Source organism: Furipterus horrens, unplaced genomic scaffold (assembly GCF_987537825.1).
Source record: "Furipterus horrens unplaced genomic scaffold, mFurHor1.1.pri manual_scaffold_1, whole genome shotgun sequence".
Classification (NCBI taxonomy): domain Eukaryota; kingdom Metazoa; phylum Chordata; class Mammalia; order Chiroptera; family Furipteridae; genus Furipterus; species Furipterus horrens.
Window position 1 is genome coordinate 154464483 of NW_028327171.1, and position 576716 is coordinate 155041198.

The 576716-nt window shown below is 38.8% G+C and overlaps 2 protein-coding genes, 2 non-coding genes and 2 pseudogenes across 9 annotated transcripts; 2 read left to right on the forward strand and 4 right to left on the reverse strand.

Annotated features, from left to right (window-relative positions):
- Window positions 1–21251: 21251 nt before the first annotated feature.
- LOC150022082 (U1 spliceosomal RNA) lies at window positions 21252–21415 on the reverse strand. Its single transcript, XR_016513587.1, has one exon. It is a non-coding gene; the product is annotated as a U1 spliceosomal RNA (small nuclear RNA).
- Window positions 21416–95412: 73997 nt separating this feature from the next.
- On the forward strand, window positions 95413–346753 carry PKP4 (plakophilin 4). 6 transcript variants are annotated; one of them, XM_090280118.1, is made up of 23 exons: window positions 95413–95522; window positions 161701–161876; window positions 180621–180757; window positions 234589–234701; window positions 269836–269870; window positions 289765–289896; window positions 290004–290194; window positions 292884–293436; window positions 299191–299379; window positions 300963–301183; window positions 307587–307715; window positions 308814–309027; window positions 323782–323965; window positions 326987–327104; window positions 328540–328731; window positions 328925–329098; window positions 331985–332135; window positions 335232–335427; window positions 339468–339549; window positions 339667–339784; window positions 342166–342294; window positions 343938–344011; window positions 345747–346753. In XM_090280118.1, exons 2-23 carry the CDS (start codon window positions 161834–161836, stop codon window positions 345993–345995), a joined length of 3624 nt encoding a protein of 1207 aa, XP_090136244.1. In that variant the 5' UTR covers window positions 95413–95522; window positions 161701–161833; the 3' UTR covers window positions 345996–346753. The 6 variants fall into 6 exon arrangements, with proteins under 6 accessions (XP_090136244.1, XP_090136248.1, XP_090136252.1 ...); XM_090280122.1 differs by having other exon boundaries at window positions 289765–289890; XM_090280126.1 differs by lacking the exon at window positions 342166–342294.
- On the reverse strand, window positions 132064–133504 carry LOC150022084 (POU domain, class 5, transcription factor 1 pseudogene; annotated as a pseudogene).
- On the reverse strand, window positions 194045–194151 carry LOC150022085 (U6 spliceosomal RNA). The gene has a single exon (XR_016513912.1). It is a non-coding gene; the product is annotated as a U6 spliceosomal RNA (small nuclear RNA).
- Window positions 346754–493372: 146619 nt separating the features above from the next.
- DAPL1 (death associated protein like 1) lies at window positions 493373–513837 on the forward strand. The gene is given in 5 exon segments (XM_090267612.1): window positions 493373–493433; window positions 504037–504124; window positions 506515–506575; window positions 510376–510405; window positions 513557–513837. Coding segments are annotated over 5 exon segments (354 nt in total). The 5' UTR covers window positions 493373–493375; the 3' UTR covers window positions 513674–513837.
- Window positions 513838–545654: 31817 nt separating this feature from the next.
- On the reverse strand, window positions 545655–546137 carry LOC150022087 (large ribosomal subunit protein eL21 pseudogene; annotated as a pseudogene).
- Between the last annotated feature and the right edge of the window lie 30579 nt (window positions 546138–576716).

The window sequence follows — 576716 nt, forward strand, 5'->3', positions numbered from 1 at the left end:
AAAAGTTTCTGCTCAGCAAAAGAAAACATCAGCAAGATGAAAAGGAAACCAACCAGATGGGAAAATATATTTGCCAATGATACCTCAGACAAGGGATTGATCTCCAAAATATATAAAAAACTCATATGACTCAACACCAAGAAGACAGACAACCCAATTAAAAAATGGGCAAAGGTCCTGAACAAAGACTTCTCTAAAGAGGACATACAGAGGATCCATAGACATATGAAAGAATGCTCAACATCACTAGCCATCAGTGAGATGCAAATAAAAATCACAATGAGATACCACCTCACACCAGTCAGAATGGCCATCATCAACAAATCAACAAACAACTTGTGCTGGAGAGGATGCGGAGAAAAGGGAACCCTAGTGCATTGCTGTGGGAATGCAGACTGGTGCAGCCACTATGGAAAACAGTTTGGAATTTCCTCAAAAAACTAAAAATGGAACTGCCTTTTGAACCAGCAATTCCATTGCTAGGATTATATCCAAAAAATCCTGAAACACCAATTCAAAAGAACCTATGCACCCCTATGTTCATAGCAGCACTATTTACAATAGCCAAGTGCTGGAAACAACCTAAGTGCCCATCTGTAGATGAGTGGATCAAAATACTGTGGTACATTTACACAATAAAGTACTATATAGCAGAAAGAAGGAACTTCTACCTTTTGCAACAACATGGATGGAACTAGAGAGAATTACGCTTAGCGAAATAAGCCAGGCAACGAAAGAAAAATACCTTATGCTGTCACCTATTACAGGAACCTAATGAACAACACAACCAAATGAGCAAAATTGAACCAGAGCTATGTAAACAAGGAGTAGACTAACAGTAACAAGGGGGGAGGTGGGAGGGAGAAAAGGGAGTAAGAAGGGGAAGGGTCTAGTCAAAGAACATGTATAAATGACCCACAGACATGGACAACTGAGTGGGGACTGAATGTGGGGGAAGGGAGGGACAGGGTGCAGGGAAGCAAGAGGGGGGGAAAGTGGGACAACTGTAATGGAAAAACAAACAAAAGAATTTTTAGTGGGGGAAAAATGAAAATAGGAAGAATGGAAATGCCAGCTCAGTGAATATTAGAAGGACAAGGATTTTCCTTCACACTGTATATTTTATTCCCTATCTGATCCCCCCCAGAGTTTGGCATTCTAAAGAAGTAAGTAATGACCTAAGTTTCTTTGCATAAAACTAATAAGACCAGTTGTTAATAGAGGTTTTTTTTGTCCAAGACGTTGACTGGAATGTCATGCCTAAAGGAAACATGCTTGTGCTCTGGTTGTTACCAAAAGCTCTGAGGAATTGGGAATGACTTTTGAAGGTAATAAAAGCCCACGAGATAAAAGGCCTGGTACCGTGGTTGATTGTGCAGTCCACAGCAATCTTTTCAGGGAAGGAATGAAGGTTGTTTTCCTGAAAGATGGCTAGAAGGGACCTTAAGGCACAATGGAAAACCAGAAAGACTTGGAAAAGACAGGTGTGTACAGGCAAGGCTGAATGCCAGGTATGTGGCTCAGCTTCTGTGCCCTGAAGGGCAGACTGAAGGTCACCCTAAATGTTCCTTGTGTAAGTTCCAACAAAGCAGAACTAAAGATCATAAGTGATCATTTTCTGCTCTTGTTGTGTTTATGCAAATGAGCAAGATAAATTAAAAATGGACTTAATGCAGTCCCTTTAACGACAAGGAGGGTAATCTTAGGGAGAAAAATTGTTTTTCAAGGAAAATCACAATGCTCAGTGGTAGACTATAAAGTAGTGCAGCTAACTGTCTTTAAAGTTTCTTTTCATTTAAAATACGTTTTCATTTGAAAGTTAAACTATGTCTGTGGTATCATCAAAGATGTTTAATTTACAGGCAAGAAGAATGTCAAATGCCTTGCAACTGGATGTCTTTCCTATAAGACAGTCTTACAGATGTAGAGACTTGTTTGTGGGTTATGTTACATAAATTAACATGTGTTTTCTGTTTTCAAAGGGCATAAGCCTATGATCTCATTATCTGAGTGATTGTATGTATAGGCCTCACTTAATCCTGTCTGCAGCACTGCCTCCTGAGACTCAATGGTTTGGCTGAACTAAGTGGCTGGGTTGGTGAAGTATGGGGTGGTCTGTGGGCTTCACTTTACAAAACCGGTTTCTCTTTTTTATCCTAATGGCTTAGACAGAAAGGGCCAAGAGGTCTTGGGGGGGGAGGGGATCTAAAATATTTCCCTCAGCCCAAACTAAGTATAATGGGCAAAAGGGTTTTGGACAGGTGAGATGTGCCTGGCACACCTTCCTCCAAAGAAGCCCCCTTTTTCCCTAATGTGGGACATTGAAAAATTAATCCCTGCCTTCTGTTATCTAGTGGTTATGGATTGAATGATGTCTTTTAACCCTGTTGCCAAATCTGCTGCCCCCAGAATACAAGGACGCCAGCCTGTTAAATCAAGCATGCCATTGTCCGGGGACAGCCAACTGACCTGGAGTCTGCATGATCCTTCCCCATGTGGGAAGGCCACCCTCCCCTCCACACCCCCACTCTTATTAGGGATTTCTGGACCTAAGGGTAGGTAGGACGACGACCATGTCCAGCTCGAAGCAGCTAGAGGAGCTCGAGACCTTCGCCCATTGTCCTTTACAAGATTATGAAGGGTTTTAAGTCTGAGAGAAAGGGATTGTTATTTTTTATTGTTAAAATTAATTAATAATTTATTTATTAAAAAAGAAGAAGAATATATGAAAGGGTGAAGTGGGAGAGTTTGTATGTACGACCCATGGGCTTGGACTTCGGGGGAATTGCTGGGGGAGGGGTGGTGCTGGGAGGAGGGGAGCAAAGGGGAAAAATTGGAACTATTATAACAATATAATCAATAAATATACTGAAATATATATATATATAAATAAATACTAAAATAAGGTTCCTACTTCGTGGATTTTCACCTATTGCAGGGGCGGGGGTCTAGAATGTAATACCCATAATAAGTGAGGGAATACTGTATAAAAAGGGGTACTACTGTAGATGACACTTCTCTCTGTATTTTTCAAGCATGTGGTTTTTGCCAGAAGTTCTTTAATATTACATTTGAAACTGTTAAATGAAGGACAGGTACATAATAGTGGAATAAAAGCAGAAGTTATTTCACAATAGATTTATTTAAACAAAAACATAGCATTTATAAACCACCTAGCTTAGTTCCCTTCTGTGTTCGGCATCCAGAAAGCCATAGTAGGAAATCCAAACCAACAGAAGGGGCTTTATCCATATAGGAGATCAACCTGCTACTTGCATGTATGATTCTAGTAAGCTCTAACCTGGTCTTGAAGATTAATAACCCTGGCCCATTTTTCTGCTTGTCCTGAGTGCCCAACAAAATCCAGAAGCATTTTTTATGCTCTCAAGAATTACAAGAACCTGGGACTAGCTTGTGAATGCAGACTAACATTTCCCAAGTTGTGGTTTATAAAACAGGCATGGCAAAGGATGCTAGGAAAAATGGAAAATGATGAGCTAACCAAAGACAGACAAGTTTCTGTGTGCAGGATTTCCCAGAAACCTGATTATGCTAATGTGCATCGAGCTTCTCCAAAAAGGTGATGAAATATGAAGTATTTTCCTAATATATAGGACCATGAAATTCATTATTCTCCAGAGTATCAAAAAGAATATTTCTGTTTTGTAGAATATGATTTAGGAAATAGAGATAAAAATTGTAACAGACACAAGAACATTAAAAACGGTAACTCTAGAGAAGACAGCCCTGCCCTGTCCATTACTGACGTGCCAGGCTAGGACCCAGGGGTTCACCAAGTTGCAACTCTGCAGTACGTGCAACTTCCTCCAATCTGAAGAGGGAATAAGTAAACGTTAGGTCACTGTTGTGTCCAAATCTGCCAATTTAAGTGCTTCCTAATGCTATCTGGCCTTTCCTCTGGTACCACTATGACAATACTACAAAAACATAGGGTGCAAGAGAGTGGTAGACTCAGAAGCCATTTAAGTAAACAATAAGCAAAAAGACATGGTCATGAAAGGCAGAGCAAGAGAGGATGCTAAAGATCTATAAATGAAACTAACAGCCAGGTGATCTGCAGGAAATTAGGGTGCCAGTGCAGGCTGAAGGCCAAAGCTTTAGCCCTCCAACAAGGAAGGAACTCAGCAATGTAGACAGCTTGGTGCCTTAGACTCAGCTGTTCGATCTGTTTCACACTCTTGAAGGTGTCCTAAGTGGGAGTACACATGAGGCCAGGTAAGGAAGTCTCACAACTATTGGCTAAGGAATGAGCTCAGGAGCTGGGCTCAGAGAGAGCTCTTTGGTACCCTGAGTCACATGGTATGAACAGCGATTGGTCTCAATGTCATCTTTAAAGAAAAACTGTGAGCAAGAAACTACATATATCTCTAACAGATATTTGGTTATAAAAACATCCTTTATAGAGCCCTGACCGGTGTGGCTTGGTTGGGCATCATCCCTCAAAGTGAAAGTTCACCAGTTCGATTCCCGGTCAGGGTACATGCCTGGGTTGTGGGTTAGGTCGCAGTCAGGGCGCATGTGAAAGGCAACTGGTTGAAGTTTCTCTCACATTGATGTTTCTCTCCCTCTCTAGCTCTTCCTCTTTCTCTAAAATCAACAAGCATGTCCTCAGGTAAAGATAAAGAATAAAGCATTGTATAGTAAATACATAAACCAGTAACACAGTTATTTATTTTTTAAAAATTCTAACTAAAATAAATAAAAATTGTAATTCTTTATCGCATGGCCAATATAAAATAACTTCCTCCTAAAAACCTCTAAACCAGTCCTTCAGAAACAAGGGAAAGTGTATCAATGTTTTCAAAAGGTGTAGTTTGAGAAAACATTAATTATTAAATATAATTTTATCAATTTAAATATAAAATATTTTTATGTTTAGAAGCTTTATGTGGCTAATTTTCTTAGTTCAGATTTCAAAGAATCAAAGTTTGGCAAAATCATTTTTTCTAGCAAGGCTAGACCAACTAGTGGGGTGTAAATAGAACCCTGTGGTGGAAAAAAGAGCTGCTCAACTCCCAAGTACATGGAACACAGGAGTTAAATGCAACTGTTGCAATACCACCTTCAAATAAACTAGCTGATTTGCCTTCAGCAAATAACATTAATCCTTTGGACCTCAAGACCTTCATCTATAAAATGAGGATAGCATTGATACCTACTCTGTAGGGTCATTATACAGAGTAAACAGGAAAGAAATTACTTAACATATTACCCAGCACACACGAAATCACCCCTTGAAAAGTTAGATGTCATTGTAGGCCCAAAAGGTAATTCTGCAGGCCTAAGATTCTCAAATGAAATACCTTATGATGTTGCATAAAAATATTTTACTTTTAATTTTTTTAAAAAGAGAACATAGTTTTTAAAGGTTGAGAAGCACTGATAGACCTTAAATTCTCGATTTTCTAGTGGTCCTTAAATTCTCCACAAATCTAGCCACACTCTAACTTTCCTCCTTTCACTATTTTTTTAAAATTTATTTTTAGAGAGAGGGGAAGGGAGGGAAAAGTGAGGGAGAGAAACATTGATAATGTATGAAAGAAACATGGATCAGTTGCCTCTTACACGCTCCCGACCGGGGACCTGGCCCACAACCCAGGCATGTGCCCTGACTGGGAATCAAGTTCAGTTCATAGGCCAGTGCTCAATCCACTGAGCCACACCAGCCAGGGCCCTTTCGCTATTATGTTTTAATTTCACTGAACACACATTAAAATTAGCTCACTTTCTAGAATAGCACAGAAAATTTTCTTGGATTTCCTTTTGTCCAGTTTTCAGCCCTTAGAAGTTTTAAGACATTAAGGTTATTATTACTTGAGCATTCCGTGCTTCCATCATCTGTGTCATTCAAGTAAACAAAAAGAATTATTTTCTACAATGACATGTATATGCCTCTTTTAGCTAGTTTAAGAACAACACATTAAGAAGAATATGAAATAGCCAGGATAAAAAGACTTTCACCAATATCTTCCTTTATATCTGAGCCTCTACTGGTGGGCACCATAATTAAAACCTCTAAGGGCTTTCCTTTTTGTCATGTTTCTAGTTATGCAAATTTTCAAAAAAAAAAAATTTCTAATAAGCCCAAATGTTCTCTCCACAAAAGGAGATATTTTTGAGGGATAAGTGTTATAAGATAGCAGCAGTATAGTGAAAAATTCTAAAATTATGCAATGATGTAAAATAATTTCCAGTTGTGAGCCTTTTACTTTACATGTAGGAATCTCTTGCCAAAATAAAAAAACTCCTATTAATAAGAAAAGTGTCAAAAGTAAAGTTAATTGCATTTAGAAATCTGACTTAGACTTAAGACTACAAAATTTATCTATTTTGATATAAAACATACACTTCTTTACAAATGCCACCGTCATTAAAACTAGTACATATGCCTCGAATGGAGGGGAAAACACATGTTGTCTTCTCTTTTTGCCTTATTCTTTGAGAAGAAATTTATTTTTTCCAAGATTACAATCAGATCAAGTATAGAATCATTATTTTGTTTTAAGTCATCTTGAAATAAATGCTGCAAATAATAACAAATGTCAAAAATCCATATTGAATAAGTTAGTCATGATGCAGCTATAATACTCCAGAAATCACTAAGTTGAGTTCCTTAGTTCAGTTGTTAATTTTTTATTGAAAGCATTTATATATCTACTGCTATGTATCCTACAATAAAAAAGAATATGATGGAATGCTTGCCCTGTTTACCACTTTACAGGGAAGACAAACAGGCAAACAAAATATTATAATTCAATGGGCTAGGTATAATGTAAGTAGTTATGAGTGGGAGTGTAAAAGAGTAAGCAATTAGCAGATAAAGATTATCATAATTTTCTCTAAGGAAAACAAAAGCCATATTAATATAGTCATAGAATTCCAAATTCAACTGAGAAAATAAAATGATTTTAACTTGACTCACATTCAAACTATAACTTTCAATTTTGATTATAATAGTTTAATTAACATGGAAAGTTATAGAACATTTAACTAAATAAGCACAAGGCTTAGAAATTCCTCTGTGCACTTACTGAGATTTCCTTCAGTCCTTACCTGATTTCGTTCAGTCTTTGGTGTTCCTGCCACCACACTTGCCTGTGCTGTTTTATTAGTGTTTGTTCCTTAGATAGCTTTGAAGTCTGCACTGCTTTTCTGATCTAGATTTAGCAAAATAAAAGATGAGTCATTTCAATTTTCTTAAAATATGTTTTCCACAATGGAAATGTTTAATTTGTATTCTCTACATTAAATACTTAATCTTTCTCAATCCTACTAGTACATCTTCTAAAACAAAATTCATCTTAAAATAAGCACAACATTAAACAAAAACTAGGGAGGTGAAAGAGAAAATGGTTTGGAATTACTAATAAATTTAAGAACTATTTTTAAATCATTAATTAAAAAAAGGTAAAGTGATTCTATTTTCCATACATAGAATAAATAATACCTTAATTCATAAAGTCCCAGAAAAAATTTCCATATATTTTTTTACTTTTTGACATATTTCCCTGCCAGGTACCATGAGCATCATTATTTTCATTTTATTTTATTTTTTATTTATATTTTTATTTTTTTACAATTGAAGAGACACTGATGTTCAGAGAAGTTAAAGATTTGGTCAAGACCATAAAGCTCATAAACATCAGAATCACAAAGAACCTTGATGTAAGAATTGGTTTTTATCTGATCCTTTAGCACAGGATGGAAAAAGTCATTGGATAAGTTGTTAGGAGGCCGGGCCATATGACCTTAAACATGCAATTTTAATCTTTCAACTTCATGACTTTGTAAATAATTTTTTGTAATTTAGGGAAATATTTATTTGAAGATAAAGAGATCATAAGAAATCTTGTACATTAAAACTCCAATTTTTAAAATTGAAATTCTCCCCAAAATGTATGACTTTCAAAAACACAGCATATAATTAGTGCTCTGGGGTTTCTGTTGACAAGCTCTGTGAGGTCTGGGCTGGTTTGCATGAAGATTGATTCTTGGCCATCTCCCTGACCTGCTCCACATCACAGAGCATCCTATGTGTCTCAAACACTTCTATCAGCTGGCTTCCCGTTGGATTCAGCCCAAGGGAGACACTGGCAGTGCGAGATTGAAAGGAAGGAAGAAAGGAGAAGGCAAAGGATTGCTCCTTGTGCATTCTCTACTCCAGAGGGGTCTCTAGAAGTATCTGCATCTTCTCCCTTTGCTCCAACTTTTCTTGACAGTTTTACTACATTTCCAACTATCTCTGGGTAACCTCATCTCATGAGATGGGGTACAACCTTGTTTTTCCTAAAGGTCCCTTTAACTTAGGCATGGCATGATTTCCTGCTTTGTTAATCCCTGTATTGCTTCACAGTCCTGTTTGGCTTCTCAACTCTATCACCTTTGTAACCATTTCCTGAATTAAAGACCCCTCTACTCATTAAAACCTCCTCAAGTGGTGTCTGTTTCCAGGTTAGACTCTGACCGATTCTCATGTGTATGCTGAATTCGTGTTCTCCATATTAACTTTTAAACATCTACAAAAGTGCTATTCAAATCAAAAACTTAGTGAAATATGCATATTTTACATTTTCTCTGTGACTAGAATGCTTAGTAGCCTGAAGCTTTAACAGATCAATACTGAAGATATAAAAACTTCAGAATCCAAGTCCTAAAAAGACTCTTTATAATGCATGCTATCTCTAGCTGTCATTCACTGATTACTCTAACCTTGAGTTTATCTTGCCACTATAATGGTTACTGATTCAAAATTAGACCTGTAAGAAAACAAAATAACCCAAACATTACTTAAAAAAACACAAAGTCAAATCTTTTCTTCAGAAGGTCATATAAGTGCTACAATCATGCAATTTAGAAGAAAAGCTCATTCAAATAAGGAGGGAACACCACTGGAATACATTCAGAATCTCTATTTTATCTACCAAAAAAATAAAAGTACAAAGTGTTTCTAAAAACTGACACCCTATATAGTTTTCTTTAAGAATACCTAAAACTCATTCAAACTATTTGTCATCTACAGCCCCTAAAGTTTATTACAGTGAACAAAACTTTAAAATTAGATTTCTTTGACATATTTGGTCCATGCTGTGCAAAAAAACACATTGGTGCAAGACGCAGACACATTTTTATAGCTTCAAAAAATCAATGCTGCTGCCTTTGGGTAAAGAAAGACCAATTAAGTAGACTATAACAGTCAAAATAAAGTTACTATTTTTCACTAGACACTTCCAATATTTTATAGAACATTCTAATTTTTTTTGTAAATTCACTCATTGACTTCACTTTTAGCTGCAGGCCAAAAATAAAGAAAAAGTCTTAAAAAACCAAAAAGTTGTAAAGTTGTATCTTTATCAATATAGAGATTTCTAAGTGATTCCAATTCATTTTGCTGGGCAATGAGCCATATGAAATCATTATTTAAGGTGGATGATGATTTATGCAGAATGCTGATGAGTTTAAAATAATAAAAATAATAAATTCATAAAAGAATCAGAAACCAGTGTTTCTTATGTGCTTTATCATGATGATCCAAGCTAATACAACTTAAACAGTCTCTTTGAAATGCCACGAAAGCCCTTAGGGCCAGATTGTACATTTTAGATAGAAACAACAATTACTAGTGGACTATTTAAGTGTTGGTTATATGTGTGTATCTATTTGTCAAAATTTATTGAGATGTGCATTTAAGATTTGTACATTTTATTATATATGAGTTATACCTCAATAAAGAACTGTTAAATAAACCAAAAGAGAAAATAAACTCAACTAAATACACTAAGTTGCAATTTGTCATCTATCAGATTGGCAAAAATATAAATGTTTAACAAAGCAGTCTCTGAGGCTATGGGAAACCATACTCTCTGTTAAGTTGCTAATGGAAATACAAAACGATGTAGCTCCCACCCCAGAAGAGAATTTGGAGATGTATAGCAAAATTTCATATGAGTTTACCTTTACTTACAGAAATCTCTCTGAAAACTATAAGAGCAAATGCATAAAAAGATAAATGAACAAAGCTATTTAATGCAGCACTATTTGAAATAGAAAAAACAAAACAAAACTGGAGTACAAAAATTCCATCAATTATAAGTATTCTTGCCAAAATAAATTGAACCTGAATCTGATCAAGTCTTTAGATATAACTATCAATTTACTGGAAATACAAGAGACAGAAAAACATGTTAAATGACACCACCAGGATGTAATCAGCAAAATCCAGACTGTAAGAAACTATAAAAGACAAACAATAAAATTTCTTCAAGAAATAAATTATAAGAACACAAGAGAAGGGAGTAGAAAAAATATAAGTAAATTGCAATATATGGATCTTATTTAGATATTGATTTAAATAAACTTTAAGAAAAATTGGAGAAAATCAGTGAAATGTAACATTGACTAGATATTTGAAATTATTAAGACATTTTAAAACATTTTCAGTGGTAATGCTATATAGGGTTTGGTATTTTTCCCCTAATTTTTTAGAGATACAGGCTAAAATAATTATGGTTAAATATTATCATGTCTGAGATTTGCCTCAAAATAACCTGTCACAAGGGGAAACTGTGGGTGGGAGTATAGAAGAAACAATGGCCAAGATAATGTTACATGAGATTAATGATACCATTCACTCTAATTGTACATATGCTTAAAATTTTCCATAATATAATGTTAAAAAAACATAAATAGTAGATAGATACTTGAGTTGGACAAAAATAAACATTCATTTTTACTAAGCAAAGAAATTCAAATAAAAATAATCGTGAAGATTTCTCTTCTACTTAAAATGAAAATGAACAGTTAACATATAATGTATGAAAAACTGGTCTCACCCAGGCCGGTGTGGCTGAGTTGGTTGGAGTGTCATCACATAAACCAAAAGATCATGGGTTCTTGGTCAGGGCACCTACCTAGGTAAGATTCAATCCCTGATCAGGACATGTATGAAAGGCAACCAATTGATGTTTCTCTCTCACATCGATGTTTCTCTCCCGTTCTCTCTCTCTCCCAACCATCTCAATAAAGTCAATAAGCGTGTTCTCAAGTGAGGATTAAAAAATTCTCTTGGTTTTCCAGCCCAAATCTCCTATTTGGCTTCAGGTTCAATCTCAGCCTTTGAAAGGCTAGATCACTCAATGTCCACATCAGTGTTTATCTGGCATCTTAGAACTTGTGCATGATTACTGACACAGTGATTATATAGGTGATCATCACATCTAATCAGTAAAAAAATACCAGTAATACAAATCAGGTAAGTCTTTTGAATTTATTGTTAATTAACAATAATTTTTGTTAATTTTTAAAAATATAGTTAAGTATTCTAGATATAACTTGAAGCAGAAATCTATTTGTGTGCTTAAATGTGAACATTTTATCATTCATATATAAGTATGTTTACATTTAATATTGCCAGAGTAAAGTGCTATAATAATTAATAATGATTTTAAAGTTGTTAATTTCATGTGCAGAAATATGAGCACATCTAATTAGTAAAATAAGGAAATAAACTGATAATTAATGCAACTATTAAGAAAGAATGTGTTTATTATACAATTTTTGGAAGAATAAAATATTCTTCTTGAGCCAACATATATTTTTTTAATTCAAATAATGATATAAGAAAGAATGACAGAGGTATTATATTCATAATTCTAGTTGGTATTGACTAGAATTCATAACATTAAAAAAATAAACTTTAAGAATTTTATTTAATTTCCAGTTCCCTAAATTTATTTAAACCCTGAGTCTTTCAAGAAAGTCATAATTGGGAATTGTTCACATCTTACAAGAGTAAATTAAAAGCAAAATGTCAACTTGCTATCTCTAAATTAAATGAGAAGGGAAGACTCCACAAAGTATATAGAGTAACATTTCCAATATACCTCCTTTAATCCAGATATAATAAAATAAAAACTGTATAAAGAAAAGAAGAAAATGTTCAAAAATGATGAAAGAAATAATTAGCAGCTGACAGCACTGAGAAATTATTGTTCCTGCACTTAAGGTCAAACTTTAAAAACCTCATTAATATTAAAATTTTTAAATATTTTTACTCTTTGATAGCGATTCTACTATGAAAGAGAAATTCACTTTGTTAAAATACTGATTTCAATACTTAACCATTCCACACTCAGCCAAAATGATAGTATTTTGGGTGCATGATGGATGATGGATGAACGGACAGATACAAAGAGGGACAAAAGGAATACATGGATAATAGGATAATATTAGGAATATGTACTTTTATGTGTATATAGATATGAATGTATATGCTCATATGTCAATACTGACAAGGGTATAGAGAAAAACGTGTGTAGCGGCATCTTTATTAGAACAATACTTTGGGAAAGAGATAAAAAGTGTTCAAACGTTTTTGCTCAAACATTCCAATCATAGGAATTTATCCTAAGGGAATAGATTCTAAAGCATGAAAGGTATCCATGCATAAAGACATTTACTGAAGTATAATTTCCAATATAAAATTGGATATAATCTAAATATCACAAAATTGAGATGTGATAAGGCAGCAGTCCCCAACCTTTCTGGCACCAGGGACCAGTTTCGTGGAGGACAATTTTTCCACGAACCAGGGTGTGGTGGATAGTTTAGGGGTGATTCAAGCACATTACATACAAGCTCACCTGCTGGGTGGCCTGGTTCCTAACAGGCCCAGAGGCTGGGGACCACTGTGATAAGGCATGCATCTTTTTCTATTGGGAGTACTCATCAATCCTATTTTTGCTCAATTCATTTTTGTTGGCCTTGGAATCCCAATTCCTATGTCATTTCCTCAGAAAAGCCTTCCTACCCAATTAGGATCAAGTCCTGTTATACACCACACGGTGTGTATTTATTGGAGCTTATACTTAAAGTAATTTTATTTTGGGGCTTATTTGAGAAATGCTGATTTCCCTCCTCCCCTTTCTGGCAAACAATACATTCCATGGGGGTAGGAGCTATATTGTATTCACCATTATATCTTTGAGGCACAGGATAATTAGTTATTTAATTGAGTAATTAAATATATAATAATTAAATATTTTCAAGATTATATGGCAAAAAATTAGGGGAAAACTATACAGGACTTCATGTCTAAGTTTACCATGGAAAAAAAATCAAATATGCATGTATGTTTATATATGTATGTATATATGTGTATACATATGTTGTATATATACAATGGGTCAGAACAGAAGTCAGAAATATGGAAATAATTTTATTAGGATGATAGTTTTATTAGGATAATAGCTATATGAGTAATTTTCCCATACAATTTATTTTAATGTCCAGATAGCATTAAACTACCTTAAAGTTATATCTGAACCAAATAAATAATGCCCTACATTTTAACTGGCCTAGTGAGTTAGCGGGACTATAACTCATGGATATATGGTAATTTACTAGAATAGGGTGTCAGCTGTACTTTGGATTTGTAACAGCTGCCTTTTAAAAAAGATCTTGAAAATAAAAAGTCATGCAAAACTAATGTAACACAAAAATATTAAATTCAAAAGATGACTTATAAGTTACTTAATATGTTGCTTTGCCAAATCAGATTTTTAATGCAACCAAGCAATTTATAATGTACTCTATTGTTCTACACGAGAGGGAAACATGTTGCATGGTAATCCTAAAAAACATGATTCTAAAACACTGTGCACAATCACTTGCACATAAACTCCTTTCAAATCTAGTTCAGATTCACCTTTTCCTAGATCATGGCAAAAAAAAGGGGGGGGGGGAGGATTCTAGAACAGAGACATTTGAGGGCATATTTGAATGGTGTTGCAGAAGGGACCTTAAATCAGATGATAACCCATGACTGGCATTTACTCACATTAAGTTAGAGATTGTTGAAAGCTAATTAAATAGCAGTCTTTCTAAAAATAAAGTTGAATCCAGATCTCATGGGCTGTTACAAACATTAAGTGAGTAATGAATGTAAATTACCTAACACTGAGAGCATTCAATAAATGTTAGCTGCTATTCACTATTATTAATAGTTAGAAGATTCTAAAATCTATTTAGAGCATCAGTTATTTTCACATTTACATTTAAATATTTTACTGCCTTGAAATTCAATTTTATAAATCTAGAAAACACAGATACACACAACTTCTAACCTTTAGCTCTGTAGAGGCAGCAGCTAATTTTTTTGCTTCAGTTAATGCATGCAATTGTTGATAGTCTACTGGTTTATACTTAATGCTTCTCATTCCATTTTCCAGATGGAATACCAGATTATCTGTTCTCCATCAAAAACAGAAAATGACAAAGAAATAATACCCTATTATTGGAAGTCAAAATACAGTTATAGCAACATGCTAACTACAGGTCTTATTTTTAAATATTTTAAAGTAAATATAAGAAATAATACATTACAACATTCATAGCATATTGAACCTATATCTATAGAAACTTTAAAATATTATCACTATATTACTTGTATAAAATTACTACTAAAAGAGCATGAAAGAAATACTTTCATTTAAGCTATTATATTGAGGATTTTTTAAATTATAATGTCAAGACACAAAGTGTGATCATTTCTGTAATTTAAAAAACATTAAGCAACTGTAAGTATTTAAATATCACATTATAACAAAACACATTATGTAAATAATTTTTTTAAAGTCATAGCTGCATTTCTCAGAAAAACTGAAAAAATTCAATTAAATTGGAAAAAAGCTTGAAACTGAAAGCTAAAAAATTTAATAGGCCAAATAAAAATGATATAAAGTTCTTGAGGAGGCATTCTCCATACAAATGTTTAGTTTGCTATATTAACTATTTTGGTAAAGTAAAACAGAAGTAGAGGGTACTTTAAGGTCAAGTAGCAAAAAGAATAACAACCTGATTAATTCGAACAAGAACTTTACTTTGCCTCAATTATATGAATAATGTGCCATGTAAACTAATTAATATTTATTAAGTATATTATAGATCACATAAGAAGGCCATAACTGATTTAGGACAAGCACAGTGAAAGAAAGCATGGTTTTCCTAACCCCTGCTGAAGATGAATACAACACCCATTGTAAGGGAACTGAAGAAACCTCAGTGTGACCCCCAAAATGAGCTTTTCATGATTAGAATTTTGAAAAAATCAACATTCCAATTTTATATCATGCATAATCCACCATAACTCATAAACAGACTTGAAAATAGAAAAAAATATACCTGAGCTATTATTTTTCTGAATTGTCATGAATGGTTGGTCTCTTTTATTCATGTTTTCGATATCTGTCAGGGAAACAAAAGACAGCTAAATTTTACACTGTGATTTTTAAACATTTTTAAAAAAATGTGTTAATGGTAATTTTTTTTAAATAAGGCCCTGGAGTGGGTGCTGTAACTCTTTGATTTTATTAAAATTTGCTCCTCCTTGGACTTCCTGCCAAGATGGAGGCCTAGACAGACACACTGCATCTCCCTCCACAACTAAGAAGGAATACAACTACCTCAAAACTATAGTCAACCAGAAGTTCCAGAAAATCAAGCTTCATGGAAATCCAGCAAACAAAGATATGAAGAAGAAATACTCATCCAGACAGGTAGGAGGGGCGGAGAGGATGCAGTATGGTGGTGGCAGCAGCGGCAGCAGTGGCAGCAGTGGCAGGTCGGTGGAAAGTGCAGTTACACATTTTAAAAAGCCGGGAGGGACACCTGGGGAGCATTCCCAGCACCAGACCAGACTACAGGTCACAATCCCAGCTCCAGGGAAAATAAAGCCTCATTGCTTTTGACTGTGCAAACCAGTGGGAGTAGGGGCAGAGGAAGAATCTGCTGGTCTCTCAGCAGAGTCCGCTTGTTTAAAGAGCCCCCATTGTCCTAGAACATCCACAGACCCGCCCACTATGGGAATGATAGTCAGGGCAACAGCTAGAGGGGCACCAGTCCCATATGGAAGTGGGAGAAGTACTTGGAAAAGGAGCGAGTGCTGAGCAAGTGGCATTGTTCCCTCTCAGACCACTCCCCCACATACAGCACCACAATGTGGTGAAACAGATCGCCCTGTACTGATGAATCCCTAAGGCTCTGTCCCTTACAAGATAACAGGAGCAACAGATCTACCTAAGACACAGAGGCAAACAAACACAGGAGCCTGTCAGAAGGAGACAGAGAAGTATGGCCCAAAATGGGGAATAGATCAAGGTTTCAGTGGGAGAACTAAGTGACGAGGAAATAGCCAACTTAACAAATTAGGAGATAGCCAACCTAACAGATGAAAAGTTTCAAACACTGGTGATAAAGATGCTCTCACAGGCTTGACAGATATGCTTAAGTATGGCAAATGCATAAGGGAAGAAGTGAAGGCTATGCTAAGTGAAACAAAGGAAAACCCACACAAAACCAATGGTGAAGGGAAGAAAACCAGAGTTCAAATCAATGACATGGAACATAAGGAAGAAAAACACAGCCAACCAGTACAAAATGAGGAAATAAGAATTGAAAAAAATGAGGAGAGGCTTAGGAACCTCTGGGACAACTTTAAATGTGCCAACTTCTGAACCATAGGGGTGCTAGAAGGAGAAGAGGAAGAGCAAGAAACTGAAAACTTATGTGAGAAAATAATGAAGGAAAACTACCCAAATTTGGTGAAGGAAATAGACATACAAGTCCAGGAAGCACAGAGAGTCCCAAACAAGCTAGTTCCAAAAAGACCATGCCAAGACACATCATAATTAAAATGCCAAAGGTTCAAGATAAAAAGAGAACCTTAAAAGCAGCAAGAAAAAAGCAGAGAGTTACCTATAAAGGGGTGCTATAAGACTATCAGCTGATTTCTCTAAAGAAACTTTGCAGGCAAGAGGGGACTGGCAAGAAGTATTCAAGGCGATGAAAAGCAAGGACTTCCAACCAAGATTAGTCTATCCAGCAAAGATATCATTTAGAATGGAAGGGCAGATAAAATGCTTTCTAGACAAGGTAAAGCTAACAGAGCTCACCATCACCAACCAATTATTATATGAAATGTCAAAGGGACTTACTTAAGAAAAAGAAGATCAAAACTATGAATACTAAAATGACAACAAACTAACAACTATCAACAAATGAATCTAAAAAATAAAAACAGACTTCCGGCCAAGATGGAGGCTTAGACGGACATGCTCGGCCTCCCTCTACAACTAGAGAGGAATACAACTACTTCAAAACAAAAGATAACTAGAAATTCCAGAAAATAAAACTACACGGAAGCCCAACCTATGAAGTTATAAACCAGCGGCGCTCTTTGGGCAGGTAGGAAGAGCGAAAGTGGGTGGTGCTGTTTGCGGTCGCACCAGGGACAGTGGCAGGGAGGACAATCCCGGCTGCAGTCAAACCCTGGCGGCCCGCGACCCCAACCCTGGGAGAGGCAGCCACCACATCGCCTCGAACAGTGTGGCCCAGGGGGCGGGAGGACAGATCCCGGTCTCCTAGCGGAATAACTGTGTGAATCCATCTTGGACCCCCGCCCCCACACAAACCGCCACAGCGCAGCGAGAAAGGTTGCGGATCGCCGCCGGTCGCTGGGTTGTGACGAGTACACAGGCACTGCCCCCTACAGCCGGCCCAAGAAAACAAAACGCATCTGTCAAAATGAGGCAGACAACTATAGAAATCCCGGTGGCGCAGCTCACCAGGCAACAGATGAAGAATCTGACAGATGAACAAATAAGAAACCTCTCAGAGGCTCAGTTCAGGGCCATTGTTATCAGGTGGCTTACAGAATTCACAAAAGACCTGGAAAAAGATGAGAAAGAATCGAAAAACACTCATACTGAAAGGAACAAAACCACATACGAGACAGATGGTGAGGAAATAAAATCCAGAGTTCAAATCAACAAACCAGAACACAGAGACGGAACAAACAGTCAACCAGTGCAGAGAGAAAAAACGGGAAGCAAGGAAAATGATGAGAGGATCAGAAACCTCTGGGACAGCTATAAAAGGCCCAACATAAGAACCATTGGTTTGCCAGAGGGCAAAGAAGATGAACTATAAATTGAGAAATTAAGTAAAAATATAATAAAGCAGAACTTCCCAAACTTGGGGAAGGAAATAGACTTACAGGTCCAGGAAGCACAGAGAATTCCAAAAAAACTCTACCCAGGGAGAACCACCCCAAGACACATTATAATCAAAATGTCAAAAGTTAAAGATAAAGAGAGAATCTTAAAAGCAGTAAGAGAGAAGAAAAGAATCATGTACAAAGGGGTCCCAATTAGACTATCAGCTGACTTCTCAAGGGAGACCCTGCAGGCAAGAAGGGACTGACAAGAAATATTCAAAGTAATGAAAAGCAAAAACCTACAACCACGAATACTCTATCCAGCGAAATTGTCATTCAGAATAGAAGGGCAGAGAAAGTGTTTCCAGGACAAAATAAAACTGAAAGAGTTCATTAGATCCAAACCACTGTTATATGAGATGTTAAAGGGACTGGTTTAGAAAACGGAGGATCAAAACTATGAACACTAAAATGAAAACTGCATCACAAGAAACAACAACAGAAGCTAGAGAATTGAAACAAAGGCAAACTAAACAGGCAATGAGAGTGGAAAAAGAACTATAGGTATGGGGAGCATATTGGGGGGAGGTCAGCAGGGAGGGGGAAGGGGGAGAGGGAGGGAGATGATATAGGAATTAAGGAGCATGGTAGGAGGGAATGGAATAGACAGAGAGAGGTTGAGAAGAACCATATGCACAACTAATGCACATGGTCTAAAAGGGGGGGACAACTGGAGGGAGGGGGGCCACCGGGTGGAGGGGAGAAGAGGGAAGGGAAATTGGGACAAATGTAACATTATAATCAATAAAACACATTTAAAAAATTTTTAAAAAAATCAAAAATAAAAACAAAATCCAACTAAGCAAACCAGAATAGGAACAGAATAATGGGTATGGGGATCATTTGGAGGGTTATGAGTTGGGAGTCAGGAGGGGGATCAATGGGGAAATGGTGCAGGGACTAAGAAGCATAATCAGTTGGTACAAAATAGACAGGGGGAAGTTAAGAATAATATAGGAAAGGGTGAATCCAAAGAACTTATATGCACAACTCATGAACATAAACTATGGGGGGTGGGATTGCTGGAGGAAAGAGGGGTACTGGGCAGAGGCGAACAAAGGGGGAAAAATTGGAACTACTGTAACAACATAATCAATAAACTATACTTAAAAAAAAATTTGCTCCTCCTTGCTTCTAGAAGCTTCCTCCATTAGTTTTTTCCCCTCTGTTCCTTTCCTGTTTTTGATCTCTCCTTCTAATCTCTAACCTCATAATTCCCCTCTCTTGTATTGTGATTGATAAATATTTTGTGACTATGACTTATGTAAGTTTCCCTTTGAGTTCCTGGGAGGAAAGAAACTACACAAAGAATAAAGCAGCTAGCCAAATTACTCACTACTTCTATTAAGCAGTACTGCATGCACATCTGGTGGACATGGTAATATGCCACCCACTTCTGAAAAAGCACTTGATGCCAGGCTGTCCTCTCCTTCAGGGCTGGACTCAGCTGCAGAGTCCAAAGGCACACCACTGCTGGGGCAGCCTAAACCCAATGACTGAGCAAGGCAGTGATGTAAAGAGCCAGCAGTTTAGACCCAATGTGGGCCACTCTGTTGAGCAATAAACTTTCCTGCAGGGTTGGCCCACACCTTGTTGAATCTGCATTGAAATAGACTTTTTCATCTGTCCGATCCTGCTTCCTCCTTCTTCCTTTCACAGGTATGGATCCCTGGATAAATATCTAGCACCCCAAATTCTGCCTCAGCATCTCCTTCCTGAGAACCTACTGAACTGAACTGAGCACCTCCAGGCATCAGACTAGTCAAGTGGCTCCTTAAGTAACACTACCCATTTTTCATAATTTTTTGTTCTATATCCACTAGGTTGAACTACCATGTCTAGTGCCCTTTGTAGTAACACGAACCTTCTTAAATGGAAGGAAAATAAGCACAGGTCCATGACTTTTGGAAACTCTACCAGGTTAACCAAGAATCATGATGATTGCTTACCAACTTTAGGATAGAGATAAACTCCAGTGTGTAATTTCTAAAGGGTCTCTCGTCAAGGGATTCTTTTTTCAATAATAACATTGACAATTCTCGCTATAGTCTTGTTTCTACTCATGCCCACATTCTATCCATGAAGATTCTTCTTTCTTTTGGAAGGTATCACACATCTGCTCTGTCCACTTACATTGCCTCATGCCACCATCGCCTTCAGCTGGGGCAACAGTTTGTACTCTTACAGTTTATTCTCCCCACAGCAGCCCAAGTAACCTCTTAAAATTCTAATCTGATAGTGCTTAAATCCCTTCAATGTTTTGCATTACCCTTTAATATAGTATTTAAACTTCTTTAAATAGCCCGTAAGGCCCTTCATGACTTGCTCTTAGTCATTTCTCCATCCTTATTTCATTCACATATTTCAACTAAATTGGTCTTTCTATTTCTCAAATATACTAAGCTCATTCTGCCTCAAGGCCTTCCCACTTGCTGTACCCTTTGCCTTAAAGACATTTTCTTCTTCTTTTTACATGGTTGGTTCCTACTCAGCCTTCAGTGTGACCAACATGTCATGGCCTCAGAGAGACCTAAAGAGACTTCTCCATCTAAATAAGGAAGAATCCCTATTTCTTTCTAATTCTATTCTTTCCTTTCCATAATAATTTTCATTAGTCTTCACATTTGTATGTTTATTGCTTTGATGTCTCCCTCCATAGACATGTGGCCCATGTTTGTCTTGCTCCTGATTATATCCCCAGTGCCTAGCACACGATAGTATATACTCAATAAATATCATTTGAGGAAAAGGTAGCTGGTGGTTGCTGGATGTCTTGTAGTCCCTCAGAAGAACTGCAATAACAATTCTTAAATTCATACTACCGCCTCCCTCTACCAACAACAATCTTTCAGTTTTTAAAAATCTGCTTTGATCACATCACCTACAGACAGGAATGGCAAATTTAAATGCCCTTGAGGAGCATCAGGTAAGTTAAAAGAGGGAAGTGACAAGGTACACAACCACAGGAAGTAGCAGAACACATGGAAAATGAAAGAGAATTTCATACCTAAAGATAACCAAATACATTTTTTTTTCTTTTTTAACATGGGTACTAGACAAATAAAGCAAGCCTCCAAAACAAATTTATGTTGCACTCAGCAGCCAGCTCTGTGAAGTCTGGCCTAATGCATCTCACCTCTAGTTTTCTTTTCTTTTCTTTCTTTCTTTTTTTTTTTTTTGTTAGAGGAGAACATGAACACAGTCCCACCCTACCACAAATTATGCAGTCAAGTTTCCTATATTTGGGGAAATCGTAAGGGTCAGCACATCTGGAGTGCAATGAATAAGCCTCGCCCTGAGAAAACCGCCTTCGTGATCATGGTCTCTCCCCTGCCAGGTAAGCATTACATCTCTAGTTTTCATTCCATTCTCCCACCCGTAACTTAACCATCCAAGTCTTCACCTCCATCCAGGAGAGACCTCTTCCGTTCTCTAACTGATTGGTTTTAGTCTTTCCTCAATGGGGAGCCTAGCCCCTTTACATTTAAGTCTCATTTTTCTCGGGACTTAGCAAGATTGAGGATCAAACAAAATGGGGTTTTGCAGACTCCCTTCTGGTTACTCTAGGTCTAACCCTGTTTAATTTCTTCCTCCGGGTTTTCAGAGAAAAATTAAGAAGCCCACGTAATGTTTCTCACCATATCTAGATAGTTCAAATTTTAATTATGACCATAGAACCTTATGAGATAGGGTATATGACAAAACAGCTGCAATCAATAAAAGCTACAGGAACTATCGAGAAGTAAGACCATCCCTCCATAAGATTTACGGCTTAAAACTGTCAAAGACTAGCTCCATCCAACACAGTGACTAATTTCACTTAACAGTAACCCCTAACCTCATTATATACTTGTTGTAATACATTAGCATGCTAAACAACACACCCCGTGCCACCATGATCAGAAACCAAAAGCCTGGATAAGGACATAAAATGACCCACCTAGCTCCTTTGAGAAAGCTCCATCCCTTTCCTGGGAAGATCCTGAGTATTCCTCCCACTTAGTGAATACCCTACCCACCCCCGCTGCCATTAAATGAAACAATAAAGAAAAAAATTTCTGCTAAAGGGGGACTGCTCTGTCTATGGAGTAGACCATTCTTTGTCTCACTGCTTCACTAATACACTCACTTTCACTTTAAACTCCATGCTGACTCAAGTTTGAATTATTTTCTGTACAAAGCCATGAACTCACAGTGGGTCATGGACCCTAGGGTCCCCGGACCGCCAGAATACCTGCATCAGTTATACTAGAACACATTCTGGAAATCAAAATTGCAAATAAAAATTAATCTGTCTCCATAAACTTAAAACCTAGTTTGTTTTCAACTATATAGAAGACCACCTGGAACTACTTCTTGGCCTACGTTTCTTAATATTTATATATAAATCAAAAGTAACTACTACTCACAATTCAAGAATTTTGAGGGCCGCTAAACTAATTATTAAACTGAGATATTATAAAATTGACTTAATTGAAGTGTTCATCAGGGAATTAAATAAACATTCAGATTTAGAATCTGAGATGTTCACATATGATCTACTAGTCCAACAAACTGCCAGTTATAAAAATAGTCATGGATGTAAAGTATGGTATAGGGAACAGAGTCAAATATATTGAAATAACTGTGTATGATGCCAAACAGGTACTAGACTTATTGGGATGACCACTTTGTAAGGTATATAAATATCCAATTGCTGTTGTACACCTAAAACAAGTGTAATATTGTGTGTCAACTGTAATTCACAAATAATTTTTTAAATATTCCTAATACAAAAAAGGAATAATTTATAATACATAGTCTAACTTCACATTTTAGCATTTGAGATGATTGAGGCCCCCCGAAAATGACCAAGATCACAAAGAATTTAAGCCCCAAATACCATATTCATAGGATAAAAATCTCTGAAAATGGAAGTTTATTTCACAATCAAAATGGTAGCCTAATCCAATCTGAACTAAAATCGATTGATGGCAAACTTGACCCAAACTGAAGTTTACCCTATTTAATGTGAACACTCATACATTTGTGTAGAAGTCATAACGTGTTTAATTATTGGGTGCGGGCCAGGCACCCCCAGTTTTTAAGTAATAAGCTCCACATCACATTTTTAAACATCTGAAAAATTCAAAATACATCTGACTGTACAGACTACAGATAAGGGATTTAACACTGCATTAAAACATTCTGATTCCCTAACAAGTAGATGTCATTTAGGTCATTTCAATTTTGTGCTTACTAGTGAGAAATTCAAAGTGGCTACTTCAGCCTGTAGTTAAAATGTTTTTGGCTGAGCAATGTCTATTTGAACAGAATTTTTCATGTTAAGTAATTTTTTTTTCTTTTTTTTTTTTTATTTTGGTTTTTCAATTACAGTTGTCCCCTTTTCCCCCAATTTCTCTCCCCCACCCAACCCACCCCCTCTCCCGCAATCATATCCCTCCCCGTTGTCCATGTCCATGAGTCTTTTATACAGGCTCTTTAATTAAACCCTTCCCTTACTTATCCCCCTTCTCTCCCTCTCCCCTCCCCCCTATTGACTGCTATTCTGCTCTTTGTTCTATTTAGTTCCTTTGTTTGTGTTGTTCTTTAGTTTCCTGTATTAGGTGATATCATATGGTATTTTTCTTTCTTTGCCTGGCTTATTTCACTAAGCATAATTCTCTCTAGTTCCATCCATGTTGTTGCAAATGGTAGGAGTTCCTTCTTTCTTTCTGCTACATAGTATTCCATTGTGTAAATGTACCACAGTTTTTTGATCCACTCATCTACAGATGGGCACTTAGGTTGTTTCCAGCACTTAGCTATTGTAAACAGTGTTGCAATGAACATAGGAGTGCATAAGTTCTTTTGAATTGGTGTTTCAAGATTCTTCGGGTATAATCCTAGTAGTGGAGTCGCTGGTTCAAAAGGCAATTCCATTTTTAGTTTTTTGAGGTAATTCCATACTGTTCTCCATAGTGGCTGCACCAGTCTGCATTCCCACCAACAGTGCAGTAGGGTTCCCGTTTCTCCACATCCTCGCCAGCACTTGTTGCTTGTTGATTTGTTGATGATGGCCATTCTGACTGGTGTAAGGTGGTATCTCATTGTGGTTTTTATTTGTATCTCCCTGATGGCTAATGATGTTGAGCATTTTTTCATGTGTCTATGGACCTTCTGTATGTCCTCTTCGGAGAAGTGTTTGTTCAGGTCCCTTGCCCATTTTTTAATTGGGTTGTTTGTTTTCTTGATGTTGAGTCGTATCAGCTCTTTATATATTTTGGAAATCAGTCCCCTGTCTGTGATGTCATTGGCAAATATGTTTTCCCATATGGTTGGTTTCCTTTTCATTTTGCTGATGTTTTCTTTTGCTGAGCAGAAACTCTTCAGTTTGCTGTAATCCCATTTATTTATTTTTTCCTTTATTTCTCTTGCTTTAGGAGATGTATCCGTGAAGAGATTGTTACGTGAGATATCTGATATTTTCTTGCCTATGTTTTCCTCTAGGACTTTTATGGTGTCACGGCTTACATTTAAGTCTTTGATCCATCTTGAGTTTATTCTCGTGTGTGGTGTAAGTTGGTGGTCTAGTTTCATTTTTTTGCAGGTCCCTATCCAGTTCTCCCAGCACCATTTGTTAAAGAGGCTCTTCTCACTCCATTTTATGTTCCTTCCTCCTTTATCAAAGATTAGTTGACCATAGAGGCCTGGGTTTATTTCTGGACTCTCTATTCTGTTCCACTGATCTATATGTCTGTTCTTATGCCAGTACCATACTGTTTTGATTACAGTGGCTTTGTAGTATTGTTTGATATCTGGTGTTGTGATTCCTCCTGCTGTGTTCTTCTGTCTCAAGATTGCTTTTGCTATTCGGGGTCTTTTTTGGTTCCATATGAATTTATGGAGTATTTGTTCTAGGTCTGTGAAATATGTCATTGGTATTTTAATAGGGATTGCATTGAATTTGTAAATTGCTTTGGGTAGTATGGCCATTTTGATGATGTTGATTCTTCCCATCCAAGAACATGGTATTTGCTTCCATTTATTTGTTTCTTCCTTAATTTCTTTCTTCAATGTTATGTAATTTTCAGAGTACAGGTCTTTTATCTCTTTGGTTAAGTTTACTCCTAGGTACTTTATTTTTCTTGTTGCTATAGTAAATGGTATTTTCTTTTTTGTCTCTGTCTCTGCTATTTTATTGTTGGTGTACAGGAATGCCTTAGATTTCTGTATATTTATTTTGTACCCTGCGATTTTGCCAAATTCACTTATTATATTGAGTAGTCTTTTAGTGGAGTTTATAGGATTTTCTAGGTATACTATCATATCATCTGCATATAATGAAAGTTTCACTTCCTCTTTCCCAATTTGGATGCCTTTTATTTCTTTTTCTTGTCTGATTGCTGTGGCTAGGACTTCCAACACTATGTTGAAAAGGAGTGGAGAGAGTGGACAACCTTGTCTCGTTCCTGAGTTCAGGGGGAATGCTTTCCGTTTTTGTCCATTGAGTATGATGTTGGCCTCAGGCTTCTCATATATAGCCTTAATTATGTTAAGATATGCTCCCTTTATTCCCATTTTGCTGAGTGTTTTCATCATAAATGGGTGTTGTACTTTATCAAATGCTTTTTCTGCATCTATTGATATGATCATGTGATTTTTGTCTTTCATTCTGTTTAGGTGATATATTATATTTATTGATTTGCGAATATTAAACCATCCTTGCATCCCTGGAATGAAGCCCACTTGATCATGATGTATGATCTTTTTGATGTATTGCTGGATCCTGTTTGCCAATATTTTATTGAGGATTTTAGCATCGATGTTCATCAGTGATATTGGCCTGTAGTTTTCTTTCTTTGTTGTGTCTTGACCTGGTTTGGGGATTAGGATAATACTGGCTTCATAGAAAGAGTTTGGGATTTTCCCTTCTTCTTGGATTTTTTGGAACAGTTTGAGGAGGATAGGAGTTAGTTCTTCCCTGAATGTTTTGTAGAATTCGCCTGTGAAGTCATCCGGTCCAGGGCTTTTGTGTGCCGGGAGATTTTGGATTACAGTTTCAATTTCCTTTTTTGTTATTGGTCTGTTGAGACTTTCCACTTCTTCTTGATTTAGTTTTGGAAGGTTGTATGTTTCTAGAAATTTGTCCATTTCTTCTAGATTGTCAAATTTCTTGTCATACAGTTGTCTGAAGTAATTTCTAACTATCATTTGTATTTCTGAGGTAACAGTCGTGATTTCTCCTCTTTCATTTCTGATTTTGTTTATTTGTGTCTTCTCTCTTTTTTTCTTGATTAGACTGGCTAGAGGCTTGTCGATTTTGTTGATTTTTTCGAAGAACCAGCTCCTAGTTTTGTTGATCTTTTGGATTGTTTGTTTAGTCTCTATGTCATTTAGTTCTGCTCTGATCTTGATGATTTCATTCCTTCTTCTTGCCCTAGGCTTTGTTTGTTGTTGTTGTTCTAGTTCTTGTAGCATTGTGGTTAGGTTTTTTATTTGAGATTCTTCTAGCCTTTTCAGATATGCCTGTATTGCTATAAACTTCCCTCTCAGGACTGCTTTTGCTGTGTCCCACAGGTTTTGGGTTGTTGTGTGTTCATTATCATTAGTTTCTAGAAATTTCTTGATTGCTTCTTTGATGTCATTGTTAACCCATTCATTATTTAATAGCATGTTATTCAATCTCCATGAGTTTGGGTGTCTTTGATTTTTTCCTCTGAGGTTGATTTCTAGTTTCAAGGCATTGTGATCTGAAAAGATGCTTGATATGATTTCAATTTTCTTGAATTTGTTGAGGCTTGTTTTGTGACCTATCACGTGGTCTATCTTTGAAAATGTCCCATGTGCACTTGAAAAGAATGTATATTTTGCTTCTTTGGGGTGAAAAGTTCTATATATATCAGTTAGATCCATGTGGTTTAGTGTGTTGTTCAATGCCTGTATATCCTTGGTGTTTCTTTGCTTTGATGATCTGTCTATTGTTGATAATGGAGTGTTGAAGTCCCCTACTATGAGTGTGTTGTTGTTGATATCCTTTTTGTGGTCTTCTAGTATTTGCTTTATGTATTTGGGTGCTCCTATGTTGGGTGCATATATGTTTATCAAAGTCATATCTTCTTGATGGATTGTTCCTTTAAGTATTATGAAATGTCCTTCTTTGTCTCTTTTTATTGTCCTTGCTTTGAAATCCATTTTGTCTGATATGAGAACTGCTACCCCGGCTTTTTTTTCCGGTCCGTTTGCTTGGAATATTTTTTTATATCCCTTTACTTTCAGTCTGTGTAAATCTTTTGTTTTGAGGTGTGTTTCTTGTAGACAGCAAATATGTGGGTCCTGTTTTCTTATCCATTCCGTTACCCTATGTCTTTTAATTGGAGCATTTAATCCATTTACATTTAAGGTTATTATTGACGTGTACTTATTCATTTCCCTTTGTACCTCTGTTCCTCTCCTCTCTTGTTTTTTCCTTCTTTTTTCTTAGAACAGTCCCTTTAGCATCTCTTGCAATGCTGGTTTGGTGGAGATGTATTCTTTCAGTCTTCCTTTGTCTGAGAAACTCCTTATTTCACCTTCTATTTTGAATGAGAGCCTTGCTGGGTAGAGTATTCTTGGTTGTAGGCCTTTGTTTTTCATTGCTTGAAATATTTTTGACCATTCCCTTCTGGCTTGTAATGTTTCTGTTGAGAAATCAGTTGATAGCCTTATCGGAGCTCCCTTGTATGTTATTTGCTGCTTTTCTCTTGCTGCTTTTAGGATTCTCTCTTTGTCTTGGAATGTTGCCATTTTAACTATGATGTGCCTTGGAGTGGGTTTTTGGGGGTTCCTCTTGATTGGAACTCTCAGTGCTTCTTGGACTTGCATAGCTTTTCCTCTCATCAGGTTCGGAAAATTTTCTGTCACTATTTCTCCTATCAGATTTTCAATTCCATGTTCCTTTTCTTCTTCCTCTCGTATTCCGATGATCCTTAAATTATTTTTCCTAATGCTATCCTGTAATTCCCTTACATCTTGTTCATATTTTTTCAATCGTTTTTCATTTTGCTGTATTGTCTGGGAGTTTTTCTCTACATTATCTTCTAACTCACTAATCCGATCCTCTGCTTCGTTTAGTCTGCTTTTGACTGATTCTACTGTGTTTTTCAGTTCAGAGATTGTATTCTTAAGTTCTTCCTGGTTCTTGTTAACAATTTCTATGTCTTTTTTTATGCTGGTGTAGTTCTCTGTAAGTTCCCTGTAATTTTCTTGGAGCTGCTGGTAACTTCCTTGAAGGTTGTCATAGTTGATTTTAAGGATGTCGAGTATATTGAGCTTCTTTACCACCATTGTTTTGAATTCCATGTCTGACATTTGGGCTATGTCTATTTCGTCTATCTCTCTTTCTGAGGATTCCTCTTTTCTTTTCATTGAGGGGTTATTTTTGCGTCTTACCATGTTGGATTCTTTTTGTTTTTATTTATTTATTTATTTATTTATTTACTTTTTGGGGGGGGTAGTCTGCTTTGACTTCCCTCCTTTGTGGTGTAATATTCTTTATCGAAGGTCTGGGAGTTTCAGTGGTGCAGTCTCTTTGATATCCTGAGCCTGATGGTCTTGAGTTACCCTTTATGTCGTTTGTTTATGCTGTTTGGTTATATTTCAGATGTTCTTTGATAGGATCTTCCTTCTGGCTACTTGGTTGAGAGTCACTCTATCTGCTTTGTCTTGAGTTCTTTTGTGGATATGCTGTTAAAGACATAAACACACAGCCCAGGCAGGAGACCCACACCCTCAGAAAGTATCCCCCACTCTATCCTGCTATCGTTAGCCAACTAGCCCGTATTAATATAAATGTAAAGAGATTTGAGCTTTTATACTATAAGAAGAATAGATACGAGTTGTTTTTGGGGAGGAAAAATATAATTTTTGATAGAGGGGTTGATAGATTAATAATAGTTGAGACTGTGCAAGCCAGTTAGTAATATTTACATTGTATGTTAAGAAAAATAGAAGAAAAGGATAGAAAAATACATAGTATAGTAAGAAAGTGGGATTGTATTGTATTTGGGTTTATATAGTAATTATATTGTATTATTTAAAGTGATAGGGGGGGCTAAGCTAGACACACAAACGAATAAACCACTATTAAAGAGAAAGGATGAGAAGGAGAGGTTATATGCAACACGTTAGAGATAAAGTTTGTTATTATTGGAAGAGGTGGAGGAAAAACACCCCCCCAAAAAATCCCCAAGAAAATAGAAGAAAGAAAAGAAGAAAGAGAGAAAGAGAAGAAAATAAAAAATTTACCACAACCCCCCCCAAAAAACCCCAAAAGGTAAGCAAGAAAGGAACAAAGAAAGATAGAAAAGAAAGAATACAGAAGAAAGAAAGAAAAAAGAGAGAAAAAAAAATTGAACCAAAAAAAAAATATATATATATATATATATACCCCCCAAAACCCCCCCAAAAAAACCCCAGGAAAAGAATAAAGAAAGAAGGAAAGAAAAGAAATTATTAAGAAGAAAGAAAGAACAAGGGAGAAAAAATTTGGGAGAAAAAATTTGGAAAAAAAAACAACAAAAAAAAAACGATGTTTTTACTCCGTTTTAGCCTTGGTGTGTTGCCTTCTTTTTCTGGGTCCGCAGCTGGTCTAGTGTGGCAGGTCAGAGGTTCTTGTTTTTTGTAGGACTGGTGTGCGCACCCGGTTGCCGCTATGGTGCGCGCCCGCGGTTGCCGGCACGGCGCGCTACCTTGCTGCCCGCTGTAGCCAGTTGAGGTGCCCTTGCGCGCAAGCCCCTGCGCGCTCGGGTGGCCCGAGAGTTTGCCCCGCGGTTGGAGCCCACTGCTGCCGGGCCGCGGTGGTTCCCCGTTCGCGCCGAGGTGTCCCTGCCCGCGTGGGCGGCCCGAGCGCTTTCCCCGGGATTGGCTCCTGCTTTCGCTGGGGCGCGGTGGTTCCCCGTTCGCGCCGAGGTGACCCTGCCCGCGCGGGCGGCCCGATCGCTTTTCCCGGGATTGGCTCCTGCTTTCGCTGGGCCGCGGCGGTTCCCCGTTCGCGCCGAGGTGACCCTGCCCGCGCAGGCGGCCCGAGAGCTCCCACTGACCCCGGGCTGAGGTGCTTTCGCGCTCGCGCGCTGCCCCATGCCCTCAGTCCCGCTGAGCTGAGCTCCGGGAGTTGGTCTCTCGCCTCTTAGGGGAGGGCCAGGGACACTTGTGCTCAGTGGAATCGAGCGTCCGTGGGTCGCCGCCTCCCGCTGTTCCCGTGCTGCAGCCGCCCGTTCCCTCACCCGTCTGGGTGGGCACAAACAGAGCCTGCGCTAGTGGTCTGCTTTCCGGCCTGGGGCCCTGCGCCCACGGGAGCTGTCTAGGGGTGTCTGTGCACAGTCCTCTGCGTGTTCAGTGGGCCCTCCCTGTGCCCGTTGGGGCACTGATCTTATGTCCATTGGGGAGTGTCCGAGGGACGCCTGGACTCACGGCCCCGCGCACCTGGGCCAGTGAATGAGAGCACTTCCCTATGTGCGCCCCCGCGACCCAATGGTAGGGTTGAGGAGTGGATTAGCGCGCCCCTGCGCCTGGGCTCCTCCAGAACGGCCTACCACACCCAAACTTTCCTCCCCTCTTCACCGTCCACTAGAGAAAAATATAAAGGAGAATTATGTTCTCACTTGCCCGGCAGCACGCTGTCTCCTGTCCTTCAGCGCCAATGCCACTTGGTCGAGTCCCCTCTCTGCCAGCGGGCAGAGATCCGCTCTCCGCCTGACTCCTCTCTGGGGTAGCCTGTGGTCACCAAAAATCCTTTGTGTGCTTCCCGCCACAGCTCGGGCAGCCGCCCCAGTCAGGAATCCCGTTTCGTCCCCTTTTTCTCCGCTATCCTCACTAAACAGGTTGTATCCAGATGGATTTTCTCTAATCCAGCAGTGCCTTGGCTCAACTCCTGCCAGTGTCCAGCTGCTCACTGAGATGTTCTGTCTGCAATTAGACCAAACTGCAGACGGGTCTCCGGAGCCTAAAACCGCAACCTCTCCTCACTCCTCTGCCATCTTACCTCTCATGTTAAGTAATTTAAGAGCACTTAGTTTCAGAAATTATTCCATGTTCACATTGTGTGACATTTTAGAAATGCTTGTTATCAAAATGTTAAGCCTTTATATCTACTCAATTACTGAAGTATTTTTAAATAATATATTTTTATGAGAAATTTCTTATAGTATAGGAAGAACATTTGATATATAATTTAATTTAACTTCACAGTAGCTAGAGGGTTGAAAAAAATTTTAATATAATGTTAATTTTTACAAATTTACTGGAAAATCTAAACTTAAAAAATAGCATGACTTCAACTAGTCTCCTCAGGGTAGATAAACAATCAGGACTTCATTAGGGATGAGAAAAAAATAGCAGAGATCATTTATATAACAAGGTAATCTTTTTACAGTGTTAAAATCTGCATTCCTTTTTTTCCTCAGAAAATCTTTTTTAATACACTGAGGGAGAAAACGTCAGTTGCATTTAGGCTTAAAACCGTGTAACATATGGATAGTTTGTTACTTCTAAACTGTTTAACTGTGTGGATATATAGATTAGTTAATCACCATCTGAGGATGTTTTCAAAGTTGATGGAGATTCTGCAAGGCCAAATACAATTTGAAGAAATAGTTTGGATGTAGCATCAAATTATAACTTCTTCCATATGAAAGATCTCTAGACATTTTAATTATTAGTTCAAATATTATAGCCAAAGTCTAACTTAAGCTGTATTTATCCATCATGCAGAATTCTCTTAGATTTTAAATAGAATGGCACACATTATTTCCATTATGAGATTTATGCATTATAGTTAGCACAAAGTAAAATAACTGCCCTGAAAAAACTAATGGAACCAAACTGTACAGAAAACTGTAGGTAAAAATTGAAATTTCCAGCCCTATTTAGTCCTAATACCCCAGTTGTATTGTAACTGCACAGATACGCCATTTTTTTAACAAGATCCTTTCACCTTTCTCCTTGTCCACTTACTTTCTTAATCATTAAGCCCTTAAGACATTAGATTCTAATCATCATCAAACTGTCTTGAGAAAAAAGCCTCAGGTCTGTTAACCACAGAAACAGAGTTTTGGTCCAGCTAAATGTCAGTTGTTTCAGCCTCAGGCTCATGAAAGCAAACAAACCCTATTGACCACACCCTCATGAAACCAAAGAGAAAAATACCATGGCTGACAACAGGCTCTGAAAAAATAATCAACTCCTCTCTGCCCTGACCCTAATCAATCAGTCAAGCAGAAACCCCAACTCCTTTAGCCACCACAATTAATGATTTTTCCCCATAGAACCCATCCCCTGAAAGCCATCCAGGAGCCAGGTCTTTGAGGACCAGTTTACCATGACTCTGGCCATTTCCTCAATAAATAAACCCATATATTCTTGGCTGAAAACTCTTGTTCGCATTTGATTGGGCTTTGATGTGCGCAGGCAAACTGACCCCTTCAGTCTGGTAACAGTATTTATTCCTGGTAGTCATTTTCAATGTTTTATTTTATTTTACCCTCTGTCAAAGATTTTCTATGTATACACAAGTACATGTGTCTATCTAAGTTTTATACAAAATGAAATATATATTTCTATGAGTTCTTTTCTTTTTTGTTCCAATAACTTTTAAAAATTGTATTTTACTGATTTTGCTTTTATAGTTGTCCCAGTTTTTCCCCCATTGCCCTGCTCTACCCAGCATCCCACACTCCCTCAGGCAATCCTCACACCATTGTGCATGTCCATGGATTATGTGTGTAAATTCTCTAGCTACTCCATTTTCTATACTGTATTTTACATTCCATGGCTATTCTGCAACTACCTATTTGTACTTCTTAATCCCCTCACTTCTTCACCCTTTCCCCCATAACTCCTCCATCTGGCATCCATTAAAATGCTCATTGTATCATGAATCTGTCTCTGTTTTTCTTGTTCACTTAGGTTGTTTCTCAGATTCAATTGTTGATAGATACATATTTATTGCCATTTTATTGCTCATAGTTTTGATTTTCTTCCATTTCTTAAATAAGTCCCTTTAACATTTCATATAATAATGGTTTGGTAATAATGAACTCTTTTAGTTTTATTCTTGTCTGGAAATCTCTTTATCAGCCCTTCCATTCTAAATGATAGCTCTGCTAGGTAGAGCAATCTTGGCTGTAGGTCCCTGCTTTTCATGACTTTGAATATTTTGTGCCCATCCCTTCTTGCCTGTAAAGTTTCTTCTGAGAAATATGCTGATAGTCTTATGGGAACTCCTTTGTAGGTAACTCTCCTCTTTTCTCTTGCTGCTTTTAAGATTCCCTCTTTATCTTTAATGTTTGGCATTTTAATTATGATGTGTTTTGGATGGGCCTCTCTGCATCCCCCTTGTTTGGGACTCCCTGTGCTTCCTGTACTTGTATGTCTATTTCCTACACCAAATTAGGGAAGTTTTCTTTTATTATTTTTTTCAAATAGATTTCCAATTTCTTGCTCTTTCTCTTTTCCTTTTGGCACCCTAATAATGCAAATGTTGGAATATTTGAAGTTGTCCCAGAGGCTGAGTATACTATCCTTGTGTTTTGGGTTTTTTTTTCCATCTTGTTCTGATTGCTTGTTTTTTGCTTCTTCGTGTTCCAAATCATTGATTTGATGCTCAGCTTTATTCACTCTACTACTGTTTCCCTATGAATTGTTCATTTCAATTAGTGTATCCTTTGTTTCTGATTAGATCTTTTTATGCAGTTGAGGACCTCACTATGATCCTTGAGCATCCTTATAACTAGTGTATTGAATTCTGTATCTGATAGGTTACTTATCTCCATTTTCTTTAGTTGTTTTTCTGGAGTTTTTACTTGTTCTTTTATTTGGGTCACAATGCATTCTCTCCTCATTTTGGCAGTCTCCCAGTGTTTGTTTCTATCTGTTAGTTGGAGCTGCTTTGATTTCATGTCTTGGTAGTGTGGCCTAATGTAGTAGGTGTCCTGTAGGGTCCAGTGGCATAACCTCCCCTATCACCCAAGCTGCGTACTCGATGTGCGTCCTTCATGTGGACTGAGTACACCCTCCTCTTGTAGTTGAGCCTTGGCTGCTGTTGGCAAATCAATGAGAGGGATTTACCCAGGTCAGTCAGCTGCAAGGATTGGCTGTGACCACTGACCACCAACCTGTGCGCTCCATGGAGGATCAGCTGTGCAGGGCAGGGTGATGGTACTCTGACATGGTCTATAGCTGTCCACCACTTGTGCAGGCTCTGCACTTTCCTGGGTGGTGGCAGGCCAAGGTCAACTCCAATTTTTGTTCTGCCCAGGGCCACCCTGCATGAGCTATATAAAGCAGTCTAAAATGGCTGCTACTTGTGCTGGACTTTGAGATTCCCAGGAGAAGCCAAGCTGTGAATCTAGGCTGGATATTGCTAGTGCTGGGCCTGGGGTCTCTTAGCAAGACTTATGGGGAATACGACTTACTGAGGCCAGCTGTTCTTGTTTGAGAGGATTAAGGAAGTTGTGAAGCATGAGCCAAGACTAGCCACTCATATGGAACTTGGGTGGGCCAGTAAGCTGGGTGAGACAGAGTCTCAGGGTATCTACAGGGCAGGGCAAACAACATTAGCCAGGTTGATGGAGTCTCAGATATGGCACCTGCTGGCTCTGTGGCTCTGTGGTGGAAGAGCTCAAAAAAGGGACAATGGCTTCTGCCCACTTTTTTTTTTTTTTTTTTTTTTTTTTTTTTTTAGCAAAAACTGTCTTCCAGCTCCTGCCTTGATGCCAAACACTGCAGTTCCTCCCTGTATGGCACTGGTGCCTTTCAAGCTGCTACTCCAGTGCTGGAGCTCAGAGAGAGTGAATCTGAGTAAGTCTGTGTGTATGTTCGTGAAGGGGAACTGCTTGGGACTCCAGAAGTTTCTTCTACTAATTCAATCCCCCTGGATTTTATAGTCAGAAGTTATGGGGACTCATCTTCCTGGCACTGAAACACTGGGTTGGGGGCCTGGTGAGTGGCTGGGATTCTTCACTCCTGAGATATCCCTCCAGAATTTTTGTTCACCACATGTGGATGTAGGATTAGCCATTCCATGTCTCTGCCCCTCCTAGTAGTCTGGATGGATGTGAATTCTTTAATTCTGTAGTTGTCAGACTTCCATTCAACTCAATTTCTGATGGTTCTGGTGATAGTTCTATATTTTAATTGTAATTTTAATATGGTTGTGCAAGGAGGAGAACCATGTTGACCTAAGAGTTGCTTTTCATTTAATGACTTGATTATCTATCCAGGCAGAGAACCTAGAAGTTTCTCAGGAACTTCAGAGTTCCACAGGATGGAGCCTCTTATCCTCTTACTCCCACTATGTTTTCAAAGTTATTTTAATCACATTAAAAGCCCAAGAGAAAAAGCATATATACCTAGTTTAAAAAGCTACATAGTGTAAAAAAAATTAAAAGGAAGGGGGTGATTTAAAGACAGTGGGGCGGTGAAATTTTGCAATATCCTTTTATTTGTTTTTCTGGCCCCAGCTACCATCCCACAAGTACCTGGTTTAATTATGCAACACAACACATTCACAGATTCTGAGGATTAGAATGGGGACATCTTTGGAGAGCTATTGCTCTGCATACCACAGACATTGTGTATTCTACAAATGGCCGGGGAATCTATACAAATGATTTGGAGGACATGAATTATATGATACACCTCAACTAATGAGGAAGCTAGGAGTAAAGGTGGCCACAAGGAAGCAGACAAGATTTTTACTTCAAGTCCACATATGTAGGATGAGTAAGTGGATTTCCAAATTGTCAGAAGAAGGTTGACAAAGTCTTCAGTTTAAGCCTGCCCAAAATGGCAAGCCAAGTAAAGACACACATTCACACAGTCTACATAGGAAAAAAGTCTAAGGATATACAAATAGACCAAACTAGAGAGGATAGTGCAACTGGAGGTTAGGTTCAAAGGTGACTTTAGATATACGTATAATGAAATCTTTGCATTTTTACAAAGAGGATATATATATAGGTGTATTTATATAATTAACAATAATAAATATTACTCTCAAGTGCCTCAAAACTCAAATATTTCTGATCTAACAAATGGTTTCACACTGATTTCTAAGGCAGGTTCAAAATCAGCACAGATGACAAGGATCTTTTAAATCTAGTTCTTGTCTATTTGGTCCCTTCCTTACCTATTCCCTCATATTCATGTTACACGCCAGCGTTTTAAAAACCATTTGCAGATTCCTAAATACACAATGCCTGCAGTAGGCAGAGCAATGCTCTCCAAAGATGTCTACATCTTAGTTCTCAGAACCTATGATTATATTACATTGCAAAAGAGAATTAAGATTGCATCTGACCAGTTGACTAACTATGAAGATTATCAGGGATTACCCAGATGGGACCAATGTAATCACCAGGATGCTTATAAGATGGAAGCAGGAGGTTCATAGTCAGAGGAGATAGGATGACAGAAGCAGAGGTCAGAAAAGGAATATTTGAAGATGGTACTCTACTGGCTTTGAAGTTGCAGGAACAGACCATGACAAAATAAATTCAGACAACCTTTATCAGCTGAAAAAGGCAAGGAAATAAATATTCCCTTAGCATCTCCAGAAAATGTAGCCCTGCTGAAACCTTGATTTTAACCCAATGAGACATATTTCTAATATCTGACCTCCAGAATTATGAGATAATAATATTTATGTTGCTTAAGCCACTGAATTTGTGGTCATTGGTTACTGAGTGACAGGAAACTAACAATGCTCTTTCACACCTCCCTGCCTTTGCACATGCTGCTACTATGATTGCAATATCTTTCCCTGTTCTTGCCTCTCTGGCCAATGCCTACTTATTTTTCATTCCCACCTTATGCATGCTACTGGAGCCTCTTTTAATCTAGGTAAAGATGATTTTTTTTTCCTCTCTTTTACTTTGTGTATACCCCTACTGATGCTGTTTGCCATTTATTCAAAGGTTGTTAAACATCTATCATATACTAGACAAAGGAATATAGATTTATTCAGGGTCTGCAGAGAGACCTTCCCTGGCCATCTCATCTGAAGTAGCCCCCCCCTCACCCTCAATCACTCTGTATCACTTCAGTCTAATTATTTTTCTTCATAGCACTTTTCACTAAGTGACATTACACTATGTATTGATTAGTTTGTTTAGTTGCTTATTGTTTCCTTCTACAACTAGGATGTATGTTCCATGAAGGCAAGGCCTTAAGTGATCATCTCTATTTCCCCAGAGTGCCTACAATTGTGCCTGACATATATTAACCACTTAATATATATTTTCTGAGAAAGCATCAACTGATTGCATTACAGATCACAATCATATCCCTAAGGTTTGGTAGTATTAGAGGCAAACACATAGCTTTCACCTCCTCTTTTCCAATTTTAAAAATCAAGGCTTGCTGTATGAGATTAAAACGATTATCAAGAACATATTCCAAATCAAAATAGGCAGTGAATTGATGTGTATGTGAAGAAGTGAGGAAGGAGAACCAATCCCACTTGATCTTGGTGAGTTTCAGTACTGACTGTAAATTCATATTAACGGAAGTTAAAGGTGCTCCTTGCCCAGTTAGCTACTAAGCTGCCAGTCACAGCACACAACCCACCACATGCAGAAACATGGGCAATGTCTGTATTTATTCAGAATCTAAGGATATCTTACTTCTCCAAGTGCTTAAGAGTAAAAAAGGCATTCTTTGCATAATATACACATTATCTGTTTTTTTCCTCCAACATAACACTGAGTGGAAGAAAAAAAAGGTGATGCATGATACATAACATATACCATTACATAAGCATTCACAGACATGAAACAATATATGTATATTACATAATCACTCACTCACTCACACTCTACAAAGGAAAAAATTCTGAAGAATATACAAATAGACCAAACTGGAGAGGTTACTGCAACCAGAGGGTAGTTTCATAGGGGATTTTAACTTTATGTGTAATAAAATCTTTGCATTTTTACAAAAGTTTATATATACATATATATGTATATATATATATATATAATTGAGAGTAATAAACAAAAAGGCCTTCTTTCTAAATCATTATATCATCTATTGTAGGATTAACACAATTCCATTTGAGATTTTAAATGATTAACCAGTGGGTGCTGCAAGCGAGAGACCCAGAGCCTGCTCTCCCAGTCACACCCATTTCTGAACCTGCCAAGCATGGGCTATTTGGAAGCACACTGACCCCACCAAGTAGCAACAACCTTGTAAAGCCCCATCTAAAATGTCCAGTTAACTTGACTTTTAATTTTGAATATAATTAATTTTTATACAAATTTGTTGTGCCTTGTATAAGAAATTTTTTCTGACATCTTTTGTTTACCTTTAAAAAATACATTTTATTGATTATTCTATTACAGTTGTCCCAATTTTTCCCCTTTTGCCCCCCTCTGCCCAGTATACCCCCCTTCTCTCCAGCAATCTCCCCCTTAGTTCATGTCCATGGGTCATGCATATAAGTTCTTTGGCTTCTCCATTTCTTATACTATTCTCAACATCCCCCTGTCAATTTTATACCTACCAATTATGCTTCTTAATCCCTGCACCTTTCCCCCCATTTCTCCCTTCCCCCTCCCAATTGATAACTCTCCAAATGATCTCTCTATCTATGATTCTGTTCCTGTTCTGGTTGTTTGCTTAGCTGGTATTTTTAGACTCAGTTGATAGTTGTGAATTTGTTGCTATTTTAATGTTCATAGTTTTGATCTCCTTTATCTTAAATAAATCCCTTTAACATTTCATGTAATAATGGCTTGGTGATAATGAGTTCCAATAGCTTCACCTTGTCTGGGAAGCACTTTATCTGCCCTTCCATTCTAAATGATAGGATTCCTGGATAAAGTAATTTAGGTTGTATGTCCTTGCTTTTCTTCACTTTGAATAGTTCTTGCCAGTCTTTTCTTGCCTGCAAAATTTCTTTTGAGAAATCAGCTGATAGTGTTATGAGAACTCCTTTGTAGGTAACTCTCTGCTTTTCTCTTGCTGCTTTTAAGATTCTCTCTTTATCTTTAAACTTTGGCCTTTTAATTATGATATGTCTTGGTGTGGTCCTCATTGGGTCCAACTTAATTGGGACTCTCCATGCTTCCTGGACTTGTATGTCTATTTCCTTTGCCAAATCATGGAAGTTCTCTTTCCTTATTTTTTCATTTAAGTTTTTAATTTCTTGCTCTTCCTCTTCTCATTCTGGCATCCCTATGACTTGGATTTTGGTACTCTTGGAGATGTCCCAGAGGGTCATTATTCTCTCCTCATTTAAAAAAAAAAATTTCTTCTTCGTGCTGTTCTGGTTGAATGCTTATTCCTTATGTTCCAAGTTGTTGATTTGAATTCCAGCTTCATTCCCTTCACTGTTGGTTCCCTGTGAATTTTTCTTTATTTCACTTAGTGTAACCTTCATTTCTTCATTGATGTACTCAATGAGTCCTTTGAGCATCCTGATCACCAATGTTTTGAACTCTTTATCTGATAGGTTGGTTATCACTGTTTTGTTTAGTTCTTTTTCTGGGGTTTTGTTCTGTTCTTTCATTTGGGCCATATATCCTTGCCTCCTCAATCTGAAAGCCTCATTGTGTTTGTTTCTGTGTTTTAGGTAGAGCTCTTTTGACTCCCTGTCTTAGTAGCATGGCCTATTGTAGAAAAGCACCTGTAAATTGTGTGGGTAATTGCCAGAGTGGGGCAATCCACCTCACTGCTTTGTGGCTCTATGTGGGAGGAGGGCTGAGGCATAGGACAATGATGCTGCCTGGCTTCTGGAGGTTTGTCTGGCACTTGCCCCATTTCCAGTCACTTCACCTACTTTCCATATGTGACTGGCAACCTTACAGCTATTGCCCTGGTGGAAAATCCCAGAGTGTGTCAGTTTGTATATGTTCTAAGTCTATGCAGGCCCTTTAAGCCTAGTTTCCTGAAAATCTGGCAGTTTCTTCCACTGTCTCAACCACCACTGATTTTTACAGCTAGAAGTTATGGGGACTTACCTTGTTGGCACTGGAACCCTGGGCTGTGCATTTTGGCCTGCAGCTGGCATTGCTTTCCCCCAAGGTACCCCTCCCAAATTTCATTCACCATACGTGAATATGGGATCTGTTCATTCTGCTGCTGATGTAGTCTCTCCACACCACACCATGTTTCTGCCCTCTTTGCCCATCTCCATGACTCTGTCCCTCCTACCCAAATAAATGAATGTGACTTTTTTAAATACTTGATTGTTGACTTTCATACAGCTCGATTTTCTGATGGTTCTGGTGTTATTTGTTTTGAGATCCAGTTGTAATTCTTTCTATAGTTATGCTAAAGGTGAAGCGTGTCTGCCTATGGTTACATCTTGGCCAGAAGTCTTCTTCTGACATCTTTAACAAAATGTTCAAAACAGAGTACTTTTGGCTCTGATTAATGGTCAGAAATGCATTTTATTTTAATTACAAGCATATTCATTAAAAGAAAACCATTAACCTCAAGGCCACAAGGCTATAGAGTTAAATAATTAAATGGAATTTTGATGTGCCTTTCACTATTCCCACTGAGGAAATTGTATCATCTAAAGTTTAAAACTCACAGACACAGCTAGCTGCTAATATCCATTCTCTCTTATTTTCTTCCTAACAAAATCCAATTTTGTTCAGTGTTAAAATATTGGTATTCCTTGATATGTCTGAGGCTCTAGGTGACATGTGACACAGTTCAGGCCAATGAGATATAAGCAGAGGTCTGCTGGGATTTGGGGACAATATTGCTTTTTCATATAGGCACTGCACCTTCTTCCCTGTCCTTCCTTCTTTCTTCCTGCCTAGAATGTGGATGTGAAACCAAGTATAAGTAGGCTGTCTATGACAATGTAGTGAGAATTAGAGTGAAAGATATACACTAACTACTGCAGAGAAGAAAGTCAAAGGGAGCCTAGGGCACTGATGGTATCAAGAATCTGCTATTCTAACTGTGGACTACTTCTCTCTGGATTTGTTATGAGAAAAATAAATCTCCAAGCTTCTGCAATCAGGTTCTGTAACTTTCAGTCAAACAAAACTCCCAACTGATAGAGACTGAAATTATCTGAAGCACCCAGGAGATCTTGATGCCTCTGCATATAGAGCAGTATAAAATATTTTCTAGAAAAGTAACCATCAATACAGGCACAGGATAAAATACTAGAAAATATTCCTGTCATTGTTTTCAATAGTAGCATGAGAAAATTATATCTAGCAAAATTGATTTTAAACTCTAATTGAGAGGGGTTTTTTTTTGTTTTGTTTTTTGTTTTTGTTTGTTTTTTGCAGTTTCAATATTGTTGAAAGAGAGTAGGTAAAGATGTGTAGGTGGTTCTGGAAGTGGAAACAAAATATCCTTAGAAACTTAACTTCACTATCAAAAGGTAACAGAGAAGAATGTGTTTGTGGGGTTTCAATAGTCTAGAATAGTTTTTCTATAAAGGATCAATTATGAGAGAAGGAATTTTCTTTTATAATGCTACATAAAAGCTTTTCTAAATTTTTAATAAAAATTGTAATCCATCACTCTTTAACAAAAGACAGTGTAAACCCCTGTTAAATGGCAGTGCTTGAAACATCATAATACTAGTACATTTTGAATAGGTGAAATAATTATAATAGGTAAGAAATATTAATTGGTTTTTGTGTTATTTCCAGTTAAGGAAAAGGTGTCTCAACTAAGACAAGAAACAAATGAAAAGATTAAAGGAGTTAAGTTTACAGAAAGGGAGAGAATGAGACATATGAGATATCCATGCAACATGAGGTTTTAAAAAGATATTCCTAGAGAAAACATTACATTACACCAACAAAATAAGTTCATTTAAAATGTAATTGAAATCAAAACAGCACATTCCCAAAGCTAAGGTATGCCTTAACTCTAGACTAGTGTTGGACCTTAGAATAAGGCTACCAGAGACTGACTTCCAACTCTATCACACATAAACTGAGACTTGGAAAATTATTTAATGGTGGATGAGACAAAAAATTGTAAAGATGTCAACTCCTCCAAAGTGATTTATGTGATCTTAATTTAACTCCTAGAAGCTTTGTGTGTGTGTGTGTGTGTGTGTGTGTGTGTGAAAATTGGCAAGCTAATTTCAAAATATGTACAGAAATGCAAAGGTTAAAAAATAGCCAAAGGAATCTTAGCAGAGAGTAGCGGTGGATTTACAGTACCATATACGAAAATCCATTATGAAAGTGTAGTAATTAAGACAGTGTGTTATTGGTGTAAGGATGGGCAAATAGGCCAATGAACAGTATAGGGAGTCAAGGAACAGACCCATACACATCTGGTCACCTGATTTATGACAGAGCTGAGATCCTGCTGGGCTGTGTACAATGAAAAGTCTTCAATAAATGGTTCTGAGTCAGTTGGATGTTCATAAGGAAAAAACGAATTTGACCCCCTACCTCCCAATATTCAAAAATATAAATTCAAGAGGTATTAAAAATAGAAATGTGGAAGATAAAAAAATAGGCTTTTAGAAGAAAATTAAGAGAACATATTCATGACCTTAGAGTTGACAAAAATTTCTTAAACAGTTCTCAAAAAATGCTAATGATAAATGGAAAATGTACTAAGTTGGGAAATACTAAAATTAAGAACTTTTGTTCATCCAAATACACCATTAAGAAAATATAGATAAATCTTTAAGGGAGTACAGAATATAGATCCTTTAAAATGCCTACAATTTGATGAAAATACAGACAACCCAACAGGAAATGAGGCAAAAGACACGAATAGACACTCCATAAAAAAGGATACCCAAATGGCCAATAAACGCATTAAAAGGGCTCATCTTTATTCATTAGGAAAATGCAACTTAAAAACAAAATGCAATACCTGGAAACTAGGGTGGCTAATATGAAAAAGAAAATACCAAATGTTGGTAAGAAGATGTACCAACCAGAACATTCATACACTGCTAGCAGGAACAGAAAATGATACAATTTCTTTAGGAAACTCATTGACAGTCCAGCTACTACAACATAAGTATGTTCATAGCAGCCTCAAATTAGAAGCTACCTAAATATTTATTAGTGGTTGAATAAATAAATGTTGGCATAGTCACAAAGTTACTCTTTGACTTTTGTTGTTGGGGATGAGGCTGTGTGAGGTGGAGAGGGTAGTGAAATATTCAGCAACACTAGTGCCTTATTAGATCAAGAAAATGATGTTGCTGGTTCTGTCCAAGGGGAAGTGTTTATAAGGGAAGGGTACATAAACATTAGGCATTGTTCTTCTCTAAAGTATGAATTAATTGTTCCAAGACATAATTGCTAGTTGAGGTTAATTTGACATGGTGATAAAGTTGACAAACTTGATGAGAGGCACTCACCTAATTTTAAAGACAAATCTGAACATTTCAAATGATAACACAATGTATTTTACATATAGAAAACTTACCATAAAGTTAATATTGAAGAATACTGTTTAATGACATGTAGATTATATAAAATTATAAAAATTGTAAAGGTAAAAAAGGAATAATTCTTAACTTTTAAGTGTGTATATAAAAAGTATACACATGAATATTTAATCAATGATTGTAAAGCTATATACTATAACACAATAGTCGTCGTCGGCAGCCGTCCGTCTCGAGAGACGATGGTGTAGCTTCTCAAGAGTCTATCTGCACCGCCGAGAATGGCTGTGCAGTCCGACTCGGGAGTGACATCGTATCTGTCTCCTTCCGTGTTGAATCGACATCTTGCGATGACGCTGAAGCTACAGAGCCTGGGCAGGGTGATATGGAGGGTCTGCTGTTGCCCATGCAGCAGACCCCCCCTCTCTTCGCAGCTGAAGGGTCCAAGGGAAAGACGGAGTCAATACAGCTTGGCTTCAGGTGCGCCGCAGGAGTTGCCGGTGTTGACTACAACGTCAAACCGCCTTAGGGACTCCGGCTCCGGATTTTCTGTCGGGGTTTACTCCCTTAGCCTTTCCCCTGAAGAGGTATGCCGCAAGGCAGCGGAGGTTTTTTGGAGTCAGAGTTTTCCTTCTCTGATGTACCCTGACTGGAAGATCGAACCAGCGACACTTAGCTCGCAGGCCGACGCTCAATCCACTGAGCTAAACCAGCCACAATAGTAGCAATGTGAATAGAATAATTTTTATTTTCTTTTTTTCTCTGAATTTTATAAATTTACAGAGGATTTGAAGAAAAAAGTTTTTAAAATTTTTAAAAATTTTTACTTATTGATTTTTAGAGAGAAAAAGGAAGGGAGAAAGAGAGAGACATCAATTTGTTGTTCCATTTACTTATCTGGTCATTGGTTGATTCTTGTAGATGCCCTTGCTGGAGCTCAAACCTGCAACTTGGATTATCAAAACAGACAGACTTGCATTGAAATTAGTTTTTCTAAAGGAAGGTTTCATTTCAGAGGAAGTAGCTAGCTTAATTCCTCATTATTGCTGAATCCTCGTGGGTGTTTTTCCTACAAACAAGAACATTCTCCTCATATACAAGATAACTATCAACAAGAGATTAACATTGATAACATTACTACCAACTAATCTTCAGATCCCATTCAAGTTTTGCCAATTATGCCAACGTGTTTTATAGCAAAAACTACAGTTCAGAATCAAGCATTACATTAAGTTGTCATGTTTCTTTAGTTTGCTTCAGTCTGAAATTGCTATGCAGTCTTTGACATTCATAATCTTGACACTTTTTGAAAATTATAAAGCAGTTATTTTGTGGAATGCCCTCAACTTAAGTTTATCTGATGTTTCTTTATGATTAGATTCAGGTTAGGCATCTTTGGCAGGAATATCACGGAAGTAATTTGTGTTTTCTCATTGTATCCTAATCTGATTTCTATTTGTCTATTTACTGATGATATTCACTTTAAACAATTAAGTCAGCATCTGCCAAGTTTCTCCACTACAGTTATTCTTTTTTCCACTTGTTATTAGTGAGTATTTTATGGACGGTTACTTTGAAACACTGAATATATCTCATTTCTTATTAAACATTTAAATTATGTGTTTGTCTATATTTGTATAGATTCATTTTATTCAATGGGTTGCACTTTGTTACTATAATTATTTATTTTGATGCTCAAATTATGCTCAGTTTAGCCAGTTTGGCCAGTGGAACTCTTCAAATTATTTTCTGGGTCTTACATTAAAAAATAAATTTAGAACACCCACTTATTAGAAATCTAGGTTAGAAGTCTAGGAAGGCATGACTGGGTCTTTTGCTCAGGTTATTGAGGCAGGAAAGTGAGAAGTTAGGAAAATTCCTTGGCAAGTGTGGAATAGGGAAACTGAGACAGATAGCTGATTCAAACTGGCCTTCTCCAGCACCCTGAACCACCTGCCTCCTTCTCCCTGGCATGATCACCCTCTTAAGCATTAAGCCCTCAGGACAACGAGGTTCTGATCAGCATCAAATCTTAGGAACAAAGCCTCGGGTCTGTTAACCATAAAGAGTTCTGGCAAAACTAGAGATAACATCTAGGCCTCACTTGTGTTTCAGCTCCAGGCCCATAAAAGCAGTAAAACCAGACAAAGTGATGCCATGGCTGTCATCAGGACAAGATGCAATGACCAATGACACCTACCCTAATGCCAACCAATCAGTGGAGACCATGAACCTGAGCATATACGCTCATTGTGATGAATCAGCATATTAAAGAACACAGCTGGAAAGCTGATGAATATTCTATTGAGATACTCTTAAGACCTCCCCTAAAATTCCTGCCTTTAGAAAACAGATAAAAACCCTAAGACAGCACTGGCTTGTGTGCCTCAGTGGACTCAGTGACAGCTGTGAATGCAAAGGTTGCCAGTTTGATTCCCAGTCAGGGCATATGCCTGGGTTCCAGGCCAGGTCCCCGGATGGGGACATGTGAGAGGCAACTGATCATGTACCTCTCACACACTGGTGTTTCTCTTCCTTTCTTCCTCCCTTCCCCTCTCTCTAAAAGTAAACAAATAAAATCATTTTTTTAAAAAACCCTTATGACAAAGGATCCACAGCACACTCTCTCAAGCACAATTGTGCCTTCTTTCTTCAGATGTGCATCTTTGCTTTCTTTTTCCTAAGCTCTAAAAGTTCCCACAAGATTTTCAACCAGGGGAGCAGCAGGCAGCAGCAGCTCATCCAGGCTAACCCCCTGAATCTGTGTACCTTGTTTCTTGAGTCTATGAAGTCCAGCTGGCTCACTTATTCTGCCTCTATGACTTTCTTTCTAAAAGGCTAAGGCAGCTCCCTTAGAAATATGAATGATAGCCTAGATTAAGATCTACTGCAGTACAAATCACTGCTTCCTTATACATGCATGAAAATTAGCCATATGCAATGTGATTACAATGCAGATTGATTTTTTTCTCCTAAGGTTTTTTCAGCTCCAGACTCCAAGACTCTAACTTTCAAATCAACAGATGCACTTTTAACTGGGGGATCCAGATAGTTGAAACTATTTTGCCCATTGCTCTTAACTGAAAGAGAAATACTCCAACTCTATAATCTTTGGAACTAGCATCTTTCCATAGTTCCAAAAACCCAGTCTAGTTTCTTCTATCTCTTGCTCTTCTCTGGCACAATTAACAAAAATCAATGCTTAGGCCTCTGAAGTCACCAACTGTCCATTTCTTCTTCAGGGACTTTCCCCATGTGCCCCATGCTTCCCAGACTCCTTCCCACAGTCACTTTCCCTCACTTTCTCAGAACATTCAACCTACTTTAACCTTCATTCACCTTTAATTTGCACCCATCTCTAACAATCTGTTCCACTCCTGTTCTAGTTTTTGCCAATCTATCTCTGGTAATCAATTTAAACTCATTGTTATATCCAAGCTATATACTCAGTGTCCTTGCAGGGAACAAAAATATATTTAAAAATACATATATGACTGAGGAGTGTGTCCTTTTGAAAATATTCTTTGAGCACTTCATTGACTTCTAGAATAACACTTTTCAAGTCTCCTTTTGTGCGTTGCTTGTCTTAGTCCCGAAATCAGCTATTTTTCCAAGGAGCTCTGGTTCCTTGGAGGATAGCATTTTGAAGTCTCTATCTAGACACTGGATGTTCTCATGGCTATTAGGATGCCACTACTCCTTCCCCTCCCTATGGGCAAAGCTAAGAAATACACAGACACACACACCCCTATATTTAGTTCTATCTTCATTTTTCTTTAAAAGATAAGTAGACAGATATGTAGATAGAGCACCATGCACACTGATATTTCCAACTGCCAATACAACAGTATAAAGCTCAATCTAGTTTTCTCCTTATGTATATTTATAACTCCTTGTTACAACAGTAAGAAACTCAGCCCACATTACCCTTGATTTCTTTTATTCGATCAACTCCTCATGTATAACCAATTTCCCATTTCTGATGCCACCTTCCTGTGTACAAATGTCTTCCTCACCCCACTTGAGTTCCAGCAACCCACAGCAGGTACCCCACCACCACCATCATATCAGCTCCAACATACCATGGCAAACTATACCCTTCCAGACAGACTCCTTCCTCACTCTGACTCCTGATTCTGCTGTCTGCCCTACTGCATGTATATGCCTTCTCCTCTAGCTAAGTTTCAAAATCTTATGTCAGCCTTCCCCTCCATATATATTCAAGCTCTTCTCACCCTGCTTGGACCCTGACACACTGCACTGGGTGTTCCCCACCCCATTTCACTTGAGTGTGACACCCACATTAGGCTGCCCCTCCACATGGATATAGTTCCTTATCCTGGTTGGTCTCTGATACCAGCATAGGTCAGCCCTCTCAAATGAATCCCCTCCCTATCACCCCCCTTGGGCTCCAATACCATGCTTTGGATTACAGTGGTTCCCCTCTCAGTCCCCACAATGTAGAAACCAGCCTTGTTCTACCTCAACTAAAGGATTTAGGACTGATTTTTAAGGAAGGAAAGAGAAAGAAGAGGAAACTGAGTAGAGGAAGCATAGTCTTCCTAAATAGCTAGTGTACCTCAACAGAAATTCTCTACTTTGCTTCTATTAGGATTTAAGTTTTCTACTGACAATTCTAAGTATATTTGATACATAAATTAATTTCCCTCTATGAGTAGTCATAATCTTAAAACAGGGGACCAGTCAACCTTTATGTTTGTACAGCCTTATTTACAAAAGTAAAAAAACTGGGAATAATCCAAATGTTCATAAACAGATGAATGGGTAAACTAATAGTGATACATTAAAAGAGAGTAAAAAAAGAAAGTTGAGCTACTTATACCATTGATGAACTCAAAATAATTATGTGATATAAAGGAAACCAGAACAAAAAGAGTAAACATTTAATTATTCTAATCATTTAAATTCTAGAAAATACAAAGGTATCTATATTAATGGAAAATAAATCAATGGTTATTTGGAAGTCTGTGAAGGGCAAAGAGACAGGGATTACAAAAGGACATGAGGCAAGTCTTTTTATTCCAAGAAATTGAAATCTATATTCTTTAAATTAATAAAAGTAATTAATTTTTAGTGACCATAAATATGTGTAACCAATGACAAATGAAAGGAACTGTATCCATTAAGCCTACCAAGAGGGAAAGTATACCAGTCAAGAGTATAAGTTCTGAAGGGGAAAAAAATTGGGACTACTGTCACAACATTAATCAATAAAATATACTTTTTTTTAAAAAGTGTAAATTCTGGATCTAGAATGTTAGATTCACTATCCAGCTCTGATGCCTTGGGCTAGTTTCTTAACTTTCTTGTGCCTCAATTTTCCCATATGTAAAATGAGGATAATAGTGGTACTTCCTAGAATCATGAGAATTCTGGCAGATAATATTTAAAAATGTTTTAGAAGAGCATCTGGTATCAAAATATTATTTAAAATATTTGTCATTAATGCAAGGTTATTCACAGATGCCTGAAAATGTGTCCATAAACTCTATGACTCCTAAACTATGATTTGAAAAACAATATATTAAAATGTAGACTCTGCCACTTAGGTGGTCACTTGGCACTGATGTCATTTTAAATCCACGTGCACAAAAATAGTCACCAAAATTGTATGAATGGATTTAAGACTATATATTTTTATACTTCCTTAAAGATTGTGTTTGAAATAGAAACATAAAATATTTTAATTCTCAGAGAGAACTTATGTATCTTCTACTACATGTTGGTGATCTCCAGTGAGAGAATAATGTATTACAACATTTTTTGTTTAGTCTCTCTACGACTTGAGGAAATATAAAACAAAGACTAACTAGTTCTTTAATGAATTTGATTTTAGTTTACATATGCGGGTCTTTTTTCAATTATTCTAAATAAGAATAACCTAGAACAAAAAAGAAAAAAAACGTTGATGTATGATAAAATTCATGTTAATCAATTTAGAACAAGAAATTATGATAAAGTTAATTGAGCTAATCCTAGATCAACTCCAATTTTCAACCCACATTCTCTTAAGGGCTAGATCATTACTCCTTCAAAAGCAGTTATCCATGATTTCATAAGCTAATTAAAGTATAGCTTCATTTTTCCTTATTTTAAAATATTTTTAGCATAAAGCTAAGTGAAGAATGCTCTGTAGGACCACTATCTTATTTATTTAAATCCATACTTCTCTTTAACTTATTAGTAATTATTTTCCCAATATTTAAAATGCATTTTCAGGACAAGTTGTTCACATTTTGTAAATTCAGCAAAAAAATTTAAGTGGAATAGTGAAGATTGAAATGTCCTGTTCTAAAAATGGGCTGGCACCTCCTTTGCTCACAGTCAAATATGTCATTGTCAAACCTCACTCAGGTTAGGCTCTGCTCTGGTTAGCAAAGAAGGACCCTTAATTGACTGTCCAGAAAGGGAAAGAAAAGACTGTATCAATAATTCTCAAACTTCAATATGTATGTACCTTTTTACTAATTAAGGTCATTTCTTAGCACTATTTCAGAGAAAATTCTAGTTTTCTGATGATTGAGGATGTCCCACACTTCAAAAGAAGTTATTTTAAGTTCTACCTTATTTACATGCTGCTTGAGACTACAACAGATATGAAATAACTGCCTTTTGTTCTTAAGTGAAAACCTTTTAAAAGCACCAGAAAATTTTAATACAGCTATGGTTTATGTAATCTTGAAACTTGCACATTATATGGCTCAATTCCTCCTAGACAGAAAGCTGGAAGGGGACTCCCTGGGTGGAGAGCCTTCACTCAAGACAAGAGGATGGAAAGAATAAAAAGGCATATCAAGCACAAGGAACAGAAAACCTAAGAGCCAAATAAGCCAGGAGGTGATTAGAAAGACCAGGGCTGGGAGATCCAAGATCAGAATGAGAGAAATGAGGCTGCAGAAAAGCAGATGGGGATACAGCCAGGAGGGTAAGAAAAGAGTAGTGGGATTGCAAATAAATTGCTTCAAGCAAGAACGTTTCAAACCCATTTCAATAGCCAGACTCTTTTGTAAACAAAATTCCTTCTCCAAGATTTTAAACTTAAGGCCAAAGAAAGCTTCAAGTCAGTCTTGCTCCAGTGACTAAAGTTCTAAGATATAAATAAAGCCTAACAGCTGTCATAAAACATGCTTCCCACTAAAAGAAAGCAGGTCTGCAGTGAGCATGTATGAAGCTGACATGCTGATGGAGAGAGGTGGTGGACTTTTCCAAGGCCTGCACTGAATCCTGCCCTTTCCTTGGCTTCATCTGTGCCACCTTCACTGGCATTCCTGAGCCAATAATTATTTTTTTCTTAAGCTACATTGCATTGTGACTAAGAATGCTGAAAAATATCCTCAGGCAATGTAAAGGTTTGGCAGAAAATATATTCATTTTTTGAGACCCCTCAGCATCTCTGCAGAGCACCAAGTTTCCCTAGATCAGAAATGAAAAGTCACTGCCTTAAGTAATAGCAGAGATATATGTGGCTGGTGTCAGTGAGGAATTCACACATACTTCCTTCATTCATTTGTCATATACTTATTAGATTTTAGTTATGGGCTAGGCACTGTAGTAGGCACAGGGATCACAACAGTGGATGAAAGAGACATTTCTCTGCCTTCATGGTGCTTACTGTCCAATGGCCTGATATACTCATTGGCAGTGAATTACAGAAGGCAAACTCTTCTTGTTATTGATGGTTGCTACTCTTTCGTAACAATGCAATAAAAATATTAGTGCTCAAAATGCATATTCCATGTTTATCATGAACATTTAATTAAAAGATCAATATCATTTGTGAAATGCCTACATTGTTAGTTCTAAGACATACTAGGTTAGTTTATGACTACCATGAAATCTTAGAGAACACTTAATTAAGATGATATAGATGAGCGACTTCTGGCCAGGATGAAGGTGTAGACAGACATGCTGTGTCTCCCTCCACAACTAAGAAGGAATACAACTCCTCAAGGCTGGAGACAACCAGAAGTTCCAGAGAATCAAACTACATGGAAGTCCAGCAGATGAAGATATAAAAAAGAAATTCTCATCCAGACAGGTAGGAGGGGTGGAGCCAGGATGGAGAGGATGCAGTGTGGTGACAGCAGCAGTGGTGGCAGTGGCAAGTCAGCAGAAAGCATAGTCACACGTTTTAAAAAGTCAAGACGGACACCTGGGAAGCGTTCCCAGCTCCTCACCGAATCTCGCAGCCCATGGTCCCAGCACCGGGGAAAATCAAGCCTCATTGCTTCTGACTGTGTAGGCCAGTGGGGGTTGGGGTGGAGGCAGAAACTGCCAATCTCAGGACAGTCCGCTTGTTTAAAGGGCCCCCACAGTCCTAGAATGTCCGCAGACCCACCCACTCTGGGAACAACAGGTCGCCCAGTACTGACGAATCCCTAAGGCTCCGCCCCTTACAGCGTAACACGAGTGACAGCTCTACCTGGGACATGGAGGCAAACAAACACAGGAGCCTGTCAGAATGAGGAGACAGGGAAGTATAGCCCAAAGGGGGAAATAGATCAAGATTTCAGTGGGAGAACTAAGCATCGAGAAGATAACCAACCTAACAGATGAGGAGATAGACAACCTAACAGACCCAGAATTCAAAACACTGGTGATAAAGATGCTCACAGGCTTGACAGATATGCTTGAGTACAGCAAATGCATAAGGGAAGAAGTGAAGGCTATGCTAAATGAAACGGAAGAAAAGCCACACAAAACCAATGGTGAAGGGAAGAAAACCAGGCTTCAAATCAATGATTTGGAACATAAGAAAGAAAAAAACAGTCAACCAATGCGGAATGAGGAAGCAAGAATTGAAAAAAATGAGAAAAACTTCCCAAATTTTGCAAAGGAGATAGACATACAGGCCCAGGAAGCATGAAGGGTCCTGGGTGAGCTGGAGCCAGAGGGGACCACACCAGGATGCATCATGACTGAGATGCCAAAAGTGAAAGATAAAGAGAGAGTCCTACAGGGGAGTGCCTATAGGACTATCAGCTGATTTCTCAGGGGACACTTTGCAGGCAGGAAGGGACTGGCAAGCAGTATTCAATGTGATGAAAAGCAATCTACAACCAAGATTACTCTATCCAGCAAAGCTATCATTTGGAATGGAAGGGCAGATGAAGTGCTTCCCAGACAAGGTAAAGCTAAAGGAGTTCATCATCACCAAGCCATTATTATATGAAATGTCAAAGGGACTTACTTAAGAAAAAGAAGATCAAAACTATGAACACTAAAATGACAACAAACTCACAACTATCAACAACTGAATATAAAAAATAAAAACAAAATCCAACTAAGCAAACCAGAATAGGAACAGAATCATGGGTATGGGGATCACTTGGAGGATAATCAGTTGGGAGTGGGGAGGGGGATAAATGGGGAAATGGTGCAGGGACTAAGAAGCATAATTGGTTGGTACAAAACAGACAGAGGGAAGTTAAGAATAATATAGGAAAGGGTGAAGCCAAAGAACTTACATGCACGACCCATGGACATGAACTAAGAGGGGTGGGATTGCTGGAGGGAAGGGGGTTACTGGGCAGAGGGGAGCAAAGGGGAAAAAATTGGAACTACTGTAACAACATAATCAATAAAATATACTTTAAAAAAGATGATATAGATGAATTAAACATATGCTAGGAAAATAATGAGGCTTTATTTTATTTTATTTTATTTTTAAATGTCCTTTTTTATTTATTTTTAAGTATATTTTATTGATTATATTTTTACAATAGTTCCAATTTTCCCCTTTCCTATCCTCCACCCAGCACCCCCCTTCCCCAATAATCCCCCCCCAATCCATGCCCATGGTTTGTACATACACGCTCTCCTGCTTCACCCTTTCATATATTCTTCTTCTTTTTTAAATAAATAAATGATTAATTAATTACTTTAATAATAAAAAATAACAATCCCTCCCTCTCAGATATTAAGACCCTTTATAATCTTATAAAGGACAATGGGCGAAGGACTCAAGCTCCTCTAGCTGCTTCAAGCTGGAGGAGGCTTTATTTTACACTACTTGTTACTCAAATTGTTTTCCTCCTTTAAAATATTGGGAGAATGGTATCTTCCTTTACTTTCGAAAACACAGGTTATTAGCTATTGTTTCCCTTGGCAGTTAATATTATTATTTATGAGTAGAAATGATTAAAGTATCCTTTTATTAGGGACCCAGAACTTCAAGCATAATCTTTAAATAGTAAAACAATTCAGTCCTAAGGTGAGATTTTTGGTGCAGTATCATGACATTAATTTGAAAGACTTCTGCTACCACATTGAAGGGTGATGCCTGGGCTTGCAGGGTTATGCAAGTAAAGTTGTAATCATTTATCAGAAAAATACCTTTGGGACTTTGATCACACTAGAGATAAATATAAATCATTCAGAAATTTAGGTGAGCATTTCAAGGTTCCACAAAGTTTCTACAGTAACAGAGACACACATGGAAGGTGTGAGAAGATAAGACCTGGATGAGAATCTGAGCAATGAGGTGCAGTTTTAGGGTGAAATCACAAGGAGAATGACCCTAAATTCTTCCATTTAACTGGCTGTGTCTCTCTCACCATGAGACAGGAAGTGATGACCTCACCTGAAATATTTGTGCTGTAAGGTCATAATTTCATTACATGTACTTAAACATACATCTACTTCCTGCATCTGAGTCACCTGATTTTTATCTTGGTTCCCCAACTATAGTATAAGGTTGCACCAGGTAGCAGTTTGAAATAGAAAAATGAGCATTCACCTTTCAGTATTGGTTCTTCTGTTGATTTATTCATTCACTCAATATTTCCTGAGCACATACTATGTTCCTGTGACTGCTAGTTGCTGGAACTACAAAGATGAAGACAGAGCTCTAAGCCTATGGTGTCTAAGCTCATGTTAGTGGTTTCTAAACTTTTTCACTGCATACTCCTAATCATTTTTAGTATGTTTTGTCAATAATGAATATTTACTATTTGTAAACTATTATAATTTTATAGATCATTGCTATTATTTATTTCTTTCATCTAACATGTCAGGGCAAAATAAGCTCTTAATCACTTTGAACCTGTAAAATGCAATCAGATTGCTATTGTGATTATTTCTTACCTATAACAGGTCTGATGACAGGTCCACTTCATATTATCGCCTACAACCATGTCATACCACTGCTGATCAAATCTTCCTAGGAATCAGCTCTGGCTTCTTCTTGTCATTTGTTGTGTGCCTACATTACAAGCATTATCTAGAATCCAGGGATCTTTGTAGAAATATATTTTACAAAGGTTAGTTTTGGTTTAATAAAAAGGTAACATAATTGTAAATCCTCTTAAAACCAGATAAAAGTAATAAAATTTTATAATACTCTGAATATGGGCAAAGGAGTGAGATGAAACTTGGTACAGTGAGGTACTAGGTGACGGCACCTGGATGGATACATGCATTAAAGATAAGAAAAGCTTACTTTATTTCCCTAGCTTTGAAATAAATATAAATAGAAGAGCTAGCACTACTTCCTGCATCTTCCATCACAGGACTGACCTGCGCTTCACCTGGAAGAACACTGGTATGTAAAGTGAAACAAAAAGTCTGGTATTTGAGATATTGGAGCACAAAAAACAGACAGCCTCACTTTGCTTGAGGCAGAAGGCTGAGCTGGAGAAAGGTAGGGACAGGTGATGCAAAAGGTGACTCTTAAAGAATAGTAGTGTGGTTTCATCATGTAGATGGAGAGAGGAGGCCTTTGGAGACACAGTTATTTAAGTCAGGGGGCATAAGAGCAGGACGTGTTTAGAGGAGTGTAAGCAAGCAATTCTGGATGGCTACATGTTAGGGCGCCAAGTGGGCAGCCTTAGCTATAGACAGAGAAATAATGGATGAAAAGGGGATTGACAGACATCTGCTGGTGCCAAGAACACTGATGGCTTCAATTTAGAAAAGGGCAGCCAAAATTAAATAGATGAGCTGACAAGAGAACATATCACAGAGGTGGATAGATTTTTAAAGAGAAATCATTGAGGAACATGTCATATTAAATGACACTGCAGTGTAGCAGATTTCTTAGGAACTAAATAAATAGTTTTTATCTCCAGTAATATCACAGAGACTAAAGCAGTTACCCATAAAAGCCTTTCCTAGTACCAGTTGTTTGTGGGTTAGACAAATGAAATAATTACATAACAAATTTGATTTTAAAGGACATGGTGACCATTTGGCCTTGAATGACGAAAGAGCTTTCTGAATGCCTAGCTCCTGACATTTCTCTTTGTAGCCTTCTTACTCTTCAATATCTCTAAGAAACCCTGGAGACTGATCAGTGAGAGGTGCTTAAGTACAAGAACCTGAGTCTGTAGCATTGAACCTTACCCCACTTACAATCACTGTCTACCAGTTTTAGTTTATTTACAAAAAATGTATACATTCATACTGCTCATATCAAATAATCACATTGTACACCTTACATATCATAATTTCATCTGTGAGTTATGCCTCAGAAAAGCTGAAACAATACTACTCTTCTACTCCTGGAAAATTCAAACTTTTGCAGAAAGACAATATTCTACATTTAAGGTAGAACAACAATTACTATTGACAAATAATTAGGGAATTGAGTTGCATCTGAATCACAACAAAAGAATAAAACTTTTTGATAACTCGTGTCCAAAATGAAAGAAAAGGGGAAGAAATTAGAACTATTCTGGAATTGCCAAAAAGTTGGGAGAGAGAGGATTTATGTTACACAGGAGCATGAGTAAATTCTACAAGGGTTGGCACATTAAACATTAAGGAGCTGTTTTGGGCAAAGCTGTCTAATAAATAACAGTGAGTACAAAGGCTTAGCAGATGTCAGGGAACTCAGCACTGAGTCACTCTTTGTTTCCTGAAGAAGGAAAAAAATCTGGGGGAACAGCACACTCCTTGGGGCTAACGAAAGAAAGACCAAGTAGGACTGGTATGTCGCTGCTCCCTTTCATGTACCTTACACCCTCAGTAGGACCCCTTTCCTTGAGATAATTCCAGATGTTAACACATAAGCAGTAAAACTTCCCTGCCTTGTTCTCACTATCCCTTGACAACTAAGAAGTTTTTCATCTACTCTGCTTCAGTAACAAAATTCTTGTTTGTTCTCCTTTTAAAATGAGTTATCATAAAATTTTTTTTAAATACTTAAAAAGTCCATCAGAATCCTATCCCTTAGAGACTGCCATTTTGTGATTTTTTTTTCAGCTTTCTTTTTTTAAACATTTTTAAAAAGATTTTATTTATTTATTTTTAGGGAGAGGGGAAGGGAGGAAGAGAGAGAGGGAGAGAAACATCGATCAGTTGCCTCTCGTAAGCACCCTGTCCAGGGACCAAATCTACAACCCAGGCCTTTCACTTTGTGGGATGACACCCAACCAACTGAGCTACACCAGTCAAAGTTCAGCTTTGTTTTCTCCTTCTTTCCTCATTTGGTCTGTTTCTTAATCTGACGATAAAAAATATTAATTTTTTAAAGAGTATTTATTTATTGTAGAAGTATAAAATATCTTCAAAATCTTTTCAAAGCAAAAATGCTGCATTCCTGTAGTGTAAATAAAACAGGACAAAAAGCACCAAGCACTAATATGGCTTCGTCTATGCAAAAAATAAAGTAGCTAACAAACTTGTGTGTTCACTCTGTTTTTGAGGCAGCCAGGAGCCTGCCCGTGACAAGAGGAGTCTATTCCAAGTTCCACCATCCAGTCACACCACCTGAATGGGGACCCATATTTCAGAATAGCCTGTTTCTCTTCCCTGCTGTTCAGAAAAATTCCCATGATGTCAGGTAGTTATTTGAAGGATGCAAACTGATTAACTTCATGTTCACATGTAAAAGAAGGAAATGTTGCTTAAGCAGGGACCTTCCCAGGGGCAGACGTGTTAACATAAAATTATCTCTAAAGACTAGAATTTCTAAAGGCTGGATGCTAAAGTGAAATGGAAGACTTTCCAGTAGTGTGCAGAGATAATTTTGATTCAAGGGACTATCCCCCAGAGAAATCTAAAATCACAACTGGAAAGTCTGTCTTGGCTTACTTGAGTTCTAGCATAATGCTATCTTCCAGCAATAGCACACTGTAAAGGCAGGAGAGCTAGGCAGCAAGACCAAGGGCTTTGGAATAATACACATGCAGATTCAAACCTATCTCGCCCTTTATTAGAGGGATGTCGTTAGTAATATGTTGCTATTCAACTTCTCAAACCTCTTTCCTTACTGTTAGCAGAGTTGCTATGGAATTAAAATGAATAAAATAGAACATTTGAAGGGCTTGGCACACAGTAGGTACTCAAGAATAGGACTTACTGTTACTTATGTTATTTCTTTGTCTTTGCACAATATTTAATAAACTGGAATTTTCCCAGTCTTCTGTTAAGCAATAGTAGATGGAGTGGCGAAGGATGATCCAATTAATTACTGGTCAATGGGAACAATACATCTCTTATTGTACACTGTATCATCTTGCAAATTTTTTGTCCTGAGAGAGGCCAAATTTGGTCCGCAAATATAATTACTTTAACTTTCCCAGTGTTTAGTTTAGTTTTGTTGAGTTCATTGTCAGCATTTAATAACCAGAAAATATGATATAAAATCCACATTTTCATCATCTTTTTAAAAACTCATGTTTCAATAGCTTATTCTCTTATGAAAACAACTGATGGAGTAAGTAGCAGCTAGCTTTTTTAGCTGGGTTTATGTTCTTCAGTTAAAAACAGTCCTCATCATGTCTTACTGCACCCCAACACCAAGGAAGAACACCAGTTGACATTTATCATCCAGCTTGCATGGTTGCCTTGCTAACTATGGGCTCTCTCTACTAGTTTTTATCTCTGGTTTAGCTCTTATGTGAATTTGAGTTAGTGATCTCTGCCACAGAGCTAATGAATAAATTCCACACTACTACAGAGCACTGCATTCAGGTTCTGAAATCATGTTATCTGGATTTAAATGCTAGTTCTCCAGATTACTAGTTTTGTGACTCCAGGCAAGTTACTTTACCTCTGAGTATCAGTTTCTTCAACATTTCAAGAGAAATAATAACTGACTCATCTCACAGGGTTGTTATGAGATTTAAATATTGCAATGCATAAAAAGAATTATTCATCATACCTGGATGTAAGAAGGGGCAATAAATGTTAACTACTACAATGACAAAGACAACAATGATGATGATGATGATCGCTGTTGCCGCTACTATTATATCACCATTACTTCTAGTAGTAGTACTACCATAATTACTACTACTGTTAGTTAAGAAGAATAAAAATACTTATGAGCTTTCTTCATTTTCATTTCTGCTTTCCCAACCTGGAAACTGAAACTCATTTTGAAAGCCCTAAGTAATCTGGAGCCTTTGTAAAGTGGGAAAGACCAACTTCTACCCACTATTGTGAATGAGCAAAATGAGAAAGCTTCCAATCTCAGACAGTACAACCACTAACAATTCAGCATCACACTCAAACCCTGGTGAAGAAGGCAAGAACCTCTCTCAACATTCCAGTAAGACATGTATTTTGGATAAGCCAACCCAGCAGAGAGAACCAGAGTAGGGAGGAGACAGAACCTCTAAAGACTTGAAGCTTGACAACTTTAGAGGCACAAGGGAAGTATCTAAAAATTGGTGCAGACCCAGGAAAAACAAGACTTTCTCTCTGGGAATGACATATTGGAACAGAGCAAGGGAGGAGAGGGCGAGAATGCTGGTAGAGTCACTGCAAAGAGGAAATGTAGTATGAACTGTGGCCACAGCAGACAAGCTCCAATATGAGCTTAGGGAGCCGCAGACAATACTACAAGAGAAGGAAGATCATGCTGATGGTGAGAACTCCCCAGTGTGTGATGGCACAGTCTGAAATCACTTCTCCTTAGGGCTCAGCCCCAGGGCAAGCCTTACAGCATGAACACAACAACTAACAACAACCTTTTACAAAGTACTTTCATGTTCATCACTTGATCCCAGACTAGCTATATAAGGTGGTGTTCTTTTTTACAGATGAATAGTGGAGGAAGTAGCTTAAAGGCACAAAACCAGTAAATGGTTAAGATTCTGAAACCAATTATTATACACTGCTTACTGCCCTGTCTTCATTAATTGCATTTTGTTCACCATGTGGTTTTCGGGTTTGTTTTTTCCTTCATGGTTGTCCTTATTTACTTAAGGAAGTTTTATTTATTGTATTTTGTTTCCATTACCATTTAGTCTTCTTATACCCTGCTCCTCCCAGCAACCACCACACTGTTATCCATGTCCATGGGTGCTTTTTCCTTTATTGTTTTTAATGCAGATATGCCTTGGTTGAATACAGAAGAAAAAGGAGAAAGAAAGAAAGAAAGAAAGAAAGAAAGAAAGAAAGAAAGAAAGAAAGAAAGAAAGAAAGAAAGAAAGAAGAGAAGGAAGGAAGGAAGGAAGGAAGGAAGGAAGGAAGGAAGGAAGGAAGGAAGGAAGGAAGGAAGGAAGGAAGGAAGGAAAGAAAGAAAGAAAGAAAGAAAGAAAGAAAGAAAGAAAGAAAGAAAGAAAGAAAGAAAGAAAGAAAAGAAAGAAAATATCAAAGGCTGGACCAGCATAACTAAAGAGATCGATTTCTCTGTGGTATCAGGCATTGAGTCACCAACAGTCCCAGCTACAGATTAGAGTAATCCAATTTCCCCACTACCATCTCAGCCCCCAGATCATTAGAGTTGGAGATTACATGTGGTAACATTTTGATAAAAGATACATAGTAACTTTATCTAAAAAAATCTTCATCCTCCCTCCCACCCCCCTGTCCCTCACTGGATAAATGAATCTTGTATTATTCCAGTAGGAATGAAGGATTATAGTCAGGAAAAGAATGAAAAGTTGTAGAAAAATGTAACTGAAAGGAATATTCTCTTCCAGAATATGGAACTTGCCTGTTTAGATGGTATAACTTTGCCAGGAACTTTTCAATTAATACATGCTTCCAACATTGATTAGGAAGCAAAATGTAAGTTCTCAAACTAGAGTAATACTTTTTTTTTAATAGGTCATATGATTTTGCTTTAAGAAAGTTTTCCAAAGCTGAGAATAGAACATGTCTCTATGGCTCCCAGTCCAGTGAACTAAACAATGTAGCTTCTTCATTTTTAAATGGTCTGTTTTAAAATGAACAAATCTTAACACTTCATCAAGCTAAAACGAAACAAATAGAAGAAATAGTCTCTTAGGTCAAGAAAAACCTGAGATAGGTCTGAAGTTACCTGTAAGGCTGCCAAGTTAAACTGAATCAATTGATTTCATTTTTTTTAATCAAACAAAACCCGCCTGAAATATTTTTTTCTGACCCAAAGTCTGCATTTTGAAGTCACACAGACAAAATGCCTACCACATCCAATGTTATACAATAGATTCACAGGAAATGTTGATATCTCATATGATAGAGATTTGAGGATCCAGTGTTTAAGTTTGTAAAACTGGGCTTTCAAATGAGATGTGCATGTGTACTAAGACACACACACACACACACATTCACAGACCACACATACATATACCTTCTGTGCAGAAGGCATAAAGGTACTCATTTCAGCCACTATGGGAAAGCACCTGTGACACAGAGAAAATACCTATTACATCACCAATTAAAGTTTAAGTTTTTAGCACTACTGACCTTTATGTGAACTAAAAAATAAAGCTGTTCACAAATGTGACAGGGAGAAGCTTTTCCAAAGTGAAACAGTGAACCACTGTCCCTAATGCACCCATCAAACTAAACGATTAAAATGGCAGGTAGTACAAAATTTAAAAAGCTATTCTAACATAACACTGTGAAGATTACTGGTCATGTCTCAAATAAAATAAATAAGATAAAGTTCATTTGCAGAGGCATTTATTTTAAAAAAGGACAAGAAAAAAACTAATTTATTTATTCAGCAAATGAATGTACTGAATAAAGTTAAAGCAATCAAAGGACGCTCAGTGGTCCTCAGAGCCTCAAACTGCTGCCAAACTAACTTGGACACTGGTGGTCACAGACTGGTTCTAATAACACAGTCTTAATAAGTTATTGTGTGTATCCAACAGGGCTGAATTCAAGTTTTAGTTCCTCTGTTACTAGTTGCATTACTAGTTAAGTAATTTTACTTAACCTTTTACTTATGTCTTTTGTGACATAAGTATTATAAATATCAGTTGCCTAATGGAAGTTATGCTATAGGCAGTTATAAATGCAATTATATATATGAAGAGTCTGGCACAGTGCCTGGTGTAGAGCAAATGCCTAATAGAGGTTAGCCATTGTTATTATTGAGAAATCTCAGAGTTAGAGTGACCACACAATTTCTCACCCAATCCAGGACACTTCTGAGATTAAAAGGAAGCTCCACTAACAATATGGTGGCAGGGATGGAAGGTCACCCTAATCATTGTCTGTGCAGCACTGTCTGATAACATGGAATGCTAGGGGTCAGAAGCAAGCTTTCAGTAATACACAACATGTAAATAAGGATGCCTAGTCACCTGTGAATAAAAATATTAGCAATGAGGAGAAGGAATGGCTCAAGTTAATTGGAAACTTTCACTTCTGTTATCAGTTGATAATATGATCACACCAGAAGCACTGTTAGTATCAAAAAACTTTCAGTATTTTAAATTTAAAAAGATCAAACTCTTTAACATTACTTTTCTAAACATTTTTAAATTTAGAGATTTTTACATTTGCATTTATCATAAAACATCTTTAACTATTTCTTAGATTTATACACACTTTCCCATGTGGCATCTTTAGCATAGTTTTTATGCTAGATATTAAACTAATTTTAAGATTATGAAAGAAACAGCATAGCAGTTATCCAAATAATCAAACCAGGAAAATACTATCCTGGGGAGTGCACCAGAATACTCCAATCTCTTGAGAAAAAACAGTCTTCCTCTCTGGCATCCTTAACTCAAGCATTGTACTTCCAGCAAATCAGCCAATCCATTATGAAACTTGTAAGTGTGAAATAAATAAATGTTTACTTAAAATTATCTTGCTGATTTTGATAACTATAGAGAGATCTTGTGAATGTATATGTAGATGATTTAATTAGGCCTCTTTGTGAAGAAGAGTTACTAAATGATAAATGAGTCAATCGCAAGATTAAGAGAGCATTATGGAAAGAATTTTAAATTTTGCCACTTTTTGAAAGAGTGAGAGAAAAATAAGAATTCATACTTGTGTTTTCTTGTATTTTCATTAAGAAACATAAAATATATTAACAAGAAACTACTAAAAATTGTTATATATGAGACTAGGAGGAACAAGGGGAATAAGGATGAAATGGTGTAAGAGGTCTCCTTACATACAATCTGAATCATTTTAATTTTTGAACAATATCAAGTATTAGATATTCAAAAAAATTTTAAAGAACTTTTAATATATCTATTTTAATAAAGGAAAAAGTCCTAAAGAAATTGTCCAGAACCTACAAACAGATTTAAACATAGAGGAAGATAAAGTACATCTATGGCTCTTAGAATTATAAACTTTATTGAGAGATCCAAGATGGCACCAGAGTAGGTGGAAGGTAGACTCACTTCCTCCCAGGATCAAACTGGAATTACAACTAAATTATAAAATAATCATCCTCAATAACCAACTAAAAATTAGCTGAAGAGGCGTCTTATAATCAGGACTTACAGAAGAAGACATATTGAGACTAGCAGGAAGGGTGGAGACTGGAAGTGGCTGAGGTTCTGTAGGAATATCTCAGCTGTGGGTGATCCTCCCTGAAAAGCTTGGGATCTCAACCCTATGCCGGGCTTCCCAGCTCAAAGCACCAGAGCCAGGAAGAGGCACTCACATAACATCTGGCTGTAAAAATCAGTGGAGATTCTGTTCATCAGGGAAAGACAAAAGTCCACTAGAGTCATAGGCACCCTCTTAAAGGACCAACATACAAAATTTTGTTTGCAGCCACTCATCATGGGCTCCAGCAGAGGGAGGATGGAGCAGACTAGAGTCATGTGAAGAAAGTTGGGGATTTTTGGTTCTGGGGAGAGAACTGAAGGGACAGCTGCCAGGATCCATGTGCTGAGTCCCTTGCCCTCACCTCAGAGGCCATCTTTCTTAGGTGGAATATTCTCCTACATCAACCAGGGGAAAACAATAGCCCTACCTTCTGGACTCCCTCCTGCTTACCCTATGGAGCTTATCCCTTGCTGAGGAATCAGCTCTCTTGTCAAGGTTTAGAGGTCTGGGCATACTCAGGGGATGTCAGTGACTGAGTTCTGTGGCTTTGGACCAGGGGCCATTCTCCAACTTTCCTGTCAACCTGACTGGCACTTCTCCCTAATGAGAGATCTGCTAGCTCCACCCTCCGAGATCCTGGTGGCCCCACCAACCCACCTCCTGGTGGCTCTGTCCTGCTGAGAGCTGAGCACAATTTGGAACAGACTTGAGTTGTGTGGTTCTAGAGTCACACGCCCACCTTCCCTCACATGGGAGATTCACTAGCCCCATAATCCCAACCCCCAAAAGCCCCACTCTGCTGAACTTGGGTTCCTCCTGGCACAATCTGGGACAGACTGAGTTGTGTGACTCTAGGACAGAGCCCATTTTTTCCTCACATGCCTGAGCAGTGCGGAGCCCTTCCTTCACACAGCCAAATCTGGATCTGTTTGGGCCTGATAAACTCTGCTGGCTTCACCTGATGACTCCCTGGGACCCCGAGAAACCACAAAATGTGTGCAAGTACCCAGAGGGTGGTAGATAGACCTGGCATACCTGGGGACATTTGCTGAGTGGCCTCAGACTCATCACTGGCACTGCGTTTAAACCAGTATCATTCTGGTGAACACCGCTTGCCCATACCTGGGGATTCACTGAGAACCTACCACCTACAACTCCATACCAAAGAGGCTCTTTCAGTGACTAAACCTAACAGGCAGCCAACAGGCAGAGACAGGAAAAGGCTAATCTTGAGTGCCTTAAGATTTTTACTGACCTGCCCCCAGACACAGTGCGGGTAAAAGACAGCCTTAGTTCATAGCTTAATCCTTCTCCCAACACACCCAGGCCCAGAAAAGGCAGCTAAAAACTGTGGATCGTTTGTAGCTCCAAAAAGGTTGCCCAGGTTCAGTCACAGGTATCATCTGACATTGATCTGCACCAGAGTCACTACCAGAGGCCGAGAACCAACATACTCAGTGGTCAGTATCCGACAACATCACAGCAGGATCTAATAAGATTCACAAGTGATATCCAAAGGGAGATTTCAGGCACCAAACCCTGCTGAGGCTAATAATGCATCATGTGGTAAGTATGTGCACAGCAGCTCGCATGCTCTGATCATGTTAGTTACTCACAGTCAGCCAGGCTGAGGGTCAATCACATGCACAAATGAACTAATAGCAAGCAAGACTCAATTATAACAGGAGGGCTCACCTAACTCATGCAAAAGGCATTCCTGGAGTACCCTGATCAGTTGATCAAGGAGAATGTGCCACTGGATCCCATGGGACACATATCAATACTACATATGGCCATGCCACCAAAACTGGGAGTCATAGCATATCTACCATATACAGGAAACAAACACTAAAGGGCAGCCAAAATTAGAAGACAAAGAAACAGGGTTCAGATGAAAAACCAGAGCAAAACTCTAGAAAAAGAACTAAACAAAATGGAGATAAGCAACCTATCAGGTGCAGAGTTCAATACATTGGTTATTAGGATGCTCAAGGAACATAGTGAGGACCTCAACAGCATAAAAATATGCAGTCAGAAATAAGGGATACACTAATTGAAATAAAGAACAACTTATAGAAAAGAAAACTGTAGTGTATGAAGCCAAGATTCGAGTCAACGATTTGGAGCATAAGGAAGAAAAAAATAAGCAATCAGAACAGGAAGAAAAAATAATAAAAAAAATTAAGGATGCCCCTGGTGGTGTAGCTCAGTGGATTGAGCGTCGGCCTGCGAACCAAGTGTTGCTGGTTTGATTCCCAGTCAGGGCACATAGCTAGGTTGCACATCAGGTCCCCAGTTGGGGGCGCAAGAGAGAGGCAACCACACAGTGATGTTTCTCTCCCTCTCTTTCTCCTTTCCCCTCTCTCTATAAATAAATAAATAAATAAATAAATAAATAAATAAATAAATAAATAAAGGATAGTGTAAGCAACCTATGGGACATCTTCAAGCATTCCAACATTGGCATCATAGGGGTGCCAAAAGAGAAGAGAAAGAGCAAGAAATTGGAAATCTATTTGAAAAAATAACAAAAGAAGACTTTCTTAATTTGGTGAAGGAAATAGACATGTAACTGCAGGAAGCACAGAGAGTCCCAAACAAGAGGGATGCAAAGAGGCCCATGCCAATACACATCATAATTAAAATGCCCAAAAGAGGGAATCTTAAAAGCAGCAAGAGAAAAGCAGTAAGTTACCTACAAAGGAGTTCCCATAGGGTTGTCAGCTAATTCCTTAAAAGAAACTGCAGACTAGAAGGAACTAGCAAGAAGTATTCAAAGTAATGAAAAGCAAGGACCTACAACCTAGATTACTCTACCCAGCAAAGCTATCATTTAGAATGGAACGGCTGATAAAGAGCTTCCCAATAAGAAACAACTAAATGAGTTCATCATCAACAAACCATTCTTATATGAAATGTTAAAGGGACTTATTTAAGAAAAAGTAGGTCAAACTATGAACAATAACATGGCAATAAATACATATCTATCAACAATTAAATCTAAAAAACAAACTAAGAAAATGAGAAAAACAGCGACAGAATCATGGATACAGAGAGCATTTTGATGGTTGTCAGGTGGGAGGTGGGTGTAGCAGAATGCATGAAGAGGTGAGGGGATTAAGAAGTACGAACAGGGAGTTACAGAGTAGCCATGGGGATGTAAAATACAGTATAGGAAATGGAGTAGCCAAAGAACCTATGCATGATCCATGGACATGAACAATGGTGTGGGGATTGCCTGAGGGAGTGAGGGATGCTAGGGGGAGGGGAACAAAAGGGAAAAAATTGAGACAACTATAATAGCATTAACAATAAAATATAATTTTTAAAAAGGACAATATATACTGATACAAATAGAGGCACAGATGCAGCTCATATTTGATCAGCAAGATCTTATTACCCAGATTTTCACAGAAGTTGCAAAAGGAGATAAAAACAGATAACAAAGCTGAAGAAAATATTAGAAATCTGTGCAAATATTTTCAATTAGTTAGTTACATGAACAAAATGTGTTAGATGTTTAGTTAACTATCATTAAACATTAAAGAACAGTTCAGTAAGAAAGAATCATGATTTTCACATTCCTCAGACAAGAACAGCTAGGGTTCACAAATATATGTACATTTGAAATGTGTATGAATGTTGTGTGTGTGTGAATAAGGTGAGTTCTGAAACTATTTCAATGATTATTTGTGAAAACATAAAAAATAACTAATTTTTACATGTGAAAGCAGTCTGGCTGAAACATCTGCCTCTACTGATCGCCAGAGTGGTTCTATGGTGGTGGCACTGGCTGCACCAGCACCTCCTTCCTTCTTGAGCTCTGTGTTTGCATCTCCCACACACCAGCCTGCTCTGTGACCTTGTTACTCCAATTCACATTTACTTGGGTAGTGTGAATGCTAGAATCAAATTAAAATATTGTAGAAGCTCTGGCTTATAAGAGACCTGAAATATATTTACAGAGATCCAAAGGCTCTCATCCTCCCTACTGCCTGAAGCCTATCAGAAATCCCATTTTTTGTAACATAACAGGGTTGACACATAGCATTGGGCAGGGAGTTCACTGCACAAACTCATCTGACAATAGAGAGAAATAGAGGCTGAAATCTCAAATGTGCTCTGGTTTCTAAGCCATGTGCCCTAGTTCAGGGCTGCATCTGGCTGTTTTTAATTCTTACAAAAGTATCCTTTGGGCTAGTGTGAGCTCTGGGTCATAATTTGACGTACAGGTGACAGACTGACCATTTTGTATTCTCTGATACTCTTCCCTTCACAGTGAGGTATGAAATGCTGAAATATACATTTCCAGGAAGTCACTTTAAAGTACCTAATAAGGCACATTACATTTCCAGTATAATCAATGAGGCCTGTTTTGTCTACATTAATACAAGTATGGCTTCTATTTTGAACTTCTCGCTTTCTTTATTTTTCTCTGTCTCTCTCTCTCTCTCCGTTCTACTTCTCTCTCTTCCCCACTCAATATTTCTATCTCACTCTCCCACCCTGACCTCATCCCTAAGACCTTGAAGAAAACAAAATTCTTTCTGGCTGAGTTTTTGGTATAATGCTCAAATTTGGGTTGAAACAGTTCTTTCTGAAGCCATCTGCCACCCAAGCTGTTTGCATCCCTCGCTGAATTCCCATGTCTAAAACTAGGGAGAAATAAAGGCCCTATGCTGCCAGTTTTCTCTGAATTCACCCTTTTGACTCCAGTTTGCCTTTGGCTTTTCATTGCTGGCTTCTAGTCACCTTGACTCCTTCCCTAGGTATCTCCTTTGTTCTATCACATTTCTATCAGGAGTCACCTGGTTTCAAGGTATCTGTCCCTCTATTTATTCCACCAACAAACTGTCAACTTCTTGCTCTTTCCATAAATAACATCCCCAAACCACATGAGTACATGAGTTTTCTTTTGTTTTGTTTTTTTAAGTAAAAGGGCATAGTAAGCAAAAGAAGTAAAATGACAATATATGTCCTATTTACCTGGCAATAGAGATACATACAGTCAGGAAAATGACATAGTTTTAATTAAATTTTTGGCTGTAGGGCATCCAAAAGAAAAAAAAAATAAGGTTAAAGACACTTATAGAGCAAAATTAAAATCTAAAGTAGAGCCCAACTGAAGAATAGATCTTAAACTGGTCCACGGTTGGGTTCCATTATTATATATCAGGGTTCGTAAAAACCTTGTAATTATATGCAAAATTTTTTTGTGTTAATTTTCCTGAGGAGAGATTACACATATTTCATCAACTTCTCAGAGGGAATCTGTGACCCAAATAAGCTTAAAATATTAAAGAAGAGTCAGTGATGGAAATTTCAGGAAAAAAAAACCTCACTCTAAATAATTAATAAAATTATCTAATATTTAGCCTATTTTAAATATAAATATTAAATTCTTTGTGTAAATATTAAAATGGTCTCATCATTGATGGGGGTATCTGATAGGCCCAGATAAGTTTTTCAAGCCCCACTCAAATCACTTCATACATGATTGAAAAAATGTGAAGGTATTCTTTAAAGTAGTATTTCCTAAGCTTCTCTGATGATATGAATCACTTGTAGTGCTTTATACTTAAAAAATAATCAGTCCTGGGCCTTAACCCACAAATACTGAATCAAAACTTAAAGAGGAGAGGACAAGGAATTTTTCATTGCTTTTTTTTAAGATTTAATTTTTTAGAGCAGTTTTATGTTTAGAGTAAAATTAAGAGGGAGGTAGAAAGACTTCCCATATAACCCTGGTCCCGACACATGCAAACGAACAAGCCTCCCCCTATTATCAACATTCCCCAGCAGAGTGATACATTCTTTACAACTGATGAACCTCTATTGATATATCATTATCACTCAAAGTCTATAGTTTACATTGCAGTTTTTCTTGGTGTTGTACATTTTATGGATTTGGACAAATATATAATGATATGTACCCACCATTATAGTATTGAAGAGAGTAGATCACTGACCCCTTAAATCTTCTGTGCTGCTTCTATCCATCTTTTCACCCTGGAATATTTTTTTTTAAGTGTTTCAAGTGATTCTTATCAACAGAAAGCATTTTATGGAAATCTTACAAAGTTATTTATTGATGCCCTTGTTTATCCCATAAAAACAAATGGACTAACAGAAAGAAAATCAGAAACTCTTGGCCTAATTTTTTTAAAGTATCATCTATTTAAAGTTAGATTCCTTTTTTGTAAAATTTTGACCACAAATGACTAATAAGTAATAAAATTTTAAGACATTTTGACCTTTGTAGCAATATAACAAGAAACAGTGAATTTCATAATTCATATATAACCAGATATAACCTAATTTCTCCAAACCAGGTAATAGAATACACTTACTGAAAATATTTGAAGAGCATCAAGCATGTGAGTGTAGGAATTTGATGAACTATTATGCTGAAAGTATTAAAAATTATTAAAGGAATTTCAGCATTAAAAAAAAATTAAAAGAAACAGCAGGGGGTCAAGTATTCTCTCTCAAATATATTATTCCATTAAACTAATAGTTTTTGTTGTTGTTGTTGTTTTACAAAAAATGATCTTCTAATTTATTAAAACCACTCCAGGGAGATTATTTATAATGGCCACTCTAATGTGCTAGCCCAGCTAGTTGATTCTCCAGGGCCAACTTAAATACTGGGAGGAAATTTCATTCTAATTTTAAGTATTTAATTTTTAAAATTAATGTAATCAATTCAATCTGACAAACATTTGTTTAGTATCTACTGCAAGCCTGGCTCTAGGCTAGCTACTAGGGATAAAGCAATGAGTAAGGTACAATTCCTACCCTCAAGAAGCTACTGTAGTTAAGAGGTTATGTGCCAGTGCCAAACAGAAATGTGTTTGAATCTCAGCTTTACCATTCACTGACTATGTGTTTTCGGTCAAGGCACTTATTTTCTCCCAAACGTGGCTTAGTTACCTATGAAGTTAAAATAAAGGTACCTTCCACCTGGGAGAGAGAGGAGAGAAGCTATCCTGTTGCAGATATTTAAATTTTTTTTCTCTTGCTTTTAAAAATTTTAGGTAAGCAAAATAAGAGGTTGGCAAATTTACTCTGTAAGAGGTCAGACAGTAAATATTTTAGGTGTGGACCATCTAGTTTCTTTGTATTTATTCAATTCGATTGTGTAGTATTAAAGTATCTATAGATAATATGTAATCTAAAAAGCATGGTTCCAATAAAACTTTATTGACTCAGACAAGATGCTGGCCAGATTTGACCATTGGGCTGCAGTTTGACAACCATTGGACTGAATAATTTATAAACTTAACCTTTCAAATGCTTATTTAACGTTTTATTTTATTTGCCTTACTAAAAATGTTTAGACCAGTAATAGTGAAAAGAGGATATACCAAGGAGATAGAGAATTAAGGGATTATTTTTTAAAAATAGGCTGTGAGAAATCAAGGAAATGCAATGTCACCCAAACTTAGTGTTTCATTGACAAAGATCAGGCTCTATAGAACAATACTGAAAACTTTTTAAACATTTGTGTGATAATGGCAGGAATAATACTATTATATGTAGAATAATACATTTCTAAGCAAAATCCATTTTGTAGCTCTAACTTGCTTTAAAAAGCAGAAGTATTAAAGAATTGGGCATAAAATAAAAAATGCATGCATAACCACTTCTTAACTAAAAATACAAATAAGCACAAAGAAAAAAATTTCCTCAAATACCACCAACCCAGAGACACTTTTTCACTGAATAATTTTCAAATGTGTTAGAAGAGCTCACTCATCAAAGGATCCTTCTGGAGCTTGTAGGGTCTGCTCTTCATGCAGTCATTCACTCCCTGAGTTCACATTTTAGATTGCCGAATCTGCTCAAGTGGGGCGGGCTGCAGTGCTCACGGCCCAAGAGTCTGTCACCACAGGAGTGTGCGTCAGGCATGTCAGGCATGGGTGAAGAGCTTCCTGGAGATCACCTCACTGACTTCCCCACAAAGAGGCAAGCACTGTTATTATGTCCATGTTAGAAATGAGGAGTCTGAGGCACAATAAGGTGAAGAAATTTACCCACATCAAGTAGTTAATCAGTGGCAGAATCGTGGCATGAACACAGAATTCTGTCCTTGTCATCCATACTCTAAAATCTTCAGTGGTTTTCCTAAGGAAAAAATAAGTACACATACATCCTATCACTAACCCTTCAGTCAGTCTTCTGACACTACTTGCTTTCATTGTGATAAATGAAAATATAAAAAGTATGAATGTCTCTGCCTTATGAAGAAATAATAGAAACAATGCTGTAATTTTAAATGGTTTGGTGAGTAACTCCGGTTTATTGATTTTCGGTAATAAATTTGAGTCCATACTTTGGTTTCTGGGGGCCACAATTTAACCATTTGGGTGTCAGAACAGTTGGTGGTTCCGAACTTTTTGGAAGATCCAAACACATTGCTAATATGACAAAAGCCACGTATACTTTCCCTAGAGAAATGCACATGAGCACAGTGTGGTGGCCCTGGAAGTGCATGACTCAGGTCTCCTTCCAGAGAACTGTTGCCTGGAGCAGAGTTGATGGACACTCCCAGCTGCTGCTCTTTTGTATCCATGACAGTGTTCACAGCAAAACCACACTTTCCCTGGGGCTACTGGGAGCCAATAACAAAGCATGGTAGGGGTACTGGTGCCAGTACCTTAATGCCCAACACAAGATGCCTCCAGGAGCAACTGTTGCTTGGAGACCTGCACTCCACCCCCACCCCCACCATCAGCTTGACTGAGACTTTCTCTGAACTATACTGTATTTTGAGACTTTCTACCCAGTGCTTCCTTTCCTTTCTCCCTTCACAGATGTCAAATCTACATTGTGATCTCATTTCTAACTATTCCTGCTCCCTCTCCTTTATCCTCCTCAGACATTCCCCATAAATTGAGCTTGTCTAATCCTGTCTTGATGTCTGTTTCTTGGAGACCTGAAATAATATTCACGAGTATATAAAATGTTGTGCACCTTTTCATAGGGTTAGTAGAACCTCAAAGCCCATTTGTGAATCCCTTGGAGTGTAAAAACACCAGGCTAAAAACCTCTGCAGGTAGTACAATAAAAATATCTGCGTTATTCTGCTCTTATGGTTTTAAGAATTTAGACAATGATTTAAAAAAAAAAATATATATATATATATAATCCAAATGTAATATAATTAACTATACTTAAGTACTGGTTAAATTACAAAAAAATATTTTTAAAAATTTTAATGGAAAACAGGAGAGTCAAAAAAACAACATGAATAAAACATTTTTTGACTGTTTAAAACTGATCTTCTAGAAAGAGCACTGGAACCTGCAGTACTGAAGGTGAGGTCAAAGCCTGGCGTTGTCTGGGCTTGCTAAGTTATCCCCTGCAAGCCACTAAACCTTTCTGGGCTAAAACTGCCCTACCTCTGAAATGAAGGGGTTGAACTAGGTAACTTCTAAGAAAACTTTCAATGCTTAAAATTTTACAATAATATATGTTTCTCTGTGTGGTGTAATGAATAAACAGTGCCAGGAAGATAAAGCTAATTCTAAGGAAAATATGAAAATATCAATAATGTTATTTCAGAAAAAGCCATTGGTAACTTTAATTTTATTTGAAATCCTCAAGATCTGACCTCTGACTCATTTTAAAGCCTTATAAACTATGTTTTAGCAGCACCTTCTTTCTGTTCCTTGTCCCTCCAAAGGTCATTCCTGCCTCTGGGGCTGTTGCGTCTCTTTGGAAAGTAGTTCTGGCAGTTTTTCAAATGGCTTGCTCTTCCTCATAGTTCTTGTCTTGGTTCAAATGTCACCTCCAACAAAAAATCTTATATGACCATCCTGTCTAAAATAACCCTACCCCTTCCACAACCTTCTTTATCAGAATACCTTTTTCCTATCAGCAGTTATCACAATTTCAATGTTTGGTTGTCCATTTTTCCCCACTAGAATAGCATTTCTAGGTGGAAACATTTTGTCTGTTTGTTGATAATTAACATTCCTTAGATTAGAATGATGCTTGGAATGTAGGATGTACTCAGTAAATGTTTGAATGTCTGTTACATGAACAAACGCATGAACAAATACATATATGCATGTTAAAGGAGTGAAAGGAGTTATAAAAATCATCTCCTGTTCAATTTTATTCAGGGTCATACAGCAGCAGAATATAAACTTGGGTCTGTGTGTTGTTTTTCACAATTAGAGAAGATAATAATTCAAATGTGAGCTACAAATAGTATTGGTATTACCTTTTGGCTGGGTTTTTCTATGGGAGGTCAATAGAATTGTATGCTGATCACTAGCAAGATCATGTTCTAACTGAGCTAAAAGGCTTAAATTACTTAGCTTTTATTTGGAAACAAGCAAGTATCGAAATAATTATATTGATTTCCAAAGAACTGAAAATCACAATGCCTAATAATAAAATCATGAAATAGCTTTATGAAAATTTAATTACTATAAAAAGGTTATATAAGAAGGAGTCATAGTAGTTTAAAGAAACAATTTTTTTTTACAAGATAGTCTTTCCACTGAATTTGATGCCATAAGGAACAAAAAAGTTGAAAACAACTCTCAATTTCCCATGATAGAGTCAACTTTTGGCTCACAAAGTAGCAGAAAGAGTAAAGGTTTCAGAGCTTCATAAACTCTGTCTCTGCTAGTTTCTAACTATGGCTTTGAGCAATTCACTTAATTTTTTTAGGCTTCCATTTACAATTTGTAAATAGGATTAGTAATGCATGTTTTGTACGATTAGTAATAGTAGTTTTGGAATATCATGATACTACTCTAAAGCACAGAACATGGGACTAGACACACACAAAATAATAATGGCAGCTAAGCTGGACAAGGAAAATGCATTGACAGGGTAAGTCTGCTGTGTTCAGCTGTATGTGCCTCCTTTGTGAAAATAAATAATCTGTACAACTGAAAACTGACTGAAATATTTTGAAAGTAGGCCCTTTTCCCCCCTAGAAGGACAAGTGGCAGACAGCAACTAGTAAGTGAATCTTTTAACCATATTTTTTTAAAATAGAAATTTGCCTTCATAATTAAAGTTTCTAGAAATTAAATTCTTGTATGCTATTATCTTCAATGCTATTATTTTCATTTTTAAAAAGCTATAAACTCTGATTTAGAATATATGAAGTGATGCACTTAGACAATAATTCGTAAAGTGGGGAACAAATTTCATTTAGAATTTATCATGTTCATGATTCTATAAAAATAAAAAGGCGATCATTGACTCATATTTTTGTTCATTCATTCATTCAATAAATATTTATGTAATGCCCAGTGCTAAAGACATGAAGCTTATTTTCACTGGCAGTGATATCACTAGTTTTATAAAATATACACAAAATGTATGTTTAAAGGGATAGGAAGACTTTCTTGAAGAGATGACATGAGCTGAAATCTATAGATAAATGAGGTTAAGTAAGCTGGAGAAGGGTGTGATTTGAAGGTACAAAAGGAAATCCCAAACAAAGGTAACTGCATATGCTGAGATCCTATGGTAAAAAGGAAGAAGGTGACATCTTCCAAGAACTAAAAGGAAGCCAGTGCTACTGGTGAACAGAGTGAGGAGTAATGTGGTAAGAGAAGAAAGAGAGTTAGGCAAGTGCGAAAACATTAGAGCTTTTTAGGCCTTTTTTAAGATTAGGGTCTTTATCTTTAAATTAGTGAGACTCCATTAAGGAAGGGTTTAAGGTGACATGGTTAGATCTCCATCTTGGAAGATCATGTTAGACTTAGGTATTGAGAACAGATTTGGATGGATAATTAGAGGGGATATATAGAGGCCAGCTAAGAGACTATTACTAGATCAGACAACAGATGATATTTATCTTGAGCTAATTCAGCGGCAATGGTGAGAAAGGAATGGAGTAAAAAAAGAAAAAGGTAACATTGACAGGACTCGCTGATGGAGAGAATAAACAAAGAGGCACATTTAGGGTTGGAAAAGGAAACAGTTCAACATCTCTCCCTTGATTCTGACCAGCACAACTGGATAAGGTGGAGGTATAATTCACTAAAGTATAAAACACTGGAAAAGGGCCAAATACGGAGGAGCAGTGATTAGAGCATGTCAGAAGACCTCAATTTCATTAACTTGGTTTTGAATTGCCTTAGAGACATCCAAGCAGGAAGAGGATCCAGAGTATGTGAGAGAGTTCTAGGCTGGGGCTAAAAGGTTGAGGGTCCTTGGTAACCTTTAATGTTGTTATAGATAAGATGTCTCAGTGACAGAATAAGAGAATTTTTTAAAGACAGGTAGGGGCTAATCTATAATGAAGCCTGAAAAATTCCAAGATATTATGCCCAGGAAGAGGATGATGAGCCCGAAAAGAATTCTTAAAAGAAATGGCAAGAGAGGAAGGAGAAAAATCAGATTATTGTGTATTCCAAAAACCAGTATGAGCCAATCTTTTAAGAAAGAAGAAGGGCAACTAACCGTCTTAAAAGTTTCTTCTCATTTAAAATATGGTTTCACTTGAAAATGAAACTATGTCTGTGATATCATCAAAGATATTCAAGTTGCAGGCAAATAGAATTTCAAGTACCTTGCAACTGGATGTCTTCCCAATAAGACAGTCTTACAGATTTAGAGACTTGTTTGTGGGTTATGTTACATAAATTAACACGTGTTTTCTGTTTTCAAAGGACATAAGCCTATGATCGCATTACCTGAGTGATTGTCTGTACGCATAAGCCTCACTTAAACCTCTCTGTAGCGCTGCCCCCTGAGACTCAACGGTTTGGCTGAACTAAATGGCTGGGTTGGTGAAGAATGGGGTGGTCTGTGGGCTTCACTTTAAAACTGGTTTCTCTTTTCTATCCTAATGGCTTGGACAGAAAAGGCCCAGAGGTCTGAGAGGGGGAAAACCTAAACTATTTCCCTCAGCCCAAACTAAGTATAATGGGCAAAAGGGTTTTGGACAGGTGAGATGTGCCTAGCACACCTTCCTACAAAGAAGCCCTTTTTTTTTTTCTTTTTTTTTTTTCCTTTCTCCTAATATGGAACATTGAAAAATTAATCCCTGCCTTTTGTCATCTAGTAGTTGTGGATTGAATGATGTCTTTTAACCCTTTTCACCAAATCTGTTGCCCCCAGAACACAACAAGGATGCCAGCCTATTAAACCAAGCACGCCGTTGACCAGAGACAGCCAACTGACCTGGAGTCTGCACGATCCTTCCCCATGTGGGAAGGCCACCCTCCCCTCCACACCCCCACTCTTATTAGGGTTTTCTGGACCCAAGGGTAGATAGGACGACAACCATGTCCAGCTTGAAGCAGCTAGAGGAGCTTGAGACCTTCGCCCATTGTCCTTTACAAGATTACAAAAGGTCCTAATATTTGAGAGGGGGGGGGATAGTTATTTTTTACGAACCAGGGGTATGGACTTGGGGGGGGTACTGCTGGGGGAGGGAGATACTGGGTGGAGGGGAGGAAAGGGGAGAAAATTGGTACTGTTGTAACAATATAATCAATAAAAAACATTAAAAAAAAAAGAAGGCAATAATATCTAATACATAAGTACACACACACACACCAAAAAAAAAAAGCAAACTGCTGAAAGCTTTTTCTAAGGGATTAAGACAGTAATAATAAGAATAACAAAACAAACTTCTACTTCTGATCATGATGGAATATCAAGGACCAAGCTTACCCTTCCACTGTAAGCAACTAGTAAATTGGACAAAATATATGAAATCCATATTTTCACACATTAGAGAACAAGAAGACCATGTTCATGATCACTGAGAAAAGAGAAACACACTGAGTGGCACCCATGATTTCCCTGGCTGTCTTTCATGAGTTATATTCTGGACCATGCAACAAGGATAGGGTTTCTCAAGCATTAGTAGGCTTGAGGAGTCAGAGGCTTGCAGTCAGAGAAGCTAAGACATTTATACATTGTGAAGCAGAGTTCCCAAAAAGAGGGAGCTATGAAAAAATTCAGCTCCATAAGTCTATATAGGCTTCTCCTTGAGTTTCTGCAGAATACTAACAGATGGGTACACAGAGGAAAACAGTCCAAGTCCAAGCAAACATTAAATGGGAAGATGTAAGACGAGCAGCTACTAGAGTTCACACAGCAATGGGAGATGCTCCTTCTACTTTTGACCTGCCAGAGTGAAAAGCCCTTATTAATCACCCTGGGCATTCAGTAGAAACTCCAGGAGGTTATGCCTTAGTAGAAAGGCTAAATTTTTGTTTAAAGTCTACTCAGCATTCATTCTACTAAAGCTTAAAACAAGCCTTGACCTGATCCACAAATCTTCATTCCTTGCCAAAGAATACCTAACACAAATTTCAAGTAAGACAGCAAAATCAAGACACTTAACAATATAACATTCACAATGTCTAGTATTCACTCAAAAAACACTAGAAACACCAAGAAGCAGAAAAAAGTTGACCGATAAACAGGAAAAAAACAGTAAATAGAAACAGATAAAAAATGACAACTATGATAGGATTAGTGTTAAAGGAATTGAAGAAAACCTCTAATAAATGCTATGGATGTGCTCAAGTAAAAGAAAACAAAGAGAGATAAAGAGTCAAATGGAATTTTTTAGAGATTATCAAATACAATATGTGAAATGAGAATTTTACTAAATTCCATTAACAACAGATCAAACACTGTAGAAGAAAAAAATCAGTAAACTTTTAGATATACAAGTAGAAATTATCCAAAACAAAGCAGAGAGAAAAAAAAAATCAACAGGGCCACAATGGTCTGTGGGATTCCAAGAAGACTAATATACATGTAAGGGGGGGTGTCATAGGAGAAAGTGAGATACAGAAAGAAATCTTTTGAGAACTGAGGGTCAAAATGTTTCCATATTTAAAGAAAATAATAAAACAAATGCAAGAATTCCAACAAAACCCAAGGCTACTATGACAAATTTTAATAAAAGCACACAAGGCACAATAATTAAATTGCTGAAAACCAGTCATAAAAACAAAATCTTAGAAGCAGCTAACAGGAGTGGGGTGGGGAGCACATAGTATACAGAGGAGCACAGATAAGAATGATCACAGACTTGTCAGAAACTATTCAAGTTAGAAGACAATGACACAAGTTCTATAAAGTGCTAGATGAAAAAAAGAAAAAAACTGTCAACCTAGAATTTTACATACTCAGTGAAAATATCTTTCAAGAATGAAGGCAAATCAAAAATATTTTTAGACAAACAAAAGCTGAAGGAATTTATTGCCAGGAGACATGCAGCACAAGAAATGTTAAAGTTTTCCAGGTGGGAAAAAAATGATACCAGATGGAAAATATACATATAGTGATGTTTATATTATATGTGAATAAAAAAGGAATTAGAACAATGACAAATGATAATAGAAGGGAAATAAAAATATGGTAGAATAAGAGTCATATATAATGCATAAACTGAAAAAAATGTAGTAGAAATAAAAATAGAATAATAAAGTGCTGTCATTGTGGGCTCCCTGAAGATGACTGGGTGTGAGAGTCCATACATCAGGATAAGGAAACGGTACACAGAGATTCTTGAGGTTCTTGAGAAAATTCCTAAAAATGCAGCATACAGAAAGTATACAGGACAGATTATAAATGAGAAGCTTGATAGTTTTAAAGCGGAACTGGATGTTTAAAAATTAGAAGATCAACTTCAGGGTAGCCAAAAAGAGGAGGTGATTTGGGGGCTGAAAATGAACTAAGTTTAGTGAGAATATTGATACAATGGAAACCATGGAGTTTAGTGGAAGAGTCTCCTGCCAACTAATAGAAATGGCCAATATAATTTTGATCAAATGATTTGTATATTGATGGAAAACTGATATTATTAAATGTTCTGTTATATCAAAAACAAACAAACAAAAAACCAGAATACTAAAAGCTATGCAATTAATCCAAAGGAGCAGAAAAACACAAAGAAAATAAGCAAAGCATAGACGGTACACATAACAAAAAAAAATGGTAAACTTCAAGACAGCCATATTGATAAGTATATTAAGAGTGTTCTAAACACTGGAATTAAAAGGCAGAAATTGCCAAATTGTTTATTTTTTAATACCCAGTATGTGCTATCCAAAAAATATACTTTAAATATGAAGACAACTATGGTTTAAAAGTATAAGGGTGGCAAAAGACATACCATGTAAACTTAAGAAGTATTGAGTGGCTATCTTAATATCAAATAAGACACTGGAATAAGATATATTACCAGAGATTAAGAGAACTTTTCATAATAATAACAGATAATAACTCTCAAAATATTTGTACCCAGTAACAGAGTTTTATAAAACATGAAACAAAAGCAGGAATAATTGATAGAATAAATAAATAAATTCACAATTATAGCTGGAGAGTTCAACACTCTGTTCTAAGTAATTGATAAAAAAGTAGACAGAAGATCAATAAGCATATATAAGATTTGAACACTATCAACCACCTTGACCTAAATGACATTCTTAGAACACTCCAACTAACAATAGCAGAACATATAATTACTGCAAGGGCATATGAAATATTAACCAAGGTAGACCATATTCTGGGGCTTAAAACATGTCTTAGAAAATAAATAGGGTTTTAAATCATATAGAATATGTTCTCTGACCAGAATAAAATTCTAAGCAGAATTAAATTAGAAATTAGTAACAGATAAAGAACTGGAGAATCCCCCCCATAGTTCAAAATTAACATATTTTTAAAAACAGCTTTATTGAGGTATAATGGATATTCAGTGCACTCCACATAATAAACTATACAACTTAATTAGTTTTGACATATGTAAATATCCATGAAGACATCACCACACACAATTAAGACATTGACCATATGCATGACCCCAAAAACTTTTCTCATGCCCTTTGTCATTATTCCCTTCTGCCCTCTCTGTACCTCTAACCCTAACACACTATTGATCAGTATTCTGTCACTATGGATTAGTTTGCATTTTTCTAAAGATTTATATAAGTATAATCACACAGTGTGTAATTCTTGTGGGTAGCTCTTTAATTCAGGATAAATTATATTGATTTTTATCAATGTTGTGTACCAACAAGTTCTTCCTTGTTTTATTAAGTAGCATTCTATTACATGTGTATACCACAATTTATTTATATATTTATCTGTTGATGAATATTGGGTTGTTAACATAAACAAGACACATAACTCATGGGTCAAAGTTGAAATCACAATAAAAACTTTAAAATATTTTGAATTGAATAAAAATGAAAATATTATGTATTGGAATTTGTGGAATACAGTTAAAGCAGTACTCAGAGGACAGTAATAGCCCATTTTTAATTTGATTTTTTGTTACTGTTTATCGATTTCTTACATTATCGTATAATATGTGACTTTTTCTTATGTTAGTATTTGAAATAAAATGGGTTAAAGGTGTTTTATTAAAAGATAAATTCTTTGCTATGACATTATATGGCTTGGGAATTTTAATCCCTACTTTTGTTGATATACTAGTATTTCTCTTGAACTTCAAACACAACATTTGTGATGTGAAAAAAGTGTACGTACTAAATAACTTTTAGTCAATATTGTTTAGTATGCAGAAATGTGAAATACTCATTGACTTATCTAGATTCAATATTGTCCATGTTCATCAGGTTTGTGCAATACTAAAATTTACTTAATACTACAGAATTTTAGCTTTTTATACATAAAAATATTTTCCTGTGCTTTTACTTTTTATGTGACATGTTTGTTATGCTCTCTCTACAGCACTGCTTAATCAAAATAGATAAGCACTCCCTCATTCAAAAACTAATATATTATAGTTAAATGTTGAAGTAGAAAGTATGCTTTGTACCCAAAGTTTAATCTTGCGTATTAGATTTGGTTGCCTTTTATTACAAGAGCTGTCATGTTGTAAAATCCTGCTTTGATAATTTTAAAAGAGCTCCATCATCAAAAACAAAAATTTGTTAAAATAAATAATTGGCCTTTGTTTATGAATGGCAAATTCTATTTTATAGTTTGAAAGTGCTAGTAACAGATTACTTCCCTTAGATTGTTAGCAAAGAAATGTTTTCATCAATTAACATTCTTTCCTAAGAACAGTTTTTGTCCAGTGTTATTTCTCAAAGGGAGTATTAATTATATAAGTAGGCCTGCCAAAGGACACTTCCTGAGACTTTTTCTTTAATGTCTTAAAGTATAATAATTATGACATGCCAATTCAGAATTATGACAGAAAACAAAACAAAACAAAACAAAAAAATCACATTTCAAATAGACAATCTACTTGGAGAAAATGTTGCCATATACAGTTATTCCTGCAAATTAAATGAAAGGCACTTTACCCACAAATCATGCCAGTCTCCCTCTTCATCATGATTTTGCTCAATATTAACATCCCCCCAAAATGGAAGGGAAATGACCGGGGGTAAGGAATAGAGTTGTTGTCTCAAAAGGCCCCCTAAATCATAAGGCACAACATTCTACTCACTCAGAGCTAACCTTGTGCCTCAGCTTTACTCTTTCCTCTTCTACTCTGTGTTGCAGTGATTACCATTTTATGAGGGTCTATATAGAGGGGTGCAATAATTGCTAACATCTATTGAGCAATTACTATGAGCAAGGCACTATCATAGAGCTTTATCTATTTCCATTCAGTTAATCCACAATAATGTTTGGATAACACTACAATTCCTATTTTACCAAATATTAGGAAACTGGGGTCCAAGATCACACAGCTACTAAGTGATCAGGTGCATACCCAGGCAGACTGGCTCTGCAGCCCATGCAACTAATTTCTCTATTCTACTCCCTCTTAGTGAAGGGTGACAACTCACAGGGGGTGCTCCTCAACATGCTTAGAAGTAGATGGACCTCTGTCATGGTCTTTTTTTTTTTTTTTAGTAAACAGCTGCTCCTTTAAGAAAAAGGTAATGTATGTCCTAAAGGAAGGGAAAGGAAGGCAAGATACAAGTGGGAATTAAGGGGACAGGCAGATCTTGAACAAAGAAAAGGGAAAAATTATTTTCAAAGAGTTTATGGAAAAATGAAATCAAAGAAAGTGATGGAAATAGACTTAAGAGCTATAGCAAAGTGGTAAACATTTTCAGTGAAATTTTCAAAAGGAAACAAAGCCAAGATTTAGCATGAGCCCATGCAGTATTTCATTTTATAAATGAATTAATCTAAGCACAGGAAAGAGTTTAGTCTGACTGCTGCAGTTTACAGATTCAGAGAGATTAAGTGCTTTATCGAAGACTTGAAGAAGCAGGTAGCATGAGTAAGGTTAGAAACTAACCATGTCTCCTGACTCTGAGCTCAGTGCTCTTCTACCAACTATACCACCTTTTAAAACACAGAAGTAGTAGTCAACAGATTTTGACTCAATTCCAAGAACATAAAAGATAACTACAGTGATTACATATTGAAAACTAAATACAAAATACCTAAATTTATCATCTTCTCAATAGCCAATGTTGTAGAAGAGCAGTGTAGATACAATAGTCATTTATACATGCAAGGAAGAGAATTCTTGCTATAAACTGCAATTTTTTTTCCTCTTTTGTTTTACCCTTCTAAAAATTTTTTAAATGATATTATTGAGTTTTGGAAAATTTAGTCACACACATATATTTGGCAAACAGTGAAATTTCTAAGTAATTTTTTTGTTATTAGAGAAATTGATATGGTTGAATGCATAGAATATTAGGCAGGTAGTATTAATACTGGTTTGTAATCTCTAAGGTTTTTACCAGCTCTATAATTCTTTGATTTTAGAAAACTCATCATGGAAATAAACATTGGATTAAAATACTAAATTTATGTATATATCACCTAACATTAGCTTGTGAGAAAACCACTATATGGTTTCAAAAAAGGGAGATTTACAAGAATAAAATGCTGATGATGTTATCTATGCTAGTTCAGACTATGTTAGTTAATAAAGAAATTTTTACCTGATGTTAACAAATAGAAGAAAACAAAAGAAAAGTTGATGTGAAGTAGAAATGAGTTCTTTCCTGAGATAAGTTCTTATATCCCCCAAACCCCTTTGTTTATGGTCAGATATAGGTAAAGTAAGCAGACTCGTACTACAAGTTCAGCAGTTTAGATCTTTTACATTTTTAAGTTTAAAAGTTAATAATTAGTGTTTGTGAGACTGGAAAAGTATATTAAGCATAATTTGCATAGATGTGGGGCCGGCAGTGGAAAAATAAGTGACTTTTCCAAGGCCAAATAGTAAATTATTGAAAGCCTAGGATTTTGAAGTCAACTTTTCTACTGACCGTCAAATACACATTAATTCTGTGTGGGTAGATTTTTCTTTTCTCAAATCTCTACATTTATAGCTATTTGCTTGGCCTTCTTTGACTTGTATATTCGTTATTTATGTCTCACTATCACATCATTTGCATGTGTCTTGTCAACACCACTCAATATTTCACTGACTTCTCTCAGGTTGGATCACAATAATGATCAGTTTCTGCGATGATGCTAGAGATGCAAATGTGATTTATTGGAGGTAAATGATCTAAGAGATCTTCAAGACAAAGAAAAGAGCAAAAGGAAAAAGTCTAGAATGCAGTCTTTCAAAGACTTAATTTTACTACCTGGGGTAGACAGAGGAGAAAAATTAAAAAAACAACAAAAACAAACCAAAGCAAGAGGGAAAGAATGTACATTTAATTAAAATACACTGTAAAACCAAGGTCTCCGAGCATTCTCAACAACATACCTCTATTACTAAACATCTTTGAGCACACACTTCTAAAATTATTTAATATTAATTCTTGAAGTGTAAAATTGTCTTAACATTATGTAAATTATAAAACACAAATACATAAAAATCCACTAGTAGAAAAAAGATATATATTATTGACATATATAGCATTGATAATTTAAATATATTTTAGTTTGATTAAGTGATGGAAAATATTGCATTGACTTGAAAATCTTGGTTTTAATACCTGATCATAGAAGAACTCAAAGCCTAAGTTCAGAGTACAGTATTCCCTCACTTATCGCGGGCATTACGTTCTAGACCCCCCCCCCCCCCCGCGATAGGTGAAAATCCGAGAAATAGAAACCTTATATTTCATTATTTATCACGGATTTTTCACTATATCGCGGGATTTTGTGGTACTGTATACATATGTTGTTAAAGTTATGTAGGTTTAAGAGTGTAGAATATGTTTAAGAACATAAGTAGTGTTTATAAAAGTGTGGAAAAGGTTAATAAGGGAGTGGGAAAGGTTAATAAGGGACTGGGAATGGTTTATAAGTGTGTGGGAAGGGTTTATAAAGACTTAAAATATACATAAATACTAAAATAAATGTAATATTTTTAAAAATCCCGTGATACCGTGAGGCCGTGATAAGTGAACCGCGATATAGAGAGGGACTACTGTATTCCCATACTTGATTATAAGGGCTATCATAGCTAATATAGATACTGCAAAAAAGATATGGAAGTAGTGCAAAACTGATTTCATGTACTCGATCATGATATTCAAATTGCAATTCCATTCACTAATTATCAAAAGGTTGTAATTTAGTTTTTTTCTCTAGTAAATTTCTGACTTCCCTGATAAGTTTTCCTGGCAGGTTTTTTGTTTTTTTTTTTTTCCCCTTTAATGTTTAACTAAATCCACTGAAATGCCATTTGGAAGCTTTTCAATCACGTTAGAAAATTGTTTTCATATTTTAAAAAAACCCTACTACGTTAGTGTTCATATATGAGTTTTAATGTACTTCTGTTATTTTTTATTTGTAATAACTTTATTGAGATCTAATTTACATTCTATAAAAGGTCTATTGTTAAGATTACAATGCAATTATTTTTAATAAGTGTATAAATTTATGAAAAATTTTTAAATGAATTGTGCAACCATCACCACCGTTTTTTCCATCACCTGAAAATTTTGTCAAGACTATTTGCAGTGAATATTTCCATACCACCCCAAGGTAATCACTGGACTGCTTTCTGTCTTTATATATTTTTTCCCTTTTGGAAGTGTCATATAAATGGTATCATGCAAACTGGCCTTTTTTGTGGCTGGCTTTTTTTCTCTTAGCATGTAAGAATAGTTCATTATTTTTATTGTTGAATATTATTCCATTGTGCCATATTTTATCTAATCATTAGTTGGTGGACATTTGAATTATTTCTAGCTTTTTCCTATTATGAAATAACAGTTATTATTCATATAAAAGTATTCATGTAGACATAGGTTTTTGTTAGTAAGGTTCCTAAAGGCAGAATTCCTGGGCCAAATGACAAGTTTAAATTTATATGTTTAAGAAACTGTCCAATAGTTTTCCAAAGTGGAAATACCAATCAGCAACTTATGAGACTTCAGTTTTCCCACATCCTTGTCAGTACTTGGTATTATCTCTTTTGCTTATACCCATTCTAGTGGTTGTGTAGTGGCATTGTGGTTTTTTATTTATTTTTATTTTTTTAAGTATATTTTTTTGATTATATTGTTACAATAGTTCCAATTTTTTCCCCTTTACTCCCCTCCACCAAGCACCCCTCCCCCGCCCCCAGCAATTGGTATTGTGGTTTTAATATGCATTTCCCTAATGATAAATCAGTTGAGCATCTTTTCATGTGTTTATTAATCATTTGCATAAGTATTTGGTGAAATGTCTATTCAGATATTTTGTAACTTTTAATTGAGTTGCTTTTCTTCTTACTTTGATGTTTAGAACTATATATCCTTTATTATGATTAGCAACTATTCTTTCCTAGTCTTCAGCTTGTCATTTTCTTACTGTGTTTTGAAGAACAAAACTTAGATTTTTTTTTTTATTAAGTCATAGTTATCAGTTTCACGATGTGGTATCATATCTGAAAAATCGTTGCTTAAAGAAAAGTCACAGAGATTTTGTACTATGTTTTCTTCCATAAGTCTTATAACTAGTTCTTAGGTCTATGATGAATATTGAGTTAATTTTTCCATGTGGTGTAAGAGTATAAGTTCATTATTTTGCATATGGTTGTCTAATTATCCCAGCAACATTTCTTGAATAGACATCCCTTTCCCCATTGAAGTACCTTGGCATCTTTGGTTAGAATCAATCAACAAAAATGTAAGGACTTATTTCTATACCTTCTACTCTATTTCATTGATCTAAAGGACTGTCATTATGCCAATACTATATTCTATTATTGTAACTTTATAGTAACTTTTGAAATTGGGTATTGTAATTCCTCCTATTTTGTTGTTTTCAGGGATATTTTTGTTCTTATGTATGTCCATTTTAAGACTGGATGGTCAATTTTTATTGTACAAAATGTGCTGGGATTTTGATAGGGATCACATTGACTATACAGATCAGAGGTCTTATGCTTCTTTTTAAAAATTTATTCCTAAGTAGCATATTCTTTTTCATGTTATAATAAATGGAATTATTTTCTAAAGTTCAGTTTCAAATTGCTAGTTCCTAGCATATAAAAATATAATTGATTTTTTTTATAGTGGTCTTGTAACTTTGTGACCTTGCTAAATTCATGTCTTATTCCTAGTATTTTTTAATAATTCTTTAGGATTTTCTATGTATAGGATCATGTCATCTGTAAATAAAGATAGCTTTAATTTTTTCCACCAATTATACGCCTTTATTTTTTCCCGTATTACTTGGCTAAAATCTCCAATACAATTTTAAATAAAAAAGATGAGAGTGGACATTTCATTTTTAATCTTAGAGAGAAAGCATTCACCACAAATGTGGTGTTAGATGAAGGCTTTTCATAGATGTACTTTATCACATTGAAGAAATTCCCTTCTATTACTAACTTGTTGAGAATTTTTGTCATGAATATCTATTTGTATCAATTGCTTTTTTTTTTTTGCATTTTTAAAAAAATAATTTTTCTATTAAACTAAGGAAAAAACAGCAGTTCTTGACTTATGGCTCCTGACCAAGTGATGTACTAGCAGGTGCTGTTGACTTGCTCCCCCAGTCTAATGCTGGAGATGCACAGAAGCTGTAACCAGCCATGTGGAAGCTCCATGGTGACAGCTGACTTGGTGTATAAAGGAAACAGGGTCCAATGAATGGAAAGGGTCATGTACCATCATTGGGGGAAGGATGAAGAGAAGGCCCTTGCATGTGATTTATTTTCTCTCTGCTACCACTCTAGTCAGCTTATTGCCACCTTTATGAAACAGACCGAGAGCTTTGGAGTTATTAAAATAATGAGGCAATATTTTTCAAGAATTTATTTTGGGATAACTTCAAATCTAGTATTTTATTTTTTAAGTATATTTTATTGATTATGCTATTACAGTCGATCCAATTTTTCCCCCTTTGCCTATCTCTGCCCAGTACCTCTTTCCCTCCAGCAATCTTCCTCTTAGCTCACATCCATGGGTCATGAATATAAGTTCTTTGCCTTCTCCATTTATTATTCTTAACATCCCCCTGTCTATTTTGTTCCTACCAATTATGTTTCTTAATCCCTGAACCATTTCCCCTATTCTCTCTCTTCTCCCTCCCAGCTGATAACCCTTCAAATGATCTCCATATATATGATTCTGTTCTTGTTCTGGTTGTTTGCTTAGTTGGGTTTTTTTGTTTTTTAAATTCAGTTGTTGATAGTTGTGAATTTTTTGCCTTTTTAATGTTCATGGTTTTGATCTTCTTTTTCTTAAATAAATTCCTTTAACATTTCCTGTAATAAAGGCTTAGTGGTGATAAACTCATTTAGCTGTACCTTGTCTGAGAAGCACTTTGTCTGCCCATCCATTCTAAATGATAGTTTTGCTGGATAGAGTAATCTAGGTTGTAGGTCCTTGCTTTTCATCACTTTGAATACTTCTTGCCAGTCCCTTCTAGACTGCAAAGTTTCTTTTGAGAAATCAGTTGATAGTCTTATGGGAACTTCTTTGTAGGTGTTGTCCTGCTTTTCTCTTACTGCTTTTCAGATCCCCTCTTTATCTTTAACCTTTGTCATTTTAATTATGATGTGTCTTGGTGTGGTCCTCTTTGGGTCCAACTTGTTTGGGACTCTCTGTGCTTCCTGGACTTGCACATCTATTTCCTTCGCCAAATTAGGGAAGTTTCTTTCATTATTTTTTCAAGTAAGTTTTCAATCTCTTGCTCGTCCTCTTCTCCTGGCACCCCTATGATTAGGATGTTGGCATATTTGGAGCTGTCCCAGAAGTTCCTGAGTCTATTTTCATTTTTTTGATTTCTTGTTTCTTCTTTTGTTCTTGTTGAATGTTTATCTGTTCCCTATGTTCCAAACCATTAGTTTGAGTCCCGGCTTCCTTCCCTTCTCTGGTTCCCTGTGGATTTTTTTAAAATTTCACTTAGTGTAACCTTCATTTCTTCCTTTACGTTGTTGCCATTCTCAATGAGTTCTTTGAGCATCCTGATAACCAGTGTTTTGAACTCTGAATCTGATAGGCTGGCTATTTCCATTTTGCTTAGATCTTTTTCTGGAGTTTTGTTCTGTTCTTTCGTTTGGGCCATATTTATTTGCCTCCTCAATTTGGCAGCCTCCCTGTGTTTGTTTCTGTGTATTAAGTAGAGGTGTTTTTACTCCCTGTCTTAGTAGCATATCCTATGTAAGAAAGGCACCTGTAAATTGTTTGGGCGGAGCCTTAGTTAATAGCTGGGGTGGTGCAACCCGCTTCATGGCTTTGTGGCTGTGTGGCAGGGCTCTGAGAGACAACAATGCCACCACTTGGTTTTGGGCAGTTCACCCAGCACTTGCCCCATTTCCAGTCACTTCACCTGTTTCCCATGTGTGACTGGTGCCCTTTTAGTTGCTGCCCCAGTGAAGAATCATGGAGTGGGTAGGTCTGCCTATATTCTAAGACCATGCTGGCCCTTTAAGCAGCGAATATCTAGCAGTTTCTTCTGCCGCTCCAACTTCCACTGGTTTTTACAGATGGAGATAATGGGGATCTCTCTTCCCTGTACTAGAACACTGGGTTGTGCAGTCTGACCTAGGGCTAGGATCGCTTGCTCCCAAGGTATCCCTCCTGTCTGTTGTGCTGCTGCCACTGCCTTTGCACATCTCTCTGCCCATGTCCGCAACTCCGTCCCTCCTACTTGTCTGGATGAATGTGTCTTCTTTAAATCCTTGGTAGTCTGACTTCCACACAGCTCAATTTTCTGTTGGCTCTGGGTATTATTAATTTTGAGATATGGTTGTAATTCTTTCTATGGTTGTGGGAGGAGGTGAAATGTGTCTGCCTGTGCCTCCATCTTGACCAGAAGTCACATCTAGTATTTTAAATAGCATATAGTGTGGTGATCATTTGATGGTTTGGAATTGAGTCAAAAGCTGCTTCATAAATGGAGATTATTGACTTACCAGATTCCCCACATATGTCTGACAGCCTTGTTTTGCTTTGGGCTTCACTCCAAGCTGGGTCCTGTACAGTAATTAGCACACTTTCAATAGAGATCCATTTATAAGGACAGTCACCCTCATTTTTGAAAGTTTTGCTAGATACAGAATTCTTGATTATGTGTTTTTGTTTTTTGTTTTTTTTTTAGCACTGTGAATATGTCCTTCACTGTCTTTTAGTTTCTTTTGTTTCTGAAAAGTCAACTGTTAATTTTATCATGGTTTCCTTGTACATGATGAGTTGTTATTCTCTTGTTGCTTCAAAATTTTTTCATTTTTAGTCTTTCAGCAGTCTACAGTGTACCTGGTTGTGGCTCTTATATTTATTCTATTTAGTATTACTGAGTTTCATGGATCTCTAGATTAAAATTTTTATAAATTTGGGAAGTTTTAGGCATTGCTTCTTCAAATATTTTTACATATACTTCCAACCCTCCTTTCCTTATTGTTCTCTAAGCTATACTACAAGTTCCAGAGAATCTGTTCATTTTTCTTCAATCTTTTTTTCCTTTCTGTTCTTCAGGTTGGATATTTTCTGTTGGTATAGTATTTCCATTTGGTACTTATCCATAGCTTCTGTTTCTCTATTGAAAGTCCCCATTAGTTAGGTCATTTTCCCTTCAATGTATTTAAAGTAGCTGTTTTGAATTAGTTGTCAACTAAATCCAACTAAATCCATTCAGCATGTTTATTCGCTTCATATTTTCCTGAATTGGGGTTACATTTTCCTGTATTTTTTGCATGTCTCATAACTTTTTGTTGAAAACTGAATATTTTAGATATAATATTATTATAGCAATTTTGGAAAAGTCTGGTTTTCCTCTTGAAAGACTTTATTTAAGTTGCTGAAACTTAAACTTCATAATCAGTTACCCCGGAGTTGTAGGGCCACTAATCACTGATATCTCTGATAAATTCTCCTAATTTATTTTTATATTTTAGCCTGGTTTCTAAAAAAATTAGTACAAATGTACAAAACAAATTTAAATTATAATATATTCTTCCTATAGCAATGGTGTGGCAAAAATGATTCCACCCTGTATAAGCACTCATATTGTTCATCTTCTCAAATTTCTTCTCTTGTTCCTAACTTCAAAGGAGAACTGAGATTTGAAGAATATAAGGCTTTGGAGTTGTGAAGTAGGGCTAAAGAAAGCTCTTTTACCCAACTTAGGTTGGCATTATTTGGAACTAGACATATCATTCACTTTCCAGTCTTTGCTTATTAGGAATTTTCAAACTATTGCTCTTCATAGTCCAATGAGATAGCTATAACATATGTTTTGTTTTTTTTGTAAAATATTTCCATAATACTTTAGAAGAACCTTTTGATTGTAGGGAACAGAGACTCACTAAAGGCAAACCAGGAAAAAAAAAAAAGTAGCTTAGGGATGATTATAAGAAGCAAATCTTATGGAATAATAAAAAATGAAGTATATTCTGGCTTCCTGGATAGAATAGCAACTTAGAAAATATCAGGACCAAGGCTTTTGCTCTCTCTGGCTCACTTGTTCTCTCAATTTCAAATTCCCAGGAGAGAAATCATATTGGCACTGTTACAGGTTATGGGTCAATGGCCAGCCAATGAACTGGCTACATTTGAATCATCTCCTCACCAGGGTTGATCCCATGGCTAGATGTAAGATCATGAAGCATGCAGGGCTGCCTACTTTGTGCTATAGACATAGGTATTTGGAAACATGTCTGTTATACTTACCAGATGTTTGAAGCCTTCCTGATGTTATGGAGTTGTTAAATTCTCATGATTCTACTGTTTTAAAATATAGAGCAACCTGAATGTTTCAAATGGAAAAGATGTAGGTAACCTTTATATAACTTGCTTGATAAAACTGAATTTCTATTGCTTTCCCCCATACACAGAATCCTACAACCTTAGATATAACTTCCTGCCAAAGTACATGCCACCAGTCCTTATGACACAGGTCTCCTCCCTCATACAGGGACCCAGATAAGTCCTGGTAGAGATAAGATCTGAGGCCTTTTCTCTCAGTAGGAGGCTACATGGCAAAAACTTCTCTACTCTGCCACACATTACCTCACTTTTTCCACATTGAACCTCTAGTCCCATCTTTTTCTAATTATCTCTCAATATGACTGATTCCAATTTTTCATTGTTGGGAAGTCAAATTCTTCCAAGAACTAAAAAAGGGATTAATGAATATTAGCTTTCCTTAGTGCGGGAAGCACTTCAGTAGTCTAAAGCACTGTGAAGAATATAGTCATGACCATGATATGCATCCTATACTCTAGGGAGAAGGCTCAAACACAAATAAGTATTCTGTGGGTTAGAGAGTGTTAAGTGCCACAATAATATACTAAAGCAGAAATCATCCTCTTAGAGTGGAGTAAGATCAGGAAATTTTCAGAAAAGTCTTTATTATTTGATAAAGTAACTATTGGGCTGGGCCTCTAAGGACAGGGGAGGATTTACATATTCAGAGAATGGCCTGGAGGTGGGACACATTCGATTCTGCAATCCTGAGCATAACAATTATTAAGCTCTAGCATCCTTTCTCAGGACCAGTTTATTCACTGCTTACTTTCCTTCATTTGCAACCTGCCTATGTTTTAACAGTCTTTTGTAAAAACAAAATGCTCTGTCAATGATTAGTGTACTTTCTGGAGTTATTATTTTCACTGCCCCCACCTCCTTCATATATATCATAGAATGAAAGGAGACTGTTTCTGCTGCCCCCTTTTCCTTGCTGCCTCTGCTAATATGAAAATGAGCATAGGAAAGTAACAAACTTAAGTTCAGGTTGACTTCTTTTGGGATGGTAACTGAAAAGTTCACTCAGATTTGTGCTGTTTATATTTGTTCTTGAGGGTGGAGCTCATCAAATTTCTTCCTTCTTTCCAACATTTCTAACTTCCTCTAGGCCCCAGTCAGTCTGAGCAGACTCCTCTCCCTTCTTTCTAACCTTTCTAACTTGCTCTAGGGCCCTCTTCCCTCTCCTACTTCCCAGGAGTAGTTAGACCCACCCAGGTGGTGTAGCCCGGAGGCAAAAGCTTCCTCCATCAAGTAGTCATTTGCATTTCTATGGACCCTTGAGGTGGGAGAAAATGGTCTCTACCCTTCTCTGGAAATCTGGAATTTCAGCATTGCAATTTGCAAGAGAAGGGCAATTTTGTAGGACAGAACTTTATTGGCAAAATGAGTTAGAATTTTTTTTTTTTTTTGAGTTAGGATTTTGAGGAGAAAAAGCACCATCTTTATAGTCATTTTGGTTGTATTAAAACGTCAGAACATTGGAGGTGAAAAAATAGAAGCCTCGAGAAATTCCCTTCAGATTCCTTTTAGGTGAAAGAAAATGCCAAGAGGTGGAGATGGAGGTAGGATAGAAGGGAGGCATTTTTACAAAAGGTCAGCTATTTAAAGCATAGGGTAGAAAATTAAGAGAAAAGAGGTAATATGTGACTCAGGAGAAATTATAATCAGCAGAGCAAAATTGTGGAAGGGTAAAGAGGGGTAAGGATGACCATGTTTAGAAGCACAAGTAGAATATGAGCCTTGAAGAGGAGGGTGGATACCCTACTGATGAGAAAAGGAATTTAGAGAATCAATGAAGACCCAGTGAAGGCTAGATAGCATACATTTTTAGTGAACAAAATTTCTTAACCTTACCTAGCAATGCTTGGTAGTACGGGAGCTAGTCCAAAATAAATCTTTCAAATGAGTTTAACAATTAAGAAAAAAGAATCTTGAATGAAAACATTTTAGGGGACATTACTCATGGTGGATTTTAGTAACATTTTAAATTATAAACATGAAATACAAAATATCAAACACTGTTCAAACATATGACTTGAGAAAAACACAAAAAGAAAAGATTATTGGAGTAAAAAAATCAATTAGTTCTTGTTACCTTCTTTCTATGCTAGCTTAAGGCAAGAAAACATCTTTTATTTTCTTTCCATTAGACACATCTTCCTTTCATCCAGTATTATTACATTTTTTAAAAAACCAAATCATTGGCATCTTTTTAGTACATTAAAAATGAATGTTATAAAAATTTGCATTTTACTTTCTCTGTTCTCCTATAAATAAACATCAAAAAAGCCAGAAATCAAAGCATGATGATCTAATTTCCATGAAGGCAAAGCGGAAGACAGCACTCTATGGCTCCTGGTGAGTCCTTCCCAATTTGGAAAATATTTAGGGGGAACATCCACATATTCAGTTGTTTTCTTCTTCAATCCAACCCTGCATAGAATTGTTAAGTAAGTTCAAATTTTACTACAGATTGTGAGAAATATTTTTCCAATCAAGGTTCCACATTAATAAATCTTATCTGTTTATAATCTTCAAAAACAGTAAGATGAAAAATGAAAAAGAGCATATTATCCAACTTAAACTTGGGACAGTGGTTAGACATATGTAGCTTGCACATACATTAATTTGTTTCTCTCAACAAAATATTTATAATTTCCACAATCCTATTAACTTTTTCTGATAATATGGTCCCTTCAACTTGAGGGGTAGTAACATAAACATGGTCTTCTTACTAAAGAGATAAGTATAAAAATGGCAAAATCACCCCCAAAAAGAACCTAAGAATATCATTGACTATATGATAGAGCAACATAATGCTTGGAAAGCCTAATATATTCATGAAGTTCCACTTTAATAGCAAGTATCTAAATATGAAAGTTACTTACAAAAAAAATTGGTATTGACAAACACACAAAATAGCTTTAAATAAAAGCTTATTAAAGCACAAAATTTTTGTGTATACTGTTTCCATGGCTCAGTACTCTTTATCAAATTTAGAGATAAACTGGAAAATAACCAGAAAACAAAACCGACCAACTGTAATTTATTTCCTTTACTCTCTTGTGAAATCAGTAGAAGCATGGGTTGCCTCTGTCATCAGTCTTTCCCCACCCTATAACCTCTTAAGCGAAAGAGCAAACACCTGTCAAGTTCACAGTCCAGAATGCACACACAGATGAGTGTTTAATAAATATCTTTCAACAGAGAGATTAGAGGTTTGCTTTGGGAAACGGGGAAAACATTATTTTAAGTGTTGAGCTGACGACATCCATTATACAGTACATCGGCTTGTTCCCTTACCAAAATATCATCCAAAGGAAATCCTTTAGGTGGGGCTATAAGTTTGAAGACACAGAAATTTTGGCAAGATCTGCCCCAGGGAAGGGGGAGTGGTTGGGGTGAACAAGTACATTCAGGAGTTTCGGTGACGTCAAGAAGCAGCGATTTAAGGGATAAGGTGGAAACTCACCCATTAGAAGCAGAAGCTGCAAACCTGTCAAAGGTCAAAGGACATAGCCTCAGGGGCTCCCAGGACGCAGGAAAAGTGAAACTCCCATTGCTAGGCTCTCACCTTCAAGTATTCGCCTAGGGGCTCAAGTTGTTCCTGCCTTTGACGCCAGGGGACTAACCCTACCTTTCATAGCAGGAGATGACAGGAAGGCGAAGCAAAAGCTGCGCCAGATTACAGACCCCGCTTCCGGGAATCCCCTAGTATTTTTCCCCACTGCCTCCGGCGCCCGAAGCCGGAGACACCTTCACCCTCACTCCCCACCTTCTCCAGGCCCTCTCACTCCTAACAGCATCAGTCTCTATAGCGACCTGAAACCGCAGTTACCATTGGCTCGTTTAATATGCGGACCGGGCCAATGGGGAGGGCCAGCCTTTTTTTCCCGACCAATGGGGTTAGCAGGGAGCAGGTCCGGAGACGGCGGCGTGCTGACGTTCCCGGGAGTCCGGGGCTGACTGGGCAGGCGGGCTGGCGGCTGGGCGGGTGGCGGCGGCGGCGGCCTCTGGGCAGTAGAGGGGGCTCCGGGGCTGAGTCTTGTGTCTGCCGGCTGCGGAGGCAGTACCATGGGCACGGGGTAGAGGGGCAAGTTGGCCACCGCCGCCGCCGGGGGTGGTGGGAGAGCCGCTACGGGGGAGGGGGCGGGTGGGGGAGGGAGGGGCGGGCAGCTGCTCGGCCCTGGCACTTTTTTAATTTCATCGGGTGCCGCAGCGGCGACCCTTCGGCGCTGATGTCCCTCATCCCTGGAGCGACGACGGCCACTGCCTAACCTAGAAAGTAAGTGCTCGGGCTCGCGGGAGGGCGCGGGGAGTCCTGCCGCGAGAACCCAGGCTCTCGCACCCCATCCCGGACCCCCCTGCGAAGGGTGCGGGCGCCTCCCTCCCGTTACTCCGGCCCCACAGCCTCGCGGCCGCCTCGGCGTTCCTGCCCCGCCTCGTGTTCCTGCCCGCACTCGTCTGCCTACTCCCCTCCCCCCGGCAGGCGCACAAGTTTCACCTTCCATTTGCTTTTCCCCATGATTCCTCTCCCCGGGTTGCCCCGACACGCCGCTCACGACCCCTACCCGTGTTGGCCTTTTCGGATCCAGAGCCCCCAGCTCCGAACTTGAGCGCCACGCCGAGCCCTCCTGGACGTCTGCCCGGAGGCTTCCCCGCTCCTGCCCGCCTGGCACGCCGCTTCTAGCCCCTAACACCCTGAGGCGCCCGCCTTCCCCGGCTTTTGAAGACGTCTGTCCGTCCCTCTCGCCCCAGATCTTGCATCCTGGCCCCCTCCCCTTCACCCCACGTTTCTGCTGCCTGCGCCGTCTCTCATTTGCCCCCCGAGTCCCGCGCTCCTGCCAGTCCTGCCCAGCCTGCTCTGTCCAGTGCGCCCCTCTCTCCTCTCTCCTCTCTTCTCGCGGCGTGAGTTCATGCTCCACCCCTCCTGGTTCCCCAGCCCAGAGCTTCCCTGGCTGTCCTCCTGCGCCGCCGCTTCCTCCTCTCCCTGCGGGGAGTTGAAGCGGAGTTGCGGAACCCGCCCCCCCCCGGCGGCTCGGGTGTCCCTTCCCGTCACAGGGGCTGCCCGGCCGACCCTCTCTTTTTTCCGCGATCGGGGAAGCAAGGGGGTGAGCGGCGGGGCCGGGATTTGGCTGCGTGTTCGCTGAGTGCGACACATAGCAAGCGCCGGCAGTGGATGCGCCGCGGCGGCCGTGGCCGCTCGGGGCGCAGCAATAGGCAGGTGTCTGTGTGCGGGCGGGGGGCAGGGACGCACGCCACGAGCTCTTCGGCTGGCGACAGATTGTGCAGGAATGCGAGGAATGCACCAGGGGCATAGTCCACAGGGCCCGCCGCGGCTGCTCTAGAGCCTTCCTGGCCCAGCACCCGCCGTGCAGCCGGAGGTCACCGGAGCATCTTTGGAGCTGGTGAGGCTCGCTCGACTGCTCTCCTCTTGCCTCTCTCCATGCGGCAGAGAGGGCGGCGGAGGGAAAGCGCGGCAGTTATGTTTGGCTTCAGCTAGTCTTTCGTCTGCGTTTTTGCTGCATTGGTCTCCAGGACCGTGAATTTGGGGGCTGTGGCAGTGTAGCCAAGGTTATTGATCATTGCCGAAGGTTCTTAGAGTAATGAGCTTGCAGCTCTTTCAGAAAATGTCCGTTAATGCTCATGGACAGGGATGTATAGCAAAAGATATCTTTAATGCATCACTTTGCTATCATAAGAATCGTAATTTTTTTCCTCGTCATACTGGGCTATGTTTAGCCCTCTTATAATACATAATGAATAGAAACAGAGAAGCAGTGTTTGGTCAGTGATGGGACAGATAGAACTGTCTGGTACAGTTAAATTCGGGGCGTGTCAGTTACCATTGAAAGTAACAGGGAGACAACACAATCATATATATTTAAAGATATGATTTATTAGTTTTTGTTACTGAATTTGAAAAATAGTAAATAGACCCCTACAACTTTTAAAGACTAGTAATTATGTGTAAAATAAACAATTATTAGTATACATTTTGGTTCTTTTATTTTTCATAATGCAGAAAAACAAATTTTTGACAGTAGATTCTTTTAAAAGGGAAAGTGAGGACCGCTTCTCTTTTTGAATGCAGTATATTGCTGTAGAAATATCTTCATTTCTGGTACCTGTGAAACAGTTATGGAAAATGGCAACATGAAAATGAGAACCACTGGTGTTCAAAATAAGTGTTTCTGTATGTTGAAAAGCATACTATGCATGTGATATAGTTTGCTTTGGAGATTGAGTTTACTATAAACCTCTCCACACTTGGTTATTTTGTATCAGATTCAGACATGTAATAAGTTGATTGACCAGCTGCCTTCCAACATGTACTTTGGCTTGGATCAAGGGCATTGAAAAGTATGACATGAGCACCTTTTAGTTAAGGACCCAGTGGAAAGGAGAAATAGGGGGAAAAGATAGAGGAAAAAGAAAACCTTTGCACTGAAAAAGATTATGTCTTTTGGCTGCTACATTGTTTTGTTTTTCAGGTATGTTCTTAATAAGTGTACCTTCTAATTTAGAGGTTTAAACTCTAAATCTCCGATTTTCAACTGATGTGTGGCAGCACACTGGTGTGCTGCAAGAATTTTTAACACATTCAATACGGGATTATTCAGTGAGGGGTACTGACCTCTTTTCTCTTTAGATTGTCAAATAAAGAAATGACAACAGCCAACACAACAATAGCTGTTTGGTGTAAATGAATCAAAATTTTCCTTTTTTTTGGTGTGCCACAGAATTTTAGTAATTATGTGTGCTATGAGATGAAGAAGGTTGAAAATCGCTGCTCTGAATTATAGTTAGCAACACTGTGCACAATATTGGGAGGTGTTTGTAGATGCCAACAGGAAACTTATTATGTAACGATATATTACAACAGAGTTTAACACTTGGCTTATTTGATTTGATGTAAAGATTAGAAAGTAAAAGCACTGTTTAGTTTCTCTGCTACATTGGAAATTGAAATAACCCTTTCGAGTATATACATGATGTATATACAGGATTGACTGTCCAATATTATACCCATTCACGTCAAGGAAGGCTTTCAGTTAGAAGTATAATATATTCTGTTGGTTATAGATGATGATTGTTCATAGTCAAAAACAACATAAATTGTATTTGGCAAGTACATTACTTCCCCATCTCCCACTATTATGTAAGGAAAAGGTGTGGCATTTCATATTTTATATGTTATTCTGAAGATTCTAAGTGGGGGAACTGAGTGCCCAGTTATCTTACTTCTTATCTATACTTTTTCTGGAGAGAGATAGGGGAGCAGAGTTGTGATGGAAAGCATAAGAGAAGGTAAGTAGCAAGTGGGAGTTGCTAGTTAGTATTCATCTAGAGGGGAAAAATACATTATTACAGTATTTACAAGCTGAATAAACCAAATCTAATTCACTGACTAGTTCTAACATCATAATTTGAACTTAAAGAATCTACTACGAAACTCAGTTTAATAAAAGCTTTAGCAATTATGAGATTTTGAGTATTTGGATGAAGTCTAAATTAAGTCAGAAATGCAATTTTCTTTATTTTGTTACTGATTTCAGAAAAAGATTTAGTTGTTCCCCTTATTTATGCATCCATTGATTGATTCTAGTATGTGTCCTGACCAGGGTTTGAACCCACAATTCACACAACTGAGCTACCTCGCTAGGGCCAGTAATACAATTTTCTTTTCTTTCTTTCTTTCTTTTTTTTTTTTTTTTTTTTACTGAGCTACACAAATTGGAAAAATAAATTTAATTAAAAACTTTAAATTCATATACTTTTAAAAAATTGAGTTATTGCCCATTTTAAAACAATGATTTCCTTGTTGTTGACCAGGGATTGATTTAAAATTTTTATTTATTTAATTTTAAACTAAGGAAGGGAGGGAGAAAGAGAGGGAGAGAAGCATTGTTGTGTGAGCTACATCATTGATAGGCTACCTCTTTCATGCCCCCAACTGGGGGCCTGGCCTGCAACCCAGGCCTGAGCCCTGACTGGGAATCGAACTGGCGGCCTCTTGGTTCACCGGCTGGCACTCAATCCACTCAGCCACACCAGTTAGGGTGGGTTTAATTTAAATAGAAAATTTTCATGCCCTAGATAAAGCCAATCATTTGATAAGTCCAGTCTCTCACCTTAATGCTTTGAAATATTAAGATATTTTGAGAATGCTCTATGTGTTCTGTTTTTTTTTTTTTTATTTCAATCAAAAGGTAAATCCCTAAATTACGTAATTCTATAATGGACAACATACCTTCATACTTCACTGAAAGATAAAGAGAGGTTATTCTAGGGCATAAACATCCATGGAATTGTATGTTACTTTGGGAGTTGCCTTCACACCTTCAGTGTATTGGGAGATAATTATGTCTTCGACGTGTTAAAATAGTTTTGTAGTGCTTTTTCTGCACTCAACAGGGAAGAAGAACCTGAAACACAACACCAGTGGACTGGATATGTTTGGAAAGTAAAGTAACTGTTTTATCATCCAAACTGTGACTACAAATATTAATAGAGAGAGAGGGAGGAACCATAAGCATACATGAATGTAAGATTTCATATACTGCCAGTAAGTGATGATAGCAGTCAGAAGGTCAGTTCAATGCCCAGCAGTAAGAAATAGCAGGCTTCTTTTAGAATAAGGAGATCACGCCTTAAGTCACAAAGAGCAATAATTCACATGCTTGCTGGTTTCAGTTGAGATTTTATACAGCAAATGTTGCTTACATCACCACTTTAATAATTCAGTGAAATTATGTGAATCTTTTGGGTACTCTATTACCATAACTGAATTGGGGATTTTGCATGATGGTGCACTTCTATTAAACTTAGAATGCTGCAGACCTTTCATTTGTCATTGGTCTAAGTTTTTTTCCTTTTTATAATTTAAATTTACTTTTATTTGATACAGCAATAATGTTGGCTACATTGTTGATCATTTTATTTTTCATAGTTTTGATAATATAGTTTGTTATGGCTAATAATGATTTATGCAGATGATAAAATGGTATTCGGATTTAAATTTTTAATACTATGAAATATATAAATTGAAAAGTGTCTGAATTGTTTTAAAACATGTCATTATTGTGAGGCATTTTTCCTGTTGATTGGGTAGATGCTAATCCTTGTAGGCATGTATTACATAGCCCTCACAAAGTTCAGAACTCAAATAATGGGTGGTCAGGGTAGGGGTACAGGGGTACCAGTAACCCTTTTTTCAATAGCCAAGGTATGTTTGACTTCTGTAGTTATTAAATATAAATTTAATGATTTGCAAATATTTAAGGTGTTTTCCTAATCTTCCCTAATCTGGCTCCCTTCCCTGTCTGGTCCCCCTCCCACTCCCAACACACACACACACCACCACCACCGCCACCACCGCCACCACCATTACCACCGCATCTGTTTGCTTGGAGACACAGAGAAAGCCCCTTTTCAGGTGCCATTTTCATAGAATATAGAAGTTGGTGCCTAATGTTCCTGGTTGAATTTAGAGTGGATCTGGGTTTTTTATCCTAAAATTATATATGAAAATTAGGTAAAATGTGTAGTTGAAATGGAGTATTAGGGTACTGTGCAGGTTTGAGGGTCCTGACCTGGAACTTGGAATGCAGGTTTTCATAGACACCCACAAGCTGTTTACAAATAGACTTTTAAGACATTGGATAGGTGTGCCTAAAATTCTGTCCACTATAAGCTCTCTTAAATTGCACACAAGAGAGGGAGTTGAAAAGCATCCTAAGTCAGAAATTAGGAGACCTGCTGCTAAACCTTATGACCTTGGCGAACCATTTAACATTGAGTTATAGCTTCCTCCTTTTAAAAATGCAGGGTTTAGATTGCATTGATCTAAGATATATTTCAACTCAATGTTCCTGAAGTCCTCAGTGTCTTTTTTTTAGTTTTTTAAGAAAAAGTTTCCTAAACATTCATGTATATTATCAGTCTTTTTCCCCCTCCTAACCCAAATCATAGCAAAAAAAAAAGGAGTTGGGGTTCTCCTTTGAGACTTTTGAATCTCTTTCATGTTCATCTTAAGTAGATTTTTTTTTGACTGTCATTTTAGAAAGTGAGGGAAAGGGCTTAAATAAAGCACATAATGTTTTCCAGGTCTTTCTGTCTACCCCCATCCCAGTCCCAGGTTAACTGAGGTAGTTTAGGCAGGGGAAGCCCTTGGGGTTTAACAATCACATTGAGTGAAACCCATAAGTATCAATTAAGATAGTGAGGTGTCGTGGTTGGCAGCTAGACTGTCATAGTTCAATCTTGGCACTTATTTTCGCTAAGTGTGTAACTTGATAAGTTATATAATCTTTTGAGATCTTATTTTACTTGTAAAACAATGATAAAAGTATCTATCTCGTGGTTGTTGTGAAGACTAAATGAGCTAATACATATATATCATTATTTTTATTCTTACACTGTGGTACTTAATGACGCTTTCTGTAGCATCTGCTATATTCCAGGCAAATTACTGGCTTGCTTTCTGTGGTCTTAGTCAATGTGATTCTGAATCTAAGCAGGATAGTTCAGAGAAGAAATAAAGTATTAAAGAAAAATTATGAGCTTCATAGTTTGCAAAAGAGTGCCTATAAGGAAGAGAATCCAGCAAAATACCATAAATCGAATAAAGTCCTTTATTTGCTTTCCTTTATTATTGAATTTATTGGGGTAACATTGGTTACTAAAATTATATAAGTTTCAGGTGTGCAATTCTGTAATACAACATCTGTATATTGTATTGTTTGTTCACCACCCCAAGTAATAAGGGCCTTTTTAAAATAGGGAAGTTATAGCTTCTTTGTGTTGGCAATACGTAGAGGCATGTAAACAAAATGAACCTTCAGGTGTAGGAGATTTGGGTAAACACACCTTAATAAATTATGTTTAAAAAGTGAGACTGATAGTATATTATAGGAGCTAGAAGTGGAAACACTTGCAAAATGTAAAACATACCTTTTAAACATGTATACAACCATTACATATGTAATTCTAAGTAGCAGTCATTTTATATCTTCTCTTTGCAAGTCAGTCCAAGAAGGTGTTAGAAAGTGTTAATCATTTATGGACTAAAATGCAGCTTGTAAATTAACTCTTTCAGCTGCCTTTTTTGCTCAAAATTAATCACACCTGGAATTGGCAGGAAACCTACCAAAGCAAGAAAAATTAGAAGTTTGAAAGATAATTGATGTAAACTAATAGACAGTGGTTTAATAGGTATCAAGAGGCTCTAGTTCTAGTCCTGGCTGTGCATCCCTTGAGCAAGTTATCTAACTCCTCTGAACTCTAGTTTTCTCATTTATAAAATGGAGGAGTTAGACTAGATGCTCTCTCGAGTCCATGGGGTACTCACATTTCACTACTCTTAGAGTATCAAACATTCTCATTTGGCTACATTTTTTTTCCTGAGCAAGAAGGTACTGTATTCTCTTCAAGAATAGATTGCAATTTACCCTCTGGGATAAGGGGGAAAATTGAAGTTGTATACCTGAAATGCTCAGCTCCTAAAAGTATGTGTTGGAGCTAGACAAACTGACTCCATACTGGCTGAGTCAGTGGCTGTCCTCTTGGATTCATTTGGTAACAATCAGTCTGCTTTGCACATTTGAGGTTTAACCCCTGATTGAAGCTAAATTTTCCACAAGTTGGATAAAAATAGAAGTGGAATATTGGTGGTAGTTAGAGTAGACTAGTCTTGTTAAAATGAAAAAGACACCCTTACCACTTGCTTTGGTTTGATTGGCCCTCAAAGAAATTAAATAACTGAGACAGCTGTTCCTCTGAAAACATGTTACTTTTCCATGAGCACTTTATGTCCATAGAAATTCCCTGGTCCATAAAGGATATAGGTACTTTTCATTTAACTCTTACTAATTTTTTGTGTATAGACAACCTACCAATATTCAGAAAACTTGATGGATTTCAACAGGATGCTATTTTACTAGCATTAGTGTTCTTGGAGTTGTGTGTGTGTGACAGTTTTTATAAAGTTTCTGCTAGATTCTGCTTTCCCCTACAATGGTGGGGGAAGGAACTAATTCCTATAGAATTTACATATGTATACATTCATGAAGAGTAGTTTTAAAACATTGAGATTGGCTGTTTCCCTTTGCTAATGCAATAAAAAGGAGAATCAATTATACTACTAATGTATGCAGTATTAAATGAATTTTTAGTGTCATGATCAAAGTAAACACTTGAACAGGCTCTTCAGTTTCCATACCTTCATTAGTATTGTAAACACTTGTAAAATGGAAACCCAAAATAACCACTTTGTAGTGAAGTGCATCATGTTTTCTGAAACTTGTGCCCTGGATTGAACTGGGGAAAGGATGATCTAGTTAGAAGTGATCTTCTTCCTGAGTACCACCAGGCATTGAAGCTAGGGAGTTAACACAATTAGTGCTTCATATATTTGCTGGAGTCCTACTTTGTGTGAAGTATTATATGTTTTAAATAACTCTTATTTCATTCATTTAAGTCCAGCCAACATTCATTAGTCCCTTGCTCTGTATCAGATTGTGTTAGACTTCATGGACAAAAAAATGATTTTCCCCAGGGAATTTTGCAGTCTGTGTTGGGTACAGTATTGATAGTCTCTACCTTTGAGAAATCTGATTAATTTTTCAATTTAGTTGGGAGAGTTAGGACACATGAACTGGGAAAAAATTTCCCTAGAAAACTTTGGTGTATAAATAAAGATGTAAAGTTGTTCTGTAAGTGTTAAGGATGAGTAGTAAAGAGATTAACAAGATTTTAGCTAGACCTACTTTTTAGGTGTGTGTTACTTGATGCATTACCGAATCTAGACAGACAGCTGCATTAACCATCAGGGGCTTTCTTTGGAAAAACCCTGCATTTGAAAAAGTGCTCCTTACCAACGATAAGATAGTGATTTCAGAAAAGGCTTTTTAATCATGAACTTGATTATTTTGGTTATTTTTCTTGGAATACTTTACCACATAGCTTATGTACAATAATTGATCACAATGAAATTGCGTTGTTTATGAAGAACCTTAATTTATGCCTCAAGATTTTCCATTCAAATAAGTTCTTATTTTCATTTTCATATAGCAGTACTTTGGTTTATTGTGTTGTGTGCTTTTCTTTATGCAATTTATGTGCCTTTTTAAGTCCAAACTCATTATCTATTATTGCAAACATTCTCTTCCCTTGTTATGAACAAAGAGAAGAGTGTTTTGAAAATCTCTTGTGACATCTGCTAGAATAAATGATCTCTTTGAATCTTACCTTGAATCTCAGACTAATGCACTGATGGGAATTTTCCACTTACTGTCAATTTGTCAATGACTAAATAAGCAACAAAGTCAGTTTTTAAAAAGCTCTGAAAAGGAATCAGGAAACCCAATTTGACTTTCTCAAGAACTGCTATTATTTTGAGACCTGTGATAAACAACTCAATTCAGCTGTTAAAAGTCTAACTCAAACTCTCTGCAGATGAAAAATATGTTAGTCTGAAATTTTTGGACATTATATTGGCAAGTGTTCATCTTCCAAAATATTTTTTGAGAGTCACTTGTTTGGAACTCTGAATACCATTTCTATAGAAGCAACATAATCAATAAATCCACCATCCTAAAACGTAAATGGAGTCTATTGGTTCCGTGTTCCCATAGCCACCTTCCCTGGCCTAACTTGATAGCAAGGACTTCGTCTTTTAACTTATCGAGGCCTCTATTTTTTCTAAATACCTAAATGAGTGAATGAGTATTGAAGTGTAATCTTGACATACTTTTACCTACTACTCTTGGATAAATTCTTCTCAGTCTAATATGGGCCCTCTTTCCTTTTGTAAACTGCTTTTGTAAATAGTTTGGCCTTAGAGCCTCAAAAATATTTATCATGCATGTTTCAATGGAAAGAAAAAAACTGCATTGTCAAAAAAAATATTACCTTTGTAGTACAGCTTGCTAGATACATAATTCATTATATCAAATTTCTTACTAAAACATTATTATCAGATTTTAAACAGATTGAGTCATTCATTTTAACCATGATTGCTTGGATTATAACTATGGTGAGGTAAATTTACATAGCATACTTTCTCAAACTATTCTATGCAGCCATCAAGGGCCACGACCAACTTGCTTGTCCAGGCTTTGGCAGTGTGGCATTGAGCAAACTTTCCATGTCTTTGCCTTTTGTGAACTAGTCAATACCCTAGCTGATGAGTTGAGGTCAAATGTAGATGTAATTTCAAGCACATGAAGTTTTTCAAAGGAGAAATGTTACTAAAATGATATGAGTATACTTAGTACTATAAAATTACATAAACATTAAAAATAATAAAATAGGAAACTTCATAGTTTGTTCTGACCTAATAGGTGTAGCAAATCTTTGATTTTAACAGTGTAGTTGGAAATACTCTTAAATATTTTTGTGGTCCCTACCTCAAATAATCACTATAATAAAATTTGAATAAATTATAAAATTTAATAACTAAACTTTTAATTGTGAGATGATTATAAATTAACATGCAGTTATAAGGTATAATACAGAGATCCTGTGTACCCTTTCCCCAGTTTCCCTAGTGGTGACATCTTGCAGCTGGCGGACAACAAAGGCTGGTGAGGATGTTGAGAGAGGGTACACTCGTGCACTGTTGGTGGGAGTGCAGCCACTGTGGAAAACAAGATAGAGGTTCCTCAAAAAACTTAAAATGGAACTAACTTTTGACCCAGCGATTCCACTTCTGGGAATATATCCGAAGAATCTCGAAACACCAGTTCAAAAGATTATATGCACCCCTCTGTTCATAGTAGCACTATTTATAATAGCAAACATCTGGAAACAGCCTGAGTGCCCATCAGTAAATGAATAGATTTTTTTTTTTTTAAAGTGTGGTACATTTACACAGTGGAATACTACATGGTCATAAAAAGAAGGAAATGTTACCTTTTGCAACAGCGTGGATGAACTTGGAGATTATTATGCTAAGTGAAATAAATCAGTTAGGAAAAGACAAATACCATATGATCTCACTTATATGTGGAAGCTAATGAACAAAATAAAATAGAAGCTGAAGCATGTACACATGGAACAGACTGACAGGTGGCAGAAGGGAGGGAACAGGGAGGTCCTGGATGAAAGAATATGAAGGGATTAGTCAAAGAATGTAAATGCATAACTCATAGACACAGACAACAATGTGGTGATGACCAGAGGAAAGGGAGGATGGGGGATGGGTAGAGGCAGGCAAAGAGGGGAAAATGGGGACATCTGTAATACTGTCATCAATTTAAAAAATAAAAAAAGAACTGTAGTACAGTATCACAACCAGGGTATTGACATTGATACTGTCAAGGTACAAAACATTTCAATCACTACAGGGGTACAAGGGTCATGTTGCTCTTTTATTGCTACACCCCCATTTTTCTTACATCGTCACCTCCTTAATCCCTGACAACCACTAATTGTCCTTTATTTCTATACTTTTGTTATTTTAAGATTGTTAAGACTATAACTTTGGAGGTTTATCTTTTTCACTGAACAGAATTCTTACAGATTCATCCAGGTGGTTACATGTAACAATATTCCTACCTGTTTTATTGCTGAGTAGTAATTCATAATAGGAATGTACCACAGTTTGTTTGACTGGTCACCTGTTGAAGGACAGCTACCTGGTTTATTTTCAACTTATAATAATTTTCAGCTTACAAATAGAGCTGCTATAAATATCTGTGTACAGTTTTTTGAGTTATCATAAGTTTATGTTTCTTTGGAGGAAATGCCCCAGAATGCAATTGCTGGCTTAAATTACAATTTTTTCTTAATGCTTTCATTCTATAATTATATACTGAATTACATGAGGCCTTGGTAATATAAAAGTTAAATTTATAGTTTCAGTAAATTAGAAAATTTGTCTATAAAACTAAGTCTTTTATCTTTTGTTACTGAGTGCTTTACAAATACTCCCTCCTGAGTTTACCTTATTTTTAGCAAAATTCCATCATTGATTTTAAGTGGAATTCATGATGTTGCTTTGCAGTTTGACTTTAGGATTTTTTTGTTCTTTTCTGTTATATTTTGTTTTGTTTTAGATATCAGGTTTATTTAATTTTCAATAACAGTACTTTATTTTAAAATGTAATTCGTTAATGTTGTGTCTTTCAGGATTTTACCTGTATATGATGTAAAAAATTATAGGTAATATTCTTACCAAAAAAAGTTTATTGTGTACCATGCTAACAAGCAAAGTGGGGATGTAACATGAAGACAGTATCCTTGTACGTGATTGGAATCTATCCAGTTGTCAGGTGAAAGCCAACAAGTACATCTGATACTTTTAAAGGCAAGGGCTCTTCTTTCTTTCCTAGAATAGAAGGCATTTTCAATAAAGCACAGTTCTTTCATTTTCCCCCAATTTTCTTCCTGCTTTTTGCATGATTATCAATTCTGCCAGAGGAAGATGTTAAAGTGATGTCTGGCCTAAATAAAGTCTTTACGATTGATAATCTGATTTGATTTTTATCTCTTTGTTTGCTTGTTTTTACCTTGAATGTCAAATATGTTTCTTTTTATAGTTTAAAATAACACAAGATCATCTAATTGGTTTTATTTTATGTCTTGTTCTGTATTGTTTATGTTTAATTTTATCAATGCTTTTAGAATTCATAGTCTTCTGCAATCATAGCTGAGAGGGCAATTGATGGCTATGATTGATATTAAAATAGAGCTATACAATAGTATTCTTCTTTAATACTGCTTTTAAGGATTTGGATCTTTCTCTATATTTGAGTGATATGATCGTAGAGCACTTTAATTTTGTAGAATCTTAATCTTCCCAACAAGTTGTATATTTCCTGAAGGCTTCTGTAGGTAACTAATATGCCCTTCTCTGCTGGTGGGCCAGTGTTTTTCTTCTTACTCAATTAACTCTTCTTAGTGAAACCTTCCTTCGCCCTCTGTCCAGATTTAAATCTTCCCATTTGTGCTTCTTAGCTCAGCTATGAACACGTCACAGTGTGTTCGTGTGACAGTCATCATTGTAATTCTCCCACCTAGCAATGTGTCTGACATATATTAAGCACTGGATCCCTGCTTTGGGTAAATGAATAATTCATTACTTTGTTTATAATTTTAGTTTGTCCCTCTCTTCGCTCAGTGACTCCCCGTTGTTTACCTGCAGGATCACTTCAAACTCCTTAGCCTGCCTACCATTTAAGGCCCTGCACAATCAAACCCTAATGACTTTTCCTTCCTCAACATTCCACATCAACAGAAGTAGTTTTTACTCACTGTTCTCTGGCTCCCTGCATTCTACGTTTAAATCTTTGCAGCCCCACTAGATCTCATTCAAATCCTTCCTAGTATGTGTGTCCTTCCCAGACTGCTGGTTGAGTGATTGTCATCTCTCTCTAAATGTCTTTACTTGTTCTCTGGCTTATAATGATAAACTCTCCATGATTGGTTTTTCTGTTATTGGATTGGTCTGTTAAATTCTACTGGTTAACTTTTGTCTCTTTCCTCCCACTAGATTTTAGTTTCTTAAGGAAGGATCTTGTCTTGAACACTTACTATGTAAAATAATTGATTACACTGAAACATTTCAAGTAAAAGTGACTCAGGAAGTAGAGGTTGTGTCTTTTGGGGATGTTGGAGGGCAAGGTCAGCCTCTTGGGCACATTGAGATGTGCACAATAAGACAGTCTCTCATTTGTTCTCCTTTCATTAATAGTTATTTCCTAAGCACCTAGTATGTTCCTGTCTGTGGTATATGTCATTTAGATTTTTTGGAGACCTCATTTGCCAAATAAACTACATTGAAATGAAGTTTTGATGGTTTGTTTGTAAAGATCCCACTTGCTAAACAAGCTATATTAAGTGGGGTTTTGCTGCTTTAAGTTATCCTTTATTTTTATGTAGTACTGTCCCACATTCAAAAGTGGAACCTGGTTGAGAAAATAAAATTTCATCTTTTGAAATTTTTAACAATTGAAAATTGTATGTTTCTAAATATAAAGACTTGTGATGTTCATTATGGTAGCCACTTACCTCATGAGCTATTTAAATTTTTAAATTATCTACACTAGCCACATATTAAGTGCTAAATTACCATATATGGCAAGTGGCTCTAGTAAAGGCAGATACAGAACATTTCTGTTGCAGACAATTATATTGGAACCAGTATAGAGAAGGGCAGGGACCAGTTATAAATAATAAAATGGTAATAAAATGCTTTTAGAGTAACAAAGCTAAATAACATTGCTTTCCAGTTTCCGAAGCATTATATTAATATTCATTTAGTCCTTCTAATAACTATATAAAATAGGTGAGATATTACTTTCATTTCCCAAACAAGGAAATTGTAAGTAAAAGAGTCAGTGATTTTTAAAGGGTATTAAAATATATTTGTGGTTCAGTTCTATATACTGAAACAAAATAGTTATTATTTAGTAGTTAGTAAAGATTTGGTTAATGAAATATGGAAATTATTTGATGTACAAGAATCTGTGATACTATTTTGGACTTTGCTTAAAATCTCATCAAGTTTTTGTTTTTAAACTATCTTGGTTTTATGTTTTGAAATTTTTAATGAAATTCAGTGAATTCTAATCAATGATCATTTATTTGTGAGGCCCAGTACTAGATGAGGGGAAAGTAATGGAAATGAACATGGCATAATCCCTTTGTTTACATTTTATACTAAGGACATTAACTTTTAGAAGTGATATTATTGTAGCTACTGTGCCTTAGAGATTCTAGAAATATCATTACTGACTAAAGAAAGGCTTGAATGTCTTCATCTGTGTAGTAACTTGAAGTCTGTTGGAGCTTTCTGTTCTTCTCCACTAATTCTATATGCTAAGACTTATAGGGGCAGCAAGGTATTGTCCTCAAGAAGCTTGTATTAAAAATTTTTCATGATTCTGGGGGTAAAGAAGGAAAAAATTGTGCTGAACGTCTTTGATTTGTACTTTTGCTTCAGAAATGAAAATGAAAAACTTCCTAGAACACACAGAAATTTGGCTACACAGAGTAAGTTAACCCACATGTGAAATACAATTTGTATAGTATATAGAGTTTCACCTTGCTTACTAACTACAGGAGAATCAAAGCAGAGTTTTTCCCTTCCCTTATTTTTTTCTTTTAATGCTGACTTATAGAATACAAATTATATTTGATTTTTTTGATTTTTAAATTTTCATAAGCTAGCTTCACAGCAAAAATAAAACAAATGCTGAGATATATAATTTGAGTTGCTTTAAAGGCATGTATCTTAATATTTCATGATTTTATCATTTAACATAACAAATTATGCAATAGCTTATAGTCTTATTTTCCACTGCTTTTAAGAATTTAGGTGATTGACCCTCCTCAAAGGGAAAATATAGGCTGTATCTGGTGTGCAGGTTGGACTCAATCTGATTGTATGACATTAGAACTGGTAGAGTCAGTCTGAGGATAGCTTTTTGTTCACCTTTTTTGGATTCATTTTTAATTTTTTATTTTGTATTGAGCTTCTTAAAGTTTTTTGGAGTAGAGAAAGAAGTGAGGAAGAATACATTTTCACTATTCTTTTAGAAGTCATTTGATAAGATATATTTAAGTTTTGGCTATCTGCAAAATGAGACTGAATAATTTAAGCATGTTTAATTTTTCAGTAATCAGAAGTGTTTAAATGCCTTTGTTAAGTTTAATACAGTATGTTAAATAGAATTACTTTTTGATGACTAGTGCTTCTTTTCTTTGAAATAATGCTTAGTTCAATAAATGTCAGTTAATAGAAGAAGGAAATTATTCTGATTTCATAACTATGAATAAGACTGAAGAAATATTAAAACAAGCATTCATTGATATTTAGGTTGGATGCTACTGCTTCTGTCAAATCAACTAAGAGAAGAGATGAATCTTACTTCCAGCCTGTCTTCTCTCATATGTGTGATGAGCTTCTGTTACTGTAGTGATGTGCACAATTTGAAATGAAGCACAGTTCTTCATGTCAGCACTTAAAGATTTTTTTTTGACAGTGAGCAAAATGTTAGACATTTCAGTGTGAATAGCGTTCACGATCCAGAAAATACAAACAGACAATTTAATTGTTCTTGCTGTAAAAATTAAATCTGATACTAAATTTAACCCAGGAATCTATTCATGTAAGATCTGACCCCTTAAACTTGCATGTCTAAGCAACTACACTGATGTAACATTCAGAAGAAAATTCATGCTAAGTGATTTATAACTTGTCCTCCTAACTTCCTGATTATTATCAACCCTATCCTTTGACTTTCTTGCTACATCCATAACCACGCTCAATTCTTCATCTTTATCTTTTTTTCTTTTTCCTACTAAAGCCCCCTTGTTGGCTATGATTTTTCTCTCCTTCATCTCCCAGACTGAAAGATTCATCTACAGTGGGTGGCTCCATAGTGTTTGGGTGAGAAGGGGCTTAAGCCAGTGGCCTGACTGAAGATTGGGACTGGGGTCTTCATGTTTTTTCTAACAGGAATGCTGTTTTTAAGTTAGGCTGTTCATAAAATAGTGTGACATAGTTATACTGACAGAAATTCCCAGCTCCAATGGGTTTTCACCAGTGTTCTAAGGAAGACTTGGTGGTTTTGTTTGTATCCTTCCCTCAGCAGTTTAAGGCGTGTCTTCCATAGCAGAGATGAGAGAAGGATCCAGGGGGGATTTTGATGTCTCTTACAGTGGCTGCTCTTCCCCCAGGCCTACACCTAGTGGAAGACTGCCTCAGGACTCTGCCAGTCATTTATGTTAGCAGCTGGGGAGGTCCATGGAGAAAAACCTGAGTGTAAAGCCACCTGCCTGTGGCTTTCGGGGGTACTATGTTCTCTTGCTTGCCTAAATTTACCCTTTACTGATATGGTAAAAATTCTAGCTCATTTTTTTAAAACAGCATTTAGCAACATCTGACCCACATAAGCAAGTTTATCCTTGCAGGTCCCTCTCTTTCCTTTATTTCAGGTTAGTTGGTTATAATGAGTTTTCAACTCCAACGGGTTGAAAATATTGTTATTTGGCAGATTGTATAGTCTTTTTGTTACTGTCATCAGGGTGAGATCTCTGCTCTCGCTTCTTTACTCTTAGAAGTATTATGTACTATTTATTATAGCTGCTTTGAAGAGGGTAATCCTTCCACTTGAAATACCAAAACCCCTGGCCCCACTTTTAAATCCTTCTGTTAGAGGATTTTTGATAACCTGTCTTATGTGCTATCTCCCCATCAAATGTGGACTAAAAGTTATGAAACTGACTTTATTCCTTTTCTAAATCATTAGTGCCCGACAGAACTCCCGGCACAGAATGGGTGCTCATTAAGTATTTGTAGTTTGCACTTTAATATAAGGAGGTAGGGCATTTCATTTTTCTTATTGTACTTAATGATGGCAGCATATTTTGTCTGTGTCCTACCCACATCCCATGGCACTTACCACAAATTTATTGTCTTCTGACCCAATAGCTTCCTAATTGCAAGCCCCTGGGACTTGGAGCCTGAAGGCTTTCCCTGCCAAGGGTGATGGGTCAGGTCAAAAGTGCCAAGAAGTTATTATCCCCGGGAGCAACCCTCAACCATTAGCTAGAGGGAACTGGACTGGTACTCCAACTTCTTCAAGCGTTAGTTGTGACATCTCTGAGGTCTGCCTTATGTGTGCTCCCAGAAGTCCTCAGAGGGCATGACACCCATTGCTCACACAGTAAGTTACTCATTAATGCAACCTGTATTGACCTCTTTCTCTAGCCTGTCTCACTTGTTCACCTTCCAAGTCAAGTACTTGCACTGAAGTCCTGTCTTGGGTTCTGATTCCGGTGAATTACAACTCAATAGAGACAATTATAATTCACAGATATTCACCACATTCGAAATAGGTCTATGTATTAGGAACAGTTTACAAAATCAAGGAGACTTGAGTGTATGCAGTCTTATTTTTTTTTTAAGGAATTACAGCTTTCAGTAGATTTTTAAATGGTTGTTTGCTTTTCCCTTCCCCTAAAAAAGTTAGCATAAATTGCAATGAAGGAAAAAAAAAGTTTTTTTCTTTTTCTTGAGTATATCTTATTGATTATGCTATTACATTTGTCCCAATTTTTCCCCCTTTGCTCCCCTCCACCAATCCCCCCACTTCGTTCATGTCTGTGGGTTGTGAGGATTCTCCATTTCATGTATTATCCTTAACATCCCCCTGTCTATTTTGTACCTACCAATTATGCTTTTTAATCCCTGCATTTTTTTCCCCATTCTCCTCCTTCCCGCAGCTGATAACCCTCCAAATTATGTCCATGTCTATGATTCTGTTCCCATTCTGGTTGTTTGTTTAGTTTGATTTTTTAGATTCAGTTGTTGATAATTGTGAATTATCGCCATTTTAATGTTCATAGTTTTGTTCTTTTTCTTAAATACCAGTAAGTCCCTTTAACATTTCATGTAATAATAGTTTGGTGATGGTGATGATGAACTTCTTTAGCTTTACCTTGTCTGGGAAGCACTTCATCTGCCCTTCCATTCTAAAGGATAGCTTTGCTGAATAGAGTAATCTAGGTTGTAGGTCCTTGCTTTTCATCACATTGAATACTGCTTGCCAGTCCCTTCTAGCCTGCAAAGTTTCTTTTGAGAAATCAACCAACAATCTTAATGGGAACTCCTTTGTAGGTAACTCTTCACTTTTCTCTTGCTGCTTTTAAGATTCTCTCTTTATCTTTAACCTTTGGCCTTTTAATTATGATGTGTCTTGGTGTGGTCCTCTTTGGGCCCAACTTGTTTGGGACTCTGTGCTTCCTGGACTTGTATGTCTATTTCCTTTGCCAAATTAGGGAAGTTTTCTTTCATCATTTTTTCAAATAAGTTTTCAATTTCTTGCTCTTCCTCTTCTGGCATCCCTATGATTCGGATGTTGATACCTTTGGAGATGTCCCACATTCTTCTTATACTATCGTTGTCTTTTTGAATTCTTTTTTCTTCTTACTGTTCTGATTGAATGCTTATTTCTTTCTTATGTTCTAAATTGTTGATTTGAATTCCCGCTTCCTCCCCTTTACTGTTGGTTCCCTGTAGATTTATCTTTATTTCATTTAGTGTAACCTTCATTTCTTTCTTTATATTGTTGCCATTCTCAATGAGTTTTTAAGCATCCTCATCACCACTGTTTTGAACTCTGCATCTGATAAGTTGGCTATCCCCGTTTCGTTTAGTTCTTTTTCTGGGGTTTTGTTCTGTTCTTTCATTTGGGCCATATTTCTTTGCCTCCTCAATTTGGCAGCCTCCCTGCGTTTGTTTCTGTGTATTAGGTAGAGCTTCTTTGACTCCTTGTCTTAGTAATGTGGCCTGTTGTAGAGAAGACACCTGTAAATTGTGTGGGCAGAAACTTGTGTATGGGGATGGCTCAGAGAGGGGACAGTGCCGCTGCCTGTCTTCTGGAGGTTTTCCTGACACTCGCCCTGTTTCCTATCACTTTACTCACTTCCCATATGTGACTGGCACCCTTCCAGCCGTTGCCCTGGTACAGAATCCCAGACTGGGTGGGTTTGTGTATGTTTTAAGACTGTGTAGGTCCTTTAAGTGGTCTCCTGAAAATTGGCACTTTCTTCCCCTGCCCTAACCCCTACTGATTTTTACCTCTAGAAGTTATAGGTATTTATCTTCCCAGCACTGGAACCCTAGGCTATGTGGTCTGGCCTGGGGCTTTGATGGCTTGCTCCCAAGGTATCCCTTTTAATTTTTATTCAACACACGTGAATGTGGGACCACTGTGCCTATTCTGTTGCCACCTCTCTGTGCTATACCGCTTCTCTGCTTCTCCTACCCATCTGGATGCATGTGGCTTCTTTGAATCCTTGGTTGTCGGACTTCCATACAGTTCAATTTTCTGACCTTTCTGGGTATTGTTTTGAGGTTTAGTTGTAATTCTCTCTGTGGATGGAAAAGGAGGTGAAGGTGTCTTACCTATGCCTCCATCTTGATGGATAGTCTTTTTTTTTTCTTTTTAACTTAAGACATTAAAGCAATTATTTTCCTTTCAGAGGACTGGAAATCATTGATGAGATCAGGAAATCATTGGGGCATGTTGATAGTCATGTGATAATATCTCAATAAATATTTTTAAAGATATCATTTATGTACTGGTTATCATCATCTACTTGCATGGCAAAAATGTGCTTCATGTCACATTTTACCATTTCTGTACTTTTGAATTGAGACATCCTCTAAAATTTAATTGAAATAAAATAATGTTATTCTTGGATTCAAGAACTGCTATCTTAAATACAGAAAAACACTTTTAAATTGTTTTTTTTATTATAAATATGTTTCATACATTTGTAGAAAAATGTTCAAATGCAGAGAAGCACAAAAGAAGAAAGTAAAACTTACCTATATTTACCGGCATCCAAAGAAGCACTGTTAGTTAGCATTTTGTTGTAAATAATCAAATTCCTTTTTAAATTTTTGGCTACGTAAAGTTAAGCCACAGATATAATGATCACACTTATTTGAGGATAACTGTGAGGATACTGCTGATGAGGTTAATGCTTAGAGAATCAAAAACTTTTGGACCAAGGAAGGATGTTAGCAATCACCATCTGTTGTCCCTTCCATTTACAGGTGAAGAACCTGAGGTCTGGAGAGGTGCTCATTTAGATTCATACACATGCCTGAATCAGAAGGCTAGGTGCCTTCCTTGGTGGTTGTGTCTACAGCCTGGTCACCCTTTGTCAGAAAAATCTTTGCAGGCTGAGTCCTTCACTTGGTGGGTGCAAGATTTTTTCCTGTAGGCCACATCTCTGCTTTACTTATTAAGATAATCAGCATGCTGTTCCAGTCATCACCTTGCTTTAGATTACTGTGGGAGGAGTTATTAGGGACACCGACTTCAAGTTGCGTGGCAGGAAACAATGACAGGTGTGAAGCATCTTTGGAATCCATGTTATTAATATCACTTTTGTCACCCAGTCTCCAAGGCAGATCTAAGTCTCAAAGCTGAGAAGCAGATCTAAGACTTGACCAGAAGCCTAAATCAGATACTGTGTTAATGTCCTAAAGTTATCAGCCAGATCATAAAAGATAAATTGATCTTATTGACAGTTAATATCTCTTTCTGTCATTTCATGGATTAATTTTGTTTGATTTTAGGTTGAGTATTTTTTAAACGTTATATAGTAATTGCTACTTTATGCTTTTATATTTTAGGAAGTATTAAACACACACACACACACTCTCATAGACACATGTTAATGGAATACAGATATAGCACCAGATTTGACCTTAAAATGTCTTCAAAAAAATAGAATCAACCTGTTTTGCATATTCAAAATGTACCTTTTTCTAGAAAATAAATGCATACAATATAATAATTTTTCTTAATGGCTCAAATGTTCAATGTAAAATCAATCAAGTAATTAATCCCTAAATCATTTATTCTTACTGTGTCACCAAAACTCTTCCAGTGGCCCTCTATTCTTGGATTTATTATCTTGATGAAAAGGCCCAACCCACTTCTGCTTCATGGTTATTAGCTGGCCTTAGTACTTTAAGCTTTGGTCTAGTGCATTGTGATGTTGACAAGTAAATGAGAAGCTACTATTTAACAAAATATTAGACTCTAGAAGTTGTCTAAACAAAAATGGTGAGGTGGCAGTGAGTGATGTGCTAAAGAAATTTGCATCAGGATTTGTCTTCTATTGGTGTAATTCAATTAGCTTGCTGTTTCACATATCACATCTTGTGGTTGTTCTATTTAAATCTATGAAGTAAATTGGTGGGGGGATGTATTCATGCTATCTAGCTAACCAATTTAAAAACAATCTCAGGTGACACAGTTGAACCCTGACATGATAGTATTAGTTGGATACAAAAAAAAAATAAAAACAGTCCTGTGAAATGTGGAGTTGGATCATTCCAAGTTTAATGAAGTCACTAAACTAAGCCTGCCTATAAAATTAGCCAGTCACATATTCCAGGAGTTTGGGTGCCAGTTTGGTTATATATACATTTTTTTAAAGTATATTTTATTGATTATGTTGTTACAGTTGTTCCAATATTCTTTCCCCTTTGCTCCCCTCTGCCCAGTACCCACCTTCCCTCCAGCAATCGCACCCACCTTAGTTAATGTCCATGGGTGGTGCATATAAGTTCTTTGGCTTCAGCCTTTCCTATACTATTTCCAACTTCTCCCGGTCTATTTTGTACCAACCGATTATGCTTCTTAATCCCTGCACCATATCTCCATTTCTCACCCTCCCCCCTCCCAGCTGATAACCCTCCAAATGATCCCCATACCTATGATTCTGTTTATTCTGGTTTACTTAGTTGGACTCTGTTTTTATTTTTTAGATTCAGTTGTTGATAGTTGTGAGTTTGTTGTCATTTTAGTGTTCATAGTTTTGATCTTTTTCTTAAGTCCCTTTGACATTTCATATAATAATGGCTTGGTGATGATGAGCTCCTTCAGCTTCACCTTGTCTGGGAAGCACTTCATCTGCCCTTCCATTCCAAATGATAGCTTTGCTGGATAGAGTAATCCTGGTTGCAGGTTGCCTTTCATCACATTGAATACTGCTTTGCCAATCCCTTCCTGCCTGCAAAGTGTCCTCTGAGAAATCAGCTGATAGTCCTATAGGCACCCCCGTGTAGGCGACTCTCCACCTCTCTCTTGCTGCCCCCAGGACTCTCTCTTTATCTTTCACCTTTGGCATCTCAATCATGATACGTCCTGCTGTGGTCCTCTCTGAGTCCAGCTCGCCCGGGACCCTCTGTGCTTCCCGGACCTGTATGTCCATCTCCTTCGCAAAATTTAGGGAGTTTTTCCTCATTTTTTTCAATTCTTGCTTCCTCATTCTGCACTGGTTGACTTTTTTTCTTCCTTGTGTCCTTCCCTTCACCATTGGTTTTGTGTGGATTTTCCTCGTTTCACTTAGCATAGTCTTCACTTCTTCCCTTCTGCATTTGCTGTACTCAAGCATATCTGTCAAGCCTGTGAGCATCTTTATCACCAGTGTTTTGAATTCTGCATCTGTTAGGTTGTCTATCTCATCTGTTAGGTTGGCTATCTCCTCATTGCTTAGTTCTCCCACTGGAACCTTGATTCGTTCCCTGTTTTGAGCCATACTTCTCTGTCTCCTCATTCTGACATGCTCCTGTGTTTGTTTGCCTCCACATCCCAGGTAGACCTGTTGCTCCTGTTATGTCATAAGGGGTAGAGCCTTAGGTATTCATCAGTACAGGGTGACCTGTTTCACCACGTTGTGGCACTGTATGTGGGGGAGGGGTCCAAGAGGGAACAATGCTGCCTGCCCAGCACTCGCCCCTTTTCCAGGCATCTCTGCCACTTCCGCACCAGACTGGCGCCCCTCTAGCTGCTGCCCTGGCCATCGTTCCCAGAGTGGGTAGGTTTGTGGACGTTCTCGGACAAGCAGACTCTGCAGAGAGACCGGCAGTTTCTGCCTCCACCCCAACCCCCACTGGTCTGCACAGTCAGAAGCAATGAGGCTTGATTTTCCCCGGTGCTGGGACGGTGAGCTGCAAGGTCCGGTGAGGAGCTGGGAATGCTCCCCAGGTGTCCCTCCTGATTTTTTAAAACGTGTGACTGCGCTCTCTGCTGGCCTGCCACTACTGCCGCCACCGCCTCTGCTGCCACCATGCCGCATCCTACCACCCCGGCTCCGCCCTTCCTACCTGTCTGGATGAATATTTTTTTATATCTTTGTTTACTGGACTTCCATGCAGTTTGATTTTCTGGAACTTCTGGTTGTTTTTAGTTTTGAGGTTGTATTCCTTCTTAGTTGTGGAGGGAGACGCAGCATGTCTGTCTACGCCTCCATTTTGGCCGGAAGTCTCTATATATACATTTTTTATTTATGAATTCACATTATCCAAATTTGTGTAGTTGTGAGGAACTGTATAACAAGATTATGCTGTATTTTTTTTTTGTTGTTCCATAAAACCTTTTCTTCATATGGTATGAGACTTGTTCATATCCTGAGTTTCTTGGTGACCAGAAACAAATTCAGGATATGAATCAGCTGGTATCTATTAGTTATCAAAGGCGAGCAATAAAATTATCATCAATAATTACAAAAATCTTCAAGTGCTTGTTAGGTATCTCTGATTTAGGAGTACTGACAATGGCCAAATCTTCAGGTCTAGAGTCTGAACCTGACCTTTTGGTTTGGCTTGAACCTCTTTCAAACTCCTAGATGTCTATATGCATAGTGTTGTGCCTGATAGGAAAGACACACATGGGAGCTCAATGCATTTCATAAGCTTTTAATTACTATCTGCCACATTATGTACACCAAAAAGAGGTAGAAAACTTCTTGACAGCAGTAGATGGTGGGCCCAGCTGTTGCAAGGCCACAGGAAAGTTTCTCAAAACTGCTGGTCCAATAGCATCTTGAGCAAGGTACCATGCTTCTTATTAGCTCATTTAGATAAGACTCCCTCCTCACCTTCCCCTCCAAAAAATTTAAAAACAGAAAACGATCTAGGTCAACTCACCTGGATATGTGCTTTTTACAAATATGGAATTGGAAGAAAACCATGCCAGAGTAAATGAACTACTTCACTGCAGCAGAAGTATCACCTTCCGTGCCATTGAAATATTAATTATGTCCCGATTTCTCTGGAAGCCAAGCAGCAAGGGACAGACCATATAAAGAAAAGTGAAGTACCAGTTTTACATCCAGGTTCCCTGAAAATCTGTTGTTATATTGATCAACTAGGGTTAAGATGAGGTTCAATTTCCTGGTAATAATTTCCAATTTAAAAAGAAAAGGTTGAATCTCCATGCCTGCTAAGCTCTAAGGACCAGCTTCTGAGGTATGCAAATAAATAGGTTGATAACCATAATAATGCTTCATATATGTTACCAATAAGCCAGGGACAAAGTTTATTCTCTCAGCTCTTGTGTTCTAAAGAGGAATTTCTGGTTCAAGCAAAAACATTTTCAGTGTTCTAAAATAGACTGGCAAAGGTTGGAGATCTTAAATTTGCAGTTTTGTGTTTGAAAGGGTGTGGTTTGAAGTTTAATCCTGTTAGCTAGAAGATGTGAGGCTGTTGGAAAAAGAAGGCTTTTAGCTTTATTCCAGAATCACTACTTAGGTTACTTTGAGTTTGTTTTTAATTAGGGAATGAGTCAAAAGAATTACTTCTGTACCTTAAAAGTAATCACATTATGTTGTATGTTTTGTTTCTCCCACTCATTGAGTTTCAATATGGTAAGATGAAATGCTCACAAGCAGACAACATACTATAATTTTGACTTTCAAAATGTACTAAACATTTAGAACATTGCCGACAATATATGTGGTCATTAAATTCCTTGTTCTAAAAGGCAGTCACATGTTTTAGAGTTGCTGTACTAATCAAGATAAATGCAATCATTAGTATGTGTCATCTGCCTACTACTGTCCACCGTTTTACTTTGGCAGTACTGTATTTTATCTTTTTCTATTAAGTAGCTTTGTAAATATTTTGATTGAATTATCTAAGCTATTAGCAATGGCTTAAACCTTAATCAACATGATGAAGCACAAACAATGTATGAATTACCTACATTATATTTTGGTAGTTGTCAAAAACATAATTTGAACTTTTGGACTAAATGCAACTGGTGATCACTAATGGTCATAAGACTTTTTGTTTAGGGTTTTAGGTAATATTTCAAATATAGAAAAGTATACAGAGTAACGTAATGAACACTGGTGAAACTATCCTTCAAATTTAAGAACTCCTGTTTTACCGGATTTGCTTAGGGGTTCTAAAGTTGGTGTTTATTCTTTTCATTACATTTTTATTTTTACTACATTTATGTATTTTTATAAATATGGACTTTTAAATGCTGAAAATTTTGTTATGATTGATTTCCTGTGTCTGCTTCCCCCCTCTTCGCATTAGAGTTAGTAAGTTCCACCCACAGAGTGCTTTGTCAGGGACTTGTTTCCATTACTTTTCTAGGCTGGGTTCCCAAGCCAGCATTCTCCAGGAGTTTTTTATTATTTTTCTTTTTCCATTAATAGGAGTTACTTAAGCAGCATTATTTTTTTCAACCCTCTATGCTCTCTATCAATGTAGATGCTCATTAGCTAATTTTTAAATGCAGCATAATTCTTAAATTTTATTTTTCATTGACATATTTATTTTTAAGCTTCCATAGGCACTTTGACATTTTTGTACTTAAAAGAAGACTTGAGATATTTATTAATTTGGAAAATAAATTCAGTGAAAAGCATCCATTTTAAGAGAAAAAACTTTATTAACTTCCAACAGGTAGTAATTTTGTTCTGTCATTGCTGACAGCAGAATAAGAGTTTACGAATATTAATTACTCTTTTATCTATTATTTAGTCTTTGACTTTGTGACCGAAACAAGTGGTCCTTTATTTTCCCGAGCCATGAAATAGAAGTGTATTTCTAAAGACTTTATGATTTCTCTTTCGGGTTTATGCAAATTTTGTACTTCCCTGTTCTTTTCCTTTGTATCTTTAAGGAGAGAAATTGCAGTCCATTTCTCATGTTTACTTGATTTAATGTCGAAACCCAAAACTCAGGGCTTACCCATAACTTGGCTCCACAGTTTTGACTCAGTTCTAGTGTCAACCAGGGTTGCTTTGTGGCTTAAATCTTCCTTTCTCGGATTTGTCCCTTGTCATCTGAGGAGGAAGTCAGAAAGAAAGGGACTCAATCTTTCTTCTCAAACTCTAGCTCAGAACTGCTACTGCTTCACGGAGAGAGACAATTACAGACTCATCCTGTATCTCTAGGTCAGGAAGGTGTAACTGTCCTATTCGACTCAGAAGTCAGTGCCAGCTCAGAGGTTTTACTGATTTCTGTGGAATGTTTTCTTCTTTTTTTAATTTTTTTATAATTTGTTTATTCTTTATTTTTAGAGAGAGGGGAAAGGAGAAAGAGAGGGAGAGAAACATCACTGTGTTCTTGCTTCTCACGCCCCCAACTGGGGACCTGACATGCAACCTAGTAATGTGCCCTGACTGGGAATCGAACCAGCGACACTTGGCTCGCAGGTGTTTTCTTCTTAATTTTAAGTAACTAGCAATCTTTAAAATTTGCATCCTATAGTAGCAGTGATTTTCAACTAGTGTGCATGCAGCAAGAGGCACACTGAAAAAATTTTAATACATGCAGTATCTGACTATTTAGGGGTACTGACCTCTTTTCCCTTAGATTGTCAAATAAAAAAATGACAACCGCCTACACAGCAATAAACATCCAATGTGAATGAATCAATATTATACCTATTTTTTTGTTAGATCAGCAAAATATATACTTCATGGTGTGCCACAAAATTTTTGTAATTAGTTTATGTGTGCCACGAGATGAAAAAGGTTGAAAATCACTGCTATGTAGAATCTTTGTTTACAAATAATATCTTTTTACACAAAATTATTTCTTAAAATGCCAGTATTTCTTTAGAGTAAACACATCCCAAACATATTTAAAGAAAAATTATGTAAATAGAAAATTAATGAACTTTTAAAGGCAAAAATATAAGTGCTTTATAAAATTGAGATATGATTCACAAACCATAAAATTAATTCTTTTTTGGGGAGGGGCGTTAGGCAGTGGGTTTATTGAGGGAAAAGCGGGGGAGGGGAGAGGCAGCTCCTGGACAACTCAAGGGCCCGTAGGAGCAAGGGGAATGGGGAACGGGGACTCCCGGTCCTCCTCGTGGGCCCATAGGAGTCCCCAAATTCATTCTTTAATGTGTACAATTCACTAGTTTTTAGAACATTTACAAAGTTGTGCAGTCATCACTATCTGATTGCAAGACATTTTCCTCACCCCCCAAATAAACACTGTATCTGTTGGCAGTCATTACCTATACCCCCCACCCCACCCCCCAGTCACTGGGAACTACTAATTTAGTGTCTCTATAGATATGCCTATTCTGGACATTTCATATAAATAGAATTGTACAATATGTGTACTTTTGTGTTAGGCCCCTTGTGCTTCACATAATGTTTTCAAGATTCATTCATGTTTTGGCATGAATTGGTAATTCCTTTTTATGACTGAATAATCTATTATGGATATATTACATTTTGCTTATCTAGTCATCAGCTGATTAACATTTGGGTTGTTTATGTGTTTGGGTATTAAGAAAATGCTACTATGAACATTTTTGTGTATTTTTTCTGTAGACATGTTTTCAGTTCTTCAAGGTACACACACCCAGAGTGAACTGCTGGGTAATATGATAATTTTATGTTTAATTTTTTTAAAAAACTGCCAAACTGTTTCCAAAGCAGCTGCACTGTTACTTTCCCACCAACAACATTTGAAGGTTCCAGTTCTTTCTCTGTATTCTCACCCCAACTTGGTATTGTCGGTCTTTAATTACAGCTTTTCTAGTGGGTGTAAAATGATAACTCATTATAATTCCGATTTACATTTTCCTAATTTAGTCAGTTGAGCATATTTTCATATGCTTATTGTTTATTTTTATATGTTTTTTGAAAAATGTCTATTCAAATGTTTTGCTCATTTTTAATTGCTTTATTTCAATTGTTTTTATTAAAAATACTATAATTACTTCTGCACAAAGAAAAATTTCTAGGAGGTAATGATAATGTATGAGTAAAATACGTGACTGCCTGATAGCACATAAAAATAACAAAACTAATTATACAAATGAACATTATCCACCATCTGTATTACTGAAATGGTGCCAAATTGGTTTATAGCCTTAGTGTCAGATATTAAAACATTATTGTTAATGTTGGCGATAGTTTTATTCTACTTAGAGTAATATCAGTAAAGTTTATAGATATGTTAACTGTGGTCTGTTATGCCTTAATTATCTATCTGTGCTAATATATATCCACTAGCCACATTTTGCTATGTGAGTTTAAATATAAGTTAATCAAAATTTTAAAAGCTCAGTTACTCAGTCATCACAGTAGCCACATTTCAAGCGCTCAATAACCACACATGGCTAGTGCCTACCTACCATACAGGACAGTACAAATATACATTTTCATCTTCACAGAACATTCAGTTGGGTAGTGTTGGTTTAGATTTATTTTATTGAAGTTTCTTACTCTACGGAAAATATCAGTGGGATTAAAAAAACTTTTTTTTAACCCAAGTTACCTCTGTTGAAATAGCAACTTTAGAATATTGGATGGCAGTATACCCATTCATATTATGATATTTCTGTTAACATTGTCCTTTATGTGTACTTGATATTTATTTGTAGCAATTTTCTTAACACCTCACCTCTAAAGTTATATGCAGTATAAAGCTTTTTGGAATTCTTAAGGTTTAGCCTGTACACAGACCAATTAATTTTTAAAGTAGCTTTTCCCCATCCAGTATGAAAATAGTAAATATTAGCAAATAGTTCCTAAAGTTAAGACTACAAAAGTAGCCATTTGACCCATCTCAAAGTCACCAGTGAAGATCTGTCTGTTCATTAGTGTGTCTTTAGAAATAGCTATAACTTGAGTTGGGAAAGTTGGTATCTTTTGAAAAGTTGAGATAAAGTTTAAGGATCTATGATTGATTTTCTTTTCTTTCTTTTTTTAATTTTTTTATTATTTTTGGTTTGTCCATTTCTCATGGTGGAGCTAGGTTTTTTGCCCTCAGTTAACTTGTTCTCTTTTTTTGTTAATTTTTCTCAATGCTCCATAATTTCTGGTGCCATTCTGAGACTTCTTGATCCTTTTTCTACTTTTTACTTTCTGTGAAACCAGTAGATTGCTCTTGAGGTCATGTATTTTTGTTTTTGTTTTTATCATTTGTCCTTTCATACTGTTCTTATACTGTTGAGGTTTGTATCCTCAGTTTGTAGTACATGATATCTGATCATTCATAATAAATTTCATGAGGCAGTAGAGTCACCTGGACATTAATTAGCTGTAGGTGGGTATTAGTGACAAAATACAGGGTGGGGCAAAAGTAGGTTTACATTTGTGAGTACGTGAAACAGACTTTATTGTTGTATTATTCTTTATTAATTATTGTATTATTTTCCATATGAACAACTGTAAGCCCGCTTTCTCCCCATCCTGTATGTAACATAATATTTTAGAGACTGTCAATGTGGCAGGTTCGAAATTAACATTTTGTGCATGGAGGTAGTGTTTGAGGAACCTGCTATCTGGAAGAGTGTCTTTTGTTTGTTTTTTGTTGGTAGTATTTTGAAACTTTTATGAAGTCCTATTTAAAAAAAATACTATGGGTAAAGTTGATATTGTTTTTAACTATTGAATTTATTAACATTTATTACAACCAGATGAATTTGTGGAATTATGATCTACTTTAAGAATTTATATGGGTAAAATTAGGAGATAGAGAAATTAACAGATAATCTGAAAGATACTAGTTTTCATCAGAGTTCTGCCAAATATTTTAAAACTGCCAGTAAAATTTATTACTAGCTCTCTGAATTTTATTTTCTAATCTGTTAGACAGCCTGACTGATGAATCTGTAGTATATGTGTGAAAATTAAAAAGTAAGCATAATAAGAACATTAGTCGTTGCACAGTTTTCAAAGCATTTTGATACCAGCCTAATTGTGTATCAATTTATTTGCCTTTGAAAACTGAAGCATTGAGGTTCTTCTGTCTCCATTGCTGTCTTGGTTTGGCAGATATGTTAGAGATGTTTTATAGTTCAAGGGCTAGCATTTCTTCTTAATATATATATTGTCTATTCTTAAGATTTTTCTTTCTTTTGTTTGTGCACACTGACCTTTTAATGACTAAACTGACTGGTCCATATTGGATATGCATGTATATTCCTTTTTCAAAGAGGACCTAACCTAATAAGGCCTCTGGTGTATGATAAAGGTGGTGACAATTGACTTTATATCAACTGACATTTTAGAAGGTTGTAATAAATGGACTTTCCTCCTTTATAAGTAGGTTGTTAGCTATGGAGCTATTATTTGAAACGTAGTTGTAGGTATGTGCAGTAAACAGAAGATTGCCTAGTTCTATAAACACTTAAAAACCTCTAATAAGTGGGATGCCAGCACAGCTCCACATGGGCTTGTTAGAAGGGAGTGCTTACAGTAGGAAAGTTCTGCAATTGCCAATCAGAATAAAAGATACTAAGATATTGTTACTGTAAACCATCTGGCCTAACATACTTATATCTCCTCTCAGTGTACCTCACTCAGTTGTCCCCAAGTGCTAGCTCTTTAAAAAGGGGAAAAAAAATTCCATTTGATAATATCACTTCCGTATTTACATGGCTTAGCATTGCTCTGCGATCAAGACTGAAAGCCTGACCATGACCTACAAGGCCTTGTGTAACCTGCTGCCTTCTACAATAGAGCTGCCAAACTGGCAGCCTGGCCTGTATACAAATCCTGATTTCCAGCTTCTCTTAAAATAATAGTTGTTGTTTATTGAGTGCTTATTTGTGGCCAGGAACTACTCAAAACATTATAAAATGTTTGCAACCCCACAAGCCAGGTATTATTAGCCCTTTTTTTACAGAAGAGGATGTATAGAAATACATAGCAGTGAAGCATATCATCTAGAGATACACAGCTAGAAAGTAACAGCACCGGAATTTCAGTTTAGGCCATTTAATCCTAGACCTCATGCTCTTAACCACTCACTCTGCTCCCTGAGATAGGCTGTCAATATAACCAGTAACACCACTGTTCATAATTTTACGTTTAGTTTTAGAATTATTTGTTGAAGTCTCTCCTCCCCTACAAGATTTAAGTTCCGGGAAGGAGGAACTGTGTCTTTTCTCCTTTCATCATTGTGTTTTTGGAGTTCATTACAATCTGACATGTAATAAGGTGGTTAATGTATATTTTTTGAGTGAGTAAGTGAAAGTCATTTAATGTGACCCATCACTGCGCTTTAACATGAAACCAGGCCCTTTTATAAGTAAAAATATTCAAGCCTCTGTTATCATCTGTAAAATGAAGGACTGATATTGAAATTTCTATAAAGCATGTTGGAATCTAATTAAAAAAATATGTAAGTTTGTAATGGCCAAAGATTTGCTTTTGTACTTTTGTTTTGATTACGAGTATGAAAATAGGTATTAATTAGCTTCTGTTTAGTAACATCCATCCATAATGTCAGTAATTAAAATACATTGGCATATGTAATCTAATTAAAGTTTACAGTAATTTAATTTATTTAAAACTTTTAAACAACATTTATACTTTGTTACAGAAAGAAAATGTGTATTCTGAGTTTGGCTACATTGAATTTTTTTATTTTAATTAAACATGTAATCATTAATAGTGGAGTTCAAACTAAAAGAATTACAAAAATAGAATTTGATAAGGAGAATTGGGTTTTATAAATAAAGCATGATAAATAAATCTTTGCTACATGCCAAACTGATTTTGGGAAGCAGTCTAGAAAGACACTTGAAAGATGTACCTTTGTGTATTATCTGCAACAAACAGGCTGTTGCCACGTAATACAGAATAACAGTGACTGATGGTTTCTTTTGAGCATGAACAGTTTGAAGCTGGATCATAGGCAGTAAAACATGTGAGTCCAATGGCATTCTTTGTAGGTTGAATTAAGACTGTTTGACCAACAATCATTTTAATCATAGCTCTGCATGCAAAGAATCATTATGGTCAGAAGTATCTTCCTTGTGGCTTCTATATAACTTCATAGTCATGTACCTATTTCTAGCCCTGTGATATTTCTTATGAAATGTTACACCAACATCCATATATAAAATTTAAGGATATAATTGTAAATAAGGGGTGGGGGCGTAGCTGCCAGGACATGGAGTTTTATCAAACAATGATTCAACCTGTAGTATGATGTCAGCTTTGTGTGATAGTTAAAAATAATTACAAATGACATACTGAAACCTTAAGGTCTTAAATAGAATGTTTACAACTGGCATAAACCTTGTTTAAAGCGCATTTGTAAAAACCATTCAGTGGTTCTCTATATTTTATCATTTGCTAGTTGTCTTTACCACAGTCTTTGGAGATATATAATATAATCAATATACAGTTTATAAACCAGGAAACAGACCAGGAGAAGTCTGTGACTTGCCTAAGATCTCACAACTGGTACGTAATAGAAACAGAATCCAAACCTTAGTTTTTCAATATAAAAAGGAAAGGCCTCTGTTTGACCATACTCTTGCTCTGAGTTATTGTGAGAGATGTCATATATAAAAAACACCTATGAATTTAGAATTTTGGTTTATTTGGGTATAATGTTTATATAATTGTTCAGTTTAAATTTAGATAGACTTGTGCTGAAAGATTTTGAATGTTAGAATAGTTTATGCAAATAGAATTACACACTTTAAAAATAATGTTTTATTTATTTATTTTTAGAGGGGAAGGGAGGGAAAAAGAAGGGGAGAGAAACATCAAAGTGTGGTTGCCTCTCGCATGCCCCCAGCTGGGGACCTGGCCTGCAACCCAAGCATGTGCCCTGACCCTGAATCGAACTGGTGACCTTTTGGTTCTCAGGCCAGCACTCAATCCGCTGAGCCACACAAGCCAGGACTACACACTTTTTTCTTTATACCATTTTTCATCACTGAATAAGGACATTGTATATCCACTGCTGGACACAATCCTGGCTCATAGGGACTCAGTGGTGTTGAATGAATGGAATGGAATGGGAAGGGAAAGAAAGGAAAGAAAAAATTAATTTTGTAAGTGTTTTTGTCTTATTTTTTTTTAATGTGTTTTATTGATTATAATGTTACATTTGTCCCAATTTCCCTTCCCTCTTCTCCCCTCCACCCGGTGGCCCCCCTCCCTCCCGTCGTCCCCCCCTTTTAGACCATGTCCATTAGTTGTGCATATAGTTCTTCTCAACCTCTGTCTATTCCATTCCCTCCTACCATGCTCCTTAATTCCTATATCATCTCCCTCCCTCTCCCCCTTCCCCCTCCCTGCTGACCTCCCACCAATATGCTCCCCATACCTATAGTTCTTTTTCCACTCTCATTGCCTGTTTAGTTTGCCTTTGTTTCAGTTTCCTAGCTTCTGTTGTTGTTTCTTGTGATGCAGTTTTCATTTTAGTGTTCATAGTTTTGATCCTCCTTTTTCTAAACCAGTCCCTTTAACATCTCATATAACAGTGGTTTGGATCTAATGAACTCTTTCAGTTTTATTTTGTCCTGGAAACATTTTCTCTGCCCTTCTATTCTGAATGACAATTTCGCTGGATAGAGTATTCTTGGCTGTAGGTTTTGGATTTTCATTACTTTGAATATTTCTTGCCAGTCCCTTCTTGCCTGCAGGGTCTCCCTTGAGAAGTCAGCTGATAGTCTAATTGGGACCCCTTTGTACATGATTCTTTTCTTCTCTCTTGCTGCTTTTAAGATTCTCTCTTTATCTTTAACTTTTGACATTTTGATTATAATGTGTCTTGGGGTGGTTCTCCCTGGGTCCAGTTTTTTTGGAACTCTCTGTGCTTCCTGGACCTGTAAATCTATTTCCTTCCCCAAGTTTGGGAAGTTCTGCTTTATTACATTTTTACTTAATTTTTCAATTTCTAGTTCATCTTCTTCGCCTTCTGGCAAACCAATGATTCTTATGTTGGGCCTTTTATAGCTGTCCCAGAGGTTTCTGATCCTCTCATCATTTTCCTTGCTTCCCGTTTTTTCTCTCTGCACTGGTTGACTGTTTGTTCCTTCTCTGTGTTCTGGTTTGTTGATTTGAACTCTGGATTTTATTTCCTCACCATCTGTCTTGTATGTGGTTTTGTTCCTTTCAGTATGAGTGTTTTTCGATTCTTTCTCATCTTTTTCCAGGTCTTTTGTGAATTCTATAAGCCACCTGATAACAATGGCCCTGAACTAAGCTTCTGAGAGGTTTCTTATTTGTTCATCTGTCAGATTCTTCATCTGTTGCCTGGTGAGCTGCACCACCGGGGTTTCTATAGTTGTCTGCCTCATTTTGACAGATGCGTTTTGTTTTCTTGGGCCGGCTATAGGGGGCAGTGCCTGTGTACTCGTCACGACCCAGCGACCGGCAGCGATCCGCAACCTTTTTTGCCACGCTGTGGTGCTTTGTCGTCACAATCCAGTGACCGTTGCCTGTCCGCAACCTATTTCGCAGCCCTGTGGCGCTTTGTGTGGGGGCGGGGGTCCAAGATGGATTCACACAGTTATTCCGCTAGGAGACCGGGATCCGTCCTCCCTCCCTCTGGGCCTCACTGTTCGAGGCGATGTGGTGGCTGCCTCTCCCAGCGTTGGGGTCGCGAGCCGCCGGGGTTTGACTGCAGCCAGGATTGTCCTCCCTGCCACTGGGATTGTTCTCCCTGCCGCTGTCCCTGGTGCTGCCGCAAACAGCACCACCCACTTTCGCTCTTCCTACCTGCCCAAAGGGCGCCGCTGGTTTATAACTTCATACGTTTGGCTTCCGTGTAGTTTTATTTTCTGGAATTTCTAGTTATCTTTTGTTTTGAAGTAGTTGTATTCCTCTCTAGTTGTAGAGGGAGACCGAGTGTGTCCGTCTAAGCCTCCATCTTGGTCGGATGTCCGTTTTTGTCTTATAATACAAGCTTTCTTGAGAATAAATATAGTGATGAAATATATCATAAAATAAGTAGAAGACTCCTCAGATGTGCCTAAATCATAAATGAAATGTTGATTTGTTTGTTCAGTTATGGAATCATTCACTTCAGAATTCATTCCATAGAATCAGACCATAGTCTAGGTAGGTAGACCCTTCTTTTTTTTTCTTATTTCTTCCCTCTAAACCCACAGATTTTATCACTGCCACTTACTAACTTAGAACCATTGGTCTGTGTGATCTTACAGTAGATTTTTATACCTTCCTATGAAACCAAATTATAAAAGTATTTTTTAGTGAGAGCTGTAAGATACAGGTATTGTATAAACTTAATTGTATGAAAGCTTAATTTAACAAGAATTTGCTGAGCCTACTATGTACTAGGGGCATCTTCTCCTTTTAGCACTCACTAACTAGCACACCTTATCCCTGCTAGAATTCCTTCAACTTCTCAACACTTTGTTTCCTTTAAAAGTGACTGTTAATTTGGTCTTACGACTACTGAGGCTTTTTCAGAGATGGTACCATTCTGCATTCTCATATATACAATGTGCTCTTTTCCTTATTTTTCCCAATATTGATCTCCCACTTCTAAAGAATATGAAGAAGCATTCACAAAGAAGGGATCTTCCCCAGCTGTCTCGACTGTTTGACACTCAATGTCTTATTTATATCTAGGTATTCAGTGTATGGTAGTACATGATGGACAGCTTTTAACATAGCCCCCAGTGATCCTCACCCTTCTGGAATTCATGCCTTTGTAGAATTCCTCTCATTGAGCCTGGTGTAAATTGATTAACTTCCAATGAAGAGAATATTTCTTAGGATTATGTAATGTCACTTCCAAGAATAGCACTGTTATCAATATTGTGATTCTTGATAGCATTGGTGAAAGAATTTAAAATCTGCTCCTGAGCCAGGGAAATTATAAAGCCTGTGACTATTTAAAAAGAGCTGTTCAAAGAATATCTGGAAACAGGAACAGGTGAGCAAGACACTGTGCCTTCAAGAGAAGGCTTTTCTTCGTTTCTATTGACTGTCTTAGTGGCCTTGGAGAACACATTGCATCTCTCTGAGCCATTATTTTCTCATCTCTCCAGTGGATGGGGTTGAATTTGAGGATTTTGATAAATCTCTCTCTTTTTTATTTTTTATTCTACCTACTGTGTCCCAGGCTTCTTTAAATCAAAGTGATAAGTGATGTGGAGATTAAAATCAAGAGCATCACTGAATTTCATCTTCCCTCCAACCAGTTCTCCAAACTCCATGTCTCCCACCGATTGTGTTCCCAGTTCCGTAGTGAAGTAAGAACTTAATCCCAAAGCCCTGGAATAACTCTCAGGGTCTTTTCCCTAGCTCTCCCCTTTCCTGGGAATGGCAGGCACCTCAGTTTGAATGCATGGGCGAGGAGAGCCCAGCATAGTGACAGACACAGAGAGAAAGGTTTCATTTTCAAGGAAAGGGACTGAGAACTATAGCCTAGTGATGTGAGAGCTCCCATAGCCTGGGGTACCCAAATGGGTCCCTGGTGCCAGAGGAAAGGAAACTGTTCTCTCTGAGAATAGAGGCCTGGAAGCCTCAAAATCTTCTGGTTGAGAACAGTGACTGCTTGATTGTTTGCCCTCTGAAGACAGTTGCAGAACCATACTCAGAACCAGGTCCTTCTCCAGCCCAAGCTTCTAGGCACTGTGGCTGATCTCCTGCTGGGTGGGCTTTGGGCACTGAGCGAATATGTTCTCTGGGTTGCTTCTGAATCACTTCTTGATACTCATTTGCTTTCTCTTTCAGGCCTGCGCACGGGCCTCTGTTTTGCATATCTACTGTAGATTCTGGTTGTGGTCAGCTTCCTCCACCCCCTTCCATAGCAGGTGCCGCAGTTTACACATGTTCTTCAAACTGAGCTGCAGAGCTTCGGAGCAGCAAATGGTCGTTCAGCTCAATACCTTCCCAAAGAGAAAACCTCCAAGGCGAGCCCCACATTGGTCAGGGTATATACCAGGGTGATCGTCTTCTGCTTCAGGAGCTTGGCATATTGCTCCAGGACTTTCTGCAGAGTTCTCATGTCCTCCTTGGGATTTGGCTCCAGCCTCTCCTTGTCCAGCTTCAAAGCCGCCCCAGGCAGGGCAGCCCAGGGCTTGGGGGAGGCCCCCTCGGAGTTGCTCTTCATCCTGGCTCCCGCCTCTCCCTCAGGCTGGGGGGTCTCCAGACCACCTTGAGGTACCAGCCCCATTCCAGCCTGAGGTCCACAGTAGGCCATCCCCCTGCAGAACTTGTATGGGGACACAAAAGAATCCCCAACACCTTGGCCCTGGGGCGAAGCCTCAGACCAATTCCCTACCCACTGGGAGGGCCTTGAAAGCTCAGCCAGGTCCCAGGGTCAACGCAGCCTGGCTTTGGCCCTCCTGGCCCATCGCCTCTACCGCCATTGGGGGCGAGAAGGCAAAATCAGAAGCCAATGTCCCACCATGAGAAGGATGGTACCCCAGGCTGGAGCCTGGTGAAAGGAGGGGTCTCCAGGGCACTGATCTTAATAAATCTCTTCAGTTTACTTCCTCTACACCCAGAAACCTAAGATTTTGCTTTTTAATTAAGTAATTTAAAACAAAAACAAAAGTTTCATCCAGATACAGTAAAGCTATTTTTTCCTTCAGAAACCATGTATTTTAGCTATGAAATTTATGTACCATCTCAAATATTCCAATATTATATATCACTGGATATTCACATATACAAACTTCTCCTTTTGAATTACTGTTTACAGTAACTTCTTAGAGTTACATTTCTTACAGCCATGAAGGCAGTTTTAATGTAATTGAACTATCCTAATCTTTTTGAGTTTGTGTCTGACAAATCAGTTTTCTGAAGCTAAAAATTCCTTGTTAGGTGAAAATGATATGTGTCCCTTTCTCTACACCAAAGGTTTTTTTATCTCCAGCAACAACTCCCCCCCGCTCCTTCCCCGCTGCCCGCCACCCCTGGCCATCTTGAGTTCCTCTGGTGTGCCTGCTGGAACCAGCTTCTATACTCTAAAATGTTTCTGGTATCGGGCTCAAAATGTTGGTTCCCCTGACCCTTGGCCTCCTGCCTTAACTCTTAGCTGGATACTGGATGTAGGTAGATGGATTTTTGCCAAGAGTCCCTTCCCTCTCAGGTTCAAAGTTTATTAACTTTTTTTTTTTAATATCAGTATCAGAAACTAAATTCTACTCATCACATTTAAGCCCTATGTTATTCATGTGGCTTACAAAATTTTCTTGCCATTTGGAATCGAGAAATAATTTTTAAAGTTGTTTATCAAGTAAAACAAAAGTGTATGATAAAAACATAATTATGTCTAGCAAAACATTAACAAGATATAGTAGGAAGAAATTAAGGTTAGGGGAGTCTGGATTCCTCAGGTCTCACTCTAGTGCTGATGGCTCTAAATCCTTGGCCACAACCTTTTCTACCCCACCCCATTCCTACCCTTCTTTGGAAAAATAACTAACAATGTAAACCATTCTTCTTTAGCTGCTGGTCATTATTAAGGAAACAAGAGAAATCTGGTCTTCCAGTTTCATTTTTAAATAGGCACATTAGAGATGCTAGATTAAACAGTTGGATATACATGAACTGTTTTTAGTCAATTTAAGAGTGTGGAAATCATTAATACCAGATGGCATCTACCTAGGATTTTGGAAGGGTTAAGTTGGTGTATCTGTAGCTAAAATGTGTGAATTTAGCTTATGAACAGTTACTGTGCCCACAGATTGGTTGGTGCCACTGTGAACGTGTTGACGCAAAGGAATTTAGAGCATTTGTTGTCTGGCTTTCTTTCCTGCTAGGTTTCTGGCACCTCGGTGACAACAGACATGGTTACCAAATCAAATTTTAAAAACTTCAGAGGGAAAGCAAAAGTGATATCTCCAATGACGAACATATTTACTGGAATTTTTTGAGGGGGTTAAAAGCTACATATGTAAATTAGACGTATTTTTCATAGACTTTCAAAAAACCTATAACAGATATTCACTTTTAATGGCTGTTTATAAAAATACTGTTGGGCTGTAAATGGTGAGAACGTTTTACCTGTCGTAGGTGGTTGAAGTGTGGAAATGGGAAATGCCAGGTCGCAGTAAGACATCTCCTCTTCCTCAGTCCCTGTTTTCTGCTCAGCTCCCCACACCCCTGCTGTTTTTCTCCCACTGCTCTGCTCAGGCTTTGCTGGTGAAGAAACATTTCCTAATGAAGGGTCTTCACACATCATCTTGCCCAAGCAGCACTTAACCCAGTTGACTACCCCTTTCTTGGTGAATTTCCTTTTCTTCCATGCTGTTAGGATGTGTCTGTGTGTGTGTGTGTGTGTGTCTCCTTTTATCTTTGTCTCCTTTTATCTCTCTGACTCCTATTTCTTAAGTCCTATTTATAGCTGACTACTTTCCTCCTGCTTATTTTTTTTTAATTACGTTTTCTCCCCTAATAAAAGTGTTATTTATATTTACAGTAGAAAATATGGAATAAGAAAAAGGGTAGACTCTCCAAAATTTCACCACTTAGAAACAGTGTTTTGGCCTTCATTCTCTGTTGCTGTGGGATCATGCTGCATAAATAGTCTTTATACATAGCATTCTAGTTTCTCCCTACCTAATAATATGAATTCACTAACAATTTTTAATGTTGACACTGTTTCAAATTTTAAAAATTGTTTTAAATTAATATGCAAGTAGTTAAAGTCAAATAGTACCAAAAGACAGATAATAAATAGTCCTTTGATTCCCCTTCCCCTTGCCTCATTCTTTTTCCCAGAGGAGGCATACACTTTAACTGTTATAGCTGGGTTTCTTTCCTGATATTCACCTAGTTATTTTTCAATAACATGGTTATACTATTTATTAATCATAAATATTAGACATGTAATTATTATGTAAGTGTAAATGTCTGCCCCTTTCTTCTTTCACTTTTCTAATATTTATGTATCACAATTTTAAAAATTAAATCACTATTCATTGTTTGCATTATTTTGACTATTAAATATTATTTATCAATGGACCAAGTAGTCTCTTGTCTTTTTTATACAAGTTTTTTGTTTTCTTCCAGTGTAAATATTTGCTTCACTTTTCCATTTTCTTAATTTTGTTTTGATCTATGGGCGACTCTTTTCATGCCTTCCTCCAGCCTCTTAGAACCATTTGCTGTGTGATGGTCAGTCTGGCAGCTAATGAGTTCCATTGTCCTTTTTTGACCCACCCTCTTGGGGCCAGCCCTCTGTTCCTCTGCTCCAGACTCTGCTGGTTGCTCTCTTGCGTGCTTCACAATGTCATTGTACCTGAGTAACCCTCATCAAGGGAGTGGAAGGATTCCTGACATCCCTCCCTGCATATCAGGAGATAAATTTGATGATACAGTGATGTTACAAATTTCTGGATTTGAGAATGTCTCAGGAGGTCTCTAGTCCCTGATGCTAGCTAGCAATGAGTATGGTTCATCCCAGCCTTCTGATTTGTGTGTGCCTGCTCATTTGTCAGCACACTTTTCCTTGATTATTCAGAAATCTTAGTCTAGGTTTGACCATTGGTTTTCTCTCCTTTCTGCTTTCACACTCCCTGCCTCCTGTATAGCCCTTCCCTCAATCTCTTTTCATTGTCCTATGTGATTATTGATGGCATGCTGACATCCTTTGGTCTTTTGGGCAAAGAAGAATGGAATCCAGGGTGCAGAATTCATTTAAAATGAGGCTGACATTTTCAGACTTCAGAAAGTAGACAGACTTGCCATTATAAAACATGGATCATTTTCTTCTTAAAATATAGGAACTTTAAATCAGGGGTCCTCAACCCCTGGACCATGGACTGGTACCCGTCCGTAGCCTATTAGGAACCAGGCCTCCCAGCGGGAGGTGAGCAAAGCCTCGTCTGTATTTACAGCCACTCCCCGTCGCTCACATTACTGCTTGAGTTCCGCCTCCTATCAGATCAGCAGTGGCATTAGATTCTCATAGGAGCATGAACCCTACTGGGAACTGCACGCGAGGGATCTAGGTTACAGTTTCCTTATGAGAATCTAATGCTTGATGATCTGAGGTGGAGCTGAGGCAGTGATGCTAGTGCTGGCGAGCAGCTGCAAATACAGATTAACATTAGCAAAGAGTTTTGACTGCACAGAGACCATAATCAATTGCTTGCAGACTCATATCAAAACCCAATCAGTGAGTGGTAAGTGACAAGCTGCATCTGGTGGCAGGCTTTATTCAGAATCTGACACTTATATTAGCCCGTACGTGGCCCGCCCATTATTTTATTTACCAATTCTCTTTCCTGCACTCTTTCCCGCACTGTGCACTTGTCTTCGTCACAGTTTTGGTGAGCCCATATGCTAACCCTAGCCAAAATGAGTAAAAAACAAACATCACTGGAGGGCTTCTCTGAAAAGGGGAAAAGACCCAATGATGAGACAGCAGAAGTCTCTAAGACTCAACAAAAAGAAAGCTGCATTTGAAAGACAAGACCAAGAGTCCTACTTAAAGTATGGGTTCATTGCAACAGGTAATTCACATTCTCCAAGCCCATTTTGTATAATATGTGGCAATTGGCTATCCAACAAAGCTATGAAGAAGCCTTCAAAACTGCTTCACCACGTAGAGACCAAAAACCTGCATTAAAAGACAAGCCTTTGGAGTTTTTCAAAAGAAACAAAAAAAAAACGTGAACATGAGGAACAGAAGCAATTATTGAAGGCCAACACTTCACCAAATGTGTCTGCACTGAGAGCATCATTCTTAGTGGCTAACCTCATTGCTAAAGGTGGGAAGCCCTTTACTATTGGTGAAGGGTTGATCCTGCCGGCTGCTAAGGACATTTGTTGTGAACTTTGAGGAGAGGCTGCAGTTCAAAATGTGGCATGTGTTCCTCTTTTGACTAGCACCATAACTAGATGAATTGATGAAATAGCAGAGTATATGGAGGTACAGTTGTTAGAGAGGATTAATGAATCACTGTAGTACGCAATCCAGATTGATGAGCCTATGGTGTTGACAAGGCAACAATGCTTGTTTTTGTGTGATACATTTTTCAGGAGGATGTGCACGAGGATATGTGCACTTTTGTTGCCAACCAACACCACAGCTGCAGAACTATTCAAGTCTTTGACTGATTACATATCAGGAAAACTGAATTGGTCATTTTGTGTCAGTATATGCACGAATGGAGCGGCTGCCATGCCTGGATGGCTTCCTGGTTTCATTGCTCGGGTCAAAGAAGTGGCTTCTGAATGTGAGTCTACGCACTGTGTCATCCACAGACAAATGCTGGCTAGCCAAAAAAATGTCACCTGAACTTAACGTTTTGCAGGATGTGATTAAAATCATCAGCCACATTAAAGTACGTGCCCTTAACTCACGTCTGTTTTCGTGCAGCTCTGTGAGGAGATGGACACAGCACACACATCTTCTCTTATACACTGAAGTGAGATGGCTTTCTAAAGGTAGATCACTGGCCAAAGTTTTTGAGTTATGAGAGTCACTCAAGAGATTTCTGTTAGAAAAACAGTCACCACTGGCAGCACATTTCAATGACACAGAATGTGTGGCAAAACTTGCTTACTTGTGTGACGTATTCAGCCTGCTCAGTGAACTCACTCTGTTGCTTCAGGGGAAAATGACAGTTGTGTTCAAGTCAGCAGATAAAGTGGCTGCATTCAAAGCCAAACTGGAATTATGTGGGCGATGAGTGAACACTGGGGTTTCTGACATGTTTCAAACATTAGCAGAGACTTTGAAAGGGACTGAGCCAGGGCCTTCTTTCTCCCAGCTGGCACATGACCACCTAGCTCAGCTTTCAAAGGAGTTCGAGCATTACTTCCCAACCGCAGAAGGCCCCTGAACTGGGAAGAAATGGGTCTGCGACCCATTCGTGAATAAGCCAGGTGAATCTACTTTGTGCTAGAAGAGGATCAGCTGCTTGAGATCAATTGCAAATGACAGTGGCCTTAAAGTATGTTTGAGACAACTTCAAATCTCCATACATTCTGGATTCAAGTCAAGGCGGGATATCCTGAGTTTGCCACAAAAGCTCTGAAAAGCCTGCTTCCATTTCCCACATCCTATCTTTGTGAAGCAGGGTTTTCTGCAGTGACCGCAACCAAAACGAGATTACGGAGTAGACTGGACATAGACAACACACTTCAGTGTCACTGTCTCCCATCACCCCCAGGTGGGACTGTCTGGTTGCAGGAAAACAAGCTCAGCATTCCCACCGATTGTGCATTATGGTGAGTTGTATAATTATTTCATTATATATTACAATGTAATAATAATAGAAATAACGTGCACAATAAATGTAATGGGCTTGAATCATCCCAAGACCATTCACACCCTACTCCCACCCCCACCTGTGGAAATTTATCTTCCACGAAAGTGGTTCCTAGCACCAAAAAGGGTGGGGACCACTGCTTTAAGTGATTCACTGATGAAGAGGAGAAAGCTGTTTACACTTAGCACATTTCTTATTATACCTCAACTCCAGATGCTCATATATTACACTACTTTACGAATGTGACTCTGTTTTCAGCACTTTAGGACAATAGGTTATATATATTTTCATTATGTGCTTCTTAAAGTTATTTCATCTTTGTATTAAACTTGTCTTTTTTAAAACTTTAAAGGGGAAAATAGTTCAATTTAAACCAAAAATACTTCTTAGTAGTAAAAAATAGTGACCTTTTATAGTCTTACCTGAAATTCAGTAGAAATACTAACTGTGCCAAAAATATACTGTGAACTAGAAAGTTATTTGCAGTAGAATGAATAAGTAATTTTAAAACATACTTTAGTTATTTGAAAGTAGATGAGCAAATTATGAACCTGATATGTCTGAAGTGATGATTAATAACAGGATGATTTGTTTTGAAATAAAATATTTGAACTAGGAAATCAAGGATAGAAAAAAATAACATATGATAGTAGGTTACTTTCATTTTTCAGTTATTTTTTTATTTAGAAATTTTAATATGAAATTTCCTAAACCAGTTGCCCTGGCTGGTGTGGCTCAGTTGGTAGGAGCATTGTCCCATAACCAAAAGGTTGTAGGTTCGATTTCCAGTCAGGGCACATACCTAGGTTGTAGGTTCAATCCCAGTTGGTCACGTGGGATCCCTGGTCCTTGCATTTCTCATCTCCAGTCCGGGTGCTATGTGGAAGGCAACCAATCAGTGCCTCTCTCTCCCATCAATGTTTCTCTCTCATCCTTCCTCTCTAAAAAGCAATGAAAAAAGTCCTCAGATGAGGATTTTTAAAAAAGAAGAAAATTTTTTAAACCAATTGAAAAGACTTTTTCGAGGTACTAAATATTATAATAAAGTGCATTTCACATTTCTTTTAATTTGTAAGTAAAGGGTTATTAAAAACCAACTAGATATTATAGTGTTACTATTGGCTTCTGTAAATTTGGAAATATTTTAACTTCTGAATTTATTTCTTTACCAACGAAGTACGGATAATTACTAACTCTAAGGTTTTGGGGGGATTTTCTTTTTAGCTCAACAAGGTTAAATAAATGACCATTCTTCTATTTTTTCAAACTTCTGCATGTTTTGGTAATAAAAGAAAACTATTAAAACACTTGTATCTTTTCTTTTTTTCTGACTGAGAAAGACTGAAAAGAATAATAGAACACCCTCCACCAATACTGATGAGGGTCAGATAGTCAAACTCACTTGCCACAACTCTACTGTTGAGGAAGTTGGCAGTAGGAATGAACAGCCTTAAAAAAATCAGAAAAGTACATTTTCCCTGGCTGATATGGCTCAGTAGATTGAGTGCTGGTCTGTGAACCAAAGGGTCACCGGTTTGATTCCCAGTCAGGGCACATGCCTGGGTTGTGGGCCAGGTCCCTAGTTAGGGGCATGCAAGAGGCAATCACACATTGATGTTTTCCTCTTTTTCTCCCTCCTTTCCCCTGTCTCTAAAAATAAATAAATAGATAGATAGATAGATAGATAGATAAATAAATAAATATTTTAAAAAGTACATTTGTTCTTCGACTTCTAAAGTGCTGTAAAGCAGTAATCACATGAACAGATTATTTTCAGCTGAGTTGTTTAGAGTATTAAAAACTATAAATCTAAATATTATGTTACTACATCATGCAACAGACTTCTATGTAGTCATTAAAGATAGTCATGTTAAAAATAAAAGAACAGGTGTATGTATGAATTTTTAACCTTTCAATATGGTAAATTGATATCACTTTAAACATTTTTATAATGACTACAGTGATAGGATAACTTCTGCTACTCTTTAAGTTGGGCTACATTTTTTAGTACCCTTTCTTTCCCTTGGTTCTTTGCCTAGTTTATAGCTCCCAGTTCCCTTCCCTCTTGTCTGCTTTTCCTACTCCTTTTTAGTTCTTTGGTTTTGCTTGCCCAGTGCTAGATATAAACCACATGGAGAAAATAAATACTCACTAAGTAGAAGTTACTTCCTCCTTTAAAAAAAGTCTTCCAATCCTTTAAAATGTGGCTTTAGAAAATGGTTTCCCACTTTTTCTGGAAGCTTACAGTGTGGTGATTAAAAGTTTAAAAGTCAGGTAGGCTTGGGCTTGAATACAGACCGTGTCACTTGTTAGGTGTGTGACCTTTAGGCAGGTTATTTTACTTCTGTTCTCAACAGCAAAGCAGGGATAATGTTTGCCTTGAAGATTAAATGATAGAATATTTGTAAAGTGCTCAGCACTATCTGACTCATGGGAAATATTTAATGGATGGTTGCTGAGGTTGCTATTTTAGCATTAACTTTTCACAGATGAGATGCAGGCCAGACATCATATTTCAAATACTGTTTCAGTTTTTTGAAACTTAGTAAGCATTGCTTCCTCAGTGTATGGTCAACTCTCCCCTCCCAAACAGATCAAGAAACATTAAGTGTGTGGTAGAACTCAAAGATTCATCTAACGTTTTATGAGTATTATAAACTTAAACATCGAGTCTAGCAGAAAGAATGAGGAAAAGAAAAAGCCATCGTATTATGAATGGATGATTGCCTTGAGGCAATGTGAAAATGGGCAAAATGGGGGGATTCTGAATGGTATAGCGTACCATACATTTTTGAGTGAATGTGGGTATAACGTTAGAAGTTGCAAGTTGATTTGAAAAATGAGCAAAAAAAAATCTATCCAGATGTAAAAAGCATTTTTACAGCTTCACTACATTCTCATGATGAACTCTCTATTTTGGTCATTTGTTTCAGAATTTTTCTTGTAAAATACTTTAAAAGTGTTAACATTTTTTACATAGTGTTCCAAAAATGTTAACTGTGTTGTGAAAAGTAATTTTGTTTCTTGGGCCTCATTTTTCCTTTCAGCGTTCCTCTGTGGTTGGAATCATTGGGGATCCAATTTATTGTGCTGATGTTGGCTAAATAATCGTTTTCTTCAGGATGCTTCTACTGTCTGGGGATCCTACAGTATTAAACTATAGAGATAAGTTGGTAGGGTACTCTTAAGCTGTTCTAGAACTTACTGTGCTCTGCTGTGACTTATATACACTTCTGCTCCTCTTGTTCAGATAATTCTGTTGCCACTGTGCCAGCAAGTGGGAGATTTGTGAGTAATTTTTTTCTCAGGGGTAGGAAATTTGAGGGTATCCAGTTGCTCTGCCTCTCCTGACCAGATTCTGCTTTGTGCAGCACAGCTGCTGATGGTGACATCACACTGTCTATGGCCACAAAAGAGAGCAGAGCTCCCCTTACTACCCACGGATTGAGGCAATGGAGCTAGTACATCACTTCTGTGCTCCTGAATCCAACATAAGTGTGGAAGCATATACAATAAGAACAATAAAATACTGTGCATGAAAGAGGCTGCAGTAGGAGTCCAAAATAACAATTACTTCAGATTCCCCACATGTTTAAGCAATTTATTGTAGTGATTAATGGGGAAGGCTTATGGAACTTGATTTTAAATGCCTAAGACTAAGTGACTCATTGGACTTTTCTTAATTAAAAAAAGGCCCCTTTCCTTAGCACTTTAGATGCATACATTGCACGAGGGTGCACAACCACCAACCCAAGTGGACAGTATTTCAATGGGACCCCACATTAAACCCAGAGATGGCCCACCAGCCTTCCTGCTGAGCAACCTGCCCCATCCTGTATCTGTATCAGTGAGGCATGTCATTGATCCACCTTGCTCAATTTCCTAGATTTTTCTTAGGAGAAGTTATTTCCTTAGCTCTAGAGAAACTGTTAACACCACTGAGTTTTGGTCAGATAACATTTAACATGTGTCCGCATTTAAGTTAGAATAGCAGACGTCAGTGCTCTGATAATCCTGAAGGATATCTGGGCATGTGTCCACTGGCCTGGAGGAAAAATTATATTTGTGGTAGGTGGCAGAGCACAGCACTACTGACTACAATGTGAAAGCTCCATGGCCTTACTTACTAACAATGCATTATAAATCATGCCATTGTCTTAGTACTTGTTCTTCATCTACTTGGTTAGAAACGAGGTCAGTTATTTCTGGAAAAAGAAATGGTAATACTTGGACCAAGTGAAAAACTATCCTTGCCCCATAGATTTTTTTTCTCAGACTTCCTGAATGAAATGAAGGATATTAAAGCGCAAAGACAGTAGACAATGGGAGTTGTAAAGTTCAATGCATGAATTGAACAAAGTATCACCTCTCCAGGCCTGAATTTGCAATTTCTGATTCTATTATGCACAGTAGTATCACATTTACCAGAAAGTGAGGTGGTAATCTGCCAGGAATGTTAGAAAGTTCTAATTATTGTACTAACACTAGAGAACATAGTCATGAAAGCCATCCTCAATAGTAAGTTGTTGGCATTTTTCTGTACAGTATGTAAGATGATTTAGTATATTTTACATTCATGAATAATCAGGGCAGACTAATCTTGCGTATTTGTTTCCTAATTAGTCTATTTTTAGCACTGCTATCATTTCTCTTTCTACTGCAAGAAGCTAGAATGTCCTAACCTGCAGTACAGTGCATGCACCTTTAGCATGGTAGTGAATGTGGAAGCCCCAGTCAGCTCAATTACTTCTGTAGAGAAAGCAATCATCCTAACTGCCAGTAATATCAGCCTTGTTGATTATAGCAGTCGAGGTCTGTTATTAATCATACAAAAGTGTTCATTTTTGCCTTACAAATATGTTTTTGTTCTTTGGTAAACATGCATAATAGCAAATAAATAAATAAATACAGATAACCCATCCTCATTAAGACCTGAGTTCTGTAGCGAAAAGGCACAAAAATCTTCTACTTATATTTTGTTTCCCTGAGCAACAGAAAATGCAGTTCTTATTAGCAGCAATGCCATCGAAAAATATAATCTTGCAGATGGTAATAACCTCCATTTTTTTTCATGGAAGTATCTCCAAGTCAAAGTCAATGGCATCAGCCATGGAGTCCTTGACAGCATACACAGGATTGAACTAGCTCTCCTGTGTTGTCGTCCCAGGGCACCCCTGGACTGGAACTGCTCATGCCACTTTGGGGCCAGAGCCTGGGCCAAACAAAAGCAGCCTGTAGTCGATGAAGTTGTGATTCCAGATTAGATCCTTACTGTTTTTCTGCAGGCCTTTTCCATCAGAGTGAACTACCAGATCTGTCAACCTGGTGTGTCCAGACTGAGCTCCTGGCATTGGTTCTTTCTCTTGTTTTTCCAAGTTTCATTTTGATACCAGATGTAAAACTATAACTCATCTTTGATTTGTCTCCTAACGCTACCCCCATGTCCAGTCAGTTATTAAGTCTTATGGACTTATTTATTTGACTTCTGTAATATTTCTGAAACCTACAGTCTCAGTTTAATTACTACTTCCATTTTTCTTACTACCTGAACTTCTGGGATAAGCTCGAACCAAGATCTCCTGTCCCCTCTTCTTTCCAGTCAGCCTAACATGGTATAGCTGAAGTGGTCTTCCTGAAACATAAAGGTGGTGACATCACTCTTCCATTTAGATTCTCACAGTGGAGCCCTGATGCCCATCATACAGGGTCAGACTTCTTGGCCTACAGACTTCGTTGCATTTCCCAGTATTTAACATTATCCCCCTTCAGGCATCTTGTCGTTCAGCCAAACTGAAATGATCATCATCTCTACACACATCCTACAGTATGTTGTCTCCATTTTTACTGACTGTGCTCTTCACTCTACCTTGAATCTTCATCCCATTTCTTTACTCACTGTCCAAGGGCTTTGTACCCTTCAGGGGCCAGCTTGGGTATTTCTTTTACAAAAATGTACCTGATCCTAACACCCTCCTTTCTCCTGCACATATGTGCATGTACACACCATTTTCCACTTTTATTTGTACCTTCTTTAATTGCCTCAGATGCCTTTTAACAGTGTGTTTATGGCCATGTGTCTTATTATTTACTTTTGAACTTAATTTCTTTTAAGTCAGCATTAGCTTCTGATTCACTCTTCTGTTTTCCGTGGTACTGGGCATGGTACCCCACACATAGATCAATAAATGGGTCCAGAGATCTTGATTTTTAATATTCCCACTTATCTGTGTTTTTTTTCCTCTACAAAGTGCCTTTGATTTTTGGTAATATTTATAAAATTGTATAGGAAATAATGGTAAAATAATCCTTGACCAGTTTTAATAAACCATAACATTCCTTTGAGATCTAACCAATTTAATGAGGATTTTGTGGTAACAGTTATGTTCTGTTTATCAGTGGAGAAAGATAGACTTCTTATAATAGAAGTAGAATGGAATGTTCCTACCTTTTCATACTTTGCAGTATAAATCTGTAAATCAATCTCATGTGTTAAATACATTTATTTTAAATTTGTAACAGGCCACAGAAGTTTTTGTATTGGTGGAAGAAGTTATAAGGGTTGTCTGCTATGAGAAATGATTTCCATTCTTCTGTTAATTAGAAAAGGTTTCTCTAAGAGAACAATTTAGATTTCAATAGTAGAAGGAAAGAAATTCTGAGAGATGTAGGTATCTGTGAGAGGGCACAGGCTAATGAAAAGGCACTTATTTATATTCTGAGCAACTATGACAATTTTGCCTTTAGTCATTCTTTGTTGCAGCTCTGTTTTGGACAGAATGGACTCCAGAAGGTTATGACAGACTTCAAAGCCTTTTTTTTTTTTTTTTTTTTTAATTTTACTTATTTTTAGAGTGAGGGGAAGGGAAAAAGAGAGGGAGAAAGGGACTCATTGATGCGAGAGAGAAACATTATCAGCTGCCTCTCCCATGCCCGCCAACTGGGAACCAGGCCTGCAGCCCAGGCATGTGCCCTGACCAGAAATCAAACCAGTGACCTTTCACTTTGCAGAACAATGCTCAACCAACTGAGCCACACACGTCAGGGCGACCCCAGGTCTTAATGGCCCGCCCCCTTGCTTTTACTCTGATTGAGGCTGCCTGTAACTAGGAGCCATTCTGTTGAGCTATTGCTTTGTTTGAGACCTCAGAAGCTAGGATACTGTATATCATAGCTTCTAGAGCTGGGCAAAGATGGGTTTTAGATTGAACCTGGCAGGGCCAACAAGCATCCTCAAAACTTCCCAAGGAAGGTCCTGGCTCAGCAGCACTCTGCAACACCGTGCTTCCTGGGGCAGGGTTCCTGGCTCTGTTGCACCAGGCCCCGGGGCCTCCTGAGCCTGGGCCTCAAGCAGGCTATTTGACTTCTGAGATGTGTAGCCAAAAAGGCGAATATTACCGATGATAACTTTTCACTTAATAAAACAAAATAACAACACAAATCCCAATATTTATTGTAGCCATGCACCTCTGCCTTTTTGGCCTTTCTGGGTATCCACTACATCAATTAAAATGAACTCTTTTATTTATTTATTTTTTTAAATTTTTTTAAAAAATAATTTGTTTTATTTTTAGAGAGAAGGGAGAGAAACATCACTGTGTGGTTGCCTCTCACTCGCGCCCCCAACTGGGGACCTGACGTGCAACCTAGTCCTGTGCCCTGACTGGGAATCGAACCAGTAACACTGGGCTCGCAGGCCAGTGCTCAATCCACTGAGCCACACCAGCCAGGGCCTAAAATGAACTCTTATTTCTAATTTCTACATGTCAGGTTTATGTGCTCTGTTCCTCAGCATTCCACAGATGGCACATCACTCAAAGGTGTGCTTTAGTGCATCTTCACAGATTACTCCATCCCTGCCCTACAGAATCTTCCTGCTTGAGCTTCTCAAGTAGCAGCTGCTTGTGTACCCTGCTGCCGTCCTTCCGCAGCACATGTCCAGCTAACTTAGCTAAACTGCAGTGAATGTGCCTTTACTGGCAGTGAACTAGCTATGTTCCACAACTTTGCCACTCCTGTCTTGCCATCTGATGTTAAGTGTTTTGTTGAAGAGGCAGATTTAAATGCTTCAGTGAAGGTAGAACCAAGTTTCATTAGCTTTGTGAAAGGTGCATGATTATTTCAGTCTGTCCAAATTATGTTGCTTTTGATTCATTTTCACACTGTCTTCTCAGCACATGAATTGTAGCTGCTACATGAGGTTTTCTTGCCTAATGCAGATTGTGACCTTGATCTTTCTGCCTTTTTTTTTTTTTTTTTTCATTGTCTTGAGAGAGAGAGAGAGAGAGAGAGAGAGAGAGAGAGAGAAATATCAATTGGTTCTTTTCTCTAACACAACCCAACAGGGGATCGAACTCACAAACTGGCTATGTGCCCTGACTGGAAATTGAAACCACGACATTTTGGTCCACAGGACAATGCTCCAACCAACTGAGCCACACCAGCCAGGATATCTAGTTACTTCTCAAGCCTTTGCATCTTTAAAACTACAGGATCATTTGTATGATCACTCAGAGGCTTTTCCAAATATGTACTTCAGGAGCAGGGTTGTTGGCATAGGGCAGGTTCTGGACAATATTTGTAAAGCACATTTGATTGTGATTATAACCCTCACTGAGGTTTTTCTGAATGCTGAGAGCAATTAGCAGAGTAAAATAGAAGCAGTTTATTTTACTTTGCTTAACAGCATTCATGATGAAGAGTTGACCATTCATGTGGGTTTTCTACTAAGATTCTCAAGATCTTAGATTGCTGTATCTTCCTAATCCTAGTGTGTGGGCTCTCTGAAGAGCTTTCAGAGACTCTAGAGCTCTCACTCCCAAGCTGTCGTTTCAGTGGTCTCTCAAGTCCCTTTGAGCTTCAAAATTCTGTAACAGAATGTCTTACTTTCAGTCACTGCCTCTGCTCTTTCCCTGACATCTTACCTGTCTCCTTGCCCCACCTGGTCTGCAACTGAAGTGTCATCTCATCACCCCTCACCCTCAGTGCTCTTCATTCTCCCCACTTCCCTTCCAGGTGGATCACTGCCATCGCTTTGTCTGAACTTCTGTCACTGTCAGACTTCTTTCCAGTCCCTTAGCCCAGCTAGCCTCATGTCAACCATAAAACTGCTACCCTTTAGAGCAGTACCCAGAAGCACTTGGTACAGTTGGAGACAAAAGGTGGTTCAACAAAATTGTGTTAACTTCACATGCTAATAGGTGCTGATGGTGATACAGAAGGTTTGTTTACATGTCATATAGCCTCTGCAGTGTGTTAAAGATGGTTTGGGTAAGAATGAAAGTAGACATTCATAAAAGCAAAGAATAGTAAGCTCTTCCTGTCTTAAAATAAATTTTTGGCACAAATCCTTGAGACTTTCTGCTCTGTGGTCTTCTATTTATATGTTTAAGAATGCCATGGGAATTCTTGGTAAGAAGTGTTAAAGACTTGAGGCCTATCTTATCTCTCTTAGCTTTGCTATTCACATCTGTTTTGCATAAATCCAGTTTGACCTCCCCTCTTAGGAATTTTTCAGCCTAATTAAAACTTTGAGCCATAACACATGTGAAGGAATTGGAACAGCTCCTGGAAAACAACATTTGTCAGATAATATAAGTAATATCCAAGTTGTTAACTATACTTGCTATGCTTCTGATATTTCATGGATGTATGTTAACTCATGTAGCTGATATGAAGAAAGCAATTTCAGTGTTTTGTCTTTAATTTGTTTCATATTTAATTTAATTGGTAGCTAACTCTAGCACTTTAGCTGCACATTTCCTTGTTTCTCCTTTTACCTCTAATTTCATCTTTCAGGGGTTCAAAAATATTGTGATAACCTATAAACAAATACTATAATGGCCAACTAAAAGAACCTGCTACTGAAAGTAAATCTTGCAGGTAATTTTATAAAGTAACTTTTTGTAAAATGACATTATATTCCTAAATATAAAGTAATATTTTATCAAATCATTTACTTAGTGGGGATACACTTGTAATTTTTTAATATGTGCTTTTTAAAAATTTATATTTCTCACTGAAGTTTTTGTTAAAATTTAGGACATTCCAAGTATTTAAATACCTCCTTTTTTTTTTTTTTCATGGAAATTTTATCATATCACTTATTTACTTTGAACTATTTTTAATCCCAAACCCAATAAATGACAATTTTTAGTTAATTACAGTCTAAAAGCATTATTCCTATAGTTAACGAGAAATTGTGATCTTTAATATTTTTATTACAAAATTTTCTATAAATAGTGATACTGCATTTTCATTTTTATGTAGACAATTATGAAGCACTAGTTTATTATGTTACCTCTGATCTGTTATTTTGGGACAATGATTCTGAACCTTTATTGTGTATGGGAATCACCTGGAGGGATATTTAAGCACAAAACACAGATTGCTGTTCCTGCGCCCAGCATCCCTGATTCAGACTACTTTGAATCAGGTGTGTGGTGTTGCTGATTCTGCTGGACTACACTTTTCAGGACCACTGGTTAGGATTTTAGTAAATAGTGGTCTTTTATGATTTTCAAATATTATGAATTCATTATACAAGAGAGCACAGGAAAGGTAAGAAAGGCTTACCATAGCTTTTATGGTTCACAAAATTATATTCAAGTTGCCTTTTAGCCATATTCCTTTCTTGCTGTTGTCAGGATATTGCATTTTACTTATTTTGATTTAAATGTATATAGTGCTGACAATATGACTGGTATTACTTGGTAGATGACCAAATATACGTTTACTAGTTTTCTTTATAATTCAAGAGGTGGTGAATGGAGCATTGCAATAGCTATTACACTATTAACTTTGCATCTGTATTAGAAACTCAGTACTACAAATAGGTTCCAGTTATGCACATGGCCCAGTCCCTGATACATAGTGGACACTAAGAAAATGTTGGGATGAGCAAATGAATGTACAAGTAGCCCATTTCTCCCCAACACAGTAGAATTACTCTTTGAAAACTTGGATGAACCTTACTTTGACTATTTGAGAGTTATCTGGTTAATCACCTTTACCATTTATTTGCTTCTCATGGTTATCTTCCTGAGGGATGGGTATATCCCATTGATAATTTAGTCCTTCTATCAGAAAGAGTAGGAGACATTTCTTTTACTTGTGAGTAATACTTAATTATTTATAGTAATAGATGGTATTAACTCTCAAAAATTCCTTTGGGAATTATTTGGATTTACAATTTAAGCTGGCTTACGACCTTCTAAATATATATATATATTTAAAAACAGTTAATCTGGAATATAATCGTATAGCAAATTAGATATTATTTGTATACTCTTACAAATAAACAAATTTTCAATTATTTTAAAGTATATTTTATTGATGATGTTGTTACAGTAGTTCCAATTTTTTTCCCCATTGCTCTCCTCTGCCCAGTACCCTCCTTCCCTCCAGCAATCCCACCCTCTTAGTTCATGTCCATGGGTCGTGTATAAAAGTTCCTTGGCTTCACCCTTTCCTATATTATTCTTAACTTCCCCTGTCTATTTTGCACCAACTGATTATGCTTCTTAATCCCTGTACCATTTCCCCATTTCTCCCCCTTCCCCCTTCCAGCTGATAACCCTCCAAATGGTCCCCATACCTCTGATTCTGTTTTCTATACTGGTTTGCTTAGTTGGAATTTGTTTTTATTTTTTAGATTCCGTTGTTGATTGTTGTGAGTTTGTTGTCATTTTAGTGTTTATAGTTTTGATCTTCTTTTTGTTAAGTAAGTCCCTTTGACATTACATATAATAATGGCTTGGTGATGATGAACTTTAGCTTCATCTTGTTTGGGAAGCACTTCATCTGCCCTTCCATTCTAAATGGTAGCCTTGCTGGATAGAGTAATCCTGGTTGCAGGTTGCCTTTTATCACATTGAATACTACTTGCCAGTCCCTTCCTGCCTGCAAAGTGTCCTCTGAGAAATCAGCTGGTAGTCCTATAGGCACCCCTGTGTAGGCAACTCTCCACCTCTCTCTTGCTGCCCCCAGGACTCTGTCTTTATTTTTCACCTTTGGCATATCAATCATGATGCATCCTGGTGTGGTCCCCTCTGGGTCCAGCTCTCCCAGAACCCTCTCTGCTTCCCGGACCTGTATGTGCATCTCCTTCGTAAAATTTGGGAAGTTTTTCCTCATTTTTTTCAATTCTTGCTTCCTCATTCTGTACTGGTTGACTGTTTTTTTTTCTTCCTTATGTTCCAAATCATTGATTTGAACCCCAGTTTCCTTACCTTCACCATTGGTTTTGTGTGGATTTTCCTTCGTTTCATTTAGCATAGCCTTCACTTCTTCTCTTATGCGTTTGCCATACTTAAGCATATCTGTCAAGCCTGTGAGCATCTTTATCACCAGTGTTTTGAATTCTGCATCTGTTAGGTTGTCTGTCTCCTCATCTGTTAGGTTGGCTATCTCCTCATGGCTTCATTCTCCTACTGGAACCTTGATCTGTTCTCCCTTTTGGGCCATACTTCTCTTTCTGTCTCCTCATTCTGACGTGCTCCTGTGTTTGTTTGCCTCTGCGTCCCAGGTAGAGCTGTCACTCCTGTTATGTTGTAAGTGATGGAGCCTTAGGCATTCATTAGTGCAGGGCAACCTGTTTCACCACGTTGTGGCGCTGTATGTGGGGCAGGGGTCTGAGAGGGAACAATGCTGCCTGCCCAGCACTCGCCCCTTTTCCAGGCACCTCTCCCAATTCCGCACCAGACTGGCGCCTCCACCCCTCCTACCTGTCTGGATGAGTATTTCTTCTTTATATATTTGTTAGCTGGACTTCCATGCAGTTTGATTTTCTGGAACTTCTGGTTGTTTCTAGTTTTGAGGTAGTTGTATTCCTTCTTAGTTGTGGAGGGAGACACAGCATGTCTTTCTATGCCTCCATCTTGGCCGGAAGTCCTTCAATTCTTTATTATTGCATTCTAATAAATTTTATTATGATAGTCCCCAAAGCAATGACTACATTGAATATTTATGCGTGTTACATTTTCCAGTTATCTCAGTGCAATTTCAGTGATGTTTCAGCTTCATTTTTGATGGCTGTGCTGTTTATTTTAACAAATTAAAAGTGACTGTAGATTGCCAGAGAACCTATCTTGTATCATTGTTCCCAAAGATGCTTCTTCCACAGAAGGAAATGGGCAGAAGAGCTTAATAGTGTTTTCAGGTGGAAATTAAGAGAGTTTCATTTCTGTCCTACACTGATGCCATGATTTAACAGGTTCTAGCTTATAAAACATTTCTATACTGCTCCTGCTTACTTCATGAGGATACTCTAAGAATGAATTAGGTAACTACTTTGAATGGTTTGAGATACTGAAAAGAAAGGTACTCAAAAGCCACACATTTAGAAATGAGCTCTGGGCATGCTAAGTTTGAGCATCTGGAAGGACGGACATGATGTTGATGGCCAGGAAACATGAAAATTGGAACTAAGCTCAGGGCTTCAGAATCATATTTCTAGTAATTAGCCTAGAATTGATCATCAAAGCCTTAAGATTCCACCTCCCCTGCCCACCCCACCCCCCCAAAAAGTAGATATACCAGGAAAACCAAAGGACAATCCCTTAGGAACACCTAGGACTCAGAAAATTTAACCCTAGTCGTATGACGAGGGCTCCACCGAAGCCCAGGCTCTTCTCCTGCAGCCCGCTGCCTGCTGATAACTGTTTCTTTTGATAACTAGTGAGCAAAGTCTTTAGTACTTATGTAGCTTATATTTGAGGTGAGGAGGGGATGAGACAAAGTGGTGATGAGTGTTAAGAGGAAAAAGAAAGCAGGGTGGGTGAGGGGGAAAAGAATGAGGGGCATAGGATGACCAGGAGGAGGTTGGTCAGGGTCATGGTCAAGAAGTTCTCTTAGGCAAAGTGACTTAACAGTATGAGGTTAGAATAGCAAGTACAGAGGCAGTTAGAAGGAAGGTTAGAGTGCTGCTGTCCCTAAAGTACAGGTGTGGGGCAAGGGGACATGAGATGTGGCTGTGGCCCATCTCTCTGCCAGCTTAACTCTTGTGGGGAACACAGAAATGCTCAGGAGGCACACCGTCAACTATGAGTAGGAAGAGTCCTCATTCTGAAACATTAACTAAAACATTTAGAAAAGAATAAACCTATGTTTATTAACTAAAACGTTTTAAGAAGAGTAAATTATGTTTAATACTATTTCCCTCAAAGCTATACTGTGTGATTTGAATTTTTAAAAGCTTGCATAGCATGAAGGAAGTGACTCATGTTTCTTTGAGGATTCTCTTGCTTTGGTTGCATGCTGCAACTGAAAGAACCCTGCCTGAGAACCAGCAGACCCATTAGCAAGACTAGGCAAGTTGTGTCCTGACTCAGAGCCTGCAGTCATCTGTCTGTTGTTCAATCCTTGATGTTAAATAATCTTCCTCAGGGGAGCTTCCAGACTGGCTGTGGTTGAGGAGATAAAGGTCCAGGAGGCCTGTAGCTCCTGCTTTTATTTTTTTAAGGTATTGATATCACTTTAATTTATTTAGAAAAAGGTTTAAGAAAATAAAGAATTTGGAAAGGCATTTAACTAGTTGAGCTTCAAGGTCCTTCCAATTTCTAGAGTTCTGTGACGCTATTGTTTTTATTATTCTCAAGTATATGTTACTACCACATAATTTAGCCACAAAAATGTTTAGATACGTGTTGGTGAGCTCACACATTTCTGACAGAAGTGCTTCTTGACTAATCTTGAATTTGGTATAAGGGCTTCCTTAGCCTTAGTTTCTGCGTTTATTTGTTTTATGATTATTTTTGAAATCCGCTTAGGGATTTACACAATTATCTCTTCAGAATTTGTACTTGTCTATGTATTTTTAACATTTTAGTAAAACTTTATGATTTGGAATATTCTAAAACTGGAAAGAATAGAAAAGAAACATTAAAGTGGAAATTTTCCCTGTGTCCTCTGACCAAAGAGCTAATGTGCAACATTGCCAAGAAGTTTCTGTAGATATAATTTCACCTTGTATACTTTCAGAATGGGTGGGTCAGTCAACTGCTGGTTAAAATATTTTATTTTTGACTAGGGAAGAGACATCAAAAGTGTTTAATAAAAGAATGGCTAATTGTTTGCTGAAAGTACCATATTTAGTTCATGATCTTTCTTCATGGTTGTACTCACTTTAGAGGACATAGTCTTGTGAAGTGTTGTCACTACTTTGTCTCTCACAAATAGCAGTGTGGAATCATAGGAAGTCAGTAGTGGGAAAAGGCTGAGTGATTTCTCTGATCAGCGTAAATCTTGTTCCATCCAGGCACAGGCTATTTTGTTCTTTCTTTCTTTCTTTCTTTCTTCCTTCCTTTTTTCCTTCCTTTCTTTCTTTCTTTTTCTTTTCTTTCTTTCTTTTCTTTCTTTCTTCCTTTCTTCCTTTCCTTTTTTAAAAAATAATTTATTTGTTTATTTATTTTTAGAGAAAGGGGAAAGGAGAAAGAGAGGGAGAGAGAAACATCACTGTGTGGTTGTCTCTCACTTGCACCCCCAACTGGGGACCTGACATGCAACCTAGCTGTGTGCCCTCACTGGGAATCGAACCAGCGACACTTGGTTTGCAGGCTGACGCTCAATCCACTGAGCCACACAAGCCAAGATCCATCCATCCTTCCTTCCTTCCTTCCTTCCTTCCTTCCTTCCTTCCTTCCTTCCTTCCTTCCTTCCTTCCTTCCTTCCTTCTTCCCTCCCTCCCTCCCTTCCTTCCTTCCTTCCTTCCTTCCTTCCTTCCTTCCTACCACAAGTGATTGGTGGTATATCATATTGACTCAGGATACACAAGTTCAGGTCTGCAGAGAGACCTGTGTTTCTCAACGTTTCTTTCCATATGACTGACCACCATGAAGGTATGAAATAAGTTTATGTTGTTAATGGGAGTGGCTTTGTTGTGATGTAATTTCAGTAGATTCTCATGGCAGCTGTTAGTCGAAAGTAAATTGAAAACCAGCTGGTTTAGATATCACAATAGTGAAGATCAACAGGGTACTGTGAAACTGGGACTCAGTTATGGCAACATGACACTCTCCCAACTAACTTAGATGTGTTCCATCCGACACTCTCTCAGTTTGATCCCTTGCTTAAATTGTTTCATTTGAAAAAAACTCCTTTTGCAAGGGGAATAAATTGCAGGTCTTAACAAAGGAACAGGCTTTTGGCTTCTTAGTTTAGTATTTTTCAATTTTTTGTGACCTTCAGATTATTAAAGTTAAAACATTGGTGCCTCTCTCAAACTTCTTTGGTTTCTCTCACAGGTATCAAAAAGGCAGAGGAAATGTATTTTATTAAACAATCAATAAGAAAATGATGTTTGGGGCCCCGGGGGGGGGGGGGGGTCAGAGACTTTCCTCAATGTGAATTACTAGGACAAGCTCTCTAAATCTTTATTGCCAGTTGAATGCTGCTGTGTAATGTGAGCCCAGAGCTCTCTATGGTGAGCTTCCTCCTCCTGAAAACTTCCTGGATCCATTCCCAATAACAGACTTTCTCCACCTCTGCTTATTGTACTAGGCCACAGGGTAGGTAGGTACTGGCTTTCTCCTTTAGCAGGGATACCCAATTTTCCCTACCCAAAGAGCATTTACTCCTTTAGACATTTCGTATGAGACATTGAAAATGGCAGTAGGGGAAAGTTAGAAACCACTGCATATCATAGGCAATTGCTAATTCCCGCTGACAATTCTTGCATGTGTTTGGTGATAGCTTATAATTGATATATAGGTAGATACTGAGAGATCTAGCGGCTCTCAGAGTAGCAGTGGTCTCTCTGAAAAAGGGGTGAATTGTTGGGGTATAAAACGAGCATATTGCCTTTTTTCCCTACCATCTTCACCAAACGTTAAATTAAATGCATTATTTTTCATGGTACCTCTGATGTTCAAAATTATACGTCATGGCAATTCTTAGGATTTGTGAGGGTACACACGTTCATATGAACAGATGGTACTTTTGTTTGACACAGACTTTATAATCCTAGTAGGCTGATTAGGCATCAAAATTTTATATTCACACTATTACCTTAATTGTAGAGAGATTCTAGGTTGGCTGTGGAAAGTCATCCAACATGTGTTCTCTTTATTTGCCTTGCCAGGGTTCTAAATATTTATCAATCATTACTTATTTATACTCTGTAATGCCATACTTTATTGGTGAGTGTTCCACCTTTCAGAGGGCATTAGGTAATTCTCTGCATTATCTAAGAGCAATATGAGCATATCCCTATCACACTATCAGTGAACTTCAAATCACAGTTTATAATCTTCAGATTAATAAAGGCAAGTCTCTACCTGCCCACCTCCCCACCCCCCAATTAAAATGACACAAAAATACATCTAGGGCACAATATTTTAAATTCCAAATACTTATAAGATTTGAATATATCATATTAATTTAGATTCTGATAGATTATGAATTTAAATCAATTCAGTTTGATAGACTGAAATTATCTTTGCACTCGGAATAAATGAAGTATTAAAGCAAAAAAAAACAATTTTAAGAGATGTAAACAAAGTTAATCTTTGAGATATTTTGCCATACTGTTTTAAAATCACTAAATGCTGCTTTGGATCTGTTTATTAAATCAGAGCACAGAAACCTATATTTTTATCAGCAATTAAAAAACATGTTATTAAAATGTGGAATAATCCAGTCCTTTCATTTTCCTGCCCATTTAATCTGACCATGTGATGTTTCAATGTATTGAGACAAACTCAAGACTTTGGTAGCAGCTTTCTATATTATTATGGAAATCATAGTTCTGATTTATTGGATCTCATTTAAAAGATACTTAGTTATACACTAGATATGCAGCTGAGAATTTAGAAATACCAGTGTGACCACATTATGGCATAAATTGTGTTATCTTCTGCATTTGGAATGTAACTTCTTTGACTTGTGGTTATTTTCTTAACTTCTTCCTTTTAAGAAAGTCCAAACCCTCACCTGAAAAGAAACAAGTTCCCTAACTAGGAAGATTGAAAATGAAATCTGATTCTTTCTGACATTTTTTTGTGCCAACTACTGAACAAAAGACTTCTTTAGGGAAGCAGTTTGTTCAGTGGTTCTTTGAATATGAGCTGTCTAATATATTAAACATTTTTTCAGTAAATGCAGCAGTAGAGTGCCAGTTTGTTTCCTCACTTAGTAGAACCAGTTCTGTCAGCAGGAATTATATGACATGCCCCAGCACATGTGTTAGGCACGAAAGAAAATACAGACATAGAAGGCAGGGATTCTGCTTTCAAATAACTTAAGTGTAAATAGATGAGGGAATATTTTAAGGAGCAGATAAAAGTGGGTGAAAATAAGCATTGTGCATTGTTAAGACTTTAGATTAGTTGGGACTAGAGAAGTGAGTCATCCCCCCAAGAAAGACAATTTCAGAACACATTGAGGAGTGCCTCCTCAAGGATGAGGCACTTACAAAGTATGTGTGTGTAAGGAAGAAATGGTTTGATGAAGCGGGCGGCAGTGAGCTTGGGTTTAGGCTTGATTGTGGAGTTTGATAGGACAGGAGGTAGAGTGGCTGTGCTCAGGAAGCAGCAGGAAGTAAAGGGCTGGAGCCATGGGAGGGAGTTGGTGGAGGGGCCAGTTCCACTTTCTCAGCCTTGAGCACCTGATTGAAGACAGGAACGTAGTACCATATGGAGGGCTGTGTTGAGAGGGCACTACTGCTAGCAAGGATGACCACAGTTTGGGGACAAGTACATTCAGAGGGGCACCTCCCTAATTCCCACATAAATTTTGCTTCTGATTTCTTTAGTGAACTACTACTATATTTACCTTTATTCTTCCCCTGCTATTTTTCATCTTCCAAAGACCAATCAGGGAAGACTTCTGTGAGATGGAGTGAGTGAAGGGAGGAGCCCTGAGAGAAAATGTAAGAGAGAGGGAACATCAAGCATCTATAAACCCATGTTAAAGAGCTCTACTACATAACCAGTCTTACAGAACCTTTTAAGTCAATGGTCTTTATTTTCCATGCATATTGTGATCAAAAGTGTCCTTTTGGTTAATTTGAGGTACACCATTTTACTTGAATGCTGAAACTTATCAGTACTCTAAAACAAACAAATGTTCTACCCTTTGAACGAAAAGAGTACATTTGGAGAATCTGCTGTAACTTTGAAAAATTTAATGTACTTTTGGTGTGATGAATAGCATTTGCTCGGTTAAGCAATGCCTAATTGTATTTATATGAGAGAGACAGAGACACCAGAGAATAGTTAGGAAGACAGTTTCAAAGTGAAACATTTCTGTCTTGCATTTTATTTTTGTTCAAGCTTTCATACAGAAAACATTTATTTACCTTCCATCTGACTATGACACGCCACTTAAATTTTACAAGTGAAATACATATGTAAATGAGAGCTATTCATAATAAATACCCACTCTGAATCAGTCCCATGGGGTGTTAAAAAAAAATCCTGAGTAAACCATTTTTAATCATAAAGTTGGATAGTATTCAAGTCAATAGAAATGGCATGATATAAATGATATCTTAATTTTTAAAAATGGTAGGATTCACCCTAGCTGGTGTGCCTCAGTTGATTGGAGTGTTATTCTATAGGTTGAAAGGTCATGGGCTTCAATTCCTGGTCACAGGTTGCAGGTTTGTTCCCTGGTTGGGGCACATACAAGAAGGCAACCAGTCAATGTTTCTCTCTTTCTCTCCCTTCCTCTGTCTCTAAAAGCAAAGAAAAAAAATGTCCTCAGATGAGGACTTAAAAAATTTTTACGATCCACCTGTTGGGAGAGAAGTTTTTCTAGTTGCTTATTATAAATTTGAAGACAATTCTAGATTATTACATAGGGTTGGGCAAAAGTAGGTTTACAGTTGTATTGTGACATTCTTTTGAGTTAATAAAGCTATTGTAATAATCATAACCCGGAAGTATTTTTTCGTATGAACAACTGTAAACCTACCTAGGCCCATTCCTGTATATACATTTGTATACATCTGTACCTTGGGATGATGAGACTAGAAACACACAAAGCACTGTGAATTTTAATGAGGACAGGCTTTATTCAAAAATAGAGATAATCGTATAGGTGATTTCTGGATAGCACGTGTGGAATACTGAATCATATTATCCTGAAGAGGTTTTGAAATTGCTCTTTAGATAATTAAATTCACTGTTTTCTGAAAGCAAAAATTTTAAACAAATTAGACAAATGATACCCCAGAATTAAGGCATGGCTTTGCAAAAGTTGATTTAAACTAGTGAATATTGAAAGAATTGAGCCTAATTAACACTCATATTGTATAATTGCAATGCATAGCACAGCAATGGTGGAAAATTGTGGAACGGTTGACACCTAAAACCTTCCTAGGCAGCTCTCTAAGTATGGAGCTGTTTTTATCCTGTTCTAGAGTGACTAATAGACATATGTTAGTCATGGTGACTAACCTTTTCATATGTTAACTTGTTCTTAAATTTCTGAATTGGAATGAGTGACCATTCAGGTAGATTGTTGTCTGGAGAAAACAGCTATTGGTGGAGACAAGGCCTCCCCAAAATCACTTTGCAGAGCTTCCAAGTCACTACAGACTTGACCTGGTCCTCAGCTTTGCAGTTCTAAGAAGGGGGACTAACATATAAACCAGAGTGCTAATTTATTAATTCACAATAACCAAGATGTCCAAGTTTGCCAAACAGTCTTCTTGAACCTAGAATCCTGTCAAAGTAAAGAGATATACTTCCGGCCAAGATGGAGGCATAGACCGACACGCTCTGTCTCTCTCCGCAACTAAGGATTACAACTATCGCAAAACCAAAAATAACCAGAAGTTCCAGAAAATAAAGCTACATGGAAATCCATCATATGAAGTCATAAACAAGTGGTGCTCGTCTGGATGGGTAGGAGGGTTGAACCCGCAGCTGAAAGATCAAGCTGTGCTGGAGGCAGCAGCTGCAGCAAGGAACAGCAGGACCCGGTAAGCACACACCCATATTTGGGGGAAGGAGAGAAGTGCCTGAGAGCCGGCCCTGGCTGCAGACCAGACCCATCGGGTCGAGATTCCAACGCCGGGGAAGGCAAACCCCATTGTTTCAGACTGTGAGACCCGGAGGGCATGGACGGAGGAGGAGGCTCCCAGTCTCTCAGCGGAGAATAACAGCAGGAATCCATCTTGGACCCCGCCCCAACGAAAAGCGCCACAGGGTGGTGAGAAAGGTCACCAGGTTGTGACGAGTACACGGGGCTCCGCCCAATACAGCGTAGGAGGTGTGACAGTGCCCCACGCAAGAGGGACAGATAAACAAAACAGTCAGAATGGCAGAATTAATGATTGAAATACCAATCACGCAGCTATCCAAAAAACAAATAAAGGAATTGACCAATGAACAAATAAAGAATCTTTCTGAGGCTCAGTTCAGAGCTATAGTCATAAGGCAGCTTACAGACGTAACAGCGGGACTTAAGACAGGGAAGGAATGAAGGCTAGTCCTGCTGAAATGAACAGAAATATATACAAGACAAGTGGTGAGGAAGGGAAAGCCAGAGATCAAATCAAATCTGAACATAGGGAGGGAACAAACAGTCAACCAGTGCAGAAAGAGGAAACAAAAAGTGAGGAATATGAGGAGAGGCTCAGAAACCTCTGGGACAGCTATAAGCGAACGAACATTCGAATTACAGGATTGCAGAGGGTGAAGAAGAAGAACTAGAAATTGAAAAATTATGTGAAAAAATAATGAAGCAGAACTTCCCTAACTTGGAGAAGGAAATGGACTTACAGGTCCAGGAAGCACAGAGAGTTCCAGATAAACTGGACCCAGGGAGAACCACTCCAAGACACATTATAATCAAATTGTCAAAAATTAAAGATAAAGAGAGAATCTTAAAAGCAGCAATAGAGAAGAGAAGAATTATGTACAAAGGGGTCCCAATTAGACTGATCAGCTGATTTCTCAAAGGAGACTTTACAGTTAAGAAGGGACTGGCAAGAAATACTCAAAGTAATGAAAATCAGAAACCTACAACCATGATTACTCTACCCAGCGAAGCTGTCATTCAGGATAGAAGGGCAGAGAAAGTGCTTCCAGGACAAAGTAAAACTGAAGGAGTTTGTTAGTTCCAAACCACTATTATATGAGATGTTAAAGGGACTTGTTTAGAAGGAGGATCAAAACTATGGACATTAAAATGAGAACTGTATCACAACAACCAACAGCAGAAGCTAGGGAATCAAAACAAAGGCAAACTATTAGACATCAAGAGGGGAAAAAGAAATATAGATATGGGGAAATATTGGGGGGAGGTCAGTGGGGAGGGGAAAAGGGAGGGAGATGATGCAGGAATTAAGAAGCATAGTAGGAGGGAGTGGAGTAGACAGGAAGATGTTGAGAAGAACTATATGCACAACCAATGGACATGGACTAAAAGTGGGGGACAACTGGGGGGAGGGTGGGTTCACAGGGTGGAGGGGAGCAGAGAGAAAAGAAATTGGGACAACTGTAAAAGCATAATCAATAAAATTTTTTAAAAAAAGTAAAGAGATAGTTTCATGAGAGACTTCATTTCAAGACTGTCTCTGTCCCTTATAGCAAAAATATAAGGTTGGTGCAAAAATAATGTCCAATTTTGAGATGTATTTTAAAAATGAAAAAGCCCATGATTATGAAAATATTTATTTGTTAACATAACCTCCTTTGCTTTCTAGAACCTCATTCCATCTGTTAACTAGCTTATAAATACCATGCTTGTAAAATTCTTTAGGTTTTGAAGCAAAATATGAATCCAACTCATCTTCAACCTCTTCTCTTGATGTCAACCTAAGACCATCGTAATGGTTCTGTAGTCCCCCAAATAAGTGATAATCAGAAGGAGCAAGGTCAGGAGAATACGGAGGATGAAGCAAAATTTCCCAACCAAGCTCTTCCAAGAAATTATTGGTGAGTTGAGCTGTGTGAGGACGAGCATTATCATGATGGAAGATGACACCCTTTCTGTTGACTAAGGAGGGTCGCTTTTGGTTCAAAGCTGCTTTCAGACGACGAAGTTGTTCACAGTAAAGATTAGCAGTGATTCTTTAATTGTTGTCTAACAGTTCATAATGGACAATTCCTTCCATATCCCACCATACACTCAACATGATCTTCTTTGGGTGAAGTCCTCCTCTTGGTTGTTGAACTCTTCTTACGCGGCGTTTAACGTTATGGTAAAGGATCCACTTCTCAACACCTGTAACAAGGCTACCTAAAAATGGCCCCTGAAGGTGTCGCAAAAACAATGATTCACAACAAGCAACACACTGTTGCAGATTGTCTGGAGACAGTTTTTGTGCGACCCATTTTCCAACTACTGAAACCTTTCCTATCCTTTTCGGTTGGCATAGCACAGTTGTATGGGCTACTATAAATTGTTCTGCAAGTTCCCTAGAGGTAATGGTGGGGTTTTCTGTGACAACAGCTTACAACATTTCGAAATCAAGTTTTTTCTGATGACCCACTTTTGGCTCATTTTTCAAACTGAAATCCCCACTTCGGAAACAGGAGAACCACCTCCTCCAACTTCTTTCAGTCCCTGCATCGTCCCCATAAGTGGTCTGAGTCAACTTTGCTGCTGTACTTGCATTGGCACCTTTATGAAACTCATAGAGTAAAACATTTCTAAAGTGGTCTTTAGATGGGATGAACACGGGTGCAAATATTGTGGACGATTATGAACAATACTTCGATAATCTGAAAAAATAAGGTATAAGTTAGTCGCTGTGACATCAAAAAATTATAAGAAGAGGCACAAATTTAATAAATACTATCTCAAACTTTCTTTTAAAAAAGTAGGACATTACTTTTGCACCAACCTGAAGTGACTTTTTTCACTTCCTCAGATCCAGAATCTGGGTTTTCTTTCTCTGTGCTTCATACAGACTGTTCCCTTCTTCAATTCTGATGGTAATTATGAAGGATCATAATCACATCCTGATTCTTCTCTGGTTGTTATAGCCTTTTCCTTGATTATTTTTTGAAGTTCTTTAGGTGAATACATTTACTCACTCAGTTTATTTCCATCTATATCCAACATTATCCTCATTTTATTGATTTTTCTAAATTTCTGGGAGCAATCCCATTTGCTGTCTCTCTGGGTTTTGAGGAATAGCTCCCTGCTGCATCTGGATGTATCCCATGAAAATATTGAAGCAAGGAGGGTCATGATACCAGAGGACTTTGTACTCTCCTTTAACAGACCACCTGGAAATGAAGGAAAAGGTTTCCTAGGATTATAGTCATCATTGTAACTTGGCATGTAAATGATAAAGGAATAATTGTTTTCTGTTACAGGTTTTGCGTGATGTGTTCTTTTTGAAGTATTCTTAAAGGAAGTTGCTCTTCTCCCCACAGTTCCTTTTTAGTCCTTTTATATGTTTTACCACTGCTGTCTTCTCCTCCTTATCAGTGTTATCTAACTCCAGGTCATATTACCACCTTCACTGAGACAGTGGTCCTGACTCATTTGAATTTTTGCCTCAGTTTTCACCACCATATTAGGCAGTCCATCTCTTACCCTGTACTCATGCCTCCTTCATCTTCTCATCTCCAAAGTTTTTTTCCTCTTTTATTCCTTCTCCCCACCCCAAGTTTATACTGTTGGTATTATCTGAATGCAGCACATTGTGGTGTTTTATACCGCTCTATAGTAATTTTTATCTTCTTTGATGACTCTCCTACCTTGGTATGTTTTATGCATCTATACTGGTGCAATTTTCACACAGTTTTTATTATTTTCTTGCTAGACTATGAGCTCCTTCAACATCTTGATGTTTCTGAAACCTCACACTACCTGGCATATAAATGCTATTTCAATGGCAGTGCAGATTTGTTGTCATTCTTTCCTCAGTTTGTTTCATTCTTTCACTGCATAAACTCACAAACACCTACTGTGTTTCAAGCATTTTATTGGTGCTGAACATACCATGGTGATTCAGATGAAAATCATCTCTGCCCTTATTGGTTGGGGGATACAGAACAGTATAGGACATATTCAGTCTATACAGAATAGAAAATTGCAGTATAGTCCACTGTGTGCTCCATCAGTCAACAACAAAATTCTAGAGGCTTTATAAGGTTGAAATTTTTTCTTGTGCTTCCCTCATAAAGCTGTTTGAAGATGTTAGTGTGAAAATGTGTTTGTCTTTTTGAAAACAAAATATGGTATCAAACATACAGAATCTTAACTGAATAAAGGAAACTGAAAGATAACCATCATTTCTCTGACTTTAGCTTGCTGAAGAGGTGAACAGAAAGGATTGTTTTACATTTGTTAATCTTCCTACTTTATTTTTTAATGCCTTTTTATATCTAGAATTTTCTCTTTTACTCTAAAAAGCTACTTAAGAAATTGGAAATTATTAAATGCATCATTATGTAACTCAGCATTGTTAAAAGTGACTTAAACAGGAATAAAATCAAAGGTTTGGAGGATACTCCAAAATGTTAACTTTTCTCTTTTACCTGTACTTTCAAAAAAGCACCATTTACAGATTAATATCTGTCTTAAACTGGACATGTTTTAGGCAAATTTTTATGTAAGTCCCAGATGAAGAGCTGATTTCCCAAACCAAAGTACCAGTATATACCAAGCACCAGTCTATTTCCAGTGGATGTTCATGATACAAGCATGAAAAATATAATTAAAATGTGCACCTGGCTTGGAGCAGGCTGGGTTCTTTTTCTAGAAAATCATTTATTACTTCATTTAGAAACTAATTTTTCCATGAAATTGGTATCCAACTTATAGCCAAAGCACAATTTTTTGCTTAATTTTGCTGGCAGGAATCTTTATTGAAAAATTATTTTTTTTGTATCATTTTCTTAAGAGTACTTAATGTTTTTCTTTTAATAGGCTGACATTGGAAAAGCTGGGGAGAGCCCAATTTTAATTGTGAAGTATAGAACAATACCTCTTTCTAGCTACTTTTGCTTGTTTATAACAATGATTATTATATTGTGGGGTTTCCTAAAGTATGTTCCTCAGAATTTTAATAGGTGGCCCTCAAAAAGAGTATAGGTCAAGTAAGTGAGATATTGAGTTAAATGAGATTAAACAAGGTCATTTTTAAGATCTCTTAAAGTGTTTAAAATGCTCTACACTGCTGCTTCTCAAACTTGAATGTGTGTACAAGATACTGGGGATCTTATTTACATGAAGATTTTGATTTAATAGGTCAGGGCGAGGCCTGAAATTCTGTATTTCTTACAAGCTCTAAAGTGCTGCCAGTGTAACTGGTTTACAAATCATATTTGAACAGGGTTTTTAGGCATCTTTAAGAGGAAGCATGCTCTGCAGTATATCCCAGACTTATCATAGGAACCTTGTTTTTGACATACCAACAGTAATCCATGAAGCATGACTTTGAGAATTTTAAATTTTAAATTGCACCCTTCAAATTACAAATAAATTTATAATTTAATAGAAGTTTAATGCAGGAATTCCAAAAAGTATAATACAGAACACGTAGGTTATTTTCAGCCAGACAGCCTAGTATGAATCCCAAGACACTGAAAAATCATTTACCTAGTTCATGAACAAGGAAAATCACGACTTCTGTTCAAGATGGAGGCGTAGTCAGATCTGCTTTGCTTCCTCCTGCAACCAAAGAATTACAGCTACATCTCAAAACAAATAAAACCCAGAACTGTCAGAAAAATTAAACTATATGGAAACCCAACAACCAAAGATTTAAAGAAGCCACATTCATCCAGACAGATAGGAGGGGAGGAGACTGGTCAGAGAGGTGAGGAGATGCGGTGTGGTGCAGAGAGGCAGCGGTGGAGAAACGGGCATGGGTGGTCCCACATTCATGGGTGTTGGATAAAAACCAGGAGGGATACCTTGGAAGCAAGTGATCACAGTCTAAGTTTCCAGCAACAGGGAGATAAATCTCCATAACTTTTAGCTGTAAAAACCAGTGAGTGTTGGGGTGGTAGAAAATACTGCCATATTTTCAGGAAACTCCACTTAAAGGGCCCACTTGGTCTTAAAACATACATGAACTCACCCACTCTGGGATTCAAGACCAGGGCAACAGCTGGAAGGCTGCTAGTCGCATATGGGGGGTGGATGAGGTGACTAGAAACGGGGCAAATGCTTAGCGAACCCCCAGAAGCCAGGCAGCGGCACAGTCCATTTTCTGAGCCCTCCCCCAACAGAAGCCACAAAGCAGTGAAGCGGATTGTCTCACCTGGTGATTAGCTAAGGCTCTGCCCCACACAATTTATAGGTACCTTTTACAGGAGTTGAAGCAGCTCTACCTAAAACACAGAAACAAACACAGGGAGGCTGCCAAATTGAGGAGTCAAAGAAATATGGCTTGAATAAAAAGAACAGAACAAAACCCCAGAAAAAGAACTCAATGAAATGGAGATAGCCAACCTATCAGATGCGGAGTTCAAAACACTAGTTATCAGAATGCTCAGAAGAAAACTCACTGAGTACAATAACATAAAGGAATGAATGAAGGTTACACTAAGTGAGATAAAGAAAAATATACAGGGAACTGACAGTGAAGGGAAGGAATCCAGGAATGATTTGGAATGTAAGGGAGAAATAAATATTCAACTAGAACAGAGAGAAGAAACAAGACTTCAAAAAATGAGATTAGTATAAGAAGACTCTGGGACCCGTCCAAATGTGCCAACATCTGAATTATAGGGATGCCAGAAGAAGAGAAAGAGCAAGAAATATTTTTAAAATTAATGAGAGAAAGCTTCCTTAACTAGGTGAAGGAGATAAATATACAAGTCCAGGAAGTACAGTCCCAAACAAGTTGGACTCAAAGAGGACCACATCAAGAAACATCATAATTAAAATGCCAAAGGCTAAAGATAAACAAAGAATCTTAAAAGCAGCAGAAGAAAAGCAGAGAGTAATCTACAAAAGAGTTCCCATAAGACTATAAGCTGATTTCTCAAAAGAAACTTTGTAGGCAAGAAGTATTCAAAGTAATGAGAAGCGAGAGCCTACAACATAAATTTCTCTATCCAGCAAAGCTATCATTTAGAATAGAAGGGCACATAAAATACTTCCCAGACAAGATATAGCTAAATGAGTTCATCACCGCCAACCTGTTATCATAGGAAATGTTAAAGGGATTTGTTTAAGAAAAACAAGATTAAAACCATGAACATTAAAAAAGACAACAAGTTCACAACTGTCAACACAGTATCCAGTGCAAAACAAAACTAAGCAAACAACCAGAACAGGAACAGAATCATAGGTATGGAGATCATTTGGAGGGTTATCAGTTAGGAGGGGAGGGGGAAAGGGGAGAATTGGGGGAAAGGTGCAGGGATTAAAAAGCATAATAGGTACATACAAAATAGGGGGATGTTAAGGATAGTATAGAAAATGGAGAAGGCAAAGAACTTATATGCACGACTCAAGGACATGAACTAAGGGGGGGGCGTGTTGCTGGAGGGAAAGGGGGTATGGGGTGAAGAGAGGAAAATTGGGACAACTGTAGTAACATAAAAATATATACTTTTTAAAAAAGGAAAATCAATGTGAACAAAAAAGACAACCACTGCATAAGATAGGTTATTACTAGATTTTATTTTTATTTTTAAAACTCATTAATTTTTTAAATGTCAGAGTTCTTAATTAAACAATTTAATTTTTATTGCTACTAGTAATTATAAATTACCATATTTCTAAATCCATACATGTGTGGTGCTAGTGATTTTATTAGTCTTTAATCTTTGTTAACACTAGTGTTTGATATAAAAAACTTACGATAAAAGCAAATCTTTTATTTAAACATCTTGAGATTTGTTATAGCTTACCATATCTTTAATTGCAAATGATATAAAACAGCAGTGTAGGGTTGTTTTTGAGAAATCCATTGAACCTAAAGCAAATTTTTATATATAAAAAGTTAATAAAGTTAATTAATACATTATTGGTGGGCTTTTTTCCACCTGGGTCCTTCTGCTGTACCTGAAATAATGTCCCGTTTTATATATACCTGTTGATATGCTTCTGTGAGCACCTGTCTTCTGTATTTGAGCTCTTAGTGCGTTTATCTCAAGCTGCATTTTATTGTAGTTGTTTGTTCATTTGTCTTCCCTTTTAGACTGTAAATTGGATTAGAGGTAAGGATCATTCATCTTTATCTTTTAGGTAGCACCAACTTTATAGTATAGTACATAAGTAGAAAATCAATAATGCATTGACTAAATTATACCTTTATAAGGTAATTCAGCATGTAAATTTTAATTTTTTATATCATATAATACCTAAAAATAATGTCTTTTTTTCTTCATCCTCATTTCCTGTGTTGGTAGTTGTATTAGTATCATTTATTCTTCTTGTAACAAGTCATCCTGAATCTACGTGGCTGGATGACTTTTGAATTTCTCACAATTCTAGGATGCAAGGAGGTTCATCTGCTGGTCTTGCCTGGACCTACTCAGGTAGCTGCTTCAGCAGTTGGTGAGGTCACTTTCTTTTTTTTTTTTTTTAAGTATGTTTTATTGATTATATTGTTACAGTAGTCCCAATGTTTTCACCCTTTGCTTCCTACTGCCCAGTACCTGTCTTCCCCCAGAATTGCAACCTTCTTAGTTCATGTCCATGGGTCGTGCATATTAAGTTCTTTGACTTCACCCTTTCCTATATTATTCTTAACTTCCCCCTGTCTATTTTGTACCAACCAATTATGCCTCTTAATCCCTGCACCATTTCCCCATTTCTCCCCCTTTCCCCTCCCAGCTGATAACCATCCAAATGATTCCTATACCTATGATTCTGTTCCTATTCTGGTTTACTTAGTTGGATTTTGTTTTTATTTTTTAGATTCAGTTCTTGATAGTTGTGAGTTTGTTGTCATTTTAGTGTTCATGATTTTGATCTTTTTCTTAAATAAGTCCCTTTAACATTTCATATAATAATGGCTTGGTGATAGTGAACTCTTTCAGCTTTACCTTGTCTGGGAAGCACTTCATTTGCCCTTCCATTCTAAATGGCTTTGCTGGATAGAGTAATCTTGGTTGTAGGTCCTTGCTTTTCATCACCTTGAATACTTCTTGCCAGTCCCTTCTTGCCTGCAAAGTTTCTTTGCCGAAATCAGCTGATAGTATTAATAGGCACCCCTTTGTAGGTAACTCTCTGCTTTTGTCTTGCTGCTTTTAATATTCTCTTTATCTTTCACCTTTGGCATTTTAATTATGATGTGTCTTGGTGTAGTCCTCTTTGGGCCTTGCTTTTTGGGACTCTGTGTGCTTCGTGGACTTGTATGTCTATTTTCTTTGCCAAATGTGGAAAGTTTTCCTTCATTATTTTTTCACATAAGCTTTCAATTTTTTGCTCTTCGTCTTCTCCTTCTGGCCACCCCTATGGTTTGGATGTTTGCACGTTTAAAGTTGTCCCAGCGGTTCCTAAGCCTTTCCTCATTTTTTTCAATTCGTGTTTCCTCATTCTGTACTGGTTGACTGTTTTTTTCTTCCTTTATTCCAAATCATTGATTTGAACCCCAGTTTCCTTCCCTTCATCATTGGTTTTGTGTGGATTTTCCTTTGTTTCATTTAGCATAGCCTTCACTTCTTCCCTTATGCATTTGCCATACTCAAGCATATCTGTCAAGCCTGTGAGCATCTTTATCACCAGTGTTTTGAATTCTGTGTCTGTTAGGTTGTTTATCTCCTCATCGCTTAGTTCTCCCACTGAAACCTTGATTCATTCCCTCTTTTGGGCCATCCTTCTCTGTCTCCTCATCTTCACAGGCTCCTGTGTTTGTTTGCCTCTGTGTCTTAGGTAGAGTTGTCACTCCTGTTATGTTTTAAGGGGCAGAGCCTTAGGTATTCATCAGTACAGGGTGACCTGTTTCACCATGTTGTGGCGCTGTATGTGGGGGTGTGGGGGAGGGGTCTGAGAGGGAACAATGCCACTCGCTCAGCACTCGCCCCTTCTCCAGGCAATTTTCCCACTTTAGTATAGGATGGGACTGGCGTCTCTCTAGCTGTTGCCCTGGCCGTCGTTCCCGGAGTGGGTGGGTCTGTGGACGTTTTAGGACCATGGTGGCCCTTTAAACAAATGGATTCTGCTGAGAGACTGGCAGTTTCTTCCTCCACCCCAAACCCAACTGGTTTGCACAGTCAGAAGAATGAGGCTTGATTTTCCTGGCTCTGGGACCGTGAGTTGCGTGTTCTGGTCAGGAGCTGGGAACGCTCCCCAGGTGTCCCTCCTCACTTTTTTAAAACATGTGACTGTGCTTTCTGTGGCCTGCCACTGCTGTCCCCGCTACCACGCCGTGTCCTCTCCGTCCCTCCTACCTGTCTGGATGAGTATTTCTTCTTTATATCTTTGTTTGTTGGACTTCCATGCAGCTTTGTTTTATGGAACTTCTGGTTTCTCTAGTTTTGAAGTAGTTGTGTTCTTTCTTAGTTGTGGAGGGAGACCCAGCATGTCTGTCTAGGCCTACATCTTGGCCGGAAGTCTCATGTCACTTTCTAAGGTTGCCTTACTTACGTGTTCTGAAGTCGGCTGGAGTACCTGAGGTCTATGAGCCTCTTTCTCCATGGGATCTTTTAATCTCAGGCTCTTTTGTAGCATAGTGACCTCAAGGTTCCAGAAGACAAAACTGGAAGGCCTTTTAATATTGAGCCTCAGACATTGCCCAAGATCATATCTGCCACATTCTGTGAGTCTGAAAAGTCGGGCAAGTAATCGGGAGTTAACTCTGTATGTATTTGTTCCCCCTAAATTAGATAAGAACATTTGTACAATTTTATTTCTTTTCAGCTCCTCACTTCTCTTATGTTGATGTCATGTGGAGTTGAGACTTAATTTTCAACTTCCTGAAATAATTGCTTAGTACTGTATCATGTGCCCTACTCTTTCCTCTATCATATTTGCTTTTTGGTTGCAGAATATCCTTTAAAAGATTGTTGAAGCCACATGCTTTGAATCCTGGTATGTCCTAAAATGCCTTTATTTTGACTTCATATTTGAGTCATAATTTTTGGCCAGTACAAGAAGCTATTGCTTTATCGTAGTTGATAAGACGTCTGATGCCAAACTGATTTTCATTCCTTTGTACGCAGTTTGTTTTTCCTCCATGGTAACAATTACAATCTTTTCTTTATCCTTGGAACTGAGAAATTTTCATGGATTGGGTCTGCATGTTGTTTATCTGTTTCATTCATTTTCTTCACTTATTGGCTCATTTTAAATGATTATTTTTCAGCTATCAGAAATTTTCATTTATTTCTTTTAGTATTTTTTTTCCTTTTTTCCTCTTCTCAGTCCTCTTAATAAATAAATATAACTCCTCGATCTAGTCTATAGCCTCCAAATTATTTATCCTTCTTATCACCTTTTCTTTCTTTTTTTCTTTTTTCTTTTTTTTTTGTCTCTGGGAAAATTACTTAGATTCCGCTTATGATATAGTCTTTAAAAAAATTATTCATTGCCCTGGCCAGGTAGCTCACCTGGTTGGAGCATTGTCCCAGTGCCTCAATGTTGATAGTTTGATCCTCAGTCAGGGCACATACAAGAATCAACCAGTGAATGCATGAATGGTTGGAACAACAGATCAGTGTTGCTCTCTATCCCTCCCTCTGTCTCTTAAAAATAAAATTAATAAAAAATATTTAAAAATTATTCTGTTAAATGAAATTTTTGTTTTAATCCCATAGCCTCCCCCCAAAGGTCTCTGACTTTCTCTTTTATGCATATAGCTTTTAATTTAAACATAAAGGATATTACAATAGTCCTGCCTATTCTACCTCACTTCTTCTGTTTTGGAAATTTGGTCTCTTTTGGACATCAGTAACTGACTGAGGCTTTCTTTTGTCTGGATCATTCCTTCTTTGCCTGTGGCAGCTGTTGGAGCATGCCTAGGACAGGGGCTGACCACCCTGCCGATCTTGGCCTAGGCTAAGCAACTCTCCCACTAATTGCTCCAGCCTCTAAAGCAGGCCCTTCTCTCTTTGTTGTTATGGTGTCCTTTCATTGTTTTGTCCTAGGTCTGCAGCCATTATTTTTCTGACTTTTTGGTATACTGATGGCATTTAAAAAATTTTTACACTAATTTTCTTATCATGATTAAGAGAAAATGCCTTTTTTGTTATTTCATGGCATTATGAATTGAGAAAGAGTGGGCATATATGTTCATCTTGTCTTTTGATCCAGTTATCCCTCAGAGTTTTAATTACATTCTTATGCTATTATCTCCATCCTTCTTTTTTTTACATCCTTCAACATTCCAGTCTTCTCCTTTTCCTTCATTTTTATGCTATAAATATAGGATCCCAAATTTTAAGGAAAAAAGTGAACCTGTAGTACTTTCCAAAGAGACTTCCATTTTTCCTTTTTTGCTGTCCATAAGAAATAAGATATTTTGGTAAGGTTAAAAATATCAAACTGAAATCTGTCTTTATCCAACATAGAATTTTTACTTTTTATTAACAGTTTTTCAGAATGTTCCTATTGTTACAGAGACCATGCCAACATTTCCCATAACTCCAGGGAGCATTATTCTTGTAGAATACAATGAGAACTGCTGCCTCCCAGTGTGAGCAGTGCTGACCGTGAGGTTATATATTAACCAGGGATGTATTTTCAGAACTTCTTATTGACTGGTATATGGGGTTGACAGCATTCTGTTTTGTAATGTAATCCCCATATTATTGAAATGAATTTCATCAAAACATTTATGAATCATTAAGTTGTATTTTGTGTAGTTTTATAACCAGAAGTAGTTCAATTAATAAGCATTTTGGTATTCCAGTGGTTATATATTGATATCTCAATGTATTATGAATTTATAATTTTCTAATTACTAATGAGGTTGAGCACCTTATTTATTAGCCATCTAGATCGACTCTTCCAAAAGGCTTATTCACACTTTTGTTTATTTTTATATCACGGTATCTTGCATTGATCTTTTTGATTGTAAAAATAAATCCATAAAGCCAAAATACTTAACTGCCATACATAGTTTATTCTCTAGAATCATTATGCTGTTTGGCATATAGCTTTCTTCTGAACAAATTCTTGTCAAGAAATTTTAATTTTTTGAATTGCCTGATTAGAAAATTAGTATATAGCTAACTATCTCTAAGCTTCCTAAACAGTTCCAGATTTTGATAATGCTGCGTGCTTATTACCCAGATATTTTTTAAATGGTATCTATTTTATTGTTATTTATAGTTTTAAAGATTTTATTTATTTTTTTAGAGAGTAAGAGAGGGAGAAAGAGGAAGAGAAACATTGCTGTGAAAGAGAAACATCAATAGGTTGCCTCTCTCACACCCCCAGCTGGGGACTTGGCCCACAACCCAGGCATGTGCCCTGGCTGGGGAATTGAACCAGCAACTTTTACGTTCACTGGCTGGCTCACAACCCACTGAGCCACACCAGCCAGGCCTATTTCCCGGATATTTTAAAGCTATAACTGTGACGAGTTTCTCTAGTATTTCTTTTAGAATTCTAGTATAGTTTCCCTATGATCCTGAAGTATATTTTGAACATATTTCTTATCTCCCAGTACTTCTTTCTTTTCTTCTGCATTTGTTCCAGTTTCATTTTAAGTGAAGAAACTTATCTTCTTTACATAGGATATGCAGTAATTTTGTTGCTCTTACTGCTGTAATATTTTGTTAATCTAATGCTTGCTTAATAATTTTTTAAAGTATTGATGACACAATATTATATTAGCTTCAGGTATATAGCATAATGATTTGACATTTACATACCTTACCAAATGATCACCATGGTAACTCTAGTAACCATCTGTCATCCATAGAATTCCCTATGCTGTACTTTATATCCCTGTGATTTATTTTTTAATAACTGGAAGTTTGTACCTCTTAGTCCGCTTCACCTTTTCACCTATCCTCCCACTACCACCACCACCCCGTCCATCCAGCAGTTTGATCTCTGTGTCTGTGAGTCTGTTTCTGTTTGATTTTTAGAATCCACATGATGGTATTGTTTTTCTTTGTCTGACTTATATCACTTAGCATAATACTCTCTAGATCCACCCATGTTGTCACAAATGGCAAAATTTTACAGCTGATTAATATTCCACTATATTCATATACACACACTGCTTATCTATTTATTGATCGATGGACACTTAAGTTGCTTCCATATCTTGGCTATTGTAAATAATGCTGTAATGAACAAATGAACATAAGAGTGCATATATCTTTTCAAATTAGTGTTTTGACTTTCTTCGGATAAATACCCAGAAGTTGTATTGCTGGGTTGTATGGAAATTCTATTTTTAATAATCAAGGAACCTCCATACTCTTTTCCATGTTGAAATGCTCAACAGAATATTGGCAATGCAGATCCAGCAATACATTAAACAGATCATACACCACAATCAAGTGGGATTTATCCCAGGGATGCAAAAATGATATAACATTTGTAAATCAATAAATGTAATACATCAGAAACAATGAAAGACAAAAATTATATGATCCTATCAATACATGCTAAGAAAGCATTTGATAAAATCCAGCACCCATTTATAATAACATTCTGCAAAGTGGGAATAGAGGGAGCATACATCAACATAATAAAGGCCATATATGAGAAACCTACTGCCAACATCTTACTCAACGGGCAAAAACTAGAAGTGTTTCCCTCAAGATCAGAAACAAGGCAAGGGTGTCTGCTTTCAGCACTCTTGTTCAACATAGTACTGGAAATCCTAGCCACAATGATTAGATAAGAAATAGAAATAAAAGGTGTCCGAATTGGAAAGGAAGAAATAAAACTGTCATTATTCACAGGTAGCATGATAGCATACATCAAAAACCCTATAGCCTCCACCAAAAAAAGTACTCAACCTAATAATTGAATTCAGTGAATGAGCGGAATACAAAGTCCATGTTCAGAAGTGGATGGCATTCTTGTACACCAACAATGAATGATCAGTAAGAGAAACTAAGAAAAAATCCCATTTACTATAGCAACAAGAAAAATAAAGTACCTAGGAATAAATTTAACCAAGGCGGTAAAAGACCTATACTCGGAAAACTACAAACACTGGAGAAAGAAATTGTAAAAGATACGTGTAAATGGAAGCATATACCATGTTCTTGTTTGTGGATTGGAAGAATTAACATCACTAAAATGTCCATACTACCCAAAGCAATCTATTGATTCATTGCAATTCCTATTAAAATACCAATGGCATATTTCACAGATCAAGAACAAATATTCCCAAAATTTATATGGATCCAAATAAGACCCCAAATAGCCTCAGCAATCCTGAGAAAGAAAAACACAGTAGAAGGAATCACAATACCTGAGAGCAAACTATAGTACAAGGCCACTGAAATCAAGACAGTCTGATACTGGCATAAGAACAGACACAAAAATTGATAGAAAAGGATAGAGAGCTCAGAAATAAACCCATGTCTTTATGTTCAGTTAATATTTGACAAAGGGCGCATGAGCATACAATGGAGTAAAAACAGTCTCTTCAATAAATGGTGTTGGCAGAACTGGACTGGTACATGTCTAAAAAAGAAAAGAAAAGAAAGAAATTAGTTAGACCACCAACTTCCACCATACACCAGAACAAACTCAAAATGGATAGAGGTCTAAAATAAAAGTGGTGATACCATAAATGTCCTTGCGGAAAACAGGCAGTAAAATTTCAGACATCCCATGCAGCAATAGTTTTGCCAGTATATCTCCTAGGGCAAGGAAAATAAAGGAAAAAATAAACAAATGGGACTACATCAAATTAAAAAGCTTCTGCACAGTTAAAGACACCATTATCAAAATGAAAAGGGAACTGACTGTATGGGAGAACACATTTGCCAATGATACATTGGACAAGGGTTTAATCTCCAAAATATGAGGTCTGTCCAGAAGGTATCCAGCCATGTAATGTAAAAAGTAGAGACAATTATTGAAGATATGATACAAGAAACATTGTACATAGGAAAATGATGTCTTAGTCCCTTTCAATGTAGGTACCTTGGGACCTCACACAGTTCTTCCAGTCTCCATCAGCTGCCCTGTTATATTTTCCTGAATCTCATCAATGGTCTGAAATCTCTTCCCTTTCAAAGGTGATTTTAGTTTTGGGAAAAGCCAGAAGTTGCAGGGCACCAAATCTGGGTTGTAGGGGAGCTGAATTACCTGGGTGATTTGATGTTTTGCCAAAAAAATTCTGCACGAGACCTGATGCATGAGTGGGCACATTGTTGTGATGAAGCTACCAATCACCAGTTGCCTGTAGCTGTGGTTTTCTGAATCATCTAAATGGTTTCTGTGGAGGAATGTTCATGCTAACACAAAATTTGATGCAAATTCATTGCTCTACTCACTCAGACACTTTGAATGCCATGGATACACAGTACACATGCTCACTCAACAGCATCTACCGTCCCTGCTGAAGTCATTGTTCATGCATGAGCATCCTAGTCCGCTCTCCTTGGCTGCCAGGTTACATCAATGTCATGCAAACCATTCTCGTTATATTTACAATGGCTGAACTTTTTCTGGACAGACCTCGTTGTATATAAAGAACTCCTTTGACTCAACACCAATAAAAAAAAAAATCCAATTAAAAAATGGACAAATTATCTGAATAGACACTTCTCCAAGGAGGAAATAGAGATGGCCTATAGACATATGAAAGAATACTCAATATCACTCTCCATCAGAGAGATGCAATGTGATATCACCTCACACTCATCAGAGTGGTTACTATTAACAAATCAACAAACAACAAGGGCGGGCAGGGATGTGGAGAAACGGGAACCCTACTGCACTGTTGGTGTGAATGCAGGCTGGTGCAGCCACTATGGAAAACAGTATGGAATTACCTCAAAAAATTAAAAATGGAACTGCCTCATGACCCAGCAATTCCACTGCTGAGAATATTCCCTAAGAATTTTGAAATACCAATTCAAAAGAACTTATACACCCCTATGTTCATAGCAGTGCTATTTACAATAGTCAAGTGTTAGAAACAGCCCAGATCCATTAGTAGATGAGTGGATTAAAAAACTGTGGTACATTTACACAATAGAATACCACAGCAGAAAGAAGGAATTCCTCTCTTGTGTGACAGCATGGATGGAACTGGAGACTTGTGCTAAGTGAAATAAGCTAGTAGGTGAAAGACAAATGCCATATGACCTCACTTATTACTGGAATCTAATGAAGAAAAGAATATAACGAGAAAAATAAAACCAGAGGCATGGAAACATAGAACAGACTGATTGCTGGCTGTCAGGGGGATTGTGAAAGGAAGGGGAAGCAGTTAGTCGAAGAACAGGTATGAATGACCCTTGGACACTTGACAGTGGAGAGGGGTGGGCTGGGTGGAGGAGGTCAAAGGGGAAAAAATTGGGACAACTGTAAATGAATGAACAATAAAAAGGTAATATAATCATTAGCCAAATTTGGTTTAGTGTATAAAGGCAGCAGTAATATAAGCTAATACAAGTTTGTTACAAGACCATTAGTTTTTGGTCTAGCTCTGAGGATTGTAGCTTAAAAAGCCTAACCTTGTTTGTCTATGGCTGTCCTTAAGGTTTGTATATATCTTCTTGTCTGCATAATTCCTTTATTTTTCAGGTCAAAATTTCTCTGTTTGGTTTATTAACTGTTCTTTCTGTGTCCCCTGCCAAGGCTTGAGCTCGTAAGGAACTGGAGCTGTCATTCATTTCATTTCCATTGCTGTGTCTGGAAATGACTGAAGCCTTTCACTATCCTCCTCATCTTCTCTTGAATGGACATACTTGTATCCATTCCTGTTAAAGTGCCACACATAACTGAAAGTGAATATGTCCCAGGGAACTTGAAGAAGAGATGTATGCTCATTGGTCCCCCTCTTCTATTTTGAATGCTAATATCAATACCACATAAGATTACCTCGGCTTTGGGGCAGCTTTTTCTCACTCATGGTTCCCTCATTCTCTTTTGAACCTAAAGTACCTAAATCTTCTCTCCAATATCCTGCTGAGATAACCTAAATACAAGACCCAACATTTATCCCTACTGTTATATCTCATAGAGGTAGCTCATCACTGCAGTTTAGCAGTGTTACTCATATTTTAATTTTGTCATCTGGTAAATTCAATATTCTTAGTCATTGAAGAATTTGAGCATGCCTTATATATTATTCTTTACATTATGGCTATAGTTTTTGGTTAGGGTTGGGTCAATATTAGACATTACAATTTCTGTAGGGTGAAACATTTCATTCAGCTATTTACAGATTGTGAGTCAGCAGTTGCCTTTTTGCTGGCCTCATTTTTATGCTGCTTATAATGTCAGGGGGGCCTCTGACATCATACATGCCTCACCGGAGTCTAGACACACTGCATTTCCGTGGTTACACTGCCAGATAGAAATTAGACCAGTGTAACATCACTTTTCTTTGGTGTGCCCCTTTTTAGTTCTCACAGATTGTCTCTTGGATAAAATCCTTTAAAGAATCTCACCTAAGATCTATGTCTAGCTCTTTAGTTTCTAACATGAACAGAGTCTACTTTCTGCTTTCCAAAAACAGAAATAGCATTTTTCTACTTCCAGTTTTCTTGGTACCTCTTCCATTCTCTGTACTTCTCCAGGGAGCCCCCCAAATGATACAGCAGCCTATTTGCAAGTTTTCTCAGGTCCCTAGAATGTGATCATTCAGATCAGGCAAGTTGAGGTCATTGGGCGAAGCATGAAACCTAATTTTTCAGTCTCTTGGCTACATAAGTACTCATTGCTTTTTTTGTTTGCAAGTGTGAAGAAATCATATCATTGTGTGATTCTGGTCTTTGCCTGGGTCCTGCAGCTCTTTAAAATTGTTATGAGAACTACAAGAAAATGGATAGACAACCTTAATAGGTTTATAACTTGTCATTATTGCACTATCCCTCTTCTGTTCACCATTGGCTGTGGTATTTTGGGACTGTTTCAAAGAGGAGGGATAGGCAATTGTCTCGCCCTCATTCTTCATTGCTTGGGTGTTAGCAATTATCTGTAATGTCTCCTGTCTTTGAGAAATCAGAGAGTGAAAACATCACAATTGCCTATGAAAATTTCGTTTGCTCCTTAGTACTGTTTTCTTTTGCAAATGTATAAATTCTTTGCAACCTCTTTTCATTAACTTTAGTATTGTTATTCCATCACTTGCATCTTACTGTACTTTGGCTTGATCTGATTCATATTTTGCTGCCTCAGCTAGATGATGAGTCTAATTGTCAGTGCCCTGCCTTATGCCTGTATCCCCTTATCACCCTGCTGAGCACATGGACAGAGCAGTACTCAAAAATGCTCATCTAATTTCATCAATTCTGGACAAAGTCATCATGATAAATATTGTGAAATTAAGTATGGTATACTCAGAGTGATGGAATGTAATTACAATAATATAATTATGTATCTTTCTTTGAGTAGTAAGGCTCCTCCTCTTTGTGGTAAAGAATTAATAAGTACTTTGCCAATGATGTTTCTCTATTTTTTTTTCCAATTCTCTTTGTTCACTGAGTTTTTGCTTCTTTTTCTAACATATTGGTTATTTCATGGTATTATACTCTTGACATTTAAAAATTTTTGATTCTTGGCATTATTTTTTTTCACTGTTGCATGGTAACATTTTTGTTCCTTGCCACCATCTGCTTATTTTAAGGTGTGTAATTTTTCAATGGCATAGGCTACTTTCGTGTCTTTAAATGTCTTAAATGCTAATATAGGATCTTTATGTGTAGCTTTTTTTTCTTCATAGACCTCATTTCTTTAATGAGCACTTGATAAATGCAACAATGAGTTACTTTATCCAGCTGATGATATTTTAAGTGTATTTTACATCTCAGCATACCACATGTACTAAAAAAATAGATTCTCATAAAATCATCCCATTGTGTTACATTAGTAAGTGCATTTTTTATAAGTGAGGAAAATGGTGTTCAGTGACATGGTAACTTGTCCAAGGTCATTTAGGTTTTGATTCTAGTCCCACTTACTTCACAAGTCTGAAGCTTCTACTTCTAGTCATACTTGAGGAAACTCGTCCATGCAGCATTGTGTCCACCTGAGCCTTGGGTAACATGGAAATGGGAGATGGAGAATTCAACTGCTAGAGCAGGCTTGAGGAGTCTTCAGAAAGGGGAAATGCAGAAACTCATCAGACCCATTGCCTGTTTCTGCTTATTAATATGGCAAGAATAAATTCATATTCAATTACATAAGCCTCTTCTGTGCATTTGTAGATGTCTTCTTGTGTGTATACCTTTTTGAAAACTGGTCATTATAGCAATATAGAGTGTTTATTATTTTTTTAAATGATAAGATAATCATATTACTTACTGGTTATCTGATTACAAGATTCTTCAGTTTAACAAGCTTCTAATAACTCTATTGTCCTTAGTAAAATTTTAATTTAAGAGCCCTCCTCCCCAACCCTTTCCATCATTTTTGACTATGTTGTTTAAATATTTTCTTAGAATTTATTATCGTTACTTTTAAATTTATTTTTTAGTATTTGGTAGTACCTGCTAAACTTTTGGTCTAGATGCTGCCTTCTAAAAATTGAATATATGTAAGGAATTTTGATCATTGTGTGTAGAAGTCTGTAGTACTTCCTAGGAACTGTCTGCAAATCCTCAGCTCCTGTCTTTTTACAGAGGAGCCCTCGAGAAAGTGTTAACCCTTTGTCTGCTTGATTGCAGGAGGAATGCCAGCTCCTGAGCAGGCCTCATTGGTGGAGGAGGGGCAACCACAGATCCGCCAGGAAGCTGCCTCCACTGGCCCAGGCATGGAAACCGAGACCACAGCCACCACTATTCTAGCTTCTGTGAAGGAGCAGGTACATTCTCTTATTGGAATTTGCAACTAATTATTTCTTCAGTGCCTTTAAAAATTAATCTTGGATGTGTTTTAAATTTGCTTAACGTCCTTGACGCCTTCACGTTTTCTAATTATAAGGTGTTTACATCCCTGAGTACACTGGGATGACTGGCATGTAGAGCTGCTCCAGGTGCCAGTCAGAATCGGAACATGCAGGATACTTGTACGTCTGCAAGTAAGGACAATATTGATGGTGATCGGTGTCTCTGTCTCTCATTGCAGAGTGTGTGCATGCACGCAAAGCTTTGTAAAGCATAGTTAACATCGCTGGCTTTTCTATCAGGAGGTATTAGATGTGATAAAGACTATATTTGTTGTGTTTGTCTGAATCAAAGTATATTCATTTCGTGAACTAGTGTTCTAATACTTGTCAAACTGTGCCAGTTGGCTTCAACGTCATCTTTATGTTGATTTTCTTAAAGCCCTGAATACTATTTATCCTTCAGACCCAAGGAAGCCCTTTCAGATTAGATCTTAGCGGTTAGATCTTATCTGTTGTGCTTAGAGAATTGGAATTCCTAAATTTAATTTCTTAGTTTTAAAAGTTTAATAAGGTGAATGTAAATTTAAAGCTACAGGGATAGATTTCTTTTCCAAAACAGTACAAAAATATATGCCCTCTGTGAGGGTTATTGTGTTAGATATAATCTAATTATTAATTTAAAAAATTTTATTAAAACCTTGGGTCATTTTTTCTCAAGAGATATAAACTTACCTGTATATTTGCTGGAATATTCTTTTTAAAATTGATATCAGCAGTGTAAATGACTAATGATGACAAAGGGTAAAAGAATATTTAATACCTCATTATTTTACTGTTTGCTGTAACTAAGAGCTAGGTGTGTGGTAGAAAAGAATTAGAACTATGGCATGTCTAACATTAGAGCTGTATTTTCAAGAAAACTGATTTCACAACTTATTCTAATATCAAGATATCAAAATATTTTCCATTCCTCCCTGAAATTAGTTTTTAAACATTCTACAATGTAAGAATTTGAGGAGACAGATAGAAAATTATAGTCAGTATTATTTTTATTTTTCGCCAAATCATAGATTATCTAAGCTTCTGTCACTTTTAGGAGGAAAAAACGATTTATTTATAGTACTTTGTGATTGTCAAGATTTGACCCAAGGAGCTGTAAAATGAAAAGGCTGTGATTTATTGGGGGCTCATAAAGTATATTGCTTTTTTTGTGAAACATGGTGGTAAATTTATCGAAAGGCCCAGAACTGACTTAGAACTAGAAACTGTTTTCATAAACATAGCAACAGGAACTTTAGTATCTTGACCAGATACCCTGAATGTTGAAGAAAATTGGAAACCTGTCATGACTTTGGGACTCGAATATCTTAGTGGCTTCATATGACTTCAAAATTTTATCTTTTGTCAATAAATAGTATTCTGAATGGATATGGACTAGGAGATAACAAGAAGGGTTCCAGTTTCTTAAGACAGCCAAAAAGTAGGGATATTTATCATTTATTACAAGAATTATATCTCCCAGATTTCTTTATTATTTTTTAAAATTTATTTGTTTGTTTATTTTATTTTTAGAGAGAGGGGAAAGGAAAGGAAGAGAAACATCACTGTGTGGTTGCATCTCACTTGCGCCCCCAACTGGGGACCTGACGTGCAACCTAGTCATGTGCCCTGACTGGAAATCGAACCAGCGACACTTGGCTCTCAGGCCAACGCTCAGTCCACTGAGCCACAGCAGCCAGGGCTATTTTCTTTTTTTTTGTAGTAGGAGGATATATTCTACTCTTTGCTTCTATCCTGTTCTAAGAATTTAAGTTCATTAATATACATTTACAGTTTTCATTCTTAATTTCTTTTAAAGTTACTTGTCAGTGCTTAGTCAGTATTTCAGTCATTCAACCCAAGAGACTGTATCTATCTCTTGTTCCAAGATACTCACCTAACTTTAAGTAGCTAATGCTAGGTTGCATAAGATTTTTGTGGCACCAGGCAAGATACTCTAATTTTAGTCTGTTGTCTTAATTTCTTAGGATTTTTCTAAACTATGTCACTCCCTATCATCTGCCCAATGAGACAGAACACAGGAAAGTTAGAAACTTAGGAATAAGAAAGCCATTTACTACTTGTCTTATATATTTGATTTTGAAATATTAGAATGTGACATTCTTAGTTGTGTTAGACTCAAGTGGAATAGTTAATATTATATTATGTCCTTGATCATGTTTTGTGTCAACAGAGCCATATTCTTGGATGAGGAGCATACTGATTTAAAACTATGCCATACTACTGTGCAGTGCTCATAGCCATGGATTGGTGGTATTAGCTCCACTGATCTCAAAGAACAGACCTTGTTTGGTGGCAGCTGTATCTCAGGAAGGATGTTTCATTAGGGTACAGAAGGAAGAGAGCCCTTTCAATGCAACTGGGTGGATGGTCTGGATTCCTGTTCTGGCCTCACTACTTACTGTGTGATATTGGGAAGATTTCTTAACTTCTCTATGCCTTAGTTCCTCTTCTGTAAAATGAGGATAATAATAGTTATTGAGGACATTACATTAACCTATGTAAAATACAATAGTGCTCATAGTAAGAGCTAACATTACCATTGTCATCATCACTTCTATATAAGAAAAAGCTCTTCTTAGGAAGAACTGATGGTTCTATTTTTAAGTATATGTATAGGGGTTCAGCGAGCCTTCTTTTAGACGTTGATCTGAAGTCAAGAAGACATTCTCAATATTGAGCCATATTTATGCTGTAACAGTATTTCACTTCTGCATGCAATTAAACTGTCAAAACTTCACCATGGTGGTCTCACAGAACAGTTTTAGGTATATATTATAAGAAATAGAGCATGTGAAAATAATTATTTTAACATGCTCATTTTGTGCAATCCCAAACATAACATCAAGGCAATTGGCTAAAGAATTAGAAAGTGGTATCTTTTAACACACATCTAAATTTTGAGAGGAAAGGTGTGAGTTCTTGAATAAATCCCATTCAAGCTACTAAAGTAATGGATGCATAGTTCCCCTGGACAATTTATGGAAAGTAGGTGAGAAGGAAATGACAAGCAACCAGAGCAGTTTGTTAACAAATCATTAGTCTTTTACTATCTGAAATTGATTTTAGGGTGTCATAAAAACAATTCAGTTTTCCTCTATAGGGCCACACTTTTTTAGGATCTAGAAGGCAGAAGCTGTTCCTCATTCCTTGACAAAAATGATGATCTTCACATTCCCTCTCTTTTTTAATGTGATAAACTTCCATATTTATGTCAGTCACATAGGTGCATACCTGTGTAATTATTTTGTTTTAAAGTCCTTACTCTTGGGCGTATAGCAAGAAGGAGGCTACTTCTGTTCAACTGCTACCTCTTTCCTGAAGCCATGTTCACCCTGCCTGAAGTCAAATCTCTTGACCTCCTTTAGCACTTTACGTATAACGCTGCTGTGACTCATCAAATGCTTCTTTGGAGCTACCTAAGGACAGAGCCATGTTTTATACATTTGCTTGACACACGTTACCAGCTGCTCCTCCCCAGTCCCTTTAATACATTAGGCCTACACTAAATGATTGTTCAAGAAGGGAGTGGATGAATAATACTGGCTATCAGATTAATTTGTCTCCAACCGGCCGCTTTTTGAAGATTATGAGACCTGTGGCCACGTTTACAGAAACATTACTAAGCAAGAGAATCTCAAGACAGAACCTAGGAAACTAACCCAGCTATATATTTTTGTCCCTAAGACAATTTGAATTTCATATATCCATACTGATCTAGGAATTAAATCTAATCTGCGTGAAGCAAACTAAATTTTATTTCATATTGATGGTCAAAAAATGGCATAAGGTTAGAAATTTCATGTCTCATCTGTCTAACATAGCGGAAAATTAGGATGTGGTTATCTTGGTGATGTCAAAGAATATCTACCAGTATCTTCTATACTGGGTAATATAGAAAACCATTGAAGAAATGTCTCTCAGTTAAGGATCATGCTTTGAGAGAAGTAAAAAGTCAACCCATGGGAATAATGAAGAAATGTGATCCTTGGACTTGAATCTGAAATTACAGGAAGTGTCAAGTGAACTTTAAGCTACCAGTTGGCTATAATCAGGATCATTATTTGGCAGGTTCTACTGTTCAGCTCAACTCCTAATAAGAGTCCGGGAGTTCAAAATGAATACAGATTTTGGAAACAAGGAATTTTTTTGTATTCTGATTGTTTTCAAATATCTGGGAAATTTAAGAATGGTCTAGTGCCTAGCTTAATAATATCTTATACACAGTAAGATAACAATCTATGGCCAAATGTGTTATCTTCAAAGCTCCCTTTCTCTTCAGAAAACCTAGACTAAAATACTAGATTCACTCTTGAAATGGACTGGACATCTTTGCATGCAGAGGAACTGGAATTTGATAAGACACTGGCTGCTCATCCAGAACTTTGCTCCCACTTCTGCAACTTAGATGTGTCAGCATGCTGACTTCACAGGCTCAGAGGAAGCAGTGAATCAAGGACCATGTACAGGCTATTATTATCAATTGGCAGAGTAAACTTTACTTTTATAATTGATAGGATAGGATTCTGGATTTTAGAAACACACTTTAAAAAGGCAAAAGATTTATACGATCTGAAGAGAAACCAGAGTACAGAAACACTTTAAAAGACCATATAGCTAATTATGGATAGGGTTAACAAGTATATTTCTTAGCTCTATGTAATATGTAAGTTGATTTACATTCTGTAAAATCACACATGTACTACTTATTATATGCTTTTATCTTCTGTCATGATGTTGCTTGAATAATTGAGATCTCTGTTTGAACTTGGCCCTACTCAGGCACTCTAACTTCCATTCCATTGTTCACCCACAAACCGCACTTCTTATTTTCAGTTTATGATTTGAGAACTTTGGAATCCAGATTTAAGGTTGCAGCCATTCTAGATAGCATGAAATGGTAAACAAAGAATAGATTTGGTAAAACATAATAATTCTATCTGTAATAATTCCTCTTACTCTGGTGAAGTCCTAAATTAGATACTGTGTGCACTTCTTTTGTTATCTTTGAGTGAAAATTGCAATGTTCTTCACTTGTGAGGCTCTCAAAGAGAGCACTATCTTTCAGTATAATATTTTCCAACTTTTGTGAAAATTATAATTCTACCTTCAGTAATAACTTAAGTGATATTTAAATTTCAAAGAGTGAAATGAGAGTCATCAGAGATTCTTACTTTTTGAAGATAAAATAAGGAAATTTGGAGCCCAACTGTGCCCATATTGATATTACTTCATTTTTACATGGATATATTAGCCTCAATAATTACACACCCTTCCTGTATGGCAGCATGCCCAGAACTGAACAAATTCCAGTACAATTATTTACTTTATTCCTATGAAACTGAAACAACTCAACTGTTGTGCACCTGCCTTTGCAACTTCCTTTTATTTGACCCCTAAGTTTATTTACAATGAAATAGTTCTCTGACACACCCCAACCACACATGCAGAAGGCAGAATTTTTATTTCAATTCTAAACAAGTGTAGTTTGTATAATGCCTTAAACTTCACATTTTTTTCTATTAGTAATTTAGTAATTTTTAAATTGGCAACTGAATTATCCTGGTAATTGTAATTATTGTGTAATGTATAGTGGAGTCTTCTTTGCCTGAACTGCATCATCACACACAAGTGGTAGAGTTCTTATGACACTGTTTGGCCAAGATTCAAGAATTCTGAACTCTGATGCTTGGTTCTCAGGAAATGAGTTGTCCTAAGTTGCATGTACTATGGTAACAATGTAATATTTCTTTTCCATGTGTTAATGATGTAGGTGTCTCTATGATTAAAGAATACAATACAGTGTGGCCAACAGGTTTATTCAGTATTTGAATGTTCAAAAAAAAAATTCCCTCAGCAGCATAAAAAAGTAGATTGCCAAGTTAGCTAACAACAATTATAGCTTACGTATATTTTGACATCTGCCCATGTTTTCTGAGAGACTGATAAATGATTGTTTGGATCTGTTAGAAAAGTTCACCAATCTTACATATCCTAGTAATACATTTTGAATAACTGAGTATTCTATTTGATTCAATTAGAGACATTTTTTAGGTGCATTGACAAATTCCAGGAATTAGAACAGATGCTATCTGGCTTTTCGCACATAGCTAGATCATATATACAAGATGTGGAATACATAGTAGGTGTCCCAAAATATTTATTGGGCTAATGAACTTAGAATGTAAAAGTGCTCACTAGTCCTCTGTAGTTAACTCATTCTTGCTTTTAACGAAATAAAATATATTGATTGACAGCTTCCTGTGAGCAAAGCTCAGGAAAGGGAAGGTGTAGGGAAGGGGAGTGGTAAGGAAACATACAAAGATGATGTGCTTCATATAGTTTCTACCCTCAGAAGAACGCAGAGGCACAAACCATATTGTATACTTTTATGTACAGTAATTGACACATTATGAATATTCACTAATTGGAACTACAAAATCCAAAACCTTGTACTTTTACCCCTTTTCAAATTTAAGCAGGCTATAGAAATATATGTATTATATCAGTTTTATTTTGATTTGTTAACTTAGGGAATCTTAAGTTAAATTTATCACTGAATGAACATTACATTTCTTATACATTTGAAAGCAATAGAATATTTTTTATTAATACTTAAAGCCAACCCAGATTATGCATGTTTAAAATAATTTCCTTTTCTGTTCACAGTTCCTATTTGGAATTAAATTATGAATATATAGAATAATTTTTCCCTGTAGATGCAGAGTTTATGCTATTAAATTTGAAATGAGTGACTGCTGAGTTGGTGAGATTAAATAGATGACAGATCATTCAACACTGAATTCTCTGCACTGTGTGATAATTTTTCTTTATAGAATTACCTCTGGAGAGAAAAATATTTCAGAAACATATTTTCCCCCTCAGGTACAACCCTGAAGTTATTCCATCGTTATAGCAAAACAGTATCTTCCTCTTTTAAGTGTTCTCAATTTCTAAATTGCCATTTTTGTTACTTCTGCATAAAGGGTTCATATGGCCTTACTGCATCTGTTTATATTTTATGAATGTATTGTTTCCAAAGTGATTAGATCTGTAAAGTAATTTAGGTTATGATTATTTTGTTTTAGATATTCCTAAGACAAGTCTTTTAAAATGTATAGTTCTTTTCAAGTAGTTCAAGGACAAATATATGCTTTATCTTCAAGAACTGTGAGGTTTTATGCACTTAAACCTTAATAATACAGGGTTTACAAATAATAGAAACAGTCTGCAAGCAAACTCAAAAAGCACATATTTGAAACTTGAAGACAAATGCATGTTATATAATTAAATTCTATTTAAATCATATTTCCAGTATGATTTTGGCTATCATAAATTGGAAGATAGTTTTCTTAGAATTGAAATCTCTTAGCTCTTGAAGGAAAATTTAGTCTTCTTTTAAAATTTGGAATTCAGGGCATTTCAATATATAGGCTTTAATTTGTAAGCTTTTAAATTTTTAGACTTTTACATATGAAAATTTCTATAAAGCAGCATGACATTAAAAATGTATTAGTCATGTGGTATCACCTACCCTAATAGGCATGTATTTGATTTGTAAGTCTTCCTAAAATCATTCCTAAAATATAAATCAAGATAAAGGTCCTTAGCCACTGCATATAAGGGAAGTAATTCTTACTATTTCCCTTATATTTAGCCTTTCTTTATTCTGTTATTCCTGTAGAAACTGATTTTCATCATAAATTTGATGTGAACTATTATTTCGCCCCTTTGCAAAATATTTTTATAAATGTTTTGTTTTTTAAAAGAAAGAGTAAGCCTGGTTAAGTGTGTACTAAATCAGCACCTCTATTTTCTATTCACGACCTTAGCTACCTCGTGTTTCTTGATTTAAAGCTATAACTTTTGGAAGTGGGAGAGTGCTGGAGTTTTCCCATTGCACCGTTTTCTCATTGTTTCTTAATGAAGTGAATCTTGTTTTTGTTTAATGTACACTGTTAACAGCAGGATCTTGATTTTTCAGTTACCAAAGTATAATGGAAAAGAGAATTTTTGTTAAAGTACTTTGTGGATATCCTTTAGAAAGATTTCAGAGTAGCTAGAACAGAACCAGTACTTAAATATAATGTTAAAAGTTTTTCTGAGCTGAAAATAAATACCTGAATATAGAGATTTGAAGGGGTCATCACATTCCAAACATCACCTATGGAAAAGACAAAGTTTTTTCTAGCAATAACCTTGACAAATCTTTAAATTTACAAGGAAAAAGGGGAGGAAAAAACTACAAAAATTCAGATAAAAGAAGTGCTTTATCTGTAGAAGGTAAAATCCGACTGACATTTAGCTTTGATGAAACAGTAGCTATCAGATCATAAAACTATGTGTTTAGAGTGTTGAAGGAAAAATTCTTATAATTGAAGAGTTTTATACCTAGCTACATTGTCTTTAATATGTGAACAATTAAAAAGATATTCTCAGATATTCAGAGGCTCATGAAGTATGTCCCATCTTGTACCCTGATACTATTTTTGATAATAGAAGATGTGTTCTCTTCAGAGAGTAATCAAGTTTAATTTGAGATTCAAGAGTAAGAAATTCATGTTGTAAAATAACTAGTACATTTTTTTCTTACTCAATTAATAATCCAAAGCAAGAATCAAGGATTATTGCGTGCTATCAGCATTTCTTCTCCTGCTTCTTTTGGTCTGCAAGCTACGTACTACTTCAAGTATTTCAGGTGGATATGTTACTCTGTTTGATGATTTTCACTATTTGCCATTATTACTATTCTGATTTATTCTTGATAATAGTAGCTAAACTTCTTAGTCTTTTAAACACTCCAGAAGGAGAAAATAGTCAATCAAAGCAGAGTCTTACAGTAATATAGTGGCATTTTTCATTGTCCCAGCACTTAAGATGTTTTACAGCCTGTAAACTGACTTTGAATGACTTACGTCTGGTTTATTGCCTTTTTAAATTGCAAAGGCAAAAAATATGCAGTTTCAGCTGGAACAAATTCTTATACATGTCACCATCTTTCTTGGACAAATGAATATTGTTTTAATTGTTCTTAAAATATCAGTGTTCATAATATGATCTTAGTTTGGTGAAGTTATGTACTCATTTAGAAAAATTCTTGTAAGGAAACTTCCAAAGGTGCTCTGGACTATGAAAGATAAGAATTGTGTCTTTAGCACAGGACAAGGTAAGCAGCAACTCTTTAGCAGATACCCATCTAATGAGTGAATAAAATGAATGCAATCTATGCTGAGTAATTACAAATGAGTAAGGAAAGGCAGTAACTACCTAGTAAAAGGGGGGTATTTGACATTAATAGACAGTTGGCAGACTTCCGACCAAGGTGGAGGCTTAGACGGACACGCTCGGTCTCCCTCTACAACTAGAGAGGAATACAACTACCTCAAAACAAAAGATAACTAGAAATTCCAGAAAATAAAACTACATAGAAGCCCAACATACGAAGTTATAAACCAGCGGCGCTCGTCGGGCAGGTAAGAGGAGCGAAGGTGGATGGTGCTCTTTGTGGTAGCACCAGGGACAGCGGCAGGGAGAACAATCTTGGCTGCAGTTGAGCCACAGCAGCTCCCGACCCCAATGCTGGGAAAAGCAGCCCCCTCATTCCCTCGGACGGTGAGGCCCAGAGGGTGGGAGGACGGACTCGAGTCTCCCAGCAGAGAGTAACGGCAGGAATTCATCTTGGACCCCCGCCCCACACAAAGCGCCACAGCACGGCGAAAAAGGTTGATGGACAGCCGCCGGTTGCTGGGTAGTGACCACAAAGCGCCACAGCCCTGCGAAATAGGTTGCGGATCGCCACCGGTCGCTGGGTAGTGACAACAAAGGGCCACAGCGCGGCGAAAAAGGTTGCGGATTGCCGCCGGTCGCTGGGTTGTGACGAGTACACAGGCACTGCCCCCTATAGCCAGCCCAAGAAAACAAAACACATCTATCAAAATGAGGCAGACAACTATAGAAATCCTGGTGGCGCAGCTCACTAGGCAATAGATGAAGAATCTGACAGATGAACAAATAAGAAACCTGTCAGAGGCTCAGTTCAGGGCCATTGTTATCAGGTGGCTTACAGAATTCACAAAAGATTTGGAAAAAGATGAGAAAGGATTGAAAACCACTCATACTGAAAAGAACAAAACCACATACGAGACAAGTGGTGAGAAAATAAAATCCAGAGTTCAAATCAACAAACCAGAACACAGAGAAGGGACAAACAGTCAACCAATGTGGAGAGAGGAAACAGGAAGCAAGGAAAATTATGAGAGAATCAGAAACCTATGGGGCAGCTATAAAACACCCAACATAAGAATCATTGGTTTGCCAGAGGGCGAAGAAGAAGAACTAGAAATTGAAAAATTAAGTGAAAATATAATAAAGTGGAACTTCCCAAACTTGGGGAAGGAAATAGACTTACAGGTCCAGGAAGCACAGAGAGTTTCAGAAAAACTGGACCCAGGGAGAACCACTCCAAGACACATTATAATCAAAATGTCAAAAGTTAAAAATAAAGAGAGAATCTTAAAAGCAGCAAGAGAGAAGAAAAGAATCATGTACAAAGGGGTTCCAATTAGACTATCAGCTGATTTCTCAAGGGAGACTCTGCAGGCAAGAAGGGACTGGCAAGAAATATTCAAAGTAATGAAAAGCAAAAACCTACAACCACGAATACTCTATCCAGCGAAGTTGTCATTCAGAATAGAAGGGCAGAGAAAGTGCTTCCAGGACAAAATAAAACTGAAAGAGTTCATTAGATCCAAACCACTGTTATATGAGATGTTAAAGGGACTGGTTTAGAAAAAGGAGGATCAAAACAATGAACACTAAAATGAAAACTGCATCACAAGAAACAACAACAGAAGCTAGGGAATTGAAACAAAGGCAAACTAGGCAATGAGAGTGGAAAAAGTACTATAGGTATGGGGAACATATTGGGGGAGGTCAGCAGGGAGGGGTAAGGGAAGGAGATGGTACAGGAATTAAGAAGCATAGTAGGAGGGAATGGAGTAGACAGGAAGAGGCTGAGAAGAACTATATGCACAACCAATGGACATGGACTAAAAGGGGGGAACAACTGGAGGGAGGGGCGTCACTGGGTGGAGGGGAGCAGAGGGAAGGGAAATTGGGACAACTGTAAGAGTATAATCAATAAAACATATTTAAAAAAATAGTTGGCAAAAGAAGGGATATAAATGACCCATATGTATATGAAATAATGTTCTTACCTCACTAATAATTAGAGCAATACAAATTAAAATGAGAATATATGTGCCTTTCAAATTGGCAACAGTTCAAGATAAAGCAGTGTGAATGCAGTGATAGTCACAATTTCATGCAGTGTTGATAAGAATAAATTGGCACTATCGTTTTGCAAATTACTTTAAAGATCTAAAAATAGTATATCTTTGATTCAGTAATTCTAATGTTGGGATCCAATCTAAAGAAATATTACTTGTTAACACAAATATATCAATGATGTTCATAATATCTAAAAATTAGCAACAACCTGATTGTCCATTAAAAGTAGAATGATTACAGAATAGTTACATGTATATGATAGGCTTTACATGGGGGAATGTTCACAATACAAATGAGAAGTTAAGGCATCTAACCCATATGCATAGAATTTTACTATAGAAATACATATTTATGAATATATACACTCATAAATGTGCCCTCATTAATGAAACAGGAGACACTCCTAAATGTTGAGTAGGTATCTTCGGATGTTTTTCTCTTGATATTTTCCAAACCTCTTAGAAAAAAGATGTCAATGCTTAATAAAAAATTTAAAGCCACAAAATAATATGATGGGAGTTATGACTTCACAAAAATAATAAGTTACCATAGTTTAGGTTGACAAAGAAGGGGAAAAAAAGACGTTTATATAGGTTACAAGACTTGGAAAACTTGTTAGATGAATTATGGTTGAAATAGAAAATTTAGCATGACTGTGATAGCAACTTTCAGATTTAGGAGGGTATCATGGCACAGTGCTAAGAGCAGACACTTCTATTTCTACTGCTGACTTTTCTGTGTGGCCTTGAGCAGGCTACTTCAGGAGGAGGTTCCTGTGTCCTTATTTATAAAATGAGGATAATGGTTCCAGTCTTACTAAAATAGTTAAGTACGTATATATATACCAGGAATTTTACAATGTATTGTTAAGAGAAAGAAGATGCAGTTTATAAAATACCCATTTTGTAGACTGCCCTACTGCAGGAGATAAACTCCAAAGTTGCTTGCCACTTTATTCCAGCTGAGAATAGTGTCTGGCACTAACCAGGTCTCAATAATTGTTGAATACATATTCGTTGAAAATGTTTGCATTATCTTGGGAAAAAGTAGGAAACCAAACACAGGTATGCCAATGCACATCAAACTGATGTCAATTGCCTAGGAGAGATGAGGGGAGAAGAAGTCTCTTGTCCCCAAAACGAAGGAGGAGGGGGCTATTCAAGGTTTAAATAAAAACGTTTTTCCGTGACATATATATGATAGCTTATATCTGACCATTTTTTCCTTTCTATTAGGAAAATCAGTTCTGCACAAAATTAGTAAGCAAAAGAGATTTGTCAAAAGTGGATGTTTACTTCTAAAGTAATATGGTGGTCTTTGCATTTTCACCAGGACCACACCACACTTTGGCTTCTTTTGCTTGTGCAGACATCAGCCCTTCAAACCCATCAGCCTAGTGACAGTAGACTGACTACATTTTGAAATATCACACATCTCTTGGGGGGAGGATCTATACTGACATGAGTATATTTTCTAGCTTTTAAATGCTTCCAGCAGTATTTCATTTAAAATATAGCCTTAGTGAGTCATATCTAAGCCTGAAGAAATACAAAGTTGAAAATTTGTCACTGCTACGGTGACACATACCCATAATCTATTCTTGCCTTCCATAACCTGGACGCAATCCACAGCCAGTTGTAATCACGCTGACTGATTTATTTGAACTGGCAGAGCTCATATCAGTATACTGTCTAAATGTTCCCTTATGATATATTCTTACACAGGAGAAGGTAAATCTAGTAATTAGAACTGCCGAATTTTATGACTAGAGCTATGTAAAAAATATGGAGCCATTTCCAGTACAATTCTTTTTTTTTTTTTTTTCATTTTTTATTTTATTTATTTATTTTTTTTTAATTTTTTTTATTTTGGTTTTTCAATTACAGTTGTCCCCTTTTCCCCCAATTTCTCTCCAAAAATATGGAACGCTTCACGAATTTGCGTGTCATCCTTGCACAGGGGCCATGCTAATCTTCTCTGTATCGTTCCAATTTTAGTATATGTGCTGCCGAAGCGAGCACTCCAGTACAATTCTTGTATCTGAAAAATAATGTCCTAGCTTTGAAGTCCTTTATCCCAGGCAGACTAGAAATGCAAAATAAAACAGAATAGATTAGCCACAACATACCACAAAGCACAAGATCCAGTTCGCTATTCTGTGGCTGTTTTAGCTAGCATTTTCACTTCTCTAAATAGGTTTTTAAACATCTTGAGGAAACTATATTGACCAATACAAGTTATAATTTTTATAGCATATTAGCACTGGCAAGTTGAAAGGGCAAGTACCTTGACAGCTCTGAAAAATATCAAGTGGTCACCTGAGAGCATCCTCACAGCCAGCAAGCCCCTGGGACCCTCTAGAAGAGGCGCACAGAGCCCTGGGGACTTCAGTTTGTCCTGAGGACATCACTCTATGATAATAAATACTTTTAAATGTTACCTTCCTCATTATTTATAGTAATAATCTGATAATCCAGACTTATCTGTGAATTTATATAGAGTTTCACTGTATTCTTCTAATAAATTCATTAGTTTTTACATTTATCTTGGTTTGGTGGGAAGAATACAGGCATTGATGTCAAGCTATCCTAGGTTCATATCCAGACTCCTACAAATAACTTTATGGTATTGGGCAGGCCCCTAACTTCTCATAGCCTATTTACTCCTCTGTAAAATTACAATAATAATGCTCAGTTTGTAGGCTGTAGGTCATATATCGAAAATGCTAATTAATTGCTTGGTACTTACTAGATGGCCAGATTTTTATGATGTTTCATGAATAGTAAAGTTTTCTTTCTTTGGGTTTTTTAGTGAAAAAAGCTGGCATTTAAATCTAATTGCCCCTGAGACTGCTGTAGCAAGATGAAGACACACCCAGTGTGGAGTATTGTCTACTCTATTTCTCATTATTTCCTGCAGGACATTAATTTATTTTTCATCTTCCTCTACCAGAAAGCTTTAATTCCAGTCTTTCAATTTTGTTTGGTGAGTTGACACAATCCCCCCCTTTTTTTTTCTGGTTAGAACATGCCATAGGATTGCTCCTTCCCTGAAATGCACTTGAACATTCTGCAGTAAAAAATAATGTAGCATGATTATTCTGAAAGAGCTCTCTGCTGGATCTGAGAAGCCAACAGTTGTTTTGAGAACATGAGCAGTGGCTGGGTGGAAGTGGTATGTTCTGATTCACAGTGCAGGGTGATATGCTGAAGCAGTCTGGTTTCTTCCAGGTACTAATACCATCATAGAAAGAGAGTAATGTTCTGTTTTGAATCTTAAAGAAGATTCCCAAATTATATTGAATAAGAATCCATTCATTTACTTAAATAAGTTTACAAAGATGAGTTATTTCTTGAAAGTTTTTACTATTTTAATATTAGGACCCAAGTGCTCTGTAATATATTGTTCGGTAAGCCTTCTTATTTGTCTATAAGACATGTCTATAATTCCTATCAAATAGATGGAGAGATAAGAAAAGATAAGACATTACAGATAAAATGAATAACAAACTCCAATTGGACATAACAATTCCTGATGTGCTTTTCTTATTGGATGCTGAGGAATAGTGCTGTGATTCTGTGGCATTTAGTGAGTGTCTATACACTAAGTACAAATTATTTACACTTCTTAATTATTGTTAATAATCATTGAATCCAATGTATTAGGTTGACCAAAAAGTTCATGTTGGTTTTTTACATAGGATGGATCTAGTAGCACTTAGTTGTCTTTAACTTCATTTGAAACTATTTTGTCAGATTGTATCATAACAGCTGTGATCAGTGTGCATTTAAAAAAACTTAACAAAATTGGTGAGTTTTTGTGTAGCCATTTTAATATTGAAAATGGAAGAAAATAAGCAACATTTTTGGCATATTATGCTTTATTATTTCAAGAAAGGTAAAAGTGCAACTGAAATTCAAAACAAAAAAAGATTTGTGCAGTGTATGGTGAAGGTGCTGTGACTCATCAAATGTGTCAAAAGTGGTTTGCAAAGTTTTGTGCCGGAGATTTGTCAGTAGATGATGCTCCCCAGTCAGGTAGACCAGTTGAAGTTGATAGTGATCAAATCAAGACATTAATTGAGAATAATCGATATTATACCACACAAGATATGGCCAACAGACTCAAAATATTCAAATCAAGCATTGAAAATTGATGTGCACCATCTTGGTTGTGTTAATCACTTTGATGTTTTGGTTCCACATAAGCAAAACAAACCTACTTCACCATGTTTGTCCACAGGTGATTCTCTACTTAAACAATGAAAACATTCAATTTTTAAAACAAATTGTTATGGGTAATGAAAAATGGATACTTTAGAATAATGTGAAATGGAAGAGATTGTGGGGTGAGCGAAATGAACCACCACCAACCGCACCAAAGGTCGGCCTTCATCCAAAGAAGGTGGTGTTGTATATATGGTAGGATTGGAATGGAGTCCTCTATTATGAGCTCCTTCTGGAAAGCCAAGTGATTAATTCAAACAAGTTCTGCTCCCGATTAAACTATATGAAAGCAGCCCTTGACAGAAAGCATCCAGAATAAGTCAACAGAAAACACATAATCTTCCATCAGGATAACGCAAAAGCATGTGTTTCTTTGATGACCAGGCAAAAACTGTTACAGCTTGTCTGGGAAGTTCTGTTTCATCTGTCACATTCAACAGACATTACACCTTCAGATTTCCATTTATTTCGGTCTTTACAAAATTCTGTTAATGGAAGTAAATTTCAATTCCCTGGAAGGTTGCCAGAGGCACCTGGAATAGTTATTTGCTCAAAAAGACAAAAAGTTTTGGGAAGATGGAATTATAAAGTTGCCTAAAAGATGGTAGAAGATAATGGAACAAAATGGTGAATACATTTTCAGTACATTTATTGGTGAAAATGAAAAAAATGTGTCTTTCATTTTTATTGGAATACTTTAAAACCGAACTAACTTTTTGGCCAACCCAATATATGACACTGACTAAGCACTTTGTCTATATCACCTCATATAATCCTCACAACAGTTCTATAAGTCTGTCATTATTGTTATCCCCATTGTGCAGATCGGGAAGCTGAAGCTTAAAGAGTTTGTGAAAATTAAGTCTACCAGAATGTAAATACTATCATCCATACAGATGCCTAGAATGGGGTCTGCTGCATAACAGGCACTCAATTGTTATTTGTTTGATAACTGAACTAGCTCAAGTTTACACATATGGTTAGAAGCCAGGGATTAACAAAGGATTCAATTCTATGGAGTTTTCTGACCCTAAAGCCTGCAGTTTGAACTTACTTCATTTTCCTTACCCTGCCACCTCACAATCAGCTCTGTATTAGACAGTTTCAGAGAAATAGAGGACATGATCCCTGCTTTCCATTTGCATACTTCAGTGAAGATGCTTTCAACCCAGTAAAGGTGTTCAGAATATGTTTGCTAAGTTTCAGAATAGGAGCTGAGGCAGCTAGATTCTAGAAGTTCTGTCATAAATATTTCTTAATATTGTTTCAGGTTTAGTTGCTGTAAAAATAAAACATCAAAATCATGACTTAAATAAAAAGGTAATATATTTCTCTCTCACAAAACATTCCAGAGAATAGTGGTCCCGCTAGCCATGGAAGCTTTGCCATGTGATCTCTGTCTCTGAGTCTGAGGCAGCTGTCAACTGTCATTAGGTCCAGGACAACAGGTTGGGATAAAGAACCAGGCGAGCCAGTGGTCTAGAAGAAACTGCTCCTCATAGGTGTAGAACTTGGTCACGTGGGCTACAGCAAGCTGTCCCAGAAGCTGGGAATACAGCCTCTAGCTGAGCAGCCTTGAGAGCAGCAGTTCATGCCATACTCTACTTGGAAAGAGTGTGAGTGCTCTGGCACCCAGGCCTTGTTGTACCTCTTCTCTTCTCTAGATGCCTTACTGTACCCTGCTTTTTGTTACTCTTAGGCTAAGCTGAGCTGTACTTGATTACTTGGCGGTCCAAAAAGGACCAGAATCAGAATCATTACACTGATTTTTACATTTCCTGGGAGATAGTTTTGTTTCTCTACTTAACATTTGTAGTAAGTGCTGTGGAGAGTAAAGTAAAATTTTATTCCCTTAGTTTATCAATAAGTTCCTATTTTGAAATGCTTTAAGTTCATCTCCCCTTTAAGCTTTAATATGCCATTTTTAAAAATTCTACAAATATAAAATTTTTTAAAATTCTCATTCAACTTTTCATGCTGTTGCCATCTTATAAAATAGTGTAATGGAAATCAACTTGTTTTAAATCCTCATATTGAACTTTTCATGCTGTTGCCATGTTGAAAAATATGAAGGAAATTACTGAATATGCCCACTGTGAGTAATTAATATTGATGAGATCCTAAATGTTTTGTTTCTATTTCTTTACTTTTTAGTTCCTGCATTTGAAAAAATTGTACTACCCCAGGTTCTTAAATTTAAATGTATTTTAATAATGTCATTAGGTTTCTCTCCAGAAAACTCAGAATCTCAAGTTACATTTGTAAGCAGGTTGAACACAGATTTCCCAGCATCAGCACCAGAACCCTTTTTCCTTTACAAAAGAATAAATTTCAAGTGTAATCTCAACTGAAACATTCCTTTTTTAGGAAAACACAAGTTTTCTAATTCAAACATTTTGATTCACAGGAGTAGCAAAGTTATCTATCTTATTTAGTTTTTTAATCCCAGTACCTAGAATAGTATCTAGTAGGTGGTATGTACAGTACTCAGATATTTGTTGACTAAATCATATTTAACTTTTTAAATTAAAAAACCTCCATTTTTAATATATTCAAAACTGTAAAATAAAGTACTTTGGCTATAGATGTTACCCCATAAATACCCAATACGTTCTCATACAGCACACACATGGTTTTGTGTACACATAGGTACATGGACAGACATGCACAGGTGTACATTTGGAGATCAGGCTACTGGCACCTTCAGGTCTTCAAAATGTACTAAAAATTACAATGAAAATGCCTCTGTATAAGTAGAAAGATTCTGTATTTTGCTCTTTAGGCACTCACTGTTTTTCACTCAAGTTTAAAATATGTAATTTTGTTAACTTTGTATTTTACAGAATGTGTTTTAGATGTGTAAATTTGGCTGAGGCATGAGGGAGTGGGCAAGGTGAGGAGAGAACACAGCACAGGAAAGAGAAGTGATGAAGATCAGAATTAGAAGAGGAAGCCTGATAGCACCAGGTGAAGGAGACAGAGCAACCGAAAGACAGGCCCAGGCATTAATGGTGTCTCCAGTATGTTTGTGAATGTTCACAGTGATGCTTTCAATTACCAAGAAAAGTGTGTGTGTTCTATATATTCTACTTAACAAATCAGGAAAAGATAGGAGTTTTTGAAATTAGAAAACAAATTAGCATTTGAAGAATGAGCTTTGAATATCCAGAAATTTTAATCCTGTGGAACAGCTCTTCACTCTAAGATGATAGAAAATTAGATATTATTAAATGGTCCAGAGGATTCATTTAGCCAGTTTTAAAAAGGAATGCAGTAAAAGGCCATAATTAGGGAGAGCATCACTGATGGACTGGATTAGTTCTACCCATCTAGTTATTCTTAGAGAGGCAAGGTAGAACGTCGTTAGGAAAATAGTGTATACTAAGCACTTACTATGAGCCAGGCACTGTGCCATGGCAGTGTGTGTAGCTCATTTAATTCTCAATCACTAAATTACAGGAATTATAGAGATTATCTCATTTTAAATATAAGGGAACTGAGGTGTAATGGGTTAAACAGCTGTTCATAGCCCTTCATTCTGTCACCAGTTGCAGATCTTGTACTCTTGCCAGGGTTCAAGAGGGCCATGCTTAGTTGAAGCAAAACCACTTCTTAGCTGCATTACTCTAGACCAGCCATGTAGTGTTTCCAAGCTTCAGTCTGTGTGTTGGATGATGGGGGTAAGAGTAATTTATTGACTGTCTGTTGCATACAGTCATTGAGAGACTAATGAGAATAAAAGTAGTTAGAAATTCTCAAAATTGTAAAAATTATTCTAAAGCATTATGATATCCTTATATTCATCAAACTAAGAATAAAATTTCTACTTAGAAAGTATTGTGTAGCATTGTGCACTAAGAATTAAATATTAGAGTAATTTAGGCCTCAGATATTTTCAAGTTATAAATCTAAATTTTGTTCTCCGTGCCAAAATTTTTCTCTTGTTCCCACTTTCATTCCTACTTTCCTACCTCTAGCATAACAGAAAGAGTCCTGGTTGTATTGTGTTTCTTTCATTCCATTGATATATAAGCTGCATAAAGGAAACAGTGACAGTAATAAAAATTTGTTTTGTTTGGTGGTTCCTTTTGCATGATTAGTGAATGGTCTGGATGCTGCCAGAAGCTAGAAGGTCCTGTATTCTCATATAATTATTCATCCAACATCTGCTACCCATATATATAACTGACTCTTGAACAAGTAAGTTCACATTCATCATCTGCTGGGACTTCAGGTGAGTAGAAACCATGTCAAGAGAGCCCTCTTTATTAACTTGCAGGTGGAAGCAGGGAGGGTAATAATGAAGTGTTAGAGAAGCTGTATGGTAATGTGTGAAACTTCACTGTCCCACCCAGAGCTTTCCGCCCATCCAAGACCAATCATTCTGTCCTCTGTTCAGGAATGCACAGTGCCATTGGGAACCTAAAGATCCAAAACTTGTAGGCTTGAGTACAAAGCATAAAAGAGAGCTGACCAGCTTTCACATTTAGCTGGGAGCCACTGGGCACAAGACAGTTGAGAATGAATTCTGATCAGCTTTGCTTGGTGGAGAGAAACCCTTTCATTGCTTCTGCCTTATAGGGTGTGGCCTCCTTGCTAGGAGCCTGAGCCTCTCTCCTTCTATTTTAACAGCTGTTTCCTTTTCCTGCTTCCTCAACTTTGTCCCTTTTTCTCTTCCTACACCCCCCTACCAGCAGCAATGTCTTCTATTGTTTGTATAAAAAGAAAGGAAGGTGGAAAAAGTTTTTAAAATTTGAAATATGGCTAAGTCTATTCTTTTAAGTTGTAAACTGCTGAAGGGCAAGTGCCCTTGTTACCCATTGCACAGAGCATTAATAAAGTCTCATGAGCTTAATACCATTTACAGTATCAGCACAACTATTATGGCATCTCATCAGAGGCAGAAGTTAGGATTTTCCTAATAATACCTGCATTTAATTCATAATATTCCTACCTATTTAAACCTGCTCCCAATAGTTTTTTTTTTTATCACATCTATGAACAATTGTAGTTATTCATTAATATATATCTGCATATTTACTACCTAGTGTCATGCTTGATTCAAACCATGTACCTTAGTGAAATTTCACAAATGCATTGAATTAGTTTAATGTTTATGGAAATTATTTGAAAGTAAAATATCTACATAAATGCCAAGAATTATGATTGCTTTCTTCATGTAATTCCCAGGACTCATTTTATCCTGCATATATTAATAGTTTCTCTCATGATCAATCAAGAAGGGTTTATATACAATACCTTTGAAAATATTTCAAACTTAGAAACATATTTTTGGTTGAAGTAGATAATGGATTATTCTCGTGGTTTTAGTCTTTAAAAAATGAGCAGTATATTCACATTAAATTGTTGTCTCTTCAGTCATTCATTCCTGGAATACATTTGACATTATATTTGATTGTCAGATTATTTTTAAAATGTGTGCTGAATTTGTGCCACTATTCTGAGATTTATTTTTTGTATGTTTTATTGATTATGCTGTTACAGCTGTCCCAATTTCTTTTCCCTTTGCTCCCCTCCACACAGCAACTCCCCCTAGCAGTCCTCCTACCCCCAGTCTGTGTTCATGGGTCGTGCATATAAGCTCTTCTCTATACCCCCCTGTCTATTCTGCACCCTCCTGCTATGCTTCTTAATTCCTGCACCATTTCCCTCCCTCTCCCACTTCCCCCCTCCCAGCTGACCTCCTCCCACACGCTCCCCATACCTGTGATTCTGTTCCCACTCTGGTAGTCTGCTTAGTTTGCCTTTGTTTCCATCCCCTGTCTTCTGTTGTTGATAGCTGTGATACTGTTGTCTATTTAATGTTCATAGTTTTGATCTTCTTTCTCTTAAATAAGTCCCTTTAACATTTCATATAATAATGGCTTGGTGATGATGAACTCCTTTAGCTTTACCTTGTCTGGGAAGTACTTTATCTGTCCTTCCATTCTAAATTATAGCTTTGCTGTATAGGATAATCTTCATTGTAGTTCCTATTCTGAGATTTATTTGAACTGAATTTTGAAGTTGAGAATTCAATGTGATACACTTTCAATGGTATTAAATAAAATAAATAAGAAAAAGATCTCAAATATTTTATGAATCTTTTTAGATTCCTTCACCAAATAAAGTTCTTTTCCATATTTTTTTCATAATTTTTTTTATATTCAAACAGTATTTTTCTTCAGATTTTTGCTTTACTCTCCTTGATATATTGTAAAACCTGTCTCTCCTCCACCCCCTTTATGTATTACTGCATTTAGAGAAACCTTTAAACAGGAAAAGCTTAGATAAGGTGGTTAAATAGCAAAACCTGTAGGCACTGTATATTTAAACCTGATGCTTTTGGAATCTTCCTTTAGTAATTAGTCACACTATATTTGGGAGTTTGGTTGACATCGGTATATAGGGAAAAAAAGTTTTGTTGGGACAAATATCAGCATTAAGGCATGAGCCAAAAAATACTGCAGTAGGCAGCCCAAGTGAGGTGTCAAAATCAAACTAATTTTACTTTTGAGAAATAGATTTCTCTCAGGCAACATAGCTTGGTGGAGAGAAGATAGACATAAAGAAACAATATGTTGAGAATTGAGGTGAGCATAGATTTTGAATAAAAAGCAGATGAAGAAATGGTACAAAAATAGTTTTGGAACATATGCAGAAATGGCTGAAATATAAAGGTTGAGGTGTAAAATAAAAGAGCTGAGTGGAATCACAAAGCACAAGGCTAGAGTAAGTCAAAAGTTTTTTGTTTTAATCTTAATTCTGTCACTAGACACTGAGTTGTTTTTGAAAAGGCACTTACTGATTGAGCATTCCAACTTTCCTACCGACAGGATAGCCAGGGACAGTATGGTTTGCCATTCAGAGAATGGCCTTTGAAGTCTACCAATATGTCTTGAACCTTTAACTCATTTTTAATTAAGTATTAAATCAAGGAAGTAAGTTATATATAGCAAATATATTTTTAACATTTTATCTAGAGAACTACTTGTGAAATGCAAATTTGTATTTCTTTGCATATTTCAAAGAGGGAAAGCAGACTAATAGTGGGAAAGAAGAACATGAAATATTCCTTAACTTTAAATAGTACATGTAACATTACTCTTATTTCAAAACCAGCTGAGGTATTTCAAGAAACTGCAAATCAATGTCTCATAAATATAAATGCAGAAAACTTTTACTAACTATTACCAAGTCCAATCCAGCAACATGTAAAAATTAATTCCTCATTACAACATGTAGTTTATCCTAGAAATGTGAGATTGGTTTAGGACTTGAAATTTAAGCAATATGGACTTCTGGTCAAGATGGCAGCATAGGCAGACATGATTCACCTCCTCCCACAACCACATCAAAGTTACAACTAAAATATAGAACAACAGTTACTCAGAACCATCAGAAATTGAGTTTAATGGAAGTCTGACAACTATGGAAACCACATCCATTGATACTGGTAGGAGGGGCACAGACAAGGAACGGGCTGGTCCCACATCCACCTCTGGTGGATAAAAATTCAAGAGGGATATCTCAGAAGCGAGGGGCCTCAGCCCAACACCAGGAACCCCAGCCCAGGGTTCTAATGCCAAGAAGGTAAGTCCCCACAACTTCTGACTGCAAAAACCAGTGGGTATTGAGTCAGTGGAAGAAATTTCTGAAGCCCCAAGCAGTTCCTCTTAAAGAACCCACACATGGACCCACCTAACTCAGACTTACTCCCTCTGAGCTCCAGCGCCAGAGTAACATATAGGGAGAAACTTAAGTGTCTGGTCCCTTTTTTTGAAACCTCCCCCAAAGAGCTGGCAAGCTGGTGCCATGTCTGAGACTCCATCAACCTGGCTAACACTGTTTGACCCGCCCTGGAGATCCCCTGAAACTCTACCCCACCTAGCTTATAGACCCACTCCAACTGTTAACCATGACTTTCCCATATGAGTGGCTGGTCTTGGCTCATGCTTTACAACTTCCTAAACCCTGTCAAACAAGCAACAGCTGGCCTCAGTGAGCCCCAGGTCAGGCACTAGCAACAGTCAGCCTAAATTCACAGCGTGGCTTTGCCTGGAATCCCCAAACCCAGAGTAAGTAGCAGCCATCTCAGATTGCTTTGTATATCAGGCAGGGTGGCACAGGGCAAAACACAGGTGGGGGCTTGCCCTGCACCACTCAGGAAATCCCAGAGCCTGCGTACCCAGTGGGCAGCTACAGACAATGTCAGAGTACCACAACCCTGCCCCTGCACAGCTGATCCTCCATGGAGGGCAGAGGGTGGTGGTCAGTGGTCATGGTCAGTCCTTGCAGCTGACTGCCCTGGGTAAATTCCTCCCATTTACCTGCCAGTAACAATCAAAGCTGAACTACATGAGGAGGGTGTACTCAGTCCACACTGAGGGCACACCTCGAGTACCCAGTTTGAGTGGTAAGGGAGGCTGTGCCACTGGACTGTACAAAACACCTGCTACATTAGGCCATGCTACCAAAACAGGGAGTCATCGCAGTTCTACCCAATACACAGACATAAACACTGGGAGACTGCCAAAATAAGGAGATGTGGTCCAGATGAAAGAACAGATCAAAACTCCAGGAAAATAACTAAATATGATGGAGATAAACAATCTTAACAGATACAGAATTCAAAACACTAGTTATAAGGATGCCCAAGGAACTTAGTGAGGACCTCAACAGCATAAAATAAGATCCAGTCAGAAACAAAGGATTCACTAATTGAAATAAAGAAAAATTTACAGAGAAACAGCAGTAGAGTGGATGAAGCCAAGAATAAAGTCAATTATATGGAGCATAAGGAATTAAAAAAAAACAACCAGGCAGAACAACAGAAAGAAAAAATATCCCAAAAAAACAAGGGTATAGTAAGCAGCTTCTGGGACAGCTTTAAGTATTCCAACATTTGCATCATAGGGGTGCCAGAAGGAGGAGAAAAAAAGAAAGAAATCGGTAATCTCTTTGAAACAATAATTAAAGAAAACTTCCCTGATTTGGTGAAGGAAATAGACATGCAAGTCCAGGAAGCACAGAGAGTCCCAAACAAGATGGATTCAAAGAGGCCCACTCCAAAACACATCATAATTAAAATGCCAAAGGTTAAAGATAAAGGGAGAATTTAAAAGCAGCCAGAGAAAAGCAATTAGTTACCCACAGGGACATCCCCATTAGACTGTCAGCCGATTTTTCAAAAGAAACTTTTCAGGCTAGAAGGGATTGTCAAGAAATATTCAAAGTGATGAAAAGCAGGTACCTACAGCCAAGATTGCTCTACCCAGCAAAGCTGTCATTTAGAAGCAAAGGACAGATAAATAGCTTTCCAGAGAAGAAAAAAACTAAAGGAGTTCATCATCACCAAATCATTATATGAAATGTTAAAGGGACTTATTTAAGAAAAAGAAGAAGAAACAATAAAATGGCAGTAAATACACATCTGTCAACAATTAAATCTAAGAAAAACTAAGCAACCAAGAAGAACAGAGTCAGAATCATGAATACAGAGAGCATTTTGATGGTTGCCAGATAGGAAGGGGATGTGGGGGAATGGGTGAAGAGGTGAGGAGATTAAGAAGTCGTGGGGATGTGTAAAGTGTAGTATAGGAAATGGAGTATCCAAAAGAACTTACACACATGACCCATGGACATGAATAATGGTGGGGAAATTGTCTGAGAGAGTGCAGGGTGCTCGGTGGAGGGGGCAAAGGGGGAAAAATCAGGACAACTATGATAGCAAAATCAATAAAATATAATTTAAAATAAAATTCCTGTAAGCCTTTTAAAAAAGAAAGAAAATTAAGCAGTGTAATTCATCATATTACTAAGAAGAGAAAGCCCATGTTATCATCCCAATAGGTAAAGAAAACATTTGATACTATTCAATACCCATTCATGAAGTCTCAATAAACTATGATAAGGAGTATCTATGGAAAACCTAAAGCTCATTAAGTATAATATAATGGTGAAAGATTAAATTAAAGTATTATAAATTCTAAATTAAATATAATGATGAAAGGCTAAGATTTTTGCCAGTGCATTAAGACAAGAAAAATAAATAACACAAAGATTGAAAAGGGAAATTAAATCTATCTTTTCAGAGAAGACATGATTTTATATGTAGGAAATTCTAGAGCAGAAGTTGGCAAAGTAAAGCCAAATTTGGTCCATTCCTGTTTTTGTATGACCTGTGCCAAGGTGGTTTTTGCACTTTTTTTTTTTTTTTGTCCTGTACAAGTATAAGATGGATACAACCATGTTGGAAAATGGCTTAAAGACTCCTTATAAAGTTAATCGTACACTTACTGTGTGACCCAGCAGTTCTCCTGGGTATAACTCAGGAATGAAGGAAATATATATGTCCACACAAAAACTTGGCATACGCATGTTCATAATACCATTATTTACAGTACTCCCAAATTAAAAATAACTTAATTGTCTGTCAGTAGCTGAATGAATTTTAAAAATTTATTCATACTGCTCGACAAGAAAAAAGAAATCAATGATATAACTTAGATGAATCTCAAATTTGCTGAATTGAATAAGTCAGACATAAGAGTACATACTGCATTATTTCATTTATATAAAATTTAAGAACATTAAAAATTCATCTCTAGCAACAGAAAGCAAATCCATAATTGCCAATGAGTATGGGATGGGAAGTACTGCAAAGGAGTTAAGGTAGTTTTTGGAGTTGTGGGTTCATTGTTGTGTATATTTAGTAAAACCCATCAAACTCCACACTAAAAGGTATTAATTTTTTTCTTCTTAAATCCCAATATGACTTAGCTTAAACTAGACTGAGAGTTTTAGCAAAGCACAGATTCTTTGGCAGACATTTATTTTACTTCCAGCATTCAGCTTGGTACCAGGCACCCAAGAAATAGCTTTTGAGCAAAAAATTGTCTGAGTGAACAATGGAAACAAGGTAACACAATGGGCTGGAGCAGAAAAGCTCCTGGGAGTTCATTCAACAAGGCTCAAGGGCTGGAGTTCAAGGCTACCTGAGGTTGGGTGAAGCAGTTGGATATAAAATTTTTGGTTTTGATTATTTTTCATAATAACTTTTTTATTATTGGAGAGGAATATGTGCAATGTAATGTGCCATAACTGGAACTACAGATAAAATCTTTTGGATTACAAGGATCCAGACGATTACCTTTTATCAGAAATAATTTTATTGAAATAACCTAGAAGCCTGTGTTGATAGTTTTGATAAAATCAAGCCTTATTCATCTATTTGAGAACCTGGTTATGGAAATAAAATCTTATGCTGCAAGAGTATTTTAAGATTGAAACAGTTATATTCATATTTACTTATGAAGAAACAGAACTGATGGATAAGTAAAACTTTAACCCTATGGGAAAATTTAGTATTTTTATTTGGCTTCTCTATGTTAATGCTGACTCAATTGCTTTAGGTCACACAACTCCATAAATGTTAAGTTTCCAGTAATACCAGAAACATACTTTTACAGGGGTCGCTCATGTTTTATTTCATCTCTGTAAAATAAACTTGACTCAGTGTATTCTTTCTTTAAAATTTTATTATCTTATTTTTCAGAGTTTGGGGGAAAATTCTCAGTGGCCCTGCATCCACATCCCTGTTAGAAAGGAGTGCTTTAGTTGAATTCCCATCCTACCTACCAATTCAGATTTAGACTCTTTCCCCTCCCTTTGCAATTCAGCACCTAGTATTTTGGCAGATAGGACTTGCTTCTTTCTTCATGAGAGTGGCCCAGCCTTCCTCTGGCACCCTTACTCTCAGGTAGTAAAAACCAGATCAGGATTTTTGGAGGTATAATTGATGGACTGCCTTCTCAGAATCACCTAGTATGTCTGCTTGTGAAAATTAATCCTGAAATGATGGAACTGGGACAGGCCCACATTTGGCAATCACCACAGTAATAACTGTTTCAGGCAAACAGTCACAAATGGCTATTAAAACTAGTGAGTAAGTATGATGAGAAACAGGATATTTGCATAAGCTATTTACATAGTCTCAAAGTATCTCCTCACAAGATGTTATTAATTACAGAGGGGAAGAAAGTAGCTTTATGGTGGAAAAACCTGGCATAGACCACTGAAACCAAATGATCTGAGTTAAAACTAAGCAACAGGATAAATCAATATCATGTGTCTTCTCCCACTTCATTCTCCCCGAGTTTCACATACATAGATGAGTTTGGATAAGCTAGAATTTAAGTATACTTTTCTTCCCTCTTGCCCCTTCTGTGCATAAAATTTCTTAGTTAGCACGATGATGATTTTCCGAGACAGAGCAAAAAACTTTGGTTGCCTTTTAGACTACACTATACGCCATTATATGTCAACACTTTTGACTGGGTATGTTTCTGTGTCTTGACAACATACAGATACCTTTAATCTTATCTAGCTAAGTCATTTATCTAGCTGTTAGCCCTCCTGTGCAAATATCTGTTTTAAAGTTTTGAATAATATGATTTTGGTTCCCAGATGGAGCTTTTGGAAGGAGCACAGACATTTCTAAGACATCCATACAGACCTACATAGGATTTGTAAGGACTCATTGGCAACTACCCATTTATTGCGACAAGACTTCATGTCTCCTGGGATATGTCGATCACCACCAACACTTGATCCATTTCTTTGATGAACTTGTGCAAATGCTAGTGTTTTCAGTGGTCTAGTGTCCGACATGAGAAGCTGCAGTCACTGTTAGCTCTCTGTTCCTAGAAAACTGAAAGCCAGTCATCTCTCCTCCATGGGTGGGCCTGAATGTAAGGTTTTGACAGAATCACAGAGATGGGTCAATGACATTTTAGCTTTCTATGAGTAGAAAACATATTTTATCCTCATAAAATTCATTTTAAATAGAAAATTTTGAAATTGAAAACGGGCAACTTTTTTCTCATTAGTTTATTAATACTAATGAAAGAAGGTAGAGATTGATTTAACTACATAGCCCAGTAATTAATTTTTTGTGTTGACCAGTTTGGAAAGGGCCATTAATATTCTAATGCCCTTGTTTTGCATTTATTAACAAAATTTTAAATTAAAAAGTTTTCTTAGTTTAATTACAATAGTTTTATTGAAGGCTATAGTAGCTTACTCTGATAAAATTTAACATCGTTCAATCATTACTTTAAAAAAATATATGAATTTATAGAAACTAAACATCTTAAGTTGTGAAAAATATTTATGATTATGCCTAATATATATATGGTTGTGGGTTTTTAAAAAGGTTTTTAAGTGACTCAACCTAATGTAAGTGGTATTTCATCTTAGAGCAATGTAGCTAATGGTTATAGTATTGCCCCAGCATCTTAGAGGAGAAAATACCACAAGTGTCCGGCACACATGGAGGGTTAAAACCTCACTCTCCTGAGGCCCCTTCTCTGGGTCTTGCAGGAAAAAAAAAATCCTGCCAAGAAGAAGTTAAATTGGACAATCTATTAATGTGGAGAAATGTCTGAAATGTAGGATTCTTTTTATAATGTGCATCAAGATGGATTAGTGAATGAATCTATAGTAGTGTTGCCAGAATTATAAGAAAGGCACCTGTAAGTTAAAATTTCACAACTTGAAAAGAAAATATGAAGATATGTATTAATATTTTTAAGGCAGGTTTATTAACATTTAATTTACATACAATAAAATATACCCTTTTAGTATGAGTTTTGACAAATGAATGCAGTCATGTAACCACACTCAAGCTATAAAACATTTTCATTACCCCAGAAATGTTCTGTAAAAGATTCTTCAAAAGGTGGTTTTGAGTCTTTGGAGAAATAGTGAAACACAACAGGCACTTTGACCCCATGGCTCTGACTCCCTGATGAGCTGGTCTGGGGTCCTCCACTTGACTCTTCTGTCAGCAAGGGTGGCAGCTTGGGATCATTTCATTTTGACAGACTCATGGTCTCCGTCTGCTTCCCAGACCCAATGGAGAATTCCTGGCACTCTGTGTTCAGTGAAAAACTGTCTGAAACTGCTCTTCACACTAAAGTTCTCTAACTGTAGATTCTTAAGTCCTTATGCAGCACTGGGCACTTATGTTTTAAGTATTCAACATTTGTTGCTACTTTGGTTAGTTTAGCTTTTGCAAAATGAGTACTTAAAGAGAAAGCCTAAATTTCTAGAAAATAAGTGGGGCGCCCTACCGGGGAATTCAAAGTCTAGGCAACCTGGCCTTTTAAAGATGTGAGTCACAAAGCAGATTAGGTTGTTTTGCTGCTTATTTATGTTTTATATTAAAAATATAGCTATATATTCAAAGTGACTTGCATGAATCATTGTTCTTTAGAATAACATTTTAAAAATATAATTGCTTAGTTGTTATATATATATTTTCATTATTAAGTATTTATGATCATTCTCTAATAGAACTCTGGTTTGCCTGCTAGGCTTAAGTGGAAAAAAACAATTTCCTTCCTTAGTGTTAAAATTCTCAACAGGCCTGTGGTCTTTGGGATAACCCAACCAAAGCAATTAAAGCTATTAACAAGGACACATTTTTTATTTGGCCATTACAGCTCTAGACAGAGCACCCCAAACTGTTTGCTTCTAGGTTAGAGAAAAAGCATTAATTTGTTTAGCACTACCAGTGCTTCTCTAAATGTTCCCTTCTTTTCTGTAGCAGCAAATGCAAGTGGGAAGGCAATTTCTTGGCTGTGAAGCCCATCCCATGATAACTGATCAAACCGGCAGGGACTTAGCTGCCTGCTGCTCTACTAAAACCGTCCCAGCCAGTATTCTCACATCTGGTGCTTGATCACCTTCAGTTCTTTATTCCAGAGATGTAAGTGTATACTGAATATAACTAGGCCTTGTTTCTAAGGGGAGAAAGTATTTTCCTAAAGAGTAGTTTTCTAAAATAAAGGCATATCTGTTTCTAAACTCTTGACTTTCTTCAGAAATTTTATTTTAAAAATTTTGCAGCTCTTTATACATTATTTGCTAATTTACCAATGTTTACTCTACTACTAACTTCATTTTAAACTTAGGTTTACAAAGCTAATTGCACTTATCTGTAAATGTAGAAACCAGAATTAGCACTTTACATTAACATAATAGCTTTAGAAAAATAATTTTGCACTTTTTATTGCAATATTAGGTAACCAATGGTCACATTGAAAGAACCAAGTTTTATTTTAATACCTTTTTATAGACATGATAGACTTGTAGTAAATTAATATGCTGCAATTGTATACTGTAATTGTGGTGGGCAAAGTAATCCTCTTTTCTTTAAGGATATGAGGTCCTAATACCTGGAGCCTTCCAATGTTACTTTACTGTATTTGGAAAAGAGATATTTATGGATATGATTAAGTTAAGGTCCTTGAGAGGAGGAGATTATCCTAGATTACGCAGGTCAGCTCTAAATACCTTCACAAATGTCCACATGAGAGAGAAGCCGGGGGGGGGGATTTGATACGTATACAATAGAGATGGCAACGTGAGGGTGGGGACAGAAATTGCAGTGATATGGCCACAAGCCAAGGTATGCTAGCAACAGGAGAAGCTGTAAGAGGCAAAGAAACAGTCTTCCCTTCCACCTTCAGAATGAATATATCCCAAATTATAGGCTTGGTTTCAGCTGAGTGAAACAAATTTCAAATTTCAGGCTTCCATAACTGTGAGAATAAATTTCTGTTATTCTAATCCACAATGTTTGTGGTGATTTGTCATAGCAGACATAGGACAGTAATATCGGTCTTGATAGCAGGAGGTAGGATATAAGAAATAACTAAAAATGTGGAAGTGGCTTTGGAATTGGATAATAGGTAGAAGAATTTTGAGGCACATGATAGAGAAGACCAAGATTATCTTAAACAGACTGTTGGTAGAAATAGGGACATTAAAGCTGGTTCCAATGAGAACGCAGGAGGAAATGAGGAATATGCAATTGGAAACTAGAGGAAAAGTGATCTATGTTATGCAGTAGGAGAAAACTCAGTCAAGTTGTCTCCCACAGTTGGGTGGAAAGCATGAACTTGGATATTTAGCTGAGGACATACATTTCCAAGCAAAGTGCTGAAAGAGCAGCTTGTTTTCTTCTTGCTGCTTGCAGTAAAATGTGAGAAGAAACATAAATTAAGGATAGAACTCTGAAAGCCAAAATGGACCAAAGCTAGATAATTTGGAAAATTCTCAGCTGACCCAGATTAACATAGACACTGAAATTAGGAACTTTATTCTTAGTAAAGGGTGCCCTGGCAGAGAGAAGCCCAAAAGTGTAACTGGACAATCTTTAGTGCTGGAGAGATTAGGTATGTGACTCCTGGGGTGTATGTATTTTGCATATGGGACAGATGTGAATCTTTGGAAGCCAAAGGATGGATTATGGTAGGCATAATAATGGTGTCTGCCCCAGCCAGCCTTCCTGCCCCCAAGGCATCAATAAATGTTACTTTATTTGGAAAAGGGTCTTTGCAGATGTGATTAAGGGTCTTGAGATGGGTAAATTATCCTGGATTATCCAGGTGAAGGCTAAATGCCATCACAAGTATACTTAGAGAGGCAGAGTAGGATTTGACAAGCGCTGAAGGAAGGCACTAAATATGAAGGTAGGGGCAAGGTTTCAAGACCACAAACCAAGGAATACTGACAGCAACCAGAAGCTATAGGAGACAGGGAATAGGTTCTCCCCTAGAGACTCCAAGAGGGATTGTGCTCCTATGGACACACTGATGTTGGCCTAGTGAAATTTATTTAGAAATTCTTGTCTTCAGAACTGTGAGGTAATAAAGTTTTGTTGTTTTAAGCCATCAAGGTTATGGTAATTTGTTACAGCAGATGTAAGAAACTACCATAATACAGTAACCCTTTTACATTTAGCCATTATTAAATGTTTGCTTTATTTTCCATTTCAGTTTGACTTATCCCAGGTAATTGCCAGGAGTCACCAAACATTTTGAGGAAATGCTTGATTCTACTTTTAGATATTTTTCCCTTTTGTCAAAAAATTTAGTAATTTCTCTGTTTTATTGATTTAAAAATGTGATGCCTGGTTTTGATACAATTATTACATATGTTGCCTCATCTGACAATGTTTATTCATTTTTTCAAGGAATTCACTGCCTGTTCTATCTTGGGTAGAAATAATTTTTAGCATTACCTTGATTATATTTACCCTATCAGGACTTTAGACAGATATATGACAAAAGAGCTTTAAAAGACATTGCAATTATCTTAGTTGCTTCATTCAGATGTGGACTTCACTTAAGATGTAAAATGATTCTGAATTAATGAGTATAAAGATCCCCTGAGAAACATTTACCTGTATAAGTCCAGGCTTTGCCATTACTTTGTGTCCTTATTTATATCTTATGTTCAAGTGCATGTGATTTCTGTCTTTGTTAAACAGCAATTTAGGTAACTTGAGTGTAGTGGATTTTCCACTCCATTCTTTTAAAACCATCACCTCTAACAACCATCCTAGTTCAGCTTACCCTCAAATACGCATGATTTGAACCAGTGAGAGTGTTACCTATATTCAGTTCAAGTTGTCCCACCAACATTTGATAGACTGTATGACATATTTCCCAATCTCTTGCTTCATGTTTCACATTCCTTTCCTATTTTAAGAACTGGTATTTGAAGAGTAAAAAACTTGACAATAATCATAATGATGATTACGATGATGATAAAAGTATAGAGCTTTTTATGGCTCAAATTAAGCATTTAAATTTTACAGTGGCATCACATTGAAGGTGTTATTAGCTCTGTTTTATATTTGATGAAATCGAGGGTCTGAGAACTTGGAGGTTGCCTAGCAAGCAAAAGGTGAGGCTGGAATATAACTTCAGCTCTGATCCCAATGTTTGCATCTATAAAATTGTTCAAAATACCATGAGAAATTGGGCTTGGATTTGATGAATAAAAAATGTTATTAATAAAGTTTTAAAAATGATTTTAAATGGTTATGGTTAAAGGGCAGTATTAGGCAGTAGTTTCAAGTCAAAAAATAGATTGATAAATAATTATATTCATATTTTCAACATATGCTTAGTAAAATACCATGGAGAACACAGTGATGGAGTAAAATTAAAAATGCATGGTCCTTACCCTTGTGGAGCTTATAAGTGCTTGCACTCAGAATTAGCAATTCTGATCGTTAGACTTTAGTTCATTAATTGATTTAATGATGGTTCCCTTCCTACATTTCTTTTCATAGTTTTTAACCATGTTGAACCAATAATCTGATGGGGGGAGGCACACATTAAACAAGTACACTTTTTTAAAACTTTTATATATATCATTTGATTTTGAGAAGTGCAATAAAGGAAAAGAACGGATTTTATAGGAAAATACAGTAGTCCCTCTCTATATCGCAGTTCACTTATCGTGGCCTCACTGTATCGTGGGATTTTTAAAAATATTATATTTATTTATCACGGATCTTTAGCTATATCATGGGATTTTGCGGTACTGTATGTGTATGCTGTTAAAGTTACGTAGGTTTAAGAGTGTAGGATATGTTTAAGAACATAAGTGGTGTTTATGAAAGTGTGGAAGAGGTTAATAAGGGAGTGGGAAAGGTTAAGGGACTGGAAATGGTTTCTAAGTGTGTGGGAGGGGTTTATAAAGCCTTAAAATATATATAAGTACTAAAATAAATGTAAGGTTCCTACTTCACAGATTTCCATCTATCGCGGGGGCGGGGGGTCTAGAACGTAATACCCATGATAAGTGAGGGAATACTGTATCGAGGGAGGCCTATTTTAAAAATGGATGTTCAGGTAAGACATTTTCCAAGAGATGACATTGATGCTAAAACGTGAAGAATGAATATTCTCTTCCTACTCCTCCCTCTATGCTGAGGTTGAAATGTTTTTTGAACTAAAAAGACGCATGGGCTTCTGTTATTAAATTATATCCAGAATCCAGCTGTGCTCTGCCTCCTTTGTCCTGCCACCCCATGTCTATTTACCACCCTCATCTATCGTTACTCATAGAAGCCTCCTAACTGTTCATACTGCTCCTACCCTTTCTCATTTACAGACTAGTCCAAGAGTTCCTTCTTAAAAAGGAAATCAAATTTCAGTACTCTTCTGCCCAAATCTTCCCCGTGATTTCTCATTTTCATAGTAGAAGGCAGTGTTCTTATGAGGGCTCCAAAGACCTCCATGATCAGACCCATGGTTTCTCTCTCCCTTGGTCTTTCTCCTCACTTCTACTCACTGCTTCTGCCACACGGGTCTCCTCAGTGAACCTACCAGGCATATTTCATGGCCTTTGTACTAGCCCTGTCCTCTGCCTATAAAGGTCTTCCTCTAATTCTTTCTGCTTTAATTTCTCACTTCCTTCTAGTGGTGATGCATTTGGGATTCCCTGCAGGATATTATCTGGGTACATGAAGTAAAACTTGGGGACAGAAAGTTGCTGACTGGGGCTGCCAGATAGCAATATTAAGAGTAGGGTTTTCTTTTGGCTTCAAAGTCCAGTAATCCACGGATATTTACCTGATCACGCTGTGGATCAGGGCTCCCCTAACTGTGGGAGGCTGTGACTACCTGCACACTGGGTGTAAGATCTGTCACAAGAAGGGACAGGTAACTGCCAATTCACCCCCTAAGGCCTAAGACCCTCTAAAACCTGGAGCACCCACCATAGCTGACCCTGAAGCTCGACAGGATAGCTATGCTCAGCTGGCCACATCCCCCTCCCTCTGACAATTCACAAGTTTCTGCCTTACTTCTACAGAGACTCAATCTCTCACACCTCACATTGTCTTTATTTAATTCATCACCAGAATTCCATGCCTGTCTCATTATCCTGCCAGCTGCCAACTTCCCATCCCTCTTCTTCTGTTTATCCTCTTGTCCAGCCTGACTCCCATCCTCTCCATGCTCCCTCCCAAACTCTTCTCCCATGGCCTCTGGAATTCTTGCTCCATGGTCAGTTACTAACCCCACATCCTTAACATCCTCATATCTTTTTTTCTCTACTTCTTGCCTTAATAGCAGTCTGGCTATCCCCTGAGGGGACTCCACATCACATCCCCGGAAACTTACTCTAGGGTAACCTCTAGAAATAGATAGGATCATTCTTCTGATTCCCCAGTCGTTTACAGATGTGCACCTGACAAGTCTCTGCTTCTTTGCCACTTCCATGCCTTTTCCTCATTGCTGTCATTTAACAGTCTTCTGGTTGCTCAGTCTTATTCTCTGAAATTTCAATGCCTATTTCCTAGCCTTTCTCCAAATTACCTAGTCTCTTAAGGTGACTTCAGTATCCATCTAGCTCTATACCCTAACCAACACCACTCGATATACCAAACTCACATTGTTCAAGAATAGTGAAGGTAGGTCTCCCCACAGAAAAATATAAATACCATATCTAAAAGAAGGGTAAAAACATGTGAGGCAAAAACAACAGGTGTCCACTACATAATGTTTGTATCACTGCAGGTTTCCTTGTATTATTATTTTCTGTTTGCTTGCTTAAAATAAATAACCTTGAATATTCTAATTGTATAAATAGATTCTAAAGAAATTGTCTCTTAAAAACCATGTCTGATCAATTAAATATAAGTACATGCTTATTTAGTGAAATGGTAATTTCTAATTTTGCTCTAGGTAGTTCAAAGAGCTTCCCTAAGAATGCCACATATAACAAAAATGAGAGAAAGGAAAGAAATGACTTTTGCCAATTTTATATCAACTTTAAGTGCTTATAAAGTAATTAAGGTTTGAGATCGTTCTGTCACTTGTTCTTCTCTGGAGCATGTCTGGTGAACTTTTAACTGTGAGCCAGCTGTCCTCCTGCCCAGCTGACTTCTGAGACATCACTTTTTCCGTACATCAAGTGTGTATTAAGGACCTATAAACTGATTTTAATAATAGAGCAAAACATAATTAGAAAGACAAATCTGCACCATCATGCATTACAAATCAAATTAAATAATTTGGATTAGATCTGCACCATTGGGTGTCTCTGATAGTATAAATAACAGAACTGGTTGTATAAAAATAACTCCTCATGAATGCTTTGCTGTCCTTTTATTTGAATAGTTGTAAAAAGTTCTCCTCTGTCTTCAGCACCATTTACAGCCAAATATGGAAAAGTTGGTTAAATGTATTATATATTTGGACATGAAGATGGATGGTAATAATTCACATTCATCTGATTTGCTTTGAGCTGATTTTCTGATGGTTTTGATAGATTTTGCCCCTGCCATCTGTATCCTGACCTAGTCTTTTGGTCATGACATAATTTGTAGGATAGCTGACTTTTTGTGATATTGCATAGACACAAACTACTTTCTTTGTGGCCTATTTTTGTTATCAATATGTTTTCCTATATATGTTTCCAATATATTTCCTGAGCAATAGGCCAAGTCCAAATATGATCTATGAGACTGAGATTGTTTTAACCTCAAGTTGTTTTTCTATAGTTATTTTGGCCATTGTGTATCTGACTCAAGGTACTTTAATGCTCCTGATCAATTTCTAAGGACTACATTTATATTATCATAATCACAATGGAGAATTGAACAAATATTTATGAACCAGCATAAGGAATCAATATCCATCTGTGATAAAGGTCAATGCCTTATTTATTACATTACTACGCTGACATTGGCAAGTTCTGAAATAGTTTAAAGATGTACCTCTTGTTTTCTAAATAAAATGGAAATGGGCTACATACAATTAAACACATCTCAGTGTGAACATATGTGTGAAAAAGATCTTCACACTGGGTAGATATATTTTTTTTAAGTTCCTTCAATACACTAATGGCATACAATTTAGTTTAACTGCTCAGTATGTTGTAATCAAGAGTGTGAATAGGCAATCAAATACTTCTGTAAAATTCTGCTCCCCAAAGAATTCATGGCAATCCTGTTGCTATGGTGCAGTCTCACCTGGGACTTGTTTAGCTTCTTTTTCAATCAGATATATTGACAATGATGAGTTTAAAAACAGAAATCCTCATAGAAAATTTGGAATGAAGAAATCCAAATAGATAAATGAAGTACTGTAGCTCTTTGTTATTTTTCTACTTGCACTTAATGTGTTCTTTTTTGTTAGCTTAAGAGTCTTAAGACCCACTGAAGTCATTACTATCTCACTGTAAAATGAGCTCAGTGTCATTGAGGACACTGATTATTAGATGGGAAACGATGGAGACGATAATCTCTAAAAAACCACAAACTAGATTCTCTCCATCCACAGCTCCTTCCCTGGAACTTTAGAAACCGTGTTAGTTGTTTGAGACCATCAGGGTGCTATGAGTAGTGCTGTCTTATTTAGGTAATGCCACAGAAAGGCTTCTGAGTCACAGTTATTAAATTGAAGGAAATGATACATCTGAATAAAATAACAAGCCAGACAGTACAACCCTTTGGTGGATTACTTAGGCTTGTATTTTTCGAAGAGATTATTATCTTCCTCTAGCCACCTTGAAATCAATTTCATTGCCATACTCTGTAGGTCATGATGTGAGAGGTTGAAAGGCAGTGATAAAGTGCACCAAATTTGGAGTCACACCTCTTAACTTTATATCCCTGCTCGTTATCTTCCAGGTGTGTAACCTTGGACACCCATGATCAACATCCCAAAAATGAGAATAATAATACATCCCTCATGGGGTGGGTGGTTGTAGAAATTAAAGGTGCTTAGCACAGCCTTGGCTGGTGTGGCTTAGTGGATTGAGCACTGTCCTGTGAACCAAAGGATCGCTGGTTCAATTCCCAGTCAGGGCACATTCCTGGGTTGCAAGCCAGGTCTCCAGCCAGGTCCCCAGTTGGGAGTGTGCGAGAGGCAACCATACATTGATGTTTCTCTCCCTCTTTTTCTCCTCTCTCTAATGATAATAAATAAAATCTTTTTTTTTTTAAAGGTGCTTAGCACATAAAAGTCATTCACTGGGTATTAGTTGTATTCATTTTTATGAGATGCATAGAAAGTATTAGTTTAGTATCTGGCTTATAGTCAGCACCTAAAAAATAATAGCTAATAATACTAGTATCATTATAATTCCTTAAATAAATCTATGCTGAATACAGTCTTATTAAAAACATAGGAGTAAATAGGAGGGAATGGTTACAATTTGATGTGGTCAAATTTAGTCATAAGAATGCGATGGGGCAGGGAGCCAGAAAACATCCAAGCCATCCTATATAGTGTCCAAGAGTACCAGATTTCTGAATCTAGAGTCATTGGCCCAGCAGCCTTTGCAATGAAAATGTCATTGTTCTTCATTTAAATCCAGCTAAGTATGAGTATGTGCTGTTCTAAAACAGTGTGTTATTCAAACCAGCTTAGCATGTGCTGCTGAGAAAATGCCAAGATTTGCCAAACTGTGTATTTTTACCTACTGTTTGATATTCTTGACATTCATTACTTGACTATTAAAATGTTATGTTTTCATTATAGATACATTATTTTAAAATATAAGTGTCATAGATATGTATTTAAAGTGATAGTTTAGGTTTAGGTTCCAGGAGAGTGGTGGATAGACATATCCTGGCATTTATTCACTCTGTTGATGGATTCAGAAGGCCTCCTGTGGAAGGAACCCAGTCTTCTCACCCATCCATGCATGCGGACACGGTGCAGGCACTAAGGCTGGGGTGCCTCCGAGAAGAGTACAGGCCAGCACACTTCCCTCTGCTATCTGAGCCTCAGTCGGGACAGGAGCATTGACTGACCCTGATGCTCTGCTGACCATTTGCCCACACATTCAGCTCAAGAGGTGACATACTCTCATATCAACATCTTGCTTTTAGGAGAGAAGACAGTTCCAGAGCTCAACTTGATCTGTTCATGTCTGTCAACTTGGTGGTTTTTCAGTACTTTTGTAAAATACACACAAGAAAAAATTTCTTAAAAGAAAAATTGAGATATACTTGACATACAGCATTATATTAGTTTCAAATGTAGAAGTGATTCAATATAAGTATAATATATATATTATATATAGTGAAGTGGTCACCACAGTAGGTCTCATTAATGAATTTATTAATAGAGTAAGATGATGAAAAATGTTGAATAAAGATTCTGAGTTGCCTTAAATCAGTATCCGAATATTAAAGAGTAACTTAATATATTTGTCCACAATCCCTGTATTGTTCATTGGCATTGATATTTTAATATTTTCGAGCTGGCCAATCATGCGTTTTAATATTGTAAGAATTTCTAAATTTGCTGAGATTACTTGGTTTGAAATTCGATAAATAGGAAATAGGCATATGATAGTAACAAGAAGCAAACACTGTTCTCTGTCATTTGTCATGAATGGTGCTTCAGCCGCTATATTTTTCATGTGATTTTATATATAAAAATGGTTCCTTTTTACATGAGAATTAAGAGGAGAGAACAAAAATGACAGAGCAGAGCTATTAAGAACAGAATATAATCAGACGGTGAAAAGTATATTATTGACTGAGTGGGATAATAACATTGTACAAAATGCTAAGCGCTTAGTAAAAAGTGAAATCCAGGACATACATCTGTGGAGCAAATTACTTCATTTTTTCCTTTAGTTAGAAATTGAAAATGAATGTATCCCCATAATTTTGGCAAGGGAACCCCATAGAAGATAAGTTGGTACATTTTTAATGTATATTTTTTAACTTTAAAATTAATGCCTAAATATTGAAAAACAGCTTGACAGTTTATACAACATTTAGTATCCTGTTTATATACCCACAGCAATTCCTCTGTGCTGTTGATATTATCCCCCTTTTACAGAGTTAATTGGGGTTTATAGAGATTAAAGTGACTTCTCGTATATTATATAGCTAGTGACAAAGCTTAGATTCAGATCCAGGTTGGATTGCAAATCCTGTCATCCTTCCATCTTTTTTCTATTGTTCCTTAAATCATATGCCTTTAAAGAAGCTTACAAGTTTTTAAACTCTAGGACCTGGGTCAGCAGACTCTGGTCCACAGACCAGATGTGGCCCTCTACTGTTTTTTACAGCCTGCAAACTAAGAATATTTTTACATTTTTAATAGATTAAAATAATCAGAAGACAATTATTTCATGACACCTGAAAATTAGATGAAATTCAGATTTCAGTGTTCATAGATAAAATCTGATTGGAACACAGCCACGCACATTCATTTATGTTACTGACTGGCTGCTTTCATGCTACCAAGGCAAAGGAAGGTGGTTATCACAGAGACCTATGTTATCATCCACAAAGCCTAAAATATTTACTGTCCAGCCCTTCATAGAAAAAGTATACCAACAGCCTCTTTAGGATATTAGAACAAAACTCTGTAATTAGAAGTTTTCATGAGACTCGAAAGCTCATTAAGACTCACACACCTTAGAGACCCAATAGCTTGTGAGCCAGCCAGTGTTTGCCTTGTACCAGGTAAACAAGAAATGGATGCCAAGCCACATGGTCTCATCAGCACCGCTCAGCTCTTCATGTTCCCAGACTTACTGGGCACCTAATTTTATTTGGCACCTTTAAAAGGGGATTTATGTTGATATTTAAGCTTGAATGTTTTCATTCAATTCCCCACTGTCTTGAGGAAGAACTTCATGTAAAGTTTAGTCTATTCTGCTCCTATGGCCCCCACACAGACTTCCTGGCTCTGATTGTGGAGCTCATTCTCTCCCTCTCTCCCTCTCTCCCTCCCTCCCTCCCTCCCTCTCTCTCTCTCTTTCTCTCTCTCTCTCTCTCTCTCTATCTCTCTCTCTCTCCCTCCCTCTCTGTCTGTCTCTTCTCTCACCCACTCTCTTTCTCTCTCCATCCCTCTCCTCCCACCCTTCTCTCTTCATTTCTGCCCTTTCTGCCCATCACAGTGTCTGACACATAGTAGGTATTCAAAGTTTAAACAAATGAATAAATGTATAATCAAGTCAGTCCTTTAAATTGCTGAAGGGAAAACCATAATTCTAGTTTCATTCTTGTAGATAAGACCTTTCATGACTGAATTTTTTGAAAGGTAATAAACAGAAGAAGAAGCTACTAGAGAAGAAAATAGAATATGTTTTGTTGGGGAATTTGGCTTAAATTTGATACCGAATTTTTTTTTTTAACATATATGAAACAACCCAAGTATCCATTGATGGATGAATCTATAAACAAATTGTGGTGTACACACACACACACACACACACACACACACACGGAGTGGAATATTATTCAGCCTTAAAAAGGAAGGAAATTCTGACACATGCTACAATATAGATGGACCTTGAAGACATTATACTAAGTGAAAAAAAGCCAGTCACAAAAAGGCAAATACTAGTAGTGAAATTCAGGGAGACATAAAATAAAATGGTGGCTGTCAGGGGCTGGGTGGAGGGAGAAATTGGGAGTTATCATTTAATGTATATGGCATTTCAATTTGTAAAGATAAAAAAGTCCCAGAGATGGGTAGTGGTGATGGTTGCACAACAGTGTGAATGTGCTTAATACCACTGAACTGTACGCTTAAAAATTGTTAAAACAGTAAATTTTGCCACAAAAATACGTATTTAAATATATAAATATTCCTGTATTACTTTAAAAATCATTACTACTTTGAATACGTGATCAAAATTGTATAATACAATAAATGACTACCCTTTCAAACTATGAAAAATTGACCATTTGATACATAGTATTGAAGTGATTCCCCTGAACATGACTTAAAATTTAAAGTTAAGAGTAGAGTCCTCTTTCAGGTTTTATTTCCAAAAAGTATTTTTATATATAGAATTTATAAGAAAGATTATATAGATATGATTTTGTGTTACACCGAGCATAAGTTCCTCTTTCCTTCCTTCTGTGTTAGCAATTTATGGAAGAAAATTAATTAAAACTGCATACCAACCTGCAAAGCACATTTCTAAAAATACTAATTCGTTATTAAAGAGTCCTGCAAAGTTTCAAGAAATATATACAGTGCAGTAGAATCCATTAAATCAATCAGTTCATTATACAGCATATATTTTCAAGTAAGATATTTATTACTGTTGTTAGGTATTTCATGCCCTTCATGAAAACTAATTATTAAAATGTTCTCTTCTTTAATAAGTTAGAATTGGAGCATTTAACTATTAGTAAAAAATAGGATCTTAGTATGGTATACATGAATAAACAGCTTTTATTTACAAAAATTAATTAATGAATACTCAAGGTAAAAGATATTAAATGTTCACCTAAAATATACAAATTAAAAAATAAACCACCCTGCAAATGTCTAGTCCCTTTTCTCAACTGTTAAAACTTACTCTGAAATCAAGTTTCTTGAGTACACATCAAGGAAACAGTTTTCTGCATGCTCTAGTATATCTTTTTAAAAATAACTCCCTTGCTTTTTTTCTTCCTGAATAATATTTCTTGGAGATTATTCCACATCAGTGCATGTGGATTTACTTCAATTCTTTCTAGCAATTGTATGCAGTCCTATTATATAGGGATATGTAATATATTTATTTAACTAGTTGTTTCCAATTGAATATGATTGGTTGATTTTGTGTACTTTTCCAAGTATATCCAAAGTCTCAGCATTAGAACTGATGGGGTCTTGGGGAAGTACATATTTAATTTTTTTAGATATTGTTAAATTATTTTCCCAAAAGTTTACCCCAATTTATATTCCCACAGTACCTTTTCTCCAGACCCTTATGAATGCTGTGTACTTTTAAATTTGCTAAGTGTTGTTTCACATTGTTAGAATGCGCCTTCACAGGATACTAGGATATTATTGACCCCATTTAGGGTACTTTATTTACTTACTTTTTGGAAGATTAATGGTTTATTAGGTGATTCATGAACCAGACAGCACCCCATCTAGCAACTAAGGGGCACTCCCTAGACTACTTGTATAGCATCACAAAAGCAAAAATACCAATGCATTTCTCAATCAGAATATCATTTTCCAGGAATGAGACTGTTTCTTTAGTATTTAAATACTTTATTTCTTTACCCCTTTTATTCTTTTATTTCTTCATAATTTTCTGAATTAGATTTTAGAAAATCATATGCCTGTAATAAGTGAAAATATGGAGATATTATAAAAATGTAAATAACATCTCAATCCCTTTCTTGATCCCACCCTCCTATGGCAGCCAATCTTAACTGATCTGCTATGTTCCTATGAGTTTTCTCCATGTTCAAAACAAACCCATATAAATGTTTTTGGCTTTTTTATTGCATTATTTTGATGTGTTTTATTCAGCTCTGCAGCTGACTTTTTCACTTAATTATATATATAATGGCCCTTCTGAGGCAGCAGATAAAAGCCCAGTTCATTCTTTTTAATAACTACACACTTACTAAACTGTACATGTAGTGTGGAGATTCCATAGTTTGTTGAAATATTGCCATGTTAGATAGACATTCAAATTGTTTATAATAATGCTGTTAATATTTTACATATATGGTTGCTTTTATTTGTGTAGATACCCAAAAGAAGAATTCTAAGATTATGGGGAGTATGTATTTTTAATTTTAGTAGATGTTACCAATTCGTTTCCCCAAGGGGTTATAGCAAATTACAGTCATATGAACAGTATGTGCCCTTTCTCTGCCTCCTCCCAGCCTTGAATGTGACCACTTTTAAAATATATGTCACTGTGATGAAAATAGCATCTCATTGTTATTTTTTTCTCCCTATGAGTGGAATTGAACGGTTTTGTTCTGATATTTTGATTAGAAATTACATTCCATCTTAGATAACTTTGCTTGTTAATACCCTTTGTCTATTTTACTATATTTCTGTAAAATTTGTTTATATGACATTTTAAATGTCTGTTACATGTTCTGTGTTACAAATATTTACTTTTTTGTCATTTAACTTCATTTGCATAATCTTTCACATACAAAGTTAGATATACCTATGTTTTATCCCTTACAATTTTGAGGTTTCTTGTGTTCTTTAAGGAGGTATCTATCCTAAGGTTATAAATATATTCTCCTAGGTCATCTTATATATTTGGGGATTCTTGCTACATTTATTATAGAACATGTGTGTGTGCATCGTTTGAGGTACTATTCTAGATTTGTCTTCTATAATTATGCCAACAGTTCTTTTTCCATTGAATGAAATTCTATCTTTGTCATAATTAGTAAGTTCCCATATATACTAGCATCTGTCTCTTTAATTCTTGTTGCATTTCAGGGCTTTGTTTTATCTGGGAAGAAAATTTTAAAGCAGTAATGTCTATTAGAGTTCTAAGTATAACCTTCAGGAATAGAAAATGAGATGATCTGAATTATTTTTGCCTTCTTGTAATGAAAAGAGCAACGATTTAGAATTTCATTTCCTGCTCTTCACTTGCTAATTGTATGACCTTGAGCAAGTCATTTATTTTGCCCCTTCCACTCTCTGATAGCTCAACTCAATAATGGCCTGTACTTTTGTAGAATGAGAGAAAATAGAGTGCCTGACATTCATTCATTTGTCCCAAGTATTGTAATTAGTGTTATGACAATATAAAATAGGAAAGTAAGACATTTGATAATCAGATTATACCTGGCCCAAGCATAAACAGATATATTTCTTCGTGAATATACATTTTATGCAAGAAAAAGAATTCCAAATGTAGTGGTTTCAAGATTCTTTCAGATAAGTAAATTAGTCTGAACAATAATAAATAAAAATAACATCATATGTTAAAATATGGAACTTCTCTTTTTCTAAGGACTTTTTTTAAAACTTTTTTCTTTTTCTACTGAGTTAAATAGGCTTAACACAAGTAAAAGCAACATTATTTAATTAGTCTGCTTTTTTTTTTTTTTTTTTAAGTAGGGAAAATATAGCTATTACATAAGGGTAACAAAGAGTAAATTAAAATATTTTTATATATAGCTAACCAGTGAAAGCAGCCAGATGTTAGGGGAGAAAGCAGAGTCAGAGAAAAGAAGAGGGACATTAAATATTGAAACACTTGGAGACCTAAAGACTGGATGGGCATGAATCTGGATGCAGGCACATTGAGGCTGGACTCAGCCTGTAGCTAGACATGCCCCAGTTCTGTCTAAGGCCTTACTGTCCCTTGTAGGTTAGGTATGTCCCGTGTTTATCAATAATGCATTGGTTTTTCTTACTCTTACTTCTCAAGATTCCAAGTGCAATTTCTAGAGGTTCATTTAGAAAAGAATGATAATGTTAGTGAAGCCATAGAGATAAAATGGAAAATTTAAAAATTAAGACAATACTGAAAACCTCTTGAGCCAGGTAACAAGCCTCAACAAGGACCAATTTAAGGGGCTAAGGCATAGCTTACAGGTGTACATTCTAATTCCAGTAATACCACCCTTTCTGCCCCCATGCACTTCAGCCATAAATTATCCGCAAAGCAATAGAAACAATTGTAGAAGTAAGCATAGCACTTTAAAAAGTATCATCATTAAAGAAGATAGTATTTGTTTAGATGGTATCTGTTTTTTCCCCCATTATACTGATATTTTACTGAGTACTAACCAAACCTTAATGACTTTTAAAATTAGCCTCCTATTCCCTAATGCTATTTATTAGATATACTGAAGAAAAATATTAAATTTAGCATTGTTTTTGCTTCTCTTATTATTTTTGTATTTTTTGCTGTGTTTACAAGAACTAGTCCACGTAGAGGAAGGGTCATTGGTCATTTATTCTTCTCGGTTTTCCATTTCAGGAAGTAATTATTTATATGCATTATTATTATCTACTGTGCAGTCAATTAACTTCCAAATAAGCATCTAACATTAGGCGATATGCGTCATTGGTCTTACTAATTTTGAAATATTTATGTACTAGAAAATCAGATAAACTGTTAATATTAAGCCATTATTTTTTATAATTTTTAATGAATTTTAAAATAATAGCTAACTACATATTCAAGATATCTTTGAAAGAAAATCTTCTTGTGTTTTTGACCTTAGTTCTACCAAGTAACTACCTTGTTGGAAAATGACAGCAATAATTGTTGTTGACTCCTGCAACTGACACTGTCTTTGAGCTTGTTTCTCAATGTGTATTTGACTACTAGGACTTCTTGAAATAAACATTTATTAGTAAAGCATCATATAATAGAAGACTTAACTAGAATTATTTATATTTATATGCACACATTTGGGGATCATTTGGAGGATCATCAGCTGGGAGGAGGAAGGGGAAGAAATAGGGAAATGGTGCAGGGATTCAGAAGCATAATTGGTTAGTACAAAATAGACAGGGGGAAGTTAAGAATAATATAGGAAAGGGTGAAGCTAAAGAACTTATATGCACAACACATGGACATGAACTAAGGGGGATGGGATTGCTGGGGGAAGGGGTATACTGGGCAGAGAGGAGGAAAGGGGGAAAAAATTGGAACTACTGTAACAACATAATAAAATATAGTTTTTTTAAAAAATGTTAGCTAATGTAACAAAAAATTCAGATTTGTTGTTGGATCTTGTATTTTTCTTTTATTTTAGACAAAATCTAAATGTAAGAAGCAATGGGTATAGTGTGGGTAAACTAATAGAGCAGAAGTGTCTTAATAATGTGCACCCTTGATGTCCTGGGAGTGGTGTGAGGTCAGCAGTTAAAGTTCCACTTGAAGTTTAACCCTTCGTGGTGCTCTACCCTTTGTAGTGTTCAGTCTGGACAAAGTTATTTAAGTTTTGTTTTTCAGTGTATTAAAAATATTTCAAATGTAAAATACATTATATAGTATCCCTTAGTTCAACCATCCATAAATACAGTAAATGAACTTTATTTTCCAGTATTGTCTAAGTTGTGTTCTGCAAGACAATATTGTTTCTTGATGTTTACAGTTGTTTCTTGAAAAGAAAAAGCATGCTTAATTTAAAAAAGTAACAGAATTGCTAGATTAAACAATTTTAAGTTAATTTCCTACTGGTAGACATTAGAACTTTTAATGTTCTAGTAAAAGTTCAATTTAGAATTATCTGGGCAGCATTTCCAAAATGTTTTCCTTGAAGGGCATACCTGTGGGACAGAGGGACACTGGTGTTCTGAGAAAACACTGAGAAAGGCAATTTAGTTTTTCAAGTCTTTGATTTTGAATTTCTTTTTAACAAAGGGAGCTAGCCAGTACAAAGGAATGTATATATCATCTGCCTAGTATTTTAAAAATTAATTCTGACTGATTTAGAGACTACCAGGTAGTATAATAACAATTTGTCAGTTATTAAGTAGACTTTGATAGAAAGTCAGGACATTTGATCACCTACCTTTACATTACTGGCTGGTTATTGTAAGGCTGAGAAGTTACAAGGACACTTTAAAAATATGGCTGCTTCCGTTTTTGTACTAGCCGAGATTAGAGAATGGTATTTAGAAGTGTTTTTGAGAATTTCTTATTAGCTCTTGAATATTCATTTTTAAAATTATTTCCTATACCTGGTTCAAGAGCCTCAAAGAAATGATCATGACCATAATTTACTCATCTTTTGGATGTGGGAAAGAAGAGAAGTGCTGTACTATAGCCTGAGACTAGGACATATACTGTGCAGTGCTGTATACCTCAAAAATCTAACATCATTGTATTTGATCTTTTAGTGATATAAAGCTCTTTTGGTGTATTAAGTCAGTGAAGTAAAATGGGGGAGGGGATTTTTAAGCAACAATAATTGGAATAAAAATGCTTTCTTAACTACTGATAACATCCATCACATAATGACAATGTCAGTTTTCTTCTTTCAATGTAATCTGTACTCAGTACTTTCCTGCTGAGATTTATAGGTATGGAAAGGCATGTGGATGTGAAATGAGTTTTAGTTCACAGATGGACAGATTTTGGATATTATTAGGTATTTTAATTTGTATTAGGAAGAATATATAAAGCATTAGAAACCATAATTTTAATGATTTTCATGTCTGGAATAATACTATGTCTTAAAAAGGAGTCAAAGATAAATATTTAGTAAAAGGTAGTACATAGGTCAAGGCGAAAGGAAACAAATTGAGGAATGCAGACACCAAGATGTGTTTTCTCATGAGAAAAATTTGAGACTCGTTAAACTGAGAGGAAATACTTGGAAGATTCAAGAAAAAGAAGCTAGACCCTGAAGGCATGGAAAGGCTTACCATAGACAAGGGGAGGACACTCCCTGAACTAAGGGAAGAGAGGATTAGTGTGAATGTGGAGACAGGAAGTTGAAGGTGTCATCTCTAATGGCCTGATAGGAGTGTCTAATGTTCTTTCTTAATTGTTGTGGTCCTTGTGGTAGTCGTCCTAGTGATAGTAACTATTGTAGCTTCTACCAAGTTAGTGAACCGGAATAATGTGAAGTAATTAAACAAGGGTGGTAGGCAGCTGTGGTTGGATGGCATCTGTCAGAAATGGCAGTCTACATATTATCCTAACCAGTCTTTCCCCTGAAAAAATGAACTATACTAAATAAAATATTTGAATTGTCTTTTTAAGAGCAAGGCTAAGTTGGAAATAAAGTAAGGAATTTAAAGAAACCAAAACTGAAATGAAAGACTCCTAAACTAAGTAAATAGTACACCTGGCTTTTACCCTGAAAGTATCTGCCACACCTAGATGATCTTGAACATGCCATTTGCCCATTACCGGGGGGCTTCCCCAGGTGGGGATTCCCTGGGACCTCTTGCCCAAAGCTCGAACTTTATAAAGCTGCAATGGTAGCAGAAAAGTGATAAGAAACCTCTTTTACAGAAAAGGGCAAGCCTGGGGGCTGGCAGTAGGAAAAAAAGTCTCTTCTTGAGAGTTCACATCAGTGAGATTCAAAAACCTGAATGGCCAATAAACATGAAAAGATGTTGGTTATCAGGGAAATACAAAGTAAAAGAAATGCAAGATACTATCCCGTGCCTATTAGATTATCCCCCAAAAAATAAAAAAAGAAATTTTAGCCCCAGAACGCAAATCAATGTCATTGGGAATATGAAGAAACAGGAACTCTCATACACTGCTGACTGGCATATAAATTGGTACAACTACTTTGGAAAGTAGTCGGACAGTCATTATCAGGTAGAGTAGAAGGCATGCATATAACCTTAAACCCAGCCATTCTGCTTGTGGATCTCTACTCTGGAATAATCTGGTGCATGTGCACAAGATGGTTTACACAAGGATGCTTATTTCACAACTGCTTATTATTTGCCCAGAATTGAAAACAACCAAAGGGTTCATCATGGTGAGAACATATAAATATACTGTGCTATAGTTGTACAACAGAATACTATTGAGTAATGAAAATAAATGAACTAGATCTATGTGTACTGATATTGATAAATCTCAAAATCATATTAAAATGAAAGCAACCTACCGGAGACTGTACATTATACCATTGATATAAATTGTATGAACATGCAAAGCAATTCTTTGTATCATTTATGAATCTGTAAATGTAGAGTAGCAATAATATGGTTTCTTCTGGGAAGGAAGGAAGAAAAAGGAATAGGATTAGGGAAAGAAACCAAAGGATTTCATTGTATCTATGATATTTTATTCCTGAAAAACCTTAAGCAAGTATAGCAAAATATTAAGATTTGTTATAGCTGGATCAGGTTCTCCAAAGCTTATTGTGTTATTGTCTAAACTTTTTCTGTACATCTGCAGTATCTCACAACATTTTTTAAAAATTAGGGGTGAGAGAAAATTTCTATCATACAAAAGGAAGCAAAAAAGACAATATTATTTAAGGTTGGGTTCTCATCGAGATGGAGAGAGCAGCAAAAAGCAGGACTGGGCAAGGAAGAAGTCTGGGGACTACACAGGCTGGCCAAGCCCAAGGGTAGCTCTCCAGCAAATCTGTGTCCAGCCTTTATATTCCCAATTCAATCAGTGGCTGGATGCAACCTACCTGACAGGGTTTATCCTTGGTCAAGGTGGTTCTTTGCAGCCGAGGAACTTCTGAAGTAGCTGACAGCTGGGGCAGCACAGCCTTCCTTGGGCTTTCTTGGGAAGTGCAGCTTTGTTCACCATTCAAGGCCATACAAGGTCATGAAAGTGAAGCTTTGTTTTCCTATTTGTGACTCAGAATAAATAACAATATATTTAAATAGTTTATTAATTTATTTTTAGCGAGAGGGGAATGGAGGGAAAAAGAGAGGGAGAGAAACATTGATGTGAGAAACATTTCATCAGTTGCTTCTCATACATGCCCAACTGGGGACCAAACCTGCAACCCAAGCATATGCCCTGACCAGGAATCGAACCAGTGACCTTTTGATTTGTAATAGATGCCCAACCTATTGAACCACACCACTCAGGGATAACTATATTTTTACATGAAAGAGATGAGGTAAAAATAAAGAAAAGCTTTCAAACAAATGTGGGCTGACTCCATTTTTATAGCATCTTAGTAGCCTTGACTTTCTTTCAAAGTTTGTTAATGGTCTTGTTTGTGGTTTAAGAGGAAATTGTCGTATTCTAAATTGTTGGTCAGTGCTTTATTATTTTCCTTGCTATTTACAAATAAGAACAACTACAAGATCCCCTTATAATTCAGACGCCCAGTTTGGGGTACTAATTTAGGGATCAGTCTTATGATCTAAGTTTAGAAGATAAAATATAATGAATATTATATCTGTATAATCATCTTATTGAGTGTTAGTTTGGAAATCAGTAATCTGTTCCTCATTAGTCACTCTAAGAACCCAGTAGAGACAGAATTGTCAAATACCCATCTTAGTTCTAGTCACATATGGGTTCAGTTTATATTCTGTAGGTATAATATTAATGATATTAATAATTTTGCAATAAAGTATTTATATATTTTACTTGTACATAAATATTCACAAGTGTTAGGTAACCTTAACAAATTCCATGCTTCATAACTTCCTGATATTCTGCTTTGAGCCTTTAATGACATCCTACTTGTGAGAAGTGTGAACAAATAATTGGTAGAATGGTTTTCATAGAAGTAGCCACTGGTATTCAGTATTATGTGCTCTGTGGCCTGTAGGAATATACATACTGTGGACTTCATTCAGTCCATATGAATGTTAAAAGACATTACCCAACTTTTAAATTAAAAATTATAGCTACATCATAGATCCATAGGCTTTCCTAGCAGCTCGGTAACTGTAAATGGTGTCAGTCAAGGATTCTAGTTGCAAGAAATAGAGACTGGCATGGCTAATTGTGCAGAAAAGGGTATTTATTAAGTGGGTATTAGTGAATTCTTGGATTTGCTGCAAGGACCAGAAAACCTTGGTACTAAGGTTCCAGGAACTGTCAAAATCTGTGTCACAAAATTGGTTAGATAAAGAAACCACTAACACTGCTACGAAGCATAAACAGAGTTTGAGCAGAGGTCACTTCCTTTTTAGAAATGTGACCTTGAGACCTATTGCAGTGAGTGCAGTAAGGAAGTGGAAGAGAAAGAAAATGAGCTTTGTGCGTTTTCTGATGGCAAAGTTTCAGCACCTGAGTCACAGTCTGGCATCTTAGCAAAGTCAAAGTCACTGTCTTTGCTTCTGAAGGAAGGAATTATGTGGACAGTATGTCTCCGTTTCTTCCTTAAAGCAGTAAATTTTCCAGCGTTTTTTTTTTTTTTTTTTTTTTTTTGAAATGATGCTCAAAGATCTTCAGTGACAAACATGATAAAAATCTACTAAAATGGATTTTTTTATGTCCTAAATTTACAAAACACACCTTAATCCTGCCCTGGTAACTTTTGGCCATCCCAAAAGTAGAAAACACTCCAACCCTTAACCTCCAGTAGCCACTGAACTCAGAACACAAAGGTAATATGATATCTCGAATATTTCAAGATTCACGGATGATCCTTTCCTGGCCTAGCTTGATACAAACAACCAGGCTTCTGAAAAAAGTGTATAATAAACAATTGAGTATAATAATTGAAAGAATAGCAGCTTAATACACACACAAAAAAGTATGATACTGTTGAAGGCAAAGAAAGACTTAAGTATGACATAAACAGTACAATTGTCCTTATAATCAATTATCTTGACCTGATAATTAATGTTATATAACTATTATCTATCTGGTCTTTCATGGCTGAACATTTATTAAGAACCCTGAACATTTATTAAGAATGATGGGTCTAGGACTTGTTAGGCAAAGGTAGGCAATGTCCCACTTACCTTCTATAATCATGTTGTACAGCATTATGGAGCCAACTATTATTCATTCAGGTCCTGCCCTATGTGCCCACACCAACTGGGCTCATTAGAAAAGGAGTCTCATCCAAAAGCAATTAAGGAGTTCAGGAACTGTTTCTTAGAAATGATTCTAGGAACAGTTTGTAGAATTTGCAAAGCCAGGGCTGTCAGGTAATTGCATGTTTGCCTGATTCCAGAGGGAGTTAATATGCTTTTCAAAATTTTTTTATTTTTGCATGGCAAACAAGTACTAAATATTGTTATAAGTAATATTTCAGTTAGTTTTATTTCTGATTAGTTTCTAGGTTTAGGCTTTATGTGCCTGGTATTTTGAACTAACAGTCATTGTCCAATTAAACAGCTTTTAAGTTCAGCATTTGTTTTGAATAGACTGTAAGGAGATAATATTGCACAAGGGAGCTTGAGGATGTTGTTTGTGGCTTTAAGGTCTTTGCAGTATACTTGATTTGATCTATATATGTTTTACAGCATGGCATACTTTCTATTTATTGAAATACTACGAAGGTAACAGTGAGATAAGTACCAAAAAAAGTTAAAACATTTTCTCTTATAATAGAACTTCCTTGCCCTCATGATGCAGCCTAGAATGAAGAAATATAACTTCTTCAGACAATGTTTCCAGCTTTTGAATACAATTTTAAATTTTATATTATTTCTCAGACATATTTTTCTTTTCCTTCATACAGTGACACATGAATACGTTTGTGGCAACAGAAAAAGTTTGTTGCTTACATAGCAAGAATTTTTTCTCTGGGGCTGGAGTGATATTTTTCCGTTAAAAAGGCTTTTATCAAACATGCTAAAGTGATTCTCATAATGGGAATTTATGTTTTTTAATTCTGTGCTAACATACAATTTGAGATATATAAAAATTAGTTATTGAGTATGAATAGCTTGTATTGGTTGCTGTGCCTCTATTGTAGGCACATCAAGTAATGACTTGGCAACCCCTGCGTTTAATGCAGCACTGTAGCAAAAGTGTTGTTTGAAGACCTCAATTAGCACCAAAAAAAGTAAAAAGAAAAAAAAAATCTACGTCTTCAATACCAAACAAAGGCTTATATTCTAGTGCCTTTAACTTTGAAAACCTATGAATCACTCACAATTTCATCAAAAATGCTAATTTTACGAAGCCATACTATACTGTTATGATATGTTCCTATGTTTCCTGTGACGTACATCAATTCATATGTCTGCCTGAGCAGCAAACCTTGATGCCTTGTATGCCTTTTATTTCCTTGAATCACAGGAGCTTCAGTTTCAACGACTCACGCGAGAACTGGAAGTGGAAAGGCAGATTGTTGCCAGTCAGCTAGAAAGATGTAGGCTTGGAGCAGAATCACCAAGCATCGCCAGCACCAGGTACAAGGCCAATGGCTCTAGCTTTTTACACACCTTCAAGTTGCACACCTTATTAAGTTGTCCTGGATGCAACAAATGATTCTGTTAGTGTTGTCACTGTTAACTTGCCTTCCTGAATTTGACACCAAAAATGTCAATTTATTCTAATTTTGCAGTATTGATTATACTTCAGTCCTATGCTTGATATGTTTTATATGGCATTGGTAAGCTTCTGTAGCAAAAGTTACTAATGCTGCATTTAGAAATTTGATTTCTCATGTATAGATACAGTTAATGGATGTTTTTCACAATTAATTTCTCATTATTTGGTAAAGCTAACTAGCTTGAAAACCTGGTATTGGTTGTTTTTTTTTTTAACTAGGAAATTTTTCTAAATGATTACATTTAGCTTTTGAAAATGCCTTCAATTTACCTTTAATTTTTTTTACACTACTCTGTGAAATAATTACTGTATGAAATAATTTATTGTATTCAAATATAGTAAATGCAAAACCAGTACATTATTGAAAAACCAAAACTCATTTAATCATATTTTTAAATAACTTTTTATGCTGTTTTAAAACATCATTACTATAAAAATTACTGCCACAAGCTCCAAATGGTGATATCCCTGTTTATTCTATCTTTGGATTTTTTTCTTAGTAATTACATATTCCAGTAAAACCTACCATAAAATACTTCTGTCACTTGAATTTTAAAGCTGGGTTTGTTTAATCCTAAGTAGGTATGTGCTCACAGTAACTTGTCTCTCAATTATTTTTAATATCATAATTGTTCTACTTCTCAGTATCTTCTATTACTCATAGCCAAAAAAATTCTTAGTGAAGAGAATGCTGTCTGTACTTTATCTTTTCTACCTAATTATTGCTATAAATTTAAAAATAATAGGCTTGTAGGTGGTGTTCTCATGAAACTTGTTATCTCTGACCCTTACCAATTGTGCATTTATTATTCTTAGTAAGGCTTAAAGTATACAAATAAGATCAGTAAAACTTTAAAAACACAAATATCAAATTATGTGATCATTTTTAAATATAGAGCCAGTTTATAGAAAGAAACATTGTAAGACAGCTGTAAAATTGTAAATCAAAAATTTCTAGTTCTGTAATAATGAAATAATCTGTCAAAGAAGTTAAAATTGTCAAAAGTTAATTTTAATTTCTATTCAGTACTTTTTAAAGTTAGTTGTACTTTTAGTACCAAAAAGAGCAATTCATAAATTCAATAATATTGTTTTATATACTTCTAAAAAGTATGGATCAGAATTTTAAAAATATATAATTTTATGCTAATAGAAAAATTAATTGGACATGTACAAAATTCAGTTAGGACTTTTTTTCTGGCAATTTAGCTAACTAAACTAATGTAGAAATTCTCTTGATAAAGTCCTAGCAATACAAGTCAGTACTTAGAAATGACAAAAGAAGGAAAATCCCCAGGCTTAAGAACTAGAAAGGGAACTGAAAGCAAGAGCCAGAAGCATTTGAGCTACTACCTCTGCAGGAGGCCTGGGACAGTCAGACCCCCCAAGACTTTAGTCTTGGGTTTATCCCTGTGCAGGGACCAAGAATGAGGCTTTGTGTGTTCTCGAGGTGGTGCGTTTGAACTTAAGATTGCTGCATGACACTCAAAGGGCAGTACCCCTGGCACACCCCAAGTTCTTTACCACATATGAGTTTGGAACCCAGATGTAACTCCACATTATTCAGGACTCCCCAGATGAGAAACTAATATCACTAAAAATTAGTCCACAATCAAATGTTATAAAACTAGTTTAAAAGCTCTACAGCGAGTGAGAATCAGACAAAAGAATAAGATTTAAAATTTCAAGAAGTTGGTATAATTGGAGAAAGTCTTACAAATGTGCACAGTGTGGGGTCAGTGGGCATGGCCCTTCCCCCTCCCATGACTGAGGGCTGGTCAATTGGCCACTGACCAAAAGGAATGTGTATTATTTTGGGAATGGATTGTAACTCCCTCCTTATCTCCTTTTGGGAGCAGCTTCTTGACCTGTGTCTGCTTCTTGCTGCACGTACACTCTGCTGTAACATAGCTCCGGGCCACAAGTAGGTTTGTGCAACCTGAACTCATGCTGCCTTTGTCTGGGACCCTTTATAATAAGCCTCAGACTGGAGGAGGTGTGGTTTCCCTCGCACCAACCCACCGCCGTCGGTGCATCCCACCGTGATGCCCACATAGGCTAGTCCACCAGGTGATTTTGTGGAATATCATGAACACTTAAGCAGCTCCCTGTTTGGGGTTTGGAGCTCTTACGCTACACACAGGAAGACATATAGGAGGATGCTCATTTTAGCATTATTTGCCAAGGTAAAATCCTAGAACATAATTATCTATCAGAATGGAAATGGGAAATAAGCTGGGTAGAGCAGTTAAAATGAGATAACTAGGTCTATATGTATCAGTATGGACATCTTTGTGAAACATACTTCTGGGTGAAAACCACAAGTTGCAAAATAGGAATAGGAGGATATCATTATGAACATTCTTTAAATGCATATAACAATACTGTATAACATTTAAACAATGTCAGCTATTGTTTATGAATGTATGCATATATAGTAAAAGAAAAATTATTTTGGAATGACACCAATTTAAGGTAGTGGTACCTCTAGATAGTAAAGGAGGAGGAAACTATCAGGAATTAGGCTTTATTAAAATTGCCATTTGGAGCAAATGTGATAAAATATTAACATCTGTTAAGTGAGGGGGTTATTGATATGTGCATGACTGTTATATTATTTACTGCATTTTCCTTTTAAGTTTTAAAATACCAAGTAATTTCAAGGTTACATAGTTGAATTAGCTGTATCCATAGGTTTGTAACATGTCATAATGTGGATAATACTTAATTCTCAGTGAATTTGGTGCTTTGTGCTGGATGGTGCCTGCCATGTCACTGGGACTTAGTTAGTGAATGTTGGCTGAGTGAGTGGGTCCTCCAAAAATGAGAGCTGGGGTGACCAGAGAAATGCAAAAGCATGCACAAAGGTGTATATGATCTCATACTACTGTTGTATTGAAGCATCAAGCAGCTCAGTCGTGTCTAGGATTTGTCTGTCTTTAAAGGACCTAATGATTTACAAAGTTGGAAAGGTAAAGCTTGCATTTGATTGTGGGGAGCTGGGAACCAGGGTGATGATAAGCTTCACCTTACTTAAGTTTATAAAGGAGACATTTTGGAAGTTGCTGTTGCTGTTGTGGTTGTGGTTGTGGTTGGTGGCAGTTACCCCGATACTGAAGTGAATAGGTCAGAATGAAGAGAGCTCAGACAACAGGAGAGGGACCTACAGTATTCCCTCCCTTATCATGGGTATTACGTTCTAGACCCCACGTGAGGTAGGAACCTTACGTTTACTCTACACTCTTATACCTACGTAACTTTAACAACGTATGTATACAGTACTGCAAAATCCCGCAATATAGCGAAAAATCCGTGATAAGTAATTAAATATAATATTTTTAAAAATCCCGCGATACAGTGAGGCAGCAATAAGTGAACTGCGATAGAGAGAGGGACTACTGTATTATGAAATCTTAAGGGTTATGAGTTAGGTGGGTTTCTTCTTTCAGTGAATGATAATTGATCTACTTTGATGGCCCTCCTTCCATCTCAGGTGGATTCTCATGTATTCTCAGTGCTCCCAATTAAGTGCTAAATCTTTCTTATAGCCTTTCCCAAGTTTCACCAGGAAGGTCATCTCTCTGCCTGTATTAGCTCTCCTGTGAGGTGGTGAGGCCAACCCCACAGCCCAGGCGCAGTGCATGGTGCTCAGCAGGCAGGCACCCCGCGAAATAATCATTGAATGGACAGTTGAACTTTCATGAAGCCCAGTGTGTTTTGAGCTCAAGGAAGGGTGCTTTACTATTAGGTTATCTGCCTGGCATCTTTGGGTTTCTATCTACTCTTTCTCACATCTGCCTTCTTCATCCCTATCAGTGTGCAATTCAGTGGACCTCATGATCACTATTGACAGTTACTCTGCTGTGTGACCACCAGGTTTCATACCTGGCAGGGAACCCTTTAGAAACAATGTTAGCAAAAGGAGTATAGGTCTTTATTATCACTTGAGAGATTTTCCTTGTGTCTTCCAGTCGCCACCAATTGTCAGTCTTGGAACCAGAATACAAAGATACAGAAAAACAGAAATTAGCTCTCAGATCGAAGCCCCCTTTCCTGTTAGCCATTTCTGATTTACTCAAAGGAAGTTAAAGTGGGGTTGATGCTAATGATCATGTAGCTTTCTAGTTCATTCTTACATGAAGTGAGTTTAGTTAGCAAAATGGGGCATTTGAAGTTTTATTTTGTTTGATTTAGATCCTGTGTCAGAGTTGGTATGATGATCTGTGAGATTTCCTTACGTTTTCTAGACCTAAGATAGCACTAATAACTCAATGGGAATTAAAATTATATTATCATTTGCTTTTGTAGTTATCCAGAGTTGTCTGAAGCTTGCCATTATTGGCCTCACCCTGTAAATAAGGAGTCAGTGGCATGAGGTTGTGCTTAACAAATGACTCTTAGGTTGTCAGCGCTAAATAATGCACTGTGGAGCCCTCTGTCAAATGAGTAGCTCCAAAACTGAGCAATTCTGTTTTCACATTTTGCAGTACCGAAGATAAATTTTTAACCCAAACCATAAAATGTTCCCATTTTCTACATAGAGAAACTGAGCCTCTGCATGTTTTATTTAGGAAGTGTCCTGAAAAATGAATTATACAATTACCATTGACAGTGCACTTGCAATATGCCTTGTTGAAAACTTGACAAAATCTTAATAATTAAAATGCTTGGTTTTCTATTAATGACTCTTTGGAAGTACTAATTTCTAAATAAGGTAATAAAAACTGCATTTCTGATATGATTTTGCTTTGTTTTATTTACTGCAAAACATTAGCACCACAGACAATATCAATATGTAATGATCCTTAATCTGGAATTGTTGGAGCCTGTAACCAAAGATGATATATCAGGCAAAAAATTATAACTGCAACTCTGAAAGCCCCTGAAGCTGATCAGACATCCTGCATTTATACCAAGTACACTATAGTTGCCTATGCATTTAATAGTTACCTATGTATTTAATAATTTCATCCATTGAACATAGGCTATGAAAATAGCTAATAAAGAAGTTATAACTTTTCTGCATTTATACTGAGTACAGTATATGTCTTTATGTATTTCATATTTCACCTCATTTAAAGTTGTCTGTGGAATCAGTTAATAGAGAAGATACTATTCTGTATTTGCTTTGAGTATACTGTAGCTATGTATTTGCTATTTCACCTCATTGAAGATAGGCTGTAGAATTAGTTCATTGAAAAGTTACAAACTTTCTGTATTTTTACTGATACACTATAGTTATTTACATATTTAACATTCATCTCATTCCAAAAGTATTTGAAACATCTTTTAAAAACAGGAAAACAAAAAATGGAGTGAGGAAATTTAGGATAGAGGGAAGATACAGATTATGAAAATAAGATGAAGCCAAGATTACAATTATATACACAATGTATGTTGTTAACATTCTACATGCTTGCTAAAAATAAATACAAAGGGATCCACTTTGATTATAAGTGTCCTAGTAGCCATGCTGAAGAAGGAAACACTAATGAATTACATGATTCAAAGTGTCTAGATGATTTTAAAAAACAGGTTGCTCAGGAAAATCTACCATTCCTGGGTCTGAGACTTGAGTGTTTTCTCTCGTGAGTCACCTCTGAGAGACCACTATGATGAAGCAAACAGCATCCATAGTAGTTTGTCTTTCTAAATTACAAAACCAGGACCATCTGGCTTTCTCTTCTATTACTGAATAGAATATAAGTGGCTAGAATAGCACCTTAGCTGAAAGTAATTCTCCAGAAAGCTATTTCTGACACTCCAGTTTGGCTCAAGGATGATATTTAGCGTATATAGATGAATGAGTCAATTTCAGGTCCTCCAAGCCTTTCCAGCCTTTTAGAGTCGTGGGTGGCAACAGATACTGAGATGTGAGATGTCCAATGACCCAGGTCACTGTGCAGATACATGGGGTGCATGTCTTAGCAAAAGAAATGACCCTCGGGGTACATAAACCTAATCACAGGAGAATCTAATAGCACAGGTACCTTGGAAGGAAATACACCCTTTAAACCTCTTGCCTTCCATAGGCTAAGATAACCTTCACATCTAAATTTTGATGAACATGGGATTTATTCTTTTTCTTCTTGCATTGTTATCAATGGGGTATTGTTTTCACATTAGTCTAGTTTAGATTTCACAGGATGAGGTGACAGTAAATGTACCGAGTAAGCCACAGTGAGGAACCCACCTCCTTACCCTGGGCGTTCCTCTGCCCACCTACACTCTGCTGGGGCATGGAAGGACACAGGATAGCCACAGCAGGATTCTTACTCTGTGGTTTTTTGGGTTTTTTTCCCCCTTCTTTTCTTAAAATTGACAGTGCAATTACATACTGCTTGTTTTAAATTGTTAAGTTCAAGAAACTATAAGAGGGAGGAAAATCTATAATTCTATTATTCAGAGATAATCACTTTATTTGCAAGTCAGGTTTATTGAAATATAAGTTACAGCAAAATTCACTTTGTGGCATACAGTTTTATGATTTTTGACATGAGTTGTGGCATGAAGTTGTATAACTACAATCAACATATATAATATTTCCATTAACCCTCCAAAAAGAGGCAACCTTTTTAAGAGTTTGCTACACATTATTCTCTTCATTTTTCTTTTTTAATGTAGGTTTGAGGTAATTACTCTGGCTAATATTTTATCTTGCTTTTTGAAGTCCTTTTAATGGCTCCCACCTGCCTGAGGAATTCCCAAGGGGGCAAATACTTTGAGGCTGGCCCAGTAGCCTAGTGATGCTAATTTAGCAGTGGTTGGAGAGCACTGCAGCCTGACAGTGGCGAGCTGCACTCTGTGGGTGGAAGACTTGGTCAGGGGAAATGCTACAAGGTGAATTTAGCCTTCAGATGTACAAGGTATGGCCTGTGCTGCATGTTTCTTGCAAGCAGAGAAATTGCACTAGTGGCTCAGCTTTCTGGGTACAAAAACTGTAGAAAGAGAGTATAATTTGAATTTTAGAGTCTGGAAATGAAAATATGATCGTCTTAGAATTCAAGAAACTATTTCTGATATTTTATTGTACCGAATTTCCAAACTATCCATGACTATAGACTTGGAATCTTACCACTGCCAAGAAACTGAGAAACTTTTTTGTCAGTTACTTCTGGATAAGTTGTAGATGGGGAAAGAGAAGGTTTATTTCTTTGGGGTACATAAATTGTTTCTACATATTTTATCTTGTAAATCGTAGCTTTGTCTTTTCATTACGATGGAGCACTAACTTTTATTTATATTGAAGCCAAAAAGAAATACTTAGAAAGTAAGACCTTCTAATAATTATAGAAACTATTAGTTAATACCAACTCTTAGAACTAAAAGCACAGTTTTAGGTTTTCATTTTGATTATTTACATAAATTAGAATTTGATAACCCCATGTGGAGGCAATGATCCCTTTCCATTGTCCATCCTTTAACTGGCTTCTGCTGATATTAGAAGTTACTCTAAACCCTGAGAAAAATGCTCTTTATATCAACTGAATGGGGAGGAAGGAAGCTTTGGCAATATTGAAATCAAGTAACTTCACAGTCTCACTAAGAGTATCTCTCCCGTTTCAGTTAGTTTAAAACCCTGCTAAAATAGAATTCTTCATGGTTTCAAGAAGGTCATACAATCTTGACAAATAGTTTTATTATTGCCCCTTAAGAAAAGAACCGTGTTATTTTTTTTAATAGAAAGATTTTATTCCCCACTGCCATTTGGATATTTTTATACTTTAGAGGGTCACCTCCTGGTGTCCATCAGGCTTCCATTTATACTAATAAAAATTCTAAAAATGTTTAAGCGCTGACAGTAGCAGAAAAGGCTATTTTCATGGTTCAAGTCTTTTCTTCAGCAATTATTTTTAAGTCATTATGAAATAAACCTTTTCAATGATACATTCTTTAAAAATGAAGAATCTTGGAAAAGACCGAATGTTCGTGCCTTGACAATTTATTACTTATTTAATATATCACTTCAGGAAGATGCTTGATAAAGTTTCATCTCTTTGACTTTTAGTGCTCTTACCATTCAAAACCTGAGTTATTTAAATAATAGTTTTGTTTCACCATAATTTTAAAGTATACAACTCAGTATTTTTAGTATATCCACAGAGTTGTGCATCCAACACCACTGTTTAATTTTAAAACATTTTCATCACCCCAAAAAGAAACTCTGCCTATTAGCACCTCTTCCTCATTCTTCCCTCCCCACAGCCCCTGGGAACCACTATTCCACTTTCTCTGTCTATGGATTTGCCTATTCTGGACATTTCCTACATATGATATTATATATAGGAAAGAAGCCTTTCGTGACTGGCTTCTTTCACTTGGCATACATGACATATTCAAGGCTCATCCATATTTAGCATGTATTAGTACTTCATCCCTTTTTTATTTTTAAATAATATTCCATTATCTGGATATATACCACATTTTATGTATTCTTCATCAGCTAATAAATATTTGGTTTATTTGCAATTTCGAATATTGTGAATAATGCTGCTATCTCTCAGGTTTAAACAGGGGAAATACCAAGGGTTTGATCCTGAGCATTCTTAGTTTGGGTGTCAGAGAGGGACACAGAAATGATGCAGAGATTCCCCCTTAGCTTTTGTACCCATCCCCCTACTCCCTCACAAGGGCTTGCCTTCTTTCCTTTCCCTTTGCTTTCTGTTTCAGTAAATTTTTGTATATTGTTGAGCTAGTTGTCCCTGTTGAGTTATTTGTAAGTGCATAGTAGGTACACCTATTTGAGAGTCCTGTGATATTCATCAGAATATACAATAGTTCCCCCAATTTTCTTTCTTAGTGTTATATTTGGTCACTAGTAACTCTTACTAGTGACCAAAATCAGGCAAAATAAAGCTCTCTGATTTCATTCCTAATTCAGACTAAAAGAAGAATAAATTATTTGCTATTTGAATGTAATTATCAGAAACCTTCTTGGAGATCTCTGCAGTGAATATTTATTAAACGGATGCTCTTATCAGGGAATTTAGTAACACTGAATTTTTATAATGCAACTCCTGTTGTAAACAGAGTAAAGAGTACTACATCTCAAAGATAGGAATGAGTCTGTGGCTGACCTGCAGCTCTACAGAAATCATTAATCTGAAGCAGTTTACTCAAGCATAGTTTTTCCAGAAGGCATTTTAATTATTACTTCTCCTTGCCATTCCTGACACAAGCCACTTTCATCTGGGACATACAAATCCAGTGGCAACTATCTCTACACATTTGAATTAAACATATAAACTAAGTCTTCTGTAGGGCATATGAGGCCAAGGTAATTGAACCAGTATTCCATTGACCTAAACTATTTTAACCTAGGAATGTGACCATGTAGAATTTGGATTTTAAGCCCCAAGTAGCTTTTATAAGTAATACAATTTTTATGGACCTAGAACATCATACAACAAAATGCTTTAATCACAATGAATAAATAGTTCAAAATGAATTGCGTTTTAAAATGCTAAGTGAATGATCTGGTTAGAAGGAACCACAAGAAGAGATCAAGTTTATATATTTAGCATCAAAGTTTCACCTTGTTTTAACATTTTGTAATACATTTGCTTAAATATGGAGGCAGCCCAGCTGTATTAGTTTTCCTAATTAATGAAGAGGAAAATACTGGTTAAAATTTAGAGGCCCGTGTATCTAAAATATATGTACCATGCCATAATTTAATTATCTATTAAAAAGCCATTATTAAAATAACATTATTCTGTAATTTTTCATAGGTCACATTTAGTAATTACTGTTCTTCAAATAAGTAACAGTGATGAATTATTGAATCAATACAAGAATAGGTAGAGAGACTTCCAGCCAAGATGGAGGTGTAACTACACACACTGAGTCTCCTAGCGACTAAGGAGAAATTTACAACCACTTCAAAACTAAAAATAAACAAACAAACAAAAAAATACCAGAAAATCAAAAACTACAGGGAAGTTCAGCAAAGAAATAAAGAAGAAATAAACAGCCGGAAAGGTAGGAGGGCGGAGCTCGGGTGGAGAGAAAGGAATGGAGTAGTGGCCTCAGGGGCAGTGCTTGGCAGACAGCATGGCGAGTGGCAGTGGCAACTGGCAGGAGTGCAGTGGGTGGGCACACACACTTGGCTAGCAATGCAGCAACTCTAGCCATGGCGGAAAACAAAGTCATACTGTTTAAACCCGAGAAGGGATCCCAGCCCCAAACCAGACAGATGACAGCCCCAGACCAGGGCACATAGCTTGCGGTTCCAGCATCAGGGAAAATAGAGCCAAATTGCTTCTGACTGTGAAAGCCAGTGGGGATTGGGGCAGAGGTAGAAGCTACCAGTCTCGAAAAGAAGGCAGCTTGCTTAGTACGGGAAGGGGGAGAAGTGCCTGGAAAAGCGGTGGCAACCAGCACTGCCACATATAGCACCAGATGTGAGGAAACAGGTCACCAGCACTAACAAATACCTAAGGCTCTCCCCTGTAACGTAAAAAGTGTGATACCCCTCCCCAGGTCACAGAGGAAAACACAGAAAGCTGTCAAGATGAGAAAGAGAAATATGGCTCAGAACGGGGGGTGGAGCAGTTCAAGGTCCTGGTGACACAACTAAGCAACAAGCAGATTGCACACCTAACAGATGAGGAGAAAGCAAATCTAACAGATGCCCAGTTTAAGGCACTGGTGATAAAGATGCTCACAGACTTGACAGAAGAGATTAAACAGAATGGGGAAAGAATGAAGGCTATTCTGGGTGAAATGAAAGAAAATCCACAGGAAACAAGTGGTGAAGGAAAGGAAACCAGTGTTCAAATCAGCAAATTGGAACATAAGAAAGAAATAAACAGTCAACCAGTACAGAAGGAGGAAAGGAGAATTGAAAAAAATGAGGAGAGGCTTAGAAACCTCTGGGGTAGCTTTAAATATGCCAACATCCAAATCATAAGGTTGCCAGAGGTGAAGAGGAAGAGCAAGAAATTGAAAATTTATGTGAAAAAATAATGAGGGAAAACTTTCCTAATTTGGGGAAGGAAATGGACATATGGGTCCAGGAAGCACAGAGAATCCCAAGCAAACTAGACCCAGGGAGGACCACACCAAGACACATCATAATCAAAATGCCAAAGGTTACGGATAAAGAGAGAATTTTAAAAGCGGCAAGAGAGAAGAGAATTACCTACAAAGGGGTACCTATAAGACTGTCAGCTGATTTCTCAAAAGAAACTTTGCAGGGAAGAAGGGACTGACTGGAGATACTCAAAGTGATGAAAAACAAGAACCTACAACCAAGATTACTCTATCCAGCAAAGCTATTATTCAGAATGGAAGGGCAGAGAAAGTGCTTTCCAGACAAGGTAAAGCTGAAGGAGTTCATCATAACCAAGTCATTATTATATGAAATGTTAAAGGAACATTTAAGAGAAAGAAGATCAAAACTATGAACATTAAAGTGAAAAGAGTATTACAACTATCAACAGAAGCTGGGGAATGGAAACAAAAGCAAACTAAGCAGACAACCAGAGTGGGAACAGAATCATAGGTATGGGGAGCACGTGAGGAGAGGTCAGCTGGGAGGGGTATGGAGGGAGAGGGAGGGAAATGGTGCAGGAATTAAGAAGCATAGTAGGAGGGTACAGAGTAGACAGAGGAATGTAGAGAAGAGCTTATATGAATGACCCATGGACATGGACTGGGGGTGAGGGGACTGCTGGAGGGGAGTGCTGGGTGGAGGGGAGCAAAGGGAAAAGAAACTGGTATATCTGTAACAGCATAATGAATAAAACATACACAAAAAAAGAATAACCCCACCCCTACTCGTTAGTTTTTTTAAATCATTGCTAAATTACCATTTAAATAAGTCATATAGTATATTTCAAGTTGCTTCCTGAAAAAGTTTACTAATTTATAGGAATAATAATTACTTTAAGCATATATATTCTTATTACTATCATTTTGGGGTTTATCTGCATTTTTTCTTCTGTATCTTGAAAAAACATTAAAAATAGTAAGAAGTGCAAAAAATAATATAACAAAAATTTAAGTATATGACACAATCGAAAATTGTTGATAATTCCTCAACATTTTTATTTAAAAAATAGAAATGAAACATAAAATCTGCACTCCCTTTACCCCATTCTGCCTTCCCAATAGCTAACAACTAGCATAGTTTTCAGGTTCACTTTGCGTATTTTCATATAATACACAACCATCATATACATCCTTGGCCAATATTTTTTTTGTTGCTTTTTTAACCTACACAAATGTTATAGTCTGTGTATTATTGTGTACTCTGATTTTTCTACAAAGTATTTGAGATGTCCCTGTTGATTTGTGTAGATCTAGGTTATTTGTCTATGTGTGTGTGTGATGGTAAATAATATTTATTTATTTATGAACCCTTCCCCACTTCTCTCATCCTTGTTGGTATATCATGATTTTTCAATAATTCAATAATCAGTTTTTATTAGGGACATGCAGATACAGTGATCCTTCACTTATTGAGGGTATTACATTCTAGACTTCCCCCCCGCGATAGGTGAAAATCCACAAGGTAGGAACCTTACATTTATTTTAGTATTTACTGTACAGTACCACAAAACCCCACAATATAGCGAAAAATCTGTGATAAATAATTAATACAGTAGTCCCTCTATTTCACGGTTCACGTATCACCGCCTCACTGTATCGCGGGATTTATAAAAATATATTTAATTATTTATAGCGGATTTTTTGCTATATCACGGGATTTTGCAGTACTGTACAGTAAATACTAAAATAAATGTAAGGTTCCTTCCCTACAGATTTCTACCTATCGTGGAGAGTGGAGGGGAGTCTAGAATGTAATACCCGCGATAAGTGAGGGATCACTGTATTTTAAAAAATCCCGCGATACAGTGAGGCCGCGGTAAGTGAACCACAATATAGAGAGGGACTACTGTACTTTCCACCACTGAAACAACTACAGTACCATGTTTATATTTTCTTTTCTGTATGATTTTTGGGAGATTTTTTAATTTTCTGAATTAAATTTATTGTGGTGACATTGGTTAATAAAACAATGCACGTTTCACGTATACAACTCTGTAACAGAACGTCTGCATAGTACATTGTGCACTCACCACCCAAAGTCATGTCTCTTGCCACCACCATTTACCTCCCCTTTGCCCTCTTCCACCCCCCACCACCCCTTGCCTCTAGCAGTAACCATACTGTTGTCTATATCTATAAAATTTTTTTGCTTAATTCCTTGACCTTTTTTATCGAGCCCCACTATTCTGAAAGCTGTCAGTCTATGTCTGTTTCTATTTTGTTTGTTAGTTTATTTTGTTCATTAGATTCCACACATATGTGAAATCATATGGTACTTGTCTTTCTCTGACTGACTTATTTCACTTAGCATAATATTCTCCAGGTCCTCCATGTCGTCACAAAAGATAAGATTTCCTTTTTCACAGTCAAGTGGTATTCCATTGTGTAAATTTACCTTTTTTATCCAATTATCTACTAATGGGCACTTGGGCTGCTTCCCAATATTGGCTGTTATAAACAACACTGCAGTGAACATAGGGGTGCGTATATTATTTTGGATTAGTGTTTTGGGTTTCTTTGGATATATTCCCAGTAGTGGAATTGCTGGGTCATAAGGCAGTTTTATTTTTAATTTTTGAGGAAACTATAGCAATTTGCATGCCTGTCAACTGTGCATGAGGGTTCCCCTTTCTCCACATCCTCACCAACACTTGTTATTTGTTGATTTATTGATGATAGCCATTCTTTTTTGGATAATTGTTGTTTTACTTTTATTTCATAATCATAAACTTAACTCTGCAATCCAACTAGACTTGGAAGGGGTAAGGAAAATATAGAACCCAATGAACTGCAGTGACAGCACAAAGATTATAGAACATTCCAAGCAAATGGAGATGAAGGGGTGCTCTCCTGAGCTATAGAAGGAATGGTCTGGTAGTTAAGATAAAACACAAGTCAAATTTTTTAGAGTTGCCCGCAGTCAGTAATGGTGATCTTGCTGCTCTTGCCCTTCCTGGACCCACAGTGCTTCATGACTGTCACAACATTTATGCCGTCTTTCAGCTGGCCGAAGACCACATGCCTGCCATCCAGCCACTCAATATTGGCAGTGCAGGTGACATACTGGGAAACGTCTGTGTTGAGTCCAGTTTTGTCATGAACAAGATACCAGGACCTGTATGCTTCAGGGTGAAATTCTCATCATCAAATTTTTCCCATAGTTGGACTTGCCACCTGTGCCACTGCGACGTGTGAAGTGACCACCCTGGCACATAATTCCCAGAATAATTCTGTGAAATCAGGAACCTTTATAACAAAATCCTTTCTCTCCAGTGCTCAGAGCACCAAAGTTTTCTGCTGTCTTTGGAACTTTGTCTGCAAACAGCTCGAAGAAGGCACGGCCCAAGGGCTCGCTGTTGGCAGATGTGGAAGAACACGGTGGGGTTGACCATGGCTGGGTGCGGGATTATCCGGGTTGGCATCATCTGTAAGGCTATTGAGGAAAGCCATTCTGATGGTCTTGAGGTGATATTTCATTGTAGTTCTAATTTGCATTTCTCTGATGACCAGTTACATTAAGCATCTTTTCATGTCTGTTGGCCGTCTGTATATCCTCTTTGAAGAAGTGTCTATTCATGTCCTTTGCCCATTTTTTAATTTGATTGTTTGGTGTTGAGTTTTGTAAGTTCTTTATAAATTTGAGAAATTAACTCCTTATCAGATGTATCATTGGCAAATATGTTCTCCCAGTTAGTGGGTTGTCTTTTCATCTTGTTGATGGTTTCCTTTGTTGTGCAAAAACTTTTTAGCTTGATGTAGTCCCGTTTGTTTATTTTTTTCTTTTGTTTCCCTTGCCTGAGGAGATATATCACAAAAAATACTATTACAAGAAATGTCTGAGATTTTGCTGTCTATGTTTTCTTGTAGTATTTTTATGGTTTTCAGTCTAACATTTAAGTCTTTAATCTCTTGAGTTTATTTTTGTGTATGGTGTAAGGAGATGGTCTAGTTTCATTTTTTTGCATCTATCAGTCCAAATTTTCCAACACCATTTATTGTATAGACTTTTACCCCATTGTATGTTCTTGCTTCCTTTGTCAAATATTAATTGATCATAAAGGTGTGGGTATGTTTCAGGGCTCTCTATTCTGTTCCATTGACATGTGTTTATGCCAGTACCATGCTGTTTTAATTACTATGGCCTTGTAGTATTGTTTGTTATCACATAGCGTGATATCACCAACTTTGTTCTTTCTGAAGGTCACTGAGACTACCTGGGGTCTTTTGTGGTTCCAAATAAATTTTTAGGATATTCTAGTTCTGTGAAACATGCCATTGGTATCTTGATAGGAATTACATCTAATCTATAGATTGTTTTGGGTAGTAGGGACATTTTGGTGAGGTTAATTCTTCCTATCCATAAACATGGTGTATGCTTCCACTTAATTGTATCTTCTCCAGTTTCTTTCTTCAATTTCCTACAATTTTTCAAGTACAGGTCTTTTACCTCTTTCCTTAAACTTATTCCTGGGTACCTTAATTTTTTTGTTGTTGCAAAGGTAAGTGGGATTTTTTACTTAGTTTCTCTTTCTTATACTTCATTATTGATGTGTAAAAATACCATCTATTTCTGAATATTAATTTTGTACCCTGCTACTTTACTGAATTCATTTATCAGTTCTAGTAGCTTTTGGTGGAATCTTTAGGGTTCTCCAGATGCTATATCATGTCATCAGTAAATAGTGATAATTTTACTTCCTCCTTTCCAATGTGGATGCCTTTTATTTCTTCTCGCCTTGTTACTGTGGGCAGTACTCTTAGTAGCATGTTAAACAAAAGTGATGAAAATGGACATCCCTGTCTAGTTTCTGATCTTAAGGGAAACAGTTTTATTTTTTCCCATTGAGTATGAAGTTGGCTGTGTTTGTCATTTATGGCCTTTATTATGTTGAGGTATGTTCCCTTTATTCCCACTTTGCTGACAGTTTTCATAAATGGGTTCTGGATTTTATCAATAGTTTTTCTGCATCTATTGATATGGTCATGTGGTTTTTATCTTATTTTTTTATTATGTGGTGTACCTTGCTTATTGATTTTCAGATACTGTACTAACGTATCCCCAGAATAAATTTAACTTGATCATGGTGCATGATCTTTTTAATGTATTTCTGGATCCTGTCTGCTAATATTTTCTTGAGTATTTTAGCATCTACAGTAGTCCCTCTCTATATCACAGTTCACTTATCACAGCCTCACTGTATCGCGGGATTTTTAAAAATATTATATTTAATTATTTATCGCAGATTTTTTACTATATCGCGGGATTTTGCGGTACTGTATACATATGTTGTTAAAGTTACATAGGTTGAAAAGTGTAGAATATGTTTAAGAACATAAGTAGTGTTTATAAAAGTATGGAAAAGGTTAATAAGGGAGTGGGAAAGGTTAATAAGGGACTGGGAATGGTTAATAAGGGACTGGGAATGGTTTATAAGTGTGTGGGAAGGGTTTATAAAACCTTAAAATATATATAAATAATAAAATAAATGTAAGGTTCCTGTTTCGCAGATTTTCACCTATCGTGGGGGGTCTAGAACATAATACCTGCGATAAGTGAGGAAATATTATATATTCATCAGGGATATTGGTCTATAACTTTCTTTTTTTGTAGTGTCTTCATCTATGTTTGGAATTAGGATAATGCTGGTGTTGTAACATGAGTTTAGGAGTCTTCCCTTCTCTTGAATTTATTGGAAGAGTTTGAGAATAGGTGTTCTTTAAATGTTTAGTAAAATTACCCTGGGAGGCCATCTCCCAGGACTTTTGTTTGCTGGGATTTTTTTTTTTTTTTTTAATATTCACCCAAGGATGCATTTATTAATGAGAGAGAGAGAGACAGACATCGATTGGTTGCCTCTTGTATGTGCCCTGACCAGGGACCAAACCCACAACCTAGGTGTGTGCTTTGACAAGGGATAGAACTCACGACCTTTATGTGCACAGAAAGACACTCCAACCAACATTGGCTAGGACTGCTGGGAAGTTTTGTTTTGTTTTTATTACTGCCTTGACTTTGTTCATTGTAATTGGTCTATTGAGATTTACTTATTCTTACTGATTCAGTTTTGAAAGATTGTATGTTTCTAGGAATTTATCCATTTTGCCCAGGTTGTCCAATTTTTTGGCATACATTTTTTCTGAATATTTTCTTACAGTCTTTCATTTTCTGTGGGGTCAGTTGTTACTTCTCTTTCATTTCTGATTTTATTTATTTGGGTCCTCTCTCTTTTTTCCTTGATGAGTCTAGTTAAGTTTGTCAATCTTGTTTCTTTTCAAAGGACTAGATCTTGGTTTCATTGATCTTTTGGGGTTTTTTTTTTTTAGTCTCTGTGTCATTTATTTTTGCTCTAATATTTATTATTTCCTTTCTTACTTGGTGTGGGCTTTGTTTTTCTTTTTCTAGTTCTTTTAGGTATAGGGTTAGGTTGTTTATTTGAGATTTTTCTTGCTTGAGGTATGCCTGTAATTCTATGGATTTTCCTCTTAGGACTGCTTTTGCTATGTCCCATAGATTTTGGGTTGTTTTGTGTTCATTTTCTCTTGTCTCAAGGTAGCTTTTAATTTCTTCCTTGATATCGTTGTAACCCATTCATTGCTTGGTAACATGTTATCCAACCTCCATGTGTTTGAGTGCTTTTAGTTTCTTTCTCTTTTTTAAAAATTTTAATGGATTTATAGTTTCATCATACCATTGTGTTCAGAGAAGATGCTTGATATGATTTTAATATTCATAAATGTATTGACTTATTTTGGGTCCTAGCATGTGGTCTGGCCTAGGGAGGTTCCACATGCATTTGAAAAGAGTGTATATTCTGCTGCTTTAGAATGATGTTTTTGTAAACATCAATTAAATCCATTTGATCCAGTGTGTCATTTAAGGTCGCTCTTGCCTTGTTGACTTTTTTGTTTGGATGATCTATCTATTTATGTCAATGGGGTGTTAAAATCCCCTACTTTCACTGTACTACTGTTGATCTCTCTCTTTTTGTCCACCAAGATTTTCTTATACGTTTAGGTGCTCCTATGTTGGGTGCATATATGTTTTTAAGAGTTATATCCTTTTGTTGGCTTGATCCCTTTGGTATTGTGTAATGTCTTTTGTCTCTTGTTATGTTGTTATGGCCTCTAGGTTATTGTTTTTTAACTATGTTATATATTGTAGAATATTAAACTGTTTGGCCATTCCCCTATTGAAGTACATTTCACTTCCGCTTTTTAATATTATAAGTAGCGCAACAATGAATATTTTTAGACATATCTTCTGTTTTACATAAGTAAGATTCTAGAAAATATGTCATTAGAAGTGAAATATTTGGGTCATAATGAAAGCACATTTTTAATTTTTCTAGATCTTGCTAAACTGCTTTCTGAAATAACTTAACAATTGTATCCTACCAAATAGTGTTTGAAAAAGTTCCAGGATCCTGTTTTTTTTTCTTTTGTCCAACATTTAATATTAGACCGGTTCTTTAAATTTCACCAATCTAATGTTATCTCAGGTTACTTTGCCTTTTATTTTTTTTTGATGACTAGTCAGGTTGAATCCCTTTTCATATCTCTATGATCCATTTGAGTTTCCCATTTTGTAAATGAGTAATTTTGCTGCTGCTTTTTTTTTTTTTTTTTTTGGTTCTATCATTGGTTGTTTTTCTTTAGCTGAAATAACTGTGAGATACATATCTTAAAATCATATAGCACATATTAACACATTACAGTGCAAAGTACACCATATTAATCTATTTTTATAATACAAATATTTTAGTATTATGACAAGTATGTAGAAGAAACAACCTATACATGATATATAATAGATGCTAAATTATCTAGATTTGCATCTTAGTATAACTATCACCACTAACATTTCTTTCTATTTCCTCATTTTCTTTAGTGACTTTTTTTCCTGCAAATGTTTATGAAGTCTTCTGAATTTACTCAGTAAATATCAATGCCTTTGCTTTATTGCAGAGGTACAAGGGTAAAAGCCTAAAAATTATCAGTGTTGCAGAAGGGATCATTTTGCCTAACTAGCAAAATGACAAAGCACCTTAGTAACAGCATAAATATATGTCTGTGTTTTATTATTTTTAATTTTGTGAAGAGCTCTGTGTTGGTTAGATTAGATTTGCTGTCCTGACTCAGAAGTCCTTACTTTGGTGTCTTTATTTCTCATATCCTTAGGTGAAATTGTTCTTTATAATTATATTAATAGGGAGAAAAAAATTCATTTGGCACCTATTGTATAACAGACATTCGTTCTAGATGTTTTGTACCCATTATCTTCTGTTTAATAGGGTTTTTTTTGTTTTGGTTCAGTGTGTGCGTGTGTGTGTGTGTGTGTGTGTGTTTAAGTTTGCTTCGGTTTTAATTAATGCATACCTGAATTTAACAGGAAGATGATATTTTTCCTTGAAAATAGTGTTGTTCTGTTGGTTTTCCTCTAGAGTATCAGTAAGTGGATTGAGAAAATTTCACCTCACTTTACTCTAGCACCCCAAATAGACACAGTCTGTGCAAAACCATGCTAACTAGGCAAAGACAACTGTTAAACCCTATGCCACAGCTCCACTACCACTATTTTGTTTCTCCTTTATGGAAAGTCTTGAGTGGCAACCATTTCTGTTCTTGGTTGCTCACAACATGTTACAGAAAGTCTTGTAGATATTACTTTAGAGATTCTGGAAAACAGTCTTGAAAAACATACTCTAAGTTTGTTGTTTAGGGGGAAAAGTTTTATCGTTTTTTCATTTAATCACTCTAATCTCCATGATGAAATAAAGGAAGGTTGATGTTAAGTTCACACTCTCCTTATCATTTGACAGGCTAAGGATAGAGCAGAAAGACTGATATATGTGATAAGGTATTTCCTTAACCCTTCAGAGAACTACCTATACAGTTCTAATTCAATGATGTATGGAAAGGGAAATTTGAAATGTGATTTTTCTACCTAAAAGCGAGCCCCATCCATTAGTACGTTTTCAGCAGTTAATCAGCTTGCTATAAAAATGAACATGACATGTCTGCCAAGGGGGAAAATAAACAACTGACGAGTTTGCCAGACTTTGTAGTGACTGAATTGTTATTATAGCTATCCTCCCTAAGGCTTCACAATCTATTTAATAACAAATCAATCTAATCTGTTTCTTGCATAGATTTTTCTACTCTGCTACTGTGTTACTCCATAATTAAATAGGTAGAAAAGCACTCTGAAACTGAAGTGGGAAAATAGCTTATAGGCTACATATTTTCACAGCTTAAAAAAAAAAAAAAACTCATATTAAACAATTGTACATTTTAACCAGATAGTTCATATACAACATTTGGTTTGCATTAATGGATTGCTTATAATCCAAGAAGGAATGTCTTTAGAGAATATGTGTGTGTTTATTTCTTCTAGCTTTATTCTTATTGGAAAGGAACAAAAACAGCCAGTTATTCTAGGAGCCTATGATGTGTAGTCTCTGCTTCAGAACAAGCCAATTAAAGGTTGATCGACCCCCCCCCCACTTTACTTATGTTATCAATAATAGTACTATTTGAGCCACAGAGAAAATTCAGGTTATCTTAACAACCCTGATATAAGAACTGGTGCTTAGGAAATACAAAATACAGATTTATATCTATTTTCTGCATTAGCAAAATAATTTTCATTAAAAACTTATTTGTAAATAATAAGTGCAACAGTATTTTATTGTATTCCATATGAGCATAAATAGAAAAGTAGAAATTATATATGTATTCTTAATTCTCACCCAAGGATATGTTTTATTGATTTTCAAGGGAGAGGAAGGGAGGCAGGAGGTGCAGAGAGAGCAAAAGGGGAGGGGTAAAGCATTGATGTGAGAGAGAAACTGGTTGCCTTCCGTATGCACTCTAACAGGGGTTTGGTCCCACAACCTAGGTATGTACCCTAACTAGGGATCAGACCCGCCGATACCTTTTGGTGTTTGGGACAATGCTCCAACTACCTGAGCTGTCTGGCCAGGGCAGAAACTATATTATTGACTTGAGTAGTATATTAAGATTAAGTCTAGAAGTTAAAATCTTGGGTGAATTTTGCAACTACTAATAAAATAATGTATCTAGATCAAGGATCACCAACAACTTCTAAAATCGTTAGCTGAAAAGGTGGTGGGAAACATTGCAGTGAGTGGATCAGGCAAACAACACCTGAACCCACTACCTATGTTAGTGTCACAAAACAGAAATCATGGCCTGCTGGTGTGACGCAATGGGAAGTACATCACATCACCTATGATATGTTCTTGCCCTGAAATTGCTCAACTGTGTAGATATAAATATCAATTCATAGGAAATAGAGACCTGAAATCTAGGAATTTAAAGTAATTTTGTCCAACCACATCCCTTGTCTAGCTGCCATGGAGAGTGCCTATTCAACCACTGAACAATGTTTGCTGATCACCCATTATACCTCAAAAATGTATTTCTGAGAGACTTTTTCTCTGCTCTTCCCTTATAATTATTATCATTCTTTCTCATTTATTCTTACAGGCTTTTTTCTTTTCATCCCCCTAATTCAGTAGTATGGAAGACCTTCACATTTCTGTGTTGGGGATAAACAGAGAAAAGAAGGAAATAAGGGTAGTAAAGGAATATGGGACAAATTAGGATCCATCCAGGAGAGTGTTTGGGAGAGATTTAAAGCTTTCTCGTACCACTTTTCTAGATTCCTTACCTCTTATTACACAGAAATGTAGCATATGCTATGCCAGTTGTTGACTGTATCCTTATGTGTCCATTCTTTTTTCCAAGGCAGTTATTAATGATTGGGTCTGTACTCTATCCCACATGTGAATTCATTTCTCCTTCAACACTAAAACGTTTATTTTGTGATGCTTGTCCATGAATCAAGACATGAAAATGCTGTTATACCTTAAGAAAGATAATTTTCTTCAAAAAGCAAACCAGAAATTTAAGAAATATATTATGGTCTTTCTTTTTACACTCATAATAAGAATAAGTTTTTTCTCAAATTAAAGAAACACTTCAAATTAAAAAATTCTTACTCTGGGTAATATCATTTTTAAACACACCAAATTTAATAATGCCTTTACATGAATGTGAATAAGTCATTTACTTTTGAATATCTAGATAAATAATCAGGAGAGTACAGGTTTAATTTAAAATTTTAGACTTATGATATCTTAAATGTATTTTAAATAAATTTTACATAGGTATTTCAAAGCATTTTAATTTCTAAATAATGTACAAAATGATGTTGTATGCATCATAAAGCTATTTATAATGATGAATTTTTAAGAGATATGGGTGCCAGCCGGGTATCTGTTAGTATAGCTCTCTACAGCTTAGTGCTCCATCTCATGTAAAGCAAGTAGAAAAACAGGACCCTTTCCCTCCTCCTTACCAATGCTAGCTTTTTTAAAAGTGTAAGATTTGAATTGTTTTATACATTTCTTTTTTTAAAGCATGTTTGTGTGTGTGCTTTTTTTTTTTTTTTAATTAAAATTGTTTTGTTTCTTTCTGTTTCTTCACCTTTGGAAGGTTGTGGAAGAATAGAAATGAGGAAAACAGTAACATTTGGTAGACCATGGACATATATAATTTGCAGTAGTCCATCTATTCTAAGACTGACCCTTTGCCTAAAGAGCATCCTGAGTTATAACAGAATACTTAGGAAAGAGATTCTGGTATTGTGTTTAGCCATTTTACTATTTTCATCTCAGTTGCTTTCACTCTTTCAAATGTCAACTGAAATGTTAGAAAACCCTTCTGTTCTAATTTCTACTTTTACTGGTGGAAAACCTGTTGTGGGATAGGCTTAAATGGAAGTCTTGCTTCCAGTGTAATTTTTGGGAATACCAGAGGAACTGTTTGTCTCATTTTTGTCTAGTGCTACATCCTCTTTGATCTTCCCCTCCCCATATGGCCTTCTGGGTCTTTCATTCATAGATTCAAACCACTAAAACAAAATGCTTTTGTCAAAGAATATTTAACGTCTTCTAAAATGTGTTCACCTCCAATCCCTATGAAAGTTTCTTAAATTGTTGAAAGGCCTATTATCTGGTATTTCCTGTTCCTTTAATGTTTTTTGCTGTGTGTCAGATACATAATTTTCTCTTTAGGAGACTGCTTGTAATATTATAATTTATATATTACCTTTTCCTGGAATTCATGTTAGGCAGCTATTCTGAGGGTCCAAAAATATGGCAGAGTAGCATGAGTGAAGAGTGGAATGAAGACTTGCAAAAACAAGGCTGAGAACAAAGTAGAGCCAGTAATGAGATTACAAACGTCTACCACAGTAGCTGGTATACAGTTTACTCTACACTTGCCAGCAGCCCATGGAAACCAAGAGTGTCCTGTTATACCACACTTTGCTGTTCCTGTTGCTTATAATTTTTTTTTAAGATTAAAATTGTAAAAGCACATTTTGAGACCATGGCCAGTTTTTTTCAGGTAAAGCATCATTGAGAGGGAATATGCATATGGGTCAAACTGTGGGCCTTTCCTGTGTTCCATGCAGTAGCAGGCCCACCTCTCTATAGCTATCTTGTTTGCTCCTTCTATTGGTTGCACAAGTGATTGGGTCTAGAGTACAGCTGGGTTGGCACAAGTCCCCACCTCTGTTAGAGGGGAACCTTAGTGGAACTATTGTAACAATATAATCAATAAAGAAAAGCTGGGGGAAAAAAAAAAAAAGAAGGGAACCTTAGGCCCATCCTCTGTTTCTGGTGGGTCAGGAGCAGTTGCATCCTACATGAAGGACATCATTTTCAATTCAAGTGCCCTTTCTTTTCTCTAATTTCAATATCACCCTCAGATTAATAAATAATTATGAAAAGAGACCCTGTCACATATGCCTTGCTTAGTTCAAATTACAGACAGATACCATTTTCAGGGCAGTTAAAAACATGACACATAAAAATAATGATTAACTTCAATTATGAGCATGTTGTCATGTCACGGTTGCACTTTTGTTTTGACTGTTGAGATCAAGCAGTTCCTTTCTTACGAAGAAAGAAAACAGTTTTCAGCCAATAGAGAATTGTCCAGGCTCTGATTTCCTTGATAAAGAGAACACAGAAAGGAGCCTCAGTCCTGGAAAGATGAATTGGAGGAAGAGCTTTTGGTTTTGGTTTTGGTTTTGTTGAGATTGAGAATAGATAATTTTGAAGAGGCTCTCAAAATGTAATTATATACCAAAATAGATTGCTTTCTGAGTATTGCTAAAATATCCTTATTGTTATAGGCTAGTGATTTTTTTAAAACTAAGGTCAGATCCTAAAAGCCCCTTAGGGATAATAATGTGGTAGGTAGAGATAGTTGTTTGCCTTCCAACTCCCCTCCTGTGCTTCAACCCCATTATCTGTTCTACATATTGGTCTTTCTGACTTTTACTTATTGAACTAGCCTAGTGGAAGAATGAATAGCTATACACACCTGTCTTGGGAAGAATAACCATGATATATTGTTTAATTTTGTATAACTGCTCTATTTGTTCTAATGCTAAGACAGAAATTAAGTGTCCGTTTAATGTAAAGGATTTATTTATTGGTCAGTTGTTATATATTCAAAAGTGAGAGATGAGGTTCCTATTTCCCAAACATGGAAAAACAAAACTAGTTATAACCTAACGGTTACATATTGATAGGTGTTATGAGTTCTTACAACATCAGGAAATGGTGTGCAGCATTAGAGAGCCCTCAATTCCATCTCAGTCTTCTAGACCCCACTTCTCACCATGCTAATTATGAGTATAAAAAGACCTGAGACTTTCACAGGCATTATTTTCAAAAAGTGGCGTTCTCAAGTATAAATTCAAGAGCACTCAAGAAAGCTAGAACACAAATGAGCTTTACTTAGCTGAGAACTCATAAGACATTAGTGGAATATTTTATAAATGCATTAAGAAAACTGAGTCAAATCCCTGACTGGTGTGGCTCAGTGGATTGAGCACCAGCCTGCGAACTAAAGTGTCACTGGTTCGATTCCCAGTCAGGTCACATGCCTGGGTACCAGGCTAGGTCCCTGGTTGGGGGCGTGCAAGAGGCAAACATATATTGATATTTCTCTCCCTCTGTTTCTCCCTTCCTACCCCTCTCTCTAAAAATAAATAAAATATTTTTAAAAGAAAGAAAAATGAGTCATTTTAAATGTAATAATTGAAAGGGAAGGCAAAGCAATACTAGATAGAAATAAGACTTGAAATATGTTACGATGTTATCTCCACGTTATAACTGAAGGTTTAACTTAATTATAACTAGTGATGATATAGAAATTTAAGTGTTCAACAGAACAGATTACTCAGATGAGGAAGTTTGTTTTAAATATATCCTGTAACACTCCAAGTAGAGACTAAAACTAGAGAACTGTTAGTAGTTATTTTGCCAGATTTCTGGGGGCAGGGTAGAAATCCTAGGTGCATAATAGGATATATGGAGTGACCTGGAAAGTGCAGAGCCCATATCTGTGATTCCTGAAGCAGTTCATTAAAAAGCATTTTGTAATGCCTAGAGGATAACAGGTGTTAGATAATTACAATGTGAATCCATTGCCAAAAAATAAAACCCCAAACAAGCCTACTTTCTTTTTTTATTTTTAACTGAAAAATAAACCTTGGAATCAGTTTAAAAGTAGAATTATAAATATTAGATTAATAGATTTCAGGAGGTAATTATAATAAACCAATAGAAAGCTGCCAGAAGTTTTCATAATGTATTTAGAATCCAGAAAACCTACACATTTGCTAATGGAATAATTTTAATTAGTAGAATAGTACAGCTTACTAATAATAAATGAAAAAATTGAAGGGTAGTTTTTTAAATGAGCAAACCACAAATTGAAAATAAGACATTAATAAGTGCATTGAAAAAGAAAGAAATGCAGTTTGGAATTCATTCTAGCTACTGAGATTTCATCTGTAAACATGTGATAGTTGTCAAATTAAAGGATAAACACATGCAGTAGAAATACAGAACTTTTGTGTGGAACTCAGAATTTATGGTGAGATCTCAAAATAATAAAACTAATAGAAAACTCAAGAGGAAAGAGTAAGGCCAGCAATGTACAAATGTACATTACATTTTTTAAGTAATAAGATTAGTAATCATGTGATCAATTAGTGTTCACTTATTTATTACCCATGTTCAGTAAAGGATCAAAACCTAAGGATCATTTAAAAATATTATGAAAGAATATGCTATAGTAGTGAAATAAATAGATCTTAAATACTACTGAATTGAGGTGGTTTAAACAACCATTTGAAAAGATTATCATAATACAAAGGGGGGAAATGTCAGGTTTGCTCACATATGTTGGTAGTCTCCAAACTGGCTGGATTCCCAGCCCTTTGCAATTTTTGAGATGTGGGAATTGGGCTACATATCTGTCCTGCAAGAGCCTTCATGTTCCGATTCTTACCTGGATAGTATCAATGCCAATTTACCTCCTTTTAATAGGTGAGTAAAAAGAGAGCTAGCCTCTTGTGTTTTAAAGATAAATGTATCACACTTCTGGTTGTTATGTGAATGCTTCTTTACTCAGCACACTGCTGATCCATCAGTGTCCTCTCTGAAGAGTCTGGCTTTAAGATCAGCCTTTCAAGTCTCTTGACACCCTCTTGGTTTTGAGGGGCATGTGATCCAGTGTTGGGTGTCACACAGGTACTGTAATAAGTAACTACAAGGCAATTGTAAACACTCTGAAAGCAAGGACTTTGCCTCTTTTCACTGTTACAACCCAGTAGATGATCAACAAATATTTGTTGAATGAATACACATAATAGAAACAATAAACATCTTTTCTACAAGATATAGAAAGAACCAAAAACAAGGGGGGGAGGGTGATTGAAATAATTTCCAAAATTACAAAGAATTGGCCTTAAAAAGAACAATCCAAAGAGTTAAGATCAGCTATTATTTATTTATCATCCTCCTCAATGCTGGTTGGATGCAGATAGAATTAAGACATAATCTTTACCTTCCAGAAGGCCATACTTTGTTATTGGAAACAGAGAGGTAAACAAATACTGAGATTACAATCATATGAAAAGTCCAAAAATCAAGATGGTTTATTGGGTACAATCTTGGCATAAAAGAAGAACTGATCAACTTTCATTGAGCTAGTTGTTGAAAATGATTGGTGGTCACCAGGGAGAATGCTGTAAAGGATATTTAGTCTAGACAGTGGAACATGCCCATCCTCTATTTATAAATAAAAATCTCTAGAATAATTCATTTCTATGATTTTTCTCCATTAATACTAAATGAAATTTAATTTGTTATTTGCTATGCTTATTTTGGGGGGCCTATTAATGAGGGTTCTGTGTACATATATATGTATGTGTGTATTAAATTTCATAACAATAATATTTTTAATAAAGCAGTAAATGTTATAATTTAACCATGTTCTAGTCTTAGGCTAAGACCCAGTTCTCTTTAAACAAGGGAATAACTCTTGAAGTCTATTCCAATTTAGTGTGTCCCTTTGGAGAGTAATGACAGTAGCCTGAACCTACTGGTGATTGAAAGAGCCCCATCTATACCTGGGAGAAGACAAGAGAAATGACATAGTAAAGTTACTGTGTGGCACAATCAAATTCTCCACTGGCCCCTCCCCTCCTGTTTACCTACTGGTGTCCACTAAAGCAGGCTGGCTTACATCAGACACACTAGAATCTGGACGAAATTGGGTAAAGAATTAAGTAGGCAATTTAAAAATTGTGTTTCTGTTATTAATGATACAAAGTGAAGGTAAACTTCAATAGAGTGTTTGATTTCATGGGTGTCTAACAAATCTATTGTTATATGGTACCTACATGTGCCATTCTGGTGGAATTTGTATAATTTTGAAAGAAGACTCTGCTTCTGCATGTTCTGTTCCTAAAATAGCATGGAAAGCGTGAAGCAGGATGGTATGTGAGAGAACTGCAACTAATTAGAAGTGCCTAGAATGTAGGTTTGTGTGGGAAAGGACAAACTGAAGGAACCAGGTGGTGGAAGGCCTTCTGTGCCAAACTAGGATGTCTGAATCTGTGCCATACTAAGATGTTGGAAATTTATCCTCTGCGGATCTGTTGTGCATTAGTATCAGGAGGATGATGTCAGATTGGAATGTTTGAAAAATCACTATTAGCAGCAACATAGAAAAGAGCCTGAAAGGAGGAGTAATTAAAGCCAGGAAGACAAGTTAGGAGAGAGACTCAAAGAATGATCCAGTTTAAGATGATGAGACGATGAAGGCCTGAACCCTGTCTGTAATAGCAAGGATGAAATCAAAAAGTATATGTTTTGAGTGACGGCCATGTTACTTACTGTCTTAGGTTCTGGAGGTGCATCTGTGAACAAGGCCAACTTCATTGTCCTCATGGAGTTTACACACTAGTTAGACGGGGAGCAGGGACAATAAAATGATTCCTTATTCTTCAATTTGAGTGACTAGGTAGTAATGTAATGATTAAATGGGAGTTAGTTTGGTGGGAAAGAGTTTCAGTGCATTGAATATGAAATATGTTATATCTATGATGCATTTGGAAATAAACATCTAGAGTTAAGAAATGAAGTTCTGGCTTTCTTCAGAGGGCCTGTTTGTATTTGTTTTAGTCATAATACTTAGTTTAATGATAACATCAGTCAGGACTTTTGTTTGAATAGAATCTTCTGGCTTGTGTAAGCAGTAAAGGAACTTATTAAAAACTTTTGGGTGTCAACTTATGGAATTTCTAGGAAGGTCAGAAAGCCTGATTCTGAGTCAGGTAATCCAGGAACAGTGTCTACTTTGCCTGCCAGGTCCACCACAGATGCTCCCCACCATACCATTGCCATATCCTCATGTGGGTGCTTGTAGACCCTCGGTGGCTGGCCTGCCCTCTGGCTGCAGAGGAGTATGAACAGGTTAATTTTCTGACTCATGGGAAAATGCCCAAATAAGGAGGGTTTTAAAGACATTGCACAGCTATAAATATCCAACAAAAATACTTTGTACTTGAGCTTACGCTTCTGAATAGAAAAACAAAAAATTTAATTTCATAAGTGTGTACAGTTTTACAGTGCTTTACTACATATTTTCAGTTAATGTTGTGATGAAGGCATGGCATATTCCTTAAAACAAAACTAACATTGTTCACACTAAAATGAATTGCCTGGGTTTATTAATTTGCTAATGAATTTGCTTTTAATTGTTGGCCATACCAAACTTATGAGTGTATTTCATTCTATAAGGTTGTTGATAATTAAGTTATTGAAAAATGTGAATGCATCTTCCCACTGAAACTAAGTTATTATGTATGATTAAGTTTTGTATATTAAAATGTGTTTCACATTCCACTGGAAGCTCCTGAACACAAGCTACTTGGCATCTTCAAATGATAAGTGAAGGGAATGGCATGGAGTCACTATGGGCACAGTGCCTGTAGTCACATTGTAGGCATTTGACAAAAATTGGGGAAGAGTTTCTAGGAATAGATGGTTAGAGGGAGAGGGGGAGGAAGGAGGGAATAAACTTATATTTCTAACAGGGAGCTGCCTCTAATTGTTCTAATAAAAGCAGGTTACATTCAGGGACTTAACTTTTCACAGGGAGCAAGCAAAAACAACACGTTTATATAAAACACATAGACACAGACAAGAGTGTAGTGATAGCCAGAGAGATAGGGGTTGAGGCGGGTAGGTAAGGTGGTCAAAGAGGAAAGATGGGAATGGAAAGAGACTTTGCTTGGGACAATGGGCACACTATGCAGTGTGCAGGTGATGTTTTGTTGAGTTGTACACTTGAAATCTGTATGGTTTTGTAAACCAATGTCACCTCAATAAATTCAATTTTAAAAAAAAGTTACATTCAGCGACTTAAGGTTTCAAAATTGCATGTGTATATTGTCTGGTCCCTGAATTCCAGAGTGGTGATTCAAAAGGAAATAGGAACTTCGAGCCAAGATGGAGGCATAAATAGTCACGCTTTGCCTCCTTCCACAACCATAAGAAGGATTACATCTACCTCAAAACAAAAAAACAACAAGAACTACCTGAAAATTGAACTGCATGGAAGTCCAATAAACAAAGATATAAAGAATACTCATTCAGACAGGTAGGAGTGGCGGAGTCAGGGAGCCAGGGCAGAGATGACACAGTGTGGCAGCCACAGTGGCAGCAAGGCAGTGGCCGTGGCCAGTCGGTGGAAAGAGCAATCACACATTATAAAGCTAGGAGGGACACCTGGGGAATGATCCCAGTCCCAGGCCAGACCGTGCAGCTCATGGTTTCAGTGCTGGGAAAACAAAGCCTCATTGCTTCTGACTGTGAAAACCAATGGGGGTTGGGGCAGAGGAAGAAACTGCCAGTCTCTCAAGCGGAGTCCGTTTAAAGGGCCCCAGTGGTCCTAAAACATATGCAAACCCACTCATTCTATGAACCCCCCAGGGTAACAGCTAGAGGGGTGCCAGTCACATACAGGAAGCAAGTGAGGTGACTGGAAAAGGGGTGAGTGCCCAGCAGGCAGCATTGTTCCCTTTCTGACCCCTCCCCCCAGAACAGTGCCACAAGGTGGTAAAATGGGTCACCTAGCACTGACAAATATCTAAGACTCTACCCCTTACAGCAGCTCTACCTAAGATGCAGAGGCAAACACAGGATGCTGTCAAGTTGAGGAGACAAAAATGTATGGCCCAAAAGAGGGAGCAGATCAAGGCTCCAGAAGGAGAACTAAGCAATGAGGAAATAGCCAACCTAACATATTAGGAGTTCAAAACACTGGTGATAACGATGTTCACAGACATGAATGAGTATGGCAAACCATAAGGGAAGAAGTGAAGGCTATACTAAGTGAAATGAAGAAACATCCACGTGAAACCAGTGGTAGAGGGAAGGAAGTTGGGGTTCAAATAAATCATTTGGAACATAAGGAAGAAATGAACAGTCACTCAGTATGGAATGAAAAAATAAGAATTGAAAAACACGATGAGAGGCTTAGGAACCTCTGGGACATCTTTAAACATACCAACATCTGGAACATAGGGGTGCCAGAAGGAGAAGAGGAAGAGCAAGGAATTGAAAACTTATTTTAAAAAATAATGAAGGAAAACTTTCCTAATTTGATGAAGGAAATAGACATACAACTCCAGGAAGCAGCGAGTCCCAAACAAGCTATACCCAAAGAGGACCACACCAAGACACATCATAATGAAAATGCCAAAGGTTAAAGATAAAGAGAGAATCTTAAAAGCAGCAAGAGAAAAATAGATAGTTACCTACAACGGAGTTCCCATAAGACTATAAGCTCATTTCTCTAAAGAAACTTTGCAGGCAAAAGGGACTGGCAAGAAGTATTCAAAGTGATGAAAAGCAAGAACCTACAACCAAGATTACTCTATCCAACAAAGCTGTCATTTAGAATTGAGGGGCAGATGAAGTGCTTCCCAGACAAGGTAAAGCTAAAGGAGTTCTTCATCACCAAGTCCTTATTATATGAAATGTTAAAGGTACATATTTAAGAAAAAGAAGATCAACACTATGAACAGTAAAATGACAACAAACTCAAAACCATCAACAAATGAATCTAAAAAGTAACAACAACAACAATAAAAAATAAAAAAAAACTAAGCAAACAGCTAGGACAGGAATAGAACCATAGATGTGGAGATTATGTGGAGGGCTGTCAGTGGGGATGGGGAAGGGGGAGAAATGAGGAAACGATGCAGGGGTTAAAAAGCATAATTGGTTGGTACAAAATAAACGGGAATATTAATAATATAAGAAATGAAGAAGCCAAAGAATTTATATGAACAACCCATGGACATGAACTAAGGGGGGATTGCTGGAGGGAAGGGAGGTACTGGCCAGAGGGGGGCAAAGGGGAAAAATTGGGACAACTGTAATAGCATCATCAATAAAATATACTTTTTAAAATGGAATAGACTGTTCTGAATAACAGATAATGACCAGTCATAACAGAATTGTAGGGTTTGTGTGACGGTAACTGGGCTGAATATACAGAGGCTGACAGAAAGAAGTAGGTTTATGCGAAATGGTTTATTCTTATAGTATTCGTTAATTACTGTATTATTTTCCATACAAACTACTATAAACCCACTTTTGCCCCACCCTGTATAGTCATCAGAATATACCATGGAATTTTTTGCTAATTTTTAATGGTAATACTAGCTTATTTTCCTAATATTTTGTATCTTTTACCTAATAGAAAGTAGGGGAAAATAACATGAACTGAGGCTTTCCATTGCCTTCACTTAGGAATGCCTTACTGTATTGATGACTGAAGAGGTCTTTTCATCAGAAAAATTCTGTTTGCCCGATTGTTACACAATGAGGCTACTGGAATTTTCTGCCTATAGTAGAGGAGAATAAGTTGACTTGCTTGAGCAGAGTAATAACTGATCATTTAGATACCTGATCTTTCAGAACAATGAAGAACTCAGTATTACTTTTTCATAATTTGTGTTACGAGAACAATACATACTAAGCATCTGCTGTGTGTCAAGCAATATGCTAGGCACTTGATATGAAGAGATAAACAAAACAGGAACAGCCCTTGCCCAATCTGAGCAATTAACATGAATTATATTCTATTACATATAATTTCAAGAATAAAACATCTTGTAAAGGCATTTCATTAAAGTTTATGTAAGTTTCAAACTCAAGATAAGTCGTCGTCGTCGTCGTCGTCGGCAGCCGTCCGTCTTGAGAGACGATGGTGTAGCTTCTTAAGAGTCTATCTGCACCGCCGAGAATGGCTGTGCAGTCCGACTCGGGAGTGACATCGTATCTGTCTCCTCCCGTGTTGAATCGACATCTTGCGATGACGCTGAAGCTACAGAGCCTGGGCAGGGTGATATGGAGGGTCTGCTGTTGCCCATGCAGCAGACCCCCCCTCTCTTCGCAGCTGAAGGGTCCAAGGGAAAGACGGAGTCAATACAGCTTGGTTTCAGGTGCGCCGCAGGAGTTGCCGGTGTTGACTACAACGTCAAACCGCCTTAGGGACTCCGGCTCCGGATTTTCTGTCGGGGTTTACTCCCTTAGCCTTTCCCCTGAAGAGGTATGCCGCAAGGCAGCGGAGGTTTTTTGGAGTCAGAGTTTTCCTTCTCTGATGTACCCTGACTGGAAGATCGAACCAGCGACACTTAGCTCGCAGGCCGACGCTCAATCCACTGAGCTAAACCAGCCAGGGCCTCAAGATAAGTAGACACTTGATATTCCCAAGAAACTTAATGTATTAAACATTCCTGGATGGTATTTTGATTTATTGTGTATTTTAGTATTGACAAGAAATATGAACATTTTTATAGGAGCACAGTTGAATAAATAATACCAACCTCAGTGCTTAGAATATTAATTTAGATAATAGAACTAAATGACAAAAATAGTTTCAGTGGAAGTTGAAATTCAGTTTAGGGAGCCAGTTTAAGATTCACAAAAATATGATAAAGCACACTCAGGAGCAAGACAAATGTGCCCTTACTGATATTTGACCAAATTTTCACCTTTTTCCATCTCATCAGTCCCTTATGAAATCAGTTACAAGTGCATCAGATAAAGAACACCACTGAAGTGCTAAAGATCAGCATTAACTGATTGACTCCATTCTTTAGGCACATGCTCCCTACTTGCAGCTGATTTCAAGGTCCTGGAATGTGAACTGCTGTGCCTCTGATGAAGAAAAGGCAAATCACACACAAAATTAAAGTTTAGGGAGTTCTTACTCAATCCAGAGTTTTTAACCAGCAGGAATTTCATTAACCACTTAATGACTTGGGGAGATATCAAGGGGTTAACAAAAACTTAAAATCTTAGAACTATAGCACTAAAACGATTGTTCCCATCTTCTGTTCCAAGTCCTTCGTTTTACAGTGTTTACTTAAATCCAGAGTCAGACACCTTTTTTTTAAATTTAATAAACAGTCCAAAAATACTTTAATATGTGTTTTATTCTGATTTATTTTTAAATACAAATGTTTATAAAGAAAAAAATTTTTGAATTGTGCTCCACAGAGATAACTGCTTACTACTTTGATTTTTATTTTTCTAGACTTCTTTCTAAGAATATTGTATATGTGTATGTTTTAATGCAAAAATGGGGTCACAAGACTGTTCCACTGTATAGCACAGTGATGAGAAGCCCTGACTTTGGAATCAGACTATCCTGGGTTTGAATCCCAGCTCTTGCAGTTATAAATAAGTCTTTGGCCAGTTACTTTATCTGTAAAATAAAGACAATGTACCTACTCATAAGGTTGTTCTGAATAATGTAAAGAAGATAATATATGTGGAGTACTTGTAATAAAGCATTTAGGAAATGCTTAATAGTCCAGCTTCTTGTTCCTATGTTCCTACTACACTGTCCCCTTCACACCATGCTTTTCTGTATTGATTGAGGGGCAGGGCCAGAGAGGCACAGGTATGTTTTTTAAATTGGTACTCTATAAACCAAGAAAAATGTATAGCTAAAAATTTCTCCTGCCTTATAAGACCTTATATTTTTGATATAAATTTTATACGTTAACATTCAATTCGAACTGACCCCATAAACTTCTGTGTCTGTTTTATCTAGAGCTTCTTTGAAAATAAATAAAATGAATGAAGTTCTTAACAAACTTTTTGGTTCTTCATAATGTATATGTAATTTGCATATTATCACGGAAAGCAGCATAGTACATCATATAAGTACCATGATTATCATGCATAGTTGTGCTATTTTTCTGATTCAAGGAGCATCTTATATCACTTTATAATTTGCCTTAATTTCCAAGTAGACATATAATTTTGCCTAAAATTAATGGGGGAGGTTAAGTAATTAACTTAGAAGAGTAATTTAGAATTTTGTTTGAGGGTTTTATACTTAATGTAATTAAATGTGAAAATTAAATGTTTATATGCAAAATGGGTCCACAGTTAAATTTTATGATAAAGGAAGTAAATGTTCCTGTTTTTTTTTCTTCTTTTTCTTTTTCTCTAGCTCAACTGAAAAGTCATTTCCTTGGAGATCAACAGGTATGAGTTTTTATCACATAAAAAATCTTTATTATGTTTTATGCACACACACACAAAAAGTAGTTTTATATACAGCTTTTTAAATGTACTACCTTATGGTAAAAATAAGCCAAGCTAGTAAGCCTTTACTGTTGACAATATTGAGCTGTATTGCTTTGAAGAAGTAGTTTTTAATATGCTTTATATTTTAATAATTGAATAGATTGTATATGTCAACAGTAAAAAAAATTAAAGCATTGGACATCAACACTTAATATCAAGCCAATATCTGAAAATTTTATATCATAAGGAAACACATGAGATTCTCTCACAAAGGTTATTGTTTAATCTAGGAAAGTCGGCTAATCATTTATTTAAGTCAAGGTCGTTTCTTTCACAGTGCTTCTTATACTCAAAAGTTACCTGAAATGTTCATTTTCTTTATGTAGAATATCTGGTAGTTTCTAATATAGTCTGGAAGCTTCTTTCTATTTTTTCTTTTTACCTTAAATTCACCTCATATAAAGGACTAATTAAGGAGAGTATCTGCCACTTTCACAAATATTTGATGTCTTAGTCTTTATTCATTAAATGTGTATTGAGCAGCCACATCATAGACCCAGTACTGCACAACACACAGATGGCCTCCTCACCTCCCATGGAGCTTATAATGTAAACGATGTTTCCAAAACCTATAAATGCTAGATAGAATAGGCTTTGATATCTAAATACTTTGGCAATTTTAAAACAAGGCTTAAATTGAGTAAAACTCAGATCCCCAAATGCCTGGTATCTGAGATTACCTGAACCTGGTACCAGGAGTCTTGTGTTATTTTCAGTGAATACAAGGCACTCTTCTGTTTATGAAGAAGCTATTCCCAAGAACTGCAGTATTTACTCAAACCATTGATTAGACAGAGATGTGAAAAGCTACTTAATGAGATTTAGAAAGAGAAGTTTAATACAGGGCATGCCATGAATTAATAATGTGTGGTTAATTGTCAAATAAGTATTATGTAGGGAAACATTTTTATAAATGTACAACCTACTTCTGAGATAGCTTTGGAGAAGAGATAGGCCTGGAACCTGAGGCTCGACTGGTGGAGAAAGTGTTGTCATTAGGCAGCAGAAGGGACAATAGAAATGTCACATGGGAAAATTTTAAACTGGTTTGGGAAAGATAAGATGTGCCAAAGTTAGACTGCCACAATGGGTCAATCTATAGAGATCTTCACATATCAGGGACTTTGAACTCTCCTCCTGCAGGTTTTGCAAAGCCACTGAAATTCCTTTGAGTGAAAAGTCACCTGATTTGAACATTCCTTAGGGAGAAATAGCAGAGCTTTGAACTATTAAAAAGTGGTTTGAAAAATTTAGTTTAAAGAAAAATGCTAAGCACACCTTAGTGTGTTTGTTATTTGGCCATGGCAAAATTTACCATTCAATATAAAATTCTTCTGTAAATTCATTTTTAATACTGCATCATTAATTTATTTCAGAACTATTTCTTGAGAGCCTTTAATAGTTGTCTAGCACATCATTGTTAGTGTTCAAAACAATTATCCTTGCCCTCTTCGGTGCTTCAGGTCTAGTAGAGGTGTGTAACTGTACACTGAAAATTTGGGATTGGAGGGGATGCTATAAAGAAAAATACAAGTATATACTATGTTTTGGGGTTGTTTTTAATTTTTTAGTCTCATAACATCATGGTAATCATGCCCCTATGTAAAATTATATCTGCACCTTAAGCTAGAATTTTTTTTAAGTATATATATATATTTTTTTAAAGGGAATGTGTAGTTTTGATTTTTTTCTAAAGATTTTATTTATTTTTAGAGAGAGGGGAAGGGAGGGAGAAAGAGAGGAAGTGAAATATTGATGTATGAGAGAGACATCGATTGGTTACCTCTCACACGTCCCCAGTCAGGGACCCAGCCTGCAACCCAGGCATGTGCCCTGACCGGGAATCGAACCAGCACCCTTTTGGTTTGCAGGCCGGCACTCAATCCACTGAGCCACACCAGCCAGGGCTATATGTTATTGATTGTGTTGTTACAGTAGTTCCTTTCTTTTTTTCCCTCTTTGCTCCCCTCTGCCCAGTACCCCCCTCCCTCCAGCAATCCCCCCCCCCTTAGTTCATGTCCATGGGTCGTGCATATAAGTTCTTTGGCTTCACCCCTTCCTATACCATTCCCAACTCCCCCCTATCTATTTTGCACCAACTGATAATGCTTCTTAAACCCTGCACCATTTCCCCAGTTCTTCCCCTCCCCTCCCAGCTAACAACCCTCCAAATTATCCCCATACCCACGATTCTGTTCCTGTTCTGGTTTGCTTAGTTGGATTTTGTTTTTATTTTTTAGATTCAGTTATTGATAGTTGTGAGTTTGTTGTCATTTTAGTGTTCATAGTTTTGATCTTCTTTTTCTTAAGTCCCTTTGACATTTCATATAATAATGGCTTGATGATGAACTCCCCTAGCTTTACCTCGTCTAGGAAGCACTTCATCTACCCTTCCATTCTAAATGATAGCTTTGCTGGATAAAGCAATCTTGGCTGTAGGTTGCTTTTCATCACATTGAATACTGCCTGCCAGTCCCTTCTTGCTTGCAAAGTGTCCTTTGAGAAATCATCTGATAGCCTTATAGGCACCCCATTGTGGGCAACTCTGTGCTTCTCTTTTGCTGCTTTTAGGATTCTCTCTTTATCTTTCACCTTTGGCATTTTAATCATGATGGTTCTTAGTGTGGTCCCCTCTGGGTCCAGCTTGCCCAGGACTTCCGTGCTTCCTGGACCTGTATGTCCACTTCCCTCACAAAGTTTGGGAAGTTTTCCTCCATTATTTTTTCACATAAGTTTTCAATTTCTTGCTCTTCCTCTTCTCCTTCTGACATCCCCATAATTCAGATGTTGGCATGTTTAAAGTTGTCTCAGAGGTTCCTAAGCCTCTCCTCATTTTTCTCAATTCTTGTTTCCTCGTTCTGTACTGGTTGACTGTTTTCTTCTTCCTTATGCTCCAAATCATTTATTTGAACCCCGGTTTTCTTCCCTTCACCATTGGTTTTGTGTGGATTTTCCTTTGTTTCACTTAGCATAGCCTTCACTTCTTCTCTTATGCATTTGCTGTACTCAAGCATATCTGTCAAGCCTGTGAGCATCTTTATCACCAGTGTTTGGAATTCTGCATCTGTTAGGTTGGCTATCTCCTCGTCACTTAGTTCTCCCACTAGAACCTTGATCTGTTCTCCCTTTTGGGCCATACTTCTCTGTCTCCTCATTCTGACAGGCTCCTGTGTTTGTTTGCCTCTGTGTCTTAGGTAGAGCTGTCGCTCCTGTTAAGTTGTAAGGGGCAGAACCTTAGGGATTCGTCGGTACAAGGTGACCTGTTTCACCACGTTGTGGTGCTGTATGTGGGGGAGGGTCTGAGAGGGAACAATACTGCCTGTCCAGCACTTGCCCCTTTTCCAGGCACTTCTTCCACTTCCATGTGGGACTGGCAGCCCTCTAGCTATTGCTCTGGTCATCGTTCCCAGAGTGGGTGGGTCTGAGGATGTTCTAGGACTGTGGGGGCCCTTTAAACAGGTGGACTCTGCTGAGAGACCGGCAGTTTCTTCCTCCGCCCCAACCCCCATTGGTTTGCAGAAGCAATAAGGTTTGATTTTCCCGGGTGCTGGGACAGTGAGCTGAGCCGTCTGGTGAGGAGCTGGGAACGCTCCCCAGGTGTCCCTTCTGACTTTTTAAAACATGTGACTGTGCTTTCTGTCGGCCTGTCGCCGCTGCTGCCACTACCACCACACCACGTCCTCCTCGCCCCTCCTGTTTGTCTGGATGAGTATTTTTCTTTATATCTTTGTTTGCTGGACTTCCATGCAGTTTGATTTTCTAGAACTTCTGGTTATTTCTAGTTTTGAGGTAGTTGTATTCCTTCTTAGTTATGGAGGGAGACACAGCGTGTCTGTCTACGCCTCCATCTTGACCAGAAGTCCTTAAGCTAGATTTTTAAGAAGAAAATTATTTAATGTACATGGAACATTTTTAAGGCTCTTAATATATATAACCAAGTTTTAGTCCTGAAAAGATTGTGTTAATTTTCTCTGCCTTAATGGATATGAGGTTGATCCTCTTGTATTCCCTCATTAATTTCACCATTTATATTTCTGACTATCTACAAAATATTAAAGTACCTCTGTACTACCCCTTTCTAGTGGAGGGTTAACGTTTGATAGGTGAGAGTTCTTTGTATCCCAAGGGTAATAGCTCTATCATTTAGGGCCCTGTCAGGAAAAATGAGCCCATGCCAGGTAGCTAAATATTTGGGATTTGATACAGGGAAGTTATAGTTAAGAGTGTGGGTTGGAAGGTTTGGGAGAGTTAAGTAGCATGATGAAGCACCCAAGAGATTAGTCATACCAGGAAGCTGCTACCATTTCTAGGATTGCAGGGGCCAAAGGCTATGTGGTTTTGGAGGTGGGACACGGGCGGTTTTCCAGCATTAGCTGGAACCAGGAAGTGCTGAGTAGAGCTGCAGAAACATCCTGGTTTTTCTGTGTAGTCCTCCTAACCCACACCAGTCTCTCAAGGCTGAACTGAGCTGGAGTGGGCAGTTACAGATTTTTAACTACCAAAAAAGTCAGGGAGGCGCAGTGCTTAATTGTGTTGATTTACATATAGAGAGAATGATCTTAGAGTATGAAGATACATGATAGGCAATCAGATATCTGGGCACTTGGCATTCATTCTATCTTCTCTCCCCTCCAATACATTTACTCAGCTTAGGTCATTTGACCACCATCTTCACAATTAACTAACGCATTAAATATAGGTAAAATGTTACACATGTAAATATAATATTATTTTTGTCTGTATGTGTATAAAGACAGCTTCCGGAATACTTTAATGTTAGGGAAATACAGCTCCAGTAATTCATCTATCCTCATCACAGCTACATTCATCATTCACACCATTTAACTAGGCTTCATGTCTTTTGTCAGAGTATAGTCTTGCCCAAACTCATCCTCAAACCTGGGAGGTATTACATTTACTTACACTTGCTTTCTTTTGAGGGGTAGGGGGAAGTGTAGTAATCTTCAAACACAGCAATCACAACTGGTATTTATTCCACCTTCTAATATTTTAACTATTAATTGTTATTTGTCGTTATTTTTAGATTTTTGCCTACTTTTCAGCCATGGCAATAAGCTATAATGATTAGGGTAGAAAATTGAAATTTGATTGTATGAATAAAAGAGTAAAATCTGATTTGTTTCATTTTTCCTTTTCTAAATAGTAAAAGGTGCCCTTTAGAAGTTTGATTGTAAGTAAATAACGGGATAAAATGACAGATTTGGTGATACTTTTATGGTAAAGTTTAACTGTTGTCTTCTCATTACCACTTTGCATGCAGAGATACTGAAAATAATATAAAAATCATCTCATTTTTAGAATTTGGCATTTTGAGGCAGAGTGACTTAAATGTAAAATATATACATATTTTAAAAGGTCTTTGATCTACTTTGTCTTTGGCTGGGTCTCGACAAAAGAAACATCTTTATTCAGTTTTCTTGGTTTCCTAAATAAGAAAAGATTACACAAAAGGACTTAGGATTGAAGATCTGGTGTTGTTCTTTACTTTTCTTTAGTATTTTGTACATTTATGCAAACAGTTTTTCTACCTTTTTTGTTACAAGTTTGACTTGAAAAGCTTAGCACTTTAAAGCTTGTCAGCAGTAAGGTGAATTGTTAGCAGGGCAGTGGTTTGATCACTCACTACCTGGGAGAGCTTCCTACCTACTCAGGTATTTTCAGGATGTTACATTCTGTTGAAATGCCAGAATCTCAAACCAGCTGCTGAATTTTGTTTTTAAATAGCTAACTTCCAACAGAGTGATTTCTTAAGAGCTCAGGGTGCCCTAAGCAGAAAAGCTTTTCATTTCTTCCTGATTCAGTTCAACAGAATCAGATTGCTTGTTTCTTCTGGTTGGTTGGTCGGTTGGTTGGTTGGTTGGTTGGTTGGTTGGTTGGTTGGTTGGTTGGTTGGTTTTTAACCTGTACTAGGGATAGATAGGAAGCTGTTTGAAAGTTAAAAAGCAAAAGCTTTTTAAGTTTGGATGCTTAAAGAGATAATTTCCCAAATTGTGGGGAAGATCTGTTCATTTTACAAAATATTTTATTTCCCCAGGCTGATTGGGAAGGAGATTTAAGGAGAAGCTTCACTAGAAGTAATAAAGTTGCTTTGACCCATTTATACTGTATTGTTACCTTGCCTTCCTGTGGCCTTCTCTCTTCATTATTCTGAATTTTCTAGCTTATCAGCATTGCTCTGTAAAAACATAAATGCACATCCTTTTGTCTTTTATGAAGAAGAAAACTTGTCATTTTTTGGTTTGGGTTTGTCTTCTCCTTCGCCTTGCATTGTTTTATAAACTTGCATTTTTGTGTTTTTTATATATATTCCGCTAAAAGGGGGTGAAGAGGAGATATTGTGTCAGTGTTCCTTTCTTTTCCCTCTTTTATTAATGTCATTCTTCCATGTTCATGTCTTTATATCTCTTAACAATTTATGTATTTGTTCAATCTCTTATGTTCCACCAAAGTTTGAGGTAACTTCTAAGAAGACATATAGTAAAAAGAAAAATAAACACCAAAATCACAGAAAATACATATTTTAATAATAAGTCTTGAGGAAAATTAGAATGCAGATATATGCATATGTAATTATACATCTTCATGATGGAAAACATTATGCAGAATATCTTTTAAAGAAAAAGCCTTGGACTTTCCTCTCTTTAAGAAAAAGCACACCAATTCAGTTAAAAATAACCACACATACTGCTACCCACCAGGAAGAAACTGTTGAAGCCATAAATTGAATCCTATTGTCAAAGTTATCATTGGTTGTTGCTTAAATCCTCCTGTAAAGTGAATTTTGCCACAAATCACAATTTTACAGTATTTCTGTCCAGGGGGGGATATTACTAGAGTTCAGGTGGTTTGCCAGCTTATATATAAAATGAGGGGAGGGGTGTGGCATCAGCCCCTCTCCCTCTCTCCCCTTACTTGTAGATTAGGAGGAGGAGCAGCCTGCAGAGCTGGGCACTCTCTGTTCCCCTCTGCCAGAGAGTCAGGATCGCTTTCAGTTGAAGAGAGTATTCAGGAAATAGTTGCAGGAACAGAAATTAATATAACTTAAGTGATTGGGAATTACTACTCATAGGTAAGAAATTGAAGAGATCAAAAGATGACGATACCTAATAAAGCAATGAGTTATCAAAGGACACAAGAGCATAAAAATGGGCAAATTTCTGGTTGACCCAAAAGGCATTAAAGAATCAATAGACTTAGTTGGGTCTTTTACAATATGCAGTGCATAGGAGAGAAAATTTTAACAATTACATGCAGTTAGGATATTTGATGTTTGACAATAAATATGAAAGGGAAGGAAGATGAAAAGATTGTGGTGAAATGGCAGTTTTAAACTGATAAGATTATTTAATTTCACAGTGCCACATTTGTTTATCGTAGAATATGTATTGAAGTACCATAATTTTAACATACAGTCCATTTAAATCATAATTTTGTGATACATACTGATAGTAGTTAATATATAGTAGTATTATATAGGGATTAGGTTGTGTATGTTATTTATGTATTTAAATTTTGTTTCTAAAATGTGGACACAAGTTTGTTCCACTGGTAGAGGGAGAGAAACATCAATGTGTGGTTGCCTCTCACGCACCCCCGACTGGGGACCTGACATGCAACCTAGGCATGTGCCCTGACTGGGAATCGAACCAGTGACACTTGGTTCTCAGGCCAATGCTCAATCCACTGAGCCACAGCAGCCAGGGCTTTCCACTGGTAGATTTTAAAAATAATAATGATAATTAACATAAATGATAAATGAGAGACTAGCACTAAGTCAATTTATTTGTCTTTTTTTTCTTCATCTGGAACAAGTAGTTTATAACACAAAAAAGCATCAACACATCATAAAACTCCAACTTAAATGAGAACACTTTATGCCTTAGTAGAAATGTACTGAATTTATAAAATAGCTACAGGAGGAAGTTATATTACACATATTTATAAATAGACTATTAGATTAGCAATTATGTATAAAGGACTTATTTTATTGACGATTTTGGATTTTTTTATTGTAGCTATAAATTGTACAGATGACAAAACTTTATTATATATTCCTTACTGTTTCTCCTCTAAATATCAGGAGAAATACAAACTTCTGTTAAAATTATCCTTAGAGTCCAAGTTTATCCTCCCATATATTTAGGCCTTTTTAGTCACATAGTTGTGATAGCCTTCTTACCACAATCGCAGTGAGGTAGCTTCCTGATCACCATTCTAAAGGGTGTCTTAACTTTTTAATGTTTTGTTACAAAAGTAAGGCATGCTTCTTATTTTTAAAAAATAAGTATAACAAGTCTAGAAACATTTGGAGTAAAAGGTAAAAATCTCCTTCATTCCTATATCTCCCCATCCAGCGGCCATTGCCCCACATGCTGAGAGTGAGTCTGCCACGGACTCACTCTAGAGGAGTTTTACCACATGAAAAAAGAAAGAAAAACAATAGAAAAGACCACAATAAACAAACACTATCACAGGCTTGCTTATCTCCTGTGTTCCCTAGAAACCTGTTTGTTCTTCCCATGGACTCCTTTTCTCCCCCTTCCTCCCTTATTACATTAGCCCCTAACTTTAGCCATTGATACAGAATGGTATTGAATGTAACCTGTAATTGAAAAATAAAATTTAAAAAGAAAAAAAATAAGGGAAGCTCCAGGAAGGCATCTGTTGTATCTCAGATGTTTTCAGTTTAAAATGATCATCATGCCACTCTCTTGGAGTCCAAATGGATTCCCACAAATATATATATCCCAGCCCATACCTATCTATGCGTACTATGTTACAAGGGTATAGGAGGGTAAATCTTAATAAATATTTAAAATTTTAATAAATTATTAGGCTTTTAAAAACATTTGTTTCAAATTTTCTTATAAATTTTATCAACAAACTAAATGGTAAAATTAAAGAAATAATTATTAAATACTTATTAAATCAGATCATTGCATGGAGACTTCAGCATTACCAGTGATAATTCTGTTATTTGATTGGTTCTTATGAAAATTAGAAATCAGGGACTTCCGGCCAAGATGGAGGCTTAGACGGACACGCTAGGTCTCCCTCTACAACTAGAGAGGAATACAACTACTTCAAAACAAAGGATAACTAGAAATTCCAGAAAATAAAACTACACGGAAGTCCAACATATGAAGTTATAAACCAGCGGTGCCATTTGGGCAGGTAAGAGTTAAAGAGGGCAGTGCTGTTTGCGGTCGCACCCGGAGCGGCGAGGAATCCTGGCGGCAGTCAAGCCCCTGGCAGTGCGCGACCCCAGCGCTGGGGAGAGCGGCCGCCGCATCGCCTTGAACAGTGAGGCCCAGGGGTCGGGAGGACGGAACCCGGTCTCCTAGCTGAATAACTGTGTGAATTCATCTTGGACCCCCGCCCCCAAAGAAAGCACCACAGGGCTGCGAAATAGGTCGCGGACAGGCAGGCGCCGGTCGCTGATTTGTGACGCCAAACGGCGCCGGTCGCTGGGTCATTACGAGTACACAGGCACTGCCCCGGACAGCCGGCCCAAGAAAACAAAACGCATCTGTCAAAATGAGGCAGACAACTATAGAGATCCCGGTGACACAACTCACCAGGCAGCAGATAGAGAACCTGACAGATGAACAGATAAGAAACCTGTCAGAGGCTCAGTTCTGGGCCATTGTTATCAGGTGGCTTACAGAATTCACAAAAGAGCAGGAAAAAGATAAGAAAGAAGCGAAAAAATTTCATAACGAAAGGAACAAAACCGCATACGAGATAGAAGGTGAGAAAAAATCCAGAGTTCATTTCAACAAACTGGAATATGGAGAAGGAACAAGCAGTCAACCAATGCAGCGAGAGGAAATGGGAAGCAACAATGAGAGGATCAGAAACCTCTGGGACAGCTATAAAAGACCCAACATAAGAATCATTGGTTTGCCAGAGAATGAGGAAGATGAACTAGAACTTGAAAAATTGAGTGAAAATATAATAAAGGAGAACTTCCCAGACTTGGGGAAGGGAATAGACTTGCAGGTCCAGGAAGCAAGGAGAGTTCCCAAGAGACTGGACCCAGGGAGAACCACTCCAAGACACATTATAATCAAAATGTCAAAAATTAAAGATAAAGAGAGAATCTTAAAAGCAGCAAGAGAGAAGAAAAGAATTATGTACAAAGGGGTCCCAATTAGACTATCAGCTGACTTCTCAAGGGAGACCCTACAGGCAAGAAGGGACTGGCAAGAAATATTCAAAGTAATGAAAATCCAAAACCTACAACCACAAATACTCTATCCAGCGAAATTGTCATTCAGAATAGAAGGACAGAGAAAGTGTTTCCAGGACAAAATAAAACTGAAAGAGTTCATTAGATCCAAACCACTGTTATATGAGATGTTAAAGGGACTGGTTTAAAAAAACAGAAGCTAGGGAGATGAAACAAAGGCAAACTAAATAGGCAACGAGAGTGGAAAAGGAACTGTGGGTACGGGAAGCATATTGGGGGGAGGTCAACAGGGAGGGGGAATGGGGAAAGGGAGGGAGATGATATAGGAATTGGGGATCAAGGTAGGAGGGAATGAAATAGACGGAGAGAGGTTGGGAGGAACTGTATGCACAACTAATGGACATAATCTAAAAGGGGGGGGACAACTGGAGGGAGGGGTGCCACCGGGTGGAGGGGAGCAGAGGGAAGGGAAATTGGCACAAATGTAATATTTTAATCAATAAAACACATTAAATCTGAAAAAAAAAAAGAAAATTAGAAATCAACCTAATCTTGGAGTTTAATAAAATATTCATGTGTCCTGTCAGTTTCGCTCTTTTCTCTTTATATCTGTCTCAAAATGATCAGATACATTTTCTGTTAAAAAAAAAAAAAAAAATGCAACAGCCACTTCCAAAACAAGCAAAAAAACAGGGTTTTTTGTTTTTTTTTTATCTTTATTGTATATTTTTGTTACCATTTAGTCCCCTTATACCCAACTCTTCCAGGAACCACCACACTGCTGTCCATGTCTATGAGTCCGTTTTCCTTTTTGCTCAATCTCCCCACCCCCAGGTGCCATCCTGCTCTCCATCTATGAGTCTGTCCCGGTTTTCCTTGTTAGTTCAGTTTGCTCATTAGATTCCACATATGAGTGAAGTCATATCGTGTTTGTCTTTCTCTGACTGGATTACTTCACTTAGTATAATGTTCTCCAGGTCCATCCATACTGTGGCAAAGGGAAATTTTCTTCTTTTTTATGGCCAAGTAGTATTCCATTGTGTAAATGTCCCATAGTTCTTTTATCCACTCATCTACTGATGGACACTTGGGCTGCTTCCATATCTTGGCAATTGTAAATAATACTGCAATGAACATAGGGGTGCTCATGTTCTTTTGAATTAGTGTTTTAGGTTCCTTCAGATATATTCCCAGAAGTGGGGTTGCTGGGTCAAAAGACAAATCCATTTTTAATTTTTTCAGGTAACTCCATACTGCTTTTCTACAGTGGCTGCACCAGTCTGCATTCCCACCAACAGTACAAAAACGTTCCCCTTTCTCTACATCCTCACCAGCACTTGTTTGTTGATTTATTGATGATGAGATACCATCTCACACCTGTTCAGAAAACAAACTTTTTATCACCAGTGGAGGTAATTTGGGTACAAACATCTCCAGAGGTTCCCAAATTTTGCTGCACATTAGAATTGCCTGTAGAGCTGTTAAATTTTGATGCCCAGGCCTCCCCTACATAATTCAAAAGTCTGAGACCTGAACCAAACACCAATAGTCTTTACAGATTGGCAGATGACTCCACTCTGCTGTCGGAGCCCCATTGCCTTACTGACATTTAAATTAATTTAATTACTGGTAATTAAAGAGAAGAATTAACAGTTTATCCTGCCTATCATATAGAGGTTGTACTTCAGGATAACCAAATAATGCCAGTCATTACTAGCTGTATGAAGATTTCTAAAATATGCCAAAAGAATTCCTACTGATAAATGTAGAAAGAACAGTAAAATTAGAAAAAATCACTAATTTGCATCCCCTATTGAAATAATTAATTCAAGCAAAGATTGTCAATGTATGCAAAAACCTCTGTATTTCCATGCCTAGCTGCACATTAGAATCATCTTGGGAGCTTTTAAAATTGGGCTATCTGGGCATGGAACTCAGTCAGCAGCAGTTTCTCAGCCCTGGCCTAGGTGACTGCAGTGTGCAACAAAGCTGAGAACCATTGCTTCAGGAGACAGGTTGGTTGTAAACCTAGAAAGAGAAAGATCGAACTGCCAGCACTTGAATTGGCTGATTAATCTTAACAGCTGTAAAAGTTATGATATGACATGATGTGGAGTACACAGCATCACCCATAAAGTATCCAACTACAAAAGTTTGACCTGAGAGCGTTCTGCTTACAAGAAACATTACAGTTAGAGGATATATAAATGCCACCATGAGAAACCTATCACACAAATTCAGAATATGGAGCACACTGTGTGAGTTTATTATTATGGCCTTAAGTGAACCAAGAAAATGAAAATAAGGGAATCGTTATTCCCTTACGTAACAATCACATTCAAACACAGTCATTGCACCTCATGTCAGCCTGACGAGTATAAGCCAACTAAACATCAGCTGAAACATCAAGAAAATTTGGAATGAACTTATTATATAGCATTATGGAATAATTATAGTTTTGTGAAGTGCATATTTTATAGAGCTACATATAGAAGTATTTAGTTTAAATGATCCGATGTGGACACTCTTTTAAAATTCTGTAACAGAAGAGAAAAAGATAAATGAAACATAAAAAGTGTGGCATAATATTGTAATCATTCAGTCTGGGGGAAGAGTTAATTTTGCTTTTTCTGTACTTATACATGTTTAAAAACTTTAATTTTTTAAAAAATTTAAATATAAACTCTTTACATGAAGGGTTCAAGATATTGGGGTTAAAAGAGTACACCAGAGGGATATGTGTTAAAGCCAGCAAACTATACTCTGAAATTTAGCCCTAACATAAAATGAGACCAGCTATGTGATAAATGACACAAGTTTCCCAGCTAGTGGGTGTTATTTAATTTGTATTTCCACATAGTTGAGCTTTTGTTAAATGAATCTTTGCAGAACAAAATTATCTGCAGTATGCTGGGCATCAGCCTTTCTGGTAGTTTAGAACACTATATTTATCACTATGTTTGTGTGCATAGGTGGCAGCCACCAAATAAGAATACTAGCATTTTGCTTTAGCAAACGTGTATGTGAATGTTCTAAGCCATTTATATATGATATGCCAACACACCCCCAAAAACGTAGTTAGTTCTTTATAAAAATCAAATATCTAGTTTTAGCCTTTAACATTTTATGTTTGATACAAACGTCAAATATTTAAAATTTCTCATGCTTTTAGTGATATATGAAGAAATATTCTATTAACTATCTAAAATAAAACAAATTGTCAAGTCAGAAGGCTCCCCTTTTCCCATTATCACATCTCAACACACAGAGCCACATTTCCTCAGTTTACTGTTGTTGCTTTGGGGAATATCAGAAAGGCTACAGTCTATAACTCCACATTTTATTATGCCAGAGTTAGTCTGCATTTAGCTTTAGACTCAATAATCTTTACCAAAATAGATAATTCAGTAGAAAATTATAGAGAAATCTAGTTTCAGAAGACCTTCCATTTCTTTCTATGGTAAATATGTATGCAATTTCTTAAAAGGTTTTAATTTCTTTAACAGAAGGAATCTGTCTTGTATCTCCCACTGTCAGATATCCCCGTGCCTATAATTAGAAACATACTTTTCCTAAAAGGAATAAAACATATCTTTGAAAAAATATTTTAGAGTGTTTTTTGAGCACTTATTTTTCATAGACCACGACTTTTAAATGCCTTGGGTTTTTTTTTTCTTTTTTTGTAAGTTTTCCTCATATAGATACAGAGTATAAATTATTTAAAATATGTGTATACCTATATTTTAATTAGTATCCAGACTAAAAATACTTAATAAAAATTCAACATGAGCTTTTGTGAAAATTAGTATTTTTTCCAAAAAGTTATTTTTAATCATTTTGTATCCCTTGATAGAATTCAGGAATTTTAAAATACTTAACACTAGGAGATCTTTGTGGTAATATATACAACTAAAATACTTCTCAGATTTGTCATTGTTAGAAATCAAATAAAATACACCAGTTTTTATAGATACAAAGTTTGCTTAAACTATGAAATTGAATTTAGATAGATGAGCTTTTACAGTGGATTTCAAGGCAGACTAATTGATGTTTAAAGCAAGGTTTCAAGTGAACTAAAATATACTTCATTAATGGTTTCTATTTTCCTAGGTTTTTTACATAACATGTTCTCCATGAGTAAAAATTTTAGAGCCATTAATGGTGTTAATATTTAAAAGATAGTATAAACATATGTATAACCCAAGAACATAGATATACTCAAGAGAACCAACTAGGAATCATTTCAGGAAAAATGGCCTTCTGCCTGTTCTCGTCTTTGCTTCCATTAAAACCCAGCATTTCAAGGATATCAAATGTTTATAGTAGTTTATATTTGAGCCAACAATCTCCAATTATCTATAATATTCTTAAACTATCTGTCAACATCCATCTATATCTTCTGTAGACCAAATAATATTTTTATGCTTTATGTTTCCATCACCCTACTTACATTTTCACTCTGAAACAGTATTTTTCCAATGATCTCATTCCCTCCAGAAATAAGTATGTGCTGTAGGTTACCTGAGTCTTGTACATCAGAGGAGTTACTGAAGAGGAGTTTTGTTCAGAGTCATCTTCCAGGTCTCCTCTCATAATTTGGCACACAGCTTTATGCTTCTTAGCCATAGAAAGCACTGCAATATTTCCACAGCTCTGTGGAAAGTACACTTCTTCCTGAGCCTATGGTCCTACAGGAAGTGAGAGTCCCATGGCCAAACAGGAAGTTGAGTCCCTATAAGACAAAAATTTTTGCTCATATTTTTCACAAAATATTACCCCTCTGAGTATTATAGCTTAAACTCTTAGGCCAAAATTGGAAGAAGCCAAAATTGGAATATATGTGACCTACTCAGTTTCCTTAACTATGAAGAAGACTATCAGTTTGCCTTACTATTGCATGCTATTACCATCCCAAAAGTCCTCCCAAAACTCACACTACTATCTTTTATGTAAGGGCAAATCCCTAAACACCGTAACAATTCAGGGCAGGCACAAACAATGAGAATCTTGCATTGCATAAGGTTACGTGTCTGGACTGTGAAAAGATGAGGTACAGGGCTGTATATACTACAACGCTCCTTAGAGATCTCTAGGTTCCTGTTTCCATGGTGATTCTACACACAGTATAGGCCTCTATCATTTTACATAGCATGAACAATAGGACACAAATTAATAGAGCAAAGGCATTTTAATAATTTGAAGTTCTTTAGAGAGGCTTTAGACTTTTTACTGATCATATTTTTATTCAGACTTGGTCTATGTATTTGGGAAGAAGATACCAGATATTTGTAGCCCTGCAACGTTCATGTTCCTTGCCCACTAATATTTTTTTTAGCTGCAACCATCTACTTCTCCTAATTGCCTCTTTTTTTAAAATATTGGTGCAATCAGATGAAATGTAACAGGCAGAGGAGCTGTGCTTCCAATAATCTTCCAGCCTTAAACACAGATGGAGAGTATTTCATTCTACCTTGAAGCTTGTTCAAGTTCTATATTTTTAGACATGCGTTTTCTTGGAAAACGTTAATTTGATGTTTGAAAATGCCCCATAGTATATTTCTGGTGTTCCAGAAAACATGTTTGTGATTTTCTTAAAAAAGGAGCACATGTTCTTTAGTACACAGATTAAAGAAGTAGCATTCATATTCTGTTTGTCATTTTTACTCATAAAATTATCTCTCCATTTCAAGTTCTGATTGTGCTATATTATAGCATGCCAGCTATTTAATTATAGCTTACAGCATTGATCATGAAGTGATGAACACTACTCTAGCTGTGGTCTCTCTAGTAAATTTGACTAGTGTCTTCTTCCATTCCATACAGCAGATGCTTTTAAAGGACATTTATTTTAAAGTAAAATTGCATAAATAATGCATCATTAATAACTGAGTCTTGCCATACTGCAACAAGGAGCACTTTATTCATTAATTAGGAAATAAGTCTTCTGTTTATCTAAGGTATGGTGACCAGGTGTACATACATTTATGTGTGTATAGAATTTGTGAATTACAAGTTTTCAAAGAAAGAGTAAATAATAGTAAAACTATTTTGAAAAAAATTTAACTTAATTTTAATGATACACAAGAGACTTCAGTATCTTTTTGTCTTTGCAGATACACATTATCGTTAGGCTCCACTATACAAGTAGAAAAATGACCTAATTCATAGTATAGAATTTGGCTGTTTAATATTTTATATCAACTTTTTAAAACTTGTATATTTATTCATAAGTAAAGCACGAAATCTATGCCTGTTTTGTAAACCCAGCTATTTAAATCTTCAAATTGGATTTAGAGGACATGGGAATTCAGTTATTTAGTGTCATTAACCATCTCAATGTCTTTTTCTATATTTACTGAGGCATTGCATTTAAAAATGCAAGAAGCAGGTACTAACATTCAAAGGGCACATGGTTATATTACTTTGGGAATAATTTGTGTGTGTTTGTTTGTTTTCTGTATTTTTTGCAGTACTAATTATTTTAAGTTTTATTAAGATAACCAGCATAGAGTCATGTCTGTCACAGTTTGTGCTTTCTGTTTGTGATTACTTTAAATAGCTTCTCTTAAAGAAGAGTTCAAATGAGCACAATTGTCAAATGGTTTTTGAGAAAATGTTTCATTGGATGAAGAGACACAATTGCTGATTTTTAGGGTGCCTCTTTCTCTTCCTGTATTTAAATAATAGCTCCCAGTAGTTTAAAAATAAAAGATGGAGGCATGCACACACTCTAATGGTTTCTGGTTTCCATGGTGATAATTTTTCAGATCCTGACACTGCATGCCACCTAGTGTTCCCAAGCCAAAAGCTCTGATGTATGGGTGTCCCAGGTTTAATCTTGTACTAAACCTGAAGCTAAGAACTGACTAAACATCATTGTCTTTTAAAAATACAGTACATTTTTTCCATGTTTGAGAATTCTTAAAACTACCACAGTGGTACTTCCCTATCCATAGTTTGTTGCAGTTTCATATTTGATTTTCCAGAGTCACATTCCTGGAAGAAATAAAGGTGAACTGCATAGTTCTGATTTCAGGCCCTCTCTTGTGTAGCTATCCCCAGACATTCCAATTCCATGTAAAAATCTTCTAGCCTAACAAATAAGTGTTTTACATAATCTTTAATAAAACTCCTTCAATAGTGCACTGTTGGTGGGAATGCAGACTGGTGCAGCCACTGTGGAAAACAGTATTGAATTTCTTCAAAAAACTGAAAATGGAACTGCCTTTTGATCCAACAATTCCACTGCTGGGATTATACCCTAAGAATCCTGAAACACCGATTCAAAAGAACCTGTGCACCCCTATCTTCATAGCAGTGTTATTTGCGATAGCCAAGTGCTAGAAACAGCCTAAGTGCCCATCAGTAAATAAGTGGGTCAAATAGCTGGTGCAATTACAAATGGAATACTATGCAGTAGAAAGAAAGAACTACCTTTCGCAACAGCATGAATGGAACTGGAGAGTATTATGCTAAGTGAAATAAGCTAGATGGCAAAACACAAATACTATATGATCTCACCTATAACAGGAACCCAATGAACAAAATAGACCCACAGGCATGGAAACAAGGAACAGACTGACAGTGACAAGAAAGGAGGGGGAGAGAGAGAAAGGGGGAAAGAAGGAGAAGGGTTTAGTCAAGAAACATGTATAAATGGCCCATAGACACGGACAACAGGGTGGGGATTGACTATGGGAGTGTGGCAGGGTGGGCAGGGGAGAGCAGTTGGGGGATGGGGACTGGGACAACTGTAGAAGAATGTTTAGAAGTCTGGAATCTCATGATAGAAGACTTACAAATGAAGCAATCACTCTATCAGCCTGATAGATACTTATGTCATGTTTCAATATGTACAAGGGAAACCACATACAATCTGATGTTTACTGAAACTCGAAACTTAAGAATTCAGAACTGATACAGCTGTCAAACGACAAATCAGGAGATAGGTTGTTAAAAACCTCTATTAAGAATGTCAGTGGGTCTGTCTGGAGGCTAGGAAACAAAACCTTAGATAATTTGACATCAAGTTGAAGGGTTAGAATGGCGGGGGATTTCCACATTTTCTCAGAAAGCTTGTATTCACTTTCCAAACTAGCTTGATCGGTAATGCCATAAAGTTGTACTTCCCTTCACAGAGACAAACTTCATTGAACACAGTAAGTAAAGCCACAGCACAATGTCAAGCATGAATCAGCACTCAGAGAAGCTGCTAGTCTTACTGGGAATTTGTTCAACAAATATTTACTGGGCACCTGCTGAGTGTCATCCACTTACCCTGAGCTCTGCAGAAACAACAGTGTACAAACCAAAGCTCCTGCCCACATTGAGCTTATATTCTAGTGGAGGTGGGCAGTTATAAATGCAATAAAGAAAAGGCAAGCTGGCCTCCTGTGATACGCGCATACTGCTTAGCACTTAGTTCCTTTAGGAAATTTTTCCTACGCTCCTTTCCTCCAGATATTGTTAGTCATCCATTTCCTGTCCTTCCTCTTCCCTGCCTCACATGCAAGCGCACACACACAAGCCCTGTCTTTTCTCATTGCATTCCTAGTGCCTTAATAGTTTAAAGAAAAAAAAGTTATAAAGAAAAGAGAAATGAAGACATTGAAATCAGTAGGATTCTGTATTGAACTCAGAATGTGATACAGACTTAATTTAAATCTTTGAAGTGAAAGCGAAGCAGCATTTCTGAAAAATTTAAAAACATGGGGATTAAATTTGAGGAAAGAAAGACTTATGAAGATAATCACAACATGGGCAAATATATTTTGAAGATACCAGAGAAAAGAGGACATATTTGAATGAAATTAGGAAAAGGCAGTATAATCTACATTACCTAAATTTACAACATAAAAACAAGTTGGAATAGGGGGAAAGGAGATAAATTGTTTTGTTTTTAAGTTCAATATGGCAGAGTGGTACAGTTGACAACAAAAGATAATGGGAGAAACAGATTTGGCTAGAAGAGACAATGGTGAGGTTAGATTTGTCTGTTCATTTGGAAAAAGACTAAAAGAAAAATAAATAAATGAGTAAGAAATTAGTTTCCTTTGTTTGCAACTCTGAAGTAGTTTCCATTTTTGTAATTTTGAAAACTATACAGAGTTTCTTTGATTTTTTTCTATATGAAATATGCCATAAAAAGCTAACCCTATTTTCAAAGGTTTTATAGCCAATCAGTAATATGAACACCATGCAAGTTTTCAATTCAGAAGTTTGAGGTATAGGGGGATCTTTTTAAATACTTAGCCACCATTCTCAGAGTGATAACCCTCTTGGAAGAAGTCACCTGAGAGGTGAGTTTGCAGATTTTGATTTAATTTAATTTTAAATTAGTTTGTATAAATTAATTTCATGAACAACATTCATAGAGTTAAGCAAAATATGTTAATAAACTGAGAACATGGAACACTTTCATATAGAAAAGAGTCAAAAATGATTGTACAATTTAAGGTGAAATAGTCTTCTATTAACACAAAGGTTATAATATGTTACTGATAAATAACTGAACCTTTTTAGCAAGTTTTTATGTAATATTGTCCTTAGATTTAGCTAATTAAACTTATCTTCTTACAGATGTGCCAAATACTGGTGTAAATAAATCTAGAATTTCTGACACTGTCCATCCCAACAACTATCTCATCAGGACAGAGCCAGAACAAGGAACCCTCTATTCACCAGAACAGACATCTCTCCATGAAAGTGAGGGTCTGTTATATTATCTTTTAAGTATTAGATTTTCTTTTAATATTTTATTATTTTTAATGAGCAGAAGTGTAAAATAAAGATATTTTCTGCTGGTTTCATTCCTCTAGGATCATTGGGTAACTCAAGAAGTTCAACACAAATGAATTCTTATTCTGACAGTGGATACCAGGAAACTGGAAGTTTCCACAACAGCCAGAACTTGAGTAAGACAGATAATAGACCACAGCATTCATTCATAGGATCAACTAATAACCATTTGGTGAGGAATTCAAGAGCTGAAGGACAAACACTGGGCCAGGTAAACCAAACACATCAAGATCCTTGTAAAGAAATACCCTCCTAATTGAATATCTGTTGTAAGTTTTGTTTTGTTTTATTTTTTTTAATAAAGCCAATATGTACAATTTTGAATTTATAGAATGGATAAAGTAGTGAACTTACTTTACATTGTGCAAGTCTATGGTGTTAAGAATTTTTAGCCATGAAACCTATATATTCATTTCTTTTCATTAACTCCCATTAATGAATTCTGGTAAGTTCCAGACACCGAGAGTAATTCTTTTGAAAGCAACAAGTTTGGCATGAGGGGAGAAGTCCAGCGAGATTGAGAGAGAACTGGGTGAAATGTAGTCCCTCAGGAGTTATGAGTTCCTAAAAATACTAGAGCTAAAATATGCTATGGAGTCCTAGAGGGCAGAGCACTATTTCCACACCTTCTTGAAAGGGGAATGGCCTATCCTAACCAAAATTTTTGCCTTTATTGGAATTGTTCCCTGAAAACACCTTTCCTTCCTTTGCTAGAATATAGATATTCCTGCCTATAGAAAGTCATTATATAAAAGCATAACCATTCTGTTAAGTTAGGGTTTTCTAACTTGATAATCAAAAAAATAATATTACATACATATTTATAAAAACTTCTTAACTCCTGAATCATTGCCACTGTATGCACATCAGTCTGCCAGCATATTCCACAATTATTAGAAGCAGTAGGAGTCCTGAGTATCAGTAATCAATGAGGATAACTATCTGTCCAAGTTCCTTAGTGATTTTTCTAGAGCTGAAAAATAACAAGATAATCAAAGAAGTTAGGCGAACACTAGTCCTCCCATAATGCAATACAGGAAGCCCTGAAGGTACCATAGCAGTTGGCCAGGGTTCCAAGTGCCAAAGGAGAAACAGTACAACTTTGGCTCAACAATTTAGGGAAATTTGTAAGTAATGAGAAACATTTATATATTAAACACAAATATAGTACATCACATTTTAAGCTAAAACAGGAAATCTTGTGTCTGTCTGTAGCAGTCTGCTTCAAGCTACACCCCAGTCCTCAGATTATACATTTTTCCTTTGCTGTTAGGAATGCTTTAATGGAAAAGATTGAGACACTTCGGACTAAGTGCTTATAGGAGTTCATCTGCTTAGGAGAATTTCTATGTCGGCAGGTCTGAAGTAACACTTTTGAATAATAATTATCGTAACTACAGAAATTGTCTCTTTTTTCCTCTAAAAGTGGTCGTTGCTTTTTTTTTTTTTTACAGTAAGTTGATTTTGTTCCTAGAGCTGAGGAATTAAGTTCAGTGGGAGGAGGGTCTCTAAAACTTAATTTATATATAGTCTGGAAAATACATTTTCTAGCTATCAAGGCCAAGTATAAACCCCATGCACAGATTTTAATTTTCCAACTATCTACTAATTTTTAAACCCCCTCTTTCTTGCCTTGTTGCTTATTTACAATTCTCTTCCCTCCTCAGATCCTCCACTCTCCACAGCTATTGCCTTTCCAGAATTGAGTTTAAGCACACCTGAGGTCTCAGAGCAGGTGTTTCAGCCAGCCTGGAGACTAAGCATGCTTTCTCTTATGACATCTAGTAGTGTACAAAGTCCTTTTCTTATCCCTGTTTTCTTCCTTATTGCCCCAACTAGAAGTCACAGAGGTTGATGGCAGCTGTATTCCAACGGTCACTGAGGAGATACAGAGCAGCCTGGTCTTGGGCTAGTAACCCAGTGCCCTAATGTCTGTTTCCCATGCCTGTCCCCTTTCGGCCAGTTCGCCAGTCCAGCCAGTATTCTTCATTGTCGTACTGCATTGAGAAAGGGACCTGAGCCTCAATGTTTGCAGGAATCTACAGATTCACAAAAGGACCAGCCTTGGCAGAAATGTTTTTCATTTCTCATTCTGGTCTTTTCCAGCTGGCTAGGCCAAGAACCCATCAGAGACTTTGACATTCCTCCTGTGGGAATAGATTTTGGGGGTACCTTTAAATCATGAGCTAAAAATAAGAGCTTAGATATGAAAGGAGGTAGAATGAAATGACTGAAATCACTAGAAGCCACACTAGAGCTAAAAGAAGACACAGATTTGGTTATAGCACCTGTGCAAACAAGCTGTCCCTTGAGAGTAAATTCAGAGATGAGAGGGTTGGACCCCAGGTTCCATCTAAACCTTCATTTATTCTGCATTGAAAAAACACATTCCTTTTGTTAATGAAGCTAATCCACAAAGACTAAACAGTTGTAGATGCTCCTCTAGCTACATTAGATTGATGTGTTCAAAAAAAAAATTTTTTATACAGAAATGCATTACCTTGGCCGAACTTTGATTCACAGAGTGTAAATTAAGTACCTTGCTCCAATGACACTTCATACTTGCAATATAACATTTTATATTTTGTGAAAAATGCATGGGCAAGAGGGTTAAAAATATATAAAGACAAAAGAAAAAAGAATGTTAAATACCTTTAGATTTCTCTTCACTGGTTGATTTTAGTATTCTGAGGGGGAAAGGTGGGGAGTATGCCACCAAAAAAGTAGAAGAAAAACACAATAAGGAAATATTAAGATCCAGTTCTAAAACATAAAAATGAAAAGAAACTTAGATACCTAAAATAATCATGTTGTAGTGAGCTACTTGCATTTTTTTAATGCAATGACAATGGACATAAAACGCTGGTTAAACCCATTCTCTTTTTTCCCCCTTTCATCAGCCATCAGTAGCCAATCGGGCCATGAGAAGAGTTAGTTCAGTTCCATCTAGAGCACAGTCTCCTTCTTATGTTATCAGCACAGGCGTGTCTCCTTCAAGGGGGTCACTGAGAACTTCTCTGGGTAGTGGATTTGGCTCTCCATCAGTGACCGACTCCCGACCACTAAACCCCAGTGTATATTCCTCCACCACATTACCTGCTCAGCGGGCAGCATCTCCGTACTCTGCACAGAGACCCGCCTCCCCAGCAGCTGTACGCAGGATTGGGTCCATCACCTCCCGGCAGACCTCCAATCCCAACGGACCAACCCCTCAGTACCAAACCACCACCAGAGTTGGGTCCCCGCTGACCCTGACGGATGCACAGACTCGCGTAGCTTCCCCAACCCAAGGCCAGGTGGGGTCATCATCTCCCAAACGCTCAGGAATGACCGCCGTTCCACAGCATCTGGGACCTTCACTGCAAAGGACTGTTCATGACATGGAACAATTCGGGCAGCAGCAGTATGACATTTACGAGAGGATGGTTCCACCTAGGCCAGACAGCCTGACAGGTGAGTACAAGGTGACAACACTTTATAAAGTCCAGTGAGGAACTCTTACTGTAACCTGCGCTGAAACAGCATGGTAACCTGGAAAGGGCTCATGTGTTCCTCTCAAAACCAATACTTCAGACTTCAGGCTGACTTGTCTTCAAGCTTCATAATTCATATCATCAGAACTCTTCTGCAATGAATACATTTTTCCCTTTTTACAATATTAGGATATAAAGGTACTTCTTTGCATTTTAGAAGAGGTTAGAACTCTGAGTTGTTTGTTATTTAGTTTTTTTAATGAAAGCCTTTTCATCAGCTAGGCCTACCCATACTCAAAAACGTAAGTTATGTTAAAAGATAGTATCAAAATAATAGATTTAAAAAATTTTTAATGCTTTTATAGTATAGACTAGAATATGGATTTCCTCACCAGCTGCTTTGATTTTAGCACCCAATGGAAAAAAACACAAAAAAGCTGTTATGAATTACCTTCAAATGCCACTTAGGTTAAATTGGCCAGGTTCCTGATAGTATAGCCATTTCCTTCAAGCTATTTTCATGGAGTTTCCCACATAATGTAAAGTAATATACAGGTAACCCCCATATAACACGGTTGTTAGTTTCCTAACAAAAGCAGTGTTTTGCAAATCCATGTTATATGAAACAAAGAACTAGTACAAAAAGGGGGGTTAGATTCCAAAAATTTAAAAAAAAAAAAACTATTATATTTTTATAATTAAGAGAAATATCTTTATTAAAGCAATTTTCATCAAAAGTATTACATGTTAATATGAATTAAGTAATGTTTTCTTCATCATCACTACTAAGCTCCATTAACCAAATGCGTTTTCTTTTTGACAAGATAACCTCATCCTCTGAACTTTATTCAGCATTATCTGTTATTTTAGATTGCTTGCTTTTAGCTGAGAGATCTTTATAAATTTCGTTCTATGGTGCTAAGCACTTTTAAAGTTTTCTCTTAAACTTTGTGCTCCTTTCAGTGCAAGGATCTTCATTTAAGAAATATGACTAACTGTTCAGCTAAGTCTAGGCCTTTTTTACACTTTTTAGAGTAAACTGTTATGACATACGCGCTCAAATGAAAATTTTTAAATGAGTTATCTTTTGCTTTTAAAAGCTTTTATCATGTTCAGTATTGTATGGTGATTTCCCTGATTTTGTGTTATACAGGAGTTTTCCCCAATTCTCTAACCATATTAGAGTGAAACCGTGTTATTCGGGGGGTTTCCCCAATTCCCTGTGTTATAGAAGTGCCGTATTATACGGGGGATACCTGTATACAATGAAATGAGAAGCGGAAATCTCAAGCTCCTCTTTTTTCTTACCCAATCCCACTCACCACTTTATCTACCTTCCAGAATGTTTGCTTAAATATCTAGGTATATATATTACATACAGATATGCATACATTGTGTTTTTATACCAATGGGATTTTATAATATGAATCTTTTTTTAATTGGTTTGAGAGCTTTAGTTCATTCTCTCAATAGATACCTAGAACCCCATTTTTATAAATGTGTTAGAATTTATTTAATCACTTCTCTATTAAAAGACATTTAGGTTGTTTTCCTTTTTTGGCTATTAGAGACAACACTACAATATATAGGTATGGGCAAAAGTAGGTTTACAGTTGCAGTGTGACAGTCTTTGGAGTTAATAAAGCTATTGTGATAATCATAACCTGTGTATCTTTTTCCATACGAATAACTGTAAATCTATTTACCCATCTTCGTATATTGCTCTTCATGCATATTTACACCGAGATACAAAGATAGCTATGGAATCCACATCTTGAAGTAAAAGTGCTGGCTTAAAATAGGTGTGTATTTGTTCTTAAAGAAATATTATAGAATTGCCCTTCAGGAAGGTACACAGATTTATATTTCCACCCACAGTTTGAGAGTGCCTGTTTTCCCCATACCGTCACTAGTACTTTATATTGTCAGAATGTTTTATTTCTGCCAGTATAGTAGGCAAACTGTACCTTATTGTTGTTAAGGGCCTTTACTGAGTTATGCCGAAGGTTGAAGATTTCATGTTTATCAGCCATTTTATTTCCTTTCTGCAAACACAAATTAGGTCTTTTGTCTATTTTTATAAGTTATAAAGCTTTTTATACTTGAAATTAATTACTCTTTTAATATACTTCTCAAGTATTTTTCTCATTTTATAGTTTGTCTTTTAACTTTGCTTTTGGTATATTGACAGAAATTTTAATATTTTTGTGTAGTAAAATTAATATCCTTTCTTTATGGCCTCTGGAAAAGGTAAAGCCTTTTTGAGATTTTCTAATTTGAATAGTTTTGCGTGAAGAATTAATATTGAACTTGGTGTTGAGCTCAAAGAAATTCCTAGTGGAAAAACCACCTCTTTTTCATTCAGCCATCAGAGAAGTAAGTGTACTTGGCCTAGATAGTCTCTGTTATGCCTCTGAAAAGTATGCAGCAACATGAGGTGGAAAACATTTATGAAATTGCCTCCCAATGAAACCTTAAAGGATAAATAGTTGTGAGGGTTTCTCTGTTCCTCCCTGTATGTGCATAGAATGGCTATACAGTAACTATGTTTGTGAAGAGTGAAGTGGAAACCCAGGAAAGGAAGTGAGCACATGAACACTGTCACCATGTTAACCCTTTGGTTTAAAAGTCTACTTCTCTGACAGTGCAGATGAAATTAGATTTCATGTTCCAGGGGGGTGAGATTGTATCTGGCCTACCACTATTATTTCCCTAGAATGTTACAGTCTTCAGAAGAAGCAAAAGATTTCCTTGAGACTGTTTCCCATCATCTACCTGCCCGCTTACACTGAATGTGGATTCTGTTTTGTGAATTCCCTTTTTATAGTCTTCAGAAAGTATTGTCGTTATATTTTTGTGGTTCTTGATTTCAAAGGATTAATAACCTAATAAGCCTAAAGAAAGATTTTATAATAGATTCAGACACTTGGATATTTGCTGATCGTAACATAAATGATGATATAATATGTGTATAAATTAATTCCTACAACAGAAAGATAAGTTTGTCCTAAAATATTCATGTCAACATAATCGTAGCATGTCCAGAAAATGTTGAAGAATACAAAGAATCCATATTTGGAAGATAAATTTATGTTAATTCCAATGTCTTAAATATAAAGGTTTTAAATTACAGGGATTATATCATTGTAATAGGTAAACTAATATGTATTTGTGGAATTGCAAATAGAAACTATGGGGTAGGTAAATATTACTGTGGAAGATCAGTGTTTTCCATTATTGGTAGGGGGAGGTAAAAATTAATCTGCGGAAATTCATCTGGAAAAATTATTTCTAATAATAATAGAACATAATTACTTGTCTTCCTCTTTAAAAAGTAGTAAATTTAGTGGGTTTTCTACATATAATCACTTGACTTAATCTGTAGCAGCTATATAATTTTGTATTTTTTAAAAATATTAATCTATAGGACTTACATTTTTTCATGCATGAACATAAACAAAAATAGTCAACAGTTGCTGCTATATTACTCATAAAGATTTATAATATCAAGAAAGTACTATGTCTCACTATAATTCTCTTTTATTTCCCATTATAGTCTGTCACATATGGTAATTTCATCTCACTAATAGTACTTATAACAGATAAATATTTACTGGATACTTTTAGTAGTCTGAGTAAGTTCATTTTCTTACCTTTCCCATGAAATTATAGTAGCTGTTTACCATAGTTTTCATGTTGTATGGATTCCATTGAAGGATCCAGCCATATCCTTGGACCATGAGCACCTCACATTCTGAAAATGGTACAGAATGCTTTGTTCATATCTCACACCACCATGGGGTGGCAGGGCCACCATCGTGCTTGGCTTGTCTCTGCCCAAGGGTGAGTGATGTTTAGTCTCAGTGAAAAAAACAGTGTCTGCGGCACTACTGAGTGTTACCTTCGAATCTTGTATTGATGAGATTACTAAGGGCTAGCTATATTTACCTACTCACTTTAAGTCACCAAAAACAAAATCAATACCTGCACTTTTGTTCATGATACTCACAGTCTCCATAAAGAAATGGAGCTTATACTCTACTAAGAAGAATGAGAAATCTTCCAGTGAATAAAAAGCTAAAATCCTAAAGTAAGAGCTTTCAAATAACAATCATAATATCATCTTTAGAATAACATTGGCTTCCATGGAACCCTGCTGGGCTAAACTTTCTCTTACTCTTTAATTTTAAGTTTGCAGAGGGCTCTGTCGAGTTCAGATTTTCTCCCACTGCTTCTCATTGACTCTTGAGGGATAACCCTGTCCACTGCAGAGTGCACAATGTTACAGCAGTGACCTGGGATTTCCTCTCAGCCCTTCCAAAAAGTACCTGATGAGAATAGGGGATAAATCACATTTTCTTTGGGGCTCTTGTTTTCCTTGGTTTTGAAATGAGAGGGCTTGTCTGGATAATCCCCCAATTATAAAATTATTTAAACCTTTGATCTTCATTTTAGCAAGTGGGGAGCCAGTAGCTAAAATACACATTGCTGCATTTAGTTTCTTTCCATGTCATGTTGCTGTCCAGGGTAGGTTATAAATTTATTTTAGAAGCCTTATGTATTAACTTTCTTGCTACCCCTCAGTAACCAACAAATAATTATCACTCCAATGCAGGCCCATTTGCTTTTAGTTGTGATATGATTAATTGAGATAACAGGATGTGAATGATGCTGTCTTTTTTAAATTAGTTACTCTGTTAATTATTTGCCATCTTTTAAAAAGCAAATGTATGTTGACTGACTTCAGATGTTTGTGCTTTCTCTTATTCATATAACTGTAGTTGGTATTTTTACCAAGTGACAGAGTTTACTTACTAATAATGATGAATCACAAACTTCTGAGCATCATAATGTAGAATATACTAATTCACTTTTATTAATAAAATGTTTGGGTTTGAAATCTACTTTCTTATCATGAGTCCCATGTGTAAACATTAGCTGTTAGCAATTTGAGTGAAAGACTATTTCAAATGATTTTATCTTCATGTACTAACTTTGTACTTTTCTTCACACTGGAAAGAAGTTAAACAATAATCTGGTATGTGGGTTCCTATAAAAACAATTTTTTTTTAAGGAAAAATGAAAAGTGCAGTGTTAAATAGTAAAATAATACTTCATAATACTTAATAAATGTTATTAATTTGCTGGTAATGTTCCAGATTTTGTAACATAAAATTTTATGTTTTCCTGTAAAAATCATGAATGAATTAAGAGAAATATTTCAAAGTAGTTCTTGACAATCAGCCTTTACTAAGCATTATTATGTAGGTGTTGGGATTTAAAGAGATGTGGGACATGATGGGCCCTGTCCCCAAAGAGATGATTGTCTGGATAAGGCAGTTCTGCAGGGCAGGAAAAGAGACTGGCATGAACCATTGTTTGTATGAGTTTTTAACGATGAAAAAATAGTAGGTAGAAGAGAACATTCTCTTTTTGTCACCATAATAAAAATAGCTTACAGTTGGGAGAATGAATTTCAGAGTATCTTGAGTATCAAACCATTTAATAATTTCTTCTTATTTTTTTCTTAGAAAATGTATTTTACTGCCAAGAGAATTTTATTCTAAAACTGTATATGGTGTGTTTTTCATATCTCTCATCCTTCCTTTGTGAAACTCACTAGGTTTGATGTTTTGATTTAATATTTGGTCCTATTGGTTAGGAGTTTCATTAGAACTTTTGACCTCAGCATGGTTTTCTTAATTTCTTAATGATGTAATTCTGCTGCCTCTAGGCTTACGGAGTTCCTACGCCAGTCAGCACAGCCAGCTTGGACAAGACCTTCGTTCAGCTGTGTCTCCCGACTTGCACATCACTCCTATATATGAGGGGAGGACCTATTATAGCCCAGTGTACCGCAGCCCAAACCACGGAACTGTGGAGCTCCAAGGATCTCAGACAGCATTGTACCGCACAGGCTCAGGTGGGCATCAACTGAAATTACATTGCCCATTTGATTGTCAGAAAAGCAGCTGTGACAGCAGATCAGTTAACAGTAAAACAGAAGTTCATTTTGTGCCTTTTTTAGGTGATATACTTTTACCTTAGTTCAAGCTATAGTAAGTATTCTGTGAATTCACAAATAAGTTTGTAGAGCTATAAATCTGACTGCCCTTGGGTTTAGAACCATATCACATATACAAAGGAAAGCCTTTATTGGAATATTTGTCTTTTTTGTTGCCTGGAATGTGTATTTAGAAAATCCCTATGTGAGTTATTTGGCTATCTTTGACTGAGCAAGTGTAGTCCAAGTGTATTTGGTGTTTGTTTGGTTTTTTGTTAAATGTTTTCTTTTTATGTAATGGATTTCCTCTGAATGCTCAAGTGTAGAATGGGAAATAAATATTCTTTATGATGGACTCAATCTGGGACAGAATGCAATAAAAGCATTTGTAAAACTAGGGAGCTAGTACATCACATCCTTGCACCCCACTCTGACATGTATGCCACACAGTAGTGGCTGATAGACGAGAGCTGCAGCTCATGGCCGTGGAAGCTGCCAGACTGTGGGGTCAGCCTAGCCCACAGAACCTCCAATGGCCCCTTCTTTAAAAAAAAAAAAAAACCACACACACAGTATAAAATAGTTCGGGTTTATTAACATGCCCACAAATGAACACCAAGGAGCTCGGAAAGCCCAACTCTAGAAGACATACCTCCCAGAACACAGGGAGGGTGAAGACCGTATTTGGATTGGTTCTTTGTCAAACCTGACAATTTATTTCACTGCAAGATTTTTCGTCTAGTAGAATGTACCAATTTTTAATGATGTTAGTGCAGAAATATTTCACTTCTGTTCTATATATTATTTTCTTTAATAGGATTAAGAAATAATGTTATTAAAACCTTTAATTGCAGGAAGAGTATGTTTACAATCATTGGAGAAATATCTGCTGCAATAATTAGGAAAGAAGTGTTAAATACAGTGTACATACCTTTATACTTGGCATGATACAATAAGGGAGTAGCTGTAGAAGAATTTGATATATCAGTCTTCTTGCTTGTGAAATGAATTTTCCAACTTATCAAAATCCACAGGTCTATAAGTGAAATGTATGTCAAAATGAGTAGCCTATATACACTAAGTGTTAAAAGTTGGATAGTTTTAATTTTCTACAAATTTGACATATCTTGTTTTTTATTGCTAAAATGTAATTATAAAATTTTGTTATTTCTAATATTAGTTTAATTCTTTTCCTTTGTTTCTCTTGTAGTTTTATTACTGAATCTTAATAAACATATTAAAACCTATTATGAATCAGATTTATAGTTTTATTTTTGCTCTTTTCTGCTAATTAAAAAATATTAGTTTTTTGTTAGTGTATATTCAAAACTTAAGTGGTTTTTTTAGCATTAATGAGCTAGATTGGTAAAATCTAAAAGTAAGCAAGTTATACAATTGTTAAAAACTATAATCCTTCCTGAAATTAAAATCATTTTGACTTTGATAAGTATCATCTCATGGAGAACACACTAACCTTTTTGAAAATGTTGACTTTCTAATAGGTGTTGGAAATCTGCAAAGGACATCCAGCCAACGAAGCACCCTTACATACCAAAGAAATAATTATGCTCTGAACACAACAGCTACCTATGCAGAGCCCTACAGGCCAATACAATACCGAGTGCAAGAGTGCAATTATAACAGGCTTCAGCACACCGCACCAGCTGATGATGGCACCACGAGATCCCCATCAATAGACAGCATTCAGAAGGACCCCAGGCAAGTACTGTTTGTGTGTGTTCAGGATGTAGAAGTCAATCAGTTCCTTCATCCTCACTTTTACGCAAGTTGCCAAGATTATTATATTATAATATCAGTAACTCCTTATCTTTAATATTTCCAGTTGCATTACAGCATGTAGGTCATTGAAGTTAATTTCATTTTAAATAATTCATTTAAAGAAAGAAGATAGATTCCTTCTTTTAATACTTTAATAATAGGTTGGAGAATGCACAGGTCTGTGTGAATATCTGCAGCATTCGTCATTGAAATACTTTACCTCTTAGTCTGAATCACATAAGATTTTACAGGATCATGTTACCACTTTTTTCTTTTTTCTTACTAACTACTTAAATGAGTACTTCAGAAAATGTGTACGGTTGTTTTAAAATGGAAGAGACCAGTGTCGTACATTTTGAATCATATTGATCAATGCTATTTTGTGCTTGTATTAACTTGGTCCTTCAAAAAGCTTCCAACCATTTAAGAGAAAATCATTTACAAAAAATTCTCATCTCTAAGCAAAACAATATTTGGCAAATAATAAACGTTTCCTTTTGTAAATTTTATTTGGCCATGTAGAAAACATGTTTTATTCAGATAAGCAAGAGTCATTTAGTATTTGTTTGGTTTAGAGTGGAAGGGCAGATAAAGTGCTTCCCAGATGAGATAAAAGTAAAGGAGCTCATCATCACCAAGCCATAATTACATGAAATATTAAAGGGACTTATTTAAGAAAAAGAAGATCAAAACTATGAACATTAAAATGACAACAGACTCACAATTATCAACAACTGAATCTAAAAAATAAAATTAAAAAAACTTAAACAAGCAGAACAGGAACAGAATCATAGGTATGGGGATCATTTGGAGGGTTATTCGCTGGGGGTGGGGAGGAAGGGGGAGAGAAAAGAGGAATTTCTGAAGGGATCAAGAAACATAATTGGTAGGAACAAAATAGAGAGATGTTAAAAGTAGTATAGGAAAGGGTAAAACTAAAGAACTTACATGCACTACCCAGGGACATGAACTAAGGCAGGGTGTGGGTGATTGCTGGAGGGAAGAGGGCACTGGGCAGAGGAGGGCAAAGGGAAGAAAACTGGACAACTAACAGCATAATCAATACAATATACTTTTAAAAAAGAAAGAAAAACTAGCCTCGTCTTTAATGAAAGTCGCTTAAAATATTCAGGAGCTATTTAGAAACTAAATGAGAACTTTAATTTCTGTAAGAGTCGAATTATTGCTAAATTTTAAGCAGCTTGAGTGCTATTTTAAGGCATATGTTAGCAAGAATTCATTCACTCTTCACCCACAAGTAATTATTTCACTGGAAAATTGTTATGGTTATCAATTCATTTTTAGCAACCTACCAACTTATTCTAATGAATGTGAATTAAAAGCATGAGTGAGGTTTTAGTCATTGAAACAAAGTAACTAACGGTAGTTTTGAGTTGAATGGGAAACCCACCTGCTTCACTAAAACCACTCCACATACTTACTCTTTTGTTTAAAATTCTTTATGGTTTATATATGCATTTGATTCTCCTATTCTTCTTGCCTCTTTTTTGTCGTTTTAAGGATTTTGTTAAATAATTTGTTTAATAGCACCTCTAATATAATTCGGAAATACTTCTATAGGATTTTATTTTTGAAAACCTCAAAATGACAAAGACAAGGGCACCCTAATGCATGCAGAAATCCTGAAAAGGGCTTTCAATGATAGGTAATTTAGACTAAACCTCCACTGAACCTTCAGAGAAAAGAATAGCTACCCAGAATGACCATGAAATGTGATTAGAGCTTTGAGTTTAATATGTGTCCCTGAAAAATTCAATTTTGACTTCTGATATGAGTTGATTTACTATAAACAAAAATTACATGTATGATTATATATATTTCAGCAATTAATAGAATGATAATTTCATAGTCTAATGCATGAAACTTATAGCTATCTTCGATTATGTGAAACTTTACTGATTATTAATTTTATAAGATGAATAAATGATTATCTTATGAATAATTGGTGTATTTATTATAGCTGAGACTAGAATCCAGATAAATTTGAAATTTGAATATTCAAAGCAAATAAAAAATCCATGATAACTATTTAATTTTTAGTTTTGAAAATAGCAAGTTTAAGTAATATTTTTATTTACTTCTAAACCTACTTACTTTATCATTAATGTATCATTAATAATACAAACGATGCATCTAAAAGAAGTAACTAAAGTACTTCCTATGGAAAGTGACAGTGACTTAAAGAAGGACAGCATTCATGATGAACTTTTTGGGCAGGACTTAATCTGTGATATTCTATAGAATAATTTCACTTATCTCCTTGACCTTTATATATTATAAAATATTTAACTTCTAAATACATTGTTAATCCATAATATAGTTACTCTTTTTACTGTAAATAGTCAATTGTCTTTTCAAGAAAGTAATAGAAGTAAAAAAGATGGTTTTTCTTTTCATCTACATAGTTACTATTTATAGTTCTCTTCCTGTCTTCCCACAAATTCAGTTTTCCATCTCAGTTCATTTCCCTTCAGCCTAAAAACATCTGTTAGCCCTTCTTGTATTACATATCTGCTGGCAAGAAATTTTCTCAGCTTTAAATCTGAAAATGTTTTTATTTCATTCATTTTTAAAGGATAGTTTTACTAGAGATAAATTTCAGGATTGACAGGTATAATTTTGGGAGGTAGTTTTAAAAGATGTCATTTATTGTCTTCAATCTTTATTATTTTTGATGAGAAATCAGACATTTTAGTCTCTTTTCTCTATGTTCTTCAGATTGGATGTTATTGATTTGTCCTCAAATTTACTGTCTTCTACAGTATCTAATCTGTTGTTAAGCTCATCCAGTGAATTTCTTCTATTTCATATGCTTGCATTTGTCTCTCTTTTTTTGAACATAATTTCCATGTCTTTGATGATAGTCCCCATCTATTCAATTCTTATATACATCTTTTTCTTTAAATCTTTGAGTACATGTATGATAACCATTTTAAAGTCCTTCTCTGATAATTTCACATCTGGGTTTTCTCTGGGTCTGTTTCTATCATTGTGTTTTTTTATATCTTTGTAAGTCACATTTTTTAGTTTCTTATTATTCCTGGCAGTGAAATGTTATGGATGATACATTATAGAGATTCTGAATTATGTTGTCTCCTATTAGGCTTCTGAGTCTTTTGTGGCAGATAACTAAATTACCGATGGGTGCCTTTGATTCTGTTTAGATTGTTTTTTTTTTTAATTTGGTAGAGTGGGTCTGTTTCAGATTTGTTTTACCCCTAACACATGGCTCTTACTCTGTGGCATGGTTCTTACATTGTCTTTATTGAGATTAAATGCTGAGGTGCTCAGTAAGGTCTGCATTAACTGAGATGGAAGTACACCATCACTTGGCATAAGTTCAGTCTCAGTTGTAGTATATGTGCTGCCAAAGCACGCCATGCTTAGCGCCCAGTCTTTCAGCAGCCACTGTCCACCAGACCTGTACATGTGCCCTGTACATGCATAGCCCAACACTTAACTAAGCACTTGTAAATAATACTCCCACATATTTGTATTAGGAGACTCTCCTCTGCCTAGCTCCCTACTTTCTAGTACCCTGCCTTACAAGTTCTAACCACTTTGGCATCTCCAAATTCCAGTCTGTCTCCCTCAGCTCACTAAGCCCATCATTGCTCTACTTGTGCCATGCTCCCAAACGTGCCCTGTGGCAGAAAGCCAGGTGAATATGAGGCACGTCCTGGAATTCCCTTCTCTCGAAGATAACAGTCTTCTGTTATCTGTTCTTCAAGGCCTGGAAACAGTTTTCTCATACATTTAGAAGTCCAATGCACTATTCATTGCATCCCAGAGTCCTCATACATTTAGTCTGGTTTTATAGTTGTTTATGGTAGATGGGTAAAGTTCAGACCCAGTTGCTCCATCATGGCTGAAAACAGAAGTCTGGGCATAGGTTTCAATGAAGCAAATCCTGGCGGGCATTAATGCTATCTAGCCAGCCCATGAACTGATAGCAGTCTTTCCAGAGAAATTTCTGTTGAAAATCAAGGTTGGAATTGATGCCAACCAAGTCTAACTGCCCTCCTCTAAGCTGGAGTCTACTCTTTATGTTGTCTGGCCCTTGTGGCACCCAAGAATGCCTGGAAATCTTGGCTACCCCTGTGCCATTTAAAAGGGACAAAATATGCATTTGTAATAATTGTGAGTCATCAAAGAAAGATCAAATCACACTCATTGCACTCTGTTAATTACCACATAGATTTATATAATGGGCTTAGATAGATCTTCATCAGAAATAGCTAACATAGTTTCAGTGCATAAAAGGACATCTATTATTGCAGAGAATGTCCCTATTTATAATCATTTTTCAGGGATGATGAACATTAATAAAACATCTATATCATAATTTGAAGTATATAAAATATTTTAATATATATCATCACAATTTAATTATCACAGCCAACCTAAGAAAAAGGTAGAAATGATAGTTTTATTGTTATTTTCTAATGGGGAAACTGAAGCTCCAAATAATTAACTGGTTTTCAAAATCACATAGTAAATGAAGGACCTGCGATGTCAGTATAGGTGATCTAACTGTAAATTTTGTGCTTTTTCTGATGTGTTATTCTGCCCCTCAGCTCTTGATATTCTTAGTGTCTATCAATGACATGATCATCCAGTCTGTCTCCCAAACCAGATATCGCTACTGACTTCAGTTTTCAGAAGATATCTGGGTGCTATGAAAAGAGTGGATCAGGGAAGGGGATGGCATCTGAAGCAGAGAGATCATGTGGGAGTCCACTAGAGTTGTCCCAGCAAGAGAGACAGATGGATGGGTTTGGCTGATTGTAAATGTTTTGGAGATAGTCAACAGAGCTGGCTGTTGGATTGAATAAGAAGGATAAGGAAAAGAGAAAAATCAAGGATGGCTGTATTTCGTTTCAAGCAAATGTGTGAATGGTAGACAGACTCCTTATCTTTTCTGAGTCTAGTCCATTCTCTCCTTGGCCACTGGAGTTATCTTCTAATAAATATGACCATGCCCCATTCTCATTCTGTTACTCTTCTGCTTCAAAACATCCATTCGCTTTCTCTTCCTTATATGGCGACATGGTGCAGCAAAAGTAAGTTTACAGTTGTGAGTATGTGAAACAGTTTATTCTTATATTATTATTAATTACTGTATTATTTTCCATACAAACAACTGTAAAATATGTATGCTTAGTCTGATTGTGTACTTGTTATACAAGAAGTAGAATAGCACAGGTTGTTAAGGCCACAGGCTCTGAAGACAGATGCCTGAGTTCAAATATTGCTCTGCTGTTGGCTAGCTGCATGATTTCCTAGACACAATCTTAACCTTTCTGCCTCAATCTCCAAATCTGTAAGGTTGCTATAAAGATAAATGAATTAATATGAATAAAACGCCTACAATATGCCTGGCACAGAATAGGCACTCATGAAATTTTAAGTGCTATTTAATAATAATTCAGTTTTTTGGAAAAAATTATGTTCTTTGGAAAAGCATTTGCATACATATGTTTAAAAAACAGACCAGCAGGACCCAGCAGGTGGCTCAGTTGGTTGAAGCGTCATCCTAAATACCAAAAGGTTGCAGGTTTGATTCCCAATCGAGGCACATACCCAGGATGTGGGTTCTAGCCCTGGTCAAGCCTTGGTCAAGCCCCAGTTGGGGCACGTATGGGAGGCAACCAATCAGTGTATCTCTCTCTCTCTCTCTCTCTCTCTCTCTCTCTCTCAAATCAATTTAAAAAACAAATCCTCGCATGAGGATTAAAAAATAAAGACCAACAGGAAGTGTCAGCAGTTTTTTTGTCTACACATAGGATTACTGATTTAAATTTTTTTAAATAAGTTTCTATGTTTCTTGCTTATAATCAAGAGCAACTATAAATGTGATGGTTCTTGAAAATCATCAAGCCCACAACATTGCAGTTTCTGGGCTGACCCCAGATCAGTATATTCCCACCAGCCCTCTTCCTTTCACTGCATGACAGCTCACTAGCTAAAGTGCACTTGGTTACCTGAGCATTGCACCTGCAAATTTCTTTAATAGGTAGAAAGGCATAGAATTAGAATCAAGATGAGGAAAAAAAAAATGAAAAAATTACTCATGTTAAGAACTTTTTTGTTCCCTTGAATCTTTTTCTGTGCATCTGTGCACCGAGTTCTTTAAGATCATAAGTATATGGGCCTCTGTGTGTTCATCAGGGGAAGAAATTATTTATATGTGTGTGTATTTAGGATTTTTGTAACTTCCAATTTTGGTCTCAGCTGAGCTTTTTTCTTATGCCCAATATTTTGTTCCATGTATTGTTAAAACATGGACATGCCTTACTGAAGCCGTCTTTTTCTCATTCAGGGAGTTTGCCTGGCGTGATCCTGAGTTGCCTGAAGTAATTCACATGCTGCAGCACCAGTTCCCCTCAGTTCAGGCAAACGCAGCGGCCTACCTGCAGCACCTGTGCTTCGGTGACAACAAAGTGAAGCTGGAGGTACAGAACCCCAGTGCCTTTCTGTTTAGCAGTCGCATGCTTGTGTGCTTAAGAAATTACCAGATGCCCTTAAGAGGGATATTTTGATATCAGATATTTGTTTACTTCTTAGTTCTGCATTTCAGTATTTCTCAAGAAAAGCTAGAATGAGTTTATTTCTTGGAGTGCTTTTAGCATTTTCAAATTGTGCCCACTCATTAGGTTATTTATAAATACAGAAGGCATGAAGCAAAAATCAATTTAACCTGCATTTTTAAAGTATTTTACAAAAACTTGTTACATAAAAGTTACAGTATGTCTGAAATGAGTGAGCTCATGTATTTTATGAGATTCTGGTCAAGATTGGTGCCAACATACAATTAAGTAAAGTTACAGAGAACTTATAACCATTACTAATACTGAACATATAGGAATATTTTATTTCACATTTTTAAGGCTTTTGGCATTTACAGAAACACAGTGAATTATCAGTTATTGGCTAATGTCCTATAACATACAGATTCTTTTAACATTTTAGGCCATTTTTCCCTGAAATTTCATATAGAACTTGTGTTTCTTATCAATTTAATAATATGCAAAACAAAATATCAGTTACAGACCTAAAGGTGGATGCAGTAAGTCAAACCTAGAAATATCCACAGAACATATAACAATGAATTGACAAATGGAAACATTTTAGAGAAAATAACTTAGAGAAACAATTCTAGAAACCAAATGACTTTGGTCAAAAATCCTTTCCTGTGTGATTTGCAGCTCTGCATACAGCTTTGTTGTGTTTGTGAATTTGTTCATTGCATGTGGAAGGGGGTGTACAGCCCTGTGTGTGTTCCAAGGATCAGAGTAGGACTGTGCTGCCTACACGTGGCATTCATCCACCTTGGTCTCCCTTCCCTTTTCTAAGCCATGAACCCAGGAAAAGAGCTTCATCTCGGATAGTGTCCTTAAAATTTATAAAAGGTTGTTATGTAGAATGAAAAGTAACCTTTTGAAATGATTTGGAATTGTCCGTTTCCCGTGATCTTTTTATAACAGACTTTTGTTTGATCACTGCTGAATCACATATCACTTAGGCCTGGTACCTAATATTTTTCATTCTAGGTATGTAGGTTAGGGGGAATCAAGCATCTGGTTGACCTTTTGGACCACAGAGTTTTGGAAGTTCAGAAGAATGCTTGTGGTGCCCTCCGAAATCTTGTTTTTGGCAAGTCTACAGATGAAAATAAAATAGCAATGAAGAATGTTGGTGGGATACCTGCCTTGTTGAGACTGTTGAGAAAATCTATTGATGCAGAAGTAAGGGAGCTTGTTACAGGTGGGTAAAGAATGCGATCTTGTCTTGGAGGAAATATTGAAAACTGTCTAGACTGTGTCCCTGTATGGTACATTGTGAAGGAGTTGGAGGTTCTAGGTAGGAGATGGTCCAGTGCTCATACTGTGATGAAGGCTGAGTGTAATTTAATCTAATGATTCAGAAGGCACTTGCGTGCTCCTAGGATCAGTTACAGTTACCGATGCAGAAGTGTCAGCTAACAGCTGTCTTGTTCATAGAGGGCTGAATTCGTTCTTATTATGTTTTCCATAGTAAATCTGCTTGTTTTAAATAGACTGGTTCTCCTTTATTATGAAAATAAAATACACTAAATGGATTGTCTACTTTCCACTTCAGCTCAGCCCATGTCTAAATGCCTGTTGGTGTCTCAGACATTTTCCTAGGACCTGGGAACGTAAGGATGAATAAAATTCGGTCCCTACTCTCAGGTAGCACTCAGATTCAGGAGGAACACAAGAGGTTCTGAGAATCAGTGAGAAATGCCGAATGTCAGGATTCATTAAATGTTGCATTGGGAGTATAGAGAATGAGTGGGTAGAGAAGTTCCCTGGTTGATGTGAAACTGAAGTTGTCCTAAATGATGAGAAGGCCTTGGCTGGGTAAATGGGAAGATATTTCCAGTCAGAGCCAGCATGGGATGGATATAGGGTCAGAGGTACCAGTCAGAAGAGGATACTGAAGGAAGACCAAGCCAGAGAGAAATGTAGGCCCGGTTTGGGGAACATATATGAGGAGCTTGTATCCCAATTGCAGTGGGAGTGATGCAAGGGCATGGCATGGCCAGTTTGGGCTTTTAAATACATTCTTCCAGCAAGCAGCAGGGTAGAGGGTTGATTGAAAGGAGATTAGCCTGGCATCTGAGAGGCCTATGAGGACATCAGTAGTCTAAAGACAACACTTGAGCTCTATTAATAATAGAAGAGGTGTGCAGTGGAGAAGAGGGAACAATTAGAGAAAAATTTCATGGTCAAGGCATGATGGTCTAGTGTGGAGGCTGAGAGAACAGCAGGAACTGAGTGATTTGTCTTAAGAGACTCGACATGGCAACACCATTGGATAGTCAAGAGTGCTTGAGGTCAAGATGAAAGAACGATTCTGTGGGAGGGCAAATAAATGACAGCATTATTTATAATAAAGAATTTGGGGGAAATAATGAGTATTCGTTGGTAGGAAAATGATTAAAGAAATGGCAGGACATTCACACAATGATAGCATATACAATGGTTAAAATAAGTGCATTAGAACTATCTGTATCAATGTAGGTAGACCTCTAGAAACGTTTACAGATTAAATGCAGCATGATACTATTTTTATAAAGTTTTTAAATATGCAGGTTGAGGCTCTAAATTATTTGTTGATATATGCACATGCAATAAAATTAGATTTTTTTATTAGCTTGATAATAGATTTATGATAGTGGTTACATGGGGGATGGGGTGGAGGAACTGGGATTGGGAGGTATAATCCAGTTTTGTTTCTTTAAAAGGAAAGTAATTTAAAACAAGGCAGTTGTTAATATATAACAAAGCTGGATGGTGGATAACTGGGTGTTGTTTTATGATTGCTATGCTATTTTACATGCTTGAAATACTTAATCTAAATATTTTTAACAACATTTTTTTCAAAATTAATCCCTTCCCCACTGGCTTCCACTGTGAAATCAGCTGCAGGTTCTGTGAGGTACAATTCAGTAACAGTTGGGAATGTAGCAAACCATTATGAATCTAATATTTAAAGGGAATCAACTTTCTTGTAGTATTAGTGTTCAAAATACAGTACTCTGCACTCCAAATAAAGTTTGAAACTATGTACTCATATACTTTATCTATATTTTGAAGAATATACTCTATGCATTATCTTAGACTCTGGATTGGACTACCTATAGTTCGAATGTTAATGTTTTAACACATCTAAATTGCATATTGATTTATTAGTATGTACTCTATTTCTAAAATACTTTGAGACATCTTATCCTCTCACACCAAAAAATTACTGTACTTATACATGCATACATATGTGTGTATATATAAAATGAGTATTAGAAGAAGCTAAGTAGAATTAAGAATATCCACCCTACAGGTCAACACAATCACTGTGATAACACCTGCACAGTTACCCTGTGCTCCCGGTTAGGGAGGCATAGAGGAGACAATGTGAGTGCAGTCATCGAATACCTTCCTTCATTGTTTGATGTTTCTTTCCCATCACTCAAAACTTGCTGTGTAATGTCCAAGTATCTCCTCCCAGTAACACACCTGTGCAGCCAGCAAGGGGCCAGCAGTGACCCAGGGAGACACTTGGTTTTAGAGACATAGCTTCACACTCAAGTTGATTCTCTTTTGATTAACTAGACAGATTAATCATGACTTGGTTCTTACATTCTTAATGCATAGCTTTTTTTCTCTTGTTCTGTCATTGTTTCTTGTACGAGAAACAAGTCTCTGCTGGAGTTTTGTTTCTGGGGGGTTTTTTATTGAGAAACTGTTGCAGTGACTTTTTTGAGCTGAGCTCTAGAAAGATGTAAGATGTAGTGATAAACAGGAAGAAAAGTATATGAAGACTTGGTGATGTCTTTTTCATTTGAGATAAATCAAATTTACTTGATATACAGTCAGACTTCACTACTAAGGGCTTTTATATACTAATTTACCTAGTTTATACTCTGGATGTGAGTATAAACAAAATCTAAATCTAATTTAGGTTCTTTCCTCCATACTTTATCCTTTCTGTGTGGCTACAGTACGAGTTGCTGGGAACAGATGTTTTAAGACATGGACCCTAGCCTTGAAAGGAAGATATTAGTGTTTCCTAATTCCAAAAGAGCTATTTCCCCGAATAGATTGTATCACTTCCAACATAAAACTAGCCAACCTCCTGCTTCTTTTTTGGAAACAGCTACCATAGCTTTTAGACTTTAAGAAGTACTTTTTGGCCATAGTTGTAGGATAGTGGAAATTATGAATAGCTTTTTAACTAGATATTTTTACCCCTAATAACTTGTTCTGATATATGGACTGATCACTTATGAAATCTTCTTTCCAAAAGTAGTCTTTACTTTGGAATGAGTGTGGTCAGTGTGTAAACACTCAATTGCCACATGCCACATGTTAACGAACTGGACCAGAGGACTTCAGAAGTGAGTTCCGGTTCAGAGAAGCTAAACGTCAGCCAAGTTTAACTTGTATGTAAACATTATCTAGCTAATATGAAACTACCAGGTCATAATTAAATCTAGAATAGTTGTGTATATGTGTGTTGTATTCACATTTCTCAGTTCTAAAATTTGGTGGTACCAGCCCTAATATTCAGTAATATTTTAAGAGTGACTAATCCCTGATGTTTTAAAGCATGACATTAGAAGATCCTTAAACCAAATACTCATAAGCTATCTTTAAATTACAGAATCACAGGGTTGGAGGGGACTTCAGAAATTTTTTTCCCAATTAGCCATGGATCCCCCGTACAGCTTTCACACAAAGTCACTGTCCATCATGTGCTTGAACCACAGAGACAGGCAGCTCAGTACTTCATGGAATTAAGGCTGAGCAGCAGGGTTATTCAAAAGCAACAAGAAGACATTAAGTACAACTTGAGGAGGCAAGCAATAGCCCTATAAGACCTATTGACCCCAAATCCAGCCTCCCATCTCTCTCCGAAACAGGAAAATGTGTCCCCATGTGAACCATCCTCATTAAAGTATGTCTGTTTCAAAATGGGTAGCAGGGTGCTATGTGACCATGTCACCCAGTGTTCCCTCTCAGCTACCCATCTCTATAAAATCCCTTTTGAAACAGAACATCACCCTTCCAAATGTCAAGATTCTGCCAGTATCTTCTACAAATTATGTGGCCCTGGCCAGCCTTGCATGATGCTCGGACTTTGTAGGTGTAGCCTAAGAGTTCTTCAGTGCAAATTACACTCGTCTTGGGATCGTGAAGTGATAGAGCACAACGAACTGATGGGTTCAAAATATTATTATTTAAAGAACTAACTATCCCATTGAAGCCAGGTGTTCTATTATCCTTAACATCAAGTAATTCTACCTAGTTATTAATCCAATGCTTTTTTTCTTAGTCCCCTTTGTTTCAGTTTGGCATTTTTAATGTGCTTAAATGAAGAAATCTTAGCTATTTTTTTAAAGATACCTTGCCTTTGCTTTAAATTTAATAACTGTTCAGGGTCTTCATTTTTGGCCACATCTTTATGCAGGGAACTAAAATGGAAAATATTTTTTGCCAAGTGTATTTTTGCAAGACAGTTGGGCTGTCATAGTTAATTAAAATAGTTCTCTAATATGTAATATGATTCTTGTGTTTCCTTCATTCTGTTGACCATTTTCCAGGTTGAAACCTAAGGATTTTTTTTTTTTTTTTTTTTTAGTAATTTCTGATATATAAGGGTGCTTCGAGTATGGCTGCTTTTTAAAACAAAGGAAAACAAAGGTGCTTCAAAGTTGGATGAAGTATGATTTTCCCATTGGGTTGGATAGAAAGTAGGAATATCTTGTCACTAGAAAAGAACTCATTTGTTTAAGATAATTAGTTTTCCTAAGCTAGGAGATATGCGTTTCAAGTTGTTTAGCATCTTAAAAGTATCATTTTTTAAAGCTATAGAAATAGAAGATATTGCACAGAATCTGGAGGCCTACCTCTTAATGCACCAGATGTCCCCAGACTACCACACATCTCTCACCTTCCTTAATACTGATGTCAAAATGCCAAAAGTAGCCTTTGTTCTTGAATAATAATAGACTTTATTTAAGTGACAACTATATTCACATTTCTTTCAATTTAGCAAGTGATAATTCATCCATATGACTAAGTAAATTATTTCTATGTGTTACTTTTAAAATTTTTGGATGCCAGCAATGGATTCCAGATACTATGCAGAACATGAAATTAGGTATTTTCTCTTCCTGGTTGTTAGCTTCATATTTCTAATTAGACAATAAATTCATAAGAAAATGATAGTCATGCACTAAGGAAGGGTAGGTGGGCCAGGCTAAAGTTTAGCAGACAGCAAGACGTTTTGTAAAGAGCCAGAGCTTAGTGGACATGCATTTAGTCTTTTGGACTGTTCATGCCATTACAAGATGAAATAATTGACTGAACATGTCCCCTTGGCCTACTTACTATGCCTTTAGAATAGTCATTTATTCTCTGGTTCAGAGAGGAGTTGGCCTGTTAATTTCTGTCCTGATTTTTGTGGGCCACTGAAACTGTCAGGGGCTGCATGGGTAGTTTTCACAAATTTAGCAACATCCCTTCTCACTTCCAAGCCCAAGTCAATAGGATCTTTACCACTTTGTAAACTAATAGCAATAAAAACGTGTGCTCTTTTATCTACTGACTATTTCAAACCATTAAAAAATTGGTAAGAAATAAAATGACAAAAATGTAATAGTAACAAGAAAAATAGTTTGTTATAAATGGGATAACTCTTAATTCACAGTCACAGACCTTTGAACTGGAAAGAACCATAAATAAATCCTCTGTTTTGCCCCCATACTACTCATACTTGAGATGAGAGACTGGGAGCCAGGGAGGAGTCTGAAGGCTGGGTTCCTGGCATGCAGGTGGGAGCTCTTCCCTCCCTGCCTCTGTCTCTGCCTACCCTGGCCCAACCGCAGCCACCAAGAAGTGAGTGCTGAGCCAACACAGAATCTGAGGTGAAACTGCCCATTGTCAAGTGTTGTTCCCCTTGTTCTTTTAAGTTCCCACCAATTTTCCCAAGAAGGTAAAAGAAAAAAATATCCCACAGTGTTTTCTTTACTCTCTGAATTTTACCTGGGAATGTAGAGAAGTGTTGTTCAGCTTGGCCACTACACCATCACAGCAAACTAGTGGTTAGGTATCATCATAAAGTTTCAGGTTACTGAGAAAACACATGAAATGTGATTCTATAGTCGTGTGACTATTTCAAGATTTATAGTCTTGAGTATGAAAAGATTCAGACAGGTAAGTGGAGTATGACCCTCTCTGTGTGTGTAGGCTCCTGAATGCTGAGCAAAATGATACAGTCAAGTGGGGAGACACAGGGGCCCCTACAGAAGTCAGTGGTCAGCCATCGGTCAGAGTAGATTTTCTCAGCCTGAGAACAGTCCCATAATGACATACTCCCTCAGTAGACCAGAAAGCCAGTAAATGTGAGAAAGATGGGGGCATATGACAAAAATCTAAAAAAATGCCAAAGAAACCCTAATTCAGGTCCCTCAAGTTCACTGCAGCTTCTTAGTCTGTCTAATTTCCCAAGGCTTGGGACTGGAGGCGCTTTTGTCTCTATGCTTCTATGGGCACCAAACAACTAGGTTGAAGATTTAGTGCAATTAAAAATGAATAAGCACATTCCTGGCAAAGGTAAAAGTCAGCTGTGAAACATACAACTTCAGTGACTTTGTCTCTGTAAATGTCTGACAGTGTATATGACCTCCTCCTGGGTCCAAAGCTGAAGTAACCTGAAGAACAACCTGCGTGGCCCGGTCACTGCCCTCCATGCTACGTCTGCATCAAAGCAACTCTCTCAGAGCATTTCCCTCCTGTGACCTGTTCACTTTTACAGTCTCTCCCTATCAGACGGGACCGTCCTTTATGGGCAATCTAAGCATTTCTGCATTGTAAGCTGATTTATTTTCAGTGGGAGTGCCTTTCCAGGGTATGTAGGACTACATAATGTCATTAATGCTCTCACCCTACCCATGAAGTTGGACAATTACCTCAAATAAAGAATATGTTGAAATGCAAATGTGAGTCTATAAAGAAATCTCCAGAAATTGATAGATCTTTTCAAAGATGATGTGATCCACCTTTGTCCCTGAAAAATCACAGAAACACAAGCTAACACTTATATTATTTAAAGACTAAAGATCTATCACTGGTGTCCTTTACCTGAGGAAAACTTTAAACAGCAGGAGTAATCCCTTTCAAATGGAGTGTGTAGGCTGGGACCCCACTCTATGTAGCATTCGTGGCTAGCACAGGTCTTCAATTCCACACAACCAGCCCCTGGGATGCTTCCTTCCCTCAGGTCACCTAAGGATTCACTTGCTACCTCTTCTGAAACTGGAGATAGTGACCCTATGACCACAGCTTGGGCTGAGTTAGCTCTCCCATGCCTCACGTGGAATACGCATTAGCTGTGTGCAGGAAATATCTGGGAGCAACCAGGTGAACAAGGCAAGGCGCACTGGGCTGAACTGTCTTCTGCCTAGGAGGCTGGCTACGCCGGCCAGCAGGGGATGCAGCAGGCGGGGGCAACAAGAGGGAAGCCATGACATGCCTGCACGTTCGCTGCAGGGAGGGTCACTGCACAAGTTTCAGGAACCTCTGCTAAGATGGTAGCCTCTTAGGACCCTGGGAGTGATTATACTGCACGACTTGTTTCCCTCAGAATGTATCCATAGTTAGGCGTTCCTATCACTGAACACAATACTTTGTCTCACTCATAATAATTGTTTTCCCATTATTTCAATTCCATTTCAGTTTCATAATTTGTTCACAGCATCCCAGCACTGGTGGAAAGCTTGAGTGGTTTGCCTGAAGCCACAAAGGGCAGGCATTTCTTATCGCACTACTCTCTCCCCACCCCTACCCCCTCAGTTGCCTCATTTCTGTTCCAGCACCATAGTCTCACACACACCAACCTCTCAGCCTCTTTGACTCCACCCTCAGCTCGCATCAGGCTCCAGTTCTCATCACAAGTACTCCCCTCCCTCCTTCAGATCCTCATCACATCCCCCCTGAACTGCTGTCCTGGGACATAGGCTCTGCCGCTTCTGCTCCATCAGCCTCACTGCTGTCCCTGGGATGACACCTCTCCCTGTATTCCACACTTCCCCACCTGCCAAACTTGCATCCCCTGTCCTCACCTTCTAGGCCAGCTCACAGCCTTGGGGCTCCCCCAGGGCTGGGCCACCTGGAGGGTTCTCCTTGCTTCTGCCTGGCTTCTGCCCTTCACACTCCACCCTGGATATGGTAGTCTGCAGTCCTGCCAGACAGAGGTTCCCATGCTCAGAAAAACATCCAGGAGGAGGCAACATAGTGTCCAGGAATAATAAGTGTGGGCTCTAGTCAGATCCACGTGTTTCCTTCCAGCTCTGTGGCCTCAGGCAAATCACCTCTCCCAGCACCAGCTTCCCCCGTGAAAAACACAGTCCCTGCTGCTTGGCATCTTTTGAGAATGGACGTGGAGTGCCTGGCACGAGCGAATGGAGAGCTGTACTGTTGCACTTCTATGCTCGAGTGCTTCATCCCTGCTGCCTTGTGTTGTAACTGTGACAAGCCCTTCCAAGGACTCAACCTGCGTTTCTCCCTTAGAGTCAGTCCAGCATTAAATGAACAGCATCTCTACCAGCACTTTCCAATTGAAGTATAATACAGGAGACATAATTCTGAACGTCTTAGTAGTCACATTAAAAAGGAAAAAGAAAAGTGTTATTTATGTTAATAATGTAGTTTTTTTAGCCCAGTAATTCTAAATTACTTCACCTTATAAGCTATATAAATTATTTTAAATAATTACCTTATAAGCAATATAAAATTTATTGAAATGTTCTACATTTTTTTTTTTTTTTGGTGTGTGTTAGGTCTTTATACTTATAGCACATCTCGATTTGGACTAGCCACATTTCAAGTGTTCAGTAGACACATGTGACTGAAAGCTATTATATTGCCACATTTCAAGTGTTCAGTAGCAACATGTAGCTGAAAGCTATTATATTGCACAGTGCCGGTCTGGACTAACCTGGGAAAAATGAATGTGTATCTGAGAGGCATGAGGTGCATGGCTTTAATGCACAGGGGTGCAGGTGGCCATATTGTGACAGAATATAGTAGCCATAGTATCTTGACATTACTCTCTTCCCAACAAAAAACTCACAGATGTTGATAAAAAAAACCATACTGGAGTTAGGGAAAGAGCTTCAAAGAGAACAAATGGAGAAATGTTTTTTCTAGATGTTGGGTTTTAGCCAGAGACTTCTAGGGAATACATTGGAAGTAGGTGCTAGGATCAGGCAGGGCCCTAGGTTCAGTGACCTATGGTTCTGCTTTGTTATCTGCAGACTGAGTTTACAAGATACACGGACACTCTGACCCTCAGGTGCAAGCTGCAGCTTTGACATTTTACATTTAGTCTGATAGTTCTATCCCTGTTTATCAAGAATACTTGCAGGGTGGGTATACATGACCCCAGTCTGTTCCAAAGAGTCCATGGATGAACAGCTGCCAGGAGGGAATGATGCATCTACAAGGAAGTGTTCCTGACCCCGGGGACCTGAGCATAGTTATGACAGTGACTTGTCAGGATGCTTGCTCTGTGCCAGGAATGGTGGGGACAGAACCTATTCATCTGGTCTCTGAATAAAGACTCTGCACATCCCTAAGCCTTTTGTAGTTGCCAACGTCATGGACATTGTGTGAAAGAGCATGACTGAAACAGAAATGTCAAGAACAGATGCTGAGAATGAGGGTAACTTCCAAAGAAGAAAATGCAGGGACATGTCCAGTGGTGATACTTAAAGTGTTCTAGTGATTTGTTGGGGGGGGGGGGTGTTTGTTTTTTGTTTGTTTGTTTTTTGCAATGTCCATGAACACCTGTGGGTTTTTTTGTGGGTTTTTTTTTTTTTTTAATAATTAGGAAATAAGGAATAAATGTAATCCTCTGTAAAATTAATGGTTTTAGATTTCTTTTATATCAGAAAGAGCTATAGTTGTATATCTACCAAATATAGTTGTGTCCTACCAAAGAAATCACATTTCCAAATGTTCTTTGTTTGGTTTTTAATGTCCTTTAAAAAAATACATTTTTTAAATAGTGCTATTATTTTAATTAATCAATGAAATCACTTCATAATTTAACTATAAAATTAAGTTGGGTGTTAAAATAAGCTGTAAAACTAGTTTTAAATGTGAGCTCTTTGAAAATTCTACAGTGTAGGATTTATGTGAAATAGTATTTTAATTACCTATTCACTTTATGGGGAAAATGAACTTTCATCTCTCATGGCAGTATTTCATTGTGATTATTGGTTACTTATAATTGTGTGTACTTTTTCCTGTGGTAGAGAATAAGCATTTTCTAAAATAATATGCATGAAACTTCCTAATATTTTCTAAATTAGTTTGTATATGTATATTCTTAGTCCTCACAACAAATAGCTTATTGCTTTAAATTAAAAACCTCAAGCTTTCTAAACCAAATATAGTTTATTTTTAACTTTCTCTTTGGGAACCAGGAGATAGTGGAGTGTGCTGCAAAATATTTTTTAAGCAAATTTTACATTAGGATGTTGGAGCTAGAGGTTTATCATGTTAATGGAAAATGCTAATCCTACAGCTCCATATTTTCTCATCAGTCTTGCTACATCTGAGAGTTAGTGTAATTTCTATTCATTTCATACTGCTCTAGCGACATTCTTCCTGACCCATTAAATGAAGCCCTAGACAGACTAAGTGGAGAGAACATTGTTTTATTACTACCTTAGTGAGGTAGAGTGCGCACAGGTATTATTAGCTGACCTTAAGAATAGTGCTGTTTACTTTGAATTGAAAAGCCAGATTAATCATTCTGTAGCTAGGGCTTTTAAGTTTAATTGAACCTTCTTCATTCAATATTGGTTGATAAAAACAGGTTGTTTTGGCTTTCTATAACCTTATTTTTGAAATAGAAAGTGAGGAAGAAAAGCCAGTATCTGGAGATTTGCTTTGATGTTCAAAATGGCCGGTTAAAGCCACGCCAAATGTTGTCGCTCTTTGTGTTACACGGTAAAGTGAAAGATTAGTGGAATAATATAACTAACAGTGCAGATCATAAAGCCACCTTTGTGTGGGTCTCTTTAATGCCACGGAATTAGTAAAAATAGAATCTCCCCTTTTTTTCTGGTCAAGAATAGTTTTGAACATTTTTGAAGTTACAGAAATGAAAGCCTGAATTTCTATAAGACTGGTTTTATGATCAATAAGTCAACTCAGTTGACCAAAAGGTGGCATAGTCAGCTTATCTACTGAAGGCTACATATTTTTAATAATTTAACATTTTACAATTAGACAACACTGGTCCTTTCTGCTTGCAGTTAGAGAAATGGGAATTCTGGCATGTTGGTTTGAGGACATGGAACAGCAATGGGATTCTTCTATCCCCATAGCTAGGGTGATAGTTTCAACAACGATCTGGTCTTCAAGTGAAAGGCAGAGAAAACTATGCTGGCAAATTTCTTTACAGATCCAGAACACTGTTCTAACCCTTTCCCCATAGTTATAGACCTTAAAGACACTCCTGAATACTGAGTTTTAAGAAAAGGCATGAAAGGGATACTGAAGAGCTAGGTCTGATAGTCAAGGAAGTAAAAGGACAATCCAAAAACAAATAGAAACTATTAAGTTGGATTGATCAACAAGTATTTTTGAGTTCCTGTTAGGTTTCTTGCATACATGTAAAAAGATATTAACAGATGATAGAATTTTGTTCCTCGATATACTTGCTAATAAAGTGTAAATTAAAATTAAATTAAGAAATACAAATGCTCATCATCCTTTAAAATATCAACATGTAAAATTTCAAGCCTACAAAATAATTAAATGAGAAGTTAATTTTGTGCAGCTGTGCTCTTTAAAGAATTATATGTAGAGCATACAGTTCCTGGGACAGAGTAAAACCACAGTAAATGGTCATGTTACTGCTGTTTGTATTGATTTGTGTTCAATCCCGTGTAGATGTAAAGGCTAATAGTAAATTGTAGGATGATCTATACTGTACAGGAGTAGGCAAAAGTAGGTTTACAGTTGTTTGTATGGAAAAAGACATGCAGGTTATGATTATTACAATAAGTAAATAATACAAGAGTAAACTCTGTTTTGAATACTCACAAATGTAAAGCTACTTTTGTCCCACCCTGTAATTCCACTGGTTATTCTAAAGGCCTAGTAAAAAAAATAAAGAGCAGTATAAAATTCTAGTACCTACACAAAATCAAGGGAATTTGCAAATCTGGGAAATATCCTCTTACCAAAAGCAGGTCTCAAAAGTAGCCAGGTGTGGAGGCAGGAACCATGAAAAACAAGCTTTTCTGCCAATGATCTAAGAACTCCACTTAACTCCAAGATCCAGTATAATAAAGAACCACCCCCTTCTTAGTCATGTTCTCACCTCAGGTTTGTGACTCACACTGTTTCATTTTCTCTAGAGAGCTGTCTGATTTTACACATGTAGCCTACATTATGATAGTCATTACTTTCCATAAACCTTGTCTTACTATTAATTTTTCTGGAATGAATTTATTCTGTGAAGTATTAGAAACCCCAGTTCTCCCCTTTGTGATGAATTTTATGGTGTGAGAAATTTGAAAAGCTTTGACAGAAAGATAACTTGCTCCAGTGGCATTAGGAATCACACGTTATAAAATTGTCAGCAGGGAAGATTATGAAGTGACCCTTCCCCACCAGTGGGCTCTGGGCCACAGCCGTCCCTGTGGCTGGCTCGTGCTCTGGCAGGTCGCATTGGTGCCCTGGGATGAGTATGGTTGGCCTTGTTAGCAGGAAATGTTAAAGCTTCCTCCCATTCTTTCTCCTCCTTTTTTCCTTTTTTTTTTTTTTTTTTTTTGTGTGTGTGTGTGTGTGTGTGTGTGTGTGTGCCCTCGCCTGAGGACATGCTCTCTGACTTTTGAGAGAAGGGATGTGTAGAAGAGATGGGGCGAGAGAAACATCGATGTGAGAGAGAAAAGCATCGATCGGTTGCCTCTTGCACATGCCCTGACTGGGGACCAAACCCACAGCCTTTCAGTTTATGGGACAACACTGCAACCAACTGAACCATGCTAGCCAGGACCTGCTTTTCTCTTCTGTCTTGTCTCCCATATTTTGTTATTTGAGTTGGGACAGACCTCCAGAGACTCATCCTTAGCCCCCAGGTCCCTTCCATGGTCATTAGTCCTTTAATACTTTTCCACTAAGACAGTGCTTTTCAAATGTCTTTGGGCATGAAACCCTTTTTCATACAGAAACACACACTAAAGCCCAATATTGAGAATAGATAAGTATGTAGCAACAGTTAATCACACAAGCAATGATCTGTCATGGTAGGAAGAACAAGCTTTCAGAGACAAAACAAGGTCTTCAGAACTGTCCTAATCTTCCTCTCTGTCCAGGCCTGACTAGATGGGGTGCTGCTGAGTCAGAGGTCCTGTAAGGCTGAGGTTGTGTTAGGCTATCCTATCACAAAGGGGCAGAGCAGAGAAAGGGTAAAGTCCTTAGGGAACAAGGGAAAGCCAGTCATCAAGGTGTGGAAGTCAAAGCCAAGTGAAAGAGGAGAGGAGCAGGCACAGTGTGGAGCAGAACACAGGACCCAGATGTCTTCCCAGGATGAAGCCCAAGCATCAGCCCCCAGTATCCACCAATCCCTCCACAACATGTGGATTGGTCAGGGCAGGGTTTCGGGCAAGGGATGGTCCTCTCTCAGTTTCTCGTCAGAGTATTTTCACCACCTTTTGTTCTAGCCCTTTGCTCTTACCTCTTCCTCCTCCAAAAAGAGTAAAAGCTCCTGTCAGCTCTCTTAACCATGCTGCTTCATGAAGGGCCCTGCTTTCTCCAGGCCCTGAGAAGGCTGAGCAGTTTCCAAGCTGGTTCCTGGGTCACCACACACCGTCTTGTCTCCGGCCCAGCACTGTTACTCATAATTGCAAGCTTGACCTGCTCCCACGGATGTGGGCACATTTTGCCAACTCCTACAAAAGTGTTCCTGTGTGTTGGCAGTTCTAAGAGCACACTATACAGACTTCTGAGCAGCTTGCCAAGGAGACCTCAGGCGTGCAGGGCTCTGAGAGACCTCAGCCACAGAGAAATTGCAACATCTCCTTTCCACCTTCTTACCCCTTAGGAAAATGATGTGAAAATGACATTAGAGTAGGTATAATCTTGAATTTGCTCTAATTTCTAAAAGAGTAATTATTAGAAAATATGTATATAACAGTAATTTAACCCACCTCATGGTTGACACAGAAATGAAGATAATCTAATATGCTTACAATCTTAACAGCACACTAATAAGCTACGTTTCAGGTCTTTTGTCCTAGCAGTTTTGTTATCAATTATAGTATGCTTGACTTAATTTATTATGAGTTTTACCTATATCCAGAAGGTGTGGCAGCAATTTTCACTTCTAAAATATATGGTAATAAAACTCTTTAAGTGGAAGTAGAAATATCTAAACCTTATCTAAATAAAAATAAAGCAAATGCAACCACCCTCTGTGCCAGTAAAGTTACTGTCAGCATTAAGCTTGAGCTTCCCAGTAGCAAAAGTAAGAAGGGAAAGCATGGTGAAGAGAGACTTCTCAGTCTTTTCAGAAAGAGAAACTTTCCAAGTTCTAAAAATGATTTGTCTTACAGAACATTGAGTGTAAGGGATAATGCAGTGGATGACAGTTTTACCACAATCATAGGTGCATTATATTATGACCTCTTACCCTCACAGAGTAACTAATTTGCTTTACAAAAGCCATAGCTGTCTTGCTTGATAAATACGTAGGCTCTAAAACTTAAGAGAAGGACTAGTACAACTTTGTAATACTGCCAGAAGCTCACACATGTTCACTCAGCATTTATCAGAAGTTCAGCCCATCCTGGGTACAATAGATTAGGTTTGGAACAGAATGAGTTCACATCAATTAGGGCTAATATGTTTATTTTATTACTGAAACTGCAAGATCTTTAATTGATGGTTCGATGTTTAAAATCTCATTTTTTAGGAGTTCTTTGGAATTTATCCTCATGTGATGCTGTAAAGATGACAATCATTCGAGATGCTCTCTCAACCTTAACAAACACTGTGATCGTTCCACATTCTGGATGGAATAACTCTTCTTTTGATGATGATCATAAAATGAAATTTCAGACTTCGCTCGTTCTGCGTAATACAACAGGTTGCCTGAGGTAGATTCTTTATCTCTTCTTTCTAATTAATTCTGTGATTAACTAATACGGCATAGGTAAGTTGATCCTAGGGGGATTTACTTCATTTTATCAACACTACCTAAATTTCCAAGTTTGCTTGAAAATTTAGGCCACTGGACTTCGTTATCCTGTGAAGAAAACATCATGAGCTCAGACTAGTATCCTGAAAGACATTATCATATAAATGACTCTTCTGTGATTTAGTCAGAAGACCTTTCAGTCTGAAATTCTGCCAAAATTTCTCCGTTTTCCACTTTAAAAGCACTTTTTTTGGGTTATTACGTTCTGCTTGCTAATGTGCTTGTAGCCTCACTTTTGTTTAAGTTCAAAATGTGAAGGTTAAAATATTTTAGCTTTTAAAAGAGTGCAAAGAGGTATGAGGTTCAAACAATCATTGGGTTTGAGTTTTATAGATAAACGAAAATGAGCCCAAATAGTGTTTTCCATTATTATGTTTAGCATATAGAATCCATAAAGCCTCCCCTAAGTGGACACGATATTATTCATTATTTGCCATTAACACTCACCAGCTCAATTTCTACCCCGTTTCCCAGACTCACAATGCCCCAGGAAGTAGAAACAGAAGTCTTGAGGCAAAGTAGCATGGTGACGGTGAGAGTGGGCTCTGGCCTCAGACAGCCTGGCTTCCCATCCCATTTTGAGCCTCAGTTTCCTCATCTGTAGAAGAGGGATAATAGTACCACTTCAGAGCTATGAGGAATCAGCTTGTATAAAGTGCTTAGTGTCGGACCTGGCACAGTGAGCACTATTTGACATCTGAACATCCCTACAACAGAAAGCATGGAAGAGGGAGCAGGAGGAGCCTGGGCTGCTGCTCTGAAGCCTTCTACTATTGTGACGTGTGACTGTTGGCCCCGAGGAGGGGGTGAGGGAGTCAGGATCCTAAGAAAACAAGCCAGCTCCCAACTCAGATGCTTGCATCAAAGGGCACCTCATATCGCCTACTGGTTATTTGTGGAAGCAGCATCTCATTCTCTCCCCATACCTGGATCCAGCAAGGCTGTGATTACTCTTCAGCCAGCCTGCCAGGCTTCCAGGAAAGCCCAGAGGCAAGACACACACTCATGCTCCCCTGTGGTTCAAGGTTACAAACATTTGGTGAATGCCTTACTTGTGAAATCAATGATGAACAATCCAGACTACGTCCTTGCTCATGTTCTATTGGGGAAGACAGACAAGAAAATAATAGGTGCCATTAAAAAAATAGGGTGATGTAGGAATTATTAGGTGATTATTTTGATGATCAGATGGTCTCTCATAGGAGGTAAAATTTAAATCCTAGGTTTGAAATCATAGGAACTACTCAGTTGAGGGCGGGCATCAGGAAGATGTGAGTTCTGCGCAGCGGTAATGGGTAGCATAAAAGCTGTGGGGCAGGAACGAGCTTACAGCTAGAGTTTAGTGGTCAAGGCTCAGAGTGGATCAGATTATGTAGAATTTTTAAATCAAAGGATTTTGCACTTTATTCCAAGTGCCATGGGAAACCATCAGAGGGGTTTTAATCATGGAGTGATAGCGCTGGTTTTTGGCTGCAATGTGGAAAACTGAGTATGGGCAATGACAGAGAAAACGAGGCTGCTGCAGTGAGTGATCCAGACAAGAGGATAGTGGCCTAGACCAGGCACTGGAGAAAGGCAGGCAGATGGAGCAGGGAGGGGAGTGTTTTGTGGAGGGAAAGCAGACAGGGTGTGCTAGTGGACTGAATATCAGCATCAAGGGAAAGAGAGGAAAGAAGAAAAACACCTAGATCTTTGGCTGAAGCAACTGGGAGCCCAGAAGTATGGTGGATGAAGTCAGCGAGACAAAAGGGTGGAGTGGTGAGCAGTTATGAGTGTTGGCCATATCCTTTTTGAGGTGTCTAATTAGCTGTTCATGTGGTACATGTATGGAAGCATTGGATAAATGGGTGGAGTTCTGGAGAGAGGTCAGGCTAAATATGCACGTTGGGGAGTTAAGGGTTCATAGGTCATATTAAAGCCAAGAAGCAGAGGGAAGGGCCACCTAGGAGAGTGCGAAGATAAAGAAGGGACCAACGTAGCCCTGGACATGCCACAGGGACCCACAGGCAGAAGAGGCGGAGCAGGAAAGGCATCAAGGTGGGAGGAAGACCAGGGGAGCCAAGGGGCACCCAGGAGCTTATGGAGGAATGGAAGAGGGCAGCTGTAGGAGGTGACAAGAAAAGAACAGAGGAGGGACTGCAGGTGATATTCTCTGGCCCCAGAAAAATGAAGATGAAAAGAAAAATCTTAATATTTGCAAAATCTCAGAGTTAGCCTAGAATCTTGTTAATGGGACATCCTTATAATTTGTTATCCACTCATGAAGGCAAATTGATATCAAAAATTTCAGTATGGATAAGACCTAAAACAATTTTCAAGGTTTTTTAATAATTTTAAAAAAAAATGATAAAATTGCAGCATAAGCAAGTGTCCATATTTAACTTTAATGTTTATACAAGAAATGATGTTTCCTGTGTTTGTTTGAGAAGTATTTATGATCACCTACTACATGCAAAACATTAAGGTTGCTTAATAAGGCAGGTAAAGCGTGTCTAAAATTAACAAGCATGGCTGACAAACAGGCAACTTTTATGTGGCAGGTGCTTTTCTAATTGCTGTATATGCAGTAACTCATCACTTTCACACAACCCTCTAAGGTAGTTGCTATTATTCTCCCCCTTTACATTTGAGGAAACTGGGGAGGATAGGCCAAAATTCATTATTTTAGGAGATTAGAAAGTGGCATGTCGCGGAAGAGATGTGAAGCTCAAATACTCCTGCTCCGTTCTATTTGTGTGGATAACAGGGAGCTAACTGTTGTGAGCTCTCTGGCTCTTACAATGTAAGGCCCCAGATGCTTGCTCCAGCCAGATCTGCATGGCTGTTGTGTCGTCTGTTTTCTCAGATCATTAAGGTAAGGCCCATGGCTTACAAGTGAGTTGTTGATCTCAGCAGCTCTCACGTGTCTCTGCCCATTTAGGAACCTCAGCTCTGCAGGGGAGGAAGCCCGGAAGCAAATGCGATCCTGTGAGGGGCTGGTGGACTCGCTGCTGTATGTGATCCACACATGTGTGAACACATCCGATTACGACAGCAAGGTCAGTTCCTGCCTGGCCATGGGAGGGAGCCCGAGGACAGGTGGCAGCAGCTGCCTGACACCAGTGTTTGCATGCCATTGATTCTTTCTGGAATTCTTGAGCTTCTCCGCCTCATTAGGCTATTCTCCAGATTAAAGGGGCAGTCTCTCTAAAAATTACAAGTTAACAGGGACATGACAACTTAGGAAAACAGCCTTAGAACCATGAAAACTGGGTGACTGACCCAGCGAAGGGACAGGGCCCTGACTTTTTCTGTGGTTCTTCTGGACTCTTTCTTGTTGAGGTGACTGGCCCTGCTGCTGTGCCCTCCAATTCTGTATTCCCTCCTGCCAGAATCAGATCCCTCTGTGTTTTGAGTATCTACTAGATAAAAGTTTTTAGTCGGGGCATAGATCCCCTCAGAGCAGCCCACTGCCCTGACCCAGCACCAGCCTTTTACATCCCCAGCTTGGCCCTTCCCCTCCTTCTGCGCTCATGCAGGTCTGTTAGCAGCAGGAGCCGTGTTTCCTCCCTCCCTACCTTCACACAGCACATTCCACTCATCACTTCTCAGCTGTGACAGCCACCCAGGATTTACCCAGGAGCAAGGGCTGAGGGAGGAGAAACTAAAATGTCAGGAGTTCCAGGTGGGCTGGGTACTTGGCATTCACCATGGACTGGACCAGGAGAAGTCCTTGGTTCATAAATATGAGTCTGAGAAAGAAAAGAAGGAAGAGTGGTAGGCTCGTAGAGAAGATGGGAAGGAATTCAGGGTGATGGCCATGTTTTTATTTGAGCCTTATTGAACCAGAAGATCTTTAAATGAAATTGAGGGGAATAAGCAAGTTGAAAGAGGAGCTTGCTGAGCAAAAGCTGAACTGGACTTTAGACACTCTTAGGGAAGTGACATTTCATCTCCCAGTTAGAGGTGTGAGATAGACTTAGGAGCAAAAGACCATGTACAGAAGACAAAATGTCGGCAGAGAAAAGAGACCATGGAACTTTCCACAGAGGGAGGGGAGAGTTGAGAGATGGAAGAAGGAGACGAAGATGGGACTTGGTGGGAGGGACAGTCCCCAGAGAGGGGAGGCTTGATCGCACCTGTTGTCATGATGAGGATTTCTGGTGAGGAGTGAGGTTCTGGCAATGGGCTGCACTTCTGCCACTGCAGCTGCCCTGAGGCAGAAACACGGGGCATTTTTTCTTTCAGGGCCTTGCATATTTTTGTTAGCATGGAATCAGATCCTCATACACCGGGAGTGGCTCTGCACTCTGTCATTTGGGTATTCCATAAAAGTTCTAAAGTCATGATTGTCTTTAGATTGTTTCAAGTTCCCATAAGAAAAAGCAGTTCTTTCATATTCTACATTTATTTAATATTACTGGCATTCAGTACAGAAGCATTTTGCTTCAGTGTGCTACAGTGGTTTTAATTATGTGCTATGTTGGGTTTCAGACCGTGGAGAACTGCGTGTGCACCCTGAGGAACCTGTCCTATCGGCTGGAACTGGAGGTCCCTCAGGCCCGGCTGCTGGGGCTGAACGAATTGGATGACTTACTAGGAAAAGAGTCTCCTAGCAAAGATTCAGAGCCAAGCTGCTGGGGAAAGAAGAAGAAAAAGAAAAAGAAAACACCACAAGAGGATCAAGTTAGTATTTTATTTAACAATAAAGTTTCATTCTTCTGGGAGTGAGAAATCACATATTTACTAGAAAAAAAATAATTCTCATGATATAGTTTTTCTACATAGCTATAGCTGAGTCCATCAGAGAGGTATGTTTTCAAATGTTGGATTCTGTCTTCATTTTGCTTCCATTTAATGTGTGCTCTTTGCCTTTCAGTGGGATGGAGTTGGTCCTATCCCGGGGCTGTCCAAGTCCCCCAAAGGGGTTGAGATGCTGTGGCATCCATCCGTGGTAAAACCATATCTGACTCTTCTGGCAGAAAGTTCCAACCCAGCCACCTTGGAAGGCTCTGCCGGATCTCTCCAGAACCTCTCTGCTGGAAACTGGAAGGTAGGATGTCTTTCACTTGTCCACACTTCTTCCCATCTGTGCATTCATGTCAGCAGTGGTGGTAAAAGAGACATGGTTGTTTAGAGTTTGGAAATGGGGAGATAGTATTTGGCTCTGGGGATCCAAAGATGAATATGACATAGCCCTTGCTATGAGAAACTGAAGGCTAGTGAGATAAATGGGCAGATCGAATCACTACAGTGTAGACACACAGGATGTGTGTGCTGTGGGGTCTTCATAGAGGACATCTGTTCCAGCCCCGCAGGTGAGAGAGAAGCAAAGAAATGGGAGAGCCCAGAGGTAGGCAGGGTTTCCTGGACGGGTGGTACCTCCCCAGTGGACTATTTAAGTGTGAGCAGAATTAAGTCAGCAGAGTCTGAACTGGGCGTGTAGAAGGAGTGATCCAGGTAAAGGGGCAAGAGAAGGAAGGCCTTAATGTAAGTGAGAACAGTGTGGGTAGAGACTACAGGCTGGTTGCTGGAGTATTTGAGGGCAAGGCAAGGAGCAGCCCTTACTGGAGCCAGGCCCAGTGAGCTGGTCCGATGGCCAAGCTTCAGGAGCTGGGACCTGACCTACAGACCAGAGGCACCGCTGAAAGGGTTTAAGCAGACAAGTGACACAGGCCGAATTGGACACTATTGGATGTGGCAGTGCAGAAAGTGAATTTGAAGAAGAGGAAAGCAGAGGCTGGGGTTTCACTGGGGAGGCAGGTGAGAGGCGCCGAGGGCCTGAGTTGGAGCTGAGGTTGGGCGGTGACGCAGTGAAGGCGCAGGGCCACTGCTCCTCTCTGATGCTCACAGAGCACACAGACAGTGCAAGTCTCCGCGTCCCCTAGTAGGTGTGTGACTTTCTTTATGAAAGTTGAAGGTGGTTTCCTACTGTTACCATTTTAAGCATGTTCTCAAAACTTTTAAATGTCACCTAGCAAATTGCCTGACAAGTGTATTTTAGCAGAGTTACTATAATGCTTGTTTTTGGCTGCCTCCTCCACCACTACTTCCCAAAATGAGAACTTTTTGGCCACTGTGTTATCCATGAGAGTAAAAAGCATTGCTAAACCTGGGCATGGTTTATTTCATGCAGCCAAATGCTGTTATGAATATATACAGACAGTTATGGCCTAGTGCTAAGCCAGTATGGTCATTTTGTTATTGTTCTTTTTAATTGAAGTGCTAATCGCTTAGCTTTAAGTGCTGGCTGTGGAGTCAGAACCCTTGGCTTTGTATCCTGGCCCCTCCACTTACTAGCTGGAGCCTCAGATATCTCTGTACTTAGTGTCTTCATCAATAAAATGGAAATAATAGCTACATCATGATGTGGTTGTGATGATTAAGGAGATAATATATATGAGGGACCTAGGACAGTGTTTTAGCACATAAGTGTTCATAATATTTCTGTTGACTCAGCATTCACCTCCAGCTCGTGACTTGAGGATCATTTGATGATAATAAAAAGCAATAATTAAAAGAGATGTGATTCGAGTTGTATAGAATTTCATTTCTGGGATCACTTGGTGAATGAAAACTGGGTGCTAAGCTCATTTAAAATAAAAACAGTGTCTAAAATAGTAAGTGAAAATATTGGACCCTTGTTAAGAAAATAAGATAATCATGGCCACAGATGTTACTGAGTCAGACGCTGTTTGGGGAGCGCTGAGGAGTGCGTTGCTCTGGAAGGGAGGCGCTCTGGCTGGGCTAAGCCATTTGGTCTCTGTGTGAGGCGGGCATTGGTTCCGTTGCTGTGGGTTTCAGGGAGAGAAAAGTTGACTGCCCTATAGCAGTCATATATGCTGTTTCCCCCTGTAGGTTTCATTTGATTTGGAAAATACGAATATTTGTTTCACATTAAGAATATTAATAGGATCTTTGAAATGTATCTTTTCCTCTTATTTGTAGTATTAAAATAATCTATTGATATTCAAGAAACTGAGTGGTGACATATTTTAATGTTCAAAATAATACAAAGGTCTAGTAGATCTTTGTTCTAATGTCTTGACCACAGCAGGAAAGGATTAGATGTTTAATAAGCAACATTTTTCAATTGTCCTAAATTTTGAAAGACAATTTGCCTTGGTAAAAATGTCAGTGAAAGCTCAAAACAAGATTAAAGACCCATTTTCAAATGTTACCTTTTTTCTAATTCTTTTGGTATTTCCCTGATGACTTAGCATTCATTTCCAATTCATACGGTGCACATACTGACTCATTGTACAGACTTGCCTCATAATCACAAAAGACTTTTTTGACTGCAGATTTTTTAAAAAAGAAGCAGCAGCAGCTAACTAATCTGGAATGAAGGAGCATTTTACACAGGAATCTACTTACTTTTTCACCAGTGTGCATGAGTGATGTTGCGCGGGGTTTCTAGAGAATTAATTTTCTTCTGAGGCAAGGAGTATTTCCAAGGAAGCTCTTTGAAAGGTTTTGAACTGTAAATATTGTTGCAGAGGAGATGGAAAAAAATGACTTGATGGAGACAGGTTCCCCTTTAATGTGTGCTGATGGGTTATCAGCTTTGCCCTCCTATTTATAGCCTCTGGACCTGGCATGGGTCCAGCTGCAGAGAAGACATTCTTCCTTAATCATGTTTATGTATTTGAGATAGAAAGTAATCACTGCCTTCTCTTTTCTGCACAAAAATAATCTGGCAGATGGTGGTTTGGGATTTTCAGACTTTGGGCTTTTTTTTTTAACTCAGTCATCCTAGCCTATCTTTATCCCAAACTATGATTTTCTCTTTACTGACACCACAGATTTAATCTCCAATTGGAAAGAAAACATTTAATCTATTAGTTCATCTTTTGGAAACATCATTTTTAGGCAACATTAACATCTGAGAGTTGAACTCTCTCTTCTGTGTTACTTATTGTCTTGTTTTGCTCACTAGTTTGCAGCGTACATCCGGGCAGCCGTCCGCAAAGAAAAAGGGCTCCCCATCCTTGTAGAACTCCTGAGGATGGATAATGATAGAGTGGTCTCTTCTGTGGCCACTGCCTTGAGGAATATGGCACTAGATGTTCGCAACAAGGAGCTCATAGGTATGTTCTGGTGACCAGGTGAGCTATAAAGAGAAAAAAAGTAACTACAGCATTTATAAAACTCTTCTTTTGATTTATAAAAATATGACATTTAAAATTATTCACAACCGAGTCCTTGTCCTGTTTCCTTTGCATGTTTGAGTACCCTTGATATCCGTACTTTATGACCATTCCTCTTCATCAAGAGACAGGCTCATTAATTAAACCTTGATTAGGGAAGTACCTTTTCAGAAAAGTTGGCAATTCCACCTATATATCACAACACTACTTAATAGGTTTGATGTCTGCATTTCCTAAGAGAGGTTCATGTCTTGAGAAACAAAGAAGTTTTACTTTTCCATTTTTACTCTTGAGACTGATACTTCCAACACTGCAATATTCTAAATTTAAAGAAAAAGAAACCACATGAAAGGTTTGTAGCTTTTCCCTCACTCTCCCAAGGCCATTTCCATCCTAGGGCAGGGTCAGGACTAGGGTCCGGCAAGGGAGGCACACAGGGTACAAAATTTTATGAGGCGTTTACCCTTGGCTCCACCCAGACGAAGGGTTGGCACGTGCATGAATCTGAGAACAAGCACCTCTTCAGGTTCTGTACCCTGGGCGGCTTTGCTTGCTTGCCTCCAGGGCATTACCCTATCTTAGGCAGAGAGTGTGAGGTAAAGAAAAAACCAAGAGACATCCAAAAGACCTCAGGTTAAATCTTGAATCTGCTGCTCGCTGGCTATGGAACTTGGGGTGGCGGGTGGGGAGTGGTCCTGTATTGAGCCAGTTCCTTCATCTAAGTAGAAAGCTTCCTCAGCTCCCTCTGAAAGGGAGAGGCCAATGCCTGCTGTCCTCACCAGAGGTCTGCTGTGTAAATGAAATGAGAGGGCGAGGTAGCTACTTATAAACCACCAAGCTCCATGCCAGCCCCACAGCTGTGGCAGGCAGGGGAGAGGGAGAGGACATTTCATAAGACCTCATGTGGATTAGTGAATATATATATATATTGAACTCATTAAAATACACCTGTCATTAAAGAGGGAGGGTGACAAAAATAAGATAGGAAGAGAGAGAAAGAACAAGGGCAATAACATTTACCTTAAAAGAGTTGCCGTGAGGATTCACTGGCAAGTTACAAGAAGGCCCCTCACATAGTGCCTGGCACAATTGCTGTTTTAAATTATCGCCTGGATTAACTCTTAACATACCATTTCTTTGAGTCAAATTATCTCTCACAGAGAGGAAAGGAGCTTCTTCCCGCCTTGTTCTTAAAACCTAGCTTATGCCTGATTCCGGTAGATGTGCCATAACTCTTAGCCCCCATACTTCTTGAGAGAAATCCTTTAGGTCCCTAAAGAGATATTTTTAAGCTATTTTTGTGAAATCTGTATTAGAATTTCTTATAAAAGAGCACATGTAGTTTGGGAGTTTTAGTGCTAAAAAATAAAGGGTTGACAACATAAATCTATGGCCTATCATTCCACAACTGGGAGGAGACACAGGAGAGCGAAGAAGGTGCAGGGTCAATACTAGCGAGCCCCAGACCCCTGGGGAGAAGGAAGGGCAGGGTCTTAGCCTTCTCTCAGTGCATCCCTGTGTTGCCTGGGAACGTCCAACTCCCTTCCATAAACTTTCATGGGCATTTATTTTCTCTCTCCACTGATGAGCATTGTTTTACCCACCTGGAGCACTCTTGAACTGTTTCATCAGTCACTTTTTCTTGTTTCCCTATAAAGATCCCTTCCTTCCTAAGCCCCTCTCAGAGTCAGTATGTGACTCATCGCCTTCTGTGACCCCTTCACTCTCTCCTCATTCCATCACCAGCACTAGCAATGGACTTTCTCTTCAGCATAATTTTCATAAGTAAACAAAATTTTGTCACTTCATGAAAGTTACTGCATATTCCAACCAACCAAGCTGTCTGGAGCTACAGGCTCCGAGGGAACCATGGGCTCACTCGCCAGCAGAGTGGGCTGCCTTATCCCAAGAGTCAGGAGTACAATTTAAAGCTGTGCCTCAGCAAAATGACAGATTACACATCACGGGCCTTTCGGTCATTTGTTGAGTATTCAGAATCACCAGTGCCAGCTTACCGTCCGTTCTTAAAAACCACGTTTACCTCCTGGCTTACAGTGCCAGGCAGCCCTCCACTCTTTGTGGCAGCGAGCATGGTGAGGGAGCCTGTTGGAACCTATGCAGTGCATGGTCAGGGCCTGTCTGCTGCTCAGCAGCAAACATAATAGGTATTTAATATAAGCCCATTTATTAGCCAAGGGGGTGGGGAGGACTAAGAAAATATTTAGTTGGGCTTTAGTTAATTTCTTTTGTTTGTGGTGCAGTTATTCCAGTTTGTCACTTGGTAATTGAAATTGAAAAAGTGAGAGATGATCTCTTTGGAAAAGAGGAAGAGAAATTAAATATCTTAAAGAAATACTTAAGTAGCTCGCAGACTCACCAGCCTGTCCTATCAAGAATTTTATTATTTTTATTATATTACTCCTGGGAGGTAATATATCCATGATTATAATATTAGGATTTTACTTGGGTCTTTTTGAAAAGAAACTAACATGTTGGTATCAACTACTGATGTCAGAACAGCTGATATATACTCTCAACTTAATAACAGTGTGTGCGTGTAGTTCAAATGGTAAGATCCAGAAAGATTTAATGAAAAGTATTGTTTGGCGCCTTTGTCCAGCTTTAAACCTTATTCAACAATAAGTTTTCAAAAGCTATAGGAGGAAGCCGAGGTATTTTTGATGCATAAGCATCAAGTCAAGAATAAAATTTACTATCATAATTCCTTTATTTCTTTCTGTTAATGAAAATAGTCAAACTAGAGCAATTTGACTTTATACACTGATTTACATTTTATTTCAACAATTTACAGTATTGTTTTATAAGCCAATCATTTCTTCAAGTGACATTACAATAAATTTTAACTTTTCCCTTACAGTTTCATTTGCTGTTTTATTCTTTGCCATAGTTTCTTCCCCTGTTATCTTCTCTTTTGAGGCTTTGTTATTAAGTGACTACACAGTCACAGTCCTTCAAGAACAATAACAAAAACCTCGCACCTTCTGAAAGTAGAATGAAATCTTCTGCATTTGACAGGTAAATATGCTATGCGAGACCTGGTCAACCGGCTTCCCGGAGGCACGGGCCCCAGCGTGCTGTCTGATGAGACCATGGCGGCCATCTGCTGTGCTCTGCATGAGGTCACCAGCAAAAACATGGAGAACGCCAAAGCCCTGGCCGACTCGGGGGGGATAGAAAAGCTGGTGAACATAACCAAGGGCCGAGGAGACAGGCAAGTCTGCTGCAAGAGATGAGATCACAGGCCTCTCATTCCTGGGCAAGGGCCTTTGTCGAGGATGTGTGTCCTATTAGAAAGGATGTATTTCTGCATTTTTTTACATGCCAATAAGCTAACCAGTTTCCAGTGGGTTTGCTGAGACAGGCATTCACAGTCATGTGGCCCTTTGTCTAGTTGTTACTTTATTATCACCTCTACATTCATTTCTGCTCTAAAGTCACATTTGGTTGTGCAAGCCCTGGAAGGGTCAGAAATGACATTATGAGGAAAATCTGGGAGCACTGTTTGCCTTGCACCTTTGGCTCTGCTCCAGGCCTGTTCTGCAATAACATCTTAAATCCTCTTCTGAAGGGTTGATTCCTCTCCAGAAAGTATTAAAATCACCACTCTGCAGCAGGGCCTGCTGTGTGGCCTCAGGATGTGCCCTGAGTTTGCATCCTACCTTTCTCTTTGCTTCTGGGTGACACTTAATGGAGCAACAAAAGCAGGGATCAGGGAATCCGTGGCACACATAGAAGGTTTTTGTCATGGAGCTATAACATTATTATGAATTTGGCTTCATATCAACACAGATTCCTTTGGAGGAAGTGGAAAGTAGGGCCGCTTGGTGCCTGCACAACACAGTAGGACAGCAGCCCCATGATCCTAATGAAAGGGCCCCTATCTCCCCAATCTCCACCTGCTTCCCTTGCTCTGTTCTTCACAGCACTGATTTCTCCCTGGTAAGTTGTTATGGCTTTCTCTGGCTTCTGACAGCCTCAGTAGCAGGGACTTTGTCTCTTTGTTCACTGCTGTATCATCTGCATCTAGAACAAAGCCTAGCCCATAATAGGTGCTCAGTAAATACTTATTAATTGGCTGAGTGACAGTTCTAGAACTCATTATGTCCTGTCTACTCATTTAGTTTATACTTTTGAAGGAATTGTGTTATAAAATATATTCTTATCTTCCAGAAACTACACCTGTCAACATAAACCATATTTCCTTTCAGTCCTTTACTTAGGTATCTTTTTATTTCATTAATAATAAAAGCACATTCATTTTTATTTTAAAGGAAATGAAACATTACAGGTAAAGCTAAGATCCAGTCCATTAACTCCCCCTCCAAGTCTCCTCCCCTCTCCCTGAGATACCATAATCACTTTTTTGCTCTTATAATTTTGTTATAGCATTCATTGTGAAAGGCATACAAAGAAACTGGAGAAATTCTAAACCAGTGCCAAAACTTCGTATAGTAAAAAAAAAAATTATTACCAAATCTAATTTTTTTTCAAAATAAGAGATTCAGAAAGTCCTACAAAATCAAATCATCTGATGAACATATACTTACCTTTACTTGTTTATGCACCGACTGTGTGTTGCCTGCCTGCCATGTGCTATAGCAGTGAGCAGGTCATGCCGCAGCCTCTGCCCTCGGCTAGCTTGCGCTCCACGGGTGAGCTGGACAAGGCCTCGACTGAGTGAGAAACACGCTCAGCCATGCTGTATAGTGCTGAGTCCTGGGGCAAACAATAAAATCAGGGAAGGTGACAAGGTGTGGCAAGGCAGGGGGTGGAGGTCACAATTTTAGGCTTGTCAGGGAGGCCTCAGGGAGACAGTGCCTTTTGAGCAGAGGCCTAGAGGTGGGGAGGGAGAGAGTGGTGCAGCTCTGAGGGAAGAGCATCTTAGGCAGAGGGGACAAGAAGGGAAGGGCCCGAGACAGAAGAGTACCTCGCGTGAGGAAGCCAGTGGGACCAGAACAGAGCAAGTCAAGGGGAAAGGAGAGGCAGGGAAAGTCAGCATGAGGACCTGGACTTTTACTCTGAGTAAAACTGGAAGCCATTGCAGGTGTCGAGCAGAGGATGGGTAGGATCGGACATTCCATAGTGACAAACCCTCCCCGCAAGTGGAGACCTGTGGTGTCAGCAGTTGGGGTGGTGAAGTAGTGATCGGTTCTGACACGGTTGAAAGGTAGAGTGGAATTTACGTGAGCAGCATGAGAGGAGCTAAATGTCAAAGGGTGATTCCAGGTCTTTGGCAAGATACCACGGGATGGAACTGTCACTTAGCAACATGGGGAAACTTGCAGGAGGAGCAGCTTTTCAGGAAGGCCAGGAGTTTTGGACATGTTACATTTGAGGTGTCTATTAGACATCTACCTGAGCGTCTGGTCAGCAGGAGAATATGCTTGAGTTAAGTTCAGCATAGAGGTCCTAGATAGAAATAGAAATTTGGGAGGCATCAGGGTATAAATGGCATGTTTAGAAAAGTGGCTGAAATCAAGCAAGTAAATGTAGATACAGAAGAAAAAGAGGCTCAAGGGCTGATGTCCCTCCTACTTAGTGGGCAAGGAGATGAGGAGCCAGCAAATGAGCCCAATAACGAGTAGCCAGATCCTCCAGAAGAAAACCGGGAGCATGTAGTGTTCCAGGAGCCGAGTGAAGGCAGTGTTTCAAAGGTGAGTACGTGCCACATGCTCCTGTTCGATCTGGTAGGACGAGGCTTGAGAGGTTTAAGAGAAGATTGGGTGAGAGAAATTAGAGATTAGAATATATAACTTTCTAGGAGTTGTGCTACAAAGAGGAACAGAGAAATTTCCTTGCTTTTCTCAGGAGTCAGGTTTCTGCTCATAGAATTTGTCCCTAAAAATACCTAGCCTAGCTGTTTGTATCAAGGTGTGTACCTGTCATGATCCTGCTTTGTCGAGTGTTTGAAGTAGTCTGTGGAGCCAGGCGTAGGGTTTGCCCCTCTGCCTTTGTCCCTGCTGCCTAGCACGACCAATAGCAGGAATTTCAGGACTACTGGGAATGAGATGGCTGTGAGGTGTTAAGACCCTGTGAGGCCATCGTGGATGTCTGAAATGTCATTTCTGTTCATTTCTTTGAAGTATCTCTTTGCTCTGTGGTTCATTTTGAAAACATAAAATTTAGAAAGGCTTTGAGTGGCTTGGTTCGATGTGGTTTCTGCCCTTGACTTGTCAGGAACACTGAGAAGAGGGAGTCCTGGTGGGAGGAGGGTGGAGGAATCCAGAAAGGCCCCACCTCCAGGAACAGAGAGGGCGAAGCCCCTGACTTTGCCTGTACTCTGCCCCCTTAAGACCTTGGAGTTACTGGCAACCCATACAGCCTGTTGTTAAGGATGCAGACAGTGCTTACAGCCCACCCATCTCTCTCCCTTCACTTCATGTGAGTTTAACTGGGAAGATAAGGAGTAACAGAGGAAATCAGATTTTAGATCTATGTTTTATATTTAAAGTCATTTTCACTGTTAAAATGAATTCTAGAGGAAGGTAGTCATCCTTCCTCCTGCCTTCATGAGCACAGCTCCACTCCTAGCAAGGGATCTGAAGGTCTTTGCTGAAGCAGGAAGCTGCATGGTTCTCTTCCCTTACTGGTGAGGTCCCTGGTTTATAGAAGTGGCCCCGGAGATGAAATGCAGTGTCAGGGTACCGAGCTTACCCAGAGCACTTGGGTTCAGCAACATGTCTTCAGAGAGAGGAAGTAATAACTGACCGTATTTTCTAAATCAGACATCAGAGCACATATGTACATTTGTTTGCATAGAAGTATAAATGATGAAAAGGCAATGAAGGTGTTTTATCAAAGCCTAATAATGGAGGGGAGACATATTAAATTAACTTGAGAGGGTCCTCAGACACTCACAGGGTGTGTCGTCATGGTCACATTAATCCCAAAGCTTTGGTGAAGTCAGCACCTTGGTAGACACATGCGGGTGTCTGGGAGTCCCTCTCATGGAGAGGCTGAAGGCCCTCGACTCAGAGGTCACATGCTCATCTCAGCCATAGCTTCTCACTGCCAGGCTAACCAACTGCCTGAGAGCCTCACTTTGGTCCTCGCCATATCTGGCCGGCCCTGAACATAACCAACTCCCAGGTACACCGGATTCTTTGGTGGTGTTTTCTAGCGGCGGCTTCCATGCCCTCTGTCTGGTCCTCGGAGAGACGGCCTCTTGGCCACTAACGTTTGCAGCCGGAATCTCACAGGAGCCTGAGGCTATGCCGCCCACAGGCATTAACATCCTCTCTCTCTCCATAGATCTCTGAAAGTGGTGAAGGCAGCAGCCCAGGTCTTGAATACATTATGGCAATATCGGGACCTCCGGAGCATTTATAAAAAGGTAACTTACAATAGTTCTGGCATAATTAGCATTCATCAGCGCACTCATTCGTAATCATTTATTATAATGAAATGTCATTATTCATTTTGAGAGGTTTCTTTTTCTCTAACTCCACAGGATGGGTGGAATCAGAACCATTTTATTACACCTGTGTCAACGTTAGAGCGAGACCGATTCAAATCACATCCTTCCTTGTCTACCACCAACCAACAGATGTCACCCATCCTTCAGTCAGGTCAGTGGACACACTCCACTTTTTGGTGAGAACATTTCTGTGACAGGACATTGTTTCTCAAGCAGATAAGACTGAACATGAGTTGGTTAAGCCTGTCATATTCAAACACTGCTCTTCCAGCCTTCTTTGGGAATTATTGCAACTGAAAGCAACAGACCCACTTTTTGAATCCGAGAAGATTCTGCTTCACTAGGTTTATGAAGGGGCCCAGCCATCTGCATTTGACAAGCTGCCATGGGGATGCAGATACAGGAGAGTGAGGAGCACAGTTTGAGAACCCCAAGTTTATGCCTGAAAACAGTTGCCCTGCCTGCCAGCCGTAAGTTTGAAATCCCTTCCAAAGTGATTTTGAGTTTTCTCAAAAACTCTTTCATACAAGGTCCTTTAGACGGGATCCTGATACCTACATCCTGGGTGAGCTATGGTCTCCCCAGTACCTTCCCCACCAGTTAAACCTCTGTCCCCTGGCTGCCTTCCAGACCCCCAGCAGCCACGGCTGATGGAAACAGGCCCCGCAGGCGGGTTACAGGGATTCCCTTTGATTTGTACCCTCCTTATTGGTAGTGTTTAATCTGGTAGGAAGAATGTTTTGAAATTCAGACTAATTTTATTTTTTACATTTAAGGACAGAATATTACTTCCAAGCTGAGTCAATCCTGTAAATTTAATTTTTAACTAAATTAAACAGGAAAAGGAATATTTTTTATTTTTCTGTAAATCTCTGACATGTAAATATTATCAGTTGCATTCGACTGTTCTACTACTGGTGGTGTTATTTCTCATATGGACATACGTGTCCAAGAAGACTTAATATGTGACCAGTAATTTTTGTCACATAACTGCATGTCTCCACTTGTACTAGGAATTTTTTTAAAGTATCTGTGCTTATGGTGTTAAGTGTATATTTATATCTTAGTTTTTAAATTATGAGTTGTCTTCTTCAAGGAGACCTATGCTTGGTATTTGATATCCTTGGTTGACTCCCAGGTGTTGCCTGAGGCTGTCTTCTTTTATAAAAATGCTGAGAATTATTTAAAGACTCAGAATTAGGGGTACAAGGGGAAGTAAGAGATTTGGCTGCTTATCAGAAGCCATATGTATAGGCAAAATAATAATTTCAGACAGATAAAGACATAGTTACTAAACCTTGAACTTGTTTTGATTATACACACTGGACAGTGTTCCCGAGCCCCCATCCAAATTCCTAGGTACCTTTGTGGGTTTTGTTAAGAGGTGGGATATAATTCACACTTGTTTCTCCAGTTGCTCTGAGGACTTTTTATCCAAACCTGGTACTACTGTGGTAGCTGTTTATGGGCACACCTGATGCCTTGCTAATGTAATTGTGGGAGGCAGGTGGGTATGCTGTCTGTCCTAGCTCCTTCTAGAAAGTAAGCAAAGTGAGGACCTACACTGCCCATTATTCTCACGGCCCATGGATACTCACCCTTGTTTAACATGGAACAACCCTGTGTCAGTGAAGTGACTTTTTAAGGAAAAAATTGCAATGTCAGTCTTAAAGCATATCAATGTATGCAAACCCTTGGTGGTGGCAGGGTCTGGTGCTGCTGCTTTCAAGGTGACCTCTCATTTATAATTAACTTCAGTGCAAGCAAGATAATTTTTTAATGAGAGAAAGAAAAAAGGTATGCAGTGATTTCCTTTTGTGCAAAAATGTCCAAAAGGAGAGCCGTGGATAGATGTGTTATTAAATTTTTGGCTCAAGCTGGGATAAAAAGTCTGGGCCTTGGTGAGCCAGTCTTCTCAGCACCATGAGTGTCTTGATGAGCTCGGCCTACTGAGTTTACATGATTTCTCTGATCACCACAGACATTCACCATAAAAAGAATTATAAATTGTATAGGCTGGGTACTCTTATTCAAACACATTTGGAGATGCAGATATTTTTGAAACAATTAGAAATCAAAATAAAACATGTATTTATTTACTGAAGAGCTTATACATAAAGGATAATAGATGGGTGTTTTACCAGCAGCTGAACTGAGCTCATGCAGTAGGAAATGGAACACTTCTGTGGTTAGTCAGCTATTCTCGCTCAGGGCAAAGGCCTGATTGAGCGCCAAGGCCCGTCTCGGAGGCCCACTGCTGGGGAAGCCTGCATGACCTGTGCCCTGTGCCTCCCTAAGAGAGAAGTCCGAGAGCTCAGGTTTGACAGCACTTTGCAGTGGCGGGCCTGCAGATTGCCTTCCAGTTACTCGGGGCTGACTGCAGTGCAGCTCAGCGCTGCTTGGAGTGATTTTTTGGCACCAGCTGCACAGCACTTCTAATTACTGACCTTTGTTTTTCCAGAGACACTGACAGTCTGATTTCTCTTTCTTCTCCTCTTTCTCTCTCCCTCCTCCTTTTGCCTCTCCCTTCAGTTGGCAGCACCTCTTCCTCACCAGCACTGTTAGGAATCAGAGACCCTCGCTCTGAATACGATAGGACCCAGCCACCTATGCAGTATTACAATAGCCAAGGGGATGCCACACATAAAGGCCTGTACCCTGGTAAGATGCCAGTTGGGTGTGTGATAGAGTACCTCGAAAAGCTGTGTGTTCCCAGGCACTCGGCCAGGGGCCTGGGAAGTCACCCGTGCCTACATTGAGACGGTCCCCCAGCAGCAAACCACATTCCAGTCTCTCCATTTCCTGCTTCAGGGGTTTTTGCCTTTTTTGCCTGTTTTAAATGAAATAAGATGAGGTAGTGTGGTCTGCTGACCCCAAATAAAAAGAGTACTGCATCCAAATGAGAAGGATTTCTGGCTCCCGGCTCCCTGCTCCCTGCTCAAGTGCAGTCTCTCCCTGCATGTCCCAGCACATCAGAACCCCAGCTCTGTGCCACTTTGCAGGGCCATAGCTCCTAGACTGGCCTGAGAATGGAAAAGAGTTTAAATGAATAACAATATGTATAATGTGATTCTCCTCAGAGTGATTATTTTTAATAATAACAGAAATAATGTTATTAATATTAACTATTTTATGTCCTATTCTGAAAGCTGTGCATATACTTTATTGAAAGAATGCCAACCTGAAGGGTTACTGAGATTTCATACTGTTCGCATTCTCAACCATCTTGCATATTATAACTACTTTAGAGGTTTCAAATAAGGCAGTGTGAGCTATCAAAAGAAAAGATTCTTCTCAAAAGACCTATTTCTTAAAAAGAAATAAATAAAGGCTGATGGCAGCTTAACTGCTGGGGGAGCAGTCTCAGTTGTGCTGTTGTCTTTGAAATTGTGATTTCACAGGACTGTTTATTAAGCGACTGTTGTTACTATGGCAATTAATAGCTCAGAAAACTGCAGATGCTACATTTCCAGCATCAAGCTCTTTGCAAAAGAATTGCACATACAAACAGAGTGCATTGTTACTTCAGATTTGCAGCAGCCTGCTTTATTTTAAGATTGCCTCCTTAGCATGCACACCCTTCTGTATCTTTGCTTGCTTCATTAAACTAATTTGCCTCAAGTATGTTTCATTTTCCTCATTTAAAAAAAAAAAAAAAACAGGTAAAAGTCTTTGCTAGCCTTAACAATAATAGAAGAGTAACCTATGACATCATCGGCATCAGGAGTCAACTGTGGACTCTTGAAGACAAGTAATTACCCGGTTCTTTTTGTTTTAAAAAAATACTTAAGTATGACAAACACAAGAATATGCCTCCATGTGGCCAGACTGCTTAGAACACACCTGTGCCTGTTCTTTCCAGGACCTGGGGTTTTGAACCAGAGCTGTTTTAAAGGCATGGAGTTTGTTCTAATGTTTCCCTTCCCACATCTGACCCAGTGTTCTAGCTCATAGCTTTGGAAAAGTGGTGTTCCTCAGCTTAAGGAACAAGGCTGCTGTTCTGACCCAGCCCGGAAGAGCTGCAGGTGTGAGCAGTGCCCTAGAATGACCAGGGGTTGAGAAGGCATCCTCTTTGGATGAGTGTTGCTTTTTGGTGAAGCGCACACAGCCTCTTCATTAGCTCTTAGCAGCTCTGGGGTAAGCAGCAGCCAGGCGAGGTCCAGAGAGCCCAGGCTGCCCCGGCCTATGCTGGCACCAGGAGCAGCATGTCAGGGACGACACCAGTGCTATGCAGGGAGCCCACGCAGCTTAATGGACTAGAGTCATGAGCACTAGTTTTAATTTCACAAAATATTTTCTTACAGGCTCCAGCAAACCTTCACCAATTTACATCAGTTCCTATTCCTCACCAGCAAGAGAACAAAATAGACGGCTACAGGTGAATTTGCCATATCATTTTTACAGAAGGCCGATTAGCAGGCATCAACAGAGTAAGGGGTCTGCACCGGTTGACCTACCAGAGCCGGGCCAGCACGGCAGGGGCTGAGGAGCTTTCTCTGGGGATCTTCACTCCTCTGAAGCTCATCGTGGTTTAAGTAAATCATTGCACAGTAGCCTCGTGTCCTTGAATATCCAAATTGGTGCTGCTGAGACCACCATGCCACTGGTGGGAACCTGCTGTGAAGTCTTTGACTCATATTCTTTGTCCAACAGTTTCCTTTTCCTACTGTCATTTTCCCTGTTTATCTCTAAATCTCTTCCATCCTGTGGGTGGGGAGCGGTTGGTAAGCACACTTCATTTTCTCATTTCGTTCTCTTTTTTGTGCACCTCATTCTCCATCTTCATGACTCCCTCCCACTCAGGCTTCCATGGTTTGAAAATACTTGAGTCCATGGCCAGATCTCCATCAGTCTCAGAGCTGAAAGTGGATGCACTCCTGCTAGAAGGAACCTCCCTCTCTCTCAGACTGTAACATTCAATGTCTGCTTTCATTGGGGGGCTTAAAATTCATGTTGGTCCTTTCTGATGCCATGTTCACCTGGGTGTTCTGCTCTCTCCCCTTAGCTTCCCGTAACACATGAGCAACTGGGGTTTCGCAAGCAAGCCCGTATCCTCCCTCCATTTCATCGTCTTTTCTCTGTAGATGGAAGGAAAGGAACTTTCCAAGTTACTCATAATTTATACTATAGCTTTCTAATCAGAAGAGATAGCCTCAGAATCATAACTTAAATTAAAAAGAATTTAACTCTGAAATCCATATGTTAGAAGGCATTTAGTTCCAGAATATGATGTTGATAATCTGTATGTAGATTTGTTATATCTTAGTGGGGAGATTTGGGCATGATCAAGAGGAAAGGCAGACATTAGAAAGACATGACAATATTTCTCCAAACACTTGAAGAAACTGATGTGAGATCAGAGATAAGATAACACAAAAGGAAATGAGAGCAGGTGCCCTGTGTAGAGGCCCACATGTGTTTCACCTTGCTTCCTTGCGGACAAGTTTATTAGCCTTGGCTTGGGGAAGAATTTACCTTTGGAATTGGATTTACTCATGTGTCTCTTCTAATTTTACTGCTCTTGTGCCTGGAGATTGCTTATTCTTTTAATAGTACAGCAGGGTTTCCAAAGTGTAACTCTTGTTCATCAAACCACTTATTTCTCTAAAATTGAAGGAGGGACTCAATCTTCATCTCCAAGGTACATGTTTTAAAAGATGGTTCTACAATTGTACAGCTATCCAAAGCCCAAAAATCCAACCTCCAACTAAATTTATCAGGTGTTAATGGTTCCCCTGTGTCAAAGCAATAATCAAGGCCATCCTTTCATTGGGCATGCCCAGGTAATAGGCTCCACCCTAGAGCACAAACTAGGCCTCTGAGAAGGAGGAAGCTAGCCTGGGGCTATCTTGGGCTCTCCTGAGGCATCAATTTCTAAAGGCTTTAGGACAGGACTTGAGCAAATGGCAAGCCCAAATATCACCGTAGTTCAAAATACTCCAAATTCATTAGTAAACATACAGTGTGTACCAGAAACAACTTTGAACCATAGATTCACAAATATTGAATATTCCTTTAAAAATATGAAGAATCAGGAAGCCCATGTAAATTTTCCCTAAACATGTGTTTCCAAAAATTGCTTTGATTTATTTGCTTTTTCATTCTGTCAACAGCATCAACAGCTGTATTATAGTCAAGATGACACCAACAGAAAGAACTTTGATGCATACAGATTGTATTTGCAGTCTCCTCACCGCTATGAAGATCCCTATTTTGATGACCGAGTTCACTTTCCAGCTTCTACTGATTATTCAACACAGTATGGACTGAAATCGACCACAAATTACGTAGACTTCTATTCCACTAAACGACCTGCTTACAGAGCAGAACAATACCCAGGGTCCCCAGACTCATGGGTGTAGCATCAAGATGCTCAGTAGAGGAACCCTTTCTTTCTACCGTTGTTTGGATTGAAATGAAAAGTCCGTTGTGATGATTTGCTGATGAAATGTGAAAGTGAAATGGAAGGAACGAGTGAAGAGCTTTCTTTTTTTTCTTTTTTGAGGAATTATCAGGGAAGTGAGGAAACCTTTGAGAGAGAACTTTCTAAGCTCTAATATAGGTGTTAGATCTAATTACTTATAGATTCTGTAGTTTGGTGAAGGTGTGGGCGATGTGATGAGAGATTTGAGAAATGGGTGAAATGAGATGGGGTATGTGTAGGTCAAATCAAATTAAAGATGATTTTTTTAATGTGAATAAAGTTATGTTCTGATAGTTTGTACAGAAAAATAAAATAAAATGGATGCCCTTCATGTTTTATTGCTATTACTAAATGTCAAGATTGTATGCTATTATGTCTTGTAAATTTCTTTTGTTGATGTAAATATGGAAATGCCACATTGGTTAAGTGCCATCATTTGTAATGCAGTGTGTCATTTGAAAAGAGATTTGAAGAAACTGACAACTTAGAAAACAAATGGGAAACACAAGGAATTGTTAGCAATTAAAAACAAATTACATCTTTTGTTTTTAAAAATGAACAGTGTACCTTTGAAGCACAAAGTCCAGTCTGGTATAGCAGCGCCATGGCCATTCCCTGCCTCTTTCATAGGACACTTCACTGCCATTTTCTATGCACATGAAAGAGAAATAAATGTGGAGATTTCATCCTTGGAAAGTTGTTTCCTGTTCTTTTTTTAGTTACTGTGTGTAATAAGAAGTAGATTTAATATGCAAATCTCATTACATGTTGGAAGCAGCTTAAATATATTCAACTATTTTGGACTTTTCCTGGTTTTATACAGTTAATAGACTTTGTAAGGTGGATGATGCCAAAAGAATGAAGCTGTGGACTCTCCTCCTCTTTATCTATCTTAGCATTTTTATTTCTTGGGATTTGTTTAGAATCTAATGAACCTTGCTATTTTATCATGGGTTTGTTTGTTTGCTTTCAGGCTGCTATATGTGTTTAACAGCTTTTCACTTATATCTGGCATCCTGGCCCTAACTAAATTGATAGGCTTTTTTTGACATCATTTTTAAGAACCAATAACTACATAAAAACAGTGGTTAGGCACTTACTGGTTGACACCAACATAGTAAACCTAAATAAATTCTCAATAATTATTTTACTGAGTAATTCCATGAGACACAATAATTCCGGGGTAAGAGACAGGGTGGGGGTAGGCAGGAGTCCCGATAATACCCAAGCAGCATTACTTGTAAGCTTTTCTCCATCTGTGGAGACAACGAGGGGCACCAGCCCCAAGAGGCCCAAAGTCTGAGGCCTTCCCAGTCCTGCAGTTTCCACCCTAGATCTTGCTTGGAAAACAGCCCATATGGCAAATCAAATCCAGAGGTGTTGACTTAACTCAGTACGTCCTGCAAACGTGATACAAATCATAGATTTAAATGTACATGCTTATGTTTGTGAGTATATGGAAAGAGACCCAAAAGAAAAGTGCTTTCTTCCTAACTGGACTACAAGCCAAGATCAGGAAGCAAAGTGAAATGGAAATTGACTTATAAGAAGTTTCCTAAAGGCTGCCAGTTGGGGGCCTTTCTGATGTGCAGGCTTCCTGAAATGACACCTGAGCCAGTTCCCACCGTCAGACTGCCCAGCTGCCCCTGGTCTCGTGCCTTGCGCGAGCTCAGAAAGCAGCCATCTAGATGGCAGAGGCTGCCAGATTTCCCCAAGGAACTGGCACCAGGACCTGTGAGCTGTCTGGTAACCGCTGGAGCTTTGAATCACTGACTTGCCTGAACCTGATATTTTGTGGCAGGTTCAAGACCCTCACTGGAGGAGTCAGGAACACAAGGGAAGCTGCATCTGGCCTGGTCTGATTGACAATAACTGACTTACTTTTAGTGGCCTTGTTAGTCTAGGTAGCTTAGTGGACCCAGCTCTCCCACTCTGACAGGTGGCATTTCAAAAGCTGATCCAAATTTGGGTTGCAAAGAACTCTCTTGGCCCTCCAGTCAAACAATTGGGGGCAGGAAAGAGGCCTATGGGTGAGGAATGAGCAAATCATGCCCTCAAGGGCTCCTCCCTCGTGACCAGAGAAAAGAAACTGCAAGAGGAGCCTGAAAAAGGCAAAACTACCATTGATCAAAAAACTAAGCCCTCTTTTCCATCTAAGGTGTAGGAATAAACAAGCTCTGCTAAAACAAGATTGACTTTTTTCTTTATAAGATTTTATTTATCTTTAGAAAGGGGAAAGGAGGGAGAAAGAGAGGGAGAGAAACATCGTATGGTTGCCTCTCACATACCCAGATCTGGGGACCCAACTTGCAACCCAGGCATGTGCCCTGACTGGCAATCAAACCAGCGACCCCGCTGTTTGCAGGTCGGCACTCAGTCCACTAAGCCACATGAGCCAGGGCAAGATTGACTTTTTGTTGCTACTCTGACCTCACCAAGTAGCCTGCAGAATTCAGCCCTGGAGAAGAGGTCTGTGTTCCTACTTAGACAGCAGTTCAAACTCTTCCACCCTATCCTGGTGCTCAAGGTTGAACTGAGCCAATGTTGGTGAGATAAAGCAATGTCTGCCCTGATCCCACATTAGAATCACCTGGGCAGTTTCCACACTTAGAAGGGTCCCACCCTGACCAGTCAAAACCACGAGAGGTAAATCCAGGCATCAGTATTCTTGAAAAGCTCCTTGGACGACTGTAATGTTCAGTCAGGGTAGAACCACATGGCTTGCACGTCATTCCCTCAATACCTTCCTGCCCTATGACCTGAAAATGTAGTGGTATGTGTTTGGAGTATGGAGTTTGCCTAGAAGAGGGTGATAGAGGTTTGGAGTGTTATGATTAAGATCTTAAGCTTATAATGTCAGAGATTAACTTTATTTTCTTGCAGAATATATACGTTTTGCTGATGCATATCTTTTTGGTTATGTTCTTTGAAGCCCGTGGGTGTTTCATGAGTGTCAGAAATGATGACCTCACAGACCTGTAACTGTTCTAACCTTTGCCACTGATCGCTGTTTGGTTGTCCACATGATTGCTGGCTGATTCCTGCAGTGAAATAACAATAGTTTATCAAGCACTCACTATGTACTATGAGTATCACATACATTATCACTTAATCCTCACAGCAGTGGATGAAGTCTGTATTAATATCCCATTTTACAGATCCTGAAGCAAACTTGGAGAGTCGTTTGCTAAAGATAACACAGTGAGTAAGTGGCCCAGGCAGGGTTAGTTAGCACTAGAGTCTAAATTACAATGTCAGTGTTTTGAAAATTTAGTAATTTGAGTTCCAATTGAAATATTTCCTGAAAATTTTTCATCATTGTCTTAAATCAATACTCTAAAGGAAAAACCATCATTACTTGCCATAAATACAAAGTAGCCATAAAAATGAATATGTCCCTGCAACACCGAAATTCATCTTGTCTGCTACTGCTGGTGTTAACACGAACCTCATTTTGAAAAGTGGGCCCAGATCATTTTGATATGTGTGATGATTAGGTTGGGCTGAGAACTCCCCTTAAGAGACCATTGTAAGTCATGTCTATGAAACTGGGCCCATTCAAACAAAATCTAGGTGATCCTCTCGTATTGGGCCCTCAGCAATACCTTTGGAGGAACATATATAAATCCCCTGGATGGTGGTTTTATTTTCACGATCAACTAGATTATAAGGCAAATTTTGTAAACGTGGCCATTGCTTTTATTATATCTTTTTAAATTGTTTATAACATCATTATTCATAATAGCCAAAAACTGGAAACAACCCAAAAGTAAAGATAAACAAATTGTGGTACATTCATGTAATGTAATAATAGCAATAAAAAAGCATGAGCCATATATACAATAACATGGATAAAAACATGTTATCAAATAACAAGGATCAAAAACATGTGAAAGAAAACACAGAAGAGTGTGTATATACATACACATTCAAGAACAGGCAAAACTCATGATGGTGATAGAAATCAGAACCATTGTTGCCTATACAGGTGGGTATTGACTAGAGAACGTTTGGAAATGATAGTATATCTTGACTGAGGTGACTCTTAGATGTATACATTTATCAAAGCTTACCAAAATGTGCACATAAGATCGGTGCTTCACCATACTACGTACAATTTACTCCAATAAAAACATACCCACACTTAAAAAGTCACTGAAAAATAAATCAGTGGTGACATTGTCTGAGACCTAATTTTATGACCTAGAATCAAAACTATGATTACTAGTCTCCCCTAAATTGAAAACAAATCCAATTTATATATTTCAAACCTTACAAACCATGTACTTAGAGTGGTTTCTCACACAGAAGATTTTAGCACAAAATTCTTCATAGTTATACAGACAAGTCTATTTGAAAGCTGACAGTTTACCAAAGTTAAATTTAAACAGAAACTTAGAAAATATATATTTGAAAAGCACTATACAGGAGTGTCCCTGAGCTATGATTGTACAGATTTACATGTGTTGACAAGAAAGTAAGTTGGGAAGTAAAAACTTGGGCTCACGTTTAAACATGTTGCCAAGTGAGAGAAGTGTGTCACTCCTTTTACCAAATGATCCAAAGGGATATATAAATAAACACATCACCCACCACAGTGCAGGGAAAGAGTTTGGATGAAGAGCCCTTTCAGCCAGAGAGGGTTAGCAGAAAAATGGTCAGTGAAACCAGGCAACTAGTGGGATTTTTTAACTCCACAAATGCGAGGCAGAATTTTAATTCAAAGATGGTATTTGCTGTAGGTCAAGGAAATCCTTGCGTGAGAGGAAGCAAACAGTCTTATTATTAATTAGTGTCCACCTGGGGAAGGAGCTGGAAGAGAGAGCAAAGGTTGCAAACCCTGTTGGAATTTCACGGGGCAGTTTCCACCTTGATGGACAGCTGCCCTTTGCTGGCCTGTGCCAGAGGCTGGGCTGGGCCTCAGAGACCATGTGCAGCCCTGAGCTGCCATCCACAGAGAATAATGCTTTTCAGCTGGTACTTGTCAATTCAGCCTCCCTTTAGATCTTGACTTTTGTCTCCAGGCTTACTCACCCTTGTGATAGCAGTTTGCTGTTATTCACTTTCTTGATAGCTTAACTGGCTGTCTTTATGAATATACTAATTTAGGACAATCCTTCAAGGCTGCAGCCACACAAAAAAAGGAGATTATTAGCAAGCAAATTATCACTTGAATTTTATCTGTCATAGTCCCTTTCCCTGTTTTTATGTCAGCAGCTTCACTGGAAGCAGCTGGCATGTCCCCGAAGTGGCTGTTCGTGCCTATTGCTGTTGCCGAATTCTAACTAGAAATCACTAAAAAGCATTTTGTGCTGTTATAACCATTTGCATGGGCCATAACTAGCACTTCAATTATTAAGGCCCCATCCAATGGTTGGGGGAATTTTGATAAAGCCTTCTTGACACGATGGGCTATTTCACCCTCCATTCACATCCCTGTGATTACAGAGCTGACCAATGCATTGTCTTGTAATATAAAATTAGATAGAACTAGTGCTGGGTCAAAGGTTTAATTCTGGAATCAAGTGGGAAAATATCCAATTGTTCCTTCAGAAACCCGTTGTAACTGTTCATTGACTCCCCAAAGGCAACATCCCTGAAATTTGCCTTTATTTGCTGGCAATGAAAATATAACATATTTAGCACCAATGCCTTGATGAACTGCCATCTACTGGGTAGTAATCTAATAACATGACTTCAGGGAGGATGATACCCCTCTAGGGTCTCTCTTCAGGGTTCTTCAGAGTCAGTGGCCATCCCAGCCCAATCCTAGGGTGCTCTATTTCCTTTCCAGGTGTGAGAATGAGTAGTGAGGTGTGCCTGGCTTCCTGGGGACTGGAGGAAAGGACTCAATCCAGATGGGCTCCAGGTTGGAAATTATTGTCATAGGAGGGGGGTTTGGCATTTATGAAGAATGCATTTCAGTCTTCACAAAAATATTTCATAAAGACAAACCAGGAAGCACATTCTACAGCTTTATAAGTTAAATATTTACATGACTATCAGCATCCCTATAAGCATGGATGGCCTCAGTGATCAGAACTCTCCTTATCTCTAAATTGTGATCAAAAGAATGGTGAGCAGAGTGCACCGTGAGAACCTAAGGTCGCCAACAGCCACCGCCGCCGCCCCAACTGCCTGGCATGTCGGCCGAAGCTTCGGGCCCAGCGGTGGCCGAGGCCCTATCCCTGGAAGTTCCTAAACCCTGGGGACTAGAGCCTGGCTCTGCCGCTGATGTCTCAAGCCACAGACCCCAAAAAGCAAGTACGTGAAGCTGAACGTGGGTGGCTCACTGCACTACACTATGCTGTGCACCCTCACAGGACAGGACACCATGCTCAAGACTATGTTCAGTGGCCGCGCGGAGGTCCTTACGGATGCCGGAGGTTGGGTGCTGATTTAACATAGCAACCGCCACTTTGGTACAATCCTCTACTACCTTCGGGATGGGTCCGTGCCACTGCTCGAGAGTACCAGAGAACTGGGAGAGCTCCGAGGCGAAGCATGCTACTACCTGGTACAGGCCCTCATTGAGGACTGCCAGCTGGCACTGCAGTTCACAGGTCTTCGGATCAAGAGCAAATGTACTTAAGGTGCTATTGTTAAGGAACTACATCCAAGAAGCTTCACCCTCACCTGGACCTGATTTATATGACAGGATTCTGTACTGCAAGTTGATGCTGTAATAAGATGAGACTTTGAGGGATCTTGGGAGGAGGTGAGTGTGTTTTGCATATGGGAGACATTTTGAATCAATGGGAACTGGCCTCCAAGGCACTCCCCAATGATTCTTGTTTTCTAGTATGAATTCTTTTGTGTAGTTTCCTCCCATACTGAATAGGGCTTACAAAAGTAGGTCATAAAAGACATTGAGGCCTCCACCTTGCTCCCTCTGGAATTACTTGCTTTGGAGAAGCCAGCTGCCATATTATGATGACACTCGAGGAAACCTGTGTAGAGGTCCAAATGACAGGCATCAGATTTTTCCAGCCAATAGCCAGCACGAACTTGCCAGCCATATGAACAAGCTTTCTCAGAAATATATCCCCCAAACTGTCTTGCCTTCAGATTACTGCAGCCCCAGCTGACTTAACTACAACCTCATGAGAGACCCTGTGACAGAACGACTCCTGGATTCCTGACCCACAGAAACTGAAAAATGTTGATTATTGGTTTAAACTGCTAAGTTCTGGAATAATTTTTTACACAGCAATAATCAAAACACACTCCATAGTTTCCCCACTGATTTTTGTTGTCCTCATTGTAAATATCTGTTCTCATATACACATTAGTCTGTTTCCAACTCAAAAAAAAAAAAAAAAGATAATGGTGTGTTTATTCAGTTTGCAAATAATTAGGCGGGCCCCTTTTTTTCATTTTTATTGCATGTATTCTACTGTTTAATCACTTTTTTGATAACACTTCTATGGAGAAAAGATATCAGAGGAAAGGTGAGGTGGTATTGAAATTCATCAATCCAGTCACAATATAACATCTTAATTGGAAAATAGTCCCACACCACCGGGAGCTACTAACATTGTCCTCCAAAGACACATCGCTGGGTTCTAGCAGTGATATATCATCACTGAGGAATTATATTTGACTAATAAAGTTCCCTAATATCATATCTCCAACAGAATGAGTTATAGAGATTTTGTGGGGATTTTTTTCCCCTCCCTCACATTCTGAAATGAAAAAAGAAAGACAGACCACTGCTAGTTTGGTGGTTCTACGATCTCCTCATGAACCCAGGCTCCATTATAATCTCTGGTCATGGCCCTCATCCTTATGGTTTCCCAGATGGCTGCTGGAGCTCCAGCCATCACATCCTCATTCCTCAACAAAGCAGAAAGAGTTGGGAAAGTAGACCAACTAAATTAGCCTCTTAAAAAGTTCTCCTGGAATTCTTACCCATACATCTCCTTGGAAAAGTAGTTTTTATCTGGGCTTATTGACACCTCTGCTCATGTAGAGGTTCTGTTAACAAGGTAAATGAGGAGAAGACACTACCAGTCTCTGCCCAAGATATAGATGATGCTGTAAGGTGACCATACAATTCCATTACTTGAGTTTCTATTAATGTAGGCTTCAAGCCAGAGAGTTGTATTGTATTAATTCTACACTTGGGCAGAAGCTACAGTATCTATCCCTCCCAAAGCTGGATGAAATTTCTCAAGCTCAAGTGGTCCCAAGGGCTAGCCTCCCCAGCAGGTCAGTTTCAATGTCCTACTCCATCTCATAGCTCAGAAGTTAACCACGCGTAGCCAGTTACCATCAGTAATCTGTGGTCAGAACCCCCGTCCTCCTGGTGGGCTTCCAGTTTCCAAGGGCCAGAGACGTGGGGAGTCCTCAAATGTTCCTCAGGAGTCAAGGGGAGAAACTCCAGGCCCCTTATCCCCCTGCACGGAGAACAACCCACCATGAACAGCTTTCATTTCACACGCCCATGAAAGATCATTTTAGCAAAGTTTCTACAACTAAAAACAAACTAAAGTAATGCTAGCCATTTGGTGGCCAAGGATTGCTCCTGATTGTTGGCAAACCTGGTGGAGTCACAGTAGCAGCAGTGTCCCTCAGCTACCCAAGCAAGAAATACTTCAACTCACTGTGCATCTGGGGAGCATCCCCCTACAGAGTCTTAGGCATTGTGGGACATCCTGGAAGCTGATGAAGCTGCCATGACTCTAAGAACATGCAGTTCTTCTGAGCTTGCCAGAGTGGGTAGCAGCCATCAAGTCTGGGTTCAGCTATCAAAGAAAGCCTCTTAAGAGTGAGAAGTACCTAGATTCAATTTAATTTATTTCAGGTCAATTCTAAGCAAAGATACCTGGAAATAAGAATGGCAGGGGGCTAAGTAGAAAACCAGTTCAATCCAAGTACTGACAGGAGGTCAAGAGAGAGGAGCAGGAAGGAAACAACAGTGAATTTTTCTGACAACGTTTGGGTGAAGATGAAGCTCCTAATACTAACCCTTTGCTGAGTGTTTACTAGGATATTAGGTGTCAAGAACTGTGCTAAGTGCTCCACCCACATTATCCATTTAATTTTCACAACAGTCCTAACTCAAGGTATAAGAGAAAACTGTCTTCAGAAGTGGGAGTAAGTGGCCCAAGGTCATAGCAATCAGAGATTGTAACCAGGATCTATTGGATTCCAGAGCCCTCATGAGCACTCCTGCTCTCCCTGAGGAAGCAGAACAGCAGTCACCTCCAGCCTCCACATAATCTATATTTATGCCAAAGTAAGCCCATGTGACAACCCCTCTCCCAGCCAGGAATCTCCCTCTAGCTTCCCAGCCAAATTAGGCTCCAAGAATGCAAACTAGTTTTAATGTCTGCCTTAGCAAAGGTAACTAAAAAATACCCAATGGCTCAAATCAAAGTTGGTTTCTTTAAAAAATAAACTCTAACCCTGGCTGAGTGGTTCAGTTGGTTGGAGCACCCTCCTGTACACCAAAATGTTGTAGGTTTGATTCTCGGTCAGGATACATACGGGAGGCAACTGATGTTTCTTTCTCTCTTACATCAATGTTTCTCCCTCTCTCTAAAAATCAATTAACATATCCTCAGGTGAGGAAAGGAAAGGGGAGGGAGGGAGGGAGGAAGCTAGGCTCTGAAGTGGCCTGTTTGAAAACTATGCTGAGTCTTGACAGACCTCACGGAATCAAGTCAACCCAGTTAGGACCGTCCCACTGCCACGAGTTCAGCCAGAAGACAACATTTGAGGCCTGGGCAGGAGGAGGGACAGGGCAGTTCAGCTTGGGAAGGGGCTGGAAGCCTCAAAGGAAAGAAGGGCCCCACCCCCTTTCCAAGCTTTTGTGGGGAAAGACCATTTCCAAATAATGGCTCACTCACAGCCTATAAAAAAGGGAACTATGGACATTTGGGGCTATGCTGAAGAAAACCTTTTATCTTTCTCTGCGCTCTACACTCACACCCCTTTGGAGGGCAGAGGAGGGGCCATCTGATGAGACTAGGAAAACCGAAGGTACAAGCTCATCTGCTTGGGGTGAAATCCAGGGCGCCCGTCCAGCCTCTGCTCAGGCCAGCTCTACTCTCAGGAGCCCTGAAGTCCCAGTTAGGTGAATTCAGTTCATCCAGGTAGCCACAAAAGCCTGCTTCTGCTCAGATTCAAGCTATAGGTCCCACTTCACAAATGAGGACGCTGATGAGGGCATTTTGAGCCATACAGGCTCTGCACGTATTCTTTGATGGTTCTGGCCTCAGAGAGGCGAGGGATTTGCCCGGCACAGCCGGACCTGTGTGTGGACTGCCTCCTATTACAGAGACCAAAATGCCTATTAGCATGTAGAGCAGGCCTGCATCCCTGGAAGCAAGGAGAGGGCTTGAGCTCAGAGCATGAGCCGACAGAGCCCGGCAGTGGATGTCCCGCCCTCCTGAGCCGGGCAGGCGCGGTGACCCCAGGCACCACGCTTCCGGTGAGCTCTCCCTTGAAAACAGGGCCGAACCTGCGGTACACGCTGCATTTCTCACTCCCCGCGCCCTCGGCTCCCCGCCATGCGATTGAAGACAGTCAGGGTGATGGTGCAGGTCAGAGCTGACAGCGCGCCACAGGCCCAAAGGGAGACCAGAGAGGCGGGAACGGAGGGCGTCCGCAGGCAGGCGTGCTTCCCTCCGGGAACAAAACACTGGGGGCGAGCCGTCGCGCCACCCCGAGGTGCAATGTGGCACCAGGAATGAGAACGCCACGACGTCTATGCCGTGTCTCAGGCACAGAGCAGAGCCTTTCACGTAGATTATTTCACCAGGAGGCTGTGAGGAAGGTGTATCACTCCGTTCTACAGATAAAGAAGCCCAGTCGAGGGAGGTTAAGAAACTCACCCCAGTGACATTGGCTGTGTCACCCTCCAGAGCCACCTCCCCAAATGAATGGCAGGCTGTCACCTCTCAGATTAGCAACTGTCCTCTGCCCGGGAGGACAGGGAAGGAGGGGCAAGAGGTCCGCTCAGCGGCCATGGTGCTCTGGGGAGTGAGAGTGGACGTCCTTTTCCTTAGGGGCCAAGGCGGAAGTTCATCCAACTTCCTGTCCTCTGACTGGAAGGGTAAGGCAGGTAGGACCTGCCCTGGGCTTCCCATCTCTCTCTGCATCACTGTGCCCCCTCTAGGGGGCTCCTCTCTCCTGTCCGCAGTATCTCATGTTCCCCACTAGCTCTGGAAAGCCTCCAGTTCTGCTTCTCTCCCCCAACTCCCAGGCCTGCCCTGCGTTTCCAAATCACCTCTCTACCCCCACTGCCAAAATGTTCACCTCAGGTTGGGCTGAATGCTCCCCAGCCTACACCACCTCCAGCCAAACCCACAGCTGCACACCTCGGAGTGAGCGTGCCGCCAGCCCTAACTTTCCTCTCTGGTGCAAGCAGGTGGACTTCAGGATACTAAGCGGCTCTCAGCACTCAGGAGACCGCTTGGTCCTTTCGCTGAGTCCAGCAGTTCCCCGTGTTCCTTGGAAGACTGGTTCTACAACTTGTCCCTAGAAGAGTTTCATGGTCAGGTAAGTCAGGAAAATGAAACGGAGTGTTTCTCTGAGAGGTTCACAATACCTTTAAGGCTCATGTTGAAGGCTGTGAGACCTGCAGTAAATGCTGGATTCAGAAGTCCAGTATTTCTCAATTACGTGACCCAACAACCCTTTTGGCAAAGGTTGGGGGGGGGGCACCTCTTTTAGAAACAGTGTTCAGTGGAACTCACTTTGTGCAATATGACAATAGAAAAAAGCTATTTTTCTTCTTTCATAGATGAAGATTCTCTTTTTATTTCAGTCTGTTCTTTTATAATTAAAATATATCTTCTTAGACTGTAAAGTTCCCTTAAGTTGAAGATAGTCTAATTAAAACCCGGACTCACTTACAGTATTTATTCTGTAGAGATAGGGAGCAACCACATCACATGACCCAGAGGCACTGACAGTAAACTGACTGTATCCTCAGTGTCTTCAGTAGTTCTCAAACTGTTTGGTCTCAGGACCCCTTTATATTCTTAGAAAATGTTGAGAACCCCAGGGAACTTTTGTGTATGTGGGTTATAGATATTGATATTTATGAAATCAAAATTGAAATTCAGAAATTTAAAAAATATTTTAGTAATTCACTTAAAAATAGACCTGTTGCATGCTAACATAAATAACACATTTTACAAAAAAAAAATAGCTATCATTTTCTGAAGCAAAGAAATTGATAAGAACAATAGCATTGTTTTACATTGTTACAACTCTCTTTAATGTCTGGCTTAATAAAAGACAACTGGATTCTCATATCTGCTTCTACACCTAATCAGTTTTGATATCACCTGTCACATGGTCTTGGGAACATGCCTCTCTACACTGGTGAGAGTAAGAGTGAAAAGACAAAATTACATATTAGTATTGTAATGATTATAGTTTTGACTTTGAGGAACCACTGAAAGTGTTACTAGGATCTCAGGGTCTCCACGTCACTTTGAAAACTGCTGCTTCAGATCATCAGCCCAGTTCTTTCTTACTCTGCGTACACCTAAGAGGGGTGCAGGGATGGATGCACCTCCCTGCTCCTGGGATTAACACATCCAGGACCAGGGAGATCTGCCTGTCAGGGAGCGCTAGTTTTATGGGGTGGAGCTACTAAGAGCTTAGTTCTAAGCCTTCAACCAGTATTGTCCACTCTGGCAGATGCTTGTTTCTCTTTGCAGCCTACCACTTCTCATCGTAGTTTCTGGAACCCAATGAACTGGGGGGTTGGTTTGCATGTTCTTATCTCAGAGGTTTTTAAAGATCTTTGATGTATAGAATTTCATTAAAGCTATAAGGGCCCCAAGGTAGCCATTGTCCAAACACAGATATTGCCTTCATTTGTAAGCTGCATAATTCCTGCAAAAATGGATTTAAGTTTTGGCTATAATCCATGCCCTGTTCTCCTGCAGGGTTTGAGTGGGCCCATGATGTGAGTGAGCCAAAAAGAACTATCATTTATTTGTCTGCATACATGGGTGGAGGATGAAGCAGTGTTTCATGGCCCTGGGGAGGTTTGAAGCCCAGACACACAAGGAACAGAGGGAAAGAAAGACAGCAGCTCTGGTAGATCTGAGCACAAAGATGATGTGCTGCCCCCTGCAGGAGCCCCTCCCTTGGGCCAATCCCCTAAAGCCAAGTGAGAGATGAGTCTAGATGAGTAGGACCTGGGTGGGTCCTTGTTCTGTAGCATCCCCAGGTGAACAATCAAATGCAGACTTTTCTGCCTTGAGCTGAAATTGGAGAAAATAAAACCTTAAGGATCCTGCTTTATACCATGGCAGTAGTTACACCCTTTTTCCTTCACTAAGAACCTGTGTTTATGAGACTCAAGAGAAGTTTTGTTTTTGGAGTTGGGTGGATAGGACATAGTCTCAGTTCACCCACTAACCAGCAGGGTGACCATGGGCAAAGCACATGGCCCATATGAGTCTTAGTTTTTTCATCTATAAAATGGGTTATTGTGGGATTTGCTGAAACTGTGTATATGAACACATAGCACAATGTCTGCCCTACTATTAGTATTCAGTAAATGCTAGCCATCATTGTGCACTACAGCTCACCTTCTCGCATGATTAGAGACACAAAAGTGCAGGCATACCTTTAACATTTTCAGAGCACAGAGAAATATAAATGCTTGCATACTATATACAGGTATCCTCCATATAACATGGTACTTCTATCATACGGTTTTGCTTTAATACGATATGACTGTAGAAGATACCCAAGAATTGCTGGTAGAAGAAGAAACTGATGAAGCAATTTTGGTGGAAATGACCTCTGGAATGTTCCAAGATAACTGAGGGGACGATAGCACTGATGAAAACGAAGAAGTTAAACAGTTTACATACTCTAAAAAGTATAAAGAAAGGCCTAGACTTAGCCAAACAGTTAGAGTGATATTTCTTAAACGAAGATCCTTGCACTGAAAGGAACACAAAGTTTAAGAACTTTAAAAGTGCTTAGCACCATATAACAAAATTTATAAAGATCTGTCAGCTAAAAGCAAGCAATCTAAAATAACAGATTTTTTGCAAAAGTAGAGCCTAGAAATCAAGATAATGCAGAAGAAATTTCAGAGGATGCAGATTGCTTGTCAAAAAGAAAACGCATTTGGTTAATAGAGCTTAGTAGTGATGACAAAGAAAACATTACTTAATTCATATTAATATGTAATATTTTTGATGAAAATTGCTTTTTAATAAAGATATTTCTCTTAATTATAAAAATATAATAGTTTTTTTTTTTAATTTTTGGAATCTAACCCCCCTTTTTGTACTAGTTCTTTGTTTCATATAACATGGATTCACATAACATGACATTTGTGAGGAACCTAACCATGTTATATGGGCATTACCTGTAGATATATAGATATGTAAAAGATATAAATTCCCTTATACCTGTTATATATTGTTTCATATATTCATCTTGACAAGTATTTCTTTATAAAAACAAAACATTTAAAACATGCCTTAAGATATGATTTTCATGTGATAAAAAGTTTGCAAAATGTCAAATATGACTGAATTTAATTATTATTACACATATCTGGGGGCCAGATGATTTGGATAAGTAATAAATATAAACATAATTTCTTAATTTACTTATTTCATATAATACTTTCTTGCCTTCATTTTAGCAAAATCAAAAATGATGCAGTTATGGTCAATATTTTTACATAATTTGTGTTCCATTGATATTAAAAATTTTTTAATGAAATGTGATTGTACTTAAAGTGCAGTGTATTCAAATTGTAGGAACATATTTTTATCAAAATGTAAACTAAAGCACATGTAAAAATCAAAAACAAAATTTTTGTGTTTCAAAAATATTTTTCTGTAATATATTCAAATGATAAAAAGCAAAATATAAATTCTAATTCATGAATATGAAATTTTAAGTCTTAAGAATTTGAATAAAATTGACATTAATTTAACTTCTGAAATTTGACTAAATCTTCTTACCTATTTTGATAAAAATGAAACTTTACAATTCCAGCATGTATGTCCACCTAGTTACCAGAATTATCATTTTCATGCTTTAGGCATATTACCTCTAGACCATCATATATATAAATTTAAAATAACATGAATTAATATTGCAGAAGTTCCTCAGTTACCATGTACAACTATTGTAAATACACTGCTCCTTATTGACTACTGTGGAAACTACACATCAGAACTTGAAAAGACAATAACAACAAAAAATCTAATAACACAATTTAAAAATTGGCAAAGGACTTGAATAGGCATTTCTCCAAAGGTGATATACAAATGGCCAACAAGCCTATGAAAGATGCTCAACATCACTAATCATCAGAGAAGTGCAAATCAAAATCAAAATGTGGTATCAACTCACACCCAGTAGGATGGCTACTATACCCCCCACCCCACCCCCCCAAAAAACACAGAAAGTAACAACTGTTGATAAGGATGTGGAGAAATTGGAACCCTTGTGCATTATTTGTGAGATAATGGTGTAGCTGCTGTGGAAAACATTACGGAGATTTCTCAAAAAAGTTAAAGATAGAATTACCAAATGGTCCAGCAATCCTACTTCTGAGTATATATCCAAGAGAACTAAAAGCAAAGTCTCAAGGAAGTATTTGTACCCTCATATTCATAGCAGCACTATTCACAAAAACCAAGAGGTGGAAACAACCCAAATGTCCATTGATTGATGATTGGATAAACAAAATGTGGTATATACATACAATGGGATAATAGTGAGCCTTTGAGAAAGGGAATTCTGTATACGTGGGCTTATCTGTGGCCCTTGCCCCTAACTTCTACACTGTCTTGCTGTGGAGCACAGCATATCTGGAGTGGTTGGTTACCTACACACTCTAAAGGCAACTTAAATTTTCTGGAAGTTTATGTTCTTGAGAAAACTAAATTAGGGCATTGTTGAAACAGCATCTCAGGAAGGATTAATTTAATCAAAATATTCCTGGGCATGTTTTGCCTCAAGATGGCACGACCAATGTTTATTCAACTCCCTTGTGTGGATGTTTTCTTTTAAGCTCACAGAAAATATTCTTGACAGTGAGATCTTGCAAGGGACAGAGTTCTATTTTCCTGGTGTTTTCTCCTCATATCCCCAGAAGTCAGTTTGTCTGAAAGAAAAAGGAAAGTAGTTTGTTTACCATGTGACCTGTAAAATCAAAAATTGAAGAAACAACTTTATATTAATTTATATTAAGCAACCCTTTAGACTTCCAGTTTCTGGTCCTGCATGTAAGGAGCTTGGAAATCACCACTCCATCCTAACAATAAAAAGCTGAACAAACTGAAAATCAACAATCCTTTTTAGATCTGCCAGAGAATTGAGGTAAGAGGGCAAACTGCCACCACCAGAGCAGAAACCTCTGTGGGAACTAGTTCTGGGGTAGAAAAACCTAAACTATAATTGGCAAATTAGTAGAGTCCCAATAATTCATCAATCTCAAGTTAAAAATTCCAAGGTGCCCCACTCTTGAGGATAGGGGGCCTCACACTTTTGTGAGTTCAACCCCCAGAGCGCTACCAGATTGTGGTAGATCCCCTTGTACTTCTTGCAGGAGGCTAGAGCATTCTGTTCTTAACAAGGCCTGCCATTAAGAGAAACTACTTTACCAGAGCCTTAACTACTGAGGTTTTAAATGGAACCTAACCAGCCTGGAGAAAGGTAAATACCCAACGCCACCCCCCTCAGCTTTCTGTCCCACCTAAGGTGGAGGAAAATCTGAGGAGCACTTCTGAAGGTCACAGCCCAGGGGCACGGGATCACTAAAAGACTGAGACCAAATCATAGGATTATAGAATGCCCCAGCTCCCTTTCTACCTTGCCACTACAACACTGAAGACCTATTTACCTTACTTCCTTTTACACAGTACATCATGTCTGGCATTCAACAAAGAATTACCAGGTAAACTAAAAGACAAAAAAATACAATTTGAAGAGCCAGAGTAAGTATCAGAACCAGACTCAGATATAACCAAGATGTTGTTTATATTAAATGTAATTGTGGATTTGTCTGTTTCTCCTTTCTATTCCATTTGTTTTTGCTTTGCATAATTTTCAGCTCTGTTGTTTGATAGATAAACATTGAGTATTGCTATAATGTTTTCTTAGTGAGTTCATCTTTATATCATGATATAATGTCCTGCCCTGTCTCTGGTAATTTTCTTTGCTTTGTTGTGTACTTTATCTAACATTAATTTAACCACTCCTGCATTCCCCCTTTTTTTTCTTAAAAAAAAAAAAAATGTTTATTGATTTTAGAGAGAGAGGAAGGGAAAGAGAAACATCGATGTGAGAGGGAAACATCTATTGGTTGCCTCCCAAATACTCCCTGACAGGGGATCAAACCTGCAACCTAGGTATGTGCCCTTATTGGGAATCGAACCCCCAACCTTTTGGTGTATGGGATGACACTCCCACCAGCTAAGCTACATCGGCCAGGGCTCCTGCTTCCCTTTGATTAATATTTGTATACTATATCTTTTTCTATCCTTTTACTTTTTTCATTATTTCAACCATTTTTAAGTGTATAGTTCAGTGGAACTAAGAGCATTCACATTATTGTGCAGCTATCACCACTCCATAGCCAGAACTTTTTGATGTTCCCAAATTGAAACTCCATACCCATTAAACCAAACTTTCTCTTTCCCTCTCCCTGCCAGCCCCTGGAAACCATCATTCTACTTTCTGTCTCTATGAATTTGACTATTCTAGGTATCTCATATAAGTGGAGTCACACAGTATATGTCTTTTAGTGACTGGCTTATTTCACTTAGTATAATGTCTTTAATGTTCATCCATGTCTCAGCATGTGTCAGAATTTCCTTTTGAAGGCTGAATAAGATTCAATTGTATGTATATACTACATTTTGTTCATTCATTCATCAATGGACACTTGGACTGCTTTCACCTTCTGGCAATTGTGAATAATGCTGCTATAAACATTTATGTACAAATGTCTAGTCAAATACCCACTTTTGTTTCTTTTAGTATATACCTAGAAGTGGAATTTCTGGATCGTCGTCGTCGTCGGCAGCCGTCTGTCTCGAGAGACGATGGTGTAGCTTCTTAAGAGTCTCTCTGCACCGCCGAGAATGGCTGTGCAGTCCGACTCGGGAGTGACACGGTATCTGTCTCCTCCCGTGTTGAATCGACATCTTACGATGACGCTGGAGTGTCCTCTCCAGTGAAGCTGAAGCTACAGAGCCTGGGCAGGGTGATATGGAGGGTCTGCTGTTGCCCATGCAGCAGACCCCCCCTCTCTTCGCAGCTGAAGGGTCCAAGGGAAAGACGGAGTCAATACAGCTTGGCTTCAGGTGCGCCGCAGGAGTTGCCGGTGTTGACTACAACGTCAAACCGCCTTAGGGACTCCGGCTCCGGATTTTCTGTCGGGGTTTACTCCCTTAGCCTTTCCCTGAAGAGGTATGCCGCAAGGCAGCGGAGGTTTTTTGGAGTCAGAGTTTTCCTTCTCTGATGTGCCCTGACTGGAAGATCGAACCAGCGACACTTAGCTCGCAGGCCGACGCTCAATCCACTGAGCCAAACCAGCCAGGGGGTAATTTCTGGATCATATAGTATTTAATTCTATGTTAAATTTTTCAAGGAATCACCATCCTGTTTTCTATAGTGGCTGTACCATTTTACGTTCCCATCAGCAATGCACCAGAGTTTTAATTTCTCCACATCATTACCAACATTTGTTATTTTCTGTTTGTTTATTTTATTTCATTTTATTAATTATATTTTATTGATCATGTTATTACAGTTCTCACAATTTTTCCCCTTTGCCCCCCTCCACCCAGCACCCCCTCTCCCTCAGGCAGTCCCCACAACATTGTTCATGTCCATGGGTAATGTGTATAGGTTCTTTGGCTACTCCATTTCCTAAAACTGTACTTTACATCCCCGTGGCTATTGTGTAACTACCTATTTGTACTTCTTAATGCCCTCACATCTTCACCCATTTCCCCACAGCTCCCTCCCATCTGACATCCATCAAAATGCTCTTCATATCCATGATTCTGTCTCTGTTCTTCTTATTTGCTTAGTTTGTTTTTTAGATTCAATTGTTGACAGATATGTATTCATTGCCATTTTATTGTTCATAGTTTTGATGTTCTTTTTCTTAAATAACTCCCTTTAACATTTCATATAATAATAGTTTGGTGATGATGAACTCCTTTAGTTTTTTCCTGTCTGGGAAAATATCTGTGCTGGATAGAGCAATCTATCCAGCATTTCATGACTTTGAATATTTCCTGCCAATCCCTTCTAACCTGCAAAATTTCTTTTGAGAAATCAGCTGACAGTCTTATGGGAACTCCCCTACAGGTAAATAACTGCTTTTCCCTTGCTGCTTTTAAGATTCTCACTTTATTTTTAACCTTTGACATTTTAATTATGATGTGTCTTGGTGTGGTCCTCTTTGGGTCCAACTTGTTCGGGATTCTCTCTGCTTCCTGGACTTGCACGTCTATTTCCTTCACCAAACCAGGGAAGTTTTCTTTAATTATTTTTTCAAAGAGATTTCCAATTTCTTGCTCTTTTTCTTCTCCTTCTGGCACCCCTATGATGCAACTATTGGAACAGTTAAAAGATGTCCCAGAAGCTGCTTACTCTATCCTCGTTTTTTTTGTTTTGTTTTGTTTTTTTGGGGATTTCTTTTTCTTCGTGCTATTCTGATTGGTTGTTTTTTTTATTCCTTATGCTCCATATCATTGACTTTATTCTTGGCTTCATCCACTCTACTGCTGTTTCCCTATAAATTTTTCTTTATTTCAATTAGCGCATCCTTTGTTTCTGACTGGATCTTTTTTTATGCTGTTGAGGTCCTCACTAAGTTCCTTGAGAATCCTTATAACCCGTGTTTTGAACTCTGCATCTGATAGATTGTTTATCTCCATTATGTTTAGTTCTTTTTCTGGATTTTTGATCTGTTCTTTCATTTGGGCCAAGTTTCTTTGTCTCCTCATTTTGGTAGCCTCCTGGTGTTTGTCTCTATGTATTGGGTAGAGCTGCTATGACTCCCTGTCTTGGTAGCATGGGCTAGTGTAGTAGGTGTCTTGTAGGGTCTAGTGGCACAGCCTCCCCTATCACCCACACTGGGTATTTGAGGTTTGTCTTCATGTGTGCTGAGTACACCCCCCTCTTGTAATTGAGACTTGATTGCTGTTGGAAGGTCAATAGGAGGGATTTACCCAGGCCAGTCAGCTGCAAAGACTGTCTGTGACCAGCAACCTCTGCCCTCCATGGAGGATCAGCTATGCAGGGGCAGGTTGGTGGTGCTCTGATGCTATCTGTAGCTGTCCATTGGGTGACCTGGCTCTGGGTTTTCCCAGGTGGTGCAGTCCAAGGTCAGCCCCTACCTATGTTATGTCCAGGGCCACCCTGCCTAAGCTATAAAGCAATCTGAGATGGTTAATACCTATACTAAACTTGGAGATTCCCAGGTGAAGCCAAGCTGTGAATCTAGGCTGGCTGCTGCTAGCCAGGCTCACAGCCACTTAGCAAGGGCTGGGGGCTTACTGGGGCTGGCTGTTACTTGTTTGAGAGGGTTCAGGAATTTGTGAAGCATGAGCCAAAACCGGCCATTCATATGAAAAAGCAGCTTGAGTGGGCCCATAAGTTGGGTGGGACTGAGTCTCTGGGGATCTCCAGGGCTGGGCAAACAGTGTTAGCCAGGTTGATATAGTCTCAGATATGGCACCAACCTGCCAGCTCTGTGGCTTTGTGGGTAGAAGATTCAGAAGAGGAACAATGGCCTCTGCCCTTTTTTCTCTCTGGAAGAAAGCTGTCCCTCAGCTCTTGCTTTGATGCCGAACCCTTAAGTTTCTCCCTGTATGCCACTGGTGTCTTTCAAGCTGCTACTCTGATGCTGGATCTCAGAGGGGTGAGTCAGAATAAATCCGTGTGTGGGTTCTTTAAGATGAATTGCTTGGGACTCTAGAAGTTTCTTCCACAGACTCAATCCCCACTGGGTTTTGCTGCCAGGAGTTATAGGGACTTATCCTCCTGGCACTGGAACCCTAGGCTGGGGGGGCTGGTGTGAGGCTGGAACTCCTCACTCCTGACATATCCTTCCCGAATTTTTATCCTCCTTATGTGGTTGTGGGACCAGCTAGTTCCACATCTCCACCCCTCCTACCCATCTGGATGGATGTGGTTTCTTTAATTCTGTAGTTGTCAGACTTACATTCAACTCAATTTCTGATGGTTCTAGGTGGTGGTTGTTCTATATTTTAGTTGTAATTTTGATGTGGTTATGTGAGGAGGCAAGGCATGTTTACCTATGCTGCCACCTTGACCAAAAGTCTTATTTTATTTATTTTAATAATAGCTATACTAATGGATGTGAAGTGCTTCTATTCTTTTACTTTTTACCAGCCTTTATCATTACATTTGAAATGTTCCTTATAAACAGCATGTTTTATGATCCACTCTACCAATCTCTGCCTTCTAATTGGTGTTTTTAAAACATTTAAATTTAAGTATTTATCAATTATTAATATGTTAAGGCTTAAGTCTGCCACTTCATTTTTATGTTTGTTTTCTCTTATTAATTTTTCTTTTTCTTTTTTCTGCCTTCCAGTGGATTACTTGAACATTTTGTAGAATTGTAGAATTCCATGTGTATTTATCTATAATTAGTGAATCTCTTTGTATAACTTTTTAGTAGATATAGACATAATATTGTATATTCATAATTTTTTTACAGTCTCATGGTATACTCATTGTACCAGTTTGAGTGAATGTGGAAGCCTTATTTCCTTATTTTCTTATTACTCTCCTCTGTTTATAATATCACTGCCTTGAATATTTCCTCTATATATGTTTAGAACCACATTACATCATATTGTAATTTTGGTTTCAAACATCAAGAATACTTAAGAAAACTCAAAAGGAGATATGTTCTTTGTTTCTTTCTGATAGTGCAAAGTTTTTTCTTTTTTCTTTTCTCTCTAGAGAACTTTCTTCAGCCACTCTTTGAGGATAGGTCTCCTTGCAACAAATTTTCTTAGTTTCCCTACATCTCAGAATACCTTGATTTTCTCTTTATTTCTGTAGAATATTTTTACAATAGGCAATAGGATGCCAACCATTCCTTTCTTTCAGCTCTTTAAAATAATTATGCTGATAACTTCTGGCCTCCATGGTCTTCTCATGAGAAATATACTGCCATTCAAGTTAGTTTTTGGCTCTATATATGATGTTGTTTTTCTCTAGTTGCTTTCAAGAGTTTTTTTATTTGTCTTTAGTATGTAAATATTTAATTGTTATGTGTCTTGATGTAGATTTATTTGAGTTTTCCTATTTGCATTCCACTCAGCTTCTAGAATATGTAGTTTTATATCCCTTGCTACATTGGGGAAGTTGTCAGTTATTGTTCTTCACATACTTTTTCATTCTTTTTCTCTTTCTCTTTCTAGTACTCCAGTTATACAGATATTAGATCTTCTTTATAGTCCCACAGGTACCTGTAGCTCTCTTTATTTGTTTCAGTCTATTTTCTCTCTGTTGTTCAGATTGGGTAATCTCTATTATTCTATCTTCCAGTTTACTGAATCTTTCCTGTTACCTATGTTCTGCTGTTGAGCGCATCAACTGAGGGTTTTGTTTTCTTAGTTTTCGTTATTGTGTTTTTCAGTTCTAAAATTTCGTTTGGTTCTTCTTTATATTGTACATTACACTGCTGATATTTTTTTATTTCTATTTTTGCATTTATTTCACGTATGTTAATGCCTTGTTAAAGCATTTTAAAACTTTTATTGACTTTTTTGGGTGATATTGGTTAATAAAATTATATAAGTTTTATGTGTACAATTCTATAATACATCATCTGTATATTGTATTGTGTTTACCATGCAAAGTCAAGTTTCTTTACATCACGATTTATCCCTGCTTTACTCTTTTCTCCCTCCCACCACCCCCCTTTCCGTCTGGTAATCACCATACTGTTGTCTGCATCTATGATGTTTTCTTTGTTTTGTTTTCTTAATCCTTTCACCTTTTTCACTGTCCCAAACCCCCTTCCCTCTGAGCTGCATGTCTGTTTTGATTGCTTCAAAATGATCATCAGATAATTCCAATATCTTTCATTTCAGTAATGGCATTTACCAATTTTCTAGTTGCAGTCAGTTTGAGATCTCCTTAGTTTTGGGTATGATGGGTGATTTCCAATTGAAGCTTGAACATTTTCACATTTTTTTTGTTTTAGCCAGCTTTCTTTGACACTGCACAAGCAGAAGAAGGGGGACATGCTGCCTCATTTTTACTATGTGATGGTAGAATTCCAGGTTCCCCTCTCATCCTCAATTAATACCAGGACTAAGGGCATTCCTGGTTATTGCTCGGTGGGAGTTCTGGCTCCAAACATGCTCTTCACTGACATCTCCATGGGGGTGGCCTTATTGCCTCTAGGCAATGGTGCAACTTCCAAGTCTCCAATGGGTCTTCTATGACACTGCCCCAGCCAGGGACGGGCGCACAGGAGGTGTATCATTATTCTTGGATGCAGCTGGAAGTCCAAGCTCCCTGTGTGGTTTCCATTAACACCACAGTAGTGCATCATTTTCAGTCAGCAGGGATAAAAGTCTGGGCTTCCTACCTGGCCTCTGGGATACCACTTTCTTGGCAGTGTTGGGTCTCTTCAGTATAGCGTCATAAGGGTGGAAGTCTAGACTCCCTACTTGGCCTTTGCTAGTGGAGGTGGAATTTTTTCTGTGGTGTCTGGTGGGAGTGGAGATTTTATTGTCTAAAAGATTTCTATCTGGTTATCCCCTTTTCTGGTCCTCTGGTTAAAGGAAACACACTTTTGTGGGAGATTTTTATTTTGTCGGTGCTTGTTTCTGTTTCCAGCTTATTCATTTCTGAATCCTGATTACATGAGGCAAAAAAGAAAACCAAGAGACTGTGTTATTCCTCAGGCCCAAGATACCTAGCCAGTCTGCCTTCTTTTCTTCACCTTTCAAATTCTGCTTGTGTTTGCTTTAATATAATGTCCATAGTTTTCAGTTGTTGTTAGCAGGAAGAATAGAGAAAAGTATGTCTACTCCATCTTCCCAAAGTGGGAGTCCGAGAGAATTGGTTTTAGCAGTGGATTTTTTTAAATGAAGCTAATATCAAGAATAGCATAATCTTCTTTAGTCAAAAATCAATAAAAACAATAGATAATATGTCTAGCCAAAGGTATAAGAATAAACATCAGCATTTACCATTCCTGTTCTAAGACACATAAACAGTTGTGCCATGGGAAAAAAATATTCCTCTGTGATCAAAAACATCTGGGAAAAGGTGCATTTTGTGTTCTCCCCTTTGGGACTGGCAATTAATTAGCATATTAAAAGCTCTGAAAAGATCTGCAATAAAGAATGTGATTAATTTTTTAATCAATGATTCCCAAATGACTGAAACATTTTAGCCCAGAACATCGAATAATATCCTTTAATGATGTCTACTTTGGAAATACTGCGCCACACCCATAATCCAGGAGAGTTGTCTCAGGACACGGGCTGTGCAAGGGAGGGGACTGGCATCTTATTGTGCGAACCATCCTCCCAGGTCTCTGGAAGGGTGGACCGTCTGTCTTGATGGAACATACACAGTAGCTGGAGGAGACCTGGTCATCCTTTGCATTTTCCCAACTCTAGTAACCTCTGTGCATTTACTTCTTTTGCTTATTTATTTTTACCTATACACTACCTCTACAAGGTAAGAAGGGAAAGTACTACTAACCCCATTTTGCAGGTGACAAACAGAGGTCTGAACAAATGTAAGTATGTTCTTAGAAGAGCCAGGCAGTCTAGATATGTAGCCTTTGGACTACAAAGGTCTTTCATAATTACTGAGTCTGTGCAAGTCCTGACTGCAGCCCTGTTCCACCAGACACAGGTGTGGTCTGACCTCCTGGGTTGGCTCTCTGAGATTCTGTGCCATGAATTCTAGCTGGGCCTCTCTTACAGAAGCACATCCATGGGGCTTCTAGAACCTCACCCTTTACTCATTGTCCCACACACGGCCCTGCCAGGACGGCCTTCCTGCTTTCCAGAAATCTTTATTCCATGGAAAACAAGTGCTGTTTTCCAGAACTAAACCTCTCGGGAGGGGAGGGGAAGCTAGAATTCTAAATACAGGATGAGGATCAAAATTGCTCCCTGATCCTCACTTCCTCTTTGGCCGTCATGGCCCACTGTGTGACTGGAGAGAGGAAGTGGCCAGGACTTCAGAAAGCATTTTTACTGTGAAGAAATGTTCCCTGTAAACATAACATCCAAGTGACATGCCCCCTGCTCCCAGACTAACACAAAGGTGACTTGTCTGCCACGTTGCCTTCAGGGAATCAGGCGAAGGAAATGACCACTCTTATTTTGAAGAAGGTTCAGCGTGAGGACAAAATCAGCTAATAAAATGAGACATTGGCTGATGCTCTAAAAACTAAGTATGTGTCCCATAAAAGAGCTCCTTTCTGAAGCATAGGATATTTATCTTCCTTTGTGGTAATGTCACAGGCCCCCTTTTTTCTGCAAATGGTCATGAAGGAGGGCAGTTTTGCAGTGGTGGAAGAGATGAGAGAGTAAACAAGGTATTTTGTGGTTGACATCACTTTTCTGACCGGCCTTGCCAGAGAATGGAATTTACTGTTGCCTGCAATTAGTTCTTCCTTCCTACTTAGCAATTCTTGCTACTAAAGACATTAACTAAGGCATTAAATTCTTAAATTGTTCCCCCACTGATCAGACCCAGCTGTTGCAATGGTTACAAGCTTCCTTTGCCTAAGTCATTGATGGCGGCTGTTAAAATCCAGCTATAATCTGTAAGGGGAAAATAGTGGCCTTCATTTATTCTTTAGATTGGATTAGTTTTTCCAGCTTGACCAGATAGGCTCAAGGAAACAGTAATGGACACAAAGGAGATTTAATTAGGAGGGAGGTCAAAAAAACATAGAGCATTTTCAAATGGCAGGCCCAAGAGGAGCCTGGAAAAGCCACCACGGTCAGCCTAGGCCAGCATGAGGGCTCCAGGCACTTGAGGCCATCCCCCACATGGTGAGAAGGAGAAAGGAATATAAAACCTCAGGTGAAGGACCCCAGCAAACATACTTTGAACCCCTGAGTATCAGCTGCCCCTTCCTCTAATTCTTTAAGACTTTGAACCCCACAGCTTGAGGACACTGGCATAAGTATGGCACTGCAGGTGGATCTGAGAGGAAGGAGCAAGGACAATCATGACAGTAGATCCTTCAGATTCTGTCATCACCACCTGACTGTGTGGCCTGGGACAGTTGCTTCACCTTCAAGACAACTTTCTCCTTGGGCTAGAGCATCTCCAAAGTCACATTTAGCTTTAATAGTCCATGATTTTTTAAAAACATTTTGGGGTATTTTAATTTTCCTCTTTTTCTCCAGATTTGCATTTCTTTACTACATATTCACCATAACAAATTACAGAAGTGTATAAAGTAAAAAGGACAAGACCCTGCTTTCCCCTGCTCCATTTTCCCAAGGTCCTTGCTTCCGGGATTTCATTTTTACACAATTGGAGCAGATTGCTTAAGATCATGGGCTCCAGAACCACATGGTCTTGTTCAAATCTATTCCCAGTTCTGGGGCTTGAATATAGCTGTCCTCTCCTGCTTTTCTTTCCACATCTGCAAAACTAGGACGATAATAGTGTATATGTTACTGTGAATTAACATATAATACAACAGTGCCTGGTACATGGTGTTCAATACATGCTAGCTATTTTACTGCAGCAGACCTCCACCTATAACAAGGGAACATGAATATAGCAGACCTGAGTGCTACCTACAAGGAGTCAGCCCAGGCAAGTGTCAGCCCCACTTTGCATCTGTTCCATGCCCCTCTATGTATACATTTTATACAGAGAAGGGAATGCTGAATAGAGCAAAGAAAAGTTAAGGAGCCACCCAGAACCGGCACGTCACACACCATGTAACATGACAGTGTGCAATCCCTTTAGCCGAAGGAATCCTCAAAAGGACAATCCAATAAAAAACAAGCATCTGAAAAAGGCATGGCAGAAAAAGCAACAGAGGGAAAAACTGAATTCCTTATTAATAATGTGGGTTTTTAAAAAACTCCATTCCATGCAGAGCTTTCCAGTCAGGCACTGTCCGGAGTTGAATGCACTGCAGCAGAGAAATGCAGACATGCTTCTTGATGCAGAGAGCTAACAAAATGCCCCCATCCCCATGCACCCTGCCTCCCTTGGCCTTCTTCAGCATCTCTGCAAAATGAGCTAAAGACCTTTCCATGCTCCCCAGCAGGTCCCTGGCCTGAGTGCATTCTATCTGCTTCTCCACCTCATCGTTGCAACAGCTCATCCCTGGGCTGATTTCGTGGCCTGTGGCCTCAAAGACTCCCAGTCTTCTTCATCAGTCAGGTCCCAATGATGATTTCTCTCCTACCCCTGAATATCAGTTGCCCCTTCCTCTAATTCTTTAAGACATATGTGTTGTGAAGTAGCATCAGAGCTGGCAGGAAAAGCTTGGGCTTCAGTGTCAACACTTGACTTAATTTCTGTAAGTCTCAATATCCTTCCTCATCTCTAAAATGGGCTAATAGTATCAGCCAAATAAGTGATTAATGAGGTAATAATGTAGATAAAATGTCTGTCATCATGTCTGGCATATCGATGATGCTTAATATATTTTTTCCCTTTCCCACTTCTTATTACAATTATATTTGTCAGCCTATCTGCCCCACTAGACTGTGAGCTCCTCACAGATCAGAACTATGTCTTATTCTTCTCCATGTCCCTTATTTTCTGTAGCTCCAGACTCCAGAACTGTGGTAGTATATAGTAGGTACCCAGTATATCAGTTATTTATTACCATAATGATGCTGCATAGCAAACCAAACTAAAAACAGTAATTATTTAGCTTATGATTTAGCAATTATGCTGTTTAAGCCAGGCTCAGCTGGCTGATTCTTCTGGTATGGGCTGTAGGTTATGTAGGCTCTGACCTGAGGGACAGGGCATATGGGGCAGGGTGATGGACTGTGTAGCCCTCATCAATCAGCAGCTGAACCTGGCCTATTCACATGGCAGCTGGCAGCATTCTCAGAGAGGAAGATGAAAGGTCTCTTGAGGACCAAACTTGAAATTGGCACATTGTCACTTCTGCCACATTCTATTGGCCAAAGCAAGCCCCAAGGCCAGCTCATATTCAAAGTATAGCAAAATAGAATTCATCGTTCCATCTATGAATAAGAAAAAGTCACATTTTAAAGGGCATAGATTTAGAGAACAGTGGGGAGTTACTACCATTTTTGCAATTACCACACCCAGATTTCTGAATAGTAGAGGTTAGTTAGAAAACAAGTGAATCAAAAAGGCAGTAAAAATAAAAGTCCAATTTATGCCCTCACAGTCATGGGCAAGGACACAAATTCTAGGTTGCTCAATACGAGTAAGATGAAAATGACCTCTCAAACCATTAAGTAGTCAAGCGTTCTTTAAGATACAGTAAAGAGAAAACAAGATGGCGGAGGAGTAAGTGGAAGCTACACTAACCTCCTCCCAGAACTAGTCTGGATTTACAACTTAAGTTTGGAGAAATCATCTGGAATAACCAACCGAACACTAGCTGGAGAGAAGTCTTATAACCACAAAGAGACAGAAAAGGCCACTACATCACAACGTCACCGGTAGGGAGTGCGAAGACGCGGAAGGGCTGGCTGGGCTCCCACGGGTGGAAGCTGAAGGGACTGAGAAACAGCTCAGGAACCAGGGGTTCCCCCTGAGAAGGGCAGGGTCTAAACCCCCAGCTGGGCTTCCCAGCCTGCAGCAACAGAGCAAAAAGTAAAATAGTATCCAGCTGTGAAAAGTGAAAAGCCACAGGGTTTCTTGCTAGCCGGAGAGAAACAGTGGGAGGACAAGAGCTCTTAAGCGGATCACATACAAAAATATTTTACCCCCACTTACCCTGGGCTCAAGCAGAGGGAAGGCAGAGAGGACTGGAGATGCTTGGGGAGAGTCTGGTGTGGTGACTCTGAGGGGAGAACTGGGGAAGCAGCTGACTGGGTCCCAGTGCTGACTCATTCCAGTGCTGCAGGCAGACCCCCCCCCTCCAAGTGGTGTCAGCCTGAGGGAAACAAAAGCCTTGCCTATAGGAATTAAGCTGCCACACCCACAATACTTAAACCTGACTGCTAATCACAGATTGAATAGATTAACAACTAAAGAAGACAGACAAAGGCAGTAGATCACTGGAAGTCTCCAACAGGCTGCCTAGGCCCAGACTGGTACAGGATCTGATGCCTCCAGGGGTAGATCCAGGAAGTGCAGATCAATGTAAGAAACAGCAACAAACAAGAAGAGTCACAAAAATGGGGAGACAGAGAAACAACCCCCCATCGAAAGGAAAGGTAGAATCCCCAGAGAGAGTGCTAAATGAAATAGAGGGGAGCAAACTATCAGATATGGAATTCAAAACATGGATTATGGAGAAGCTCAATGAGCTCAGTGGAAACTACAAGGAACTCCAGAAAAACTACAAGAAACTTACTGAGAATTACACCAGCATGAAAAGGGACATAGAAGCTATCAAAAAGAGCCAGGAGGAAATGAAGAATACGATCTCTGAATTGAAGAACACAGTCGTCGTCGTCGGCAGCCGTCCGTCTCGAGAGACGATGGCGTAGCTTCCTGAGAATCTATCTGCACCGCCGAGAATGGCTGTGCAGTCCGACTCGGGAGTGACAATCCCTGCCGCACTTGTTACAGGTGAAGGCAGATGGCTGTTGTTGCTGCTGTTGATGCTGCTTCCGCCTCGATCTTTTCTGGACCGCCTCCTCGTTGCGCGCAGCCTCTGCGCGTGACGTACCTTGTCTGACCGCGAGCCTCCAGGCTAGGCGGTCGTCTGCTTGAACTTCCCATGTGTTGAGATTGATGGAGCATTGTGTCATGTCCTTTTTGCAGATGTCTTTGAACCGCAGTTTTGGGCGCCCTGTCATCCTCTTGCCTTCTGCTAGCTCGCCGTAGAGGAGGTCTTTGGGGATACGGCCTGCATCCATTCTTTTGACATGGCCGAGCCACCTGAGGCGTCTCTCGCTAAGAACTGCATGCAAACTGCTCATATTGGCTCGCTTCAGCACCTCGGTGTTGGGGACCTTATCCTGCCAGGCGACATGCAGGACGCGTCGCAGGCACCTCATGTGGAAGCTGTTGAGTTTCCTTTCGTGCCTTGCGTAGGTGGTCCACGTCTCGCTGCCATAGAGGAGAGTGCTGAGTACGCAGGCTTGGTAGATGCGCAGTCTGGTTTTCTCAGTGAGGCTGGAATTGTTCCACGCTCGCCGGTTCAATCTGGCCATAACTGTGGCTGCCCTGGCGATTCTCCGGTTGACCTCCAAGTCGACTGACAGAGAGCTTGAGATGGTGGACCCGAGGTAAGTGAAGTCGTTGACAACCTCCAGGGTGTATCCGTCGATGGTGATGCATGGGGGAGTCCCCGTGCCTTGAGCCATAACATTCGTCTTCGTCAGGCTGATGGCTAGTCCGAACTCCTTGCATGCGTGGGAAAGGCAAGTGACTAGCTGCTGGAGTCCCTCTTCGGAGTGTGATGTCAAAGCTGCGTAGTCGGCGAAGAGCATCTCACGGATGAGCACCTCTTTGACTTTGTTCTTGGCTCGTAGACGGGCCAGGTTGTAGAGCTTGCCATCGGATCTGGTGTGAATGAAGACACCCTCGCTGCAGTCCTTAAAGGCGTATTGGAGGAGCATGGAGAAGAAGATTCCGAACAGCGTAGGCGCGAGGACGCAGCCCTGCTTTACTCCGCTGCTGACTGGGAAGGCCTCAGAGGTTGCGCCGTTGTAGGACACCGTGCTGTGCATGTTGTCGTGAAAGGACATGACCACAGCAAGCAGATGTGGTGGACAGCCAATCTTCCGTAGCAAGCTGAAGAGTCCGCTTCGACTGACCAGATCAAACGCCTTCGTGAGATCAATAAAGGCGAGGTAGAGTGGTTTATGCTGCTCGTGACACTTCTCCTGCAGCTGGCGTAGGGAGAAGATCATGTCCACTGTTGATCGGCCAGCTCTGAAGCCACACTGGGACTCTGGGTAGACGCGGGAAGCAAGGGTCTGCAGGCGGGCAAGAGCGACCCGGGCGAATACTTTGCCGACGACGCTGAGGAGAGAGATGCCCCGGTAGTTGTTGCAGTCGCTGCGGTCTCCTTTGTTCTTGTACATGGTGATAATGTTGGCGTCTCTCATATCCTGGGGGATGTAACCCTCCTTCCAGCAGCGACAGAGTAGATGGTGGAGCGGCTGTAGCAGGACTGGTTTCCCGCTCTTTAGGATTTCTGGAGGGATTCCGTCGCTTCCTAGTGCTTTCCCGCAAGCAAGGCGGTCAATGGCTTTGCCGAGCTCTGCCGCAGTAGGTGGGGTGTCTAGCTCCTCCATGACTGGTAGGTCTGGGATGGCTTTAAGAGCAGTGTCTGTTACGGTGTTCTTCGTTGCGTACAGCTCGAGGTAGTGCTCGGTCCACGGCCGCATTTGCTGTTCCTGGTCAGTGATGACCTCACCTGTCTTGGACTTAAGGGGGGCGATCTTGGAGGGGATTGGGCCTGTTGCCTTCTTGATACCCTCATACATTCCTCGTGCGTTGCCTATATCGGCGACTTCCTGAATGCTTCTGCACAGGTTTAGCCAATAGGTGTTGGCACAGTGGCGGGCGGTCTTCTGGACTTTGTTCCTGGCAGCCCGTAGAGCTTGAAGTGTACTGGGAGTGGGCGTGACCTTGTAAGCCAGTAGGGCCTTCCTCTTAGCCTCGATCACGGGTTCCATTTCTTCCCAGTGAGCCTCGTACCAGGCAGCGTTCTTCCGCTCTTTCTTCCCGTAAGCAATAATGGCGGAGTTGTATATGGCGTCGCGGAGACGTGGCCAATTGGATTCGATAATGTCATCTGCCGCCACTCCCTCGCCGAGTGCATCTTCCATCTTGTTGATGAATTGCTGGGTCTTAACTGGGTTGCTGGCACAACTGGTGTTGATGCGTGGGCGACCCTTCATCTTGGAGTGGTGCAACCTCTTCGGCATTATGCGCACCTTGCTTACCACGAGGGCATGGTCCGTGTCGCAGTCTGCACTGTGGTAGCTGCGGGTGAGGAGGGTGCTGCCAATATCCGTTCTTCTGGTGATGACGAGGTCAAGCTGGTGCCAATGACGGGAGTGGGGGTGCCTCCATGACACCTGGTGGATCTCTTTGCACTTGAAGAATGTGTTTCTCACACACAGGCCGTGGTGACACAAAAGCTCAAGCAGTCGCTGACCATTCTCATTGATCTTTCCTCTCCCAAAGTTTCCAAGGCAGGTGGGCCAGGCCATGTGGTCGGCTCCTACTCTTGCATTGAAGTCTCCAAGGAGATAGAGAGCGTTACTTCTGGGAATCTTGGATAACGCTTCGTCCAGTGCATGGTAGAACTGTTCTTTCTCTTCGGTGGTGGCGCAGAGGGTTGGGGCATACGCGCTAAGAATGCTGACTGGGCCGAAAGTTGTTGACAATCGGAGGGTAAGTAATCTCTCTGTGCCTCCTGTGGGTGGCTCTATGGAGTTAACAAGCGTGTTCTTCACAGCGAACCCAACACCGTGCTGTCTTGGTTGGTCCGGAGACTTCCCTTGCCAGTAGAAGGTGTAGTTGGTTTCTCTGATAGTTCCGTTGTCGGCCAACCGGGTCTCCTGTAGAGCCGCAATGTCGATGTTTAGTCGTGCCAGTTCCCTATCGATGACAGCGGTTTTCCTGGCACCCTTGATCCACGGAAGGTCTGCAGTAAGTCCGGGGCACATGGTCCTGATGTTCCAGCTAGCGAGGCGAAGAGCCGGAGGCTTCTTTCTTGTTGTTTGCTTGGAATTAACTGGTGCGGGTGTTTTGTGGCCCACTTTTTGAGAGGCGCCTCTCTGATCCCCACGCACCCAGTGGGGCAGGCGAGCCATGGCGAGACGGTAGCTGTCCAGTGAGGTGCGATGACCTCTCCCACCGTCAGAGGAGACCCCTGGCGCTCGTTTCCTTCGCCAATCGGATGAGCTTATAACCGGTATCTGTCTCCTCCCATGTTGAGTCGACATCTTGCGATGACGCTGGAGTGTCCTCTCCAGTGAAACTGAAGCTACAGAGCCTGGGCAGGGTGATATGGAGGGTCTGCTGTTGCCCATGCAGCAGACCCCCCCTCTCTTCGCAGCTGAAGGGTCCAAGGGAAAGACAAAGTCAATACAGCTTGGCTTCAGGTGCGCCGCAGGAGTTGCCGGTGTTGACTACAATGTCAAACCGCCTTAGGGACTCCGGCTCCGGATTTTCTGTCGGGGTTTACTCCCTTAGCCTTTCCCCTGAAGAGGTATGCCGCAAGGCAGCGGAGGTTTTTTGGAGTCAGAGTTTTCCTTCTCTGATTTTAGAGATGTCCTTCCTCTTTCCTCCTTTACAGTCTTGAGGGCAGCATTTACAGGCTAAAATAGAAAACTGGCAGTGTAACCTTCTAAGCAGATACTACCAATACCCTGCTTGGGTATACTCACCCAACAATAAACATCTCTTAAATGTCCTCCAAGTGCCATGCCTCGAATTAGTAAATGGCAGTGCAATGGCAGCCAAACATTTGGATCAGTTTCACTAAGTAAACCACCAACACAAGTAGGTTTTTAAAACAATAGAATAGTGTCTCATTTTATTAAAAATAATAACTATTTTTAAGCAACTTACCAGCAACACTGAATAAAAACCTGGCTGTGTTTCCCACTGTTTCAACTGCTCCTCAGCTGGCTTTAACACAGCAGTATCCTGACTGGTGGCCTGAGTTAAGACTTGAAGAACAACAGTGCTGGCACTATTGAGATCCATGGAAACCAATTGGCTCAGTCCGAATAGCCCGGCTCTCCAGCTTCCACTGTCCAACATGAAGTGGCGTCGGTTGGTCCCGTGCCCCACGCTTGCAAGTCCATGCGCCGCCGCCCACTGATGCCGAAAGCGGCTTCTAGGAACGCGCCATGTTCTGAGTCGCAGCTCTAAACGATGCGGACGCTAGAATATCGCGTCACAGACATCCACAGCAATAAAAAAGATCAAAATACTGATACACAAAACAACACAAATGAATCTCAAAAAGCATTACGCTAAGTGAAAGAAGCAAAGCATAAAAGTCTACATGAAGTTCTAGAAAATGCGAAATTATAGAGACAGAAAGTAGATCACTGGCTGCCTTGGGCTATGGGGCTAGAGGAAAGGATGATACAACAAGACACAGGATAATTTTTAGGGAGATGGAAATGCTTTAATCTTGATTCAATAGTAGTTATGCTACCGAAAAGCAATTTGGGGTCCTGCTGCCTGCCGCCACCCTCTAGGCAAAATTCCAGAAGCAAAGGTTTGGTGATAAAGAAAGTCTATCCAGTCACAGCTTCAATTACTTAAGCCTATCAATTAAGGCTAAACTCTAACACCTGGGCCCTGCTATCATTTCCCCCTGTTTTAATCACCTTATTTCTATAGGGCTAGTTACAAACTGAAACAGCATAAAATACAAAAACTACACAACTTTGGAAGAATGACAGGCTTCTGCCTCATAGCCTGTTCCCTCTAGAACACCCAAAGAATAAACCAGGGACCCTCTGCCAGGCCAGCCCAATCCTTTAGAAAAATAGGAAGCCCCACACTTTGTTCTTCCACAGAGACACGAACTTAACAATATACTGTCTAAAAACGCTTTAAGAGAACTCCAGAAACCAGTTAAAAAGTCATAATATCCCAGGAAAGTGCAAAGCCAAAACCAGCTACATTAAAATGGTTAAAAAAATTATTTCACCCATGAGAGCCCCTCCCCTAAGCCAGCACAGAAACAACCTTAAAGAAATGAAGACCTAATAATTATGAGACAAAAATAAAAACGACCATCTTATATAAGTTCAATGAACTTCGAGAGAAAACAGACAACTAAGGAAAATCAGGAAAATGATGCATGAACAAAATGAAAGTATCTTAAAAAACAGAACTTCAGGAATTGAAGAATATAATAATTCAATTAAAATATTCACTAGGAGGACTTCTGGCCAAGATGGAGGCATAGACAGACATGCGGCGTCTCCCTCCACAACTAAGAAGGAACACAACTACCTCAAAACTAGAAACAACCACAAGCTCCAGAAAATCAAAGGGCATGGAAGTCCAGCAAACAAAGATGTAACCTGCAACCAGGACCACCCTATTCAGCTGCACGTTTACATACTACATAAAACACTTTTAACTTTGAAATAACTGTAGGCTGAGAAAAGGGAATCAAAGTTGCAAAGACACGACCTGAGTTCTGCACGTCCCCTCACAGCCAAGAACACAGTAGAAGGAATTAAAAGCAGGCTAGAGGAAGCAGAAGATCGGATCAGCAAGCTGGAGGACAACTTAGACAAAAACTCCCAGACAGTGCAACAAAATGAAAAAAGACTGAACAAGACTGAAGAGGTTCTAAGACAGCTGCAGGACAACATGAAACATAATAATATCTGTATCATAGGAATTCCAGAAGGAGAAGAAGAAGAGCAAGGGATAGAAAACCTCTTTGAAAAACTAATGACAGAAAACTTCCCTCACATGAGGAGAGAAAGAGTCACGCAAGTCCAGGAAGCACAGAGGGTCCCAATGAAGATGAACCCCAACAGGCCCACTTCAAGACACATCATAATTAAAATGGCAACATCCAAAGACAAAGAGAGAATCCTAAAAGCAGCAGGAGAGAAACAACTAATAACATACAAGGGAGCTCCAACAAGGCAATCCTCAGATTTCTCAGCAGAAACACTACGAGCCAGAAGGGAATGGCAAAAAAATATTCCAAGCAATGAAAAACAAAGGCCTACAACCAAGAATACTCTACCCGGCAAGGCTCTCATTCAAAATGGAAGGTGAAATAAGGAGTTTCCAAGACAAAAGAAGGCTTAAAGAATACATCTCCACCAAACCAGCATTGCAAGAGATGCTAAAGGGTCTGCTTTAAGAAGATGAAGAAACAGAGAGAGACAGAGAGGAACACCAGTACAAAGGGGGAAATTGACAATGAATAAGTACTGAAAGAAAGAAGGAACTTCTACCATTTGCAACAACATGGTTAGAACTAGAGAGAATTATGCTTAGCAAAATAAGCCAGGCAACGAAAGAAAAATACCTTATGCTATCACCTATTACAGGAAACTAATGAACAACACCAACAAATGAGCAAAATTGAACCAGAGGTATGTAAACAAGGAATAAACTAACAGTAACAAAGGGGGAGGTGAGAGGGAGAGAAGGGGGTAAGAAGGGGAAGGGTCTAGTCAAAGAACATGTATAGACCCATGGACATGAACAACTGGGTGGGGACTGAATGTGGGAGAAGGGGGGGGCAGGGTGCAGGGAAGCAAGAGGGGGGGAAATGTGGGACAACTGTAATGGAAAAATAAACAAAAAAAATTTTAGTGGGGGAAAAAATGAAAATAGAAATGCAAGTTCAGTGAATATTAGAAGGACAAGGATTTTCCTTCACACTGTATATTTTTCTCTCTATCTGATCCCTCCAAAGTTTGACATTTTAAAGAAGTAAGTAATGACATAAGTTTCTTTGCATAAAACTAATAAGACCAGTTGTTAATAGAGATTTTATTTTTTTTATTTTTTATTCTTTTTATAAGACTTTGACTGGAATGTCATGCCTAAAGGAGACGTGCTTGGGCTTTGCTTGTTACCAAAAAGCCCTGAGGAACTGGTATTGACTTTCAAAGGTAATAAAAGTACACAGGATAAAAGGCCTGGTACCTTGGATGGATGCGCGGTCCATGGCAATCTTTCCAGGGAAGGAATGAAGGTTGTTTTCCTGAAATATGGCTAGATGGGACCTTAAGGCACAATGGAAAACCAGAAGGACTTGGAAAAGACAGGTGTTTACAGGCAAGGCTGAATGCCAGGTATGTGGTTCTGCTGCTGTGCCCGGAAGGGCAGACTGAAGGTCACCCTAAATGTTCCTTGCATAAGTTCCAGCAAAGCGGAACTAAAGATCATAAGCGATCATTTGCTGCTCTTGTTGTGTTTATGCAAATGAACAGGATAAATTAAAAATGGACTTAATGCAGTCCCTTTAATGACAAGGAGGGTAATCTTAGGGAGAAAAATTGCGATTCAAGGAGAATCACAATGCTCAGTGGTAGACTATAGAGTTTCTTTTCATTTAAAATTTATTTTCATTTGAAAGTTAACTATGCCTGTGGCATTATCAAAGATGTTTAATTTACAGGCAAGAAGAATGTCAAATGCCTTGCAACTGGATGTCTTTCCGAAAAGACAGTCCTACAGAGTTAGAGACTTGTATGTGGATTATGTTACATAAATTAACATGCGTTTTCTGTTTTCAAAGGGCATAAGCCTACGATCTCAATACCTGAATTATTGTCTGTACGTATAGGCCTTACTTAATCCTGTCTGCATTGCTGCCTCCTGAGAATCAATGGTTTGGCTGAACTAAGTGGCTGCATTGGTGAAGAATGGGGTGGTCTGTGGGCTTCACTTTAAAACTGATTTCTCTTTTCTGTCCTAAAGGCTTGGACAGAAAGAGCCCAGAGGCCTGATAGGGGGGAAACCTAAAATATTTCCCTCAGTCCAAACTAAGTATAATGGGCAAAAGGGTTTTGGACAGGTGAGATGTACCTGGCAAACCTTCCTCCAAAGAAGCCCTTCTTTTCCCTAATGTGGGACATTGAAAAATTAATACCTGTCTTTTGTCATCTAGTGATTATGGATTGAATGATGTCCTTTAACACTGTTGCCAAATCTGTTGCCCCCAGAATACAACAAGAATGCCAGCCTGTTAAATCAAGCACGCTGCTGTCCAGGGACAGCCAACTGACCTAGAGTCTGCACAGTCCTTCCCCGTGTGGGAAGGACACCCGCCCCTCCACACCCCCACTCTTATTAGGGATTTCTGGACCCAAGGGTAGGTAGGACGACGTCCATGTCCAGCCTGAAGCAGCTAGAGGAGCTCAAGACCTTCGCCCATTGTCCTTTATAAGATTATAAAGGATCTTAAGTCTGAGAAGGAGGGATTGTTATTTTTTATTGTTAAAATAATTAATTAATTATTTTTTAAAAAAAGAAGAAGAATATATGAAAGGGTGAGGCAGGAGAGCTTGTGTGTACGATCCATGGGCATGAACTTGGGGGGGGGATTGTTGGGGGAGGAGCGGTGCTGGGCGGAGGGGAGCAAAGGGGAAAAAATTGGAACTATTGTAAGAATATAATCAATAAAATATACTTAAAAAAAAAAGAAGCACAAATTGGCAGTTACAAAATAGTCACAGGGATTTCAAATGTATCATAGAGAACAAATCCATAATCTTATAATGACTATGTATAGTGCTACATGGGTACTGGACTTATCAAGGGGACCACTTTGTAAGCTATATAAATGTCTAACCACTATGCTGTACACCTAAAACTAATATAACATTAAATATCAAGTGTAACTAAAAGTTAAAAATTACAAAATATATAGTATAGTAAATACGTAAGGCAGTAACAGTGTTTATTACCATAATGAGGTATTATATACTTTGTATAATTGTATGGGGTATATTTTTATACAACTGGCAAGTCAATAGGTTGTTTACACTAATACAACCACAACACATAATAAATTGCTCTTCAATTTAAAAAAAAAAAAAAAAAAAAAGATACAGTAAAGAGAATATGTGCCAATTGGGGGATAAATCAAGATATTCCTCTCCTGGTGTCTTGGGATGGCAGATGAGCCTGGATTTATTGAAGACACTGAGCCTCTTGACAGTGGTATAATTACAGACTCCAGCGTCATTAATCAGCAATCACTGACGACTGAGGGAGTCTATAAACCTCTAAGTCTTTCTGTTCTAAAATTGATTAGACTTAAAAACAATTATTTAACTTCCACATACTTGAGCATTTGGCTTAGGAAGAAGGAGAAATATCAAAAAGAGAAATTGGTATTTTTTTAAAATTAATATGCACTTCTTAAACATCTTTTATTAGCCTTCCAATAATTTGATAAAACATCTGTTACACACACACACACACACACACACACTCACAAAACTTCTATCAGAGAAACTTTCACCAACACCAAATACAACAGATTTGGAAAGTCCTCATTCCCCCTACTGCAGGAAGGCTGGCATCCCAATACACCTGTGCATTTCGAGGGGCAGGGGCTCACATTCTTCTGGTCAGTTTTTGCCACCAGCTGCTTCCTCAGTTACCTCAAGTCCGGCAGCATGCACTTCTCTTCTTTAAGATGCCCTGGCATGGCTCAAAACCTCATTTCCTTCTTTCCTGCCAAGTCTTTTATACACAACCTGATGTGACAGATTTTACTGCAGGTTTGGTGGCCAAAGAGCATAATTTCATCACAAGGCAGAAAGTAAATTCACACTCAGACATCACTGTTCCTTATTTTGGTTGCCTATACTTACCATCAGGGGTCTCTCTGGCTGTCACCCATCTGCTCCAGCCTGTGCCACAGCACCATGCCCAATGCTCTCCTCGCGCCTCCTTCTAGACCACCGAGCCATCTCCCTGCTGGCCTGATCTTCCAGCCTCTCATCTCTTTTCCCTCCTGGATGCCAACAAAACTTCAACATGTCTTATTTCCAAGAGCTGTTTAGCCTTCTTTTGTTTCATCTGTACCCACCCAGCTCAGGCCCAGGGGTCTCCTTTCTCCACCCTAGAGATGCTCCTGTAGTTGTTTTCTGAGCAAAACTGCAGTTCTTCCCTTAATTCTTCCTCCTAGACCAACAAAGAAAAATGGCATTCAACTTCTAAAATAATACGTGCTTTCTGACATCTGTCCACTCTGTCTGCCATATGATTTGAAAGCTCAGAGAGCTTTGTCTCGCCTCCATGCCTGAAACCCACACCGAAAAAGGTCATTTCTTCAGGTGAAGGGATTAGATCTAGAAGACACATACAGTCAACATTTTATTTGGGAGAAGTAACCTATTAAATGAGAAGTTCTCAAATGTTAATGCACAGGTTAAAAATACAATTTCCCTCGTCCTAGCCTATCAGAGTCTGATATAAAGATCTGAGGTAAAACCTAGGAATATGTATGTTTAAAAATTGTCCCACCTCCACCCCTCCCTCAGTTGATTCTGATGCAGAATCACACCTTTGAAAAACGCTGCTTTTCACCCTGACTGGCATGGTTCAGTTGGATCTGGCAAAGCAAAAAGTCCCAGGTTTGATTCCCGGTCAGAGCATATGCCTGGGTTGTGAGCTCGTCCCCTGCTGGGGCGTGTGTGAGAGGCAACCGATTGTTTCTCTCACACGTAGATGTTTCTCTCCTTCTCTTTCTCTCTCCCTTCCCCTCTCTCTAAAAAGAAATAAATAAGATCTTTAAAACAAACAAAAAAATTCTGCTTTTCTGTTTGCTCTATGGAGAGGAAAATGGGTGTGCCAAGGATCAAATACCCCTCTGCATTAGTTTCCTATGGCTGCTGTTACAAGTTACCACAAACTTGGTGGCTTATAACAACAGAAATTTGCATCAGTATTCACGATAGTCAGAAGGTGGCAACAACCCAAGTGTCTGTGGACAGATGAATGGATAAACAAAGTGCGATATATACATAGAGTATTATTCAGCCCTAAAAAGGAAGGAAATTCTGATGCACATGGATGAAACGTGAAGACGTTTTACTAAGTGAAATAAGCCAGACACACACAAAATAAGCATTGTATGATTTTACTTTATAAAGTACTAAGAGTAGTAAATTTCATAGAGGCAGAAAATAGAAGGTTGTTTGCCAGGGGGCTGTGGGAAGTGGGGAGTGGAAGTTAGTGTTCAGTTGGTGTGGAGTTTCAGTGTGGGATGACGAAGCTGTCTGGAGATGGATAGCAGTGATGTTTGCACAACAGTGTGAATGTGCTTAACGCCACAGAATTGAACACCTAAAAGTGGTTAAAACAGTAAATGTTATACTCTGTATATTTTAACAGAATTTCAAGCTTAAAAAAAGAAAACCCAGATATTTATTCCCTCACAAATTTGGGGGCCAGAAGTTGAAACTCAGTATCACTGGGTTACAATCAATGTGTCAACAGGGCTACAGTCTTCCGAGAGCTCTGATTCTTCCAGCTTCTAGGGGAGAATCTGTTCCTTGATTCTTCCAGCTTCTGGTGGCTGCCAGCGTTATTGGCTTGCAGCCACATCACCTCAGTTTTGACCTTCATCTTTATATTGCCTTCTCCTCTTCTCTCTGTTTGAAGTCACTCTCTATCTCCTATAAGTAAGGACTCCTGTGATTATATTTAGGGCCCACTCAGATAATGTTTTCATTTTCAGATCCTTAATTACATCTGTAAAGTCCTTTTTGCCATAGAAGAGAACATTTACAACTTATTGGGATCAAGGTGTGGATATTTGGAGGGTATTTTTCAGCCTACCACACTGTTTGTCAAAACTAAGGAAAAGCCCTGGCTGGTATGGCTCATGGGATTGAGCACCGGCGTGCAACCCAAAAGGTTGCTGGTTCACTTCCCAGTCAGGGCACATGCCTGGGTTACAGACCAGGTCCCCAGCTAGGGGTGTGCAAGAGTCAACCAATCGATGTATCTTGTGCACATTGATGCTTCTCTCCCTCTTGGAGCACCCCACATCTGAAGGAAGGACAGAGCCAAGTTTAGCTCCTCCTGTGTGCCAAGCACAGAGCCAGGCTCTTTCTATACTTAATCTATCCATACTTAATCTCATTACAGATGAGGCACCTGTAACTCAGAAAGGTGAAGTAATTTGCTCATGATTACATAGCACATCCATCTCCTGAGTCTTATTGAAGTGAAGGACTCCAATTCAAGTTGGACAGACCTGGGTTCACATCCTGGCCCTGTACTTATTGTCCATGTGGTCTTGGACACAACATTTCTGCACCTGCTTTATTTTCTCTAAACTGGGGGCACTGCTATAGGAAGCATGGATTCAGTTGTTGTGAAGATAAGCATGGTGTTGAGTAGTGTTTGGCAAAAAAATGCCCAGAATACCAATATTAAGATTCCCACCTTGCCCAAGCACAGAGAGTAGGGCCTGCCTCACCCTTGCTCCTTCCTCATTGACTGGTAGGAGGCCCAAAGGAGGCATGCAGCCCCTGAGCTGACCTGGCTAGGAAGCAGCTTTCTATACAGAAGAATGCCTGGGTTTGCAGCAACTGTACTCTTCTACTCCTGCCCTTCTGCCTTGCCAGCAAGTCCATTCTTAACCCTCAGCAAAGCAGAGGGCAGGGAGGCCTGATAAATTCCTGTTTGCTATCCACCACTGCTGCCTACATGGGTCTCAATGGGCTTCAAGGACTGGTTGTTCAGCACAGTTAGGGACATCCACAGGCCCAGCCTCGTCCCCAGTGCCAGCTGCAGCCACAGGGCTGGCATCCAGACTGGGAAGAGCAGGAGGTGACCCCATCTCCTGCCCTGGGCCTTTCACGGGGGAAGTTGCCTGCACAAGAACCCCTTTCAGAGCTGTGAATCCAGCTGTGGGAAAGGGTCATGATTCTACAAGTTGTTTTAGAGCAAGAGCAGATTATTTTAGCAAATACAACTGACCTAACAATAGCCTGACATTGACCTTGGAGGGGTGCCCCAAGGGAAACCATTATGGACATGACAGCTGTTCTAGGCACCCAAAGCCTAGCTGTGGTTGGGCAATGGGATGGTATCAACTCCCATAAGCCACAGTCTAGGCGCACCTGACACCCAGTCTGGAGGGAATCTGCCCTTTATTGAGTACCATTGTATACTAAATCCTGTCTATCCCATCCCAGGTGAGGGCTGGTGTTGTATAAAAATGCCCCATGGTTCCACCCCAAGGTCTCAGTGATTTTTTTCCTAATAAACCCCCTACCCTCACTGCCAGACCTACCTGCTCCTACCCGATATCTCTAGTTCCTGCCCTGAATCCCCGTACCTGGCCTCTCCCTCCAGCCCCTAAGAGAGCACGGTGTGACAAATCTGCTTCCACTACACTCACTCAGTGCCTTGTTGGTTCACTGCCAAGCATGGTTCTTTTTGTCACTGGCCTTGTCCAAATGTAAACAGCCGGTGCATGCTGGCACCAGTGCTCAGGCCCAGCCCTCATGGCAGCATACTGACTCTCTTTTCATCAAAATCCTCCTTTTAAGTAAAAAATGCTGCAGGCATAGCAACATGACCCGTGTGGACTAGATGTCATTATCTATGACATCAGTAACCCAAAAATTTCCTTCATTTTTATTACAACTTTACTTAGCATCTGCAGACTATGGAGCTGCAAAGGGCCTTCAAAAGTATGAAGTGCAGCTCTTAGCTATGTAAGTTAGGAACATGGAACAAGTATGACCTCCAAGATGCACAGCTAGGACTGAATTTTTAAGTTGTATGGCCCCCGTACATTATTCCTGCTCGCAGATGACAAGAGAGGGTCAGAAGGCAAAAATGATCACTAATAGACACAGACTGATCCAGGTGTCTTTAAAGAAGTGAGGCAGAAAGAGGGGAGCCAGGTACAGGGCCTCTGATGGCTTCAAGGCTGGGAGATGGGGCCTGAGAAAGGGCCTTCTGCCCAGGAGGGCTGCAGCAATGGGATGGGTAAGTGGAATAATGGCTCTTCTTTCTTGTTCTTATAAAACTGGATAGCTGTCTAATTTGCTCAATCCCAAGTTTAGAATCTGCTTTTTTTCCCTAATAGTGTGGAGTAGAAGCATGTTAACTGACTCAAGATTAATCAGTTTCAAAATCAACATAAACAGGTCAGTTTTGTAGGTGCTTAATAGTACAAACAAGATCCATAGAACTGCCCCTCCCAACTCCCGCCTGAGGTTCTTCCCTCCAGACCAAGAAGCTCATCGCTCTTGCAGAGCCTGGATTCATTGAAAAAACATTTATTTTTTTTACCTATGTTTTTATCCTTATGGCTTGGCCTGTATAAGTGAAATGTGGAACTGAGGATTTAGCAAATTTTTAAAGTTTATCTAACTGCATAATGAGCAGCAGGTCCTCCAGAAGGAACAGTCAAGTCAGCTGTTAGTCCTCAAGCCAAACCACAAATGGGCTTTTTATTCTGGGCCTCTGTTTGTCCAATTATAAAAATTAAGATAGAAAATGGAGAACAGATTTACCTAATGATGGTTGATTTACATGGGCCCCAACTTATAATTTTATATTATTCTAAAAAGATCCCCAGATTACATATTCCTAAGACTACAAAACCTCCTCCATCCTCAGATGGTGTCATGTAGCTAGTTCAGAGTCAGTAAATTCAGATTTAATTCAGATTCACAACATCCTGAGGAAGGAACCCAACCTTCTTGAGAGAAAGACTGAAAAGCATACATTCTTATCTCTAATTTTGCCACCTCCTTTTTTTCCCCACCACTAAAGTATTAGAGATGTTGTTATTAACAGCAAGCTAACACCAGATATTCACTTATATGGTTCTATTTGAAAAGCTACAAAGCCTTGGATTACAATGGTATCTCTTACTAATGAGGAGATGAGTAGCTTTCACTGTGAAAAATAAAACTAAGCTCCTACAACACTGGGCTAATTTGACTTGAAAGGTTGCAGAGCAGGAGGAAGCCAGAAAGAAAAGAAGAAAATAAAAGTAAAGAAGGCTATGAAGCAGAGAAAGGTTGGCAGACTGGTCTATAGGACAGGAAAAAGCCACCCCCTTACATGGGGCCCCCTTGTAGCACGTAGAAAAGCATCACTGAGCCCCTGCCAATGTTTTAAGTAGTAACTGAGATCGCAGTCCAGAAAAGACCTTTGCTGTGCTGAAAGGCTGTGAAGGAATTCAGTCATTCATTGTTCATTCAACAAATGTTCTACATATTTGTTGCTAGATGCTGCGGACATAATAATGAGCAAAACATCATTTCAGTCTGAAAGGAAATACAGACAAGCAAAGAGATGGTTGCAAATCAGTGAGATATGTGCTTTGAGAGCGCAGCTACAAGATATGGGAGAACGAAGAGGGCATCTAATCTAGATGTAGAGGGTTGGAGGAGACTCCTACAGGGAAGTGAGGAACTATTTGAGATGTGCAAGTTGAGTAGGCATCCACCAGAAGAAGAAATGAGAGGCATGTTTTAAGCCAAATGAAGAGGGAAGCAGTTGCACTGTGGACCAGGTGTGTATTGGGTTGCAGGAGGAGGGTGGAGAGGCATGACTTACACAGTGCTGGGTCGCGTAGGTTTTGAAAGCCTTAGTAAGGAGTGTGGACTTTATTTTAAAGGCAATGAGAATGACTTCATAAAGTCACCCTGATGGTGTGGGAATGGCCTAGAGAGAAGCAATGGGATAAGAGGACCAGTTAGGAGGCCATGGCAAAGATTACTGTAGGCTCAATGGAAAGACGTTGGGATGGAGATGTGGGTACAAATTCAAACAATATTAAAAGGCACAATGGATGTGTTTGATAATTAGAAATGAAGTGTGAGTTGTCCAAGGAATCTAGGATGACCTCAGGTACGTCTGGCTTGAACAGTTGGGAAGCCAGATGGTAGAGCCATTTGGAAAGACAGTGTCTTCAGAGGAAACCTATTTGGTACTTCTGAACTGAATTGCCCATTAGAATAAAAGGAGGCTTCAGAATTCACTGCAGAAAGCCCCCAGAAAGATTGACTTATTAGAGTTGTGGAGGTCAGGACAGAGAGAGAAAAGGCAAGAGGTTGAGAAGCTCAAATGAAAGGATGCTCAATGAGCAAAGCAGGCTACAAAACCATATGTACAATAAAATACACACATATGCAGACTATAGAAAAGGAAAAGATGCTGGCTGTGCCTACATGAACACGTTAGCAGTAGTTATTGCTTTGTAGTGAAATTACTAGTGATTGATATTTTCTTATCTTTGTCTGAATTTTCAAAACTAAAGATTGCATACAATGAATGTGTTATTTTTGTAATAAAAATAAAGTTATTTTTAAGCAGTGGGTGAGGGAAGATTATTAAAGGGCTTTTAACTGAAGATGAAGAACTTAATGGGAAAGGGTAGTAACAGAGATAGTGGACAGCTGAAGGAGATGAGGAACGTGACTCTTTGCCTCACAAGCTTGGTTGACTATTGGGATCACCAGCAGAGCTTTAAAAATACTGAACCTAGATATTGCCTCTAGAGATTCTGATTTAATTAGCAGGAAGTGTGGCCTGAGACTGGAGGTTTTTTAAAGCCCCCCAAGTGATTTTAATGTCAGCAAAGATGGAAAACCAGTAATGTAAAGCAAGAGGGATGACCTTCAGAATAGCATTTTGAGTTATTTAGAAAGGAGTGAGAATCTCAGGAAGAAGGCTGTTATGGTGAGGTCATGAGGCAGGGTCAGAGTTAGCAATGAGATGGCATCCACGTGTCAGGCATGAGGTCAGTCATGGAGTAGGCTCTTAAATGAGAGCTGAATGAAGTGAACTGAACTTAATCTTTTTTTTTCAAAAGGGAGCTCCAAGAAACCTTGCAAGAAATGGGGGCATTTTACATGGGAAGAAAATCTGTAGTCATGGAGGACTCAGTGCAGTCAAGAACAGGTGGCAGTTGGTACCATGTTCAAAGCCAAGGGGCTCTGGCATCCTAAGATGTTAAACAGAGCTCAGTGTCAGGACACCAACTCTGCTAAAGGCCCTCAAGTTCATGGACAACAGTGTATAGATTATTCACTAACGCTGAGGAAAGATTTTCCAACAGTTCGCCCTGGGCTGTGGGTTACAGTGCATGCGATGCTGGCTCAGTGGGGCTGCGTGGACGCCTCCTTCCAATTCTGATCCCACCACTGACCATCCTGTTCTTCTTGGGTGAGTTAATTTATTTCTCTGACTTCACTCTCTTCACTTGTGGAAAAGAGGATACTAATACCTGTTTGATGGGTTTCTCAGGATTAAATACAACAACACTGTAAAAGCTAATAAGTTGTTTTTTATTTTATTTTATTTTTTTTATGTTTTTGATTGCCATTGTTTGAAATAGGAAAAGGGAATACAATAGCTATTAGAATCAGTTTGGATCAGTGTCTCTGCCTCATTTCCATCTCTTGACTGATATTTTCTCTATTCTTACTTAACTTTCAAGCCCTGGCTGGTTTGGCTCAGTGGATTGAGCGTCGGCCTGCGAGCTAAGTGTCGCTGGTTCGATCTTCCAGTCAGGGCACATCAGAGAAGGAAAACTCTGACTCCAAAAAAACTCCGCTGCCTTGCGGCATACCTCTTCAGGGGAAAGGCTAAGGGAGTAAACCCCGACAGAAAATCCGGAGCCGGAGTCCCTAAGGCGGTTTGATGTTGTAGTCAACACCGGCAACTCCTGCGGCGCACCTGAAGCCAAGCTGTATTGACTCCGTCTTTCCCTTGGATCCTTCAGCTGCGAAGAGAGGGGGGGTCTGCTGCATGGGCAACAGCAGACCCTCCATATCACCCTGCCCAGGCTCTGTAGCTTCAGCTTCACTGGAGAGGACACTCCAGCGTCATCGTAAGATGTCGATTCAACACGGGAGGAGACAGATACCGTGTCACTCCCGAGTCGGACTGCACAGCCATTCTTGGCGGTGCAGATAGACTCTTAAGAAGCTACACCATCGTCTCTCGAGACGGACGGCTGCCGACGACGACTTAACTTTCAAAAATGTGGTGGATAGAGCAGACAAACGTTTTTCTTAATAGGAGATTAATGGAATGGAATTGTTGGACCTAAAAAAGTGTAAAACTTAAAATGCAGAATCAAAACACTCAAAATTTCATCTTTTATTTAAAATATCTTGATTTAGGAATGAATCATCAGAGTGAAACAATGATTATTGAAATTTAAACTCTAACATAAAAGCCAATTGTGAAGTGTGTGTGTGGGACTTTTAATTTCATTAAATCTGAGATGCTTTTGGTTGTAAGATATACCATTATTTTATGTATCATTAAGGAAAAAGAAGGTTCCTAATTAAACTATGGTAATGCTTCCTTTTTTTTTTACACTTCCTGAACTGTGTACATTTTTTTCTTTTATTTTTTAAGTATATTTTATTGATTATGTTGTTACAGTTGTTCCAATTTTTTTCCTCTTTGCTCCCCTCTGCCCAGTAACCCCCTTTCCTCCAGCAGTCCCACACACCTTAGTTCATGTCCATGAGTCGTGCATATAAGTTCTTTGGCTTCACCCTTTCCTATATTATTCTTAACATCCCCCTGTCTATTTTGTACCAACCGATTATGCTTCTTAGTCCCTGCACCATTTTCCCATTTCTCCCCCTTCCCTCTCCCAGCTGATAACCCTTCAAATGATTCCTGTGCCTAGGATTCTGTTCCTATTCTGTTTTGCTTACTTGGATTTTGTTTTCATTTTTTAGATTCAGTTGTTGATAGTTGTGAGTTTGTTGTCATTTTAATGTTCATATTTTTGATCTTCTTAAGTAAGTCCCTTTGACATTTCATATAATAATGGCTTGGTGATGATGAGCTCCTTCAGCTTCACCTTGTCTGGGAAGCACTTCATCTGCCCTTCCATTCCAAATGATAGCTTTGCTGGATAGAGTAATCCTGATTGCAGGTTGCCTTTCATCACATTGAATACGCTTGCCAGTCTCTTCCTACCTGCAAAGTGTCCTCTGAGAAATCAGCTGATAGTCCTGTAGGCACCCCGCTGTAGGCAACTCTGCCTCTCTCTTGCTGCCCCCAGGACTCTCTCTTTATCTTTCACCTTTGGCATCTTAGTCATGATGTGTCCTGATGTGGTCCCCTCTGGGTCCAGCTCGCCCGGGACACTCCGTGCTTCCTGGACCTGTATGTCCATCTCCTTCACAAAATTTGGAAAGTTTTCCTCATTTTTTACAATTCTTCCTCATTCTGCACTGGTTGACTGTTTTTTTCTTCCTTATGTTCCAAATCATTGATTTGAACTCCAGTTTCCTTCCCTTCATCATTGGTTTTGTGTGGGTTTTCCTTCGTTTCACTTAGCATAGCTTTCACTTCTTCTCTTATGTGTTTGCCATACTCAAGCATATCTGTCAAGCCTGTGAGCATCTTTATCACTGGTGTTTTGAATTCTGCATCTATTATGTTGTCTCTCTCCTCATCTGTGAGGTTGGCTATCTCCTCGTCCCTTAGTTCTCCCACTGGAACCTTGATCCATTCCCCCTTTTGGGCCATACTTCTCTGTCTCCTCATTCTAACAGGCTCCTGTGTTTGTTTGCCTCCACATCCCAGGTAGAGCTGTCGCTCCTGTTACATTGTAAGGGGTGGAGCCTTAGGGACTCCTCAGTACAGGGCAACCTGTTTCACCACGTTGTGGCGCTATATAGTGGGGGAGGGGTTCGAGGGGGAACAATGCTGCCAGCCCAGCACTCGCCCCCTTTCCAGGCACCTCTCCCACTTCCGCACCAGACTGGTGCCTCTCTAGCTGCTGCCCTGGCCATCGTTCCCAGAGTGAGTGGGTCTGCAGATCAGACATTCTAGGACCCTGGGGTCCCTTTAAACAAGCGGACTCTGCTGAGACCGGCAATTTCTGCCTCCACCCCGACTCCAACTGGCCTGCACAGTCAGAAGCAACGAGACTGGATTTTCCCCGGTGCTGGGACCATGGGCTGTGAGGTCCAGTGAGGACCTGGGAATGCTCCCCAGGTGTCCTCCTGACTTTAAAATGTGGGACTGTGCTTTCTGCTGGCCAGCCGCTGCTACCACACTACATTTTCTCCACCCCAGCTCTGACCCTTCTACCTGTCTGGATGAGTATTTCTTTTTTATATCTTTGTTTGTTTGTTTGTTTTTAAGTATATTTTATTAATTATATTGTTACAATAGTTCCAATTTTTTCCCCTTTGCTCCCCTCCACCCAGCACCCCCCTCCCCCAACAATCACCCCCAAGTCCATGCCTATGGGTCGTACATACAAGCTCTCCTGCCTCACCCTTTCATATATTTTTCTTCTTTTTTCTAATTAATTAATCAATTAATTATTTTAACAATAAAAAATAACAATCTCTCCCTCTCAGACTTAAGACCCTTTATAATCTTATAAAGGACAATGGGCGAAGGTCTCGAACTCCTCTAGCTGCTTCAAGCTGGACATGGTCGTCATCCTACCTACCCTTGGATCCAGAAATCCCTAATAAGAGTGGGGGTGTGGAGAGGAGGGTGGCCTTCCCACATGGGGAAGGATCGTGCAGACTCCAGGTTGGTTGGCTGTCCCCGGACAACGGCATGCTTGATTTAATAGGCTGGCATCCTTGTTGTATTCTGGGGGCAACAGATTTGGCAACAGGGTTAAAGGACGTCATTCAATCTATAACCACTAGATGACAAAAGACAGGTATTAATTTTTCAATGTCCCACATTAGGGGAAAGAAGGGCTTCTTGGAGGGAGCTGTGCCAGGTACATCTCACCTGTCCAAAACCCTTTTGCCCATTATACTTAGTTTGGGCTGAGGGAAATATTTTAGGTTTCCCCCCTCTCAGGCCTCTGGGCTCTTTCTGTCCAAGCCTTTAGGACAGAAAAGAGAAACCAGTTTTAAAGTGAAGCCCACAGACCACCCCATTCTTCACCAATGCAGCCACTTAGTTCAGCCAAACTATTGAGTCTCAGGAGGCAGCAATGCAGACAGGATTAAGTGAGGCCTATACATACAGACAATCACTCAGGTAATGAGGTCGTAGGCTTATGCCCTTTGAAAACAGAAAACACATGTTAATTTATGTAACATAACCCACATACAAGTCTCTAAATCTGTAGGACTGTCTTATCGGAAAGATCCGGTTGCAAGGCATTTGACATTCTTCTTGCCTGTAAATTAAACATCTTTGATAATGCCACAGACATAGTTTAACTTTCAAATGAAAACAAATTTTAAATGAAAAGAAACTTTAAAGACGGTTAGCTGCACTACTTTATAGTCTACCACTGAGCATTGTGATTTTCCTTGAATCGTGATTTTTCTCCCTAAGATTACCCTCCTTGTCATTAAAGGGACTGCATTAAGTCCATTTTTAATTTATCCTGCTCATTTGCATAAACACAACAAGAGCAGCAAATGATCACTTATGATCTTTAGTTCTGCTTTGCTGGAACTTACACAAGGAACATTTAGGGTGACCTTCAGTCTGCCCTTCAAGGCACAGAAGCAGAACCACATACCTGGCATTCAGCCTTGCCTGTGAACACCTGTCTTTTCGAAGTCCTTCTGGTTTTCCATTGTGCATTAAGGTCCCATTTAGCCATCTTTCAGGAAAAAAACCTTCATTCCTTCCCTGGAAAGATTGCCATGGACTGCGCATCCATCCAAGGTACCAGGTCTTTTATCTCGTGGACTTTTATTACCTTTGTAAGTCAATCCCAGCTCCTCAGGGCTTTTTGGTAACAACCAAAGCCCAAGCATGTCTCCTTTAGGCATGACATTCCAGTCAAAGTCTTAGTTTAAAAAAAAAAACCTCTATTAACAACTGGTCTTATTAGTTTTATGCAAAGAAACTTATGTCATTACTTACTTCTTTAGAATGCCAAACTCTTGAGGGATCAGAGAGGGAGAAAAATATACAGTGTGAAGGAAAATCCTTGTCCTTCCAATATTCACTGAAGTTGTATTTCCATTCTTTATATTTTTATTTTTTCCCCCACTAAACATTTTTTTTTGTTTTTCCATTACAGTTGTTCCACTTTTTTCCCCCTCTTGCTTCCCTGCACCCTGCCCCCCCTTCTCCCACATTCAGTCCCCACCCAGTTGTCCATGTTCGTGGGTCATTTATACATGTTCTTTGACTAGACCCTTTTCCTTCTTACCCCCTTCTCTCCCTCCCATCTCCCCCTTTGTTACTGTTAGTTTATTCCTTGTTTACATACCTCTGGTTCAGTTTTGCTCATTTGTTTGTGTTGTTCATTGGTTTCCTGTAATAGGTGATAGCATAAGGCATTTTTCTTTTGTTGCCTGGCTTATTTCACTAAGCATAATTCTCTCTAGTTCCAACCATGTTGTTGCAAATGGTAGAAGTTCCTTCTTTCTTTCAGTACTTATTCATTGTCATTTTCCCCCCTTGTACTCGTGTTCCTCTCTGTCTCTCTCTGTTTCTTCATCTTCTTAAAGCAGACCCTTTAGCATCTCTTGCAATGCTGGTTTGGTGGAGATGTATTCTTTTAGCCTTCTTTTGTCTGGGAAACTCCTTATTTCACCTTCCATTTTTAATAAGAGTCTTGCTGGGTAGAGTATTCTTGGTTGTAGGCCTTTTTTTTTCATTGCTTGGAATATTTTTTGCCATTCCCTTCTGGCTTTTAGTGTTTCTCATGAGAAATCTGATGATAGCCTTATTGGAGTTCCCTTGTAAGTTATTCGTTGTTTCTCTCTTGCTGCCTTTAGGATTCTCTCTTTGTCTTTGAATGTTGCCATTTTAATTATGATGTGTCTTGAAGTGGGCCTGTTGGGGTTCATCTTCATTGGGAACCTCTGTGCTTCCTGGACTTGCATGATTCTTTCTCTCTTCATGTTAGGGAAGTTTTCTGTCATTAGTTTTTCAAAGAGGTTTTCTGTTCCTTGCTCTTCTTCTTCTTCTTCTTCTGGAATTCCTATGATACGGATATTATTACGTTTCATGCTGTCCTCTAGCTGTCTTAGAGCCTCTTTGGTCTTGTTCAATCTTTTTTCATTTTGTTGCACTGTCTGGGAGTTTTTGTCTACATTGTCTTCCAGCTCGCTGCTCCGATTGTCTGCTTCCTCTAGACTGCTTTTAATTCCTTCTACTGTGTTCTTCAATTCAGAGATTGTATTCTTCATTTCCTCCTGGTTCTTATTGATAGCTTCTATGACCTTTTTCAGGCTGGTGTAATTCTCAGTAAGTTCCTTGTAGTTTTTCTGGAGTTCCTTGTAGTTTCCGCTAAACTCATTGAGCTTCTCCATAATTCATGCTTTCAATTCCATATCTGATAGTTGGCTCCCCTCTATTTCATTTAGCACTCTTTCTGGGGATTCTACTTTTCCTTTTGATGGGGGGTTGTTTCTCTGTCTCTCCATTTTTGTGACTCCTATTGTTTGTTGATGCTTCTTAGAATGATCTGCACTTCCTGGGTCTGCCCCTGGTGGCGTCAGATCCTGTACCAGTCTGGGCCTAGGCAGCCTGTTGGAGACTTCCAGGGATCTACTGCCTTTGTCTGGCTTCTTTAGTTGTTAATCTATTCAATCTGTGATTATCCGTCAGGCTTAAGGACCGTGGGTGTGGCAGCTTAATTCCTGTAGGCAGGGCCTTTGCTTCCCCTCAGGCTGACGTCACTTGCAGGGGAGTGGTCTGCCTGCAGTGTGGGGATGAGTCAGCACTGGGGCCTGGTCAGCTGCTTCCCCAGTTCTCCCCTCAAAGCTACCACACCAAACTCTCCCCATGCGTCTCCAGTCCTCTCTGCCTTCCCTCTGCTTGTGCCCAGGGTAAGTGGGGGCAAAATATTTTTGTATGTGATCCACTTAAGAGCTCTTTTTCTCCTGCTGTTTCTTCCCAGCTAGCAAGAAACCCTGTGACTTTTCGCTTTTCTCAGCTGGATACTATTTTACTTTCCACTCTGTTGCTGTAGGCTGGGAAGCTCAGCTGGGGGTTTAGACCCTGCCCTTCTCAGGGAGAACCCCCTGGCTGCTGAGCTGTTTCTCAGTCCCTTCAGCTGCCACCCGTGTGAGCCTAGCCAGCCCTTCCACGTCTCTGCACTCCCTACCGGTCACGTTGTGATGTAGCGGCCTTTTCTGTCTCTCCGTGGTTATAAGACTTCTCCCCAGCTAGTGTTCAGTTGGTTATTCCAGACAATTTCTCCAAAATTAAGTTGTAAATCCAGACTAGTTCTGGGGTGAGGTTAGTGTAACTTCCACTTACTCCTCCACCATCTTGTTCTATTCTTCTTTATATCTCTGTTTGCTGGACTTCCATGTTGTTTGATTTTCTGGAACTTCTGGTTGTTTCTAGTTTTGAGGTAGTTGTTCCTTCTTAGTTGTGAAGGGAGATGCAGCATGTCTGTCTACGCCTCCATCTTGGCCAGAAGTCTGTAATGCTTTCTTCCCTCAAATATTTTTTTCTCATTGAGCCCTTTTAGATTAATTTAAACATCTGTCATTACCATATGTCACTCTTCTAGTACCTAAAAAGGAAAACAGTGAAATAAATTAGTCAAGGTGATCCACAAAACCTGTTCACATTCAGTTTAACTCTTCTGAATCACTTTTCAGTCATTGATGCCCATGTTATTCTACCACAATAATGTTTTCTGGGATTTCACGTGATTGGTAATATACTCTTATGATTTCCAATATTTTCTTCTAAATCACTAATATCTTCTAGGGAGGTTTTTTGGTTTTTGGGTTTGTTTTGTTTTGTTTTGTTTTTTTCTGCATAGCATTTCATAAATAATCCTTTTGTGTATGTCTTGGTAACTAAACATAACTCAGCTTTATCTGCTTGTGGATATTTTCCCTTCTTAAGTCCTATAAAGCTATGCTTCTCAAACTTACATGTTCACACAAGACACCTGGGGATCTTGCTAAGAAGCAGATATAAAATAGGTCTGGGCTAGAGCCTGAAATTCTGCAGTTCTCGTATACCCCCAGGTGAGGCCACTACCACTGGTCCCAGTACCACAGTTTGAGTAGCAAAGCTATAAAGCAGTTGGTTATATTGCTTGCTTCTTTGCAAGAAAATGTGGAAGCATTGTTATATAAGTAAATGTTTGTCTCACTAATATCAAATTTATGCCCTGCTGCTATTGTCATGCTCTTCTACATGCACAACAATTTTTCATTTCAATACCAAATTAGTGTATAATTTTTCTGAAGTCACTTAAATGTCTATGAATAAATAGCAATGAAGTTCAACATATGTAGCCCCAGCGATGCACATAATTCACTGATGTGATGACTGAGTGAAAAGGTAGGATACACTCATTGCTACACCCTAAAGCTAGTTTTAATGTATCATCGATTATAAGCTTTACTCCAATGTCAGAGATGCTAAAAAGTGCAAAAAGGCAGTTCCAGCTCAAGGTAATATGAAGAACCTATTGTAAACCTCTGTTATTTTAGCTCTACTCTTTGCAGTATTTTTCCACTTCAGAAAATGTTTAAGTCTGCATTAGGAAGTATGAGAGAGAACAGTAATAACCCCAGTATGTTTCTCAGTGTCTGTTTTTTAACCATTTGGCTTCAGTTGTGTGACTGGAACAGAGGATGGAAGTTTTTCAGTGTGAGCGTTGGTGATATGTGTTTACAACTGACTTCTCAATGGTCAGAATCACTTGTAGAAAATGACTAACTTTGAATTCACCCAGTCTATTGAAGAAGCATCTCTGGGAGCCAGTCCTGGGAAACTCTTTCACCAAGTCCCCTAGGAGAGCCCAATACTGCTCAAGGGTTTATTGTCTTCACACCTGGCTGCAGGATTTAGTCCATCAGTCTCCAGGCAGGGAGCACCTGCCACATACCAAAAACACTGGGCCAGGTGTTAAAGGTACACCAGGTGGTCTGACACAGTATCTTTCTCTGTCCTCACAGAGCTTACACTCCTAATAGATGAAGAGAGAGAATACTCTACTCTGGGTGCATTCAGAAGGTGCGTGAAGAGAAGAAGAAGGTTGCTTTTAATGGCTATGATTGGAAAAGTCCTTATGGAAAGGTGGGAAATGTGCTGAGCCTTGAAAGGTGGATGAAATTGGAATAGAACAGGAGAGGATAAGGCTATTTCAGGTGGGTGGTACAGCATAAGCAAAGGTGAGAAGGTGGAGAGCACTAGTCACATTTCATAAACAGAGAGTAGATTAGGTATTCTAAGATGTTCATGTCACCAAATCAAAAAATATATGATTGGAAAGCTTAATGGGGGTAAGGTGATGCTTCGGGAGTGCTTGTATCTGGTCTCTTCAGTTAGAGTTTTTAAATCTTTATTTTTGTTCTTCTCTTTCTCCTCTTCCTACATTCATTCTATTCTCTTTTCAAGTTAGAAGAGGGGAGGCCAGAGCCTTTGATTTTCCATCAGTACTTCAGGCCATATCTCTTCTTCCTTTCATGTGGCTTGCCCTGACGCTCAACTTGCCTCTGCACAGCCTCCTCTGACTTACCCCCTCTGCTATCTATCCACTTGTGCATGAGGAAAAATGCAAGCTCACTGCAGTATTAATCTGAGCAAAACAACCAGAGAGGAAATTTTGCTGCTCTGTTTCAAGTAGCACATGCTACCTTCCAAAAGCCAAAATAAATTATTTTTTAATCATCTGCTGTTCAGGATTATCCATGCTCCCTTTCCTCAGTGTAGATAATTGAGGGTTAGCTGTATTTGGATTTCAAAGCAGTCTGGACTTCATTGAAACCCAAGGCTCCCAGTTCACCCTCCAATGGGCATCCGTGCCTGTAATTAAATTGCTCTCGGAGGGTATAGCCGCAGAGGTACCTCTGATGTGAGTGGTTACCAGAGAAAGACAATGGGCGTTTTTATGCTGTACACATGGAACCAAACTGCTACCAGCTGATTTCCTTCAGGAAAGTTGTCCTTTGTGCTCTGGGTTTGGGGTGCCATTACCTCTAGACATTTAGGTCTGCTCTCCAAAAAATCTTTGGAGAACTTAACATCTTTTAGAGTAAGACTTCAGTTGGGCCTATTGGGTTTCACAGTGATGCAAGCTGAGATACTAGAGATGATTTGTTTTTAACGTGGACAAAAACTGGCCAACATAAACATGGAGCTGAAATTTTGAGTAAAGGAGAATGCTGAATACAGTGTGGTTAGAAAAATTCACCTGTTCCCTGCATGTGTGTGCAGTTTGCGTATAAGGAAAGGTGGGCAGCCTTTCCCAGAACATGTGGGCACTGTAGAGCAGGAGGTATGTTGCTTCAGTTTCCCCTGCATGCAGGGGTCAGGTGGGGAAAAGAGAGAAGTTGCGAGCCAGCCTTTCCCCTGGACATGTTTACCACCTAGAGAAGCAGAAAGGAAAAATGTGAAGTAAAAACATAGGAACACACACGAAAGAAGTGCTGGAGGGTGTCCTCAGTAGCTGTGGAGGCTGCACATGGTGCTGGGGTTTGGGCTGAGAACCGAAAGGAGGTCCAGCAGCCAGGTTGTTTCTGGCTGGGCAGGGAGGCTAGGCAGGTGGCTGAGCACCCTGGAGGGGCTGGACTATTGTGGCAGAATGATAAGGGAGAGAGGTCAGAGCAGGACTGTACCCCCTCCAGCCAGCCACCTCCTGGGCTCTCTCAGTGACTTACCCATGTCATGTTCACCCTTTATGTCAAGAGCACTTTCCTCATTGCCAGCGGCCATAAACAGCGTTATTGTGAAGGCTATGGCTTGCGCCAACCCGTAAGGGCAGTCCTATTCTTCTGTTTAAGGTCAGAGCAGGAAATGCACGTGTGTGTGTGTGACCCCATCCCTTCTTTTCTAAAGTCAGAACTACAGAGTCAGGACCCCAGACTCCCCTCACTCACCATCTCTCCCAAATCAAACCACAACAGCCTCTCCTCGCTACTCTCCCCACCGCTTCCACCATGAGCACCCTGCTCCAGTGCAACACTTGTTTTTGTTTGGCTGGCTGGCATCAGCGTGCCTCAGGAAGAATGTCTTTGATCAGTCCAGGAAGGCCAGCTTGGTAGTCAGGCCTCCTCCTTTCTGATTCCACGGGCTCCTCTCTCTACTTCTCCGTCTCACACCAGAGATACTGCTCTTCTTGCCTATATCACCTTGGAAGAGCTTCCATCAGGACTTCCTGTGCTTACATGGACCTCATTACTGATATCCATGCTCCCTGCCTGTCCCCTCAGCACCACACACGCACAGGGCCAGCAGCCAGCTGGTGAGGAAGGAAAGCCATCCTAGGCAGGTGTTGCTTCCCTGCCCTCTGTGGAGAGGACAGCCTGGCCATTCTCATGCTTAAACCCACTAACCACACCCATTGGCTCTGTGAGGGCCTCTCCTGGCCATAGTGGTTACTGATTAAAGAAGAGCTGGGTTGTTTTCTTAGAAGAAAGTGAAAACCACACAGAAAAAGAGAAAGAGAGGGCCCTCCACTGCAATGCTATTGGCAGGAGCCACGGATTGCTTAACCTATCTCTGCTCTTGAGACATATGGCACCCGCAGTCACCCAGGAGACCGCCCAGAGGACACTTGCTGTTGCCCAGTGAGTGTGCCTATCTTGGGGGCACAACTGCTAGTTCACCTCGTATATATCTTCCTCCTGAGTGTCAGGCACCATGTTGGGCCCTGAGTGCAAAAGCTAGTTGTCCTGGCCTCAGAGGGAGGCTGCCCAGCGCACTCTGAGTGTCTGGAGGCGGATTTCAGGTCACCCCTCCCTGCTGTCCATCCTGCAGAGCTGCCAAGTGCATCGTGCTTAATAGACTGCAGAACTGCTGCTCTGCCTCAAAGGCTGATGTGTGTCCCTCTGGCTCAGGAGCAGTGAACTGTCCACTGGCAGCTCTCCCAGCAGGAATAGAAAGCCTGCACTTCAATTGAAGTTTCCTCTAAAATAAAAATAAAAATAAGGCACTACCCTGGTGTTTCCCATCTGTGTGCCTGCCTTTTATGGCCTGGACTCTTGACTCTCATCAAAGTTGCTGACAAAAAGCTGGTTGACTGAGCATAGTAGTGGCTTCAGGATTTCTGTATGCGAACCTTGGAGGTGGCCTTGGGGTGATGGTGGGGTGTTTATTGAGCACATCGGTTATGTGGAGGTTGCTGAAGACACTGCAGGAGGGTCAGACCCTCACTCGTCCTTGGCAGCACCCAATTGGAGTTTTTGTTCCATGAAGGAAGCCAGCACTGGAGAGGAGGAGAGCTGTGGTCTGTTCTGCTCTAATTAGGGGACTTTTCAGGACCCCAGAATTTTTTGAAGCCTCAGGATTCTCATCTGTAACAAGATTGGGATAGTACTGCATCATCTCCAAACTCTCTCACAGGGATTCTAGGCCTTAGAGGAAAGAAACGAGATTGGAGATAACAGTCCCCAACCCAGAAAAAGCTACTGATGGTGAAAATAAAAGTCCAAAGTAAAAAGGTGTATGAAACTACAAATGGTGAAAGTGATGGTAGGATCTGCTTTTCATCCACCACTGTCTATCACCACCACTTCTTTCTTTCTTTAATCCTCATCTGCAGATATGTTTATTGATGAGAGAGAGAGAGAGAGAGAGAGAGAGAGAGAGAGAGAGAGAGACATTGATCAGTTGCCTCCTGTATATGCCCTGAGGGGGGATTGAACCTGCAACATTTGGTGTACAGCCCAACACTCCAACCAACTGAGCTATCCAGGGCTATCACTACCGCTTATGACAAAAGCCCCCAATTTCCATTTCGGAAGGTCATAAGATTCTACTTCTAGATACGAAACCCAAACCTCAAACATATCCTGAGTCCAGCCTCTTACCTGCCACCACTCCTTGTCTTGGTCACTGCTGTCTGTTCCAGCTTCCCCAGTCCTCTCCGTACAGCAGCAAAGAGATCTTTTTGTTGTTGTTACTTCTTTTATATGTGTGTCTTTTTAAATTTAGATATAATTGACATATGCCATTGTGTAAATTTAAGGTGGACAGCATATTGGTTTGATACATTTACATGGCATTATGTTACTATAGTAGCATTAGCTAACACCTTTATCATGTCATATATTTGTCATTTTTTTTTGTATTGAGAACAGTTCATAACTAGATTCTTAGCAACTTTGAGATTTATAGTATAGTATTGTTGACTATAACCACTATTTTGTGCATTAGATGTCCAAAACTTACTCATCTATGGTAAATTTATACCCTAAACAACATCTCTGCAGTCCCTTTCCCCCAAGCCCCAGTAACCATCATTCCACTCTGTTCTTACAAGTTTAGTATTTTTAGATTCCACATATAAGTAGCATACCAGTATTTGTGTTTCTTTGTTTGACTTATCGCACTTATAATAATGCCTTAAAGGACAACCTCTGTTGTCACAAATAACAGGATATCCTTATTTCTCATGACTGAATAATATTCCATTGTATGCATATACCACATTTTCATTCATCTGCTGACAGACACTTAAGTTGTTTCCATATCTCAGCTATTGTGAATAATACTGCATTGACCATGGGGGTGTATATATCTTTCCAAGATAGTGATTTCATGCCCTGACCGGTGTAGCTCAGTGGGTTGGGCATCATCCTACAGACCAAAAGGTTGCCAATTTGCTTCCCAGTGAGGGCATATGCCTGGGTTGTGGGCCAGGTCCCCTCTTGGAGGTGTGTGAGGGGCAACCAGTCAATGTTTCTCTTACACATCAATGTTTCTCTTCCTTTTTCTCTTTCCCTTCACCTCTCTCTAAAAATAAATAAAATCTTTAAATAAAAGATAGTGATTTCATATCTTTTGGATAAATACCCAAGAGAAGATTGCTAGATCATATGGTAGTTTAATTTTTAATTTTTTGAGGAACCTCCATACTGTTCTTTATAGTGGCTACACCTATTTTCATTTCCACTAATAGCATACGAAGTTTCCCTTTTCTCTATGGCCTCACCAACATTAATTCCCTATGTTTTTAATAATAGCCATTGTGACAGCTGTGAGGTGGTATCTCATCGTGGTTTTGATTGATATTTCCCTGGTGATTGGTGATGTTGAGCACCTTTTCATGTGCCTGTTGGCCATTTGTATCTGAAGATCTTTTTCAAACATAACTCATGTTGTAGCTCATCCCTTTTGAAGTCTCCACACTCTCCACCACTGTCTGAACAAAATTGTCGCCCCCTCTTGGCCTGCAGGGCTCAACATCACCTGGCTCTGCCCAGTCCATGCTGTTCTGCCACACTGGCCTTTGTGGCTCTTCTTTAAGAAGCCTGGCTTGGTTCACAGGCCTGCATTCAGTCCATTGAGCCACTGGATGGAGGGGAGCAAAGTGGGGAAAAATTGAAACTATTGTAACAACATAATCAATAAAATATACAAAAAGAAGAAGAAGAAGAAGAAGCCTGGCTTGTTCCACCTCAGAGCCTTTGCATTTGCTCCATCTGCCCTCAGTGTTCTACATCCACATCTTCAGTTTCCATTTTCATTTTACACAGGTCTCAGCTCAGATGTCACCTTCCAAGAGAGCACTTCTTTTGCCACTACTTCACGCTACCACACATCACTCCCTACCTTCTTAATATGCTTTCTTGTTTTCTAATAGTTTTAATCATTTTCTGATTTTGTATCATTTTATACAATGTACTTGTTTGCTTTTCTGTCTCATTTATTACTAAGTAAGCCCTAACAGGGTGGCGGTCTGATCTGTCTTGTCCCTGCAATGTCCCAGAATATACAATAGTGCCTAGCACATAGTAGGCGCTCAATAAACACTTGGTGAGTGACAAGAAAATGAGTGAGGTGGATCATGCATCCACTGGCCTGGTCACATTGGTTGGTTCTGGTCCAGACAGAATGAATCTCAGGACTCTACCAGGATGCTGAGCATGGGTGCACAATTTTCTCTGCTGCCGTAAGTGTTGTAATAGTCTGACGCCGGTGCCAAAGCTGCCAGATGTATCTGAGAACAGGGCCAACCCGGGGGAATAAAGACCACAGGAGCAAAACATGGTGGCATCTTTAGGGCCCTAAATGAAACCACGGCTAAAACTGGAACTTTCTACGGGCTTTTCAGCCAATGTCAGCCAGTGCATTTCTTTCACGTTGTCTAGTTAATCCTCACAGAACACCAAAGTAGCCACATTTCCCACATTTCCCAGGTGCCAAAATAGGCTGAGGAAAAAAAATGTTGAGTGACTTAGCCAAGGTTATGCAGTCAGATAAGGGCTCAACTTTAGGTCTCTGTCCTCTGTGCCATGTTGAGTACTCTCCCTCCTGCCTCCAAGGCCCTTCTCTGAGGAAGGCAGCAGCTCGCTGATACCAGACAGAGCCTGGTTGGGTGGGGTCGGATTAGCCTCAAAGCAGAGCAATTTGCTGTTTAAGTTCACCCTGTATATACCAGGCTTTTCTTCAAAGCACTTTGCCTGCTTTTGCAAATAACTATCACAAACCATTTCTGCAGCAAGTCTAGAGGAGGCAAGTCAAACAAAGGCAACAGATGTTTTCCAGCCTTAGAAACCAGTGAGTGTCCACCCTTGTCAGCTGACGTGGCTGGCAGGTTCTGGGATTAGCAGCACAGGCCTCTGACGTGTCTAGTGAACTAACAAGGTGCCTCACATATGCTTAATCCTCACTGTCCATGTGCCCCACCCACCGATAGGATATAAGATTGAGAAGGTCCGTATTTTAAAGTGACAGATGTGTGGCTTCTCCTCTCAGTCTCCTCTCCCATGGAATACCCTGAGAAGGGCGTTTTTGGGTGTTTCTTTCTTACAGCTGCCTAGCCAGCCCTGCCCAGTAAGAGCTTCATTCTCGGAGCTGGGCTCATTCTGGGTGAATCCTGAGTCCACCTAACTCCTAGGCCTCAGGCCTTTCCAGCAGCAGCCTGCTGATTGCCAAGGTGGCTGTTCCCAAGAAGGAGCCAGCAAGGAAACACTTCACCCTTCTGGTCTCACATATGCCCAAGGTTGTTAAACAACATCCAGTGAGCTGTGTATTGGAGGGGGCCGACTCCTCTGCCAAGCTCCCAGGGTCTTAGGGCTTGGACCCATGGAGTCACCTCCATTCATCCATGGCAACATGTTCAACAGCCCACCAGGAACCTCTCCTGGGCCTGGGTAATGACCTGCTGTGGTTCCAACTTTGCCTCCCAGCCAGGCCAGGGGGTTCCTTCTGAGCTCTCCAGCCTGTTCTGCCAGTCGGACCAGGGCACACCTTAACCTAGACACTCAAAGACACCCATCTCAGCATATGGCTCTGCAGAAGGGGGTTGAGAAGCTATGCATCATGGAGTCCGAATTCAGCTAGTAAAGATGGAAACACAGTTTTCATCAGAATCTAACTGTTGACTTCCTTGAAGAGTTCTCAGAAAACTAGAATTGAGACAGAAAATGCTGGGGTTTGTCTGCCTTTGGACAGAACTTGTTAGCTGTGCAGGTCCACTTATACACAGATTTTTTCAATTGACCTGCTCAGTTCAATTGACCTGCCATTTAAACCCATGTTGTTCAAGGGTCAACTGGCAGTTTGGAATCTTCATATGTAGAGAGCCAGCTTCAGTTATATGTAGACTTTAGACTGCATGGGCAGTCAGCACCCCTAGTTGTTAGAAGGTCAACTGTACTAAATGACCATCTGGCCCTGACTGGTGTAGCTCAGTGGGTTAAGTGTTGTCCAGCAAAGCATAAGGTCTCCGGTTCGATTCTGGTCAGGGCACACGCCTGGGTTGCACGTTTGTTCCCCAGTTGGGGCTCTTTTGAGAGGCAACCAATGCATGTTTCTCTCTCACATCGATGTTGTTCTCCCTCTTTCTCCAGCCCTTCCCCTCTCTCTAAAAATAAAAATCTTTAAAAAAAATAATAAATGACTATCTGGCTTCAGACCTCTAAGGGCCAGATGATTCCCTCAAATTCATGGCCTTCCAGCAGGAAGGGGTGCCTCAGAGCCAGGGAGGGGGATTGGGCTCCACCTATGGAGGTTTGAGTCCAGGGAGTCTGGGACAAGACTGTTTGTTACACGTTTTCCTGCCCCCAGAGCCTTGAATTTCATAGACATAAAGGAAGGATAGAAGGAAACTTGAGACAGGACCTCAGCTGACAAGGAAGACAGTCTCACCAGATAGCGGACCATCAGCTAGTGGATTTCAGCTAAAGATCAGAAGATGTCACATGCCGCAGAGCTGAATGTAGCAAGTGACCATCACTGCTCCCACCTTCTTTATTCTCTCATTCACTGGAAAGACATCACTAGACATCAGGAATCATTAGATGGGAGTCTTTTCATAATTTTTTCTTTTGGACAGACAAGTTTTTGCCACCTGCGGAGCAAAGGCAACCCCTGGAGTCCACCAGATACACCTCATGGTCAGGGAGCCAGGCATCCAGCCCCTGAGCGAGGACCTCAGAAGAAGGTTGGCAAGCAGCAGCTACCCCAAAGCCAGGGGTACTGAACTCTCCTAAAGGGAAGCCATTCTCGGTCCTGATGAGGGCAGGGACAGGGAAGATGTCTTGGGGAACAGCTGGCCATAGTTCAACAGGAAGCAAGCCATGTGATTATTCATGGTGAGGATCATATTTCACCCTTGGCTTAGCTGGCTCCAAGCAAGCAGCAACCATCTCTGCTCTCAAAGGTAGTTTGTGGTAGACTTTCCCCGCAGCTGTGCTGGGACACATGTGGCTGTAATGCTGCTTCCACTGTGCACAATAACAGCTGGCACTTTCTAACTACTGTTCTAAACACGTTGTGTTATTATGTTATTAATCCCATTACGACTTTATCAGGGAGGTACTAAAATCCCACTTGATAGATAACTGAGACACAGAGAGTGAGTAACTTTTCTGAGAGCACATGGCGAGTGAATTAGAGGAGCTAGCACGTGAGCCTAGCTGCTCTGCCTCCAGAGCCCTCCATAGATTGGATATGAGGCTGGTGCATTAAATGGGTCTGCAATTCAGGGACCCACCAGATCCAGAGGGAGGTGGTAACAAAGGCATCATCTCCTAACAGAATGGTTAAGTTGGCATAGTCTGGGCACTCAGGGTTAAGTTTTTTGTGACTAATATCATAGATAAGCGATTAGGTGATAACAAAGCACCATCAGAGTGCTCCAGACAGGGTGAGGCTGGTGAAGCAGAGGGAGTGCCAACACCCAAACGGCTGGGGGAACTCCAGCTTCTGCTTTTCCCAGACACAAGTTCTAATATCAGGAAAGAGAAAACAACCAAGCTCCAAAGAGCATGCCCTTGTCCACCAACTTCAGGTTCTATCCAGGGCAACTGCTATGATCCTAAGGATTTGTGGCTCCCTCTCGTCTGTCCCCTCAGCCAGGTGTCCACCTGCAGGGGGCACTTCTCTGTGCCAGGCTTTGGAGCCACAGAGGAAAACAGAGCCTACCTCATATGACTGTAGCTGACATTGTCTCTGTAATTCATCAGCCACCTATCCTGTCTTCCTGTGCGTCTGCCCCTGAGATCCCTCCCCTGCAGACCTTAGGGAGGATAATAAGCTGAAGGCATTGTTAGGAGTCACTGCTCCTGCCATATTGAGTGGGTGAGCAGGAGACACTGAATGGTTCTGCTTGAACAAAAGAGCAAAGGTGTGTGGGTGGAGCAGAGGATGGCTAGGAGCAGGGAGAGTAGGAAGGCACCGTTGAAATGTGCTACAGAAAGTGGGGCATAGGCTGAGCAGGTGGGGACACAGCACTGTTGGTAAGAAGGCATCCTGGCCTGTGGGTGCTGCAGAGTAGAGCTGGGAGAATAGGAACTTCTTAGGAATAAGAGCAAGAAGGACCTGAGATGGAACTGCAGGGACTAAATCCCTTAGGATCAAGTCCAGTGAGGCCTTCTTGTTCTAAATTCCATTTTCCAATGAATGCTGGTACAGTAAATTGCCAGCTGACAGGAACACAGAGCCAGACAGCTTGTCAAATGATTATTCAGTGCCTGAGGGAACAGGTGAGACACCACCCAAATCACCCCCAGTAATCACAGTAGCCTCTTAATAATTCTTTCTGAAAGGGAGGCATGGCTCAATCTCAATCCCAGAAGATCAATAAATTCTTAAGTAGAAAGGTTGCATGTTAACATGGTTTAGAACCAAACTCATAATCTGCTTTTGATTTATTTATCATTACTTAAAGCATTACTTTTTGTTGGAATCTCATCATTTTAGATCCAACACAATTTCTCTTTCAGAGTCTCTTCTTTCACACACATCAGAGCTGTTTTATCGTGAGAGATAGTAAGGACACAGCTGGTGTATTTGCAGGGAGGAATCTACTGGGGCAGGGCAGGTACTTAGGGTATTTGTGAAGTGCAAATGAGAACAACAGCAGTCCAATGGTGTTGGTCCAACAGCCACAGAAGGCATGCAAGCCTGAAGTCCCTGTGGCCGGCAGACCCCATCTTGTCATCTGCTAACCTTCACCTGTGGTGGTTGGGTGTAGCTAAAGCCAGTGCTTGAGGTGAACCCTGTTCTCCCAAACACCTAACTCCTGGATCTCTGAGTTGGTATTGCCCAAAGCTTGGAGCTTGTGGGTGTGTCAGTCTCTCCATCAAGTCCTCTCTATTCAGGCCTTCAGAGTCTGAGATGAGGATGAAGAGGGCAGCAGTAGCATTACAGGGTGGCCAAGGCTGTCTGCAGTCCAACCTCACTGAAGTGCATGGGCTGAGGAGTCCTTGCTGAGACTGTGAGGGACGGATGTCACAATGCTCAGGGTCAAGTTTCCCCAGAGCCTCAGATTCTCAGCAATTAATGCAAAACCTCCTTTGCAGGCCCCACCCACACTTGTTCAAAGAAGTAGCCCTTACAGCAGGTGAGTGTAAATATGTACCCCAGGGTCCTTCTCAAGCTAGGAAGCTACTTAAAGTCATAGGTCTTCTGCCCTGGCTGGTGTGGCTCAGTGGATTGAATTCTGACCTGCGAACCAAAGGATCCTTGGTTCAATTCCCAGTCAGGGCATATGCCTGGGTCATAGGCCACATCCCCAGTTGGGGTTCCACAAGAGACAACCACACACTGATGTTTCTCTCCCTATTTCTCCCTCCCTTACCCTCTCTCTAAAGTCGTAGGTCTTCCTACTGCATGCAAACTTTGCATTAGCCATATTTATTTGTTTAATATAAAATAATTTAATTACTTAAAAGTTAAATACTAACCTTCCCCCATAAGGCTGTAGATTAAATGAACTTCCTAGGAAAATGTCTTCTCTTCATTCTTATTTCCTGCCATAGGACTTAAGAGTAGCTCTTATCAGTTATTACCATAATTGGAGTAATAGTAACATCTTTCACTACCATTTATTGACAGTAGAATTGCATACTAAACACCGTGCTATTTTATATGTACTCCTTTTATTCCACTTTTTGTGAGATTATTTACATGCCTTAATAGTCATCTTTTTAAAGTATGTAATTCAGTGGTTTTTAATATATTCTCAAGGTTGTTCAACCATCATCACAATCTAAGTCCAGAATATTTTATTACCCTAAAAAGCAACCTGGTACCCTTTAACATCATTCACCATTCCCCCAGCCCCTGGTAACTCCTAATATACTTTATGTCTCCATGGAAACCTGCATTCTTTCAGACCAGCCTAAACAACACCTTTGTGAGGACGAGGAAACTAAGGCTCTGAGAAATTCAGTAACTTGCCCAAGTCACATATGTAATAAGTGGCTGAGCCAGTTTTGCAGCCCCGGTCTGTGTGACTCTGGAGCCTGTGCTTACAGACACTGCCTCACTTCTTCCACCCCGTCTACCACTGCGCTCTTCCTGTCAGGCGCCTCAGTTCAACCTGAACACATCCAAAGCTGCACCTCGCTCATGCCTGACTTCCGTGGAGCCGCACAGCAGATCTCTACATTGCTGGGGATTGTAGGGGAGGAAAGAATTTTCCTCTCCCCTTCTAGGTTCTACTGGCAGGTTTATTAATTAAATTGATGTAAGGCAGAATAATAAGAGAAAAATAAATTTAATTTAATTTCATATGTACAAGAGCCTCATAAAGACATAAGAGGTTCAAAGACAGTCAGGTAATTGAGGCTAATATGCCATCCTGAGTTAGGGATTGGAGGCTTCAAAGGGAAGGAACACAATTCACAGGAAGATGGGAAAAGCAACTGTTTGGTAAAGAAATGTTTGTCATGGCATGCAGAGAAACAGAGGAGACTTTGAACAAACAGGCCCTTCTGAGCTCTCCCCAGCTTACCATATCTGGCCCACACTCTTTGGGGTTATCTCTAGTGATAGTTTTGTGTGTGTGTGTGTATGTGTGTTTTTCCCCCTGGACCAGACCCTATATCTAAATCTTTAAGCAGTTACAGGAGAAGTAAAAAGCTCTTCCTGAGTCTTTTAGGCCTTGACTGTCTTCACTCAAAATAAACCACATACCGAAGTGGCATATTTTTAAGTCACATATTCTGCTCCCCTCAGAATCAAACTTTTTCCTCTTTGCATGTCTTTGGAATGAGGTTTGTCTCCAGCTCAGCCAAGAAACTGGGTTCCACCTGCAGGGGCAGGGTTTGTGCTGTCAGTAGGGACCTTGGTTGAGAATAAGTATGGAGCAGAATGTGTGGAGAGCAAGGAAGTACCCAGAGGGGAAGCAGAGGAGACCAGGAATCCACCTCGCTTCAGCTGATTAGGGACAGTTCATCCTGTTCAGGACCATCCCAGTGGCCTATCATGGTTGATAACCCCTGGTCTTTTATTTGGGGAAAAATCAAACCCATGTACTTCTTTAATAATCAGAAACTTTTTTCGAGACAGCAAACATGGAGGAGAGTGGGGATGAGAGAGGATGGCTCCTTTTAGATGTCTAAAAACTCCACCATTAGGCCTAATCATCAAAAGAAGCAATTTGGGGGGGGGGGGCGGGTTGACGGCTCTGGATATGAACTGCCCTTCTGCCAGAGTAAAGCTACAAGTTCTTGATGGCAGCATTGTTAAAGAGAGTGCCTCTGTTCAGTGCACCGGCAGGAATGTGCAGATGCTAGTCCCATATGTTTCAATGCGTGTGTATGAGTGGGAGCCTCTGCCACCTCAAGGCCTCTCCTCCAGAGCGGAGCAGGGGAAAATGATGCCTTTCAGCTGTGACCTTTCTTATAGGAAATCTCTCAGTTGATCCATTCCCAATATGTTTAATGATATTTATAGGTTGGTTGACCTTCATAAAATGGTAAGGTCAAGTACGCCATTGGAGGAGGGAGCCAAGAGACAGACACTGTAAGAATGGCAAGGAAATAGAGAGGAGGGAATCACAGCAAACCTCCCACCATCATCCCATCCCCAATCCAGGTGTTGAATGAATCCAGAAAAGTGGAAAGAACTCTCTAGGGAAATGAACACAGCTTCCTAACACTGAAGGGTGCTGAGTCACCTGCTGGTTCCTCCAAGTGCCCCATATACATAAACAAAAGCAAAGGGGTCAAGTGAGGCCTGGCTGCCTTGGAGCTCACTTTGCTGAACCCTCAGTAAGAGCCAAGATACTTAATTTAATTCAGCTGCTAAAAGACATGGACTTTAGCAGTTCTGTCTGGAAGCTTCCCACCCACTCTAAAAAAAAAGCCAAGATCCCAAAAGAGTTTCCTCAGGGCCCTTGAACAGTAAATAGAAAGGACCACCAAATGTAGCTGCTGTTAAGTTTTTAAAGTCTGCATGTAGTTTTTGAGGACCTACAGAAACCAGGCCATCAGAACATGCTCAGGTCATATCCAAGGTAAAATATTATTCTTATGCCCCTAAAGATGTCATTTCTTGGTTCTTGTCAGTTTCTCCACCAGATCCTTTGAAATATAGACATAGTTCATGTAGAGAAGAAACAGCATGATGAAAACAAGAAAGCATGAGTTTGGGGGCCAAGAACATCTATCTATATTTGTGTCCTGGCTCTGCCTTTTACTAGCTAGGTGACTGGGCAAGTTATTAAAGTTCTTTTAGCCTGAGTTTTATCATCTACAGATTGCAATTATCAGTTGAGGTCATGGAAAGTCTAACTCAATGCTCAAACAATCTAGGGGTTGAGTGGCTGATATCACTGAGGACTACAGGGCCAGCACCAGCTCAGTCTGGGCTGTTCTCTATATCTGGGTTATCTGTTCTGTCTCATGCTGAGCAGAGGAGAAATGGCTGCAGCAGTTCCAGGCCTTATATGCATACACAAGATCAGCAGAAAGAGAGATTCTCTCCCTGGTTGGTGTGGCTCAGTGGATTGAGTGCTGGCCTGTGAATCAAAGGGTCCTGGTTCGATTCCCAGTCAGGCCACATGCCTGGGTTGCAGGCCAGGTCCCCAGTTGGGGACATGTGAAAGGCAACCACACACTGATGTTTCTCTCCCTCTCTTTCTCCCTCCCTTCTCCTCTCTCTAAAAATAAATAAATAAAATCTCTTTCTAAAAAGGAAGAGAGACTCTCTCCAGTAACTATCTCTTAAGGGAAAGCTTATTGCTTTTCCAGAAGTCCTCCTGTTCGTATTTGCCCAAAGAAGTCACACATCATTTCTAAACTAATTGCTATAGAAATGAGAATGCCATACATACTCTGACTGGCCAAGAGCTGGGCTCCCCAGCCTATTGATGGCAAATGATTCCTCTTGGATCAAATAGGCCCCGTGCTGGAGCTGGAGCTGGATCTGAAGCCAGGGGTGACATCTGTTTACTGGAAAGGCCAGGGTCTGGAGGAGAGGGGAGAGAGGATTGGATGATGATGCTTAGGTAGGCAGCAATTCTGATAAAAGTACATCATTTCACAAAAGACCGTGAAGGGTACATGAGATGTGTGAAAGCACGTTACCCTGGCACAGAGTAAAATCTCAGAGTTCCTCAAGGTAATAGGTAGGGAAGAATACCACAGATGAAGGGAAATCAGAAATGAATCACTCACATATCTGGGACTGCAGGTTAGAAAGCATGCCTCTAAATTAGTTGAAATTCTATTAAAATAACTAGACCACCACCCCACCACCACTCCCCAAACACAGACATTTAGTGTATTATTGCTAAAACTATCCTCCAGAAGGAGAGATTCAAGAATGTGTACAGGAACAAACAAAACAGAAACAGACTCACAGATACAGAGAACAGACTGATGGTTGACAAGGGGATGGTGGTGAAAACGATGAAGGGACTAAGAGGTACAAATGGTAGTTACAGAATAGTCACAGGGATGTCGATTATGGAGTATAGTCAATAATATTGTGGTAACTATGTACGGGGTCAGGTGGGTACTTGAAATATCAGGGAGACCACTCTGTAAAATACATGATTGCCTAACTACTACGCTGTATATCTGAAACTAATACAGAATAATATTGAATGTAAACTATAATTGAAAAAATTTTAAAAGGTCATCCTCCAGATGCTTCTAAACTCTGGAGTAATCATAAGACCATCTACCTAGCTGAGAGGTACAACGTGTCTGAGCCTTTATTTCCTCCCATTAATTTGCTCCCAGTTAATTCCTACCTTTGTTCCCATAGGTGTCCAAAATGCCACAGTACTGTCCAGTAGAACTCTGCAGTGTCGGAAATGTTTTCTGTGCTGTCCAATATGGTGGTTACTGGCCACATGTGACTATTGAGCAATTGAAGTGTGGCTAGTCTGACTTAGAGATGAATTTTTAATTTTAGTAACTTTTAATTTGAATAGGCACATATAGCTTAGTGGCTATCATAATGGATGGATAATGCAGCCCTAGACTATAGCTTCCTAAAGGCTGATACAGAACGTCCTGCTTTCTCCATATCTTGCCTTGAATCAGGTTGTGCGGCCCTTGGAGGGCCCTCCATAACTGCATATGACCGATTGACTAAGTGATTGCACTTTGCACAAAGTCATGAAGAGCCCTGTTCAGTTAAGGTGAAATTACTGACCCTTCACAGCTGTGTGGTATGATGAAAAAAAATGGAATTACCCCCAGGCACTGAGAGTGAAGTGCTGCTTGCTACATCCTCTGCAGTCATGTTTTGCTTCATTATCCAGGTCATTATCAAGTTTGTCCCTGCCTGAGTTTGCATGTGTGCCTGCTAATTATTTGTATAAATAAGAATGGCTCCCTTCTCATCTTCTGGCTTCTGAACCTGCCTTCCAAACTCGATGGCCTCCACCCTGGTCTCCTGCTCACTTGGGCACTTGCTGGGATGATACAGGCTTGCAAGTGGGAGGGGAAAAAACCCTCTCCGGGAGCTGAGCAAACTGAATACGATTTCACTTGACAGTTGAGAGAATCATCCCTTCTACCATTGTATTCAGGAAACCAAATGCCACCACTGACACTTTCTCAGGACTAATAATGTTCTTCTCAGAGCTGAACACTTTCATGGGTTACGCTACCTCTCTCCTGACAGCTCCATGATCCTCAGATAGATGAGATGTCTTCCCCCATATTGTCTTCAAGATCATCAGAGCTCTGCCATCTTTAAATTGGATCTAGAGGCTTTGGATTTGGGGGTTGTATTTCAGCTCAGTGGGTGGGGTAGCTTATTTATAAGAGCTCCCCTGCTTCTGAATGAGCCTTGAAGATCAATTTGCAGAAGGAATTGCCTCTTCTCGGGGTATTTATTATGGTGTGTGTGCCACCTAGAGGCCACTGTCTTAAATGCAGCCTCAGTTCCCCCCACCAACCTGCCTCATTCTTTTTCTCTCTTTTCATGTCAAACAAAAGACTTAAAAGAATCTGTCTGTGCTAAGTAGACTCCATTCTGTTTCTACCTCCTCAAAATTGGCTCTCTGTGATCCCAAACCCTCTGTCACAGGGCCCTCAGCCTGAGGGAGGCCCATTCTACCACAAGTCTTTTCAACACTTCCTAGCCTCTCTCCCCATCAGAGGAAAAGAACTTTCAGGCTGTCTTAAGACCTAAGAAAGATGCTTCAAAAAGATAAGGTGAGACTTCCTGCTTATGTCCCAAACCTACAGGAGCTCTCTTGGGGCCATGAGATACTCTGAGCTCCCCTCCAGCTGGGCTCTTCCGTGTGGGGTCCAATGGCCAGGACTAAAGACCCAGTCTGTCTTATCCTGCCTCCTAGGATCACATCTGTACCACACAGCACAGGCGGGTGTCCCCAAGGATGAATATCTCGTTAAGGGAACCAATAACAAATACTTGTATTGGTGTGGTTGCTCTTTGTTTAGTTTTATTGTGGTAAAACATGCATAACAAAATTTGCCATTTTACCCATTTTTATGTGTACCGTTCAGTGGCATGAAGTATATGCACAAAGCTGTGCAACAATCACCACCATCTATTTCCAGTGCTTTTCTTTTTGTAATTCTTAACAAAAAACTCCTTTTTTATTAAATAGTAACTCCCATTCCTCCCTCCCTGCAGCCCCTGACAACCTCTATTCTGTCGTCTGTCTTTTGTGAGTTTGCCTATTCTAGGTAGTGGAATTGTTATCGGAGAAATCCTGGTTCTTCTCACCAATGCAGTAAAGAATTATAGATCAGCAAACCTGTTAGCATACACGCAAAATTTATTAGTGAATGGGAAAGCAAAAGCAAGGATGGCCAAAGGCTGGGGTGGCACACACGCCCTAGTGTGGCCAGAGGCTGAGGGCCAGAAGGCCAGGAGCCCCAAGGGAGCGGGTCCTTTGTTCTCAGGATTTATATAGTTGGCAGGATGTGGGATTGGGTGAAGTTACATACTGATTGACAGGTCAGGGTGGTGCTATCTTTCCAGGACTAGGGTGTGAATACCCAACGTTAATGGACTTCTTCCTTTAGGCCCTTTGGGCCCTTTCCTCTTTTGGGCCTTGGGGTGTAAGCACATTTTCAAAGGCTTTCCTTCCCAGATAGTGGAAAGGATATATAGAATTTCAAGGACTTTTCTCCTTCCATGCTAAAGCAGTGTTTCTTGTCATGTTGGAACACCTGGCAATATTATCAGACCAGGCCCAGGACTGCTGGGTTAGCGGGTGAGACATGTCTCCCTCTGCTTCTAGCCTCCTCTATTAAGTTGTTAGATTGCAGTGGTGAGTGTCCTGCCTTTATTTCCCCTCTGCTACTTATTCTACTCTAACAGAATCATACAATTTTTGTCCTTTTGTGTCTGGTTTAGCCAAATATTTTTAGTTGTGGTGGATTTATTTAGGTTTTAGAGGCCTTGATTTCTTTTCTGTTTACTCTGTAGTATAGTTGGGAAAGAAGTCAGTGAAATGAACATAAACTTTGCCCTTGAGCCACTGCCAACCCCGGCTGTGCTCTCTGGGCGTGCCTCTGAAAACCACTGGGATATTGAGGAAAGGACTAGACGGGGCTCACATCTCTCAAAACAAACAAGGAAGGGTCCATTGTTTGGGGGCTTAAGCGAATCAAACACTGGGCTGGAATTTCCGGGCCCTGTTTTAAAGGGATCCCGGAAAGGCTGTCACTGTGAAATCTGATGATTGCAGATTTCTTGCCACTGCAGAGTCTGTGGGTAACTAAAGAATCTGACCTGGGAGATTTGGGGCCAGACAGGCAAGAGGCAGCTCTGAGTGTGTGGATGTGTTGATAAGATGGTTTCCTGTGTCTGGGGATAACCTGAAGATTTTTTCTTTCTCCATTCTATGGAGAACTGGTTGCATGCTTTACAGTTAGCTTTTTACTGCACTAACAATAAATAAATAAATAAATAAAAACCTCTCGTAGAAATGGCTATTACTATGTATAGCTTTCAGTTGTTTTTATATTATGAAACTGTAATTCTGCAAATGCCGCTTCCCTGGGAGAAGGGGATCAGCGCACTGGAGTGAGTCATCCTAATAGTAACAACTAACATCTATATAGCATTTAATGGTTTATAAAGCACTTTTCATATACATGATCTCATCTCTCATTCTGGAGAATATAAAGAGGCAGGGAGAGTTTATAAGTGGTACCAGAAAGGGATGCATCATTTATTGGTTTCAAAAAAAGTGGTGATCATCTCAGATCTGTAAATGGGCTTCAAACCTGAGATATTTCCTTGGCTAAAAAGAAACATTCAATAGGAGGTCCCCTAGGGCCCTGACTGTGTGGTTTAGTTGCTTGGGCATCGTCCCACAAATCAAAAGATCACTGGCTTGATTCTCAGTCAGGACACATGCCTGAGTTGCAGGTTAGATCCCGATCCAGGTGCATACAAGAGGCAACTGATCAATGTTTCTCATATGATGTTTCTCTCTCTTTCTCCCTCCCTTTCCCTCTCTCTAAAAATAAATAAATACAGACTTTTAAAAATTGGGAGGTCTCCTAGGAACAAGAAAACTGGACATTAGAAAAAAGCCTATTTGGAAATCATAGCAAATGTAATAAGTGCAGGACTCAGGTTCCCAAAGCTTACCTACAAGCCAAGGGTTTTTAGTTAAGTGGGAAATGTTGAGTTTAATAGTATTAACATTTCTTTGCAGGACTTCTTCGAGCCTTTATGTTGTGTGCATTGTGTTATGTGCATTGTGACTTCCCAAATGGAGGCTCACTCATATTGATAATGGAACAGTGTCCTAAGGCCCAAAGAGAGATCAGCTCCACCAAAAGGTAGAAATAAGAGTGTTCCAGGAGATCTAAGCAGAATGGTCTGAAGCCCACAGGAGAGCGTGACAGGAAGGAGCTTACTCCTGGAGTAAATACAGAACAAGACGGTCCAGCTGCAGAACTTCCCATGACAGTGTGGTGCTTTTGAGTGTGGCCAGTACAGCATCTGCCCTTCCATCTTTACCAGGCCAACAGCAATGGGATTGGGGAAAACCTACATACTCTCAAGTTCATGGAGGAGTTCCTTAAACTGGTCAAACTCCTTCACATGGGAATTCAGGCACTGCAAATGATTTAGCCCTGTGGGGATCGCACTTAAAAGGAGCCATCAACACAGGCTTGGAGATACCTCAGTCATGGTTTTTGGATGACATATTTATCTCAATGGGATTTATCTTATGTAAATATATGTCAAACTTTTGCTTTTATAGCCTCTTAAATCATAGTTGTAGTACTAGCTGCTGCTTTGGAGTGCTTTCTGTGTATCGAGCATTATCGTGAACCATTTAGAGTAATGTTTTTTTTTATCTGACGCACACACACAAAAGAAAACTTTTGGGAGAGATTTGATTACTTTATTCATTCTACAGGTAAGGAAACTGACTTAGAAATGTTAGGCGTCTTGTTGATTTTACAGCTACTAAGGTGATAGAGCCCCAATCCCAGATGTTAACCCAAGTCATATAGAGGTTTCATGCTAAACCATGAGGATTTTATGGCCTCATTATATTTGGAAAAAATTGCTAGTTGCCTCACCTTTCCATTGATTCTCCGTATCTACCTTTCCAGAAGAATCTTTTATTCCTGAAGTCAAGATCGTATTTCTCAGCCTCTCTTTCAGCCTATCACATTCAGTGAGATGTAAACAAAAGTTGTTGGGTGTAGCTTTAGGGAATGCTATTTAAAAGTCTATTCTGCTAGGAAGTGCAGATCAATCTAAGAAGCAGCAACAAACAAGAAGAGTCACAAAAATGAGGAGACAGGGAAACAACCCCCCATCAAAAAGAAAGGAGGAATCCCCAGAAAGCATGCTAAATGAAATAGAGGAAAGCAAACTATCAAACATGAAATTCATAGAGGAGCTCAATGAGCTCAGTGAGCTAAAAGAAAACTACAAAGAACTCCAGGGAAATTCCAAGGAACTCCAAGGAAACTATAAGGAACTTACTGAGAATTACACCAGCATGAAAAAGGACATGGAAGCTATCAATAAGAGCCAGGAGGAAATGAACAACACGATTTCTGAATTGAAGAACACAGTAGAAGGAATTAAAAGCAGGCTAGAGGAAGCAGACGATCAGATCAGCGAGCTGGAGGACAACATTGAAAAAAATTCCCAGACAGAGCAACAAAATGAAAAAAGACTGAAAAAGAATGAAGAGGTTTTAAGAGAGCAGCAGGACGACATGGAGCATAATAATATCCATAGCATAGGAATACTAGAAGGAGAAGAGGAGCAAAGGATAGAAAACCTGTTTGAAAAACTAATGACAGAAAACTTCTCTAACTTGATGAGAGAAAAAGTCATGCAAGTCCAGAAAGCACAGAGGGTCCCAATGAAGATGAACCCCAACAGGCCCACTTCAAGACACATCATAATTAAAATGGCAACATTCAAAGACAAAGAGAGAATCCTAAAGGCAGCAAGAGAGAAACAGCTAATAACATACAAGGGAGCTCCAGTAAGGCTATCATCAGATTTGTCAACAGAAACACTACAAGCCAGAAGGGAATGGCAAAAAATATTCCAAGCAATGAAAAACAAAGGCCTACAACCAAGAATACTCTATTCAGCAAGGCTCTCATTCAAAATGGAAGGTGAAATAAGGAGTTTCCAAGACAAAAGAAGGCTAAAAAAATACATCTCCACCAAACCAGCATTGCAAGAGATGCTAAAGAGTCTGCTTTAAGAAGATGAAGAAACAGAGACAGAGAGGAACACAAGTACAAAGGGGGAAAATGACAATGAATAAGTACCTATTGGTAATAACTTTAAATGTAAATGAATTAAATGCACCAATCAAAAGATATAGGGTAGATGAATGGATTAGAAAGCATGACCCACATATATGCTGTCTGCAAGAGACCCACGTTGGAACAAAAGATCTACAGAGACTGAAAGTGAAGGGATGGAAAAAAACATTTCAAGCAAATGGACATGAAAAAAAGCTGGGGTAGCAATACTTATATCAGACAAAACAGATTTCACAGCAAAGGCCATAAAAAGAGACATAGAAGGACATTTCCTAATACTTAAGGGAAAAATCCATCAAGAAGATATAACCCTTGTAAACATATATGCACCCAATATAGGAGCACCCAAATATGTAAGGAAAATTTTGAAAGACTTCAGGAAGGATATAGACAGCAACACACTCATAGTAGGGGACTTTAACACCCCATTGTCAACAATGGACAGATCTTCAAAGCAAAGAAACACCAAGGATATTGAGACATTGAACAACACTCTAGATCACATGGACTTAGTTGATATATATAGAACTTTTCACTCCAAAGAGGCAAAATATACATTCTTTCAAGGGCATATGGAACATTTTCAAAGATAGACCACATGAAACGACACAAAACAAGCATCAACAAATTCAAGAAAATTGAAATTATATCAAGCATCTTCTCAGATCATAATGGCCTGAAACTGGAAATCAACCTCAAGGAAAACACTCAAAAACATTCAAACTCATGGAGAATGAATAGCCTGTTATTAAATAATGAATGGGTTAACAATGACATCAAAGAAGAAATCAAAAAGTTTCTGGAAACAAATGATAATGAACATACAACAATTCAAAACCTATGGGAAAGCAGTCCTGAGAGGAAAGTTCATAGCACTATAGGCCTACCTAAAAAGGATGGAAGAATCTCTAATAAAAAATCTAACCCTACAGCTACAAGAACTAGAACAACAAACAAAGCCCAGAGCGAGTAGAAGGAAGGAAATCATCAGATCAGAGCAGAACTAAATGACATAGAGAGTAAACAAACAATTCAAAAGATCGATAAAACCAAGAACTGGTTCTATGAAAAGATAAACAAAATTGACAAGCCTTTAACCAGGCTCATCAAGAAAAAAAAAGAGGACCCAAATAAATAAAATCAGAAATGAAAAAGAAGAAATCACTACCAATACCACAGAAATACAAAGGAATGTAAGAAATTATTATGAACAACTTTATCACAAGAAATTTGACAACCTAGATGAAATGAACAAATTTCTGGAAACATATAATCTTCCATAACTGAACCAAGAAGAAGCAGAAAGCCTGAACAGACCAATAACAACTAGTGAAATTGAAGCAGTAATCAAAAAAACTCCTGACACACAAAAGTCCTGGACTGGATGGCTTCACAGGTGAATTTTACAAAACATTTAGGAAAGAACTAACTCCTATCCTTCTCAGACTATTCCAAAAAATCCAAGAATAGAAGACTCCCAAACTATTTATATGAAGACAGTATTACTCTTAATTCCAAACCATGTCAAGACACAAGAAAGAAAGAAAACTACAGGCCAAAATCACTGATGAACATAGATGCTAAAATCCTCAGCAAAATATAGGCAAACCGAATCCAACAACACATTAGAAAGATCATACGCTGTGATTAAGTGGGATTCATCCCAGGGATGCAAGAATGGTTTAATAATCAATAAACGTAATACACCACATAAACAAAATGAAAGACAAAAACCACATGATCATATTGATAGATGCTGAAAAAGCATTTGATAAAGTACAATACCCATTTATGATGAAAACACTCAGCAAAATGGGAATAGAGGGAGCATACATCAACATAATAAAGGTCATATACAAGAAACCTAAAGCCAACATCATACTCAATGGGCAAAAACTGAAAGCATTCCTCCTGAGGTCAGGAACAAGACAAGGATGTCCACTCTCCCCAATTCTATTCAACATAGTCTTGGAAGTTCTAGCCACAGCAATCAGATAAGAAAGAGAAATAAAAGGCATCCAAATTGGAAAATAGGAAGTAAAACTGACATTATTTGCAGATGACATAATAGTGTACCTAGAAAATCCTATAGACTCCACAGAAACACTACTCTACCTAAGAAGTGAATTTGGCAGAATAGCAGGGTACAAAGTCAATATTCAGAAATTGAAGGAATTTCTGTATACCAACAATAAAATATCAGAGATAGAAACTAGAAAAAAAATCCCATTTACTATAGCAATAAGAAAAATAAACTACCTAGGAATAAACTTAACCAAGGAGGTAAAAGACCTGTACTCAGAAAACTACATAACACTGAAGAAAGAAATTAAGAAAGATACAAATAAGTGGAAGCATATAACATGTCCATGGATGGGAAGAATCAACATCATTAAAATGTCCATACTACCCAAAGCAATTTATAGATTGAATGCAGTCCCTACAACAAGTACTTCAAATATTTATATGGAACAAAAAAGAGCCCAAATGGCCACAGCAATCTTGAGGAAGAAGAACACAGTAGGAGGAATCACAATACCTGATACCAAACTATACTACAAGGCCACAGTAATCAAAACAGTCTGGTACTGGCATAAGAACAGAGATATAGATCAATGGAACAGAATAGAGAGCCCAGAAATAAACCCAGGTCTATATGGTCAACTAATATTTGACAAAGGGGGATGGAACATAAAATGGGACATAAAATAAAATGAACAACAAACAGTGTTGGGAGAACTGGACAGGGACATGCAAAAAAAATGAAACTAGACCGCCAACTTATACCATACACCAGAATAAACTCAAGATGGATCAAAGACTTAAATGTAAGCTGTGATACCATAAAAGTCCTAGAGGAAAACATAGGCAGAAAAATTTCAGATATTCCACATAGCAATATTTTCACTGATATATCTACTAAGGCAAGGGAAATAAAGGAAAGAATAAACAAATGGGACTACATCAAACTAAAGAGTTTCTGCTCAACAAAAGAAAACATCAGCCAGATGAAAAGGGAACCAACCATATGGGAAAATATATTTGCCAATGATACCTCAGACAAGGAATTGATCTCCAAAATATATAAAGAACTTATACAACTCAACACCAAGAAGACAGACAACCCAATTAAAAAATGGGCAAAGGACCTGAACAAATATTTCTCCAAAGAGGACATACAGAGGATCCAAAGGCATATGAAAAAATGCTCAACATCACTAGCTGTCAGAGAGATGCAAATTAAAACCTCAATGAGATACCATCTCACACCAGTCAGAATGACCATCATCGACAAATCAACAAACAAGTACTGGCAAGGATGCAGAGAAAAGGGAACCCTAGTGCACTGTTGGTGGAAATGCAGACTGGTGCAGCCACTATGGAAAACAGTATGGAATTTCCTCAAAAATCTAAAAATGTAACTGCCTTTTGAACCAGCAATTCCATTGCTAGGATTATATCCAAAGAATCCAGAATCACCAATTCAAAAGAACCTATGCACCCCTATGTTCATAGCAGCACTATTTTCAATAGCCAAGTGCTGGAAACAGCCTAAGTGCCCATCTGTAGATGAGTGGATCAAGAAACTGTGGTACATTTACACAATGGAGTATGATGTAGCAGAAAGAAAGAAAGAACTTCTACGAGTTGCAACAACATGGATGGAACTAGAGAGAATTATGCTTAGTGAAATAAGCCAGGCAATGAAAGAAAAATACCATATGATATCACCTAATATAGGAGACTAATGAACAACACAAACAAATGAGCAAAATTGAACCAGAGGTATGTAAACAAGGAGTAGACTAACAGTGTCAATGGGGGAGTGGGAGGTGGGAGGGAGAGAAGGAGGGGTAAGAAGGGGAAGGATCTATTCAAAGAACATGTATAAATGACCCACAGACATGGACAACTGGGTGGGTACTGACTGTGGGAGAAGTGATGGGCAAGGTGCTGGGAAGCAATAGGGGAAAAGGTGGGACAGCTGTAATAGAAAAACTTACAAAAACTTTTAGTGGGGTAAAAAAGTGAAAACAAAATAAATTAATAAATGAGCCAGCAAATCCCACCTCCCCTAAAGAAAACCTCACATGTAGGAGAGTGAACAAAAGAAAATGTGAAGTATGGGGAAAAAAAGTCTATTCTGCTGCAAGATAAACTTTGTTGACCTTTTCCTGCTTCCTTTGGCTAAAACTTAGAGGTGATGGCTGGAGTTTCACAGCCATCTTGGACCTTGAGGTCCTTAGGGATGGACATGACTTATGAAGGATGACAAAGCAGGAAGATAGAAGTTCCTACCAATCATGGAACCAATATACTCACTATGGATTGTAAATAAATTAACCTTTATTGTATTTAAACCATTTTATTTGGGTTTTCCATTCTATGAAGATGAAACTAATCCTAACAGATCTCCAGGCTATATTTCAAATTGTGCTTCCTGGTCTTAATTTCTAAGTGCCTGCCACATCAATGAATAATTTCCTCCATTACGCTCTGTTTCCTTTCCACACCCCATTCCCCTGGGAACCATGTTCCCTCCCTGTCTGACTAAAGTCCTAAGTCCCAGTGACCTCTTCCACACCCAACCAGCCTCTCCCATCCTAAATCAAGTAATTAATACCAGGACTGGTCATCTGGGTCCTGTATTCTTTTTAGCACCATTCACAATAATATTAGGTTTGAGGAGAAGTTAAATGTAACAAACACTACCCTGGTAGGAAAGCAAGGTAGTGACTGCCCTGTGTAAGCTGCAGGCTTGTAAGGGGAGAACATGTAGGTGATCTCTTCCTCCACATGAGCCTGAGAGCCCCTGACTTGGCCAGTAATGACTTTTCCATTTCACAGGAAGCAGATGGGATTTTAATGAACTGTGACAGTTGTCTATTTTCTTCAAGCAACATACACTGAGATCTAGGTGCCCCATCCAGGAGATATGATGCATAGTCAGAAAAAGGAAAGTAAAATTTGCAAATTCTACTTAAATCCTTTCTTTTAGAAACCATGCTTCTTTGCTTTTTTATTTCCTACCCAGCCGCCCCCTGCCGCTGAATTAATAAGAGGAAACTCAGGCCCTTCTCTTTTGGATAACTCACAATGCCATTTTTGTTTGTTTGTTTGTTTGTTCCTTTGTTTTGCCATGAAGAAAAAAAAAAGAGAGAAGGATCATTTCTTGATACAATAAATATTAGGGTCCTCTTAGCAGGGGAAGGGGCTGGAGGTAGAGTGTGGATAGGGCACTAGAGGGCTCCTCAGATAGCTGGCAAAATTATTCCTTCCCACAAATGTACTGATTATAAGAGTTTTTACCATACAGTAATTTATGAAGCTATACACTTGTTTTATGCTATTTCTGTGTTTGTGTTATATTTAACATGAGGTTAAAAAGGGGGTGGGGGGAGAGGTGGCATCTTCCCACTGGAACTGTCTCCTAGTCATGCTCACCTGCAGATAGCTGTGGCATTCCCTCTGCCCCTGCCCCCAACCATCATCAAGGACGCAAAGTTGGCTCCAGAAAATGGAAGAACCCCGTTTCTGCAGAGGGAGACATGACAAGAATAATTACTCATATTTTCTGAGCACCTACTCTAGCTAGTTACAGTTGAAAGACTATTACGTATATTATCTCTTCTAATCCTTACAAAGACCCCATGAGACAGATACTTTCATTATCCCCATTTTATAGATGAAAAACTAAGGCACAGAGAAATTAAATAACTTGTAGTTAAATTACCATATTAGAAGTCAAATGTAGGCAGTCTGGATTTTTGCCTACGATCCATTTGGGGAGAAAAGGAAAACTATTGTGACTACTCTCTGTTTCTGGGTGTCTTGCATTTCCATTTTATTGAAATAAAAATAAAACGTGGTTTACCAAAGAGGAAAACATTCCTAATTTTGAGAGGCCCTTGGAACAGTTGTCTTGAGCCAGTCTGGTTGTGTCAACAAGCAGGCACAAGCTCCTGGTCCTGTTTGAGTGTGACATGCTCTAGTGACCCCCTCCCCCAGTGTGCTCAGGACTGAGAGGTTTCCTTGGACACGGGACTTTCAGTGCTAAAACTGGGCAAGTTCCAAGCAAACTGGGAGAATTTGTCACCCTAAATGGGCAGGAAAAATCTCCCCCAGAACAAAACTCAGGTGTCAGCTGGTTCATTATGATACATTTGTGAGCCACAATCCCCCATCAGAAATCATACCAAGCAACAATGAGACCTGGTTGCTTGGAACCTTGCTAGGCAGGGAGCTGCCTGGGATTGAGTTAACTTCCTAATGCAAAAGGCTGAATTAATCCTGGCACCTAGGGGGAAAAAAATGGTGGTATAGGAATGGTTTGAATGAGAACAAAATTTCCATTTCTTTCTATTGAGTTATAAATCCCTCTTGGACTTCTCATCAGTCTAGACCATGTTTAATTCTGTCAGTCATTCTGAGACAGCTCTGTGGTCCTGGCAGACAAGGATTTGTACTCACTGCTGTAATCCTTTGCTGTGGAGCAGGGCTCGGGGCACCCACAAATGTCACAGGCACCTCTGCAGCTGATTTGTAGTTAATAGTGTTCAGTTCATTGTCAGAAAGGATAGGATTCAGCAAAGGCCATGTGCCTTACCGCCAGCATTCATTTTTTTCTGGTTGTGCACTGGATAGGAGACAAGACATGGAATCGTGGTGTCAAAGGTGGAAGGGACATGGGAGGAGATGTGTAGCCAGAGGCCAATGGGGAGGGGGCAGGTGCTGCGGTGGGTAGTGGGGGCAGATGGGGGAACAGGACATTAAAATAACCACCGTATAACTAACCTTCATTCACTGTGTTTCCTTCAATATTCATTCAACTAATATTCATTAAGCACCAGCTGGGTGTATATTCTAGCATCAGGGGTCAGCAGTGAGTGTCATAGCTGAAGTTCGTGCCCTCATGGAGTCACATTCTGGTGAGGGAGCCAAACTTCTGCAGGCGCCTACATTCTAGTGCCTGACTCTCCCAGTCTTGCTGCCTTTGATGCCTGTTCATTATAGACTTTATTCCTAGAATGCCAAAATTCTATCTTTAAGGACCTGTAGAAAAGAAAATATTTTTAAGCACATTCTTGGGAAGGGTGACTGGTAGAGCTGCTTCCCCCTCTACCTAGACTTCTTCCACAAGGAACATCTCTAATCCAATCCTGGTATCCCCAAGAACAGCCGCAGAGGCTGTACATGGCACAGTATCATAGTGCCCCATATAATTACCCCCTTCACCCACACACCATCAGGTGATACTCCTGCCCACTACTATCTACCTAACAAAGCCTATCATCACACCCGACAAGGGATGAGGCCTTTGAACTTGTTCATAAAAGAGTTTACTCTTCTTGACTTCTAGTCCTGAAATCTTAACAAGATTCTTCCTTCTAAAATGAAAATTGATCTTATTACTCTTTCAAACCCCTCTGAGTAGTGGCTTTCAAATTTTAGTGAAATGCATCTTACGTTATGACCCAGCATACATACATATACCTACATACATAAATGTAAATAAAACTGTCTCCTTGACTACTTACACTGCATTCTTTTTACTGTTGAGGAAAGCACAGTGGTTCAGAGTATGACTATGCAGCCAGACTCTGGGTTTCAATCCCAGTTCCCCACTTACTAGCTGTGTGATTGGATTAATTTGCTCTGTCTGCTGTAACAAAGCACCACAAACTGGTTGACTTAAAATGACAGAAATTTATTTTATTGTAGTTCTGGAGGCTAAAAGTCCAGAATCAAGGTGTTGGCAAAGCTGGTTCTTCTGAGGGTTGTGAGGAAGAATCTGTTTCATGCCTGTCTCCTAGCTCCTGGTGACAGCCAGCAATCCTCAGTGTTCCTTGGCTTGTGGGTACATTGCTCTAATCTCTGCCTCTATCTCACATGGTGTTCTTTCTGCATTGCTGTCTTCAGATGGCCCTCTTTTTATAGCATGCCAGTCATATTGGATTAGGGGCCCACCGTACTCCGTTATGACCTTGTCTTAACTAATGACATCTGCAACAATCATATTTTCAAATAAAGAGACATTCTGAGGTACAGAGAGTTAACACTTCAACATATCTGTTTTGAGGGGACACAGTTCAACCCATAACAGTGACCTTTAGTTAGTGCTTCAGTTTCTTCACCTGCAAAATGGGGATAACAGTAGTACCAATTTCTGATGATCAGTGTGTTTATATAAAACTCTCAGAACAGTGCCTTGAGTATAGTAATTTCCATGTACAAATTTACTATCACTTTTATTTTTATATGCTGGTTATAAACCACTGGATTGGTTTAACATTCACATTTTAAAGAATGTTGCTTTAAATATATCTGATACATTGCCATTATAATAGAATTTCAACTCCCCCCACATGGTTTCCAAGGCCTTCATGAACAGTCCCTGCTAACCACCAACCCTCCTGTATCCCAGTCTCCCTACCTCCAGTGAACGCTTCAGTTACCTGAATATGTCACAATCACTCTTGTTCCCAGTGCTTCAACTCCCACTGTACCGCTCAAGTCTCAGTCAAAGAGCACCTCCTCCAGGAAGTCTTCTCTGAACACCAATTATGGGTGATTGCCCTAGAGTTCTCCCTGCACAGCACTCACACACTTTATTGTTAATGACAGTTGACTTGTGTGTAACCTCCCCTACAAGCTCCCTAGGAATAACATCTGGCTTATTAACAACTGTGTGCCTAACACCAGCTATAATGCCTGGAGAACACTTTTTATTGCCTACCAATAGCATTTCTTCACCTAATTGAACCTAATATCAACAACTCTAGAAGACTAAGGGACATCTTAGGGTGAATCATGATTGCTCTGTTTAAACATGGAAATCCATTCATCTTGCCAGAAACTGATCTAGGAATGGGCAGTGTGAGCCACTTCTGGTCCATGAGACATGAAGGAAGCTCTGCTGGGATGACTTCTGGGAAACAGTTCCAGGAAAATTCTAAAGACCTGTGTGAGAGGAAAGAGCCAGGCCTGCCCCTAGGTGAGTGGAGTGGCCCCCGTCTGCAGCCATGATGGGACAGGCACTGGGACCATGTGAACCTACTGAGGATAGCAGCACCAAAGTGTGGAAGGGATCAGAGTCCTTGGTAATTTTGCTAATTCTCCACATTAACCAGCCCTAGAACTGCCCTACCTATGGACTTCTTATTATGTGATAATACCTTTTCCTATTGTTAACTGCCATTTAGATGAGGTTTCCTATCACTTGCAGCTGAAGGCAACCTAACTAGTGCAGGCACTCAGTAAATATTCTTGAATGAGTAAGTGTTTATGCGCTAAATATGCTAAAAGAGAGAAGAGAGAAATAGAAAGTTGACCATTTACCAAGAGCCAGGAAGGAGAGGGCTCTGTTATGTACATTACATTATTTAATCTTCACAGCAAACTTCACAGAGTTACCCATATTAGAGGTGGAAACTGAAGCTCAGGAAAATTATGTGTCCTACCCAAAGTCACAAAGTTAATAAGTACAAGAGCTGGAAAATATTTACTATTTTATGAGGACTTAGTTCAGCATCTTAGTTGAGACTTTTCATTTATAGTGCAGGATTTTTAAAATTCCTTCTCTTTCCCCATTTGCACTTACCATTGAATTTCCACCAGTTAGTTTAGAAGTTAAAGCATTCTAATTTTGATCTTATCCTGGTCACTCCTAACTTTTGACCTGTACTCGTGTTTATTTACTCCTGTTTCCTTCTCAATCCCATCACTTATCTCTGTGTTCCCCTCCAGTATAGGATACATCACCCATCCTCTGAGAGCCAGCTCACTTTCCAAGTGACATGAGAGTCACTTGTTCTCCCCAACTCTTCTCCTGCCTCCCAGCAAATTAATATTGCAGCTTTTCTAGGGTTGCCAGCAGCCCACACTAGTTTGTCATCTTGGCACCTGGGTGTGGGAAGGAAATGTAACACACACATGTATAATTCCAAACACATTATTTTCACTATACCATGAGGCCTGCGTTGACACATGTAGCCTAGAAGTGTATTCTCCTAGTAATCTTAGAAACAACAAAACTCATTCGTTCAGCTTTCTGCAGCCTTTTTCTCTGCCCCTTGCGGGAAATGAGTGACGGGAACAGAGAATACAGTCTTTCCTCCACCCGCCAGAATATCTGCTTCTTGCAGCCAGTATTTCACAGATGAATGCAATAGAAAATGTTTTAGCTGCATCCAGGGAATTTCTAGTGCTTTCCTCCTGTTTCTGAAGGAAAAACAAACAGGCAAATAGTGTCCTTTCTGCAGCAAAAAGCCAGGAATTGGCTGAGAAGAGGGCCTTGTGGGCTGGAAATCATGTGCCCTCTAGTGACCATCTGTAGGAAGTCCCAGCCAGATGGTCATTTCTGAGAAAAGCAGCCAGGAGTGTGGAGACAGAGACAGGATGCCTCAGAACACTTAAATAATAAACTTTACTAATGGAAAGCCACTTGCTTTAGAATTTTATTTAAAGTATCAATTACAAGTCATGGGTGAAATAATGAACATCCAAGCTCTCCACAAATGCTGGCAGGTTTTATTGATACTGCCTGGCAGTGGCCTCTTGCACTGAGCCCCCTATGGCTTAGATGTGTTTGGATGGGTTCCTGAAGCAAGGGCGCTGAGCTAGAGGAAATCCACTTGCCAGAATTCCTTCTGAGAAGGAAAAGCTGTTTCTGATGGGAAAATATTTGGTAAGAAACTGAGACCTACATGGACAGAATGGTTCTGGAGGGACCTGGGGGCGATGTTTTATACTGCAACCTGAAAAAGGGAAAATAAGAAGGGTGAATGAAAAAGTGAGAAAGCCAGATGAGGGAAGCCTGTTCCTTCCTCAGTGTGTGAGTGCTCCCAGTGGCTGCCCACCACAGCCCCCAGCAGGCCTTCAGGTGAGTCTCTACTGCCCAGCAATGTGGGAGGGGATCCTTTTGGGACTGAGCTCTGCATCAGATCTGGTGCAAAAGTGAAAGGAGCACATGAGCATAGGAGTGGGGTGACCTAGAGAGGTACAGAAAGTAAGCTTCAGGTATCAAGGGAGGGGACTGGACCATTATTATCCAAGTTTAACCAGATCTCTGTAGAGGAGAGAAAGCCTAGTTGGTATAGTTACACAGGCATAAACTCGATTGAAGTAGATCTTTGGCTTGGGTTTTCAGAGCCAACAAACAAACTAGCGTGAATGTAAACATTCACATAATAACAACAATAAGATACCTTGATAATGGTTCATGCCAACTCAGAAATGAAGTATTCAACATTTGGATTCAGGAACAAAGCCTGAACAGTATTCCCTAACTTATCTCAGGTATTACATTCTAGAACCGCCCCCCGCCCCGCGATAGGTGAAAATCCGCTAAGTAGGAACCTTACATTTATTTTAGTATTTGTATGTATTTTAAGGCTTTATAAACCAACCCTTCCCACACACTTATAAACAGTTTCCAGTCCCTCATTAACCTTTCCCACTCCCTTATTAACCTTTTCCACACTTTTATAAAAACACTACTTGTGTTCTTAAACACATTCTACACTCTTAAACCTATGTAACTTTAACAACATACATATACAGTACAGCAAAATCCCGCGATATAACAGAAAACCTGCGATTAATATATATAATATTTTTTTAAACACTGCAATACAGTGAGACCACGATACAGTGGCCGCGATAAGTGAACCGCGATATAGAGAGCGACTACTGTAATCTTAAAATCATGTAATAAGCTGCTGAAATTCCTCCAGGTTTAGTTAAATTTTTCAAGGGAAGGGAGTGGGGAAAAAAGGGAAGACAGACTTAGGATAAGCAAGCTGAGGTCCAAAGACTTTTCTGTTGGAATATGACAAGTGAGTTGCAAATCTAGGGCTCAAACTCAGGTCTTTAATTGCAGATCCCACACTTTTCTCATATCCTATGTTGCCTTTCTCATACAGAAAGCCCATTTTATAAGGGTTTTTTAATGGTGAAATAACTTCAGTTGAGAAAAGCTATAGTCAAATCCTTTTCTCTGACCTAAACTACTGCCTTTCTACTGTTACTAGAAAAATCAGTGTTATAACAGCCCTAAAACTGCCAGCACATCTGAAAAATATCTAGCTCTTCGTCTGAGGATGGGACCCAACTGACCAAATAAAACTGAAATAAAGCACATATAACTGTTCTTTCCAATATCTTTCATGTGTGCCTAGAAACAAATTTTTTATTTCTTTTCATTGAGATTTCTCTCCTCCAAAATAATCCAGGTATGTGGCTTCTTAATGTGCAATCACCTTACATGTGGACACATTGAGAACAGGATGAGATGTTATTTACTTTGCCTTCCCAGTGCCTTGCATCTTTTTGGCATCTTTTGGTAATTGGGAAGTGGGCAAATGCTTTGACATGGGCAGCAGGAGGAAGAATTCATATGTTGCTTCAACTTTACAGTGAGAGACAACAAATGGACAACAAAGGGCTAAGGCATACAGGCACCACGTTCACCTCATCGCTAGTCTAGAGAACTGCACACCAGAATCAGTTTCCCCAGAACTCTCACATTTTTCCGGATGATTTATTCACATGCCTCCAAATGCCATTTCTATCCTTCCAACTGCTTTGTGCAGCCATGATAAAGTGAGCACAATTTGGAGCCATTTACTTTGTTTCTCCAATAAAAGAAAAACTTAGATTTACACAGCCTCTCTTCTTTTCAGTATGCTTGCCAATCTGGTGTCTCATTTGTCTTCCGTTTCATCCCTATGAAATAAATAAAGGATGTGATGCTGGTGTTATGACCAGGGAACGTTAAGAGAATGTGTAGGTTTATTCTTACTCACCACAAGGGGGAGCTCATGAGCCCTCCTCAAGCATTTGCCCACCTAAGTGGCCCGCGCTGCTCTGCCCACAAGCAACCCCATCCTGCCAAATCTAACAAGTTTTGGAGACGGACAAGTGAATGCAGAATTACAATATAGAATTGCAGTATAGTGTGATAAGAGCAATGCTGCAGGGATGGATTAGGTATAGGTGTAGAGAATCTGGGGTGGATGCAAAAGGAAGGTAATAATTGAAAAAATAAAAAGAATAAGTATAGAAAGCTTCAACATAAATTATAGTAATTGAAATAACTCAAAAGACAGTATTAAAACCTTTTTAATTAGTTAAATTAATAAAATCAGACTTTCCACTCACCAAAATCACTGTACCTTATATGTTTTCTATGCTTGACTGAAAAACTTGGATGAAAGGACTAAACTACATTTCTCTTAATAACCACAAAATAAATAGAAAAACTACCACACGCATCAAAAGTAAAGCTTTAAATAATAAGTATTAGCAAAGATATGGAGAAGTTGGAACAGTGTGCATTGATGATTTGAATGTAAAATGGTTCAGCTGTTATGGAAAATAGTTTGGCAGTTACTCAAAAAATTGAACATAGAATTATCATATGACCCAGCAAATAAACTCGGGTATATATCTTGGAAAACTAAAAACAAGTACTCAAATCTTTGTACACACATGTTCATAGCAACACTATTCACGATAATCAAAAGGTAGAAATGGCACAACTGTCCATCAGCAGATGAATACATAAACAAATTGTGGCCTATCTAATTCAGCCATCAAAAAGTCTAAAGTACCTGTATATACTACAACTTTGATGAAACTAGAAAACATTATGGTTAGAGAAAGAAACTAGAAACAAAAGGTTATATATTGTATAATTCCACTTATATGAAATATTTAGTATATGCAAATCCACAGAGATAGAATGCAGATTGGTGGTTACCAGGGGCTGGGAAGAGTGTTGAATGGGGACTGAGTGCTTAATGAGTGTGAGGTTTTATTTTGAAATGGTGGGGGTATTTTGATACTAGATAGAGATGATGGTTACATAGCATTGTACAAATACAATGAAATTGTTTGCTTTATAGTAGTTAACTTTTTGCTATGTAAATCTCACCTCAATAAACTTTATAAAAGTAAAACTTGAGCCAAGTGGTTACTGGAAATAGGAGACCAGGACCTTGACAGATGGCATGGAGGAGGACATCTGAGTCAGAGCATTGTGTATGAGAGGAAAGCAGCGCAGAACATAACGGGGCGGTGTGTCTGGGGCTGCTGGAAGCAGTCTTGTGTGCTGGCTGCGGGTCTGCAGGAGTTAGGGTTGAAGAGGACTCTACCAAGGAGTAGAGAATTAGATGGCAAACAGGTCATGGGTATGTTTTTATTAAGTCTCTGTGTCCTGTTACAGGCAATTCCGAATGTTTAGACAACTGACCAAGTGAAGGCAGGAGTTGAGCCAACCAGGGGCTGTTTCTAGTACTACACAGAGTAAACCAAGCCTCACTTGAGGCCAGAACTAAGATTTTCCTCAGAAACTATCAGTTCCAGGGCTCTCTCTAACCATTGCTCGAACAAATGAATGATCAAGGCCCTAGCCGTCTACTCCATAAGGCAGGACTAGAGTCATCTTTGCTGGGGAACCTTCTCAAATCTTTGTTATACTCCAAGGCAGAGGTTCTTAACATTATAGTACCTTGGACCTTGTGTGCTTCCTCATGAACAAATGGTGAAGTAACATAATCTAGTGGTGGTTCTAGTAATCACGCTTTAGTGATAAATGATATTCTGTATAAATAATATTCTGAGATATCTGCACAAGAATAATGTGATATAAAAATATCCATGACTTCTGCTGAAAAAGTCATGGGAGTTGCTAACACTATGGTGGTCTGTTGCCTCTGTTCATGATCGAAGGTGTCAATGTAAGAAAAGTCCAATCTGTAAGAATTTCCAGGAAGCAAAAGCTCAATGGATTGAGAAAATGAAATGCCCCAGAGGATGGCAGTTTTGCACCTTATTTTATATATTGCAATAAAAGAAGGAGGTGTAAGGGGGTTACATGAAATTCATTGGTGATAGATTAGGGGGGCAGTTAGAAAGAAAGGCAGGGGATGGGAGAATCTATGGGATTGGATAAAAAGTGAACAAATAGATACGTACTTCTTTTACATTGGTGGGTATAAGATAGTAACAATTAACATGATAACAATAACAATGAGGGGATCTGTGGTCTCCTGCTCTGGTGGAAGATTGTGCACTGATGGGTCTAGAAAAAGGAAATTACCCTGAAATTCCAGAGGTTTGTTATCATAAATGCAAAAAGACAATAGATAGGCTCAGTTAAGGTAAAGGTTGACCTTTGTCATGAAAGATACTGGCCGGGACATGACTTTATACCACAACTCACTTTATTTTTTTTTAAATTTATTTGTTTGTTTTATTTTTAGAGAGAGGGGAAAGGAGAAAGAGAGGGAGAGAAACATCACTGTGCGGTTGCCTCTCACTCGTGCCCCCAACTGGGGACCTGATGTGCAACCTAGTCATGTGCCCTGACTGGGAATCGAACCCGCGACACTTGGCTCGCAGGCCAAAGCTCAATCCACTGAGCCACAGCAGCCAGGGCTCACAACTCACTTTAAATTAGAAAGTTTTAATGTGAGACCATCCTATGTGGTTACATTTAAGCTCTGAGTTGTAAAGCTGACACGCAGGCCTCCCCTAAGCTTGTTAGGGTTAGTATGTGCCCCCTTTTTCATCCACAAAGGTAACACTAAATTTCCATTAGATGCAAATTAAAATAAAGATGTATTTCATAGATCGCAACTTAAGAACCCTTGCGTTACAACCCAGAAAAGAGGATGTGGGGCAGTAGCTAAAACTTTCACCCCGCAAACTCACTGATTGTCACTAATGTCTAAAAGAAAAAGAAAAATTGTGTACTGCCAAAATAGCTTAGGTCTTCTCAACAAGGATGGAGACACCAGGTAAGGGGAGATGTGATGAGCTGAAGGAAAGTATAGCAGGAGGGATGGATAGCAGGGCTCAGGGGAGGGGTTTCAAAGGGCATGGTCAGTGGGAAGGAGACATCTAAGTGCAACTTAGGTTTCCTACCTGCTTTCTCTGTAGAACTGGTCAAGCGAGTTCTGCTCAATGAGGTTTTTGTAGTACCAACGAGCAGAAGTTTAGTAATGACAGCTTTGCTCAAGCAGCTTTCCGTGTGCGTGTGTGTGCCTGTGTGTATTTAGGGGTAGGATGTATGTAGAAAAATTCCCAGAAACTGCTCTTATCAGGCACATGGTAGAGAAAGGAGAAAGCCCAACTCAGTGCCACGTGTCTCTCGTTCCACCCTAACAACCATAATGCAAGTCCATCCCCTATTTTAAAGAGCCCCATTCCCTGCAGTGACTACAAGGGCACCTAGAAGGAATGGCTATTAAATATGCGCCTTACTGCCCAGGCTCCCTAACCCTCCCAAGATCACCACAGCTGCCCCAATGTATTCCCAACTCTTTATTCTCCCCTGTAATCCTTCTATACTTTCTGCCTAAAAGCCATCACCATTCAGCTTGGTCCCCAAGCTCTGACGCGATCTGGCTCTGATGACCTCCCTCCCGGGCTCATCATTAGTCATTCCCACCACCCTTCCTCATCCACCCTGCAGGACTGGGTCACCAACTGTCAGGTTTCCAGGTGTGCCAGCCTCTCTCACCTCCAGACCCTTCTGTACTGCTCTGACCCTTTAGGGTCTGTCACCACCACCAGATGAGAACAGGATCTGTGTCTTATTATATGAGCTTAGCCTCAGTGCCAGAAGAGCATTGATGCAGATTTGTTGATTGAATTAAAATTTGAGTGACAAATTTGTACTCACCGAATACTATGGAACCTAGCTGTTTAGGTTTTGTGTTAGTCTGATTAGGCTGCCATAATAAAATAGCACAGACTCAGTGGCTTCAGCAAACAGGAATTCATTTTCTCACAGTCCTGGAGGCCACAAGATCAAGGTGCCAGCAGGTTTGGTTTCTCAGGAGGTCTCTGAGATTGAAGACAGATGGCTAGCTTCTCACCATGTCCTCACGTGGCCTTTTCTTTGTGCATATGCATCCCTGATGTGTCTGCCTGTCTTTAAAAAAACACTAGTCCTATCAGATTAGAGTCCATTCCAATGGCCTCATTTTAACTTAATCACTTTTCATCTTAATCTTTAAAGATCTTATCTCCAAATACAGTCACATACTGGGGTACTGTGGGTTAGGACTTTGACATACATTTTTTCAGGGGACACAATTCAGACTTTTATGGGTCTGGAACAATTTATCAGGCAGGGTAGATGGTGCCCTGAGGCCATGTAATGGTTTGGCATTCCACTTCTTCCCCTACTCCTTTTGCTGCCATTTAGGTATCATGATAAACATAAAGCCCAGCAAACTGAGACTGGGGATCCATGGGCACCAGCCCTTTTTCGAGGTTAGTAGCTCCCTTAGCAGACTTATCCATAACGGGGCTGGAGCTATAGGGGTACTTAGAGGACATTCTACAATACAATCACACTTTCTTAAAATTGAAGAAAGGCTCTCATAAAGTAAAACCTCCAGACCAATTTGAAAATAACTGAACTACTGAACACTAAATTAGAGACACTTTTTGTCTTAATATTTACTGGAGATCTACTCAGAGAGCAATACCCAGAGAATTTAAGAGAATCAACCACACAGTGTTTGATCCTTCTGAATTCCCAGTGTGTAGATTTCTTGTTCTACTGGTTCTTGCTTCCTTGCAGCTCTTGGCCCTCCAACTAACTTCTTCAGCACTGCTGAGGCAGGTATATTGCAGTACTTTGATTCAACTTTGAATTTTGTTATGGATGGAATTGTGTCCCTGCCAAAATTCTTAGGTTGAACTGCTAACCCCCAGTGTGACTGTATTTGGAGAAAAAGTCCTTAAGGAGATAAGGTTAAATGAGGTCATAAGAGCAGGACCCTAATTTAATAGGACTCGTGTCCTTATTAGAAGAGGAAGAGATACCAGGGCTTTCTCTCTCTCTCTCTTTCTCCACATGTGCACAGAAGAAAGGCCCATATGAGGACACAGTGAGAAGGCAGCCATCTGCAAGCCAGGAAGAGGGTTCTCATCAACCTTGATCTTGGACTTTCAGCCTCCAGATTCTGTTAAGTCACCCAGTCCATGGTATTTTTATGGCAGTCCAAGCAGATAATATAAGCTTATAAGAAATGCAGAATCCCAGGTTCTACCCCATACCTACTGAATGAAAATCTATATTTTAACAGGTTCGTTGATGTGTGCATTGTAGTTTGAGAAGCATTGTTTAGGAATATCTACTGCCTTAAAACTCTGTTATATTTTAGATACAATAAAATGGGCCTCTCTGGAACCTCAGCTCTACTAAGAGCTAACAGACAAACAAATTAGATAAAATCTTTTTTTTTTTTAATTTTTTAACAAAAGCATGTACCTGGAATAGACATCTGATGCTTTTGTCTGTCTAGCACTACTCTTTCTGTTGGAGAACTGGTCTATCCCATGTAGTTCCCACAGGGCTAGTCATTCACATCTGCCACCTGTCCATGGGGTGGACCCATGACCCAGGCCTAGCCAATCACACTACCCCATCTGCCTGTCCCTTGTGATATGTAAAACCATATGACCAAACAGGTCCAAGAAGACTCCCTTGAGATTTGATATATGGATGCTGAGAGAGAGAGAGGGTATCTCTCTTCATAACTATAAGGACAGAAGTTTAAAGGTGCCAGGTTCCAGCAGGAACAAAATGAGACTAACTTGCAAAGAAAACTAGAAATGAGCAATGAGAAAGAGAGACCTGACAGCCTGGTCTGCACCCCCAACTCCAGCTGCACCCTTGGATTTACTAGCTCTATAAGACAATTTGTGCTTGTACTAGTTAGAGATGGAATTCAGACACATGCAACCAATATTTTCAGGTATTAGTGTAGTTCTTCTCACAAACCCTACTTACAATAAATCTGTATTCATTCCAGAGCTTGATCAATCTAGTACCCACATATTGTAGAATTATGTGCCAGGCATCAAGATGAGGGCCAGGGACACTGTGAAGAAGGAACAGCCCCTGCCTTCAAGTTGCTGACAATCTGGAAGCTGGGGCTAGTGGAGAGTCAAAGATGTGAGCAAATCATGCAGTAAAGATACTAAGTACTGTCATGGAGCTATGAGTTCCATGTGAAGGATGGACAAATGGGTTAGTGTTTGAGCAGAATCTTAAAAAGTAGGGATTTCCCAAGAGTTTGATATGGGGAGTGGTGCTCCAAGCTGAGGACTTAGCACGTGCAAACACAAGGATCTGTGAAACACAAGGTCTGTGGCCTGGTGGGCGTGCCGGGACTTGCCTACAGAGGGGCTAGATAAGGGAGTTGGTGAGAGGCGAGAATGAGAAGGCAGAGAAGAGCTCATCCAGCCAAGGACTTGGATTGAATCTTTAGGTAGGAAGGGCTAATGTGGGTTTTTGAACTGAGAAGAGTTATGAACAGATTTCTAATTTAGTAAGGTCCCTCCTGAGGTTAAATGGGGTCAGTGAACTATGAACCCCTGGATGGCAGATATGTCTCTGGTACGTGGTAGTATTTAAATATTTATAGAATTGAGAAACAATGACAGCCTCAATGGCTGCACTAGCAGTGGGGCTAGAAAAAAAGAAGAAATTTTGAAAGACATTTTTGAGCTAGAATCAATAGGACTTATCAAACAATTAGAGGGAAAAGAAAGAAAAGAATTAAGAATGATATAGCAGTTTCTCTTAGGACACCAGATGGGTGGAACTCAGAAACAGGTGCAGGTTTCCAGGTAAAGATATTGGCTGCATTTTGAACACATTAGATGTGAAGGGCCTGGAAGTTCAGGGTGGCTAGAAGGAAGTAGGCCCAGCAGACATCAGAGCTCAGGAAAGAGGTGGAGCTAAAGAAAGGCAGGCCTGGAAGCCGTGATTACAGAGATGCAGTTCAGAGACAGTGCTAATTAAGAGAATTAACTTTGGAAATGCCAGAAATTGTTCAAATTATGATTCTTCAAAGGAATGTGTCATACTCTGGGTCCTTTCTAACCATTACAACAACACTCCCCCATGCCCCCCACACCCTCATAACACCAAAGCAACAGTGGCAGAATGCCTCTGCACCGCAGGTGGGAATAAAAGAACCAAGACTCCAGCAGTTTGACCCCTTGGCATGCCAGGGCCACAAACAAACTATAAGCTTCTAGAGATTCTGGTTGGCAACCGATGTTGGACTCTGCAGAGGGAGTAATACCGTCAGCATCTGCTGAACCAGATAACATTTGAAGTACTTCTGCCAGCCCCTGGATAATCATGGAGCCAGGAAGCCTTCCGGTCTTTTCATTTTTCTGCCAAACTGACCACGTGCTCACTCTCCCTTGTTAGGAGTCCCTGCCTGCTCCTCCACGGGCATCTGATAAGAGGTCATGGTCCTTGTGGTGGGCACATGTATGAGTGGAGGGGACAGGCAGCAGTGGCTGGGGAGCCAACATCCTGACGCCAGTTGTACCACTGATCCTCAGCTAAATGCTCTGGTTTAGCTGTGGTTCATGAGCCCATCAGAAAGCTGATTACTTTTCTTGTTATTCCCTTTTCTTTAAAAAATGAATAACATAGATATTTCTACCATAAGTGACAGAAGCATACTGCGTAACAGTTTATAATAGGACCTATTTGAGGTTTGTAAAGTATGTGTGTGTGTGTGTGCACACACGCACGTGCATAGTGTTTAAAAAATACTCTGAAGCAAACATTGTTCTAAAGAAAGAGTTTATTGAGACATATGCTAGCCAGAAAAAGGAGAAGGTCTGTGACTTGCCATCTAAATCAGCAGTACCAGGGCTAGAGGAAGAAGAGAGTATCTGCCATCCTGGAGTTGATGGGGCTCTTTAGTAAAATGAGTTTGGAGAAGAAATATGTAAGTTGTTTTGAAAGAATTTGCATTGGCTATAGATAAGGGGGTCAGGAAAGGGTGAAGCAGGGGAAGTTCTGGGATAGGTGAATAGTTCGTCAGGAATATATACTTGATGCTTCCAGATTGGTTGCAGGCAATAGTTTGGAAGGTTCATAGGTAAGAGGATGCGATGGGGTCTGGTGGCAGGTTCTTTCTAGATAACCAGCTGAAATAGCTACCTGGAAGTTGGTTTGAAGTTTCAACATGCATTCAAAAATGTGAGCAGTCTTTTGCTGGTTTCAGTCATGGCTGTTATCTGATTAACTTCCCTTGCTTCTTCTACCCTCTGGCCTTCTTTGGTAATTTGATTTACAACATCGCAGAAATTTTCTCTTGTTAGAAAATAACTGAAAGGATCACACCTAACGCTGGGAAGGTGGGATGAGGAAGGGAGAATGGGGAACATTTATTTTTTCCTCTTTCACATAGTTTAGTTTATTTTTAAAAAATGTTAATTTTTAATAAAACTTTCTTCAAAAAGCACTGAACGTGTTGATCAAACATAGAAGAACAGCCCAATATGTAATAGATTTCCAAGGCCTGTGTGTGAGTGAACACGCATAACTGGACATCATGGTTTCAATAGATGCTCTTAACCAAGATAGTACAAGTTTCTGATAACTGACTAGATGAGTCCTTTCATTTCAGCCTCCCTCCCTCCCTCCCCCTTTCCCTCCTCCCCTCCTCCGTAATCCCTCCCTGGTCAGGTGAGAACTTGCCTGGAGAATGTGTGTAGGAGAAGGGAGTCACCACAGTGGTAAATATGGGTGTTACAGGCTGCAAGACACTTGTGAAACAAGACCAAGCACTGAATTACTGCAAGTTCATGGGGAGTTTCACCCTGCCCAGACTAACCCAAGTTTATCCCACCAATCGAAGTTAGCATGAAATTCATAAAACTGGCTTGTCCCTGTGCTGAAGGCAAGTGTTGCATGGTCTGGGCTTTTTCCCCAGTAATGAGAGCTGGATTCCTGACTGGTTGAGGTGCCCTCTCTGCCAGTCTGGAGAGACCATCAGGAGCATAAATCCTGGGTCTCCTTAGAAAAAGAAGAATTAGGACTAACTGACTCAGAAAACACTTCATAAGGGCAGAGATAAAGAATTCCTATTTGGGGAATTTAATTAAGAAATAAATAAAATAAAACAACATAAAAGTTAATTTGGAAAACAATGTAGTCTTTGTTACATTTTTGATGCTCTTTAAGTATCAGGAAATGGGAAATGCCAATGTCAGTGGTAGGCAACCCCAACAGGAAAGTAGTTCCTTTACATCCTGTGACCCCACCTGCCATAGGCACGGGCAGACTGTTAGGAAGGAAGCTTGAGAAGCTTCCTCCCTGCCCACCCACCTCCCCATCATCTCCACCCTCTAGCACCCCCATCAAAGGGCAAGTCCAGCTACCGCTGCCACTGCCACCCTATAGAGTCCTCATCCCCCATGTGTTTATCATTTCATTTTTGTGTTCATATTTGTTTAAAATCATCAAGTTTCTAGGCCAGGTTCAGGTATCAGAAGGGCTTTATGAGTAGTTTATTTTGTCTAGACCCAAGGTATGTAGCAAACACAGTCTGCAGTGAAGTGGAAAATGATATCTTTCTAAAGAGAGGTTAGAAATTCTGACCCATAAATTAAGATGCTCCTTTCTCTGGGATCAGGGCTGTTATATCTAGCTACCAGCCACAGGTATCACCAAGAAAAGAGGGTGCACACCACTGAAAGCAAGACCAGATGTGATACATGGGATACCCCATGTTACTAAACAGATATCACAAGTCACATATCTGCACTCAAAGGGAAATTAACATAATTTTTTTAAGATACATGTGCAGTCAAAAATGGTATCACTGCCGTTGGTAAGCCAGCACCTGTACTAACCGATGTCACATTTTTAAGATGCATCAATAAAGACTTTTTGAGGACATGGAGAAATGGGAACCCTTGTGCATTTCTGGTGGGAATGTAAAATGATACATTCCCTCATTATGTGATTCCTCAAAACATTAACCATAGAATTAGCATATAGTCTAGCAATTCCACTTCTGGGTATATACCCAAGATAAGTGAAAGTAGGGACTCAAATAGGTATTTGTACACCTATATTTATAGCAGCATCCACACATAACAGTGTGGATGAATTGTGAAGACATTATGCTAAGTGAAATAGACCAGTCACAAAAGACAAACATTGCAGGATTCCACTTATATGAGGAAACTAAAGTAGTCAAGTTTATAATGGCTGAAAATAGATTCTTACCAGGGTCTGAGGAGTTTAGTTAATGATATCAAGTTTTAGTCTGGGAAGATGGATGGTGGTAACAATTGCACAACAATGCAAATGGACTTAATGCCACAGAACTATACGCTTAAAAATGACTAAGATGATATATTTAAAATTTTTTATAATTATAATAATAAAATTAATATTATATACAAAATAATTTTTAAAAGGCTTTTATTAGGCTAAAGAGAGAATCACTAAGCCCAAGCAATATATACTGATTCATGCTCAAGTAAATCTATTTCTTCTCTGGATGTTGGTTAATTTTTCTGATTATGATATCGAAAGTTGTTATGTTTTCTCTGATATCATCTGATTCATGATTTTCCATCTTGAGCCTACGTTCCCCTTCTCTCACCAGCTGGCACCTCCCCCTGGTCTTTCTCAGCCACAACCAGCATCGATGGCAACCTCTGCTTAACTAGCCCAGGCACAGGCATCTTTGTCTGACCTGTCCCTTGACATTCTAACCCTACAGGTCCATCCTCACTTCTACTGTACCCACACTTACCACTGTGGTCATCTAAAACTCCTCAAGCATGCCACCATACTCTATAGAGAACAAATAAAAGGCTCATTTCCTTGTCCTGACAGATTCCATTCTAAGGATGACAATGAACTTGAGAGGGCAGAATTTATTTCCCAAACTGTGTTTTCAAAAATTCTTAGTGGAAGGAGACTGGCCCATATGGATTTAGAAATATAGCCTAGAAATAATAATTTCCCATGTTTCTATCTCACTCTCTCCTCTTTATTCTTTCCCTTCCTCTGCAAACAAACAAAAATCCCAAGCAAACAAGGTAAACATAATTCAACTTAGGTAGAAACTCTTCACTCCCTTCTCGGAAAAACTGGAGTCTTTGCAATCTTAACTTCTTCTCCAAGCAGGCTTATCAGAAAATTCTTTTCAAACAAGTACTCACTCCAGAAATATTTTGGTAAATAAAAATTTTCATCTAGTTATAAATATGTACACATCTTGTGTTTGTATAGTGTTTTAGAGTTGACCACACACTTTTATAAGCAGGATCTGATTTGATCTTGCCAAGAACCCTAAGAGGTAGGACCATCAAGCTTCCATGTTATAAATGAGGAAATTGAGGCCCAGAGAGGTTGTGTGTGGCCCAAAGTCAAAAGTGTCCAGTAGAGAAAACCAAGATTCACTTCAAAATATCTTTACCCCAAGTCTACTTCTTATTCTGCTATGCTTTATGGTCAAAGCAATTAGCCAAACATCATCAGTAACCACCATTTTTTACTTCCTACTTTGTGCAGGATTTGGAGCTGACCCTAAAGGACCAAAACTTAGTCCCTGTACCCTCAACAAATAGTTCAGTGAGAAAGGCAGCAGAATTTATTCAATAAGAAATGGCATATGCCAATCAACAGATATGTCCCACAGACTAAGTGTTCCACACATCCTAGTACAAGAGTGGGTAGGCCCTGAGGACTGACACCCTGACAGCACCTGCACAAGGAGTTTGAGAGATTCCAAGACACTTTAGAAAAGAATGAGCTCCTGTGAATGGTCTGAACCCCTTCCAGGCGCTGACCGAGTTGTTCTCGGTCAGTTGTTTTGTCTGACAGGGATGCACTTGGGTCTTCCCTACCCTTTGCCATGATAAATCCCAACAATGGCTCGCCTTTTTCCCAAATCTTGCCACAAGCTCTGGTGTGCTGACAGACCTGGCCTGGAGTCTCACGTGTCCTTGCCGTGGATTCTGCCCAGTCTTACCATGTACAATTGCTTCTCTTCACTCTTTCCGGGAACACTGGTGCCCCACCTGTGCCTGTAATTTAAGAGAGTAAAACCCTTGCACAAACACTATTCAAAGATCACTTCGCCAACAAGAATTTATTAAGTGCCTAATAGATGCATCTATGACCTTGAGTTTGAGCAATCAGTAAACATCAATCACATTAATAACTAACCAAAGACATTTATACCTGTGACCTACCCTACATGGAGGTGGAGTAGGTGGCCAGTGGAAGCTGCCAAAGGTTTGCCCAGATTCTCTTTCTGTCAGCTGCCCAATTTGGAATTTTCGGGGAAATCTGAAAAGCCAGAAACACCCAATTTTTCTCACTAAAGAGACTCTTGCTGACTGTTTCTGGAGCCATTAACAGTATTGAAATATTAGCTGAGGGAAGGTCTCAGAGGGAGACTGGAATGGTACATTTTATGGGGGCAGAGAAAATTGAACGTCTGAAGCATAAAGCATTGTCCAATCAAAGGTGGCTTAAGGAGTAAACCACTGTGAGTCACCTTGGGCAACAAAGCTTTCATGAAGGCTCCTAGCATCAGGGGAGGAGGTATCTAAAAGGCAAAAAGGAGTGGGAGCAGAGGCACCAGAGAGGGAGTGGCCTCGCCCATGTCTGGCCCTGGGTTAGCCCTGAGCATCACTAATGAAAGCCTGGGAAAAAAGGGAAGCTGCCTCTCTGTGCCTCCCAACCCAGCCTCCACCTGTGAGAGAGCAGATAGAGTGCTGAGGCTGAAATGCTTCAATATCCTCTTCCATATTCTGGGAATTCCCAGCACCAGAGAGGCCTCTTTGGAGGCTCTCAACCTAATGCATCTCTGAAGCCTCTGCTCAAGGCTGTCTACACATGTCGATGCCACAGCCCCTTGGCATCTTCTGAGTGGAGTGGGATTCTGCTGTAGTTTTCCAATCTATCCAATTCACTGGCCAAATTATTTTGTACATAACATGACGTCTGTGACCAGCTTTCCTTTGGTGGTCTGCGATATTGTTAATGTGCCAGTAAACAGCTGCAATTATAGCTTAATGGAGCTAAGGGAAATAATCTGTAATGAGCATTAATAAGCACCAAGTGTGAAACTATTAGGGATATTGCAACGGGGATATACTGTCTTTTTAAATGGTGTAGGAGACTTTGTCGTCCACAGAGTACAGCCCTCTGTTCTTGATACTCTATCAAACCCAGAAAAGCATTTAGTATTTCAATGAATTCTCCTGGACATTTCCCCCTGTAGCTACTAAAAAATAAAACCATATCTCTAATGGGAACTTTAAGGGCAAAATTTTATAGTTGTTCCACACTTACAAAATGTAAATATTGTGTGCTAGTTCGTAACTGTTGATTTTCTATGACTTTCTCATTTTGTACTTGCAAATATATGAATCGGACTGGGGATTCACTGATATTTGAACTTAATATTAGAATTTCAAGAATTTTTCTTTAAACGCACAAACTATGACTTAGTCCTTTTTGACTTATTTTATTTTATTTTTTTCAGATTTAATGTGTTTTATTGATTAAAATATTACATTTGTGCCAATTTCCCTTCCCTCTGCTCCCCTCCACCCGGTGGTCCCCCTCCCTCCAGTTGTCCCCCCCTTTTAGATTATGTCCATTAGTTGTGCATACAGTTCCTCCCAACCTCTCTCCGTCTATTCCATTCCCTCCTACCTTGATCCCCAATTCCTATATCATCTCCCTCCCTCTCCCCACTCCCCCTCCCTGTTGACCTCCCCCCAATATGCTTCCCGTACCCACAGTTCCTTTTCCACTCTCGTTGCCTATTTAGTTTGCCTTTGTTTCATCTCCCTAGCTTCTGTTTTTTTAAACCAGTCCCTTTAACATCTCATATAACAGTGGTTTGGATCTAATGAACTCTTTCAGTTTTATTTTGTCCTGGAAACACTTTCTCTGTCCTTCTATTCTGAATGACAATTTCGCTGGATAGAGTATTCGTGGTTGTAGGTTTTGGATTTTCATTACTTTGAATATTTCTTGCCAGTCTCTTCTTGCCTGTAGGGTTTCCCTTGAGAAGTCAGCTGATAGTCTAATTGGGACCCCTTTGTACATAATTCTTTTCTTCTCTCTTGCTGCTTTTAAGATTCTCTCTTTATCTTTAATTTTTGACATTTTGATTATAATGTGTCTTGGAGTGGTTCTCCCTGGGTCCAGTCTCTTGGGAACTCTCCTTGCTTCCTGGACCTGCAAGTCTATTCCCTTCCCCAAGTCTGGGAAGTTCTCCTTTATTATATTTTCACTCAATTTTTCAAGTTCTAGTTCATCTTCCTCATTCTCTGGCAAACCAATGATTCTTATGTTGGGCCTTTTATAGCTGTCCCAGAGGTTTCTGATCCTCTCATTGTTGCTTCCCATTTCCTCTCGCTGCATTGGTTGACTGCTTGTTCCTTCTCCATATTCCAGTTTGTTGAAATGAACTCTGGATTTTTTTTTCTCACCATCTATCTCGTATGCGGTTTTGTTCCTTTCGTTATGAAAGTTTTTCGCTTCTTTCTTATCTTTTTCCTGCTCTTTTGTGAATTCTGTAAGCCACCTGATAACAATGGCCCAGAACTGAGCCTCTGACAGGTTTCTTATCTGTTCATCTGTCAGGTTCTCTATCTGCTGTCTGGTGAGTTGTGTCACCGGGATTTCTATAGTTGTCTGCCTCATTTTGACAGATGCGTTTTGTTTTCTTGGGTCGGCTGTAGGGGGCAGTGCCTGTGTACTCGTAATGACCCAGCGACCGGCGGGCGCCGTTTGGCGTCACAAATCAGCGACCGGCGCCTGCCTGTCCGCGACCTATTTCGCAGCCCTGTGGTGCTTTCTTTGGGGGCGGGGGTCCAAGATGGATTCACACAGGAGACCGGGATCCGTCCTCCCGCCCCCCTGGGCCTCACTGTTCAAGGCGATGCGGCGGCCGCTCTCCCCAGCGCCGGAGTCGCGCACCGCCAGGGGCTTGACTGCAGCCAGGACTCCTCGCCGGGCGCGCACCGCCAGGGGCTTGCGCAGCCGGGATTCCTCGCCGCCCCGCAGCTCCAGGTGCGACCGCAAACAGCACTGCCCTCTTTAACTCTTACCTGCCCAAATGGCACCGCTGGTTTATAACTTCATATGTTGGACTTCCGTGTAGTTTTATTTTCTGGAATTTCTAGTTATCCTTTGTTTTGAAGTAGTTGTAGAGGGAGACCTAGCGTATCCGTCTAAGCCTCCATCTTGGCCGGAAGTCCCTTTTTGACTATTTTAAATACCGTGGAGATGTATACTGTGAGAAATTGGTTTAGCTGGAACTATGCTTGTTAGAGTCCCATTATGGTTCTGAGATAGAGTTGGCCAAAAGAAGAATTTGATAAGGGTTGGAAGATAGAAATAAAGCATAGTCATTAAAGTAGTAATCAAAGGTGACAGGCACAGAGGTGCAGACAAGTTCCAGTTTATCCTCACTCCCTCCTTCTTGTGTCCAGCTCTCCCCAATTTCCAACACTACTGACCAACAGCACTCCAGAGCCCTTCACCAAATACTTGTCTGCAGACCTTCAGAAGCTGTAGTTATGCAGAAATCATACCTTTCACTAGCTTTTCTTCATGGTCCTACTCTGGCAACTGGCCATGTCTGGATTCCCAGATAGATTCCCCTGCAAATTCCGAATTGCCCACCATGCTACCTCTTTGGGGAGCAGATTAATGACTTTTCTCTGACTCCCCCAACTCCTCCATTCAGGTCCCTACTTCCTCAGCTCCTGCCACAACTGTATAATGAATTCCTTCCTCCATAACACTTCTAGTAGTTCTGCTTCCCCTATTAAACCCTGACTGAGTTCCTCACTTCAATGTATTCGAAGCAGTAAACCAGCCAATGGTATTTCACACCGGAGTTAAGAGTTGACTCCACATTTGTTCCTGTAGAAAGGTGTACAAAGTAAAATTCAGTATCTGTTAATAATTCTCAGAGAAATAAACATAATCCATATAAGGTAATATTCTATATAAATCCTCTTGTGATTTAAAAGGAGGACCTGACTTTGTAAAACAGCTAAGTTATCCATTTTAAATTGTCCCTTTTGGATTTTAAAAATAGCATTAAGTACAGTGAGTGTCAGTTTTCTTTGAATGTTGCGGCCCCAGTTTTACCTGCTAGTTCACAGTCATGGACAAAGGGAAAGGATATTGGAAGCCATAGTTTTTATGCCCTGTTTAAATGGTAAGGTTATCATCTTTAGTCTTGAGCTATGTACAGCAACATAGTAATCATAAATATTTTTCCACTTTCTGAAAGTATATTACACAAGAGATCTCCCAAGCACTGACTTCCTTTATTATTCACATTTTTCACCCACTTACATACCCCCAGGTGTCTCATCTCACTCTCTGCCAAATGCAGCTTCTCCTGATTATCTTGTGAATTCCTCCATGAGCTGAAAACAATTCTTGCTGCCTCCTTCTTTCTCTACACTTGCTTAGTGCCCAAGAGACCATTCTAAGTACCAAATGCCTCATCTGTTGTGACTTGAAAATATCCTGCCATGTGGCACTAAGTGTAGCAAGAGGACTCAAACACAGCATCACATACATTACCAGGATGTCACACACACAAAGGAAAATGGCAATTTAAGAAAACCTGTTAAGTCACCAGAGAGGCATCCACTAATGACAAATATGTTTGCTGTTCAGTGGACAAGATAAGGAGCTAGAATAAAAATGATACCAGACAACAATAACAGGAAACCTGGGAGAACTGAGTTCTATATAGTCCTAACTCTACATTAACTTGCTATGCAGCAGTGGGCAAATCACAAACATTTGTTGGAGCAGAAAGTGCTAATTTCTCCAATATGCATTTGCCCTTCTAGGCTGTCCACAGTCTGAGCATGTGACGGCCATGAACAAAGACTCCATTTCCCAGCCTTCTTTGCAGCTAGATGTAGCCATGTGACTAAGTACTGGCTAACGGGATATAGAAGAACCACCTACATGGAAGTTTCCAGAAATTTCCCTAAGAGACAGCTGAGACTATGCCCTTCGCTTTTTCTCTCTTGCCTTTTTCACCCTACTTCTTGAGTTGTGAAATGTTAAATGGAATTCTGTATTAGAGCATCATGTCAAGAGTCACACTCTTGTGACAGTGAAGTCAAAATCTGTAAGTAGCCCCAGTTGCCAATGACTGAGGATCTCCCACACCATACTTTTATGCAGTAGAAAAATGAATTTCTATGTTGTTTAAGTCATTCTTTTTCAGATCTCGGTTACAGATAGATCTAATGCTAACAAATATGTTACTATTTTTTCAATTGTATTTAGATGTTGTTAAAATTAATAAGATAAACAAAGAAAATGTTATTGCATTAGCAATATTTTTAACAATATGTATTTTTTTAATTAGTAGAAACAACTGCTATTGGAGTTTTTGGGGAGATATTTTTTATGTTAAATAATGTTTATTCTCAAAAATATTGGGGCACTCTGTTCTGGAAGTTGGACAGAAATTGAAAGTGAATAGAGGAAGAGGTAGGAATAGAAGAGAAGTCACAAGATTTTTCCACCTCACACATCCACCTGGTTAATCTACTTGGCATAATTGGAGAAAGAAAAACAAAGCAGATGGAGGAAAATCGCCTATGGCCTCACCAAAATTCAGTAGAGTTATCAACAGTATTGCTGAGGTTCGACCCCAGGTATCATGAGTTTTTTGGCTTAGCTGGGCCTAGTTTCTGTAGGACTCATGGTGTGAGCTCAAGTCTTTAGTGATGCAGGGATATCTGTTTTATGTTAGAGGATGTTTTTCAGATGTCCAGCCAGTAGGATAATTAGCTGGACTTGGGTCCCGGAAACCGGACCCCCGCGATTGCATGCTCCGACCAAGCAGAACAGGGAAGTTAGCCTAACTGTTATTCCTTTGAGCAGTGACCTGTTCCTTTGAGCAATGACCTGGGGAATAGTAGAAAATTTTTGTTTATACAAGCTGTATCTCTGTCCAAGTTCCTGCACCTGCAGGAACAAGACTGCACCTGAAATGCTTTATAAGCCCCCCAGATCCCAGGGTCGGGGCTGCTCACCTAAGTCCAGCTTATGGATGGGTGGACAGTCGCTGGCCAGCTAATAAAGGCTCTTTAAATTCTAATTTGGTTGTCTCTGACCGTTCGGTTCTCGCACTTGGTCCACAATATTTTACTTGTTCCCTTCCTCACCACCTTTTGTCACTCCTTGTCTGTACTTGAGCTAAAATCTTGGCAGAGCTCCCAGCCCAAATTCCCTCTAGAATTCTAACCCTTTTTATCTTCCCCTCTGTTTTCTTCATTTCATTAGTTTCAGCTCTCCCGGTTATGGTCTCCTCCCTCACCTCTCCTAGCTCTCTGCTAAAATGCAAAATAAGTACATTTTTATGTTTTTTTTTAAAGGTCAGTGATCTCTTCATCCAAGTGTATTAATTACATCTTGATTCCACATCAACTTGGAGGCAGAACACAGAACCTTCACTGATTATCCCAGAAACCCCATTATTTCAAGAACTTTGATTTTGTTTTTTCTGATCTTGACTGAAGCTTTGTGGATCACAGAGAAAGGTCAAATCAAGCAGCACCTTGGATAGTTATCTTCTCCTAAAGGCCCTCTCTGGCCTTGCCTCCAAGAGCATTGTTATGGGAGCAGCTTTCTCTCTGAGGCTTTCCCACAGAGCTCCAAGGCCCTCTGGTTCTCCCTCCTTTATTATCCTTCCCTACTCCCTACTCCTTTTTCTGTGCAGAGCGTTTGAGCTCTGCTCCAGCTCTGAGCCCATTTTTGCATAGCCCATCTCTGCAGACTTAAGTTCTCCAAGGAACTTAACCAAACAAAAGCCTGTCAATTGACAGAAACCCTCTGGAAGACAGTTTACCCATTCTCTCTTGTTGCCTCTTGACCCTTGGGACCTCACCTTCTCTTACAGCTTATCATATGTATTTCTTCCAAACAAATATCATGCCATTCTTAGGGGAAAATGACCAGCAGCTAAGAGAATGACATATCTCTGTATGCTCCTGCCCTATGGATTTCTGTGGAACCACTAACCTTATCTCAGGTACCTCTTCAATTACCAATTCATTTCATAGTTTGTTAATTTTATGGGCTCATTGAAAAGAATTCAGGGCTTTCCCTTTCGCTTTACTTTTTCTTGAAATTACTCTTGATGGTGAGTATGATCTGAAATAGTTTTGCATATGTACTTAAAGGCAGATAGACATTATTCTTCCAGAGAAATACTTCCTCTTGGGTTTTAATATTTTCTGGTAAAAAAAAAAAACAAAAAACTAAGTGGATGTTTAGCAGAATGGACTTGATTATTGACTTACCTTGAGAATTGAAAATAGAATCAAATGATTCTGATCATTAGTTCTGGGCTTTACACCAAACATATAATTTCCAGCAGATCCCATTAGCTACAGTAGCATAAGGAAAAAGGCATACTTTTTTGGTAGGGTTATGGGTACAAAAACCATTTCATTTTCCCAGGATAGTTCTGGTTTAATTTTAAATAGAAGCCCACTTTATTCTCAAAAGTGTCCAGTTTTCAACAATAAGCTAAGTGGCCCTGGGTGAGGCACCTGCAGTCTAGTTCCTAGCCCCCCAGTGACTTGCCCACAGTAGAGGTTGTGCCTGTAGTGCTTAAGAGTGTGGGCTCTGAGGTCCAACGGTCTGGGTCCAGGTTCTGGCTTCCCCACCAGAGAGCCCAAATCAGTTATGGTGCTAAGCTACAAATGACAGAAACTAACTCTGACTTATTTAAACAGAAGGGAATTTATTGAAAGAATTGGGGTCACCCTGGCTGGTGTGGTTCAGTTGGTTGAGTGCCATCCCAAAAAGCAAAAAGTCACCAGTTCAATTCCTGATAGGGCTTGTATGAGAGGCAACCAATCAATATTTCTTTCTCGCATGATGTTTCTCTCCCTTTTATTCTCCCTTATATCCCCCACTCTCTCTCCCTCAAAAAAAATTGGGGTTGCTTATCTAAAATTGCCAGGAAAGCTGGAGAACCATGCTCACAGCCTACTCATTTGGGGTGATATCCGAAGTCATATTGCAGAACTGGTCTGGTGACAGAAGCTATTGCTGTGGCCTTGAGCGGTAAGATGCCTCCCTGTTCCCCCACCTGGTAACATTGCAGGCCATAGGACCTGACCTTACTGTAGCCAGCACTGGCCCTGAGAGGGCTCTCCATAGTTCCTGCTTCTTCTTTTTTTTATTTTTTAATTATTTATTTATTTGTTTGTTTATTTATTTTATTTTTAGAGAGAGTGGAAAGGAGAAAGAGAGGGAGAGAAACATCACTGTGTGGTTGCCTCTCACTCGCGCCCCCAACTGGGGACCTCACATGCAACCTAGTAATGTGCCCTGACTGGGAATCGAACTAGTGACACTTGACTCGCAGGCCGACGCTCAATCCACTGAGCCACAGCAGCCAGGGTTCCCGCTTCTTTGTGTTGCAGAAAAGCTACAAAATGAAGCTCTAGGGTTACCCATTCCCCAGATCATTTTTACACATCTCAAATATTTACTTTTACTATGCTTCTGTGGAACCTCACTTTTTTCTTTTTTTAAAAGTATAGTTGGTATGCAATATCATATTAGTGATATTAGTTTCAGGTGTGCAATATAATGATTCTACATTCTTATACCTTACAAAGTAATCACCCACCTAATTTTAGTAATCATCTCTAACCATGCCAGCTTATCACAACATTATTGACTATATACCCCTTCACCTTTTTCACCCATCCCCACCCCCCTTTCTCTGACAACCATCCCTTTGGTCTCTGTTTCTGAGTCATTTTTGTTTTGTTTGTTTTCTTAGATTCCACCTGTAAGTGATTCCACCTGTATTTGTTTTGTCTGATTTATTTTATTTAGCATAATGCCCTCTCGGTTCCTCTGTATTGTCACAAATGGCAAGATTTTTTCTTTTAATTTGTGTATAATATTCCTGTGTGTGTGTGTGTGTGTGTGTGTGTGTGTGTGTGTTCACCTATCAATGGACACCTAGGTTGCTTCCATATCTTGGCTATTGTAAATACTGCTAAAATAAACATAGGGGCGCATATTCCTTTTTGAATTAGTGTTTCTGTTTTCTTCAGGTAAATACCCACAAGTGGAATTGCTGGGTTGTGTGGCAGATCTCTTTTTATTTTCAAGGAATCTCCATAGTGTTTTCCATAATGGCTGCACCAATTTTGCAGCCCCACCAACAGTGCACAAGGGTCCCCTTTTCTCTACATCCTTGCCAGTACAGATTATCTGCTTACTTTTTGTTAATATCCATTCTCACAGTTATGAGGTGATACCTTATTGTGGTTTTGATTTGCATTTCCCTGATGATTAGTGATGTTGAGCATCTTTTCATATGTCTGTTGGCCCTCTGTATGTCTTCTTTGGAAAAATGTTTTCTTCCTGTCCTCTGCCCATTTTTTAATTGGATTGTTTATTTTTTTTGTTAAGTTGAATACATTCCTTATGTATTTTGGATAACCCCTTATCAGATACATTATTTGCAAATATACTCTTCTATTCAGTAAGTTGTCTTCTTGTTTTGTTGATGGTTTCCTTCTCTATGCAGAAGTTTTTAGTTTGATGAAATCCCATTTGTTTATTTTTGCTTTTGTTTACCTTGATTGAGGGATATATCTAAAAAGATCTTAGACTGATGTCAGTTTTCTACCTATGTTTTCTTCTACGAGTTCCATAGTTCTAGATCTTACATTTCAAGTCTTTAATCCATTTTGAGTTTGTTTTTGTATATGGTGTAAGAGAGGGGTCTAGTTCCATTTTTTTGCATGTACCGGTCTGGTTTTCCCAAAACCACTTGTTGAAGAGAGTGTCGTTTTCCATTGTATTTTCTTACCTCCTTTCTTGTAGATGAATTGACTATATAAGTGAGGGTTTATTTCTGAGCTCTCTATTCTGTTCCATTAACATGTGTCTGGGGTTTTTCGTACCATATTGTTTTGATTATTATAGCTTTGAGGTATGGTTTGAAATCAGGGAGTGTGATAACTTCAACTTTTTTTTTCTCTTTGAGAGAAAAAAGAAGGGAGAGCGAGATTAAGAGAGAAACATTGATGTGAGAGAGAAACATCAACTGGTTGCTTCCCCCACACACCCCAAATAGGGACCAAACCCACAACCTAGGTATGTGCCCTGACCAGGAATTTAGCCTGCTACCTTTGGGTACATGGAACAATGCTCCAACCACTGAGCAACACCAGCTAGGGCACTTCAACTTTGTTCTTGTTTCTCAAGATTGCTTTGGCTATTTGTGGTCTTTTGTGGCTTATATAAATTTTAGAATTTTTTTTTTCAGTTCTAAGAAGATTGTCGGATTTTGATAGAGAGTGCATTGAATCTGTAGATTGCTTTAGGTAATATGGTCATTTTAATGCTATTAATCCTTCCAATTGTCCCTGGCTGGTTTGGCTCAGTGGATTGAGCGTCGGCCTGCGAGCTAAGTGTCGCTGATTCGATCTTCCAGTCAGGGCACATCAGAGAAGGAAAACTCTGACTCCAAAAAACCTCCGCTGCCTTGCGGCATACCTCTTCAGGGGAAAGGCTAGGGGAGTAAACCCCGACAGAAAATCCGGAGCCGGAGTCCCTAAGGCGGTTTGACGTTGTAGTCAACACCGGCAACTCCTGCGGCGCACCTGAAGCCAAGCTGTATTGACTCCGTCTTTCCCTGGACCCTTCAGCTGCGAAGAGAGGGGGGGTCTGCTGTATGGGCAACAGCAGACCCTCCATATCACCCTGCCCAGGCTCTGTAGCTTCAGCTTCACTGGAGAGGACACTCCAGCGTCATCGTAAGATGTCGATTCAACACGGGAGGAGACAGATACCGTGTCACTCCGGAGTCGGACTGCACAACCATTCTCTGCGGTGCAGATAGACACTTAAGAAGCTACACCATCGTCTCTCGAGATGGACGGCTGCCGACGAATCCTTCCAATCCATGAGCTTAGCACATCCTTTTATTCGTGTTCTCTCTAATTTCTTCAGTGTCTTATATTCAGAGTACAGGTCTTTCGTATCCTTGGTTAAATTTATTCCTAGGTATTGTATTATTTTTGATGCAATTGTAAAAGGGATTGTTTTCTTAATTTCTTAATTGTTATTAGTGTATAGGAGCACAATGGATTTCTGTACATTAATTTTTTGTCCTACTTTACTGAATTCTTTTATTCTTTAACTTTTTGGTGGATTCTTTATAGTACAAATAGTGACAGTTTTACTTCTTCCTTTTCAGTTTGAATGCCTTTTATTTCCTTTTTTTGTCTGATTTCTGTGTCTAGGATTTCCAATACTATACTGAATAACAGTGATTAGATGGGCATCTTTGTCTCATTCCTGATCTTAGAGAAAAAGCTTTCAGCTTTGCACCATTGGGTTCATGTTAGCTGTGAGCTTGTTATCATATGATTTTTATCCTTGGTTTTGTTGTTCTGATGAATCATATTAATTGTTTTACAGATGTTGAATCACCTGTGTACCTCTGGTATGCATTCCACTTGATCACAGTTTATGAGTTTTTCAATGTATTGCCAGATTTGGTTTGCTAGTATTCTGTTGGGGATTTCTGGGTCTGAGTTCATCAGAGATATTGGCCTGTAGTTTTTGTTTGTTTCTTTGTTTTTTGGATTTGTTGTTTGTTTTGTTTTAGTGTGTCTGGTTTTGGTATCAAGGTAATGCTTACCTTGTACAATGAGTTTGGAATGTTCCTTCTTCAATTTTTTAGAACAGTTTGAGAAGAACAGACACTAACTCTTCTTTAAATGTTTGGTAGAATTCACCTGTGAAGCCATATGGCTCTGCGCTTTAGTCTGATAGGAGGTTTATTTCTTTTAATTACTGCTTCAGTTTTATTGCTAGTAATCAGTCTTTTAAATTCTCTGTTTCTTCCTGGTTTAGTCTTAGAAGGTTGTATGTTTCTAGAAATTTATCCATTTCTTCTAAATTGTCCAATTTGTTGGTATATAATTGTTTATAGTATTCTTTAATGATTCTTTGTATTTCTGTGGTGTCAGTTGTAATCTCTTCTCATATTTCCTTTCTGATTTTATGTATTCTCTCTTTTTTTCTTGATAAGTCTTGCTATAGGCTTGCTTATTTTATTTATCTTTTCAAAGAACAAGATTTTAGTTTCATTGATTTTTTTATTCTATTTCCATTCTCTATTTCACTTATTTTTGCTTTGAACTTTATTATTTTCTTTCTTCTACTTACTTTGTATTTTGTTTTTTCTTCTTTTTCTAATTCCTTTAGATGTACAATTTGATTTATTTGGGACTGTTCCTGCTTCTTGAGGTAGGCCTGTATAGCTATGAACTTTCCTCATAACTGCTTTTGTTGCATCCTATAAATTTTGCAAAGTTGTGTTTCCATTTTCACTTGTTCCAAGGTAACTTTTCATTTTCTGTTTGATTCCCTCTTCGATCCATTGATTTTTTTTAGAAGCATGTTGTTGAATCTCCACCTATTTGTGTTTTTTCCACTTTTCTTACTGTTGTTGATTTCTATTTCTTGCCATCATGGTCATAAAATATGCTTGATATAATCTCAATCTTCTTGAATTTACCAAGGCTTCTTTTGAGGTATAGTATGTGAACTATGCTGGATAATGTTACATGTGCATTTGAGAAAAATGTGTAATCTGCAGTTTTTGGATAAAATGCTCTATAAATGTCTATTAAGTCCAACTAGTCTAATGTGTCTTTTAAGGCCATTATTTCCTTATTAATTTTCTGTCTGGATTATCTATTCAGTAAGGTAAGTGGAGTATTAAAATTCCCAAACTATTATTGTATTACTGTTAATTTCTGCCTTTATGTTCATTAATATTTGCTTTATATGCTTGGGTGTATAGATATTTGCAATTGTTATATCCTCTACTTGGACTGACCCCTTTAAAGTTATGTAATGTCCTTCTTTGTCTCTTTTTACATCCTTTCTTTTAAAGTCTATTTTGTCTGGTAAGAGTATTGCTATACCAGCTTTCTTTTTGTTTCTATTTGCATAGAGTATCTTTTTCCATCCCTTCACCTTCGGTCTGTGTACATCTTTTGATCTAAAAGTGAGTCTCTTATAGGCAGCATACAGATGTCTTGTTTTTTTGTTTGTTTTGTTCATTTGGTTTTGTTTTTATCCATTCTGGCACCCTTAGTCTTTTTGATTGGAGCACTGAGTCAATTCACATTTAAAGTAATTATTGATAGATATGTGCTTATTGACATTTTGTTAAGTGTTTTCTTGTTGTTTTTGTTCTTCTCTGTTCCTTTTTCTCTTAATCTCTTTTCTTTTGATTGTTGGTTTTCTTTAGTGCTTTGATTGGGCTCCTTTCTCTCTCTGTCTGTCTCTCTCTCTCTCTCACATTTTTTAATGTTTTTATTTATGGTTATTGTGAGGTTTGTGTATATATCCATCTATATCTATAGAAGTCTATTTGAAATTAATAGGCTTATAAGTCCAACTGCATTCTAAAAGCACTACATTTTTCCTCCGCTCTCCACTCTTTGTCTTTGACATCAAGTTTTTATCTTTTGATTTTGTATATACCCTGATTATAGTTATATTCAACCTCACTACTTTTCTTTTTTTTTTTTTTTTTTCAGATTTAATGTGTTTTATTGATTAAATTATTACATTTGTGCCAATTTCCCTTCCCTCTGCTCCCCTCCACCCAGTGGCCCCCCTCCCTCCAGTTGTCCCCCCCTTTTAGATTATGTCCATTAGTTGTGCATACAGTTCCTCCCAACCTCTCTCCGTCTATTCCATTCCCTCCTACCTTGATCCCCAATTCCTATATCATCTCCCTCCCTTTCCCCATTCCCCCTCCCTGTTGACCTCCCCCCAATATGCTTCCCGTACCCACAGTTCCTCTTCCCCTCTCGTTGCCTATTTAGTTTGCCTTTGTTTCATCTCCCTAGCTTCTGTTTTTTTTTTAAACCAGTCCCTTTAACATCTCATATAACAGTGGTTTGGATCTAATGAACTCTTTCAGTTTTATTTTGTCCTGGAAACACTTTCTCTGTCCTTCTATTCTGAATGACAATTTCGCTGGATAGAGTATTCGTGGTTGTAGGTTTTGGATTTTCATTACTTTGAATATTTCTTGCCAGTCTCTTCTTGCCTGTAGGGTTTCCCTTGAGAAGTCAGCTGATAGTCTAATTGGGACCCCTTTGTACATAATTCTTTTCTTCTCTCTTGCTGCTTTTAAGATTCTCTCTTTATCTTTAATTTTTGACATTTTGATTATAATGTGTCTTGGAGTGGTTCTCCCTGGGTCCAGTCTCTTGGGAACTCTCCTTGCTTCCTGGACCTGCAGGTCTATTCCCTTTCCCAAGTCTGGGAAGTTCTCCTTTATTATATTTTCACTCAATTTTTCAAGTTCTAGTTCATCTTCCTCATTCTCTGGCAAACCAATGATTCTTATGTTGGGCCTTTTATAGCTGTCCCAGAGGTTTCTGATCCTTTCGTTGTTGCTTCCCATTACCTCTCGCTGCATTGGTTGACTGCTTGTTCCTTCTCCATATTCCAGTTTGTTGAAATGAACTCTGGATTTTATTTCCTTTCCTTCTGTCTCGTATGTTGTTTTGTTCCTTTCATTATGAAAGTTTTTCGCTTCTTTCATATCTTTTTCCTGCTCTTTTGTGAATTCTGTAAGCCACCTGATAACAATGGCCCAGAACTGAGCCTCTGACAGGTTTCTTATCTGTTCATCTGTCAGGTTCTCTATCTGCTGTCTGGTGAGTTGTGTTACCGGTATTTCTAAAGTTGCCTGCCTCATTTTGACAGATGCGTTTTGTTTTCTTGGGCTGGCTGTCGGGGGCAGTGCCTGTGTACGCGTCACAAATTAGCGACCGGCGCCTGCTTGTCCACGACCTATTTCGCAGCCCTGTGGTGCTTTCTTTGGGGGCGGGGGTCCAAGATGGATTCACACAGTTATTCAGCTAGGAGACCAGGATCCGTCCTCCCGCCCCCCTGGGCCTCACTGTTCAAGGCGATGCGGCGGCCGCTCTCCCCAGCTCCGGAGTCGTGCACCCCCAGGGGCTTGGCCACCGGGACTCCTCGCCGGGGTCGCGCACCGCCAGGGGCTTGCGTAGCCGCTCTCCCCAGCTCCGGAGTCGCGCACCGCCAGGGGCTTGGCCACCGGGACTCCTCGCCGCCCGCCGCTCCGGGTGCGACCGCAAACAGCACTGCCCACTTTAACTCTTACCTGCCCAAATGGCACCGCTGGTTTATAACTTCATATGTTGGACTTCCGTGTAGTTTTATTTTCTGGAATTTCTAGTTATCCTTTGTTTTGAAGTAGTTGTATTCCTCTATAGTTGTAGAGGGAGACCTAGCGTGTCCGTCTAAGCCTCCATCTTGGCCGGAAGTCCCACTACTTTTCTTTTTTAACCTTCATATTAGCTTTTTAAGTGTTTGACTCACTGTGTTTATTGTAGATTTGCCCTTATCAGTGAGATATTTTTATTTCCTGTATTTTCTTATTTCTGATTATGACCTTTCCTTTTCTACATAAAGAAGACCCTTTAACATTTCTTGTAAGGGCAGGTTAGTGGTTGTGAACTCCTTTAGTTTATACTTGTCTGGGAAACTATTCCTCCTTCAATTCTGAATGATACCCTTGCCAGATATATTCTAGATTATAGGTTCCTTTCTTTCAGCCTTTAAATATTTCCTGCCATTCCCTCCTGGCCTGTAAAGTTGCTTCTCAGATATCAGCAGATAGTCTTGTAGGGTTTCCCTTGTATGTGATTTGTGGTTTCATTCATGCTGCCTTCAAGATAGCCTCTTTATCCTTAACTTTTGCCATTTTAATTACACTATGTCTTGGTTTGCTCTCTTTGGGTTCATCTTGTTTGAAAATCTCTGTGCTTCCTGGACCTGGATGTCTACTTTAATCTCCAGATTAGGAATATTTTTAGCCATTATTTCTTAAAATATTCTTTCTGCCCCTTTCTCTTTCTTTTCTCCTTCTGGAATCCCTGTAATGCAAATGTAAGGATGCTTGATGTTATTTATCCCAGAGATCTCTTATACTATCCTCATTTCTTTTAAAATTATTTTCATTTTGCTGTTCTATTAGTGGGTGATTTCCACTATTCTGCCTTCCAGGTCACTAATCCATTCTATATTAACTAATTCGCTGTTGATTCCTTCTGATGTAGGCTTCATTTCAGTTATTGTTTTCCTTATCTCTGGTTCATTCTTATTGTATTTTCTATGTCTTTGTTGAAGTGCTCTGAGTTTATTGTACTCTCAAGTTTGTTGAGGACCCTTATGACTATTTATTTGAATTCTTTATCAGGCAAATTACATATATCTATTTCATTAGGGTTTTTCTTTAGGGTTTTCTTTGTTCTTTCATTTAGTACACATTCTTCTGTCTCCTCATTTTGTTTGACTTTAAGTGTTTGTTCCTATCAGATGAAATAGCTATTTCTCCCAGTCTTGAAAAAGTGGTCTCTGTATAGATTGTGTAAAATAGTTTTGGCAGACTGGTTTTAGTCCATGTGTGTGCATGCAGTGCCTGGTGTATTGTCTGGCTTGAAAGAGTGGGTTCCAAGTATGGTAGCCTGGTCTGAGTAAGGAGCTCCTTGGTGCATGCACTTGATGTGCCCTGTGCTTTAAGTATCTGTTGCCAGGGCTGCTCTGCATTCTTGTATCTCAATGCCTTACTAGTTCCACGCTTTCTCTGGGTGGGGCAGACTTATGTGCACTCACAGCCTCACTTTGCTAGTTTTGCACCCTCTCTGAGTGGGGCAGCCTTGGCGTATATGCACAGCAGTGCCCCCATTCACTCTGCCACATAGGACAGCCCTACATGTGGGTACCACAAAGTTTTGCTAGATCCACACTTTCTTCAGGCGGGAAGTCCCACATGCATATGCAGCAGTGCCCCACTATTTTTGCACTCTCTGGACAGGGTCGCCCTGCAGGCAGGTGCTATAGTGTTTTGTTAACTCTGCATTCTCTCCAGGTGGGGCAACTCAGCATGCATGCACAGTCCAGTAGGTTCTGTCATACCCACTGGGTCAATCTTAGGGTGGAGGGACCCCTCCTATGCACATTATGTCACCCTCCTATTGCTGATGGATTTAGCTCATGGAGGCATAGCTGAGGACGTGCTACAGTAGCCCTACTGGTCAGCCAGAGAACCTGAATAGAGGTATCCAAGTACAAGAAGATATAGACAGTGGCACTCACCTGTTCTTCCAGTCCTGAATTGTTCCCTCAGCTCCCAGAGAGCTCTCCCCCCCCAACCCCCGTCACTTGTTGTGCAGAGCTATTCAATTGTCTTTCAGGAAGAATTGTTCTAAATATAGGTGTACATTTGATTTGTTGTTAGGAGGGGGTGAACTCAGTATTCATTTATGCAGCCATCTTGGACGCACCTCCTAGAACCTCTTCTGCCATCCACATTGGAGCTCCTAGGTCTCTGATTCCACCATCTGGGAATATTCTTCCAATATTTGTATGAACATACAAGTTAATGAGCATAAAATAGGCTCTTTTGTGAGGCTATAAGCCATCATTATAGATAAAGAAGAGAAAAGTAATGTAAAAATCCTCTGCGTAATCTAAATCCATTAGAAGAATATGCTCAGAATTTATTTAGAAAAGCAGTACATACTGACAAAAACTCATTAGACTGCTCCTAAATCTAATCCCACAGTAGACTTCGATATACCTTGGCTTTTTTATGGCTCACAGTGAGCAAATTTTTACAGACATTGTCCAGTTCTTTAGGTCAGTGCACAGCCTAGGATTTACAGATTAGCCACTGCTAATTCAGCAGGTCATTACTCAGAATCCTGTGCCTTTGAGCTCTCTGGAGAGGTCATGGGCAGGGAAACATGATCTCCAGTCCCATTCAAATTCACCCTACTGGTTTGGCATAGATGCCCAGGCAGATGAATCTATGGGAAGACCAAGCATGGATTCAGCAATAAATGGAGAGGCAGATGCTATTCAGGCTGGTCTTTTTGAAGCTGGCATTCTCATCCCCAGTGAACAACCAGGATACTGCCCATGCTTGCCAACTCCAGAATTAGAAAGCTGAGTCTGGGCTACTATTGTCCAATGAATTTAATGAACAGTGACAAGATTTGAAGGTAATTTAAATGTATTCAGCACTCAATCATGCTCTTGGTGGAGAAGGTTCTCACTGTGGTAGATGGAATTTTCTTTTACTTACAAACCACTAATGAACTATATTTAAAATTTGTCAAATAATAAGCAGTCCAGATCTTAATTTTCATTCCACAATTGGATGCTGTGATAAAATACTGGCAATAATATTTTCTTCCAGATTTTCATATGCTAAGCTTGTGGGGTACTTGTAAAACCAGAATAGAAGCAGAGGCAGGAAGCCAGGCCAAATTGCCTATCCGTATTTTAACTCATCTGACACATAGTATAGGTTTGTTGTGCTTCCTTCCTCTGAACCTTGAACTTTTACAAAAAGTAAATCTTGGACTGACTATGAAAATGATGACAGTCAGACTATTTCTGCTAAAAGAAAGACTATGCCCATTTTTAATAGCAAAACAGACTACGTCGTTTATACATGAAGACGAATACAAAATGACTGAATTGGAAAAAATCTGTGTTCATTATAGCTAATACCCATGAAAAAAATCAGAAGTTAACATCATAGACATCTAGCCTGTAGAACAACTTGTGCAAGTTAAAAAAAGACAACCTGTTTTGAGTGACTGAAACCTTGAGGGGAACATAGCTGTGCATTGTAGCAAAAGAAGGCACGCTCCAGGGTGCATGGCTTGGTGAGGGTCCTGGTTGAACTTTAGCACTCAATACCTCTGATTTGGGTCCTGAGCTCACCAATGGCTTGAGTGTCATATCAGTTTCTTGATGGGCCCTTCTGGTCCTACACTAAAAGCAAAGTTTTGAGATATAAAGGCAGTGGTACTGTAATGGTTGAATTAAGTCCCGCCAAAAGATGTAGAAGACATAATCCCCAGGACCTGTGAATGTGAACTTGTTTAAAAATAGGATCTTTACCAAAAATCAAGTTAACATGAGGTCATTAGGGTGGAACCTAATAGCGTATGACAGTAGTCTTATAAAAAAGTGAGATTTGGACACAGAGGCAGACACACACCAGGGGAAGCCACTGTGAAGACAAAGGGAAAAGACAGTCACCTAGCAGCAAGAAGGCCTGAGGCTACCAGTAGCTAGGAGAGTGGCCTGGAGCAGATCACTCCCACCCATTTTGAGAGAGAGAGGAAGCCCAACCCTACTGACATTTTGACTTTGGATTTCTGGCCACCAGAACCATGAGACAATAAATTTCTGTTATTTAAGCCACAGAGTTTGTGGCACTTTGCTATGGCAGCCCTAGCAAATTAATACAAGGACAAACACAGAGTTGCAGCAGAGTGCAAAGCCTCTGGGTGTGGCCTGGACCAGGAAGTCGGGATTCAACAGTGGCCACACTAGCCCAGGGAGGCAAAAAATGAGCCTAAGAAAGTTTTGTAGAATTGTAGAGCTGTGGGAAGGGATGGAGACCAACTCTGGAGGAAGCTGAGGAATGCACAAAAGCCTGATGGGAGTCCTGGGCTGCTGGCACGAGGTCTGTGAAGAGAGCTTCTGGCAGACATCTCACTAATAGCAAAGGAATAAAACAAAAGAGAAGGGCCTTGGCCCTACAGAATAAAGGGGCAAGGTGAAAAGACAAGGTTTTAGGATTAAGAAAAAGCACATTCAGAGCCAAGAGGCTTGAGGCTTGAGGAGATGGAGAAAGGAGTTCCTGACTCCAATCAAAGCAAAGTAGGCTAAAGAAAACAGGAACAAACAGTTTCTACAAAAATAAAAATGTGTTTATGATATATCAATTTTACCTCCATAAAAATAAATAAATAAGACTTAAAAATTAAAATGTGTACAGTGTTCATTGTTGGTGGGTCTAGTTTCCTTACTATGTACAGAAACCAACAGAACATTTGAGGCTGTTGAAGGATTTTCAACTCTGGCCAGAGAGGGTACCCCATGTCTGTATGGCTACATCACATCAAGCACTTAACTGGCTTTATTAGGCAACATTTCTGGATGTTTTCTATTTCATGCAGATAAACACCAAGCCATGAATCTCATGTTTAATCCAAGGGAAATACTAAGGCAGTTGCCAGTTCAGAAAAGATAACTCCTGATGGCCTAGGAATGAATTTACTGAGTCTCATGTTACATTTGTAAAATAACAAGAACTGAACTGAGCCTACAAGTGAAATGGAAATCAGTGTTTCAGAACAAAAATAGAATAATGCATGAACTCTTTTGCTCTTGATCACATCTGAGTAGAGGCAGAGGCACTGACAGGGTTTTCATTTCTGTTTGTCATTCTTGTCTTAACCACACATAAATGAACCAGATAACTGAGGTATAATCATAGTATCCCAAATGGATCCCTTTTCCTAGACAGTTTCAAATCATCTCAAAACCATACTCAGTTTAAATATGCTTTCCTTGTAACCCATGAAAGGAGTGTTACATTCCTCTGCCAGACAAAATATGAACATTACCACATCTCAAAATGAGGAAAAGACTCCCCAGATGTTTGGCATTCTGAATCCCCCAAATCAAAGAAAACCTGGGGATCTTTTTCTTCTAAAGAAAACTCTCTCTGACTCGTAGAAGAAAGGACCATAAATGTATCACATATTCACACACACAAAAATGTATAGTCTTTGGAAATATAAATAATGATAGAAATACTATTTTCAGCTTTGTTTGCCATAGCGGCCGAGATCACTGGGTTTGTGTGTGGCATTTACCTTATATTATATGACAGATGAAATACTTCCACATGGTGCTAAGCAAATAATTTCTGAAGAGTGTTCCTTGTAATTTTAATTTTATTATCTCCTGGAGATCTTTAAGGGAGGAAGTCAAAGGTCATTTGCTAAATACCATTAGATATGGTTTTACCAGATTAAAAAGAGCTTTACAAAAAATGCCATAAATACATTGGGTCACTGAATTGGACAACATTTTAATCAGTAACTAAACTCAGCCCTAAATCAATTTGACACTGCTAATAAAATAATCAAAAATACTTCATTGGCATTTTTAAATCTACTATGTTCTATTGTGTGAAGACACTGACAGGAAGATACACACACGTTGTAACAGAACCTCTGGGCTGCTCCGATTGAAACAGAACCCACAGGCCATTTAATTGGGGGCCCGACTGCCCGCTGCCAGAATTACAACTCTCAGCGCTAGAGTTTAGTGAAAAGAAGAAGAACTGTTTGTTTAACAGTTAAATAGATTTAGATTATTTGTGGATTTCTGCTGTTGAGTCTTATGTTCTTTAAAATACCCACAAACACATAGTTCTGCCTCTCCCTACCAAACCTGGCCAGTCTTAGGAAAGCCAGAAACACCGTTTCCCTACTTCCTAGGCACAATTCAGCTTTACCAGTAGCTGCCAATCACTCAATACTGATTGGGGAGGTCCTTTCTGTGCTGTGGTGCCCTCCAGCTTTTAATGCAGAACCCCGTGGATTCTCAGCCTCCTTGTAAACTGCCTTCTTCCTGCAAACCGCATGGATCTCCTCTCCTTCTCAAAACTGCATGGCTAGAACCTCTTAAAGCAGCCTGGAGAGCCCTCTCAAAACTGCATGGAGAAGGCCCGTTCACCAAGCCGCATGGAGGGAGCGCAAGAGAGAGAGCAACCTGGAGAGTCCCCTCCAAACCACATGGAGGGAGAGCGCGAGAGGGAGAGCGCGAGAGCGCGAGAGCAAGAGCGAGAGCCAGAGCTAGAGAGAGAGAGAGAGCCAGAGAGAGCCAGAGAGCAAGAGCCCAAGAGAGAGCCAGAGAGCCAGAGAGCCAGAGAGTGAGGAGAGAGCGAGAGTGCGAGAGCCAGCTAAAATGTCCTCAGCTGCTTATATATCCCTGACTGCGTCATCTGATGCAGTGGGTGTTGCAACCAGTTCTGACCATTCACAGAACCCTATGCAGGCTCTGTAGGCTCCTTCCTTACCATCCCACAGTTCAAGACTCCTCCCATCTTCTTGGGCCTTGGAAGTATCAAAGCCATTTTGCATAACAAAGACACTAGCAACTAGCCCCAGGCATGCAAAGGTGTCTTAAAAGCTGCTTCCTTTTCCCCATCCCCCAGCTGCAAACTCTGGGGTTTGTTTTTGGACACCCCTGTTTCTGTAACAACGTGTCAATCCATGAAATGACTGGATTAGAACAAGTTTATATAATAGGAATTATACCACAATAATAAACTGGCAACTGTCAGTATCTGTAAGGACTTGTTTTGTCCTGTGCTGGTGCTCAAGCTTTACCTACACGTTTCCTTTATCCTCTCAACTCTTTGAGGCAGATGTTATTATCTCCATTTTACAGTTAAGAAAACTGAGGCTTAGGGAAGTACTTGTCAAACATCCCCACTGTCAAGAACTGTGAGGGGTCTGAGATTTTACCCTACTTGCTAGCTAATGAGTCAGCTTGCCACTGTTCCATGCATGCTGGCAGAAAACACCAAATTCTCGGGTCAGAGGCAAAGGACTTTATTTTCCTGGCATGGCAGACAGCATGAGCTTCATGTACACATCAGGTCCCTAGTTAGAGTGACTAACCATCTCAATTTTCCCAGGACAGTTTCAGTTTTAGCATTAACTGTCCCAAACAAACCAGGACAGTTGGTCACTCTAGTTCCCCTTGTCCCTTAAGCCCTACAAAGGCAATGGAAAGAAGCCCAGATATGGTGCCCACACAGTAAGTCTGACTCACAGTCGAGATACCCCAAGCTTAGGAGACCCCCAATCTCATAAGGAAGCTGTTAGTAAACTTGCCCAACTTTTGCGGGGGTGGGGGTGGGGGGGGCTTTTTTTGTCACCTTGGGTAGTAAACAAATCTGCCCAGTGCCCTGGAGGGAGACACCATATCTTCTAAGACTGTTTACTATGCAAACATCCTAGCAAGATTATCTGATACAAAAGCTTTCACAAATGCAGAAATGTGAGAGATAAAACAGACTGTCCCTCAACTCCTCCAGCTAGTAAGTGGTGAAGACAGTATTCAAATGCAGGTCTTCCAGGTGTCAAAACCCATGAGATATCCTCCCTCTCAAATTATCATGCTCAGATTTACAGAGTTAAGGTCAAAGAGGGTCAGCTTTTCTTTTAGTTGAATCTTTGAACTCTTAGTCCTATTTTTTTTAAAAATATGTTTTCATTCTTAATTTATGAAATATAAATTTGGAGGTATTGCAGAAATGATACTATAATCTAAAAAAGTTAAATGAGTTAAACTAATTGATTTCTAAGGGCTCTTCCTGTCCTGAGAGGTTATGATTCTCCTTCCATATTATTACTACTTGCTGTTTTCTTTCCTCTTGTGATCAATGCCTTATATAAAATTAATATTATGCAGCCTCATTTTGAATACAGGCAGAATAACACCTAACCTGGGATATATATTCTATACCAGACTAATTAGCAAACAAGTTCCATTATTTAAAGAACAATTAAGATTATAGCATAGGAACTCACTTAAAAATTTTTTTAATAGTTTTTCATTAATTGTACCATGGTAACCATAGCATCAAATAGGTTTCTTTTTTTTTTTTTTTAGACAAAGTTTAAAAATTATTTTTTCTCTAATATTTGGATCAAATTTTTGTGTTTTTTTTTTTTTTTTCTTTAAACCTAAGACACTAGCAGAGGAGGATATCACTGTACATTGTTAAAAGTTATTTTGATTTCCTTTCTGGGTAGAGCTGGCTCTTTCCTCTATTGCTCTGTAAAGATGAAAGGAAGATGAAAAGAAGAACCACATTAGCAAACAGAGAACAAAAGACCTGTTATAAGAACATTTATGTACTGCCTGAGTGATAGTTAGCCATAAGGACATTGTGTCCAAATGGGTGCACAAAAGTTAAGCAAGTTATGAAAAAGTTGATAAAAACAGACCATTCTTCAAAGAGGTGATTAAAATGCTCTCAGGACATGATCACATCACCCAGAAACCACACAGATTACATTGTAGGAACAATTATGGTCCCCATTCTGGGATCTCTAGGCCATTTGGGGACTGTAAAGATTGGCAGTCAGGATCCACAACTATTTTCAGTGAGGGGAAATTACATCCTCTCCCACAGATGCCTCCAAGAGCCAGGTCATCCCTTATTTAATGCATGAAGCAGAAGTAACACCACAGGGTATGGTATAGCCCTGGGCAGACTAGAGAGCATTCATCCCACCTAAAAATTTTCAAATTTAATTTTAACAAAACTGCCCCAAGTAGAGTCTGAGTCAATTTGGGCAGTCAGAGGGCCAAATTGTAGCTCTGCCTCCCAGGCTAGTTCAGACATAGACTGTTGGCTAGAATGTTACCATCAGTGAGAAAATGCCCATACAAAGCTTTGATCTATACATTTGAGGAAGAAAAGGAGAAATAGACTTGCTTATCTAAAGCAGTTTGGCTGACAAAACTTTCATGGAGTTTATTGGATAGAAAACAATGAAAGGAATGCTTAGAATGGAACTGTTTTTCTCTCCAAATAAGTCGGTATCTGGCATGCCAGGAAAAGAACTACAGTGCATTCTAATTGTGCAAGAAAACACATTTTCTTATTTTTAGAAGAAACACTTTGTTGAGATCTAGGGGCTCTACTTTCTCTTCTCCAACACAAAGTATGATGACACCCTGGCTTGGAAAGAACAGGCACATAATTCTTATTGACATTTCCACTTCTAAACTGAATGGACTTCAGCAAAGTGTATTGCTGTGTTTCTGTAGTGTTATCTGCTGTCAGTTAAGTAGGGTCCAGTTCTTATGTGGCTGTGCTCTTGAAATCAGTTCCTCTACCCACCTGACACCTAGCTTCTACCACCCAACTTTCATTTTATACACGGTATTCTTTGCATCTTTTTTTTTTTACTTTCTTCTTTCTCCTGCTTAATTTTTTAAAGTATATTTTATTGATTATATTGTTACAATAGTTCCAATTTTTTCCCCTTTGCTCCCCTCCACTGAGCACCCCCCTCCCCCCAGCACCTCCTCCCCCATCAATCCCCGCCCCAAGTTTATGCCCATGGGTCATACATACAAGCTCTCCCGCTTCACCCTTTCATATATTCTTCTTCTTCTTCTTCTTCTTCTTCTTCTTCTTCTTCTTCTTCTTCTTCTTCTTCTTCTTCTTCTTCTTCTTCCTCCTCTTCTTCTTTTTAAATAATTAATTAATTATTTTAATAATAAAAAATAACAATCCCTCCCTCTCAGACTTAAGACCCTTTATAATCTCATAAAGGACAATGGGCAAAGGTCTTGAGCTCCTCTTCCTGCTTAATTTTTGACATTTCCATTCTTTGCCTGATAGGAAAGCTGTTTTCTGACCTTTTTCATAGTTCACAAGCTGAAAATTCTTTTCTTGTTGATTCTTTTCTCATAGAATACACACTGGTTGCAGGGGAGAACCATTAAAATGACTGTTTATCACACTATTTGTCATCCTGACTTCCAGGTGTGTATCAGTAAAAATTTTTGGTGACCTATATTGATGGCCCTCTCTTTCTGAAGCAGAATTCTAGAAGCTGGAGCAGCCAACTTTCCTGCTGTTATTGGTACCACACTATTAACCGAGGTACCACACCTGTCACCACCGTTCTGCCTGGTATCCTCAGCATCAATAACAGGCATTTTATTTTGTGCCAACCACATGCTATGTGATCTGAATAACAGACATTTTAACTCTCCTAATCTACCCTCCGCCATACACACACACCCGCAACACATGCAACTGCTGACGTTGCATGGCTGAAAAGACCCAGAATCTAGAGTCAAAGTTCTTGTCCTAGCTCTTCTACATCTTAAAATTTATGGTCTTTCTGTTTCCCACACCTATACACAGATATGGGATTTCAAACAGTGCAAAGCAAAAAGAAGGAACTATGTTTTAAAATTTCTATATATTCATGGTCATGTAGGAAAGAAGAATTGTTTTAATATCATCTACCATGGAAAGATTTTTTTAATTCAAAAACCAAATTCTTGGGTAATGTTATCCACTAAATCTGCTAATAATACACTACAAAAAATTGTTGTATATATACCTTTTTTTTTTTTTTAACTTCCAACCAATGCTATTAAAGGGTAGATTATGTTTGGAAAGTGGGTATTCTCTCACAGTGTCTTTTCAGCAATAATCGAAATAAAATTCTGCAAGGCCTGTTGGTATTTTTAGATTTTCATTAATTGTTCAATTTCTAAAACACATCAGTCACCACATACTCCCACAGCACAATATCTGAGAGAGAAGAGAGCACATGTGTCTTTTCTCCGAGCCCATCTATTCCTCAGCCCACACAAACACACATCTTTTACTTGAAGACAGATTATGGCCATTTCCTTCATAACCACAGGGGCATCTGCAGAAACCTTTCAAGAAGAGACTTTGCTTATAATTTCATTAGTTTCATAACAGGATTATCATATGTTTAGGAAAGTAATTTTTATGGTTAATATAGGATTAACTAATAGGATTGAAATAATTTTAAAACTATTTGGAAAATAAGATTATTCATAGTTGTATTTCTATTTCTTTACTTGAAAAACAGAATTATCTCTTACCCAAGATGACCATGAAGTTGATATTCACTTCTCCTACATGTGTTAGCACTAGCAAAATTGCAGTTATTGTAGAAATTCTTTGGGGAAAGTTATTTTCCATTTAGAAACCACATGGGCTACCTTTCTTTGAAGAAATAGTTTTACAAGCACAAACTAAGAAACTTGATTTCCTTTAAACAAGTACTTTTGAAGACCTGTGGATTGATTCAAATTTGGGATAGTATGAAGTTTCATTCAACCCCACAAAGCATTATGAATGGGGAGAGTAGGATGATTGCAGGAGTATCTCATAGACACCACGTAATGGAAGGCTGGGAGGTCAACCAGAGCAGGAGAGTGTAAAGAGAAGAGGAAAGTGAAAGTTCAGAGGCAGGAAGACAGAGTGAGCAATAGAAACTTAGAAACTGAGTGCCTATATGATCACAGACGAGACTTCAGCCATCAAGTCCTCCTGGAGGGACATTTTCCAAGCTCCCTAAACTTTCACTAACATTTTACAGGCAGCTGGCAGAAGCATTTTTAAAAGTGAGATATAATAAACAATATGAAGAAATTTTTATTCCAAGTCAAATGAAAAGAAAAGGTAGAAAAATAACTAAACTTCAAACACATTTCAACACTGTAAACCCACACATATTTCCCACAAATACCTAAACTGAGGACTAAATGGAACTTGAACCAAAAGATGAGTTTTGCTCTGAATCTTTCACTGTATTAGACATGAGAGTCAGCTTCCCATATTGTGTGTTCTCTCCTCTCAAAATGAGGCTGTGGGTTTCTTTGGCACTTCATTTTCTATAGAGAGAGAAGTTTTGTTTTCTGTATCTAATAGCATTCTTGATCTGTATCTAAGCTGACAGATCAACCTCAACATCACAGAGAGACAACCAGACTCTATGTGCCTATTGACATGATTAAACACGAAGTGCACAATAACACCCCTGAAGTATACTTGCCAAAAATAAATAAATCCAACCTGAATCAGATCAAGCCTCTATATCTAAATACCACTTTGTAGGAAATACAAATACCAGGGGGAAAAAGTCCAGAATGTGGCAAGTTATACAAGACTGCAGATGCAGCTGCTTTCATAAATAATTTCAAGAAAAAAATTAAGGAAGGGGATCTATAGATTTTTAAAAAGACTTATCAGGCACAGTAACCAAATGCAATGTGTACAATGGGTTAGATTCTGATGTGAACAAACTATAACAAAGAAGTTATGAGAGACAATCAGGCAAATTTGAACACTGATTATATATTTAATGATATTAAGGAATGGTTGTTAATTTTGCCTATGAGACATTATAGTAATATTTTAAAACAATAGCAATCATTATGGTGAAATTATATAATGCCACAGATTTTGCATCTATGTAGTCCCAGGGGGAGGGGGAAACTTGTGTGGGTGTGAGGAGCAGCAGCAGGAGAAGGCTATAGGTGAAATAAGACTGGCCTTGTGTTGATAATTTCTGAAGCAAGGGAATGAGTGCATGGCAGTGTATTATACTGTTCTCTCTAAATCTGTATGTTTGAAACCATCGATAATAACAGTTTTTGTTTAATGAACATATAACAACATTAAAAAAGACAAAATTTCCTCTAGAAGATACCCATTACATATACAACAATAATTTCTATATATTTTCTAATTTACACAAGAAAATCATCAATATGTTTCTTATGAGGTGGGGCAAAAGTAGGTTTACAAGTTGTGAGTATGCAAAAAAGTTTATTCTTGTATTATTATTTATTAATTATTTTATTATTTTCCATGCGACTGACTGTAAACCTACTTTGGCCCCACCCTGTATTACACAAATAACAGGATATAAAAAGTTTTTCAAAAGTAATAACAAAAATGACCAAAATACCAACAAACCAATGGAAGAATCAACATAATTTATGAATAAATAATCTACAGCAAAGAATATACAAATGAGTTTAAAAGCATTATGTTCAGCTTCACTCATACTAAGAGAAATGCAGATTAAAAGTAAAATTAAATGCTATTTTCAACTATCAACTTGAGAAAGATCAAAAGTTGATATATTGGGGGAAAAGGTATTCATTGTTTCTGGTGGGAGTTGCCTTCCAACTTGTATGAAGGGCAATTTGTCAATATCAGTACAAGTGCCATATCTTATGATACAGGAATCTTCTGGAAATCTATCTTATAAACAAACTGATCATACAGCCAGATTTGCATCTGTAAAAGATTATTCACTGTAACTATTTGAAATAGTAAATGGTTAGAAACAGCATAAATCTTCTTCATAAGGCACTGGTACAATAAATTCTGATCCATCCATAAAATGGAAAGTTAAGTAATAGCAAAGCTTTTATATCCAATTGGGAAACTATCTTCAACACATACTGTGAATGAGAAACATTAGATACACAACAGTATATGTATATATTTCCATAGGTTGTATAAAAGGGATAAAAAGATAAAAAAGATAAAAAGATATGCATGCATTTTTTCTAAATGTATAAAATACCTTAGGAAAACTGATAACTTTGGTTGCCCCATACAGGGTTACCTGGAAGTTGGGAAGGTGGGAGTTAGGGACAGTCAGAGACAGAAAGGCATATAGGTTCACTATATACCATTTTGTACTGGTTCTTTTTAAATTGAGATATAAATGACATAGAACATTATATTGGGTTGGCTAAAAAGTCCATTTAGTTTTTTTCCATAAAATAAAAGACATATTTTTCACCACTAACTTTATTGATTTGTATATTTTGAGTACGTCAGCTATGGCCTGCTATTGCCTTCTAGTGGGTAGAGGCCAGGGGTGCTGCTAAACATCTTCCAATGCAAAAGACATCCCCACAGCAAAGAATTGTTTAGGCAAAATGTCAATAGTACCAAGAAACTTTGCAAACCACTTTTGACATGTTCAATCGGTCACAGCACCTTTTTCATACACTGCACAAACCTTTTTTGCATTTCAGTTATGTTTTTACCTTTCTTGAAATAATAAAACATAATATGTCAAAAATATTGCTTACTTTTTCATCTTCAATATTAAAATGGCTGCACAAAAATTCACCAATTTTGTTGTCTTTTTAAAATGCACACTGATATGACAGTAGTCACCTAACCTAACAAGATTGTTTCAAACGAAGTTCAAGAGAACTAAGCACTACTAGAGCCATCATACGAAAAAGACTAAATGAACTTTTTTGGCCAACCCAATATTAGTTTTAGGAATACAACATAACAATTTGATATATGTATAAATTGCAAAATGATCACCACAATAAGTCAACATCCATCAGAATACATAGTTACAAAATGTTTTTTCTTATGATGAGAACCTTTAAGATTTACTCTCTTAGCAACTTTAAAATATACGATGTAGTATTATTAACTAGAGTCACCATGCTGCATATTACATATTCATGAAATTTATTACTGTAATTTTGTACCTTTTGACCACTTTCACCCATTTTGTTCCTCTACCCCCACTCATTCCTCCCTCTGGCAACCACTGATTTGTTCTCTGTATCTATGAGCTTAGGTTTGGGTTTTAGGGTTTTTAAAATTTTTTTTGGATTCCAAATATAAGATGATATGGCATTTGTCTTTCTCTGTCTGATTTATTTCACTTAGCAAAATGCCCTCAAAGTTCATTCATGTTGTCACAAATAGGAAAGTTTTGTTCTTTTTTATGGCTGAATAATGTCCCATTTATATATATCATGTTTTCTTGATCCTTTCATCCACTGATGAACACTTAGGTTTTTCCATATCTTGGCTATTGCAGATAATGCTGCAATGAACGTGGGGGGGTACAGATATCTTTTCTAGTTAATGTTTTTACTTTCTTCTGATAAATACCCAGAAATAGAATTGCTAGATCATCTGATAGGTTTTTTGTTTGTTTGTTTGTTTGTTTTAGGAACCTCCATACTGTTTTTCCACAATGGTTGCACCAATTTACATTCCCTCCAGCAGGGCACAAGGGTTAACTTTTTTCCACATCCTCTCTAACACTTGTTACTTCTTGTCTTTTTTTATAATAACCAACCTAAGAGGCATGAGGTGATTTCTCATTGTGGTTTTAATTTGCATTACCCTGATGATTAGTGATATTAAACATCTTTTCATGTACCTGTTGGCCATCTATATGTCTTTGGAAAAATGTCACTTCATATCTTCTGTCCATTTTTAAATCAGATTTTTTCTTTTTAGTTCTATAAGTTATTTATATATTTTGGATATTAACCACTCATCAGAAATATTATTTGAAAATATTTTGTCCCATTTGGTAGGTTGCCTTTTAATTTTGTTGATGGCTGCTTTTGCTCTACAAAAGCTTTTTGTTTGATGTAGTCCCACTTGTTTATTTTTGTTTTTGCTGCCTTTGCTTTCAGTGTCAGATCCAAAAAAATTGCCAAGATGAACATTAAGGAAATTACCACTTATGTTTTCTTCTAAAAGTTGTATGGATTCAGGTCTTACATTCAGATCTTTTATCTTTTTTGAATTAATTTCTGTGTGTGGTATAAGATAATGGTCAAGTTTCATTCTTTTGTATGTGGCTGTTCAGTTTACCCAACACTGTTTGTTTGTTTGTTTGTTTATTTATTTATTTTTGTTGATGTTCTATTACAGTTGTCCTACTTTTTACCCCATTGCTCTACCCTGTCACACCCACTACACACTTCCACAGTCAATCCTCACCCCGTTGTCCATGTCCATGTGTCATTTTTATGTGTTCTTTGACTAGACCCTTGCCCTCCTCTTCCTCTTTATCTCCTTCCCTCCTCCCCTCTGGTCACTGCCAGTCTGTTCCTTGTTCTGGTCCTCTGGTTATATTCTGCTCATTTGTTTGTTTTGTTCATTAAGTTCCTCTTATAGATGAAATCATATGGTATTTGTCTTTCACTGACTGGCTTATTTCACTTAGCATAATACTCTCCAGTTCCATCCATGCTATTGTGAAAGATAGGAGTTCCTTCTTTCTTTCTGCTGTGTAGTATTCCATTGTGTAAATATACCACAGTTTGTTGATCCACTCATCTACAGATGGGCACTCAGGCTGTTTACAGCACGTGGCTATGCTGCTATGGACACAGGCATGCACAGGTTCTTTTGAATTGGTGATTCTGGATTCTTAGGGTATATTCCCAGCAGTGGAATTGCTGGATCAAAAGGCAGTTCCATTTTTAGATTTTTGAGGGAATTCCATACTGTTTTCCACAGTGGCTGCACCAGTCTGCATTTCCACCAACAGTGCACTAGGGTTCCCTTTTCTCCACATCCTTGCCAACACTTATTGTTTGTTGATTTGTTCATGATAGCCATTCTGACCTGTGTGAGGTGGTATCTCATTGTGGTTTTAATTTGCATCTCTCTAATGACTAGTAATGATGAGCATCTTTTCATATGTCTATGGGTCATCTGTATGTCCTCCTTAGAGAAGTGTTTGTTCAGGTCCTTTGCCCATTTTTTAATTGGATTGTTTGTCTTCCTGATGTTGAGTCATATGAGTTCTTTATATATTTTGGAGATCAAACCCTTGTTCAAGGTATTATTGGCAAATATGTTTTCCCATAGCTTGGTTCCCTTTTCATTTTGATGATGTTTAATTTTGCAATGTAGAAGCTTTTAAATTTTATGTACTCCTATTTGTTCATTCTGTCCTTTATTTCCCTTACCCTAGAGGATATATCAGTGAAAATATTGCTGCATGGGATATCTGAAATTTTACTGCTTATGTTTTCCTCTAGGACTTTTATGGTGTTACAACTTTTATTTAAATATTTTATCCATTTTTAGATTTTTCTGGTGTATGGTGTAATTTGGTGGTCTAGTTTCATTTTTTTGTATGTACTAGTCCTGTTCTCCCAACACCATTTTTTGAAGTGTTTATTTTTACTCCATTTTATGCTCCTGCCCCCTTTGTCAAATATTCATTGACCATAGAGACCTGGGTTTATTTCTGGGTTCTCAATTCTGTTACATTGATCTATGTGTCTGTTCTTATGCCAGTACCAGGCAGACTGTTTTGATTACAGTAACCTTGTAATATAGTTTGATATCCAGTATTATTATCCCTCCTACTCAGTTCTTCTTTTTCAAGATTGCTGAGGCTATTCGGGGTTGTTTTTGGTTCCATATAAATTTTTGAAATATTTTTTCTAAATCTGTGAAATATGTCATTGGTATTTTAATAGGGATTCTGTTGAATCTATAGATTGCTTTGGGTGGTTTGGACATTTTAATAATGTGAATTCTTCCAATCTATGAATACAGTACGTGCCTCTGTTTATTTGTATCTTCCTTAATTTCTTTCTTCAGTGTTCTGTAGTTTTCAGAGTACACGTCTTTTACCTCCTTGTTTAAGTTTATTCCTATGTACTTTATTTTTATTGTTGCTATAGTAAATGAGATATTATCCTACTTTCTGTTTGATATTTCATTGTTACTGTACAAAAAATGCCTTCATTTTTTGAATATTGAGTTTATATCCTGCTCTTTTGCCAAATTCACTTATTAGGTCAAGTAGTTTTTTGGTGGAGTCTATAGGGTTTTCTATGTACACTATCATGTAATCTGCAAATAATGACAGTTTTACTTCTTCCTTTCCAATTTGAATGCCTTTTACTTACTTACTTACTTACTTATTTATTTTATTTAGTCTGATTGCTGTGGCTGATTGCTGTGGCTGGAACTTCCAAAACTATATTGAATAAAAGTGGTGAAAGTGAACACCTGTGTCTGGTTCCCGATCTTAGGGGTAAAGCTTTTAGTTTTTGCCTGTTGAGTATGGTATTGGGTATATGTTTCTCATATATGGCTTTTATTATGTTGAAGTATGCTCCCTCTATTCCCATTTTGCTGAGAGTTTTTATCATAAATTGGTGCTGTACTTTATCAAATGCTTTTTCAGCATCTATTGATATGATCACATGATGGTTGTCCTTCATTTTCTTTATGTGGTGTATTACATTTATTGACTTGTGAATATTGTACCATCCTCTCATCCCTGGGATGAATCCCACTTGATCATTATGTATGATCTTTTTAATGTATTGCTGGATTTTGTTTGCCAATATTTTGTTGAGGAATTTAGCATCTATGTTCATCAGTGATATTTGCCTGTAGTTTTCTTTCCCTGTTGTGTCTTTACCTGGTTTTGGAGTTATGATAGCACAGACCTCCTATAAAGAGTTTTGGAGTCTTCCCTCTTCTTGAATTTTTTGGGATAATTTGAGGAGGATAAGAGTTAGCTCTTCCCTAAATGTTTGGTAAAATTCGCCTGTGTAGCCATCCAACCTGTTCGGACTAGCCATCAGCCTGACGAAGACGAATGTTATGGCTCAAGGCACGGGGACTCCCCCATGCATCACCATCGACGGATACACCCTGGAGGTTGTCAACGACTTCACTTACCTCGGGTCCACCATCTCGAGCTCTCTGTCAGTCGACTTGGAGGTCAACCGGAGAATCGCCAGGGCAGCCACAGTTATGGCCAGACTGAACCGGCGAGCGTGGAACAATTCCAGCCTCACTGAGAAAACCAGACTGCGCATCTACCAAGCCTGCGTACTCAGCACTCTCCTCTATGGCAGCGAGACGTGGACCACCTACGCAAGGCACGAAAGGAAACTCAACAGCTTCCACATGAGGTGCCTGCGACGCGTCCTGCATGTCGCCTGGCAGGATAAGGTCCCCAACACCGAGGTGCTGAAGCGAGCCAATATGAGCAGTTTGCATGCAGTTCTTAGCGAGAGACGCCTCAGGTGGCTCGGCCATGTCAAAAGAATGGATGCAGGCCGTATCCCCAAAGACCTCCTCTACGGCGAGCTAGCAGAAGGCAAGAGGATGACAGGGCGCCCAAAACTGCGGTTCAAAGACATCTGCAAAAAGGACATGACACAATGCTCCATCAATCTCAACACATGGGAAGTTCAAGCAGACGACCGCCTAGCCTGGAGGCTCACGGTCAGGCAAGGTACGTCACGCGCGGAGGCTGCGCGCAACGAGGAGGCGGTCCAGAAAAGATCGAGGCGGAAGCAGCGTCAGCAGCAGCAACAACAGCCATCTGCCTTCACCTGTACCAAGTGCGGCAGGGATTGTCACTCCCGAATCGGACTGCACAGCCATTCTCGGCGGTGCAGATAGACTCTCAGGAAGCTACGCCATCGTCTCTCGAGACGGACGGCTGCCGACGACGACGAGCCATCCAACCCAGGGCTTTTGTGTGCCAGGGTTTTGTTTTGTTTTGTTTTGTTTTGTTTTATTACTCCTTTAATTTCACTAGCTGGTATTGGTCTATTCAGGCTTTCTGCTTCTTCTTGAGTCAGTTTTGAAAGATTATATGATTCTAGAAATTTGTCCATTTCACCCAGATTGTCTAATCTCTTAGGATATAGTTGTCTGTAATTTTTTACAATCTTGTATTTCTGTGGTATCAGTTGTAACTTCTCTTTTGTTTCTGATTTTATTTATTTGGATCCTCTCTTTTTTTTTCTTGATGACTCTGGTTAAAGGCTTGTCAATTTTGTTTATCTTTTCATAGAACCAGCTTCTGGATTTATTGATCCTTTGAATTGTCCTTGTAGTCTTTATGTCATTTAATTCTGCTCTGATCTTGGTTATTTCCTTCCTTGTACTTCTTGGGCTTTGTTTGTTGTTGTTCCTCTAGTTCTTATAGATGCAGGGTTAGGTTGTTTACTTGAGATTTTTCTCTCTTTTTTAGGTAGGCCTATATTGCTACGAACTTCCCTCTGAGGACTGCCTTCACTGTGTCTCATAGGTTTTGGGCTGTTGTGTGTTCATTTTCATTTGTTTTCAAAAACTTTTTGATTTCTTCCTTGATGTCATTGTTAACCCATTCATTGTTTAATAGCATGTTATTCAGTCTCCATGAATTCAAGTGTTTTTTGAGTTTTTTCCTTGAGGTTGTTTTCTAGTTTTAAGCCATTGTGATCCAAGAAGATGCTTGAAATGACTTCAGTTTTCTTGAATTATTGAGGCTTGTTTCGCGTCCTACCGTGTGGTCTATCTTTGAAAATGTTCCCTGTGCATTTAAAAAGAATGTATATTTTGCTCTTTGGAGGTGAAAGGTTCTGTAGATATCAATTAAGTTCATTTGATCCTGGAGTGTTGTTCAATGCCACAATATCCTTGTTGATTCTTTGCTTGGAAGATCTATCCATATTGACAATGGGGTGTTAAAATCCCCTATTGTTAATGTGTTGCTGTTTTCTTTCTTGATGTTCTCCAAGATTTTCCTTATATATTTGGGTGCTCCTATGTTGGGTGCATATATCTTTACAAGGGTTATATCTTCTTGATGGATTATTCCCTTAAGTATTATGAAGTGCCCCTTTTATGGCCTTTCTTTTGAAATCTGTTTTGTCTGATATAAGTATTGATAACCCAGCTTTTTTTTTCATGTCTGTTTGCTTGGAGTATATTTTTCCTTCCCTTTATTTTCAGTATGTTTAGATTTTTTGTTCTCAGGGAGTCTTTTGTAGACAGTATATATGTGGGTCATGTTTTCTTATCCATTGAGCTATCCTATTTCTTTTGATTGAAGCCTTTAATCCATTTACATTTAATGTCATTATTGATAGGTATTCATTCATTGCCATTTTTTCCCTTTGTACCTGTGTTCCTCTTTGTCTCCTCTGTTTCTTCATCTTCTTAAAGCAGACCCTTTAGCATCTCTTGCAGTGCTGGTTGGTGGAGATATATTCTGTTCGCCTTTTTTTCTTTGGTCTGGGGAACTCTATTTCACTTTCCATTTTAAATGAGAGCCTCGCTGGGTAAAGTACTGTTGGTTGTAGGCTTTTGGTTTTCCTTACTTGGACTATTTCTTGCCATTTCCTTCTTGTTTATAGTATTTCTGTTGAGTAATCAGCTGATAGCCTTATTGGAGCTCCCTTGTATGTTACTAGGTGTTTCTCCATTGCTGCCTTTAGGATTCTATCTTTGTCTTTAAATTTTGCGATTTTAATTATGATGTGTCTTGGAGTGGGCCTGTTTGTGTTCATCTTCATTGGGACTCTCTGTGCTTCCTGGATTTGCATGATTTTATCTCTTATCAAGTTAGGGAAGTTTTCTGTCATTATTTTTCAAACCAGTTTTCTATCCCTTGCTCTTCTTCTTCTCCTTCTTGTATCCCTATGATGTGGATATTATTATGTTTCATGTTGTCCTGCAGCTCCCTTTAACCCTCTTTGTTCTTTTTGAGTCTGTTTTCACTTTGTTTATCTGACTGGAATTTTGTTTCTACTTTGTCTTCCAGCTTGCTGATTCAATCCTCTGCTTCACCTAGCCTGCTTTTAATTCCTTCTACTTTGTTTTTTATTTCAGAAATTGTATTTTTCATTTTCTCCTGGCTCTTATTGATAGTTCCTATGTCCTTTTTCATGCTGGTGTAGTTCACAGTAAGTTCCTTGTAGCTTCCCTGGAGTTCTTTGTAGTTCTCAATGAGGCAATGAGCTCTCTGAGCTCATTGAGCATCATTATAACCATGATTTTCAATTCAATGTCTGGTAGTTTGCTTGCCTATATTTCATTTAGCACTTTTTCTGGGAATTCCTCCTTTCCTTTCTTTGTCTCCTCATTTTAGGGGACTCTTCTTGTTTGTTTTTGCTTCTTAGATTGATCTTCTTTGACTTCCTATCTTCGTGTTGTGACCGTCTGTGGTAGGAGACCTGTGGAATTCAGTGGTGCAGTCTCCTTGATCTCCTGAAGTTGATGCTCTTGGGATGCCCTTTACTTGTTTATGTGGCTCTCTGGTTGTAATTGAGTTTTGGTTGTTGTTGGGTCATTCTTTGGTGCGTCCTTCCTCCAGCTGGCTAACAGAATCACTCTACCCACCACATCCTGTATGCTGTTGCACAGGGGCACGTCTTCTCTTTCTGGGTCCACTTCTGATGATGTCAGATGGTGTCCCAGTCTGGCCCTAGGCAGCCTGTTCAAAACTACCGGTGATCCACAGGCCGTGGCTGTCTCCTTCAGTTGTTAATCTAATCAATCTATAATCAGCAGTCAGGCTTAAGCACCACTGGGTGTGGCAGAGTAATTCCTTCAGGCAGGCTATTGCATCCCTCTGGAGGGGACCTCTCTGCCTGAGCAAGATGGCTCCTGAAGTATGGGGAATGACACGTCACAGAGATACTGGTGGCTGCTCCCTCAATTATCTCCCCAAAGCCACCATCCCGAATTCTCCTCAAGTGTTTCTAGTCTGCTTTGTGCCCCCTTTGCCAGAGCCCAGGGTAAGTGTCTGCAAATGAAATTTTGTGCATTGGCCCTTTAAGAGACTCTTTATCTCCCGCCATCTATCCCTGGCAGTCAAAAACCCTGCTGCTTTTCACAGCTGGATGTTATCTGGGTTCCTTTCCAGCTCTGGTGCTGTAGTCTGGTGAGTCCTGCTTGGGGTTTAGACCCTACGCTTCTCAGGGGGAACCCCCCCAGCCACTGAAATTTCCCTGCAGGACTTCAGATATCACCTGTGGGAGCCCAGCCAGCCCTCTCACATTTCCTCTGCACTTCATACAGTTCACATTGTGGTGAAGTGGTTTCTTCTGTCTGTGGTTATAAGGCTTCTCTCCAGCTGTTGTTCAGTTGGCTATTCTAGATGATTTCTCTCCAATTTTAGCTGTAATTCCAGATGGGTTACTGTAGCTTCCACTTACTCCTCTACCATCTTGGATCTACCCAACATTATTTATTGAACAGATCATCCTTTCCCCATTGTATATTCTTGGTTCCTTTGTCATAAGATAATAGATCATATATGTGTGGGTTTATTTCTGGGCTCTCTATTCTGTTCCTTTGACCAATGTATCTGTTTTTATGCCTATGCATACTGTTTTCATTACTATATTTTTGTAATATAGTTTGAAATTTGAAGCATAATGCTTCCAGCTTGTTTTATTTTCAAGATTTCTTTGGCTATTCAAGGTCTTCTGTGGTTTCATAGAAATTTTAGAATTATTTGTTCTATTTGTGTAAAAACTGCCATTGGTATTTTGCTAGGGATTGCATTGAATCTTAGATTACTTTGGGTATATGGGTATTTTAACACTTTAGTAATACTTCTAATCCATGAATGTGAAATACCTTGCCATATATTTGTGTCTTCTTTGATTTCTTTCATTTTTTTCTCCTTTTGTAGCTTTGAAGTTTTGAATTACATGACCGTATTATCTGTTTAATAAATAAAATGTAAAAAACTTCAGACTTTAAATTAGATCATTAATTTGTAGGAGACTTAAGACAGGGCTTTGTCAATAAAGAGATACATAGTATATGTACTTAAATGGGACTGTTTTCCCGACAGTGAGATGGAATTTACAGATGGAAAAGAGACCATCACATCATGACTTCAGGGGCCTGGGATTCATGTAAAAAAATCCCCAGGCTAAGAAATCCACCCTCCTACCATGTGTGGCAGAGAAAAAGGTCGCCAGTGGCAAATATATCAGTCCTTTAAGCAGAAAGACCAAGTAAACATTATTTCCATAAAGTCATCCCATGTCCACACCCCACCTAGAGGACATATAATGGGGAAACAACAGGGAAAATACTGAATAAAATTGAAAGAGAAAAAGCACTAAAATAAACTGATGCAGACTAAAGAAATGGAGAACATGTCCACTGTGAATTTTTCTTTAAAAGGAAAGGCAGGGATGACCCTGGGCAGTAGGGGAGGGAAGCCATCAACAGAGCAAATACAGTGAAACACTGGCCCATAAAATGCTGATGTCTCAGTCTGGGTACAGTTGGAACTCGTTTCAGAATGTCTGGTACCTGAAACTTTCTATCCCTGTGACATATAACATATTATTACCATCAGCTGCTTAGAGAGAATGCTGTTTTCTTACTGGTGTGTTATACTGATTTCCAGTGTGACCTATCAGATGCTAAAGATTGGTTCAACGATGGAACAATAGCAGCTTACAATCATTTCTCTGCCATTTTATAATCTTCAACAGCTCATTTGCCTCTCTTTATCTCCTCTTAAAGCCTTTTCCCACCTGTAAAATGGGGTAAATACGTTTTTACTTTATAAGAGATAGGGAATTGCAGAAATAAGTGTTTTCACTAATCTTCTCAAGTGTACTTCTATAAACAACTATTATTATCTTCTAATGAAGACATTGCCTTTTTGCTCTAACACCCACCACTAAAACTTCAAGGCCCAAGGCAGGAGAAAGTATCCTCCTGTTCACAGTTTACATTGTTATCAAAATTGACTAACTTCAAAACTATGCCAATGTGTTACCCTACACACAGAATGGAGACTTGTTTTGTTTCTGGTGAAATCCCCCATCTGCAAAGGTGTGTATTTGTGTGATAACTCAGGGAAGGTCTCCACATACACCTCTGAATTATTAATGGATCCTTTGTTTTGGGTCCAACAAAGGCAGAGGAGACAATACAAGTTTGCTGGTGAAGAATAACAGGAATTTCATACATTCATGGAAGAAAGAAAAATTCTGGTGGTGTGAAGAAAGAGGGAAGAAGAAGGCATGCTACATCCTATAAACAGACAAAGGAAGTTGGTGAACCCAGGTAGGCACTTGAAGCTCAGAAATATCTTACAAAACTGGGACAGGGCACCCTGAAGGGACTGTCCCTCTAAACCACCTCATTACATGAAAGTCATCCTCCTGGTTAGCTTTCTTGCTGATCTAACACAGAGTTCTCATACTTTCAGAACTGGGCATTAGAAGTATGTAGCTAATGTTAAGAGAAAAAAATAAATATAAAAATGAGGTACATACTACACAGCTAAAAGTACATGAAGAAAGTAATAATGGCTCCACACATATAAACTAAGAGAAGAAAGTACTCTGATGAAGCATTGTATAATTTTGAAATATTATTAATGTCTTTCATGTTATATTGTCCTTTCACTTAAAAGACAGAAAGCTACCTGGTAACCTCAATGTCGTGAGAAGCCATTTTACTAGGCTTTTAGCATTACTCAGCACAATTCCAAATGCTTTGGTCCTAGCATAAACTGTTCTCCCACTGCAGTTAACCAGGCAAGTGACTCTCTTAAAAAAGGGTTTATAAGCCCATTTAAAGGCTAATTAATATGTTGCCTTCCTCGGTTGAGACTTTTATCCTGATGGATGCTATATATATCCACAAAATAAATAATCCAGGCTCTCCTCACTTCACATGTGCACAACTGGCCTGGATTTTTAATGACTGACATAAGATAAGGCAATGGAAGACCCCACCACCCTGAGGGGGCTGCCTTGTGGTGATACAAGGAGACAGGATTGAGACTCTGGACCTCCTGTACTTGTGGCAGCAGAGGTGGTAGCAGAGTGGGGAAGAAGCAACCAGGAAAGAAAACCACATTGGTCTCATTTTCCCTTTTCTCCCTCTTCTCACATTTCTATAGTTAAACAGGTTATTGGTCTCTTTGTAAGTTATGCCACTCTTTTATTATACCCCTATTTATGGTTCTATTATTAACATATAGATATTTTTCATTTGGGGGTAAAGAGAAAAACAAAAGCTAACAAGGTGTGTATTAGTCTATGAAGCTCATGTTAAATAGGTAGGGTTGGGAGGAGTAGAATAGAGAGGGGATGCCCTGTGGATTCTAATTATTTGTACCTTTCGTATTTCTCCTAAGAGGTAGGCAATAATCACACACCTAAATTTTATGCTACAGACACATACCATCCAATGCAGTATCCACAAACCATGTGTTACTATTATATTTAAGTTAATTATAACTTAAAATTGAGTTTCTCATTTGCACCAGCCACAGTGCAAGTGCTCAAATCAGATGTGACTTGTGGCCACCATGTTGGTCAAAGGAGATGCAGAACATTTTGTCATCACAGAATTTTTCTGTTGAACACCATTAATTATAAACCTTGTTAGCCATAGAAGGAATCCTCTTAGCCTTCTATGTCAGTCCCATATGAGACTGTGTGATTTGCTGAAAACAGGAATGGGGTTTTGTCACCTCTAAACCCCAGCTCCTAGTCCAGGGCTCTGCAAGAGAAGGCCACTCACAAAATATTTGCTAGATAATAAGAATGATTCCTTCTCTTTGCTCCCCTAGCATCTACCTATCTTGGTCACAACACTTTTAACACATTACTCCCACCCCACAAATAAAAAGGTTGTTTTGTTTGTTTGTTTTTAGAGTTTCCATTCAGACTCTAATCTTGTTGCTTTATTTATTTTTTAAAAGTTTTTATTTATTTAATTTTTTTATGAATAGAGGTTTTATTAATGAGACACCATGGCGTACCAGAGATCTACACAAAACATCTTTGAAAACATGATATTATTGCTCAAAAAGAAGTTGCAAACTAATATTTGAGGAAGTGGTTTATTGCCTAACAGTTAAATTCAATTTCCTTACATCTTAGCATAACAGTTAAATAGAATAAATTCAATTTCCTTATATTTTTCTCAAGATGTTGGAGGAAAATGTAAATTAGCAGTTTAAGACATAAAATCTATTAAGAGCTCTCTCCTCCAAATATTGCCTTTTTAAGACTAAAAGAAAAACAACGCTGGACAGGAGTGTAGGTCGGTTTACCTGGGCCAGCCCCCAATCATCACTATCCAACAACAGACCCAATTTCACTTTGGTTTTATTAGGACTTCCCTCTTTAAAAAAACAAAACAAAAACAAAAACAAAACCACTAAAACTGCTATAAACTAACATCATCCCAACAAAACATCCCCTGTGACACTAGCAACTTTCAAATATGCAATACAATATTATTAACTGTAGTCACCATGCTGTATATTACATCCCCAGGGCTCATTTATTTCATAGCTAGATGTTTGTAGCTTCTGACCATATTCACCCATTGTGCCCACTCCCCACCCCTTGCCTCCGCAACCACTTATCTCTTCTCTGTATCTATGGCTTGTTTTTGTCCATTCCACATATAAATTAGATTGCAGCATATTTGTCTTTATCTAACTTACTTCACTTAGCATAATGTCCTCATGGCCCAACCATCTTGTCATAAGTGGCATAATTTCTTTTTATGGCTAAGTGATATCTCATTGTGTATTTGAAACACAATTTCTTTATCTATTCTTCCATTAATGGATACTTAGGTTGCTTCCATATCTTGGTTATTTTAAATAATGCTGCAATGAACATGACAGTGAACATATCTTTTCCCATTAGTGTTTTTATTTCCCTTGGATAAATACCCAGAAGTGGTACCGCAGGGTCATATGGTAGGTCTATTTTGTTAAGTTTTTGAGGCACCTCAATACTGTTCTCCAGAGTTGCTATATCAATTTACATTCCAGCCAACAGTGAACAAGGGTTTCCTTTTTACCACATCCTTTCTAACAGCTGTATTTCTTATCTTTTTGACAACAGCCATTCTAACGGGTGTAAGGTGATATCTCATTGTAGTTTTGATTTGCATTTACCTGATTATTAGTAATACTAAATACCTTTAATACATGCACCTGTTGATCATCTGAATGTCTTTTTTGGAAAAATATCTATTCAGATCCCCTGCCCATTTTAAAAATCAGTTTGTTTGTTTTTGGCTATTGAGTTATATGAGTTCTTTATATATTTTAGATATTAATTCTTTCCCGGATACATGATTTGCAATATTTTTCCATTCATTAGGTTGCTTTTTCATTTTGTTAGTGGTTTTCTTTGCTGTGCAGAAGCTTTTTAGTTGATATTGTCCCACATATTTATTTTTGCTTTTGTTGCCTTTGCTTTTGGTGTCTTATTGGTTTTTACTGATTTAAAAAGTAATACAGAAAAACTGAGAAAAGATCATAAAAGTCAGTAGGTAATACTCCCACCAATGGACATCCACCCTTAACATTAGAGTATTTTTATCCAGTTATTTAATAAATAGATATTTTTATTGTGTAGTGAGATATAACATGAGATGTATACTAAGGTATAATTTGCCACAGTAAAACTCACCATTTTTATATAATGTGTGTATAATGTATGATGAATATAATCACCATCACAATCAAGATACAGAATGTTTCTGCCAGCCCCCAGTAGTCTCCTCCTACTTTTTTGTGGTCAAACCACTTTCCCCAACCCCTCCTTTGGCAATCACTGATCTGATTTCTGTTCTGTAGTTTTGACTTTTTCATGAATGCCATATAAGTGGAGTTATACATTAAGTAGCTTTTTAACTCTCACTTTCATTTAGTATAATACTTTTGAGATTCACCCATGTTATTGCATGTATCTGTTTATTCCTTTTTATTTCTGATTACTATTCTATTGTATAGATGTACCACAACCTGTTTATTCATTCTACGATTGGTTTGTGTTGTTTCCAGCTCTTGGCAATTATGAATAGACCTGTTATAAACATGTGTATACAGATTTTTATGTTTGGATATGTTTTTATTTCTCTTGGGAAACTTCCTAGGAATTGACTTGTTAGTCAAGTATGCTTAATTTTATAAGAAACTGACAAACTGACTTCCAAAGTGGCTTTACCAATTTACATTTCCACCATTCATGTAGAGGAGTTACATTTGTTCCACATCTTCACCAATATGTCTTAGGTTTTCTTTGGGGGAGGAATTGAGCCATTATAATATATGTGCAGTGCATTTCAGTGTCTTTTAATATGTTTATTGATTTTTAGAGAGAGAGGAAGGGAGAAAGGAGAGAGAGAGGGACAGAAACATCGATTTATTGCCGCCCATTGGTGCCCCGACCAGGGTTCAAACCCACAGCCTTTTCGGTGTGTGGAACAATGCTCCAACCAACTGAGCCACACTGGCCAGGGCTTTCAGAATGCTTTTAATTTGTATTTTCCAGTTGATTAATTATGCACAGCATCTTTTTATGTGCTTATTTGTTGTCGATATCTCTACTTTGTGGAGTTTTTAAAAATATTTTGATTGTTTTTTAATTGAGTTGTTACTGAGTTGTGAAAATTCTTTATAAACTCTAGATGCTAGTATTTATCAAAAATGTGTTCTATAAATATATTCTCCCAGTTTGCAGCTGATCTTCATTTTTGTAACAATGTCTTTTGAAGGGCAGAAGCTTTTCATTGTATTGATGAACAAAGAGATGTTTCTAAGCACCTGCTGTAAGCTAAATGTTCACTACAAGAGATACAAAAATGCTTAAGCTTAAATTTGTACTTTTTCTTTTTAACAAAATTCCCATCTATTCGTTTCTAGCCGTCTTTTTCACAACCTTATCATGAATATTTTTCACATCATTAAATATTATTTTAAAGCATGATTTGTAAATGTGTACATAGTTCTCTCATGCCTATATTTTATTTAATTACCTCTCTATTTGGGGATGTTTATGTAGATTCCAAGGAATACAAAAAAAGAAATATATGATTATCATTCTTGTGCAGAAACCTTTGTTTACATCTCTATTTTCTTAGTAAAAATGCTTACAATTGCAAAGACTAAATAAACACATAGCACTTCATTTTATAATTGTCTCACAGATGCCTTGAAGCACAGATCTAGACTTTCCCTCCCAGTCATGCCACCATATGACAAAGAGCCTGTCACATTGTAGGTTCACCATATATACTTGATGAATGGATAGTTGAAGAAAAAAAGTTTCCCACTGAACTTCATTCTCTCCCCTTCCTTTGTGAAAGAAAATAGTAAGAGTTCCCTTAGCCTTCTACTCTGCCTTCTCAGATGAGGGAATAAGAAGAAAGTTTTCCTCTAGGAGGAAACCTGACTAGGAGATGCAGGTTCCCAGAGAGCCAAGTGACAAGCCCTGCTGCTGCTCAGCAACGCCCTGGAGGGGCCCCGCCCCAGCCTTATAAAGCCAGGGTGCCGTGGGGCAGCCACAGCTGGCACTTGCCCTCCAGAGCACAGCACCGGCTTGGCTCCGCACCGTCACGCACGCGCTATGGCAAATGAAGTGCAAGTCCTGTCCTCCCCGCTGAAAGGGGGGCATCCTCCTGCAGGTAGGCTGCCCACCTGCCCTCTGCCCTGAAGACAGGACAGCAAGAGCCTCGCTGCTGCTGCTCCCCCTTCCATCTATGCCTTCACCAGAGGCGCCCCAACAGAGCAGAGATTGTCACTTTCACTTCATGCAACCTGATTTCCCCCTTGGTCTTTGATCTTTCTAGGCTAGTGTATAAAACTGCCTGGTGATTTGTCAGGCCCCAGCTGAATTAAAACCTAGTTATATATGGAGGTGCAAGGAACTGGGTGCTTGTAGAAAGAGATAGGTAGGGAAGTTGGTCCTTTCCTTCCTGGCTGTAGGTTAGGAGTAACACATCCACTCCTGGAAGATGATTTACTGCCATGGAAAACTTCCTTCTTAGAGATTCCAGCTCTAACACTCAGTCTTTCCAAGATACCTGTGCATCATCTGACTTCATAGCCAGGCAACCAGCTTCCACAACAAGGACAACCACCATCATTCTCTCTTTGTCCTCAGGCTTTTGGGCTGGGCAGTGTTATCCATGATGTAGTTTGCCTGTCAAGCTGAGGAGCACTTTTTAATAAGGACCCAAGCACTGAGGAGGTTGACTGGAAATGATAGCTATCAAGCTGTTTTGCAAAGCATCCACAGTTTTCTCTCTGTGTGTCTGTCTCTCTATCTCTCTCTGTCTATCTATCTCTCCCCCTCCCTCTTTCTCAACATATGCTGTATAAACTCTTTGGAGTATGGAAATTAGTTTTATTGTACTTGACTATATATTCATATAGATTGACTGAGCATGTAGGCCTATTTTTAGCCAGTTTTATGTTCTTTCAACTGGCTGCCTTCTTTTTTCCTTTAAGAAATATCTCAAAAGCTTGACTGCTTTGTTCTTGCCTTTCTCCATTTACAAAATTTATTTATTGGTATACTTATTTGGCACCTCTAAGCCAAGGTTATTCAGTCATCTTTGCTGCAGAGGGTGATGGCAGATATAACTTTTGCAAAACTTGAAAAACTGACCAAAAGGTTCAGTGGCTTTCTGCTGATCAGCTAGCTGAAAAGAGTCAGAATTTTTACTACTCATTTTGTGTTTCCTGTCTGGGCTCCAAGCCCTACTTGCCTGTAGCAGATTCTTGGTGTTTTATGTTTATAATTGGCTTTAGCAATACTTAACATTATATTTAAACTTAATGATACTCCCTAATGGTCAGGAACTATATATGCAAATTATTAGAAAAATCATTACACAGATAAAGAAAGAAGAAAAAAGAACACTTCTTTTCCCACCACTTCTACCCCATCCTTCATAAAACACTTAAGCTAAACCCTGATTTAGTAAATTACATTTATGCACAAAAAACACAGAGATAAACTTAACCAAGTGAACATTTGAATGAAACCACCAAGAACTTTCTGCCTCCTCCACTAATGATTGCTAATTACTCTGTGTACATAGCACACCATGAATCCATCAAGCATGTCACAATGCCTCTGGCATGATAACTAATCATTATGAACAGTGACAATACAGATAAGAGGTCTGGGATAATTAGAATGGAGATGAAGGCAGACTTTTGCCTCCCCACTGAGAGCAAAAACATAAAGATGCCTCATCCTTCATTTGGTCTTGCTGCCTATTTTAAGTCTGAACCAGTTTGCTATGGCACAAAATTTAATTTATGGAACAACAATAATTCATCACCAGAATTCCATTAAACCTTCACCTGATTTTTAAATAAGCAATATACAGATCCCTGAAGGTGGGAAGAAGACATGATAAAATGGGAAGGACCAGCCCTGTCCTTTGGAATTAGACAAATGTGGGTTTAAACCCTGCCTTCATTCCACATCTCTGGGCATCAGTTTTCTCATCTCTAACCCAGGGGGTAATAACTAACATTGATATTATAAGATTGTTACGATGATGAAAGGTGATAACCTATGTAAGGTACCTAGCACATGAATGTTAATCCCCATAAAATGCAGGCCTCATAAAACACATGGCTGTTAGGAGAAATTATCCTCCCCAATTGAAAGACGTCAGATGTTTGAGGGCTACTGCATTAGGTACTATTGCAGGAGGCAGAGCAGAAAAAAACAGCAATGGAGAATATACACATTCCTGCCCCATCATAGATAAAAATGAAACCACTCAAAAGTCAGCCAGCTGTAACTCTTTCCCACCTACATGCGGAGCGCTTAGTGGTTTTTCTTTCATGTATATTAATATCATCAGAGAAGGAAAACTCTGACTCCAAAAAACCTCCGCTGCCTTGCGGCATACCTCTTCAGAGGAAAGACTAAGGGAGTAAACCTCGACAGAAAATCCGGAGCCGGAGTCCCTAAGGCGGTTTGACGTTGTAGTCAACACCGGCAACTTCTGCGGCACACCTGAACCCAAGCTGTATCGACTCCGTCTTTCCCTTGGACCCTTCAGCTGCGAAGAGAGGGGGGGGTCTGCTGCATGGGCAACAGCAGACCCTCCATATCACCCTGCCCAGGCTCTGTAGCTTCAGCTTCACTGGAGAGGACACTCCAGCGTCATCGCAAGATGTCGATTTAACACGGGAGGAGACAGATACCGTGTCACTCCGGAGTCGGACTGCACAGCCATTCTCGGTGGTGCAGATAGACTCTTAAGAAGCTACACCATCGTCTCTCGAGATGGACGGCTGCCGACGCCGACGATATTAATATAATATATTGTACCTCTGTTAGTCCTGGTTAAAGGTTTATGCTGCGAAACAAGACCACATTAAACATGAGCTGGCCTGAACTCAAGTAAGCTTGGCTCTCAAGTTTCTGCTCTTTTTGATTTGCCTCACTCTCAGTTTTATAAGAACCCCATCACATGAGCAGCCAAAAATGTGTGAGTAGGAGGTGATCAAGGAAGCCAAGTACACATGTAATGGACTAGAAAGAGCAGGAGTTCATGAGTTTTTCTATATATTCCTTGCACTTTTTAAATTGGTTTCAGTTAAATGAATTAGAGTCACCAGAGGGGCCACCACTGAACCCCCGGAGAGAATCAGTTTTCTGGCTCATTAGAAAACAAAGTTTGGGGAGTGTATCCCCGAGTGGGAAACTAATGCAGAGAATGGCAGTAACTATAGCTGCAGAAGGGCCAGCATCATTTAAAAAAAAAAAAAAAGCAAAGACTTAATTTTCTCAACTTCAGTCTGCTTACGTCAACTTACAGGATTTTATCTGTGAGGTTCAAGAGAGAGGATGGGAGACCCGCTACCCCAAGCATCATGGGGACAGGGGTTGATGACTACAACTGCTTTCACTTAACACTAACTGTGCTCCTGGTACTGCACAGAACCTTCTAGACACAGCAACACCCCTGCAGACTGAGGGTGTACCATCAACCTTGTGTCACAGAGGAGCCAACTGAAAGTCAGTGGAGTTGAGGAATTTGTCCAAAACTACACAGGTGGAGGGCAGTGGGGCTGAGAGTTGAAAATTAAGTGGACCCCATGCCAAAGTGCTCTGACCCCACTCTTCTGGCTCCCCAACCTTCTTCTGATGAGAGTTTTTTAGGTTTTGATTAGCAGCTAAAAACTTTCTGAAAAATCAAATGTAAATGCAAATAAAGTATCTAGCAGACATCTAACATTTCAATTTAAAATCTTTACATAAAAACCCTTTAAGTCATAAGGCAGAGTTTGTACAAACCTTTGTGTTGTTCGGTTTTTTCCCATACATTCTTCACTGATTAGTAAAGGAAAGATACCTAAATTTTCTGGCAGGCTTTTCTTTATCTTGACTACCCTCAATGAAAAATTTCTGGAAAGCTTAACTGGAAAATTATTATATAGGATTCTAAATTCAAAGGTCTATTTTTGAAGTTATAAACTATGAAAGAAGCCACAAGAGTATAATTCTCACTCAGAGATAGGAAAACAAAGTTTCATTTTCCCCAAATAAATTTTGGTTTTCTAATGAAACTATGCAAATGAGTATCTCTCTCTTTTACGTTTATCTGTAGTTTGTTTTGTTTATTGAAAGGAGCTAGAGTTTTACCTTATGTATTTATATTCAGAGGCCTGTTAAAGTGTTAAATCAGCTCATATTTCACTTTACCTAGTTCCGGTTCATCCTTTTGTTATACAGACGTTCAAAAATTAATATAGTCCTAAACATGAAATTATGTAAATGTCACAAATGTAAATGAATTAATTTAGTTACCATGAGACTTTAAAGAGGTCCCATAAATCAGACCTAACTAGTACAAGCAAAACGGGCAAGACCCTGGCTGTGTTGGGTTGTAAGTGTTTACTTGCAATGATTTACCTGGCTCCCAGGAGGCCGTGTAAGCAGTGTTCCCAGCAGAACTTTGAAGATGACCCTCCCACAAACTGGTTCCATCTGGTTCAGTCACCTCAGTGTAGTGAGTGCCTTAACCAACATGTATCTCACTGTATCCATTAGACTATGGGAATATTATCATCTGCTTTTTTCTACTGTACATGGCTGATTAAGTGAGAGTACCTACCTAAGCAAGTTTGGTACAGGAACCATGCTCTAGAGATCCAAGGTGTGGTTCACTTATGCTTCCTAAATCACTCATTTAAAGCCCACAGCCCTATACCAGAGAGGATTCAGACTCCTGGATAGTAGTAGGAATCTTATGGGAGGATTTTTAATTTCCCCTCAAATGTTTCTTATTGTTTTTAAGAATGAAGGATTCCCATGTTTGCATTTTTAAAAATTTCTTTTGGTATTGGTTTCTCTGATAAGTGCCTTATATTCTTTTGAAAGGCAAGGAAATGATAGGTTTTTCTTCGGGAAGAGTTAGAATCATAGTAAGGACTTCATAATAAAGATCATCTAGTTAAAGTCCTACCAAATTCACCAAAATCCCCCAGGTATTTATGGCAGGTAGGCTTCTTTAACACACTGAGGGGCAAAGGACATAGTAATGTACTAGGCAATCTACTGTACTATGAATAAAACACACTGTTATATGTAGCCAGACTCTGCCTTTCTGGGATTTCCATTCTTAGGTCTTCATTCTCTAATCTGGAAAAAGATAAATAGAAATAATAATAACTACAAATTATTGAGTATTTACCATGTACCAGGTGCTTATGTCACCTCTGTTCTCTAAAACAACTTGAACAATCAGGTGAAGGATGCAGAAACTGAGCCTCAAAGGGCTTTAAATATCTTGCTCAAGATCAGAAACCCCAGGAAGAGTAGAGCTCTTTGACCCTATATAACATTTTCTCACCAAGAAACCTTTTCTCCTCCCACACAACAGCCCCTCAGATCTTTGAAGTTGGAACCCTAAGCTCACTTGAGCCTTTGCTTCTTCAGAGTGACCTTTCCTGATTCCCTAGGTCCTCATGTGAGATGGCTCCCTCCTCCATTCTGGTCACTCTCCTCTGAACATTCTCTGCTTTGTCAATGTCCTTTCAAATGCATGCACAAATTTAGCATTCCAAAGGTCTTCTCATTTTTAACTTGTTTATTTAACAATAACAATTTGCTTCCATCCTTGGCAATAAAATCAGTCCAGATGGAAGAAAATGTATAGAAACAATAGCATCGGGAAAAACAAAAGGAGCACTAAAAAGAAAATAATTACAATATACCCTATTTTGAAAGCACTTGTCATAAGGAGAATGAAAAATTCTGTTGGGAGGGATATTGAAGACAGGAGCTCCTGTTTGATTCCTCTAGACAAACAAGACAGTGGTGCTGTGAGCACAACTACCCCTCACACAGGGACACACACTCTTCAGGCTGCCTGAAAGAGCCATTTATTGATTTATTTCATCTCTATATCTCTGACTGATTAGAACATGTTTCCACACAATTTCATTTTTATTGCTGGTTACTTTGTATGCTTTTTAATATATATATATATATGTGTGTGTGTGTGTATGTATATGTGTGTGTAAATGTATGCATTTAAAGGAAACCATGTATGAGAATAGCATTCTTTCTCCTAGACTTCATTTAACATTACAAAATTCTAGTGACAGGCTTTCATAATCAATAAAAAAACAAGTTGGTAGTAATTAAAAATGACCAAGAGGAGTTTATTCCATGAATATAAGAATGGTTTCAGAGACTTCCAGCCAAGATGGGGGGGGGGGACAAACATGCTGCATCTCCCTCCACAACTAAAAAGGAATACAACTACACCAAAACTAGAGACAACCAGAAGTTCCAGAAAATCAAGCTGCATGGAAGTCCAGCAAACAAAGACATAAAGAAGAAATACTCACCCAGACAGGTAGGAGGGGCGGAGCCAGGGCGGAGAGGATGCGGTGTGGTGGCAGCAGTGGTGGCAGCGGCAGGCTAGCAGAAAGCGCAGTCACAGGTTTTAAAAAGGAGGGACACCTGGGGAGCATTCCCAACTCCTCGCTGGACCTCGCAGCTCATGGTCCCAGCACCAGGGAAAAATCAAGCCTCAATGCTTCTGACTATGGGGGTTGGGGCAGAGGCAGAAACTACCAGTATCAGCAGTGTCCACTTGTTTAAAGGACCCCTAAAGTCCTAGAACATCAGCAGACCCACCCACTCTGGGAACGACGGCCAGGGCAGCAGCTAGAGGGGCGCCAGTCCAGTGCGGAAGTGGGAGAGGTGCCTGGAAAAGGGGCAAGTGCTGGGCAGGTGGCATTGTTCCCTCTCGGACCCCTCCCTCATGTATAATGCCTCAACGTGGTGAAACAGGTCGCCCTGCATTGATGAATCCATAAGGCTCCTCCCCTTACAACATAACAGGAGTGACAGCTCTACCTGGGACACAGAGGCAAACAAACACAAGAGCCTGTCAGAATGAGGAGACAGAGAAGTATGGCCCAAAACGGGGAACAGATCAAGGTTCCAGTGGGAGAACTAAGCCACGAGGAGATAGACAACCTCACAGATGAGGAGATAAACAACCTAACAGACACAGAATTCCAAACATTGGTGATAAAGATGCTCACAGGCTTGACAGTTATGCTTGAGTACAGCAAACGCATAAGAAAAGAAGTGAAGGCTATGCTAAGTGAAACGAAGGAAAATCCACACAAAACTAATGGTGAAGGGAAGGAAAAAGGGGTTCAAATCAGTGATTTGGAACATAAGGAAGAAAAAAAAACAGTCAACCAGTGCAGAATGAGGAAGCAAGAATTGAAAAAAATGAGGAAAACTTTCCAAATTTTGTGAAGGAGTTGGACCTACAGGTCCGGGAAGCATGGAGCATCCCAGGCGAGCTGGACCCAGAGGGGACCACACCAGAACACATCATAACTGAGATGCCAAAGGTGAAAGATAAAGACAGAGTCCTGGGGGCAGCAAGAGAGAGGCCGAGAGTTGCCTACAGCGGGGTGCCTATAGGACTATCAGCTGATTTCTCAGAGGCAGGAAGGGACTGGCAAGCAGTATTCAATGTGATGAAAAGCAACCTATAACCAGCAAAGCTATCATTTGGAATGGAAGGGCAGATGCAGTGCTTCCCAGACAAGGTGAAGCTAAAGGAGTTCATCATCATCAAGCCATTATTATATGAAATGTCAAAGGGAATTTCTTAAGAAAAAGAAAATCTAAACTATGAACACTAAAATGACAACAAATTCACAACTATCAACAACCAAATCTAAAAAATGAAAACAAAATCTAACTAAGCAAACCAGAATAGGAACAGAATCCTAGGTATGGGGCTCATTTGGGTTATCAGCTGGGAGGGGGAAGGGGAAGAAATGGGGAAATGGTGCAGGGACTAAGAAGCATAATTGGCTGGTACAAAATATACAGAGGAAGTTAAGAATAATATAGGAAAGGGTGAAGCCAAAGAACTTATATGCACAACCCATGGACTTGAACTAAAGGGGGTGGGATTGCTGGAGGGAAGGGGGGGTACTGGGCAGAGGGGAGCAAAGGGGGAAAAAATGAGACTACTGTAACAACATAATCAATAAAATATACTTTAAAAAAATGGTTTCATAGTAACACACACTAATATAATTAACTACAATAAGCAGAAAAATTGTGTATCTGTTAATGCTAAAAAGGCATTTTAAAAAATTCAATATGTATTTGTATTTTCAAGTGAAATAAAACTACTAGAAGAATATTCCCTTAACATGTTGAAACACTGTATTTATGAAAATATACATGTTTCTTAGATATATACCCTCCTAACTGCCCATTATGCTGAATAGAAACTCACTTAAAGCAATTCTTTAAAAATTAACATGACATTGATGTCCACTATCACCACCATTAAACATTATTTTGGAGTAAATAATATAATTCTTTGCATGTTAGTCATTTTTTCAACTTGCAAAACTTAAGAATCAATTTAAAATTATTATAAACAATAAGAGAATTTAATACGACTTGGATATAATATTAGTAATATAAAAGAACAATCTGTTAGCATTACAATGGAAGAGTAGACCTCATCTGCAATAGCAACAACAACAACAAAGATAAAATGCTTAGGGAATAAATCTAATAATAAATGTGTGAGATTTATGTGAATAAGTTACTGAGGGACTCAAAAGAAGATATAAACAATGAAAAAGCATACCATGTTCTTGAACAGAGAGCTACCAGAAATATAAAGTTATAGTTTTCCTTTAAAAAAAAAAATCTATAAATTCAAAGCAGGATTTTTAAAAATAATACCAACAGGACTTTTATAGGAAATTAACAAGTTGATTCTAAAGTTCATATGGAAAAATAAATAAGAATAGCTAGTAAAATTCTGCAAGGGAAATGTAACAAAGGAAAACTAATTCTGTCAGGTATTAAAATATAATACTATAATAATTTAAATAGAGTCGTAATAGTATATGAATGAATATATAATGGAACAGAAGTCCAGAAATAGCCACAGATATATACATGCATATGTATACACACATGTAATATGCATATGTGATCAAATGGCATTTCAAATTAATAGATACAAGTTAGATTTTTTTAATATCATTAGGATAATCTAAAAAAATCTATCATACCTTCAAATTACTTACACAGAATACATTCTAGAAGAGTCAATAACATATATTTATATATATGATCAAAGATCGGTTATGCAAAATGAAACCATAAAAATTCTAGAAGAGCCCTGACTAGTGTGGCTCAGTTGGTTGGGTGTCATCCCACAAAGCTAAAAGTCTCTGGTTTGATTCTGGGTCAGGGCACATGCCTCAGTTGCGGGTTCAGTCCCAAACTCTCTCTAAAAATAAATAAATATTTTTTAAAAGAATATTTAAAAAATAATACATAGGTAGACATAGAATATCTCTATGAATACACAAGAAACTTCAACATTCGCAGTATCTGGGGAGATTAAACAGGGGGCTGGGAAATAATGGTGGGAGGGAAAATGCAAACCTTTTTATGCTTTTTGAATTGTGTGTGTTATGCATGTATTAAAATCAAACCAATAAAGCCCTGACCGGGGTGGGGTTGTGGCTCAGTTGGTTGGGCATGATCCGCAAAGTGAGAGGTCACCAGTTCAATTCCTGGTCAGAGCACATGCCTGGGTTGCAGATTTGGTACTCAGTTGCAGTACATATAAAAGCCAATCAATCAGTGTTTTTTTCCCTCTCTTTCTCCCTCCCTTCCCCTCTTTCTTAAAAAAACAAAAAACAAAAAAAAAACAATTAAACCAATAAATTAAATAATAATTTTTATAAAACAATGATTAAGTCAATTCATAAAGCCATAGTGAAGCAGAATCGGTTTTTCTTATTTTTGACTTCATTGGAGCTAGTTTTAGAAAACTGTTCATTTAACATTCCCATAGAAAGAATTAACAGGTTCAAACAAATCAACATCCATTTAGCTTTTTCTCATTTGAGCTTGTCGGATTTTAGATGTGCAAATTTCCTGGGAACAAAAAAAAAGTATTTGCTTTGACTTGCAATTTGAAATGAGTTGTTCCTTTTTAAAAGTTGATTTCATCTGACATTGTTAAACACTTGAATTGCTGTTAGGTAGTCTGTAGCCTAATTAACACTAATTGATCTCTTGAATGGCAGGATTATTAATGCAGTTTAATTACTTATTACAATATCTGAGCTTGGCCAACGTTGGAGGTTCGGGTCTGAGATGAAAGGTGGATATCTAGTGGGATCAGAATAATCTCTGTTGAATTAAATGCCTGTTATCACCACTGCCCTGACTTTTGGCTCATTCTCAGAATCTGGCTTTTGAAAGCCTTGGTTGAATAAAAAAAGCAAGCCTTGCACAAACTTGAATCTTATGGGAAAACAGGAGGGTCACATTGTAATTGTCGGTTGCTATCATGAAGAATGTAATTGGTTTGATAACAAGGAAAAATGTTTTTCAGTGAAATGCCTAAGGGAGTATGTTATTATTCATCTCCCCAAATTGAAGATGTAACCTGCTGCCTTTTTAACCTGTTCCCCCTCTCTGAACATAAACAAGCACACCTCAGCCCTGCTTCCCCATCCCACCTTGTTTGCACGAAACATATTTTCTCTTATCTTAATGTGGTTTCAGGGTAACTTTTTATATTGTGTTGTTTGAGATAAAAGTTTAGATCTTTAAAAAATCAGTTCTAAAATTCTTTTCAAATCTAAATCCATACTTTGAATAACAAAACATGCCTTCCTTGCTTTTCTAACCATGACTCCCATTTGATGCTTATTTGTTTACAGTAAAAGCTGGAGGAATGCGGATTTCCAAGAAACAAGAAATTAGCATCTTGGAGAGACACACCAGAAAAACAGGATTAGAGAAAACGAGGTATGGGACTGCTAAATTTCTCCTGCATTACCTCGAGGGGTTTTGAGTGATTCTACTTCGAGAAGTCAGAGGCCTCAGTATTTTAGGACAAGCCAAGGGCTCCTGGGCTTTTGCTAAGCAGGGTTAGAGGCAGCCACTGAGATGGGGTGGAGAGGGGTGGGGTGGGGTGGGGTGGGGGTCAAGATCAGTGTTGATGCAAAATGGAGGTGAAAGGCACCCTCAGGTGAAAAGTGGCTACCTTCTGGAGGACTCCCTGGGCCTCCATCACTAACTCCACCCTTTCTCTCTCTCTGAGTCCAGCCCAGCTGTCTTGTACTTAAATGACACAATCATAAATGTGTTCCAACCTGATGCATGCCCCTTTATCCTATTTTCATATTAGTCTTTAAAATTTGTCCTAGGCTGCCCTATTTTCAAAGTATGCTTTCTGCTGAAGCAAATCTCCTGAATTAAAAATAAATGCTTTTTCTGTTGTTGTAAATTTATCACTCAATTATTTAGAAACTACTAATGGTTACTGTATTTGGCAAAGCTGGAAGGCTTATAGACACTGAGGCTGGCTTCTCCCTGTTTTTTCCACCACAGCCTTGATGCACAGCACTCTTACCAGAGCTAAGCAGAAAGCTGGGCTGGATCAGACATGCAAAAGGGCCCAATCACTCTATGCCTTAGTTAAGGATAGCTAGTATGTTCAAAAAGAAATATGCAGAATGGCTGCTCCTGCAAGTAGTATAATGAGGGGCACATCAGAGACAATTTCAGATTGTTTCCATTGATGGGTTGATGAGCATGTGAAAGGAGTAGATTAGAGGATGCCCAAGGTGCCTCCATAAGAATCAAATGGCAACAGTCTCAGGAGGAGAATTCAGACTGAAATGGAATTCCTTTGACTCTTTCATATAAAATATTTTTGGATCACTTTTAAAGTTTTCTTTCTGATTTTTGTGAAGGAAATTGTTTGAGGACCTTTTCTACGTTAAAATAAAATACTCATTAGCCCCTTTTGCAGTAAGTTTTTGTTTCTCCTGTTACCAGAAAATAACCATCACATAAGGAAAACGAAGCTGTGAGACCTCAAGAGTGGGAGGGTCACATATTATTCTCCTGTGACCCAGCATCGAGGACAGCTACTAGGAGAGCGAAAGCACTCTGTAAACGATAACAGGCTGTCGTTGAATTGCAAGCTGGTTATTCTGAAAGTTTATTCTATTACTAAAACCTGACTTAAGCATAAGCCCTATTTATTGTGACACTTAATACGCCTGGGCCAGGGGCTCAGAAACTCTAGTCATAGTTTGGAAATGACTTTCTAGTTGACAGCTGGTGGTCAACTCATATTTCTCGGCACCTCAGGAAAAGGGAGCTTACTATTCATTCCAACATCAGCTGAACAATGCCAGAAGGGGAGTTGCCTAGAGAGTAATAAAGTGGTAATTGGAATGTTTTTTTAAAGAAACCTCAATTTTTTTCTAATAGTTGCTAAAAGAAGGGTATTAGACCACTACAGAACTTAAACAACAAGAAATAGCTCTCCCTCTCTCTTGCTTCCTGTTTACCAGGGATAAATATAAGTAGGTGGGATCCAAAGCTTATAGAATTTGGGTGCCATTTTAAAGAAAAGTAATAAAAAATCACCAATATGAAATGGCTATGGTCCCTCCCAGGGCCAAGGAAGAAGCCGTGCAGTGAGAGGCAGTGGAGCTGAAGCTTCTCCTCCGCCATTTGCATCTGCTTCATGAGCATGTGCATGGGAAGTTGAGTGCCTCATCTTCACAGACGTCTCCCCTTCCATTTTCTTGGAAAATAGCTTTTGAAAAATATATCCTGGAAAATAAGTTTCTAGGCATTATCAATTTATATTTGTTTCCTAATAACTTGTACCAACAAGCACAAACCATCCAGAAAAAGAAAATATGCCAGGTGCAGTGTTTCCTTCAAGAAACTGTACTGCAGGGTCAGCCCTGACTGAAACTTTTCTATGAATAACTTGGCCTCAGAAAAGAAACCAGATACAGTAGAGTACATGCCATATGATTCATGTTATGATGTTTAAAAACCATCAAAATTCATCTGTAAGTCAGGAGAGTGGTTATCCTTGGGGCAACTGGTTAGACTAGTGTTTTAAGTTTGTGAATCTTCACCAAGCTCTCCACTTGCCTGCATGTATACTATACTTCAATGAAAAGTTTAAAAGCAATGGTAATAATAAGTTGGCCTACAAAGCTTGATGTAGCACGTGGGCACACAGAGGCAGAACTTTTCATCTTTTAAATGAAGCCAAGCAGAGTGAAAGCTTAAAAGCCAAGTAGCCCGCCCTCTGTATAAATCATTTAACCTCTTCAGTAGGGAAGTTTTCAGGTCCTCTATGAAGTTTCTTTTCATCTTCGCAGTGCCATTGTAAATGTTGCCAAAATACAGACAGCGGATGCCCTGAACAACACGCTGGAGAAGGTGAGCCGTGGGTGAGGGGGACCATGTGAAGCTCCAGACAGCTTTCACCCAGCAATAAGGCTGCATGCGTGAACGAGCTGATGACCACTGAGGTTTTTTCCAGCTCAGAGGTTTGATGTCCTTGTAAAAGAATCTGCTCTCATCCCGAGGAACACAAAGAGGTCTTGATGAGAAAAGCTGTTTCTCCCAAATTCCTAGTGTCCATTTAATAAAATCATCTCAAAAATAAAATAGAAAAGAAAGCAAGAATCATAACACCAAGTTGGCAGAACTTTACTTTGCCATCCCAAATATTTCTCGGAAACACTGGCACACTTTTACAAAAAGGCAGCATGTGTGTTGGGAATTCAGCAGCTTTTGACCCTCCTCCCCACCACTGCATTCCTGAAAGGAAATATTTGATTTGAGGCAAGTGCAGGGTGGAGGGCCGCACGTTCAGGGCTGAAGGGAGGCTGGGCACTGGCGGGCTTTATATAGTAAAGTCTGTTTGTAAAGGTGGTAGACCATTGCTATTTTTATGTCTATACCTTGAATTTCTTTTAAGTAGCTCAAGAAAGTAAGAAAGCTCTATCAGAAAGACAGTGGTTCGGTTTTATATTCAAGAGTTTGTTTTTCAATTACATAGGCGAGCTGAGGGAGGATCCTTACTTTGTTTCTAGGGGACAGGTACATTGCATTTAATGCAGTGAAGAACCACTTTTCCAGCTGTGCACACATTTATTGGAGGACAGGACTGGGCGTCCTTTATAGATTAAAGACTTGTCATTACTGCCAAAATCAAGGATCTGAAAAAAAATTAGAGCAGAACTGTGCAGTTAGACCTCTGAGTATCCGTTGGGCACTGACTCTACTTGCTATCTGTATGACCTTGAGCAAGTTACTTATCCTGTGCCTCACTCAGATTTCTTATTTGTAAAATGGAAATAAGAAAGAGAATATGTTCAGTTTTGTTGCGTGAAATAAATGAGTTCATGCACAGTACACTCCTAGAACAGTGCCTGGCATAGAGTCACCTGTTTGTCCTCTCTGTTCTGGTTAGTAGCATTGGTTTCATGGCAGTGAAATAAAAAGATATACCTGAAGTCCATGGATGTTACAAAGCAGAGAGTACAAGGGAACATCTTGATTATAGACTGTAGCTACAGAGCCTTCTTGTGTGGGGGAGCTTTGTTCTCCCATCAAGCAGATTTAAAGCGAGGTCATAAGTGTCTCTTTGCCTTGCTGGCTTTATAAGAAGGACAGACATGGATAATGCCCACTCCTGCATCTCATGTTCTCTTACTCCGTCTCACTAATGCCTCTTCCTTAGGGGCAAGAGAATGCCACAATTGTAAGGAAACGGGATGGCTCGTTTCTCTAGAATATATGTTCACCTAAAATAAAATATTTAAAGACAGTTGTCAATAAAGGTTTATTACACCGTACATTAGGTATGATGCAAGAGTTTATATTGTTTTATGAACCTACATGCTTATGTCTATGACATAGATGGGTTCTTTCACTTTCAGTTAAAACTATCAATTCTTTATCTCAAAGATAAAAAAAGACTCATAATAACAATAATAATAAGTTGTATTTGGAAAAGTAAGACAGATTGAGATGGTGTGCTGTTAGAAATAGTTTTAACAACTACTATACATTTCAAAAGAAAAACTTTAACACTTAGCTCAGTGTTTACTGAAGTGAGGACGTGGCTAAGACTACATAGATTGCTGGCTGAAACAGGTTCTGGCAGGAAACATCAGAAGACTGGGTCTCATGCTGCCTCTGTCATTCACTGGCTGTGTGTCCTTGGGCAGGTTTCTTCAGTTTTCTATGCCTCTGTTTCCTCATCTGTAAATCAGAAGATGATTAATAGTATCCATTGTCAAAGTGATATTGTGAGAATTAAAGAAGTTACATAATATGTGCAAAGTACTTAGCACAGGCCCAGTTAGTCCTCACTAAGTGTTAGCATCTATTTCAGGCAGATATCCCACAGGGCATTATTTGGAATCCTGGGCAAAGGATAAAAGGCTAGAAAAATCAAGTCCCAAAATTACCATAGTGACTACCTTGAATATGGAAGTTAGTGGGATCCACATTTCCTTATAGCTAAGAAAAACCCTTCCTGAATTCATAATTCATCCTGATGTGTAATAGGATTTCATAATAAAGGTCAACCTGGGGTAAAAAGACCAATGCCTTTTAAGAAATAAATCTGCTGAAATCAGTGGTTGTCAGGAGCTGGGAATGAGAGGAGGGATTAACCACAAAGAGACAGGAGGAAATTTTTTTGAAGGGGGAGGTGATGAAACGGTTCTATATTTTTAGTGTGGTGGTAGTCACAGACTGCATATACTTGTAAAAACCCATAGAACTGTGCACTGAAAAGGGTATATTTTACTGTAGATAAATTATACCTTAATTTTTAAAAGTAAATATGTATAAACTATATGCCTCATACCAAAGAAGTAAAAGACATAAAAGATAAAGAGATATAGTTATTGATATCTGCTGATAAGTTTTCACCTGTAATACAGTGATTCCCTCTGCAAAATATATTGTCATGAATACCTAACAACATACAATTGGCCAGAAGAAATACAGTGGTAGAGGATCATATTATTAACATTTATTCATGCCCTCAGCTAGAATTCTTTCCAGTTCCAAGGAGCCATGTTAATTCTCATACCAATTTAAGAGCTTAGAGTCTAAGACTGTGAAAGTACAGCCTGATTCAGAGAATCTCAACAACTATTCAATCATGGCAGGAAATTTCTATCTATATGCTATTTATCTCAGGATACCCTACTTTAAAACCAAGCTAGAGTTTAAGGTTTGGGAGATTGAAAGACAATCCCCAAAATGTTGGAATTGTATAAATCTAAATCAAAAGCAGCCTAAAATTTCTCCTCCCGCTATCACCCCCACTCCTCCCTGCACACAGATCTCTGTCCCCACTACATTTCCCCTTCCCTTCTCACCTCTTCCAGCCCTAAGTAATAAGAGAATTTGTGTTGCCTAATGACAGACACATGACACAGTATTCTTGGCAGAAAAGTAGTTATGTAACCCTGAAAACTCTCTAGGCTAAAAATCTGGGAGACCTGATCTTAGACCAAATTCCACCTACTCCTTAGAGATTAAACTGTTTAACCTATTAGAAGTCATGGAGCTCCTTGGAGGTTTATGATTGCTCATGTGCTTAATTTTTTTTAAGGCAAGATTGAGAGACAATGATATTGCCAAGAACATTAATCTCTGGATGGTTATGGAAGTTAAATATGGCGTTAGTTGTGAAACTTCTCCAAACATGAAAGTATCCAGTTAAAACAATAGTAACAGGGTTGGGTTATGGTGTGGAGGGGGGCATGGAACATCAAAGCCTAATTAAAGTTGGGGCTGCTTTTCAAGTTGCCAGATATGTCACCAGTGCCAAGTTAGTGAGATGATGTGAAATGGGATCCAGGGGGAGAGGAAACTATCAAAGACATCTGCAGATCTAAAAAGGTTTCTCTTGTTCTGTAGATTCACATCACCGTAGGAGTAGCCTTGAATTTCATTGACTCGAGTTGAATGTTTTGTTTTAAGCACTTTACGTAAGGGGGTGTGGAAGTCTAAGTGCCAATGTTCAGGCTGGGCATTAACATCCTAGAAAGATGAATGGAAGAGCTGCCCGTCTACAATGCTACCTAACTTAAGGCTCTAAAACAAAATCTGCCACTGGTTTTCCTACATCTAGAATTTCTTTCACAGCTCCTATTATAAAGATTTTTAACATACTTCTTTTGCTTTTTCTCTGAAACCAAAAAGTATAGGTTCTGAAGTCATAGCTAACCAAGATGAAGGTAAATTCTCAATGCGGGAGTTTTCTATTGATCTGCTTTTCAAGTTCAATATGTTGGCCCTTATATGCTGGAGACACAGCAGGACAGAATCCTTACACGTATACCAGCCTCAAATTCTTTCTCTTGTGGAGTTACCCTAGATTCTCTTACCCTAATGAATCAGACAAGAAACACCTTTCATTCTACAAACCCTGTCTATCATTTTACAAAGATGAATGATGACAAATCCAAAGCTTCCCCAACGTGAAGATGCCAGACTAAAGGCACAGCTGGTTGTAGGTTCTATCTGCAAAGCTATTCCTACTTATTTCTAATTCAGACTTGAAAATAAAATCTTCCTATCTCCGCTGATATAAAGTCAACACCACAAAATTAGGACATTGAGGGGCTGACAGTTTCAATTCTAATGGAAGACTCTTTGTAAACTCTGTGCCCTCAACCCCCCAAGTTCTTCTACATTTGAATGTTCCTGCTTGGGGGAGTGGGTATCTGAGAAAGAACTTGACTCTCTTGTATATACCAGGGTAGGGGAAAATAGGTTTACAATTGTGATCCTGTGAAACACAGTTTATTCTTATATTATCATTTATTAATTATTGTGTTATTTTCCATACAAACAACTGTAAACCCTAAAAAGTACAAGAGGTGCTAGAAAACCCTTTTACTACCCTCCCCCCAATCTGTACACTTGTTAATTATGGGCAGTTTCTCTATGGCTATTATCTTTGCTAGAATTAATTTCCACTTCCTTCTTGATCTTGTTGACTTTTTGGCCCTAAACTTTCCCAAACCAGTTATAGATGGCCAGTGGGCCCCAGAGTCAGTCTCTCATTCATTCTAATCTGTCGTGTTCTTCTCCTGAGAAGCAGTTTAGCAGAGCCTTTAGAACCCTAGTTAAATGCCTTAGCTAAAACCTAACCCTTAACTCTTGTGCTTCAATGGTGGGGATGTAAAATGGGGCTGTCACTATTGAAAATGGTGGTTGCTGGAGGCTGGGGAAGGAAGGAATGAGGATTTATTGTTCAAGGGATACACAGTTTCAGTGTGGCATAATAAAAATTTCTGGTGGATGGTAATGACAGTTGCATAACAATGTAAATGTATTTAAAGCTACTAAACTGTACAGTTAAAAATGGTTGAAGTGGTAAATTTTATGTTAGGTGTATTTTACCACAATTATTTTTTAAGATCAAAAAATGTAGTCCTAAATTGTGTTGATAACCCTGGAGATGAATTTATGCCACATTAAGCAATGAGCGTTCCCACACACTGTTCTTTCCCCTTTGCTTTCCCACCTCCACCCATCATCACTCTCATGCCTTAAGAACTACGATCAACATTGTGGCTTTCTCTCTTGGGTCTCAGCTTGTCATCTTGCTTCATCTCACCTTGGCTAATTGCCCAGATTTCTGTTATATCATAATTACTTGTTCATTTCCTTTCTCACCCCCCAATCCCTTTACCTTGGTTTACATTGGACTTTAAGTAACTTGCCCGGCTGTTTTTCCTACCTGTAATCTCTTGAATGTGATTTAGAGCTAACTTGAAATAATCCATCTGTTTTAGTTGAAAATAAAGACACCTAGTCTGGAAGAAAACTACTGAAGTCAGTGACCTCTTAAGTTTCCTTTTGGTTCTAATGTTAAAAGAAAAACAAAACAAAACACTGCCCTTACCATACTATAAAATGGATGTCCTGTGGCCTGATGGTAACTGATCTGACACAAGAAAAAAAAAAGGCTCTTCAGTTCTTTTTTTTTAAAAAGAATTTTCTTCCCTTCTGCTAGAATGCCAGCATAGACCATCCTTGGGCTTAATTATTATATAACTTGTACCTGCTTATTGTAAAAGAAAAAATTTAGAAAAATACTGATAAGCAAAATAAAGCATAAGACTAGGAATTGCCCATAATTCTGTCCCTTGGAGACAGCCATTGTTACCACTTCAGTTTATATTCTTCAAGTGTGTTTCATTTTTTAAGACCAAGAAGAAAAGACTTGCTAGTGTTCAGTTTTACATGAAAGGGAATGCTGTGTGCCTAGAGCTCAGGGACATTGAGAGGAGATATAAGGCACATATGTTTTTTCTGGCTTAGAAGAGCCCAAACAAACCATAAACAATGTGATGCTTGGGGTCATGAGCAGCTTATCTCCCCTTTTATTTAATTTGAGTGTCAAGGCAAGGGCATCTAAGTGCAATGGTGATTGAGTTAAGTTCCTAGTTAGCTGAGGCATCCCTTCCTCGCTTGCTGAGAAATGTATCCTTAGGTGTTTTCACGTTTATATCAATGGACTTGAACACCAAGAACTAGAATGGACCCAAAAGGTCACTGGGTCCAAACTCTCCTCCTAGGAAAATTATATCTGAGGTCCTTGCAGCATTGGACATCCTTTTGATTTTAAGCCTTCCTTAATGTAACTTCCATTGGTCTTTTGGTTCCTTGTCAAATAGTCTCAGTCTGTGTTAATTTAAATCTATTTAAGCCTATTTCCTCATGAATGTCTTCTGTGAAGATGACTAATAAGAAATTTGGTACCTGAAGCTAGTAAGTTATTCCTCAGCCTTCTCTTCCCCAGGCTGTTTAGATTGAACCATATGAAATGACTAATACTGCACCATTTTTTATCTATTAAAATAGCAATTGCACTTGCTTCAACCTAGTAAAGGACCCTAACTTTTCCTAACTTCTTTCATAGTTTCTTTATTTCTAATCCTCTGACAATTGAGTGTGTTTTCCCCCTCAGAACTTTGCCAAATGTTTCCATAGCTTCTTAGGATATAGTGGTCCATATATGCATACTGGTGCAAAAATAATTGCTAATATAAGAAGACTGATGCAGAAATAATGATCCATCTCTACCTTTAAAAATGTGACTTCAAAACAGATACAAATGCACATATGCATTATGTATATTATTTTAATATAATACATTTTATACTTTTACAAATTAGAGATAAACAAATGAGGGAAAACTCAGGTTAACATACCATAGACCCAGAGCTAGAAGTGGTATGGAAAAAAGAGCTATTGTTAAGGAAGTAAACAAAATTGTGAAATTTTTTTGACCAACTGTATTGCTTTCTACTACATTAATATTTCATAGCCCAAAAGATCCAATATGCTTATTTTTTCTTTCCTTCTCACATTTAGCTCAGCCATAAATTCCCAGCAATAGTGCACATGGCACATCAAAAACCCAGACCTGCTCTGGAGAAGGTCACTCCAATGAGAAGGATCTACATTATTCAACAGCCTCGAAAATGTTAAACTGAGACGTAAAACACAGCCATCTGGCCAACTGCCTTGAACATCTGACAGCCTAGCAGAAAGAACCAAAACTTTCCTTAGGCTTCCTGCACTTGCTTGGTAAATAAAACAACTTTTACATCTTCTCTTTGGACTTTAGATAATAAAGTATCTGAAATTATAAATCCAGTGCATTCCTGGGCCTTGTTTTAGTCCAGGACCAGATCCCATTGATGGTAAATAAAACAACTTTTACATCTTCTCTTTGGACTTTAGATAATAAAGTATCTGAAATTATAAATCCAGTGCATTCCTGGGCCTTGTTTTAGTCCAGGACCAGATCCCATTGATGTTTACATAAGTAATTCTGTTGAATAAGTGGAGAATCCAGAATACTTGACTCTCACTCTACCTCCTTACACAAGTTCTCTTATCCTTGATGCTGACCCTGAGTTGTTCCACCCACAGTGAGTTTTTGAAGGGAAGGTTGGAGAGGAGTACACTGACCTTTGCAAAGGCCAATATTCTGTGCAAACATGAGTTACTCTTCTCAGTGTGTTTGTCTTAAGATGCTCAAGTTTTCGCTTGAGGTGAAATGTCTTTTCCAGTTTCGTACATAAATACATACTTTGTTTTGAAGTTTTAGTTGAAGGGAAAATGGAAAAAAATTAGATTTATTACAATCATATTTTCTTCTGCAAAGCAATCAACGATGAGAAGTCGAACTATAGTTTCAGTAGGAAATTTGCTTAGGGCCTCCCAGAAGGTTCATGCTCTGGAACTGAAGGGATTATGATGCTACAGGTGCTGTGGTTGGTGTTTAGAAGTTGATTTTAATTGGAGGTGGAGGTGAGAAGGAAAGTGTTGCTCTAGCTAAACCTGCTCTAGGCCTTCCATCCTCCACACACACACACTTTCATATGCTCACAGGTGAATAACCCAGGGCATCCTCAGGGGATCACAGGGTACATTATTTTTCCAGAGAGGTTAGCTGTCACAATTCTGTTGTTCTGAACCTCTAATTCATAATGATATCCAACATTCAACACTTCTCTTTACCCAAAAATGGGGTCAGCATTCTAGTCCATCACTGTATAGTTGACAATGACCTATATGCCTAATGCCAAGCCTGTCTCTGATTCCTGGAACTCCAAAGGCACCTGGCTAAAGCCCAGTGGTCATAATAATTCATCCCACTTCCTCTCCTGTGTTGTTTGGCTCTTTTTCAGGAGTAAGAGAATTGTTTGAGACAACATCCAGCCTCAGTTAGTGACAACATGAATCAATAAGACATTCCCAACCATCCCTCTTTGGCTTAGCTCAATTCCTAGTCTTTTGGGATTGTTGTCAGGAATTTTCCAGGATGCTAAGTGTTGCAAGGCAAATAAATGCACAGAAGTTCAAAGCCAGCCACCATTTACGCAGGGTACAGTAGCAAAGTATAAGCCTGATGGTAGATGCTAGCTGGACCACTAAACTGAGATTTGGAGAGGGGGGGTTCTATTTCTGAACATTACTAGGTTGTTAGCCTTAAGCAAGCCTTTCTGATCCTTGTCAAACAAGCACATCTGATCCCCTAGTTTAACCTTCCCAGTGGCATACTGAGAAGAAGACAAAATGGACAGTGAGATTTGTAATAAGCCATTTAAAGAGTAATGAAAGCAAGGTGGTAGAAGGATGACTGTCCTAGAAGTTTTCCAGAACTATAGTGGTAGAACTATAAGGATAAGCTGAGCCTAGTGTAGGAAATTCAAAAGAAAGCTGAAGATTTGGGCAAGACAGAAGCAGGAACGAAACTGAGGAGGAAGATAAGGGAAATGGAAAACAAAGATGGCAGTACTGCTACACTCAGCTTTCCTATTTCTTGTTTCATCTGTGGTGTCTGGCCCCCCACCTCCTCTTTCTTTTTCCTCTCTCCTTCTGGATTATTTTAGAGCAAATCCCAAATATCACAGAAACACTTTAGCGTGTTAACTCCAAAAGATAAGCACTTGTGTGTGCGCATTCTCTCTTTGTGTCTCTTTCTCTCTCTCTCAACTGAATTTTATAAATATTGTGAAGCAAAAGGGAGCATTTATGTAAACCATCCAAGAATCTTTCACCGTAAAAGGGAGACTGGCATTGCTATGCTAGCCACAAGAGCCAGAAACCAAAACCAAACCACAGCAACACACACATGCACACACACAAGCCAGCAGCACCCACAGAAATGGCTGCTGGGAAATTTAAGAAAGCAGGGAGGTAGGAAATGAAGATGGCTTTTAGGCTGAAAGAAAGGAGAAGGTAAATATGAAATTGGTGGAAGTGAACAAGAAGTACAGGAAGAAAACACTAGGGGAAACCAATTCTTGCTTTGAAAAAGGATATAGAAAACACAAAAATAGCTAGTTCTGAGGTCACTCAGAGGAAAAGTGGGGTAAGATAGGAACAAAAGAAGATACATTAATGGCAGGAAAAACTAAAGTTGATTTATTCAGCAAACATCAGGTTCCTCCTGTGTGATCAGCTTTCTTTAGATAAAATCCAAGTCCAAGGAGGATATGGCTGGCATTTGGTACATACTATGTTTTCATATGAATGTCTAGACTTTAGCCGGAGTCACCATCTCCTTCGAATAAGTAAGGTAAGCTCAAACCCTGATCTTCCCCCTCATCGATGTTCAAAGTACTCCCCACAATGTCGGTGAATCTCTAGGAGGGTTACATTGTCATGGTCACCTCTGATTTTCAACAAATTCATTCATTAATTTCTGTCCCTGTGTCCCACCATCTTGACCCAGGCTTAGAACTCAGTGCTTTTCCATGAGTTCCCCAAATCTTACTCCAGAGAGTAATAAGCTTTACCAAAGATTTAGTAGAGAGTTTACATGACAGTAATCAGACAACTTGCAATAGAATATTAGATATCCCTGATTTTATTTGTATGTCCTTACCTCCCATTGCCCCACAACCTGGTTGGGAATAATTAACTTCCTCAACAGGGGAAGAACCATTCAAGTTGAGATTTTCAGATTTTGTTTTAAGAACACAATACTGAAGCTCAAAAAATCATGGAAGTGAACCAGGTTGGGAGAAAAGATACAATGTATACACATGAACTCTCAAAAGAAAAATGAAAGCCCCTGGCTGCTGTGGCTCAGTGGATTGAGCGTCGGCCTGCGAGCCAAGTATCGCTGGTTCGATTCCCAGTCAGGGCACATGACTAGGTTGCACGTCAGGTCCAGTTGGGGGCACGAGTGAGAGGCAACCACACAGTGATGTTTCTCTCCCTCTCCTTCTCTTTTCCCCTCTCTCTAAAAATAAAATAAACAAATAAATTATGTTTTAAAAAAAGGGAAAATGAAAGCTAAAAAAGGAAAATGTGTGCAGAACACCTCCGAGTACAGGCATGAAGCTGGGGCAGATGGCAGGCGCATCTTGGGAAACAGCAAGGAGGGCAGTGCCTAAAGAAAAGGTGACCTCTGCAGTGAAGTATTTATTATCAGATGTAAGATGTGGTAACAGAGATGTGAATGTCTTCCACAAGGGCTTTCCAAATCAGTCTGAATATTTGCAAAAGCTTATTTCGAATGACCTGTATGCCTATCCTATGAGCAGTCGTGCCACAGGCCTCAGGCCCAAGTTCGCGCTTAGGTTGTCAACCCCACTGGGGTCAATCATATCGCTACTAAAATTAGCAGAGATCTGCGAGAAAAGAAAACAGGAAATTCAACATATAAATGGTCCTCATGAACAAAAGTTACATGATCACTTGAAGAGACAAAAAGCAAATGTGAGACTGTTACAGAGTGGGGTCCCCAAAATTCCCCAGAGCCTGCAGTTGGAGCAGTGGGGGAAGGGGACAGCTTTCAAGATGCCTTTGCACATCTATGGCTGGTAGCTAATGTCTTAGTTATGCAAATGGCTTTGGTTCTTCCAAGGCCCCAAGGAGATGGGAGGGTCTTTGACCAGAGAATGGTGAGGAAAGAGCACACAGGGCCTGCACAAGGTTCTGTGAATGGTCAGAACAGGTTACCACACCCCCTGTGTCACAGGCTGCAATCAGGGTTTTAAAAATAAGACGACAGCCATTTGCAGGGAGAGCACCTTGTGGTTTTAGGAGAGAGAGTACCATGCGGCTTTGAAAGGGCAGAGGGAGATCCATGTGGTTTTGAAAGGGAAAGAGAGAACCATGCCTGATCCAATGCAACATGGCACATGTTTTGCTGGACTGTTTTACAGAGGCTGATGACATCATACCCCAGATCCTGGAGGAGAGAGCTGACAGATGAGGGATGGGGAACTTCTGGGCCTGTGTTTGGTTTATAGCCTTCTGGGGAGCAAGGGAAGTGCTGGGTCCCGTGCGAGAACAGGGCTCTGAACAGAAGTGCTCACTGCCCTCCCTAGGTTGGAATATTGTAAATAAAGACCTGTTTTCCTCAACACTAATTATTGGGTTTAACTGCAAGAAGCCACATGAAAGAACCCCCTTTTGCTTGGTAACAAGACCATCAAGTCATTCTAGCCTTGCTAAAGTCAAGAAACTGCCCAAATTAGACAAAACCAATATCTATATTAAAACAGCAACTACTTGTAAGTAAAGTGATTTAGGCCAACAGTTTGGGCCCAGAAACATTACTTTGTTTTTGTTTCTAAAGGGTTTATCAATTATTAAAGTTTAGCAATCACTAGATTGAAGAGAGGGATATTTATCTAGCTGCTGATGTTAGCCATTTGAATATAGTAGGACCAAGAGTATCATAAGCAAACATGCTAGAGGTCATAAAATGCAAAGTGAAAGGTTTTATCATTTCTGTTCATGCAATGGTAGACATGGAAATTAATTTCTTAAAACAGGGAAGTGGGTGAAGAAGTAAAGAACCAAAGTTATGAAGTTGGGCTCCCTGAAGATTTTAGCATAATGAAACATTTTTTTAAATGACATAAAGACAGCTTCCCAAAGAAGCATGGCCAAAGGCTTTCAGTAATAAAATAGATATTGCCACAGAAGCACTTAAGGGAGAGCACAGAGAGAAAAACCAAGGTGAACACACTGGGGCAGAAATAGCTAAATCAAATTACAGATGAAACAGAAAGAGGCCATGAGAGCAGAAAAGGGTCATGCAAGAACAAAAGCACTTCCTTCAGAAACCTAAGGTCTATGAGAAGAGAGAGGATTGTTGCAATATTAAAATGGGCAGAATAAGGCACCAAAAGAGAGCCTTGAGATAAAGGAAGGATTTAAACAAACATATCAAGTGCAAGGAAGGATTGAGCACTGAGCTTGGCTGTGGGCTGACGAAGAAACAAGTGATCTGACAGCAGACATCCTGGGCCAAGCAGTTCAAAGTGAGCCGGGTTTTGAAGCAAGAGAGCACTCCCAGCCTGACAGCCATGCTGCTTAGTCCTACCAGGCTTTTAAGAACTAAGCACACCGCTGTTTTCAATGGCAGACACTTGAGACAAAGGTACAGTGACCTGTGTGCAGTGGAAAAGAAGCTTGTGATCATATTTTTTAAAGACAGAGTAGATGTTGGAAACTATATAAGCATGGAGTAGGAGAAAACATAACCGTATACTCAACAAAGCAAAAAAAAAAAAAAAAAAAAGTTGGAATAGTGTGAAATCACAAAACATCCCAGGGGATAAATTACAGTGGGAGTGGATGTGGGAGAGGATGGATGACACCTTGACACAGAAATTGTAAAAAAAAAAAAAAATGCCTTTGCTGTGACCCTGTGTACTGGCCACTTCACTCCCTTCCCTGTAGCCCTGAAACACACCAAAGGGAGACCCTGGGGTAGGACATGTCAGCCTATTTTTATCATGCACAAACAAAGCCCCAGTATTGGCACGTTGCCTGATTATTTTTCAGAAAGCTATCTGAAATACAGTTTTGTGTGAAATCTCCTGGTTTTTATATATTGGTTCAACATTTTTATTGTTTTACTGTGCAGTGTCAGACCGAACAATTACAGGCTGTACGTTGGATTTTGCCCATGGACCACCATTTTTTACAAGATGGGATTTTTTCACCTTGGGTCTGCACAACAGTCTGAAGTTCTTGAGGACATGAGGGATGTAAGAGTAGGGCTTGCAGTGTGGGGGCGAGGGGTGGGTAGGGAAGAGGTTTACAACTAGGAGAATCTAGCTGGAAGCAGAAGGCAAAGAGGAAAGGGAATGACTGACCTCAGGCAGAGCTCATTTTAAGCTTCCACGGGTTGGTGTCCCTCTGGCAGTTACTGATGAAATAAAATATAAGATCATTAAAAAAAAACAAAAAACAAACAGGAACACCCAATAATATGGATTGTATAGACAAATGGTTATAGGATGGTTATAGGATGGTTATAACCATCCCTACAAGGTCCTGACCAATTATTTCAGGAGGCTGTGTTGCTGTAGTGAACCATAGTTACTGATAGGAATAGTAATTGATATACAAAAAAAGAACAGAAATAGAAATCTTGATGTAATACGATTTTGTGAAGTCTTTTCTTCCTTTTATAAAAGTGTAAATCTTTAAGATGTGTCTTTATTTTAAAACTAGCTTTTGAGCATTATTTCAAAAATATGCTTATAATCCCATATACCCTTAATGTTGATGGTTTTGGAAAGTAGAAGCAAAAAATAAGTTTACTCTTTATGTCATGTCCTTCATAAGAGCACAGATGTGTTTTATACTCTGTATGTTGACAGCTTTTGCAGATAGTTCTGAGAATACAAATCAGATTAATATTCCTTCATCTTGCTTCCCCTACACTCCTCCAGCTTCCTTTCCCCCACTCCCAAGCAGGTTTTATTGTGGAAAAGAGCCATTTACAGTGACATTTCTCATATCAGCTTTGCATCAAAGGTGTGCACATAAACTTTGTCATAACAGAGGATCTGTATTTTTGTATAAGAGTTGACAAACTACCAGAGTTGGCCATCTTGTTTTGTAAATAAAGTTTTATTGTAACACAACTGCACTCTTCATTTACATACTGTTACAATGCTATAATACTACAATGGCAGAGTTCAATATTTGTGATGGAGACCACATAGGTTGCAAAATCTATAAACTATTTTCTTTCTGGCCCTCTATGGAAGGTATGAGGTCTATCCAGAAAATATCCAGCCATGTAATATGAAAAATAGACATTTATTGAAGAAGTTTCAAGATACAAGAAACATTGTACATAGGACAGTGATGCCTCAGTCCCCTTCAAAGTAGCCACCTTGGGACCTCACACAGTTCTCCCAACTGCCATCAGCTGCCCTGTTGTATTTTCCTGAATCTCTTGATGATCTGAAATCTCTTCCCTCGCAAAAGTGATTTTAGTTTTAATTTTAGTTTTTAGAAGTTGCAGGGCACCAAATCTGGGCTGCAAGGGGGCTGAGTTACCTGGGTGATTTGATGTTTTGCCAAAAAACTCTGCATGAGACGTGATGCCTGAGTAGATGTGCAGTTGTGTTGAAGCTGCCAATCACCAGTTACCCATAGCTGCAGGCTTCTGAATCATCTGAATAGCTTTTGCGGAGGAATGTTCACGCTTAACACAAAATTTGACGTGGATTTGTTGCTCTACTTGCTCAGTCATTTTGAATGCGATGGCCACACAGTACACATGCTCACTTGACAGCATCTACACCCCCTCTGACTAGTACAGTGAAGTTGTTATTGTTCACACATATGCTTTCCAGTCCACTCTCCTTGGCTGCCAGGTTACATTGATGTTGGGCAAACCATTCTCATTATATTAATAATCCTTGGACTTTTTTTGGACAGACCTTGTATATGTTGACCCCTTGTATATGTTGATCTTCTTTTCAGAAGATCTTTAGTAGTTTACATCTTTGGCCCCCACAAAACTGATCCCACATGTCTTTTTCAATTTAGATGATTACTTTTTAGACAAAAATATACTGTATTTTCATAAATACCTAGAGATGGGCATTACAATTTTGTGTTTGTCAAGTTTTACTTAACTCTTGCCTACTGTGTTAAATACTTCATTTTCGCTGTCAGTGAGCACATAAATGTTTTATGAAAAGCCCAATTAGCCCATATTTTATTGAATAATAACTTAAGAACCCAATTTATGGAGTTATGATATGGATAATGCTCTGCCTCAATTTTGTGAATGTTAACTGAGTGTTATGATCAAGATTATCTTGATTATTTAGCTTCATAAATAAAAGCACTTTAAAAAAAAAAAGAATATTAGGATTAATGTTTTACACTAGAGCAAGGAAGGCCCCAGTCAGCGTCTACAGCTTCGTTGGACAACTTCATTGTTTTCTAGAGAGGCTGTGAGGATGTCTTGTTCCTGGCCAGACTTAATGTTTGAGCTTACCTATTGCGGATGAGGGAGAATGGGAAATAGATAAAAGAAATGAGGAGGTGCACAGCCTGCTCAAGATGGTACTGAGGCTAACAGGTTCTTGTAAGGGCTGATTAAAAACCAGTTGCCACCTGGCTGGCAGTGACTTCTGGTGATAATAAAGTACATTTTCATTTATGTGAAAAATGTTCTCTAAAGAAGGGTTTTTTGTTTTTGTTTTTTCATTTAATTAGGAACACAAGTTGTACCCTGTTGATTTATGATTGTCATTGTTTTTGTTTTAAAGTCCTCAAAAGGAGTTATATCACTCAACTCTTTTTTTTTTTTTTGATTGAGGCAGAGAATTGGCATACAGAATATCATACCAATATGGTATATAGCTTCAACAAATTTTTTTGTTTTGCTTCATAAAATAACTGAGCTTTTTGTATTCTTAGTCTGTCAGTACAGAAAGATTGAAATGTATGTTTAAATGACAAGGTATTCTGAGAAAGATATAATGTACATGCACAGTGTAAAAATACATAAGTTTTTAAAGAAAAGATGAATCATAGTATATTGTGCAGCTAATGTTTGCACATCTTTTTGAAAGACCTACTGATGGCAATTTGACCAAGGACCTGACATGTTACATAGGTTTACTCCGATCATGGTGAAGACTTCCCAACTGCAGTCAGCTAATGGTAAAGCCATTGGAGACTTGTTTTGTGTGTTTGTAAAGATAAAATGAAATCCTGAATGTAAAAGTTTTCTACAAAAAGGAAATAGTGGCATTTAAGGAAATGGCCCTGAGGACATTGCTGGATACAAGAGTCCTATCTTTTCCTTGACATAAAGTTTTTAAATGATAATTGTAGAATTAGTAATCTAAGCGAATATACTAATTTAGCTAATATTACCAAAACTAATTTCCTACTTTTTGATTCCACATGGAATTGAAGAGTCTTTAGTTTCCCCCAGGACTACCTTTCTTCACACATGCCTTATATACAGGACCTTTATTTCAGGAAGGGGACTTGTCTAAGGAGGCTGACCACAAATCTGTGGTGCTTAATTCCATTCTGGTTAGTTATTTATTATTTCACTTTACAAATAGTAATGGTAAATACATGGCTTCTTTAGTGTCAGCTCCATGACTGACTGAGAGACCCCAGGTAATATTGGACCAAGATCTCTAACCACTGCCTTTGTGTCCACTGAAGGTGACCGTCCAGTCTCACAAAGTTGAGGTCCTTGGGAAAATGGTAGCATGGGCATTGGAGGTAGTACCGCTCTTTGTAGAGATCATTATTCCCCCCTCCACATGCCCATCTTACAGTCTTTTTGGGCCTTGGCTCGTGTGTTGTAATACAGATTATTTTGGTATTATACTCTTCAGGTATACCTTTTATGTAGGTATTTTGTGTCTTATAACTAGATGAGAAAAATGTTTGAGGTTCTCCTGTCCTACATCTTCATCTGTGTTACAGCTGTTAGGGAATTTCCATTATCTTTATTTAATATACAATAGCTTTTGAACCTGTAAGATTGATAGAGAATTTTTATATGAAAAAGATGGTAGCTCATGCCTACCTCTAATTCTAATCCTTTCTGCCCTGTAAGTTCTTGGAGGATATTTTACTAAATTCTTTTCCTGTTTTAGATCACATGTGGACAGCTGACTCTGCTTCTCCCATTGTATAGCCAAGATGAGGCTGGAATGTTTACACCAGGCATCTCAGCCTGGAAAATCTCTGCAGGGATTGTAGGTCCTTCATAGATTTCTTGAAATTATAAATAAATCTGTGTATAAATATACATATTTTTCAGAGCATATTCCCTCAAAGGGTTCATGACCTGTAAAGGTTAAGAACTACTGCCTTAGAATCTCATTAAAGAAACATTTAATGGATACCTCTTGTCTGCAAGGCACTAGCTGGATGCTGGGGCTACAAAAACCAGTTTTGGTCCCTCCTCAGCATTTTGGCCTCAAGTTTGTAGAGAAAAATGGATCCAGAAACAGTAGTCTTTGGAGTGCTGTGGAAGCATCTAACTGGCATGGGGGCTCAGGAAAGACTTCAAGGTGTTAATAGTAACCTCAAGGCAAGACTTCTCTGATAATGGGAGGAAAATCAAAGAGAAACAAAGCTTTGAGAATAGTAGGAGTCTAGAAATAATAGGCTTATAGCATGTAGCTTGGCCCTTGGCTGGTTTGGCTCAGTGGATTGAGCGTCGGCCTGCGAGCTAAGTGTCTCCGGTTCGATCTTCCAGTCAGGGCACATCAGAGAAGGAAAACTCTGACTCCAAAAAACCTCCGCTGCCTTGCGGCATACCTCTTCAGGGGAAAGGCTAAGGGAGTAAACCCCGACAGAAAAACCGGAGCCGGAGTCCCTAAGGCGGTTCGACGTTGTAGTCAACACCGGCAACTCCTGCGGCGCACCTGAAGCCAAGCTGTATTGACTCCGTCTTTCCCTTGGACTCTTCGGCTGCGAAGAGAGGGGGGGTCTGCTGCATGGGCAACAGCAGACCCTCCATATCACCCTGCCCAGGCTCTGTAGCTTCAGCTTCACTGGAGAGGACACTCCAGCGTCATCGCAAGATGTCAATTCAACACGGGAGGAGACAGATACCGTGTCACTCCCGAGTCGGACTGCACAGCCATTCTCAGCGGTGCAGATAGACTCTTAAGAAGCTACACCATCGTCTCTCGAGACGGATGGCTGCCGACGATAGACAAATGAAGAGGGTAGGCCCATAAGGAGTTTTTCTTCAAGGTTTGGAGAGGATAGAATAGTTGTGATCATTTATTGAGAATTTACTGTGTGTCAGGGGCCTTTCATTATATATCATCTCTAATATCTATAACAGCGATTTTCAACCTTTTTCCTTTCATGGCATATATAAACTACCAGTAATTACTAAAATTCTGCAGCACACCAAAAAATATATTTTTGCCAACCTGACCCCCCAAAATAGGTTTAAGTTTGATTCATTCACACCAGATGGCTACTGTTGTGCTGGCTGTTGTCATATTTTTATTTGACAATCTAAGGGAAAAGATGTCAGGGCCCCTGACTAAATAGTCAGGTATTCCATGTTTTAAAAATTCTTGTGGTATACCTGTTGAAAATCACTGACCTATAACAACTAATTTTACAGATGCTGAATGGATTGTTCAAAGAGGCTAAAACCCAAGGCACCTGTGCCCCTGGGCCTTTCTTTATGCTTTTTATTTGACATGGAAATCTTTTCCTAGTCTTGAATATCTTGAATGCCAAGATATTATTCAGCAAATGAAGTACAGTAGCCCCCTTTATCTGCAGTTCCACTTTTCACAGTTTCAGTTACCTGCAGTCAACTGTGGTCCAAAAATATTAAATGGAAAATTCCAGAAATATAAGTTTTAAATTGCATACTGTTCTGAGTAATGCGATGAAATCTCTTGCTATCTCACTCCACCTGGCCCAGGCCATGAATCATCCCTTTGTTCAGTGTAGCCACTCTCTACCCAGCTAGTCACTTAGTAGGCCTCTCAGGTATCAGATCCACTGTCATGATATCACAGTGCTTATGTTCAAGTAACCCTTGTTTTACTTATTAATGCCATATTCACATAACTTTATTACAGTAATTGTTATAACTGTTCTATTTTGTGAGTTGTTATTAATCTCTTACTGTGCCTAATTTATAAATTGAACTTTATCATAGCTGTATTATAGAACTTTATCATAGCTGTATTATAGAAAAAACAGGGTCTTAGAACATAACCCCCATGGTAAAGGGGGTACTACTTTACTGCTACATGCTACAACATGGATGCCTCTTGGAAATATTATGCTATGTGAAAGAAGCCAGTCACAAAGAACCACATATTGTATAATTTAATTTAAATAAAATGTCCAGAATAGGGAAATCTGGACACAGAAAATAGACCCGGAAAGTAGATTAGATGTTGCCTAGGGCTAGGGTAGAAGGGAGAGGCTTGGGGTTGGCAGCTAACATATGTGGAGTTTCTTTTTGGAATAATGTAGATGTTCTAAAATTGATTGTATTTATGATTACACAACTTCAAAAATACTAAAAAACTATTGACTTTTACCCTGAAATAGGTAAATTGTATAATGTGTAAATTATCTCAAAAAAGTTGTTACCAAAAAAAGTAAGAGGAAAATTGGTTTTGAACCCTCGGTCATGTGTCATGAAACACATAGAGAATGTAATATGGGTTGGCAGTGCTTTTATATTCTAACTCCCTCATCAACCAAGCTGCGGCCCTGTCCCCAGTCTCACTGCCCTCAATACTGGGGCTTGGCTCCACCCCCAGTCTCCGAGTAGGCAGGGCAGCTGAAGAGCTTTGTTGGGGCTGGGACTGGAGCTAGAAGCAGTAAGAGAGGCAAGCATCACATGCGTATTTCACATACACTATCTCATTTATTTTCACAACAGCCCTGCGAGAAGGGCATTATTATTATTATTCCCCTTGGAAGACAGAGGAAATATTTAGTGAGATTACATCATTTACTATAGTGAATTTAGTATGTTGCACAGCTGGAGGGCAAACCCAGATGCCCAGGATTTTTAACTCCAAGCCCCTAGAGGCCAGGTGGTTCCTAGGAAGAGGACACCACATGTTCAGACTCTGTTAGTGGCATTGGAAATTGGTGCCCACTGGAGAATAATTTGGCAGGATATATCAAAAGTCTTTTTATCATCCCCCAAGAACATATTTTTTATATAAGAGAGAAAGGGAGAGAGAAAAACGTGATTGGTTGCCTCCCATACACGCCCAGACCAGGATCCAGCTGGCAACCTAGGTATGTGCCCTGACCAGGAATCAAAACCACAATGTTTCAGTTATTGCATGATGCTCCAACCAACTGAGTCACACTGGCCAGGGCAAAAAAAAAAAAAAAAAGCATACTTTTGATCCAGCAACCCCACTTTGAGAAATTTATTCTCCAGAAATATATCTTTGTCCACTTGTCCAATGATTTCTGGAGAATAAATTTCTCAAAGTGGGGTTGCTATATAAACACTAATAGTAAAAAAAAATTTTTTTTTAAAGAAAAATCAGTATTTCCATCACAGAGGGTTGGTTAAGTTACAGCAAAACACATCTCTCTTCTATAATGGCCAAGCTCAAGAAGGGCATGTTCTGTGGACAGCAACTAAAGAGAGAGAGGAGGTAAGAAAATTAGGGGGAGTAGGAAAGAAGAATCTGCCCCTAAACCAGGTCATAAATCCCAGTCTAAGTTGACATGTCACACTCGGGAAGGTCACCTTCTTACCATTACCAGAGTCTTCATGAAGATTGCATTTATGACATAAACATTCTTCAATGTCATTTTCCTGAAACATGACATCTGACATTAAGGTGTTTGTGGAATGCTTCTGAAATAATTTTTTAAAAATTACGTAGATCTTGGGCTTTAAAATACTATCTCTAAGTAGGTTGAAAGAGCTGTATGAGATTCTAGGTCTTTGACAAAGCCCTGGTGAGGGGTGTGGGGTGTGAGGTGATCCCCTTTTTACTTCCTTAGGCCTCTCAGGCTCACCCCACATCCATATTCTCCTCCTTCTCCAACAGGAGCAATCTCAGCTTGGAGTCAGGAACAAACAATGAAGGTCTGTAACCTGCCCACATTTACCACTGTTGCAGATGAAAACAGACAAATGGATTTGAAACAAGGTGACATTTATATATTTTTAAATTACCTTTAGACAAAATATAATCAAGGAATCTTCCTTCTTCCAAGTCCATTATTGGGGAACATGTACAACTGTTTTATTTAGGACTTTGGGAAAGCTGCAGGCATTTAGAAATGAATGGTTTGATGTTTACCAAAGGGAAGAGAAAAAAATCTTCTAAAACTGACTGATGAGCTCCACAGTGACACACTAAATTGCCTTCCTTACCTGTGACCATTTTGTACAATATGTAAGTTAAGATGGGTCTTCTGTTTAGGAAACATTTGTTACCACAGGGCTTTCTAGTTCATATCGAATCATCATAAATTTATGAACTTGTTATTGTACTTTGGTTATGTTCTTTGGAAATACATACTGAAATATTTAGAGGTAGAAAATTATGAACCTCAGAGAGTTAAGACACAAAATTAGTGATAGATAGATGATAGATATAAATAAATTTAGGTGAATGGATGATAAATAGGGTGAGTTCATATAAGATAAAATGTTAACAACCAATTATCTGATAAAAGATGCAAATCTTTTTGTGCTATTTTTATTTTTATAATTTTTAAAAATTTTGAAATAATTTCTAAATCCAAGGTTAAAAATAAAAAATATTCTAGGCCAGAAACAAAAAATACACTTCTCAAATGTTAACACATCACATCAGAATATTATTGGTCCATATCTGATATTACTTTATTTTTCTCAATTATTTTACATAGATTATGTACTTAGATAATTAAAACCTGAACACTATAAAAAGGTAAATACTGAGAAATGTCACTCCTGCTCCATCCCCTTCCACTCGGTTACGTCTCATACCCTGCAGGTAACCACATCTATTAGTTTTTGGTTTACCTTTCCAGGGATGTTTTATGCAAATATGAGTATATATTACCCCCACTTCCTTACACTAAATGGGGTGGGCTGTTTACACCATTCTGTGCTTCGCTTTGGTCACACAGCAGTACATCATGTAATACCATCCGTTCTGATATCACTTTAGGATGCTCTCTCTGTTTGTAAAGAAATGGATATAATAGCTACTTCCTTTAGTTATACAGAATGTGCACCCAACCCTACTACTTGGCTATGGGTTAAATTAAACATGCTTTGAATATATATTTTACAAATAACTAGGAAAGTCAACTTTTAAGAATGTCAAAATTCAAATTCAAAAATACCTAGACACTTTATTAAATATTCTGACCACTTTTGAACATCAAGGAACAATAAAACTTCAAATATTTTCTTGGAAGAACACTGAGAAGAAGGGTTGACCACAGAACTTACTTACATTTTCATTTGTTCCTTTTTAAAATTCCTCACTCTGGGAATTTTCAGACTATATTTGTTTCATGTTCCTGTTCTTTACTATACATGGCTGAAGCACAAAACTGTCAGAGGAGATTAAGTTTGTAAAAGAAAAGCCTCTAAGTTCTTAAAATATTATGATCAAATGAAATACTTTTTCTTTTCTGCCTGCAATGCAATTCAGTTCAGTTCAACAGACACTTAACTTGGTCTTATGCAAATGACTGAGTTTTAAAAAATGGATAGGAAATTAGTCCCGGCCTCAAGATGCTTAGATACACAGCCATGGGCCACTTAACAACAGGGGCATGTTCTGAGCAATGTGTTATTAGGTAATGTTGTGAACATAGAGGGCTCTTACATAAACCTACGTGGTGTAGCCTACTACACAGCTAGGCTGTATGAAATAACCTATTGCTGTACAACATGTTACTGTATTGCATGCTGTAGGCAACTGTAACACAATGGTGAGTATTTGTGTATCTAAACTTAACTGATCATTGAAAAGGTACAATAGAAATATGGTATAAAAATAAAAATGGTATCATGTATAGGGAGGGCACTTACCATGAATGAAGCTTGCAGAACTACAAATTACTCTTGGTGAGTCAGTCAGTCAGTGGTGAGTGAATGTGAAGGCCTGGGGCAGCAATTTTTAATTATGTGCCACAAGAATTTTTAAAACATGCAATACCTGACTATATAGTCAGTGGCACTGACCTCTTTTCCCTTAGATTGTCAAGTAAAAAAATGACAATAGACAATAAAACAATAACCCTCCAGTGTGAATGAGTCAAAGTTATACCTATTTTTTTGTCAGGTTATCAAAAATATATATTTTCTGTTGTGCCACAGAATTTTAGTAATTAGTTTATGTTGTACCATGAGATGAAAATGTTTGGAAGTCGCTGGCCTAGAGCATTACTACATACAACTACAGACTTTATAAACAATGCACACTTCAGCTACACTAAATTTATAAAACAACATGAAATTAGATCAAGCATAAGAGAAAATGATGCAGGTAAGAGACGTGGTAAACACGAGATGGAGGAGGCTGCTGCCAACATAACATGGGATACTCTTTTACAGCAAACTTTTTTTTTTAATAAGTAGAAAGAGTACATTCTATAGTAATGATAAAAAGTATAATATAGTAAATACATAAACCAGTAACATAGTCATGTATTGTCACTATCAAGTATTATGTACTGTACACAATTATATGTACTATACTTTTCTATGACTAGCAGCACAGGCTCGCTTACACCAATATCACCACCAACACGGGAGTAATGCATTGTGCTATGAGATTATGATGGCTACGATATCACTAGACAATAGAAATTTTTCAGCTCCATTATAACCTATGGGACCACCATGGTAAATGTGGTCCCTGATTGACTGAAATATCATTATGCAGTTCGTGACTATAATGTCTCTTTCATGTGAAAATCACTATGCTATACAAGCCAGGCACTCCAGGAGCTCAAAAGAAGGACATGCCTCATGAGAGAAAATTATCTAAATTATAAAGATGAGTAAATGCTGATCAGAAATAGAAGGATGAGGCAATAGAGGTAAAGGCGTGAAGTTTTATGAAGACATGAAAGTACCTAGTATAGGTGGGGAAATAGCAAACAGCTTAGTGTCATTAGAGTTCAAGACAGTACACAGCAGAAAGTGTGGCTGAAGAGGGGTGAGCTTTGCATGGCCTGACAGCTGGGACTTAACCCTGGGCAGTTATTAAAGGAAGGGGCTTGGGCAGGTTTGCCTTTGAGAAGGCTTATCTCGGCTTTGATGTGGCAGATGGATTTGGGAAAGAGATCAGTCCGTATCAGAGAGCCACAGAGATGGTTAAGGGGAGGCATATTTTTTTAAGTTTGGGCAGCAAACAGTTCAGGGTGTGATGATTATTGTTTGCAGGTGGGAAGAGACCAGGAAGACCCTTGGGTTCAAACTCATGTGACTCAGGAATGGTGGTTCCACTAAATGAAACAGGAAAACAGAAGCAGGAGGGAGGCAGTGATGAGTTCTGGTTGGGTCATGTTGAATTTGAGGGTAGCAGGCAGATACAAGTATGACTCTGATGATCAGAGATGAGTTCTGGTATTTGACATAACAGATTTGGGCATTGTATGAGTTTCCTGAAGCTATTGTAACAAATTACCCCTCAAAAGTGGCTTAAAAACACTCACATTTATTTTTTTATAGTTTTGGAGATCAAAGGTCTGAAATCCATCTGACTAAGCTAAAAATCAAGGTGGCAGCAGGGCTGGGTCTTGCTGGAGGCTCTAGCCTTTTTCTGCTTCTAGAGGCCACCTGCATTTCTGTGTTTATGGTTCTTCCTCCATCAAAACCAGCATTGCAGAATCTTGCTTCCCTTTTATCAAGACACTTGTAATTATTTTGGGCCCACACAGATAATCCAGAATAATCTCCCCACCTCGAGAGCTTTAATTTAATCACATCTGCAAAGTCCTTTTGCCAAATAAGGTAAAACTCACAGGTTCCAAATATGAGGACCTGAATATACTTGGGGACCATATTCAGCCCACCGCATTTGTTGTTTGCATAAAGTTAGAGTACATACAGTCAATGGGGTGCATGTGTATGGAGAGAAGAGCATTAGATCAAAAACAGAGCACTGGGGACACGAAAGTTAAGGAAGTGAGCAATGGAAGAAGGAACCCAAAAGAGTTGGAGCAAGAAGTCTGACAGGGAGGGGAGCAGCAGGAAAGAGCTGTTGCCACAGAGTTAGAAGTAGAGAAGAATAGCCAGGAAGAGGGAGTGCTCAACAGATGAAGTCGGGTAAACACCTGGACATCCTGGGCATCATTTCCATGGCAGCATCTGTGAAATCCAAGGGGTAGAAAATGCATGGCAGGGGATGGCAGTACTGGGCAACGAGGATGGGTAGACCATCCTTTCGGTAAGTTGGCTAAAAGAGAAGAAAAGAGAGGTGATGGCAACTAGAAAAAAAAATGCAGACTCACAGGAAGTTACTTTATTTTATCCTGCTTTGTTTTTAAGGTGTGAGTTTGTGGCATACTGTGGGCTGTCAAGAAAGAGCCTGCAGAGGGGAGAGGTTAAAGATTTATTCAGGGGAGGGAATACCTGATAGAACAAGGCCCCAAAGTAGGCTGATGGATGTGAATTCCAAGAGCAAAGATAAGCAAAATTTGAAATAAGCCTATCCTTTGATCCAGCTTCTAGGAATTTATCTTTAAGAAAAGTATATAGAAAAAAATCTTTAAAAACACATAAGAGAAAAAATGTACAAGATTTCTTCAAAGGCAAAGAGATACGTACAAGAGTGTTCAAGGCAGTGTTGCTTATAATAGGGTAAATTTGAAACAACTTACATATCTATCAGCAAAGAATTAAGCTGTGGAGCTGAGAAAGCTTTTAAATCTTGGAGTGGAAAGGTTTTCCTATGTATAATATGATTTCCAGACATCATAAAAGAAGGTGTTACAGAACTGATAACAAAACATACAGCTTCTTTAGACCTCATAAACAAGTAAAGACTGAAAAAAAAAAATTCTGAGTCTACCTAGTATATGAAAAATTACTTCAAACTTATTTTTAAGTGACAAGCAAACAGAAAAATGGACAAAATCTATAAACTGGCATTTCATAGGAGACAAAATTAAAATAGCTAATAAGAATATTTTTAATGATCAGTCTCATTAGGGATGAGAGATATGCAATAAGATGCCATTATTTTACCTATAAGATTAACAAAAATTAGGAAGATTGATATCTGTTGGTAAGATTACGAAGAAAAGGACAACTTTCAAACATGGTTGGTAGAATTTAAATATATAAAAGAGTTTTAGAGAGTGATTTGGAAGTATTTATCAAATTTTTAAATGTTTCTCACTTTTGACTCAGCAATTTCATTTCTTAGAATCTTTCTTATAGAAATACCTCAACACATGCACAAGAAATTATGAATAAGTATCTATTTTACTAGATCATACTTTTATACTTGCCTGGAATGAGGAAAAATGCACATGACCTGAATGTCCATCAAGAGAAGAACAGTTAAATATCTTATGTAGCAAGTATATAATGGAATACTGGGGAGCTATTAATAAGAAAGAGTTATATCTAGATATAATAAATTATATAAAGTAGATTTATAATATTTAACTAGTCAAAAGATATACACAGCTAAATTCCAGGTACAGCACAATCCTGTTTTTGGAAACAAAAACTATTTCTACAAACTAGACAAAATAAGGACTCAGTAATGCCCACATCAACATGGATGAATCTCAGAGGTGTTGTACTGAGTGAAAGAAGCCGCACTCAACAGGCTACGCACTGTGTGATTCCGTTTATATGACCCTCTGGAAAAAGCAAAACTATAGGGACAGAAAACAGGTTGCCAGGGCTGTGGGGGTGGGTGTGGAGGCTACTATAAAAGAGAACAAATGAAGTGTTTTGTGGCAACAGAAATGTTACATTTTTCATCTGTGGTGTTGGTTCCACACTATGCATTTGTACACTACAAGCGGTGAATTTTATTGTATGTGAACTTTACTTCAATATATCTGACTTTTGAAAAGGTAATAAAGATTCCCAGGAAACTGTTGATAGTTATCCTTAGAGAAGGAGTGGGGCAGTATGGAAAGGGAAGACTCTTGCACTTTGTATACTTCTATATAATTTGGGTTATTTTACTAAGCATACACTACTTTTGTAATTTTTGACAAGGTTTGATAAGTATGACGCACTCAAACAATGGAATACTATTCAGCCATTAGAAATAAATTTACCTCTACTAGTACATATAGGGCATTCACAATCACTGTTAAGTAGAAAAAACAAATTATACAACAATATACAATCACAGTTCTGGACAAATACAGTAAAGTTATGTGTATCCATATATGTTTAGGCATATATGTGGGTGTCTCTATGTATGAGTGTGTATACATGTGTGCAAACCAGAGGATATCTGCCAGATACTTAGCAGAAATTTAACAGTATTTACTTTTGGGGAGTGGTATCACTGTGGGTTTGTGGAGGGGGTGACTTTTATTTTTAGCTTTGGTTGAATGGTTATGAGGGTATATCATTTCTATAATTATAACAAGAGTTGTTTTTTAAATTGTGTAACTGAAGAGGTAGCTTTGACCAAAACCAGAACTCTTCATCCTCTGAGAGCGGAGGCAAGCTCTGTAGAGGCAGAAAACTTTGTAGTTTAGACAATAGATAAGAGTCAGTAATTTTGGCCTCAATTTTCTCAGTAAGATAGGTCATTCGGTGAGAGTGCCTGAAAATGGGTGCTGGGGGGACGGGGCAGGAAGGTTAAGGAAGGCACACAGGTCTGGGTACCCGAAGAGGTGTGACGGGGGCTAACTGAAAAGTACTGTCAAGGGTAGAGGTTACGAAGAGCCTCTGGGGCTGGGCCATGAGGCAGATGCTGGGGGAGGACAGAGGGGGCTTCAGCAAACTAGGGTAGGCAGGATTATCCAGTGTGGGTCCTGGTGACTGCCACAGCCCAGTGTCACCATGACTCCAAGAGAAGGCAAAAGTGCAGCTTTTTAGATAAAATCATCCAGTTGAAAATATTGGCAACCAACTAAATGTTTTGATGCTGTCCAGGCCAAAACAAAACCTAATAGCCCAAAGCTTAGCTGGGGGGTGGGGAGGTGGGGGTTGGGGGGTGGGTAAGGGTTTTGTTTTATTTTGTTTTTCCTAATATTACCCTAGGTATTTTTTTATTCCCCTATTTTTAAAGCCCAACACCACCTTTTAACTCACTGAAGCTTGTTTTCGGGGGAGGTGAGATACATTTCAATGATTACATATACTTGTAATCATTGCTCAGTTGTAATCCTTAAAACATGCCTTTTTTAGAAAGAGAGTTTGGCCACTTGGTTGAGGACGTGGCGCATATTGGAAGCCCTTCTGATCTGCTTTCCTCCTGAATCCCTGGGTGGAGGAGGCTTCTTCCAAGCCCCTTGCCCACATTGGGCAACTTATTTGAGTAGGACAAAGCTAGACAGAAAGAGGGTCCGAGCTAGTCTCTCCTTTGTTAATGCTGACTCTCAGGGAACCAAGATGGTACCAGAATTTCCCACAGGCCTTGGAAGAGAAGGAGAAGATCAGCTGAGAAGACTGGCCTGCAAGCCCATGGGTCCCCATGGTGAGCAATGAAATGACCCCATAAGGCTGCAGAGTGTGCTGTCCAGCACAGTAACCAAATGGAACCTGTTAGCTATGCATTTTCATACTGGGAGCTTCATCTACTGTAGCCCCATAGGCATGTTGTATTGAGTAATATGTTTACACAGAATACTAACAGAATTACACATTGATTAATAACATTATTTTCTCATGTGTGTCAGATTTTAGCAAAATTAGGGCCAATGCACGATGTTAACTGTACTGCGCTGCTTACTTTGTTTCCTATTAAACACAGTATTTACAGTATTGTAAACTTCTTCCAAATTTTTCAGTTGATGAAAGAAAAATCTTATTATTTTTTTTTTTTAATTTTGTTTTTAAGCAGTTAAAGATGGACCCAGGCTACCAGGGCAACCCATTCTGTGCATTTTTATCTGACATTCCAAATGAGCTTATAGAGAAAGCTTTCTATTCAACATAAATGCCTCTTTTCTTTTTTAAGTCTCCAGAGAAAACTGCTACCCAGGAATGATTTTTTTTTAACTTGTTTTCATTTTCCCTGGGCCAGATTAAGTATTCCTGAGAGAAAGCAGACCTTCTCAGGGAATCCAGACTAGTGCCATAATATCCAATTCTGAGTGAATTAACCATATTTTTCCTACTGTGATGAGTGAAAAACAGGCTATAGGAGAATCCAAGTTGACCCCTAGTTAATCTTTAGTCTTTACAACACATTACCCTGTCTTTTCTCTTTAATGGTGTAAGTATCTGATACTAAGCTTTCTTGTCAAATAAACTAAAAGTCTGGCTTAAGTCTATCTTCAAGTTTGTAGCTAAATGTTTATCTATGGTCTGAAAGGAGGGGCGCAATAACATTGGTGTGGTGAATGCATTTCTGCACACGTCATCGGACACTTGAAAATGGTGTTATAATTACTGCCACTTTAAAGCTCAGGCCAGCCAGTAAAGGAGACCCTTTTTATTTTTCCAATAATGTTCACACATTTTTTTTCATTATTATTTTACTTTACTGTTTGAGATTCTGTAAGATCTGAGGCTGCACAGGATCCAGTCTAGGAACTTGCAGGGTGAGGAAGTCCTTGTGAAAACAAAAGCAGCAAGCAGTTTGATATCCTTGATACAATGGAGTTAAGTGCTCAGTTTTCCCTGTAGAGAGAGGGGGCAGATTTAGGGAGGAAAACCACAGACAACACAGAAATGCTTTGTATTTTCTTTGGACTCTCGTCCTCATGCATGTACGTTTATGTCACACAGCAGAGTGCTCTGGCTGCAGGCGCTCATCTGTTAGGAGAGATTGTCTGGCTCGCTCGTCCTTCTCCTTGGAGTCCTCAAAACCAGTAGGGAAGGGTGTGCTGTGGGGTGGAGGCTCTTCAGGTAAAACTCTGAGAACCACCAGGGTCTCCTGACTAGGCAGGTTTGTATTATACTTTAAACCGGGCATATTATTTTCCTATTGCTGCTTCATCCAGTTACCACAGAATTCAGTGGCTTAAAAAAAACATACACAAATTGACTACCTTACAGTTTTGGAGATCAAACATCCAAAATGGGTTTCATAGTCCAAAATCAAGGTGTCAGCAGGGCTATGCCCCTCTCTGGAGGCTCAAGAGAACACGTTTTCCTGCACCTTCCAGCTTCCAGAGGTCACTTGAACCCCTCCATCAGGGAAATACATCACTCCAACTTTTCCACTTCTGTTGTTACATTTTCTTCTGATGTTGATCCAGCTGCCTCCCTTCTATAAGGAACATTGTGAATACATTGGGCCCAATAATTCTGGTTAATCTTTGCATCGAAAGATGTTAAATTAATTGCCTCCACAAAGTCCTTTCCACCTTGTAAACTGGCATAGTCACAGGCATCAGGGATTAGGATGGGGACACTGTTCAGGCTCCAACACCAGGGCCAGCCATGTTTCCTCAAACCTGGAGTTGATCTTGGTCTTCAGCCACCACAGCGGGTCTGTGACACCCCAGTCCGCACATCTCTGTGATCCATGGCCCACTGCACAGCCTGCTCCTGCTGCTCATCCTAGCAGTCAAACAACCACGGAGGAGAGATGCCACATCACCGCAAAGAAGCCACAAAATCATTTTAACCCAAGTGAAATGGGTGTGGTGAATAAGCATGAATGATGATCTAATCAACGTATGCTTTTATTTTTGTTTTTTTTACAGTTCTTTAAAACTTTGTTCATGGAAGGGGTCATTCTGTCATTGCCTTCCTGATTGGGTCCCAAAGGGGGCACTGTTAGCATTTCAAGCAGGACAATTTTTAGGATATTTAGCCTCCCAGACTCTTGCTCTCTAAATGCCAGGAGCACCATCCCCACTAATCATTGTGACAGTCAAAACGCTCCCAACACATTTTCTAATGACCCCTCGGGAGGGAAGACTCAGGCAGCCCAGGACCTCATCAGTTCACTTGCAGGCCCTCAGGGAGTAATTGTTTCGTGGGACCTTTAGGTCACACACACAGTCTCTGTCAGCAATTGGGATGCCTGATTCCGTGCAAAAACCAGAACTCTGATGGATTTATAGCTGCTGCTGGGGAATTCTGCAATAGGGGGAGGACTCTCGCCAGGTCCCTCGAATCCCACTCAGGGCCCCAGCTGCTCACTTGAGTGGGGAAGGCCTAGGGAAAAGGCCTAGGGAAGTTTCCAAGTTTCTTGCTGATGGCTTGATCACAACTGAGTTTTCCTTTCCGGGGGCTTTTGTGGTTTTTTTGGAGATTCGGAATCTCTGGTACAACTGTCAGAAAGTATAGAATGCATTCTATTCGCAAGGCCACGCCCCATCCACTGCCACCCCCAGTTTCCCAGCAGCACCCTCCACCCCGTCCAGGCCTCACCTCCCTTGGGGTGAAGGAAGGAGAGTCAGGGAACTGCTCCTTCCTTCAGCCTGTGGTGACTGGGGCCTGGCATGTAACATCTATGGCATCTCAATACCTAGCTGAAACTTCCATTTTAACATCTGATTGTGGGATTAAGAGAATAATTTCAAAACAAATCATTTAGAGCTGAATTCTCAATGGCGGAGAACCTCTGGGTCTCTGAGTTTCCACAACATTGTAAAGTACATGTTGGTCTCATAATCCAATACCTTTACAAGCTTAATTTGGAAGATAGTACTTTTGTCTGGAAGAATGTTTAGGAAGGTTTTTCTTTTCTCCTTCCATTAAAGCTCTTGTCTTTTCTACTGATTCTTAAAACTCTTAACACTGCTGCTTTATATTCAGTGGCAGTTCAGGGGACCCACAGATAACTTCTCATTCATTGTTCTTTTTGATGTTAAGGAATATCTGGAACACAGAGGAGTGACTTTCTCAAACGTGATAAAACTATAAAGAACTGTTTCACAATGACAACTACTGCACGTAGCACTTCAAAGCTAACAAAGCATCTGTACAGTTTTCGCCTTTGATCCTTGTGAGGTGAGGAAGAAGTAAGTCCCATTTCACAGAGGAGGTAAGTGAAGCCCACACAGGAAGGGGCAGGAGCACTGGGTGAGTGCAGTTATGTGCTGGGTGGGTTTTATACATTTATAATTTAATTTTGTGTCCACAGTGAATATGCAAAGTAGATATTATTATCACCCCCAGGAAACCTCAGAAATGTTAATTTATCCAAAGTAACACAGCCAGTAAGTATGCCTTTTTGCTGTACCATTCAATTAATCTCCTCTCTTAAACTAGAACTTGATCAGTTACCCATAAAATGCTGTGATGTTCATCCCATACCACAAAAAAAAAAAAAAAAAAAAAAAAAAGGTTTAGGGGTGTTTTATTGGGTTTTAATGCCAGCAGACGGCCAAATGGCCAGAAAGAGTAAACTTTAATGGTTCCCAATTTCAGCATTTAAGAGTGAATGAAAAGAAGTGATGACGTTGAGACCACCATCAAGCTGAGGTAAACACTGAATCATTTCAAGTGAGGCAAACACAGTCCAGTCTCTACCTTGCTCATTAGGAGCCCCAGCCTAGAGCTCCAGGGAATGGTGATGAGGTTAAACCCTGGAGCACTCCTGTAAACACTTCCAGGACCTCTTTCCCCCTTTGTCAACTGCACATTAAACAGCTTCCTCGGGGCAAGGGGCCCCTTCTTTTGCAGACCTCCTGCTTGCAGGGCCTTCTACCCATGACTTCTCTCTTTACCTATCATTTCAGAAAAGCCCTGTGACCCCTTTCACTGCAGAGTTCTGTTCTGCCCTGGGTACTCAGGTTTTTCCGAGCCCCTTCTCCCCCGAAGTTTCGTAGTTTTTGCCCACTCTTCTATCCAGTGTTAACACTTCATCATACGTGGTATTCATGGTTGTCATTATGCAAATTAAAATATTGCTGCAATCAAGCCTTTATAAATAATTGAATTATGGCAAAGAACTGTGTAATGCAAACTCAGATAATGACATTTTACTGGACATGAGATTCTTAAGAGAACAGAAGCATAACTATTTAGCAGTGCTGATATAGCTACCCTACAATAGCAACCAAAGTGGGAGAGACTGGTCAGCACTGTTCAGAGGACCCTATCTAAGTAGATGATGGGGTTATTATGTGTAATTAATGGGTGAGAATTAAGAAAAGGGCAAGGCAAGTCTCAAATGTGAACAACTCCCCAGAAGGAAACCTCTTTTCACTGAACTCTGTAACCTCATTTCCAAGCATTTTGTGGTGCCGACAATTCTATGTGCACAGGGTGGACCCCTTGCCTTCAGAACAATTGGGATGGAGTATAAAATGGTAGTCACCTTGGAAATCAGCCCGCAGTTTCCCATAAATTTAAGCATACATTAACCTGATGATTCAGAAATTTTACACACGTTGGTATTTATCCAAGAAAATTCAAACATATATCCCCAAAAAGGCTTAAACATGAATGTTTGTAGCCTCAAACGGGAAACAATTCAAATCCCCATCAACAAGAGAAAAAATCAATTATATAGCACAATCCAACAATGGAATACTACTTAGCCATAAAAAGAAACCAGCTATTGCCAAGGCTGGTGTGGCTCGGTTGGAGTATCATCCCATGAACCGAAAGGTCTCGGGTTCGATGTCCAGTCAGGGTACATACCTGGATTGCAGGTTTGATCCCTAGTCAGAGCAGGTACAAGAAGGCAGCCAATCAATATTTCTCTCTCTCTTGCTCTCTCTCTAAAAGCAATGAAAAACTGTCCTCAGGTGAGGATTAAAAAAACAAAAAACAAAAAAAACAAAAAAACAACTATTGTTACTTGCAACAGCATGGATAACTTGGATAGCTCTAAATTATGATGTTGAGCAGAAGTATATTGTATATGAAGCACCAGAACAGGCACATTACACTATAGTGCTTTTGGTGCAAAATGGATTGACTAGAAAGGAGAACAAGAGGACTTTCTGGGGTCATAGAAATGTTGTATCAAGTTTTGGGTAGTAGTTACATGGGTATATACAATTTTAAAAATTTATTGAACTGAACATTTATGATCTGTCTATATCATGTTAAATTATACATCAGCAAAAAATAAAAATCAAGGTATGTTACTTATTTCATCATTGTTACAACAAATCATCTCATCAGCAACACTGTAGGACTTGGGGAGAACTGGAACATGACTTGCATGTATACAATACTCCAGCCTTTTGTGAACCCATCAAACTGAGCTTCTGCCCTGCACTCTCATGACTCATTCTCTCTCTCAGAGACTTCTGCTGTCTCTATCTCTACTTCTCTTGGCTCCAATTGTACTTTCGCCTACTTCCCTCTCTCACTCCCAGGGGGAATAAGATTTGGAGTGTTAGCATTCTGTTGTATCCATATGGGTTTTATTTCTCACATCCAGACACCTTAGAAGCCTCTGCTCTCCTTACTGATGACATATAAATTTGCCTTAATCAGAACCCTATTTCTCTCCAGTTTTATTAAGACATAATTGACAATAAGTTTAGTTAACATCCATCATCTCCATGTCCCCCCCAAAAGGGGAAGAAATGTTTTTCTCCTTGTGATGAGAACTCTTAGGATATACTCTCTTAACAACTTTCAAAAAATCATACAATGTTTACTATAGTCAACTTATTGTATATTACATTCCCCAATACTTAATTATCCTGCAACTAGAAATTCATACCTTTTGTCCACGTTCATCCAATTCCTCCACCCCAACTGTCTACCTCTAGTAACCACAAATCTGATCACTTTTCTATGGGTTTGGTTTTCTGGTTTTGTTTTGTTTTTAATTCCTTGTATAAGTGAGATCATACAGTATTTGTCTTTCTCTGTTCAACTTATTTCACTTAATACAATGCCCTCAATTTCTATCCATGTTGTCACAAATGGCTGAATAATATTCCGTGGTGTGTATGTGTGTGTGTGTGTGTGTGTGTGTACTAGGCTATTTTAAATAATGCAGCTATGAACATGGGGTTGCAGATATCTCTTCAACATCTGTTAAAACCCTATTTTGGGTCCAATCTGTATGGTGGAAGGCAGAAAAGAACTCAAGAGGCTGAGCACTGTGGGCTATTGGAGGTACCTGAACCAGTCATTGTAATGACCATGTTCTAGCACAGAGAAGCAGAGTCCCTGGGCCCCCCAGTTTTTAAATCTCTGACTCTAGTTTTGGAACACACATCACTGCAGCAGGAATAATCTAAGTGAATGTTTTATACCCATAAAACTGCTCTAAGAGGAGGAGAAACAAGATGGCGGAGGAGTAAGTGGAAGCTACACTAACTTCCTCCTAGAACTAGTCTGGATTTACAATGTAATTTTGGAGAAATCATCTGGAATAACGAACCGAACACCAGCTGGAGAGAAGTCTTATAACCACGGAGAGACAGAAAAGGCCGCTACATCACAACGTGACCGGTAGGGAGTGCGGAGACGTGGAAGGGCTGGCTGGGCTCCCACGGGTGGCAGCTGAAGGGGCTGAGAAACAGCTCAGCAGCCAGGGATTCCCCCTGAGAAGGGCAGGGTCTAAACCCCCAGCTGGGCTTCCCAGCCTACAGCGACAGAGTGGAAAGTAAAATAGTATCAGCTGTGAAAAGCGAAAAGCCACAGGCTTTCTTGCTAGCCGGAGAGAAACAGCAGGAGAAAAAGAGCTCTTAAGTGGATCACATACGAAAATATTTTGGCCACCACTTACCCTGGGCTCAAGCAGAGGGAAGGCAGAGAGGACTGGAGACACTTGGGGAGAATTTGGCACGGTGGCTTTGAGGGGAGAACTGGAGGAGCAGCTGACTGGGTCCCAGTGCTGACTCATCCCCAGTACTGCGGGTAGACCATTCCCCTCCAAGTGGCGTCAGCCTGAGGGGAAGCAAAAGCCCTGCCTACAGGAATTAAGCTGCCACACCCACAGTCCTTAAGCCTGACAGCTAATCACAGATTGAATAGATTAACAATCAAAGAAGACAGACAACAGCAGTAGATCCCTGGAAGTCTCCAACAGGCTGCCTAGGGCCAGACTGGTACATGATCTGACGCCACCAGAGGCAGATCCAGGAAGTGCAGATCATTCCAAGAAGCACCAACAAACAATAGGAGTCAAAAAAATGGGGAGACAGAGAAACAACCTCCCATCAAAAGGAAAGGTAGAATCCCCAGAAAGAGTGCTAAATGAAATAGAGGGGAGCGAACTATCAGATATGGAATTCAAAACATGGATTATGGAGAAGCTGAATGAGCTCAGCGGAAACTTCAAAGAACTCCAGAAAAACTACAAGGAACTCACAGAAAATTACGTGAGCATGAAAAAGGACATAGAAGCTATCAATAAGAGCCAGGAGGAAATGAAAAATACGATCTCTGAATTGAAGAACACAGTAGAAGGAATTAAAAGCAGGCTAGAGGAAGCAGAAGATCGGATCAGCGAGCTGGAGGACAACCTACACAAAAACTCCCAGACAATGCAACAAAATGAAAAAAGACTGAACAAGACTGAAGAGGTTCTAAGACAGCTGCAGGACAACATGAAACGTAATAATATCCGTATCATAGGAATTCCAGAAGGAGAAGAAGAAGAGCAAGGGATAGAAAACCTCTTTGAAAAACTAATGACAGAAAACTTTCCTAACATGATGAGAGAAAGAGTCACGCAAGTCCAGGAAGCACAGAGGGTCCCAATGAAGATGAACCCCAACAGGCCCACTTCAAGACACATCATAATTAAAATGCCAACATTCAAAGACAAAGAGAGAATCCTAAAAGCAGCAAGAGAGAAACAACTAATAACATACAAGGGAGCTCCAATAAGGCTATCATCAGATTTCTCAGCAGAAACACTACAAGCCAGAAGGGAATGGCAAAAAATATTCCAAGCAATGAAAAACAAAGGCCTACAACCAAGAATACTCTACCCAGCAAGGCTTTCATTCAAAATGGAAGGTGAAATAAGGAGTTTCCAAGACAAAAGAAGGCTAAAAGAATACATCTCCACCAAACCAGCATTGCAAGAGATGCTAAAGGGTCTGCTTTAAGAAGATGAAGAAACAGAGAGACAGAGAGGAACACGAGTACCAAGGGGGAAAATGACAATGAATAAGTACTGAAAGAAAGAAGGAACTTCTACCATTTGCAACAACATGATTGGAACTAGAGAGAATTATGCTTAGCGAAATAAGCCAGGCAACAAAAGAAAATTACCTTATGCTGTCACCTGTTACAGGAAACTAATGAACAACACAAACAAATGAGCAAAATTGAACCAGAGGTATGTAAACAAGGAATAAACTAACAGTAACAAAGGGGGAGATGGGAGGGAGAGAAGGGGTAAGAAGGGGAAGGGTCTAGTCAAAGAACATGTATGAATGACCCATGGACATGGACAACTGGGTGGGGACTGACTGTGGGGGGGGGGCAGGGTGCAGGGAAGCAAGAGGGGGAAAAAAAGTGAGACAACTGTAGTGGAAAAACAAACAAACAGAAAATTTTTTAGTGGGGGGGGAATAAAAATATAAAGAATAGAAATGCAAGTTCAGTGAATATTAGAAGGACAAGGATTTTCCTTCCGATAAGACAGTCCTACAGATTTAGAGACTTGTATGTGGGTTATGTTACATAAATTAACATGTGTTTTCTGTTTTCAAAGGGCATAAGCCTACAATCTCATTACCTGAGTGATTATCTGTATGCATAGGCCTCACTTAATCCTGTCTGCATTGCTGCCTCCTGAGACTCAATGGTTTGGCTGAACTAAGTGGCTGGGTTGGTGAAGAACGGGGTGGTCTGTGGGCTTCACTTTAAAACTGGTTTCTCTTTTCTATCCTAATGGCTTGGACAGAAAAAGCCCAGAGGCCTGAGATGGGGGAAACCTAAAATATTTCCCTCAGTCCAAAATAAGTATAATGGGCAAAAGGGTTTTGGACAGGTGAGATGTACCTGGCACACCTTCCTCCAAAGAAGCCCTTCTTTTCCCTAATGTGGGACATTGAAAAATTAATACCTGTCTTTTGTCATCTAGTGGTTACGGATTAAATGATGTCCTTTAACCCTGTTGCCCCCAGAATACAACAAGGATGCCAGCCTGTCAAACCAAGCATGCCGTTGTCCAGAGACAGCCAACCAACCTGGAGTCTGCACGATCCTTCCCCTTGTGGGAAGGCCACCCTCCCCTCCACATCCCCACTCTTATTAGGGATTTCTTGACCCACGGGTAGGTAGGACGACGACCATGTCCAGCTTGAAGCAGCTAGAGGAGCCCGAGACCTTCATCCATTGTCCTTTATAAGATTGTAAAGGGTCTTAAGTCTGAGAGGGAGGAATTGTTATTTTTTATTGTTAAAATATTTAACTAATTAATTAATTAATTTTAAAAAAAGAAGAAGAAGAATATATGAAAGGGTGAGGCGGGAGAGCTTGTATGTACGACCCATGGGCATGGACTTGGAGAGAGGATTGTTGGGGAAGGGGGGTGCTGGGCGGAGGGGAGCAAAGGGGAAAAAAAATTGGAACTATTGTAACAATATAATCAATAAAATATACTTAAAAAAAAAAAAAACTGCTCTAAGAATTGGTAGTTTAAATGATAAGTTCACAATGTTATCAGAGCTATATAATTAAATAGATGCTAATGCCAACTGTTAACTCCTCCCAGACCACCAGAAAAACCTCTTGATAAACACCATCTTGTAGGACAGGATATTTTCAAGTTTTTAGGACCTGGACTGGGTGATTTTTTAAGAAAATATTTTAATTATTTTATTTAGTTGTATTTTAGAGAGTGGGGAAAGGAGAAAGAGAGGGAGAGGAACATCAATGTGTGGTTGCCTCTCATACGCCCCCAACTGGGGACCTGACGTGCAACCTAGTCAAGTGCCCTCACTGGGAATCGAACCAGCAACACTTGGTTCACAGGCTGATGCTCAGTCCACTGAGCCACAGCAGCCAGGGCTTGGACTGAGTGATTTTGAACAGATCTTGCAAGGTGAGGAACTGGTTGGAATTAAGTAGAGTTTATGACACAATAGCTTTGCATTCATGGGCTCAGTGAGGGGAGGGTATTGAGGAGCATCTTTTTTTTTTTTTTTTAAATCAGTACAGAAATCTTTTATTATGTTTTCACACTTATCATGCCATGACTTCATAGGGAATGAGTTCCAGCAATTCAGGCTCCTTTCCATTAGTTCTCACAAAGTGTGCTTATCTGGGTGGAGCAGGCTGATGCTTCAGTTGAGCCCAGGTACCTTTCTCTTTGGCTTCCTTCTTTTTCTGATCATTTTCCTTCACATGTTTCAGGAATCTATCTCAACTCTTTGAGTGCTTAATATGCTCAATACATACATTAATTCTCTTGGCAAGTATCTTGCCCTTAACTTGTTTGTTTACAACTATACCCAGTGCGTGCTGGGTGACATTGTAGACTCCTCCAGTTTTGCCATGGTAACATTTGTGGGGCGTTCCTTTTTGAACAGTGCCCATTCCCTTGATGTCTACAATATCACCTTTCTTGTAGATTTGCATGTATGTAGCCAAAGGAACAACCCCATGTTTTCTAAAAAGCCTAGAGAACATATAGCAGGTACCTCTCCTCTTTCCCTTTGTGTTAGTCATTTCGGCGAATTACTGGAAGATGGTGGTTCCGACCAAAAAGAAGTTGAGGGGCATCTTGATGAGCAAGTTGTTTTATTGATTGGAAAGCCGATTAGTTGGCTCCTGTTCCTCTTTCAGGAATAAGAGTTTCCTGGAGCAAGCAACTGACTTATTTCTGCTCTATGTCAGCACTGATTAGCACATGCACAGAGAAGCGTTGTTAGTCCTCACTGATTTACTTGTAAAATTTTTAAACAATTTCTTGCAAAACTTTTAAACAATTTCTCACATATTCTACTTTAATCTCTTTTCTGTGAGTTTGGTTTTTAATCTCTCACCTTCAAATCCATCAATTACAAAACAAGGTTTTGATATGAGTTGCAGGAATTGGGAGACCTTGGGCCATGAGAGCAGGTTGTGATAGGTGTCTGTCATTTCTTAAAATCCTGTGAGGCAGTAGGGTGCTTTTTATATTGTATCCTTTGCTTTCATTTTATTAAGTTTATGATCCAGTGTAATCTTTGACTTCCTCATTTGTAAAATAGGGATAACAAATGTATCTTCCTCATGGAATTATTGTGAGAATTAAGTGAGTTACATAAGTGTGAAGAGCTTAGAAACAGTTATTATTACAGTATTATTATCTCCTCTTTTCTCGAAGCCCAGATTCCAAAGCAACCTGTTAGGCCATAAACGAACATATCTTGGCAAATTCTCTGTGCCATTTTCCCCCTCACCGCTCACCCTCATCACCAGGTGCACCAGTATGGCCACAGTAGTTATTTCAAATATTGAGAAACTTTCTTCCAGTTGTACAAGTTCGAGTGTCCCCTGCTGCCACCACCACCACCATCACCACCACCTCTCCCCTGGGACACTCAGGTTTTCTGTCAAACAACCAAAGGGTAAACACCTTTCCTGGGCTTCCAGAAAGGGCTCCAAGGCCCTGCTCACTGCAGCTCTCACCTGACTCCCCGACGTTGCTCTTGGTTCCAGCCCTTGGCCCTGACACCGTTTTCACTCCTTTTAATAATCTGCATATTTTTAAAAAATATTGCTGCAAGGCATGGGGCTATATTCAGGCGTACACAGTTATAAGTAAGGAATCTCAAAGGTTAATCACTTCACTTTGATTCCATTTAAGAATTAATTATTCACTGAACTTGCCATTATGTTGAGCTGAAGACTATCAAACAAGAAACTCTTTTTCAAATGCTCAGCTAGAAAGTATCCTCCGCTGGTAAGACTAATGCTACCTGAGCCCAACACGGTAGGAACCAGAGGTCATCTCAGCCTCCGAGGCTCAACCGACTTCCCGGCCCACTGCCTGCTCCTGCAGAGGCCAGTGACCACCGCAGGGCTCACCCTAACGGGGTTCTCCTTGTATCCAGCCACCTCCAAGTTTAAGCCTTTTCTCTTCCACTAGCCGTCCTCTCTGCTTGCACCCAGATGGCCAGTTTCTCCTGCTTTTGTCAGAATTAGATGCAGTTCATTTCCCTGGCAGGGATAAGCAGACATTCCTTGTTTACCTACTTACTGTTAGAGACAGGTCCTGCATGCGGAAGCTGTAATCATATCATAATTTCAGACCCAGCCACAAGCAGGGAGTTTGGGTGCGGGCCCAGTCACCAAGGCCTCCCTTTCTCTAAGCCTTCCCCACTGCTTCGGATGTCAGAGCAGCAGTGCTGTGGGCTCAGGAGGGGGAGCAGGCACGGTCTGCGTGTGGAGAACAGATGGCTGCAGCGGGTGGAGGCCGGGTGCTCTCCACTGGCCCTGCCTGGTTGGTTCTGGCAAGCTCCCTGATGTCGCAGAGCCGGGGCAACATGACAGCCTCCTGCCTGGTCTCCCCACCTCCCCTTGCTCCCACTGCCGTTGGTCTTCCATCGAAGCTGGCCTGCTCCTCTTCACCAAGGAATCCTGTCCCACTCCACTCAACAGCCACTGCTGACTCTGTGAGCTACAGGATAAAATGCCAACTGCTTAGCTTGGCCCTGGCTGCCTCCCATGCTCTCCTGTCAGGTAGCCCTGCTGTCATTCCTAAAGCCATTATACCTGTAGCCACTCTCTAGCCTCTGCCCAAGGCACAGGCTCTTCCTCCACCCAGAATTCCTAGGACCTTTCCACCTGCCAAACTCCTATTCACCCTTCAAAACCTGCTCCAATATCCCTTCCCCTCCAAAGGCCTCTGTGGGAAGACAGTTAGTTGTTCCCTCCTCAGGGTCTCCTTAGCACTAAATTCATATATCTAATAACACATGCTTCAGGTTTTCTTACAATTTACTTCTTTACCTATTTCTCTCCCCCACTACATGTAAGATCCTCAAGTACATAATTCCTGCCATAACCTGATATTCAATACATTCAGTGAGTGAGTCAATAAAAAGTCTAAGAATACACGCTACTTACTATTTCTTCTTAAGTTTCAATATGCTTCTCAGTATTATCAATATTTTTGTGCTTCCCCCTTTTTCCTCTCCATTCACCCTTCCTGAAGCTTAAGGACTCTAGGAAAAGGGAATTATGACAGTGAGGTGTGGCACCCAGGTATCTAGAATCTTCTATCTGCCCTTTTCTTATGCTCTTTCCCCCCTTTGAGAGCCCTCTCTTCTTCCAGGTGCCAGAGGGAGAGCAAAGCCAAATACCAGCTGTTGGTGTGTGACCATGGGTGAGTCATTTCACATTCTAGGCTCATCTGAGAAATGAGAGATTTGAACACAGTGACGTCTAAGGTTATCTGTAGTTCTAACCATCTGCAAGTCCTGAAAGAAGTCATTGGAATTCTAGGCAGTCCCAAATAATGAAAAAAGTACTTCTCTGTGCAGAGACTTTTCAGTGTTCCATGTAATGCCTGTCTGTTTACCTGTGGCTAAGGACCCCCGTGGTGAAGCGCCTTCCTGTCCTGGCACAACCCTTCCCACCACTTCTGACCCAAAGCTGCCTCCTGAGCTGCCAGGTCAGCCAGCACCTTGGAGACTTACTCTCTTTGATGCAATAGCATTTCAACTGCTACAACTGGAATAGTCCAAACTCTCCCCTCAACAAATGTCTCACTTTTTTATGTCCTCGTTTTAAAAAGCCACCACTTACATCTAGGACTATTTGCAGAGGTGCAGAGGTCTGGGCTCAGGCATTTGTGGAAGCTCTCCATCAGCGCCTGTGAACGTCCGTGCAGGTAGCACATTACACAACTCTAGGGGGCACCCTTCATGCCGAGATCACTGTAGAGTTGTATGTGCATTAGAATAATTTTTCAGCTAATAGCAGCAAGATGTCTGTGAAAAAGGTGCCTTTTCTTACTCACACAAAGATACTTTGAGGTTAGTTTTTAAAAGAAATGATGCCAAAATAAGATTATGCACTTATAGTGAATGTTTAATGTTTCCATGTAAAAATTAATATTTTATAAAATTGTGGTAAAATATACATAATATAAAATGTACCATCTTAACCATTTTATTTTTTATTTTTTTAACCATTTTAAATGTACAGCTCAATAGTATTAAATACGTTCACGTTAATGTACAGCCAATCTCCAGAACTCTTTTCATCTTGCAAAACTGAAATTCTACACCCATGAAACAACAATTCCCACTTCCCTCTTCCCCTCTCCTGGCCACCAGGCTTCAGCTTCCTGTCTTCATGAATCTGACTACTTTAGGTACACCAGATAAGAGGGATCACAAAGTGTTTGTCTTCTTGTGACTGACTTGTTTCTCTTAGTATAATGTCCTCGAGGTTCATCCACGTTGCAGCATGTGACAGAATTTTCTTTCTTTTTAAGGCTGAACAATATTCTGTTGTATGGATACACCATATTTTGTTTATCCATTCATATGTCAATGGATATTTGGATTGCTTCTACTTTTAGCTATTGTGAACAAGGCTGCTATGAACATAGGTGTACAAATTAGTATTTTTAACACACCCAAAAGGTTGCATGATGAATAACACCTCTGGGATCACGTGTTTAACCTCACTTCCTTTTGTGGGTATGAGGCCAGGACCCTGCGGCCCCCACCCCACGCCACTGTAAGCTTTTTTAATAAAGATTTTATTTATTTTATTTTTAGAGAGAGAGAGAAGGAGGGAGAAAGAGAAGAGAAAAACATTGATATAATAGAGAAACGTTGATCAGTTGCTTCGCATACATGCCCCAACCAGTGGTGGGGGTGAACCTGCAACCCAGACATGTACCCTGACTGGGAACTGAACCAGCAACCTTTCACTTGGCAGGACGATGCCCAACCAACTGAGCCACACTGGTCGGGGTCACTGTAGGCTTCGTTTATATGATCCCTTTAGCAGGCCTCCCTTGCATAATTGGCAACCAGAATAAATAATTTTTAACACCCCTCCGCTAAACAACAAAATTATTTTCAGTAATAATCATAAAATGAAATGAGTAAAGAAGATAGCCAGAAAAGAAATGCAGACAGTATTTTATTTCATTGAACTTTACAGATATTGAGAACTGAAACTGTCAACAGCCATATAGTTTACTGTGTGTAATAACATAATTTTACTCTTCCAGAAAATTCTTGCTCAGAAAGATAAAGTTGAATTTCCTGAAAAATTGATTTATCCAAACAATAGACTATCAATTTGCCCTTAGTGAGTGTCTTAGATCAGGCTGCTATAACAAAATACTATAGACTGGTGGTTTAAACAACAGGCACTTATTTTCTTAGTTCTGGAGCCTTGGAAGTCCAAGGTAAAAGTGCCGGCAGATTAGGTCCTTAGTGAGAGCCCTCTTCCAGCTTGTGGACAGCAGGTCTGGTGTCTCTTCCTCTTCTTTTAAGGACTCTAATCCCATTCATGAGCTCCACTTTCATGGCCTCATTTAAACCTAATTACCTCCTGAAGGCCCCTGCCTCCGAATACCATCACATTGGGGGGTGAGGACTTTAACATATGCATTTGGGGGACACAAACACTCATTCCATAACACTAGATCAATAGCTCCTTCTCAAAGCAAGTTAGCTCAACTGTCCTTATCAAATAATTGTTTACTTCAAAATTCTAACTTCACTGTATTAACCAATGCTAAACTATTATATTATTAATTTTGTCCGATTTCAATGAAGCCTGACATTAGAAGACCCACCTTAGAAACCTTATCAATATCCTACCTCTGTCCTCCCTCTTCTGAGATGCTACTAAGACTTCACCGAGGTAGTGATATCCACAGGGCATCAGCAGTTATCAATATAATTGTCAGTATAAATAAGAATAATAAATTAACAAAAAATAAAATAAATATTATAGGACACAAAAGGAAATATGGAATTGATTGATGCTTTTAAAAGTGTGAATTTTTTTTTTTTTTTTTGAAAAGGAGTAAAGCCTTATACCTGCATTTAGTGTGCTGGGGAAATGAATGGCATTGCAGTCTCCGTTTTCAAGTCTTCGCTTCTGACATTTGTCAACGACTGTCCAAATCAACCTCCTTCATGTGTCTAATATAGAAAGAACGTAGCTGTCTCCACTCATGTTACACAGAGTACACTTTTAATTATTTTAATTTAAAAAATCTTCCAAATGAAGCAATTTGAATACAAGTAGTTAAGAAAAAACTTACATAAGAATGAGTTTGGCAGAGATTCATATCTCCATTTCACAACAAATCCCAGAGCTTGTAATACTGTCCATATCTTTGTTTCTTCAGGATGAATTGTAGTAGTTTTCAAATGTCTCTGCAATTAAAAAAAAAAATTTCTAAATTTTCTTTACCAAAAAATTATCATAAATTTCTACTGTAGTTGGTTAAAAACTCCCTCAATTTTTCTTTTTCAGAAGTCAGAGAAAGTGGCTAAATAATAGTAAACATTAATCGTATTTGATGCTTTACCTTAAAATGAGGATTCAGTTCTTGATGGAAATGATGGAGCCATTCAAACACGGTCCTTTTGATTTCTCCTGACATTCTTCTTTGAAATGTCCATTTTCTTATGCTTTGTTTTTGTAGAGATAATGGTATTCTCCACCATTTCTATGTGCCAGTCTTCAGTGAACAGTTCTGAAGCTTAGCACTTCATTGTACATTGTTCTAGGTTAATTCTGGCTGCTTGCAAATATTTTGTATGGTCACAAAGAACGACAGAATTAAGGTTACTGGAATTCTGTTTGTTTTTATAATACTGTTTTAGATTATTTCAGATCTACAGTTTAGACTCAGGCATACATGATTCAGCTGTTCCCAAACCGAGGTCTACTGATTCCATCTTATCATGAACTTACTCCTGAAACAAATGCTTGTAGCTGAGTCTGCATGTGTCATAGGCCAACTATAAAACTGGAAGTTGTCCAAATTAACCTCCATGACATTGAACACAATGTTTATGAAAGGATTTAGTGATAAAATTGTGTTAATTAGAGACAATATGTTATTTGCCTAAGCAGGAACCAAAGAAGTTGTTTAGAAGTTAGGCCAGAGAAAAAATTTTTCAGGGAGAATAATTTTATCACTGTCATTATTTAGAATTGCAGGCTGATGGTGATAATGAAAAGCAGACCACTTTTTAGTTGGCTTTATTGCTGTTTTTAAATTCCCTTTAGACAATGCTCTCCTTACTGCCTGCACTGGAGGGGTTGTTCCCGTTGCCCTCCCACCTGCAGGCCACCACATCTTAAAGTCTTCCAGGGATGGAGACGGGGCGGCGAGGGGAGGACAGGAAAGACTCGGGGGACTGCTGTGTACTGCAGCAGCAGGACTTATTGCTGGTAAACCGAACACCAGTTTTCTTTAGGCGTCTCTCCCTCAGGAAAGAGGGTCCAGTTCAGGAGAATATATTGATTAATCCAAGACTTCATGTTAATTCAGTTCCCCTTGCCTGTGATTGGTTTGCACAACGGTATTAATTGAAATTCTAGCCAAGAAGCCTAGAAGGGAAATCTGTTGTTAGGGATTTCAAACCCATCAGTGTACCGCAAGCATTGCTTATATAGCTAAGACATAAATAAATCACATAAACACACGTGTATGTATATGTATATATACATTGGAAAGAAGATGACACATACATATATACATATGTATATTAGAAAAATATATAGATACATATACTATATATCATCTTGTTTCTAATATTTCTGTATACTTTTAAGATTAATAAAAATACATTCACATAAAAGAGGTACAACATTCATGGTAGCTCTTTGTTTCTGTATATTTTTTCAGTCCAAAGATACTAAAAGTACAAATACTACTAATAACAGGTTCGTGACTTAACCTTTATGTTTAAAAGGTCCACAAGGGACAACATTCTTTTTGTCATCAAATATCCATAGCATCAGAATTTTCTATTGACCACTAGAGGGAGGTATAACCCAACAAAAAGCCCAGCCATCCAGTTGACTGCAATAGTCCTCAGAATACCTAAATCGTCATAACCAACTGCTTTATTAGAATGGCCAATTCCGTTTTAAAAAAAAAAAATACTTTTACTAATTCCCATGAGAAATATGTATATTCTAAACCTTAGATATTAAGTGTTCAGAGCCTAGGGGCAGAGTAACTGGGTTTAAATCTCACCTCCTATCTGGGGAAATGATTCTACCTCTCTGTTTCTTTATCTGTAAAATGGTAGTAACTTAGGGCAGTACCTGCCTAGCACAAAGTGAGCGTGCTCCATTAACTGTTGGCATTCATTAAAGGTTAAGCATTCAGGCTCTGGAGTTATACGGCCTAGATTCCAATACTGTCTCTACCAAGCTAAACAAATAGCTTGATACTTTTCCTTATCTCAGTGTCCTTACCTATAAATTGAGGCTAATAATATCAACCCTGTGGCAACTGCTTGGCGGTTAGATATTCTTAGCAGAGTGCCTGGCACACAGTAAAATGTACTATATGTTTATTACTACTATATGTTAAACATTCTTTTATAATCACTAATGATATTATCGTTAGATTTGTAACAAGAAACTTGGCGCTAATAGTTGTGCCATTTATTTTTTACCTTGGCATATTTGAGAAACAGCAACACGGACTATATTTTCTGATTCTTCCTAAAGATAGGCAGGCTCCTGACCACAACCTGCTCACCACTGTTCTAAACCTTTGTCTCTACCAGAAAACTAAAGTGCAAAGTCATGTCATTAATTTGATTTTTGTCAACAATTTATATGATTTGTGCCCCTATGAACTTCCTTTCTGCCCTAGCAGTGTGGCTCAATGGACTGAGCACCATCCTATGAACCAAAAGTTCATCAGTTTGATTCCCAGTCAGGGCACATGCCTGAGTTGTGGGCCGTGTTCCTGGGTGGGGGAATGGTAGAGGCAACCAACTGATGTTTCTCTCACACATATGTTTCTCTCCCTGTCTTCCTCCCTCCCTTCCCCTCTCTCTGAAAATAAATAAATAAAACCTTAAAATTAAATAAATAAAGCTTCCTTTCTTTTCAGAAGTAGATATTTCATTTTGGATCATTTCAGAACTTTGAGTTTCTGCTCTAAAATAGCGCACAAGGTGTTTTCTTCTGTTTATTTCTGGATAGATGTTCACATATCAAAGTGAGTGTCTGCCTTCTCCCGAAACTGGTGCCTGCCTGGGTCACACTTGTTATTAAGCAAGGATGGCTTGATGTTGCAGCCTGGTTTACATCCTCCTTTCTCTATGGAGAAGCCTGTCTTTTAAAAAAAAATCAGGTGGATTTCTGGTCAATATGACAGCATAAGTAAATGTGGCTCACCTCCTTGCACAACCACATCAAAATTACAACTAAGCTACAGAATAACCATCATTCAGAACTGTGTGAAATCAAGCTGAATGAAAGTTCTACAACTACGGAATTAAAGAGGAAACCACACTGAGACTGGTAGGAGGGGCGAAGACATGGAGCTGGCTGGTCTCACACCCATTTGTGGCAAAAAAAGAAGTCATACAGTACTTCAAAATGTTTTAAAAGGTCATCAATCATTTTAAGCGTTTTATTATATTTGCCAGAAGATGTTGATGAGGCTGGATTGTTGCTTAGCATGTAATCTCTGTTAGTAAACCCCACTCCCCCAAAATTTATTTTAATGTTGGCAACAAAAACGAATCAACTTCATGAGTTTTACTGATAGTATTGGGTGATTCAGCATTTTCCAAAATGAACCAAGAAGGCTAAACTGCTCTGGCTGACCTATGAATCCACCATTTCCAACCAATCTGGTCAATTCTGAGGGATGGACCAACTTCCCTGTCAGTTTTGCTCAATCTCACCTCTGAACTTCCTCTTCATGGACAGCATCGCTGCTCAAATCAACTCCTTCGTGGCCAGAGCCCCGGGGTGTTATCACAGAAAGACAGAAAATGGCTGGGCTATGGTAAGGCCTAGATCACTTCCAAAAGACAACTTCCCCTGTTAGCCAATGAATCTATTTTTACCAGGTTAAGAGTTCAAAAGACTTGTCCAAAAAGTCAGAAGTTCTGTAGCTGGGGAGTTGGTGTTCCAGTGTGACCATGTCTGCCCTTCTGATGTAAAAACTGAAGTACATTGTAAAACCTGAAAACAATTTAAGACATTAAAAAGACACACACATCCCCCCAACAAAAGAGGAATTTTCATGCACTGTAGAAACCATTCAGAGGCAAAACATCACATCCTAGTGAATATAATAGGGTTTTGCATCCCCCTCTTACTTGAACACAACTCTCATTGACTTAAAAGTGACATTTTCCAAACTGGCTGCAAGAATGATTTGTCCTCTAAACAAAGCAGGCTGCATTTGTTCTGGTAGAATGGCTTCTCTTCTTTGTCTCTGGAGAATTTGATACAGCATTCATTCATTCAAGTGTCACTCTCATTTTAAAAATTTCTCAATGAGACTATTTAAAAAATATTTTTTAATCTGGAGCTTTCATGACTTAATTCTAAGGCTTCTTTCAGCCTTTGGCTTTGTCCCTGTTAGCTTAATATAATTGACAAAAATTGATCTTTTGAAATAAAATTTTTTCACAGTAAATTTCAATCAAAAAGTGATCATTTTCCTGTAAAACTTTGGACTATGAATGTGCAGTTGTGTCCACAATATTAAGAGTTGGAGTTTTCTTTTCTTTTCTTTTTTCCCAGATAAAGTGATAGGTTATCAGCCTCTAAAGACAGGGAGAGGAAGGGAAGTTACTTAAATGAATTCCTGTGTCTTCCACATGCCTTAGGCTATTTCAAGAGCAGTAACAAATCTCTCAGTGTTTAAAAACAGTGCTGTGGAAACCAGAGCTGCAGGTACCATTATTTTCTCTTCTGGGAAATGCACCCTATCAGGCAGGGGCCAGTCTCCTTGGTCCCTACCTTCTCCAGTCTCATGCAGTTCTTGGCCCCTGAGGTCAGAATTCCCATAAATTTCAATCCCTGCCATTTCTCAGAGCAGAGGTGAAACAGGGGAGTGGAGGCTGCAAAATCACATCTTCATTAACTCAAGCAAAGTAGACTTGCAGGATTTACATTTTAAGCCTATGAATCTTCTTCATGATAGTTCCCATGCCTCTTGAAATAAACAGTGTGAAAAGACATATTATGGTCTCTGTTGCAGCATTTTATTCTGAAAGTAACTTGTGTAGAAGAGGTGAACTGGTGGCACATGCCTGGGCAACGCTCCCTGCCTTCACTTTCACCATTGCCTCTTCCTAATAAACAAAATACCTGTGCGCACAGAGAGGAAAGCCAAAACCAAAAGGTCTCTTTAATACTAAAGGTCGTCGTCGTCGGCAGCCGTCCGTCTCAAGAGACGATGGTGTAGCTTCTTAAGAGTCTATCTGCACCGCCGACAATGGCTGTGCAGTCCAACTCGGGAGTGACACGGTATCTGTCTCCTCCCGTGTTGAATCGACATCTTGCGATGACGCTGGAGTGTCCTCTCCAGTGAAGCTGAAGCTACAGAGCCTGGGCAGGGTGATATGGAGGGTCTGCTGTTGCCCATGCAGCAGACCCCCCCTCTCTTCGCAGCTGAAGGGTCCAAGGGAAAGACGGAGTCAATACAGCTTGGCTTCAGGTGCGCCGCACGAGTTGCCGGTGTTGACTACAACGTCAAACCGCCTTAGGGACTCCAGCTCCGGATTTTCTGTCGGGGTTTACTCCCTTAGCCTTTCCCCTGAAGAGGTATGCCGCAAGGCAGCAGAGGTTTTTTGGAGTCAGAGTTTTCCTTCTCTGATGTGCCCTGACTGGAAGATCGAACCAGCGACACTTAGCTCACAGGCCGACGCTCAATCCACTGAGCCAAACCAGCCAGGGTTTTAATACTAAAGGTAGGATGGGACTAATCAGAAGGCAGACCAGTTAGCAACTGGGTTCTGCCTTCAGCTTGTTTTTAGCATATGAATAGTGTTTAAAAGAATAATCAGTATTTAAAGTCCATGTAGTATTTTTACCTATAAATGACTAAGACAATCAATGAGATTGTTAAATATCAGAGAGGTTGTTACAGAGTGGGGGTCTCCAAAAATCCCCAGAGCCTGTGGGTTATGGGATTGGGAAAAGGGAACTGCTTTTAAAATGTCTTTGCATGACTATGGCTAGTAGATAGTGTCTTAGTTATGCAAATGTATTTGGTTCTTCCAAGGCCCCAAGGAGATGGGAGGGGTTTTGATTATGGAATTATGTGGAAAGAGCATACAGAGCCTGTGCAAGGTTCTGTGAATGGTCAGAACTGCTACCACGCCCACTGTGTCACAGGACGCAGTCAGGGATTTAAAAATAGGCAGCAACCATTTTAGTAAAAGAGGAGAGGAGATCCGAGCAGTTTGCAAGGAGGGCAGAAGAGAACTCCATGCTGCTTTGAAAGGGAGAACCATTTGTGATTCAGTGCAATATGGCACATGTTTTCCTGGACTGTTATACGGAGGCTGATGACATTGTACCCCAGATCCTGAAGGAGACAGCTGACAGATAAGGGATGGGGAACTTCTGGGCATGGTTTTGGTTTATAACCTTTTGGAGAGCAAGGGATGTGCTGGGTTCTGTGGGAGAACAGGGCTCTGAGCTGAAGTGCTCACTGTCCTCCCCAGGTTGGAATATTGTAAATAAGACCTGTTTCCCTCAACACTAGTTGTTGGGTTTTACACCAAGGCGCCACGTGAAAGAACCCCCTTTCGCTCTGTAACAGGGTTATATTATGACATCCTAAATTCCCCCTTGAGTGAGAAGTGAATGATCAAATTCAGAAACACTTCATTTGATAAAGCTAAATGTGAGCCTTCCCGTTGTTAATCTCCTCCCAAGATTTTGCTCTTCACTTCAGCAAATTAACTTGAGGGTGAACAATGATCAAAAGAAAAACTTAAGAAGAGCAAACTCCATAAATTGCTGGTGAGACTGAAACACAGATCAGAGAAAAAGGTCTCTTTAGTCAGAGATCAGAAGCAAAAGGCACAGATATAAGCAGGAATATCCACTGTAAAATAAGTTGAGAGGAACAGAAACAGGAAGGTTTGAATTGGGGGTGAAGCACGTCACCATCACAAGAGAATGTGGTGGTGTTACAGAAAGAAAGGGGGTTCTTCCACGTGGTGCCTTGGTGTAAAATCCAACAACTAGTGTTGAGGGAAACAGGTCTTTATTTACGATATTCCAACCTGGGGAGTACAGTGAGCAATTCAGCTCAGAGCCCTGTTCTCCCATGGGACCCAGCACTTCCCTTGATCCCCAAAGGCTAGAAGCCAAAAACATGCCCAGAAGTTCCTCATCCTTTATCTGTCATCTGTCTCCTTCAGGATCCGGGGTACGATGTCATCAGCCTCCGTATAACAGTCCAGGAAAACATGTGCCACGTTGCACTGGATCACGCACGGTTCTCCTTTTGCCCTTTCAAAGCAGTATGAAGTTCTTCTAGCAAACCACCGGAACTCCTCTCCTCCTAGCCAAAATGCCTGCCGCCTATTTTTAAATCCCTGACTGCGTCCTGCAGTGGGCGTGGTAACCGGTTCTGACCATTCACAGAACCTTGTGCAGGTCCTGTGTGCTCTTTTCTAGCTATTCCATGTTCAAAACCCCTCCCACCTCCTTGGGGCCTTGGAAGAACCAAAGCAATTTGCATCACTAAGACACTAGTTACCAGCCATAGTTATGCAAAGGCATCTTAAAAGCGTTCCCTTCTCCCCATCCCCCAATCCACAGGCTCTGGTGATTTTGGAGGACCCCCAATCTGTAACAGTGGTGCGGGGCAGCACTTCCCAGCCCTCCTCCTGTGCCTTTCCTGGCAGGTAGAGCCTGGATTACGTGGCGCTCTCGATGTGTAGCCTCCCGCACTGCCCCCATTCACATACACACACATCCACCCACACACCAACATTCTTTTTCATAAACAGGGTTTACACGAGGCCCTTGAGCTGAGTTGAAATAACAGAGGAGATTTGCATAGGAGTTAAGCAAGGCCATGCTTTAATAAATAGTAATGTGAAAAGTCACTTCTAGAATATATCTTGCAGATAAAACTGCACACATATCAAAGAACTTGCGTACAAGGTTCCTCAATGCAGTATTGTTTGTAGAGAAATAATTGGAAACAACTCAAATATCCATCAGGGGACTGGTGAAATAAGCCTCATCCCTGCAATAGAATCCCATGTAATTGCAAAAACAACAACAAATCAAACCTAAGCCTGAGGATACTCTCCAGGATATACTGGTGATGAGCAATGTACAAAGTAGATTATTTCTGGTGTAAAGATGGAAAGGAGATGGGAATTTATATTTATATTTTCATAAAGAAACTCTGGAAGAAAAATTAGTGAGATTGTTCTCTGACTGGGGGAGCACAATTGAGGATTAATAGGGACAGAAATGGGTATGTCTCAATGAATGAATTTATAAAATAACTTCTGTTTTTTTCAGCAATGTGACTGTATTATCTATTCAAAAATTTTATTTAAAGTAATAATACAACTCAATTGTAAAAGAATCCAAATTTTTTTAAATGGGTAACAAATTTGGACACATTACCAAAGAAAAGATATGGATAGTAACTAAGTACATGAAAATATCCTCAAGAAAAGATATGGATAGTAACTAAGTACATGAAAATATCCTCAACATCATTAGTCATTACAGAAATGCAAATTAAAACCAGAATGGCTCACATTTTAAAATCTGATAATATCAAGTGCTGAGGAGGATGTGGAGCAACTGGAATTAAAAATGGTAAAGCCACTTTGGAAGACAGAGCATCAGTTTCCTATAATGTTTAACATACATTTACCATATTATCCAGCAATTCCACTTCTACATACTGAACCAAGAGAAATGGATACATATGTGCCCCCCCAAAAAATGAAATTCCAACAAACCTGTATGTAATGGGGTAGGCTGGAGCTCAGTAACCTTGCAAATAGGGGAACCCCCAATCCTACCAAAAGGTGGAGGGGGCGGGGAAGAGTGCGCTGGGAGTGGAAGGTACAGTGTTTGAGGCACATTGCATAACAAAGGCCGATTAACAGCCTGTGCCTTCCTGAAGGGAGGAGCTGCCCCAGCGAATGGTGAAGGTGACTGTGAGAACAGGTGCCTGCGGCGTGACTCGTGAAGAAGCCTGGAGAAGCTCATACAGCACCTGTGTGAGCTGCGGGGGGCCAGATGCCCCACCCAGGACGGACAGATACTGTACGCCTGTGCGAGGCTGGAAAACTCTTGCCCTGACGAAAGATGGCAGCTGAAACAGGATCAAAGGCACTGGGGAGCTGACAGAAATGACGGACACTAAGGCACCATAGGAAGAGCTGGGTGCTTGGTCATATAGGAAGGTCTGAGCCGAACATTTAAATTTCAGTGCGCCAGGAAACATGAGGGCTACCTATCTGTCTGTCTGTAGGTCGGTCTGTAGGTCCATTGGAAACATCCTCCGCACCCTCCCACACAGAAGTCAGTGTCAGCTGGCTGTGCTATGGGGAACCTGCCTGGCCAAGCACAGACACACTGGTGAGCTGACGGCCGAGGTAAGGCCGCTCCGGAGGAGAGAAACGTACGCGTGAGAAGGGCTCAGGCAGGTGCACACAGACTCATGAGAGAGGCTTGGAGCTGAGCTGTGACCAGGAATGGTGAGCTGGAGTCTTCTGCTTTTCTGAAGGATGGTATTTTTCAGTGGCATGTTCTGAAACTGGTCTGGATTGGCAGAGAGAGGTAGGGTTATTTGTTTTGGGGTGTTTTTTAAAGAGTGGGACTTAATAGCAGAAAGCCTTGCTCTCGCTCACTCTCGTTCTCTGTCTCCCGTTCTCTCACTCTCGTGCTTGCTCCCTTGGTATGAGGGGCTCTTGGTATGGGACTTCGGAGTTTGGTGCAAGCTTTCTCTCTGGGCTTTTGACATTTGGACACTCTGGGCCTCTGCCCTGCTCCCCACATGGACAGGAGTGCTTGCGGAACCAGGAGATGCCAGGCCCACCAGGGGCTTAGACCCCACGGAGGATGGGAGCCCAGTCCTGGAGGCAGGGTCCAGCACAGGGACATGTGCCTCCCTGGGCTCCAGCCTCTGGGACACTATGACCCAGCACAGCACACAGTTCTGGGAATGCTACATGGACTGTGAGTGGCGCACCCCAGACCCTGAAGGAGAGAGCTGCTGTGAGAGGATGGCGACTTTGAAACCCACAAGTGCACATTCCAGAGAGGATGGAGAGCTGTTTGCATGTCTGGTTTAAGGACAGATAAGGATACAGGGAACTTCTGGGCATGGTTTTGGTTTGTAGCCTTTAGGGGAGCAAGGAAATTTCTGGGTCTCGTGGGAGAGAAGGGCTCTGAGCAGAGTGCTCAGGGTGCCCCCCGCCAAAGTTGGAACCCTATTAATAAGAACCTGTTTCCTTCAACACAAATCATTGGGGTATGTGGATTCAAGGCGCGAGGTGGCTGAAACCCAGTTTGCACGTTTACATGTACACATGTATATATAGTAGTTTAATGGTAGTCACCAAAAACTAGAAACAAAAATATCTATGAACTGGTGGATAGGTAAACAGTTTTATTGTGGAATAACTACTTAGCAGTAAAAAGGAATGAACTACTGATACATGCAACAATATGAATAATTTTCAAATTGAAAGAAACCAGACTCAAACACGATATTATGTATGATTACATTTATGTGACCTCATGGAAAAGGTAACACTAGGGAGACAGGAAACAGATCAGTGGTGAGGGGCTGTATGTGGAGAAATGTCGTCTATAGAGGGGCTCAAGTAAATGTTGGGAGTTAATGGAACTCTTCTGTATCTTGATTGTGATGCAGTTAACACAAAGTGTATTTGTTAAAATTTATAGAATTGTATACTTAAAAGGATGAATTTTACTGCAGGTAAGTTATATCTCAACAAACCTGACTTTTAAAAAATTATAATAATAAATAGGAAGTAGACATGGTCACACTTCTGTTTTGAAAATCACTTTGCAGCTATTACATCTCTCCTGCCATCCAGGATCAGGGTGGTGGCAGGGAGGATAAAGAGAAGCAGGCCTATGAGAAACGTTTTGGAGTGAGAATTGGGAAGATTTGCTAATGGACTGGACATAGGTCAGGAGAGACCGAGAGTTATCAAAGCAGACTTCAAAGATTTTTATATCCTATTTGTCTTAGTTCATTCCGGCTGCTATGACAAAAGTAACACCGACTGGGTGGCTTAAACAACAAATATTTATTTCTCACAGTCTAGAGGCGGGAAGTCTAAGATCAAGGCACTGAAAGGTTTAATGCCCAACTAGGGCCCACTTCCTGGTTCGTGGACAGCCATCCTCTCGCTGTGTCCTCACGTGGCAGAGGGGCAAGGAGCTCTTTGGGATCTCTTTTAAAAAGGAACAAATCCCAATCTTGAGGGCTCTACCATCATGACTTCATCATCTCCCAAAGGTGCCACCCATGACACCATCACATTGGGGATAAGGTTTCAACATATGGATTTGGGGGTGACACAAATATTTAGTCTGTAGCACTGTGGCATTTGAAGCACGTGTAGAACATAGACTATCAAACAGTTCTGTTCCTAATTCTACCATGAATTACCTGCACACCTCCAGCAGTCTCTAAATGTATGTGAAGGACTAGAATAACAACATGCAAACTGGAGGACATGAGATCAAGAATCATTTTGTTGCTTGTCCTAGAACCAGTACAGCCAAGATCTTCTTACATAGGAAGGGCAAAAAAATGAAACTCCGTTACTTGTATTTTCTGGCCAACAACAAAAAAATAGCCTAGCAACAAAAGAGGAGGAAAAAGCATGACTGAAACTTATTCCATTTATTATTAATACTAATCATTATAATTTATCTGTATTATGTTTTTCTCTGTGAAGTTTATTTCCTATGCTTACAGTGTATTTACTTTGGCTGATTATTGTGGGGGCTAAAAAAAGTAATAGTTTTCCTCCCACCATCTAAGTTCTTCTAGGGGAGCTAATAATTAACAGAGACAGATTAACAGGAGAAAATCAAGTTTCTAATACATATGCAAGGGGAATTCACATAAGCATGATATTCAAAAGACAGGCAATATTGGGCAATATGACATTGTGGACAAAGCACAAAAGGGAGGTATAGGGTATTAGATTACAGAAGTGAGAATGAGGGTGATTTACAGGTAGTTGAGGAAAAGGAGAAAATATATGGCAGGAAAATCCTTGCTGGGCACCTCAGAAACAGTGGGACACAGCCAGCAGGCCCCAGCCTGAAGCCCTCTTATTTACCATATTTAATTCAAATTAGGCTAAGGCAGCATCCTAAGATCTTCCTGAACAGGTTTCTCTGTCTAAATCTCTTGTGTAGAAAAGGGAGGAGGGTCGAAGATTCTTTCTGATTATTGTTTCTTAATAGGTCACTTAAAATCAATATCCCTAAAAGGTAGCATTAAGGTGGCAAAACTTTGGTTTTCTTCAGTGTGGACTGACAAATGGCTGTCGGTTAACCTGACCATGAACATGCCAACCCCACCTGGATCTCATAGTGTAGAGCAGGGCAGTTGCCTTTGGAAAACTCAGTTCAAAGTCATTTGGATAAAGAGGGTGGACCAGATCTTTTTTTTTAATTTGTCAATTACAGTTGACATTCAATATTTTTATACTAGTTTCAGGTATACAGCATAGTAGTAAGAATTTATCTAATTTACAAAGTGACCCCCCTGGTAAGTTTGGTACCCACCTGTCACTATACAGTTAGTACAATATTATTGACTATATTCCCTGTGCTGTGCTTTACATACTCATGTACTCAAGACTATTCTGTAACTACCAATTTGTAATCCTTAATCTCTTTACCTTTTTTTACCCAGACCCCCAACCCCCTCCCATCTGGCAACCATCAGTTTGTTCTCTGTATCATGAGTCTGTTTATGTTTGGTTTGTTTAATTTGGTCTTTAGATTCCACATATAAATGAAATCATATGGTGTTTGTCTTTCTCTGTCTGACTTATTTCACTAAGGGTAATACTCCTTAGGTTCATGCATGTTGTTATAAATGGTAAGATTTCATTATTTTTTATAGCCAAGTAATATTCCATTTTATATATGTACCACTTCTGCTTTATTCAATTTTCTATTGATGGGCACTTAGGTTACTTCCATATCTTGGCTATTATAAATAATACTGCAATGAACATAGGGGTGCATATATTCTTTCAAATTAGTGTTTTGGGTTTCTTTGGATATATAACCAGAAGGGGAATTGCTGGGTCATACAATAGTTATATATATATATATTTTTTTTTTTTTTTTTGAGGTAACTCCATACTGTACCAATCTACATCCCCACCAGCAGTGCATGATGATTCCCTTTTTCCCACATCTTCACCAACACTTGTTTGCTGATTTATTAATGATAAGCCATTTATACAGGAATACAGGAGTGAGGTGATATCTCATTGTGGTTTTCATTTGCCTTTCTTTGATCATCTGTGATGTTGAGCATCTTTTCAGATGTCTATTGGCCAGCTGTATGACCTCTTTTGAGAAATGTCTATTCAGGTCCCCTGCGCATTTTAAAATTAGATTGTTTGGGGTTTTTGGTGTTGAGTTGTGTGAGTTCTTTATAAATTTTGGATATTAACATTTTATTAGATGTATCATTGGCTGATATCTTCTCCCAATTGGTAAGTTGTCCTTTTGTTTTGTTAATGGTTTCTTATGCTGTGCAAAACCTTTTTAGTTTGATGTAGTTATTTGTTTATTTTTTCCTTTATTTACATTTCCCAAGGAGATACATCAGAAAAAAATATTACAAAGAGCAATGTCCGAGTTTACTGCCTACGTTTTCTTCTAGGAGTTTTATGGTTTGGGGTCTTATATTTAAGTCTTTCATCAATCCTGAGTTTATTCTTGTATATGGTATGGTGTAAGAAGGTGGTTTAATTTCAATTTTTTAGCATGTATCTGTCCAATTTTCCTAACACCATTTATTAGATAGACTGTTTTACCCCATTGTATGTTCCCTTCCCATCTCATTTGTCATAGATTGACTGACCATGTAGGCATGGGTTTAATTCTGGGCTCTCTATTCTGTTTTGTCTATCTATATATCTGTTTTTATGTCAGTATCATGCCATTTTGATTATTATGGCCTTGTAGTATAGTTTGATTATCACGTAGCATGATTCCTTCAACTTAGTTCTTTTTTCTCCAGATCGCTGTGGCTACTTGTGGTCTTTTGTGGTTCCACATAAATTTTAGAATTATTTTTCTTACTCTGTGAAAAATGCCATTGGTGTTTTGATAGGGATTGCATCAAATCTATAGATTGCTTTGGGTAGTATGGACAACCATATCTTGAAATGTCACGTGAAGTTCAACAGGAAATCTTTTCAGGTTTTTGCTACTGAAACACCTCTGTGATGAAAGTGAAGACCATAACAAACTGTAGTAATAGAGCCCAAACCTACTATGTACAACCTCATTTTTTATTTTACATATATATATGCACACATACACAGTATATTTTGATTATAAAAATAACACATAAAGGCTGTAAAACATTTTTGAAAACCCTCCCTCAGTTCACTTCCCACTTATCCATTGTTAGCTTTTTGTTATATATTCCTCTAGATTATTTTCTACACAATACATGTTTAAAAGTATTGCTTATGTGAAGATAATTTAAAGAAATTCAAGCCAAAATATAGGCACTGAATATTAATACTTATGTGTTGATTAGAGGGAAGAAATTATATGAGAGGATATCTCTAAATTTTTCTAAAGGATGTGTAAATAATTTACTAACTTTTAAAGTATCAGAGTTGTTTCCTTTGATGTTTATTAAGAGAATGTGATAGAAAGTTCATGTATTAATAAAAGAGTAAAATAAAATTACAGAATCATCTGATTCTATGTAAAGTTTCTTAGCAACGATATTTCAGAAAGAGTTAGTGATTTAATTTATGATTATGACAGGATTCAGAACATGCTACTTCAAATTATGGCACCTTAGCATATTGAATATTTTAAACTGCAGGAATTTGAGAAACAGCAGCGGCAGGACTTTCTGACCTTCCCTTCTCTCCTAAAACAGGACATAAGACCCTCAGGTGAGACGTGCTCTCCCTGTATCCAGAGAAAGAGATCATTCTTATCTTCAAAGACAGAGAGATACTAGAGGAATCTGTACAAGCAGGTCTTGCTTAATTTCCCTCAGTTTACTACCCTTAGCTTATATACTTGTCCAATTACATTTTTTCCATTACTTTCCACTCTCCCTCAAACCTGGTATAATAACACTCAGGTTTAACCATTTTCAGTGGTGTTCACTTTTTCATGAAGGCTCACATAAAATTTATATTAAATACATTTGTATATTTTTCTTTTGCTAATATGTCTTTTGTTACAGAGCTCCAACCACGAACCTAGAAGAGAAGGAAAAGATTTTTTTCCTCCCCAACATTAGAAAATATTTAACTCTGATTGAAACACTAATATAAATTATATGCCATAATGTATTTAGACACTTGAATTAAGTATTTGAATTAAGAAAAAAATAGTGATTAATAACTAGTAGGCAATTAACATCAAGATATCTTGTTTGTCTTGACCCAATCTTTTTCCAGAAAGATTAAAAAGCACCTTTAACACAAATGTGTTTTATATCACCCTATGCACAATTTCTTTGGGTCATAAAAATATTTTGGGCAATCAAAAATGCTCAGACTTTTTTAAAAAGCCAATTAATACTACAAAATTTATAATTACAAGCAAACGAATGGCATTGAAAACAACAACAAAATAACAATATTAGGCCCAGAATTAGATTCTCTAAAGGCAGAGGCAACTTCAATTTCAGTTAGCTGTTTCTTCCCTTATATTTAACTCCTTATTTTTAATAATAACTTTATGCTGCTTTATATTGAGTAAACAATATTAGACATCCTCTACTCCCTATTATGCAAGATAAGTAGTTAATACCCCTTCACCACCCCTACACACACACACACACACACACACACACACATTTTCCCCTTCCTGTGTATTTTAATCACATTTTGTATTAAATGAATATTCATTTTCATAACATAATAATGCAAATATTGCTCACAAGTAAAGAAATCTTTGTTTACGTTTCTTTTATATATTTTTTTCCTGGATCTGAATATTGCTTAGTCATTTTATTTTATTTTATTTTGTGTGTGAGGTAGTATACTTTATATATGCTTATATGAACTTTCCACATACTTCTACAATTCTCTTTCCAGCAATGTGGTCAAGCTCCTCAAGTATGCTAACAGTTCTTTTTCCCTCCCTTAAATGAATCATTCCATTCTTCTGTTTTTATCTGGACTGGTTGATCTCTAGAATTGTTACTTTTTATCATCCTAGGCCATTTCTTCAGCATCACTCTAGTAACTCAACTTTCCTCTTCCCTTTGTTTTCTCACTCAGATTTTCCTCTTTCTTGGTTTGTTTGTTTGTTTATGTATTTATTCATTTATTGTGGCACACGTTTCAGAAGCTTCCTGAAATAAAGATACAAAGAAAGCAACATTTTTGAGATTTTACCTGTTTGAAAACATCAACATGTTTTTTGTTATTCTCGTATTTAATAGTTTGGTTGAGCAAAGAACTGGGTTAGAGAGATTGTTGCTCTGCTTTTTGAAGGCATTGATTGCTCCATTAGCTTTCATCCCCTCGTGTTGGGAGCCCAATGCCATTCCATTTCCTTGTAACCTTTTTCTGTATGAAGATTTTAGATTCTTTTTATCACTAAAGAGAATTTTACAGTGATGTGCCTAGATGTGGGTCACTTTTATTTCTTGTTCTAACGGGGACCCTTCACGTTCTTTATTCTGGGATATGTTGCTACATTGTATCTGTGATGATTAATTTTATGTGTCAGCTTGACAGGGCCACAGGGTGTCCAGATATTTGATCAAACATTATTCTGGGCGTGTCTGTGAGGATTTTTCTGAAACAGATTAAAGCAAATTGCCATCCCCAACGTGGGTGGGCCTCATTCAATCCACTGAAGGCCTGAATAGAACCAAAAGGCTGAATGACAGAGAACTCATTCTCTGCCTGTCTTCCATCTAGGACATTGGTCTTCTGCCTTTACACTGGGATTTGGGCTGGAACCTACATTATTGGATCTCTTGATGCTCCAGTTTGCCAATTGCAGATCTTGGGGCTTGTTGTCTTCTGTAATCATGTGAGCCAATTCCTTATACTATAAATTTATATATTTATAAATTTAAGTTAATAAATTTATAAATTTAGTAAAGGCTATATATATAAAGTAAGAGGCAGCAGGTGTTTATCTGAGATCTAAAGGAATAGCTACTTTGGAAGGAGGATAAGGCAAGGGATATTTAGGAAAAAGAGAAAGGGAATAATTACATGAATGGAAGGAAGGAATTTCTATGCATGTAAATAAGCTAAAGAAGGAATTTCTGTATGTGCAGACAAGTTAACATGGTGATGCTAATTCTAAAGAATGTCTTAATTTTCAGTCTGGTAGTCATAACAAACAGTTGCTTGGAATACAATGCTGTTTTAGGCCCAGTAAAATGATTTGAGGAATTAGACATCCAAGGCAGTTCCTCTGGGATGTCAGTTCTGACTCCATTTTAAAGTGGCTCCAGCCCTAACTGGTATGACTCATTTGGTTGGGCATTGTCCTACAAAGTGAAAAGTCGCTGGTATGATGATCAGTTATGGCACTGGCCTGGGTTACAGGTTCCATCCCTGGTTGGTGCCCGTACAAAAGGCAACCGATCAATGTTTCTTTCAGACATCTATGTTTCTCTTCCTCTCTTTCTCTGTCCCTTTCCCTAAGAACAAAAAGTAAAAACAAGGAATTGTCTGTACCAATACTAGAGTCTCTTAACATAGTTGGGAAATTACGCTTTAAAAAAATAGATAAAAGTGGTTCCATTTATATTATTTATGTATTGACTTTAAAAATGAAATAGCAAGGTTCTTAGGAAGCCAAAATGAGTTTGGACAGTAACAGAGGAATTGCAGTTTGAGGTCAGCACCTATGGCGAACCATGGGAAAGTCTGAGGAGACTAAAGGGAAGGGCAGCTTTTCTTAAGTTTTTGGAGGAAACTGGGAAGGGCTGTGGCGGGTGTTTTATTAGCTGCACGTGGTGGGCAGCTTGTTGCTGGGTCTAAAGGAAATACTCTTTCTTCCTGCTGGGTCTTCAAGCTGCTGTAAGTGATATGTGAGGGAGCCTTCTGTTCATGGCTACCCAACTCCATTTTTATTTAGGTTTCCTTTTTTCCTTTTCACGAAATATGCAACTCTTATTGGTTCTTTTTCTCTGGAGAACCCACACTAATACAGTACATTTGACAATACTGTATCTGTCTCTGTCCTTTATCTACGCTCTGCTATCCCTGTTAATCAGATATTGAACCTCTTGAACTGCTGGAATTATATCTTTTCTATTCTTTTCCAGCTTTTTGGTTTCACTTTTGAAGGATTCTTCAATTTGATATTTCTACCCTTCTACTGAATTCTTTTTTTTTTTTTTTTAACTTAAATCAGTTTATTTTAATTTCTAAATCTCTTTCTTGTTCTTTGGTATTCCATTGCCTTAGCATCCTGTTTTCATTTCATGACTGCAATATCATCACTTGTCCTTCTGAGGATAGTTATATAGTTGGTTCAAAGTTTTCCTCTGCTCCATGCACTGTCTTTGATTCTTCCGAGTTCTTTTTTTACCGTGTGTTTTCTTGCTATTTTCTCCTGTCAGAGGCTTTCCTCACCAGGCTGCCCGTTCATATTAAAAGTGAGGTGCTAAAAGGCTGATTGGAAGCTCTGAGTAGGGGAACAGAGCTTGTTGGCTGGTGAGTTTCACTGTGGGGTAATGAAGTGGAAGGTGGAGGCTTTACTGGACAAACCTAAAGGTCAATAGGTCTCTTTTCTTGAAACTTCTCCAAGGAATTGTCCAGTCTGCTGAGTGAGGGGTATAAGGATCCTTCCTGCCAGCATTCTGGGGGCTGAGGACGGGAGAAGAAGGCCTGGGGCGCCTTTCCCTGAGTCCTACCTTCAGCCGTGCTCATGCTCCTCCAATCCAGAGTCTCTCCGGCATCCTTTCCCGTGGATCAGACCTCCCGTTTCCTGCTGGGGGCGGGGGCGGGGACGTGTAATCACTGGACTTGGGGAGTAGGGCAGAAGTACAAGGGGTCTAATTGCTCCTCATAAGAACTCTCAACTGATTTTCTTATGTTTATCTCACATCTTGTTCCTCCTTTGAAGGTACATGTCAGAGGAATAATCTGAATGTCTAAGGGAAAGCTGAATGCTTAGAAAGAATCAATTTTTTTTTTCAAGTGAGAAAACAAAGGGAAAATGAAAATTTAGTTCTAATTGAATAAAAGATTTTTCAAAACGCATATCGATAGGTCTGGTAAAGTGTCTACACGATTATCCACCATGGGGGTGGCTACAGGGCCTGGTTGATTTTTGTGTACTCTGCTGTGAAGACAGAATGATTATTCCCTGGCACAGTTTTAAAACAGGAAGAAAGAAGGTTTTAAATCACTGTTTTATTGAAGGGAAACTAGTCTGCACCAGAGGACTCAAAAAACCCAGGAAGTGAAGCATAGCCAACTGCTGCCTGGGGGTATGGGGGGAGCGGGTCTGTACCTGGATCCAGACCAAGTCTGTTTCAAGTTTATTTGATTGACAATTTCACTTTGAAAAGAGTGTTTCACGGGACCTCTGGGAGCTGTCAAACTCTGCCCCAGGGCAGAAGATTAACTGCTCAGTGGACCAGCGGGAAGAAGCCTAGTAAATCAGAGGCCCCTTGTTTGTGGGTCTGTGGGCTTACAGGTGGCAATGTAACAGGCTGTGCCTGTCTGCAGGCGCCTCAGAGACTTCACAGTTTATGGGTCAGAACTGGTCATGTGGATGGGGAGGAGCATCTTAATTCATTCTCCAAGCTGCTGATTGAAAAACAGTCTTGAATGAGCCTGCAAAAGAAAAGTTCCCTTGAGTTCCCTAACTTCTGGAAGGAGCCCTAAGAAGCTGATAACAGTGGTGGCTTCTGGGGAGGGGACCAGCCCTTTTGTGTCTTTTTGCAGGGGGTGGTCAAGTGTGGCCGTTCAGGGCATGACCCTGGAAGCCTTGGTCTGCCCTGTAGTGGCTATGTGGGTATTCAGCCTTCAATGGTCTCAGCTTTAAAATGGGGATTATAATGAGAATTAAATGAGTTAACTATAAGTGAACAGGGCAGTGAACATAGTAAATGCTATATAACTATTGGCTTTTATTAGTACATGTATTTGCATGTATTACTTATTAAAAATAATTTTGTTTTTATAAATCAGAAATATTTCTGTAAAGCAAATAATTATCTCATAATTTTTAGGTTTTCTCGGATTTTATTTTTATAAATGAAATGTTTTTACAGTTAACCGTGTGGGGGAGGAACAAACTTTCCTCTGTCCTCAAGGTTTTTCTGGCTGGTCTAAATAATCAAATAGACATGACAGATTAGCAAGAGAAAAGAATCAAATTTAATACATGCCTGTGTATGGGAACTCCACATACATGAAAGAGTCAGAGATCCCACATGCACAAGAGGTTCAGAGATGGAAAGGGGGTTAAAGTATAAAAGACATCCTGAGCTAGTGATGAAGTCAGGAGTCTTGGGGGTTATGAAGGGCCATTGCAGGAAGATAAGAAGAACAAACAGTTTAGTAAATGGAGGTTTGTCCTGCCCTATAAATCAAAAGAGGTTATCTCTGATAATCTCTTGTATGAGCAAGGACCCTGATTCAAATTCTTCTAGGTAAAGGGAGGGGCAGAAGTTTCACTTGATCCTGAATTTAAAATTGCCTTTAGCTGAATGTAATCTGTGTACCACTGAGGCATATCTTGGGGTGTCTTGCTCTGAACCTCCACAGACACAACTGTAACGCCTGTTCTTCCCTTCCTCCATCTCCCTTCTTTGCACTTTTTCCCTCATGATTCTGCCCTGCTGAGCTCAAGGCTCCCTTTAGCTATGTAGTGGCCTGGATGGATGAGGGGTCCTTTTCGTCTAATTTTCCAGTTGTCGCCTGACTGTTCCCAGAGAGCTTATCAGTAGCAGAGGAAATGAAATATCTACTACCCCTCAGACAGTTCCTTATACTATAGACACCCTCAAAAGAGTGGGGGTGCTCCCTTCCGTTTTAGTTGGCAGTTAATAAGGGCAAAGGGATATACCTTCTAAATTTATGCATATGGGCATAGATGTTAAACTAGAACCACCACCCTACTTTTCTTATTTAAAAAATTTCAAATATACAAAGAGGTAGAGAGAATAGTACACAAACCCCCATATATCCAGCACCTAGATTTAACAATATTAACTTTTCTGTCTTGGCCTCTTTTTTAAAAAATAGTTTCAAACAAAATTACAGAGCATGACTTCTTTTAAAAACATCTTTATTGTGGTATATAATTCATATACCATACAATTTACCTACTTAAACTATACAATTCAGTGTTTTTTAATATACTCACAGGTATGTACAACCATAACCATAATCAATTTTTTTAACTTTTTTTTCAACATTTTATTTATTTATTTTTAGAAAGAGGGGAAAGGAGGGAGAAAGAGAGGGAGAGAAACATAAATGTGTGGTTGCCTCTTGTGCCCCCAACTGGGGACCTGGCCTGCAACCCAAGCATGTGCCCCAACTGGGAAATGAACCAGTGACCCTTTGGTTTGCAGGCCGGCATTCAATCCACTGAGCCACACCAGCCAGGGCAACCACAATCAATTTTAAAACATTTTTATGTCCTCAAAAGAACTTTGAACCCTTTAGTTGTTGACCCCACTTGCCCCCACATGCCCAGCCCTAGGCAATCACTAATCTATTTTCTGTCTCTATTATACATTTGCCTATTCTGGACATTTCATATAAGTGGAATCATACAATATGGCCTTTGTGACTGGTTTCTTTCACTTAGCATAATATTTTAAAGGTTCATCCATATTGTGGCACGAGACAACACTTTATGTATGAATAATATCCCATTGTTTAGGTATACCATATTTTTATTTATCCCTTCATCAGTTGATGGGTATTTGAGTTGCTTCCATTTTTTTTTTTTTATTACTATGAATAAGACTCCTGTGACTATTAGTATACAAGTAACTTGATATTTTACCCCTATTTTTTTATACTAACCTGCAAGAGATAAGGATACTTCCCCACATAGCCACAAATTAGCAATCCATCTAATAACCCAATCAAAATACATATTTCTCCAATTTCCCCAAAATATATTTTATGTTTTATTTATTCCAATTGGCATTCAATCAACACAATGCTTCAATATGTTACATCTGTATCTTTCAAAACTTCCCCTTTTTTTTCCTGGCAGCCTATGAGAGTAAACAGTAGGCAGAGCTCACAATTGCCTCAATTCTAAATCATGTTCATTCATTCTTTTTGTGGTGAGTTTGAATGTCGATCCACAAAATAAGTGTCACCTTCTTTCTCTATACCGAACACTTTGAGCCCTGCCCTCATCTACTAAATGATGGAAACTTTGTCATGATCAGGCTGGGGGTTCAGTTTCTTCTTTCCTCAGGGTGGTGTCCAGGTTTCTGGGTATTTACAGAGCATGGACATGTGTAGAAGCGTGGGCCCCTGATTTCCAGGTCTGCATGGCACCCACTGAGACACCCCTGTTGCCCTCTGTCTACTCAGCCCATACAGATCAAGGGCTACAGATCAGTTTTCCCTGAGCCTAGAACACGGTCTCCTCTGGTCATCTGGCTGTTTGGGCCTTGTCTGTGATTTTCTTGAGCACACAAGATAGTCTATGGCTCCAGTTTTCAACAATGGGGTTAGGGTTTTCATGAGTCTGTTTTAGGTCTGACTGTCTAGACTTGTGCTGGCTAATTAATATAGCCTCCAGCCATCGGTGGCTACCGAACACATAATTAGTCAGGGTATGGATAAAATAGCATTTCAGCCAGTCTTCTAAATCTGTTGTTCATACATCACCTGAGCTTTTCAAAGTCAAACGCCAAGTATTTGACTTTGGTTCAACTGTGTTATTCTTATCACAAGGCAGTCTGTGCACAGAACCCCCTACCTGCTGCTGGAATAAAGGAGATATGACTAAGAAGTGGAGATACTGGGAATAAATACTACAACAGTTACTATACCAAAACATTACTCACTACCATCACTCCAGAAATAGGTATTGTGCAATGATTCTGTGGAAAGTGCTGTGCTAGAAGCTGGGAATGCCATAGTGAATGGGACCCAGGTCCTACCATCAAAGAGTACAGGTCTAATGGGTGGTTTAAGTATATAAATCCATAGGTGAAATGAAATGTTAGAGCTGCTGCAGATAAAATCTGTTCAGAACCCAAGGGGGCACAAGGAAAGGGCTAGACTGTTGTGGGCTGAGCAACCAGGAAATGCAAGTCAAAGTGCTATGAAAAATGCAAAGTGTAACACTATGGAAGCCAAGCTCTTTATTATGGATTGTTTTACTGCCTCAGGGAAGTCACTTTCTGAGCCTTGTTTTCCTCAGTTGGGAATAATATGGATGATATTGACCAGTTCTCTCTACTGTTGTGGAGAAATATTCATTCAACAAATATATCAAATTGTTAACATGGTTGGCATTGGCTGGTGGGATTATGGGTGACTACTATTTTGTTCTCTAGTACCGATTTTTAATGTAACGAACAAGTATTACTTTTATAATCAGTAAAAAGAGAGAGAGAAAACAATTTTATTTTAAATTTTGCCTTTGTTGCCAAACTCCTTGAACTAGTAGTCTATACTGGCTCCTTCCACTTCCTCCCTATCCACTGAATCCAGCCATCATAATCTGGCTTCCACCCCCTCTTCCGAAGGTCTCCCATAGACTCCTGCTTGCCAATCCAAAGACCTCTTTCAACCCTCATCCAATTTGACTTCTCCACAGCACTGACAGAGCTCCTTAAACTTTCTGAAAAGCACTGTTTATATAATAGAGATAATGTACCTCCACTACAAAAATAAAAAACTGTCACTGTCATTAAAATACCACTATCATAATACAACTGAGGCTGTTTTGGGCTATTTTCTGTTAGTTTTAATTTTTTTCCCTGTTCATTTTTTTTCTTCCTTCCTTTCTTTCTTTTACATAAGCATATGTTTACATCATCACAGTTTAAATGTATACCCAGTTTTGAATTCACACCTCCCTTTTGAAAATCTCCTTATTTCCATAAAACAATTCTTTCTTGGCTTTTCCACAATTCACCCATCTTTCAAACATGCATACTAATGTGCATAAAAATGTCCTACAGTGCTTATTAAATTTCAGTTGCCTGGACCCCACTCTGCCCCCTCACAGAGATCCTATTTCATTGGGTTTGGTTTCCACTTAAGAACCGACATTTCCTGATTTCTAGAGCATGTAGTCCAAAGACACTACTGAGACACACTGCTGTAGCCATATCCTTCCATTGCAACCAACTAACCAACCAACTGAAGACCAGAAACAACCAAAGAACCTAAATGAATGTTTCCTGATCATCAGATTCTCTAGGAGTGGGGTCTGAATATCTGTATTTATATATCTTTAAACTCTCCTGGTTATGCTGATGAATCAGTGCCTTAACTATGACCACACTTTTTGATTTACATTTCCCCGAACACATGACTCACTTGCACATCTCAGGGCCTTTGCGCTGTTCGTGGCCTGGATTTTTATTCTTGAAGCTTAGCTCAAAGGTGGCCTCCTCTATTGCTTTCCAAATCACAAATTAAAATTAATCACTTAAATATTTTCGTCTTTCAGCTGAGCAATGAGCTACTTGAGAGCAAATGCAGTGGATGTATTAGGCATCTGTTCCCAAGTAATAAAGTACTCCAAAACTTATTGGCTTAAAAAAAACAATAAACTCATCTCACAGCTTCTTCAGTTCAGGAATTTAGAAGCAGCTTAGTTGGTTAGTTTAGACTCCAGTCCCTCACGAAGTTACAGACAAGGTATGGGTCAGGACTGCAGTCAGCTGAAGGCTTGACTGGAACTGGAATATTTACTTTAAACATGGCACACTCGGACTTCCGGCCAAGATGGAGGCTTAGACGGACACGCTAGGTCTCCCTCTACAACTAGAGAGGAATACAACTACTTCAAAACAAAGGATAACTAGAAATTCCAGAAAATAAAACTACACGGAAGTCCAACATATGAAGTTATAAACCAGCGGTGCCATTTGGG

Bases quoted from the DNA above. Each gene is read 5' to 3' on its own strand.
- PKP4 (XM_090280118.1), top strand. From the start codon at position 161,834: ATGAAGCAAAATTTCCCAACCAAGCTCTTCCAAGAAATTATTG. The intron at 293,437-299,190 runs GTGAGTACAAGG...TGCTGCCTCTAG, and splicing joins TAGGCCAGACAGCCTGACAG to GCTTACGGAGTTCCTACGCC. The intron at 327,105-328,539 runs GTCAGTTCCTGC...GTTGGGTTTCAG, and splicing joins CATCCGATTACGACAGCAAG to ACCGTGGAGAACTGCGTGTG.